General features: G+C 37.8%; 1 protein-coding gene and 1 pseudogene across 16 annotated transcripts; one reads left to right on the top strand and one right to left on the bottom strand.

The window, feature by feature from the left end:
- Positions 1-80,522: 80,522 nt before the first annotated feature.
- On the bottom strand, positions 80,523-474,911 carry DTNA (dystrobrevin alpha). Of its 16 annotated transcripts, XM_055368712.2 has the most exons (24): positions 377,964-378,179; positions 375,581-375,687; positions 291,200-291,324; positions 214,644-214,711; positions 204,626-204,706; positions 176,377-176,590; positions 164,332-164,417; positions 158,563-158,717; positions 154,665-154,770; positions 152,348-152,514; positions 149,771-149,895; positions 143,016-143,099; positions 141,204-141,293; positions 132,543-132,620; positions 131,877-131,969; positions 122,271-122,358; positions 118,759-118,856; positions 112,290-112,403; positions 106,648-106,744; positions 96,483-96,642; positions 94,060-94,149; positions 92,182-92,350; positions 89,716-89,848; positions 80,523-81,622 (listed from the first exon to the last, which is right to left on the bottom strand). In XM_055368712.2, exons 4-24 carry the CDS (start codon positions 214,708-214,710, stop codon positions 81,482-81,484), a joined length of 2,436 nt encoding a protein of 811 aa, XP_055224687.1. In that variant the 5' UTR covers position 214,711; positions 291,200-291,324; positions 375,581-375,687; positions 377,964-378,179; the 3' UTR covers positions 80,523-81,481. The 16 variants fall into 16 exon arrangements, with proteins under 16 accessions (XP_055224687.1, XP_055224684.1, XP_055224686.1 ...); XM_055368709.2 differs by lacking the exons at positions 375,581-375,687; positions 377,964-378,179 and adding an exon at positions 474,685-474,911; XM_055368711.2 differs by lacking the exons at positions 375,581-375,687; positions 377,964-378,179 and adding an exon at positions 474,179-474,289.
- LOC101134810 (large ribosomal subunit protein uL1-like) lies at positions 396,932-397,535 on the top strand (annotated as a pseudogene).
- Positions 474,912-487,959: the final 13,048 nt, after the last annotated feature.

The raw sequence follows: 487,959 nt of genomic DNA, 5'->3' as shown, positions 1-487,959 counted from the left end.
GTACTAGGTGAAGATGTTTTTGGATAAGGCAGTGTGTGGGTAAGAGTATTCTAGATAGAAAATGTGAAAGACAAAGCTATAACCAGATTCGAGGATGATGAAATGTTCAATGTGGCTGATGAGTAGGCTTTGAGGAATTGAGAGATTGCTCGGGGTGACCAGGAAAGTCCTTGCATGTCCAGCTGAGATATTTGAGTATAATACATTAGCCAGTGGTCTCCAAAGTGGGGTGAGAACCACTCAAGGGCTTTGTGAATGATATACTGGGGTGTGGGAAGAAAAGGTTAAAACTTGGCTATCTATCCAAAAATGTGAGAAAGGATTTATGCTTTATTAATAAGTAACATGGATTGACATTGGCGCTCTCACTTGGTCCGTATATCAGACAGACAGAGGGACTGCTATGTGCAAGGAATTCTGAGGGAAGCTTGGGATCCACAGCTGAGGGGTATCCTTAACAACCTTGTTCATTCTTAAAGCAAATTACCATTTATCAGCAATTTATGTTACTCAGTGAAGTGGATTTATGTATTATATTATCTGGATTGACTAACCTAAGCCTCACAGAATGGACAAATGACTTAAAAAGATTGAAATAACATGAATATTTCAAATGTTAATAAATTTTAACAAAAGTCCTTGCAAAACTGGTGGATGGTCTTTGAAAAATGAGTATCATACTTTCATAAGCTCATCCAACGAATGCTTCCTCTGTTTGCATATGTGGTTCTATGTGAGGTGTATTCTGTAGCTCTGACAGCCATAAAAACTAAATATAAGTAATCTGTACTCATATTTGTAAGTTGCCTTATCACAATAAAAATTTCCAAAAAATGTGAAGAATATTCAACCATATTACTCTCACTAAACAACATTTTAGTAATGGCAAAAGGTTTTTATCTACCATTATAAATGGAATAAATTAATTAGCTAGGTATGGTGGCATGCACCTGTAGGCCCAGCTATTAGGGAGGCTGAGACAGGAGGATTGCTTGAGCCCAGAAGTTAGAAGCTGCAGTGAGCTATGATCACGCCACTGCACTCGTCTGGACAACAGAGCACGACATTATTTCTTAAAAAAAAAAAAACAAAAATAATAAATAAATGGCATATAAAATAGGGGTTATTTCATCTTCATCTCATCCTTTAATTTTTCAATTTTTATGTTTTCTTATGTGTATGATATATTAATGCAGTACTTGTATAATATATGCTATTTACAAATGGATATGTGTATTTGAGATAAACATTTTACTTATAGGAGTGCATGGGCAGAAGGAAAACCAAAAACGGTATTAGGGAAATGGTGTCTATGATCTGGTTTGTTTTTAGGAAGATGACTTCAGCCACAGGATGAAACAGATGACGAGAGACTGGAGTCTAGAAGATCAGCCAGAGGGCAAGTATCGTGATCCAGATGAAAACCGATGAGGACCTGGCCTAAAACAGTGATAATGATGATAGAGAGGAGAGATCATCAAACATGTGATCTTCAGTAGGAGAGAGAGAGAGAGAGAGTGTGTGTGTGTATGTGTGTGTGTGTGTGTGTGTGTGTGAGAGAGAGAGGTTATTTCCAGGTTTGTAGCTAGCCAGTCTAAGTGGATGGTAGAACTGTTACTAGAGATGATGAAATGGGATATCAAGCATGATACTGAGTTCACTTTAGGACGTGTCAAGTCAGAGGTCCCTAAGAGATTCTGGAAAGATGTCTAATGGGTGGTTTAAATAAAAATCTCAAGCTCAGGAGAGCTTAAAGACACAGATTTTGCAGTAGCTTTTATTTCTCAATCTGTAGCCCTTTCTACAACAGCTGATCTTAAAAAATAGCCCTTCCTTTAAAGACAAATTAATGTAACAGCTTAACATTTATAATTATTTATAATGAAAATGATTAAGAATCAACTACTGCATTGTGTAATGGTAATGGCAATACATCATTACCAAACAGCCAATGTTAGAATTTTAAGTGGACATTTAGGCTAGTTTTGCACTCTAATGACCTCTTTAAAAGTATGTAATTCTTTTCTGGTTTTCCATGTTCACTATTTTGTTATTCCTCAAGGGTTCTCCAGACTGCAGTGTATTGTAAGATAGTCTCTCTTTCTTGCATCACCTAAAACCTTGTGCAAATGGGTCATTTATTTTCTTTCATTGTGCTATAGAAATAATGATTTTTCTGATCCTGCCTTTCCTTCTTTTTTTTGAGACAGAGTCTCACTCTGTCACCCAGGCTGGAGTACAGTGGCACAATGTTGACTTACTGCAACCTCCACCTCCCGGGTTCAAATGATTCTTCTGCCTCAACCTCCCAAGTAGACAGGATTACAGGCATGCACCACCACACTCAGCTTATTTTTCTATTTTTAGTAGAGATGCGGTTTCCCTATGTTGGCCAGGCTGGTTTCGAACTCCTGACCTCAAGTGATCCACGTGCCTCGGCCTCCCAAAGTGCTCGGATTACAGGCGTGAGCCACTGCACCTGACCCTGCCTTTCCTTCTTACGGAACCATGAGCATTGTAAAACCATAGCACGATTCCTCTTTAACTCTCCATCCTCTCCATATTGTTTATTGAACAACCTGTCAAAGAATGTTCTTGTTGAGTTATGACAATGCCTTTCAAGCCATGCCATTTCTACAAATTTCTTACTGTCATATTGTGATATAATAAGAAATATATATTTGGTCTGTGCCTTGGTTCCTGGCACAGAATTCCTCAAACCCTTTTAATTTCCTGAGTGATAGTGGTGCTAGGTGCATCTTTTGTGCTGATATTTGGTCTTGGGCCCTGGCTCCTGACACAGAGGTCCTAATCCCTTGGAGTTTCCTGGGAGATAGGAACATTTTTTGTTCTAACGAGGCAACTTTCTGTGGGCTCCTAGATGGAAGCTGGTCACCAGAAAGACCAAGCTATGATTAGAAGATTGGAACTTTCAGTTCTTCCCTCATGCTCCAGGAAGGAGAGAGGGGCTGGAGATTGAGGTAATAATTGGTCATGCCTATGTGATGAAGCCTCCACAAAAATCCCTGAACTGCATGGTTCAGAGAACTCTGGGCTGCTGAACACGTGGAGGTGCTGGGAGGATAGCTTGCTCAGAGAGGGCATGGCAGCTCTGCGCCCCTCGCACGTACCTTGCCCTATGCATCACTGCCATCTTGCTGTCCATCTGTATCCTTTCTAATATACTTTGTAATAAACTGGTAAATAGAAGTAATCTGCTTTCTTGAGTTATATGAACCATTCTAGCAAATTAATCAAACTCAAGGAGGGGGTTGTGGGAACTTCCAATTTATAGATGGTTGTTCAGAAATTGTGGAGGCCTAGATATGTGATTGGCATTTCCAGTTAGGGGTAGTTTTGTTGGAGTGAGCCCTTAACCTGTGGGATCTGATGCTATTTCTAGGTAGGTAGTGTGAGAATTGAGTTAAATTGTAGGACATCCAGTTGGAGTCTGCTAGAGAATTGCTTGGTGTGTGGAGAAGTCCACTCCCCAACATTTTGGTAACCAAAATTGTGAGAGAGTCAACTTTGTAAGAGAAGAGAAAGTGTTTGCTTTTCCCTTATACTTACTAAGCACTTGCAGATAGTTTACCAGTGTAATTTCAGGCTTCATACAATTTTATTTCTAATATTTATCTCATAAATATGGTTTTATGCCAAATATATATTTATTTAAATTTGGAATTTTCTTATGTTTTCTGGCATTTTATTATTTAATATTTCCAGCACTTATGCTGTGATTTCCTTATAAAATTGGAATTTATTTTAGTGTAGGAATGTCTCTTTCTCCACTAGAATATGGGGCCCAAGATGACAAGAATTTTTGTCTTTTAGTTTACTGGTCTGTCTCCAGGGCGTAGAACTGTGTCTGAGATATGACAGATGATAAATAAATACTTTTGAATGAACAAATGAATACATAAATAAATAAAAGAAAAGAATAGATTCATAAATATATCCTGATTTGAATTATTTTCCTGTTGTTTTAATCCAAATCATCTTTACCACGTTGTATTACTTCTCCATAATTTAGTGACTCTGTTTTTTAGAAACACTATGTAATATAAATTTATTGTAAGATAGTAACTTTCACACATACAAGTTTCAGTCATTCAGCATGTAGGAGAAAATGTCCTTCTAAGCTTCTTTTAGCTAACAGACATCCTGAAGACAATAAACATCTTATATGAGTCTCCAAACAAGAAGTAGGAAAGTTAAGATTAGTCTGAAAAGTAAAATGCATCATTCGTAAGAAAGAGTTTTCTTTAGAATATGGAAAATAAGATTTAAAAGGAAGGCATAAAATACAGTATATAACAATAATAGAACAAGAAACATTAAAATGAATTTCTTAAAGGCAATGAATATCTGTACCGGTGAAGTGCTAATCATATGCTACATTTCAAGGCGTTGCTAAGATAGCATTTAACCACATCCACAAATTAATTCTTGCCATTAGAGTATTAACATTTCACAAAATGTTTTTCTCCTGTCTAAATTCTGGGAAGAGCAATTGGGAAAAAAGCCACTTAATTGTCTCAGAGAAATCTAGCTGCTGTGAGCTGTATGTTGGCTCTGGGGATATGGATCAGGATTTCTGTAAATGAGGATAATGGATAGAGAACAATATCTGCAGTGATGGGAGAGTTGGGCCCTGAAACTCCCAAATCAACTGTGCTTTGGAGGAACACTCACATGCTACCATGTGTTTCCTTTGTTCTCCAAGAACATCCATTCTGTTCATCACTCACAAGCACACATTTAGTTTTGTCTCATAACTGGGAGTGTGAGTAAATATAGAATACAAAATATGTTCTTACTGAGATACCAAACAGGTATATTCATAACTCCTCCTTTCCTTTTATTTTCTTTGTTGATTTTCTTTCTTACAAGAATCTTACAAGATTAAACAAATTTTAGACAAGTCACAAACATTACTATGTTAGTTTAATACAAATGCATGTTTAAAATGGCATTGACAACATAGGAACAGGGATCAGGAGTCCACGTCACTGCCACAGAAACCTTTATGATGGTTGCAGATCTTTGTGATTATCTCCAGAACAGTGATATGTTTTGATGCCAGGTCAGACTCTGGCTAAAGGCCAAGTTAGCAACATGCTCTTTTATTCATAATGAGCTCTAGCTTGCATGAAGTGGAACCAAGTGCAACACTTTTGATCCTGGCTTCTAGAAACCTCAGATTCCAGAAACAGTGTCTAACTGGCTTTTTCAAATCAGGAGAGAGCACTGTGTAGTTAAAGAAAAAGAAATCATCAAAAAGCCCAGAAACAGTCAACTAGTTAAACAGATTGTAGTTCAGTTATGTGATGGATTATTTGGTAGCTGCTGAAAAAAATCAGCAGTTAAATATATTTAGGTATTTAGGTTAAAGATATTTAGGGGCATGGAAAAATGATCACTTTAATATATTACGGGACAAAAACAAGATTCCAAGGTTTTGAATCTGATATATGCAGTGTGATGTCATTTGAGTAAAGTAAGTTCCCATATGTTTTCATACATGGAAAAGTAAGTAAATAGATAAAGTTGAAGAAAACATTTTAAAATGGTGATATTCCTGATTATAGGGGATTTCTATTTTTTTCTTTTTATACTTTCCTTTTTTTTTTTTTTTTTTACGGAATCTTACTCTGTCTCCCAGGCTGGAGTGCAGCGTCACAATCTCACGATCTCGGCTTACCGCAACCCCCACCTCCTGGGTTCAAGCGATTCTCCTGCCTCAGCCTCCTGAGTAGCTGGGACTACAGGCACGCACCATCACGCCCAGCTAATTTTTGTATTTTTGTAGAGACAGGGTTTTGCCCTGTTGGCCAGGCTGGTCTCGAACTCCTGACCTCAGGTGATCCACCTGCCTTGGCCTCCCAAAGTTTTAATAGACATTTTTATTGGCTTTTGTGTGTCAAAAATAAATCAGTCTCTCTCTTTGTATATATAGTTGTGTGTATGTGTGTGTGTGTGTGTTTGGCCTGTGGTGCTGACGCCAAACAACTGGGCACCACTGCCTAGCCAAGTTGACTAGTAAAATTAACCATCACACTTTTCAAGCATTCATTTTTACATTCTTTTTTTTTTAGTAATAAGAAAATTTTTCAGTTTTCCCTGTTTGGTCCATATACATTTCATGTACATTTTCACTTTCCTAAAAACGGTTACGATTCAGGTGAACTGAGATGACTTAGATGACCTTAGCAGATGAATATTAGAATTTTTACTTAGAGGCCGGGCGCAGTGGCTCACGCCTGTAATCCCAACACTTTGGGAGGCCGAGGCGGGTGAATCGCCTGAGGTCAGGAGTTTGAGACCAGCCTGGCCAACATGGTGAAACCCCATCTCTACTAAAAATACAAAAATTAGCCGGGAGTGGTGGCAGGTTCCTGTAATCCCAGCTACTCAGGAGGCTGAGGCAGGAGAATCACTTGAATCGGGGAGGCAGAGGTTGCAGTGAGCCAAGATTGCACCATTGCACTCCAGCCTAGGGACAAGAGTGTGACTTCATCTCAAAAAAAAAAAAAAAAAGATTTTTTACTTAGAATGCTAGGATAGAACTTCTGTCTCCATTGTTGTGTAGGGGGTGCAGATGGGAAACCTGGAACAGATACCATGAAAGAAGCTTGTCTCAAGAAGGCTGACACTATGGGAGACATAGCAGGGAGATGGAAAGAAACTGCTGTTGTGATAGCCATTAGTTCCTGAATTAAATCAACTCTACCCTCTGTTCTTCCTCTGGATTTTCAGTTACACACATTTTTCTTACATAATCAAGCTTTTCTGTTACCTGCAACCATATTTCAGTTAATACTCAGTATTTTTCAGGTTTTTAACAAATATATATTACTTTTATACTAACAAAATAGTTATCATATTCATTGATTCTAAGACAAACTTTTTTTTACCTTTTAAAATCCTTGAAATTGGCATGTATTATACAATCCATGGCATGTCATAATTTAATAGAACTTTCTTTCATAGGATACATTAAAAAGTAATGTTGCGAGGCACAGAAAGATAAATATTATATGTTCTCACTCATATATAGAAGAAAAAAAGTAGATCTCATGAAGATAGAGAATAGATTGGTGGTTATCAGAGGCCAGGAAGAGTAGGGGAGAGGAGGAAATGAAAAGAAGTTGATTCATGGGTACAGTTTGATAGATTAAATAAGACCTAGTGTTTGATAGATGAGTAGGGTGACTATACTTTACAATAATCTATTGTATATTTCAAGATAGTTGAAAGAGAATAATTTGAATGTTTCTAGCATAGAGAAAAGACAAATGTTTAAGATGATGGACATCCCAATTACGCTGATTTGATCTTTACAAATTATATGAATGTATTATCACATACTCTGAAATTATATACATCTATTATGTATAATAATAATACGTTGATTGTCATATTCAATGATGCTTTAGACTTGATGAAAAACAATAATGTTTTAGACTTGATCAAAGTATTTTTTAAGAAAGATGGAATGCCAATGCCCAGGACACCTGGAAGGATATGGCATATACTACTGGCACCATATAGCGACCTGGATGACCCCACATTTCTGGATTGGTCCAAGAAGAAATCAGAAGCTTAGAACTTGGCTTTGCTGTACTGCTAAGGCTAACATAAGCTAGGCTGACACAGAACACTTTATTATTGCTATTAAAATGAGGGCAAATGTTTTCCTTTCAAAGACTGTAGATCACTGCTTGAAATGGCCTAGCAGTACATGATTTTTAGTATCTATTTTCTTTTCAGTGTACTCTATTGTTTTATATGACTTTTTGTTTCAAATGGCTTCAAAATCAACTTCCTCAGTCATGCCACTTCAAGCTCTCACATACATGAGCATTAAATAGCAAGACCATATTATGCACATGTGCATATGGTGTTAACACACTTTTCAATCTATTATATAACTAGATTCTGTAACATTTTTGTGAGTTAGGCACAGTATTATGATCCCTTTAGTATTCAAGAGTCTTTCTATCACAGAGTAGTTGGTGTAGAGACAGGACTTCCAATGGACTGGAAAGAAAGGGCTGACGAATGAAGTTTTATTGCGTGAAGTTATGACCTGTGTCATTAGCAAAGATAGAACACAGTTTTAAAGTTTTTGAACCCTGGTTCAAGGTTATGGTCATCAATTCATGACTGTCTTTCTGTTCACGTATATATTCTGCCATTAAAATGTCACTGAAGAACCGAGGCCATTGTGATTCACTAATTTTTAAAAGACCCTATTTATTTTGTGATAACTCATGTTATACTGTAAACACTCAACAATGAACTATTTCAGGAACTAAAATCTTCAATGCTATTATAATTTATTGGATTAATTTCAATTTTAAAATGGTTTGGAATGTGTATCTTTGACCAGAATTGGCTATGTCTATGATAGTCTTTTATATCATAATAAAAATTATATGAACAGTAACAGTGTACAAAAAATTACTTCTGCAATTCTATGAGCTATGAGTAATGTTAGTGCTCTGACAGAATCTATCAGTATCTGTGATAAAATTTATCAGTGGCAAATAAAATAAATCATATCCTCTGTTCCGTGATTAATATAGAATTTATGTTAGCACAGAATTTGCTTTGAAATACGTTATCTAATTTTAATATGTTAATTTAAGCAAAATGTTAACACAATCATTTTCTCATTTTTATTTAGTTTGATAATGGTTCTATGTTTCTGAGAGAGAAACTAAATGTTTGCTTATTCATTCAACAAACACTTGTTAAATGCCTCTCCCTCATTTTTCATCACATTACCTGTTGAATTTTCTTCAGAGTACTTGTAGCTATTAAAAATTATTATTTATTTATTTATTATTTTTTTCCCATGCTAAAAGTTAAATTCATGAAAGCAAAGAGATTTTCTTTCTTGATTACCACTATATTTTTAATGCCTAGAGCAGTGCCTGATATAGAGAAGGGGCTCAATATATTTTTTGTGATGGCTATACAATATGAGTGAGAGAGAGAACTCCTGATATACTGGTGTCGCAGCTGAGCCTGGCCTGCCAGTCATCCTCACCAAAGCACCAGACATGTAAATAGCCACCTTGGATGTTCTAATCCAATTGAGTCCAGAAAGAGTATACCCCTAGCCAATATCATGTGGAGCAGAAGAACCATCCAGTTGAGCTCAGTCAACCCACAGAATAGTGAGAAGTTATAAAATAGTTGCTATTTTAGGACATTGAATTTTGGGGTGGTTTTTAAGTGCATCAATAGGTAACCACAATACTACTGGGTTTTTTTGCTTTCTTTTTTTTTTTTCTTTTGGAAGAAGTGTTTTTTTGTTTTGTTTTGTTTTGTTTTTTGTTTTGCTTTCTTAAAAAAAGGAAAGGATCTGGGGATGCCAGGAAGTACAGGATGGTAGGAAGTAAATCAGTTAATACATTAAAATATGTTGTTGTTTCAGATCTATCTTTCTTTTAAATGTTTCTGTGTATTTTTCTGTTCATCCTTTTAACCACACTCACATGAGAAAGAAAATTTCAAAAGTTTTACCTTTAAAAAGATATACAGTAACATTTTAAATACTAACTCAGAATTGGAATTTCATATTGTAAATAATAGTGATTTACTTTTTCTTCTTTGTTCTTAATGATTCACATCTTTCTCTTATTTGTTTTAAACTAGATTAGGCAGGAATTACAGACAATGGACCAAAAAAATCATAAATTAGGAGATAGCTAGTAGTTAGAATGAATTCAGGGAAAAATCTCGGGTAACTACATCTTTTACTTATACTTGCTATTATAAGAGCTCTACACATTTTGTGAATTACTGTCCCAAGTCATTCAGCTACACTTATTATATTTTGTTTTAATTATTTTCTACATCCTCCTCTTTATCAGGCGATGCATTTCTTGAATGCAGAGACTACATCTTATTTTTCTCTCAGGCATAGATTTTTTCTAGCATACTACCTGGCTACTACATAGTAGGTACTAAAGATGTGTTAGTTAGATGGCTTTGTGGGAAGAGAAAAAGGATGGCTTTTATTTCCTCGGTGAAATAAGTGGGCTTATCTTCTGAAAGTTAAGAAGTAGGATCAGGTTTGGAGCTTGAAAGCATGACATGGGAATTTTTAAGTTAAAGCCACAGGATTTCCGGGTAGTACTGGGATTCCAGGTGAGTTTGGCAGCCATAGGGTTTGGGTTTTGGTTTGGGGTAGGACAGAAGAGGAGTTTTTCCACTGCTTCCATTTTATGTAAAAGAGTGGCAGTGAACTAGAGAGATGGAATGTTTTGGTCTTTCAACTTTTGACTGATTTATGACTTTGAAAAGTAATCAGCATTTTAAAAAGTAAGCATTTTACTTTTTTTCTTTGAGAAGCCCATTTATGTAAATCAAATTCAACTATTACTATTCAGTACTACCTAGAAAAATTGGTAATAGTTGAATTTGATTTACATAGATGGGCTTCTTGTTTTATTTACTTGGGCAATGCCCTGTAATCTTCTAGGAAGTTCATACAAAAAAAAGAGTCCACCTAATAAGGTAACAAAATGTCTTAGGAAAGTAGCAAATGAAAAACAAAACAAATTCCCACATACACCTAACATTCTGAACATAAAGCTGTTTTGTTCATTTAGAGAAATTGGTACTTTCACCTCATACAAGTGTGAAAATTCAGCTAACCAGGGTAATGGAGAGAGAGAGCAAAAAAAAAAAATTATTTTTAAGTGGGAGAGGAAGAAGCAATGGAGATACAAAGTGCCTTGCCTACTTTAAGGTGGAATGGTTGAGGTGCATAGAATGTCAGCATAGCTAAGTCTGTACCTGTAGATCACAGAGTTGCAGAATACAATTGGAGGTCATCTTCATATTTCTGAAAGTTGTGGCCCTGATAGAAAAAATATGAAGATAATTCCAAAAAAAAATCAGACAATGAATAGGTTAGTTGCAATCCAGACAAGGTGGTGAAGGGGTTGAAAAGGAAAACTGTTGAGAAGAACTGGTAATTCAGGTACTTGTGGGCTGCTAGATTGGCCTATTTAAAGATACAAAGTCCACAGTGGTTATAAACACGGGCTCATTGTATCCCAACCTTAGGGTGAGTCTTTTGGTTGTTCTTGGGAGCAGTTTTTGTTCATAGAGAGGACTATTTGTACTGTCTTTGATCTTTTAAAATTAATATTTGATTGATTAAAGTTACAAAATTCAAACTCTAGTTCTTCTTTAAGCTTTAAATTTAAACTTATAAATCTAATGATTCAGTTTGTTTAAAAATTAATTTTAAGGAGGATGTATACATTTAATACATTTGATATTTTTAGAGTGATTAAATTATCAGATCAAATAACACTTTCTCAAGTATTTAAATTATTAAAATCTATTAAATTATATTCATAAACATGAGGAAGCTACAATATTTATTATTCTAAATGTTGTCATATTGCTTATAAACCCATAATTCTTTTATGCATTTGCATTTAAAATCATATGTCTAAATGAATCACCTAATTGCACATTTAAAATTGGAATCACAATATTCATATAACATATTCTTTGTTCTCTTATATACTCTTAGTGCCAATTATGCATATGTATTTCTAACATTTAACACAATAATACTATATATTTGACTTACTTTTTCATCTCTCTCCTTTGCCTGGGGAAAAAATAAAGGAAAAAATTTCTACCCAGTAAATTAGGGTGACTCTACCAAGACCTTCTCAAATGGACAAGTTGCATATCTGCTGGTAATTTTGTTTGGGTTATAGGGTATTTATTGTCCTGAGACACTGTCAAGGACCTGAGGGCAATGTGAGCCCTCTGTATAGTGGCTTTAACAGGGCTACCACTGAGAAAAGGTATCGTTTCACAACCCATGCTAGCCCCTAAGATTCAGTCTCTACAAAATTCAATTCTTTCTCCTCATAATTGCTTTACCAGTTGATAGAATTCAACTAATTTCTTTATCTCTTGATTCTACTCTGAATTCATTTCATAATTTTCTTCCTTGATAGGGCCAAACTGTTATATTTAGATGACATTGGATTGGGTTCTGCATATTCATCATGGCTTTGCCTTGTTCTTCAGCTACAAAACTGAAGTCCTAGTAATGATGGATAAGACCACTTGATTTAGTTTGGGTGCCCCTGGAAGTAGGCCCTGAAAAAAGGACTGCAGCTTAAGTAGGATACAAAGTAAACACTGGGAAGTGGGGCAGGGACAGAAGCCAGCCAACAAGAATTGTCACTGTGGGCTACTGGAATTTAATGCCAGTGAGGGAACTCTGGGAACCAGTATAGAACACGTGTTTCAGAGTCATCTCATCCAAGAGGTGAGTGAGGTGAGGTATTTATGCACCAGTTCCTGTCAGTCATGCGTTAAATGCTGTTCCTGGAGGTCACTAATTTCCAGTACTTTCAGCCTATGCCACAGGACAAAGTGCTTTCAGTGATCAGAAAATGCTCACAGACAAAGACATATAGGAGCTGAATTGGTAGAAGCATGAACCTCTCTGTCATTTTCTTCCTTGAGAACTTCATTGTACTTTATGACAAACTAGTTTCATAGTTCTTAACGACCATTTCCTCCAAGTCTCTCAAATACTAGTGATCTGCATTATCCAATACACCATCTTCTACCTGTATCAGATTCCAGTTAACAACAAGTGAGAATCTTAATAGTTGAGTTGCCACAGAATGCCTAATATTGGTACTATTCCACTTATCACCAGTAATGGAGCCCTTGTTGCCATTTGGCTGGTGAATTGTTCAATTCTAGAATCCCATTCTGAAAATCTGCTTCTTAGAATTTCTTGCCTTGCCAGCTAACTCAATTTGGGCTATCACAGAAACATACTTTGCGAGAAAGATGGTAGAACAAAAAGTTTATTTGAGAGATGAAGCAAACATCAGTAGGAGAATTGGGAACTAAAACAAGGAGGGAAGGCAGCCAATAAAAAGGTTCATTGTCTGGTTAGTTACCACTGTGGGCAACTGGAATTTAATCTCACTGGGGGATCTCTGGGACCTATGTAGAACAGATGCCTCAGTGCTATCCCCTGCTCCCCAGGGTAAGGGATCTGGGATATTTATTTAGTAACTCCCTTCCACATTGGTGGAGGGCTCCTGCTAAGTGCTCCTGGCACTTTTGACCTGTTGCAAAATGGCTATAAAAAGCTGTCAGGGAAGGAAACCCAAGTATTGGGAGCTGGAAGCCTGGCCCACATACACAGAAGTGGTTAAGGGTGAGAGGATATTAATGGGACACTTGCAGCCTTCCTTATACCATTGTTGTTGAGGTTTTTGCTCCAGTTTGATAATAGATGTTTAAATAAAATGAGAATTAAAATTTCCAAAATTTTCAAAGTCTTTTAAATAACTACAAAGCATTTTCAGGATGTTAGTAAGTGTGAATTTGCTGGGAAAGGCAGATTCACTAAGCTGAGCTATTTAAGCTAAGCTATTTATTTTTACTTCTGCTAATAAGATTCCCAGATGTAGATGCAAAGGAATAGAATAAACATGTTTCTTGGATCACTAGAGGAAGGAAAGAGTATGAGTCATGTGTATAGAGACAGACAGGAATTTGTTTAGAGAGAAATTAGCACTGCTAGGAATTAATGTACCTATTTTAGAACAAGTAAATGAATTGGTATTGGGTGCTGGTACCCTTCTGGTATCATAAGATAGTAACAATGAAAACAGAAATGTTTTATTTTTCTATTTTCCATGATGAAATTAAATTTCATAGTTTTTTTGTTTGTTGAAGGAACACATTTGATAGAGATTTGAGAAAGTTTTTTTACCAATAATACATGAACTAGGGATGGTCTTGGGTTAATATGATGACCATATTGAAACTTCTGGTTATCTAAAATTTTGTAAATCAAAGTCAACAGTGAGGAGTATGATATTCATTGTCAATAAATTTCCTAAAACAAAATCTTATGTCGGAGCTGTTTTCTAATTAGGCATATTTTCTGAAGAGATATTAAGGAGGCACATTTAATTGTGATAAGGTGTTCTGACTAAATAATAGAAGTTATCAACAATCTTTGTGTGTATGGAAAAAGCAGAATCACTTCTTCTGACTTGCCACAATTACTTGGCAATTTTTACTATCACACATCAAGTATTTTATTTTCCATTTACTGAAGTCCATACTGTCATCCATATCCATTATGTGAAAAACATTCTACTGGGCACTATGAATAATACAAAGTCAAGTTCCACAGTTGCTGTCTGTAGGTTGCTTATGGCTCAGTACAAAAAAAGGCCCCCATCTCAGCTATTTCTCTTACAATGGTGACTTTTTTCCCCTTCCAAACTATATTTTATTTATTTATTTAACATTTATTTTACTTTCAGGGATACATATGAAGGTTGGTTCCATCGATAAATTGCATGTCATGGGGTTTGGTATACATGTTATTTTGTCCCCAAGGTAATAAGCATAGTACTCAATAAGTAGTTTTTTGATCCTCCTCCTCCTCCTCCCACTCTCTACCCTCAAGCAGGCCCCTGTGTCTATTGTTTCCTTCTTGTGTCCATGGGTACTCAATGTTTAGCTCCCATTTATAAGTGAGAACATGCAGTGTTTGGTTTTCTGTTCCTGTATTAGTTAACTTAGGATAATGGCATCCAGCTTCATCCATGTTGCTGCCGAGGACATTATCTCATTCTTTTTTATGGCTGCATAGTATTCCATGGTGTATATGTACCACAGTTTCTTTATCCAGTCCACTGTTGATGGACATTTAGGTTGATTTCATGTCTTTGCTATTGTGAATAGTGCTGTGATGAACTCATTCTGTGAGGCTAGCATCATCCTGATACCAAAACCTGGCAAAGACACAACAACAACAACAAAATTTCAGGCCAATATCCATGATGAACATAGATGCCAAAATCCTCAACAAAATGCTAGCAAACTGAAATCCAGCAGTATATCAAAAAGCTAATCAACCGTGATCAAGTAAGCTCTATTCCTGGGATGGAAGGCTAGTTCGACATATGCAAATCAATAAATGTGATTCACCACATAAACAGAATTAAAAACAAAAACCACACGTAGTAGATGTAGTAGATGTAGAAAAAGATTTTGATAAAATCCAACATCCCTTCATGATAAAAACCATAAAGAAACTGGACATTGAAGGAACATACCTCAAAGTAATAGCTGTCTATGACAAACCCACAGTCAATATCATACTGAATGGGCAAAAGCTGGAAGTATTCCCCTTGAGAACTGGTGCAAGACAAAATTGCCCACTTTCACCACTCCTATTCAACATAGTATTGGAAGTCTTGGCGAGAGCAATCAGGCAAGAGAAAGAAATAAAAGGCATCCAAATAGGAAGAGAGGAAGTCAAACTATCTCTGTTTGCAGATGATATGATTCTACACCTAGAAACTTCATAGTCTTTGCCCAAAAGCTCCTAGATCTGGTAAACCACTTCTCCAATGTTTCTGGATACAAAATCAATGTACAAAAACCAGTAGCATTTCTATACACCAATAACACACAAGCTCAGCGCCAGTTCAAGAACTCAATCCCATTCACAATAGCCACAAAAAAGATAAAATACTTAGGAATACAGCTAACAAAGAAGGTGAAAGTTTTCTATGATGAGAATTACAAAACACTGCTGAAAGAAATCAGACATAACACAAACAAATGGAAAAACATTCCATGCTCATGGATTGGAAGAATCAATATTGTTAAAATGGCCACACTGCCCAAAGCAAAGTACAGATTCAATGCTATTCCTATCAAACTACCAACGACATGCTTTCCAAAATTAGAAAAAAACTATTCTAAAATTCATATGGAACCAAAAAAGAGCCCAAATAGCCAAAGCAATCTTAAGCAAAAAGAACAATGGTGACTTTTTGGACCTTTATAGAGAAGTGTTATCTATGACACTTTTAAAGGTGATTCCACCATAAAATTAGATGCTGAACAAAAACTTCAGTGGCTGCTGAAATAAATGATTGTTTATGCATGGTTAGAAAAGTGAGTGGGAACCCCAGAGAAAAGTTTCTGGGTGACTTTTTATAACACAAATGTTGCTAGATAGATATTTCCCAAATGGAAATTCTCTTAGGCAATCAATGTTTTCCAATTTGAAAGGAGATAGTTTACCCTTCACAGCACGTCTAAGCAGCTGCAGATGTGGATGAAGTGGATGGAGATGCCTACAAATACTCAGTAGCACTAATTACATTTTGGCAAAAATGAACTTTATTAAATGAGTTGAGTCTGTGCTAGATCCTTGTTCCACATGAACCCAATTTATTTCAACCATTGGCTGTGATTATAGTTGATTGTCTTGGCCCAATTGCATGGTGGTAGATGAACAGATCTGCTTACTCACTTTCTCAGATCAGTAAAATCACTGAGGAGTCAGTAGTCCTGTCCACATCTCTGTGTAATGATATTAAGTAGGTATGCTGTGTGCCTGGAGGAAGTTATCTGCACTGTTATTGCACCCTCCCCAAACACTCTGCTGAGCAGAATCCAGGTCTGAGGCTTACCCTGTCTTTTATCTCCCACAGAACTGCTTAGAAAGGAGAGCAAATGCCGTGCTTAACATGCTTTCCAAAGAACAAGAAACAAAGCTAAACCTGGTTCTAAGGAAAAGCTAACATTTCTTCAGTTATGTCTCTGAGTATGCATATTTTAAAAGGCAAAACCAAAATGCAAAGCATAGTCTGTATTTGTGTCATGACTATCTATCAGATGAAAATTGGCCAGTTAATACATGCAGAATAGGAGAGACCCAAGTTATTAAATCGATGAGTGTTGTTCAGACTAGAATAAATTGGAGTGATAGATAGTACCAGTCAATTTTAATTTTCATTTGGAATCAAACCCTGGGCCCTATTTATATTTTCATGTCCACTGATGTGGGTTCACTGGCTTGAGATGGATGGCCTCCAAATATGCTTACACTGTATTCGTACTGTGCTGACACTGCTGACATGCATTTGCCTCAAGCTGGTGTACACTGGTCTAAGCAGGTGCCTTGTGCTTCACCAATATTGGCAAATGCAAGGATTTGGCCTTGGCAGGAGGTTGGAATATCTGGTCCTCTTTGATAGCTGGTGAGAATGAAGGATCCCCAACTACATCCTACAGGAAATAAGCCTAGCAGTGACCCCGGAAACTGAGAACAGAATTATCCTACAACCAAAGTAAAGCCCATGACTAATTTGGACTACAGTACCTATATGTTAGAAAGAAGGAACATTAGATTAGGTAGGACATGTGGCTGAAACTCAGCTTTGGAAGTAAAGAGATGAGCTCACATATGAGTCTTGGCCACTCCAGGGAACTTGCTTGAAGCAACGTAGGGGTGAATGAGAGCAGGGATCTGCCCTTGGAAAATGGCAGATGGGAAGTAGCTCCCCAGTCAGTCAGAGGAGGCACAGAGAGTGGCTGGAGGCAGTGAACACAGTAGAAAGGGCAGGCTTGGTGGACTGGAATCAGATTCAAAAGTGCTTTCCCTCAGGTTTGGGGCATGAAAGGGTTTGGGGAGAAAGATGACTTGGTAGGTGACCTGATCACCTTACAAATTTTGTAATGAGAATACACAAGAGGCTTTGCCTTTCACGTGAAGAATAGTAACTTATTTCCAATCCAGCTGTTATGTAATTATTAATTCCCCATACAACACACATTTATTGAGTGACTGTTATACACATACACCATTACTGGTCCTGGGGCTACAAGCACAATCTTCAAAGAAGTACATACAGTTAATTATAGCAATATGGCAACAAAGAAGAGAATGACATCTGTCCAATATGGACCAGAGGCTGGTGAGAAAAAGTTTCTTAGAGAAGGTAGTGGGATATAGGCAGATGGGACAAACACAGACACAGTGGAGAGAGATGGTTTGGTTTAGTTGGGGAAATAGTAGAAGTTCAGCATTGTTGGCTGAATGATGAGGTCCAAAGCCACGCAGGAAATGATTAGAGATATAAGTCAACTGTTCTTACTGCTTCAGGAAAGAGAGTGGGGCCATATTTGCCATTAGCTTATTGGTCATAAAGAACTCTGAGACAAGGCCAGGCATGGTGGCTCACGCCTGTAATCTCAGCACTTTGGGAGGCCAAGGTGACGGATTGCTTAAGCTTAGGAGTTCAAGACCAGCCTGAGCAACATGGCAAAACCTCATCTCTACAACAAATACACAAATTAGCCAGGTGTGGCGGCTTGCACCTGTAGTCCCAGGTACTCAGGACGCTGTGGTGGTAGGATTGCTTGAGCCCAGAAGGCGGAGGTTGCAGTGAGCTGTGATTGTGCCACTGCACTCCAGCCTGGGTGACAGAGCGAGACCTGTCTCAAACAAACAAAACAAAACCACACAACAAACAAACAAACAAACCTCAGACATTAATAATATCTAACCTTTATTGAGTGTTTATTATAAGCCAGGCACTGTGCCAAGCATTTTATGAATCTTATCTCATTTTATTTTTACAACAACCGTATGAAGGGTTGTGTAACACGATATTGTCTTTATATTATGGATGAGAAAGTTGAAGCTTGTAACTAAAGTTTGCACATAGATGAGGGTAGAGTTAGGACTCAAACACAGACCTGTCTGCCTAGAAAGCTCATGCCCTTTACAAGCACTATGGCTGTGCACCTGGGAACAAGCAGGCTGGGAGAGTCATCTCATTCAAGCCTGGAGACTTAAGGTCTGGGAATGGGGATACAGGCAATAGTTGATATTCAGCCAGGACACCAAATCATTAATCCCGCCTCATTTTCTGTCTTCCAATCTTGGCCCATTTATATCAAGATCTTTCCCAGGGGATAGATCATGCAAATATATTTGATCTGTTTAAAATGCTCCATTTATTCCTACAGTTGTATATGGTGGTGGTTCCCTGAAACTCTTTCAGGAAGTCTATGAGGTCAAAATGATTTTCATAATAATACTAAGACATTATTTACTTCTATCACTGTGCAGACATTTGCACTGAGAGTGCAAAAAAATGCTCACAGTTTTAAAAAGTCAGTTTCATTTAGGAATGTTCTTAATGAAGTAGAATTATTAATTATATCAAATATTGACCCTTGAGAACACATTTGTGTGACAGAATAGTAAGTTCCCACAAACGTTTTCATTTTATACTGAAGTATGTTGGTTGTGTTGAGGAAAAGCACTCCTGTGATAGCGTTGTGAGCTAAACTAAACTTCTTTTTTCATGGTACACCATTTTACTTCAAAGAATGGCTATGAGACAAGCGTAATTATTTAGACTTAAGTATTCTGCATGTGTATTTGTAGAAAATGAATGAACTGAATCTGCTGTCACTCTAAGGAAAACAACAGTCAGAATTTGTTGGCAACAATAAAACTCAATATCTCAAGTGCAAATTAGAATTTTGGGAAACTTGAATTGGCTGCTATGAGTAGGACAGTTTTCCAATACTTTTCTGATGAGATCTGTAGTGATATTAACAAATGTGCTTTAAAAATATTATATAATGAATTATGTCTATATTTGGAACATCTGAATTATTTGGTGAAACAATATTTTTCAAGTGACCAGTGTATGATGTTACAAAATTATATTGTACATTCAAAGGGCAAGATGGACCAATGGATTTTAACGTAACAGAGCAACAAAGTTCATTGATATGATTTCAGCTTCCATGTGGTGACTAATCTTTTAAGAAACATCAGCGCATCAAAGAAGAATATTCACAATTATCTGAAAGGACTTTTAAGATAGCCCTTTGCTTTCCAAGTGTATATCTGTGAGAGGCTGAATTTTCTTAAGATACATCAACTAGCCCGGGCGTGGTGGCTCATGCCTGTAATCCCAGCACTTTGGAAGGCTGAGGTGGGCGGATCATGAGGTCAGGAGATCGAGACCATCCTGGCTAACACGGTGAAACCCCGTCTCTACTAAAAATACAAAAAGTTAGCTGGGCGTGGTGGCAGGCGCCTGTAGTCCCAGCTACTTGGGAGGCTGAGGCAGGAGAATGGCGTGAACCCAGGAGGCAGAGCTTGCAGTGAGCCAAGATCAGCCACTGCACTCCAGCCTGGGTGACAGAGCAAGACTCTGTCTCAAAAAAAAAAAAAAAAAAAAAAAATCAACTGAAATAACATATTGCAAAAGATTGAATGCAGAAGCAGCTAGGAGAATCAAGTGTTGTCCATTAATCTAGACCTTAAGGAGATTTGTAAAATTAGAAAACAAGGTTACTGTTTAAATATTTTTGTTTTGCTAAACGTTATTTTTCACAGGAATATGTTATTTAATTTAACGTGTGATGGGTTTACTATTGTTATTTTTTATTTATTATTATTTTTTATTTATCTTTTTTGAGACAGAGTTTTTGCTCTTGTTGCCCAGGCTTGAATGAAGTGGCACGATCTCAGCTCACTGCAACCTCTGCCTCCCTGGTTCAAGTGATTCTCCTGCCTCAGCCTCCCAAATAGCTGGGAGGCATCCGCCACCACGCCCAGCTAATTTTTGTATTTTTAGTAGAGATGGGATTTCACCATGTCATTCAGGCTCGTCTTGAACTCCTGACTTCAGGTGATCCACCTGCCTCAGCTTCCCAAAATCCTGGGATTACAGGCATGAGCCACTGCGCCCAGCCTATTATTTTAAAATAAATATATACTTAAAACATTTCTCAGTTTTAATTTCTAATATAATAAATATCAATAGATATAACCCACATAAATATAAAGTGTAAAGAGCCCCTGAGACAAAAATACTAGATGATACATTTCTATTCAGATTCTCCTTGATAAAGTGTTTTTGACTTATGTGTTGCATTAGATGTAAGCTGTGTTTAATACTTAGATGCTGCGCTTTGAGAATTCAAAGAGTTCATAAAAATTTATTTCTAAAGCATAGAGATTTAACTTCTATAACTAGTTCTAGTGATATTCATGAAACTTCAGAGAAACTCAGTGTTGATCAACAATAGAATTAACAGAGCCAACACACCCTCGTTTCTACGAACAAGAGGAAAATCTGTCAAGGGTCAATGCCACTTCCACACCTTTATTTCAAATAAGCAAATGGTGTTTATTCCTGAAATTGCTTCCTGCCTTTGAAAAACATCTAATCAACCACTACATTTCCTTGGCTCAATAAAGAGTAAAGGGATTTCACTGATACTTGATTCATTCAGTGCTTAAACTTCATTTCTGCTATAATTTCGTCTTTAAAAAATAGGTGTATTTGTCATGCAAAAGGTTTTTCTAGTCAATGCATATCAAACAAACACATTTACAGGCTAAAAAGTGAAAAATGCCTTCATTATTTTTTATTTCCATAGAATTCTTTGCCATGTTTTCACATCGTGTGTCAAATACTAGTTCAGAAGTAGTTGGGTCTGAGGAAATTGGGTCTAAGGAATTGGGTCTAAGGAAATTGCTAGAAGACAGTGCTAGTGCATTGACTGTTTGTGAAAAAGACCTTTCAAAGAGTCTCTTTTACAGATAGATTGCTCTTTTATTTTCCCTGTTGATGATCAGCTTCCAGTGGTATAGGGGACGAAACCTTGCTATCCACAGAGAGGTCCTTAGATCAGCAGCATCAATGCCACCTGAGAGCTTGTTAGAAGTGCAGGATCTCAGGTTCCACCCTAGGCCTACAGAATCAGAATCCGAATTTTAAAAAGATTCCCATTTTATGCCTAAACACATTAAAGTTTGAGAAACACTGCTATTAGGGATACAAATAATATGGTCTCCATACTTTTTTGGGTGTTTTTTTCTGACTAGTATTCAACTTCTCTTTTAGAACAATCTTAAACAATGTAATCAGGGTACTCAGACTTATTCCTGGATTGTTAGAATATTTACTTCTACCAACCATTTTGAAATAAATACAGGTACTTATGCCCTGTCTTCTAAAATGCGATATCAATGAAAACATCAAAGAACTTAAGAAATACAGATTGAAACCTAAACGTAGGGCAACAGTAACTGATGAAAAGAATCAATAAATATTTATATTTTAAAGTATTTTGTCTTAAATGAGCCTGTTTTTGGGAAAAACTTTTATTTAAACACGAGGCTCTTCCATCTAGGCCTTTGTTTGCTCAATACCACCTTTTTAGATTGGAAAAAGATCTGATTTGCAAGATAACCTGATAGATATTCTTTAACATACTGTACTTGCCTGCCAGATACCAGTAGCACCCCCTTGATTGTTTCATCCAACCTCCAAACTTTGAAGTGTAGTGAATTCATTTTTTGAAGGAAAATAAAAGCTTTTATTGAAATATTTTCTTTATATTTCCCAAAGATGGCCTGTTTGAATGGTGAGCTCCCACACTTGGTAGCTCTATGGTAGCCTGCTTTAGGTCAGTGGAGATCATGGGCAGTCTTCCTGGAAATGACAAAAGATCACTTTATAAAACCAGGCCATGTTTTGCAACAGCTGGTTATTTTTGCTTCAGAGAAGCAGGCAATGAAGAAATATGGCAAAGTGTGAGGAAAAGCACATTATGGCAATATGATGCCATCTTTTCATATTCTGCGTATATTTCAGTGCATCTGTCATTTGGAATGTGGCCTTCCCCTGGTTAAAGATCATGAGATTTAAATATGTGTGACTCAGCACTTTATAAACTCAGGGCTTTTAATGTTGATCACATAAACACTTAGCTGCAGTGTATATAACAAAAGACATATATGAAAGACCTACCTGTGTGTAAAGCATTATGTTAATTAAAGGGTATAACCACATCATTATGTACTTCAGGAATTTAGATAATGATTATCTATTGTTTCTTTTATGTGCTACTAATTTTAATGTAGTCCAGTGATACATGCTTAAGAATATGTGCTTTCAGTACTCTGATAAAAATGACTGTCAAAATGTGAATATATTTCACACTTCCTACATATTCCATTAGTCATTATTGGAGGAAAAAATGTGAATAATTTATTGGTGAAAAGTTTGAATTAATCTGCTGACAACTTAAATCATACATAAAGGTTCCTAAGAGTGTGGGGCTTTGGGGGAAAAAAGGCATGCTTTTTGTTAATAAGAAGGGTGACTCTTTGAAGGACAGAGAAAATAATTTTACCTTCTACAGAAAAAGTCAGCACACAATTATCTAATCTATGTCCTCATAGTGTAATCATCTTGGGTAAATTATTTCTTCACACATTATATTTATAACTGTTTTTAATTATAATGATTATGTATGGATTTGCCCACAGATATATATATATGTTTGTTAACAAGTATATTTTCATATGCATTTATTTTTACTCATTTTAATATTTATTTTCTTTATGTTTTAGAGAAAAGATCTCACTCTGTTGCCCAGTCTGGAGTTCAGTGACATCACAGCTCACTGCAGCCTCGACCTTCTAAGCTCAAGCAATTCTCCTGCCTCAGCTTCCCAAGTAGCTGGGACTACAAGCATGTGCCACGACTTTTGGGTAATTTTAAAATATTTTATAGAGATGGTATTTCCCTATGTTTCCCAGTCTGACCTCCAATTCCTGGGTTCAAGCGATCCTCCTGCCTCAGCCTCCCAAAGTGCTGGTATTACAGGCATAAGCCACTGCACCTGGCTTGCATTTATTTTTATAAGATCCGTTTTAGATCATTTCATTTAAAAACGAAAAAATCTACATTTAGAATGAAACTAAAAATCACTAAAAAGTATAAATTACATGGAATAATATTCTACATAGAGAAGACACAGACAGGAACAGGAACTGAGGTGTAACGAGAAAGAGTTTTTGAAAGTGGGGAGTAAGAGAATATAAAATGAATGAATTGAGATACTTTGAAAACTGCTAATTCTAGGTAAAATCTAGATGAATCATCATAATAATAAAGTTAAAATGTATTGAGTATTTATAATGTTATATATGTAATTTTTTCCAGTTAATCCTCAAAATGACCCTTTAAGATTTGACGCTATTGTTTTGCCTGTTTTCAAATGAGGAAACTGAGGCACAAAGTTATGTCTTAAGGTTGTACAACTTTAAGTAGCATCAAACCTAAGAAGTTAGCCCAGCAGCTCATGCTATTTAACCCTGTGCTATGCTGAGCCTGACTACTGTGCCCCGCCTCAGGGTTTGCCTGCTAAGAGAGTCCACAGCTCAGGGCCCTGTGCTATAAGGTTGGTGATCAGATGATTTTCCAGTATGATCTTCACTCATTGACTCAACTTCCTCATCTCCCTTTCCCTGATCAGTTCTGCAATCAGGCTCCCATTCTCACCACATTTTATAAAATAATGTTGTATTTTTAAATCAATTTTTTTTTTTTTTTTTGAGATGGAACCTGGAGTGCAGTGATGTGATTTCGGCTCACTGCAGCTTCCGTCTCCTGGATTCAAGTGATTCTCCTGCCTCAGCCTCCATCAGTAGATGGGATTACAGGCATGTGCCACCACATCTGGCTTTTTTTTTTTTTTTTTGTATTTTTGTATTTTTGTATTTTTAGTAGAGACCGGGTTTCACCATGTTGGCCAGACTGGTCTTGAACTCCTGACCTCAAATGATCCACCTGCCTTGGCCTCCCAAAGTGCTGGGTACAAGCATGAGCCACCAAGCCCAGCTATATTTTGAAATCATTTAAGACTCGTATAAAAAGCAGTAAAAATAGCACAGATTTGCTCTGTATCCTCCCCAAACTTGGTATTATCAGCATTTTTTGTATTAGCCATTCTCACAGGTATGCACTGGTATCTCCTTGTAGCTTTACTTTACATTTCCCTGATGGCTAAAGATACTGAGGATGCTCATTTGCCATTCATATACTGTTCAAATCTTTTGTCCACTTTCAAATTGGATTGCTGTGGTTTTTTTTAAATTCTGAGTTTAGAATTCTTGACATGTTTTGGATAAAGTTCCATATCAGTTACATGATTTGCAAATATTTTCTCCCTTTCGTGGCTTGTCTTTTTATCCTCTTAACAGGATTGCTCTCAGAGTTACAGTTTTTAATTTTGTTAAAGTTCAATTCATTGATTTTTTTCTCTTAGGGATCATGTCTTCCGTGTCATGTCTAATAACTCTTTGCCTAACTCCAAGTCATGAAGTTTTTTTTTTCCTACATGAAGTTTAGGTCAAGGTTTTTTCCTATGATTGTCCAATGTTCTAACACCATTTGTTGAACAGACTATCTTTCCTCTCAACTAATTTTTGAAACTACTTTCACCAAGGTTGCTAATGGCCTCCTACTTTCCTGATCTAAAGGAACGATGGTCTGTAACACATTTTAGTAATGTAATGTTGGTGTAGACTGTGTGCTTTGTAACAACAGTGACATCAGGAGTTCCTTCACCTGGACGTAGAGTGAATGGAGGGAGAGTGCTGGCCTCATCCATCACCCACTGGAGGGGTGGAACACATTCAGAGTGGTGGGAGCAGCCCTGACTATACACTGCCTGCTCATGTAGCATGAACCAGGTCTATCTACACATATTTTCCTATACTGCGATAGACAATGATCTTTCAGGAATATTTTCTATCTGCACTCCTTGAAATAAGAAGATAATATTGTAATTTTAATTTTTATTTTAAATATTTTTTCTTATTATAAGAGTAATATAGTATATGCTCATTGTAAAAAATTTGGAAAATGCTTAACACCTCCTCTTGCTCTTATCTCTCCTCCCTTCTTCCTTCTTTTGCTCCTTCTCTTCCTTTTCATTCTCCTCCTCCTTCTGCTGCTGCCCATCTTGCCCCTTCTCCTTGTTCATAGGACTCATATACATAATGGCAGTCTACTTCTGTGGAAGAAGGAAAAAAGTGAGAGAGAAAGGCTTAGATGGATGGAGGATGGAGGTTAAAGCAAATATCACAGAAATAACATGTTCAATCTTGGTAGTAGGGACATGGAAGTCTATTTTTATTTCTTCTATTCTGGTATGTAAGCTTGAAATGTTTCAGAAATAAAATAAAAATGAATAAAAGCCCTCAAGGCATTTACTTTCAGTTGAAGAGACACTAAACATTTATGATCTTTATTATTATATTATGCAGCACTGAACTAAGAGGTTAGAGGCAGAGCATCCCCACCATCCCAGAGATGAAGGAATGCTGCTCTTGACTATTTAAAATGCACTAGTCCTTTTCTTAAATGATATGAAAAACAAAAGAGAATATAATCTGTCCCGGATGTTTGGGTAGGTGACAGATGGAAGATGAATGAGGTATTTTCTGTATAGGCATACTGTCTTTTGCTATGTATGACAGAATGAATAAATGACCTGCATGGCAATTTTGGAAACTTTCCTGATGTGTTAAGATAATAAGAGCAGGCAAGTTAGCTGACTGGGAGCTATTAGTTCAGCAAGTTAGAATTGCTGTTCATAGTCAAGTCATAGATTTTATAGAAGTTTTTCTAGGTTTAGTTTGCTGATGGGTCTGAAACTTTTTAATATGTTCCCTTTCTTAGACATCTTGGCCTCCATCTGCTACCAGATTAGGCTCTGGAGACTTAATATTGAAATATAAATATTAATAAGCTCTAAAGATTGAGGTATCTGTCTAAAAGGTACAGCATTTTAAGTTTGCACCTTGCAATGGTGTCCACATTCTAAAGTAAAGTAAAGAACTAGGGCAATGATTCAGATGATTCAAGCAAAAACATTTTACCAAGCTCTAATTACCTGGACACTTAGGCCAAATCTATTTTTGGCACAAAGTATTCAGACAGCTACTTCATTTTGTGTAGACAGGTATAGATTATGTCAAACTTGACTTGTTTGCCTTTTTGAAGGAACTTTAACACACACTTTTATACAAATGCTTTTCTTCCCCCTTTGGAAAAATGAGAGCAATAATTTTGCTTGGGAAATTTTCCTATTCTTGGAATCTTGTCTCACTTTGGACAAGCCTCTTGCCTCTACTGGGTCTCTTGTTCCTTGGCTATAGAATGTAGAGTTCGGACTTGATGGACTTTAAGCTCCCTTTCATCTTCATGCTTTTAGGTAAAAATCTTTGTGAGTCCCCTTTTCTGTTGGACTTCAGTTTTTCAACTGGGATATGATGTTAGGTAACCATTCTCCTGCAGAACTGGGCGCTGGCAGAGGGAGGAGGACGTGAGCCACCCTGATCCACACGTTCTCCATGCAGGCAGAGAAGAAATGTATCTTCACAGCTCTCCCACTGTGTGGCTACTTGGAGGAAATATGCTGCCAAATGAATGAAGGAAAGAAGGTGGAATGGTGAGTGACCAGATCACACCTTTAGGAGTTTGGACTTCAGTCTCTAAGAGCTAGGGCGCCACCTGAGGTTTTCAGGCAGCACAGTTATATGTTTCAATAAAAGAACCTCTGGCTAAAGTGTGAAAGATGATGGGAGGGCTAAACTGGCAAATGAGGCACAAGGTAGGAGGTTACTGCAGTAGTTTAGGTAAAAAATGACAAAGACATAGACTAAAGCAAGCGGAGAAGAAAAGGAACATTTGAGAAATTTTAAGGAGCTGACTTTGTCACAGCTTCTTGGGTGATAGGGTGTAATGAATGAGAGCGAGCACTTAGCGTGTCTTCCCTGTTTCTCCATGCAAATTTTGCATTCTTTCCTATGCTACATCCTTATTTATTCTAATCTAAAAGTAATGTTTTGATTACCACTAATTATAATTAAAAATTTCAGATAAAATTATCTATGTTTATTCTGTGTATTCAGTTTGAGAAGTACAGATATAGAAAGAGAAGAAAAAGAGGGAATGGTGAGAACCCTAAGGAAAACTAACATTTAAGGGGTAGGTAGAGGTAGAGGAGCTGGCAAGGAGATTAAGGAGGAATGGTCAGAGAAGCTGGGGGTGAAGCTGAGAAAATGTTACCATGGAAGTGAAAAGAGGAGACAGCTACGGGGGCGAATGACTAATAGGGTCACATGCTGCAGAGAAGTCAAGGAAGTTAATGGAAATATTAACTTTGAGTTCAGAAATTGACAAAGTCTTGTTGATTTTAATGAAGGCACATTCTGGTGACAGACACTAGATTGTCATGAGTCAAGAAGTAAATGAAGAGTAGAAAAGTAGGGCAATGAGCATGAGTTACCCTTTTCAGGAATCTTGACTGTGAAAAGAAAGAGCACTAAGAGGGCAATTTATTCAGTGGGAAGCATAGCGTTTTTTTTCTTTCAAGTGTCAGAAAGATGAATATTTTTATAGATTGGGCAGAAGGACCCAGTAGATATGGAAAGATAGAAACTACGGAGAATTAATCTCAAACTCTCAAATTCTAGAAGGTAAATGGGAAGTTTTAAAGGTTTTAAAATGTATATACTACATCCTTTAACTTTCATTTCTAGAATGTTATCCTAGTTTTAAATGCTTTGAACACTTTTCCATAACTTGAACTCCACAATTAGAATTGTATCTTAAATATTTAATTAAAAATAAAATGAACAGAGATTTGTACAATTTTAGCATCAAAAAATTGGTAACTACTTACATACTCAACATTGAGAAAATTTCCATTGGCTGCTGTAAGAATATTCGGGTGAAAATTATTGAGTTTTTAAAATATATATATATTTTATTATACTTTAAGTTCTAGGGTACATGTATTTTTATGTTGGATAGGTTAGACAAGCTCAAAATATTTGTCATACCCAGGAGCCCTTTCAAGATGTTCCTCCCCACTTTTTTTCTTAAATCGTATTTATTCAGGCATAATTTACATGTAATAAAATGCACCCATTTTAAGTGTCCATTTCAAAAAGTTCTGACAAGTTTCTCACCAGTGTAACCATCACCATGATCAAGATAAAAAGCACTTATACTACCTCAAAGAGTTCCCTCTCCCCCTTTCTAGTTCATCCTCACCCTGCCACTGGCCATAGGAAATCCCTGACCTGCTTTCTGTCACCATAGATTTGCTTTTTCTAGAGTTTTAAATAGCGTAGTATGTACTCTTTTTGTCTGCCATTTTTAGCTCAGTATTATGTTTCCAAGATTCTTCTATGTTGTTGCAAGCAAATATTGGTAGTTATGCCTTGTTATCATTGAGTAGTGATGTCATGAATACACCAAATTTGCACATTTATTCACCAGCTGATGGACATTTAGGTTGTTTTCAGTTTTCAGCTGTTAAGAATAAGCTGCTATGAATATTCATTTACAAGCCTTTGTGTGAATGTATGCTTTCCTTTTGCTTGGGCAAATACCTAGGAATGGAATTGCTACATCCTAGGGTCAAATGGTAAGTGGTATTCAGTTTTATGAGAAATTGCCAAACTGTTTTCCAAAATGGCTCTACACTTTTTACATTCCCAACAACAATGTATGAGAGTTCCAGTTGCATACTCTTCCCAACCCTTGATAAATCAGCCTTCTTTACATTTTAGCCATTCTAATGGGTATGCAGTGGTATCTCACTGGGGTTTTAATTTGTGTGTCAGTGATGACTTGTGATATTGAGCATTTCTCATATGCTTTTGGGAATTTGTGTATCTACTTTTATGTATTGTGAATTTAAATCTTTTGCTTATTTTAAGATTAAATTGTCTTCATCTTCCTGAGTTGCAAGTCTTCACATATTCCAGATTCAAGCTCTTTGTCACATATAAGTATTATGCACATTTTCTTCCAGTCCTTGGCTTTTTAAATGATATTATTAGTGATATCTTTCCAAGAGCAAACATTTTAAATTTAAAGTCTGACTACTTTTTTAAAAAAAAAAATACGTTTTTTAATACCTTAGGAATCCTTTTCTATTCCAAAGTTGTGAAAAAAATCTCTCAATTTTTCTTCTAGAAGTTATATAGTTGGGAGGTCGAGGTGGGCAGATCACCAGAGGTCAGGAGTTCGAGACCAGCCCGATCAACATGGAGAAACCCCGTCTCTACTAAAAATACAAAATTAGCCAGCTGTGGTGGCACACACCTGTAGTCCCAGCTACTCGGGAGGCTGAGGCAGGAGAATCACTTGAACCCGGGAGGCAGAGGTTGTGGTGAGCTGAGAGTGCACCACTGCACTCCAGACTGGACAACAAGAGTGAGACTGTCTAAAAAAAAAAAAAAAAACAGAAAAAGAAAGAAAAAAGAAGCTATATAGGTTTAGCTTTACATTTAGAACAATGATCCATTTTGAAGTAATTTTTATGTAGGATATAAAGTAAAGATGTTGGTTGTTTTTTTTTTAACATAGGATGTCTAATTATTTCAGCACCATTTATCAAAAAGATTAGCATTTTCCCATTGGATTATGTTGGCACCTTTGTTGAAAGTCAGTTGATCACATACCTACAGGTCTATTTCTGGGTTTTCTGCTTTGTTCAATTTATCCTTCACTACTATGTTGCTTTCCTAATAACTAACTTCATAATAAGTCTTGACATTAGGTAGGGTAAGTGCTCCAACTATGTTCTTCTTCAAAATTGTTTTGGCTATTGTATATCTTTTGAATTTTCATATAAGATTTAAAATCACCATGTGAATTTAGTTTTTAAAAGCTTACTAAAATTTTGATTGGGGTTGTGTTGACTCTATAGACCAATTTGGATAAAAATTGCCCTCTTTAATTTGATTTGGAGAAATTCTGAAATAGTTTCTGCAGAATTGGTATTATTTTTTGCTTAAGTACTTTGTAGAATTCAACAATGAAGCCATCTGAGCCTATTAATACGTTTGTAAGACTTTTATTACAAATTAACATGATTCATTTAACAGAATATAGGGCTATTAAGATGTATTTCTTTGAAATCCCTTTTGTTAATTTTCATCTTTTAAGAATTTTGCCTATTTCTTTATCACATTTATTGGTATAAAGTTGTTCATAATATTCCCCTATCTTTTCAGTGTCTGTAGGATATGTACTGATATCCATTTGTTATTTCAGATATTGGTAATCTGTATCTTCTGTCTTTAATTTTTTTTGATCATTCATGGTGGAAGTTTATCAACATGATTTATTTTTTCAAAGGCTAGGTTTTGGTTTAATTATTTTACTCTACTGTCTCTTTTTTACTTTATTGATTTTTGCTTTTGTCTTTATTATTTTATTTCTCTTACTTACTTTGGTTTAATTTGACTTTTTCTTTAGCTTCTTAGAGTCCATAACTTTTTTTACGGTGTGGCTTCTGCATACTGTGCCTGGGTCACCAGACCAGTACCATGTGGCTCCAGCATACTGAGAGATGATGGGCCTCAGTGAGCAGCTGATGCCGTGTATTGATTTGCCAGTGGCCCGTAAGATGCTATGGAGTAAAAATTCTGTTCAAAATCATTGAAGTGATTAATAGATAATTGTATTATTTCTGTCAAGAGGTTGAGAGCAAACAACAGAGTGAAAGTTTGGTTGTGAGAGTAGAATATTCTCAGATAGTGAGTAGTTGAGTCAAATAATGGTGCCCACTAATTGAGATAATGCATTTCTGCCACTGAAGGGACAGCAAAGTAGTTGTTAGTGCTGCCTTGAATGCTAGAAGACATTGTAGTTTGTAATTATGTTCTAATCTTGGTAGAGCCTGGTTGTATGGCTGATCTTGTGTTTCAACAGGGCCTGGACATGTTACTGAGTTTGCCTTTTCTTTGCATGAGTAACTTTACCATTCCCTCTTCTCCATACTTGATGTTACAAAGCAAGTCTCTGATCAACTACTCCTGAGAACCAAATGGGAAAAATTTTAGTGATAAAGCAAAAACACAAGACTCAATTTTATGTATGTATTGTGTGATTCCATGGCAAAAACATGTAGAAAATGATTGAAAAGAAGTATATGGGATTATAGATAATGTTCATTTCCTTGTTTGTATTTTTCTTGCTGAAACCAGATTTCTTTAGACCTCACTTGCCTGTGTATAAAGATACAGTTACATTAAGAGTAGAAACCCAAATATCTCTGGCATAATTCCCTGCGTGCTTACACAGAACTTGGCTCCTTGTAAACCCACTTCCTTTTCCAACATAAGGAATTCCCAAACATTATTGATCTGAGGTAGAAACTAGGAGTATCCTAGACTCGAGTAGGAACCTTAGCGATATATATTTTTTATCATAAGCATGTATTACAATATCTTCATTATTCTCAGATTCTATATTTTCACATTTATTTATAACCCCAGATTAATATTTGCAGTGTTTTCTGGTCACTCATGGACATGTGCAGAGTGGAAAAAAAAATGGAGCCATCACATGCACATGTTCCCAGCTGAGTGAGCAATGTGATGTCTGCCTTCTTGCTTCAGCTCTTATGCTGTAAACAAGTGTCCTTCTAGTGGTGTATTTAGTGTCATGTTTTTTACACTTTTGTGCTTTTTGTTAATAATTTTGCTGTGTGAAGTGGCCTCCAAGCATAGTGCTAAAGTGCTGTTTGGTGTTCTTAAGTGCAAGAAAGCTTTAATATGCTTTACAGAGAAAATATATGTGTCAGTTTTGCTTCAGGCATTAGTTACAGAACTATTGGCTGTGAGCTCAATGCTCATGAATCAGCAATATATATTAAATAAGGTGTTTTTAAACAGAAACACAAAAACAAGGTTATGTATTGATCCGTTGATGAAAATGTTGTGGTTAGAAGCTTGCTGGGACCTAACTCTGTATTTCCCCTAGGAACAATGGTTGAGGATTTACTAATTCAGTGTTCATGGTGGCTTTATAGAACACAGCTATCATGAATAATGAGAATTGACTATATTTTAAGAGGGAAAATAAAGATCTAACAAAAAAATACAGACTAGAATGCATATGAACCAGTAAGATTAACATTAATAATTCTAACTGATGGAGGAAGACCAGAAATTGTAAAAGGATGTGGAGTCCAAGATCCAGAAGCAGGTACCTTTCCATTTTAGGCTTGAGGGAAAGAGATAAGGGAATAATCAGAAGAAGAAAATTTGAGGGGATGGAAGGGAATGGCAGAGTTGAAGACCAAATTTAAGGAGTTAAGGGCATCTACTAAAGATGATGTGGGGGGTTAATTAGGGACCCAAAAAGGATGTCAGCGTTTTGGAATAGTCACTGAGAGGTACTAAGGCTAAGAAATGAAATGGTACTTAAAATGAAAGAACAAGCAACACAATTATAATTTATGACTTTTTTTGTTAAGATACATAGAAAAATGAGGTTTATAAGCAGATTGTATGGAATCTATTGTATAGATTGTTTAAACAGGCAGAATACTAACAAAATAATATTGTTTTCCCTAAGCCCTTGGCCAGGCTTCTAAATTGGATGTGTGGTGGCAGAACTATCATTTCCAGGCAAAACGTATATGTTCTTGATACTAAAATAAATTGCTTACGTGTTTTTCAAGTGCTAGTCCTTATGTTGTATATTTGTAGACATCCATTTAGTAGTAATTGGCAATTATTTATTGAACATCTACTAGATTACAGAAGCCAGAAATACATAAGAAATTAAACCTAGCCTCAGCCATCAAGAATCTTAGCTAAGGGTCTATACTCCCAAATGAAGAGACAATTATGATTCAGTGTGGTGAGTGCTGCAGTGGGATAGACATGGGATACGTGGGAACAGCTGGGAAGCCTCAGACCCAGTCCTGGAGGTTTCATGAACGAGATAACTGGACTGAGATAATTGGGCTACAAACAGCTGGCTGGGAGGGATTCTAGGTGGTACAAAGTCCCAGAGATACAAACCACATAAAATTGCATACCAGAATTAATATCAAAGTATCTATTCTATTCTATTTTTGTATTACATTGTCAAAACCAGTGGCTGGCCTGAGTGCTCTTATAATTTTTCTGTGTAAAATTTTATGTGACAATTATCATAATCATCATCAAAATTTTAATGTCAATATTTCTATAAATTGCATTTATTATTTATTCTTTTAAACTATTACATGTTCTGCCACTTTGATTATAATCAGAATATATTTAAAATTTGAATGGCCATAAAATAAAATAAATTGTTATCAATTTATAAACACGCTAAGCAGAAATAAAAATAGACATTTGTCTATCAAACTATTTTAGAAACTCCGCAAAGATGATTTAAGAACACGTTTTGTAACATGGAAAGGATTTTAGGTGAATTTTTTACTTAATATCTTTATTAACTAGCTTTTCTAAAATAGTTTTAAATAACCCTCAAGCATTTTTCATAAGCCAATCTTTTTCTCCCAAGCAAAGTTGTGAGAAAATGTTCAACTAATAAGCCTTAAAGTTAAGGATTCTGGCAAAGTTTGACATTATAAACACATATATTTTTTGAAGAATAGAGAATTTTTATAAATATTCATTCTGGATGAATACTCTGCTTGGAAGTGGTTTGTATTTCAAATAAAATAAACTTTACATTGATTTATCTGTCTTTTGTATATGGAATAGGAGATATAAGTGATTTCAGATGTGTTGGGAGTTCTTTTTATTATTCAACTGGCTTTTATTAAAACACTATCATATAATACTTCCTTGCAACTGGAGTCTTTTTTGCTTTAGGGCAATTTTAAATTACATAAATATTTTTTTTTCGCACACAGACTCATTGAAAACAGTTTGGCACTAATTAGAGAAATTCATGTAAGCTATGTGGTCATATATTGCGTATTAGCCATTTTCTCTGACCAGTCAATTGGAAGAATGTTGCTATAAACATATGGAGAACAGTATTTTAAATAAATGGTCAAACTGCATTTGGCACTATCAGAGCTGGCTAAGGGATCTTGCATACTATTAGATGTATTTGAAAGTGTATTATTGGTTTAAGGAATGCCACTGTGGGCTTTTTTTTTTCTTCCCTAAATAAGTCATTTGAATTCCTATAACTTTTTTTGCATAAGAGTGAGTGTTGTACTTCATAAGAAATGTGTTATTTATGTCAGTATATTTCCATGATGCTGCTGTGGTTTCAATTTTATATTGACATAACATAGAGTCATGAATGGGCATTTGGGATTTTTAAAAAATCATTGAATTGGTATATTTGAACTGAAATGCTGTCTATTTTTCTGTTTGCTGTTGGAAATAGATGCAGAATGTTTGCATTATTAATAGAGGGCTTTGGGTTAGTAGTTTCATGCAAGTGAATGGGATGTACAATTAATGACAGAAATTAAATTATTTTAAAAATAGTTTCAGTAGAGGAGAGAGACTAAGTTATTAACTTGACATTTTAGATATGAATTATTAAGTTACTGAATATGAAAACGTTATATCACAGAGGTATAGCCAAGGGAAAAATCACATTTGCTTTAGACTAAATGTAGCAGAAAATGAGAACCGGGAATATTCCCTCTCGCCATATCTATGATATACACATATGATAGATTTCCATGTGAATACCCAGATGTTGAAGAAATTCTCAGTATTTTTTCATACATCATAGTGGACAGTTGTTACAACTATTAACATTATACTGTATCATAGCAAATTGTGGACTGCTACTCAGGATAAGCTGTGCTTATACACAGTTCTCACATAGCTAAAGCAAGTGAGTGCAAAAGATACAAGGACATGCTGGGTGCGGTGGCTCACACCTGTAATCCCAGCACTTTGAGAGGCCGAGGCGGGCAGATCACGAGGTCAGGAGATCGAGACCATCCTGGCTAACACGGTGAAACCCCGTCTCTACTAAAAATACAAAAAAAAATTAGCCAGGTGTGGTGGAGGGCACCTGTAGTCCCAGCTACTCGGAGGCTGAGGCAGGAGAATGGTGTGGACCTGGGAGGCGCAGCTTGCAGTGAGCCCAGACCGTGCCACTACTGCACTCCAGCCTGGGTGACAGAGCGAGACTCTGCCTCAAAAGAAAAAAAGAAAGATACAAGGACATGCAGGAAGTCATTCTATATATATATCCGAAAAGAAGCAAATCATTTTAAAATGTTGATACTTCACTAAGGCAAGCTGTGCATTTGATTATTGTACACTAGTCTGTTCCAATAGCATATTGAAAAACTGCTGGCCTAGAGGACTCTGGCTATGGAGAACACCCATGCATTATGAGTCATCAAGATTTCTTTATTATCAGTGGAAAGTGGCATTACAAGACCTGAATTAATTGCAACATACAGATTTTATAGGATTGAGCTGTTCACCAAGTAGCACTATTGATTAAATTCTAAGATAAATGCTTTGATGAAATCTTGAAATCAATAAATCTATTTGCATTATGACTTTAAATCATTTGTTATTTTAAATGGATGTGATGGTGGGCCATCTGGGAATATAATTTGACGAATTATAGATAAAAATAATGATTGGACTTTATTTATATCAATTGGGTTTTTTTTGGATCTCCAGTTGGGTGCCATTTCTAGAGAGTTTTGAGAATTAGGACTCGGACACGTTTGAATAAATATTATATTCCAGGCATTGTGCTTGGGAAGGATGTATGTCTTTGTTAAAAATAAAAGGATTGTTTTCCTTTGGCAATTAAGGTGCTGTTTAAAAGCTGTAAAGATGTAGTTACCCACAATGACATCATTCTAAGGCCTGGAAAATGGAAAAGGTTAAGATATGGAGAACAGTGGCTCTCAAGTTTTTTTTCAGTGGAGGGATAAGAAATTAAACAACAAAAAGAACATGACACAGGAAATATTTAAGGTGAAAGAATATAATTTTTTCATAAGAATAACTGAATTAAATATTTTTCTTTAATATCAATTAAAATTTTTTGAAGGAAATAACATAAGAACTTTTTCTTTTTTTCCTTATAAATTATTTATAGGGCAAAAAGGAGACTTTCTAGCGGGACACTAAAAAAGACAAGGAAAACCCTTGTGCCGATGAAATGCTAAGTGAAGTGTTAGGTAGTTTAATGTACAGTGTAGAGACATGTAATATTGGCTCATTTCTGTAAACAATGAAAGGATTGTGTCATTTTGATTGCTGTTCCCTCAGGTAATTCCTCAAATGACAAAATGAATTTATCTACATTTCTAATAATGAAATCAGCTTCATCACTGGAACGGGATCCTGGTAGCAGACTTCTCAGTCATCTTGCAGCAATGTGGGTAAGCTGTACTGGCTCTCTTATTTATTCAACACCTATTTATGTCAGCAGTGTCTAAGTGGTGGGAGTACAATTTTAAAAAAAAATCAATGATTTTTCAGTTTACTGAGAAGAGTGAAGGTAACAAATATAAGGCATTCACAAGGGAAAAAACAGCAGCTGCATTCTCCCCAATCTCCCCTTCTGCCTGTACATGTAAGACCTAGCTTAGTCATTGTGACTGATTGTGCAGAAACACTACTCACAAAATACCCATACACATTTCCTAATACCCATATAATGAAATAGGATCATGTGACTAGTTATGGTCAGTGAGTTGGGTGTAGAAATAGAATTGATATAGTTCACTTCTAGGAGAAAGCATTATTAGCAGGTATGTGATGCTCCAGGTCTCTCTTCTTCACTGTGGTGACCCGGAATCCATATGTTCTAGATGGTGTAGCTATAACAAGGAATTAGACTGGGTCCTTGAGTCATCATTTTGAAGGGAGCTATGCTGAAGAGCCTCTAGACTCATGGTAGACTTGCTGTGTGTTAATCCATTGATAGATAATGGTTGTTGATCTTGCAGCATAACCTATCTTATGCTGACTAATGGATTGCCAATATCTGATATTCCCCTGCTGCTGCCATCAGTAATCCAGAGATGAAACTTCCAAGCACATTAACAGTGTTCTAGGAAAATTTAGGGGACTCATTCTTTAATTCTTTAACTTATAATTTAAACATAGGATAGCTTAGCCTTAATCTCACCTACCTTTTTCCCTTACTACAAACTTTTCACTTTTGGCCCAGTATTTTAGTTGGACAAAGAAAATGTGCTACACTCGAGTGGGCTAGGTGATTATTATTCATGCCTAACCTTGATGTTGCTGGATTTTTGTTAAACAGGATCTTTGGAACTTGAACCTGTTGAAGGTAACATAATAAGTCAGCACAGACAGTCACCACTTAAGAGAGATTGGTACTGATGAGCACTCTAATGACTCCTATTGTCTGCATAATGATGGTGGTGATGGTAATGCTAATGTCAGCTAACACTTCTATGGCACTTTAATATGTACCAATCATGAGTTTAAATTCTTTTCTATATATTAACTCATTTAATTTGTAATTAATGGTGTTCCCCAATTCTACTTCTACTCGTCATGAGTACTAACTTCATTTCACTGCTCAGTGAAATTTCTTCCAACTCCTCCAGGAACAATGATCACTTCTTCTGAGCTTCCTTACAACTTGGTACATATTTTTGTTAAGCATGTATAAGATTATATGGCAATTATTTGTTGATGTGTCTCGAACATCATATAATCCACAAGGGCTGCTTCTTGTTCAATTTTATATTCCCCAAACTTACACATTGTCTAGAACACCAATCAACATAAGACGAATGATTGAAAAAATAAATTTAATAAATGAGTGAATAAATAATTGAAATTATATGAATTTTTCCATTTGTTATGGCCAAGAGAGTACCGACAAATAAAAAACTGGGAAAATGGTCTTTTTACAGTGAAAACAAAAGATTTTTACAGCTTTATAGTAACCCTGAAAATTTATAAAAATAATTTTAGGCTTCACCTTCAAAGCAGCTTTTAATCAGGTATATTCTTTGGCCTGGATAATCAGATGTGACCCCATGGGGGAAAATGACACAAGAGCATTAGAAAGATTGATTTGTAAGGAGTCTCTTTCGTGCCTAGAAAGTGGTATTTTATACCCTTCGGGACATGGGTAGAAAATGGCCTAGTGCTCTTAGCTAGGGTCTAGGACTTAATGGAGTGGTTCTCTGTAATCAGATATGAGACCTTTTAAGTAACTTAAAGGCAAAACTGCAAAAGCTTAAAATCTAGCAGCAAAACAACAGTGTTCATTGGCCTTCACTAGGATTAATGGTTTAAATTGTTATTATTTGCTATTTAATAAAAGAGAAATAATGCAACTGAAGGTTTTCTTTCAGAATTAAAGCATTCTGATAAATGATTCTATTGGAACTTTGACATAATTTTTATTCCAATATGTTAAAATCAAGGTCATTGATGGGTATGTGGACTTCCAGGCAAAAAAGGATGTCTCAGAAAGAACTCTTGAACATTCCTTACTGTATTGTTAATCTTCAAATCTGAAAGGGAATAAAATAAAAAAAATTTATTGCTATGATTAGTAACATTAGTAGTAACAGACATTTATTGAACTCTTACCATGTTTCAGGCATGCTGCTAATTCTGTATGCATTTTACCTTATTAAATCTTCCAAGCATCTTTTTGAGAGTTGTGTTATTATTTCCATTTTACAGATAAGGAAACTAAGGCACAGAGAGGTTAAGTAAATTGTCCTTGTCACAATCTCAGATAGTTAATAAGCAATCCTAAAGCCCAATTCTTAATCTACACACTGCACATGCTCCCTATGGATGGGAACGGAGTTCTTTTTCTTCTTTTCCCCATCTTAATTGGGGTATAATTGACAAATAAATTCATCTATATTTAAGGTATACAGTTTGATGTTTTGATATATCCATACATTGAGAAGTGATCACCAAATCACAATCAAGCTAGTTAACATATCCATCATCTCCTAAAGCTACTTTTCTTTTGATATGGTCAGAACACTTAAGATCTACCCTTTTAGCAGATTTCAAATACAGAATACAGGATTATTTACCACAGTCTCTATACTGTATAGTAGATCTCCAGCGCTTATTCATCTTGCATAACTGAAACTTTGTATCCTTTGACCACAACTCCCCATTTCCCCCAGCCCCCAACTCCTGGCAACTGCTGTTCTACTCTGTGCTTCTATGAGTTTAACTATTTTAGATTCCTCATATAGGTGAGATCATGCAACATTTGTCTCTCTGTGTCTGTCTTATTTCACTTAGCATATTATCCTCCAAGTTCATCCATATTGTTGTAAATGGTAGGATTTCCTTCTTTTTCAAGGCTAAATAATATTTGTGTGAGTGTATGTGTTTATTGTGTATCACTCCCGTGGCTCTTTTCCATGTTGCTGAGGTTGGGAAACAAGCTGGACTAGTACGAGGCTCATTCCTTTTAGTACCTTCCCACCAAAAAATACTTTCCTCTTGGGTCTACTATGGTTGGTTAGGAGGCTGGGGAACACACCCTTTTCTGAGAATCCTTTGCAACCCACAACTCTAATTTGGGTTGTGCCTAAGATTGGACAATGGGGACTTAAAAGAAACTGCTGACTCTCTGCCATTCAAAGGGACAATCTGTGCTGTGTTGTCTAGATACCTCATATATCATTTTTTCATGATTCTCTGCATGATAAAAATTTTAAGAGACCACATGTTTTAAGAAAATATTATAAAAAAGAAAGCCAAACAAACTGAATTTCGATTTAGGGCTAATGAATATCTGGAAGTCTTTTCCGCAGACATTTTTATCACAGGTGGTTGGACAACATTTATTTTTTAAACAGCTCATAGGTGCCTATACAAATTATACAATTAGAAAGATTTCATCTTTGTGGTAAATGGAAATAACTAGGGAATCCTAAAACTATCTGAGCATGGTTTTGTATCAGTAATAATAAAAATAACAGATTATGTTTCATAACTGAATTTTGATATTTATACAACTCATAAAATACTTTTACTAGTGTATTATATGATTAGATTTATAGAAACAGTTTTTGAGGTACATAGCTTGGGTGTTCTTATGAATTCTTACTTTATAGATGAGGAAACAGATGCTTGTTAGGTTACATGACTTGACCACAACCAATGGGGACTCATATCATATGCTCTGCCTTAAATCTCATAGTTTCAGCTTTGCAACACCTGACCTTTCTACCCAACCCGTGACTCAGCTCTGTGGCCAGCCTCATGAGGGGATTAAGGAAAATGGGAAGAAGAGGCCTAAGTAATTTTTTCATAGATTATTGAAAATTGATTCATAAGACCTGGAAATTCAAATGTTGAAAGCACAGCTATCATCACAGCTAATTATGGGGTTGCAGATGAGTTCGACTTATCTGGGCTCAATGACTAAGGCTTTTAGATTCTCTCCTTCCCTCCCTCCCTTCCTCTCTTTCCAGAATTTGTTTAGCTAAAGTGACTTATGGTTCATTCAACAAATATTTACAAAGCCCTAATCCACTTGCCTGGAAAATGCCCTTCTCTGAAAGTCAACCTGGACCCATTGGGTTCAAACAGTAAGTTCTGAAAAGAAGATCTAAGCTTTGCATACTGTTATCAGTTCAGTATTGCCTGGCTCCTTAGGGGCTTAAATGGCATAGTAATTGGGGGCAAAAATTCCCATTACTGTACACATGCTGTGTATAAGACACTATGCAAGATATTTGGGATGAGCAGAAAACAAAATGTAATAAAACATATTCCTTAGTGATCTTATAATTTAGCAAAATAGTTTCTAGGCCTAAATATTATGTGCCAATTCATATTTTTTCCTCTCTTGAACAATGTAGATTCTTCAGTATTAAAAGACCTAGTGTAATGAGGAAAAAAGATGTACTCATTTATTTAATTCATAGTGAGTGTCTGCTATGTGATCAGGTAACATCCCAGGCCCTGGGGAACAAAAGCAGGCTGAAACCACCTTATAAACCCCTGCCTTAACTCAAATAGGGGGAACAATTTAAAAAGAAAGAAACATAAAAACTAAATGAAATGGTCCAAATTGTGTTATGTGTGAAGAGGCCAAAAAATAAAAAAATAAAAAAAATCAAGGGGCTAAGAAAAACACATTTGGAGAGGGGACCTCCTTTAGGTAGGACGCTCATGAAAGCATTTGGAGGGCTTCATTTAAGCTGGGACCTAGGGATGAAAAGAGTTAGTCATATGAAGAGAGAGGGCAAAGGCCTTCCAGGCAGAGGGAACGGCAGCAAAAAGTCAAAAAGGTCAGATTTCATTCCCACCAGGGCTAGAGTCAAAGATTCAAATGACGTGGTCAGGATTTGGTCCTGCTCTTCACCTCGCAGCTCTGCTTCCCTGTGTAGTAGTTTCATTCTAAGCTATGCCCTCACCATGCTCATGGCCAAGGCCCCATGTCCTGCTTGGCACTAAGGGTGCAGAAACCCACGGTGGGAGGATTTTACCAGAGGGAAAATGGATTCTGGGTAGGTAAAAACAACCTCCCCCTCCCCCATCCTTGAAGCCTGATTTGAAAACCCTTGAAGCCTGAAAGAGTTCCAAACAGATGGAGGACGAGTGTGGCAGGTTGTGGGAGGAGAGCCGCCAAGATTGGGTGGGGCTGGTAGTGAGGGATGCATCCTCTAGGTGTTAGGAAGAGCAGCTTGGATTGGATCCTAAGAGCACTGGAAAGCTGTTAAAGGGTTTTAAATGGGAGTGACATAATTTGATTCATCTAATTTCTAAGATTTTTTCAAACATTTAAAATTATTGTCTATTTGAAAATAATTTCAAATTTATGGACAAGTTGCAATAATAAGAATACTATGTGGGATACTCATGTACCCTTTGTTCAGATTCACCTAATGTTAACGTTTAGTCTCATCAGTTTTATTATTTGCCTCCTCTATCTGTTTCTCTCTCCCTCTGTCTCTATCTCTCTTCTGTTTCCCTCTCCTTCTGTCTCTATCTCTCCCTACACACAAGAATAATCACACACATAAAACATACACATATAATATTTTTGAGCCATTTTAGAGTAAGTTGCATTACATTATCATAGCGCTCTACCCCTAAAACCTTCAGCATGTTTTTATTACTAAGAATATTCTATGACAAAACCTCAGTACAGTTAGCCACTTCAGTACCTTTAATTGTAATACAATATGTTAATGAAATCTAACATCTGCATTCCAGTGTTGTTGGTTGACCCAATAATGTCATTTATAGATTCTTCCTCTCTCCTGTACAGGATATAGTATAAGATCACATACTGCATTTGGTTTTCATGTCTCTTTAGTCTCTTTTAATCTGGAACATTTCTGCAGCCTCTCTTTGTCTTTTATAGCATTGACTTCCTTGAAGAATACAGAATGTTCCCCATTTGGGGTTCCTCTGATGATTCCACGTGGTCAGATGGAGATATATGTGCCAGACTGAAATACTACATAAGCGATGTTGAGTCTTTCTCACGGTTTCACATCTAGAGACACATCATGTCCATCTGCCCATCATTGGCAACACCGATTTTGCTCCCCTGGTGTAGGTTTTGTCCAATTTCTCCTCCCCATTATTATATTATTTTGAAGCACATAAACAATCCGTGAGGAGTTACCTAAGACCATGCAAATATCCTGTTTCTCATGAAAAATTTCCCCAGGATTTAGCATCCACTGGTAATTTACTTGAATCAATCTTTGCTATGATGATAACAAAATGCGATTTTTCCAAAACTGCACTCCTTCCACATTTTATTGGTCAGTTCCATAAGCAAGAATACTCCTCTCTCCTATTTCTTTATTTGTTACTGGTATGGACTCATTGACATAGTTTTTCTAGTAGTCTGTACTTTTTTACTATTCCTAATTGTTTTAGTCATCAAATTGTCTCAGATTTGGCCAGTGATAGACTTTTCCAACTGAAAACTGAATCTTGTGACATGCTCCCATGAAATTTTTTAAAGTACATTTTTACTATCTGGAAAAACAAGGTGTTCCATGCTTATCCGTACTTTCCTTGACCCAGCCTCAGAATCAGCTGTTTTTCTGAGAATCCTTGGTATTTGTTAGTGAGGAATGGGCATAGAGACCAGTATCTGGGTGCTAGGCATAAAAATTGCTATTGGCATGGCTCCAGAGGCAGAGGTAGAAAATATATGCATATCTTACACCCATGTAAATATGGATACATACATGTACATGTACACACACATATATACATCAATCTACACATATACATGCATACATGCAAACACCTACATATTCCATTTCTAGTTTAGAAAGCATGTGTTGACATTTATACCTCCAATTGTAATCCACTGCACAGGGTTGTTCATCCTCATTGCTTTTATAGTTAGAATTTGACTCTCAACAACATCAACATACTTATTCATTTGCTCAATCCTGTAATGCATCTGAAATAGTTTCACAATTGCTTCTTTTTGTCACTAAACACATCCAATTGTATTTTTTTTTTTTTTTTTGGGACAGAGTCTCGCTCTGTCACCAGGCTGTCATGCAGTGGTGCAATCTCGGCTCACTGCGACCTCCGCCTCCTGGAATCAAGCGATTTTCCTGCCTCAGCCTCCTGAGTAGGGGTATTACAAGTGCGTGCCACCACGCCCAGCTAATTTTTGTATTTTTAGTAGAGATGGGATTTCACCACATTGGCCAGGATAGTCTTGATGTCTTCACCTCATGATCCACCCACCTTGGCCTCCCAAAGTGCTGGGATTACAGGCGTGAACCACCGTGCCTGGCCCAAACGCATTTTAAAAGTTCAGGGTTTGGGCCAGGTGCAGTGACTCATGCCTGTAATCCTAGCACTTTGGGAGGCCGAGGCGGGCGGATTGCCTGAGCTCAGGAGTTTGAGACCAGCCTGGGCAACATGGTGAAACCCCGTCTTTACTAAAATACAAAAAAAAAAAAAAAAAAAAAAAAAAAAAATTAGCTGGGCGTGGCGGCATGCACCTGTAGTCCCAGCTACTTGGGAGGCTGAAGCAGGAGAATTGTTTGAACCTGGGAGGCAGAGGTTGCAGTGAGCCGAGATCGTGCCACTGCACTCCAGCCTGGGCAACAGAGCAAGACTCTGTCTCCAAAAAAAAAAAAAAAAAAAAAAAAAAAGTTCAGGGTTTGTTTTTCTCCTTCTCCCCTTGTCTCCCCAAGCCTGAGGGTATATAATAAAATATTGTGTTCACACATGACTTAGATTCAATCTCTCTCTCCTTTTCTCCTTCTGTGTGATTATTTATTTGAATTACAATTGGGTTCACTTGTTTTAGTTTGATTTCAGCTTCAGTTTTCCTCTTTCCTAAGCTTGTTGATTTAATCTTGTCAGGACATTAACAACCTTCTGAAAGAAAAATTAAATGGGAAGTTATCCTCAGAGAAGCGTTACTCCCTCTCACATCCCTTCCACCCTGTTCACTCTGCTCCCAACCCCTTGGAGGTAACCAACTTCATTGCTTTCTAATTAATCTTTCTTGAACTCCTTTTGTAAGGATAAGCAGCTAAATTCATGCTTTCTTGTTTTCCTCTTTCTTTCTAACAGAAAAGGCACATGCTCTGTGTATTGTTTTGTACTGTGCTTTTTTCAGTTAACAATATCTCCTGAAAATTCTCCATATAAGTTCATATTGTTCTTTTTCTTTTTCATAGCTGTGTAATACTCCATATGTGTATGTATCATAGTTTTTTTCAATCTCCTATGCCCCAACATTTAGATAGCTTCCAATATTTTGCCATGATAGATAATACTGCAATAAATAGCCTCTTCCACACATGTATTTCCATATGTTGGAGAGCTATCTTCACAGTAAATTTCTAGATGTGGAGTTGCTGGATAAATAGCTAAATGCATATGTACTTTTATTAGATATTGAAAAACTCTCCTCCATAGAGACTGTATTATTTCTTGTGTCCCTCCTGCAATCCATTTGAGGGAATGAAATCTCTACTACCTTACAAGACAATGTATTGTTCTTTGCCAAACTATCTGCCATTATTTCTTATTTGGATCAAGTTCATTTTTCAGGAGATTTTTTGAGAAGGGCACATGAGTACATTAGGAAATAATTTCTTGAGTTCTTGCATGCTTAAAGACATCTATTTACAGCATTGATTGTTGAAGAACAGTTTGGATGGATACAATATTCTTAATTTACACATTTTTAGTTTTTTTTGAAAATGTTACTATGTGTTGAATATGTCCCTGAAAGTTCATGTGCTGGAAACATAATCCCCAATGCAACAGTGTTGGAAGGTGGGGACTAATAAGAGGTGACTAGGTCATGAGGGCTTTAACCTCATGAACAGATTAGTGTCATTATGATGGGAGTGGGTTATTTATCTCAAGAGTAAGCCTGATATAAAAACAAGTTTGTCCCTCTCTTGCTCTCTCGCTTTTGTCCTCTCTTGCCCTCCCACCTTCCACCATGGGATGATGCAGCATGAACGTCCTCACCAGATGCTGATGCCATGCCCTTGAACATCCCAGCCTCCAGAACTGTGAGCCAAATAAACTTCTCCTGTTTATAAATTACCCAGTCTCAGATATTCTGTTATAGTGACACAAAATGTACTAAAACAGTGGGTCAGTTGTTGCCTTGTTTTGTATGTTGTTTTTGACAAGGCTAATGCCAGTTTATTTCTCTGCCACAAGGTGGATCTTCTAGTAATGACTTATCTCAGCTTTTGTTTATCTGGGAACAACTTTATTTTCCCTTCATTTTTGAAAGACAGTTTTGCTAGATGCAAGATTCTTGGTTGACAGATTCTCTTAGCACTTTGGATATTTCATCCCACCTGTTTTAGCCTCTATCTTTTCTGATGAAAAGACAGCTGTTAATCTAGTTGGATTCTCTTGTAGAGGACAATTCATTTTTATCTTGCTGCTTTCAAGATTTTCTTTTCCATTTGTCTTTCAAAAAATGTCAGGGTATGGATCTCTGTGTTTATGTGGGGAAAAGCAAGAGAGATCAGATTGTTGCTGTGTCTGTATAGAAAGAAGTAGACATAGGAGACTCCATTTTGTTCTGTACTAAGAAAAATTCCTCTGCCTTGAGATTCTGTTAATCTATAACCTTACCCCCAACCCCCTGCTCTCTGAAACATGTGCTGTGTCAACTCAGAGTTAAATGGATTAAGGGCGGTGCAAGATGTGCTTTGTTAAACAGATGCTTGAAGGCAGCATGCTCCTTAAGAGTCATCACCACTCCCTAATCTCAAGTACCCAGGGACACAAAAACTGCGGAAGGCCGCAGGGACCTCTGCCTAGGAAAGCCAGGTATTGTCCAAGGTTTCTCCCCATGTGATAGTCTGAAATATGGCCTCGTGGGAAGGGAAAGACCTGACCGTCCCCCAGCCCGACACCCGTAAAGGGTCTGTGCTGAGGAGGATTAGTATAAGAGGAAGGCATGCCTCTTGCAGTTGAGACAAGAGGAAGGCATCTGTCTCCTGCCTGTCCCTGGGCAATGGAATGTCTCGGTATAAAACCCGATTGTATGCTCCATCTACTGAGATAGGGAAAAACCGCCTTAGGGCTGGAGGTGGGACCTGCGGGCAGCAATACTGCTTTGTAAAGCATTGAGATGTTTATGTGTATGCATATCTAAAAGCACAGCACTTAATCCTTTACATTGTCTATGATGCAAAGACCTTTGTTCAAGTGTTTGTCTGCTGACCCTCTCCCCACTATTGTCTTGTGACCCTGACACAACCCCCTTTTCTTTAAGCACCCACGAATGATCAATAAATACTAAGGGAACTCAGAGGCTGGCGGGATCCTCCATATACTGAACGCTGGTCCCCCGGGTCCCCTTATTTCTTTCTCTATACTTTGTCTCTGTGTCTTTTTCTTTCCTAAGTCTCTCGTTCCACCTTACGAGAAAGACCCACAGGTGTGTAGGGGCAACCCACCCCTACATGTTTACACTATTGAGAGTTCATTTTTACTTCTTTCTTTATTTCATTTTTTTAAAAATTCTCATTTGAATCTAATTTTGGGTACCTTTTGATTTCTGATATAATTTTATCTTTTTCTCTCTTTCTTGAATTCAATCAGCTTTCATTTTATTTATTCTTTCCCATTCCCCTCTATTTCCGTTCTTGATTTTTGTTTTTGTAGTTCAAGACATTTTCATACTTACAAATATTTGTGTAAAAGTGTTTAATTCTGTTTGGAGTATTTTATGACAATTTCTTCAGCTTTGTGGTTGATTTTGTGGAGAGGGGTTTTGTTGACTAAAATGCCTCAACTCACATTTTCTGAGTTGTTCTCCAGTTTTTGTATGGATGTGGTCTGCTATTTGTATTCCTATTCATTTTGTAATCAGTGCTCCTAGTTTGACAATTCTCTATTCTGATGTTTCTACCCTCTGAGTTGCTTTTATGGATGGTGTTGTTTGATAGTGTCAGGAAGACAAAAAATTGTGTGCTTTGTTTTTTTTGTTTCTTTAATTATTTAATTTAGTAAATATCTTTTTCTTTTTACACATTCTACTTTTCTTTTACTGCTATGTTTCCAAGGGTTACATCTCCTTTCCTGTACAACTGATTTTTCCCCTGAGTAATGCTTCTCAGAGACTGTTGCTTCTGGTGCCGTCATCCTCAAACCCCTTCCCTTTAGCTGGTATTGTTAATTACCAAGTTCTCCCCTGTGATTAGTGTTTACTGCTGGATTTTTCTCTTTTTGGGGATGCTTTTGTTTGTACCATGTTTCAGTTATCTGTGCCTCTTTGATCTTTTCATAGTCTCTTAAGGATTGCCTCCTCCACTCTTTTCACCCACAGGCTTGTAGTGGTAGGTAGGCATCAGGAGCTCAGCTGGAGTTGTTTTTTCTCTACTTACAGAGAATTTGAGTGTCATGATATTCTCTTTCATAATACTGCTAAAGGAGTGGATTATGTATGATTTTATTTGCTCTCTTTGTTGGTTTTATGTTTTTTCACGGGGTGGAGGTTGAGTGGTAGATTCCAAATTAGGCAGTCATCATGAACCATTAAAAAAAAAAAATTTTTTTTGAGATAGGATCTTGCTCTGTCGCCCAGGCTGGAGTGTAATGGCACAATCACAGCTCACTGCAACCTTTGCCTCCCAGGCTCAAGTGATCCTCCCACCTCAGCCTTCTGAGTGGTGGGACTATAAGTGAATGTCACCATGCCTGGCTACTTTTTGTATTTTTTTTTTTTTAGAGATCGGGTTTCTCCATGTTACCCAGGCTGGTCTTGAACTCCTGGCCTCAAGTGATCTGCCCGCCTTGGCCTCCTAAAGTGCTGTAATTACAGGCATGAGCCACTGTGTCTGGACATTTTTAAAAATTTTAAATTTCTGAAATCAAGATATATCTTACAGTTATATAATAAGAAAGCATTATGTCATAGTCTAAATGGTATGTGCTTTCTGATGTACATACCTTGTGGAGGTGTGTTTCTCTGGTACTATTTAAACAGCACATTAATACTTATTAATTGTTTTTCTCACAATGTTCCTGTTGGGGTGGCAGGTCAGGTATTGATATTATTATTTCACAGGTGAATAAGTACAGGTCTGGTGTGACAGAAACATTTATTCACCTAAAATGCATGGTCTCCCTGGCTGGACCACATTTCTCAGGCCCTGGCTCCAACCTTACAATCAAGCATAGCCATTTGGCTAGTTCTAGACATTGGAATGTGAGTGAAAGTGAAATGTGTCACTCGTAGGCCAGACTCCTAAGAGGCAAGTGAGACTTCTCCACATTCGCTTTTGTTTTCCATTAGCTAAAAGCAGATAACTCTAAAGCTCCAGTGGATGGAGAAATTTTTAAAACTGGGTGAGCCTGAATCCCTGAATAACTGTGTGGAGGAAAGTTGCTGCTGACTTGGAGTATTTGCACTGAACTGTCCTATCAGCAAGAAACAATTTTCTATCACCAATGAAATGTTGGTATTTGTTCCACAGCTGATGTTATCTTAACTCGTATATCTGGAAATATTAAATGTCTTACACAATATCTCATAGTTAGTGAATAGTAGAATGATGGCTAAGACCCAGATCTCTAATCTCTTTGTTAAATGTTTTGATGGATCTCTATTGCATAGGTACCATGGGATCTGGGAACTGAGCATACTTTTTATAGAAAACTCTGAAAGTAGGTAAGTAGATAGTTGCATTAAATGCTCATTTAAAAATTATGTTTTAGATTTTGGAATAGGTAAAATGAATACATCTGTCCTGGATTCCTTATAAATCTGTGAAACTGATTTTAGAGATTATTGAGAAATAACAACTATTAGTAGGATAATAGCAGTTTTTTTGTGGTACAAAACTGAAATGCACTTCTTAACAGTGAGACACCAACAGTGTGCATAACATTTTATCCCAGATGGCTCTCTCTTTTGCCAATTTTATGTGGAAATCAACAGCTTGTCTGGGAGAATGCCTAAATACCCTTTCAGGTCAAAGTTGTCGTCACATAACAATACACTCATGTGTTTTTCTCTAAGAAAAGACCTTCTAGGAAGGCTAGGATCATGCTGAAGTATAGTCTTCTCTGAAAAAAATTCAATTTAACAAAAGTATTACATTATATTATCCAGGGACTGATGATCTCATTTATGGATAATGGTCAAGAATTTATTGTTACCGGGTTTTTGGTTAGTACTATTTTGGTTAGTACTCTTTCCAATATTTTCTTTTAAAATAGTTATCAGTCATTGGAAGAAATGATGTCAAAACTTCCACAAGTTTTTTTTTTTTTTTTTTTTTAATGCTTTCCTTGTCTGCTACTCTCTGTCCATTTCTGCAGTTTGCAGCTCTGTCTTGTACACAGCAGGGACCTGTTGCTACCTTAAACCTGACTCCAGGAAATGCATTTGGAGACTTTTTAAAAAAATCTCTTATTGGGTTCTCCATGGTAAATTTGGAGAGTTGGGGAGCTCTCTACTGCATATAAGATGGGTGGGTGCACAGAGTGTGACAGAAAAGCAAATACACAGCCCTGTAGCAACTTTGAGAAAAGCTCTGATTCAGTCCTACATGGAGACATGCTGGTGGTTCCTCCTCAACTCCTTACTCCTCTATGGTTATAGTTTCTTTAAGTGCAAAAGTCCCATCTTCTCTTCGCTGTGTAAGGCAAAGTCTACCCTTTGCATTCAGAAGAGTCCCGTGTGATGGGCAAGTATGCCCTACCACATCTGACAGGCAGGGAAGACTGAGGCAGTGTCTACTGGGCCCTGGTATGAATGGGTCTCTGTGAGGTTAGAAATGGAAGCACGAGTGCAATAGCATTTGTTGCGACTGGAGGGTCAGGCCAAGTCAGAGAGGGTACAGGAAAGTTCGGACTCAAAACCTGGGAAGACACAATGAGGCAAAGATCAAAGATGGGAATTGAAGTTAACTCTATGAAGCCAAGTGCTCCGAAGGAAGATACCAATATAAGCAGAGTAGGACCAAGACTTAATTGAGTCTTTTGTCCCTGCTTAACGACCCAAGTTAACTTAGCCTCCTCCAACCCTTTTTTTTGGAATGGTATTTCCGTTAAGGACTTTCTTTAAGAAATTCCCGGCGGGGCGTGATGGCTCACGCCTGTAATCCCAGCACTTTGGGAGGCTGAGGTGGGCGGATCACGAGGTCATGAGATTGAGACCTTCCTGCCCAACATGGTGAAACCCTGTCTCTACTAAAAATACAAAAATTAGCTCGGCGTGGTGGCTTGCGCCTGTAGTCCCAGCTACTCGGGAGGCTGAGGCAGGAGAATCGCTTGAACCTGGGAGGCGGAGGTTGCAGTGAGCCGAGATCACGCCACTGTACTTCAGCCTGGCGACAGAGAGAGACTCCATCTCAGAAATAATAATAATAATAATAATAATAATAATAATAATAATAATAATAGAAAAAAGACAAGAAATTCCCTGGCCAGGCGCGGTGGCTAACACTTGTAATCCCAACAGTTTGGGAGGCCAAGACGGGTGGATCACCTGAGGGTAGGAGTTCAAGACCAGCCTGGCCAACATGGTGAAACCCCGTCTTTACTAAAAATACAAAAATTAGCCAGGCCTGGTGGCAGGCGCCTGTAATACCAGCTACTCCGGAAGCTGAGGCAGGAGAATCGCTTGAACCCGGGAGGCGGTGGTTGCAGTGAGCCGAGACTGCGCCACGGCACTCCAGCCTGGGCGACAAGAGCAAGACTCCATCTCAAAAAAAAAAAAAAAAAAAAAAAAAAAAAAAAAAAAAAAAAAAATTCCCTAGGGTTCCTAATTCTCTTTAAACCTTTCTAGTCTTTGTCCATTTACTATATGTATGTATGTATGTGTGTAGATGTGTTTCCCTATGGGGAAATACTTTCAGAGTTCTGGGGTGAGATGCCAGAAAGTACTGTTTCCGCTGCACACTTGACCAGGATTTTCTCTGACATCTTTGCATTCCTTCTCTGGGCAGTAGGATCAGCTTGGGTAGCTGTAAAGTCAAGCACTGGGTTTGGGAGTGTGGATTCAGCTGGTAGATGAACTGAGAGACAAATTTTTGTCGAAAGAATGCTTTCTGCAGTTGAAGAAGCCCTAGGAAACCGGGGTGGAAAAACCCTGCCTGACAGAGAGACTACAGAGCACTAGGTCTGGTAGCACAAGAGATTTTGACATCAGAATTACTGCTTTGCTGAAGGTGTTATCTGGGGAAGAAAATGCAATTAAAAGATCATAGTCTTAATCAATTTAACTCTCCTGTCCCTATGTGGCTTCCAGAAGAGAAAGTTTTCTTTAGTTTTATTTAACTAAAGAGAAAAAACCACAAGACCGCTATCAGATTCTCCTAGTTCTTTGCCCTAAAAGTTCATTAACCGATAGTACTTGATGGAGCAGCTCAGAGGATAGGCAGACGCCATCTTCAAAGGCCGTAGTACTGACAGGTTAGACTGAAAGGCCAAAAGGGAGCTGGGGAGGGAGGGTGATACAGGGATTTCTGAAGAGGTTTTCTGAGAAAAAAAAAAAAAAGAGAGAGAGAGGTAATAGAAAGCTGCTGAAGACAGAAGAATTAAATGCAAGTGCCCGGTAGGAAATATTGGGAAGTTTGCATTCCTATCTGACCACTTTCCCCTCCCTTAGATTTTGAAACTATTCACAGTCAAGTTTAATTCAATTGTATTAGGACTTATGTTATTGTGAAAAAAAAAGATGTTGGTTGTATAGGGCTCTGATTTTATTTTATTTTTGAGTCATCATTATTAATACAAACAACATCAACAGCCTAGATTTATACACTGGTCTGTAAGAACAATTTTGGAAGACACACACATTAACTTTCTAGGACAGTTTTTCACCTCAAAATGATATTTAAGTGATACTTTTATCATCTCCTAAGTGAATGTTGTTCGCAAAATTATCCTTTATTCTTTCCTTACAGTTTCATATTTTCTTTGGTAAGGACAATGCTCATAGTCCCAGAAGCAAACAGAAATTAGGCTGATTCTGAAAGAAAGTATTTAAGAAACACTAATAACATAAAAATAAACACTAATAACATAAAATAAAATAACATAAAAATAACATAAAATAAAATAACATAAAAATAAACACTAATAACATAAAAATAAACAATTTTTTTATTTTTCTAATAAAAAAATGATGGTCTCAGTTCTTTCCTTCTTCAGAATATTGATGTCATTGCTTGAATTCTGAGTTGTCACCTTGCTTTGTTAATTATAGGCCATGCCTAAGGAAAATTTTATTGGCTTATTAAAGTTTTTTAGGCCCGAAGATATATTCAGCCTGCATCACCAATGATAAGAAGTCTAGCAAAAATCCAGACTTTTTCTATCATCCTCTCCTAACAGTTTGTTTTGAAAATTGGAGTTTTATCCAATGTGAAGTTTATCTACACGTGATCACTTGCCCCTGCTCAGGTCTTTGAACACAAGTGAATCTGAAGAATCCTAGCTCATGGATGTGGGTTAGGTGTTGCTGTTTCCTTTGTTCAGAAAATATTGTCTAGGGTAACAAAATTACATAGAGTACTTTTTAAGCATACACAGAAGAAGAACTTGGCTGTTGATGAAGCTTTTGGTCCATAGTTCATTGAGTTTATGTAGAAACTCAGCTTCATTTTAATTCCACCAGATCCGGAGTTTAGTCTGGGCTTTCCTTTCACAAGTAGAGAGCACATAGGCAGAGAATGTATGCCTTTTAGGAACATCACCTTCTGTTTTTTTGCTTTCTCTTTATGAATTTCATGCATGGATATTTAAAACTTTGGATAGTAAATTATCTCCATAACAAAATCTTTCATTTGAGGATGTAGTGAACTCAGTTTTAGTCATGCCAAATGCTGGTTTTGAAATTTAATGTTATTTGGCCACAAAGAATTATTTTCATTTTTGAGATGAATTATGGTTCTACCACAAATGCTGAAAGAAATGATAGAATGGTAATGTGTTCTTTAGAGTGAAATTTGAGTTGGAAATAGATTGATATGAAAAGGACAAATGTTCCATTGAAACCCACTATGGGTGTTTGTAAAACTGCTCAGAACCCAGTGATTGCTCAGTGTTTATTAATTTTTGCTAGTTATTCTTCACAATATACTTCTCAAGTGGGCTGCATTACTATTTTTTATGCTTTAATTGTTAGAATCTAGTTTATCAGGGCTGATACCAGGGCTGACAGTACAAGTATGAGAGAAAAAAATTCCTAATATAAATAAGTAAATGAATAAACAAGCAAATAAGTAAAAAAAAAAAAAAAAAAAAAAAAAAAGGTGAGTAAATGAACAAATGAATGAATAAATAAATAGAAAGTCTGTTCGGAATGACCTCTTCAGATAATTCTCACAGTGACCCAACTATTATACTGTGAATGGCTGAGGAACTATCATTTGGTACAAAATGGCTATTTTTTTTTTAACTTTCACTTTAACTTCTGGGGGACATGTGCAGGATGTGCAGGTGTGTTACATAGGTAAATGTGTTTCATGGGTGTTTGTTGTACAGATTATGTCATCACTCAGGTATTAAGCCTAGTATCCATTAGTTATTCTTCCTCATCCTATTCCACTGATAATAAAGAAATCTTGATGACTCATAATGCATGGGTGTTCTCCATAGCCAGAGTCCTCTAGGCCAGCAGTTTTTCAATATGCTATTGGAACAGACTAGTGTACAATAATCAAATGCACAGCTTGCCTTAGTGAAGTATCAACATTTTAAAATGATTTGCTTCTTTTCGGATATATATATAGAATGACTTCCTGCATGTCCTTGTATCTTTCTTTTTTTCTTTTGAGGCAGAGTCTCGCTCTGTCACCCAGGCTGGAGTGCAGTAGTGGCACGGTCTGGGCTCACTGCAAGCTGTGCCTCCCAGGTCCACACCATTCTCCTGCCTCAGCCTCCCGAGTAGCTGGGACTACAGGTGCCCTCCACCACACCTGGCTAATTTTTTTTTGTATTTTTAGTAGAGACGGGGTTTCACCGTGTTAGCCAGGATGGTCTCGATCTCCTGACCTCGTGATCTGCCCGCCTCGGCCTCTCAAAGTGCTTCCTCATCCTCTCGCCCTCTGCTCTCTAGTAGGCCCCAGTGTCTGTTGTTCCCCTCTGTGTGTCCATGTGTTCTCATCATTTAGCTCTCACGTATAATTGAAAACATGCAGTATTTGGTTTTCTGTTCCTGCATTAGTTTGCTGAGGATAATGGCCTCCAGCCCTATCCATGTCCCTGCAATTGACATGATCTTATTCTTTTATATGGTTGCATAGTAGTCCATGGTGTATATATACCACAATTTCTTTATCGAGACTATCATTGATGGGCGTTTAGGTTGATTCCGTGTCTTTGCTATTGTAAATCGTGCTGCAATGAACATACGTGTGCATGTGTATTTACAATAGAATGATTTTTATTCCTTTGGGTATATACCCAGTAATGGGATTGCTGGGTTGAATGACATTTCTGTCTTTAAGTGTTTGAGGAATTGTCATACTGTCTTCCACAATGGTTGAACTAATCTACACTCTCAAATACAGTGTAAAAGCATTCCTGTTTCTCCACAACCTTGCCAGCATCTGTTATTTTTTGACAAAACGGCTATTTATACTTGACGAATAATAAATGTATTCTGTATTTTTTAAACATCATCAATAAGAACAATGCTATGTGCAACTCCACCAGGTGGTTTACAAACTTTGTATCATTTATATTTCCAGGCATTCATGTAGCGTGCTCTACCCAAATGAAAACTAAATTCATAATAAGGAGACCTGGATTTGAATTCTGGTTTGCCATGTTATTTGCATGACTGTCAGTAAATCACCTAATTTTTCTAAGACTCAGTCTTTTCTTGTATAAAATGGACATGATAATAATCCTCTCATAAGGATGATTTTGAAGACAAACCCTAATAATGGTTATTAAGGTGTGTTGTAAACTGGAAAGAGCCATAGAAATGGTAAGAATGATCAGGTATTACAACTATCACTTTTTTCACACAGACAAAATGTGAAGGTGCCACTGGGTGGGCATTGAGCCCATTAGGTTATTATTGTTACAAATTTGAAGACAATAGAAACCTGGTAAATGAACGTTAACTGTGTTTATGTTTAAATAATTTCCCTTAACAATGTATTACATGTATTACATAATCTGATAATTAAACATGTTATTAAATAATTAAATTTATTTAAATTTACATAAATTAATTAAATTATTTAAATAATTAAATAATTAAATTTATGATTATATATAATTATTATAACTATTACATATAATTATATATAATTTTTTATATATTATATAATATGTATTATAAAATATATATGTATTATAAAATATATAATATATATTATAAAATATATAATATGTATTATAAAATATATATGTATTATAAAATATATAATATGTATTATAAAATATATAATATGTATTACAAAATATATAATATAAAAATATAATATGTATTATAAAATATATAATATGTATTATAAAATATATAATATGTATTATAAAATATATAATATGTATTATAAAATATGTATTATAAAATATATATGTATTATAAAATATATAATATGTATTATAAAATATGTATTATATATTAAATATATAATTATTAAAGAATTATTAAATATATAATTATTAAAAATTTAATATATAATTATTAAATATTAATTGGTAATTGGTTATGTTATATAAGTAATAATTAAAATATTAGTATACAATTTTGAATTCAATTCTCATCTGTGAGGTTAAAAATCAGCAGAGGGGAACCCTTTGTGAGTTACAAGGAAAGTGTAAGAAACGAGTACCCTCACACAGGATTTAAGTGCTTTTGCAATAGAACTTTGAAATCCTGATGTAGTGCTTTAAAAAAGGCAGTGCCTGGGGATAAGGGGATATGCATGACCAGACCTCTTCGTATTTCATTGGCTCACATGTCTGCACTGAGACACTTAACTATGTAAATACCTGAGATACTTAACCATCTAAGAGAATTTTTGGTTTGTTTTAACTGCTAGACTGGAAGGAGAGTAAAAAGCCAGGTAGTTCTATCTAGTGAAGTTGATTATTGCTACCTTACATGACATAAACCAAAAATGATAAACACTCATTAAAAAAATTAAACCTACAATGAATTAATGAAGTGGATAAATCCTCAACTCCATCCACATGAGTCCATTGCAGATCTCATGATGAAACTACCGTTTCCCAACCAAGCAGAAACCACTGAACACATCCCTCATCAAACTACCCTGGGGCTTGGTCTGCAGATTCCAAGTGTCATATGCCACTGCTCTTTATTTTCAATAAGCAAATGCTTCTACAGCAGTGGGCCAGGAGGGGAAAGATGGCTTGCTTTCAACCCAAAAGGAACACTAGTCCTGCTTGTGGAGTGAACTCCGCTGGGGTGCGGCAAGGGAGGCTCTGCTCAGAGTCCCAGGAATCTGGCTCAGAAACACGGAGACCATTGTCTTTAGAGGCAACAAAAGGGGTTATTGAAAAAACCAAGCTTTAATATAAAGCCAAAAATCTGTGCTCATCATTTTGTGTTTATTTGGCATTCAAATATGGCAGTCATTGTCAGCTCTTGCTGCTGTTTATATTTAAAGGAGGCCCACAGCCATGGAATGGGAGCCAGCTTCCAATATCTCACTCTTAAAAAAACAAAAACAAAAAAAATCCCTGTATCATTTCTACTCATGTGTCCTTTGACTTCCTGTCTGAACCTTTGGGGCTGGGGAGATGGTGGTGAGTGACAGATCAGCAGGCTTCTTAACACCAGAGCCTGAGAACTCTCCCGGACAATTCTTTCATAACCAGATACACATTTGTGTTTACTTGGAGGAGGGGGACAACATTCCTTTGGCATTGGGTCAGATTTTCTTGTCTGTGTGTATATATATATATATGTTTTTCTGGTTCTAGTTGGGCAATTTCTGTTAAATCTCAGGAACAGTGAAGTGTAATCATTGTGGAGTTTATTTCAGCTTCTTGGTTGGCCGTTACATTGGCCTCTAATCATGAGTGGTGGAGGAACTGCTGCAATTACATAACCTTTACCCTAACTGCCTGAGGAATGACAGCTGGAGGGGAGGGGAAGGTGATGGAGTGGGGCTGGTAACCTAGGAAGGGGCAAGGGTCACTACAATGTTAATTGGTGTCTGCAGATCAGACCCATTTTTCTATAGTGAATAATTTAAAAACAATGTCATTCATTAAATGAACCAATGCCCTTGACTTCTTAAAAGAGGTGAAGGGAATTAATCACAGTAAGTTCTCTGAACATAAAAATTAACTAAGTTTATAGTGCTGGAACTGATGTGTGTGCGATAACAGTACATTATATTTGAAAGATGAATTATATTTCTTCATAGTGCTTTTCATTTATATGATCATAAATTACTATATATTTGTATTTTATTGTATTACTTTATTTGATCATCACAATAAATCTGTAAAGAATTTAGAGCAAGCATCCATATCCTCAATGAGAAGTTTATTGAAAATAAGAAGTTACGTGATTTGCCTAGGGTCAAGTAAGCCAGTCTCCTACTTGATGCTTGGTGCCCCTTGATTTTTCAATGTTATCATTTAACTTTATGGAATGTTAGTCCCTTAGCCAAACTTAATGATTCAACAGTTGTAATACAATCAAACAACTATATGTCATCCAGTGAAAATCTCTATAGCACATCCCTGTTCTTTAATGTACCCAGTTTTAACCTGGAAAAAAAAGAAAAATGCTGCGGAAACATAACTGCTGCTTATTGTGGGTCCAAGTGATGGCACATGATACATTCCTTTCTATTCCATTTTCTTTTCACCATCAAAACAGATTTTTACTTGATTTCAGTGGTCTTTTCTTTAATTCTCTTTTGAATTAGCTTAGGGCAAAGTCTCTCTTGTCCACCAAACCTTAACTTTGAAAGAGTTGCATTTCTTTAGACCAATATTTTGCAGGTTACAACCAAACCCAAATGTCACCTCTTTCCATCCATATTAAAAATGCTCACAATATATGCTCACAATAATGAGTCTTCCCAGTCTAAAGTGGTTGCTGTAGTCCCTGGCCTAAGTAATCCACTCAAAGTCCTTTCTTGACCACATTTCTAATGACTCAATGAAAGCTGATGAACAGAAAGTAATTATAGGATCCTATGAAATCCCAGTGGGCCAACTACCCATCTGAAGTGTAACTATTCTATGAGTGTTGTGAACCACATTGGTCCATAAAGAAAGAACCTGGAGTGGCTCATGCCTGTAATCCAGCACTTTGGGAGGCCAAGCCAGGTGGACCATCTGACGTCAGGAGTTGGAGACCAGCCTGACCAACATAGTGAAACCCCGTATCTACTAAAAAATACCGAAAAACCTAACCAGGCATGATGGCGCGCACCTGTCGTCCCAGCTACTCAAGAGGTTGAAGCAGGAGAATTGCTTGAACCCAGGCAGCAGAGGTTGCAGTGAGCCGAGATTGTGCCACTGCACTGCAGCCTGGGCAACAGAGCAAGATTCCGTCTCAGAAAAAAAAAAAAAGAAAAAAAGAGAAAGAACCTGGAGGCTCCTTCCACCCCAAAGGAGTTATCTCATTAAATATTTGTTGATGCTAAACATCATAATGGGAAATGTTTCTCTTTGTTCATCTTCCCAAATAGACATTTTATGGAATGTTGAATGTAAACATTTGAGGGATTCAGTAAAACTCCAGCTATGAGCACTTCCTGCCTCCAGCCTTTTGTTTGTTTTCCAGTGAGAATGTATGGTAACCCATTTCAAACTCTGGCTCGCATTTTTCTAGTGAAGGCTCCCCTGGAGGTAGGACTGCCAGGGCAAGAATTAGCCAGATTGTAATCTTTGTGTCTAGCAGTCTGACATCACTTGTAAACTCTGCCAAAATTCCTTTGGAAACAGATGTTCCTAGAGAGGGAATGGTAATCATTTATCCTCTTACATTTGTTCAGTAAATGCTGATTTGTGGAAAATACAAGGATTTAGGTTACGGTTAGAAACAATTCACTAAGGATATACCATTTCAGATAGAATAACCATTATTATTCCAAAACATTTTTTCTTCTTTCCCAGCATTTCTCATGCTTGAATTCAGGCTTTCCCATCTACTTAGAGTCAGGAACAGTCACATATATGCTCTCCCATGCTCCACCTGAAGTGGCTCCTGTATCAAGCTGTAGGTGAGTAATTTACATATCCTGGTAATATTTTCTAATCACTAGCCTAGCATACAATATAAACTTTAAGCCCTCCTCCTTGTGATTTGCAAATTATCTCTTTCATCCAAAAAAGTGGAATGATAACATAAAACTCCAAAAAGGATCATTTTTTTGATGACTGACTTATAAACAAGGAAAACTCTGGGTCTCATATCATTACTGTGATCATAAGGTCCTTGGGCCACTACAATGAATGGATGTATATTGATATATGTATCAGAAAAATACTGCCTCTGATATAAAAATGTCAAGGATTTAAATTTTTTATTTTTGTGTTCAAGGAATACATGCTATATGGAACATAAAGCTGAGTGAAACTGATATAAGACTGATTTGTGCTTGCCTAAATCTCTACACAAAAATTCTTTCTTTATTGGTAGTTACCATTGAACTGAAAGTATTTTCAGTTGAATTTTCATCTGAATGAATAATCAGCTACTGGTAAGGATGAAAGTTCATTTAGAGGTGAACTCCTTAGTAACTGATGAAGCATCTTACCAGGGAAGTCTTGAAGATCTTTTATGTAATTTGTGGTTTGTTCTGTAGTTTTGGGATCATCAGAATTTGCTTATTATGTATTTCAAACTCTGAATTATTAAAGAACTAAAAATAAATTATATTAGGGCAAGTTTCCTCCAGAAATTGCAGGATAGGGGCGTTCAATAATGTAATATATGAATCCCACTATATGTTAGTAACTTTTTCCAGAAATGTCAAGATGCTACTTTTATTGTGAACAGAAGTCTTTACAGCATTTATTAGTCTTTGATCCAATAAATGGAAAAATATCTAAGGGCCAGATTGTATATTCCCTCTGTAGATTCCAAGCTCACATGTGTCTTTCCAGAGTCAGTTTCAATGCCCCACTGAGTTTCCAGGGGGTGGGATGGGCAGTGGACAGAACAATGCAGTGGTGAAAACAGGGCTGCATCTCAGACCTTCTATGTAAATTCATGTCTGAATAAGTTGATTCTGTTCTTACATGAACTAAATGATGTCCTCCCTTCAAAGAAAACGGGAGGACAAGTTAATGATCTAGTCAAAATTTTGGAGGTGGCCTCAAGAATAAATTGATTCTCATGGCCAATCACTGTCTTTAAAAAAATCTCAATATCAGTTATTGAGATTCAACTTCATTTTAATGGACTCTACTATCTAGTTGTGTAAAAAACTCTAATCCTTAGGCCATCTCATTTTAGAAACACCAAAGTAAACCCACAGGTGTTCTCATTTTAGATACCTTCAATTGAATTCTGCAGCTAATGCATTCCAGCAAGACATCAGAATGAAATCCTTCTAAAAATTAAGCTTTTGATAAAAAAGATATGTTCATGGTAGAATAAACTTTTTTTGTCCTCAAAATGTCCCACTCTAGATTAACAACTTACATGCTGTATGATGCAGAATTCAGCTGAAAATGGTTACCTGCTGGAGTGCTTGAACATCTGTTTTCTAGGGTGACCAATGTTTTGATCTGACGGGAACTGAGGATTTCTCAGGAGTTGGGGCTTTCTGTGCTAAACTGGGTCAGTCTGAGGCAAGCTGCTGAGTCACTTTCTGAGAAAAGTTCTGGCTCTGTTGCCAGGTATTTTTGTAGCTCAGGGATCAGAATACAAATCAGTGTCTCCACTTCTCAGAACAAGCATCACTTCCACCTAATTTTAGAGCACATGGGTTGCCTCATCAACCTCCTGTTTCTAGTGCTTACCAAGGTTTATTCCAAACAGACTTTCCTCTATTCCAAAGCTTTCATGGAAGATCCTATGACCACTGATATTTAGAAACATAGCCCAAGGAATACTCTGTCCTCCTTATTTTCTTCATTTTTTCTATAATTTTTGCTCAATCGCTTTGCATCAGGCATTGGGTTATGTGATGTTTCCAGTGAGGGCAGACACTGCCTACCATGGGGTTAGAATCTGATAAGGCAAATGAGTGAACAAGCACTATTAACAAAGCTTTGTCCCTTCATCAGGCCTGGTCAGACCAGGCCAAAGCTATGGTCCTAGGATAAATTCTGTCAGTTTTGTACAACTCATCTTCACAGATTTGCAATTTAGCATTATGCTAAGTGGTCATATGAAGAAGAACGACTTTGTGCTTTTTCAGAAAAAAAATTGATAACTGTCCCTTACACAGTTCAATATTCATTAAACAGAGATCTGCATAATGCAGTCAGCTCTTCATATCTGTGGGCTCTTCATCCACAGATTCAACCAGCCACAGATAACAAATATTCAGAAAAAACAATAAAAAATATTACAAATTAAAAAAATATGGTAAAACAACTATTTGTATAACATTTACATTGTAGGAGTGTTATAAGTAATCTAGAGATGATTTAAACTGTATAGGAGCACGTGCATAAGTTCTATATAAATACCACATTATTTTACATCAGATACTTGAGCACCCAGGGATTTTGGTATCAGTTGGTGGGGTGGTTCCTGAAACCTATCCTTGGTGGATACTAAGGGACAACTGATAGAGTTCATGGCTGGGAAATCATCTGTCTCTGCAGTTGAACAAATATGCTTCCTTGTAGTGGACAGTGAGAGCCAGGAAATGAATATAAGTTTGACATGCAGTTTTCAGTATCTTTTCTTAGTCTTGATTTAGTTTTCTGGTAAAATGATAGTCTCATTTTTATAAGTGTTAAAATATTTTAATCTCTCTCCATCAAGGGCTCTCTTTGCAACAGAGGGAGAATATTTCTTTTCTTCCATATACTAACCCCTTCAAAGACAGCATTCTTTTTATATTTAAGGCTATAAAGGGGCCAAGCATGATAGCTTACACCTGTAATCCCAGCACTTTGGGAGACCAAGGTGGGTGGATTGCTTGAGCCCAGGAGTTTGAGACCAGCCTGGGCAACATGGTGAAACCCTATCTCTACAAAAAATACAAAAATTAGCCAGGCGTGGTGGCATACACTTGTGGTCCTAGCTACTTGGGAGGCTGAGGCAGGAGGATCACCTGAGACTTGGAGGTCAAGGCTGCAGTGAGCTGAGATTGTGCCACTGTACCACTGTGCAACAGAATGAGAACCTCTCTCAATAAATAAATAAATAAATACTAGCTGGGCATGGTGCCACATGACTGTAGTCCCACCTACTTGGGAAGCTGAGGTGGGCGGATCGCTTGAGCCCAGAAGATAGAAGTTGCAATGAGCTATGATTGCACCACTGCACTCCAGCCTAGGTGACAGAGTGAGAACTTGTCTCAAAAAAAAAAAAAAAAAAAAAAGACTATAAATGATTTTGGTTTTCAGAGGACCATTTTTCTGAAATTGACTATGAATCAGAAAAAAGTTCTTGCCCTAAGCTTCTCTAGCATTCTACAACCAGGACCACCCTCTTACTCCTGACTTTTGCCAATGAAATCTTAGGGGAAGGTTTTGAGAGTGGGTGGTTCTTAGTGTACATCACAGCACTGCTGCAGAGTCTGATGTCTTAGAAAAACATTTGGTACTGAAAATATCTCTTCACCTTTCCCTAGTCTTCCAGTTCTCTTTTACTAGCACAAATAGTGTTTAAAACAAAAATTCTCATATTTAATATGTGTTGCTAGGACGACCAGAAGACAGCAGCAGGAATTAAACTAAAGCCAAGAAACTGAGCACAGCTCCTTGGGCAAATCTTAATCTTGGCTGATGCCATATCTGGTGGGGGTGAGCTGAAGTCTACTTCACTGTGCATAGAGAGAGAAACCTGCTTTTGAAACTCCTTCCAGAAGCATACTATCTTTTCATAAGTGGGAAATGTCTTGTGTTTGCCTTGTGTTTCTTGTTTGATGGCATGCCTGGGTCTTCTTTCTTATTTTTACCTTGTCTGCAGATTTTTCCACCACAAAGAGAGCTCCCGGATGATTATGCACTCTTCTGCCCAGTGAACAAAAGGAAGCATAATCTGGACTAACTACAGGTTGAATATCCCAGGTTCTTCTCAGGTTATGTTTGGCTGAGCTATACTTATTGAACACCTGCTGTAAATAACCATCATGAAGATGAAGCCTTGTAGGTTCCAATTGTGGTTTACCCATGGAGTGTTCTGGGCAAATCACTCTGTGATTCTGTTTTCCGTGTCATTAAAAGAGGAGAGTATTACCACCCTCCTAAAATGGGTATTGTGAGGATTAAATGGAAACAAAATAGGTTTTGTGGAAATTGTAAATGTTACCTTAACACTACACCAATGTTAGTTATTTTTTCCCAGTATCTGAAATTTGGGAGGAAAGAATAAAAGACAGAAAAATGAAGAAGAAGAGGAAGAGAAGGAAGAAGAGAGGGTGTGTGGATTTTGACCTTGAGATGCTTATACATGTGTGGCAGAGAAACAAAACAAATGACATGAAATGATGCTGTAAATTGGGAAACTTTATACATTTAGTTGGCTCTGCTGATTGTTCTAATTACCAGTTGATATGGTTTGGCTGCATGCCCACCCAAATCTCATCTTGAGTTGTAGTTCCTATAATCCCCATGTGTCATGGGAGGGACCCGGTAGGAGGTAATTGAATCATGGGGGTGGTTTCCCTCATGCTATTCTCGTGATAATGAGTAAGTTCTCACAATATCTGGTGGCTTTATAAGGGGCTTCCCCCTTCACTCAGTTCTCATTCTTTTCTCTCCTTTTGCTATGTGAAGAAGGACATGTTTGCTTCTCCTGCCATGGCTGGAAGTTTCCTGAGGCCTCCCCAGCCATCCTGAACTGTGAGTCAATTAAACCTCTTTCCTTTATAAATTACCTAGTCTTGGGTATGTCTTTATTAGCAGTGTGAGAACTAACTGATACAGTTAACTGGTACTGAGAGTGGAGTGCTGCTATAAGGATACCTGAATGTGGAATGCAACTTTGGAACTTAGTAACAGTCAGAGGTTGGAACAGTTTGGAGGGCTCAGAAGTAGATGGGAAAATGTGGGAAAATTTGGAATTCGTAAAGTCTTGGAGGGTTCAGAAGACAGGAAGATGTGGGGTAGTTTGGAACTTCCTAGAGACTTGTTGAATAGCTTTGACCAAAATGCTGATAGTGATATGGGAAATGAAGTCCATACTGAGGTGGTCTCAGATGGAGATGGGAAACTTGTTGGCAACTGGAATAAAGGTCACTCTTGCCATGCAAAGAGACTGATGGCATTTTGCCCCTGTCCCAGAAATCTGTGGAACTCTGAACTTGAGAGAGGTGATTTAGGGTATCTGGCAAAAGACATTTGTAAGTGGCAAAGCATTCAAGAGGAAGAATAGCATAAACGTTTGGAAATTTGCAGCCTGACTATTGTGATAGAAAAGAAAACCCCATTTTCTGGGGAGAAATTCAAGCAAGCTGCAGATATTTGCAAAGGCAGCAAGAAGCCTAATGTTAATCACCAAGACAATAGGGGAAATGTCTCCAGGGCATGTCAGACACCTTCACAGCAGCCTCTCCCATCACAGGCCTGGAGGCCTAGGAAGGAAAAATGGTTTCCTAGGCCAGGTCCAGGGCCTCCCTGCGGTGTGCAGCTTTGGGACTTGGTGCCTTGCATCTCAGCTACTGTAGCTGTGGCTAAAAGGGGCCAATGTATGTCTCAGGCAAGAGGGTGCAAGCTCCAGGCCTTGGCAGCTTCCACGTGGTGTTGAGCCTGTGGGCACACGTAAGTCAAGAATTGAGATTTGGGAGCCTCTGCCTAGATTTCAGAGGATGTATGGAAATGCCTGGATGTCCAGGCAGAAGTTTGCTGCAGAAGAACCTCTGCTAAGGCAGTGCTGAGGTGAAATGCAGGGTTGGAGCCCCCACACAGAGTCTCCACTGGGGCACTGCCTAGTGGAGCTGTGAGAAGAGGGCCACTGTCCTCCAGACCCCAGAATGGTAGATCCACTGACAGCTTGCACCATGCACCTGGAAAAGCTGCAGACACTCTATGCTAGCTGGGATGGGACTGTACCCTGCAAAGCCACAGGGGTGGAGCTGCCCAGGGCTGTGGGAGCCCACCTGTTGCATCACTGTGACCTGTATGTGAGATATGGAGTCAAAGGAGACCATTTTGGAATTTTAAGTTTTAATGACAGCCCTATTCGATTTTGGACTGGCATGGGGCTTATAGCCCCTTTGTTTTGTCCAATTTCTCCCATTTGGAATGGGCATATTTACCCAATGCCTGTACCCCCATTGTATCTAGGAAGTAACTAACTTGCTTTTGATTTTACAGGCTCATAGGCAGAAGGGACTTGCCTTGTCTCAGATGAGACTTTGGACTTGGACTTTTGAGACCATACTGGAATGAGTTAAGACTTTGGGGGACTATTGGAAGGACATGATTATTTTTTGAATTGTGAGGACATGAGATTTGGGAGGGGCCAGGGGCAGAATGATGTGGTTTGGCCATGTCCCCCCCCAAATCTCATCTTGAATTATAGTTTCCATAATCCCCACATGTCATGGGAAGGATCTGGTAGGAGGTAATTGAATCATGGGGGTGGTTCCCCCATGCTATTCTTGTGATAGTGAGTTCTCAGGAGATCTGATGGTTTTATAAGGGGCTTCCCCTGCACTTGGTTTTTCATTCTTCTGTCGCCTGCTGCCATGTGAAGAAAGAAGTGTTTGCTTCCCCTTCCATCATGGTTGGACGTTTCCTGAGGCCTCTCCAGTCATGCTGAGCTGTGAGTCAATTAAACCTCTTGCTTTTATAAATTACCCAGTCTCAGATATGTCTTTATTAGCAGCATGAGAATAGATTAATATACCAGTCAAGTGTTTGCCTCAAAAAAACCCTAAAAATTATGGTACTTCCTGGAAGGACATTTATTTTGTTGTTATGAAGAAAAAAAAAAGAGGCAAGATAGTTCAGAAAATAAGAGTGGTAATCTGGTATGTTTTACAAAAGGATCTAATATACCCAAATTTTCTATCATATGGAATAGCAATTTAACCTCATAAAAACTCATCTCCTTTTTATTTAATTCAAATAGCTAAAATTTAAAAATGCCAGTTTGTTTAAAAGCATTTCACATTTAACTCTTACAACTTTTGAGACAGACATGTTACTTTTACACTTTAATACTTTGGTTGTAAAAATAATTCATGTTTACTTTAGAATATGCAGAAAATATAGATGGAGGAAAGAATATTTTAAAAATTTATCCAAAATCCTTTACCCAGGAACAATCACTGTTAATACCAAAAAATATTTTCCACCATTTTTTTCTATTTATAAATCAAAATTATATTCACGTGGCATAAAAAGTTTCATCCTCCCCAAATTTCCTTTCTCAGAAACAACTAATTCCACCTCTTTTTAAAGCTTTTTCTTTTTGTATTTACCTCATCTTTAAATAACATATTTGTGTTTCTTCTTGTTTTATAGATTTCAGGCATTGTCTGTGGACTTCCCATTATGGAAAATGGCAGAGAAGTTAGCTCTGCCCCTCTACCATGTATATGTATATATCTCATCTCCCATCTTCTCCATAGAGATTTTGGTTGATTAACATGCTGTGCTTACATTATTATATTACATATGCTATTTGGAGATGAGATTCAAAGCTGAGATATATGGCTTACTATGATTAGTCTTTTTTCTTTCTTTCTTTCTTTCTTTCTTTCTTTCTTTCTTTCTTTCTTTCTTTCTTTCTTTCTTTCTTTCTTTCTTTCTTTTTTTTTTTGAGACAGAGTTTCGCTCTTGTTACCCAGGCTGGATTGCAATGGCGATCTTGGCTCACTTTAACCTCCGCCTCCCAGGTTCAAGCGATTCTCCTGCCTCAGCCTCCCAAGTAGCTGGGATTACAGTTGCCTGACACTATGCCTGGCTAATTTTTTGTATTTTTAGTAGAGACAGGGTTTCACCATGTTGCCCAGGCTAGTCTGGAACTCCTAGCCTCAGGTGATCCACCCACCTCGGCCTCCTAAAGTGTTGGGATTACACACATGAACCACTGTGCTGGGCCTTATTAGTTTTCTTGAACAATTTGGGGATGAATAATTACCTAGCTTTTCCTTTTTAGTTATTTGCTAGATGTAAATAAGGGTTAATGCAGGTTTTTCTCAGCATGGCCATCATACAATTTTGGGAATCCGCTAAGAAATGCAATTGCAAATTTTCAAAAAGTGAAAGGAACTTGGATCCCTAAATCAATACTTGGAGGAGACCTGCCTACTAATCAGGAACTCCCATTTTGGGGTTTAAGTCATTGTTCTATGTAGGTTTAATTTTGTAACAGCTGGGATTATTGTATTTAATTTCTGCACCATAGACCACTTTTCTTCTAGGATTTTTTTTTCTTTTTTTCTTTCTCTTTGTTTTGGTCTCTAACATTTATGTTAAAGGATCTACTCAAATATCTGGTTATACTTGATTGTCTGCTCCTGTTTAAAAGTGGGGGTCTAAATAGCTGATCTGTAGTCTCAGCATGTGAGTGGAGCTGATTGAACATGAGCTTTACTTTAGGGTGCTCTGCTTGGGCCCACGTCAGTATGTTTAAGGCTTTTCTTTTGGATTGGTCAGATGCCCCAAAGAAGGCTCTTTCATCTCTGATCTGAAGGTAAAGGCCTGACTGCCAGTGTTCTGTGTGTTGAGTGGAGAAATTTGGCTGGAGGGTCTCAGAATTTACGAAGTACAGGATTACAAAATCCCCGTGTGTCTGTATGATACTCATCCTTCAGTTAGGCCTGGTATCCTCTAGAGTAGACCAGACCCCGTCTATCTTGCCCTCTCTGTAGTATGAACCTCTTGTTTTCACCAGAGTGGGAGGACAGTCACCCAGTGGGGTGAAGAAGAGAAGAGGATCTAGGATCTGTTTCCTCAGAAGCTTTCAACAAATCCAGTTGTCTGTCCCATTTTCAGAGGTACCTGGTGCCAGTTCCTGAGACTTGAGGATTCTGGTTGGTTCTCAGCACAGGAGTCAGCCTGCTCTGATTTGCTAGGTCAGTGACCATGCGCTCATTTGCTTTCCAGTCACCAAAATGTTATTTCCTCTTCCATTTCCTCCAAATGTGTTCCTTTTAAAGATATTACCCAGAAGCTTGCTCCTACTCTTTTTTCTGTGCATATTTCTACATAGTTGTATGTTTCATGTAAATTTTTTGAATGCTACTTTAATGATTGTTCATAGCAGATACAAGTGTTTGATCCTGTTATTAAAAGTTCTTCAGTCATTTATAGAGCAGCTTTATCAAGATTTAATTCACACATCATACAATTCATCTACTTAAAGTTTACAAATTAGTGATTTTTTTGCATATTCACAGTTGTGCAACCATTAACATAATCAATTTAAAAATATTTCCATCCTCCCCCCAAAAAGAAATCCCATATTCACTAGCAGTCATTCTCCCTTTCTCCATAACACTAAGCAGACACTAATCTACTTGCCTTTATGGATATGAATATGTGTGTTCTGGACACTTCATGTAAATGGAATGACACAATATGTGGTCTGTTTTGACTGATTTATTTTACCTAGCATAGTCTTTTAAAGGCTTATCCATGTTGTTTCATGTATCAGTATTTCATTACTTTTTTTTTTTTTAGCGGAGTCTCACTCTGTCACCCAGGCTGGAGTGCAGTGGCGTGATCTCGGTTCACTGCAATTTCCGCCTCCTGGGTTCAAGTGATTCTCCTGTCTCATCTTCTTGAGTAGCTGGGATTACAGATGCGTGCCACCACACTCAGCTAATTTTTTGTATTTTTAGTAGAGACGAGGTTTTGCAATGTTTGGCCAGGCTGGTCTCAAACTCCTGACCTCAAATGATCTGCCTGCCTTTGCCTCCCAAAGTGCTGGGATTACAGGTATGAGCTACCGCACCCTGCCCATTTCATTCCTTTTTATTGTCAAATAATTATTACATTGTATGTTTATACCAAATTCTGTTTATCCATTCATCAGTTGATGGACATTTGAATTGTTTTCACATTTTTGTTATTATGAATAAATGCTGGTATAAATATTTATGTACACATTTCTGTGTGGACACATTTTCATTTTCATAGGAGTAGAATTGCTGGGTCATATGGTAACTCTATGCTTAACATTTTTCGAAATCATCAGACTATTTTCCAAAGTAGTTCCATCATTATACATTCTCACCAGTTCACAGTCATTTTAATGTCTATGCATACATATTTATTTGCGCAAAATATTGCATTGTTTAGATATACCATAATTCAGTTAACTATTTTCTGTTGTCAGATTTTTAAGTATTTATATTTGTGTCTAACAAGTTTAATTTCTTTGAAAGTCCATGATGTGGTGCTATTGAGTTGCAGAGTATGAATGTTTTGGAATCTCTCTTCTACCTCCCTTCATTGCCCAGCTCCTCTGCCTGACTACCCAACCATACACAATCTTTTCACAAGTACATATTCTTGGTAGCAGATAGTCTGCTTTCCTTAGCATTGACTGACTTTATTAAAAGTCTTTGCTCATTTAGTAGGTTTTTAAAGAGGTATAGCAGTGTTTTAAAATCCAGTCATTTTATTCCTAAATAGGCTGGATATATTTTTTCATATTTATCTTGGAGGTAATTTACTTTTGTGTGAATTTTCTGAAAACAAAAAAACTATCACCTTCATTTTATAAATGAGGGTCATAAACTTCAGAAAGGAAAAAGGGAAAGGAAATGACAGTCGTTGAGCTTCCATCATGTTCTGGAACCTTGCTAGGTGCTTTGCATGTACCTTTTCACTTATCTCTCAAAGCAACCAGTAAGTAAGATTAAACAAACACACATTGCCATAAAGTGGCAGAGCCTTTTTTAAACTTTATTTTTATGCATCAAACAGCAGGGGAGAGTTTTACAACTTAGCCTTTCTTTTTTTTTTCTTTTTCTTTAAATTTTTTATTTTTTTATTATTATTATACTTTAAGTTTTAGGGTACATGTGCACAATGTGCAGGTTAGTTACATATGTATACATGTGCCATGCTGGTGTGCAGCACCCATTAACTCATCATTTAGCATTAGGTATATCTCCTAATGCTATCCCTCCGCCCTCCCCCCACCCCACAACAGTCCCCAGAGTGTGATGTTCCCCTTCCTGTGTCCATGTGTTCTCATTATTCAATTCCCATCTATGAGTGAGAACATGTGGTATTTGGTTTTTTGTCCTTGTGATAATTTACTGAGAATGATGATTTCCAATTTCATCCATGTCCCTACAAAGAACATGAATTCATCATTTTTTATGGCTGCATAGTATTCCGTGGTGTATACGTGCCACATTTTCTTAATCCAGTCTATCGTTGTTGGACATTGGGGTTGGTTCCAAGTCTTTGCTATTGTGAATAGTGCCACAATAAACATACGTGTGCATGTGTCTTTATAGCAGCATGATTTATAGTCCTTTAGGTATATTCCCAGTAATGGGATGGCTGGGTCAAATGGTATTTCTAGTTCTAGATCCCTGAGGAATCACCACACTGACTCCCACAATGGTTGAACTAGTTTACAGTCCCACCAACAGTGTAAAAGTGTTCCTATTTCTCCACATCCTCTCCAGCACCTGTTGTTTCCTGACTTTTTAATGATTGCCATTCTAACTGGTGTGAGGTGGTATCTCATTGTGGTTTTGATTTGCATTTCTCTGATGGCCAGTGATGGTGAGCATTTTTTCATGTGTCTTTTGGCTGCATAAATGTCTTCTTTTAAGAAGTGTCTGTTCATACCCTTTGCCCACTTTTTGATGGGGTTGTTTTTTTCTTGTAAATTTGTTTGAGTTCATTGTAGATTCTGGATATTAGCCCTTTGTCAGATGAGTAGGTTGTGAAAATTTTCTCCCATTTTGTAGGGTGTCTGTTCACTCTGATGGTAGTTTCTTTTGCTGTGCAGAAGCTCTTTAGTTTAATTAGATCCCATTTGTCAATTTTGGCTTTTGTTGCCATTGCTTTTGGTGTTTTAGACATGAAGTCCTTGCCCATGCCTATGTCCTGAATGGTAATGCCTAGGTTTTCTTCTAGGGTTTTTATGGTTTTAGGTCTAACATTTAAGTCTTTAATCCATCTTGAATTAACTTTTGTATAAGATGTAAGGAAGGGATCCAGTTTCAGCTTTCTACATATGGCTAGCCAGTTTTCCCAGCACCATTTATTAAATAGGGTATCCTTTCCCCATTGCTTGCTTTTCTCAGGTTTGTCAAAGATCAGATAGTTGTAGATATGCGGCGTTATTTCTGAGGGCTCTGTTCTGTTCCATTGATGTATATCTCTGTTTTGGTACCAGTACCATGCTGTTTTGGTTACTGTAGCCTTGTAGTATAGTTTGAAGTCAGGTAGCACGATTCCTCCAGCTTTGTTCTTTTGGCTTAGGATTGACTTGGTGATGTGGGCTCTTTTTTGGTTCCATATGAACTTTAAAGTAGTTTTTTCCAATTCTGTGAAGAAAGTCATTGGTAGCTTGATGGGGATGGCATTGAATCTATAAATTACTTGGGCAGTGTGGCCATTTTCACGATATTGATTCTTCCTACCCATGAGCATGGAATGTTCTTCCATTTGTTTGTATCCTCTTTTATTTCATTGAGCAGTGGTTTGTAGTTCTCCTTGAAGAGGTCCTTCACGTCCCTTGTAAGTTAGATTCCTAGGTATTTTATTCTCTTTGAAGCAATTGTGAATGGGAGTTCACTCATGATTTGGCTCTCTGTTTGTCTGTTATTAGTGTATAAGAATGCTTGTGATTTTTGTACATTGATTTTGTATCCTGAGACTTTGCTGAAGTTGCTTATCAGCTTAAGGAGATTTTGGGCTGAGACAATGGGGTTTTCTAGATATACAATCATGTCATCTGCAAACAGGGACAATTTGACTTCCTCTTTTCCTAATTGAATACCCTTTATTTCCTTCTCCTGCCTAATTGCCCTGGCCAGAACTTCCAACACTATGTTGAATAGGAGTGGTGAGAGAGGGCATCCCTGTCTTGTGCCAGTTTTTAAAGGGAATGCTTCCAGTTTTTGCCCATTGAGTATGATATTGGCTGTGGGTCTGTCATAGATAGCTCTTATTATTTTGAGATACATTCCATCAGTACCTAATTTATTGAGAGTTTTTAGCATGAAGCGTTGTTGAATTTTGTCAAAGGGCTTTTCTGCATCTATTGAGATAATCATGTGGTTTTTGTCTTTGGTTCTGTTTATATGCTGGATTACATTTATTGATTTGCGTATATTGAACCAGCCTTGCATCCCAGCGATGAAGCCAACTTGATCATGGTGGATAAGCTTTTTGATGTGCTGCTGGATTCGGTTTGCCAGTATTTTATTGAGGATTTTTACATCAATGTTCATCAAGGATATTGGTCTAAAATTCTCTTTTTTGGTTGTGTCTCTGCCTGGCTTTGGTATCAGGGTGATGCTGGCCTCATAAAATGAGTTAGGGAGGATTCCCTCTTTTTCTATTGATTGGAATAGTTTCAGAAGAAATGGTACCAGTTCCTCCTTGTATCTCTGGTAGAATTCGGCTGTGAATCCATCTGGTCCTGGACTCTTTTTGGTTGGTAAACTATTGATTATTGCCACAATTTCAGATCCTGTTATTGGTCTATTCAGAGATTCAACTTCTTCCTGGTTTAGTCTTGGGAGGGTGTATGTGTTGAGAAATTTATCCATTTCTTCTAGATTTTCTAGTTTATTTGTGTAGAGGTGTTTGTAGTATTCTCTGATGGTAGTTTGTATTTCTGTGGGATTGGTGGCGATATCCCCTTTATCGTTTTTTATTGCGTCTATTTGATTCTTCTTTTTTTCTTTATTAGTCTTGCTAGCGGTCTATCAATTCTGTTGATCCTTTCAAAAAACCAGCTCCTGGATTCATTAATTTTTTGAAGGGTTTTTTGGTGTCTCTATTTCCTTCAGTTCTGCTCTGATTTTAGTTATTTCTTGCCTTCTGCTAGCTTTTGAATGTGTTTGCTCTTGCTTTTCTAGTTCTTTTAATTGTGATGTTAGGGTGTCAATTTTGGATCTTTCCTGCTTTCTCTTGTGGGCATTTAGTGCTGTAAATTTCCCTCTACACACTGCTTTGAATGCGTCCCAGAGATTCTGGTATGTTGTGTCTTTGTTCTCGTTGGTTTCAAAGAACATCTTTATTTCTGCCTTCATTTCGTTATGTACCCAGTGGTCATTCAGGAGCAGGTTGTTCAGTTTCCATGTAGTTGAGTGGTTTTGAGTGAGTTTCTTAATCCTGAGTTCTAGTTTGATTGCTCTGTGGTCTGAGAGACAGTTTGTTATAATTTCTGATCTTTTACGTTTGCTGAGGAGAGCTTTACTTCCAACTATGTGGTCAGTTTTGGAATAGGTGTGGTGTGGTGCTGAAAAAAATGTATATTGTGTTGATTTGGGGTGGAGAGTTCTGTAGATGTCTATTAGGCCCGCTTGGTGCCGAGCTGAGTTCAATTCCTGGGTAACCTTGTTAACGTTCTGTCTCATTGATCTGTCTAATGTTGACAGTGGGGTGTTAAAGTCTCCCATTATTATTGTGTGGGAGTCTAAGTCTCTTTGTAGGTCACTCAGGACTTGCTTTATGAATCTGGGTGCTCCTGTATTGAGTGCATATGTATTTAGGATAGTAAGCTCTTCTTGTTGAATTGATCCCTTTACCATTATGTAATGGCCTTCTTTGTCTCTTTTGATCTTTGTTGGTTTAAAGTCTGTTTTATCAGAGACTAGGATTGCAACCCCTGCCTTTTTTTGTTTTCCATTTGCTTGGTAGAGCTTCCTCCATGCTTTTATTTTGAGCCTATGTGTGTCTCTGCACGTGAGATGTGTTTCCTGAATACAGCATGCTGATGGGTCTTGACTCTTTATCCAATTTGCCAGTCTGTGTCTTTTAATTGGAGAATTTAGTCCATTTACATTTAAAGTTAATATTGTTATGTGTGAATTTGATCCTGTCATTATGATGTTAGCTGGTTATTTTGCTCGTTAGTTCATGCAGCTTCTTCCTAGTCTCGATGGTCTTTACATTTTGGCATGATTTTGCAGTGGCTGGTACTGGTTGTTCCTTTCCATGTTTAGTGCTTCCTTCAGGAGCTCTTTTAGGGCAGGCCTGGTGGTGACAAAAATCTCTCAGCATTTGCTTGTCTGTAAAGTATTTTATTTCTCCTTCACTTATGAAGCTTAATTTGGCTGGATATGAAATTCTGGGTTGAAAATTCTTTTCTTTAAGAATGCTGAATATTGGCCCCCACTCTCTTCTGGCTTGTAGAGTTTCTGCTGAGAGATCCGCTGTTAGTCTGATGGGCTTCCCTTTGTGGGTAACCGTCTGGTTACCTTTCTCTCTGGCTGCCCTTAACATTTTTTCCTTCATTTCGACTTTGGTGAATCTGACAATTATGTGTCTTGGAGTTGCTCTTCTCGAGGAGTATCTTTGTGGCGTTCTCGGTATTTCCTGAATCTGAATGTTGGCCTGCCTTGCTAGATTGGGGAAGTTCTCCTGGATAATATCCTGCAGACTGTTTTCCAACTTGGTTCCATTCTCCCCGTCACTTTCAGGTACACCAATCAGACATAGATTTGGTCTTTTCACATAGTCCCATATTTCTTGGAGGCTTTGTTCATTTCTTTTTATTCTTTTTTCTCTAAACTTCCCTTCTCGTTTCATTTCATTCATGTAATCTTCCATCACTGATACCCTTTCTTCCAGTTGATCCCATTGGCTCCTGAGGCTTCTGCATTCTTCATGTAGTTCTCGAGCCTTGGCTTTCAGCTCCATCAGCTCCTTTAAGCACTTCTCTGTATTGGTTATTCTAGTTATACCTTCGTCTAAATTTTTTTCAAAGTTTTCAACTTCTTTGCCTTTGGTTTGAATTTCCTCCTGTAGCTCAGAGTAGTTTGATCGTCTGAAGCCTTCTTCTCTCAACTTGTCAAAGTCATTCTCCGTCCAGCTTTGTTCCGTTGCTGGTGAGGAGCTGCATTCCTTTGGAGGAGGAGAGGTGCTCTGCTTTTTAGAGTTTCCAGTTTTTCTGCTCTGTTTTTTCCCCATCTTTGTGGTTTTATCTACTTTTGGTCTTTGATGATGGTGATGTACAGATGTGTTTTTGGTGTGGATGTCCTTTCTGTTTGTTGGTTTTCCTTCTAACAGACAGGACCCTCAGATGCAGGTCTGTTGGAGTTTTCTAGAGGTCCACTCCAGACCCTGTTTGCCTGGGTATCAGCAGCAGTGTCTGCAGAACCGTGGATTTTCGTGAACTGCGAATGCTGCTGTCTGATCCTTCCTCTGGAAGTTTTGTCTCAGAGGAATACCTGGCCATGTGAGGTGTCAGTCTGCCCCTACTGGGGGGGTGCCTCCCAGTTAGGCTACTCAGGGGTCACAGGTCAGGGACCCACTTGAGGAGGCAGTCTGCCCGTTCTCAGATCTCCAGCTGCGTGCTGGGAGAACCACTGCTCTCTTCAAAGCTGTCAGACAGGGACATTTAAGTCTGCAGAGGTTACTGCTGTCTTTTTGTTGTCTGTGCCCTGCCCCAGAGGTGGAGCCTACAGAGGCAGGCAGGCCTCCTTGAGCTGTGGTGGGCTCCACCCAGTTCAAGCTTCCTGGCTGCTTTGTTTACCTAAGTGAGCCTGGGCAATGGTGGGCGCCCCTCCCCCAGCCTCGCTGCCACCTTGCAGTTTGATCTCAAACTGCTGTGCTAGCAATCAGCAAGACCCCGTGGGTGTAGGACCCTCTGAGCCATGTGCGGGATATAATCTCCTGGTGCGCCATTTCCTAAGCCCGTCGGAAAAGCGCAGTATTCGGGTGGGAGTGACCTGATTTTCCAGCTGCCGTCTGTCACCCCTTTCCTTGACCAGGAGAGGAAACTCCCTGACCCCTTGCACTTCCTGAGTGAGGCAATGCCTTGCCCTTCTTCGGCTCACGCACGGTGAGCTGCACCCACTGTCCTGTGCCCATTGTCTGGCACTCCCTAGTGAGATGAACCCGGTACCTCAGATGGAAATGCAGAAATCACCCATCTTCTGCGTCGCTCACGCTGGGAGCTGTAGACCAGAGCTGTTCCTATTTGGCCATCTTGGCTCCTCCCTCGATCAAGACTGGGTTTAATTCCTAACTTTCTTGCTTACTTAGCCTTTCTTCCTCTGAAAATAATGGAGGCAGATGAAATTACAGAAGTCATAAAAGAAAGGCTCCTCTTCCAAAAATAATGATTACATATATCCTTTTCACGAAAAAGCTATTTAGAGAGTCAATAGGGAAATATTTTCTATATTGACTTGGTTGTTATAAGCCTATCAACAATATGTAGATTGTCAGCACTGTCTTTGTGGATTGATCTCACCAAGTGGAAACTAGGAAAAGGAGCTAGCTTTTGAGGGTGTGTGGAGATGGAAATCAGAATCGGCTCATTTCATTCATTTCGTCTTCCATCACTGATACCCTTTCTTCCAGTTGATCGCATCGGCTCCTGAGGCTTCTGCATTCTTCACGTAGTTCTCGAGCCTTGACTTTCAGCTCCATCAGCTCTTTTAAGGACTTCTCTGCATTGGTTATTCTAGGTATCCATTCATCTAATCAACTCTGTGGATTTATTATAGTACTCAACTCCCTTGAGGCTTTTAGAGGAAAAGCAAACATGACTTTTCACTCAGGGTTCATGAAGATTTCATTAAGAACATAGGAGTTCTTCAAGCTTGAAAATAGCAAAGAGATTCTTTGAACATGATTAAATCAATTCAATTCAATACTCTTGTGACAGCTGCTGCATCAACACAGTTGATCACCACCACAGCTCCTGATTTTATTCCTACATTTCTGACCATTCCTTTTCAGTCTCTTTTATTATCTCCATAGTGATGATGTCAAGATTTGTAGCACCAGTTCAGACTTTGCTTCTGAATTTCAAGCCTAGATTTCCAATACTCCTCCCTCTTTTCACTTGGATGTTTAATAGGCATCTCGAACGTATTAAGTCCAGAAATTAGCTCCTGAAATTCTACCCACCCAAATTCTGCTCTTTCTCAGTAGTTTAACTTAATTCTCCCAGTTATTTGGGTTCTCAAATTATTTTATCATCCTTATTTCTTCTCTTTCTCTCACACACATCCAATCTACCCACAAAATCTGTTGGTTCTACCCTCAAAACATATTTAGAATATAACCACTTTTACTCTACCCTTAGTCTAAACTATCATTATTTCTTTTTGTTTGGATTATTGCAGTGATGTCCTAACCAATCTCCCTGAAAAATTGTCTGTGAAATTTATTTCTATACATCCAACAAGCACAATGAACTCTAGGTAGAATAAATTCAGTGAGGTCCACATCAAGAACATTGTAATCAAACTGTTGAACGTCAAAGACAGAGAATCTTGAAAGCAACAAGAAAGAATCAACTATCATGTACAAGAGAACCTTAGTAAGATGAACAGTTGCCTATTTATCAGGAACTATGGAAGCCAGAAAACAGTGGGCATATTTAAAGTGCTGAAAGAAAAGAACCTATCAACCAAGAATTCTTTATCTGGCAAAATTGTCCTTCAAAAGTGAGGAAGAAATTGAGATATTCCCAATAAACAAAAGCTGAGGGGCTCACTACAAGTAGACCTGCCCTGCAAGAAAGCTACAAGGTGTCCTCAAGTTGAAATGAAAGGACACTAAATGGTAACTTGAAGCTGTATGAAGAAATAAAGGTCTACAGTAAAGGTAACTACATGGGCAAATATAAAAGCAAGTATTATTGTGTAGCATAATGGAGAATATATGTGGTCTCTCTGGTCTTTGTACCTGGCTCCTGGTACAGAGCTTCAAAAGCCCTTGGAATTTCCTGAGTGACAAGAGTACATTTTTTATGCTAATGAAGTGACTCTTTGTAGGTTCCTAGATAGCTTCAGAATGGGGCTGATCACCAGAAAGATCAATCACATGATTAGATGATGGCAACTTCTGGGAAGGGTATCTTTATGTCCTATATACAGGAATCCTCAAAGTCCAGGTGAAGCTAATTCTGTTGGTCACAGGACCATATTTTGAGCAGCAAAGAAATAGCATAATAGCATTTGTTAAAACTGGTCAGACTGTATCACCTGAAGTGCTTATTAAAAATACCATCCAGATTACCTGATCCTACTCTACATCTGCCAAATCAGAATTAACTTCTCATGAGGCTTTTGTAATTCAATAAATTTGGGAAATGCTGAGGTAGGGCAGAGCTAAATGTGGCCCCTAAGAGATGAAGTGGTGAGTCACTGGGATAGAGCCCAAAGGGATGTGGACAGGAGCTGCTGGACATGACCTTGGCTCTCACCTTCAAAGGGAAGTGGACTGTGTGAGTTCCCTCTCACGATTATCTCAGGTCAGTATTTGCCTTTGTAATTGATGGAGAACTTCTTAATTTCTCTCTCTAGTGCGTCTAGAGTGTTGACAGCTGTTTCCATGGACTTCAAATCAACCCAAACCTGTGAACACAGACTTTCAGCACCAGAGTCAGATTTCCCAAAAATGCTATTCTTGAAGCGTAGAGCCAGACTCACAGATCCTGTAAAGAAAACAGATCTTTCAGCAAGTGAAACACCCAATCTTCCATTGCATGGGACTCACAGAGGTTCTGAGGGAGAGATGTGAATAGAAGGAGTGATTGTCACTGTGGACTCTATTTCTTCCATCTGTGCATGCAAGATTTATATCTGTATGTGTTTGTTTTAAAGTTTTATTGAGGTATAATTGATACACAATAATCTGTACCTATTTAATATATACAATTTGGTGAGTCTGGACATACTTAAATACCTGTGAAACCATCACCACAATCATGGTAATAGACATAGCCATCACCTCCAAAAGTTTCTTTGTGTCCCTTTGTGGTTTGTTTCTGAGATAAGAACACTTAACATGTGGACTCTTGACACTCTCCTTGGATCTCTTAATTTGATTGCTGTTGCTGTCACCACATTGACTTCCTAGCCCTGCTGATCCTCCTTTATCACTAGCTCTAGAAAAAAAAACAAACCAAACACCACTAATTCATTTATTCAGTAATTCAACAAAAAAACCACTGAGCACTTAATATTTGCAGAATACATGGCTAGATGCAGAGGATTCAAAGAATTGAGTGAAGTCACATAAAGTGTTAAGAACAGTGTGTGATACAAACATGAAATATGTTAGCTGTTAGAATTTCAAACTCACTTCCATATCAATTATAATAAGGATTTCCATAAACAGCAGAATAGTATTTCTATTAGATACTCACAGATGCTAATAAAACAGTAGAATGGTAAAAATCATGTATCCCCCAAGGCAAGAGAAGGTGAGCTATTTTGCCTTGGTGACTCAATATTCCATCAATGGGTCCTGCTTCAAACTTCAAGTACTTACCTGCCTTCCTTCTTTCAACAGACTGACTCCAGGTTGCTTTAGGAAAGATTCATTGAAACAAAGGAATAAAACACCCAAGATATAGTGTTTTTAAAAACATTTTTTAATGAAGAAATAATTCCACTCCAAAATATAGACACACAATTAAATAGTTTAATCACTTCAAAATATAACATGTCCCCAGGAGGTTCCAACACACACACACACACACACAAAACAATACTTAACAGCAATACAAAAATCCATACAATAGTATTTGTTTTTTTACAATACCAATGAATATTGTGAAATCTTTAGTGTCTCTGAATTGGTTATTTCAAATGGTGTCAAATTGCAGTAGTCATAATTAAAAATGTCTTACAGTTAATTCGCCTCAAGATGCAACACTTCTGATTTTTTTTTCTCTTTTTGGTTCAAAAGTAAAAACGCCCTTTCTTCTAAGGACAGTGGAGTTCTCACTTGTGGCTCCTTGTGTGGAATCAAACCAAGGGGAATGCAGCAACCAAAAGTTGCTGGATTTACAAGATCTATCTACAGTCAACAGCCAAGAACTAATAAGGGTGGACAAAGATGATCAAAATAAAAGCAGACATCAGTGCTAAATTATGATGCAACAGTTTGGCTCATGCATATAAGAAAATACATAGTATATCACAACAAAGGCCACACACTCTTAATGCAATTCAGTTCACATTACTACTTACAAATGAACCTTCCCTGCCTTATAGTAGATCATTCAAGAACCCATTTTTCACAATCTCCAGCACAACTCCCTCTGACCAATCAAACTTACCCCAACTTCCGTCCTGACCAACCACAACTGTTTCCTGAATCCCATGCAGTAGATTTCACCTTCCTCCCCTCCTCCATTAACATGGCGCTGTGGAGGAGGGTTGGCTGTGTTAGACCAGTGCTTATTAACAGGCTATCAGCTCTGATGGAGATGGATGTGCAACTCATTGTGGAACAAGAAAGAAACAACCCCCGCAAGATGTAGTTGTATCTAATGGACAGGACAAGTGAAACCTGCTGGGTTTGCACTTAGAACAGGCCCCAAAAGTAAATCTGGAGAGCCAAGGAAAGAAACCCACCAAAAAACACAAAACCCCAAAATAACACACGCCATTTTGTCTCGGTTACAGGACAGGGGTGCTTGAGTCTGGTCTCAGTGCTGACGTGGAGCTAAGAGAGAGAAAAGGTGGCTGGTTAGTCAGAAATTGGTCATTGGCGGCAGTTTCCAGAGTCCTTGCAATGGCTTTATATGACGATATCAACAACCATGTGATGGAGTTGGTTGGCAATGAAATAGCTATGACAACGGGGAAGGTTATCAGCAGAACAGTTCAAATCTTAGACGAACATTTTGATGTAGAAACACAAAGAAACAACATATGCCAGCTCGGTCCAGTCAGTGGTGGAGTGCCACGTGCAGGATTTAAGTTCTGAGTTCAAGAACTACCTGGCTATGATTTCGAGCTGACAGCATTATAGGTAGCTGGGATGTAGTGGTTTTCAATACTGAGTATGAGGCACCAGTGGCCACCTGCTCCATCTAGAGAGGTATGGGTTCACAGAGGATGGGCAGTGGAAAAGAGATGAACATTAAGACACCCCAACAAAACCCGCAATAAAAATCAATCTGTGCAAAGAAATCTGAGAACTGTGCAGTTGTGCCACTTTGGTGTCAGCCTGTGCTCAGAGACATTTGTCAGGTGAGTTCTCTGGAGAGATATATGATTAAGTATGTCAAGGAATAGGATGGGCTTCTCACTAATGCCAATTGAGCACTTTATCCCCAAGGCAAGTGATTTGGTTTCAAAGGGCAGCCAAGGAGATGATGTCTGACCAAACGCAGACATGTGAACATCGTACAGCCGCCCTCTGCAGAGGGGGCATGAAGATGTCAGGACTTGGCTGGGCACCCACCAACTACGAACTTGGTGTGTGGGTTCGGAGAAGGTTTTTGCCAGCCCCAGAAGCAAAAGTGAATCACAGAACCTTTCTTGCTTATTCTGAACAAGGCCTTTTCAGAGACTTTATTATACAACTTCATTCTAAAGCAGTAGTTCTCAACCTTTAGCGAGCATCAGAATCACCTAGAGGGTTGACTAAAACAGACTTCTGGACCCAATCCCCAGACCTTCTGATTCAGTAGGCCTGAGGTGGGGCTTACGAATTAGTATTTCGAAGACCTTCCTAAATGTTGCAGATGCTGCTTGTCCGGGGAACACACTTTGAGAACTATTGTTCTAAAATGTTCTCTCCTTTCTTTTAAAGGAGAGACAGGAATTCCAGAGAAACTGCTAATTTAAGCATAATGTATTGAATATGTCGCAGGCTTTTTTTAAAAAAATCAAATCTTGAAGCAAACGGAAGATTACTTTTTCTTTTTCCCCAGAATTCCCAAAGGAGGTCTTTAGGGCCCTCTAAAGAGGGTCCCTGGAAAAGACTATCCCAGTCTTTTATCCTCTTGTCTTTGATAGCTCTTTTGCACTTCAGCTTTTCACTGAGTGCAAAAATCCCAACTCAACTTAGAAGAGCCTGTCTCCTTTCACATGACCACAGAAGGCTACATGCAGAACACCAGGTGGCCAGCTAAGGCAATCAACATTCAGAAAAAAAGGAGAGCAAACGTTTGCAAGCGCACTTTAAGCCTGTACATTTAAAGCTGAAGGCCTCCAAACAACTTGATGGGGGAACTTGTGAACGAGCGGTGCTGTTAAAGACATGCTTCCTAAAGCCAAAACAAGAGGAACAAGACCATGGAAGAGCAGAGATAACTTTAGTCCGTTTGGGGATCTTATGGCACCTGTGGTTTATAAACAGCTTTAGTAACGAGTATTTCAAAACATAGTTCACAGTTTTTAAGATCTGTGCTGATTTTAAAAACTAGATTCTATATAATTTGAATGCTGCCTTTTTTGAATATGATATCTATTTGGAAAAAAAATATTTACACTAAATTCTATGGCTGATTAGTTAGAGTATCTTGAAAGAAAACAACCTCGAGTTGGAAAGAGGCCCCAAAGAATGGATTATTCCTGGTGTGTTTGGTTCAAGTCACTGCTCACAGAGACTTGGAGTCAACTACAGACCGTGCAGGCCAAGGACCCTTCTTGGCTTCCGGGCTCTGAGTTTGTACACTCAGGAACCAAATTCTTCAGGGTTATTGAATGATTGCAAGTGGTTGTTTTTTTCCAATTGCTGTGAAAAAAATGTACAGTGTATAATAAAGTGTTTTGCTAAAATCTCAAAGAATTCAGAAATCAAACGTCTAGCTATAAACAGTATTAATATTGTCATTGTAAACTGAACAGGTTCAATATCATGTGCAAAGGTTTAAAATGCTTGTTAATACTGCCATTGTGTATAACAGCAGCATGGGTTTTCAGCCTGTGTTTGTTTGCTTTTTAACCAGGGATGAACCATGTTACAGAGGATGTAGCTGATAAGTTAACTTTGAACAGAAGTCTTTTTTTTCCTTCTTGAAACACACACCTATGCACTACAAATCTGAGAACAAAAAGTTAGCTGCACTATAGTCATCAGGACACATCTTTAGGGGTGGGGGTCTGTCGGGAGCTGCTGGGTGTGGTGGCTCCTCTCTTCGGTGAGGCTGCTGCCAGGCTGCTGTCTTCCTCCTCTGTGTGGCCACAGGGCTCTCCATCATCACCAGTTTTCATGTTACTTTCATCATCTGTCTGACTATAGCTTGCCTGGGAATAAGGAATGTGTAATTTTTTTTAAAGATGCAAACTGTTTCTAAATTAGGGTTATGAAGCTTAGGCTCCCCCCTTTCCCCAATATAGAAGAAAGTGCGCGCGCGCACACACACACACACATGCACACACACACTCCTTTCCTACGACAATCAGGAATGAATGTCCTAGGACACTGTGCTATTGCACCTTCTGGAAGAGAGGACAGGAAGTCCTCCATGTGGATCTCTTTCTTAGTGGGTACCAGAGGCATCTGGAGGGGAAAAGCAACACAAACAGAAATATTTGTGCTGTCTTTTGGACAAAGAGATAAAACCAGTGACCCATCATTAGGATGCCACGTTGGTTTTTAAAAAATCTACTTTGGATGGTCCAATCCTCTAATTTCCATTTGGATGTGAGTGGCCAAGGAGAGTGGTGTACCATGTGGCCACAGAATGTAACAGGGACAAATTGAATACCTAAATGAGCTAAAATTGAGTCTTGGAGGACCCTAAGCTGAGTGCCATTATGTATACCGTTTCTTCAAAAGTGGCTAGTTGAAAACCAATAAACCAGGTTTTAAACTATTCACTTTTTTTAGTATTGTATGTTGAAAGTGTGTACTTATTTTCAAATAAGCCTAAAGCTCTTTTTGAGCAGAGGTTGCATCTTCTATGTCTCTGGCATCCACCTTCTGCCTCTTCCCCATGCAAGGCTCTCTGCCTTGGCAGATGGCTAACTAATGTCAAGCTGATGAATCTGGCTTCAGGACCCTTGGATAAGAGACACATATACTTTGGGATAATTTCTGGTCTTGCAGTACAGCCATAAAGTCTAAACAAAAATATTTTAATGAAATAAACTGGTCTAAAATGCACCTGCATTTCTTGGTTACATTAAGAAAAAGTACAATAGGATAGAACCAGCTGCAAAAATGAAAAGCCACTAGTTTTTACAACATTCTATCAGGTTTTAAATGAATTTGCCTATGTGGCTGATTGAATGACAGGCTGGTTCTTGTTCAGAGTTCTGTGGAATTCCAGCTAGGTAGGCTACAGGATGCAGTAAATGGCAAAGACTACAACGGTCTAATTCTTCACTGCCAAATTTTCAGCCAAAGATTTAAAAAATGGCCTAAGAACTTCTAGCGTACTGAAATTTTTGGCTTTTAGGTACCAAATTCCACTTTTTGTCTGGGTTTAACACAAGCACATTTTATTAGACTTTCAAAAATATTTTTCTAAGAACTAGCTACTGATGTTTAAATAATGAGCAGAACAACAATGATCAAATTGCTGAAGCTAAGAGAAAGAAAGTGCTATTAAAGGAAAAGGCCTGCCCCTTGGGACTAAATTTGTTATAACTGGAGTGAATATTTTCAGAAACAGCTCCTGGGAATTTTTTCACTCTAGTTGTAATGAGTCAGGAGAGCATGTGTGGTGGCACTCTCAAATCCAGGAGAGGCAGAATAGAGAGTGGTCAATGAGCTCCTTCCTCTCCGCTCATAAAATATATATGATCATAGCAATTACTCCATGATTTTCACTTGCTTAATTTTAACCTGAGGACTGAGACAGGATGTCAGTAGCATTTGCAGTAGCATGTATTCTTTACTAATTAGTATGTCACTTAACAGGTATTTATTCCTTTTTCAAATTATTAATAGCAACCAACATTGATAGCATTTACTGTCCACTGCAGTACAGACTTATGGGATTCCATGATTGGGAAAGCTCAAATGTTTGGGCCAGTGCAGCCAGAATCCTTTGAGAGGTATATTAGCTTTGAACTATCATGGAGGCATCTAAATGGCTATTAGCTGGAGCCAGAGAAAAAATCTAGACTTACGGAACAGTGTGGCCCACAGTGTGCCAAGTCATCACATGTAGCTGCATCCTAGCCTTGTTTATAAAAGTAGAAGAGAAAGCAAGCTAGTTCTGGGTGCCAGTGTTTCCCGTACACTTAGGTAAGCAATATGGCAGCTGCCAGGTGTTGAAGTGCTACAAAGCACTGAACATAGGGGCAGGCATATATGTGAATGTTCATAATAAATGATAATGTGCCTTCCACTATGCCAAGCTCTTTAAAATCTACATCCCAGTGAGTAGGATATGGTTTTAATACCGGCCTCTTCTGTGGTGATACATAATACCAGCCTCTTCTATGAGGCTATTATGCAATATGTTGTATAGAGGAAACTGAGATAATACGGGTTTAATAATTTGTCCAAAGTTCTGCTGCTAGGATTTGGTGAAACCCGTATTTGAAATGGGTCTATTAGAGTCTGGTGCCTAAGCTTCAGACCACTACAGTCAAGTGATGCTGCCAGTCCAGTGCTAATTTCTCTGCATTAAAAAATTACTGAGAATTTTCCACATATTTAGGTAGGGCTTTGGAGTGGTTTCACATGCCATGAAAATAATATTTTACATTAATTTATATACTGCTGAATTCCACAATGGATTTGAATCAGGTATTCAAAAACATAAGGCTGCAGAATTTTTCCTCTGTTTGGGCTCTTTTGTTCTCTTTATTAATGCATGATTTTGCTTTCACTCGTTAAGGCACACACATTTGATCTCTTGAGCCCGAGGTATAGTATGACTAACAAGCTGGCCCATCTCTAGAGGTACTGACTTTTCCTTTTCAAGTGCTAGAGCGGCTACAAACTCCGATATTGTCATGGATTGGTGATGTGACAAACTTATTGGTAAGTTTCATAGCCACAGAGGATTACTGGAACGTCTCTAGGTTTAGAAGCTTTGTGCCAATTTTCCTAGCTAATAGAGTAAGAAGTCAACTCCCAAGGATGTCTGGCAAATCTCCACTGGTTTATAATGAAACCCTCAATAGACTGAGATGACTCTTCGATATCAGCAGTTAAGGAGGGTATTTTATCACATAGAAAGAAATGACTAAGAGAAGTGATTGTGAATTCGCATTACAGGTTATCAGAATTCAGTGTACAGTGGCCATTTTTCCTCCTAAATAAGATGGTACTTACTTGAGAGGAGTGTGATAAAAGGATATTGCATTCAACCTTGCAAGCTGACCTGTGGGTGACAAAGGACACAAACGAGAAAGGTGACACGTCAAGTCTGTGATGCAGTCAAGCTGGTGAATTATTTGGCGGGAAGCCATGCACAAAGACACACAGAGAGAGAGAGTCTATTGAGTGAGAGTAGCGTTCCAATCCATCCAACAACCGTATGCTCACAGAGCATTCAAGGAAAACCACTTTGACATCCTCCAGGGAGTATGTTTTGAGTGGAGATACACAGGCCTGTTATAGTCTCCCAGCTTCTTCCCTGTCCTTTTCTTGGAAGTCATGAGGCACGGAAAAGAAAGGAGAGGGAGAGGGAGCTTAAGATTTACCAGCGATGGTAAAAACTCCAGTTGAATCTTAAGTCATTAGTAGAAATTCCCTTCATTTTACTCATAGAAGGTTACATTTTTAATTCATTAAAATGAATAAAAATCTAATATTTTATATGGAATGGTGTAAGCCTGCCTCCCTTAAAGAAAAAAAAGAACCCCTAGAATTTCAGTTACTGCTGCCACTGAAATACAGAAAGTGACATGAGCTCAAAGAGGGAGGCCTAATAGATGCTTTTAATAGCATGAACCAGAACATTGGTTATTTAGTCACATTTTTCTTTCCTTCTACACAGCAGAGCCTAATGAGATATGTGTAGGAATGCCATCCCTGAGAATTCCCAGAGACACCCTGGCAGTTTCATTCCAGGCTGATTTCCTTCTGTGGAGGAGCCATAGAAGGCGCAAGGAAAACTGCACTCTCCATGGGTTTGCAATCAGGCGACTTTGTTTCTGAAGCATGGGAGCACGGCTCTACATATATAGTCACTTATGTTTTTCTTTTTCCCTCTTTCTTTGGCATGGCTAGACCAACATTTTAGTTGCTTCTGAAATGTGGTCGTTAAACTGAAAAGGCAAATGGAACATTCCAAAGAGGCAAAACTTTGTTTTTATATTGCTGGGATGGAATTGGTGGGCTTCCGTTTCCCTCCTGCTACAATCTTCTTGGAAAAATATTTCAAGGCTTTATCTATAGACATATGAGAAATAGGAGATAATTTCTTCTCTCTGCTTCCCTTTTTTTTCAATAACAAAGTAAGACAGGGCACTGCTGCCCTAATAATATGCAGAAAGGCTGGGTATGGTGGCTTATGCCTATAATCCCAACACTTTGGGAGGCCGGGGTGGGAGGATCGCTTGAGACCAGGAGTTCAATACCAGCTTGGACAACATGGTGAGACCCTGACTCCACAAAAAATAAAAACATCAGCCAGGCAGGGTGGTGTGCACCTGTAGTCCCAGCTACAGGAGGCTGAGGCGGGAGGATCACCTGTGCCCAGGAGTTAGAGGCTGCAGTGAGCTATGATTGTGCAACTGCACTCCAGCCTGGGCAACAGAATGAGACCCTGTCTCAAAAAGAAAAAAACAATGAAAAAAAGAAAAACAAAAGAATGTGCAGAAAACTTGTCTGGCCACTGGACAGAAAGTCTGACAGGATAAAATAACCATTGAGGCCCAGGTTCAACCAGGCAAACATCCCTGAAATACCAGAACCCCAAGTAAACGCCTGTGAATTAAAGGGAAAAGGAACATACCAGGAAGACAAACAAGGTAGTAGAACGACCTCCATGGGGAAATGCATGGCCTTTAGGATGAGTCGCTGGTTACATTTATTCCCAATTGTATATGTCATGTTCAGTGAATTTTCAGGTGGCTAACATACTCCAGTACATCTGAAAATCTGTCCGTCCATACCTTGATGAACACAGGCCTGCAGTTCCCCCAACATTTCTCCAGGAAGTTTGCCATTCTCCTACTTACACTTGGCATGAGGTGGGCAATGAGGAAGGCTGAGGGCAAATAACTCAAGGGAAGTGGTGGGTTTATGCTTATTCAGTTTCCTCGTGCCCTGTTCTTTGTATCCATTTAAAAATAATTATGAGAAAAAGCATCTTTCTTAATGGGCCTGAAAGAGTCTGGACTGTTAGTTACCTTGTTTTTTTCCAATATAAGAAGGCTGTTTATCACTTTCTAGGGCAGAATTTAAAAGAATACATGGTGAGTGACAGCTATAAGAGTGGGTGCAGTGGCTCACGCCTGTAATCCTAGCACTTTGGGAGGCTGAGGTGGGTGGATCGCGAGGTCAGGAGTTCAAGACTGGCCTGGCCAATATGGTGAAGCCCCTTCTCTACTAAAAAATACAAAAATTAACTGGGCGTGGTGGTGCATGCCTGTAGTCCCAGCTACTCGGGAGGCTGAGGCAGGAGAATCACTTAAATCAGGGAGGCGGAGGTTGCAGTGAGCCAAGATCACACCACTGCACTCCAGCCTAGGCAACAGAGTGAAATTCTGTCTTAAAAAAAAAAAGAAGTATTTAAAATTTTTACTGTCTAAAAGACACGGATTAAGGAGTGAAATCAGTGTATTTTGAAAAGGGAGGGTGGAAGAAGGCTCTGATTCTGCAAGTCATGTCAAAGACCCAGCTACCAAGGGGTTGAGGCAGAAGAGGTGGGGTGGGGTGGGCCTGGATCCCTGTACCTGATAAGCTTCATCTTGCAGCTTCTGTTTCAGGTATTCCTCCATCTGGAGCTCATTCTCCAGCTGCCGGACAGAGTCATTTTCATAGTTTTCATCTTCAGGCCGCACATAGGGATCCGCATCCTCCGTAACCCTGAAAATAAACCACAGATGACATGTTAGAGCAAATCTTAAAAGAGAATTACAAGCGGGATTCATGTGTGAGCTGCAGTTTCGTTGGCACCTTTATTTCCCCTTAGTTCTCCAAGTCACTTTCATGTCTCCTTTAGTAATACCTAAAAAAAACTTGGAAACATTTTGGAGGTTTGAAGCAATATATGATCAAGGTATTTTCATACACAATTTTTTTATGGCAGTTGAGATCATTGGTCATTTATCTTTTCCTAGGGTTTACTGGAATGGGTTGGCCCTTTAAATGTTCTATAATTTAAAAAATGGCAAACATCTTTTGAGGGGATACAAAGTTTTCCCAATCTGAGGGCTCTTTTTATTCTGCTTTAAAGTAGAACCCAAGATCACTTTCTGTATGGAGAGTGAGCCCTCTAGTGAAATAACGCTTAAGGACATTTGGTTATAATTTAACCTCTTTTGTGTTACACACACGCACACACATGCACATACACATATGCATGCACACCACATTCATGCCTTATTTTTATAGAATTAAGTCTTAGAATATCAGCTAGTCAATGCCAGGAGGGCTACTAACCCATAACTCTTGACCTTAGCTCTAAATCTGAAAAAAAAAGCATTTTAATTATCCAATTCCACTATCAAATAAATAGATAAAAATGACCTCATTCCCTAATGTGGGACTCTGTCTCCATCTATTTATCCTAGACTATGCAAAGCTTTTCATGGGGCTGGACGTAAACTCACTACCTAAATCATAGGACTAAAAGAGTCTCAGGGTAAAACACAAGCACATGTTTAGACAATAGAGATATTAAATTATTCCCTAAAATGAAATAAGTGGTCAAGAAGAAGTTTCTAGGTTGGAACTTAAATGTCGTTGTTTGCGTTTATTTATAGCTGTACGACATGTTCTGGTTACTTTTGGAGGTTTGGGGCCAGGCTAAATGGGTCTGCCCAGGACTCTGTTAACTTTCCTTCCCTAACTCCTGAGTCACATTTTGGTAGCTGGTACTGCTACTCAGCATACCAGGGCTAGCAGATTAGGGTGGCCTCAATAGTCTTGGATTTTAGAATTAGGACAAGGAAATTCTAGCTAACTGCCATATAAATGTTTAATAATAAAAAGTCAAATAGATATGCATTTACCAGACAAAACGGATGACAACTAATTCACCATTTTGAATAACAAATCCAACAATTCTAGAATACAGAAGAAACGACAAGAAAGCAAACTATATTAAGCAGCAGCGTACTGCCACGTTAAGTCCCATGATAATGGTTTTGTTTTGATCCTGCTCTCTGCTGCTTCATAGCTGACTCTCAGACCACACCTCTTGATAATTCTCCATGATTACCGATTGTTTATTCACTGCTTGGATGGAGAGCCAAACACCAGAAAGGCCTCTGTTTAGTTTCTTCTCTGAGTCTTTAAAATGGCCAGTTTATTTGTATAGACTAGTCTGAAGTACTTTTCATATTAAGCAACATCACCCTTCTGAAGTATTTTTAGCATTCAGAAACTCCCTCCCCCAGCTTTTGGGTCAGCCTTTGCCCACATTTCCCATAACTCCATGAACCATGGTCATTTAATGGGCCACTTTCTTCATTGCTTTTGTTTTTCTCCTTTCTCTCCCAAGTTGGGCTCTGCAGCTCTGTCCCAGCTTTGCCTTTGTTTCTCAGCTTTGGTTTTCTCTGTTGACTAATTTGAGCTGATCCAGGGTCACAGAAAGTCTAGTGGGGACGTTACTGATGCTGCTGGTTTCTGACAAGCTCCAGAACTGGGTGAAAACTTTTGCAAATAAGTCTTTGGAGGGTCAGATTCATACAAATTCAACAAGTCAACCAAACTGGATTTCTTTATAATGAGATTTTATGCATGTACTTATTTCAATTCCAAATACTTATGTGATGTTGTTTACACCAATTCTGGACAGAGACCTCTCCAATGTCATGGTATCCTCTAAGTGCAAATACAATAAGTTCAGAAGATAGGATGATTTATCTCCTGAACTAGTCTGTGAGTCCTAAAAGGGTGGCAGCAGTTTTTTAATACTATTTTGTATAGCACTAGCAATGTGCCTTGGGCAAGGCAGGCTCTTGATAGGCACTGGTTGGTTTAGGTTATTGATAACTCTCTGGAAATTGTAAGAGGGGAAATATTACAATGCCAAATTTAAATGTAGCACCCTTCTATATCTCTGGCAGAACAGAAAACTATGTCACCCCTTTTGAAGGTTAAAAAAACCCTAAACAATTATGCTTTTACTTTCTTATTGTCTCCTACAGATTGTTTTGTTACTGAGAAAATGCCTCCAAGCGGAAGATACTCACATGTCGCCACGCATGGTACTTGTGGTAGCTCCACTGTGAATGTACCCAGGTTTTCGGGCATGGATTTGCGCTAGAAAAGCCTTTTCAGAGGTTGGTGAGGGAACAAGATCCTCAAACTGAGTCCGTGCAAATTCAGAATCCACATTACTCTCTGTTTCACTCCCAACCTCTAGCAGATACAATTGAAGAAATAAAGAATGACTCGTTAGATTTTTTTATGACCTGCAAATAACGGAGTAGGCTTCACAAATCAACCTGTGCTGCATAAAATGTTAACCAGTTATCATATTTTAATCAAATACATTTTTATTGTTGCAAAATAAGAATTGATATTGACATGAATTACTATAAAATCATTTGGTATACAGCATTTTTAAAATCTCAGAAATGTTATGAGGAATTTTTGCCATCTTAGTAACTGACTTAACTCTTTAAGACTTCTACTTTTTCCCTTCTGTAAGAGACTTAACTAAAATTGTTACTTTTGCTTAATATTACACTAATTTAAGAACTATGAGTTAAAACCTAATCCTAACCATAAAATATTCACCTAAAATGCTTAAAATATGAACTTAAAATATTAAGTGAACCCTATCACTTAGTACTTTAAAGAATTATGAGTATAAACTAACAGTACTTAAGACTTCTACACCAAGAATAACTTTGTACTCATCATTTGCTAGGGCAGTGGGTACCTGCCATTAATCATGATGTATTAACTACTATCATTTTATTCTGTTTGGTAATCTTAATCTAAATTAGCAGCAACAATTTTCAATTGAGAAGCTTTAAGAAAGTTAAGTCCAGGATTTTTTTAAAACTGAAGTTTTATTTCTTATAGTTGCAATCTCAGCTGTAAGACCACAGTCTTGCCAGACAAATCTCTTGGTAGGTCGGCCTTAAGGAATAGATGGAGATGTATTAGTGACTGGTAAGATACTTATTTGCATATTCATACTGCTAAAGTTTTGAACACTCTTTGTAGTATTAAAATGATAAAAAGTCTCCTTAAATTTTATGCTATTTATTTCTGGGCAGATCTATCTTCAGAGACATTGCAAAGGTAAATTTCAATTTGAAATTCAAATTTAAATGATCAGGCATTCCAAATTAATGAAACCTAAATAGATAAGGGCTGGGAATCCCAGCACTTCGGGAGGCTGAAGCAGGAAGACTGTTTGAGCCCAGGAGTTCAAGACCAGCCTGGGGAAAAAAGGCAAGACCCCATCTCAAAAAAAGATAAATAAAACATTTATTTTTCACCATAGATGTTAACAGTGGCTGTCTTTGGATTCCAGAATTATAGGTCAGTTTGAATATTTTTCGTTGTTCTTCTCTGCCTTTTTCAAACTTTCTACATTGAGTATGTATTAATAGTCTTTTAATAAGCAAAATATAAACATTACTTTAAAAATCTGAATAGGCCAGGCATAGTGGCTCACACACTTTGGGAGGCCGAGGCAGGAGGATCACTTGAGGCCAGGAGTTTGAGACCACCCTAGGCAACATAGCAAAGACTCTGTCTCTATGAAAACAACAACAACAAAAAATTAGCCAGGCGTGCTGGCATGTGCCTGTAGTCTCAGCTACTAGGGAGGCTGAGGTAGGGGGATCACTTGAGCCCAAGTGTTTGACATACCAGTGAGCTATGATGGTGCCACTGTACTTGAGCCGGGCAACACAGAGACACCCTGTCCCAAAAAACCAAAAACAAACAAACAAACAAAACCCCTCAAATCTGAATAGACCAACAAAATATCACATAGAGCTTTAAAGAATCTTTTGATATTAGACAATAAGCAGATCTCTAAGAGAGACCCCTAGCACTTATGGACCCCTCCATGATGAGCAGACAAATGAGAGGGAATCAGAACTCACCAGAATTCAGCTCTTTCACAAGAGAGGACATAGTGTTAGTGATGGAATCCGCAGCCACTAGCAAGTCATTCCTTAAATTTCTTCTTGAACCTTCAGGGAAGAAGAAATAATTTAAAAAACCAAAGCTTCCTTCTATCCTAAATTTTTATGTTGTTTATTTATCCTTCCCATTAATAAACTAAAGCAAGAAAACTTCTAAGACTTCTCCTTTTCAGAAGTGCTTTAGTTCATTTCCTGAAACAAGAACAACAACAACAACAAAACACTGCTTAGGGCAGTGGGTCCTGCAGCAAGAAGACATGGCTAATGATGGAGTTTCATATATTATTTGTCCAAATGGGGACAATTTTGAAGGTGAAAGAGAGCAGTATGAAGAAGACTGGCTGACCTGGCAAAACTGGGATGGTCCCAGGTAAATCAGTGAGTGTGGTCACCCTTCTTAAGAATAATCCACACAGATGAAAAATCAGGTTTTCCAGGAGAGCTGCACCTTCCTAGCTGCTGTTATTGTTCTTGCCCTTACCTGGTGGCTGAGCCCTTTAGATTCTGGTCTCTACTAGGACATGCGCTGTCTCCTATCAGGGCTCCCGGAGCTCTTCCTGCCAGTGTAAGTACCACTTGGGAATGGGAAACCCACATGCACTGAATGCCCCCAGAGCGTGAGAAAGGGGTGAGGATTCTTGTTTCTTCTGCCAAGACATGGGCAGATGCATGTCTGGTACTATAAATTGGAACTTAGACTATGTTTCTTTACGGCAGAGAAAGATTATTATTTTGTTTCAAGCATACTAAGGGTTAATGGAATTTCATTCTGTCATTTTTCAGAAAGTAATACTAACTAAATAAAATAATAAATATATTTAAATTAAAAAAATCAGAGTAGTTAAGTAAAAACATTAATTATAATGGAAATCACAAATTGATTTAAAATATAGTACATTTCTTTAAAATATGATTAAGAGAAGGGATATTTTCTTTCTAAAAATTAAAATAAAAGTTATTTTGTGAATTACATTTTTAAAAACTCTTGAGTTATATTCAGTGCCTAGAAGAAAAAGTTCTAATATAGATCCTTCCTTTTCCCTCATAAGAGAGTAGAGAGTCCATCATTCTCTCTCATCAAATTGTGTTAAGATTTTATCACCCCTCTACATGGACGAGAGTACCTTTTTCCTTGCACTTTTGCTATCCCTGGATATTATGATGTTTCAAAACATTTTTTTTAATCTTCTAGGCAAAAAGTGATACTTATTAAAATTTATATTTCTGTAATTAGAGGTTGAACATCTTTTCATATATTTATTGGCAATTTCTCTTTGTTCTTCTGTCTATTCGTATATTTCACCTGTTTTTGTTTTGGTGGTGTCTTTTCTTTCTGATCTCTACATGATTTTTGTATAACTGAAATTATGAAACTTGATTGACACATATGCTGGAAATAGTTTCCTCAAGACTGTTTTCTGTCTTTTAACTTTGTTTATGATCTCTTTTGCCTTAAAACCCATATTCAAACATGTCTCTCTTTTCCTTAGATCTCTATGTGAAGACTTTGAAGAATGTTAATGATATATTGCTAATTTAAAGAAAATGCAAATTGCAGACCCCAAAATGCAATGCATGATCCTATTTGTGTGAAAAAAAGAGTATGTGTCTATAATCACATCCTTAAACATATCTATTTACACATAAGCAAAACTTTGGGAAGGATCAAACTGTTAATAGTGGTTACTTCTGGGAATGAAAGCTGCCGGTGAAGGTCTACAGAATGATTTTTTTATTATTATTCTCTATAAATTTAAAAAGTGACAGTAAGAAGAGGTTTTAAAAAGTGTTAAAAATATTTCTAAATTAATAAAATTACTCTCCCTGTCATGGGAAAGTGCTGGCTGGCATCCCCATCCCTCTTTGTACTCCTCTAACTGCAGAGGCTTAACCCTGTAGCCCTACCTTACAGAGGCAATGATTCAACTCTTTGGGGCATCAGAACAGGGAATCTGTGAAATGACTAAATGTCCTTCTTGGTTACCTCATTGCTAAAGAGCTGTGATTACTTATCTCAGTCTTGACTTTAATACAAAGAAAAGACAATATGAGATAAGAAAATATCTAAGAATTAAAAAAAATAGATTACATTTATGAAGTTTTCTGGGGGTATTGGTGAAAAGATTTCCTGTCTTTTGATGAACAAAGACTTACTAAAAAATAAGGCAGGGCAACAAAAGCCAAAGGAAGGTAAAATGGTGAAGTGAGAACAAATCGGTGTAGGGAGTTCCCAAAATGGCTGGCAGGCCAGGCTCTGACACCAGCCATGAAAGACCCTTCAATAGTCACATGTGGTTCTGACAACTCTTGACCACTCAATAGACCTTAGTGACCTATTTGCCACATAAAAGCAGACCACAACAAAAAATAAAGCCACTTACTTTGTGCAAATGCCTCTTGTACGTCTCCCCCTACCCCTGTGAGGGAGTCCTGCGGCGTGTGAGTCGGGGTGGAGCAGGCTGATGCTGACCGGATGGGCATGGGAATTGGCCTGCTGATGGTGTGGCTGGGGGAGGAGCGGGGAGAGCCTGCCCCCTGAGTCTGGAGAGACAATGCAGGTCATTAATTTGCTTTCCCAAGAAAATGTCATATGTCATCCCCAATGCCTCAGTTGATTGTTGAAAACAGTGACAATGAAATTTCAAAGCAGGAGGAAATCCTAGGTAATTGTGTTGGTAATCCTAAAGCTAATTTGCAGGTGCAGATAATTTAGGACCTTATTGTATGTAATCTGAAGTTTGGGTTAAATATTGAAAGCTAAAAATATTAGTACAGCATTGCTCTACAGTATATGAGACATGTGCCCATAAAATGAAGGTCCTGTTAAATGCAGATAATTACAAGGTGTGGATACGTTCTCCTTGAAGGAAGGTTTCCGAGGAGTAAGAAGACATTAAGGAGAAAGTTTAAAATACAAACTAGAAGACTATTTGCAATGGATGCTTTCTGAATTTTCAACCTGACTGTACTAGCATTATCTTTAGAGGATAAGAGTTTAAATCATGTCATACAATATTGTGCATATTAAGTCTCAAATTAAGAATCAAATGAAGTGTAAATTGTTTTATCCCTATTTTATAGTAAAAGCTGATTTTGTCAAATTAGTAACTCAGGGATTCCAATGGGGAAGAAGAAGAAGAAACCTTTTTTTCTAATTTTTTGGTATTATTTCCTGCAGGAAATGTCCTTCTCTTCTCCTTTGAAAAAGCAGTATTCTAGCAGGACAATAAGAATAGTAGGATTTAAAGACAAGTAAAGAAAAAAGTAGAAAACAACTGAAGGAACTTATCTTTGCACTACAGTTTTTGGCATGAAACTATTCTGAGACTGTCACATCTTGAATCTTAAGGATTTGTCTCTAAATGAGGTGCCTTGGAAATATTCTCCCTGTTTTAATAATTAGTTGACAAAAGAAGTCAGCCACATGAGTAAGAAAATGCAAGGAGACCCTTGAGTGCATGCACAACAGATTAGGTGTTCACATCAATTCCATCCCAGTCTGTTTGCTGTGGTTGCTAGAGTGAGAATTCTTCTCCAGCAAGGCCCAGAGAGTCATCATTAACCCATTCAAACTCCTAGATGTATACCACCAGATCAATGCTCTGGAATATTCCATTTAGATATTTGCTTTGGGCTCAGTGGCTTGTGGTTAAAACACACCACATCAATCCTGAAAAATGCCATGCTGTTAGCTCTCCAGGGCTCAGCATCACGCATAATTGTTAAAGCCATAAACTGAGAAAAACCCAGAATTAAAAATGAAGCAAAACAGAACAGAGCACAGAAAATAACCCATAGGGTGCCCAATGGGCTGAGGGTCCCATTCTTTCACTCTTAACAGTACCTTGTAATGGTCTGTCCAGGCCCAAGGAAGAGAACTTTGCCCGGTTGTGATGTTTTTGCAGCCTGCTTCCCTTGGCCTGCTCAAGGAGGGGTCTAGTTTTCCCCAGCAAACTCTGGCAGCTCAGCCCCATTACCTTGAAACCTTCTGCTTCTGAGCTACCACTGCGTCCTTGACCTTCCCATGCCAATAATAAATAATTTCACATTTGCGTTGTGCCTTATGATGTTCAAAGGGTTTTCACATACACTCTCACTGATTTCTCTCCATGACCCTGGGAAGTATGCATTCTTACTCTAAATGTGAAGTTGTGGAGCCCAGTGCTCAGAGAGGTGAAAATAATTGCTTTATCTGGAGACAGAGTCAGAGGGGCAGGGCTGGGGCTGAGCCCAGGGGCTCTGAGTGCCCTGGGCTGTGGGAGCCTTGATGGCCATGGCTGGCAAAAAGTCCCTCAATGGAGACAGATGCTGGTCAGGTGCCCTGAGCTCTTCCTACTTTGGCAATTCCTCCTGTACACCCTTTTTAAGGCAGAGGCCTTAGCAAGGCTCCTGAGCCTTTTGTCTCTGTCCTCTTTATCAAGAGACCAATCACAGCCGGGAGTGGCGACTAGAGAACGGAAGATGGACAGAGTGGTTATTAAGAAGTAGGATTCTCTTGGCTATCAGTGTGGGTTACCTTCTCATCCCTGGGAACCCAGATTGTCTTCCATGGTGGGAAGTTCACAATAATAATATAACTCCACTTTTGTATGTAATTCAATGTATAAACCACTTTTACATACACTGTTTTGTTTCATTTTCCTAGTACAGTGGTACAAGTGGTAATATCCTATATTTGAATAGCAATTTGCAGTCCATAAAGCACTTTAACCCCTAATACTTCATGTAATCCTCTGAATAACCGTATGAAGTATTATTATGCCCACTTTATATATTAGCAAACTGAGGCTAAGAGGAGATAACTGGATTACCCAAGGTTTCTGAGCAAGAGAATGGCAGAGATAAAATTGATCCCCAGTCTTTAGACTCCAAGCTCAGGGCTTTGCCATGCTGATTCTAAGGACTGCGGGCACTGTGACCAGCCATCATACGCTTCCATCTATGCTTCACTACTATAGAAAGGTTCAGCAGCCTGAAGAGGGAAAAGACACAGGGCACAGACCCAGTACGACCACCTTGTGGTGCTGGAGCAGCGTCCTAGGGCTTCCTGCTACTGGGCCAGGCAATACCTTTTAGTTGCTGGATCATGGAAAAGATGTATGGGTGCTCAGGGTGGTGGGAGGGCCTTTGGACTGTTTATCAATTGGTACAGAAGTACAGGCCTACAGTCTCTCATTTGCAATTCTGAAAGCCAAAAAAGCTCTGACAAACACTGGTCATTCCATAATGAATTTGGTCTTAATGGATGTGAGGCAACTGATACGATATCTGCATCATATTGCTTTTCAAAATCAGATAAATGCCAAATTCTGGAACATATCTGGATCTAGTGATTTGAGATATGGGGCTATGGACCATATTTCACTACTTTAATGTCTGTTCTAGGGCTGTAGTGCACACCAGCCTTGCTTATACCTCTTATACCAGGTTCTCCAGGGTGCTGGGGGCTCCTCCCTGTAGGCAGCATTTGTAGGAAGACTCATATGTCTGGCCCTTCCACCTCCTTTTCTGTAAGCCTCTCCCCATCTCCTAGTGCACTGGGCTCTTCTGCTAATTCCTGTGGGTCTGAGGCATGCCTCACCCAACCTCTCCCTGCTCAGTTCCTGGTCTCAAAGGCAACTTTTCCTACTCCTTTCTGTGGGCATTCTTTTTCAAAACTCCCATTAGTGGTTCTGCATTAAGAAGAAAATCATTGACTCTCGTTGTGTGTTAAGGGAAAAACAGTTGACTGAATCTAAATTACACCAATGTGTGAATGATGAATAGCCACCATTTCCCAAAGGAATCTCTAATTGGTGCAATTTCGTGCAGTTTGATTATGTGAAGAATTTAGGTGGAAGATCCTGTGCTGAAGAGAATAATCAGTTGCGTCTTTCCCACAACTGGCAACTCCCATGTCACATCCAGCCTTTACCCAGACTTTTGGGGGTAGGACACTGACACCCTGGGTGATCACGGCCCCATCTCTCCATGTCAGGACACTGTCCAGTTTGATGCACAGCATCTTCCTAGTGCCTACCCACTGTGAGGAATGCCATCTTTGGCCTTCCTTTCTGTTCTGTTCTTGTAGGAACACTAGGAAAAGGCAGTGGCCTCTTGGCACTGGGGCAGATCAGTGGTGATGTCACTGAGTTTCATTTTCACAGGAAGTGGCCTCGGTGGGATGGTGGCCTCCAGCCTGGTCATGAGGCATGGTTGTCTGCTAACAACTGTAGAAGAGTTAGAGTGAATAATCTCTGTGAATATCCTTTCCTGGAAATTACTCAATGATTAATGGAGCAAAGACTTAAGGGATAATGGTCCATGCAGATCAATATATAGATCTAAAATTCCCAAGGAGAGAGTTGATTTATGGAAGAAGGAAAACATATATCACACTTGGCAAATTTAAAATAGCTCACTTCCTGGAGAATAAATGAAAAATTAATTTCTATGCACCATCCTCCAAGTCTACTCAACTTGCTGTTGTATCCTTTTTTTTTAAAAGTCTGACAATATTTATACATTTTCTGATATTTTCCAGGAAGTGTTTTGGTTTCTATTCACCACCAGAAATGAGGGATGCTTCAAGGAAAGGAGCAAATGTCTAATTGTTGAATCAGGACACCCTGGTGAAACAGCAGAGAATTATATGTCCCCCTCCCCGCTAGACCTGAAGAGTCTGCCTCTCAGTTTGGCTGAGAATGCAGTCTGGTCATGCCTGGCTGCACCTAGCAGCCTGGGAAGGTGCAGCAAAGCAGTGTTTAGCAGCATTCAGCCCTGTTTTTATCCTTTCTTCCAATATAAATTCACTGGCTATCATCACACTGATGATAATTTTTATAATCAGGCCTTTTAAAGTGGTCATTGTGTATAGAGTGTTGTGGGGGTACATGAGAGGTGATTAATTCCGACTGTTCAGGCAGGAGGCATCATTTGACTTGGGTTTTAACAGTGAAGATTTCCAGGCAGAAATGAGAAAGTGTGGGGAGAAGAGAAGAGCAGAGCAACCTGGGCCTTGGAACAGCAGGAGCAAGGCATGGGAAATCTGAGCCGTATTGTGGAGAGGATGGGAAGGCCATTGTGGCTCTGGTGTCAGGCTGGCTGCTGGGTGTAGAGAGAAATGAGGCTAGAAGAGGGAGATGGGCAGGTCTCGGGACCTCCAGGGTAGACTTTATTGTGAACCAGAGAGTCATCTTCCTAGGTTTTTAAGCAGAGAAATAATATTTACTTACTTACAATTAATTATAATAATCAATACTTAATTTTAAAAAGAAGAGTCTGGGAGGGTATGTTTTCGAACACTAGACGATCATCTTTATATTGCAGTTGATCATTTCTGAGGCGAATTATCCCTCGCCCTCGCTTTTGACTGGTTCATGCCTGCATAGAATACCCACCAGAGAGGATGAGCTAGGAAAAGCCAGGAAGGTGAGGCCCAAGCAGGTTATTGCTGGCCTGCTAGTATTCCATAAAGTGTTTGGAATAAGTAGAAACCTGATGACTACAATTTCCTGACTTAATTGGACCATCCAGTTATAAACAGAGAAGAGAATAAGGGTAGGAGATGGAATTTGGAATGATGCTTGACTTTTTTCCCCCACCAAGTTAGAACAATTGTATTACTTAATACCAATGTATAGACATTATCTTCCCAAATAAGAAACAATTCGATCCCAAAGTTTAAAATGTAGTTTAAAAAAATGGATCCTTATTGTAAGTCTGAAAAAAAGTCCTGCAAATTAACATAAGCTTAATTTTATCCCTTTTTTTTTGAGACGGAGTCTCGCTGTGTCACCCAGGCTGGAGTGCAGTGGCACGATCTCGGCTCACTGCAAGCTCCGCCTCCCGGGTTCATGCCATTCTCCTGCCTCAGCCTCCCGAGTAGCTGGGACTACAGGCACCTGCCACCACGCCCGGCTAATTTTTTGTATTTTTAGTAGAGACAGGGTTTCACCGTGTTAGCCGGGATGGTCTCGATCTCCTGACCTCGTGATCTGCCTGCCTCGGCCTCCCAAAGCGCTGGGATTACAGGTGTGAGCCACCGTGCAATTATGCCCCAGCTGCCTTCATTATTAAACGTTTTATGAGTGTTCTTTTTATGGTTCCTTCAATAAATCTTAAAGGTACACAAAGAAGAAAGAGGGTAGGATGACTTCAATTCAAGTTTTGTAAAAAAAAATTTATTGCTTGTGATATCATAATCATCACATTACAGGCACTATTTTTTTTAATTCATGTTCTCTCCTCGAGAGGCATAAATTCATGCATTACCTCTAACAAGAAACAATGTAAGTAGAAATTATATATGCCAGTATAATAAAACACTACATTGAACCACACAGACTTATGATAAAGCAAGTAGAGGTTATTAAATCCAGCACAATTTATTGTGTGGGGGTGTTCTAAGTTTGGTTTTACAAAGACAATGTCCCCAAAGGGGAGAAACACTCATAAATAAAAACAGAATTTAGAAGCAGATGCCAGTCTAAAACCTCTAAATTCTCTCCTTAGATCATGTTTTACCATGAGAAGTCTATATTTGGACAGCATTTGTTTATTTCCTTGCAGAACCGCCTCTATAGGGCTGGGATTGATAAGGTTCTGCTTTTAATTTTGACTGAGGTCAGTATAAGAAACAGCCACATGAAATCTATGACTGCTTTTTTTCCTTTTTTATCGTCCAGTACTCCTATAAAGCTCCCAGTGAAGACTTTCTTTCATATTTTATGCCAACAGAAATTTTGTTCCCCTGAGAAGTGGTATTTCTGTACTGATAAAACCACCGATATTTTCTTTTTTTTTTTTTGCTTCATTGCCAAAACATGCAGAGTAACATCCTTGTCCCTTAAGATTAGCATATTCACATTTTCTTTTCTTTAGTTTTTGATTTTTCTATTTCAATTTTATGAAGTCACTGTTTATATCTTTTGTTGTAAGCTGCCTCAGGTCCTTTTTGAAAAGAGGCTTGTGTATAAAAGCAAAAAGATAAATAAGTGAAATAGGCAAACTCTGCCACTACCCAGATGATGTATTGCTGACATCTGGGTGATGTGGGCCCTGGTCCTTGGGTACCGACACCGCAGTACCCGCTGTTGGCCCCCTGAGATGCAAAGCTGCTGAGGGGCTTGGTGGAGAGGAGCTGGAAGGTGAGGGGGCAGTGGTGCCACCTTGGGGGCACTGCCACAGTTTGGCTCTGTGCATCCATCTGTTTACGAACTTCCTGGTCCATAGGAGCCTTTCAAGATCCTGCTGCCTGGGAAATGGCCTGGAAAGTATCCCCAAGGGAAATGGCTAAAGCAAGGCTGATGACGACAGGATGATTGCCCTCTCTCTCTGCTAGGAGGAGGGAGGTTGTAATTGAACCTTATCTCCTTTTTCTATGCACATGCTAAATAAGAGACAGGAAAGGAAAGAAGCCATTTGCAGAGAAGTATCATGAAGAAGGCATTTTTCTTTACCATGATCTAAGTGTATTGGAAATACAATAGCAATACCCCATGTATGCATTCATGGGCAATTATACAGGCTGTATGTGTTATGTGTCCTTCACCCAGGGGGACTGTCTTCTGTTAAAATTTGACTTTAATTTAGTAAAGTAATTTTTTTCACAAAATACAAAATAATGTAATACATTATCTTTATTGTCTGACATTACAGATTGATTTTACACTTTCCTTTTTTACAGACCATGGGAATGAAGGGTAAAAATGTGTCCAGCATTTTCCAAACATTCTTTGTTACACACAAACACACATAATGAATAATAGAAAAGAGCATACAGAAGAAATAAAAGATACGTTGAAATTGGACAGGTTGTGGTTCTAATTGATCCATGGAAATAATGTGAAACTTTTAAATAATGCTAGTGAGTGGGATATATTGTCATACATAGCGTGGTACATGCACTTGAAATTAAAGCTGCTTTTATTTTGCTTCTATTTAATTTAATTTGATTTTTTTTTTTTGAGTATGCTGCTCCCCCTGCTGGCTCTTGAGCCTGACCACAGGTTCAGACAGCTCCAGTTTAGGCTATAAAGTCACAATGCCCCTATTTCCAGAAAAAAAAAAAAAAAAAAAGTATGTAATGACCCTCTCGTCTCCCGGAGCCGAAAGGCTCTGGTGCTAAGGAAAAAGCTGAGAGTTACTTTTTAAAAAGAGATTATTGTCAACCAACAGTAAGGATTCTGCTTTGGGGAAGAGCCAAAAAGATGGGAAGTGAATAGTCAGTTATGGAGTACAGTCTCTCACAAAATTGAGCATATTTTGGTGAGCCATGGGGAACAAGGCTCAATAATTGTGTGATGAAAAGGGATTTAATTGCCTGATTTTTATAAAAAGAGGTTTCACAGGTTTTCAGTAAAATGAAACCGAACTGAATACTCACAGCGTGAGGGGGTGTAGAGGTTAGCTTCTGAGTGCTGTGGGTTTTGGGATGACATGAACCTCAGTGTATCTCTAGTGACTGTGGTGTCTCTCTATTAAGAGAAGGGTCTGATCAACAACTTGAAAAGCTAAGACTGGTTTGAAACTTATACCTCTGGGGATCTAAAATGTTTCCAATAAATGACAATTCGTTCCCTTTTCTAAAAGATGTCATAGTTCTTCTTTTGATGCGGATAGTAGTGATAGTTATAAAAAATGCTAAATTTATATATCTCAATTCAAGCACTACATTGAAAAAGAAGCAAATTAGTATGACTTTTTTCTCTTTCCAAACTGAAGCATGAACATACATTAGAGCAAAAGCAATGAGAAAACCGCAGGTCGGCAGGCCCCTCCACTGTTAGTTAAGACCTGCAGTAGGGGACATAACTTACTCCCTGCTTCAGTTCTTCTTCCTACAGAAAGATTGAATCAATAACAGTTAGATTACCCAGGGTTCCAATAAGAGCATGTACACAGTGTGAAGGAACGCAAGATGGGGAAACATCAACACACCTCTGATGGCAGGCCCTGGCCTCTGCCACCTCAGTGACTATCACTCCAAGTCTACTTGGTTATTTGAGACTACAGGCCCATCTCTTTTCTCTGCATGTACAACCATTTTTCAACACAATCCACCTCTCTGTCCTCGTATGTGTACATCTCGATAAAAGGCGGTACTCTGTTAGGCTAGGTTGATACCAACATGGCTGGTGGTGAATAGACTTCTATCCCATAGGGAAAGAGTCATAGCTAATGGTGACAGAAGCAATAGAAACATAGGGGGCAGTTTTCAAAGCTTCCTTTCATTCACTGAGGGGAAAGATAGGTTCAGTCCTTTTCATTTGGTATATTTGGAAAGGGAAGCAGAAAGAGTTTATTTTTGGGTTATCAAATGAGATTAACAGGCCAGAAACAGCAGCAGGTTATGAACTATCTAGTTTTGTCTTGCCCAAGATAGATCAACAAGAATTGAATTCTACACTGTACATATCTAATTACTGAAAAGTCAATTTTGTTGAGTAAAGATAAAGTATTCCCAATACCAATTGTCAAAGAGGACACTGATGGAGGGAAAAGGAATAAAATAGAGTAAGGAAAACAAAAGAAAGTTTACAAGAACAGTGGCTGGGACAAAGTAGCTTTCAAAAAATAAAACGAAGGAAAGGGGGCAATCAAGAAAGAAACAAAAAATGAAGAAAAAGGGAAGAAAAAAGAGAAAGGTAGACAAAAAAAAAAGAGAGAAAGAAAGGACAGACAAAAAAAAAGAGAGAAAAAAGGACAGACAGAATAAAAACAACAAATGTTGGTGTGTTGGGACCGTGGGACATCCATGGACTGAAAGTTGGGAGACCCTCTCTTGCAAATGAGCTGCCCCAGGGTCTTCCCTTTACCATTCTCCTACCAGAAGTTTCACTTCCTGCCTTTGGCGTGTCACAGTTCCAATCCATACTGCTTCTTGCTTGTTTATATCAGGCAGGATGATCATGTGGCACTGATCACATGGGCTGACTGTAGACATGTGGCCATAATTTGCCTGCTTTTGACTTGAAATGCAATTTAATATATACTAAAGAAGGGAATAAGGCTTTACTAAAAGAAGAATGCCACTTCCCAATGAGAAAAACAGATTACAGCACTCTCCAGAAGACTTCTATAAATCATCTTATTAAACATTTTACTTACAGAAGAGTAATGAGATATTCTCTCTTAGAGTTTGTGTCTGAGTTCACTAGAAATCATGTGACCTACTGATAAAGCATACTAATGGAATAGAATATTTTACTGATATTAACAGTCACTCCTCTTAATCAGAATTGCTGAAAGCTACTAAATATAAAATATTTCTAAATAAATCCAGTTTTATTACTTGCAGACATAAAGAAACTGGAAATAAGCCAAGAAGAAGTTGCCCCATGAAGGCCCTCAGCAGTCTGGTTTCAGGAAATGGATAAGAATGTGTTCTATTACTGACAGCTACTACTACACTGGTCTAAGAAATTGTTTTACATCTGAGCTTGAAACAACATGTTGAGGGAAATCACATACAGCAACTGGAAAAACCATTGCACATTATGTGCAAAAATTTTCACCGATGACATGGAAAATAAGCTTAGGAAAAATTTATTTGACAGGTCTTACCTTTAGTAGCTTCATGAGACCCTCCAACTGGACCATTAGCTCTCTCCGGCTCTCCTGGAGAGCAGACATTCTCTGTTCCAGCTCATCTTTGCGCTGTCTAAGAAAGAAGCAGCTGACATCAGAAGCGGCATGCAACTCTCTGAGCTAATCACATTTCCATTCTTGAGGGACTTGTGGACTATCAGAAAAAGGGCATCTCTGGGTCTTTGACACGGTTACCAGTCAGGGAACTGTTGTCAAATGAATAAACAATTACAGCTGGAAGTGTTTCTTTTGTTAGCAGTCATACTACATCAGAATTAAAGTCCTTTTAGACATTTTGTTTCCTTCAGACCTTTCTACCCTGAATTAATCAACCATTGAATGAAATATTTTCTGAATGCTTACTATGTAGTGGGCCCTGTGATGTGCTATGGGGTCCCTTGAAACAAACAAAAACCAAATTGTCACTGAAAAAGGCAAATCTTCCAGATTCTCCAAATCTAAGAACCCTTTTGCAAATTCACAGAAAATATTGATTACCTTAGTATTTGGAAATATGATTTAGAAAAGTACATTTGAAATCTTCAGCACCCATTGAGGTGTCTCTCAGAGGTGAGATATTCACAGCACGTAGATACAATCCATTTAAATTTTTGGGTTTGAGTTTGGTTTCATAAAGTGAAGTCAAAATAAAGCCATTTCTACATACTTGTTCAACAAGTGAAGATGATATATAAGGTTCATGCTTAATTTTGTTTTGTTTTACAGACCTTTTATTAAACTGTCAGCAAGAATGAAAACAACTAAGGACAATCTATACTCGATCATTTATGTTGACACTAAGAGGTACCAAAAAGATCTTTAAAGGGGGAAAGAAATGAAACAGTATGATGAGGAATGTTAATGGTTCACAATTCTGAAGTATACGTATACTTTCCAAATAAATTCCAAATCCATTACTGAATGATTATTGCTGAATAAGTAATACATATAATTTTCCCATTGCCCCAAAGATTTGTTTGAGTTTGAAATATTCATACTTACATACTAAAACTGCATGGAAACTTTAAACATGTACATATTAATGCATAAATGGATATGGCTAGTCTCAATGATAGCATATTAAATGAAACTATGACAAGAACTCTGCAACAAAAAACTGATGATATAAAAATGTCACAGTGAGCTAGGTCAATGACTCACTCAATTGAAAGATATTTTGTGGGAGGACAGGTTAGTGATATAAATGATACATTTCTATTTTTTTCTATTTTTTTTAGAGACAAGGTCTCACTCTGTTGCCTACGCTGGAGTGCAGTGGCATAATCATAGCTGATTGTAACCTCAGTCTCCTGGGTTCAAGCAGTCCTCCGCCATCAGCCTCATGAGTAGCTGATACTACAGGCATGTGCCACCATGCCTGACTAATCTTTTTTTTTTTTTTTTTAAGAGATGGTTTCTCACTATGTTGCCCAGGCTTGTCTTGAACTCCTGGCTACAAGAGCTCCTCCTGCCTCAGCCTCCCAAAGCAGTGGAGGACATTTCTAATTCACTTTCTTATAGGCTTCTTCTATAATGAATTATGAATTTAAAATTTATAAATATTTCACAATTCTTTTTGAATAAATTTCTATTTTTAACTTTTTAACTATAAAATATAAATTTTTAAATTTATATTTTTAACTATTATTGCCACTTACAAGCAATCCTTACAAGAGTAAGGACTGCTTACTCTTGAAGCAATCTTTCTTTCAATTTCCTTTAAAATTGCTTCTTTTCTGAATCCAGAGGATGAGAAACATCATAATTTTATATGCTTTAATGGTATCTTATTTTAGTCTTTGTCTTCCTGGGTTGAAGCATTCTAATTTCAAAAGTCTTGCCCCATTCAAGAATATTCCTCAGTGACAAATTCAGGAGGTGTTCTTTCTCTTTCTCTTTCTTTTTTTTTTTTTTTTTGACCTTGTCTGTGTATGGTGTTCCAGGTACATCCACAGTAGTCTTTGGTACAAGAGTAGATAATGTTTCTGATTTCTTTCCAGTTCTCTTCTTGATACTGTTCTGTAATTTTGGCCCTTTGGCCACAGAAGCACTTTGGGAAGAGGGTTAAAGCAACCTTCTGAAACTGTAGGTGAGAAACACTAAGAGAAGCATTTAAAAACTATCAGAGAACGTTAACTGGTATTATTAGGTTGGTGCAAAAGTAACTGCGGTTTTTGCCATTAAGAGTAATGGCAAATTAATTTAGAATTAGTCAACACTAAAAAAATCTAATTGTACATTTATCTTACAGTAGTAATCTCTTAAACATATGACATCGAATTCAATTAAAAATTAATTTAAGAGTGTCTTCATTCAATCTTCTCTAAGTTTCCACCAGCGTTTTCCAAATGTAGGTATAATAACAAATCTGTGGTGTAACCTCCACCTTCCAAGGAGAATGAGAAAACAAGACTAAATAGTGATTTTCCTTTCCTAGCACTACATGTATTCATCTCTAAAGAAGTGCCTTTATTCTGATATTCTGTCAGATTATTTCTAATGTATATGTGTGTTAAAACCTACTTTCTTTTTTTTTTTTTTTTTTGAGACGGAGTCTCGCTCAGTCGCCCAGGCTGGAGTGCAGTGGCGCGATCTCGGCTCACTGCAAGCTCCGCCTCCCGGGTTCACGCCATTCTCCTGTCTCAGCCTCTGGAGCAGCTGGGACTACAGGTGCCCGCCACCACGCTCGGCTAATATTTTTGTATTTTTAGTAGAGACGGGGTTTCACTGTGTTAGCCAGGATGGTCTTGATCTCCTGACCTCGTGATCCGCCCGCCTCGCACTCCCAAAGTGCTGAGATTACAGGTATGAGCCACCGCGCCCGGCCGTTAAAAGCTACTTTTAGAACAGTGTTAGAACAATTGTCAAAATTTTAATATGGGTTTATATTAAATACGATATATCAACATTAACTTTCCCGAATTGAAGATGGTATCATGGTTATACAAGATAATTTTTTTCTTAGGAAATATATACATAAATTACACACAATTATACAAATTTTTTTCTAAGAAAAAATTTCTCGTTATAAATCATATATAAATACATAAATATATACACTAAGTGAAAGGTATGATATCTGCAACTTCTGTGTGACTTCTGTGAATCTCAGTTTCCTTATCCATTAAAGGAGTAGAATAATACTGCCTATCTCCTAGGTTTGTTACAGCAATTATACGGGACAGTGTATGTAGAGTTAGTATGCAGCAAAGCGTCAGATTAGCACATAGAAATGCCTATCATTCCTATTCATTGTCACTTCTGGCTGTGACTCAGCTTTCAGTTTTCTTGTGGCGAAAGTGAAAAGGGAAAGGGAAACACGATCGTTGAGAAACTTCATTGTGGTTTTAAGACAAAAATGAAAGTATGCATTAACGAAAAACAAAGCTCTGCCGTGCTCAGGTGTTAAAGTGTCTGAAGAGCAGAGCAAAGATAGAGCCTCCGGAAACATCCATGCAATCAACAGGAACTTGGTAAAATCCAAACACAGTCATAAAGAACTTGCTTCATTTCGTCTTTTTGTATGGAGGAAGAAAACAGGACTAATTCTGACAAGGGTTTCTGCAAAGAGGCATCTGTACTTACTATAAAAAGTATGACTCAGAGTTATAGATATACCTGGAACATAGTTGGCACCCAAACTGAAAGATGAAAAGAATGGGCTGGGTGCGGTGGCTCATGCCTGTAATTCCAGCACTTTGGGAGGCCGAGGCAGGTGGATCACGAGGTCAGGAGTTCAAGACTAGCCTGGCCAAGATGGTGAAACCCCGTCTCTACTAAAAGAAAAAAAAAAAAATACAAAAAATTAGCCGGGCGTGGTGGCACGCGCCTGTAATCCCAGCTACTCCGGAGGCTGAGGCAGAGAATTGCTTTAACCTGGAGGGGCGGAGGTTGCAGTGAGCCAAGATCGTGCCACTGCACTCCAGCCTGGGTGACAGAGTGAGACTCCATCTCAAACAAACAAACAAAAAACAAAAAGAAAAGAATGTAATACTTCCCAACTACAGGTGCCTTGTGAAAGATCAGTATGATATTTATACGACAGAATGTCTTTGAATTTATTTTTGTGTTGTTTGCCACATAAATACACTGGAAAACCAGCCTTATTCAAGGCATGGTAAGAAGCTAGTCTGAAATGGAGCCCACAGCAAGACTTTCATTTTGCAGCATGGGAGTAGTAGGAGAAACCACATTTCTTTTCCAAGGCCTGCTACTCCCTAGCTTCTGACTCTGAGAAGTGCACTGAAATGCAGTGGCAGAATCTGATTGAGGCAGGAGAATAGGGACTGGAGGCAGCGAAACTAAGGCCGATTTGTACTGACTTCCTAGAACTGAATGGAAAGGAAAACCTTGCCTTTCCACACCCAAGTAACAAAAGGATCCGAGGCTACTCCCTTTGTATGGTGAGGCAGATGAATAATGGAAAGTACTTCTGATTGGTCCCCTCCTGCAACCAATCAAATGTTTGCATAGGATGTCACTTTGTAACTTCACTTCAGCCTCTGATTGGTCGCCTCCTGCAAGCAATCAGAGTGGTCCTGGGCCAAGTCCTCATTTACACAGGGTGTACCCAAATAACTAATGGGAAACCTCCATAGGGTATTTAAACCCCAGAAAACTCTGTAACTAGGGCTCTTGAACTGCTTATGGGAGCTGGCTCCTACTCTGTAGAGTGTACTTTCGTTTCAATAAATCTGTGCTTTCTTTGCTTCATTCTTTTGTTGCTTTGTTTGTGCATTTTGTCCAATTCTTTATTCAAAATGCCAAGACCCTGGACAACTTCGTGGTCAAGACCCTTCACTGGTAACAAGATGACTTCTACAGTCCCTTCTAACTCAAGTATTTTATGATGACAGACTAAACAAGACTAGGCTTTTATGTTCCTTTATAGTACAAGAAGGTGTGATGCCTATTTTTAAAGATCTGAATATAAAGAAAGATATTAGAGACCAAGACTTAGAGAAAATCAGACTCCTTTTATGAGTTAGGGGTAAATTTTTAAATTTAAAAACCTGTGATGTTTATTTAACTGATTATTTCAAAAAAAGAGCTATGTTTAAATTGTTCCTAGTGAGACATGTTGTTTTTGATGTAAAGAACACTGCTGGCCGGGTGTGGTGGCGCATGCCTGTAATCTCAGCACTTTGGGAGGCCAAGGCAGGTGGATCACCTGAGGTCAGGAGTTTGCGACCAGTCTGACTAATATGGTGAAACCCTGTCTCTACTAAATACAAAAAAATTAGCCAGGTGTGGTGGCGCATGCCTGTAATCTTAGCTCTTGGGAGGCTGAGACAGGAGAATTGCTTGTACCTGGAAGGCAGAGGTTGCAGTGAGCTGAGATAGTGCCATTGCACTCCAGCCTGGGCAACAAGAGCGAAACTCTGTCTCAAAAACAAAAACAGAAACACACTGCTTTTCCCTGTACCAAATGAAAGAACAAAATATAAACAGCTTCTCTCTAAATCCCCCAAATATCAGCAATTACTTGTGTGCTATGAAAAAAACAAATGTCAGCAGCTAAGGTAGCTGAGGACTGTTTTCTGGCTAGACACTGCTAGACCTTCTCAAAGATCTCACGCATATATATTCCCTGAGATGACATGGGTGCTCTCTCCTACCTGAGGAGCCGGAGTTCTGCCAGCAGGGTGGGGTTTTGCTGTGCCTTCTCTGGCGTGGGCTGAGAAGCTTGTTCATGCTCTAGCCGAAGTCTCTGGATCTCCTGTAAGATTTCTCTTGGGAGAGAGGAGGAAGGTGAGAAACCAAGGTTAGTTAGCTTTCAGGAAACTAACATCGGAGCATATCAAGGCCACCAGAACAAAGAGAGAAGGGATCATCCCATGTTTAGGAGCAGAACCGACCTTCCCTAACCAACAGATTCCAGTGTATTTAAGAGGCTTTGACTATAGCTAGATGGGTGCTGTAGGTGACGGGAAGATTGGCTTCATTTCCAGTACATCCAAACCTAGAAGCTTCTGCAGCATGTTGTTGAGTTAAATCACCAGGGTCCAGTCATCTCTCTAGCAAGTAATGTAATGCATTACTACTAGCAAGTAAGGTAATGTGTCCAACTTTGAAGAGCATGCTGCTTAAGAGACAAAAATGCAACTTCCTGTTATTTACGATCACACTCTGACACCATAAAGTACCTGCAGCTACCAAGTAAGAGGAGCCTGAAGGGAAAATAAGGATAAATGGGGCTCATTTCACAAAACTAAGTAACCCCATTCTCTCAGCAAGAAGGGACTTCTCATTGAATTTATCTGACAAAACTCCAGTTAGACAAAATTCTTTCTCTTTTTTTTTTTCTTAAACCTCTCAGCCTTAACAATGGATCTCAGGGAAGTCCACCTTAGAAGGAAAGTGCTTTTAAAAAGATTCACAGTAATTGAGTCTGTGACATACAGTGCTATTGGTGTGACCTCTGTCGGGGGTGAGATGTGTCAGTCAACTATTGATGTCAGATCCTGGGCTTCCCTGCATTTGGTGAGCATTAGGCTAGCCATAAAGGATACGTGACCTGGCAAGGCAAATTATCCCTAAGTGAGTCAGAAGCCATTAAGCAGGGTTATAAGTCATGTATTCTTGGGAGCTGGGGGTGTCAGTTTCCTACTCAACAAAATGCATAGAAGCCAGTAAGACGGAGCAAAGCACTGCGAATGGAAGGTGAACTTGGTGTACAAGGAAGTGGCTTTCCATTTTGGAGGGCTGATTTAAAACTGCCTGCTTCGCAAAGCCCCCAGAATCAGGAGGCTAATGATTAGTGAGCCATTATACATTTCGTGGGTGTGGTGAGAAGATGGAACTGTAATTCAGTGGTTTTCAGTCTTTTTTTTTTTTCTCCTCTTTGTGATTCCATCGGGGAATCCTTTCTTTAAAAGAAATATGCCATGGATACCCAACATGTCAGATAGTTTAAGGGGTCGGGTGCTGCTGGGGTTAAAGAAATGAGGACAAGTCCCTGTGTTGCTGGGCCCTGCTGTGCCCTCCCAGGTGCCCCTGCAGAGCCCTCAGGATACCATAAAGCTCAGCCTGAAAATCAGTGCAGTGGGATTTCCAAGATTTCCTCCAGGGCTAACACCCTGATATTCTATGACTCCTGCTATTCTCCTTGTTCATTCTAAAGACAGAAACACAACAGAGCCATTTGGTCCAAGGAAGGAAAAGAGAGCAACAGCTCTGGTAAGAAAAAATAAAGAAGAGATATGTAACATGCATCGAGTAGTTAGTCTGTACCTGGGAACTCTGCTGACTTCTTTAATGTTATTTTATTTCATTCTATAACAGTTCTATTATATATAGGTACCATTATTATCTCTGTTTAATAAATGAGAGAATCCAGGCACAGACCAGTTAAAAGATTTCCCCAAGTTCGATAACAAGTAGGTGGTAGAGGTGATGTGAATCCAGGCTGGCTAGCCCCAAACCCCACATATATCAGCCTGCCTCAGTCTTCTGGTACTTGCTTTGCTAGGTCTAGCCAAGACAGGCTGTGACCTATACAATATAATTTGGAGATTCCTGGTACTCCTAATACTAACCCTGACTGGCTCCACCAAAGGTGCTATAAGGAACCATTACCTTCTAAAGATCATTACTGAAATGTCTGTGTGTTACCTAGGGTAGACAGAGTCATTAAATGAAATGAGGAACTCTATCTTCCCCTTAAACTCACAGATCTGATTATTGAGTTGTCACCTTAGAGACATGAGTTCCCTGGGTGGGTTTCCATGGTTGCAGTAGTATTACCTAAAGGAGCTTTTGGCCCTGGGATGTCTAGAGAGCCAGGCTGCTGGTTCAGAGAGATGAGCTCAGGATGTACTTGCTGCTCATCAGAGATGGGTTGGGGAGCTCTGGAACCCACAAAAGAACTCAGGGACAGAATGAATCTCTCTTTCCGCCATCTCTTCTCACTCCTGTCTTTTTTCCTCTCTAGTCCTTAAAGACATGCATTTAGAGAGTGCGATCCAAAAACGTCCAGGAAACAAGCAGCAAGAGTGATATTAAGGCATGGCCAGGGTTGTTGGGGCCTTCATGGTGCTTCATGCTGATTCTGGAATCAGAAATAGACAGAACCACATGGAGGCAGATATCTCTGGGGTATTTCCTCAAAAGAAGTCCCGCTTTCCCCTCAAGTGTGTTACCCCCATGCCCGAGTGGAAGCAGAGTATTGGAAGGGAAAACAAAGTGCTCTGAAGAAGTGGAAGAGTAGGTTAATTAACACTGCAACCAAGATAAAATATTCGCGGGCTTATGAATTTCTGTTAGTCTTTTCTTTCTAAGAAGGGATGGAGGTGTGATGCTGCAGCTTGTGGAAACTCTGGTCAGGGTTGACCTCCTTTTGATATTCCCCAAAGTCCCTTTTGACCTTGATGTTTTATCCCTTCTCTTTATATTGGGACAGATGGATAGGAGGAAGAAAAGAACAAGAGAGTGAAAGAAAAGAGGATTGCTAGTAAAATCTGAGTTGTGTGAAGGTCGTTGTTGGAAAATCTGGAATCCCTAATGGAAAGTTCAGAAATGAGTAATAGAATCTTGTAAATTAACATTTCAGCACTATTTTGCCTTTTGTCTAATCATCTCCTTTTTGGGTTCCTTTATTTTTATTTCTGGAACCATCTATCTAACATAGTTCCTCATCACTTCCCACCAGCTTCTAGTCAATCCCTTGTAAATGCAACCTGCATATTTAGTGAGCTGATTATTTTGCCATAAACATGCGGACATTCTGTCACTTGCCTGACCACTGCTGTCCATCATAACAGGATAGAATTAAAATTCTTTGGTCTGGTATACAAGCCTCATATACTGATGTTTTCATTTTATTCTTTGATTCCTCAGTGCTAGCCTGGCAAGTGTCTTGTTGCTTTTCTCAAAGTCTATGTGTATTTTTACCTTTAATTCTATCTCCCAACTTTCACTGCAAAATTTCACTGTCCTGAAATGTCCTAAAAACTCACCTTCCCCATGAAGTTTGCCCTACACAACCTAGACCACAATGATGGTGAAGTGGGTCATGTTGGGGAAAAAGAGTAGAAATAACACCTCAGATTTAAATTTTCATCTGTAGAATGGGGATGATAATAGTCACCCTGCCTACCTTAAATAGTTGTTCTGAGGATGAAATGAAACTATATTTGTACACATGTACTTTAAATGTATTTTAAAGTTGTCCTTATTCTCGCTTCAACCCCTCAAAACAAAAAACCAGGTTTCTTACTGCTGCCACCTGGAACCTGTGAGCATATGTTATTAATCCCAGCTGTGATCCCTTCCCCATTGGATGGCTCCATGCTTGTTAGCAATCATAATATGTCTTAGAGAAAAGGGACTAAGGGATGGAGAAGGGATTATGGAATGATGTCTGGTAGAAAGTCCGAATGAACGGACTACATAGAAAGTTAGGTCCTTCTTCAGAAAATGGCCTCAACTCTGGCGTAGTTCATTAAGGCCTCAAGCTGGCATAGCCTTCCAACAGCAGATAAAATGATTGTTTTTATCACTCCTTTCCTCCTTTCTTCTTTAGCTCTTTCTGTTGCCTTTATTATGGGACACTCACTGACTTACTGACATCTGTTAATTCTGAGTCATTTTAAATAAACCTTTCCACCATATATTATTGGTTGACTTTGTGGACTGAAAAAAATAAAACCCAAAATAAAACAAAACTGCTTTACATTCCATTTCTGACATTTGCTGAGGTTATCAACCGTAATATTTTGTTCCAAAAAAGCTGAAACTTTGGATTAAGTCTAACTGTCAATAATTTAAAACTGGCTTATTTTGCTTCTTTTTCTTGCCATGATCTTTCCAGTGCCTGAATTGGTGTAAAGTATCAGTACATTTGAGGACGGCCCCTCCATTCTCCTACTCTCCATTGTCATCAGTGTCATCAATACTCACGCAAGCATTCCACGAACCACAAAGTCCAATGGTTCTTTTACATTGTTTGCTTCGAGCCCTCTGCCTGCTAGCTCAGCTCATACACTTTCTCCAATGCCTGCCTGTCCCCACTTTTACTTGCATCCCCCAACTACCCTTTTCCTTTTTTTGGGTTGTTTCTCCTACCTTTTTTAAGTGCCTTTGCTCATTTGAAGACTTGGCTCCCACTCTCAATGCTTTTTTCTGACTTGGCACAACTACTTGCACATAGTAGATATAATAAATGATACATAAAATAGAATAGGTAATTTTACAGACTTGTGAGTATCCAGAACAAATTCCAATTTGTATGGCTATTTTTTTTTTATAATTCTTCACTATGCATCTGCTCTTTCCCTTCTTAATTCTTTCCTCCTATTATCTGCTACATTGAGAGGGATCACATGTGACAAACTTTTTTTAATTTTATTTTTAAATTTTTTTATTCCAGCTCTGATGTGAGCACATCTCCCTGGGGGTCAGAGTAGAGCAGTAGTTTCAAAGGCGATGGAGTCATGGTGTCACATTTATGAAGCTATTTCTATCCTAATTTGTGGTTTCCTAATGATGACAGCCAGGTCTCAAGACAACTAAGCCAAAAGCTCTCCTTACTAGAAAAACATATGAAAAAGTGCCAACCAGAGTTTGCACCCTCCTTTTTATTCTTTCTTGAGAACTTTAAAGAATACTTTGATCATTTATCTCCAAATTCTCAGGTCAAATTTTACAGGCATGAAATAATTATCACAACCTCCTCCTTTACTCCTCCAGTTTGACCTCAAATGTCACATCAATGTTTAAGAATGGGGTTAAGCATGGAAATGTTTTGGTGCTGTTTCAAGAAATATATTACTAGAATGTGTTAGGTTGGTGCAAATGTAATTGCGTTTTTTGCCATTAATAGTAATTAAAAATAATGGCAAAAACCACAATTACGTTTGCACCAACCTAGTACAAGTTGTTCCATGTTGGGTTTCCTCAGCACCAAGTTTGAGACTTAACTCAGCTATTCATCGTTTTCTCACTCAATGTATATCTACTGAGCTTCTACAATTGCCAGGCCTGGTTCTGGGCTCCAGGGACCATTTAGCCATGGCCTCTGTTCTCAAAGAACTTCCGTTTCAGTCCGGGAAGACAGAAAATAAACGAAGAAACAAACACACATGGTTATTTCAGATAGTGATAAGTGACAACCCCCTGCCCCCAACACACACACAGGGGGATGTAATTGAGACTAGTTTCTGGGCTAGGGGCGATTAGGTAGGATCAGACAGGTGGTCTTTTAGGAGATGATATTTGAGCTGAGACCTCAGTGATGAGAAGGAGCCATCTGCACAGAGACCCGGAGGAAGAGCTTTCTAGGCTGAGGGAATGACTAGTTTAAAGGCTGTAGACAGGAGGAACACATGGGAGGTGGGAGTGTGCTGAGCAAGGTGAGCTGAGGCTGGAATGGCAGGAGGGAATCAGGTCAGGTAGGACCTTGCAGGTGATGGTTAGAGGAGTAGGATTTAACTGAAGTGTGATGGGAACACATTAGAGGGTTTAGACCTGGAATAACATAAGATTGATGTTTTTGAAAAGGACAGGCTGAACTGGGTGATGGTGGAGATGAGCTGGACAATTTTTGGGGTGTATGCTGTGGAGGTAGACTGTGAGTCAATCCGTGTTGAATAGAGGAAGAACCTGCTGATGGGCTGCAGGTGGAGATCTTTGGATGTTTGGAGAGTAACTGGGTGATGGTGGTGTCTCTCCAGACGCCTCTTTAGCTCAGGGTCCTTCCAGGGGGGCCTCTCTGGTGAGCCTCCTACCTGTTTCTGGGTGGTAGAGACGCCTTCTACCTAGTACCCAGGAGGGTCCTCCTGTACTAGAAGCTCTTGAACAAAATTAAGTATCTCAGAAAAAGGGAAGTGAGACCGTCTAGAGGGGCAACATTAATTGCATTGACATCTCAGAACTATACACATGCATGCACACGCCGTTTTCTCATGGAGCTTCTGAAGTTCTAAAGATCTAAAGACCAGCTTTTTGGAAATGAGCATCACTGAGTGTAGGTGTCTTCCCTTGAGTAGGCATACAGGGTGTAAAGCCCTGAAACTTTAAAGCACGACCATAGTTTATTAAGGAATGCGCACATTGATCAAACAAGCCAGCACGTCTACAAAGTCTCACCTGTTCTTGTTTTCTAGCTCAGCAATCAGCTGCCTTTGCTGCTTATTCGCATCGATGGTGAAAGAGATGTCAGGAGCACTTCTCTGCTGAGGTGGCTGCTGTAAAATATGTAGTTTATAAGATTTCATATTGAGAATGTGAACCTATGTATTTGGGAAGGCAGGAGTCATGAGATATGCAGACAAGGAGCAGGGAACTATTTCTATCAAAACAAAGAAAGCAAATACATAAAATTCAATTGCCATTTTTCTCCTATGGACCAACTTTTCTGTGGATCTGGAGCACATCTGTGAGGTGGAAGGCAGAACAGAATTCTCTGGCAGGCAAATACACAAAAGGTAGGAAAAATGATTTTTCAGCTTTCTGACTGAAAATCTTTGGGAAGTGATTTTATTTTTGCCACACTGTCCCCATTGTACCTATTCTTTCATTATAGGTGGCTTTAAAAGATGTTGCACTGTTGAGAGGGTGCTTTCTCTAGAGTTACTGTTCAATTACTGTAATGTACAATTAAAAATATAGTTTTAGGCCAGGCATGGTGGCTCACACCTGTAATCCCAGCACTTTGGGAGGCTGAGGCGGGCGGATCACTTGTGGTCAGGAGTTCGAGACCAGTCTGGCCAACATGGGGAAATCCCATCTCTACTAAAAATTCAAAAATTAGTTGGGCCTGGTGGCACACACCTGTAATCCCAGCTGCTAGGGGGGCTGAGGCAGGAGAATCGCTTGAGCCCGAGGTGGAGGTTGCAGTGAGCTGAGGTCATGCCACTGCATTCCAGCCTGGGTGACAGAGCGAGATTCCATCTCACAAAAATAAATAAATAAATAAAAATATAGTTTTAAAGTCATAGTTGGTAAGACTTACTTTTCTGATTCTTCTAATCAACAAACTTTTATGTCTTTCTTTATTCACACATGTAGTTTTAGATTGATGAATTCACATATTCATGTATATTCTTTGATTTGCTTCTACTTTCACACCACTCCAGCTCATCATTTTCAGAAATGCAATCAGCTTTAACGACTGGTATACATGCAGTCATAGCTTTCTCCATTCTCATATAAACATAGATATCATTAATCATATACCATATATATATATCTCTTTGTGTATGTTTATGTATATTTAGTCAAGGATTTATTTGGTGTTGTTTTACAAAAATGGGGTCATATTATGTACACTTATGTGTGTCTTGCTTTCTTTGCCTTACAGTACATTTTAGAAATTCCTCCACACCAATTTTTATTGTTTTAAAAACAAATTTTTAAAAATCACAACTCATCTTTCTACTGAAGAATGGAAAGCTTTTAAAAATGGCAACTGTTGCCTAAGCCAGATGCAGAGAATCTTGTCCTGCTTTTTAATGTCCATAAACCTAACTGTAGGAAAGATTAAGTTTTGTAAAGGTTTTGCTTTTATAAAGCTGTCTATGCATTTTAATTCACACCTCTTTTCAGCAAAGAATGACTTGTATAGCTAACAAGAAATTTTGAGGTCCTACATTTTAGATCCTAAATGACTTTCGATAGCTAATTCTGGCATATGGCAACTTTGACTTGTGATTCAAGATTTTCTTCTGATTTCATTACATAAGTTTCCTTTTCTGGCATATACTTTATGTATTGATAAATGGTAGAAACTTATCTGAGCCAGTTGTGAATTTCAGTCATTGCTTTGCTATGTATATTAATTGATCAGGAATTATAAAGAAAAACATTGACCCATTTACTAAATGACCTTTCTATCTCCTTTCTAACCAAGTGTCATCTTACTAATCATGATTTACTCAGCTAATCATACTATTCTTAATATGTGGTTATGAAGAGATTTACAAAGGAACTAGAATTAATGTGTGGACGGTATCTTTCCTATGACGGATCCACAAAGGTTATATATAGTGTAAGTAGGCAAGGAACACAAGTTACTAATGTTCTCCAGAAAGAAATGGAACAAGACTGGAGAATTTAGTACACATATAAATAATAACATGTGCATGGAGATTTAGCAGTCTGCCAGGGATCACTAATGCAAATGCTGAAAGGGGCAGGGAAGTAACCCAAGTGAGGGAGGTGGGCCAGGGTAGGGGTTGTGGCAAAGTGCCATACACTTGCCCTGTCTGAAGCAGCAGAGGAATGCCTCCACTCCAGCTGCCTGCTGTCGGAAGGAACATGCATCTGATCTGGTCAGTCTTTTAAGATAAGATGAAAATCCAGACTTTCAAGGAAAACCATCTGATTTGTAAGTCCTGACATCTAATAAAGAATTGAAAACACTGTGGGGCTCAACAAAACATTTCTGGGGGACAAATTTGGTCTGCAGGCTGCCATTTTGTAATTGGTGGTTTATACAGTACTTTCACACATTTTACTATCTCAGTGGATGCTAATAACAGGCAGCACTGACATATATAATAAGCATATTTACACCTATGTACAGATGAGGAGACTGAACTCAAAGAAGCAGTGCTTGCTAATCCCATATCTTGGTATACCATAGCCTCTGTTTATAGAAGTATTTGCATGGATAAAGGCAAGAAAACTTGGAAAAGAGGTTTTTCCAAAAACTTTGTTTTGTCTTTACTTTCAAGTGACTCCTGGAGTGGTTGCTTGTCCTAAAATCTAATTCTCCTGTATTCTCAGCTGATTTTATATTTTAATTTTCTTTAACATGTTTGCTCCTTACTTATGGCCCTTAAAATTTCATATACTCCAATTACATCTCTGTTTTATCACGTCTGATTTTGGGGGCACACAGTACACTTTTAGCCTGTCCTGGATCCCTTCCATCTTGCTCATGGTAGTTTCTAACAGTGTTACAGTCACAGATGTCACAGAGAGCAAGTGCCAGGGCTAATGCAGTTGGTCATTATACAGCTCCCATCTGGGATCATTAGGTTAAATGCTCAGCATGAAGGGCTCTGATAACTGCAACATCTGATGTGAGAGGTGCAGGAAACAGCTTCCTCACTTGCTCCCCTGCCACTCTTTGTCCTTTGTGACGCACTAATAGCAACTCACCCTTAGTCAGCACAGATGAATTCTGAATCAATGTGTTGAGCTGACAGTTGCTTTCGTCTTAGAGACAGACACAAATGGAGAAAGCTATAGCTCTATTATTTCTACTGGTATATTTTAAGTGTCACTTGCAACTACTCTGCCTTAAACTTAGTGCCTTCACTAACCACACCTGCTTTAAATAAAGGAATCACAACCAGTCCTTGCCCCCTTCCTTGGGCCTTCATATGGGGTTGACACTGAGTGAAGGGGGATACGAGGATTCCAGTTTGACTCCAGGGTCACACTACTGTGGATGGTTTTGTTCCTCAAGTCTTCCATTTTTAAACTGTAAATTCACCACCAAGACACCACAAACTTAGCAACAAACACATGCACGATAAATTAGCACAAATTGTCCTGGTAATCAGCACCAGCTATAATAACAATAAACATGACATATAAAATTCAAGGATCCCAGATGCCAACAGATGAATCCTTTTACTCCAACTACTTACAGACGAAGAGGACTCTGCTGCCAGCCTTGCCGCATACCTGGCAATTAGCCTGTGTTCTTCATCAAGCCGGTTTGAACTCTCAAGCATGCTATTAAGAACAAAGCAAGAAGGAGACCGTTAGGCAACTGAGAAAGATTGCTGCAGTCATATTACCACAAGGAGTTTTTACTATTTCAATGTTTTGGTGCAAAAGATTTGCAAACTACACAAAACCCTGTTAGAATAACAATCTCAGACTTGAATTTGTAACATGATCTAATATATAGTTGGGAAGGTCACTAATAAATCCTGTCTTCAGTCAATTCAATTGTCTTACTAAGAAAGCCTCACAGAGAGGTGACTATTCTGATCAATACATCTGATCAGAAGAATTTCTCTTACTTTTATTGCCTTTAACATTTTTTCTTTCCTTTTTACACAAGTAACACATGTCCAAAATTGACATGTTAGAAAATATGAAAGCAAGAAGAAAGAAAAAAATCATTGTGGTCAATGTCCAGTGATCCCTACCTGCTGGTATTACATTCTCATGTAATTTCCTCCCCTTTAGGATGGGCTAGACTTACTAATCTGCTTCTAATGAATAGCATATGGCAGAAGGAATGGAATGTCACTTCCAAGATGAGATTATAAAAAGACCATGGCTTCCATCTTGGACTTGCTTGCTTTCTCTTTAGCTCTCTTGGTCTGTTTGGTGGGAAAATAGCTGTCAGGTCATAAAGCAGCCTTTATGGAAAGACCCAGGTGATGAGAAACCCAAGCAAGCCAATTACCATGTGAATGGATCCCCACTGGCAGAGCCTTCAGATGAGATCACAGCCTTAAGTGACATCTTGATTGCAACCTCACAGAAGCCTTGAACCAGAGGGACTTAGCTAAGCCAAACCTGGATTCTCAACCTACAGAAATTCTGAGATGATAAATGTTTGTTGTTTTAAGCTACTAACTTTTGGGATAATTTGTTATGCAGCATAAGGTAACTAATACAAGTCTCATCTATAATATTACTACTTATTTATAACCTGCCTTTTATATTTACTTTCAGAGAAACAGAATTTTAGTAGTGACTCCCAACGACCTTAATGGAATTTTTTAATGCCTCCTATAAATTTACAGAAACTGTTCATACTAGAATAAGGATGATCTGAGTCCCTAAAAACTAATGCAAATAGAAGCATTACTAATTCTTCCATATTTCAGAAAACTTCATTCTGTGAAATGCTCCATTCAAGACTAAGTTTTGGGTGCCATTAAAAATAATTCTACGAAACATACCAATAGCACTAATCTTGTTAACAGACTAGTTGGTTGTAGTTTGGCTTATCGGTTATTGTGGTATGTATCAGTTCAGAATCAAGATCAGAAACTAGTTCCTCTCATTCATAAACATACTTACACTCTTCTGCATCAGTTCTTATACTTACGGCTCTTCCTTAAAGAAATTAACTCATAAATACATATTGTAAAGACACCCTCTTATGCCAATATTAAGGTTGTAAGAATTATTCATTGCAATCACTTGGATCCATATAAAGTAACACACTATTATATGTACATTTACAAATAGAGTAAACATGAAACATAGTGTTTTAACCTTTGTTCTGAAGTGAGAAGATGAGTGAATTATGTTCTTCCAGCATTTTGGCTATGTCACTTCCAAATAGCTCTTCTCTGGTTGGCTGAATCCACTATATAAAAGGTTTGTTTTTTTTTCTGGTCATTCATAAGACATTCCTGTCTACATTATCTCTGCTCTAGCCTATACCCCTTGCATATATAAGCTATAGCTGTTTTAATGTGAATACTTCCACTCTAGACTTAGCCCTTTTCTCTGAGCTATAATAAATAACTAGAACATTCCTGAATTTCCTTATCTAACAACTGATTTCTCCCTCCTCAGAAAAAGAGGCTTCTCTTTCCTTTTGCTCAAATGAGATAATGTATGCAAAAAGCATCAAAAGAGTGTGATGCCTGGAACACATGAGGTGCTCAAAAATATTAGTTAATATAATGTTATTATTATTTTGCCTTTTAAGTAACATGTTCATATCCATTAGTAATCCTCATCTCCTTCAAAATATCATCTACCATCTGACAATTATCTAGAGCAGTGCTTTTCAAATTTTAAAGTGTAAGCATATCACCTAGGGATCTTGTGAAAATGCAGTTTCTGGTTCTGTGGTGGTAGGGTAGGGGAGGTTGGGAGGTTGGGAGGGTGGGACCTGAGAAGATGCATTTCTAACAAGCTTCCAAGAAATATCGATAATGTTGGTCCATTAGTACTGGTTCAACACTGAGTATCAAGGATCTAGAAGATCTTGAAAACAAAATGGAAGACACAAATATGTGAAATGAAGCCTAAATATAAACGATATAAAAGAGAGAGTTTTTCAAGAGTATTTAACAGATACCCATACAGCATGTGTGATATGTTATAAACATTCCCTTAAGACAGAAAATTGTAGGATATAGGGCTTACATAATGTTTAGTATCAATCCTAGTGGACTGAGATTTTATTCATTACACAAGTTTAGATTTGGAGTAAGAAAATAATTTTAATAGCAAAGGCAGAATTATCTCTGGAAAACTGATGCTTTAAAGCAGATGTCTGTCTTTATAAAACAATGTCTGCATTCCGCAATGGTTAAAAATAATAACTAAATTCTTTATTACAGCTTCAATGAAAAAGAGAAAGTTACACTGTCTTTTCTTTGGACATCAAACTACCCCACAAAGAGACAACTGAATTTGACTTTAACATGTTTATCATTTCTGGCTCATGTATTAGGGGCTATACATCTAATTCAACACAGTGTTTTGCGGATAACAATGCCCATTGCTCCAGGCCCAGGAACATGATATCTTTGACACCTTGAAAGTGACTTTGTCAGAAACATTTGTATTTTGAGAAATAAATAAATAATTTTAAAAATCTTGATAAAAACTTCTGATAAAAGTACTTTTAAAATGAATGACTAGCTAGTGTAAGTAATATGAAGGTTATATTTTTTAAAAGCCTCCTGGAAATGTAAGACGTGAAGATATGGGATTCTGTATAGCAAGCGATAACTCATACCTCCATGCCTTTCCTCCCCCAGCACTGAGTGAATGAGGGCCTGTGTGATATATTACCCCTTTGTGCACATGAACAATTTATGGGTCCACATATGCCATTTCAGTATGTTCAAATTATACAAGGGTGAAGGAGGCATTCTTCTGATAAATTCCTCTATTTCAAGACTTCAATTACAAATAGTTGAAAATGAATGATCAATAATCCCTAAGTCATTAAAATAAATACCAATTCCAAGACTTTCTCCAGCCCTAGCTATTCATTTCAGGACTTTATAATCAGTAATCTTGCTACAAGACTATGATGAATTAACAAGTGATTGCAGTGTTGACTGCATTTCAGAGCAGGAAAATCCATTATTTTGAAAGCCCTCCACATTCTACCTGAAATGCGTGGCCAGTGTCTGTTGCCAGTGATTTCAAAATGGCATTCTAGGAAACTCAAGTGGCCCCAGCTGAGCTAGGGCTTATGAAAGTGTGATTTAGCAAAGATTTTTGGGAACTCACGGTTTGTTCACATTCTTTTGATTTTTTTCTGGGCCTGTTCTGCTTTCTAAGTTAGGGTAGTCAACCAGAAAATACTGTGATCCAAAGCATATAGCACATATAAATGCAAAAGAAAAAGCATATATAAATGCTTCTATATTTTCTTTTCATATTTTTTCTACTACTCTGGATAGTGACGGGAATGTTATCACTAGAAATTAATTTAGAAGGCCATCGAGTTTCATGTACTACTCTTCTATTAAGAGGATTAGTACCTGAGAAAGCATTATTAGTTAACTCAAATGGAAGATTGCTTTATTAGATTATTTCCTATCTTTGGCAGTTGGTTTAGAGCAAAATGCTAAGGGAATAGAGCACTTTTTTTTTGGCATTTAGAAGTCAGTGAGCTCAAGAGAGTCAGGGTAGAAAGGAACAAAGTGACACTGGGGACTGAGAAATGGTTTTACAGTACTGAAGAGTGGGGAAAGAAACTAACTCTCAAAGCTTAGTGTAGTGGCCCTTTGTGAGTGGTTTGGAGTAACAACAAAAAAAGACAGGAAATCATGAAATGGCAATCTTCATGGATAAGAATAAGAATTTACCACAATAATGGCTTCCTTAAAGGAGACCTTTAAACTCCTTTATTGAGACCCTGATTTCAACAACCCCCTATGTTACAGTCAAGGTCATGCATTCTATCTTCTAAAAACTCTCAGACTCCTCCATTTCCTTCTACTCCAACTGTTCCTGATGTGACAGTCTTTAGATTTATATTTCCAGGATTCTAAGGAAATATCTTTCTCAGAAGTCCAGTTCTATAGTTGAAGTTCCTAAAAATTTTACTAAACAAAAGGAGTCGTGTTAACAGGAAATGAAAACTCATATAAAAGAGACACTGTCAGTAAGTGTAGGTAACTCTTCTTTTTTCTTTCAACAGATTATAATTTCTTTTTTCTTTCAACAGATTGCAATAAACTCACATTTTTCAAAATCAACAAAATGGACTAAAAAGAGTCAGTCAAATCTTGACCTACACATTAAAAATATTAAAGGCATACAATTCAGTGGATTCAGTGGGGAAGTGGGTTATGGATTCAATTGTGTCTCCCCCAGTATTCATATGCTAAAGCATACGAATACCCTCAGTACCTTAGAATGTGACTATATTTGGAGATAGGGCGTTTAATTACAGTTAAATGAGGTCATTGTGTGGGGCCCTAATCTCATAGGACTGCTGTTCTTTTAAGGAGAGGAAGAGACACTAGGGTAGAGAGAAAAGGTTATTTGAGGACACAGCAGGAAGGTGTCCATCTGCAAGTCAAGGACAGGAGAAACCAACCCTGCTGGCACCTTATTCTTGGACTTCCAGCCTCCAGAACAGTGAGAAAATAAATTTCTGTTGTTCAAGCCATCAAGTCTATGGCATTTTGCTTTGGCATTCTTAGCAAACTAATACAAAGATGAAGAATCTAGGGGGGCATTAAAATTAAAAAAAATTCTTGCCCAATTATCACTTTAAGTTTTTAAAAAAATTTTTAGAATGCCCTATTAGTTGCTCTGTTCACATCAGTGAATTGCTGGTGCTTATTTTTGCCCATGTCTACCACTACACAAAGCTTAATACTTTAATTTTTCATCTATTTTATACTCCTATACTAAATGTTCAATTTAAGTGCTACTCTATAATAGTGATTTTTTTAAATAGTAAAAATTCTAATTTTGCTAGTAAAGTTTCTGACTACTCCTAACAACTTTGTTTAGGGGAAGATGGAATTTTTTTAGCTACTGCACTACTGATATTCTACAATATCAACAGATGTTTATTGAGCACCTACTATGTGCCTGGCACTGTGCTAGATGTCAGAGATAAGGTGGTGAACAAGTTGGAGAGGGTCCCTGCCCCACTGAAGATACAGTAAATAGTAAGCCAACCAACCAGCCACCAACCAACCAACTAACCAGTCAGCCAACCAACCAACCAATGAGCTAACCAGCCAAACAGCTAACCATCCAACCAACCAAACAATGACTGCAGCTGATAAGAAGAAAATAAAAATAGTATGCTATAATAGAGACTAATATAGAGGACCTACTGGGGGAGGTGTCTTTAATCTAAGATTGGAAGCTAGACAAGCAAGTTCATGTGCATATAGTACGGGTGAAATGGAAAAGAATGTTCTAGACAGAGGGGAGAACTAGTATTGGAGTCTTGAGGCAGGAAAGAGCTTGGTTCGTTGGAGGAATTGATCAAAAACTGACATGACTAAATGTAGTGACTGAATGGGAGAACCCCATGAGATCTGAGGCTGAGAAGGGAGTAGGCAAGGGCTAAGTCACATGCAGGTTTGTACACCATGGTGAGGGGTCTGGGTTGTAAACTAGGTCCAATAGGAATCTATTAAAGAGTTGTAAGCATGCAAGCTAATAAAAATTTAGACCTCGTAAATGAAATTCTGAAAGAGGCATTCTTAGATGTCTTTTTTCCCAAAGCATAAAATATTGTGGAGCAATTTTAAACTAGATGGATTATTAACCCACTTAACAAGAAATCTATCGACAACACAAATGTACACTTTCTTGTACTTGAGAAAAATATAAGCAGAACAATTTTAACCTAGTCATATGACATCAGGAGTCTAATCAAGTGACAATGTTAGAGGTAGAAGTTCTGGGCTGGTTTCAAATCATTTGGTTGGTCTACTACAGACCTTGGTATAAACTAGCAAGCCCAGGAATTTGACAAGCTTTGGGGGAGGGTAGTAAAAGCCCACTGTACCACATTTTCAGACTCCTTCTCCTGCAATGAGGAAGGTGCATACAAATTATTAAAGCTTTTAAAACTTTGTTGAATTAGGAAGGAAGCAGAAATTCTCCCTTGAGCTGCAGTTTATTTATTTGACTTATCTGACAGAACCAGCAATGACATAAGTGTTTCTTTAGCAGCAAACTATTACAAATAAGTCAGTTTCCCACTGTGTTAAGTAGTTAATATAGGGTAGAAGACCCCCACATAGAGTTAATCAGGATTATGTCAGAATAATGGCAAAAACAAAGCTTTTGATGGAGAACAGCTATTAGGTTCCTGTTTGCAGAGCATCTCATGAAGTGTGCACATTCAAGGAGGCCAAGGAATGGGGTGGAAAATAGATGGGAACCAGTGTCATAAGACCTGTTTGCAAGCCCTTACTAGCATGTGACTTTGGATAAGTCACTTAATGTCTCAAAGCTCATATTTTTTAAACAGTGAAATGGAAATAATCATATCCAACCTTCTAGGACTACGAGAAGTAAATTAAATAATGTGTGGAAAAAGGCTTTGTAATTTTTGGAGCATTTCATAAATACAAAATTTATTATTCCTACTCCAGCTGTTGTAATAAGATAAAAGAGACTGAAAACAAAACTCTTGCCCTTTTTGAAGCTTACAATTAACAGGAGAAGTCACAACTCAAGGAACTACATACATAAAAGGTAACTTGTTAAGAATCACCATTCCTGTTACTAGTATGTGCTCAAAATATTTGCTAAAATCAAATAAAAACACTAGAATAAGATATACAGTTTCAGTAAATACGTGGAGGATGCAGTGTGAAGGAGGCATCCACAAAAGATCCTGAAAGGCATGTGTTGACGCAGATTTTAAAAGAGGTGATGAAGCACAGTGGTTATGAACTTGGATGGATAATGGTTAAAATCTCTGCCCCACTTTTTATAGCTGTGGGACTAAGGGAGAGTCAGGTAAGCTCTCTAAAATGATACCTTTACTTGTCTATAAAAGGGGGATGATCTTATTTACTCCATGGGCTTACTTTAAGGACTAGGAGAAATTATGTACACAAGGCTCTGAACATAGAGCTTGGCATGAGGTGTTTTAAAAACACTATTATTATTACTATTATTATATGTCTCACTGTAACTTAATGATGGTAAAGCATTGTAGCTACAATGATGTTAAAGGAGGTAAGAGGTCATTACATTACTTATAGAACCATGACAGGTATGAGGAATTGTTGGGATCTAATTAAACATAAAGAAAAGGGAAGAAAAAATGAGAAATTTGCAAAAGAAGTTGGAATTTTTTAAGGATAGAAAAAAACTATGAGAAATATGGAGTGTGCAGCTATTAAAACAAAGCCTCCTTCATTGATTGGTTGGTCTTAAATTCTGCTTTGTTTTCAAAATACAAATCACATTTAGCTTTCATCAGGCAGATGCAAGGTGTCTCTGCTGAGACAGATATATGGTCTTAAGTAACGATCAAGTCAATATGATTAATCACTTGAGTAGGGAAAATGGCTGGTAGTGACAAACTCTGAGCTTTTCTCTTTGGAGATTTTGTTAACAACCTTAATTAAGAAAAGGTCAAAGAAGAGCAGTAGAAATAACTGGAGTGTGCTTAGAATTATGGGAAGAGGACATGATGTGAGATTGCATCATAGTCTTACAATTGAATCTACACTGACTGTATTCTTCTTCACAGATGACCAATACAATTAAAAAAAAATTCAATGCTTAGTTCTACTGCTTCAGCTACCATGTAACACTGGAGTACCAAACTCCTTGGGAATAAAGCAATTTTGTAGTTTGGGAGGCTGAGTTGTGAAAAAGTGGATACTATTTAATCTAGAAGCTCACAAAATTTGAAGAAAGAGATGGATTTACGTCAGCCAAAGAGTGCATTTTTATCCCCTTAAACAGTAGGATCTAAGGTAAAATTAAACTCGTGTACTGGTTATACATTTTTAAAAATACAAATTAAGATACATGTATGTACTAAAGCACATAAATGTTCATCAGTTCATGAGAACTAAAAATTATCTCATGTATTAATCTTGCAAAAATAGATCTAAGAAGCAGTAATAGGAAGAAAATTTTGAAAATACTCAAGTGAGGAGGAAAGAGGTTCAGAAACAAAGCGGCTAATAACATCAAGTGGTGAGGGCAAGGAGCATGGAGCAATGGCCTAGCATCTGAGGGATGCCTTGGTGAAATAATAGGTTGGTGCAAAAGTAATTGCAGTTTTTGTCATCACTTTTAATGTAATTGCCATTAATTTTGCCAATTACTTTTCCTCTAATAGTAGAGGAAAGAGGACTTGCCATGCTAAAGGTTTGAAACATTTTAATGGAAATTGAACCCATTGGCTTTCTTAATAATTGTAACTATGGAAAATCCATGGGCCCTTAATTGAGAGAAAATTGAAGTGGTTGAGAAAAATTGACATATTTTCAAGGAATTGGTTTGCTAAATATGTTTATAAAACAGTAGTCTGAACTAGATTGAAAAATACATATGATACATAGTTTGTCCTTTTCCTTTAATTCAAGCTGCAAATCCACATTTATTATTAATATCAAGTAACTTTAACCAATGGAAGGAGTCTCCTATGTCACAATGAAAATGGAGAAAAGCCTTTTGAATGGCTTTATCCAAGTACACAGGGCTATCTTAATTCCTGAATTTAACATATCTGAAACTAAGTTTTGTGTATTCCAAGATGTGAAAGCAGGCTTTAGCAGGATGGTCATCAGAAAAATGTATAATAGAATTGCTGAAAGACGATTGTTCCCACTGTTATCATTGTTAAAGAAATGATTTCCATTTTGTGATTCAATCACATCGCATTTTCTCTTTTTCACTCTTAAGTAAAATGAAGCATTGTTTTCCAAATCAGCAGAGACATCCATGTCCTTGGAATAAGACAAATTCTTTTATCACCATCCTGTGGTAATTTGACATGACACGTAGCACAGAACTGACTGGTGGGACCCGGAGTCCTGAATCTACCTGAAGGCTAATATTTAGCAAGGCATCCCTTTATGCAAGTTTTCGTTTTAGCTAATATATAAACAAGGATATGAATCCTATGGTTCCTTCATGGGAAGTATCCAAACTAACATCACGAAAGACTTCTTAACTGAACCAGTTAACAGTGCTTCAGTGTCACCATTGGCATCCAGTGACCTTGCTCCTTGCTGAGACTGCTTGTCACCAGCTCAGACTGTATCCCTCTCTAAGGACAGTCAAGCAGCCAAACCTGCACTAACCATGAGGGGTTGTTCCGGAGCATGTTGACATACAACCCGATGAGAACATGTTCATCAGCTAGCCTGTCTGCCACATTCAGGCTGTACTGTATCCTGAAACAGGGCAGGGGGAAAGAAAGGGTGTTGTTAAGAGAGGTGGACAGAAATAAGCAGAGGAGGTAGGAGTGAGTTTTTGGTAGAAAAGGCATTTAGAAAACCAAGCAGGTAAAGGGAGGGTAGTAAGTGATGTGCTATGAAAAACACAAGCGAAATCCAGGGAATGAAATCCACAATTCGATTTCACTAACTTTAAAAATAAAGACTTCCATTTAGGTTAAATAAAGTTTTAGAAAACAGATTTACATTTTTCAACCACTAAGGCCAAGGTATTCATCTGTAGAGTAAATACATTGAAATGGGTTGCAAACAAAGATTAAATATCCTTCAGAAAATCGAGTCTTCAGCTTAGTCATTTCAAAAAAGAAAAAGACACAAATCTGGGAAAGTGAATAACAATACAGATGTGTCTACTGGAAATAACTACTTAGTGCTGTTAATTGGGTTAAAGCAGAGCTGCTTTTACTGAATCAAAGATGGTCTTTCACACACAAAGCATTTTTGACAAAAGAAATCTCCACTGTTAGTTTAGTTAATGCAGGGTTCCAGTACACTCTGGCTGTAACTTACCCTTTGCCCTTCAGAAAAGCTGGAGCAGCCCTAGCCAGCAGTTTGTTCTGCTCTACTTCACTGTCCTTGGGAGGAGAGCTAGTTAATAAGATGGGAAAGCCAAGAAGAGCGTAAACACGGCAATGCATTCAAGAATAGAAACTGGCAACAGACACTCCCAAGTCTAGATCCAAGTTTCATTTAGACAGATCTCTTATTATTTTGAAATGTTCAAGATGTTTTCAGATTTCCACAGAGTTCAAGTAGGAATAGAAACCCAGCCTGAGAACCACAATCACAATCACCATGATCCCAGATTTGACCTCTGCTATTTGCTTAACAAGCAAGCATTTATATTGAGTATGTCTAGACATAATGAAAATTCATTCAACATTTATCATGGCATATCATGTAAACAGTCCAATAGTTCACTAAGTCCTGCCAGCCTTTAGATCCCACTCAAGAACTTTAGCCTTCCCTACATCCTCCAACTTTCTGTTCTGGATAGAAAGACTTGAAAATTACCTAGCTAGAGATTGCTTCATATTAGAAGTGTTTTACTACTCCAAGCAAAAGCCACATGATCTTGGCTGTGGAGCTACAAAGAAAATTTTCAGAGGAACAGAGAAATACACCTTTGAGTCTTATATATATATATTGTTATTTCTTATGTTTATATTAATACAAAGCTAGTGAATATAGTCTCATTGCTAAAGCAAATTCTTAACATTATGGATTCATTATGGGAACTACTCATTTTCTTTAGTAATTTAAATGACAATTTTAAAGTTTAAAATATAGTTTTATTAAAGTACAAATAGAAATATAAATAATAATTCATTAAGTGTGGCTATGGTAAAGTCATCCAAAATCTACTGTGACAATTTGTAGTCATGCTACATTGAGAAATATGGTATTAATTCTTAGTATTACAATTGTATTGGTAATGTGTTTGAAGAAAGTTGGCTCCTCTATAGGTTAAGTAAGAATTTGCCCTGCACACTGGTGAATCTAAAATTGTCCCTCTCCTTTTTCATGGAAAATAGAAAAATAAATTGTCTGTCTTTGTTTGAATACCAAATATTTAACTATTGGGATCTAAATTATGAGGTTCCACCAAAAATTTTCAAGAAACTCTAAATCTACTAAATATATATATAATGGTTTATAAATTAGTTAAAATCTTAAAAACTTTGTACTACAAGTTTTAAGGCTCTACTATAAAGCACCATTCTTTCAGGCCATGAAGTACTAAAAAATATAAATTTATACATAACACATTAGAACTATGCACATTATAGTTGGAATTCTTGCTTTATAATAGTGTATATTAAAAGATTCCTTGAACAGTGAGGTATCTGATAAATTTAATATTAAATTTGATTTGTAAAGAAAATGACTAGCAAAGAGTAGACATGCATGTTTGCCAGATGAATGACATTTTCACTCAGCTCTTCAGAAAGGCATCTGTTATATAAAGTATTGCTATACTTAAAAAGTTCAACTGTACCCAACAAAATTGACTTTTTTTTTTTTTTTCGAGACAGAGTCTCGCTCTGTTGCACAGGCTGGAGTGCAGTGGTGAGATCTTGGCACACTGCAACCTCTGCCTTCCAGGTTCAAGTGATTCTCCTGCCTCAGCCTCCTGAGTAGTTGGGATTACAGGCATGCGCCACCACACCTGGCTAATTTTTGAATTTTTAGTAGAGATGGGGTTTCACCATGTTGGCTGGTCTCAAACTTCCGACCTCAAGTGATCTGCCCCCCTCGGCCTCCCAAAGTGCTGGAATTACAGGTGTGAGCCACCATGCTCGGCCCAAAATTGACTTTAAAAATAAATTAGATTGTGTTTTAGGATAATTTACTTTCCTGATGACCTTAATAATTTTCTTTTTCCAGCATATTGATGTTTTCCTTTTAAAACTGTGAAACCTGCCCATCAGGGCCAAATAACCACCTTCAGCCATCATTTTCTGGTGTACCATTATACCACCAAAACTGTTTCTGTTTTCTGTGATGTACAGTTACCCCACCAAAACTGCATTCCAGACTTTGTCTACTGAAGCAGATCTCCATACATTCATTATGCAGTACCTACAGTACCCCTGCTGCCCAATATCCCCCCAATTCTTTTTTGTAACTGAAGATAGATGAATCTATTACATAATTTATTTCAGATGCTTGCAAAACCATTCAAAACACTGTGTGAAACATGCATGATTCTTCCCTCCAAACTAAACTATCTCCCTGCCTTCTTATGCTTCTTTCTTCTTTGAATCTCAGAAATTGTGGCAATAATTTCTTAAGCAAACAGCCGAATAATTGCACAGGGACAACCTCTCATGCTGAACATGCAAGATAACAAGCAAGAATCAGCAGAGAAAAGAAACACAGGAACGTCAACCACAAAGATGTGTTTGCCACAAATTATTCTGGTGAACTTCTATGGGAGGAAGATGTGTCAGTGAAGGCCCAGAAATGTGGCTCCACCACCCATCACTGACAAAGCCCAAGCATGGAGGAGCCCTAGCCTCAGTACTGTGTACGGGTAGGGCTGAGAGAAGGGGGCAATAGGCCGGACTTTCCTTTGGTGGCCTTCTCCTTTTTTTTTTCTTCAAATCTTTGGGCTCCTCTCCTCCTTCCTCTACTCCACTTGCCTGTCTCTCCTCTCCTCTTCCTTTTCTTCCTTCTTCTAACCAGGTCCCTTCTTCCCTCAAAGGAATGAGACATATTCTATATAGATACATCTCTTAACTTTTGTTGTCATTTTCTTTGTGTTGGCCCTTGCCAGTGTTGGTTTAAAGAAATAGTTTAAAACCTTTTATCTTCCGTTCCTTTCCCATGTGAATTCTTAGAAAAAATAATTCTTGGAAAATATGGGAGTTACACCGTGAACATATATGAGTTTCTGGAAATAAACTATTTTGTTTTGCTATAGCTCTTAATTTCTAGTGCCAGAAGCACTTCTAACTTTTTGATACTCACTGTTCACATAGTTTCCGTAATTTCTAGAGCTAGCCTCAAATTCTTCTTCTCATCATCTGTTTCCAGGAAGCCAAAAATATGACTATGTACAGAGGAGGCCAAATGCGTGATGAAAACAAGACAAAAATAGCCACTCTTTCAAAATGAAATGAATCAAGAACCTCGAGAGTTGACTGGGAGACAGGTTTCACTTAAAACTTGCGTCTTTAAAGTCTTTTCACTTGAAGTACTTTCCACCAGAACCTCTTCTCCAGCTCCCAAGCTTGAAGAGAGGCAGCAAAGTGAAATTTTTTCTCTTGAGTTGCTGTGAAAATAGTGATTCCTATGGTTTTGAATATTTGACCCCTCCAAACTTCATGTTGAAATTTGATCCTCAATGTTGAAAATAGGTCCTAATGGGAGGTGTTTGGGTTATGGGGGCAGATCCTTCATGAATGGCTTGGTGACATTCTCACAGCAATGAGTGAGGTCTCACTCTATTAGTTCCCTTGAGGGCTGGTTGTTAAAAGTAGCCTGGCACCTCTTCTCTGTGGCTTGCTTCCTCTCTCCTCATGTGATCTCGGCACAAACCAGCTTCCCTTTGCCTTCTGTCATAAGTGGAAGCAGCCTGAAGTCTCACCAGAAGCAGATGCTGATGCCATGCTTCACGTACAGCCTGCAGAACCATGAGCCAAATAAACCTCTTTTATTTTTTTGAGACGGAGTTTCACTCTTGTTGCCCAGGCTGGAGTGCAATGGTGTGATCTTGGCTCACTGCAACCTCCGCCTCCTGGGTTCAAGCGATTCTTCTGTCTCAGCCTCCTGAGTAGCTGGGATTACAGGCACCCACCACTAAACCCAGCTAATTTTTTTTTTTTTTGTATTTTTAATAGAGACAGGGTTTCACCATGTTGGCCAGGCTGGTCTCAAACTCCTGACCTCAGGCGATCTACCTGCCACTGCCTCCCAAAGTGCTGGAATTACAGGCGTGAGCCACCGTGCCCAGCCTAAACCTCTTTTCTTTATCAATTACCCAGCCTCCGGCATTCCTTTATAGCAACATAAAGGGACTAAAACGGTAATGATGTGTGGCTTATTATGATCCCTTCAAGGTGCTATATTATCACAATATTTTATGGACTAATTTAGATTCTAAACTTTGATTTTGCAGCTTGGAAGTTTGCATGGAGAAATTAAGTTTCTAATTCTTTGTGGGATTTGGGATCAGGTACAATGGAACCTACTTCCTGACTAAGGAAAGAGTGCTTCCAGCATATCATTGTGTCAGAATGTGACAATGGCTTTCATTCAACCCAGCCTGAGCTTCAAAAGCTGCTTCTGTTCTACATGCCTTGTCTTCAAATCAGAATGCATTCTTCCTTTTAAGCTCCGAAACTGAGAACTATTTGGCATTCAACTTGACCATGGGATACACCTTTTCTAATCTGAGTTTCAAAGAGAAGCAAGACTATCATTTCTAAAATCATGTGCACACAAATCTCTGTTTCTTATCGCCATCTTTTTCTTTTCACTAATCCCTTGCCACTGTATGAGCACATCCTTTCACATACATATTATCACTGATGGTTGTGGGAACAGCCATACCTTGGAGGGCATGGCATGGTAAATTTTGAAGTTCATATATCGGCTGAAAGAAAAAAGGCAGGAAATATTCCTTTAGACTTTGTTTTTCTAACAAAAATCCTCTAGCTTCTCACCACTTCCTTTTTAGACCTTTGGAAAGCAGCATATCTAGAGATAAATAACCTCCCAAAATTTTTCTCACACACACACACACACACACACACAGTGACACAATGGGTTCTGGAAAAGTAGAACAATCTCAAAATGTTTCATACTTATTAAAAAAATTATTCCCTTAGCTTTGAAGGGTGACGACTGATGCCAATAGTTTTACTTCAGTGAAAATATTTAGGGGGTGGGTCCAAAGGTAACAAAATCACACACAGATGCTTCCTGGATACCTGAAATATATTTTTAAAAACCACTTCTGCTAATGTTGAGTTACTATATTAGCCCTTGACAAAGATTATTTTTTCTTTTCTTGAACATGATATTAAAGGCCTGGCTGCAGTCTCACAGAGAACAAATATTATAGAAACAAATTATATTAATATAGAATAATTATCGCAATGGTTAAAAGAAAATATTTGAAATATAGCAAATTAAGAACAGATATTTTCATTTCTATTGATTCTTAAATTATTAATAAGCTTGTATGACATTTGGATTTGTGAAGAATGACTTATAAAGTTGGCTGTCTCCTTAAGTAACTATCTATAGTGTATAAAATTTTCCTTCTCACTAGAATTACATAGTCTAGTAATGAGGCCATCACACTAACTTAAATATAATAAAAAAATCCAGAAATCTGTTTTGTCAAGAAATAATGTCTTGAAACATTGTTTCTTTTTTTCTAGATTTCAATAGCTTACATCTGAAATATAAAATATGTATTACCTGAAAATTCATAGACCAGTATTAAAAAATAGGTTAGTGTCTCAGTGGGAAAATTAGCTGTCATCAATTCAGGCTGGCATAGAAGTTCAACCATCTCAAACAGGTACCATGGAAAAAATAAGAATTCTTAGGTCATATTTAGTTTACTACATTGTACCCAGGTATCATCAAGTCACACCAATTGCACTTTTGTCAGGAGAGCTCTAGGAAAGTTTGCTTGGTATAGGGCATGCGGAGACAACAGCCAAAGCAACTCTACTAGGAGAGTAAAGGTTACTGAACTGAACAAGAGACGTGACTGTGGTTTTAATCATGCATAGTATAGAAAATTATTAGGGTTGATGTGTAGACTGGTGTAATTCCAGTTTGGAAAGATCTAACATATTAGTAGAGCTCTGGGGCTACATGAAGTAAAGAATTATCTGCAGAGAGTGATTATTTCAACTTCATAAAATTTCATACAACATGCCCAGAAAGTTTGAAAAGAATGAGAAATCTTCAGGGTGGTGCCAGATGTTGATTTACAAATTTATCTATTTTATGACTGAAAATGGATGGGCATTAATCTTAGAAAAAATTAGCTATGAAGAAAACTTTGATTTTCAAAAGGAAAAGCTACAATCAGTATCTAAAATTTATTTTTAGCTACTTTTGATGATCAAATCACAACTATTTAAAATTTAGCTTGAACTTTTTGAGTCAGATTAAAAGCCACGGTTGTTAAGTAAAGAATCTTTGGGTAAGCAAAAATATTTTTTAAAAATGAAAAAGGCACAGTGAATTAGCATTTCTTTGGTTGAAAACCCAAACCTATCAATCACCTGACCAACAAGTCAACCCAAAAAATAACTCACAATTGCTGCTCCTCTTGGACGGATCAGGATTTGGGAAGTATCTGGGGTGGGTGCACTCTCCCTATAGGAACTACAGAGCCTAATACAGTATCATTTTTTATTTTTTTGAGATGGATTTTCACCCTTGTTGTCCCGGCTGGAGTGCAATGGCACGATCTCGGCTCACCACAACCTCTGCCTCCTAGGTTCAAGTTATTCTCCTGCCTCAGCCTCCTGAGTAGCTGGGATTACAGGCGCCCGCCACTGTGCTTGGCCAATTTTTGTATTTTTAGTAGAGATGGAGTTTCACCACATTGGCCAGGCTGGTCTCAAACTCCTGACCTCAGGTGATCTGCTCACCTCAGCCTCCCAAATTGCTGGGATTACAGGCGTGAGCCACCTTGCCCGGCCATCTAATACAATATGATTAATTAACTACTTGTTATTGCAGCAAACCAGAAACTAGCACATTAGATTGTGTTCAACATGCTATATGAATTGTAAGCAATTTCCTAATATTTGGTGGAGTGATAAGACCTGGCTAGATGTTATATAGAATAGTCAAGGTGATTCCATTTGTGAGTGCTTACCACTTTAGAGGTTGCAACTATGAAAATACCTGTGAAACCTTTAAATGATGTTTCTAAAATTGGAGGTAAAAGAAGTGTGACTAATTTTATTAGTCTTTACTCTGACTAATGAAGAAGCTTGACCATAGTGAAAGAAGCTTACTTGACATTAAAAAGTATTGGTTAACTTTCTCATGTAAACTAAGTAATGATTATGGCAAGATAATTAAGATTTTAAAAAGGAGGCATGATGCCAAAGAAGATAGCACATCCTAAGAGGCACAGAGCTGTGGGCAGTGAAGGGGAGAAAGAGCCTTTGGGACCTGGCTTTGTGGTCAGTCCTTGCAATAATATCTGCAATAATAATAATAATACACTAACTTTCATAAGCTTAGATAATGTTGCTGGCTCACCATACATAGCTCTTAGAGCTCTTTCCCCAGTGGTGATAATAGATTTCCATCAAATCAGCCATTCTTTCCCATAAATTTATAAGAAAACAAAATAGATTAGGGATACAGTTTACAATCAAGAAAATGAATGAAGTGAATCGGTCCATCAATTATGTTATATGACCCACATTCTACCTAACTTCTGACGAACACTGAATGTACACATGTGCACACGTGCACACACACATAGACATACACACATGTAAGAAGACTTCAAAGGACCAAGGGAGAGTGCCTTTGAGAATCGCTTTTTTTTTCTTTTAAGTAAGGGAAAAGTGAATCAAGTACATAGCTAGAAAAGATGTAAGAACAGGGAATGCGACAGATGATGCTGGTAACCAGAGGTACACACTCATAAATCTGTGTGAAGTAGATTACTAGGATGTCAAAAGACTTCAAAGTTATATCCCTGTGTCTTTTGAAGATCAAAGTGGTATGCTTGTGAAGGGCCCTAGGTGAATAATGCCAGGAGTTTGTGGTGAGGATTCTGGAGTGGGGATTTCAATTCAGCCTCATTCGGCTTTATCTTTCTAGGATCTGTCATGATACAAAAGACTAAACTTAGGCTAAATAAAATATGGAGAACTTCCCTATTTTCTCGGTGCTCCCCTATACTGACTGGCACTATACTTGGCTTGCTTAGGTTTTATTTCATTGTTGGGATGGGCTAGGGGTGAGGGCAGAGCCGTAGGTCATATTTCTTTGGTTCTGTTTCAATGATAGAAGTATAGAACCTTTAACTTTTGCCTACATCTGGCGTGATAGATTTCTATCCATCTTAGTTTATCGACACGATTAAGAAAACAAAAGTGATTCACCACCAGCATTATCAAGTGATAGAGAATAAGCACCGAGAGCAAGAAACTGTTTTTGAAATTGTTACTTCATTAGGAATCAGACTTCCCTCCCTGGGGGGAAAATGGACCAGGTCCAATGGGACAGAAAGGTACAAGTCCTCAAGTCTTTAACTGCAATGAGGTCCATCTATATGACATTGTCCTAGCTTCACCTAGTTAATGCTAAAGATCTTTCCAATAGACTCCTTAATTCAAGAGTCTTAGAAATTACCATCTGGGTTTTTTGCAAATTGTACAAAAGCAGAGACTTGTCCAAACAAGATCCAGCTTGATACACTTCACATATATACATCTCTTACATACCAGTATGAGGCTATGAAATCCATAAAATATGTGGAAAGGAGAGGAAAGAGCTGCAAAGTCCAGCTCAAGTTGAAAAGTCTCAACACAATTTCATTAAACCCCAGAAGACCTCTATCTCCAATAAGACATACTATGAGAGGATTTTAGTGCCAGAGTAGAATGACTTATCAGTCTAGCTATGGAACTACTACTACGATTAGCAATTCAGGGCTGGGATACTGACCGTGCACCGTGATCAAGCTGATTTACGTACAGCTTTATGAGGGAATGCTCTTCAGCCACAGGGCTGGGTGCACTTATCCCCTCAGGTAACCTGAGGGAGTCAAACAATGAGACCTCATTAAAACTTCCCATGGACAGAGCAAGGCCCACTCAGAGAGGAAAGACATTTAGTGTACACAGCTTTATTGAACAGCACCCTCAAAACAGAAACCGTAGGCCAATCTCTGTGGTGATAGAAAGAAATGTGAGCTTTAAACAACACATCTGTGGTTCACAGAGAACATTCCAAAATGACTGAAAATGGGAAAAAAGGGAAATAATCATATTTTGGGTTAATGGGTACCATGCACCCTGGAGGAACCAGAACAGCTCAAAGTATTATAGGAATATTTTAGGGTAGAAGAAGTCATGTTATCCATCTAGACGCATCCACCAAAAGCACCGTCCGAGCTGAAATGATATAAAATGACCTTCAGTAAGGATGGGGTCTACCTCTGCTTGACATTTGCAGAATGCAGAGCTTCCTAATAAAAGTACATATTTCTAAACATCACGTCAGGTCTTCCCTAGATAGATGCACAGACCTGTGTCTTTTACAGATTTTACAGTTTATGATTTCATTCCAGAAAAAAAAAATGGTTGCATTTGCTGGTGATTCTAAAAAAGAGTGCTAAAAGGAAGTTACTGAGGGCCTAAACCATATTATTTTACTGTGGATGTTCTGCTGTATAACTGTTTCCTTATTTCCACTTGTTACAGACCTCGTTTATATATCAGAAACCCCATTTTCTGCCATATTCTGTTTATTCTGCTAATTACAATTATGGGGAACATCTTCATCTCAGGTTCCTGTTGATGGGCACATACAGGAACTCAGAGGAAAAAAAATCAGCTGTGTTCTTAGCCTCATTGTCTTCAAATCCTCAGTTGAATGTACCAGGATATTACAGTGAAACTGGCACCTTATAAACCTCTTCAGGGAAAAGATGAATTATGTGCATTTTGTGAAATATGAGGCTGTACTTTTTTCTGCTGAAAGGCATTTGAAATCTTATGTTCAATTACTCACTCCAATTTTCCTTACCTTTGTTTTTGCTTTCTCGTGAGCCTTCTCCATGTATTTATAAAATAATTATCTGGTGCTTGATTTGCAATATTTGATCAAATGACTCAGAGCACCTCTTGACCCTGCGTATGTCTGATGCTAACTCTTAGAGAAATATTTGCTTCTCCTGTTTCTTGCTCACATGGGAATGGATCTTGTGCAAAGAAATGAGATGCAGATCCACCTTTTAAAAAAGTTCTTATTATTATCGTGAAATTACTTATATGGAAACTACATTTCCAAGTTTGGTCTTTATCCTCTAGCCTCAGGAACTCCAGGGTTCACCAACAAAGGATTCTTTTGTATCTTAGCTTTAAATAATGACACGTTTCACCATTTATATAGTAACACACCATTGCATCCCGAAATTCCAGTTCTTTGACTTCAACTCTGAGGACTATGAACATGACTTCCTTAATGAGATGGGATGCATGTGTGTCAGTAGTAAAACTGAAACATACCCCCACATTCTTACTGTGGGTAAATTATAAATGCAGGTTTCCAGACATGACATTAATCCCCAAAGCCACCCTACCCCTCTTTAAATGCATACAAATGAATGAAATTGAAAACTTATAATGGATATTTGCAAGTTAGTTTCTAGGAACAATATTCTGCCCTTGGCTTGCATGAGAATATTTTTCTTACCACAGAATCAAGGCTCATTACCAAAGAAAGGGCTTATTTTATAATAGGGTTGGAACTTACCTCCTGGTAATAAAAGGACTTCCTGAGGAGGGAACAGAGTGGGAGAACAGGGTGTCGTTCATGCTGGTTACAGGTCTGGGAGGCCTAAAACAAAACATAGGGTGAATGGAAAGTTAAAACAAATAAAAGTCACAAATTTAAAACTCTCCCTCATCCCTCCAGGAAACGGGATGGGAAGATCTGAGTTCTACCTTTCCCAGGATCAACAAGAAATCTTATATTTTCCAATTAAATTCCTTAAGTGTTTTAAAGCTACATTTCCTTGAGAATATATAATCTCAGGTAAACACTGGGAGGAAGATCTCCAGACACCATGTGAATACTGATGCATGAGCTTTGAGCCTTGATGTTTCATTGTATAATATTCTGGAATGAAGCAAGGATTTTGAAGAAGGTAGTGGCTTTACTTCTACTGCCTTCTCAAGAAGCCTTGAAGACCTGATCATTGAATCTATATTCTCTTGGAAAGAGGAAGATTCCTGAGGCTTTGAAAGGTTCCTTCTGTGTTCTCCATGATGATGGGCCTCTCCAACATGCCTGGTCTGAAAGGACACAGGCTGTAAAATCATATCATACTTTATTTGCCTTTGTTCTAAGTGAAGATGCACGTAAGCTCCACAAGGATATATGAAGTTAGTTTCTGTTGTTTGGGTGATCCATATGATAGAGTATATGGTGTACGGCATCCCATAAGCTTCACTTGTTTTCTTATGATAAGAGAAGGAAAACAGAATTCAATTTTCCTCAGAATTGTTCATGGTTCTACACACCAACTGCATGGAGTCCGTCTTCCTTTGTCTGATTTTCATTTCATTCTGTCATTCTTTCCCCATCATGAATGTTTTAGTTCAGGTTAAATGATAGGGCTAAGATCCCTATCTCATCTCCAAGCCATTTTTAGTCTTTTTTAGGTTCAATATAGGATAATGAATGGTAATATGAGATGGGACTTAGAGTTCAAAAGATGGAAAATGAGGTGGGGCATTTTCTGAATCAGAGGAAATTTCAGTTTCACTATAATTCTATATTTGAGTTTGACAGTATAGAACGTTTTGAAGATGAGACATTAATTACAGCAGCCTAAAGAATCAATTTATGTTGGCATAATTAAGATCCAAATTTGTAAATGGTTTAATTTTTACCTTAGAGAACAGCTTTGGATTCTACAATGAAGACATTCTGGGAAAAAGGTAGACTTGCATATCCCAATGTATTGAATGGAATGGACCTGAAGCTCTGCAGGCTTTAAAATGTCAATACTACATGCAAAAATTCATTGAGACTTAGAATAAGTCTCTGGGGTTAGGGATAAAAGATCAAAAATATGGTACAGTATATACTGCTCGAGTGATGGGTGCACCAAAATCTCACAAATCACCACAAAAGAACTTACTCATGTAACCAAATGCCACCTGTACCCCAATAACTTATGGAAAAATAAAAATAAAAAAATAACAAATAACAAATTCATCAAAACTTTTTTCAAGGTAGCTGGTGCTAAACTATACTCTGAGATTTTGTAAGACATGTCATCTGTTGGATGAAGCCAAAACAACATCTACTTATCTACTCTAGACAAAACTGAAGTTCTGAAAACAATCTTAGTGTTTTGCATTACTTATCTAAGACATATCTTTGATATATAAGGGAGCAACGCAAGGCTAGTTTAAAACTAATTCTGCCTTGAGTTGAACACTAGCACTTTGGAAGAAGGATGCTAATTTTATACAAATGTCCTCTGTGAATTATGAAAAGTTTGGTCTGTTAGATTTTAAAACAGTGAATAGAGTATAATATCTTCACTGTAGCTTTGCAAAGAGTTGAAAAAAATACTTGACCCCGCACTTCTGATTTTGTCTTTTTTTTAAAATTTTTCCTTCTTGCTCTGTCTAAAATGAGAAAACAAGTGGATTTAGAATGCTTTTCAACTAGCTTGATAAATGTATTCTATTGAATCCGGTCACTACAAAGCTGAAATCAAGGTTTCTCAGCAAATGGCTTTGTTTAAGGTCTACCACTGAAATGTTGAACTTTGGACAAAGAATGGCTAGCCCTGGCACCAAATGATGGTTTTCAGAGGGACTGAAATTCCTATTTCTTCCACAATCAAATGGCAAGTTACCTTATCTAACAAATGGCTCACACTGGGAATTTTGAACGTATTTGGTTTTATGTAAAAGAAACAGCTCCACAAAAGACAGTAAGTCACAACAGCCTTCTGGACAAGATCTTCACAGAGGACATTTTTATATAAGTGGCATCCTTGTGAACTGAGTGTACAGCATAAGAAGATTTAGTTCTAAACTAGCCTCATTGGTCACTTGTTTTGTGTCTCATCCCCACCTATGATCATGATTATACATCTTTGTAAGTAGACTGGAAATGACTGCACTACTTACCAAGTATCACTTTTGGCAGCGAAGAATTGAACAGAATAGAGACCGTTAATCATGCTAATATTTACAAGCAATACAATAGCTAAGAACAAATGTCAAAATACCAAAATGTCACCACCTGCTCATTTCTATTTAAGGACTAATTCATGACTGGCAGCACCTCTCTACAAGATGGGTAGAAAAAAAAAGTCCCTTGGCTATAGCAAAAAAAAAAAAAAAGGCATTTTCTGTGTGTCACATGCTTCATTTCCATATACAAATGTATGTATGTGTGTGCATATGTATGTGTATTAGTACCGCAACCTGTTTAAAAACCCTATTGATTTAATTTTTTTTTTTTTTACTGTATCTAAGGCTACCTGTAAAATGTTAACTTGTTACATAGTCAGACTGTGCCATATTTTTGCCATTTTTTCACATTTAAGTTGTGGCCAGGTATGGTGGCTCACACTTGTAATCTCAGCCTAGGAGTTCCAGACCAGCCTGGGTAATATAGAGAGGCCCTATTTCTACAAAAAATAAAAAAAGAAAAAAAAAAGAAAAAGTTGGAACTTGAGTTTTAAATGAGTAATAAAAATATTTTCTAATGTATTGATAAAGCATTTTCCACTTATTATTTTCTCAATTTTATATATCTTATAATGCTTTTGCTGCTCAACTTTGGATGCAATATATATTAGAGGACTAACAGCATTTTTTAAATTTTACTTTAAGTTCTGGGGTACATGTGCAGAACCTGCAGGTTTGTTACGTAGGTATACATGTGCCATGTAGTAAAAAAAAATTTTTTTTTTTTTTGAGATGGCGTCTTGCTCTGTCGCCCAGGCTGGAGTGCGGTGGCGCGATCTCGGCTCACTGCAACCTCCGCCTCCCTGGTTCATGCCATTCTCCTGCCTCAGCATCCCGAGTAGCTGGGACTACAGGCGCCCACCACCACGCCCGGCTATTTTTTTTGTATTTTTAGTACAGACGGGGTTTCATCGTGTTAACCAGGATGGTCTCGATCTCCTGACCTCGTGATCTGCCCGCCTCGGCCTCCCCAAGTGCTGGGATTACGGGCATGAGCCACTGTGCCTGGCCAGCAATTTTTAACACAATCATTAAACAGCAAGATGTGCATTTAAGAAGACTGTATAATGTTCAACATCAAATTTTATATCCATGAGCTCTATAATGTTCTACATATTTCAGCACTATGTAAGGACATACAGTTATCCTTCACTTAAACATGTACATCATGGAATTTTTTTCTGAATATGTCTTTGAAGAATTTGTATTAATTTACAAAATCAACACGCTTTTTCACAGTGGCAAAAAAATGTTTTATTTTGAGTCTGTGCTATAATTCCCAATGTCCAGAACCTCAGGTCATCAGCACAGGACAGAGTATGCCCATCAATATTGCCAATGCTTGCACCCCACGCACTGCTCCCTTCTTACCTCTGTCTGTAAGGTTATCTATGGGTGTAACTAATGCGGACTGGGATATTTTTGTGACACTACATCCAAAGAATGACAAAGATGTGGTTTGTACTACAATTAAAGATTGCTTAATAAATTATTTAGTAAAGCACAGGGAAAGGTCAGAGAGGGAATGAGGATGACCAAGACAGAACTACAGCTAGAAAACATATTTTTATTGCTATGTATAGTTCTAAGGAACATACTTTTAGGATGATTTTTGCTAGAGACTCAATGATAAAGTGTCTTACTATACACATTTCTGCACTATGACAATATTCCTTCTGCATAAGACCTTTATAATTTAAGTCATATTTGGGAGTAATAAATTAAGCGCATTAAGTGGAGGTGGGAGTATTGGTGTGTTTTATTTCTTAAATTTCACTTATTTCCATTGTACAGCACTGTATAAAAGTAGTGGGCTTATTATAAAATGACATGGTATGGAATGTCATATATTTTTGTCTAATTTATCAAAATCTTATTTACATACATTTGGAAGAAGTGTGAATATTCATTAATTCCATGTACATGTTCATTATAGCAGATTAAGAGAGTATTCTTCTTTGTAAATGATTAAGGCTTAATACCATTTATTTTTTCATTTCAATGGCCTTGATGTGCCTATGATAATTTAGAATAGTTAAATGAGCAATACATTTTAAAATTAGAAATCTCAGAAAAAAGACATGGATATCTACTCATGATAATAGCATTTGAATAAAGAAACAAACATGGAAAAAATTTCTACGGCTAAAAATAGAAAAAACATTCTTTTTTAATATAGACTTGACGTTCTACATCCAGAATGTCTTGTATGTTATTTCAACAATTAAATATCTTGTACAATTTGCATTTTAAAATTAAAACTTTCATCCTGGGAAAATATGTTATCAGTGAGTAGAGATCAGTATTTTGATTCAAGGATTCTTGAGGATCTGGTAAAATACACAGAGGTTTTTCTCAGAAGAAGACACATTTTGTACAGAATTTAAAAATCTCTCCATGGAACATAAACTAAGAACGTATTGTGAGGCTATAGCCCTCAGTTAATTCAATAAATAACAAAACAGATTATATTGCCCCATAAGTCAAAATGTAAAAATTATTACTCAGCCAATTAAATACTTCTTTCTCTCTCTCTCTCTCTCTCATACAGACACACACGTGCACACACACACACACACCACCCAATCCTAGCACCCACTGGGTACAGGCCCTGAGCTAGATAATACTCCAATGGGACTCACTGTGAAATGGACTTTTACGTTGCAGTGCATCACTTCCTAATTCTTTGGAGGAGTGGGAAGCAGCAAAGCTCTTAGAGCCAGGCTATTCACACCCACACCCTCTATCTTCATGACACCAAGCAGCTCTGTTGAAGGCTGCTCTCTTGGGGTGAAACTCCCAGCAGGGCTGGTAGGAAATTACTCTCGGCAGAGCTCAGGGAGCACCGGCTGCTCTCACTTCGCTGTGGTCATTCATTAGCAACTTAGTGATTGTGTCTAATTGGCTATGGGAAGGAAAGTCTAGATCTTAATAAGGTTCTTAATAAGCATGTGTGAGGTAGATTTCTGCAAGTGGTTGGCCCTTTGGGACATTCCCCAGATTTATTTACCCCTGGCTTATTTTAAGGCTTATTTTTAGAAACGTAATTTCCAAAAATAAGTTACCCACATTCTACAGAATTAGTTTACATTAGTTTCTGGAGGCTGAGCCCATGCCAGCTTGTAAGCTGAGAAACAGGAGCCTCCAGGCTGTGTATACTGCTGAGGTCAGAGATGCCTCAGAGCGTCCCCGGGAACAAGCAAAACAAAGCCCCAAAGTATTTATACAAAGCTCACAGACGTGACCCAACACAAATCGTTTGGTGGTATTTGCTAAGGTCCATCAGAGAACATAGTTGCTGCTTCCACGAAGGTCTCATACCCACCACAGTGCCCCTTATGGATCATATGCTGAACTGCCTGAAGCATGAACTTTGCATTGTTGAATTCTTATACTGGTAGGTCCCATCACCCACCTCTTGATGTCAACATGCAAACACAGGCCCTATGGTGTGATAGGTCCCACTTAAGTGTGGAAAACTACAGGCAGTTCATAAGGAGGCATCCGTGACTACATGACATCTAATTGCACATAGAAGCAGGTAATGAGACTCTTTCTTCTTACGAGCCCAAGGTAACACCAAGGAAAAAATTGTTTCTTCTACCTAAGCCCCCTTGTTATCTTGGCCACCCAGGCCTGAGAGAGGTTCAAAGGCATGAAACTTCTGGGAGGTAGCAGGGATGGCTGGAAGGACTGTTTGTTGGCCCAACACCTTCTGCCACGAAACTCACACATACTTTGAAGAAAAGAATGTTTGGATATTCTGATAAATTTTCCCGCCACTCCCCCTCTTCAACCTTCCCCTGCACAGGCTATGATTCTTCTAAAGTTATACAGCTTGGGATGAAAAACAAAAGTAATTTCTAGGTTTGCTGGCATCTTAAACTGGGTCTGCAGAGAAATAAAACAGCTTTTATATTTGGAACTCAAAGCACATATGAAATTAAGGAATAATATACTGTAAATCATTTTTTACCACAGTGATCCCATTGTTAACTTCCAATGTGCAGACACCACTAACATCCATATTTTATAACTAAGCTTTCTGAAATATTTTCCATCTCCAGGTGAATTATGTTAGTGTTGCATACTTTACTTGTCCAGCCTGGTGGAAGTACTGTATACCTCAACAACAATAAAAAATTATGATGGCATTACTCTGACTTTTTTTTTTTAAACTAAATTAAAAATCTTGGTTGCTGACCACTGATAGGAAATAGCTTTTGTGTGGCTCCAGACATGTGCCCTTGAAGAAAATTGTCTCTATACTGGGAGGGTAGGGATACTCACACGATGTGAGCCAAGTTGAGTGGCTTCTCAGGCTGATCTGGGAACATGGGGTGCAAAGGTTCACGGCTGGAAGCACAGCTCAGGGACTTGCTTAATGCATTAGTCAGCTTCTTAGCAGGTGATTTCTGGAAAGAAGAAGGAAGGCAGAAGTGACAACAGCTAATATTTATGTAATATTTTATCAAATGATTTGCTTTTCATAATAGATATCCATTTATGGAAGAAATCCTTTTTCAGTGCTGATTCTGAGTCTGGAAGTTTGCTCAATGCTCGGAAGAGAGTTTCCGAACAAGCTGCCTCCTGCTGCTCAGTGTCAGCAAATGCTACAATAAACGGAAGCAGGCATTGTGCATGGGGCACCTGAGCTGGGACTTAATGGACCTGCAGGAGTCCTTCTGACAAAAACTCAGCAGACTGGGAAGGTCATTCGAGAATGGAGGAAGCAGCAACAGTGAAGGCAGCCCTTCTGGGGAGGAAAGCAGGAGGCAGATCATCAAAATCTTTATATGGCTTGTTAAGAACTGTCTCTTTATCCCCAGGACAGAGGCAGACCATGAAGAGTTTACATCATAGGCATGACAGCATCAGACCTGATTCTAGAAGGACTGCTCTCACTTAAGAACAGAAAATGGTTTGTGAGGAAATAGGCTTGGAATGAAGATGAGCGGAAGATTTTGCGGGAATCCAGGTGCAAGAAAGATGTTTCAGGTGTGGCTGAACACATCCAGTTAGAAGTGAAAATGGAACTTCAATCTGAGTCTTCAGAATTTAAAATTCAGGTTATTTCCAGAGAATCACGCTGCCTCTTCTTCGTTTAGATTGTTGAGAAATTTATCTTGATGTTATACAGTCAAAATTTTATAAAAAGTAGCCTACCACATACATTAGGTTGGTGCAAAAGCAATTGCAGTTTTTGCCATTTGAAAGTAATGGCAAAAACCGCAATTGCTTTTGCACCAACATAATAATAAAACCTTAACCATGTTTTTCCTTTCCATAAGAAACCATTTCAAATTTTGTCACTTTCTTTTATACCTAGAGTCCATAATTGGTAATATAATGAAGTGAATATTGTTCTCATTTTTTAAAAGCTAAGTAATAAGAGCATTGCTCAAGAAATCCCTCTGGCTTTTGTTAGGAGATGTAATTCTTAGAACAGTTAAGACAGCAGCAACAGCAGCTCTTTGCCCCACAAACCACAGGGCCTTCTGTCCTCTCAAGGAGTCTGATCCTTCTTTGTACAGATAGTGCCCTGGAATATAATGTTAGGTCTACAACCCCTAAGAAAGAGGCCCCTTATGTAGATTTAGCATTTATGTAAAACAACTAAATCTGATTAGTCTTCAAACATCAAATCTTTTAGGATATGGGGTAGAAGTTTGAAAACTGGTAATATGCTAACAATAAGAAAATAGAAAGTTTTAGCTCCTTTCTTCTAAACTAAATTGTAGTTCATGATCCGTGTTAATGTACCTATCTATCCTCAGCATGACATAAACAACAGTGAGGAGTTGCATTGGAATTGGCAAGTTCTCAGTATACTCTTCCTTAGTGAAGAACTGTTGCAGAATCTGACCGGTGATGAAGTACTAGTACATTTACACTGAATATTAGTTCCCAATAATAATTCCTAGGAAGAACATTTTGATTTAAGATGTATATTCTGAAGACTTCTTTAAGTAAAGACTAAAGGTTGAATTGAAATATATTAAAATATAGAAAAACTCATAAATAGGTTGGATTTTCTTGTGACAGAACTATTCCAAGAGGTGCTGGAAGGGCTGATGGTATATCCCACAAGAACCAATCTATACACCCTACAAAAACCAATCCTTGAAGAGATGCACAAGGGCAACATTGCTGGAACTGATCTTTGAGTTTAACGAAGATAAACGTCAGTAAATCATAATCCATTTGAACAGTGAGCACATGGAGTCACATTTCCTCCCACAGACCTGGTACCACATGCTCCTGAGAATACATCTATCACACAGACACTCACATGCCACCTTTGCCAGGTTGGTCACTCACACTCTTCATGAAAAGATGGTTTGCTAATATAACCACAATCTCCCCTCCCCACCCTCTGCAGAAAAGTAAAATGGAACAGTATTATTAAGTCCACACTCTCCTCTCATACTTGTTTCTTTAATATTCTAGTCACGCACTTAAAAGAACTCCAGAATCTAAGAAAAATAAAACTAACAATAATTTTTAAGCCGTTTCCACAAAACAAAACTTGGAAAAGATTTTAACTTACTGTGAATGTAAGATTATGTTCCAGAAGGTCCTTGCTATTCAGTTGTTATTTAAATCAGTACTGAATTATCTATATTCCAAGAAGTAACATAGTTTTGAGTCTTCCTATATTTTAAATCTCAGGAAGCTACACTGGGTTCCAACAGAATAAGTTAGAGCATGCAGTGGGGTGGAGAGCGGGAGGAAGGGGGACTGAATACTAGACCTGGGATGGAAGGTAAGTTTGCCCTTTAATTCTGCCACCATCCTTGATATTCCCTTTAATTCTGGGCAACACTCACACATCCAGCTCCAAGTATTGCCTGGACCTTGCCTTACCCATGACGTGTACTCTTTCATTTGGTGCTGGTTGCTATGAGAACCACCGGCATGTCCCCTCCAGAAGCAGTCCTGACAGAGCTGGTAATTGTGACACTGTTGGCATCGGTAGCGAAATCCCATCATACTCTCACTGTGGCAGTAGGAACACTCAACCGGATGGAAGACTAAGGGGGAAGTAAGTGAAGAAAAACCAAGAAAACAAAAGTATGAACCAGAAGAAGGAAAAATACAGCCTTACAGGAATTGCACCTTTCTTCTCTGCACCACGATTTCAGATGATAGTTGATTTGGGCTCAGAGAAACATTTAGTTCATTCCTGGATTCTTACAACCCTTTTCAATCATGCCTGTGGGGAAATGAAATGAAATGGGATGGAGAAGAGGTGTCCTTTTAACAACAAAAATCTCTGTAATGCCATTTGCTCTTTCTATTCCCATCTCTCACATTACAAGAATTTAAATTAGCCAAACAGACTTGCCTTTACCCCAAACTGCTCTCTGTCTCCAGGAGACCAGCACAGCTCACTGGAAGACTCAGAAGCACAAGGGGTGAATGCTGATTGTCCAGTGGGAAGAGAGCGAATATCAGAGACATGGAGAATGAGAGGAAGAAAAAAGAAAGGAAGATGGGCAGAGAATGGAAAACTGGTGTGGATGAGATAATTAAGTTACTTTTTAAAAAATAGAGTGACTAATGGCTTACTTAACGAGTGGTGTTGCCTACATCTGACAAACAGATTTTTTTTTCTTTCCTGAGGCAGGTGTATAGCGCCCTAAAAAAGATGTGCAAATTATCTGAAAACAGTTCTAAATAATTCAAATGCTTCAAGAGACAGTTAACTTTCTTTGGTAGGAAATTTGAATTATAAAGCAGGCAAAGCAAAATACTAGATTTGAAGCAAAGTAAAATGTTAGATTTAAGTGATCAAATCCAAGTAATTGTCTACGTGCTATGAGCTAGATACTAAAACAACAGTAACAATTCTTGCCTTTGGTAAAGCTATTCTCTGGCCTAACCAGTCAGGAAAAACAATGAAAATAATAATAAATGAAGATAAAAAGCAAACTGTAAAAACAAAGACATAACTAGCTCCGGACGCATTGTCTTCTAAACAAGTGTCATAACCTTTCTTCCCGGCTCTTGAGAAAGACTAGAGTGGGACTTCAATCTAGGGACAACTGTTCTGGGATGGCACCTAAGAAACTGATCTCCTGCAGCAGGAAATGCTGAGAGAGAATGAATGAAATTACAGCTTTATGATTGGAAAATGACTAGTTCTAGAACTGTAAACAGTAACGTGAACTCATTTTGCATAATAACATGCACCTTGATTGCTCTTCGCTTCTGCATATGGATAAACATAAAAAAACTATGATTGTTAGTGATTGCAAAAAAAAAATAATAAATTCATTCTTTAAATTTTCTCCATGAGAAAAACAGGATAAATTCATAACTTTTAACTAACAGATAAATAACGGCAGATGCTAAAAATTCTGAATGATAATTTAAAATTAAGCTAACTTTAGCTGCAATGTATATTAAAGAAATACACAGAAGTTGAGTAATATATAGAGACTTAAGTTAAATCTCAGTAAGAGATAGAGACTAAATTATTTCCTCGTCAAGTCTGGAGAAATTTCAGAGTTACATTGAACAATAAGTAGGAACACCTAAAGATTAGATAGAGGCACTGAACTGCTCCATGTTTAAATTTCTGTAAATTTTGCCCCAAACGGTATTTCATATTTAAATCTGGATATGCCAACAGTAGTTCCTTTTATCCTAGAAATACTTGCTTTAAAAAAAGACATGATACGAAAGTTATTTTACTCTTATCTTTAATGTAAGTACAACTATTGAAAGCTCACAATCTGGAACATATGACTAAAGATTAACAGGGTGCTATCATCTATTTTTTTTTCTCATTTCTCCCACCTATTTCTGGCTGAGTGCCTGGGAAGAAATAATCAGTACCGTGTATGCAAATATGACAAATTCAGATCTAAAACAAATACAAAATAATGTCACACTCCTTGTTGAAGTTCGCCTTCTGTTGTGCCAAGTCTTTCAACCACACCTGACTTGTAATTGAGAAGAACACCGTGAGATTTATTTTTGGAACTGACAGTCCTAATTTTTCAGTGGTCCTTTAAGGCCTTCCCGAACAGGGAGATGGGTTAGTTCTATCCTAAACAAAACTAAGAGCCACTAAATAGGCTTCCCTAAAACAACAACCTGGGCTTACTAACTGTAGAACTAATGGCCTAATTTCAATAATTTAAAAAATCACCTTTGCTCGTTAGTAACTACTCACCATTTTCCACATTTGCTAGTCGATGCAGAAGAGGCAACCAGACCAGACACTGCGGGGGAGGATCTGACATAAGCGTGTCCAAGAAACCATTTAACGTGACTTTTTTCTGCATAAAAAAACCCCCCATAAATTTAGGACAGAGAATCATCTCAATTTACCTGCTATGTAAATATCATATCATTTGAGACTGAAACAAAAGAGCACTCAATAAATATCTAATATCTGAAGAAACCCAACTTGCCAAATGTGTTATTAAACTAGTTCAGAACTGAAAACATTGTTTGCTTTTTATACCTAAGCAGACATAGGACTGAATTCTCTCCACTGAGGCTGAGTCAATAGTATCACCAGGAGAAAAACAATTCCAAGAGCATCATTTGTATATATGAAAGACAGTATAAAAATAATGAAGCAAAATAAAGAATTGAAATTCTCCATGGAATTTTACTCAAGAACGCATCATAGCTCACTCTACAATTTTCCTGTCAGTCAGTCTTCTAAATTTATAGAACAACTTCCCTTTTGAGCTTCCTCAACTTCCTTAAGTACTAAATATTTAGTGGTTAATGTGAATGGTTCTGTTATACAAGAGCAGGAGGGAATCCTGTTAGGACAGAACCATCTACATTTTTAAAAATTTGCTCCTTTTATTACTTTATATATAACTCCTCTCAATTCAGTCTGCTTCTTTCTCACTATCCAGGTCCTTTTGGATGTACAAAAGGAATGCATTGTATCTATAAGTTTCTTTCAAAATGATAAAAGTAAGAAAGCTATATTAATACATGTACTGTAATGGTATAAATAACAAAATACATATTTATATGCAAAAATCACTACTTGAAATTTTGAACTAGAATATCAAAGGGGATGGGATAATTTTATTTATTTATTTTTAAAAATATTTTATTTATTTGCTTTAAAGATGGGGTCTCATTATGTTGCCCAGGCTGGACTCTAACTCCTGGTCTCAAGCCGTCCTCCTACCTCCTCCTACCTACCTCAGACTCTTGAGTAGCTGTTAATAGCCAATTCATTAAGTACAAAAATAAACTGGTCTTATTATTTTTGTGTTACCTCTTTTCATATTTGAAATGATCTTATTCATTTTGACTATTTGTCATACTGGCTAAAAAGCACCCCTGGAAGTTTCCAACAATGCTATTATGATTTCAACATGTATAAGTTGCTTATCATTAAGGATATATATAAATCATATAACAGAACAGTCTACAGGATATTTCAAAAGGAATTTTGAACATGTCAACATCACATATAATTCTTGAACACATAGGTCCTTTTTTCTCTTTGTTTTTTTTTTTTTTTTTCTTTTAGAGACAGGATCTCACTCTGCTTCCCAGGCACAATCATAGCTCACTGCAACCTTGAACACCTGGGCTAAAGGGATCCTCTCATCTCAGCCTCCCAAGTAGCTGGGACTATAAGTGTGTGCCACCACACCTGGCTAATTGTTTAATTTTTTTTTTTCAGAGATGAGATCTTACTATGTTGTCCAGGCTGGTCTTGAACTGCTGCACTCAAGCTCTCCTCCTGCCTCAGCCTCTCAGTGCTAGGATTACTGTGTGAGCCATCACACCAGCATAGGTCCTTTTAAGATTTTTTTTTTAAACCCCAGTCCTATTATTCTAGCTGATTTTGAATGAGACATATATTCTGAGGCATTAGCACATTTACCAATTATTCTATAATACACTACCTAAAATTCAAGAATTCAGTTATAAATGAAATTATTCTTGTTTCCATGATTGGGTGAAGTAATACAACAGGTAGTTACATTTCCTTGAGTCAGATCATCTGCATATTTGTAAATACGAACTGAAAGTGCACAAAACAAAAGCAACAACAACAAGAACACAAGAGTAACATTAACAGATGGAATTAGAAGACCAGAGTTAAAAACTCAGCCCCCTGCCCTCACTAGCTATGAACTTTATATTGTTAAAAAAGAATCATATTTTCCTTGTTAGGTCACAGGGTTGTTGAAAACCATAAATCAGATAATTCACTTTGTGAGGCATAAAGCACTGTAAAAATAAAAGGAGCCATACATTTAGCATGCCATGAGAAAAGTTGGAAAGCAGTAAAATTGAATGAAAAAACAGATTTGTGTTTTGAAGTGATTGACTTTTTTTTTTTTTTTTTTTTGAGATGGAGTCTTGCTTTGTCTCCCAGGCTGGAGTGCAGTGGCACAATCTTGGCTCACTGCAACCTCTGCCTCACGGGTTCAAGCAATTCTCCTGCTTCTAGCTGGGACTACAGGTGCCTGCCACCATGCCCGGCTAATTTTTGTATTTTTAGTAGAGACGGGGTTTCACCATATTGGACAGGCTGGTCTCAAACTCCTGACCTTGGGATCCGCCCGCCTTGGCCTCCCAAAGTGCTGGGCTTACAGGAGTGAGCCACCTCACCCGGCCTATTGACACTTTCAAAAGTTAATTTCAGTAAAAAGAAAAGACTTCCTGACTCTTAATCCATAAAGCTCAGTGTAGTGAGCATTTGTTGTATGCATTTTATGGGGCAGGGATATACCTTTTTTTTTTTTTTTTGAGACAGGGCCTTGCTCTGTCGCCCAGGCTGGAATGCAGTGGCGCCATCTGGGCTCAAGCTATCCTCCTGCCTCAGCCTCCTGAGAAGCTGGGACTACAAGCATGTACCACCATGCCTGGCTAAGTTTTAAAAATTTGTCGTAGAAATGGGGTTTCCCTATGTTGCTCACACTGGTTTTGAACTCCTGAGCTCCTGACCCTCGGCCTCCCAAAGTCCTGGGATTATAGGAGTGAGCCACCACACCCAGTCAAGAGGCCTTTTTAGAGGACAAAAAAGTTAGTTTGGATTTTCAAAAAATGGTAGACTAACCTTTAATGTATGGATTTCTATGCTACCACTGGGCTACGCTGGAGAATGGGCCTGGAGTCTCTCTACATGACCAGAGAGGTACACACATAGATAGCCCCCTAAACTATGCAGCTTCCCAGGGTAGCTTGAGCCATACCCAGTTAAAACACATCACTTGGAACCCCAAATGTATCATGCTGTAGAAGATTCAGGCAGCTGTGTTTACCATATTTTGGGCCTCTCAGGTCATGATATGGCAGATGTTGGGATTCCTTTCTGGTATCCTTTGCTAAACCAATGTTAAAGCTTGTTGCCGGGTCAAGCATGTATTTCACATGAGGCTGAGTGAGACAATTAAGCCCGTTTGAAAGTGCAGTGATAGTAAAAATAATGACACTGAGGGTGTAGGTGATACGGTAAGGCTTTGTGTCCCCACCCAATCCCATCTTGAACTGTAATTCCCAGGTGTTGAGGGAGAGACCTGGTGGGAGGTGATTGGATCATGGGGTGGTTTCCCCCATGCTGTTTTCGTGATAGTGAGGGAGTTCTCAGGAGATCCGATGGTGTTATAAACGGCAGATTCCCCTGGGCTTTTCATTCTTTCTCTTTCCTGTCGCCATGTGAAGAAGGTAGGTCTTTGCTTCCCTTCACCTTCCACCAGGATTGTAAGTTTCCTGAGGCGGAACTGTGAGTCTGTTAAACCTCTTTTCTTTATAAATTACCCAGTCTCGGGTATGTCTTTATAGCAGTGTGAAAAGAGACTAACACAGAAGGGTTGTTGTAGGGGTTAAATTAGACAATGAAAGGAAAAAATTTAGCACAGTGCCTGCCTCATGGTCAGTAAACACTGTCTATTATTGTGATCCAGATGTGCCGGGTTTAGTTACTGGCTCAGAGGTCATTTGCCAGAGGCTGAAAAATACAATACAGGTTGCTATCACATAGAATAATTTGTCTGAGTATCTGTGACCTGGAATGACATCTAGAAGGAGAGCAACCACTGTTTGAAAGAGATACTTCCTTAAACATATTTTTCTCCTACCTGTTGGGAGAAACAGGATCTGGCTGACTGTTCTGTGTAACCAAATGAAGGACCTTCAAAAACTGCCGTGGGTAGTTTGAGAACTTCCCGAAGGAATTGGTCATATCGTCCATAAACCATCACCCCACTGGAGTCAGAAATCATTGAGAAAATATCTGATGAAAGGAAAAGGAAAGATATTATTCATCACATGAACATTCTCCAGTTTTTGTTCAATATATCTGCTACAAATGATAAAAAAGTAGCAAAATAAACATTTTTTATGAAAGAATAATATAAAAGCTAATTTTTATGCTGAAATATTCCTGGCATAATGTTTTCTCTGGTTTCTTTTTGTAGATGATTCTGGCACATAGCGATCACAAGTAATTTGGGTAAAATTAACATTTTAATGAGAGAGACACTTATTAAATGTCTTTAATAAGACACTACGTTTTTGTTTTGAGGTCAACTATTAACTCTCATGTAGCTCAACAAGAGAAATTTTTGTATATATGAGAGAGACGCTGACTTCATTTGAAACACAATGAGAGTTTTACTATAAAGTTGGGGTGTGTGTATATTTATTTATCTAGCTAGAAATTTACCAATTTATATTATCACTAAAACTTTCGGATTTTGGTGTAAGATATTTGAAAAATCAAAGACACGGTGAGGATAAAGATGTAATGACAAACACTTGATTAACTTCCTACAGAAGCAGAAACTTTCTATAAATTACAGTTTTCTGGGTGGAAGGCGCTTGATTTACAGGGAAGGGTTTTCTGACTCATGTAGTGAAGAGGAAGCCTGGTCTTGTGGATGATCAATGAGGTAAAGTCAGGGTCCTGGATCTTTCTCTGAAGGGCCTATGGCTTCACTGAACCACTGTTCTTCAATTTCTGCCACTATGTGCATTTAATGAATATTAATGGCATAATTTCCCAAGGTGCTTTATAATTCCTCTGTGCAAATCACTATTAGAATGAAAGGGTTTGCTATTATATAGTTTGTCACCATGCTAACTAGCTTGTCACCAGGCCAGCACAGCTGCTGGGATAAACTGCTGTGAATGTGCCACCTCTCTTCACTTTAGGTTTAATTTTTCAAGGTCAAAATGTAATCTGGGAACATTGTTTTTACACCAAAGTCAGATGTTAAGCATATCACAGGCTTTTATCGGATTATGGTTTTGAGAACATGAATTGACTCTCATTTTCATTAAATACTCCATTTATAAAGGGTTTCCGCTGTTTCAAATAGTTTATTAACCATGAGACTATAGAGATTCTGAGTAAAAAAATTAATGTACATATTTATGGGCTACAGAGTGATAGCTTGATACAGGTGTTCAATGTGTAATGATCACATCAAGATAATGGGCGTTACCTTCATTTCAAACATTGATCATTTCTTTGTATTGGGAATATTCAACATCTTCTCTTCCAGCTTTTTGAAAATATACAATAAAATTTTGTTAACTATAGTCACCCTACAGTGCTATAGAACACTCGAACGTATTCCTCCTACATAGTTGTAATTTTGTAGCCGTTAGCTAACCTCTCCCTATCCCCCCAACCACCTGGAGCCCCCTACCCTTCCCAGCCTCTAATAAGCACAATTCTACTTCCATGAGTTCAGTTTTTTTTTTTAGCTCCCACATATGAGTGAGAACATGCAGTATTTATCTTTCCGTGCGTGACTTATTTTACTTAACATAATGTCCTCCAGGCTCATCCCTGTTGCCTCAAATGACAGGATTTCATTCTTTTTTATGGCTGAATTGTACTGAGGAGTTTAGGTTGTCTCCAGAAGATGCTGAGGGAGATACTGAAGAATTTAAAGTAGGTCAGTGCGTTAGAAAGTCTATGGGTAGGCGTAGAGGCAAAACAACCAGTTCAGTAATAGAAAGTCAATAAATATGCAGTATTTTCCATAATACTAGTCTTTTAAAAAGACTTAAAAAGTCCTCCCCAAAGCTTTAGAACAGCACATGACATACCAGGCTTACAGCATTGGATTTAGAATCCCTTAAGATCCTTAGAACTATCCAGGAGCCCTAAGACAGAAGTATAAACAAATGTTCCAACCCATTAAAACAGCTTATAATTGGGCCAAGAACAATCTGACAAAATAGTAGTGTTATTAGGTAAGTTTATGTTTAGGTTGCCATGGCACATGACTGCAGGGGGCGCCCTTCATCTCCTAAGCTGTGTCAATGATGCTCCCTGGAATTACACAGGGAACACCCTACCACTGAATGGTGCCCTAATTACTGGAAATTATGTTGCAACATAGTGTTGTTTTCTCTTCTAATGCATTTTAAAGCATTAAGAAAATCAACTTCAAATTTTCTGTTGCTTTCTCTTTGTTTTTTAAAATTTCCGACTTATTTTCAGCCAATTATTCTTGCTCTGTGTTCCCCAACAATAAGGGAGTAGCTGGAAGAAGCTAAATCTCTCTCAACCCTATGCACAAAAATAGAAAAATTGCCAAACAAGCACAGCTGGCATTTTGGCTTAACGTGAATTAGAAAAACTTTAAAGAAGGGAAAACAAAACCCTCAAGCCTGAAACATTCCATATCCCTTCGTTTTACTTTTTCTTATTACAGAAGCAATGTAGACAATCATGACCTTACCTGTTTTTTTGTTTTGTTTTGTTTTGATTTGTGTTTTTGAGATGGAGTCTCGCTCTGTTGCCCAGTGTAGTGGCATGATCTCAACTCATGCAACCTCTGCCTCCTGGGTTCAAGTGATTCTCCTGCCTCAGCCTTCTGGGTAGCTGGGACTAAAGGCATGTGCCACCATGCCTGGCTACCTTATCTGTTTTATCATTAAAATGCAAGCCAGCCAAAGAATACAATAGGAACACCCACACTCCCACTCACCAAGGGGTAGCCAATGGTCTCTGCAGGCAGATTTTGTGGGTAAATTTGCCCACATTCGCTCATTCCATTAATAATTATCACAGAAACTAGAAATATTCATAACTCAGGATATTCATTTTTGACCAGTTAACATTCTGGAGAGATTTTTGTGACCAAATTACCTTTAACTAAATTGTTTTTGGTCAAATTGATTTTAACCAAGTTACCTGGAAACCGCTAAAACCATCTTCCCAGGATTAACTATACAAAGAGAGACTCTTCAGTCAGAGAACCAGGGACACATAAGGGTGTGATTCAGGTGCACTGCTCTCAAAGTGGGGAATGCGATTTATCGCATTCTATCTGTATTTCTACAGAATCTGTGATATTGTGGGCTTGTTTCTGCAGACTAGAAAACTTAGTTTACCTCCAAGGGGACACATGCATTTGTTGCTTCTTTCACTGCCCTAAAGAGGATAGACTTTGGCCACTAGAGAGTGCTTTTTGGAGGGTGATGGGATGGGGTGAGGAGAAAGCACTGTAGCAGTTATACTGTTTCCTTTGAACTCCTGGACCCAAGAGAGAACTGGAAGGGTTTTCACAATTGTAAAGATCTAATCAATAACTTAGTTATATTTTGAACTTTGTAACTGTGCTGACATTGCTAGTCCCTTACCTACCAGCCATTCCCTTCATCTTTATTTGTCCCACATTTGTTCATGGATTGCTCATGGGTTGAGCACAGGAGGTGAAAGTGGATTACACAATGGCCATTGCTGTCATACTTCTTCTCTAACCAGTAATTAGTTTAGTAATTGGTCTGAGACACCACCCTAGGTGATGAGCTGTAAGGGCTTGGGGACCTCTGTAGTGAGATGTGACTCCTGTGACTGTCACCTCCACCAAGCCCCCCTCCCTCACCCTCCACCCTTACTCTTGGAGGAGGATGAAATCTTACACTGAACAAAGCTGAGTGGAAAGACAGCAAACACCAGGACTTCGAGGGCTCAGAATTAGCCTGGTATGTTAAAGGTTGACAGACGTTCTGAGATGCAGAAAACTGGTTTTCTTAGATTTCCTTAAACCTATTTTAATATGGGACCCTTCTATCCAGGTACCTATTAATATAATATTAAACAGGTATTTTTAGATGTCTCTCAAGTGGGTTTTTTTGTTTAGCTTTTGTTTTGTTTTTTACATTTATCTAATGTCCTCTTCGTAAATGGCCAGTTGGGGTTGGCAGACAAGGTTCTCAGAACTTCCTTCCTTGGCCTTGGTTCATTTTGCTAAACTTTCTCTTTCTGGCTTAACCCTGAAGGAAATGCCCAAGGATTACTCTGAAGCTTTTTTTTTTTCTTTTTTTTGAAAAAAAAAAAAGAAAAAAAAAAGCCCTTGGTGTCAGCACCTTCTAATTTAGCTATTATCTCTCAAATAAGCACTGAGGTAGATAGTTTTTAATTTTCTATATCTTTCAGGCTAACAAAAGAGAAGCTACACGGCTCCTCCTAAGGTCTGGCTAGGCTTGTCTGAATCCTGGCTGCCTTTGGCTCTCCATGGAGGGAAGTCCCAGAAGTGAGGCAAGCTGTGTGGCTACCTGAGGCTTTGTTGTCCCTTTCACTTACTTACTGGTCCACTGGAATGACTCATCCCTGGAGCATCTCCAGGGAAATTTCAAAGGAACAAAAGGTGTTCTGTGTCTTCCTTTATTCTTTCCTTTTGGGTGGATCAAGAAGCAAGCGATCTCACTCAGAAGAGGACAGGCAGCAGGTGAGCCTTGTGCTGTGAGCCACACAGATGGCTGCATGCAGCCAGGTGTGACTCTATGGGTATCTTACAAAATCCCAAAATTTAGGATACAGAAGGAGGCTGAGGACTAAAGAAGTGAAGTAACTGCCAAAGGATAACTCAGCAAATTAGTCACATAGCTGGGCTTGCAACCTGGAACTCCCAATTCCCAGGACAGTGCCCTTTCTAACACAGCATTATAGCCCCAACTCATACTATTTAGGGGAAAGGATAGGGTTAAATGGAAATTTTTAATTTAAACAGCGGCATCAACATCATTTTAAACTAGTTAGAAATAAATATTCTTGTCACCCACCCTCATCCTAGGCCTACTGAGTCAGAAATTCTTGGGGTGGGACCCAGAAATCTATGTTTTACCGAAGCCCTCCAGGTGATTCTGATGCATGCTAAAATTTGTGAACCACCTGTGTAGAAAAAAAAGTCAGGGTTCAAATTCTGGCGTCATCTTAGTCATATGGTTAACTTGAGTCTCAGTTTCTTTACCTAAAGCAAACAAACAAACAATCCCCAGTGTGTCATTGGTTAAGGAACTCTACCATATTTAGAGACAAAATGTTCATTAAGGCCCACAATTACTCAATGTACTTTAGCTACCATGCTTTTATTGGCATCTAGTTAACTCTGTCAATGCTGTCTCTATGTAATTCCTATTCTTCTTTCCTGACATTGTTGGCTTTGAAACCTTTGGAGTTCCCAGTGATTTGAACAGTGCTGGCTGAGAAGAATGAGGAAATGTGCCAAGAGTCTTGCTTTTAGAAGATTTAAAGGGGAAGGTTTCCCACTAAGCCTTCATGTGCCTATCATCCTGTACCACGTGTAAGGCAGTATAGCACAATTAACTGCAAAGAGTGCTTATTTTACTTCAATTTCAGAAAGAGGCCAGTTGGTGATACTCAACAGGTTATAAGTAGAGGAAAACATCCATTTCATTAGCATTTATCTAATATGAAAATATCACTATGACAAAATCCAAACATCAGTGAAAAATGTATTTCAAACAACTCTCATAGAATGAGGAAAGATACAAATGGGGAGGGGACATAGGGGAATGAGGGAGAGAAAAGGGTGGTACCTAGCAAGGAAAAGCAAACGGACACACAAGGAATAATAACTTACATCTTAATTTGTCCATGATCTTCCCTCCACACAATGTGGCTAAAGCCATTTTGACAGCAAATACTGAAATTTTACCATGGCCTTCCCTGTTTAATGGTAATAGAAAAAAAACAAAAACAAAAACAAAACAAAACCATGATGTCATTTGGAGCACTTCCAACAACAAGGTTTGACATTTTCTATTCTGTAGAAATCACAGGATACATAGCTGCATGCCTTATGTGAGCACATCCATTTTATAAAAGGTTGTGAAAACAATTCAATGCACATATCTGAAGAACTGTCTATTCAATGTTTCCTTAAGAGACATCAGAATCTCTTAGCTTATTCTTTGTATATGTCACTTGCTCAAAATATGGGCTGATAGCCAGAGGAATATCTACTAGCTAACTATGGATTTAAATAACAGAACATGCTTTTCACTTGGAGTTTCATAAAATGATTTTTGTGCACAATAATTCCAGAATCTCTATAATTTACTTAAACAGAGCTTCAGAAACATCATTTTTTTTTTTTGTCAGAGAATTTCTGAATTTGAGGTTAGGGTAACTATGGGGACTTTTTCATCACACATTTTTTTCAACCATCATTTCCTACCCACAAGCCAACTGTGCTTATGTGATATATTTACTTTTCAAAGAGAGCTGCTATTTTAAAGGGGCAAAAGTAAAAGCTCTGGCCGAGCACGGTGGCTTACATCTGTAATCCTAGCACTTTGGGAGGCTGAGGTGGGCAGATCACTGGAGGTCAGGAGTTTGAGACCAGCCTGGCCAACATGGTGATATCCTGTCTCTACTGAAAATACAAAAATTAGCCAGGTGTGGTGGTGCACGTCTGTAATCCCAGCTACTTAGGTGGCTGAGACATAAGAATCGCTTGGACCCGGGAGGTGGAGGTTGCAGTGAGCCAACATTGTGCCACTGCACTCCAGCCTGGGCGACAGAGGGAGACTCTGTCTTAAAAAAAAAAGTAAAAGCTCCGTTTGAACACTTTCTTTCTACCCAAATGACACAAGTGCTGCCAAATCCTCATTGATTCAGGAAGTATAACAAATCTGTCCTTCACAAATGTGATATAAAGGGGATATGATAAAAAGTATAATGTTTCAGCTAAATGATTTTCCAGCTGGAATCAACTATTTATTCTTATACTTTGGAATCAGAAACTGTATCATATTAGTAATTCATTTATTTGATAGTTGCTAATCTTAAGAATGATCAAAAGAGTTATTTAAAATAATAATGTGTCTGAAAGGTAAGTAAAGCTTGTATTGGCAAAGCTTTAGTACATGGAATAAATAATTTATATGAATAAGATTCATATGCCTTATATATAAGAAGAATAAGATATAAATAATCGTGGTTTTGTTCCTTACTAGGTTTCAGAGAGGGATCATTTGTTATTTATCACTGTCGCTGTCATTTTTAGTGTAATACCTCAAATACAACCAGCCAGAATGCAAAATTGACTGAACCCTATGCCAGTGACTCTTTCATATTTATTTCTAAGCCTCAGCACCAGATTTATGTAATCATTTATCTGAAACCTTCACTTAGATACCTCATGCCAAACTAAGTATGTTCAAAAGAGAACTCATTATCTTTACAGAGCTCTTCCATAATACTCAGACTCACCATAGTACTAACCTGCTGTTCCTCCTGCAGTCCTTCTGCTGGTTATTAGAAACACCATGTACCTAGTTACCTGAAAATGAATCCTGAGTTGGGGTCGCCTTTGATTTCTTGCTCTTCCTTAATTACTACCACCCCGAACAAATGTTTGAAGGACTCAGCTAGACTTGTTAACTGTATGTTGAATCCATTCCCTTCTTTTCATTCCCACTGTCACTGCTTCCATCAGCTCTTGCTTTAACACGGTCATAACCTCTGAAATGATCTCTCTGCTTGCACACTCATATCACAAATTTGACCATATTATTTCATTGCTTAAAACCCTCTGGCCGCCTTTTGCCCTCAGGACGAAGTTCTAACGTTTGCTCATGGCACACCCAGCAGTCTCGTCTAGTCTCCTCTGCTACCATTTCTGTTGTTGTACTGCACACCATGGTCAAACTGTTCAACGCCTCCTGGCCCCTCCCCCTCCTAACATGGTCTGCCCACAACCCTCCCCTCCATTTGTCAATATGCCACTCAATATCATTATTCACCCTGCTCTGAAAACAGCTTTTCTCCTAGATGTCTAGGAAATCACTCTGCCCTTCACTTTTTACCTATTATGTGGCATCTGTCACAATGAATGACCTTGATGTGATTTTTACATATCCACAATGTGACTGGATTCTACATTGTGAGATCCTTCAGTGCAGAGATGATGTTTTCTGAATTACTTGAATTCCTAGTGCCTAGCACTTGGTCTCACACAGAGTTAGTGATTAATACATTTCTTATATTAAGAAATGATTAGTAATCATTATAAAAGTTACACCTAGAATTTTGAGTGTCCATCCACTCAGTGAGTTATTAATTTTAGAGCAGGTAGCTGTAATAGAAATGCAATGATTTTGTAAAAACCAGCCTATTCAAAATTATTCCTGTCCTCCCATTACATGGATAACTGGAAGTATCAAACATTTGACCTCAGGAGGCAATTAGCTTTTTTCCTAAACTGTAACATGGTTCAAATAATGAGAACAGTAAAGTCTACAAGGTATGGAAGATTAGCAATCACATAGCAATAATGTGGCCCTCAAAATGCAAAGAAATTGAGGAGCATTATATGTGAGGCTTCAAGAGCAATACAGTTCCTTTCAATGAATCCGAGAGAATAATTTATTTAAAAGGAGAGGATTGACCACCAATGATTTTGGAACAGAGAGTTCTCCAAAGGATGAAACAATGATAGCTCATACGTGTACTCTTAGACCTCAGCTTTTAATGAAGAAGATCACGGGGAGATTGCCAGTCCTGTATTGTTCCTGGAAATGGAAGATTGATGATATTAGATCCAACAGTGGTTTTATCAGAGCTGTTCTGCCAAATTGACACAATAAATCTAGATAAATCACCAAGTGGAGGGCAGCCGAATGAGGGTTTTACACGAACTCAAGGGTGAAATTAGGCCACTGGAATCTATTGTTATGCAAGCTACTGTGCTAGATTGCAAATGTGACTCTGTCATGAAGAAGGATTCTGGGGGTATGCAGGGATTTAGGTCGTGGCAAGCACACCAAAACTGGGTGAGTTCATACTTTGCTTATCCCAGGCACTGGATAAATATTTATGCGGTTTGAGGAGTGAGCAGAGATGACTGACTCTACAACAGAGAATGGGAGCACTAAAGACTTAAATACAAATGGATCTTTTTTAAAAGAACATTTTTTGTAAATATAACAGGGTGAAGAGGAGGGTGTCCAATTTTAAAGAGGGGGCCTTTAAAAAAATCAGCTTTTTTTGAAGAGTAAATATATCACATAAGCACAGTTGTATTGTGAGTAGGAAATAATGGCTGAAAAAATTTGTGATGAAAAAGTCCCTATAGTTACCCTAATTTCAAATTCAGGAATTCTCTAACAAAAAAATTATGTTTCTGAAGATTTGTTTAAATAAATTATAGAGACTGTGAGATTATTCCGCACAAAATTATTTTATGAAACCCAAAGTGAAAAGTGTCTTCTGTTGGCTAGTTAGCCAACCACAGTTAGGTAGCATATATTCCTCTGGTTATCAGCCCATATTTTGAGCAAAACATGGGACCAGGGTCCCTATTTCATTGTGAAAAAAGGCACTGGCATTAACACAGGAAGCAAGGAGTAGAGAAAAGCTGATACATCCCAAATGGAAAAATTTAAGAGCTATGCTCATTAGGAATTGTCATTAGTTGGGACCAGTTTGATTTACAAACAGCCAATAAAATCTGTTAAGTGTCTAGGAAGCAGAAAGACAAGTGCATGAGGATGGATAATGGGAAGCTCCTCAGAGTCCTGTGCAAATGAGCAGGAAAGCAGCATATTGCTCCAAAATGACTATGTCTCTGGCAATGCCTTTGCAGTAAGGTAGTAAAACTGCACCCATGGAATGCTGGCTGTCAGCCGCAACCCAGGAAGCCAACCACCAGTGTGTGCTGAGGTTGAAAAACATAGATTTTCCCTAAAACTTCAGGCCAAACAGCCTGGGAGTGGGGCAGCATCAGGAAGTGCACAGAAAAAGTCTATATACTTCTCTTGCTTTTATGAAAAGCCATGGCAGTATGCCTTCAACTTCGTGTGCAATTCTGACTGCCATCTCAAGACATAAAAGAGCCAGATGTGTTTGAGAGACTGGATGCATCACAGGGCACAAGTCTGGATGAATCACAGACTTTTAGGGGCGGGATCAGCCTTAGGAGTCTGTGATGTGGTCAATCACATGGCCATGTAAGTCTTTCTTTGTGAATTAAGGCTGCTAGTACAGTTAATTCTTTGGTAATATAAAAGGCACAGTAAAAGCTTAAAGAATTAATATTAGCATATCATTTTATTATTAAAATAGTAATTGGCCAGGCGTGATGGCTCACGCCTGTAATTCCAGCACTTTGGGAGACTGAGGTGGGCAGAACAAGAGGTCAGGCGATCAAGACCATCCTGGCCAACATGGTGAAACCCCGTCTCTACTAAAATACAAAAAATTAGCCAGGCATGGTGGTGTGCACCTGTAGTCCCAGCTACTTCGGAGGCTGAGGTAGGGGAATTGCTTGAACTCAGGAGGCAGAGATTGCAGTGAGCCAAGATCGCGCCACTGCACTCCAGCCTGGTGACAGAGCGAGACTCCATCTCAAAAAAAAAAAAAAAAAAAAAGTCATTTTATTTTTAAAATAAAATAATAGTATTTTGTTTGTAATGTTTTCCATTTCAATGCAGAGAGAAAACAGCGCATAATACATACCTTATTCATTTTCTCCATTATTGTCTTTTGGCATAGTGGAATATGTTCTGTTTCTAAGCCAATTACCCTGGAACTTTTGCCTATACAAACTTTACTTTCTTGTTCTAGATCGACATTCAAAAATTCTCAATAAAATTGTGTATTGGTATATAATTAACATGTAACAAGGTATTTAAGAGAACCAGGCTAATATATGCAAATTATCAAAAGCACAAACTGAAATGGCTTCATAAGTCAATGTTTCTTGAAATCTTTTATCTTCCTTTACATTTTGTTTTCTCACTCTGAGACTTTTCAAGTTATTCTAGGGGACAACTGATTGAAAATGGAAAGAGGAAGGCACTTACTCTTTGGTTAAAATATATATAGTGATTTGTAGAGTGTTTTATGTTAAAAATTTGAATTACTTCAAAATTTGACTTGTCATAATAAGAAGTGAGAAACTGCTTTAGTCTGCCCTGGGTTTCCCATAATCTTATAAAGAGACATACTGATTTCTTTCAACTAAGAATATATTATTTATATGGAAAAGTTGCAGGGAAGAGAATATTTGTTTTTGACAAGAAGATAAAACAACAAATAGATACTGATCGATAGGGCTGGATGCTAAGTACAGAAGGTAAATTTTCTCCAAATTGCCAACAGAGTTTCCTGTTTGAAGTTACAAAATCCCATGAGAAATTTGAAGTTCTTTTAAGTAAGATTCAATTCTGACTGATTCTTTCTTAAACAGACAGAAGGAATTATTTCTCTATTTAAGAGCACTAAAATCAGAAGCTCTTCTTTTACCAACATATTTTACAAAAACATTTGGTAAGCATTTTTGATAAGCAGAGGCACAGCACTCAAACTGCTCTTTCTCACACATTTTGGTGGCTTAATTAACGGAGAGAATTGCTTCCTCCCTCTGCTTCCACAACATGCCTCTACTATAACACATTTTTTATCTGAAAATTATTTTGCTCATATGGATCACTCATTTAGTCACTCAATAAATATTGATTAGCATTGTCCTAGAGGTTGGGGATATACAGATGAAAAAGGTGTGGTCTCTACTCTTCATTTGCTCACAACATATTGGAGATAAAGGGTCAGAAACAGTTAATTTTAATACAACCCGTTTTTCAGAGGGTATCTCATCTCATTTCATCTTGTCTTATCATTTATTCCCAGCCTATCATAACACCTACCACATAGCAAGCTCTTTACATATGTCAGTTCAATTAATGAATGCACAAGTGAGAAGCAACTTTCTGATTTACCACTTAAGATTTATATTGAGAAATATAACGTGTTTGAATACGATGATAATGATTGGCTTTATGGCCGTTTCTTTTAGATTGTGCAGTTATGTGATGCTTTGAATTTAGAACTGTTCACAGGCATAATTAACTCTGGTTTGGGGCGTAGTGAAGCTAACCTGTGAACAGACAGAAACCCTTTATTTGGATCTGGCTTCTCTCTGGGCCCTCCACAATGTTAGCAAGACATCTGGGAAAAGTACTCCTTATAGCGCTGGGGCAGGTGAGTTTGCTAGGGGTTTCTCCAGAACGGAAGGGGTCAATACTGTTGGAATGCCCCCATACCCCTTGAAATTCCTCATCTCTCTTGAAATTCTACCTGCTACTCATTCAAAGTATATCAGATAAACAACGAATGACATTAGGATATTTAATGTATCTACAGCTGTGAAAATTCTTTGGAAAGTGATTCCATTTTAGCAGGATGTAGAAATTTTGAACAAAGTATTTTTCACTACAACAAGATTTTAGTTAGTAGAGGAGAATGTTCTGTGGACATCTTGAAATTTAAGATGTGCAAAGAAAAAAGTCACCACGCCAAGTAAACACTGTTTTAAATATCTAGTCTTGGCTGTATAGATAATAAAAGAGAAGAACATTTGGTTTTTTATAACTCTTCTCTTTTTTTCTTCTTTGCTTTCACAAATCTACATAGTCTCAAACATGAACAATACTTTTTTTGGTGCAGAGAAATGGTTGTGTACTTTGTAGTACATTTTGCATTAAATATCGAATCATTTTTTAAATTTGAAAGGCAGAAGGATTTTGGCAGGCATTTCATATCCATGCATTTGAAATAGTTCTGTGGTCTTTTTTGTAGCATTGGAAGGCTCAGCAGTGGGCATGGGTGTTCAAATGGCCCAGTAAGGTGCAATATGGCAAACAGGGAGGAAAATACCAGGATTTTGTATTCTCTACGTAAGACTATTATGTGATGGACTTGCAGTTCTGGGTAGCTGTCATAAAACTGATCCTAATGCTACAATGTAAAACATGTTAAGTCCAAATATTTCTTCCACATACACTCTTTCAAATGTGTATAAATACCAGAAACTGGAAAGATTAGGAATGTAAGCATCAGAATAATATCCTGTAATAAGCAAAACAAGTCTGAGAGAAAAAATGTTAATTAATTTTCATTTTAAAAAGTGAAACAGAAAGCATGAATAGAGCTGAGCTTAAAACAGTTCCTGAAACAAAATGAGTTTTCCCTCATTTACCTCATTTAGTATGATGCTGTATGACCTGCAAATTATTTAACCTCTTTCTATCTCCTCTACTGGAAAATCATGATAATATAGTGCCAAGTCAGTAAGACTATTGAGATATAGTAAATACTGAGTACATCTTATTTTTTAATACAATTATTATGATTATCATGGAAGACTATAGCTTGACCTCTGAAAATAGGAAAATCACTGTTCCTTTTAATATTTATAACTGTCATACTATGATTTTTGAGTGACTGAGTATATATGATAATGTTATTTGCTAAAAACAAGGCTACAGTCACATAATCTACTTTATGAAGAACTGTCTTATGAAAGAAGATACTATTGAATTGAAATGAGATTGAGTCAAGACAACTTGTTTTTAGTGTTTCCTGGGGAAGCAGGGAGAAGGTGAGAGGAGTACATAGAAGTCTTTTGTAAAAATAGGATCACCAACATTGGTAACCATGAACACTTGTTTTTTTTCTCCGTGGAGCAGAAGTAAAAATAGAGGGTCTGAATCTAGGTGACTGGGACCTGCTAGTCTTTGTAATATATTGGAGATCAAGGAAGACTTAATCTCAGAAAAAGAATTAAAAGAAAACTGGCCAGACATGGTGGCTCATGCCTGTAAATCCCAGCACTTTGAGAGGCTGAGGCAGGCGGATTGCTTGAGCCCAGGAGTTCAAGACCAGCCTGGGCAATATGGTGAATCCCTATCTCTACTAAAAACACAATTACTAGCCAGGTGTGGTGGTGCACGCCTGTAGTCCCAGCTACTCAGGAGGCTGAGGCACAAGAATTGCTCGAAGCCAGGAGGCGAAGGCTGCAGTGAGCTAAGATTGTGCCACTGCACTCCAGCCCGGGTGGCTGAGTGAGACTCGGTCTTAAAAAAAATAGTTAAAAGAAATTAGTATGACAAGAGCTCAGAAAGATCAACCTTGGATTTTCATTCATCGATTCATTCTTGTGTTGGCTATGGTCTCAGGTGCTGTTCATAAGAAGAAGAATAAAATATGGTTCTTTCCTAAAGAAGTCTTTGGGAGGCAGTCATATAAACAGTCAGACATGCACTATGAGACAATAGCAGAATCAGGTGCAAGGAGAGGTGGACCTGTGGAAAGGTGATCAACTTCACCATGACAGGCGAAAGGCTCCACAGAGCCTCAGAGTTTGTGACTGCACCTCTCAAAAAGGCTGCACATTATAGGCTTTTAAGAATTATTTTCATCTTTTAACTTTCTGCAATATTTTTCTTTTGAGTTACTCTCTATTTCCTACAAAATAATAAGAACAACATTAAAGGTCCTTCGAAGACTTCAAAGAGATTTCCCCCTCCTCAACAGAATATGGACAAGAGGTGACAGAAGAAGCTGCTGCCAGTTTGCTGGGGGGATTCTGGAGGAGACAGAGGAGTGGAAGGCTCCTGGCAGCAAAGAAGGGGAGGTGGGAGGCCAGTTCCTGGGGTGATCGGAGGAAAGGGACAAGAGGAAGAGACTGGCTCAAGTTCTGGCTGCTCCCTCACATATCTTCTTCCCTCTCAGCCCCTGGTCTTATTTCTGACATCTCTTTTCCCATCCTTCTCAGGCACACTCATCCATTCCACTAGACACCTTAAAAAAGATAACATCTGGCCGTGGAGAGATTTGCTTAGAAGTTGGTTGATAACTGCTCCCTGGGTGACCCCCTCCCAGGAATACAGCCATTTTTAAAAGGAATATCACAAAAAACAAAAATCTTCTGGACTCAAGGAACTGTGTCTTCAGGGACAGAATGGCAAGCATGAGCATAAACCACTGGGGTCCACTGCCCACCCCCAGCATTGTACAAATCATCTACAGATGTAGTTATCATATCTTCTGAGAGGCTGACTTGCCAACGAGCAGAGAGAAATCTTGCAACCAGGAAACTGATTACAGTCTGCAGTAAGCATCCTGGTATAAAAATTGAGATCCAGATTTTTTTTTGGTGGGAGAGGGAATGCTATTCTTGGGGAGCTATGGCTGTGGGAAGGTAAGTCTGATTCTCAGAAGTACATCCCAGTAAAGGAGGCATCAATCCTCATCTCAGGTTACCACTTTCTTCACGAAGTTCAACTACCTGGGAGTCTAGTGAATTTTAAGGCACCATCCCCTCCCCCCAAAAATGGCCAAGTTTCTTTGAATCCAAGTTCTTATTCTTCATGAGTTTAAATCACTATACTGCCTTTCTTTTTTATTTATTTATTTTTAGCAACACTTCTTCAGAGTCTAGGTTCTTAAGGCATCTCTAATTTTTATTTTGGATTTTTTCCCTGTTTATTTATATGTCCATTTAAAATACGACAAATGGGAGAAAATCTCCTAAATGTTTCAGTGATTCTGTAATAGCAACAGCACATCTTTCTTTTAGTAGTATCAGGATCATTCATGTCTGCCAAAATACAGACGTTTCCCTTAAACACTTGGACTCTGTCGTGGGACAGGTGGTAGGAAGTGGCATCAGATTTCCACGCTGGGTCTCATTTGGATAAATTGGAGTTTACTATTATAAGAAATAGAATTTGAACATTTATTTTATTCTTAAGTTTCTCTTCTTATATTCACTTCTAAATTACATATCCAGTTAGCTGTACTTCCTGATGGCTTACACTTCACATCCAAAATTCCATGCCATCAGATGGAAAATTTGAGTGTCAGTAGGACTGCCTATGCTCATTTGCTACGCTGAAGGAGCAAACGCAGAAGTGTCTGCAGAGTAGGATCTCTACATGGATATGTTTATAAATCTTTGCAGTGAAATTTGTCTATGTGGATGTGTTTATAAATCTACTACAATGAGATTATTGAAAGTACACATCAGGAGGCTTCCTATCTATACGAAGAATAGGCACCAAATAAAGATTTCTTCTGAATTTTTTTGTGAATTGTTCCTTACCTTGGGATAGATGTCAAACTTAGCTTTTCATCAGTCTTGAAATGATTCAGCTATATTTTCAGCAGCTATTTAGAGACCGTTCATAGCTCTATATTTAGAAGTGATCTAGCCAATATTTCTGACCAAAAGTGAAAAATCTAACTATATTTGTGTGAATCCTATATATCTCACAAAATACCCCCTTCCTTATTGTTAGTCTGGTTTCTGGTCTATATTTATGGAGTGGGTGCAAATGATTATTTGGCTTTGATTCTTTATGAGTTCTCTAACAGTACTCCAGGATTTAGTGAGATATTATATTTCTCTTTTTGCAGTTTCCATTGTTACATTTCTAACAAATAAGTCTCTTGACATCTTTAGGGGCAAATCTGAAAGCTGCCACACTCTTGTCACAGGGCCAGGTTAGAAATGCCACTACAGAAATGCCATGGCCAGGTTCCATTCTGCTGCCTCTGCTGCCTGTCATGTGGAACCACAGTCCTCTTTACCTGCCCCAGCATCCAGTTACTATAGGGATTAAGCCAGAGCTGTACATCTCGTTCTGAAGTGTGCACAGCCGAAGCAAAGAATCTACCAACCTGGAATGCTAGTTGTAAAATTGTTGATTTTAACTGAAGAATTTCTCAAAATATAAATATCACGAAGACAATAACGCACACTGGAAAAACTGAGCAGGAACGATTCTGTTAACACTCTAAGTTGCAAAGTGACAGCTGGTAGCTTTTGTGAATTGCAAAATAACATTAGCCTGGCTGGAACATCTCCACTGCGGGGGTAAATACTTCCAAGCATTGGCCAGACAATGAGACTAAGTAAAACCTTCTGAGAATCTTAAAATGTGATTGCTGAAAGGTCAGGTTAGCAATTTTCCTTTTTAATATTCAAAACAAGCAGTGGAAGTGGAGGGGGTGGTACTACGTCCAGGTTGGAGGCTATTGGCAAAAAGCCCTCTTGAAATTGTAGGCTGAGAATGTAATTCAGGGGAATCCACATATACCTTGGTAAAGAAACCTTTGTTGAACACCTAAGTCCCCACTCGGCCACTAACATGCTGCAAGACACCAAACAAGTGACAATTTCTTTGTTCTTCATTTCCTTCATCTGTAAAATGAGATATTTGGACGAACAGTCTTTAAGATCTCAGCCAGCCCTGAAATTCTCTGATTCTAAAAGGGCAAATTATACAAAAATGAAGCTGAGTTTCAGTTGTGGTCTGTGGACGGCATCCCCTTATTTTATGATCGAAACACTTAAATTGACCAGTCCATTTAACGCAAGTCATAGTTACTTTGACTGGGATAGTCAAGAAACCCTTTTCAATTTCTTTCTTGTTTGCTGTAGGGCCTTGTTAGGACACCTCAGAAACACTGTCTTAAACAATTTGCAAAGAAGAGAGTTAGAAACATCCTCCCACTTCACGCTTCATTAAATCGCTCCACAGGCAATCCTCTCGAGCATCCACAGCTTCCAGGAAGCATGGGATGAGTTAACTAAAGGTCAGCACATAAAATGCAATTGTCCTCAAGTTCCTCTGGCACCATTTTACTCTCTAGTCTTTTTCACAGGATTTAAAATTTATATTAAACACATGGAGACTTTACTGACATAAGCATCCACTGTAAGAAAAAAGAGTAAAAAAAAAGAGAGAGATATAAAATTATTTGGGAAAAAGACCAAGTAAGACAGGAAGTGAAAGCCAAACATGTAGAGAGGAACAGACATTCAGAGGGTGCTTACGGATCAAACGCTGCAAGCAGGAAGTTAAGGAGGAGGCTGATGGACTGCTCCACATGGATTTGGTGAGTGGTTGGCATCCGTTTGTTGAGCTGGTAAAAAATCGTGGAAAGCACAGCCTCTAAGCGGGACACGTTGAGTTCAGTGTTTGGGTCCAGGTTGTTCAGAGCATTTTCCCGCAATGCTTCTATGACATTCCATATGTCCACCAGGTGCACTACAATTAAAGCAGAGTTAACACATCAGCCCAAAGTAATGGAAGGCAAATACATCAGTTTACATGACCCTCTGTCCTGTTTTTTTCTAGGTATCTCACATGTGTGCAGCTGTTGCAGGGGGTCAACGTAAGTAAATGAACATAGGCTGTGCATTATCTCTAAGACTTGATGTGCATTATATAATAGCAAGCAAATGATTTACTGACCACCACAATAGATAGTTATTTCCAATCTTCACAATCACTCTTGAAATACAGCTATTATCCCTGTGTTACACATAAGATAACTGAGGATCTGGAAACTGAACTGACAAATGCAAAGGTAGAAGAGGAGTCAATGGCAAGACTAGCATTCAGATCCAAGTCTATCGGTTTAAAAGTTATTTCCCCATTGCACACCCTGCCCCCTCAAAAAGAAAAGGCCAACATTTAAATTCTAGTGTTTGAAAGGATGTCCAAATTATATTTGAGTATTTAAAATGTTTTCATTTATTTATGTGTTTTTTAGTAGTATGCTGTTGGAAACAAGAAAAAAAAAAGAAAGTTAAGGTAGGCAGGAAGACAAGGTAAAAAGGAAAAGTTATGTATACACTGCAGCAGCAGCAGAACTAAGTCACACATCACTGAACTAGGCTGGTCAAGAACAAGAAGTTTCTTGGCTACATTATTACCAGCTGATTTAAGTCATGGTTACTTTCACTAGGATAGTCAAGAAAGCTGTTTCTATTTTCTTCCCTATTTGCCCTGAGGTCTTGTTATGAGATCCCAGAAACCATGATCACGACCAAGATAAAGAACATGTCCTCACCCTCAAAAGTTTTCTCATGCTCCTCTACAATCCATCCTCATTCCCTGTTCCAGGCAACCATTGATTTGCTTTCTGTTGCAAACTTCAATTCTTAATAACTGTAAGTATATGGTAAACACTCTTTTTTGGGTCTGGATTCTTTTACTTAGTGTTAACTATTCTGAAATTCATACATGTATTGCTGAAAGTATCAATAGTTTTCTCTTTTTTATTGCTGAGTAGTATTCCATTATATGGATATATCACAATTTGGTTATCAACTCACTTGTTGATGAACATTTGGGTTGTTCTTCAGTTTTTGTTTATGAATGAAATTGCTATGAACAATCACGTACAAGTCTTTGTATAGATATGTGGCTTCCATTTCTCTTAGATAATGAGGGATTCAAAATATTAAAATCATTAAAAATATTAAGTAAATACTTAGAAATGAAAAGGCTGGGTTTCACAGTAAGTGTATGTTTAATTTTTAAAGAAAGTTCCAAAGTATTTTCCAAAAGTAGTTGAACCATCTTACATTCCCATCAGCAGTGTACGAGAGTTCCTGTTCCTCCGCATCTTCACCATTTAAGGTTGACTTTTCATTATGCTTTTGCATTTGCAAATAAATATTTTGTTTATTCTCAATGAAATATAACAATCAGTTTCCGTTTTTGAGAAATATGCACTGTATATATATATTTTTACTAACAGCTCCCTATTTTTTTGTCTTCTACCTCATTGCTCTCTCCTGGCTATATTCCTAATAAGCAAAACTGACATCAACTTCTACTACGAATTGAGCTATGTGACTTTTTTCTGGACTTCTCTCTTACTTTTGCTTTTCAGAACAGATCTATGGTTTCTGACTTTTGGTATAGGAGAACTTATCACCAATTTCTTTCATTGTAATAACAAATGAGCCAACTAGCCAACAGTCTTTTGAAGTCAGACCCTTTTCCCAGGCTAGGTTTAACTGCAGGATCTGTAACCACAGAACCCTGAGAGAGAGAGAGCAATCTGTTCAGACATTCTTATTTTCAAATTAAGCATAAAGAAAAACAAAAACCTAAAGTATGGTTCTCATAACTAACTTTGTGTGCACATTGAGATCCAAGAGATGAGTAGATTATGCAAATCCCTAAACTAAAAAAAAAAAAAAAAAACAGGTTACATAGAACCGTTACTGTGTCCTTTACTTGAATTTTTGCTGTTAATTTTAACAATTACTCAAAATAATGTTTTATGTTATGAAGGGAAGATACCTGTGCTCAAGGAGCACTGGACTTGGAGTCCAAAGACCTAGGTTGCAAATCTCGCTCTTCTACGACAAGTGCATGACCTCTAAGACTTAGAGTCTCACTTCCTTCATCTATGAAATGGGGCTGGCATTCCTAAAATGGAAAAATGCATAGAGTAAAAAGTGGTAGTTCCTGGTACCTAGCAGACAATGCATTATAGATGAACAAGTAAATAATGTGAGTCATGTCAAAAGAAAAATATATTGCAATATATCTCTGATTTGGAGCAGATGAGTACAAATCACATACCAACTAAAATAAATATTTATTAGTTTTGGAAAAATTCAGATTTAAGTGATTTCAAATTTGCAACCTTTTCTGTATATCAAGAATTAATCAACAAGGAAATTATTTGTATTTCTTGGCGTTATTTATTCCACTCTTCTATCTAGCAAGCAAAACACTCCCAGGGAAATGGCATTTATAAACTAAATTTATTTATTTATTTAAATTCTAGTTGGGAAGAGCTGGGATTCCTCTAATTACTCCCTATAGATTTGATCTGTGAATCTTCTGGATCTAGTCATCAGGATGTGTCTGGGTGCAGGATGCAAAGAGAGCAGTGCTGATGACATCCAGCCTGTCGTCCTGCTTGGTCCCTGTGACCTATCCTCACCTAGTTCCTGGTTGTGGATGATGTGGAACAGACATCTGGGGAGAGGAGCATGGACTGGGAACTTGAGCATGGGAGGGAGATGGGTATATGTCAAGAAAGCTAAATGGTTGTTGGCAAAGGGAGGGAACCTGGATGCTTAAATTTCTCTTGACGAGCCATTGTAAGGAATAGGAAACCCTTTTAGAATTCCCAGTGGTGGAATTATCCAGGCTCATGGGAGTGACCACAGGAGTGGCCCACATAAGGGTTCCCACACATGCATGCCCATGTAAGGGTTCTTTAGGTACTTCAGCCTCAGCATGAGCAGCCCATACTCATCTCTCCCCTTGCCGGCTCTGGGATTCCCTTCCTTGGTGAATGCCACCATCCTCCCGCTGCCTATTCTCCCTCCAGGGAGATTTACTTTCTGGGTTCTATCAATGACCTAGTCCTATGGACTGTATATCTCCTAAACATCACTGTAATCCCACCATTTCCATGAACCTTTATTGCCACCACCCAATTTTGTTACCCAATGCTATCACGCTTACTGTTTGGCTGAGTCAGTTCTTTCTTCATTCTTTCTGTACTCCCTTTCTACTCACTGCAGCCAGAGTGTGATTTCTAAACCGTAATTTGACATATCACTTCTGTGCTGCTTAAAATTGTATGCTGCTTGGAGAATGGCGTGAAGCCGGGAGGCGGAGCTTGCAGTGAGCCAAGATTGCGCTATTGCACTCCAACCTGGGCAACAGAGCGAGACTCCGTCTCAAAAAAAAAAAAAAAATATATATATATAGTATGCTGCTTGAAGCCCTTTAATAACTTCCCATTAATTTGAAATCTAAACAAGGATTGCAGTTTTTTTCTTTCTTTTCTTTTTTCATCTAGCCCCTGTGTACTTCTCATCTACATCTCATCTACTATACCTTGGCGTCAACATCACTTCCTCAAGGATAGCTTTCTGGGCTGGATCAGAAACCCTGTCTCCAGGTTTTATACCCCTTGCATGCACCACCTTAGAGCTCTGTCCTTCCCCATCACAGCATGTAGTGGGCACTCTTGGGTAGACCAACAGGTTGTCTGTTTCCCATTCTGTGTTGCATGTGGCACAGGACAAGACTGTGTCTATTGTGATAACTGTTCACACCCCTAGTGCCTCTCACACTGCCTTACACATCCTTACACATAGGAACTTGGTAAATGTCTTTTGACTAAATGAGAGAATGACAAAGAAATGACTCAACAGTGAAACAGGGTTTTCTAAGGATGCATTTGCTTTCTAAAATGCAATAAGGCATAGTCATGAAGAATCACAGAGACACTGGTTTGAATCCTAGGTATACTGTCAGTCTAATTAACTTCTCTGAATCTTCATGTTAGAAAAGTGGAACTGAAAATAGCATCTACTTTCGGATGATTACTATGACAGCTGAATAAAATAATGCCTGTAAAACACTTGGAATAGGGCACGTCATGTAGGAGACAATAGTTGTTTATTATTATAAACAAATATCTAGAAATTACATGAAAGTTATTAAACATAAATATGCTGCATTTATGTGCTTACATATTGAAGGTCCTAATATAAGGAACGTAAAAGAAAAATATTTCATGAAAAGTAAAATAATTCTGGCTAACTGTGAGAATAGATAATTAAAAATGATTTAAGTAAAACTAGTTTTCATAATTATATGCAAACACTATGGTAGATTGTGAGGACTCAATACAAACAATATAGATGTGGTTCCTGCCTATGGGAGCTAACAGTCTGGTGGGAATACAGACATGACTCACATAATCACACAAACGGGTGATCAGAAATAGTGACATACTGTGACATATAGCATGCGAGGTATAAAATGGGATTACAATATGGTCTTGATTGGGCCAGAACAAGATAAGGTTGCAGGAGCACCATAACTACAATAAGGATTTGGCTCTTTATGCTGAGTATGAAGACATGGGTTTTAAGTAGGACAGCAACATGATCAGGAATGCAGCTTAAAAATGTCATTTCTGACTTTAAGGGAAGAAAGGAGTAGAGACGGACAGGCACACAGTGGGAAGTAGTTGGAGCATATTGTTTTAGTTCCAGTAAGGGATGGTGGTATTTTTGTCTACAAGGTGGTACTATGCAGAAAAAACTGCAGTCATGCACATTGTACCCCTTATTTTCCAGCGGTGGCATAGTGGAAAGAATTCAGATTTTGCAGCCACAAAGATTAAGGTTTCATTCCTGGCTCTGGAAATAACTGCAAAACTGGGCAAATTTTATTAATAAAAATAAAATGTGATAATATTTTGTTTATACATTGTATTATTCCTTTTTTAAAATAAGGAAACGAATGCCATCCAGAGGCAGTTATAGTGAGATTAAAAGAGAACGTGTATTTACATAATAGGTGATAAAGAAATGAGCTATTTGTGATAAAATAACTAAATACACTCTGATCTAAAGCCATACTATTCTACTACTAATTTATAAGATCTGTAAGTCCAAAACTAAATTTTAGCCAAGTATCCCAATTTCAATAAATTAATCAACCCATAATCTTGATGACGTATTATGTGGGTGAAGTAAAAGAATCACAAAGTGCATTGCAGCCACAAAAGCAGACACTTAGTTTTGTTGTCATAAATTTTGAGTTAGTGGAGTTTAAGTTGATTTTACCATATCGGGTCATTAGAAACCTGGTGAGGAGGCTATCTTTCATAAAGGTTTCATGGAAACTTTATTTCATTGGCGACTACCTTGGGAGGTGTAATCATAGTGCAGAAGGTGCAGGAACCGGGGCAGTGGCTGGGGTCCCCTACTGACTGTCCCTATGACCTTGGGCAAGTCACTTAATTTCCTTAGGTTTCAGTTTCCTCGCCTGTAAAATGAGGACAATACTATTTTCTCTACTACATTGTTGTTTTGGAGGGGTCAAATGAGATACTTCACATAAAGCACTCCACATAGTGCTTATAATAAGCATTCAGTATACATTAGTTATTGAGAAATTTAAGTAACATAAGCCTTTTGTTTATTTAAATAGTGACACTGAGAAATGCTAAGTTAAGATTCATTAAGAAGTTATTAAGAAGTTTGTTTTAAAAGTCTGACAGTTGTATAAATATGTTGCTTACTGCTGTGCTAGTTAAATCATTTTAGATGACATTTAGGTTGTGTAATAATGATTATGAACCACTAGATGGCACTGCGTGTATTTTACTAAATAGCTATCAAACTTCAGTCGTCCATTAATAGAGCACCTGCTACTAGGCACAGGAGATACGAGGAATTCCCTCATCTATACAGTTGTGTATATTTTATATCAATATACTAGGAAAGGCAACGGTTCGCATAACGAAATTCCTTAGTTAACAATAACCACATCGAGAATAGACAAAATGCATTCTTAACCTAATATTTAGTTCTTCATGGAATCTTAAAAGTAACGATAATAGTGTTGATTTCAGGCATTAATTATTAAGACCTAAGATTTGTCTTTACATACATAAATGGAAATAGACAAAGCTTCAATGGTTTTCTATAAATCCAGGCAATTTCAGGTAGAAAAGGGCTAGGTTAGGGTGTTAGGGGGAGAGTTGCAGATGGGTAAAGGAGAGTTTGTTTATCTCAAGAGATATTTTTAATGTGTTTTCTGACATCTTGCACTATTTTAATGGGAGATGGAGTCCTTCATTCACAGAGATGACTTAAATCCAAGCATCCGTGGGAAAAGTGCTAAAATGACAAACCTAGTTATATCTAGATAGAGATGGCTGATGTCATAAACTTTATTAGAAATAGTAGAATCATATAAGTTGGATAAAATATGGGGGAGAAAAATATCAAAAAGATAACTTCAAGATTTAGTCTATTTTATGATTTATCCAGGGCCGGCCTTTCCTGAATCCCTGAGGCTGGGTCCAAGTTTCTGAATCTAAGCATGATGTTCTTTTTCTAAAGCATTTGATGATCTCAAAATTCTCAAACCCAGACTCTACCACCTCCTGAGTTCAAAATATAAAAGAATGGAAAAGGGTTTTGACAAAACTCTCCAGGTGATTCTGACAACCACTGATTATAAACTTTTAGAAGGTTTTCAAAGGGCTTGCAACTGAGAAAGGTCAGTAGACAATTATAGTGACTTAGCTTTAGTCATTATGGAATAGTGATCCTTAACTGTGGCTTCACAATGGAATCACCTGCAAGGTTGTAAAATTGATTCCTGGTGATACTGGTGGTCCAACATCACACTTGTAGTAACAAAACACAGGCTATTTAGAAATGCTGCATCTCTTAGGCTCCCACACAGACCTAGAAAATCGTAATCTGCATTTTAACAACATATCTAGGCAGTTTGTATTCACATTTAAGTATAAGAAGCGCTTCTTGAAGTCAGTAGTTCTCAGTCCTTTGGCATCAAGACAGCCTGATATGTCTTCATAGGTTGTGAGGTGTATTGCAAGAAGCTGATTACCATAAATTAATTTATGCAGTTTAACAGTGATTTGTATAAGGATATATATACATATTATTTTAGAGGGATTTGAGGCTTAATCCCTAAGAAGGTCACTCATTGCATTATGATGTGCTTTAATTAGGAGAAAAGGAAATTGTAGTTATGCTGGAAATTGGATATAATCTGTTGATCTGCTATTGGGAATACATATATCTTTTTGTGTGTAGACAGTGTTGTGTGTGGTTTTGTGTGTGTGTGTGTGTATATCCATGCACATGCTCCCTCAATCTCCACCCTGCCCTCCGTGCTTAAAGTGAGGGTGACTGGTGTCTGAGGTTTCTGTTATGACTTGTTTTCCCCTCTTTGAGATATGCAGATATATGCAGGAATCCCCATAGCAACAAAGATAAATTGTTTCTCCTGAAAATGCATTCAGTTCTCCCCTCCCTAGATGTAAATTTCCTGACCTTCAGTGCAATATTCCCGGCATGAATTTCCATTGCAATTACACTCTTCAGAGTACAAGAACAAAGTTCAGGTAATATTTCTGATTAGTTTACACACCGGGTTTGAAGTGCCAAATTATGTTCTTTCATATAGCAGATTCTTAAAATACATTTGCTAGCTTGTAGAAAAGTTAGTTATGGAGACTCATTCTTTTAGTTATCAAACAAAGTTCCAATGTCCTTAGAATGAACAGATGAACACGCATATAAGCATTGTCTTTTTCCTACGACAACTCTCAAATGGAAAGTTTCATTCAGTATTCTAAGCACCAAGTAGACTTTAAGAAAAAATTGCTTTTAAGGAGCTCACATGTGGGCCAGGCTTCACAGAACTGGGGTGTGAGGAGGTGGGGAGAGGAACTTAGCCCCTTGAGAATGTCAGGAGTGACACTAGGTTCCTGAGACTCATTACCCTAAGCTGCTCACTGGCTGCATTTTGTAGTCTTCCATCTTAGTCTTATAACTTCACTCATACAATAAGTGTTTATTCAGTCCTTATTGTGTTGCAGTGCTGTTCTGGTTTCTAGAATTGGAGTGTACAAAATAGGCAGGTCCCTAATCACACAGAACTTACATGTGTGTCGGAGAGGGAGGAGATAGAGATATTAAATAAGTGCATTGAGCATGCAATAATAATCTATTTTCTCTCCTTTTAGATTTCAAAATATTCAATCGGCGTATAAAAATTGTATATATTCAGAGGTATACAATGGGATTTGACATTTATATATACATATTATTTATTTTCTCTTATAGAGAAACATGAACTGAGAGACTGGGATTCAAGTGTTTCTTCATTTGTACAATGGGAATAATAATATCCTTTCTGATAGAGTTCTGAGGAACAGTGAAAATGTACATGGGAAAAGAGTAAAATATGAAGTACTATATAAATTTTAGGCATTATTCTTATTTTTGAGAGCAAACAGAGAGGCATTAAAATTTACTGTCATATTCAGGTAGAATTATAAAAATTTTCCACTCACAAAAATTCTTTCAATTCTTTGCCTCACTCTGTCAGGTATAAATATATTTGTCCCTTAATATGAGCTTTCTTCTATAACTTGAGGTTTGTTTTCCCTTTAGTGGATGAAATGATGTTATAAATCCATGAGAGACTGTATCACAGTGATTACGAGTTTAGTTCAATTTCAAATCAAATATTTCAGGGGCCGGTGTGGTGGCTCACGCCTGTAATCCCGGCACTTTGGGAGGCTGAGGAGGGTGGATCATGAGGTCAGGAGATTGAGACCATCCTGGCTAATACGGTGAAACCCTGTCTCTACTAAAAATACAAAAATTAGCTGGGTGGTGGTGGGAGCCTATAGTCCCAGCTACTCGGTAGGCTGAGGCAGGAGAATGGTGTGAAACCGGGCCGAGATCGCACCACTGCACTCCAGCCTGGGCGACAGAGCAAGACTCCATCTCAAAAAAAAAAAAAAAAAAAAAAAGAATATTTCAGTGTATCACTAGTTGCCATGCATCAATCATACGTGCAGGCTGTAACATATGGAGAAAGACTGCCATATGCATATACACACAGAGTTGGGAAATGGAACAAGCAGCTAGATTCCATAATAGTTTCAAAGAAATTAAATCCAATCAGCATTTTTAAGGCGCTACAATGCATTATGGTTGATGTTATTGGTGATTTAACAAAATATGAGAGCCTGACTACAAAAAAGATTGTAAATCTCATGGGGAAAGACACACTCAGATGACCTAACTGAAGATCACCACAAGACACTGTGTTATCCAAAGCCTACATCCACAGTGCAGATTAAAAAGAAAAGTGCTACAGGAGCTCAAAATACAGGAATGCTTTGTGGGCTGGAAACTATGTAAAGATTTGGAAGAGGAGGTAAGGCTCAAATTGATTCCTAAAACACAGCAGAAAGTGCATAGATGGAGATAAGGAGGGAAGGATACTCCAGGAAGAAGTGGGTTCAGTGAGCAACGGCACAGAGCAAAGAACGATGACGGTGCATTTAGATTTTGTATTGACCTAGAGCCAGAGAAATTTGTGTTGGAGCTTAGAGGAAAGCAGGGTCTCTAACTATTCATTTATACTGCACAGTATATAACACTCTTAATTTTGCAATGAGGGAATATCTTTGTTTTATATTTTATTAAAGATTTGAATCTCCTAAAGTTAAATGTTTAATTTCATTTTCAGACTACTATGTGAGCTAATTCAGAGCCCCATCTAAAGCTAAGAGGTATGGTGGTGGAAACCCGGGCTGTTCTTTAGACCCATAGGTGGGTCTCAAACTATCGAGTTTGAATCCATAGGTCTAGAGTGTGGCCAGGGCATCCCTAGGTATAATCAGCTTCTTAGATGATTTTGTTAGACAATAAAGTTTGAGAACCACTGCTATGGAGCACAACTTAAAGAATGGAGTTAGACAAGAGACAGGAAGAACAGAAAACTGATGCTCCTTTGATTCAGAGGAATTTCCTGGGAGCACTGTGGCCAAGAAAGCCAGGTGCAAATTACCTAGTTGTTAAGAGCTCTAAAATAAATAATTTATTTTTATGCCCTTGTTCAGGCCTCCTATCATGAGAAAATGGTATTTAAAAATCTTTTAGGGAAGAAGGACTCAATTAAATGGTATGCTTTGCCAGGGTCAATAGATACATTTTTGTGTGATTACACTGAAGCTATCCGCCATCACCCACATTAACCAAACATTGAAATCAGAAAGAAAATGTTACTAAAGGCACAATCTTCAGATTTGTTTTCCATTAGTGAGCATGAGCTATACCTTTATAAAATGTGAACCCAAACAACAGCTGAGTAGCTCACCAAGCGTTTTTATGCTTCCAATCTCAACGTCTTTCTGGCTCTGAAAGCATGCTTTTATCTCCAAGGTAGTTCTCTTTGCTAAGGATCCTTAGAGAGAAGCATCATATCTTACAGAGATAACATTTTAGTTTCACTTTAATTTCCTGGTTAAGGTGATGTAATAAACCTTCATGAAAAGGTCTACAACATATTTTTGGTGTAAAATCAAATTGAATATCATGCCAATCTTCACAGGCCCTGGTAGTACATCCATTGCCTATTAGGAAAAGGTATTCAGTATTCCTTAAATTGTGTCTGTAGACCAGAATCATTATTCAAAATGAGGTATGAAAATTGTTGACTCAGTAGCTGTCACACTATAAATTAAATCTAAAAACATTCAATTGAACAAGGATTTATTAAGCCCATTATTTTTAAAGTATTATACCAAGGATTATAAAAATAATAAGAGAAGGTAAATGAAAAGACAGATCTGAATGATAACTAATTTCTCATTGCCAGTGTTTAACTTTATTCAGAATATTAATCACTTTAGAAGCAAGAAAATCTTGTATCTTATTTCTCCTGTGGATAGTCATTTTATAAAGGGCTTTTAGACCTCACATCTTTAATGTGGTCTTACCATTCCCTACATTCTAGTGCCCTAATCTAGGCTTGTAAAAGCCTTCTACTTAGAAGCAAGCCTCCTACTCACCTCCACTTTCTGTCTCTTTCTATCTATCCTAAGAAATATTATAAGGTTCTGCTCTGGTCATGCCATTCTCCATTGCCTATTGAGTAAAACCCAACAGGCTAAGCATGAAAATCAGTGTTTGGACCTCAGTCTACTAGTCTGTAGTCCCATCTCCCACTATTCTCCAGCTTCTTCCAAGAGTCCTATGCTCTAGCCACACTGGACTTCTTAAATTCCAGAACATTCCCTTGGCTTTCTTGTATGTGCCTTTACTCAGCCTGCTCCCTCCACCAGGTGTGCCCTACAATCACCATCCCTCAAGGTAGCACTCACATGCCATGTCCCTGAGGATGCTCATTCTTATACCCTCAGGTAGGATTACTTTCTCCCTTTTGTTGCTCCCAGAGCCCTTCACATATCTATTGGACCATTTATGACACTACATATTTTCCATAGTTATTAATAAACAAGTTTTTTCCTGAATGTTTTATATCACTACATAATTGGAATTATAAATTCCACTTAATATAAAATCATGAGCTAAATTTTATGCTCAGGGTCATGTATGTTTTGAAACATAGGTCCATGGCTTTCATCAGTTTCTCCAGAAGATACATGGGGGTAAACTTAAAAACCACAGAACTACATGCTAGCATCTTGAGGGCATGGGCTATGTCTTGTTCATCTTTGCATTCCTCTCAACTCTGCATAATACCTTGTTCAAACTGGGTTCTCAATAATGCTAAGTGAATGGAATAGAGTAGGGCACCTACTGGATGCCCAGCATTACACATAATCTTTAGAAGCTTTCCCTTTACCTCAGTGTTCTAAGAAAGCTCCACAAGGCTTTATTGGGCATAGTTTTCCACAGAACCTTTCTTATTTCTTATGCAGTAACTTGAGCTGTGGCCAGAATCCTAGAAGCCAGAGGCCACATTCTGAAAGAGCACCGATAGGGCTGGCAGCCATGAGGAACTGTCTCCTACTTGTCCTTTAGAAATTTGAACTCACTGACCCTGAATTATGTGCCCATCTGGCCAACATAAACTCAAATAGACGAAGTATACCTGGCCATTGAAAAAAGTGAGTAAGTAGCAACTGCATTACTTTTACTTCATTCATTCTGTACTATATATCTATACAATTCTCTGTGCAATGAGAATAAATACAAATAAATAACAGAAAATCTACTTTATTTATTTATTTATTCATTCATTCATTCAGAAAATAGCTGTGGCCCAGCTCCCTAGTGCATAGAAAATTGCTTGGGAAATAGGACTAGAATTTGGGATGAAGAGATCTCTAGGTGGTTAATCAGCAGTACAGGTCATTTATAGGTATCTTGAGTGAGGTCATCCATAAATCAATATAGTATAAAGAACATGAGGAGTGTATCTTTTGTTAAAAAAAACTTTTAAGGCCAATGGGATAAGTTTTAGTGATCTATTGCACAGCATGGTGACTAAAGTTAATAATGTATATTTCAAAATTGCTAATAGATTTTAAATGCTCTAATCACAAAGAAATGATAAGTATGTAAGATAGATGTATATGTCAATTAGCCTGTTTTAATGATTACACAGTGTCTACCTTATCATAACATCACATTGTACTCCATACATATTAATGTATACTACTTTTTCAATTAAAACAAAATTTTTTAAAAAGCCCATGAAAAATAGTGATGAAGAACCCTGAATAACGAAAATCAAGTGAGTGATATTTCAGATCCTTCTTGTGTACCTTTGGAAATCCTCTTGGCCCTGCCTCTTTCTCCTGCCCCTGCACACATGACTGGTACCACACAGATTTTAACCAGGTTGATGCAGCTGCAACCTGACAATGGCTGGCCTCAGGCTCTTTCTGCATACCTCTGACGTCTCAGTACAAACACCTGGAACCTAGCTACCACTCACACATGTGCAACCTAGAAGCATGAGGACATTAACTCCTGTAGACAACCATTGACCAATGCAGGACAGAGCAGCTAGGTTAGAACTCTCTCCTTTTGTCTCCTGAATGGACAGTTCTGGAGTGCATTGGACAAGGTTTCTTGGAAATTCCTGCACTGTCTATCAGCTTTCCTCCCTTCCTGGTTTCAGTTTGTTCTGGGTTCACTATCCCAGTGAGCTGCTTCCACGCAAGTTTTGTCCTGAGGTCTGCTTCCTGGGGAAACAGACTAAGCACTGGTCCTAATAAAGTCTCTGTCTATTCCTGGTTGAATCCTCCCAGAACAATAAATGAGAAGAAAATGATGATTATGACCATGTTTGAAGCAGATTCTGATTCTTGTTTAGTTACATAAATTTTTCTCACTTTATTTTTCTCCGCAATATAATATCATTTTTTTATTTAGCACTATTTAAATTGAAAGATAAAATGTATCATACTTGATTATATCAAAAAGGCTGATTATTTTTCTGAGAAAGTAAGCTGCTTAGGGCTGGTGCCATTACTATCCGTTTTACAGCAGGTTTGCTGGTCCATATGCTTTTCTCAATGTTCCAGTGTTTTTTGGTGACAAGGCTTGACAGACTTTGTAGGACACTGACTGTCTACTATAACACTTGGATAATATTGGGAAGTTAGAAGTAAGGCTCTTTAATTACATGATTTTATCTGGTATTTACCCAAGGGAAGCCACTTAATATCTTTTGTACTATGCTCTCCTCACCTTGAACAAATAGAACTTTATAATTTCTGACAGACAAGGAGATAAAGCAGACGTCCTAGCCCAACACCATCAATGGTTAAAAACAGCTACAGACAATTTATTTAAATATGTTATATATATATACTTGATTTTGTAACTACCATAATTATAAGTAACCCCTTTTTCCTTCAGAAAATGACATTTGGCTCATGAGATTGATAGGGCAGATATCAGTTTATGCAGCAAAGTATGAGAGGGGAATTACTATTTGATAGTAGATCCACTATCCACTGTTTGATACTACCAATCTACAAAATCAGGAGCATTATAATAAATAGAACACATTTGTTGGATTGTAAACTTGAGGTTATTCTATTACTAAATTTGTATACTAAGGAATATTACTATCTAGAATAATTTAAACTAATGGAAAAATCTCATTGCATTTGTTTTCTTATGCTGCCCCAGTTAAATTTTTTCCCTTTTAAATGCAAAGATAGTGCCAAGAACCAACATTATCTGATTGACACACATCTAACTGTTCCTGAGGATGGATTGTTGTTGTTATTATTGGGGGGAGGGGGCTTTGAAAAGGGAAGAAAGGGAGAATCCTTTATTGGACAATTCAGGCTTTTAGATTTCTTGCTACTGCTGAACATTTTGAAGATGCTAAAGTAAGTTGTACAGACCATGCTGAGCAAAGATTTTAGAAAGGGCCTGGGAAATTAGAGTAATGGAAAGAAAAATGAAATAAAAACTGGGTTTAGGCCAAGGAAAAAGCTAAATAAGTTATCAAATAGCTACCTCTAGAATGTGCATATCAGGTTTCTTATGATCATTTACAAGGAGCTTGAAGTGAAGCTCCAAGTCTGAATAATCTCCATGTCCCTCAAGGTACTCAGTAAGATGTCATGCATAGAGTCATTACTCAATAGACATTTTATGAACCCATCTGCACATGAATATGGGTCAAATGCATTCTGTGTGCTAGACACTGTGGAGGATGTAAACAGTGATAAGACACAAAACAATTCTTATCATTCTGTCTTGTTTTCCTTAGATTACTTGCTCCTATCTGAAATTGTTGTGTTGTTTGCTAGAATGCAAGCTACATGAATGTTTTTTTCTGTTTTGTTTACTGTTCTGTCTACAGAGCACCTGGCACATGGAGGGTGATCCATACATATTTGCAGAATGATTTTTAAAAATACTTTCCCGCTAACATGGTGAAATCCCGTCTCTATTAAAAATACAAAAAAAAAAATTAGCTGGGCATGGTGGCAGGCGCCTGTAGTCCCAGCTACTCGGGAGGCTGAGGCAGGAGAATGGTGTGAACCTGGGAGGTGGAGCTTGCAGTGAGCTGAGATCACGCCACTGCACTCCTGCCTGGGCTACAGAGCAAGACTCTGTCTCAAAAACAACAACAACAACAACAACAACAACAACAACAAAAAACTTTCCCTATAGAATATAGCTTTTATTTTACAAGTCATTGACCAATAAGGTTGTTTTGTAAAGTAACTTTATTTTCACAAACATTTTTTAGGGGTACCATGAAGGTCACTTAACCATGTGCTTGACTTTTAGCCATTTTAGTCTATACCCCAGAGGTTAGTCTATTTGGTGGCCATCACTGAAAAGAATGGCTGAGATAATATTTCCAGGATATTAAAAAAATTAATGAGTGCAGAATTTTTGTTTGGGATGATGAAAAAATTTTGGAAATTGATAGTGATGATGCTTGAACAACATTGTGAATGTATTCAATGCCACTGAACCATACAGTTAAATGGTTAAAATGTTATGTACATTTTAACAACCTTTTTAAAAAGCATTGAATACATTTAACTAGAAAAAGAAAAAATATGCTATAAAGAGTGAAGTGGAGACAATCGGTGCCACTCTACATTGCACTTAATGTAATAAAAAATGCAATTGTCTTTTTAAAAGTCTTTTGCCTGAATACATTAGCTGTTTGGATAGTAAATTGGCTTGGTTTATTTTTGATATTTATATTTTTAAGGTTTGATGTAATCATCCCTCCCCATCTCCTGTAGGAGCTTCTATGTATCAAGCTTTAGAATGATGCTCTTAAGTTCCAGTTGATTCTGAAGTCTCCCAAATAACTTAGGAAAAGAAAACCTCAATCTGCTGCGAGATCCTTCTGCCCCTGTAAAACCTCACAAATCCATAGGGCTTTCTCTGTAATGGGTTTTGTCACATGGCCTTCTAGTCATAGGTTCAATAGCTAGGCTTCTTAAAGCTACTGCGGTTCCCTCACTAACACAATGATGAGGGTTAAGATTTTTAGAAGCCTTATGGCAAGAAAAGTCAAAGTTCAGATCACTTAAGAGGAAAACAGACTTAGGGGTTGATGTGGTTTGGTTCTGTGTCCCCACCCAAATCTCATCTTGAATTGTAATGCCCACATGTGGAGAGAGGGATCTGTAATCCCTATGTGCCAAGTGAGGGAGGTGATTGGATCATGGGGACAGTTTCCCCCATGCTGTTCTTCATAATAGTGAGTGAGTTCGCATGAGAGCTGATGGTTTTATAAGTGTTTGGTAGTTCTTCTCTTGCTCTCTTCTCTCTCCTGCTGCCTTGTGAAGAAGGTACTTGCTTCTCCTTCACCTTCTGCCATGATTGTAAGTTTCCTGAGGCCTCCCCAGCCACATGGAACTACGAGTCAATTAAACCTCTTTCCTTTATAAACTACCCAGTCTCAGGGAAGTTCTTTATAGCAGTGTGAAAACGAACTAATACAATGTGAAAATGGATGGATACTGAGCATTGGGGTAAACCCAGAAGATATCTATAAATATTTTTCATTTCTGAAATACAACTTAATGTCAACACACTAGGTAGACCACCAGTGGTATTTTATTCATTTAAAATTAATAGGTACTGAACCATACACTATCTTTGACATCATTTTCTTGTTCAAGAGCTCCTCCCCAGTAGTCTCAAAATGTTAATTTACTAATTCAGTAAGTATTTTTTGAACACTTATAATGTTCCAGGTATGGGGGATATGTCAGTACACAAGACATACACTGATCTTTGCCCAAAGAAGCCTACACTCAAGTTGGGAAGGTGTAATAAACGTAACAACTAAGTAAATTACATAGCATAGCGTATATTAGAATGTTAATAAATACTTTAGGAAAAATACAAACAATAGGACAAGGCGGATAGGGGAACTGGAGTGTTAAATGGGGTTGCCAAGGTAGAGAGTTCACTGAGAAGATGACAAGTGAGCAAAGAATTGAGAAAGATGAGGAGGTCCGCCATTGAGTTCGCTACAGGAAGAGAATTCCAGGTGAAGGGAACAGCCAGTGCTAATGCCCTATGCGGGCACATGCCTGGTATGTTCCCAGTGAAGTAAGGAGGCCAACGGTGGATGGAACAGAGTAACCGGATAGGAGAGTGGGAGGAGATGAGGGCAGAACAAAAAAAGACTTGATCCAGTGGAGCCAACTGGGCCATTGTCAGGGCTATGCTTTTACCATGAGGGAAGTGGGGAGCCACTGCAGGAATCTGAGCAGAGAAGTGACAAGATCTAATCTGGGTTTAGATGTCCCTTTGAGATTGAATTCATTTTGTGGTAGAAAATATTCATGTGGGCCAGGCACGGTGGCTTATGCCTGTAATCCCAGCACTTTGGGAGGCTGAGGCGGGCAGATCACAAGGTCAGGAGATCAAGACCATCCTGGCTAACATGGTGAAACCCCGTCTCTACTACAAATACAAAAGATTAGTCAGGTGTGGTGGCGAGTGCCTGTAGTCCCAGCTACTCAGGCTGATGCAGGTGAATCAAGCTGATGCAGCTTGAACCTGGGAGGCAGAGGTTGCAGTGAGCTGAGATCGTGCCACTGCACTCCAGTCTGGGCGACAGAGTAAGACTCTGTCTCAAAAAGAAAATGCTCATGTGTTATTTCCCTGTGTGGCTTCTCTGTGTTTGGAGGATGTTTTGGGGGTGTCATTACTCAGAATGGTTGACTTTTGACTTCTCTCTCCCACCTTTGTTATCCTGCTCCTTGTCCAGATCCTGCCTTTGGTTCCTTTTTCTCCCTCTATGATGACAAGGGACTTGGAACTTGATAAGGGAAAAGTTTTCGGTAAACAGCGCTGAACTTCATCAGTTGTGTAAAACAAAGTGTCCACTCCCCTTCTAAACCTACAGGGTTATTCAGTCTCAGTCCTGCTTTGAATTTTATACAAAGTATATGTCCCAGTGGCTCTTACATATCTGAGCAGTCTTCTTTCTCACAGATGTCACTGGAGTGCCGGTCCATGCTTTACTGTGTATAGCAGAAAGCACAGGTCCATGCTTTACTGTGTATAGCTCTTTATGACTGTGTGGCAAATAACCACAAACTCATAATCTTAAAACAAGACTCTTATTAACTCACAGTTCTGTAGTTAAGGAGTTAAGTATGGCATGACTGGTTCCCTGCTCAGGGTATCACAAGATTAAATCAAGGTGTTGGCTGAACTCAGTTTTATTTTAGAAGCTCTGAGGAAAAAAAATACTTTCAAGACATTTGTTAGCACAGTTCAGTTCCTTGTGATCATAGGACTGAGGTCCCTATTCCTTGCTGGGTGTCAGCCAGGTGTCTCCCAACATCTGATTGAGCATGTGGCACTTCCCATCTTCAAGCCAGCAATGGCATGACAAATTTATCTGTCCCTTCAAACGTCTGATTTTTCTCTTCTACGGCTGCCAGATAAAACTCTCTGCTTTTATTTTTATTTATTTATTTATTTATTATTTTTTTTGAGACGGAGTCTCACTCTGTCGCCCAGGAGTGCCGTGGTGCAATCTTGGCTCACTGCAAGCTCCGCATCCTGGGTTCATGCCATTCTCCTGCCTCAGCCTCCTGAGTAGCTGGGACTACCGGTGCCCACCACCAAGCCTGGTTAATTTTTTGTATTTTTAGTAGAGACGGGGTTTCCCAGTGTTCACCAGGATCGTCTCGATCTCCTGACCTTGTGATCCGCCCGCCTCGGCCTCCCAAAGTGCTGGGATTATAAGCATGAGCCACTGCACCTGGCTAACTCTCTGCTTTTAAAGGGCTCAGGTGATTAGTTCAGGCCCACCCAGGTGATTCCCCTATTTTAAGGTTTGTTGCAACTGTGCAATGTAACATAATCTAATCACAGGAGTGAATTCCACTAAATTCCCAGTCCTGGGGATTATGCATGGGATTGCTCAGGGGATAGGAAGTTTTAGGAGCCATTTTAGATTGTAATTCAGGTAAAGATGTTTTGGACTAGGCATTTGTAGTCAGCACAGAAAGATGTGGATAGATTTGAGATATATATGAAAGTATAACTGATGAGATTTTTATGATTGATTCAATCTGGGTTGAGATAAGAGGTCAAAGATGATGCCCAGATTTATGACTTGAGAAACTTGATGAGTCTTGGTACCCTGTGGAAGCAACCTCTCTTTTAAAAGGATTCGCTGAATCTTTTCTATTCTATTTCTATTCTAATCTTCCACTTTTCTATTACCAACTTCTATCTCTCTTTTTCTTTACTCTTCGACAGGTGAGAATGATATATTGAAAATGAAATTTTTATTGCTGAAGAAGTATACTAAAATAAATATGCATTTATGTAAAGTTTCAGTAAGAGAATATGCAAATAGGGATGAATTTCTGAATGGTCCACTTTGTACTCACACTGTTCTCCCCATGATCTAGAATAATGTTTGGCATGCAGTAAATGCTGTCTCTATTTATGGAGTGAATACATAAATGAGTGATTGCTAATAACAACGAATGTTAACAAAACCTCAGTGAGGAGTGAACCCAGGTGACATCAGGAGTGACTTTCAGATGGAATCTCAGGTGTGATTTCATGGGAGAAGCTGCTCTCCCATCCCTGTCCTCCCGACTGACTTCTGTTTTCTTACAATGTGTGCTGGAGTCCTGAGATCCTGGGAGCCAGGCAGTGGGAGAACCCCTTCTGGGCATCCCTTCATCGCTCTGCTGACTGGCTCCAAGCCAAGCAGGCAGTTTCCCAGAAACAGGGCTTGGCAGGCCACCAGGGGAAGTCATCGAATCTTGCCTTGGCACCTGTTAGATAGGGTTGGGAAGCTTGAAACGCATTCCTCTGTATGCATCACTCTTTCCCAACTGACAGGAGCATTTTAAGATGATGGTTTTTCCTCAGCTGTGAAAGTAAAAGTGCTTAGTTGGCACAGGTTTCATGTCTAATGCAGAAGCAGAAGAAAGGGAAGGAAGTCACTGTGTGTTACATCCAGATGCCTGGAAACGAGACTACAGGTGTGGCTTAGCTCACAGGTTATGCAGTGGCAGCAGTTTAAGCAAAGCTTCTGGCATTCTCTAAAACAAAAGTCTACTAACAAGGAAACAAAACCCTGATTTTTAAGATCTTAAAAACCATTAAAGGGAAGAAGCAGCTTTAATTAAACCCATATCATAATCATCAGGACTTTAAAATCATTGCTTTTCTCATCCAGAGGTTTACTCTGATTAAGGGGAAATAATTTTGCCATAGGTCCAGGGTGCCAGAGAGGAGCAGTTTTTCCATTGTCCTATTACATAGGCATCTTTAATAGGTTTGTTTATATTCCACTGCCACCACCAGCTTTCCCACAGGGAATTTTTGGGAACATTGCATTCTAGCACAATGCACCTTCCTTTATTCTAAACAAGTGTCTAGCATGATTCAACATCAGGAATGAAAATATGTAGTAAAAACATTTGAAACAACACTAACAAAGATAATTGTGCTCCAAGGGTTAGTCATCTGCAGTTTATTTCCCCAACTGTGAATATTCCTGCTTTTCCTGCTGGCTCCTTGACTAGGGAGAATCCTCTGATCCCTCTCTTTTAAATACATATCTTTCTCTGGGTCGATTTCTCTTGCCTGTGTTTCCGACTTTAAACTTTATTTTTACATCCAAGATTTTATACATCGTTATCTGAGAAATACAAGAGTCTATGTTCTTGAGCAGTGTGGTTGATTCCTGGTGTGTGGTGTCACATACTTTCTCCTAGTTATTCAAACATGAATCCAGGGGCTGCAGTGAAGGGATTTTGCAGATGATATTATGATCCCAAATTAGTTGACCTTAAAACATGGATATCATCTAAGTAGGCCTGATATAAACACGCGAGTCACTGAAAAGCAAGGAGTCTTCTCTGGCTAGTCATAAATGGGGAAGTCAGAGAGGACACTCTAGCTGGGCTGGAAGAAGCCACAAACACCCATGCCCTGAGCAGCCCACAGGGGCCATGAGGCAAAGAATAAGGGAGGCTCTAGGAACTGAAGGTAGTCTCCAGCTGGCAGCCAGCAAGGAAACGGGGCCCCAATCCTACAACCACAAGAAAATAACACTTTCCCACAATGAATGCACTTAGAAGAGAACCTCGATCCCAACATGAGAATCACAGACCCAACCAGCACTTTGATTTTAGTTGAGTGTAAAGCTAAGCCGAAAACCCAGCCATGCTGCACTGGATTTCTGACCTATAAAAACTGTAAGATAATAAATGTGTGCTTCTTTAAGCTGCTAAATTTATGGTAATTTGTCACCAAGAATAGAAAATTCATAGTGGCAGCTAAAAATCCACATATTTAAACATGAAGCAGGGAAGAGGAAAATACTGACACACTAGTTGGAAGAAAAATGAGTGGAATATTAGCGTTTACTACTAAAAACATAGCTCAAGGCTACTCCTGCCACATAAGACCAGCGTTCTTCTAGTCACCTGACTGGTGAGAAATGAATCTAGTGGAGCATATTCATTCATTCATAGAATATTGATTCAGGACCGACTAGTTATATGGGACTCACTTGGCTTACTTTTATGGTGATAGAGAAACATTTAGGTAAAAAGGTAACTGCATTTTTTTGGTTCACAAGAAATTCGAAAAGAAATTTAGAGACAGTAACATAGAAAAAGCAGGTGTTCTAACTTAACATATCTGAATGAAGGATACCTTTAAAATATTTCAATTACTAGAAAAAGAGTATGTTGAGAAACTCTGACAGCCCAGATATAATTATAGACCTTTTCTCCTCTTTGCCTTTTAAACAAAATTTTAATTAAATTTTAGTTGATATGACTAACAGAAAGAAAATTCAGGCTGTAACCAGTAGGACTAAAAGATGGTGCAATGTTAGCTGTGGGTGTAGGATAGAATATTCCCTTGCCTTCTTAATTTTGTTCCTACTATTAAACAGGAGGGATTAGATATTTCTGATTTATTTCTCTTGTTGTCCTTTGTTGTTCATGAATTTAGGGCTGCATTTCATTGACTCCAAAGTAATTTCTGAAAAAAAAAAAGATCTGCTGACATTACAGGGTATCTGGATCATTAACCACGTCAATGCTGACCAAGGAAATAATGTTATAGTAGAAACAGCTATTTGTCTAAAATAAAGGCTGAGATGATGCCATTTTACATATCCTTATAAGAGTTTATGGGGTATTAATTTTTGTGGAAAGTTAAAAAATCTGGAAGCTGAAGAGAAGACTATTGATTAGAAAGGATTATTTAAAATATTATTCGTATTCTTTGTTATGCTCCATTCCTCCTAGAATATCAAATAATCAACTTGGTGTCCCCTAATTTTTTAGAAACACTCATTCTTTTATTCTGTTAGAGAATGTGCTAGTTACATCATGGGAAAGGTATGGCAGGGTACAAAGATGAATGGTAAGGGGAAGAAGCGATTTGGAAAGGAGAACCCTTTGACTTAAAAAAAAGATGAGTTTTTACAAGTGTGTTTTTGTTTTTGAGAAGGAGCCTCGCTCTATCACTCAGGCTGGAGTGCAGTGGCACGATCTCAGCTCACTGCAAGCTCCACCTCCCCGGGTTCACGCCATTCTCCTGCCTTAGCCTCCCAAGTAGCTGGGACTACAGGCGCCCGCCACCATGCCCCGCTAATTATTTGTATTTTTAGTAGAGATGGGGTATCACCATGTTAGCCAGGATGGTCTCGATCTCCTGACCTTGTGATCCACCCGCCTTGGCCTCCCAAAGTGCTGGGAATACAGGTGTGAGCAACCACGCCTGGACTTACAAGTGTCTTTTATAGCAGGGATTGGTCAACATTCTTTTTGTGGACCAAGGGATGAAATCAGGGATATTATATCAGTACATACATAACAAGAGAGAAAAAGAATTTACACAACATTTTTACTGAAGTTAAATATCCAATAATTAGGTACATTAAGAAAATGCTGGCCTACCAATGAGAAGAATGTAATTCTTGGCCAGGCACAGTGGCTCATGCCACCTGGCCTGGCCAACCTGGTGAAACCCTCTTTCTACTAAAAACACAAAATTAGCCGGGCGTGGTGGTGCATGCCTGTAATCCCAGCTACTTGGGAGGCTGAGGCAGAAGAATCACTTGAATCCGGGAGGCAGAGGTTGCAGTGAGCCAAGATCACACCATTGCACTCCAGCCTGGGCAAAAAGAGCAAAACTCCACTCAAAAAAAAAAAAAAAAAAAGAATATAATTCTTCTTGGGAGTATGCATTTTTAAAAATTGGGGTTACAAGTTAGTGTTCCCTGTTATCAAATCGATTACAAATATTCATCTGTAAAATCCATTAGTTCATTCTCTATAAAAAAGTAGGTTCTGGGCCTCATTTAGTTCATGGGTGACAGTGGCCTCTTGTTCAGAGTCCTTTTAGAATCCCGGGAACTGACTATTCTCAGCATACATTAGGAATTGAACAGAAGAAAATAAACATGAATGTCAGTGATAGGAACCAGTTGTCCACATGGAAAATCATAAACAAAGTAGGCAAGGGCTGTGGGGATAGAACTATAGGGAATTCACCAACATTTATGAAATTTGGATTTAGATAATAGATAAAAAAGAAATCTCCTGAAAACCTACACAGTCTGTGCTGTATGCAGACAATATTCATTTTTTTTCTAGGTGATAAGTTTTACAACAGCCGTTTTTGTTTTTTCCTCCTTTATGTAGTTTTAAAACTTAGTTTTGTTAGTATATGCAATAAATTTTAAATAAGGTATGGACCTAAAAGTAAACAATCTATTTTCACTTAAGATCCATTGATTTCTACGAAGTAAATACTATAATGAGTTTCTGCTATTGTTTGAATGTTTGTGTCCCCACCAAATTCTCATGTTGAAACGTAATCCCTTAATGCGATGGTATTACCAGGTGGGGACTTTTAGCAGGTGATCAGGACTTGAGAGCAGAGCTTTCATGATGGGGATTAGTGCCCTTATAAAAGAGGCCCCAGGCCAGGCGTTGTGGCTCACACCTGTAATCCCAGCACTTTGGGAGGCCAAGGCGGGCAGATCACATGAGGTCAGGAGTTTGAGACCAGCCTGACCAACATGGTGAAACCCTGTCTGTACTAAAAATACAAAATTAGCTGGGTGTGGTGGTGCATGCCTGTAATTCCAGCTATTCGGGAGGCTAAGGCAGGAGAATTGCTTGAACCTGGGAGGCGGAGGTTGCAGTGAGCCGAGATTGCACCATTGCACTCCAGCCTGGGAAAAAAGAGTGAAACTCTGTCAAAAAAAAAAAAAAAAGAAAAAGCCCCAGAGGGCTGCCTTGCTTCTTCCACCATGGGAGGACACAGTGAGAAGGGGCCACCTATAAACCAGAAGACTGCCCTCCCTAGATACCAAATCTGGCAGTGCCTTGATTTTGGATTTTCTAGCCTCCAGAACTATGAGAAATAAATGTTGTTTATAAGCCACCCAGTTTATGGTATTTTTGTTAGAGCAGCCCAACACTTTCCAATAAAAAAATGCACTTACAAATATGCTACCTACATTTTGTTTCTTATTTCTTTTATTGTAGGGAAAAACTCCATTATAAGGTATCATAATTTATTGTGGGTTAGGTTTATTGCAGACTAAAATTACTTTCCTCTAATCAGCGAATATATTCAATGTTGACTAATGTTATGTCATGTAAACATCGCTGCTTCTGGTTGGCTAACTTTCTAGAAGGAAGGTTTCAACTTTGATTAAGATAAGCCAAGATCAATTATGTAAGCATTTTACAAATACCTCTGAATATCACAACTGTTGCATTTATTGTTAGAAAGGAAAACTTTGCAAAGACATATAGTACTTGCATTTAATGCCTCTGATCAAGGTAGAAACAATTTTTAAAACCTTAATTTAGCAAAGCATTCAAAATATGCTTGTTTTTCTTCCTTGGGCCTTAACTTTGTCTAATTTTGTAGAATGTAATACCTTTTCTCATCCTGAAATACAGGAATTTTATAAGGTACATTGTAAAATAAATAAGACTTTCCTGATATCTCCTTCTCTAGGAAAGCCCTACCAGTGACCCTCACCCCCAACAAGTCAGGGCACTGACTCCCTGAAGCTCTCACATACCATGTACATGTTTCTATCATTATCTTTCTACATGGTTTTATAAATCTGCTTAAAAGCCCACATTCTCAGTTAGATTTTGAGCAACTTGAAGGAAGGGATTGCATGTCATTCATCATCACACTATCCTTGGTACCTAGCACAATGTCAAACACATAGCAGGAGCTCATTATACACTTAACTGAATTAAGAGGTCAATGAATGGACAGACTGAAGGGCCACTGGACAGGTATAAGCTTCTCTTTTCACCCAGGGATGGATTAGCATCCTCACTTCTTCTCTACTGTTTTTCAAGAAATTCCAAGACAATTCTGGATGCAGGATAAGGATGTGGACCAAAAAAGAACAGAAAGAGGAAAAGGAAATGCCCAAGAATGAGAAAGTGCCTTTCTCAGAGAGCAGGAGGCATGCATAAGGCCTGTGGACCACAGCTGCGGACAACACAGTGTGTCCACTTTAATGTTGAGTGGGGACAACACAGTGTGTCCACCTTAATGTTGAGTGCAGTGTTGCCAAATCCCTGATTCCCTGAGCCCTTCCTTCCTTTCCTTTTCCTTTTCCTTTCTTTCTTTTCTTTGTTTTCCTTTTTTGCTTTTTTTTTGATGGGGGGTTCCTTCTTACCGTTTTGTAGTCTTTTATTGGAAATCTCTAGCTCTCCTGAAAGGAGCCTAAGGAAGGCTCCGCTTGGCAAAGCTCTAAGGAGGACAGAGTGCCTACCACTTACCCTCTGCCTTCCCCTCCAATTCTGAGGCCATTGTAGTGGTAACACATGATAAGAACGTGGGACAATCATCTCCCTTTTAATTGCTGAAAACACAGAGATTCTTCCTTTTATTTGTAATCTGGGTGATGTGTTTGAAGGGGAAGAGGAAACTTCTTCTGTGGGAACATTTTCCTTGGCCCCTATCGCAAGCAGTGGAAATGGCTTTTATTGACTCATTAGGACTACAAATACAGTAACAAATTCTTTCAACATCTGTAATACTTTTCTCACTACTCATTTTAGATTGCTTTAGCTTCCTGTGAGGAGTCAAAACACATATATGATGTGTGACCAATGCTATGGTTTGAATGTTTGTCCCTTCTAAAACTCATGTTGAAACTTAACCCCCTGTGACGCAGTGTTGAGAGGTGGGGCTTTTAAGAGGTGATTGGTCATGCGGGCTCTGCCCTCATGAATGGATTAATCCATGAGTAATCACAGGAGTGAGGCTGGTGGCCTTATAAGAAGGGGAAGACAGACCTGAGTTAGCATGCTCAGCCTCCTTACTATGTGTGCCCTGCACCATCTTGAGACTCTGCAGAGAGTCCCACTAGTAAGCAGACTCTCACCAGAGGCAGCCCCTTGACTTGGACTTCTGAATCACCATAACTGTAAGAAATAAATTCCTTTTCTTATAAATTGCAAAGTTTCCAGTATTCTGTTACAAGCCACAGAAAATGAAAATAAGACAACCAACTTATATTTTTCTTCCATCCCCTCCTTCCCCAAACTTCAGCCCCATTTTTAGCCACTGGGGCTGGGGAATAAGATGTAGATGAGAAACTTGAGGAATAGATGCGTACTTTGCATCCTCACAGTCATGATTAGCTGTAAGCCTAGAAGCCTGGGGCTGAGGTGACCTGCCCAGGGCCCTAGGAAACACCTTCTAGAGACTCTGAGAGGGTAGACATGTGGAGATGCCTGGTTTCTACCCTTACCATGAGTCTAATTACCATGCCAGTTATCGTAGAACTATGTGTATGTATCAGGAGAACATTACGGTTTTCATTTTTAAAAATTCATCCAATATTAATTAAAAAATGAGACTTTTTAAATAAGTAAACTTTTTAAAAAGAAAAGAAAAAGTTCTTACACATGAACTATGAATCAGTATTTTTTTCCAAGAGAAAATGGATATGGTAATACAGTGGAAGTGTTGACCCAGCAGAGAATAAGACTGCTCATTGTGACTAGTGATCTAGCTTATTGCTTACACTTTTAAATTTGAAAAAAAAACTGGAGCAAGTTACATTGTTTCTTTAAGTATTGTCTCTTTTCTTATTTTTGTCTGATGTAAACAAATGTGGTTAAAACTCTGACACAAAGAGCTAATTTTGTTCTTTCAGAAAAAAACTTAAATGTTTTCCAAAAGCTTTAAAATATTTTCCTGTGCTTGTAAAAGAAAATACAAATATAAAGGGGATTTAATGTTTGATATTTTATAAAGTTCTTGGAAACCATTTTTATTTTATTTTATTATTATTACACTTTAAGTTTTAGGGTACATGTGCACAATGTACAGGTTAGTTACATATGTATACATGTGCCATGTTGGTGTGCTGCACCCATTAACTCATCATTTACATTAGTTATATCTCCTAATGCTATCCCTCCTCCCTCCCCCCCACACCACAACAGGCCCCGGAGTGTGATGTTCCCCTTCCTGTGTCCATGTGTTCTCATTGTTCAGTTCCCACCTATGAGTGAGAACATGCGGTGTTTGTTTTTTTTGTCCTTGCGATAGTTTGCTGAGAATGATGTTGGAAACCATTTTGATGGCACTGCATTTATGATACCAAGGTTAGAGAAAAGAAGAAAAACATCCATCCAGATTTAAACCATTCCAAGGTCAGAATTATACTGTATATGTATCCAGAGGTTCATCCTTTTAGTATGAACTAAACGGTTCATATGCTTTAGTATTTAAGCATTTTCAGATTTCAAGACTACTTAGGAGTCATTTCTACCATTTGTGCATCATAATACCCCTTTTATCGTTGTGTAAACATATATAACAAGATTAGCAATATTTGTAAGAGAATCTAGTTTAATAAACTTAGTACCAAATGTAAACTATAGGATTCATGATGGTAATTAGTCCAAACAACTGGCATACTTACAATTGCATTTCTTCTGAACAAACCTAAGCTTGCATGCTGTTCTGTAGGTGGAGAGTCGGATGCGATCCAGATCTTGAGCCCCTAGTGCGGGGAAAAAGGACACATAAGGTATGCCATGTGTGCAGAAAGAAATTTACAATGTTTACAAATAAAACAACTGCAGATATGATCCTTACCCCTAATTTTATTTTTATTAGAATATAAATATAACTTTAAGACTTGAACAGGTCTGTCCTATTCAAGGACAAGTTCCTCAGGTTCTAAGGAAAAAGAGCACACACATGTAATCAACATTGGAGATTAGGTTGTAAACCATATTCTTGGATCAAGAAACACAATGTCATCCCTGTTGTGTCCACCACTTCTGAAAACAGTCTGCTCAAGCTGTGACCTACAGTGAAACAGCTAGATGATATAGATACTATCATCAAATAAGCATTTAAAGTGCATTGCTATTGGTCATTAGAATGTGGCTGTTAGGTGACCATGTACTGACTGCTGAGCATCTTCTCTGTGTGCCCTTAGGCCAATTGCTTTTAGAGCTTCAATTTTCTCACTTGGAAGATGGGGATGATGATAATAATAGTACTTATTGCACAGGACTGTTGTAAGGATAAATGAGTGAATATACCTAAGGCACTTAAACACCATCTGGCACACAGTAAATGCTGCATAAGTATTCATTTTTATTACTAACAACTTTCTTGTGATCCTTCCTGTCAATCTCAGAGGAAGAGATGCCTTTCTAAAACAACCTTTCTTTTACTGTGGCTTCCAGTTCCTTCCTAACTTAGAGGGAACACATTCCCTATATTCTTAAACTACTTTCCTTATTTCACTCTCCCACTTAGGAGTCCAGCATGGCTCCTGATGCCCAGAACATCAGGTCTAAAAGCTCTGCTCAGAATCCAAGCTCGTCTGCAGTTTCTTTCCAGCTTACTTGCCTAACGACATTGCCCACTACTTTCTACCACAGAATCTCTCGTAGGCTTGGTCAGTCTCATCTCAATACCCTGCAGATGGGCTGCTTGTTACATCAAGACCTGAGCTCCTAGAATTCCTCCCACCCTCCTTTGAATGAGTTAATCTCTAGACTTTGTCTAGAACACATTAGACTATCAATAAATGTCTGCTTTTCTCCATTTCTACATATTTTCTTTTTCTAAGCCCATGTTTATGGTCCATAACAGATATAAAGGCATGTATTGAACTTTTATCTTTACCAGTCATATACTAATAAAATGTGCTATGTGAATCCTTTAGAGTAAAACAGAATAGAAAGTAAATGAACTATCCTGGAAGCAATTATATTAGAAGGCCAATTAAGTGCTTTCCCAGTGAAACTCAGCATGAATTAGCAAGTGTCCCTCACTAGGGGATTTAGCATTTCTTCAACTCAAACCGATATCTTCAGATTCACTTAAAGTGTTGCCAATAGTCCTATTACTTTGTGGTTTTACAAAGCAGATCATTAAACGGTCACTCTTAATAAAGCTTATTATTTGACAAACAGGCTTAGTGACACTGAGCACTTGAGGGATCAAAGAGATGGGGAACTACCCTCACCCAATGCAGGAATTCCCTTAGAAATGTTCTCAAGAGATGAACAGTTAGCCAATGGCCATGTAGGATTATTTCCAATGATAGAGAAGATTATTACTTGTGAAAATAAATGAGCTTTAAAGGAAGTAAAATTAAACTCTGTCACTTCCCAGTTGTGTGAGTTTCACCAAGTTTTTCCTTGGCATCTCAATTTCCTCATGGATAAAGCGAGATAACAATATCAACTTTACTGGCTGGTAATACACAGATATAAAGTCTTGACTTCTGCACTGAGAACATAATGACCACTTAACAGTAAATGGGCCCCTTAAGAGGCTTCATGTGCCATTTCTGAACAAAAATATGTGATAGAAATTTCTTTTTTATATTTGAGCTTTGATTTACCTCCCTGTAACTTCAACCTATTTGATCTAGTTTCCCCTGGAGTCACATACTCTTTTCCCCCTGCCATTTGAGAATTCATTTCTGAAATATTGCAATGCAGCTACATTATCATTATTAGCATCCTCATTACCATCTGAAAATTATGTGCAACAGTCCTTGTCATCATGGACTTTAAAATTTAGCTGGGGAGGTAGCTTCTCCTTGACTTTTTTTAGGGTAAAAGATGTTCAACTCCACAGCCATTTCAGGTATACTGTTTATCTGTCTGGTACCCAGTAGGGCTTCAATTCATGGCAGTTGTTATTATTATTTTCATTATGATCAAGCATGGTTTGAAACCCTTAAACATTCTAGTCACCCTGTTCTGTAACTGGCTAATATCTCTTTAAAATTAGGTGTCCAAAATTAATCCAAATAGCTATTGCTTTACCTGTATAGAATATACAGAAAGCAATTATTACTACCTTTGATAAGGACTCCTAACTAATGTGATCTTTTTTTAAAAATAGATGGCTCATTATGCCAGCTTTTATTAAGTTTGAAGTTAATTAAAAAACTGCTTTGAAAAATCATATGCACTTCTATATAAGTCAAATCTTTTCTATTTGCTATTTAAATGCCTATTTTGGAGCTAAGGGTAGGATGTCATATTTATCTGGTTAGTTACTTTTAAAATTTAGCTCATACTAGGAACTTTTCTGAATCTTTTAAAATTCTTAAGTTGTCACTGGAACTTCAAAAATCTTTCCTAGTTTCATGCCCTCTGTAAATGTGACTCGTGGGGAATGAGCTCTCTAAGATGCCCGATAACCAGAGACAGAGAGACTTTTAGAAATACCTGAATGCTAAATCTGCCTTTGCTCCCAGATGAGGATGTACTTTTATTGGTGCTAAGTTTGGCTCAGCAATCAGGAGAGTCTCAATATCTGTAAATAATCACTTAAAAGAAAACATTAGGGGCACAGATTATTTGTGTAAGTTCTTCAAGCATAATGATTTAAGCTCCAGATGAAAAAATGTTTGTGATGTGGCACATAGTTAAGTTTCTCAGTTTCTGCAAGACCTTACCCTCTGAGCACAGTAACCCTGGCACCTCTGCACTTTCCTCTGATTGAAGTCCTGGGGGAAATATGGCAAAGGTGCACTTCTCCAGGATGCAGTAAAGAGGGATGTGGAGATGCTGCTTTGGGCCTGAAGTGCACTGACTGCTCTCTCCTGTTGTATCACTGTGTGGACTTAACTGACCCTGTGTTTTGTTCAAGAATCAGGAAGAGGTCTGTAGGTCTGTAAATGCTGTATAAATTCTTCCTGGCTGATGATGTAAGCCCTGAATATTGAAAGGGATGTGGTGAACAATACAATTTAGTGTGTCAGATATAGCGCACACAACCGTGCACAATCAATGTATGTGTTAGCTGCAGGATCCATCCAGAAAGGGACCAGAAGAAGCTGGGCTGAGATATGATACATAGCCTCTTACTCTGTTTATCTGCCTTGTCAAAATAAATGTATTTTTCTTTGCCCCAGCAAACAATGAACTTAACCCAGTTTTACATGTGTGGTCTTTTCTTGAAAGTTTATAAACCCAAAAACCTACTTTGGGATTAGTTCTGTGTCTTCATTCGAGTCATTGATTAAAACCAAGGACCAGAACAGGTCCACAAACAGAGCCTTCCAGGATACTACTAGACGCCTTCCTCCAAGTTGATAGACCCATTAGTTGTGGCTTTAGACATGGTCATGACATCCCCTATAAATCTACCTAACTGTATTGTGACCCACTCCACAATTCCCCAACACGTGCACAGTCCAACAGCTTTGGTCAATATCTTGCTGAAATTAAGGTTAATTTTTATCAAATGGTATTTTTCTGATCTAGCAGTCTGGTCGTCTTATTAAAAAGCGTATTAGCTGACTTAATTTATCTATTAAAAAGATGGAATTTAAATAAATGAGTAAAGAAATAAAATCAGCAGGGCAATCTTTGCTTTTAGTATGTTGATATGTCTAGAATTACCACTATATTTTGGCCAAGATCTAAAAAACATCCATTTTGTTATGAAACTTATAACCAGTTCATACCCTAAACTCCAAAGAATCTATACTTTTTCTTTTTAATAAAAAAGTACAGAATTTTCTCGTTACTTTTTTTCAATGTACTCTTCATTATTTTTCAAAATAATGGATAGTGGTTGTTTTCTGAATTACATCACTGGAATATAATTCGTTAAATCTGGTGATTCAACTGATCTAAGTGATTTCTTAGTTTTGCTTCATACGAATACAGTGGGGGATGGCATACGTAATTAAGAGTTGAGATAAATACTATTTTCTCTACTTCTACATATATTTGAAACTTTTCATAATAAAAAAACTAAACCAAATTTATTTAAGGCAACTTAGTGCTCTTGCACCGTCTCCTCAAGCCTCTTGTACCCATGTCATAGTTGGAAGGAAGTAATAAATAGGACAGCAAAGACACAGATTGTTTACACTGTTATCAACAGCAGTTTTTCCTTTCTTTAGCCCTTTTTGAAAAGATTCTCTTTCTTCTCTTCTCCCTCTGTCCCTACTTCCCTCTCTCTCCCTCTCTCACTCCCTTCTTTCCTTCCACCTTTTCCCTACCCATTCATTTGTTCATTCAACCAACCAATCAACCAACAAATCAACCAACCAGTCTTATCTAACTTTTGGTTTTAGCTTTTGCACTCTGAACATTTTCACACAATTTTTGTATGTTTTGCCTTCTATATTTTGATAGCTCATTATAAAACCTTCTATTAATATATAGCCATTTTGATTCTTAAATATCTCATTCATTTAAAAGTTTTGCTCAATACATATTTCCAGAATAAAAATGAAGCCTATGATGAACCTGCTGCCTGAACTCTGCCACGCTTTATCATTGGCTCTGTGTGTGTGTGTGTGTGTGTGTGTGTGTGTGTGTGTGTGTGTGTGTGTGAAGGATGGAGGGAGAGAGAGAGATACTGAGAGAGAGAAAGAGAGAGATACTGACAGGAAGATAAAGGAGTTTGGGGGTAAAAAATGATTGCTACCTTAGGTAGCTGAGTGGAATAGAGTATCCCTCATTGAGCTAAGTAAGGTACAAACGGAGGAATAGGTTTGTTGATGGGTGAAGACAGTTTTGGGCTAAAGAGTTTGAGTTGCTTGTAAGATGTCCAAGTAAGATACCCACAGGACAGTTGGATATAAGGATTAGAGCTTTAGTATATTCCAGAAATTATCAACAAGCACACAAAATGTAGTAGTGTGCTTGACTGGGCCAAGATTGCCAACAGGAGACTCTGTGCACAAGTAGGGCTATTCTATATTTCTAGTGACAAAATGAGGCACAAACTTGGGAATAGGAGTGCTCTCCCCACTTCTGAGCTGTGCCCAGCTGCTTGGCAGTTGTTCAAAGACCGCAGGCTTTGGGAACACTAGAAGGCAGCCGCCTTGGCAGGGATGATAGGTATTTTTGTGATGGGCACTATTAGTGGAGTGACAATGAGTCCTCCTCAAGCTGCTTCATTAGCAGAACACTTGACAACAAGTAGGCAAGGCTGGAAGGGAAGTTTAGTTTATGTGCTGCCTATTTTGGATAAGCTGGCTCATGAGAAATGAGAGTTGTTTTGGGGGACTCTGAACACTCAAGGGTTATAGCAATAAAGGTAAAGGCTTGAGAGAAAGACAAATTGTATATGGAGACAACTGGTCAAGAAGAAATCTTTAAATTCTCTGACTTCAGTGTCTACAGGGTACTAAGAGACAGAAAAAGAGAAGTAGAGGGGACAGAAAAAGCAGGAGACTATGTTAGGGTGATGACATAGAGAGAATTTCTGGGGTGGCGATCCATGGTGTTAATATCTTAAAAAGACTGAGGAGCATGAGAAATGAAGAAGCAAGTGAAAACAGTCACCGTATCCATGAACCTACAGTGGTGGGGTCATTCATGTCATTTTTCTGAATTTTTGAGATCGGTTTTCTTAAACTCATAGTGTGCATTTCAAAATCATGCCCTAGGTTCCTTTCCAATCGTGCATGTGCCGACTTCAGCCAACACTCTCAAGGATGGCCTGCCTTCAAATAATTCAACAGTACTTAGGCCGGGCACAGTGGCTCAAGTGGTAATTCCAGCACTTTGGGAGGCCAAGGTGGGTGGATCACTTAAGATCGAAGTTTGAGACCAGCCTGGCCAAACATGGTGAAACCCAGGGTGTCTCTACTAAAAATATAAAAATTAGCCAGGTGTGGTGGTGCACCTGTAGTCCCAGCTACTCGGGAGGCTGAGGCACAAGAATCACTTGAACCGGGAGGCGGAGGTTGCAGTGAGCTGAGATCGCGCCACTGCACTGCAGCCTGGGCGACAGAGTGAAACTGTGTCTCAAAACAAAAGCAAAAACAAAAGCCAAAAATGGTATTTGTTGAGTAGTTTCATTTGCCTCCTTTTGATTTCAAGTCCTGTCTCTGCTGACAGGCCGGTGGCATCACTCTCATTTCTCCCCAAGACCTTCCTTACCTTGTTAGGCAGGCTTCAATGTTCTCGAAGTGTGTTTTCCAATCACTTCCCTTCCATTAAAACCTACCCATCCTGTGCCCAATCGGCTTTTAAACAAGCCTTGATTCAGCTTGTTTAAAAGCTGATTTAACCTTCAAATCATGTCCTAGGTCTGTTGAAGGTACATGTCCTAGGTCTGTCCCTAAAAAGGAGTTCACAGCAGTGAGTGGTGTGGACATGTTCACAAGTAACTACCATATAAGGCTAAGTAAATGTGCTCTGAGAGTAAAAAAACAGAAAAGGAGAGTTTAATTCCAAGAACAAACAATTCATTCTGTTAAAAGTCAGTCTGATAAACTTATTTAAGCTGCTAAACTTATTTGATGGCTGAAAAAGCCAAGGTGAGGATGACGTTTATATTTAACTAGAGGGTTTTTTTGTTTTTTTTTTTTTGTTTTTTTCAGCTTTAATCCAAGGTACTAAGCAAACTGATAATTAAGGCATTATTGTGAAGAGAATTTTTGGTTAAGGGAGAACTTGTACAGAATTTCTTAAATCAAAGTAGGTGGTCACCCAATTTTTTATATAAAGCTATTTTTTTTCTGTTTGTTTTTTAGTCTATGCTTCTCTTAATTTCATTTCTTTGCTGTTTCTTCCTGCTTCTGCTGCTTATAGTAATGAGCTAAGAGTGAATGTTTAACACATATGTGCTGCAATCACCTGAATTTGCCAAACTTTCTTATCAATTTTTCTTATCAATTGCTCTCTGTTCTTTACCTTTTCTAAGACCTAGACCTCCTCAACTTGCCTGACTTTAGATAGACTTCTTCCTTGCTCTAGGCTTCTGACCTCTGTTTTCTTACCGCATTTACTTTAGAAAACTTTTCATTGTAAATTCTTTCTCTGCCCCTTTGAGATGTAAATATCTTGCCAAGTTTACAACCCAGGAATGTCTTTCTCAAGAACCTGGGTGCCAGCCCTTTGAAATATAATAATTGAAGGACTTATCACCTCTATCTCCAAGTCTTATCAGGAGGGTAGAAGCCTAACTTTTAAATGTGACAATTAGCAAACAGATGGCCTAATCACATTGACCAATCTCCTCCCTGAAGTCCTCCAGTATTTTTCCCCAGTGCTTAAAGTACTTCCTGCCTTTTCTTCCAGGGAAGTTGAGTTCAGTCTTTCTCCCTTGTTGCAATAGTCTTGGATAAAAGTCTTCCCTGCCTGTTTAACTCTGGCCATTACAACTTTTCTTTCACATTTCTAATTTCTAAAGCAAAGAATCTCATTGGCACTTTCTTTTGTTGTTTTTTCTTTAAATATTTCTATATAATACTTAGATGAGAAGATTTACAAGTCTAGTCCTTTTTTGCTCCCTGTCTAGAAAGCAGATTCCTGGAAGTTAGTTTTTGAATCTTGATGCCAGTCTTCTCTGATAAGTTTCCTTTCCTTTCTTTGGTGTGCTGCTGATACAGCTGGGATACCCATATATTTTTCAACCATTTAACACATTCTCAGTGATATTACCTTTCTCTTTTGTATGACAGTCTACCTGTCAAAATCAATTGCTCCCTTTGAAACCAGCCAATTGTTTTATCCAGCCAAATCCTACTTATTGTGGATGTGCCCTACTTAGTGCTGATATAAACATGTTGCTTAAACTAATGAATTATTAAGGTCAGACATGTTTAGCTGTTTTTGCCAACATTTGAGTTGGAACACCCAGGGAGGAAAGATACATATTTGTTTGGCTTGTTTATCTATTCTGACCGTTAATCACAAGAACTCATAGAACTAATAAAGCTGCAAGACATCACTGTGATGTTTCTATGAAAACACAAAGTTATAATTTGGGAACTGAATGCACGATTTTCCTAAGTCTCTGTCACTTGAAGAAAAACTTAGAGTTGTCTTATTTCTATGTCTCTAAAAATCATATCGAGCTTTCTTTGAGTTGGGCAATTTTAACTCAATAGACATTTGTAACATATGTATTTGTCTGAGCCAGGCACTATGTCAGGTTCAGAAAGCATTGGGATACTTAAACTCAAAGAAGGATTTACAAAATCATTGAATAAGCATACTTTTATAGTTCTTACAGTGTGCTGTCTGATACAGTCTTTAGTGTTATAATGATAAGTTCAAATATTTTTCCCCAGATTTTATTGCCTTTTTATGGTAAGTATTTTTTTTCTACTGTGTCTGAGAAGACATTGTCCCATGATGTCTTATAATATAAGACATAATTTTACGTCTTTTTAATATAAGACTGTGCTGTTGGAGGATACCTGTGCTGCTTTGGATTTTGTTTAGATGGACAGGTACTCACTAGGCTCCTTGCTCTGTTGGATTTGTAACTGCACAAAGGTCACAATTCCAGGTGAAGACACAGTACCACACATGGGGTCTAGGAAATTGGAAGGCCTGGCTAAAACTCTCCCAGTCACTCTAAGCACATCTTTAAAAGTGGAAAAAGCAAGGAACATGACTGAGATTCCCCACATCAATTTTAATTTTCTTTCCTCCTTGTTAGTTCTAATGCCATCTTGGTACCACCAGATTATTGGGGAATGATAAAGGAAAATATGAATCTTATTATCTGGGACTTTCCTTTTTCTGTTCTGACCCTCATTCTTGCCAATCACTTCCAATCTTTAGTAGAAACCTAATTTTGTCTACTGCCTTCTTAGGGAAAAAGGCTTACCACTCACTCCTGCTCATCCTCATTCCGTATGCAGGAAGAAGAGATAAAAAGACATGAAGAGAACCATGCTTTTTCCTTTATAATATTCAACTTGAGATGTGTGGTTTTCTCCCTAATGTCAAGTTCTTTTTCTTTATGAATAAGAAAAATGGTCTACAAGGGAGATGCTACCAACCAATTACTTATACAGCAACTGTGCACTTACGTAAACCAATAGCCTTTATTGAATAGATTCTTCACTGGAGTCAGTAACTTAGTTTGGTTTCCCTTGTGTAGCAGGTCACCTCTAAGCTCCTTTTATCTTTTATTTTCCTTAGTATTTTAAAAAAAACCAGTTTGCAGAATAGATTCTCCTCTTCTACATGAGGTCTGAATGACAGTTTATAGTTTGGTCCGGTAATTGTGCCTAACTTCTCCTTTCCACGTAAACATATGATATCACTTTGCAGGGAAGAAAGTCAATAATTCATTTCACAAATTTTATCTAGTGCCTACAATATGCCAGCTGCTGTGACAGTTCAGGGTGATGAATACAGACTTTAAAGTTTAGTGGACTATATTAATGTCAACACTAAATAGTGTTTATCAACTGTCTCTGTATGTGCATATATGTGTGAATGTAAATACATAGATCTATAAACATTTTCTTCCACATAAAATATATAGTCTAATAGCAAATTAGGATGAATTACTGACTAACTAAACTCTTACCAAGTAAGAAGTAAAAAAGGCCAAAATGTACACTTCATGAAAGGAACTTAGGATCCTAAGGAAAAGTACAAATATCATAAAGATAAGTGGTTATTTCTAGCCTTTCCATGAGTATTCAATGGAAACTATAGGGTGTTCCTTAAAAGATCCATACTTACTCATCTCTGCAAACAGCTGTCTTCTTTCTGCCATGGTATTTCCTCTTTTCCCGCTATCTTCAATCATTCTATGAGACAAAATAGTTACAATGCATATTATCCTCATGCTATTGAGGCAAGAAGCCATTTCTCTGTAAACATACTTGCTGTACTTGTGACACAAACACATAGAAAACCTATTTAAAACTGTTTGTTTTAAAAAGTACAGCTTTAGTTTTACCAACCTAAATTGCTGCACATATTTTTCCATATATATTATTGTTGTAGTTGTTGGAGGGGGTATAAAATTTTTATTGTCTAACATAAAAATAACTACTGTAGCAAATGACCTTGTGCTATAACTAAATACAACAATCTACCATCTGTTAGGTGACTCGTTTCCCATTCAGTTTCTCTTTCAATTTTAAGAATACCTATGACTGGAGAACAGATATTGTGGATCCCATTCAACAGATGATGAAACCAAGAGTCTGATGGACTTGGTGAATGAAGGATGCAGACGTTTGGACTCTAAGACCAGTATGGCTTCCATCTCATCCTGTTGCCAGTTGTCCCTTATGCACTCAAAACCTCAATTTATAAACAGGTAATTTTCTAAATGTTCATTTCTAAGTTGAGTGTTTGGAACTTGCAACAGTTCCTGTATATAACAACTTCATGCAAGGTGGTTAGATTCAAATATCTTTCCTTAACCATACTATTGTCTGCAATTGAACTATTTAAAATATACTACTAAAATGCCAACAGTTAAAACAGAGAATTAAAATGTGATAGAAAAAATAAACTTCAGCTTGAGGAAAAAGAAAATAATGAGAAAGTTAATGGATATGTTTAATCATGTAGAGGGCTTTGGGCTAAATATCAAGAGTTTTAGAGGCTGACAGATTTGACTTTTTATTACATCTAATTAAACTTTCAAAAACCAACGTTTCCTCTCATGTGCACATATATAGATGCACACGTATGTCTACCACACTGACTTCTGCCTTGATTCTCCGGCATAGTTAACAAAAGGTGTAGCTGCATGGGTTTTTTGCCTGTGGCTATGGCCCCTGCTCTTTCTCAAATCTAGGACTCTGTCCATGCTCTTTTTTGACAGGATTGTCCTCTCCCTACGCCAAGCTAACTTGCTGTCACCCTTCAAATCTCAGTTTGTCTATCTTCCTCTGAAATCTTCCCCAACTTTCTACAACTGCCTGGGTTTGGTGCCTGTCCTCTGCACCTCCACAGCACACAATGCCTTTCAATTCTGAGCACTCACTCAATAAACAGCATGTTCACCACCAAAAATAAGTTGGTGAGGTGATGGATATGTTAATTAGCTTGACTGACTCTTCCTACAATGCATACACGGATCAACACATTACATTGTACCCCATAAATATACACTATAATTATCTGCCAATTAAAAATAAACGAATGAAAACAAAACAAGCCTTTACTGAGTGCCTTTCATACTCCAGGAACCCTACTAAACTTTGAGTGCCCCACAGTGATCAAGCCAGGATCACACTGTCCTATGAGCGCATCACAGTGATCAAGCCAGGACCACGCTGTCCTCTGAGTGCACTACAGTGATCAAGCCACAGTGCTTGTCCTCAAGGTGCTTATACTGTAGTGGCAGAGATACCGAAGCATAAAAGCAATTAAGACACAATGAGGTAATTATAGCCATAGAAGTGGAAAGAAAGGTGTGACCATGAGAGGGGTTGATTTCCTGAGGATAAATTTAACAAAACTACAGCAGAAGACTGCTCAAAAGGTAATGAGCTGTGTACAAAATGACTCACCTGACGGTAAAATTTAAAAAAAAAAATTGGTGGTAAAAGTGATGTTTATCAGATTGGTCCAGTAGCCTGAGCAGATGCTTTTATGGGTGAAGCACTATTTGCCCATTGCCAGGAAGGGAGGGAAGGACGTAGAGTAGCTTTGGTTTATGGAGTCAAGGGAAGAGTATGCACATATTAACAATGGGTTAGATAATATACCAGGGACTATCCTAAATAATTATTGGAAAGGAGTAGAGTTACTAATGAAGCTTCATCAATTTGGTAACAATTTGTTGCTGAACATGGTCAAATACTTTCTTTTTATAAGATTTCATATACGCAGGTAAAGTTGATATATAGATCTAGAAAAAAACACTCCCTTCCTAATTCATATAACCTCATCTCCTTTATTTCAGAAGTGGGTAGATAATACTGACTTTCACAAAATAGTATGAATATAGCTTCCAATTTTTATTTCAAGGGCTCAGAAGTAGACTTGAGGCAGTAAGAGAGATAGAGGATAGAACAAGTGATGTGTTCCTGGATCTGTGTGTTAGAATGAGATGAAAAGAATGATTAAAAATAAATCACAAAGGATGGTAGTCTAGGGAGCTCTGATAGAAAATATCAGAGGTAAAGCCTGGCATCTGAACTTGCAGGCCTTGCTGCTTGTACTACTTGTTTTGTGGTGTTGTGACAACTCTACTCCTATTTAACACTTTGTCTGTTTCTCTGTAAGGTTTTGAGAGCACTAACCTCACATATCTTAATTTTTCACAGTGCCCAGCAAAGTCCAACCAACAAATGATATGGCCAGCTAGTATTTATTGAATAAATGAATGAAAGAGAAAAAAAAAGAGGAAAGAGAGAAAACAGCAAAACAAGGTAAGTTTGGTTTCCATGAAATGAACTTTCAATTATATTTCCCAAATCTGACTTACAGAAGTGTGAAATTCAAATTGTACTAGTTTCAGAGATTAATTATTTGAAATGACAGAAACTAATTTACATTGCTTATAATCTAGGACCATACATTTTAAAGCAAAATCAAGTCTTATGAAGAAGTTGAAAAAGATGCAAAGTACACTGATGTCAACTTTTGTTCTATTCCTCATGTTTTTTTTGATTAATTAACTTGTAAAAGAACCATCATTAGTTACACAATAGGTATTAATTCTCACTTCTAGGTCAAATGTGTACCTTGGAAGAGATAGAAAAATCTCTGTGGTATGAAATAATAGAAGGCACAGAATATAATTATAAATATAAGAGAAAAATAACACACTTCTCATTTTATCCCCAGAGTTTTCTGGAAAGTAGTGTAGTCAGATAAAATTGAGAATACTCACCTATTACCCATTGATCATAGTCATAATAGTAAAAACGGGAGGCCTGCTAGATTACACTTTACACTGATTCAATAGAGGGACTCTAGGACAAAGTAAGCTCATGAGTTCAACAGGCAGGGAACACCACTGTGGGCTCTTTGGTTTCCAATTTAACTCTGATCAATGGGATCTGAGACACACAATGCCTGACTACATTCTCACTGCCTTCGAAAGAGAGAAGAGCATGTCATTCTGTAGGGAAAGGAGCAGGTGCTTTTCCAGAGAGCAGTTTTGTTTCTGAAATGAGGGAAATTGACAAGGAGCTGTGCTTTTCATGAATTTCAGTACAATAACAGCTGCCCAAAGTCATATGGAGGAGGTGAAGGGGAAAATAACCCATCTGTGATGACACTAATGTGTACCACAGGGCACGTGGCTCACCGATGAGCCCAATTTGGTCAGTTTTTGTTGCTCCTTCATGTACATAAGATGCTTACAACCTTAGATTTTACAAGAAGATTATATAAATGTCAAAAGGGTGAAAAGAACTAACAGTGATAAATAAGTGATGAGCCCTGTCAGATGTTTCCTTTACTAAAACTCAGTCCCACAAATTATACAGGACATATGTTGTTTTCACTTATAAGAACCCATCCATTCATTTACTGAAGCCATATTTATAAAGTAGCTATACTTTGTCAAACACACTGGTAGTTTCTTGAGACCCAAAGATTAATACAACATGATCCTTGTCTTCGAGAAGCTCACAACTTTGAAAGGGGAAACAAATTTTTCTAACAAATAATTAAAATTTGGAGTAATATGTACCATAATGAAAATATGTACTGTGAGATGTAGTAGTTTATTTCTGGGATGATCTGAAAGAGGATCAAATAAAGAGGGACTCTGAAAGAGAATTTAAAAGGATAAACGGGAATTTTCCAGATGAAAAAGAGTGGAGGAAGGGCAAATAGAATCGTGAAGAAAAGCAGGGAGCTTTAAAACAGGTAAGGTGCATTTGGGAACAGGCAGTTGCTCAGTATTGCTGGGTGCAAGTGTGAGTGGATACACTTCAGAGATTAACAGGCATCAAATCTGGAAAGCCATCCTTGTCATGTTTAGACGATAAACGGCTTTCCAATTGACGCTAGATGCCATCCAAGGTTTAAGTAGGAAATTGATGTATAGAGATTCAGGTTTAGGAAACAACTCCAGCATGGTGAGTGGAAGGAAGACTGGGTAGGTAGGAGGGTAGGCGTGGGAACACACGACTAACGGAAGAGTCCAGTGAATTGGATACTTCTGTGCTTCAGGAGTGAGACTCATGTGTTGCATTAAAGCATTGATTTAAGAGAGATTTAGAAGACACATTTGATAGGACTTGGTGACTACCAGACCACACAGAGAATGGCAGATGAGAGGACCTCAGCTTTTTCTCTCCCATATTAGGAAATAATCTTTTGGCCCCATGGCATTAATGAATTTGTAGGAGGCGAAGTCACCAAGTCACCCTTCTTCAGAAATGTCATTAAAAGAGGGTTGCACCGCTGGACAGGGATGGCTCCAACTCTTTGCCCCCATGTATGGGGAAGGATGAAATAACAGTAAAACAGTTTGGGAACCAGCAAGAAATAAAGAATAAATCCAAAGGTAGGGAACACAGTGTTAGAAGAAATGTGAACTATATTTTGGCATAGTGAAATGAATTCACGTTGGAATATCACATCCTCAAGTTACTTCCTTCAAGGCACACCTTTCATCCAACACCATCCATAATAAATACACATTACTATTACACACGATATAAAAGAAATTTTAAAGGCAGAAGCTGAAACTAATGGTGTCTTACATTTGTATAACTTCTTAAAGATTATAAAATGCTTTTCCCTGTAACTTTGTGAGGAAGTCAAAAAGATATTATATTCCCAAGTTATAGCTAAGGAACTTAAGACTCAAGAAGGTAAAGTGGCTGCCTAAAAACCATAAGGTATTTTCTGGCATGACAAGACATTGAATTCTCTTTTTTCTGTTAATTATTAAATCCCTAAGCTAGTATAGATTCCATTCACCAGTAATCTTATTCCAGATGCTACTGTTCAATTCAAATTAAGATTTTCTGAAATTGGTAAACTGAAAAAAGTAAATAGGACTTGGCAATTAACAGGCCAAAAGGAGGATGGAGAAGGGTCACAGCTCTCTCAAACTTCACTGGGAAGTTCCTTTATGTATTATTTCTTAATGGAATCCTCCTATTTTAGGACATTGTTACACTGGAAATAATCAGGGAGATTAAAAGAATTCCCAGTGTCCAGATTTATATAAACCAGACACATAGAAACACACCAAGTCACACACTGATTCACAGTCTCGCGATTAAAATCCACAAAAGCAGGACAATGTTTTTGGAAACGTCTGGCTCTGCTTTGTTTTGCTCCACTTTAGCAAACACTTAAGCAGACTTTGGGTTTAATATGATGACAGCATTACCATGCTTTATTTTCCTACATTTTGCTCCAGGTGAATGAAAAGAAAATGCTGGGTTCAGCAATCCCCAACTGCTGCACTCCCTGAAGTTAATAACCACAATGAAGGCCATTTCAAGCTCCTTTCCTCCTTTAATTGATTTATTGGTGGCATATAAATGCCTGTTTCCATTTCTGTTAATGAGGAAGGCCTTTGATATTACTTTCTTAGATTTACATTCTAGTCCTAATCTTTGGCAATATAATGAAAAAGTATTCAGAGCTCTTTCCTGAGGCAAATTATAATTGCATTTGCTTTCACTTCCTAGTCCTTTATCCAGATGAGCCCATGACAGTACAAAAATGCTGTTACTAAAATACAAGGTTATAATGAGTTTCTGACTTTGTATTTTACTTTGAATATCATCTTCTACTCCTGGAACTGGTATCTTATTTTTTATTATTATTATTATCATTATTATTTTTTTTTTGGAGAGAGGTGCATGAGCTCACTACTTTAGTGTAGCGACCAGCTAGATGGGTTATCCAGGATTTGGTTTCCCTTATCAAGTGTCCAGCATAGTAGTTCTCGGCTATGACTGCCTCTCACACTAGCCTGGAGACCTAATCAAAAATGCAAATACCTGGACCTACTGAATCTGGAGTTGGACCTGAGAATTTATACTAAGAGCTTCTTGAATGGGGGAAAGTTAAAAGCATTCCCCCTGAGAACTGAAACTAAACAAAGGATGCCCACTTTCACCACTTCTATTCAACATAGTACTGGAAGTCCTGGCCAGAGCAATCAAACAAGAGAAACAAATAAAGAGCATACAAATTGGAAAGAAGAAATCAAACTGTTGCTCTTCACTGACAATGTGACTGCACACCTAGGAGGCCCTAAAGACTAGTCCAAAAAGCTCCTAGATCTGATAAATAAATTCAGTAAGGTCTTAGGATACAAAATCAATGTACACAAATCAGTAGCATTGATATACACCAACAATGACCAAGCTGAGAACCAAATCCAGAACTCAATCCCTCTTACAACAGCTGCAAATAAAATAAAATAAAACAAAATAAAATACTTATGGATATACTAAACCAAAGAAATAAAAAATACCTACAAGGAAAACTATAAAACACTGCTGAAAGAAATCACAGATGACACAAACAAATAGAAACACACCCCACGCTCATGGATGGGTAGAATCAATATTGTGAAAATGACCATTGTGCCCAAAGAAATCTACAGATTCAATGCAATTTCCATCAAAATACCATCATTGTTCTTTGCATAACTAGAAAATAAATCCTAAAATTCACATGGAACCAAAAAAGAGCCCACATTGCCAAAGCAATACTAAGCAAAAAGAACAAATGGAGGTATCACATTACCCGACCTCAAATTAAACTACAAGACTATCATTACCAAAACAGTATGTTACTGGTATAAAAATAAGCGCGTAGCCCACAGGAACAGAATAGAGAACTCAGAAATGAAGCCAAAAACTTACAGCAAACTGATCTTCAACAAAGCATACAAAACATAAATTAGGGAAAGGACACTCTATTTAATAAGTGGTGTTGGAAAAACTGGCAAGCCACATGTAGAAGAATGAAACTGGATTCTCATCTCTCACCTTATTAAGAAATCAACTCAATATGGCTCAAAGACTTATCTCTAAGACCTGAAACCATAAAACTTCTAGAAGATAACATTGGAAAAACTCTTCTAGACTTTAACCTAGGCAAGTAATTTATAATTAAGGCCCAAAAGCAAATGCGACAAAAACAAAAATAAATAAATGAGGCCTAATTAAACTAGAAAGCTTCTGCACAGCAAAAGAAATAATCAGCAGAATAAACAGAAAACCCATATAGTGGGAGAAAATCTTCTCAAACTATGCATCTGACAAAGGATTAATATCCCGAATCTACAAGGATCTCAAACAAATCAGCAAGAAAATAACAACTAATCCCATCAAAAAGTAGGCAAAGAACATGAATAGACAATTCTCAAAAGAAGATATACAAAAGGCCAACAAACATATGAAAGAATGCTCAATCACTAATTATCAGGGAAATGCAAATGAAAACCATAATGAGATACCACCTTACTTCTGCAAGAATGGCCATAATTAAAATGTCAAAAAATAATAGACATTGGTGTGGATGGGGTGAAAGGGAACAATTTTACACTGCTGCTGGGAATGTAAACTAGTACAACTACTATGGAAAACACTATGGAGATCCCTTAAAGAAGTAAAAGTAAAAGTAGAACTACCATTTGATCCAGCAATCCCCAAAGGAAAAGAAGTCATTATATGAAAAAGACACAATTTGCAGCACAATTTGCAATTGCAAAGATAAAGAACCAACCTAAGTGTCCATCAACTAACGAGTGGATAAAGAAAATGTGGTATACATATACACCTTCGAATACTACTTGGCCATAAAAAATGAAATAATGTATTTTGGAGCAACATGGATGGAGCTGGAGGCCATTATTCTTAGTGAAGTAACTTAGGAATGGAAAACCAATGATCATATATCCACACTTGTAAGTGGGAGCTAAGCTATGAGGATGCAAAGGCATAAGAATGACATAATGGACTTTGGGGACTCAGAGGAGAAGGATGGTAGGGAGGTGAGGGATAAATGACTACATGTTGGGTACAGTGTTTGCTGCTCAGGTGACGGGTGCACCAAATCTCAGAAATCATCACTAAAAAACTTATCCATGTAACCAAAAACCACCTATAGCCCCCAAAACTATTGAAATAAAAAATTAAAAAAAATTAAAAGCACCCTAAGTGCATCCGATACATGGCTAGGGTTGAGTGGAAATATGATGCTAGTTGAGTTTGAACATGAACTTACTTGTACAACATTAGGTTGGAATTCTTATGCTGCTTTGCAGTATGTTTCTATAACTTAAGACCCACCTTAAAATTTAGTTTGAGCCAAGAGAGAAGATATTTATTTCTTTTAGAGGAATATAAATATACATAAACATATATATATATATATATATGGGTATCTAATGAGGCAAACTTTAAGAAACAGAAAAATGCCATTTAAAAAATGACAGGACCATTTGTATTCTCTAAAGAACTACTCTTAGTGGTTCTTTCAAGTCAGGAAGAAACCTCTTATTCTGGGTAAGACTGTACAAGTTGCTTAAGGACATTTGGTTTCCTTTGGTTTCATCTGATGACATTTGGCTTGGTAAGAGGCTAGGTACTTCTGCTCAATAGCAGCTGGTATCACACCACACCTCCCCCTTACTATGAGGAAAGACTGCAGAGCCAGGCTGGGAGCAGATTGGCATGGGTGGAAAGGAACTTTTTGGAAGGATGATGATCCAAATTCAGACTCTGTTACGCATGTGAGGTTCAAAGTTATTAGAGTGTCTCAGAGGGACTGCGGAGCCCTGCCAAAGGTTGAGCTTGATCAAAAGGACCTCCAGAGTCCCTGTGGGGAGACTATCATAGGTGGGGTCAGCTGTACTGCTGCCTTTAGAACTGCACCAGGACCTCGGATTTTTTTTTAGAGAATCATGTTTTATTCAATACGATGTATCTTGGCAGAATGACTGTGTACATGTGTGCATCTGTATTTCTCACTAGCAATAATATTATACACATAGGCCCACTTTGTCATAGGGGAATGATGGCTGAGCCTCACATTGGAGAGAGAGGCTTTCTTGTCCTCCTGCTGTGGTAGCCAAGTCCTTAAGTCTTGGGGAAAGGGTATTAGGAAATGACTGCCTTCTGATCATTTGGGACTTTCTCAATTCAGTGTAGGACATTACTATTCATGAAAATATATCTGTTTCTTTTTCCTACATATTAAATAAATAAAAACAAATAATCTGCAGGATTAGGTATAAATGAAAAAAAACCCCAAATAATTAAAAAGTCCCCTCGCCAAATTAGAAGACTGTTTTTTAATTAACCTTGCAATAAGACAACCTTGAATTTTGTAATTGAATTTTTGAACTCCTCTTATCAAAGTGGGGAGTATATTGTATATATGCATAAACATTTATAAAAGTAAAATATTTTGGAATACTTTTAAAAATGTAATTCCAAAATTTTTTCAAGTGACTGAGCTAAACTTGGCATCCCAACAAAGAGGCCTCAACAGGACAAGGAGGCATTTAGCTGGCTAAGTGGTGTGATGCTGCCCTGTCTATATTTTAAAGATTTTAGACCCTTTAATGAGCTGATGAAGGTATGGACTCCACCAAAATGTTCGTGTCTATATACACACACAACTAAAGGAATTACAGTTCTTGCATGGGCTGGTTTAGAAGAAGAAAGTCAGGATTTGGTGAGAATCAAAGGTAGTTTTATTTTATGGGGAGTGCCAACTATTAGTGAAATGGCAGCAGCCAATTACAGTGGACACATCTACAGAGCAACTGCCCATGGGACAGGGCAAGAAGGTTGCTGGCGACCTGCAAAGGCTAAGGTGGAACAGTGATGGTGGGAGAAGACAGTGATGCGCTCCTCATGCGCTAGGAACCAGAATACCTGGATACACAACCCAATAATCATGGTCAGGAAGAAACTCGCATCCTGAAAATCCCAAGTGTTTTAGGACATTATTGGCATGACTCTTGGTGCTTAAATAATTCTAAACCATTGTTTGTTTTTGAAGATATTAGAAAGAGTAGTAGAAAGAAATAGATCCTCCCCCAATTCTAATGTGCTGAGAAAAAATACTGGGGCTGCTAATGGCCATGGGCTAATTGTGATCTGGGCTTCTGAAATTGATTTCCATAGGAGAATTGGGGAAAAGAGAGTGAGAGTAAAAATGCAGTATTGAACTAGATGTAGGCTAGGGAGGCTTGTATGCTTTAACATTTTCTTTTTTTTAGTGCTGAGTTTGGAGAGTTGGGAAGGGGAGAGGCAGGAGAATATATTGTTTTCTGCAATAGGACAAAAAATCAGACTTCTGGGAGAAGAAATAATAATAAATAATAACAGTAATAGCCACGACACTATTTAACACAATTATCATCTTAAAAAGCTTACTATGTTCCGAGTACTATGCAGGCCCCTTCTCACTGTGTTCTTGTAAGAACACCATAAGGTTGGTATTATTAGTCTTATTTTACCAATGTGAAAACCAAGATTCAGAGACTAAGATGTTCCTTAAGTGGACAATGTAAGGTTTAAGACTAGACATGTCTGACAACAAATCCCACTGAGCTTCTTAATGAGAACCAAAATGGAATTGTATGAAAAAAGACTCAAAGGAACTGCTCTGTTTTTCCCGAGGGTACTGGTTGTGGGGCACTGCCCACACAGACACACACGGACATAGGCTAAAGCATAACTGAAGACACGTGTGAGTGAATTCCAGAGCGGAGCTGGGGAGGATGGAGTTCATGGGTTGTGCAATGGCCCACTTTTGCCAAGGAAAGAGACCTGTGAGCCGTAAGTGCCTATCTCCTCTGCATTCCTCCCATTTTCTTCCACCTCTCTTCTTCTTTCCATCTTATTCTCTCATTCTCTGCTCCAACTTTCCCTCCCTGCTCTTTGTTTTCCTTTCCTTAACTCTGTTCCTTTATTCACCTTCTTCATTTCTATGTGTGTTATAGGGAATGTGACTAAAACCAACAAGGTAGACAGAAACCCTCATGATATTTTTTTTCCTGGTCAAGAAAGACCAGGAAATTATGGTGGGAAAAGAAATACCAAGAGAGTTCCTAACAGTCATGATATCCGTGATGTGTGAATCCAACAGTGGCATGGTGCTTTATATCACTGTATACTCAGAGCACAGAGCTGCTTTTGCATAGGCATGAAGATTCTTGAATGAATCAGTGAGGATGGAGAGGGTTGCCATTTATTTGGAGTGATTTTTAGTGAAACTAGAAAATTCTCTTTAACATGAAACCTCTCATTTACTATGTGTCATTGAGACGTATCTTGAAATTTCACCATGGGAAGTTTATTTTATGTCCTTAATAAAGCAAATTTCCTTGGGAAAATCAGAATTAGTATACTTAATTTGGTTGCTTTCTTCTTCATACCTGCTTGAGATAAACACAGTGAAGAGGTGGCAATTTTGATTCACTGGGAAAAGGAAATAATAATGGCTCTTGTGTGCTTTCTGAGGAGTCTAGCTCTGGATGATACTCTCCAGAGGCCACACGAGGAAAGCGTCTTTTGAGATAAGGAAGATGAGAGGGTCGATGGCAGATGAGGGCTAAGATGGGTGGGTGGGAGGATGTCAATATGACCATCACTGTGTATCTACAGATTTAAGACCAATAGCAAAACTTAAGAGCACAGGGTTCCAAAGTCAGTACAAGAAGGATAGGAAAAGATGATAGAGTATGTCTATTAAAAATTTCTTTTAAATCCCCTTCCTCGCTACTGATTCTCCTATATGTTTCTGCAAAATTATTTGTACCAAAAGTATTTTTAAAAAGTATCAAAAATTCTAGGTTGCAGAAGGAGCTATTTTGATTTTTAATAAACATGCATTTACAATGAGAACATAAGAGAACCTACATTTAACAAGTTTACAATCTAGTTTTATCTATCAGTAACATGTGGAATAGAGATTAATTCATAGCTAAATATTAAATTAATTAATATTATTCTATTTTTTCCTTCCTCCACTTAAATTCTTTCTGTGGTGGATATCCTAGGCTGATATGAAACAACTTAGAAAACAACAATATTTAGAAACAACTTAGAAAACAACATTGTAGGGACTCTGGTGATTGTTATACAATGAAAACACAGCCAAGTAGATGGGGTTAATGAACATAGATGCCAAAACTAAATAGGCCACATGGAAAAGAAACAGGCGGGGGTATGAGCAGCCAAAAGTTATGGCTGCAAGATCTCCAGCAGTAAACAATGGCATTTTGCACACCACGGTTCCTTTCCCCAAGACCAGCATTGACTGGCTATGACAGGAATACAAAATGGAAAGAGAAGAAACAGAGGCAGCCCTTATTTCTTGCCTCTGGATCTGTTCCTATAAATTATAAGGCTTTTAGTTATGTCCCTTCCATTGAAGAGAATTTTTTCTGAAATTAAGGGAAGACTGGGAGAATGTGTTTCTTAAGAGAGCCATGGCTCTAATTTGGTGATTGCCAAGAATTTGAGTGAGGAAGAATAGCTGGTGGGAAGGCGCCTTCTTTTTCAGTCTTCCAGGCCTCCTGCATTGTCCCGGTGAGGCAGAGGCATGAATGCCTGGGTTATTAGCCGGAAGAGACCCTGAGATTCATTCATTGAATGTCATAACAATAATAATAAACATTTATTAAGTGCTTCCTCTTTGTGAGTAGGCTCTGTACTAAGCATTTCACATGAATTATTTTATTTATTTCTTATCCTAACTCTGAGAGAGGCCATACTATATTACCCTGTTTTTAAGAAGAGAAAACGAAGGCTGATGAAGTAGACAGGATAATGGGGATAGATAGATAATCTATTATCTATCTAGATAGATAGATAATCTATTATCCATATATCTAGATAGATAGATAGATAATCTATTATCCATATATCTAGATAGATAGATAGATAATCTATTATCTATCTATCTAGATAGATAGATAGATAATCTATTATCTATCTATCTAGATAGATAGATAGATAATCTATTATCTATATATCTAGATAGATAGATAGATAATCTATTATCTATATCTATAGATTATCTATCTATCTAGATAGATAATAGAAGATAATCAGAGATGTCCACATCTTAACCCCCTCAAATTTGTGAATATGTTATCTTGACAAAAGGGACGTTGTGGATGTGATTAGGTTAAGGATCTTGAAATGGAGAGATTAACCTGAATTATCCTGGTGGGCCCAATGCAATTATTGGAGTCCTCATAAAGTGTTGAGAGAGGATTCGAAGATGGAGGCAAGACCCACAAACCGAGAAGTGCATGTGGCCTCCAGAAGCTAGCAGTGGCAAGGAAATGGGCTATCCTCTAGAGCTTCCAGAAGGAATGCAGCCCTGCCAACACTCTAATTTTAGTACAGTAAGACCCACTTCAGACTTCTGGATCTCAGAACAGTAAGATAATACATTTGTGTTGTTTTAAGCCACTACATTTGTAGTTATTTGTTAGAGCAACAAGAGGAAACTAATACAACTGAGAAGAGTTAAGAAACTTTCACAAGATCACATTGCAGGTAGCCAGAGAACCAGGATTTGTACTTAAGAAGTCTCTCCTAAGGCTTCCTAGCCATCAGGCTGCACTACCTCCCTAATCCTCCTTAGACTCTACTACCTCCTAAATATCCTTTAGAGAGGCCTACTGTGATTCCTAATTTTAATTATTTAATTTTATCTTCAAGTGAGTTGGTGTTATTATCCTCATTTTGTAGGTGAGGAAATTCAGGCTTAGAGAAGCGAAATTTAAAGAACTCAAATTTAAATAACTCAAATTTGAACTCACGTCATGACCTTTGGTCCAACTTACAGCCTCTTCATCATATTGCTATATACTAATATTTGACTAATATTTATTATGTATCAGATATTACTCAGTATTTAATAAATTGACCAATATCAGATAAGTACTGACTAATATATTAACTAATATCAGATATAAATATTAGTGAATATTTATTGCATATCTGATAAATGCCAGCATAAAACAGAGACTCAAATTTGAGTACTTTGGATCTCAGTAATTCTTGAAGACATCTAGAGGGCTCACACAGGACTCACTGTAGCAACTATGCTCCAGGAATATTCTGCTCCAAAGGATTGGTGATGAAATCCTTGGACATAAAGTTACCATTGACATAAGCTTTTGAATCTCGAGTTTCCTGATGAGAATTAGCTAGGCTACACTCTGAAACCATTTAAGTGTCAATATATTTAGTTAGCTCTGATTGCTTAATTAATATGAACACATTTAATAGAGGTAAATATAGCAAAGATTATTTTGAAGTTAATAAAATATCAGCCCACATATGTGGCTATCATGATAGAAGAATCATTGTAACCCCAATACCACATATCAAGGACTTCCTGAATGGGAGGATACCCTGCTTATTCTAGTTCAAATATTATGAAACATAAAAGTAGCTAGCTAGCCAAAGGGTATGAAAATAAAGTGCCTGCTCCTGGGAACTTTATGATCCCCAAAAGCCAGTACCTCAGTGAATTACATTAACCTAATTAAAATATCACATCCTTTTATTATGTTATGTTATTCTTACTATAATATAAAGGACAAAGTGATATACAAGCAATTATGTAGAAAATGGACCTGCGCAGAGAACGAGAATACAAAGTTAATTTTTGTATTATAATTCCACCAAGTTAGAGTTTGTAAATGGAACAGATAAAAATACCCACACATACATCATGCTCCTCTGATTCATGATGCCTGTGCCTCAAATCACCTCCACTCCACAAACACACTGCTAGAAACAGTCACCAGGGTACAAAATAAGACTGTGGCACATGAACAAAATATTTGTAGCCAAAAAGCATTAACACTACTGTGGACACTTTCTTTTCTTTTCTTTTTTTTTTTCCTGTTTTTGAGACAGCATCTCACCCTGTCACCTAGGCTGCAGTGCAGAGGTGCGATTATAGTTCATTGCAGCCTTGACCTCCTGGGCTCAAATTATCCTCCCACTTCAGCCTCCCGAGTAATGGGGACCAAAAGCGTGCACCATCATGCCCTCATTTTTATTTTTTAAAGTTTTTTCATAGAGACAAGGTCTCACTATGTCACCCAGGCTGGTCTCAAAACTCTTGGGATTGGGAGATCCTCCCACACTTTTGAGACCATAACAATCATGCTTGTGATGTGCCAGTATGTGTCCACTCTGCAGATCTCTAAATACTGAAAACACATGTTCCAGATTCCAGCTTCAGTGTCTGCATTTATGGAAAGAAGTGTCCCTCAACCTGGTGAGAACACAGCAAAAGGACTAATAAGCAGAAGGCTAAGTGTCCCAGAGTGAACAAGCAGTTCCTTTTTAACAAAGCCTTTTTCCCAGGGGTACTCAAGGCATTTCCTGATGGTTCTGGGCACACAGACAAGCAGCCACCACTTCACTGTCCTTCAATGCACAGAGCAATGATGCACTTAATAGCATCAGTAACTTCAAAGACTTAATGACTCTAAACTACTACCTGGAAATGATTAGACACTGAAAGAAATAACTACTAAAAAACTGTCCTATAAAAGCTAGCAAAAGGTGGCGAAAGGGATTCTGGGACTTAGGAAGTTATATTATATGTGATGAATATACACTTGGAACTCCCACAGTGTAGGAATCAATCTCAGAGATGCTCCCTTCCAGCTGAGAGCTGTTACATCATTAGGCTTGAAACATGAATCAGTCCTATCTCTTATATAAGGTCAGGACATGTCAAATAAAAGCCAGACCTGCATAACACATCAGGGCAAACAAGAATGGTGTGTGAATAATGGAGTCACACCAAGAAGTTTCTCACCATTACTTCTCCTCTAGTAATAGGTATCTGTACTACAGTTCCCTACTTTGCATTGCCACATGATGAGAACAATGAAACTCAGAAGTCAAGCAAAAGGTCCAAGTCTGCCTAGTGAAACAGCAAAACCAAAACCAGAATTTAACATTTTGGGGTCCTGGTTAGAGACGTTTTTCTGTTTTCTGATTTAGAGATCTATTTCTTTGAGCCAGTTCCTCCTTCTAGTGTAAAAAACACTTTAGAATGCCTATCATGAAATGAATATGGAGTGTCAGGGATTGCGGAGGTAAGGGATGAGAGACTTGGAGTTTGCAAGTGATTGTCATAATTACAAGGGTCCACAGAAGTCCTTTCAAGGAAGCAAGTCATTGCTCTGTGGCACATCTGCCTGGAAATGTTTTAAACTTCAGTTTTTATTCCCTAAGGTCCATTAATAGTCTGCAAAGCAGGCAAGCAGATGAGACTTTTGAATGACAAAGCTTTTAAAAGTATGATGTGCCTTTGTTCGTCCAAACTTTAGGATTATGCCAATATTTTATGGAGGTCTGTGAGGGGAAGACTATTTGTGAGAGTTAAAAAAAGAAAAAGAACCAGACCTTGCACCTCCGAACAAAAAGAAAATGATAATTACTTTAAGTTTTTAAATATGTCACTTTTAAAGAAGGACAAATGTGTTTATTTTTAATATAAATCCCACTTATATCCTAATCTCAGAGAATCAGCCAGGCATATTTTAGTTTAAAAAGCTCGAGCGTAGTATTCCATGGTGTGCAACAATAGAAACAGGATTACTAGAGCAGGGAGGGAGGAAGGGGAGAAAGGGTTGAAAAACTAACTCTTGGGTACTATGTTCAGTACCTGGGTGATCATTGACACCCCAAATCTCGGCATCATATCACACAATATACTCAGGTAGCAAACCTGCACATATACCCTCTCAATCTAAAATAAAAGTTGTAAAAACAGTTCAAGTGAATTATGCAGCTTTTCTCTGCACAACTTGTCAAAAGTGATTTGCAACATGATCTCGGAAACTTTCTCTAGGCATGCATTCTGCACTAATCCTTCATTAATGTGCAGCTCCAGACTGTTAGCTATGTATGCACAAAACTCCAGAGGTGTGCAAAAAGGCATGACTAAGTAGACTGGCATTCCTCACCATCACGCGCTCTCCTCCATCAGACATCCTAAACCCTGAACATAGCACAGGGAGAGATTTGTCACATCGCGACGGCAGATAGAAGAAGAGGATAAAGAGACCAAGGTGCAGCTAAGAGGGAACAGGGTGAAGAGAAAGGAGTAGAAGGAGAGTGGCCTCCAGCCCAGCTTCAAAGCTGGACTCAGCCTGGTTTACTTGGTAATCTAGATTTTTAGTAAATCATATGTTTTAAATGGCAAAAAGCCAATATGGGCATCTTTGTTTTAAACAAAGTAAACATACTATGTTGCTTTGTTTCTGAGGCTCCTGGAATATTCTTGCTAGCTGGGCCTGTACTGTGTGTACCTTCCTCTGTTTAGATATTATGCTTCTATTATTGCAGCTCATATTACATGAGCTAATTTAGTAGACATGCGTGTTGTGTCTGATGGCCTCTGGGGTCAACTAAGATGCTTTTTGAGAGAATGGCAAGTAAAAGCAGGATGGACTTCCTACTGCCTTTAATTTGAAGTCCCAAATCTTTAAAGTGGCTTTGTATGTCCAAGCCACCTGGCTCCCAGGCCCATGTCTCTGTGTTCACTCATATGTGCCTCAGGGCCTTTGCTTCTGCTGATCCCATTGCTTGGAATATTCTCTTTTTCTCTTCAAAGATATCCTAACCCCTCTCAGCCCCAAACCTGGCTAGTTCCAATAGGCATGTCTACCACAGGGCAGCTTTTCCGAATTTCTCTAATATACTCTAGTATATACTCTATTATACCCATAATTGTCTAACAGTTTTCGCAATTGTAGTCATAAAATCTTCATGAAATTGTTTTTGTTGGTGTCTGTTTTATTCATAGGACTGTCGGTTTCATGAAGGCTTGTCTCTGTGATGTTCATTAGTGCCACTTGTGCCTGAAATGAGTGAAGTTAGGGAGCACTACACTGACTACAGCCGGGTCAGGTGGCTTATACTTCATAGTGGAGGAAACAAAGAGCTCTGCTAAGACTCCTATGCACAGGACTTAAACAATGCAAGCAGTAATTACAGAATATGAATCCAACGGTAAACACACAGGATGAATCGGAGAGGGAGAGCGACTAAAGACTTGGAAGATTTGACCTGGAAGGGCTGGAAGTGAGAACTCACACATTGAGGCCTATTCCCAAGAATTGGGAGGCTCCCTTTCTCTAAGCATCCCTTGGTTGTATGCATCATAAGAGGGAGGACACTACACAGATGATTCGGTTGGAGATAAGTGAACTACTTAGAAAGAAAAGGAGAGAAATCTTTCATTTGTAGCCTTATGGCTTCAAATATATTTCTAAGAGACAGAAAAATGTGGTAAGAACCAGACCATCTTCAGAAGAAATAATTACTATTTCACTTAGGTGAGGTTTCACAATCACTTTACAAAGTAATTTTGTACACATATATCATTTCACATTTTAAACTATATGTTGTTTGTGGATTTGAACTTAGATAACAGCCTTCATAGGTGCAGCTTGCCTCAATTTCCTTAATACATATTAGCTAGTTCTTCCTTTGATGATTAAGATAGCCTTTTATGTATAAAATATACAGTTCTGTTTCAGTTAAGCCCCAAATTATTAATTTTGGATAACTGAATATTTTCAAAGAATCCAAATATCCTTCGAATACTAATACTTTCACTATACATCTGTTTAAAAATGAATACAAATGAACTTTCACTACTCCCTGGTTTTGAATGAAGCCCATTCTTCCCAAGCCATACCAGGTGAGAAATGTTGCCTGCACTATGTGCCTTTCTCACAAAACTGATGCCCTGTGGCAAAGCAGGAAGATCAAATTATATGAAGAACAAGAACAAAGTTATCCCCCAGGTTTTGTCATTTCTAGAACAAGACAGACTATTTTTAGGTTTTCCAAATTCATTACTGAATTTTCCATCATTACTTTTAAACAGGACCTATGCTCAAATGACTTGGTTGATTCACACGGTTTTTGGCCAAAATGTACTATGAACACTTTTTGGAAGCTCATAATATCATGTTTATTTTAATGCACAATTTTGAATATCCCAAGAACATACTGGGCAAATGTCTTTTAATCCTAAGAAGTTCAAGGCATTTAAATGAGGCCTTAAATTTCAGAATACTGAGATTTTTATCTTTATAAAGTTGACTTTATCTTCGCTGTCCATCCTACTGGTTTTAGAACCCGGAATTTGATTCTGTCTGTACAATCTTCCATTTTTTCTTCTTATCTGTGACTCCATTTTAAGATCCATGACAAAATAGCTATGAAAAATAATGAAATTCCTCCTTTGGTGATAATATAAATGGGAAATGTACATCCTGAAATGTTTTGCATGAGCAGATTTATTCATATTAATTATGGTTCATATATAATTCATTTGAAAAGATTCTCCTACAGCTTTTAGAAATGAAATCTCTAAAAAATGGAAACAAATGACAAATAGTGCACGCATACATATGTGTAGTGTGTGAGTACTCATTAGGGAAAGTAACATTTCAGAGTTTAATGTGGTATTGCTCTCCTTTATAATATTTATCAGTGTTAGCTAATCTGAAGGTGCAGCTACAAACTACAGTACTCAGTCATTAGTGTTTGTGAGAGCTCTTCACGTGGAGGGCATTGAACTAGAATTTCCAACTTCATGGTATAGATGTCCCCTAGGTATATTTTCTGTATTTTGAACACTGTTTTCCTATTGGCTTCAATTTTTGAATGAGAAATAAATTCCAAAGGTAGTAAAGTCAAAAGAAGTGGTGTCTCTGGGGGTGAGTTGGGTGAGGATCCTGTGTGAGATAACAAAAGGAGATGAAGGTGAGGAAATGGCTAGCTTCTCATGCACTGTTTTAGCCACCTTATGTGAAGAGTACATCTTAACAGTTAGGTTGGCAGAGGGACAGCATTAGGAAAAGTAGCTAATGCATGCTGGGCTTAATACCTGGGTAATGAGTTGATAGGTGTAGCAAACCACAATGGCACATGTTTACCTATGTAACAAACCTGTACATCCTGCACATGTACCCCAGAACTAAAAATGAAAATAAAAATGTTAGGTCCAGGGAAAGCTGCCTCTTCTGGCTGGTCCACAGAATGATAATGTGTTGCAACATGAGGCCAGGCAATGAAATAATGCAATGAACTGCAAAGAGCCACATGAACTAATAGTAATAATAATAATAAAAGAAAATCAACAGCAAAAGAATCCATTAAAAAATGTCTTCGTGCTCTTCTTGGTTTATAATGCACATCCTTTAGTCCCTAAGAGCCTAGCATATAAGGTTGCCACACTTGGCAAACAGTTTTTTAGTATAGGTGTGATGGTTAATACTGAGTGTCAAGTTGATTGGATTGAAGGATACAAACTATTGATCCTGATTGTGTCTGCGAGGGTGCTGCCAAAAGAGATTAACATTTGAGTCAGTGGGCTGGGGAAGGCAGATCCACCCTTAATCTGGTAGGTACAATCTAATCAGCTGCCAGCAAATATAAGCAGGCAGAAAAACGTGAAAAGGAGAGACTGTCCTAGCCTCCTGGCCTACATCTTTCTCCTGTGCTGGATGCTTCCTGCTCTGAAACATCGGACTCCATGTTCTTCAGTTTTGGGACTTGGACTGGCTCTCCTTACACATGTATATATATGTGAGTGTGTGTGTGTGTATATATATGTGTATGTGTGTGTGTATATATATATATATTCTATTAGTTCTGTCCTTCTAGAGAACCCTGACTAATACAGATTTTGGTAACAGGAGTGGTTCTAGAGGAACAGAATATTAAGAATGGAGTTCTTTTGTTGGTTTTGAGGTTTCTGGAGTTGGCTGCTTAATATGATTAGACCACAAAATGCTAAGGACTCTACTTCTAATAGTATGGAGAACACTGATAGTCCTTGGTGTGAACTGTTTAGAGAGTTATGCAAAATAAATGCATTTGACACTTCTGATTCACTGCTCCTGAGAGGCAAGGAGTTTGGTGACTCTATACATAACACCTTTGACCATATGTGGAGAATAAAGGAACATAATGAAGCTGGTTGGTTACTTCTAACTTCAGTGGACAAAGTGTTGAAAGAAAATGATGAACTGGGGGATTCTGTCTCCCAGCTTCAGAAGCAGACACTGAGCCTCAAATCTGCTAAGATTGCCCTGAATGAGAGTCTTATCTCCTGTAGAGAAAGAGCTGAAATTGTGGAAAAACAGACAAGCTCTTATCATGCAAGTGGCTGACCTGCAATGAAAGATGCATGCACAGCCTTGCCAGGTGACTACTGTTAAAGTGAGGGCATTGATTGGAAAAGAATGGGACCCTGCAACTTGGAATGGGGACGTGTGGGAAGATTCTGATGAAACTGAGGACACTGAGTTTGTAAACTCTGATGAACCTTTTTTGCCAGAAGAAAGAGCTTTCCCATCCCCAGTAGAGGCAACATCTCCTCCCTGACCCATACTGCCATCAGCCTTTCCACCTTTGTCTGAAGAGATAAACCCTGCACTGCCTGAGGCAACAGTGACTCTCCTGAGGCAGTTGTCAAGCAAGATAATGTTGATTCTCCTGAGGAGCCACCCTCAATACCTCTGTTTGTTTCTAGACCTATAACTAGACTAAAATCCCAGCAGTCCCCTAGAGGTGAGGTTGAGAGTGTGACCCATGAGGAGGTGCTCTACACTTGAAAAGAACTGCTTGAGTTCTTCAATTTATATAAACAAAAATCTGGAGAACAGGCATGGGAATGGATTTTAAAGGTGTGGGATAATGATAGAAGGAACATAGAGTTGGATCAGGCTGAATTTATTAATTTGGTCCCACTAAGTAGAAACTCTGCCTTTAATGTTGCAGCTCAGGGAGTTAAAAAATATTCTAATAGTTTATTTGCTTGGTTAGCTGAAATATGGGTTAAAAGAGGCCCACTGTGAGTGAGCTGGAAATGCCTGATCTCCCTTGGTTTAACATAAAGGAAGGGATCCAAAGGCTTAGGGAGATTGGGATGGTGGAGTGGATTAGTCACTTTAGACCTACTCACCACAGCTGGGAGGGTCCAGAAGATATACCCTTGACCAATGCCTTGTGAAATAGATTTGTGAGGGCAGCACCTGCATCTTTGAAGAGCTCTGTAATTGCTTTTCTCTGTATGTCAGATCTAATGGTGGGAACTGCAGTCACTCAACTATAAAATTTAAAACAGTGGGAATAATTGGATCCCGAGGTGGCAGGGTCCAAGTTGGCACTCAACCATCAAAGGCAGGGTGGGCAAAGCTACCATAATGGACAGCAGAAGCAGACCTGCAATCAGAATAGTCTGACTTGTGTAGCGCTCTGGCATTGGCTAATTAATCATGGTGTTCCTAGAAGTGAAACTGATAGGAAGCCTACTGCATTCCTACTTAATTTATACAAGAAGAAAACTTCTAGGTCAAATGGACAGAAGACTAATTTGAATTATAAAACCAGAGAATCATAGCCCCTCAATCAATTTCCAGACTTGAGCCAGTTTGCAGACCCAGAACCCTTTGAATAAAGCGGAGGCTGGCTCCTCTTGAGGAAGGACCCCACTACATTACTGACAATTTATGCAGTGAATCTTTCTCCCATTCTTCCCCAAGGAGACCTCCAGCCTTTAACCAGGGTAACTGTGCACTGGGGAAAGGGAAGTGATCGGATATTTCAGGGTCTACTGGACATTGGCTCTGAGCTGACATTGATTCCAGGGGACCCAAAACATCACTGTGGTCCTCCAGTTAAAATAGGGACTTACGGAGGTCAGGTAATTAACGGAGTTTTATCTAAGGTCTGACTTACGGTGAGTCCAGAGGATCCCCAGACTCATCCTGTGGTCATTTCCCCAGTGCCAGAATGCATAATTGGCACAGACATACTTAGCAGCTGTCAGAACCGCCACAACAGGTATATCCCAAATATTGAATAGGACTCACTTACACTAAAAAATATTCACCATTTATCTGAAATTGAAATTTAACTGGGCCTCATGTGCTTTATCTAATATTCCTACTAACATAGCACTTTAGACTTAGAAAATATTTGTTGTGTGATTTAATTTTCTTTGCTTGGGATTATAGAAGAATGTCTTTTCCAGCTTGCTGATTTTTATTTTTGCCATGGATTTTTGAAAATTCAAATCAATTCCATAACCTGAGCCAAGCTTCTAAAACGTAAGCAGGGAGGTGCTCTCACAGGGAAGGAGAATAGAACCCAGCTCAGTCCAGGTTGCATCCTTTGCTAGTGTTTGACATTTGTTTCTTTAGCCCAGGCTTCTCATTTTAGACGAGTAAAGGAGGATCGCAGAGGAAGGTGACTGCAAATCCAGTGTCTTTGCTTTGGATCACGCTGTCTCGGCATATACAGGTGACTCTGCTGTATAAGAATGAGTTATATTCCTAGAGTTAATTTACAAGCTTCATTACAGCACAGAGCACATTGTCCTCTTCAGAAAAAGCTATAACACTAAAGTTAGATTAGTAGGCAATCCAACAAGTTAGCTGAAAAACAAAATACCTGCCATGAAAAAAATTAGGGGGAAAAATAAACTATTTCAAATAAATTATGGGTAAGGTAGGTTTTACTGGACTAGTCTGAAAATGTAATGATCATGGTGTTAGTGAGACAGTGTGGAAACAGGCAAATAAATATTCTATTTTCTTTTTTTCAGCTTCAGGGACACTAATAAATGGAATGTGGATAGGGAGGAGACTGATTTGGTGGTGAGAGTAGAAAATGCAGAGAAATAATGAGTGAATAAAGAAATGGAGTCTCTGCTAATCTTTCCCAAACACTTAGACAGCTGACAATGTTCCAACAACATCTTCAGAGTTTTCACCACCCCTCACCTGCCCTGTCACTTCTTTCCCCTATAAAGTTAAAACTCTAAAGAAAGAAAAACTCTCCACATTTAACACTCTCCATTTGTCCATTTATCTATTCATTAATACAATAAAGAGTTAAATATGTGGGCCAGGCACTGTACAAGGTACTGGTGACACACAGGTAAACAAGACAGAAACAGTTTCTGCCATCAGGGAACTTCAGGGAGACATACATTAAGAGATGATTACACAAATAATTAATTATAATTGTGATAAGTGATACTCAAAGAAGTACAGTTACTGCAAACACTGGCTACCCAATACAGAATCATCATCATCATCATTTCTTCATTATGCACTTGCTATGTGCTGTACTTTGTGCAAAGTATTGTATATCCCTTTTATCTAAAATTCGCACAAATCTTGAAAAATAGCAAGATAGAAATTATTACCATTTTCAAGAGATAACAAATAACCCTTTTTTTCTATTTATAGCTTTGACTGCTTTCAGAGGAGGCCATTGGAAGACCCTTTGTTCTGGGCATCTTAATGCATTTGAGTATGAAAACTTGGAACAAGAACAGAAGAGAGCTAAATTTCTCTGCATAGTAAGAGGGAAAATATTTGTGTTCCTAGGAAACTATCTGGAGGCATATGTGAAGAGTGAAAAAAGAAGATAGAGGTTTCTGGAGAGACAACAAAGGCTCTGAGCCTCCCCACACCAGTCCTTGCCAACCCCAAACCTTCAGTGAAGTTACTGGACACACCAACATGAGTGAGCTCTTTGTTGGTCACCAGTGAGGGGACAGAGTTTCACTTGCAATTTGATAAAGGGTGAAAAGAGAACACAATGTGCATAGATATTAGGGTGAGAGGAATAACAGGTTAGGGGACAGTAACTCCAATATTCCCAAAGGTGGTGAAAAGGGTTCGAATTGGTTTGAGCCAACTTTATGTGAGCCCTCAAGGGGCTAGGAAGTCCCAGCTGACAACTGGGTTATCCAAATGAGGACATACGGACACAGAGAGGTCCCAGAGCCATGAAAATTACTATATTTTAACCCAAATCTGACTCCAAGGTCTATATTCTTCCCACTTTGCCATGTTCCCTCAGTTTTTGCCAAGACTGAACAAGGGGCCACAATGCAACACTTCTGACCTGTGATTCTTGAAGGAATTAGCTCCAGACTAACCAGAGTACAGGCTGGCCATTCTCACATCAGAGCCCCCAACAACTGTGTACTGCTTTAACACTTCAAGTTTAAAGCACTTTTGCATACATTACCTCATGCATGGAATTTTACTTCTTCTGAATGAAGAACTAAATAAATTGTGCTAAATAAATCTCAAGCTGTTGTCAGTGCTTTTCACTACAAATTCCTCACCCAGCAGTTCCCCCATGGGTATTATCTGTTAAGTGCAGCTTTGCCCAGCGCAGTCACTCAGCTGGGGAGCAAATGCAGAACTTGGATTTGCTGTGCTGCAGACAGGCTTCAAGAGCAACTCGTACACCCTGTAGGCTTCGGAAAGAAAACTGGGGACACAATGTCCTGGTTCAAGCAAATGCCTACATTTATTTTTGGAATTATTCCTTGGAACTGTGGAGAGATGAGTTTTTTCACGCAGAACCAAGGACAAGAAACAGCAAGGTTAAGAAAACACAAATCTTGAAGTCTTAAAGCTCTTCTAAACTTATCTAGTGTGTCCTGGAGGTTTAATCACTGGGTAGAGTAAATCCTCAGCAGGTATAAATAACCTTAGGTTTCTTTTAGATTGTCTGCTTTGGTTGGGGAACTGCCAGATCTACAATGACTATTATTTCTGGTTGCCATTTACGTCTCTCCACCTTGAATTTCCCATCTTCCATCTTTTCTTTGTGTCCTAATTTAGAGTGTGTTTACTTTTGTATCTTTGAGAGTGCCTCGTATGCTGTGGAAAATACTCTTTGAATGCCCAATATGGAATGTGCCCAGCCTCCTTCAGAAGTTTTAAAAATTTGAGTGTTAAATTATTTTAGTTTATTTGAATCCTGCATCTGATTTTAAAGTGTGAAAAATATACAACATTTTACCTCAGTCACACACTCAGACGTCCTGTTCTCTTCCTTAGCTCTCCTCAGAGCAGGGTTCTGAAGGAGAGAGCAGCAACCTGCCACCTACAGGAAGGTATTAAAACTTCTAGTTGCCCCTGTGCCATTTCTCACACACAGAAACACAGAATGTCTCTCTCTGTCTCTTGATTGCAGGTAAAGCAGCCATAAGAACTCAAGGAAGACAAAACATTTTAGAGGGGAGGTTTGGCAATGACATCAGACACACTGAGTTCAAATCTCCTTGCTGCCAGGTACTACCTGCATGTACTTGAGCAAATAACTTTAAGTTTTTCTTACCCTCCATTTCCTTATTTGAAAGTGCACCTAATAATTTTCCTTATATAATTCCACGAGGACTGACTGAATAAGATGATTTTGTAAGACATTTGTATTATACCTATGAGTTTCTGCCATTGACATTGACATCATACTCTCTTTTCAATATTCCCTTTCCTCTTTTTTTTCTCGTGACTTCTCTGGGACTCTTTTCCAGGTAATTGTGGTGGGGCTGCCTGTGTTTTCCTTCAGACATAGAGGTGCACAACTGAAGGGACCCCGGGTGTCAGAATACCCCACCCACTTGGCCATGGTGACCATTCAGGGCTGTACACACACCCCAAGCCAGGCTTTCTCACTTACTTGCTGGGATCTTTGAATTATTAAGAAAAATCCCCTGCTCAGAAAGTGAAGCTGGTGGGGTGTGATTTGGGGGCTACTGGCAGCCATCTTACCTGCTGTTTGGGAAGCCTCTTTTCAGGAACTAGTGAGAGGCATAAGGTTTGGTTTTGTGTTTGAGTATGAATCACTGAAGAAAGCTAAGCAGAAGCAAGCAAAGCCTAGAAACAGGGAAAGAGAAATTGGGGATGCCCTTTGGGCCTCTGGATCTAAATGAGTCTGCAGCCAACTGTACCCAAGTCCTTGTTATTTACATAAGCTGATTCCTCCTTTTTATTTTTTTTTTGAGAAAAATACTTTATTTTATAATATTCGTTGAAAAAAGTACTGGAAGGAAATATATAAAGCCCTCAACAGTTTTATCCTGGGATGAGAATAGAAATTTTAGGTGGGGAAATTTTACTTTTCATGTAAAATATTTCTGCATGAAAAATTATTTATTATTATTTTTTAATTTTTTAAACTAGTTGAAGTGGTATTTCTCAAACCTGCAACAGGAGGAGCCTATTATGATTCCCTTCTGTTCTCCTATACTGCTTTTCATAAACTAAGAAGTGGGCCTTGTTTTTTGTCCTTTCTTTGTAAAATCATTTTTGTCCTGATTTCTTAACATATAGAAAAACTCCAATAATTATACAAAAGAAGATAAAAACCATACTATTAACATTGCAGCTGATAGTCTTCTTGCTTCTTCTATAGCTGCATTCACATTGAGTACGCAATTTCAAATTCTCACTTTTAACTTAATATCACAACATTGTGAAAGTAATACATATCTGCTGAAGAAAATTCAGAAAACTTAGGAAAGTAAAGATAGGAAAATTAATCTATTACCCATGGACAGTCATTAAGGCTATATTGCTTTATTTCTTTCTATCATTTTTTGCCTTTCCCCCCCTCCCTCTTAATATTAGGATTAGATAGTAGATGGTATTTTATAAAAAGCATATCCTCTTTCACAAAACATTTTTATAAGACATTTTAGGCACTGAGTGCAGTGGCTCACACCTGTAATCCCAGCATACTGGGAGGCCAAGGTGGGTGGATCACTTGAGGCCAGGACTTTGACACTAGCCTGACCAACATGGTGAAACCCTGTCTCTACTAACAATACAAAAATTAGCCAGGGAAGGTGGCACTTTCCTGTAATCCCAACTACTTTGGAGGCTGAGGCAGGAGAATCGCTTGAACCTGGGAGGTGGAGGTTGCAGTGAGCCAAGATTGAGGCACTGGACTCCAGCCTGGGTGACAAAAGCAAAACTGTCTCTCTCAAAGAAAAAAAAAGGACATTTTAAATTGTTTCCATCATGCAGATGTTCCATAATTTATTTAACTTGTTCTTCATTGTTGGGCATTTAGTTTGTTTTACAGTGAAAATTTGTTTTCACAATACTGTGAATCAATATCCTTGATTCACAAGGATATTATAATACTGGGATCAGTATCCTTGTTTATAAATTCTGGGCCAAAAATATTTCCATTTTAGACATTCCTAAAAGTAAAATTACTAGTCAATGGTCTTAAGCATTTTAAGCAAATTAAAAATATTATCAAGCCAAGACAATGGGAAAAAGGCCTTAAAAGCATTTCAGAAGGCTTCAGGACAGTCCTCCCATCACCAGCCCAGGATCACAGTAGGAAAGAATGGGTTTTGGGGCCAGGCTCAGGACCCTGCTGCCCTGTGCAGCCTCAGAAAACTGCTCCCAGCATCCCAGCTGCTAGGGCTCCAGCCTTTGCTTAAAGGGCTTCAGGTACAGCTCAGGCTGCCGCTTCTGAGAGTGCAAACTGTAAGCCTTGGGGGCTTCTACGTGGTGTTGAGCCTGCAGGCACACAGAATGCACAAGTGAAGGAGGCTTGGCAGCTTCCACCTAGATTCCAGAGGATGTATCAGAGGAAAGCCTTGGTGCTTGACGCAGGGTGGAGCCTCCACAAAGATACTTTCCTAGGGCAGTGCTAAGGGGAAATGTGAGGTTGGAGCCCCACACAGCGTCCTCACCAGGGCACGGCCTAGTGGAGCTGTGAGAAGGTGTTGCTGTCCTTCAGTTGGGAAAATGGTAGAGCCACTGGCAGCTTGCATCCTGAGCCTGGAAAGCCACAGGCACTCAACTCCAATCCATGAGAGCAGCCACTCGGTGGCAGTCTGCATAGCCATGGAGGTGGAGATGCCCTAAGTGTTGGGAGTCCATCCCTTGCACCAGTGTGCTCTGGTTTCAGGACAAGGAGTGAAGGATTATTTTGGAGCATTAAGGTTTAAGGTCCCTGCTGTGTTTCAGACTTGCATGGGGCCTCTTACCCCTTTCCTTAGGCTGATTTTTCCCTTTTGGAATGGGAATGTTTACTCAATGCCTGTAGTACCATTGTCGTTGGAAGCAAATAACTTGATTTTGATCTTACAGGCTCATAGATGGAAGGACTTGCCTTGAGTCTCAGATGAGACTTTGGACTTTTGAGTGATGCTGGAATGAGGTAAGACTTGGAGGCTATGAGGAAGAGATGACTGTATTTTGCAGTGTGAGAAAGACATGAAATTTGGGGGACCAGGGGAAGAATGATAGATTTGGATGTTCTGATCCCTCCAAATCTTTCTTTTTATTTTTTTTTAATTATTATACTTTAAGTTCTGGGGTATATGTGCACAATGTGCAGGTTTGTTACATAGGTATACATGTGCCATGTGGGTTTGCTGCACCTATCAACTCGTCATTTACATTAGGTATTTCTCCTAATGCTATCCCTCCTCCAGCCCCCCACTCCCCGACAGGCTCTGGTGTGTGACGTTCCCTCCCTGTGTCCATGTGTTCTCATTGTTCAACTACCACTTATGAGTGAGAACATGCAGTGTTTGGTTTTCTCTTCTTCTGTTACATTGCTGAGAATGATGATTTCCAGTTTCATACATGTCCCTGAAAAGGATATGAACTCATCCTTTTTTATGGCTGTATAGTATTCCACGGTGTATATGTGCCACATTTTCTTAATCCAGTCTATCATCGATGGACATTTGGGTTGGTTCCAAGACTTTGCTATTGTGAACAGTGCTGCAATAAACATATGTGTGCATGTGTCTTTATAGTAGAATGATTTATAATCCTTTGGGTATATACCCAATAATGGGATTGTTGGGTCAAAGTGTATTTCTAGTTCTAGATCCTTGAGGAATCGCCACACTGTCTTCCACAATGGCTGAACTAATTTACAGTCCCACCAACAGTGTAAAAGTGTTCCTAATTCTCCACATTCTCTCCAGCATCTGTTTTTTCCTGACTTTTTAATGATCACCATTCTAACTGGTGTGAGATAGTATCTCATTGTGGTTTTGATTTGCATTTCTCTAATGACCAGTGATGATGAGCTTTTTTTCATAAGTTTGTTGGCTGCATAAATGTCTTCTTTTGAGAAGTGTCTGTTCATATCCTTTGCCCACTTTTTGATGGGTCTTTTTTTTCTTGTAAATTTGTTTAAGTTCTTTGTAGATTCTGGATATTAGCCACTTGTCAGATGGATAGATTGCAAAAATTTTCTCCTATTCTGTAGGTTGCCTGTTCACTCTGTTGATAGTTTCTTTTACTGTGCAGAAGCTCTTTAGATTAGATCCCATTTGCCTATTTTGGCTTTTGTTGTCATTGCTTTTGGTGTTTTAGTCATGAAGTCTTTGCCCATGCCTATCTCCTGAATGGTATTGCCTAGGTTTTCTTCTAGGGTTTTTATGGCTTTAGGTCTTAGGTTTAAGTCTTTAATCCATCTTGAGTTAATTTTTGTATAAGGTGTAAAGAAAGGATCCAGTTTCAGTTTTCTGCATATGGCTAGCCTTTTTCCAGCACCATTTATTAAATAGGGAATCCTTTCCCCATTGCTTGTTTTTGTCATGTTTATCAAATATCTGATGGTTGTAGATGTGTGGTGTTATTTCTGAGGCCTGTGTTCTGTTCCATTGATCTATATATCTGTTTTGGTACCAGTACCATGCTGTTTTGGTTACTGTAGCCTTGTAGTATAGTTTGAAGTCAGGTAGTGTTATGCCTCCAGCTTTGCTCTTTTTGCCTAGGATCTGACCCCTCCAAATCTTATGCTGAAATGTGACCTCCAATGTTGGAGGTGGGCCTAGTGGGAAGTGTTTAGGGATAGATCTCTCATGAATGGCTTGGTGTTGTCTTCACTGTAATGAGAGAGTTCTCACTGTATCAATTCACACCAAGAGCCGGTTTAAAAGAGCCTGGCACCTCTCCCCTCTCTTGCCATGAGATATGCTATTTCCCTTTCACCTTGTACCATTATTACAAGCTTCCTGAGGCCCTTGCCAGGAGCAGATGCTGGCATTATGCTTTGTGTACAATCTGCAGAACTGCGAGCCAAATAAACCTGTTTTCTTTATAAATTAAAAACATTAAAAATTATCAAACTGCTCTTCAATAAATTTGTAGTAATTCTCACTTCTACCAATAGTTTATGATAATGCTTAGTAAACACCTCTTTAGTAGCTGCATAGGATTTTTTAGCTATGAAATGACTTTAGCTATTCATTTTCCTGTTATAAGACATTATATCACACTATAAAAGACATTCTGTACATAACTCTTTGTATCCATTTAAGGTTGTTGCTTCAGGTGATTTCAAAAATAAAATCTTTTATCAAAGGGCATAATTATTGTCAAGTCATTGATACATACTGACATGCCAAATTGCTCTCCAGAATGATTGTATTAATTTATATTTCACCACTAATAAAGTGTGAGAATGGCTTTCAACTTCACTAACATTACATATTACTACTATTAAAATAAAGCAATAAAAACTGACAATAACATATCTAAGAATATTCACTCATTTGATAGGTGTCACAGTTTGATTTTATTTTTAATGTATTTGATTAAGAGTGAAGTTTAATATTTTTCATATAATTTTTTCTTTCTTTCTTTCTTTTCTTTTTTTTGAGACAGAATCTCGCTCTTGTTGCCTAGGCTGGAGTGCAGTGGCACGATCTTGCCTCACTGCAACCTCTGCCTCCTGGGTTCAAGCAATTCTCCTGTCTCAGCCTCCTGAGTAGCTGAGATTACAGGCACCTGCCACCACGCCCAGCTATTTTTTGTATTTTTGGTGGAGATGGGGTTTTGCCATGTTGGCCAGGCTGGTCTCGAACTCCTGACATCAGGTGATCTACCTGCCTCGGCCTCCCAAATTGCTAGGATTACAGGCCTGAGCCACCGTGCCCGGCCCTATTTTTACTTTTTTTAGTTGTGAACATCTTATGTCCCTTGCCCATTTTATTGCCTTTGTATTCTCCTACATATTTTGCACAAATTATATTTAGGTTATTGACATATGGTCTCACATATCTATTTCAGAGATATACAATATACAAATTATTTCTATTATGTTTCACATAATTTCCTACGATTGGATATTAAACTTTTTTTGACAAATATACCGTATATGTATAATATATACTCCTTCTCCACACAGGGAGGCACCACTGAACAGTGGTTATGTACACAGGCTGTGGCACTACAGTGTTTAACCTTTTAGGACTGTTGTGAAGATCAACTGATAGATCAGACAGAGTTGCCGATGCTTTGCTTATGGCAAGTTCTTATCATTGTTAGCTATTACTTATACAGTTTCTTTGACTATCATTTAACCTGAAGTTTGGTTAAGAACATTTTTTTTGAGTTGCAGTAATTTAAAATGTTAATGTTGTCAAATATAATGATTTTCCATGGTGAACTTTTAATTCTTATATTTATAAAGTCCTTTTTCTTTCATGGATCATTTAAAATTCCCATAGACATTTACTCAAAGGGAAAGAAAATATGTATCTGTTTAAACATTTTCACATGAATGTTCATAGTGGCTTTATTTGTAATAGTCAAAAACCAGAAAGAACCTCAATGTTAATCAAAGATGAATGGATAAACAATAAATAAAGTAAGAAAGATGAACACATTGTTGATACACACAATGTAGATAAGTCACAAAACAATTATACTGAGTGAAAGAAACCAGACCAAAAAAGTATGTACTGTCTGATTCCATTTACATAAACTCTAGAAAATGCAAACTAATCTATAGTGACTGAAAATTCATTTGTGGTTGCTTGGCATGGGGGAGGGACAGGTGGGAGGCGTTACCAAGGAGCTTGAGGAAATTTTTGGTGGTGATGAATATGTTCACTATCTTGATTCTAAAGATGGCTTAGGATATGTGTGTGTGTGTGTGTGTGTATGTATATATATATATATGTCAAAACCTATTAATTTGTACAATTTAAATAGTTTAGTTCATTATCAATTATATCACAATAAAGTTCTTTTAAAATTCCTGTATATTTTCTATTAATCCTTATAATTTGATTTATAGTAAGTATTTAACTCTAATTTACCTGGAATTCATTTTGTAGTATGAATGAAAATATTTTCCTTCCCAGTAGTATTTTACTGCATAATAATAATAATCTTTTCTGTTGCTATGCACAGCCTTGTCTAGCATATATTGATACCTATGCAAGTATTTGTTTATACTCCAGGGTTTGTCTATATTAACACCCTTTTAAATTATAGTTCAACTTAATTGTGATTATAGTTTATAATATATTTAATAGCTAGTAAGTGACATTCTTCTTTAATATTCCTTTCCTGCCTAACCTTAACCTAATCAAAAGAATCTCAGATCTTAGCATTACTATCAGAAGATAATATTTAAACCCAAAGGATTATTTTAATATAATTTTAAATGAGAAAGGTAATAAATGTTGCAATTTGGACTTTTTTAAACATTTTAGGAAGGAGTATAAGGAAAGGGGAGCTCAAATAGCTGCAATACTAGCTGAAGTAAGGAGCTTCACTTTAGCCAAAGCAGAAAACCCTATTACTGACAATCATATGCCCCGACTTCTTTTCTCCTGCCCAGACTTTAATCACTGGTTCTCACAGAGCATTAGCCAGGGGAAGAGTATTTTTTATGTCTCCGATAGGCAAGGAAGATAACTAAACTCAAGGGCAATGTCAGGTAAGGGAAGGTTTTAAAGAATACAGACAGTGTGTGGTACAAAGACAAACACATACCTAGGAATATACCTGGGAATTTCATAGGCAAGATAAAATTGTATATTGTTTGGGTGTTGCATGGATATGAGAAGCAGAGTAGTTTTGGGGCTCATGATAATTTCCTTTGATTAGTTTTGCCTAAGTATAAGATGTCTGCCTTGTTGCCTTCTGGCTTTGTCCAGTTATTTTAAGTCTACTCATTTATATGTTAGAAGCTAGATTATTTTCTTAAGTTAAAAAGAACTGCATCATGTTTTTGTTTGTTTGTTTGTTTTCATTAGTTTCCCATGTTGGGAATTGTAATTGCAGAGTATTCCCTTCTACTCCAAAATAAACAACCTTTTAATCCAATGTGTGAGAATCAGAATGATTGCTCTGGAGGAGTACAAAGAGACAATAATCAAGCAGTTAACACTTATTAAATACCTACTGTGTACATAAACTACCTTGAAAGTGTGTTTAAAGGGAGAATTTAATCTGAACAATCTGAGTAAATGTAAGAGTTCTTTATTTGTAATAGCCATTTCTAAAGGTAAATAGCTATCACTGAGACAATTTTTACTTTTAAAGGTGAAAAGGTGTTGAATGAATCAGGATGCATTAGTAAACCAGTAAATTAAAATTTGTGCTTTGCTATCAAACCCAGTGCCTTTAGGAAAGTAATTGAGCTTGATTTCCTTCATCCTTATAAAGGAATTGATGGTGTCATCAACCTCCTAGGATTGTGGGAGATTCAAATATAACATAATTGAATATTTTGCAAACAGTAAATCACCATACAAATTTAGTTATTATGGTTGATAAAAGCTTGTTACTTCTCCAGATAATCAACTACACATAACATTTGCAGAGATTATTTCAGACACTCTATGAATCACTAACATTATCAATGTATTCCCTAATAGTTGGAAGAAAACCATCACCATTTAAGCTCATGGAGAAAAAGCCATCACAGATGGGAGTAACACAGCAGAGAACAAACCTCTAGAGAGAGATTCCCCACCCCACATCCCCAGCTCCCACACCACAGAATCAGAGTGGTGACAGTTCTGCTGATCCTTCCACTCTCTCTTCCTTGTCCTCTTATTGGGTGGTCGGCCTGGCACACTTGCCCAGTGACATTACTGGTGAAAACCCTGTGAATTCTCAGGTCACTAATGAAGACAAAGGGAACTATAGGAGCCACCAAAGCAGATGACAACTTCTGATTACTCAGAATCCAGATTTTGCCTTTCCCTTCTCCTCTGTAGTCTCCTGTACCTCTCTAGCTTTCTCACATTTCTTCCTTCCCGAGCCATGGTATTCTCAAAGCTCCTCTGCCTTACCTGTGTCTTAACCCAAACAGCATCATTCCCTGCTGGAAATCCAGTACAACAGAGGCATTGTTCTTTCATTGCCTGTATCTACAATGTTTAAGTATCTTTAATTCTGCTTTGACTTTCTTATTTCAGTTAGATTTCAGAGCCAGCTAATTTTCCATACAATTCTTTTTGTACAGAGGATGACAATCAACCCACCCCTACCAGCCCACATTATAGGGAAAGGAGATAAGAACCAAACTTTGAACCTAACTTTGTTCTAGAGTCTGGTTGGGTTCTGCCTGGATCCACCTGCTTGACTTTGACTTTGTGACCCTTCCACCCCCTCATGACTATGCCTTGGCCAGCCTCTGGCCTGATTCCCTTTTCTGGCTGCCAACCTCGCACTAGCTCCCTTAGGTTATAAAAATGTTAGGGCATTTAATTCCTAGTAAAACGGCAATGAACAAATTGACATATTATTCAAATACCAAGCTTGGAAGGGAATTCCATTTGCTCTTATTAGTACCATTAGCAGCAGTCATTCTCTGTCAGAAGGTCAGAGCCATGTAGATGAGTATATAGAACATTTCAATGAGGCCCATTCTTTGAGGTAAAAACTTCAACTGTGCCAGTCAAACTGATTGACAGTATTTGGGTAGAAGAAGAGTTTCTCCAATTTATAAGAGCATGCTCCTAAACAAAGCTTTCTTTACACTTTACATAAGAAAAATCCAGAGCTGCCCTAAAAATCTTGTCACTATTTCTGAGCAGTGTCGGTGTAGAATGACATAAATACCGGAAAGTCTTCTAAATCTTATTACATAATGATAATTGTTAACATTTTTGCAGATTTACTATATGTCAGGCACTTTGTGAGCACGTTACAAGTATCATCTCTGTACATATTATAAAATTAACATAGATTAAGAGTAGGCAGGATGGCGTAGTAGTTGAGCTGATTAAATAGAGCTCTCTCTGATTAACTGTATGCTGTTTGGGGGATTACTTAACCTCTCGGGCCTTAATTTCTTCATCTGTAAAATAAAGATGGTAAAAGTACCCTGCTCGTGGGGTTGTTGTGAGGATCGACGGAGAGATAATAACTACTTTTTTTTAATTTTTTTATTTTTTGAGATGAAGTCTCACTCTGTCACCCAGCTAGAATGCAGTGGTGCGATCTCGGGTCACTGCAACCTTCACCTCCCTGGTTCAAGCGATTCTCCTGCCTCAGCCTCCTGAGTAGCTGGGACTACAGACCCACACCACCATGCCTGGCTAGTTTTTGTTTTGTTTTGTTTTGTTTTTGTATTTTTAGTAGAGACGGGGTTTCGCCATGTTGGTGCCAGACTGGTCTTGAACTCCTGACCTCAGGTGATCCACCCACCTTAGCCTCCCAAAGTACTGGGATTACAGACGTGAGCCACTGCATCCCACCACTACTTACATTTCTTCAGTGATTTCCATGTTCTACGACTGTTCTCCGAAAAAAAAGGGTTAATTGCCTTAAATAGGTTAAAGAAAAAGTACTTAGAACAGTATCTGGCACTTAGAAAGTCTTCTATTTTCTTAAATCTGAGAACTTATGGAACTCTCACATGATGTGCTCCTCTCTGTCCTGCTGTATGTTCGGATTTCCTAGTATCAAGCCACACATGGTCAGCACATTGCCCAAATGGCTGCTATTCTTTCCTCACTCACTCTGGCTTGTAGTTACTGCCAAAGTCCTCCTTATAGTCAGACTAATGCCCACACTCTTCAGTAATACCTTTCTCCTTTCATTTCTTTATGACCAAGACCATACTCCACCTCCTCCACCATTTTTCTGCATTTTCCACCCTTCTTTTTTTGACTGCAGTGATCATAAGGCTTTGGAAGAAATAAAACCTAATGTCTTATTAGAAAACAGTGGGGGCTTTGATGCTGGAATAACAGCTTCTACTGTCTTCCCATCTATAAATGAACCTGGATATACTGCCAAGAGAAAAAAAATCCATCAAAATGGGGTAAAGACTGGAGAATAATAATGTACCCAAATCATAAATTCAACAGACGATTGCTTTTTTGACCTTTCTAAATGATGCCTAATTATATACTTTTAAAATTCTTGTATTTTTGGAAGAAATAAAAACACTATTTGTCAAAATCAAAGAATGTTAAGATTTTAACGAGAGGAAGTCTCATAAATATTAAGTTTCCACCTCAGTTACATTACATCCCCAAACAAAATTGTCATGTGTCATACATTTCAACTACATACATGATGTAGTTGCGCCTACTTCCAAGAGGATGATTTATGTAAGTTGGTCCTGTTTGAAAAACTTGCATATTGTAAGATACGCTCAGTTTCCTTGGCCACAAAAATCCTGCTCCAGCATTGTATGCAGTAATTGACAATTTTCAAGGGGGCTTAAAAGACAAATCAGTTGTTCTCTACCTGACTTATTGTAAAGAGAAGCAACAGACAAAACACCTCTCAAGTCTACACTTTTTAAATTCTACTTTCATCCCCTTAGCTCAGAACCTCCCTCATCCTTGTTCTGGATTGTAACATTAACTTCTGGACTCATTTCTGTCTACACACTAGTCTGTTTTCTGTGCTGCTGCCATTATTACATTTCCAGACATTTCTGATTCTCATCTCTCCCTGGTTTTCCCATACTGTTCTGTTTCTCAAGATCCTCCTTTCCCCAGCTTCCTATTGAACACTGGCCATTTCTTTAAGGTTTATCGCAGTGCTTCCTTCTCCACACAGCATTTTCTCTCCCCTCCTCTGTAATATCTGCTCTGCACCATTTACTCCTTAGGATATTCCAAGGATTTCCTGAATCAAGGAACTCTGCACTACTACTATCTTTTGAATGTCAGTGTCCAACACAAATATATTCAATATAAGGTTTTTTAAAAAAATAAATGAGAAAATGAATGAGCATTAAAATTCTTAAGCAAAAAAACTACAGACTACTTGAGACCAACACTTCTCTGGAAAATCTTGGACTTGCAGTCACTAGAATCAAAGGATTTCATTGATCTGTATTTCTGCAGATAAAAGGGAAATTGCACAAAGAATACTCACCTTCTTGTCCTATCTATATCATCCTAATTTAGCAGAGGTGCTTGAAATTAACCTCTGATATTAAATAAAAGACCCTATTTGTTGTGCTTAATTCTAGAGTGTCACTGTCTAATAAGATAGCACTAGACACACGTGGCTATTTCAATTACTTAGCATTAAATAGGATTTGAAATCTGTTTCATCAGTCGCACTAGCTACCTTTCAAGGGTTTAATAGCCACATGTGGCTAGTAGTTACTATATTGGACTAAGCAGATATAGAGCATTTCTAGCATCACAGAATTTTGAACAGCATTGCTCTGGAGCTCTGCCTCTCCACCACACCTAAATGTAGGTGTGGCCCAGTTATTCAAGCCCAGTTATCCTCTGCCCATCCTTATATAAGCAGAAATTTCTTTATAATAAATTTCAAAAACTAATAATTGGAATGTATATCCTATTTAAAATATTTTGTTATTTTCTCTCACAGTCAAGGCATTCCAGATTTTACCATTTGGTATTGAATTTCAGTGAAATTATAAAAATGTACCCTTCCCACTTGATATGAGACTTCTTATTTGCAAATCAGCGGTGAAGACAAACACATATAGATGGGTAAAGGGATTCACAGACTTTTCTACTCTTTAACATTATTGTTTTAATAATTTCATAAATTTGCATACTTATATTAACCCAGCTAGTTAGTAGCATGATTCAGGCATTCCGATTCTTAAGCCAAGACTCTTTTTCTACACCATGTTGCCTATACATGTTCCATCTAAAGAGTTGGGAAGTCAACAGTTAGGCCAGGATATAGCCATGTCTATGACTTCTTGCAGCTTTTTTTTTTTCTTTCTTTTAATTGAGATGGAGTTTCACTCTTGTTGCCCAGGCCGGAGTACAATGGTGTGATCTCGGCTCACTGCAACCTCCGCCTCCTGGGTTCAAGCAATTCTCTTGCCTCAGCCTCACAAGTAGCTGGGATTACAGGCGCCTGCCACCACGCCCAGCTAATTTTTTGTATTTTTAGGACAGATGGGGTTTCACTATGTTGGCCAGGCTGGTCTCCAACTCCTGATCTCAGGCGATCCACGCGCCTCGGCCTCCCAAAGTGTTGGGATAACAGGTGTGAGCCACGGCGCCCGGCCAACTTCTTACAGCTTTATAGCTTCTAGAGAGGAAATACGAGCTCATGTGTTTTCTATATTTCTTGGATTTTCTTTTTCAGACTGCTATTGTCTGAAACAACGAAAAACTATGTAAATATGTTTGACTATTTATTTTGTTAGGACATATTCCTAGTAGTAGAACTGTAGGGCCCAAGGATATGCAATTTTTAAAGACTTTGCTACACATTGCCAGCTTGATCAACTCCCCACCTGCACCCAGTGTACACTGCTATATGATAGCAGTGTATATGTGTTCCCATTTTCCAGACTTTTCCTAAACCAGACATTATCTCCCCCTTCCTCCTTTTGCTTTCCCCTTTAAAAAATAGTTGCTCATTATTAAAATGACATTTGTTTAATTTGTAGATATTTTTAAAATAAAAAGGGAAGTGCTTTTTCTTACAGATTTATGAGACCTCATTACATAACATGGATATTCACTTTTTCTCTTTCATATATGTTGCAAATGTTGTTTCTGATTTACCATTTATCTTTTTAATTTTGTATATAACATATTCTAGAAGGAATAAGTTTTCATATTACCATTCCTTTATGATTTTTGTCTTTGAGGTCATCCTTTTCTATCATAAGTTCTATATTTTCTTCCACTACTTTCATGGATCCATATTTTATACTGGAATTGCCAATCCATCCAGTATTTTCTTTCATGTTAGGGATGTGTAGAGGTAAGTAATTTTTCTGAGTAAATGTTCCACCAAACAAATCAAAATTAACAGGTTTCAGATATAAAATATTGTTTATTTAAAATAAATAATTAAAAAATTAAAAACAATTAAAATATTGAAATGGTGTCTAGTGAACATTTCATAACATGTGTGTTTGAGAGTGGGGAATTATTATAGTAATACCACTCTAAAATATCCAGCTAATAATACCATGAAGTGAAGATCAGTTAATTGCCCCTTTATATACAAAAAATATAACTAATTGTTCTTTCCTAGCAATGAGTTTGCATTTTTCCTGTCAGATACTGACCCACACATTGTACAATTCTTGATAAGTTTAATCATTTTTTTTTCTATTTTTTTTTATTATACTTTAAGTTTTAGGGTACATGTGCACATTGTGCAGGTTAGTTACATATGTATACATTTGCCATGCTGGTGCGCTGCACCCACTAACTCGTCATCTAGCATTAGGTATATCTCCCAGTGCTATCCCTCCCCCCTCCCCCCACCCCACAACAGTCCCCAGAGTGTGATATTCCCCTTCCTGTGTCCATGTGATCTCATTGTTCAATTCCCACCTATGAGTGAGAATATGCGGTGTTTGGTTTTTTGTTCTTGCGATAGTTTACTGAGAATGATGATTTCCAGTTTCATCCATGTCCCTACAAAGGACATGAACTCATCATTTTTTATGGCTGCATAGTATTCCATGGTGTATATGTGCCACAGTTTCTTAATCCAGTCTATCATTGTTGGACATTTGGCTTGGTTCCAAGTCTTTGCTATTGTGAATAATGCCGCAGTAAACATACGTGTACATGTGTCTTTATAGCAGCATGATTTATATTCCTTTGGGTATATACCCAGTAATGGGATGGCTGGGTCAAATGGTATTTCTAGTTCTAGATCCCTGAGGAATCGCCACACTGACTTCCACAATGGTTGAACTAGTTTACAGTCCCACCAACAGTGTAAAAGTGTTCCTATTTCTCCACATCCTCTCCAGCACCTGTTGTTTCCTGACTTTTTAATGATTGCCATTCTAACTGGTGTGAGATGGTATCTCATTGTGGTTTTGATTTGCATTTCTCTGATGGCCAGTTATGATGAGCATTTTTTCATGTGTTTTTTGGCTGCATAAATGTCTTCTTTTGAGAAGTGTCTGTTCATGTCCTTCGCCCACTTTTTGATGGGGTTGTTTGTTTTTTTCTTGTAAATTTGTTTGAGTTCATTGTAGATTCTGGATATTAGCCCTTTGTCAGATGAGTAGGTTGCGAAAATTTTCTCCCATTTTGTAGGTTCCCTGTTCACTCTGATGGTAGTTTCTTTTGCTGTGCAGAAGCTCTTTAGTTTAATTAGATCCCATTTGTCAATTTTGTCTTTTGTTGCCATTGCTTTTGGTGTTTTAGACATGAAGTCCTTGCCCATGCCTATGTTCTGAATGGTAATGCCTAGGTTTTCTTCTAGGGTTTTTATGGTGTTAGGTCTAACGTTTAAGTCTTTAATCCATCTTGAATTGATTTTTTGTGTAAGGTGTAAGGAAGGGATCCAGTTTCAGCTTTCTACATATGGCTAGCCAGTTTTCCCAGCACCATTTATTAAATAGGGAATCCTTTCCCCATTGCTTGTTTTTCTCAGATTTGTCAAAGATCAGCATTCTTATACACCAACAACAGACAAAGAGAGAGCCAAATCATGAGTGAACTCCCATTCACAATTGCTTCAAAGAGAATAAAATACCTAGGAATCCAACTTACAAGGGAAGTGAAGGACCTCTTCAAGGAGAACTACAAACCACTGCTCAAGGAAATAAAAGAGGATACAAACAAATGGAAGAACATTCCATGCTCATGGGTAGGAAGAATCAATATCGTGAAAATGGCCATAGTGCCCAAGGTAATTTATAGATTCAATGCCATCCCCATCAAGCTACCAATGACTTTCTTCACAGAATTGGAAAAAACTACTTTAAAGTTCATATGGAACCAAAAAAAGAGCCCACATCGCCAAGTCAATCCTAAGCCAAAAGAACAAAGCTGGAGGCATCACACTACCTGACTTCAAACTATACTACAAGGCTACAGTAACCAAAACAGCATGGTACTGGTACCAAAACAGAGATATAGATCAATGGAACAGAACAGAGCCCTCAGAAATAACACCGCATATCTAAGTTTAATCATTTTTGATGACAGCCTCTATCGCTTATTGAACAAAACCAAGGTATTTTATAATAAAGTCTGATAATAACATACCAAGCACCTCTATTCCTAGTGACTTATAAATGCTATTAACATAATTAATTAAATTTGAGGGTTAATTTCTGAGAATCATACTACCCATTAGTAATTTCCACTTTCCTTCTAAGAGCATTGGCCTTTTACTACACAAAGAGGCAAGAGCTTTCTAATCTATCTTATTCTCCAAATTAATCATTATTGTCATTATCATTATCATGATGATCATGGTACCATTACTTTCTTTTTCATTTGAAAAGTCTTAGATTTCTAAAAAAAAGTCCAATTCTTTTCATGTCAAAAATTACATAGTGGTCAATAATAAAATTCACCTTAATAAAATTGGAGGTTAAAAAATAACTCCTAAAAATGGAGTATCTAGATGATATTGAGTCATCATTCATTGGCTTGATCTTCATCTATTTTAGAAATATTTTCTTGGAGTTTAAATATCATTAATTTTTTAGAAGAGGCTATACTATTTTACTCAATATGGTTGTTTTTTAACATGTTAAAAAACTGTTAAATATCTATCTCTCTAGTAGAGGTAAATGTATGCAGATAATTATCTATTGGTCTATGACTCTAGGCAGCTCTAGAGATTAAAGCTAAAATGTTAGCAAACACTACAAATTATTCAAAATTAACAAGAAAGCATAATTTAAACAAGAGTTGAAACAAATACTGTACAATTAAAACATCTTGGCAAAATTTACAATTTAAAGCAAGTACATCAAAAGTCAATTTTGCTTCTTAAGAATGAAAATACCAAAAACAACTATAAAAGAATCTTCCATCTTGTGATCTCTGTTAAAATTATTTCAGAAGTTTTTGTGTACATATGGCCTAATGTCAGATGAATAAAGATCACAGAAATTTGGGCATATATTGGTTTTTACACACTTTTAGCTCTAATATCTAAGCTGGCTGGTAGCCCATAACTACAAAGACTGAGACAACCTCAGTATAGATTTTTTTTCATTTTATTTAATAGAAAGGAACTATCTATACTTTATCATGTATTTTGAAGATGGAATAGTGAAATAAAAATACTTTTTAGTAATTTCCCTCATCCATACAACTCTCTTCTCTGACAGATACAGATTTAACCCTTTCCAGTACCGGTGGGAAAGAAAAATGCTTGGGTAAGAGATCATTTACACTTTTATCTTTACCTTTTGTATATCTTTTCATTTCTTTTTTTCTCTCTCTGTGTCTCTGTTTTGCTTCTTCTTTCCCTCTTTTATTTTTCTTTTAATAAAACATAACACTTTCTACCTCAGATATTGTCAGTTTCAATAATTTCATACTTTAGAATAGTTTACCAGGTACCATCTTTCACTGATTTTTAGAAACTCCCTATTCTCTAGTAGTAACAACTTATGTTTATGAAAATATCTCATGTTTTGAAAGACATGGTCATAGCTCCTTGTACTCAAACAACAAAGGGAAAAAGAAAGGAATAAATTCAGATACAAGCATGAACATTTACAATATTAGACGCTATTACAGTACTTTTGATATCTGTCATCATGGAAACAGTTCTCTTTATTTGAAATCATGGCAAATAACTTTTTTAAATAGTGATTATAACTCCTTGCTTAAACTTAGAAAATGGCTTGGACATATGGAAACTAGAGAGATTAAGGAAATAGCGACGAAAATCACAGAGCTTAAATAAATTTAATAAAATCTAAGTGTTCCTTTTGTAAGAAAGCATGCTGTATGAACAAACTTGGGAAAATTTATTGGCTTTTATCCTAATTAGTGCCAATTAAGGGCACATAATTGATTTTAGTTCACTAAGAAAGTATTTTTCAAAAAGATTTTCCTATATCTGCACTTTTTCAGGTGGACAGTGAATACAATAGAATAACAGTAGGGCTTTGCTACTATTTAATTAGGTTTTATTTCTAAAAGCTGCTAAGACAACTTTGTTCTAAGAGGAAGCAAAGAAGTTGCATAAGTAAACCCCTGGCTAGAATTAGAGTAAATCCTAATATCTTATGAGAAAGTCAAACATCAAACATCAGTAAAAGCCATGAACAAGTAACTAAGTTATTATTAAAGAAATTGTTCTCCTTTAACTTGCTCTGTGTGTACCAAAGCCTCCCATTTTGAAACAAGCTGCCAGAGTGATATGTAAACAACCCATGAGAAGGCGTCTGCGCTCTGGGAATTGATGCTCCACACAGCCACACTGAATTGTTTACATTCAGTTCCTACCAGCCTCTAAGCAAAAGAGTTCATTTTGCACTCACCCATGTTGTATTTACTTCTATTTTTAAATCCTGTATCACACATACAGCCACAATGCCTAAAAGATTAGAATGCTAATAGAAATAATAGATGTTTTAAAAAATATAGATAAAACCGGACTATACATGTTAGATGAGGCTGGCAATAACATGATGAAAGAAAAACAAAAGCTCACATACAATAAACACACTAAATAACTTTGCTGGAAAACTTTGTCCTACTGCTTAATTTAGTAGAAGAGACAAGTAGCTTTGGACAAATGCCACTAATAAGGTGTCCTCTAAGAAAAGCGGACCATTTTCAAAAAACAAAACAAGAAAACACTTTGTTCAGGTCTACACTGATTTGAAGACACCAGTTATTGCATTCTTATTACTTCCTTTGCAGTTTTCTTTCTTTGACTTACATACACACACACACACACACACACACTCCCACACACACACACTGCCATAAAACTATAACATTTCACAATATCTTAGACTTTCAAATTAAAAACAGCTGAAACCGGAGGTGGAGGAGCTAGGAGGGTGGGCAGGAGAAATTAATCGGGTGCCCATGTGGGGGTGGGGGGTGGGGGCGACAGTGAAATTCCACCCAGCAAGTTATGCCACTGCGACAGAAGTCAGAGAGTTCAGTTTCATAGATTCAATTGTACCTTACCTGGTTTTGTAGTTAAACGCACCAACATGCCCCTTAATTCTTCCTCTGAAGTACTACATATGCTGAAAACTATAGTATTTGACCTTACACATTTCCAAAGAAACTCCAAAGTAACCTTTAACTTCAATAAAAAGCTGTGTTCATTCTTCCCCTTGTGCTCAACACACAGCAATCTAATACACCTCATCATGTGGTCCGTTACCATGGTAGCAATGAATCCAGCTGCTGAAATACAAAAGACTGACAAAAAGTTGCTTTTTTCCCCTCCACCCACCCTGACAAAGTCAGATTTTTTTTTCTGTATGACAAGTCTAATTTGAATATGCTTCTCTTGCTGACTCAACTTCATGAACAAGAAAAAAATAACAGAAGTATAAGAATAAAAGGTTTCCCAACTAACTAATGAAATATCTCTATGCATTTTAAGTCACTATTAATCTTTTGAAATACTGATCATTATCTACTACATCAGCCAACTAAATATTTTTAAATGTCAGTTACTAACTCAATAGGAAATGCAGCAATAATCCCACAGCTCCTTTAGAAACATTAAAAAATGCAGTAATGTATTCAGTAAACACAGATGCTGAAAACACTACATCAGTGTATGAAGGGCTAGTTTCAAAGTGCTTTTTTTCTAGAGCAAACTTCTAATCACAGCTTAGATGTGGGAGGTAAAATTCTTCATTTTCTTTTCATCAAAACCCTGTGTTTAACTGTTATTTAAACAGATTTCAGTTCTTTTAAAATTTATCATTTAAATTTAAAGCAGGCAACACAGCCTGCTGGAATCGATCAGGCTATATTTGCTGAGGTGGGGAGGGCTCTATATTAAGAGCAGCAGTCTTGGATTTGAAACGATACAAACTCTGAGCAATCCTGGGACTCCCCAAACCAATGGCTATGTAGTTAGGATTTAAGGAATCACCTTCAGCGCATTACCAGTCCTTTAGGGAAAAGCCGAAGGAGTCCCAGGTGACTGGAGCTTCCCCGCTTGCCAGCATGTCAGCATGGTCCTTCCTCCCACCATGGTACATTAATCAGCCAGTGGGTGCCCCAGTCCTCCAGGGATGGCTACTTCATCCCTCAGGCCTCGCATTATCACTCTGCTCTTGCACAACCTTCCTTATTTCCCAAACTTAGCTTACATTTCACAATAATTTGTTTGCATATCTATCTTCTCTCTTTAGAGATGGACTCCCAGAGGAACAGGAACATTGTCTTATTCATCTTTCTCTACCAAGTAACCATCAAAAGACTTGGCACTAGGTAGGGCTACTTCTTCAATGGATAAAGATGGCATCTGAAAGCTTTCCCTCAACTCCTCCAGGACTGTCTTCACAGCATGCCTTGCTGTGGTTAAACCCTTCAGAGATCTGCACAGAATTTTTCTTAGTACATCACATCACAAAGAGAGGCAAGGCAGAGGAGCCCTTAAGAAGAGCAACTGTGGAATCAAGCAGATGCGGATTTGAAATCTGGCTCTAGCCCATACTACTTTTGTGATCTTGGATAGGTTACTTAACCTCTTTAACCCTCAGTTTACTCTTCTGTAAAATTCCTACTTTAACAAGGAATGGAAATGGATTAAATGAGATAGTCCAAGGAAAGCACCAAGCTTGAAGCATACTAAATGCTCAATAAATTCTGGCTAGTATTATTTTGTCAATATGTGATTTTTGAACAAGAGGGACCATGAGAAAGCTGACTGGCACGTGACTTCCCTTTGCTGAATAAACTGTCATTTTCAACAAGATATGCATTACCAATCCTATGTTTCCTAACATAGGTTTACATAACAACACAGCATAAATATAGAGACCTTTTTAGGCAAAGAGCAAGGGCTGCTTGCTCCAACCTACAAACCAGCTAGGAGCAACTGATCAGTCAAAAGGTTAAGCATATTTCTAGTATGAAATGGACTGTGGGAAGAATGTTAAACATGGTAGTTAATTTTTTTCATCTTTAAATATGGAAGAAAAACACAAGTACAGCAGTTCATTGTGGTATTCATTTTGGATTCTTAAAAAATGGTCTATATGTTATTTGTTAATGATACTTTCTCAAATTAAGATGAACTGTAAAGAATCTTCATCATAAAGGGCTTTAAAATATAAATTATATACATAGATTACATTTCTAGTAATTAACCAATATTGTGTCAATAGAAGCCTCTACAAGGTCACCTTGATCTCTAACAAGTACTGTAAACTGCTCACCAGTGTAGACTTTTAGCTGCTTCTCTCCATAGTAATCAAATTCAGGAAATTACCTGACACCAAAGCCAATGGCATAGGAAAATTAGCATTAAAATCCCTTTGAATAATATGGTACAAAGAAGCAGCCAGGGGTTAAAAAAGCCTGTGGTAGAAAAAAACAATTTTTTTTTTCATTGCAGGAAGTTACCAGAAAGAATAAAGTGAATGTTGCACATTGCAAGATTTCTCTATGATTAAAAAGTAAGTAAGAAAGAAAAGCCCCACAACAAATCAGTTGGGATGATTAAAATAGCTTTGGCACTGCTCCAACCTTGAAAAATCCTTCAGCGTGGTGACTCATGATGATCCAATCCAAAAAAATGTGTGAGGCCGACCAGGCAAAAAGGCAAGGAGCAGCTACACCGGAAAATTAGCACTCCCTAATCCTCTTCAAAACAGTTGATGAAGGAGAGACTATTTGAATAATTTGAACCCCAATTTGAATAATTCATACCTATTCTCATGTGTGGCTGGCTGAATAGAGACTCTCACTGACTGCATTCATTTCATCAGGAGTGTTTACCTTGTACATTTTTTTCCCCTGCAGATTGGTTATGTGGCCATTACACGTATCTAATTGTTTTTCATTTTGTAAATGTAAGAGCCTATCATTTATCTAGTTAAGGTACACTGTTATTAGAGCATTTAATATGATTGATTGCCAAACAGAAGGTGCATCCTTTGTCAGATGTTAAAGTGACTGTTGATTCTTTAACCCCTAGGGAATACGATGCCAGTATATTTGGTTTCACAAAGTTTTAAATCCCCTTTTGCAAATGTTAAAATTAAACTTCCCCCTCATGTGAACAAAATATGCAACATAATCTGTGCTCTTGTGACCCACTTAATTTCATATGAAGAATTCAATCACTTAGAAAAAGTTTTTGAGACATAGGTAATGATGCTTCAGAAGGTACCCCAGGAAGTCAATTTGCCAAATCCTAGTCCCATAGAAGCAGGAGGGAGCTTCAAAGTTATATGCTTCACTGCCCTCTCTTCAGATGTGAGAGCACCTAATTTCCCACAAACTCAAGGTAACAACATGGGCTCAGAAGTCACTCGCTTAAATTAAGCAACATGGCTGCAAAAAACGTTGATGGCCAATGTTAATGAAATTGAAACAAGCAAAACAATTTGAACCTCTGAAAATGCAATTTTCACATCACAGTTAAAAATTATTATTTATTTTTTCATACCATAAAGTGCTTTATTGTTAGGGCACGGGTTTAAATTAAAAAAGAAAGTGTGTTGACAGCAACAAAAAAAGATTGTGATCTACTGAACAATTTTTGCAAGCACATTGTTTCTTGGGCCACTTTGAGCAGCTGACCTAAAAAATATTAATCGGATTAGTATCTATTCTGCTCATAAAAATTTCTTATGAAAGAACAAGTCTGTTGCAAGCCATCTCAATTTATACAATTTAATATCAAGATATTCTATTTTACCCTTAAGATATTTCAAACATGCACTTTTCCTTTGAATTGTAACAATGGGGCTATAAATAATAAGGATTTCTTTATGTTTTTCTTCTGTGAGTACATCACAGAAAATATCCGTTTTTAAATAACACTATGAAACTGATGGCTCCATATCTTACAGATAACCTATTGTGAACTCTGAATCATTTTGCCATATCATTTTTGGAAATTTATCCTCAAGCCTCTGTTTTTGTATTTTTTCATGTGTTTAAAAATTATAATTATATACTTATATTCTGAATGTTTTCTTAGTGAAAAATACATTGGTTTTTAAACTTAATAATAAAAACTTGTAACTTTCCATGTTCTCATGAAAAGATAATGTTACCTGTCCATTGTAGAGAAGTTGAAAAATACAGAAAACATTTGTGAAATAATATTAAAAGCACTTATAATTCAACTATCAGAAATAACAAGTATCAACATTTTGATGTATTTCTTCATACGTTAAAAATTCATGGCCGGGCGCGGTGGCTCATGCCTGTAATCCCAGCACTTTGGGAGACCGAGGCGACTGGATCACCTGAGGTTGGGAGTTCAAGACCAGCCTGACCAACAAGGAAGAACCCCGTCTCTGCTAAAAATACAAAATTAGCTGGGCATGGTGGCGTATTGCCTGTAATCCCAGCTACTTGGGAGGCTGAGGCAGGAGAATCGCTTGTACCTGGGAGGCGGAGGTTGCGGTGAGCTGAGATCACGCCACTACACTCTAGCCTGGGAAACAAGAGCAAAACTCCATCTCGAAAAAGAAATTCAGAATAATTTTGAATATTGCCTTTTCACTGAAAGACAGACATGTAAAATAAGCACACTATGGTATTACACATTCTTTGAAAATACCTTTTAATAGTGGCATAAAATTTTAATATTCGTATATATCAGAATTTATTTAACTATCCCTTACTGCTAATATATGTTTAGTCTTTTCCAGGTTTCTAATTATAAGCAATGTATCTTTGTATATAAATTTTTGGTTATACCTTGGATTATTTCCTTAGAATAGATTCCTGGAATGGAGGGAGATTACTGAGTTTGAGTTAGAAAGTCTAAGAACAAAATTTAAGAATTGGCAGAATCAATACTCATAATTTAGTATTATACCTCATTTTATTGATTTTTATTTATGAGGAATCTGAGGCTTAAAGAGGTGAAATAACTTGCTTAAAGTTCCAGCATGAAATTACTCTAGTGCTAGAAAGGAAACAGAGTTCTTTGTGAGTCCACTTTGCTTTTTGTAATTTTACCATGCTGACTCTAAATGGCAATTCATCTCGGAGGGCTTCCCTCTCAGTTCCAGTTTGATGTCATCTGTGAAACCCCATGAATGTGTTCTGGAGTCCAAGTCAGGAATGGTAGTTACTTTGAGGTGGGTGATGCTGTTTTGTTTGTTTGCTTTTTATTTTTTTTATCAGGGACAACCCACACGGCAATATATCTAAAGGCACCTTCTATTGGTGGCAAGACAGAATTGATACTGAGGAGTAAATATTCTCCCAGATCAAAATCTGTTCTGTGAGAAACAAAATGGAAAAATTCTAAGAGAGCTGAAGGGTCAGGGTGCTCATCAAGTTAGTGAGCTGAGATTGATATAAAATTATTAGGGCTCTTTTATGGCCTCTGAGTTCTTTTATGGCCTTTTAGTACATTGAGATAGAAGAAAATCCATGTGCTTTGAGTGGAAGACTGTCAGGTAACTCAATAAGTACCTGTCTGGTTGCTCTCTGTGACATTCCCATATCCTGTAAACCCAGGTGTGTTTGCACAGCCATGACATCTCTATTTGATGGATATATTCTCTCTCAGCTAAAGGGAAAAGGGAAGGACATTTCTGAAAATTAAGTCTATCTGTGAAGTCAAGGAAACAGGCAGATTCCTGAGATCTCACTTTTAAAAGAATTCATTTTCTTAGTCTGGATACAAAGTATTAGAGATTATTGTTTCTTAGTTTCTTCTGTGTGGCTTATTATAAAATGAGATGTACTGATTCAGTACCTTTGAATTAAGTGCTTTCTAAAAACAGTTAATGAACTAGGTGTAGTCAAAGAAATATAAATGGCCTACAATCTAGATGGGGAGATAAGAACATGGAAAAAGGAAATATTAACTGTAGCTATAACAATATATGAGAAGGAATATGACCAACTGATTTGAGAGTAGACAGAGAATTTAATTAGGTCAGTTTAGGCAGAATGTTAAGGAGGGGAAAATCACCTAGTCAGTGTCCCCTGAGCTTGGAAAGCATTTGTTTGGGGGATATTAGGTGTATTTTCCCAGATTCTTTTACTTTGTATTCAGGGACTTGGAATACATCAGCACAGTACACATTCTAAAGCTCTATGGAGAAATGCCTAATATACTCTAAAAGCATATTCAGTGACCAAGATGAGATGTAGGAGTGACAGAGGCTACTGACTTTCTCCCTTCCTTTCTTTGTAAGGCTCCCTGGGGAAAGGACAAGTAATCACGTAGTCAGTGGGCAAGGGGAGGGTGAACTATAACTACATATCAAGTAATATGTGTGTATGCATCATAGATAATGGGATGCAGAGAACTGGGAAGCAAATGCAATGTCATGTACCCTGTAGACACACAAAGTTAATTATTGATGACATTATGATAAAAAAAAGAATATGAGAAAATAAAGCAAGTTAGAAAAAATTAAGGGAAGACTGTATAATAAATTATTATGGTAAAACAAAGATTAAGAAACAGTTTGAAAAGGATATAAGGTGATTTGGGGGAAAGAAAAAGAGAAGCATATGTGGTTCAAGAAAACACATAGCAAAATTCCCAAGAAGGGGAGAATAGAAAAGAAGGAAATACTGAAGAAATGCACACTATTGTGGAAATTGTTTGACTAAACTGAGACAAGCAACAAACGAATATTTGGAATTTCATCCTATACACTTAAATGAATTCCATTATTGGAATGAATAAAAAAGGTCCATCTAGTAATTGAACAAATTTCATATAAATTGACCCAAAATATAAAGATAACAGGCACTTTGAACACTTCTGGGTGTCTGTGGTGGCAAATACTCTGCCAGCAAGGACTGTACATCTGATATTTCAGAGATCCCTGGAGTCAATCTGGGAGGCATGCTCCTTGTTCCACACTGGTCAGTTCTCCATCAGGCCACTGCATTCTGTTTGGAGCCTCATAGTGACATGTGAAAGGGAGAAACCGGAAAAGGTAAGATGGTGAACAATAAACAGGAAGGAAAGTGGAAGAGAAGCCTGTGAGGGAGGCACTTGACCATTTGCAAGTATATCCCAGTGAAAATAATGGTGAATAGATGTTCTTCGTTTTTTACTGAAGCTACCATAGTACGTTTTTGCCAGGCGAGACATTAGGAAGAACCTCCTAATACAGCACCAAAATTCTGGCTTATAAGTATACAAGTCAGGAAGACATTAACATTCTATATTATTCATCAAGGACGAATTTTCAAAGGGTATTAGCCACTTGTATTTGTAGTACATGTAAGAACGCTCTACATCCCAGTGATGACCAGTTTTGTATTTAAATTCTTCTATACATACATACAGAGCACAGAGAAACCCGACAATCCACATTCAATCCTGCGGTTGAGCTTTCCTACCCATACTGTTTTACTTGTAGCAACCATATGTAAAGAATGAACATAAAGACTATTTTATCTGTTTCAGACTTTATGACATCCTCAGTACACACTGCAGACCAATTAAAAAATAAAAATTAGCAAAAATATTTTCTAATCCTTTATAATCCCAACAACCACAGTTAACATCTTTATAGTTACCATTTCCTATCTGTCTCTATGTAAATATGCAGGTTGGGTAAAATGAATTGTTACCTTTAAAACTGTCTATTTTCCAAGATTTTAAGGAAGGCTACAGAGTTCATGGCTTTATGATTGCTCTTTTTTTTTGGAATAAATTTTAATAGGTGTATTGCTTATATATAGCTTAGTCTGGAAGACAGAGGTGGAGGAAAAAGAAATTAAGCCACTTTATGTAAAAGAGAAAAAAATGCTGTGTTTATTATGGGTGATATAGGTGGAAAATTACAAGTTATTAATTGGAATGGGGAAGGGACTAGGGTCTAGATCAAGGGAGAGAATAGGTGCTGAGGTTCTGGACGTGGGGATAAGGTCCAGGTCAAAGTGAATGCCTAACTGTGGGGGAAGCAAGTTCTAAAAACGGTGGCCCAAGAAGAAAGGCCACTGGATTCTATTATTAGGATGAATAAGAAAGGCCAATCTAGCAGCTGTCTTATGAAGGGCAAGACTTACAGTTTAATACTTATGCTGAAGACTAATTTTAACGATTTCTGACTTGTATCGTCTCTGTTATTGTGAAGATTTTAGGAAAGCTTTGGGAGCTGGCCGCAGCTTCACGTGATAATTTAGTCTGTGTCCATGCTTGGAATGGGGTATGAGTATAGAATGTCACCTCTGAGGTGATTTGGTGGTATCTCTGACCTCTCTGAGAAAGGGACATTTGAGATGACACCTGTGAAAAAGGAGGCGAGGGATTTCAGGCAAAGGGAGACCTGAGTCCATGAGTGGGAGGAAGCCTGGTGTGATGGAGGAATGCAGGAACAGCAGTGTGGCTGGAGCACTGTGCAGATGGGGACAGGGTCACACAGGGACCAGGACTTTGAAGCCCATGTTAGGGATTCTGAAATTTATTCTCAGGGCAGCACAAAGCTTCTGAAGAATTTCAATGATAATAGTGATAAAACACAACTTTTGTTTTTAAAATAACACTTTGTCTATGGTGTGGACAGTGGATGGGACAGAGGAAAGGGTGGATATAGTGAAACGAGTTTGGAGGCTGACTGATGATGCTGGACTGGATGCTGACAATGGGGACAATGACAAGCGGACACATTTGAAACATATTTTGAAGGTAGAACGGACAGGGATCAGTCATAGATTGAATGTGGGAAAACGAGTGAGAATAAAGTATTTAAAAAACCTCCCAGCATTCTGAAATAAATGGAGATGCCATTTACTTTAATGTAGAAGCTGGCTTGGTGCAGGAATGCGCTGAGGGAATGTAATGAGGGGAGAGGTGTGTGCCAGGAACAGTTTTGAATTTGAAATGTCACATAGGCTGTGTCTGTATAAACCTGAAGCTCTGAAAATAGGGCTTGGATGCAGATACACATGTGGAAGTTGTAGGTAGAGAGGAATTTTTTTTTTAAGCCCTGGGAAGAGAAGAGACTGCACACATCGAGAATCATGCCTAGGATGCTGCCCCAGCTCAGGGAGACCTAGGAAGCAGGAGAAACACCATGTGAGTGTGCTTCTATGGACTCTAAGACAAGGGAATTTTTCAGGAAGAAAGTGGTGATTCTTGAGTTGAAAGCTACTGAGAAGTTGAGTAAGATGAGAATGGAAAAAACATCCACTGGCTTTGGAATATGGAGATTACAATGACTTAACAAGAACCTTTTTTGGGGGAATGTTGAGAAACAGGAGAAGGATAGAGGGCAAGGAAGTGGAGTCAGCCTGTGTAGGCAACTTTTTGTGTTTTTAGAAACTTTAATTTGTACGAGAGCAAATGTAGGGCAGCAATTGAAAGGAAATATGGAGTCAGGAAATATAGGAAATATAGGAGACTCTTAAAAATATTTACCTTCTGAGTGGTCCACTACAGGCAGAGAGACGGAGCATGTGAGAGAGAAAACGGCTGGTTGAATGCACTCAGTCCTTAAGAGGGTGAAAGGGGATAGGATACAGAGTGTATGTGGCAAGAAACTGCCTTTCCTGCGACACTAGGGAAAAAGGAGTTGAAGGCTGCAGATGATGGTATACTTGCATGTTTGGAAACCTAAGGAAGAGGGAGTCTCTATCTAATGGCTTTTATGTTTTCAATGAAGTAAGAAGCAAGGTTGGTAGCTCAGACACGGAGTGGGGAGAAGAAGCGTGATGCAAATGGGAAAGTGATGAACCAGTCACCATGCAGAGGAGGAGTGTGAGCTCACTATAGAAATAGTAGGATAGACATGGAGTGCTGCAAGCACACCTGAAGTGCTTATTATGAGCCTAGTAGGATTTCAGCATGGTCTGCTGTGTGGTTTTCTGCAACAAAGCTCAGCTACATAGACACAAGTAGTGGTAAATCAGGTGAGTGAGTTCACTAACGCCTGGTGAATGTGATGGCAGGACAGGAGGTAGGGACTTGAAGGTATATAAAAGGAAAGCTTGTACAAGGGATAAACTATGGAATAGAAGCAAGTAAGGAAGAAAATAAAGACAGGAGGAGTCTGATAGTGAAAAAGAATGAGGCCCAAAAGACCCTTTAATGAACACAAAGAATCACAAATGTGAGATATCAGAGCAAAAGAGCTGGAAGTGGAGCATGTGGTATTTGGAGACAGAAGTATCTTATTTTGATTGTGGAAGTGGTTAATTTCCTGAAGGTAACCAGCTCTAGTGGTTAAGCAAGTGGATGGCTGAGGTCAAATGGAGGAATATTTTTCTGGATATGATGAGGGTATTGATTGGGTCGTCCATATCATAGGTATCCTGCAGCAATCAAGACTGAAAATAAGAGTTAGAGTAGGAATGTTTATGTGACCTAAGGAAAGCCAATTAGAGCTCTATGGTGGTCAAAGTTAAGCTCTTTTCTCTGTGATGTATAGTTGGGTAGATTGTGTATGGTTGGAGGTCTGCTGATTTTCTTCATCACTGCATAGATAGAATCTCCTTAACTATTAATTGAACGCCAGGGAGAAATGGTGCTGAGAAAGGCGGAAAGAGACAGGGTCCTGAGTATAACCTTTGAACTTTTGGATCTGTCCTTGTCTAAAGCGCAACTGTCTCTTTTTTGTTAAGCTAGCCAAGTTTTTTTGTTTTGTTTTGCTTTGCTTTTTGTTGCTTGAAAATACAAAGCATAGACTAATACGGATGGGTCTGTTTCACCAAAAAGAAATATATAGAAATGCAGCAGATTTATTAGTTACTTACCTAATAACCGTTCTCCCCCTTTTCTTTGCTGGCAAAATGCTGAATTATTTGTTGTCTGTGCCTCCACCAAAGTCTCAGGGAAGGGTTTAAGTCAATCACTGCGAATGCAGTTCCCTTGCCAGGCTTGTCAGCAAGGGAAAGTCTGCGGGGCGTTGTGTATTTGAGTTGTGTGACAGTGAATTTTATGTGTCAACCTGACTGGGTCACCAGGTGCACATATATTTGGTCAAACATTATTCTGGGTGTATTTGCAAGGGTATTTCTGGATGAGATTAATATTTGAATTGGTAGACTGAGTAAAACAGATTGCCATCCCCAGTGTGAGTGGGCCTAATCCAATCTGTTAAAATTACAGTGTCTGAATAAAACAAAAGGCTGAGCAAGAGAGTGTGTGCTTTTTCTGCATTATGGTCTTTGAGCCGGGGCACTGGTCTTCTCTTGCTTTTGGATTCAGCCTGGAACTTACAACATCAGCATTCCTGGTTTCCAGGCCTTTGAACTGCACACCTGGAGACTTCTCAGCCTCCATAATCACATGAACCCATTCCTTAAAATACATGGTTTTATAGATGTGTGTGTGTGTGTGCACATGTGAGTACATATTGGTTCTGTTTCTCTGGACAACCCTGACTAATACAAGGAGTGTCCCTCAAAAATTCATATCTCAAATGCATATTATTATCTCCTTTAGAAACAAAGTCTTTTCAGATATAATCAGTTAAGGATCACAATGAGATCATACTATATTATGGTGAGCCCTAAATCCAATGACTGTTGTGATGATTAGTATTGAGTGTCAATGTGATTGGATTGAAGGATGCAAAGTATTGTTCCTGGGTGAGTGTGTTGCCAAAGGAGATTAACATTTGAGCCAGTGGACTGGGAATGGCAGACCTACCCTCAATCTGGGTGTGCACAATCTAATCAGCTGCCAGCAGGGCCAGAATAAAAGCAGGCAAAAGAACGTGGAAAGACTAGACTGTTTTAGTCTTCTGGCCTACATGTTTCTCCCATGCTAGATGCTTCCTGACCTCAAACATCGGACTCCAAGTTCTTCAGCTTTGTTCCTTGTTCCTCAGCTTGCAGACAGCCTATTGTGGGACCTTACCTTGTGATCGTGTGAGTCAATACTCCTTAATAAACTCTCCTTTATATGTACATCTATCCTATTAGTTGTGTATCTTTGGAGAACCCTAAGACAACTAGTATCTGTATAAGAAGAGGAGAGAACGTAAAAAGAGACATACAAACGGGGGAAGCCATGTGAAGACTGAAGCAGGGATTGCAGTGATGCAGCTGCAAGCCAAGGAATGCCAGGACTAATGGAACCCACAGAAGCTAGGAAGAGGCAAGGGGGGATTCTTCCGCAGAACCTTCATAGGGAGAATGGCCCTGCCAGCACCTCAATTTCAGACTTTTCGCCTACAAAGCTATGACAGAATAAATTTCTATTGTTTGAAGCCACTAAGCTTTGTGGTAATTTGTGACATCAACTCTAGGAAACTAATGCAGGTAGTTTCTGGGAAAAGTCTCTTCACTCACAAAAGGGACTCTACAGGGTGAGAAGACAATGTTGACACATCAGGGGGATGACAAATGGTTCTGTATGACTGGGCACAGGACGAGTGGAGAGGCAAGACCCAACAAGAGCCCGAAAAGGTAACAGAGTGCAGCTGGCCATCAGCAGGAGCATTGAAAAGCAGATGACGCATCGTGTGAAGGAGTGGGTCAAGGGAATGATGAATCAAGGAACAGAACCATTCTCTGAAAATAACGTTACTGTTTTCTTTTCACATGCTGAAGATGACGAGGTTCTTTTGCTGCAAGTGTTGGCTAAAGTGGATTGTCACCTTCCTGTTTTGTGATCACCAACACTTCCTGGGCTTCTTCTGTGCCCATGCCTGACTGCCTTCTTTGCTCTTCCAGTAGTTCGGATTCCCTCAAGGGCAGGCCACAAGCAAGACAATGGGTTCCTCTAGCAGGAAGAATCGGCCTATCCTCTCCTTTAGAACAAGGAAGTTGTCACCTCCTCCTGCAATACTTGCTACCACAGCCTCGCTCTATTTCATACAATCAAATCCCCGGTGCACAATTAGGCCTTTTCTGCACTCTAAGCCCTGTCCTGGAATCCCATCTTCTCCATCAAAGAGGGTGTTTTAAAAATGAAATTTCCCTTTTCAGGAACCTTTTGTCTCCCCTTCTAACAATGTCATCTCTTCTCCAGTCCAGGTCCCTAGAACCCAGTAAATTTACTCGGGAAATGGAATCATAGGCCATGATTAACTATCCTGTCAGCCAGCTCAAATGACACACATGCATTTTAATAGGGGCCCTGTGGAGACAAAGAGTTTCAGAAAACACAGAAGGCAGTTACAAAAATACAGAAGGTATTTTTGAAGAAAGAAGCACAGTGACCTCACAGGAGTTGGCTTGTGGAAACTAATCTGCTTTTGAATTCAGGGTCCACTACTTGTTTACTGCATGGCCTTGAGCAAGTTAACCTTCTGAGCCTCCACTTCATCATCTGAAAATGGAGGTAACAGTAATACCCACCTAATGGAATGGTGGTGGAGATTCAATGGTAACAAAAAAATACCACATACTGAGCCTGGTACAGAGTTACTTCAGCTCTTAGTACTTTTTAGAAGAATTTCTCAGCATTGGCACTATTGATACGTTGGGCTAGATCATTCTTTACTTTTAGGGACTGCCCTGAGCATCGTAGATTCTTAGCAGCATCCCTGGACTATACCCACTAGATGCTAGTATCACTTCCACTCCCAGGCATCAATCAAAAATGCCTACACATATTGCTAAATGTTCCCTGGACAGCTAGGCTGCTCCTGGTTGAGAACCACTGCTTTAGAGTAAAGTGGGCAGGCCTCTGAACAGCTCTCAATAAATAGTGGTTAATAATTTTCTGTGCTGCCCATATGTAGGGCAGAGTCCAAACAAATCACTGGGTTATGAGTAGTGACATTTTTTCTCATTTAAATAAAAAAAAAACCATCTTTCTTTCCAAACAGTGAAATGTCTATCTCGTACAGCTGTACTTCTTCAAATTTCCCACTCAGTGGGCTGGGAAGATGAGGCAATGGCAGTACATGAGGTGGGTCTGGTGACAGAATTACTTTCCAATGCTGCCATTCCTTTACCTTATTTTTATTTTTTTATTTTTTGAGATGGAGTCTCACTCTGTCGCCAGGCTGGAGTGCAATGGCTCAATCTTGGCTCACTGCAACCTCCACCTCCCGGGTTCAAGTGATTCTCTTGCCTCAGCCCCCCGAGTAGCTGGGACTACAGGCATGTGCCACCAGGCCCAGCTAATTTTTGTATTTTTAGTAGAGATGGGGGTTCCACCATGTTGGCCAGGGTGGTCTTCATCTCTTGACCTTGTGATCCGCCCGCCTCAGCCTCCCAAAGTGCTGGGATTACAGGCATGAGCCACCATGCCCGGCCTATCTTATTTTTCCCCTTAAAAACTCACGCTAATTTTGCTTTCAAGTCAATAGTGTATTTCTTATTGTTTTCATAAAAATGTAATGTTCTCTTTTCCCTTTAAAATGTAACACACTTTAAGACAGGGGTATCTTATCCTGGGGCTTTGAAAGTCCCAGCATATGGCCAAATGTCCCAGTATAAGGAACAGCACTGGGTATGCTTCAAGCTGTGTGTGCTTTCTTCAGAAGTTATCAGGTATTATTTATGTTATGGGTTAATTTTGCCATCCTGCTATCAGTCTGCTTATTCTAACTATTTTTCTCTTTGTTTCTACATTGCTTTTTAAAGCAAGAGCCTTTGAAAAGGGAAAATGTTTCAGAATCCTTAACCACTCAACGTGGAAAAGATAATATTAGAGAATGGGTAAATGCTAAAAAAAAATTTTCCTAATGAAACTGAGCCAACAGAATCAGGAGCACGTGGAAAAAGCTGTCTGAGAGTGTTGAGTCCTTGCAAACACTTTATTCTGTATTCTGTAAAAAGTATTTCAAAGGCATTAAGATCTGGTCCTGTTGTTTCCATGGTCATTCCCCAAACTCCTATCAGACCATAGAGAAGGACATTATGTTAAACGCTAATTCTTGTTTTTATGATTTAAGGAGCTACTTCTGAGAAAGCTACTGTTTCACCAGCCCATTAGAAATGTCTGGGATGGCTAGTGCAGAATTAAGGCTTGGGTGACCCAGCTGAAACTAATGTCAATGCTTCAGTTATTTATGTTCTTCAGACTCTCTGACCCGTCTCCACTGGTTAGCGCCTCCACTGGTTACCAGGCAACCACAGCTTATTAAGGTTGTGTATGTTACACACGAGCCCCAAGTATGAGTATGAAAAGGATCTGAATATTTTAATGAGAAGGCAATCATGAGCTGAGCTAGACTATTACCTTTGTTATTAGGTAAGACAAAATCGGGAGAAGGTGGATTCAGGAGGTGGATTAATAATATTTTAGTGAAAAACCTTCATGCTTGCAGTTACAACTTTACACACAACAGCCCCAGGGTTGGATGATATGGGAAATCTCAAAGGTGTAATTATCAGATGGAAGAATTCCTGTTAATAACTGAATTTAGGGGGCATTTACAAGTCCTGCTACATAGGTCCTTTCACTTCTAGCACTGTAAGGAGGGAGAATCCAGGAGAGAATGGGAACGTTGTTATAGTACAGTAATTTTACCATTGTACTTAATGTCTGCAAATGTTTTTGCCAAAGGAGAATTCAAAGTGCCGTGGGAATATGCCAGGGATTCAGGTGGTGGCATGCTCCGTCCTACTCATGGTAGCACCCTTGACCACACACGAGCAATAGGAACTGAGGGAGGCTAAATCTGCTTCAGTATAAAACCAGAACCTGTTTAACTGAGGGGATGAGAGGCTCATTTGCTGTGGCTGAATGGGAAGAATGTAACCTTATCTGTAATGTACTAGTGCTGTTTTGCTGCCAAATATATGCTTTGTGGATGCTACTACCCTGGGAAGAAATTCAACTTCAGAAGGGAAATCATGTGACACTAGAGCTGTTTACATACATTAGGGAGACATGATATAATAAAAACCCGTTCATAAAAAAAAAGACAGCCACCTTACTTATCCAACTAGGATTGGAAGTAAAAATACTGCAAGTTTTTATCTGAGTGTGAAGGCATATTATACACAGACAAAAGTGCAGTAAAATTTCTAGCCTACTGTTAGAGAATGGTTAGAAATAGACAAAATTGAGAGCTACATTATTTATCTGCTTTGCTAATTTGAAACTATCAAATTTACAGTTTAAGATTTCACTAAAATAAACTCTGTACAGACTTAACATTTGCTTTTTGAAAGTGACAAAAATCAGTTGATGGCTAAAATACAAGCTCAAACAGTAAATTGTCATTACTAAGAATGCACTAACATTAAAGCACATTATTACTAACTTTTGTAAACCCATCAGAATTCTAGTTTTTGATGGAAAAACATTGCTCCATCCACTCTTGTGATAACATAGTTTTAAAAATCATACTTATGAAAAGGTAAATAGCATTCTGCAAAGCTCTTCTAGGGAAGTAAAGGGGCAATTAACAAACAAAAGATAACTAATCAGGAACATAACATGGGAATGTGAACAGATTTCTCATTTTTTTTCTAAAATACTGTATGTTTATCTTACTCAAAGAGATATAGCAGTGTAGATATGTACTGAGATTTTAAAAAATTATTTTCCACTTCTGAAATGTTTAACAGGAAACAGTCATAAAACAAGTTATTCATATAACAGTAGTAGACCAAAGACATATACCTGTATCTTTTCAGTGTAATACATAAGGTGTTTAAGGATTGCACTGTTTTACGTTTTTTAAAAAAAGTAAATATAAATATGTTCTAATCACTTTAGTTGCCATTTTTAGCACTACATTATATCTGCCATTGCCTGGGCTATTTTAATATTCCCATTAAAGGGCAGTTTAGTGCCTTTAGGCTAGGGTTTTACACACACACACACACACACACACACACACACACACACACACACACAGTGCACACAAGATGGCAAGCAGGATGTGGTCCAGAAAGACATTTCTGTTTTTCTCACACATATGACCAGCTCGTAGGAAAGTTCCTGATATTTAGTTAATTCTCAATTAATACTTGATGAATCATAAATCTATTTATTATATTTAAAAGAAAAATCAACTTTATTTTCTCAGTCTTCTCTTCTTACACCAGGAATCTTCTCTTGGGGGAAAATAAACTCAAGAATATAGAAATGTTAGCTAGTTTATTGTATAGTAGAGAAGAGCTGGGTAGTAGGAGACTCAGACATGTCCGAGTTGTGGCTTTGCTGCTAATTATTTGGGTAGTACTTAAGCTCTCTAGTCTTCAATTTCCTCAGACTAAAAATTAGGAGGTCTGGGCTGCATGATCTGAAATATCCTTTCTGATGCTTCAATTCTATGATATTCTATGACTCTATGATATAATCTATGGCAAATATAATTAGGATATTACTTGAAGCAATTAAACTTTATTTATCTCAGGCTCCCAGGTGCCTAACATACAGCCAGGGAACATAGAAGATGTGCAATATATGTTTAAAAAATGAATGAATGAATGAATGATCATTATAAGTATAAATGCTGCCTATGCATCTTACAATTTTTCACAAAGGAACCCTTCTCTACGGATGCTGATTTTTGCAATTAAATTTAATTTTGAGTTTATTAATATACATTATTATTCTTATGCATGGCCCTTGAATAGTGTTATAAAAATTTCAGAATGTGTTTATGTACTTCTTTAAGAAGTGCTAATAGTATCACTATGTCTAGGAAATTTTTTTGCATTCTAAAGAAATTCTTTTATAATTAGTCATAGATATTTATTTCATAAATATTCTTAAGGAGAAAAAAGAAAGAGAGACAGAAACTCTTGCCTTAGAGAGACTCCACCTCCAGTGGTAATCCCAGACAACATTTAGCACTAAAATTCTATCAGTCTACAGCTTTAGACACCATCATTTCCAGGCTTATGTGCACATCAATGAAGAAGATTTTGTATAAGTAGTTTGCAGAACCACAAGGTGCTACATCTTTTAAACTCTTGTTGAACAGAAATAATGCTAATTTTAGCATCAACCTAAACATAAACTTATTTGCCAATGAGTAAAGATCTGTGCAGTTATAAATAGCTTACTCCTCGGAAAATGTTTTAAATGGAAAATTTTAACACTATCTAACAAACATATTCTTCTTATAGGATTAAATTGGAAAGCTCTTTTAGAATGGCAGTTTGCTGCAGTGGAAAGATCTAACATTCTCATTCTGCCACTTACCAGAAATACAACATTGGCAAGTTAGCTAAGCTATTGGAACCCTAGTTTTTTTTCTTGGAATAACAGGGATAATAATAGCTAATTTGTGGGGTTATTATGAAGATTAAATAAGATAATGTTCATGGAACGTCTGCTTTGGTGCTTGGCACAGAGTGCCACGGACCCCCTCTGTGAGGTTTCCTTCCCCAGAACGGAGCTCTTCTTTTACTTCTAATGGCTGGATAAAGTGTTATGATCTTAACTACACTGAAGGCACTCAAATTTATCTCAAAATATGACCCTCCATAGTTCATTCAAAACCAGAAAGGAAGACTACTTCTGAACTTGGTATAGCAACTTCAAAGAGGAGGAGACTTGGCATTTGTCTTTGATGAAAAATTCAGAAGAAAAAGAGAAATAACATGAGAAGTTAAGATATGGTGCTGTGATTGATAATGAAGGTTGATTTTCTTTCTGTTGTCTACATTAGGTGCTGATACCCTACAAATAACCCAAAAGTCTATGTGTATTCAAAGATAGGACACATAACTATGATCCATGAGAAGTTCATCAGTGACTTTAGTGAAATGGTAACAGCAGCAGCTGTGCTGGATATTGAAAGATGACTAGCATATTGCAAGTTATGTAAGAGTACATGAGTGCATGCGGATGAAGGGGATTTAGGGAGGGGTGTGGATGGGAGGAGTGTCTAGGCAGAAGAATCAGCATGTGCAAAAGTAAAGGAACAAAGAGCATGGCTTAGGAAAGGCAAAATATCCCTATATTAGCAAAGATCAGCTGATGGGAAGCAAAGGTAGGCAGTGAGACCCAAGAGGTCCATTGTACCAGTATTATGACATGCTAAGGAATACAGAACACAGATTTTCTTCGGATGGGGCAGTCAATGCTGGCTTTGAAACCAAAGTGGATGAGAGTACTTGGATGATATTTTCAACTGCTTGTTTCACACATGCAATGCATCAGGAACTCCACTGTGCTTTGTTTTATAGGTATTGTTTCCTAGTCCTTGAAGTGAAATAGACTTATCTTTTCAGCTTGGTCAACTGACGCTCAGAGAGGTTAAGTAACTTGCTCAAAATTACACATCCTTAAGCAATCTTGTAAAAGGAGCAATGGGATATTTGAGATAGAACAAATCACTGAAGAATGAAAATGATGAGATCTGAACATAAGTTAGAAAGTTAGTTTAGTCAGTCATGTTTTAAAAGGAAAGGAGAGGAAGAATACAGAAAAGAGGTAATTTCTGTTCAAAGTGAGTGTTCATGATTTGAGCAGGTCTGTTAATATAGGTGTGCTATATGAAGTGACAGAATGTTTTTAAGTAATACAAAATGTTGCTCCTGTGTTTTAAAATTACTTGGTGATTATTTTACCTAAGAGGCAGTGGAGCATCACAATTAGGAGCTCAGGCCCTGAAGCCAGACTATCTGGACTTGAATTTGCACCTTCAACTTACTTAACCTCGGGCAGGTTATTTAACTTCTGTGAACCCGAGTTTCCTAATCTTTAAAAAAGGAGATAAAAATAGTGCCTATGTTATAGGGTTGTTTGGGCATGAAAGGGAGAATATAGAACAATTTCTTGCATAAAATAAGAACTCAGTAAGCATTAGCCAGCATTGCTTTGTGCCTTTGCCCTTAATCACCAGCCATTTATTTAGAAAGTATTAATAGTGTGCCAAGCACTGTGTTAGTTTCCAGGAATACAAAGATGGATAAAAGATGATTTCTGCATTTAAACACATTTGGGTTTTCTCACATACTCTGTGATTCAACAGAAGTACTTGAGATTACATCATGATTAAAATCACCTATCTGAATTACTTGAGAACAAGTTATTTAAAATCTCCCATTGTGGCAAGATGGCTGAATAGGAACAGCTCCAGTCTGCAGCTCCCAGTGAGACCAACGCAACAGGTGGGTGGTTTCTGCATTTCCAACTGAGGTACCCAGTTCATCTCAATGGGACTGGTTAGACAGTGGGTATAGCCCACAGAGGGCCAGCCAAAGCAGGGTGGGGCATTGCCTCACCCGGGAAGTGCAAGAGGTTAGGGAACTCCCTCCCCTAGCCAAGGGAAGCCATGAGGAACTTGCCATGAGGGAGGGTGCTATCTTGCCAAGTTACTACCCTTTTCCCATGGTCTTTGCAACCTGCGGACCAGGAGATGCTCTTGAGTGCCTGTGCCACAAGGGCCCTGGGTTTCAAGCACAAAACGAGGTGGCCATTTGGAAAGACACCAAGGTAGCTGCAGGAGTTTTCTTTTTGTACCCCAGTGGTGCCTGGAAAGCCAGTGAGACAGAGCCGTTCACTCCCCTGGGAAGGGGGCTGAAGCCAGAGAGCCAAGTGGTCTTGCTCAGCGGATCCCACCCCAAAGAAACCCAGCAAACTAAGATCCACTGGCTTGAAATTCTCGCTGTCAGCACAGCAGTCTGAAGTCGACCTGTGACTCTCAAGTTTGGTGGAGGGAGGGGCTTCCACCATTACCAAGGCTTGAGTAGGTGGTTTTCCTCTCACAGTGTAAACAAAGGCACTGGGAGTTCAGACTGGGTGGGGCCCACCACAACACCTCAAAGCCACTGTAGCCAGACTGCCTCTCTAGATTCATCCTCTCTGGGCAGGGCATCTCTGAAAGAAAGGCAGTAGCCCCAGCCAGGGGCTTATAGATAAAACTCCCATCTCCCTGGAACAGAGCACCTGGGGGAGGGGGCAGCTGTGGGCGCAACTTCAGCAAACTTAAACATTTCTGCCTGCCAGCTCTGCAGAGAGCAGTGGATCTCCCAGCACAGCGCTCGAGCTCTGCTAAGGGACAGACTGCCTCCTCAAGTGGGTCCCTGACACCCATGCCTCCTGATGGGGAGACACCTCCCAGCAGGATTCGATAGATACCTCATACAGAAGAGCTCTGGCTGGCATCTGGCAGGTGCCCTTCTGGGACGAAGCTTCCAGAGGAAGGAGCAGGCAGCAATCTCTGCTGTTCTGCAGCCTTCACTGGTGATACCCAGGAAAACGGGGTCTGGAGTGGACCTCCAGCAAACTCCAGCATACCTGCAGCAGAGGGACCTGACTATTAGAAGGAAAACAATCAGAAAGCAATAGCATCAACATCAACAACAACAAAAAAAATGACCACCCAAAACTCCATCTGAAGGTCACCAACAACAAAGACCAAAAATAGATAAATCCATGAAGATGAAGAAAAACCAGTGCAAAAAGGCTGAAAATTCCAAAAAGCAGAACGCCTCTTCTCCAAAGGATCACAATTCCTTGCCAGCAAGGGAACAAAACTGGATGGAGAATGAGTTTGACGAATTGGCAGAAGTAGGCTTCAGAAGGTGGGTAATAACAAACTCCTCTGAGGTAAAGGAACTTGTTCTAACCCAATGCAAGGAAGCTAAGAACCTTGATAAAAGGTTAGAGGAATTGCTAACTAGAATAACCAGTTTAGAGAAGAACATAAATGACCTGATGGAGGTGAAAAACACAGCACGAGAACTTTGTGAAGCATATACAAGTATCAATAGCTGAATCGATCAAGCAGAATAAAGGATATCAGAGACTGAAGATCAACTTAATGAAATAAAGCATGAAGACAAGATTAGAGAAAAAAGAATGAAAAGGAACAAACAAAGCCTCCAAGAAATATGGTACTAGGTGAAAAGACAAAATCTACGTTTGATTGGTGTACCTGAAAGTGATGGGGAGAATGGAACTAAGTTAGAAAACACACTTCAGGATATTATTCAGGAGAACTTCCTCAACCTAGCAAGACAGGCCAACATTTAAATTCAGGAAACACAGAAAACACCACAAAGATACTCCTCAAGAACAGCAACCCCAAGACACATAATTGTCAGATCCACCAAGGTTGAAATGAAGGAAAAAATGTTAAGGGCAGCCAGAGAGAAAGGTCGCATTACCCACAAAGGGAAGTCCATCAGACTAACAGTGTATCTCTCAGCAGAAACGCTACAGGCCAGAAGAGAGTGGGGGCCAATATTCGACATTCTTAAAGAAAAGAATTTTCAACCCAGAATTTCATATCTAGCCAAACTAAGCTTCATAAGTGAAGGAGAAATAAAATCCTTTACAGACAAGCAAATACTAAGGGATTTTGTCACCATCAGGCCTGCCTTACAAGAGCTCCTGAAGGAAGCACTAAATATGCAAGGGAAAAACCAGTACCAGCAACTGCAAAAATAAACCAAATTGTAAAGACCATCCACACTACGAAGAAACTGCATCAACTAATAGGCAAAATAACCAGCTAGCATCATGATGACAGGATCAAATTCACACATAACAATATTAACCTTAAATGTAAATGGGCTAAATGCTCCAATGAAAAGGCACAGATTGGCAAATCGGATAAAGAGTCAAGATCCATCAGTGTGCTATATTCAGGAGACCCATCTCATGTGCAAAGATACACATAAGCTCAAAATAAAGGGATGGAAGAAGACTTACCAAGCAAACAGAAAGAAGAAAAAAAAAAGCAGAAGTTGCAATCCTAGTCTCTGATAAAACAGACTTTAAACCAACAAAGATCAATAAAGACAAAGAAGGGCATTACATAATGTTAAAGGGATCAATGCAACAAGAAGAGCTAAGTATCCTAAATATATATGCACCCAATACAGGAGCACCCAGATTCATAAAGAAAGTTCTTAGAGACTTACAAAGAGACCTATATTCCCACACAATAATAGTGGGAGACTTTAACACCCTACTATCAATATTAGATCAATGAGACAGAAGATTAACAAGGATATTCAGAACTTGAACTCAGCTCTGGACCAGGCAGATCTAATAGACATCTGCAGAACTCTCCACCCCAAATCAACAGAATATACATTCTTCTCAGCACCACATAGCACTTATTCTAAAATTGACCACATAATTGGAAGCAAAACACTCCTTAACAAATGCAAAAGAATGGAAATCATAACAAACAGTCTCTCAGACCACAGTGCAATCAAATTAGAACTCAGGATTAAGAAACTCACTCAAAACTGCACAACTACATGGAAACTGAACAACCTGCTCCTGAATGACTACTGGGTAAATAACAAAATTAAGACAGAAATAAAGATGTTCTTTGAAACCAATGAGAAGAAAGACAGAATGTACCAGAATCTCTGGGACACAGCTATACAGTGTTTAGAGGGAAATTTATAGCACTAAATGCCCACAGGAGAAAGCAGGAAAGAGCTAAAATTGACACCTTAACATCACAATTAAAAGAACTAGAGAAGCAAGAGCAAACAAATTCAAAAGTTAGCAGAAGACAAGAAATAACTAAGATCAGAACAGAACTGAAGGAGATAGAGACACGAAAAACCCTTCAAAAAATCAACAAATCCAGGAGGTGGTTTTTTGAAAAGATTAACAAAATAGATAGATGGCTACCAGACTAATAAAGAGGAAAACAGAGAAGAATCAAATAGACACAATAAAAATGATAAAGGGGAGATCACCACTGATCCCAAAGAAATGCAAACTACAATCAGAGAATACTATAAACACCTCTATGCAAATAAACTAGAAAATCTAGGAGAAATGGATAAATTCTTGGACACATACACCCTCCCGAGACTAAATCAAGAAGTTGAATCCCTGAATAGACCAATAACAAATTCTGAATTTGAGGCAGTAATTAATAGTCTACCACCACCACCACCAACAAAAACCCAGGACTAGACAGATTCATAGCCAAATTCTACCAGAGGTAAAAAGAGGAGCTGGTACCATTCCTTCTGAAACAATTCCAAACAAAAGAAAAAGAGGGACTCCACCCTAACTCATTTCATGAGGCCAGCATCATCCTGATACCAAAACCTGGCAGGGACACAACAAAAAAAGAAAATTTCAGGCCAATATCCCTGATGAACATTGATGTGAAAATCCTCAATAACATACTGGCAAACTGAATCCAGCAGCATATCAAAAAGATTATCCACCACAATCAAGTCGGCTTCATCCTGGGATGCAAGGCTGGTTCAACATACACAAATCAATAAACGTAGTCCATCACATAAACAGAACCAATGACAAAAACCACATGATTATCTCAATAGATGCAGAAAAGGCCTTCAATAAAATTCAACACCCCTTCATGCTAAAAACACTCAATAAACTAGGTATTGATGGAACATATCTCAAAATAATAAGAGCTATTTATGACAAATCCACAGCCAAAATCATACTGAATGGGCAAAAGCCGGAAGCATTCCCTTTGAAAACCAGCACAAGACAAGGATGCCCTCTCTCACCACTCCTATTCAACACAGTATTGGAAGTCCTGGCCAGGGCAATCAGGCAAGAGAAAGAAATGAAGGGTATTCAAATAGGAAGACAGGAAGTCAAATTATCTTTGTTTGCAGATGACATGATTGTATATTTAGGAAACCCCATCATCTCAGCCCAAAACCTCATTAAGCTGATAAGCAAATTCAGCAAAGTGTCAGGATACAAAACCAATGTGCAAAATTCACAAGCATTCCTATACACAAGTAATAGACAAACAGAGAGCCAAATCATGAGCAAACTCCCATTCACAATTGCTACAAAGAGAATAAAATACCTAGGAATACAACTTACAAGGGATGTGAAAGACCTCTTTAAGGAGAACTACAAACCACTGCTCAAGGAAAGAAGAGGTGACACAAACAAATGGAAAAGCATTCCATGCTCATGCATAGGAAGAATCAATATCGTGAAAATGGCCATACTGCCCAAAGTAATTTACAGATTCAATGCCATTCCCATCAAGCTACCATTGATTTTCTTCACAGAATTAGAAAAAACTACTTTCAATTTCATATGGAAACAAAAAAGAGCCTGTATAGCCAAGACAATCCTAAGCCAAAAGAACAAAGCTGAAGGTATCACAGTACCTAACTTAAACTATACTACAAGGCTACAGTAACCAAGACAGCATGGTACTGGTACCAACACAGATATATAGACCAATGGAACAGAACAGAGCCCTCAGAAATAACGCCACACATCTACAACCATCTGATCTTTGACAAACCTGACACAAACAAGCAATGGGGAAAACATTCCCTATTTAATAAATGGTGTTGGGAAAACTGGCTAGCCATATGCAGAAAGCTGAAACTGGACCCTTTCCTTACACCTCATACAAAAATTAAGATGGATTAAAGACTTAAATGTAAGACCTAAAATCATAAAAACCCAAGAAGAAAATCTAGGCAAAACCATTTAGGACATAGGCATGGGCAAAGATTTCATGACTAAAACACCAAAAGCAATGGCAACAAAAGCCAAAATTCACAAATGGGATCTAATTAAAGAGCTTCTGCACAGTAAAAGAAACTATCAGCAGAGTGAACAGGCAACCTACAGAATGGGAGAAAATGTTTGCAATCTATCCATCTTACAAAGGGCTAATATCCAGAATCTACAAGGAACTTAAACAAATTTACAAGAAAAAAGCAACCCCATCAAAAAGTGGGCAAGTGATATGAACAGACATTTTTCAAAAGAAGACATTTATGCGGCCAAAAAACATATGAAAAGAAGCTCATCATCACTGGTCATTAGAGAAATGCAAATCAAAACCACAATGAGATACCATCTCATGCCAGTTAGAATGGCGATCATTGAAAAGTCAGGAAACAACCGATGCTGGAGAGGATGTGGAGAAATAGGAATGTTTTTACACTATTGGTGGGAGTATAAATTAGTTCAACCATTGTGGAAGACAGTGTGGCGATTCCTCAAGGATCTAGAACCAGAAATACCATTTGACCTAGCAATCCTATTACTGGGTATATACCCAAAGGATTATAACTCATTCTACTATAAAGACACATGCACACGTATGGTTTTTTTTGTTTTGTTTTGTTTTGTTTTTTAATTATACTTTAAGTTTTAGGGTACATGTGCACACTGTGCAGGTTAGTTACATATGTATACATGTGCCATGCTGGTGTGCTGCACCCACTAACTCGTCATCTAGCATTAGGTATATCTCCCAATGCTATCCCTCCCCCCTCCCCCCACCCCACCACAGTCCCCAGAGTGTGATATTCCCCTTCCTGTGTCCATGTGATCTCATTGTTCAATTCCCACCTATGAGTGAGAATATGCGGTGTTTGGTTTTTTGTTCTTGCGATAGTTTACTGAGAATGATGATTTCCAATTTCATCCATGTCCCTACAAAGGACATGAACTCATCATTTTTTATGGCTGCATAGTATTCCATGGTGTATATGTGCCACATTTTCTTAATCCGGTCTATCATTGTTGGACATTTGGGTTGGTTCCAAGTCTTTGCTATTGTGAATAATGCCGCAATAAACATACGGCACACGTATGTTTATTGCAGCACTATTCACAAAAGCAAAGACTTGGAACCAACCCAAATGCCCATAAATGTTACACTGGATAAAGAAAATGTGACACATAAACACCATGGAATAATATGTAGCCAAAAAAAGAATGAGTTCATGTCCTTTACAGGAATATGGATGAAGCTAGAAACCATCATTCTCAGGAAACTAACACAGGAACAGAAAACCAAAGACCACATGTTCTCACTCATAAGTGGGAGTTGAACAATGAGAACATATGGGCACAGGGTGGGGAACATCACACACCAGGGCTTGTCAGGGGATGGGGGGCAAGGGGATGGATAGCATTAGGAGAAATACCTAATGTAGATGACGGGTTGATGGGTGCAGCAAAGCACCATGGTACCTGTATGCCTGTGTAGCAAACTTGCACGTTCTGCATATGTATCCCAGAACCTAAAGTATATATATACATAAAAATCTCCCATCACAATGTTGTTCATTATTGTAATGACTAATACCTCCACTCTTCCCATCCCTCTCTCCCAACGTGACATTAAGATCTGTTCAGCCTGAGTTATCTTTGATGTCAGGTGTTTCCCTTGACCCTACAGGCAACATCATAAAGTTGGTGAGATCATTTCCCACATATGTGTACCCCAACTTCCAATGCTGAATGTTTGTACCATTGTTTCAGGGGTCTCTTCCTTGCTAATTCATTAGATTTACATATTATGTAGTATATATAATTAATGGGTGCATTTTTCTTCCCAAGGGTATTTTTTTAAATTATAATTTTATAAAATCCTATTTCCAAAAGCTGGAGAAAAATGTTAATGATTAGAATTTTTAGAGCTGTATCAAATAAGGGGAAGACTTGTATTGGCAACATAAGTTATTCATTGTCTTAAACTATATCATAAAGCTCCTCATACCTGTGTCTCCCAGCTTTAGGATGATGAAGGAGTTTTAGAAATTCTGTTCATGATGGCATTTGCACATTGTCTGAAAGGATTCTAAATTAGGCATTGCAGGTTCAACATTGACATTGGTTGAATAGATGAAAATTGTTGGTAGAAGGAACATCATGTCCTTCAGAGTCCAACCACAGTACATTAAAATGGACAGATGAGCAGTTGAGATGACCTCTGAGAAAAGATTGAAAAGGAACATGACTACATAAATAAATGAGAAGGAAATGAAAATAGCAAGGCCCTTCCATTTAAAATAACTAAGTGAAGTACCAAAATGATTAAGTGAAAAGCGACTTTAATACCAAGGAATCTCTTTAGAATGAATGGAATTGTTGAGACAGAGTGAATTGATTAGTTATCAAGAAAGACAGACACTGGGATCCTGATCACATTGCTTTCCAATACATCCAGTATTTATTACAGGAAATTTGAAATGTTCAGATCATAAGGCATCTTCAAGTAGCAAACAACCATTACTAAAAGAGAGAGGTCAGATCTCTCAACTGTAGGTGAAAAGAACCAAAATAAAATAAATCAGAAGCTTTAGATTTAAATGTGAATGCTGGAATGAGACTGATTTAAATTGGAATGAGACTAAGAAGTTCTTATACTGTACATAGTAAAGTTTGTGAAATGTGGATATTTTAAAAATAAAAATAATACTTGGGATATATCTGAAAATTTAAAAATCTTCCCATTAATTTGATATGCAAAATGGGAAACTTGACAATGATTGTGTTAACAGCAACAAATTAATGTTACAATATTGTATAGCTGAGGATATGGTTTAAATATATTAAGTTTAATTTTTTTTCAGTTTTTAAAAAAACAAACCTTGAAGAGAATGACAAGAGAAGACAGAAATAAGAGAAATTATTTTCAAAAGACGCATGTGATAAAGGATTATTAGCCATAATATACAAAGAACTTTTAACACTCAACAATAAGAAAACAACCCAATTAAAAAATGGGCCAAAGATCGGAACAGACACCTCACCAAAGAAGATATAAAGTTAGAAAGTAACCATATGAAAAGATGCTCAACATCATTAGGGAACTGCTCATTAAAATCAGAAGTATACACCTATTAGAATGACCAAATTCTAAAACACTGACATCAAATGCTGGAGACGATATGGAGCAACAGGACACTTATTTGTTGCTGGTGGAAATGCAAAATGATACAATTAACTTGGAAGACAGTTTGGCAGTTTCTTACAAAACTAAACATATTTTTGTCCTATGATTCAGCAATTACACTCCTTGGTATTAGGTTGGTGCAAAGGTAATTAAATCAAAAAGTAATGGCAAAATCGCAATTACTTTTGCACCAACCTAAAATATTTACCTAAATGAGTTGAAAATTTGTGTCCACACAAAAACCTACATATGATGTTTATAGCAGCTTTATTCATAACTTCCAAAACATGGAGCAACAAAAATGTCCTCCAATAGGTTAATAGATAAATTAAATGTGGTACATCCAGGCAGTGGAATATTATTCAACACTAAAACAAAATGAATTATCAAGCCATGAAAAGCCATGAAGGAGACTTAAATGCATATTACTGAGTGAAAGAGGCCAACCTGAAAAGGCTACACACTGTATGATTTCAACTATATGACATTTTGGAAAAGGTAAAGCTATGGAGCCAGTAAAAAGATGAGGGGTGAGGTGCAGGGGACGGATGAATAGGCAGAGCACAGAGGATTGTTAGGACAGTGAAACTATTCTGTATGATACCGCAGTGGTGGATACATGTCATTTATGCATTTGTCAAAGCCCATAGAATGCACAACACCAAGAATGTACCCTAATGTAAACTGTGGACTTCAGGTGATGATGGGTTAACGTAGGTTCATTGATAGTCACAAATATACCATTCTGGTGGAGGATGCCCATAGGGTGTGTGTGTGTGTGTGTGGGGTGTGTGTGTGTGTGTGTGTGTGTGTGTGTGTGTGTGTGTGTTGTGTATAGGGGGATATATAAAAACTGTACTTTCTACTCAATTTTTGGGTGACCTAAATTGCTCTCAAATAAATTTTACTAAATTAATAAATAAATGACACACTGCATGATTCCATTAGATAAAGTTCTAGAATAGGCAAAATTAGTTAATGGTCACATAAGCCATGATGATGGTTTCCTCTGTGGGAGGAATGACTGGAAGGTCACATGAGCAGGACTTCTGGGGGCATTGGTAATCTACTTCTTGATCTGATGGGAAGTATACACTTTGTGAAAATTCATTGAGATATACACTTACTTGTGACCTCTTTGTATGTATATTATATCTCAATGTCTTAGTATAAAGTATTTTAAAAGTAAAAAACACCCTGCCCAACTTTACATTTAAATTTAATTTCCTAGGAATCACTTGTTTTCTTAAGAAGCAAGTAATCCATGTTCATTTTCTTCCAATAATTTTGGAAGAAATTAATGAAGTATTGATAGATTAGTTAGGATTCAATCAAGAAAAAAGAAAACATTCTAAGTATTTAAAATGATGAACTTTAATACAAGGAAATGGTTACAAAGATGAAAGAACTGAGAAGCTAAATTGGGAATGGTGGATCAAATTTGAAGATCAGCAGCCTCAGGAAGCCAAAGGCACTATCACTCATGATTCTCAAGGGACAAAAGGGAAGAGGTAGTGTTAATGAGGTTCAGGGTTCAGGTCACTGGAAGAAGCTGGAGGTAAGATGTAGGAGGAGAGGAGAGGCTCTGGCTGGAAAACACAGCCCATAGGGTCAGTCCCTGTGGAATAAAGAGAGGCAGGGCAGGGCAAGGAATGGCCCTGAAGGTAACAGGCACAGATGGGCACAAGTGGAAAATAAAGGATTCAGAAAATAAGTTTTTCATTTTCATTTTTTTCTTCTAGAGTAACTGTTACACTAGGCAAATTGATTTACTGGTATTTTTGATGGGCACCAAGTTTAGCTTCTGGGAACTGCATTCAACACACATCTTGTAAATAAATAGAATTACCATTTTAGTTCTAAATCCAATCTCTATAAACCACATTTATACACCTGTAAGTTTATGAAAGCATTATTTGCCATCATTTTGAAGTTAATCAAAAGTATTAAGGAAGCATCTCTGCCTTTCAGATTAGATTTAGACAGTGGCCAATGCTCTGTCAGCTGCATTATTTTATTGGAATTGTAAACATAGGTATATGCTGGTGTTCTGAAGATCATCTTTCTTCAAAGTACATAATAAAGCCACACTTTGAAAACTAGACTTAGGAGGAGGTGGAAAGCCACACAATATCCTCAATATGACCACCACTCACTTTCTCCATTCCCCTCTATTCTGCTGAAAAATGGCAATGGCATATATCAGACTAATATTAAACCACCAATTTTAGGCTCTTCTCTTTTCTGACATGGAAGGGTGATGACATATGATGATGTAAAATATATTTATTCATTCATTTCATGGCCAGACAAAACAAAGCTTAATGTGAGTGTGTGTGTGTTGTGTTTAATTGTACATAGCACTTTAAAAATTTAGCACACCTGCCCTTAACCATGCCCTACTTTTAATTCTAAGCAAAATCTCCCAATAAGCACATCTAAAACGTTATCCTGATCTCAAACACAGATTTATTAGTGATTAAACCACTATTATCACCATCAAATTTTCATTCAGTTTATGCCATCAAAAATTTTGTCTCATTCTGGTTTATTACACTGATTTTAAATACATTTTATATTTTACAAATTATATAACCTTTAGAATAGAATGAAGTATTATGGCATTTGCTTAATAGAAACTGGGAAGTGACGGTCAAGATAATCTTTATGTTATATAGCTCACAGTTCAGATGGTTTCAGATAATAATAATAATAACAATAAATAAACAAAAAGACGGTAAGTCTTTCATTGTCTGGAACCTCACTAAAGGTACGAAACTGAAAGGCATTGATAATATTTATTTAGCCATCTTGCTCCACCTCAGCATTGATAATATTTAAACCCATTTTCTTTTCAGGCAAACGAGAGGAGCACTCTAAAGAGAAACAGTTCAATATTCATCTGAAGTTCTTTGTCTTAAACACACTCACCTAAAATTCAATGAAGGGACAGCATGAACTTTTCAAAACCATCTATATTCTTCGAAATGGCAGTTGATTACAGCACTTAAAGACTTCCCAAGCACTTCATCCAAGGATTGGTAAATCCTATTTATCTGCAATGAGAAAGTAGACTTTTATTTAGCTAAGCAATTCACACTTCTGTATTTATTACACAAGCAGGAAGCCAGAATTGGCAGATCCAGAACATACGATATTTTATAAATCCCCTTATCCTCTATTAATAACGTATGCAATTTAGAACCTTGCTTTTCATTTAGTATAAGAAATATTTATAATAATGGACATTTATGGTAGAAGTCTTTTCACAGATGAGGACAGTGAGTCCCAGAGGGATGAAGTGATCATCCAAGATTTAAAAGCTGGTTAATGATAGTTGCCTGGAACACTGGGTTCCTGATATAGCTCTATGGATTTAGTTGACTGAAAAACCAGAAATGGGAAAACATGGAATCTTCTTTGTTTTCCAAGTAGATAGTTTTCAGGATATTTTATTGACATAATTTTTACTGAAGCCAAGTAAAGTACTGCTAAGATCAGAGTCCTCAGACTAACATTTCCTCTGATGGATTGAGCTTGAGCAGTCATTAGTAGATACCCTGTAAGAGTGGACTACAGCAAGGTGGACTACAAAGGCAACCTAATGTTACTTAATAATCCATATAATTATGTTGTGTAGTAATAACATAAATTGTAAATATTTCATAAGATTGGCTGTTAATTTTTCTTAACTAAGCTGAATGATTTTATAAGCTTTTGCCTTCTGAGAACATTTCTAAATGAGAACTGAAAGAGACAAGCTCTAGACTGCCTGCCCCAATGCCCAAGATCCCTGACCCTATGGCTGGGAGTGACCCAGGCACTCCACTCATCATCTCCCCTCAGCCAGTCCTCCCCAGTGTTCTCTTCCTCCTCACCCTTTCTTCCTTGCTTCTCCCTGTGAACACACGGGCTGCGTGTTACTATCCCAGGTGCCAGATGGCTTGAAGCAGCAAAAATTTGAAGCTTAGGAAATCTCATGTTAAGATGAAGGAAAAGTGTGGGGAGGAGGGACACAGTAAAGTAAAAGGGACAAGGCATCTGGTGGCAGTGGGGGTGGAAAGGGAAGGGATGGAAGGAACCCAGCTCTGCACCTTTGCTGGGTGATGGGTGCCTTCTGCTGCTGACTCCCACCCCATGCTTTCCTCTCCCAACCCAGGTTATCTAAAATGAACACAATAATGATTTCAGCTTTCATGACTGGGTTCAGGCTTCCTATGATTTGGGGTACTAAAAAAAATTCTATAACAAAATCTTCCCCTTCCTCTTATCTAAGTTCTCAGACATGTTCATTACGTGAGGTTTATTTATGATATGGTTTTGCTGTGTCCCCGCCTTGACTTGTAGTTCTCATAATCCCCACATATCATGGGAGGGGCCCAATAGGAGATAATTGACTCATGGGGGCTGTTATCCCCATGCTGTTCTTGTGATAGTATAGGGGCTTTTCCCCCTTTGCTCTGCACTTCTCTTTCCTGCTGCCACATGAAGAAGGATGTGTTTGCTTCCACTTTCACCATGATTGTAAGTTTCCTGAGGCCTCACCAGCCATCTGCAACTGAGTCAATTATACTTCTTTCCTTTATAAATTACCCAGTCATGGGCAGTTCTTTATAGTAGTGTGAGAATGACCTAATACAATTTAATAGGATATAAAGAGACTTTCACTACACAATTAACCACTGTTCTGTGACATTCAGACCCAACAGTCTTTCCCTGTGCTATGATTCTAGGCACATACATCTGTTTGACATTCTTTGAATTAAATGTATTATTACAACAGTAGTACTTTCAGATATTTTTTGTTTCTTAAAGTACATGCTTTTTTTAAAAAAAAATTGGAGTTGGAGTAGGTTAGACCTATCTATCTGAGAATAAATTGTATATTAAAAATATTTCTCCTCATGAACACAGCTCTCTAAGCCACAGCACCTGGAAATAAATGAAAATCGCATATAATCTAAAGTATTATATTTTCACCTTAGGCTATATCTATGTATATAATAAAGTGAGATAAACTTATATCCAGCTCTATCTGGCAGTGTAGAATCACTCGAGAAATCACTTGGTATTGTCCTAGGGACCTCTTAGGATTTGGCTGCTGGTTGTTGCTCCTGTACCTGACAATTTTGGGAAGGATCACTTGCATATTTCTTTTTTTTCTGTCCAGGTCCAATGGGTTACTCCAGACTGCAATAGATTTGGAGGGAGCCTAAACAATGCTCAGAGACACTGTTAAAGAACCCCATGGGTGGTCCAGGTTGACATCTTGACCAGGATCTATGATTAATAAAAGTTGCACCTTGGGTGGTCTACGGATCACAAGGCAGCTTTAAATTCTGCTGTTCCTTTTCTACTAAGAAGTGGCCCCATTTCACCCCATATATCACAGATAGTGATTAAAAGAAGTTAGTTATCTAATCTGGAGGCAGATCCATCCCTACCATTCTTGGCTTCTATCCTGCATGGCAACTCCAGAGTATGCAGAGCTGAATACCCTCAATTCTTTCTACTCTTTCTTTCACCTGAGGGTGGCAGCCTCCCAAGCTGCTAGTGAATTAAAGGCATCAATCCTACCATACTCTTCCTGAAGCCTACTGGACACTTGCAAAGCAAAATTGTCACATGAACTTTGGGTGCGAATACAAATTATACCTTTCTCCATTCTCTCCCTCTCTCTTTGAGACAAGGTCTTGCTCTCTCACCCATACTGAGTGCAGTGGCATGATCGTGGCTCACTGCAGCCTCAAGCTCCCCAGGCTCAAGCAATCTTCCCATCTCAACCTCCTGAGTAGCTGGGACTACAGGTGCTCAGCAACACGCTCAGCTAATTTTTGTATGTTTTGTAGAGATGAGATTTTGCTATATTGCCCAGGCTGGTCTCGAACATCGGAGCTCAAACAATCCGCCTGCCTCAGCCTGCCAACATGCTGGGATTACAGGCACGAACCACCGTGCCTGGCCCCTTCTCTCTTTAAGTTCTTATTTAAATTACAGGTCAGCTAACTTAAATTCTAGGTTGGCTAACTTGTGACTAGAAATTAAAATTTAGTGTCATGGTATAAAATAAAAATACTGTATTCTTTACTAAGCTCCCAAAAAAGCTTTCATCCAGGGTCTGGATTGGAGCTAGGAACCAGTGTCTTACCACAGAGTACCATAAAAGAAAGAAGTATTTCATTTATTTTGGGTGCTGCATTTTAGGCATGTAGGTTAGATAGAAGTTGCAGGAGTCACATTTTTGCTTAATAAGAGGATCCCCTCAAATTGGAGGACACAAAAACAGAATGGGCCACCTAAAAAGGTAGTGATCTTCATACCAATGATATCAATTTAAATAGAGGCTCAATAATCATTCGTAGTGGTAGGATTTGGTAAACCATACACGTTTATTACAAGTTGGGATATGTGGTCCTCTCAGCCCACATTCTGTGGGACCTAGACAAATATTAGACTGGAGAAGAGTTAACATTCGTGTTATTATTCCTATTTATGCTCGGACTGATGTTTCTACCATAAATAGCACTCTGCACTCACTCTCTATTGTTTATTTTGATATATTCCCCTGTACTGCCACTACCTGATGTATTATTTATTCATTGTCTCTTCACACCAGAATATAGCTCCACAAAGGCAGGAACTTTTTTCATTGTTGTGCACCTGATGCTTAGAATGGTGGCTGGCACATAGTATGCCTGCAGTAATATTTATTGCACGAACAAACAAATGTATGAATGAACGTATATTTTTGGTTGCCATCAAATTTAAATCTAAGAAGTTTGGATTTTTCTTTTGCACAAATATTTGCAAGTCAGATTAAAGCTTCTAGATGATGATTTTATTTATACATACCTTAGAATAAACAAGGTAGGGTGAAATACAAGATTAACTAGCAAGAATGTAGTAAAAGAAAAATCCTATTACATTTTCTTATTTTAAAATTTGTCTTCTTTTTCTTATAAATATTTGGTTCAATTTCCTTTCTGTTACCCTTGTGAACTTGCACCGTATTAAAAATAATTTCATCATCACAATCTGAAGAATTCATGATTATTTTATTCACCCTAAAAATATAAGGAATCCAAGCAGAAATTTTAGCTACTTTCATTATTATTCAAGAACGGGTAGCCTAAATATTAAAAGAAGGAATAAAAAGGTGCTCTCCAGGACTTCTTTTGAGGGTATGACTTTTGTCCAGTGGTTCTCAATCAGGGTGATTTTGCCCCCAGGGGACATATGACAATGTTTGGAGACATTTTTGGTTGTGCAGGGTGGGTACGTGCAACTGGCATCTAGTAGGTACAGGTCAGGATACTGCTGAACATCTGAAAATTCACAGGACTACTGCCCCCCAAACCCCAGCCAAATAATGAATAGTCCAAAATGTTGATAGTACCCAGGTTGAGGAACCCTGGTAGGTGGTCCGAGTTCCTTTGAGTCCTAATTCTATTATGTAATTTTACCACAGGTCCCATCCAGACCTCTGAAGTTGAACAAGGTAAGTCTAACTTCCCTTCTGAAGCTTCCTCCAACTCTATATACCACGTGAATTCCTTCCTGCCCCTCCCAGCTGTGCTCTTAGACCCTCTCTGTATTCCAGTCCTTAGTGCTGCCACACCACTCTTGGAGGTCTTTCATTGCAGCACCTGTTATCATTTAAAATTACCACGAATTTTCTTATCCCTTTATAAGAATACGTGCAACTCTGGGCAGGGACTTATTGCTTGTTTCTTCATCATCTCTAGTACATAATCTTTAATGATGAATAGCAATCATCACTAAATGCTTGTTTGAATAAATGATTGATGGTGGAACAGTTAGCAAACACAAAGCTCATGTTTTCACATCTGGTTCCTGTACAGAGTGGCAGTATAAACTTATTCAAATAATTTCACCAGATTATTAGTTATCGGCCTAAGAACGTCAAAGTGGCTTAGAAAGTTGTAGTAAAATGGATTTGGAATCATGGCCCTTGGACTAAACCCAGAATCACCCCAGACACAAGCATATTAATTAAGTCAGAGTCAGGGAGAGGATGGCTGGCAAATGGGCCTTTTTGGACACTTAAAAGCTGGAAACAGAATTAGTGCTATTGGATGCTTAGGCATCCTCTCTATTTTAAGGACTTTTTTTTGTTGACACACAGCACAGTATGAGAGGCAGGAAGGTCTTGGATGTCTTTACTTCCTATTAAGGGCATAGCTTATTTCTTCAAGCCCCTAGGATAAAGGGGCTGTGGCTGTGACAGTTTAGTTGTTCACATCCAGTGTGGTACCTTCGCGGAAGGGCAAGATCACACAAGTCAGGCAGGCCTCTCCCATTAGGGATTCTGGGCCCCAAGGAAAGTGCCTTTGAGACTGGCTGCATCAGCTCCTAAGCTGGGTGGCAACCTAATTTCTGTGAAGTTTTTAAATCTTTGGACTAATAATCAGGGAAATTAATCTAATCTCAGAAGGGGTTGTGCATCTATAATTCATTTCCATTAAATCACAGCCCAGTGATTGCAGAAACATGTGTGTACTTCACAATTCTGGGTATCCATATAGGCCACTGCTGTGCCTCACTTTTCAGTTGCCTACTTTAATACTTATCTCTGATAAAATTTAACAAGACAGCAAGAAGATATTTGAGAAGTATAAGATAGTAGCAGAGAATTCGGTTTTATTCTTGATATTTCATCAATAGAAGTGGATAAAAAGTTGTACCTTATCACTTAGGTTAAAGTAAGATAAAGCAGAGAGAACAATATTTGGACAAAATAGCTGTCAACAGGAAAAAAATATACACCTTCAGCAATGAATGTAGAATTTTTCACGCCACAAAGCCGAAATCCTGCTGACATTCAGGAACACTTAAGAAATAATATGATGGCCTGCCTGTCAATATCAGTTCAGTTGGGTGTCCAGTCAACTGTTTTAAAGGTGCTGAGAAAAATGAAGGTGGTTTAAAAAGGATTTATCAGCTGTTTCTTGCACAGCATTTTTTTTTTTATTTCTGAAGGACTGGCTCTGCGTATCTTTCTGTTGCATTTTATTGTAAGGTTAAGACAGTTGCTTATCGAGATGATACTTGCATTTTTAAAAGGTAAGTGGCTCATGCCTGTAATCCCAGCACTTTCGGAGGCCAAGGCAAGCAGATCCCTTGAGCCCAGGAGTTCGGGACCAGCCTGGGCAACATGACAAAACCCCAGTGATTAAGTTTACCTAAGTATCTCAGAAATTGTATAGAGAAATAATAATAATACTAATAATACAAAAATTAGTTGGGCGTGGTGCTGTGTACCTGTGGTCCCTGCTGCTTGGGAGGCTGAGGTGAGAGATCACCTGAGCCCAGCAGGCGGAGGTTACAGTGAGCCAAGATTGTGCCACTGCATTCCAGCCTGAGTGACAGAGTGAGATCCCGTCTCAAAAAACAAACAAATAAAATGTAAAAATAATTGGCTTACATGCTAATACTTATTAAAAATCAAGTTTTATTAAAAATAGATCAAGAGACAAGAAGAAACATGGAGTTTTTAAAGTGTGGGTATGTGTGTGTGTGTGTTTTGATCAGAGTAACTTTCCTTTTAGGAAATGTGGAAAATATAATAAATTGTGAAGAAAATTAGTATCACCCACATTCCACCCCACAGGAAATCCCTATGAAGATTTTATACATTTACTTCCAGTTATACATACACACAGACATATGTTTGTGCATATATACACATACGATATAATTTTTAAGGAAGTAGTTGAAGAACTGTAAACTATATATAATTTTGTTTTAATATTTGAAACTTTTTTGTCCTATTATTAGCAATCTATACATATTCGGCATGAATACTTCCTCTGTTTATGGCTATGAAATTATTTTTATTCAACTTGCTCACTAAGGGATATGATACATATGAAGATATGAGACATCAGTAGTGGCTGAATGCTCCTTTATTTTATTCACGTACTTTATACACACATTCACACAGAACACATGTCAGCTGCATTTCACAGTAAAGCAGTAAGTCACTATTTTATTTTTATATTAAGGTTTATTTTGTTATAGAAATCGCTACTGTACAAAACTCAGGTATCCCAAAATATCAGAAAAATAGGAGTCACTTTCTTAGAATACACTTTTAAAAGGAGTGATTATCACATTTTGTATCTTTTTAAAAAATACAATTGAGAAACCAATGAGTCTCACTGTGTATTTACCTACACAAATAATCACTAAACCTAAGTATCTCAGGTTTTCTTAGATGAAAATCTCCTTTTATGAATATAAGTAGGGCAATATGAAACTAAAACTAAGTATAGATAAATGCCACCCCCCCACAGTGACGAATCTCATTAAAGCTTTACGTTCTCCATATTGAAATTAATTCCAAGTAAGGCAGAAAGATTCACGTATTTTTGCTGATCAGGACAAGAAAACAATGTTTACCCAAGTGCAGTCTTTTGTCTCCTGCATCTCATTACACCCACCAAATTGGCCAAAAAAAGAATTAAATTGAATTTTGCAGGTTAAGTAAAAATGTGTCAAAGGTTAGTCTAAGTGGCTTTTAAAAAGCCATATTTGTAGTTACCTACAAGCAGGTATACCATAGAGTATACTGAAATGTCTCTGATACTGTGATCATGATTTTGCTCATAATTTCCATGCATTCATTTGTTAGAGAAGCCCAATGCACACTTCTAAGAGACTGATACAGTGTGATCTGGTATAACTGTGTCTGTTGATACTATGATGTAAAGTTCAATTAGAAAAGAAGGAAGGAATGAAGAAATAAAGGAAGAAAGGATAAAACCTTATAAAACTAGATATAGAACAAAAAGGCAAAATAAAAAAAGATTTTGTAGGAACTCTATCAGTTACATTAGTAACATGAAAAGCAGGGTCAATGGAAAGGAGAGAAAACGACTGCATGCAGAGTACCGTACTTCTGACAAATATTCTGAATTAAATTTGTACTGAGCACATGCAATTCCACATTTTTAAACATCATTCTTGAAGATGGCCAAATAGGAACAGCTCCAGTCTATAGCTCCCAGCGTGAGCGATGCAGAAGACAGGTGATGTCTGCATTTCCAACCGAGGTACCGGGTTCATCTCACTGGGGCTTGTCATGAGCCGAAGCAGGGCGAGGCATTGCCTCACCCGGGAAGCACAAGGGGTCAGTGAATTCCCTTTCCTAGCCAAGCAAATCTGTGACAGACAGCACCTGGAAAATTGGGTCACTCCCACTCTAATACTGCACTTTTCCAATGGTCTCAGCAAACGGCACACCAGGAGATTATATCCTGCGCATGGCTCGGAGGGTCTCACGCCCCACCCACAGAGCCTCGCTCATTGCTAGCACAGCAGTCTGAGATCCAACTGTAAGGCGGCAGCAAGACTCGGGGAGGGGCGCCCGCCATTGCTGAGGCTTGAGTAGGTAAACAAAGCGGCGGCTGGGAAGCTCGAACTGGGTGGAGCCCACCACAGCTCAAGGAGGCCTGCCTGCCTCTGTAGACTCCACCTCTGAGGGCAGGGCATAGCCGAACAAAAGGCAGCAGAAACCTCTGCAGACTTAAATGTCCCTGTCTGACAGCTTTGAAGAGACTAGTGGTTCTCCCAGTACAGAGTTTGAGATCTGAGAACGGTCAGACTGCCTCCTCAAGTGGGTCCCTGACCCCCGAGTAGCCTATCTGGGAGGCACCCCCCAGTAGGGGCAGACTGACTCCTCACATGGCTGGGTACCCCTCTGAGACAAAACCTCCAGAGGAACCATCAGACAGCAACATTTGCTATTCAGCAATATTCGCTGTTCTGCAGCCTCCACTGCTGATACCCAGGCCAACAGGGTCTGGAGTGGACCTCCAGCAAACTCCAACAGACTTGCAGCTGAGGGTCCTGACTGTTAACAGGATAACTAACAAACAGAAAGGACATCCACACCAAAACCCCATCTGTATGTCACCATCATCAAAGACCAAAGGTAGATAAAACCACAAAGATGGGGAAAAAACAGAACAGAAAAACAGAAAATTCTAAAAATCAGAGAACCTCTCCTCCTCCAAAGGAACTCAGCTCCAAAGGAACGCAGCTCCTCACCAGCAATGGAACAAAGCTGGACGGAGAATGACTTTGACAAGTTGAGAGAAGAAGGCTTCAGACGATCAAACTTCTCCGAGCTAAAGGAGGAAGTTCAAACCCATCGTAAAGAAGTTAAAAACCTTGAAAAAAAATTAGACGAATGGCTAACTAGAATAACCAATGCAGAGAAGTCCTTAAAGGACCTGATGGAGCTGAAAACCATGGCACGAGAACTACGTGACGAATGCACAAGCTTCAGTAGCCGATTCCATCAACTGGAAGAAAGGGTATCAGTGATGGAAGACCAAATGAATGAAATGAAGCAAGAAGTTTAGAGAAAAAAGAATAAAATGAAACAAACAAAGCCTCCAAGAAATATGGTACTATGTGAAAAGACCAAATCTACATCTGATTGGTGTACCTGAAAGTGACAGGGAGAATGGAATCAAGTTGGAAAACACTCTTCAGGATATTATCCAGGAGAACTTCCCCAACCTAGCAAGGCAAGCCAACATTCAAATTCAGGAAATACAGAGAATGCCACAAAGATACTCCTCGAGAAGAGCAACTCCAAGATACATAATTGTCAGATTCACCAAAGTTGAAATGAAGGAAAAAATATTAAGGGCAACCAGAGAGAAAGGTCAGGTTACCCACAAAGGGAAGCCCATCAGACTAACAGCGGATCTCTCAGCAGAAACTCTACAAGCCAGAAGAGAGTGGGGGTCAATATTCAACATTCTTAAAGGAAAAAATTTTCAACCCAGAATTTCATATCCAGCCAAACTAAGATTCATAACTGAAGGGGAAATAAAATCCTTTACAGACAAGCTAATGCTGAGAGATTTTGTCACCACCAGGCCTGCCCTACAAGAGCTCCTGAAGGAAGCACTAAACATGGAAAGGGACAACTGTTACCAGCCATTGCAAAAACATGACAAATTGTAAAGAACATTGATGCTAGGAAGAAACAGCATCAACTAACGAACAAAATAACCAGCTAACATCATAATGACAGGATCAAATTCACACATAACAATATTAACCTTAAATGTAAATGGGCTAAATTCTCCAATTAAAAGACACAGACTGGAAAATTGGATAAAGAGTCAAGACTCACCAGTGTACTGTATTCAGGAAATCCATCTCACGTGCAGAGACACACATAGGCTCAAAATAAAGGGATGGAGGAAGATCTACCAAGCAAATGGAAAACAAAAAAAGGCAGGGGTTGCAATCCTAGTCTCTGATAAAACAGACGTTAAACCAACAAAGATCAAAAGAGACAAAGAAGGCCATTACATAATGGTAAAGGGATCAATTCAACAAGAAGAGCTAACTATCCTAAATATATATGCACCCAATACAGGAGCACCCAGATTCATAAAGCAAGTCCTTAGAGACCTACAAAGAGACTTAGACTCCCACACAATAATAATGGGAGACTTTAACACCCCACTGTCAACATTACACAGATCAATGAGACAGAAAGTTAACAAGGATATCCAGGAATCGAATTCAGCTCTGCACCGAGGGGACCTAATAGACATCTACAGAACTCTCCACCCCAAATCAACAGAATATACCTTCTTCTCAGCACCCCACCACACCTATTCCAAAATTGACCACATAGTTGGAAGTAAAGCTCTCCTCAGCAAATGTAAAAGAACAGAAATTATAACAAACTGTCTCTCACACCACAGTGCAACCAAACTAGAACTCAGGATTAAGAAACTCACTCAAAACCGCTCAACTACATGGAAACTGAACAACCTGCTCCTGAATGACTACTGGGTACATAAAGAAATGAAGGCAGAAATAAAGATGTTCTTTGAAACCAACGAGAACAAAGACAAAACATACCAGAATCTCTGGGACACATATAAAGCAGTGTGTAGAGGAAAATTTATAGCACTAAATGCCCACAAGAGAAAGCAGGAAAGATCTAAAATTGACACCCTAACATCACAATTAAATGAACTAGAGAAGCAAGGGCAAACACATTCAAAAGCTAGCAGAAGGCAAGAAATAACTAAGATCAGAGCAGAACTGAAGGAGACAGAGACACAAAAAACCCTTCAAAAAATCAACAAATCCAGGATCTGGTTTTTTGAAAAGATCAACAAAATTGATAGACCGCTAGCAAGACTAATAAAGAAGAAAAGAGAGAAGAATCAAATAGACGCAATAAAAAATGATGAAGGGGTTATCACCACCGATCCCACAGAAATACAAACTACCATCAGAGAATACTATAAACATCTCTATGCAAATAAACTAGAAAATCTAGAAGAAATGGATAAATTCCTCGACACATACACCCTCCTAAGACTAAACCAGGAAGAGTTGAATCTCTGAATAGACCAGTAACAGGCTCTCAAATTGAGGCAATAATTAATAGCTTACCAACCAAAAAAAGTCCAGGACCGGATGGATTCACAGCTGAATTCTACCAGAGGTACAAGGAGGAGCTGGTACCATTCCTTCTGAAACTATTCCAATCAATAGAAAAAGAGGGAATTCTCCCTAACTCATTTTATGAGGCCAGCATCATCCTGATACCAAAGCCTGGCAGAGACACAACAAAAAAAGAGAATTTTAGACCAATATCCCTGATGAACATCGATGCAAAAATCCTCAATAAAATACTGGCAAAACGAATCCAGCAGCACATCAAAAAGCTTATCCACCATGATCAAGTTGGCTTCATCCCTGGGATGCAAGGCTGGTTCAACATATGCAAATCAATAAACGTAATCCAGCACATAAACAGAACCAATGACAAAAACCACATGATTATCTCAATAGATGCAGAAAAGGCCTTTGACAAAATTCAACAGCCCTTCATGCTAAAAACTTTCAATAAATTAGGTATTGATGGGACATATCTAAAAATAATAAGAGCTATTTATGACAAACCCACAGCCAATATCATAATGAATGGGCAAAAACTGGAAGCATTCCCTTTGAAAACTGGCACAAGACAGGGATGCCCTCTCTCACCACTCCTTTTCAACATAGTGTTGGAAGTTCTGGCCAGGGCAATCAGGCAGGAGAAGGAAATAAAGGGTATTCAATTAGGAAAAGAGGAAGTCAAATTGTCCCTGTTTGCAGATGACATGATTGTATATCTAGAAAACCCCATTGTCTCAGCCCAAAATCTCCTTAAGCTGATAAGCAACTTCAGCAAAGTCTCAGGATACAAAATCATTGTGCAAAAATCACAAGCATTCTTATACATCAATAACAGACAAACAGAGAGCCAAATCATGAGTGAACTCCCATTCACAATTGCTTCAAAGAGAATAAAATACCTAGGAATCCAACTTACAAGGGAAGTGAAGGACCTCTTCAAGAAGAACTACAAACCACTGCTCAATGAAATAAAAGAGGACACAAACAAATGGAAGAACATTCCATGCTCATGGATAGGAAGAATCAATATCGTGAAAATGGCCACACTGCCCAAGGTAATTTATAGATTCAATGCCATCCCCATCAAGCTACCAATGACTTTCTTCACACAATTGGAAAAAACTACTTTAAAGTTCATATGGAACCAAAAAAGAGCCCGCATTGCCAAGTCAATCCTAAGCCAAAAGAACAAAGCTGGAGGCATCACACTACCTGACTTCAAACTATACTACAAGGCTACAGTAACCAAAACAGCATGATACTGGTACCAAAACAGAGATATAGACCGATGCAACAGAACAGAGGCCTCAGAAATAATACCACACATCTACAACCATCTGATCTTTGACAAACCTGACAAAAACAAGAAATGGGGAAAGGATTCCCTATTTAACAAATGGTGCTGGGAAAACTGGCTAGCCATAGGTAGAAAGCTGAAACTGGATCCCTTCCTTATACCTTGTACAAAAATTAATTCAAGATGGATTAAAGACTTAAATGTTAGACCTAAAACCATAAAAACCCTAGAAGAAAACTTGCCAATACCATTCAGGACATAGGCATGGGCAAGGACTTCATGTCTAAAACACCAAAAGCAATGGCAACAAAAGCCAAAATTGACAAATGGGATCTAATTAAACTCAAGAGCTTCTGCACAGCAAAAGAAACTAGTCAGAGTGAACAGGCAACCTACAGAATGGGAGAAAATTTTTGCAATCTACTCATCTGACAAAGGGCTAATATCCAGAATCTATAAAGAACTCAAATTTACAAGAAAAAAACAAACAACCCCATCAAAAAGTGGGTGAAGGATATGAAAGGACACTTCTCAAAAGAAGACATTTATGCAGCCAACAGACACATGAAAAAATGCTCATCATCACTGGCCATCAGAGAAATGCAAATCAAAACCACAATGAGATATCATCTCACACCAGTTAGAATAGCGATCATTAAACGTCAGGAAACAACAGATGCTGGAGAGGACGTGGAGAAATAGGAACGTTTTTACACTGTTGGTGGGACTGTAAACTAGTTTAACCATTGTGGAAGACAGTGTGGCGATTCCTCAGGGATCTAGAGCTAGAAATACCATTTGACCCAGCCATCCCATTACTGGGTATATACCCAAAGGAATATAAATCATGCTGCTATAAAGACACATGCACATGTATGTTTATTGCAGCACTACTCACAATAGCAAAGACTTGGAACCAACCCAAATGTCCATCAATGATAGACTAGATTAAGAAAATATGGCACATATACACCATGGAATACTATGCAGCCATAAAAATGATGAGTTCATGTCCTTTGTAGGGACATGGGTGAAGCTGGAAACCATCATTCTCAGCAAACTATAGGAAGGACAAAAAACCAAACACTGCATGTTCTCATTCGTAGTTGGGAATTGAACAATGAGAACACATGGACACAGGAAGGGGAACATCACACACTGGGGCCTGTTGTGGGGTGGAGGGAGTGGGGAGGGATAGCATTAGGAGATATACCTAATGTTAAATGAAGAGTTAATGGGTGCAGCACACCAACATGGCACATGTATACATATGTAACAAACCTGCACATTGTGCACATGTACCCTAGAACTTAAAGTGTAATAAAATATATATATAAATAATTCTTCTCTAATATGCATTAAACCCCAATCATAAAGCTTGCTTTCATAAAATATTTGTATACAAATGTAGCAGTTATTTGGACACAATTTCATTGACAAATTCTTAGGCATGAAAATCAGATTCTTAATATTTTGTTGTTGTTGTTTGTAATGTTTATCTTGTTTCCCTAAGGAAAAAAATATTTGTGTGCAAAATATGGGTGGTTGCTTTCTTAGACAAAGAGATACTTTTACTGGAAATCATAAAAAGACAGAAGCATCTAATTCTGGGAAAGAATGCTCAGGTCTTGCCCTTTAGTGGTGCATTTCTACCTTAACTGGTGGCCTTGCATATGACATATGCCTTAGGAGCCACCTGAGGGTTACCGAGAGCTTGACTTAGCATTTTCATCTGACTCTGGGGAGATGAGTACCTTTAAAAAAAAAAGAAGAAGAAGAAGAAGATAGAAGATAGAAGATAGAAGATAGAAGATAAATCATTTAATTTGGTTTCAATAAATTGCCATGCTACTTTGGGGTTAAAAAAAGAGATCCCATATCCTACATCAGAGGTTTTTAAACTTTTTGTTCTGAAGACCCCCAAGAGCTTTTGTTTATGTTTATTATACCTATCAATATTTACCCTATTAGAAATGAAAACTTATAAACTTTAAAAATATTTATTTATAAATTCACTGGAGATAAAACCCAAAGCTACTTGGCAAGCTAATGGAAAGCTAAAGCTATTGATAGGTGTACTTGCCCTTGTGTCTCTGTGATAGAGCAAGTTTGTACCCCAGACACTTTCCACCTGTCTGTTTAGGCCCCTTCCTCAAACCCTATTCTCACTCCATAACCACACCACCAGTTTGGAAGGCTGGTGTAGCAGAAACAAGACATATGGACATTGTATAACCCAGCATTCAGGTGGTGGAGTTCCTTTTATTCCACTTGCATGCTATTCTAAGTGCATTAACCTACCCCATCTTTCCTCCCTTGATTCTCATTATATGTTTAAAATTGACTTAATAAACCACGTGATTGGAGCATCTTAAAAGAACTAGTCTATAAATTCATTTATGTGACAATGATAAACCCATTACATGTGACATAAATAAAATAATATATTTTTAATAAAATAGAAATATTTTCCAAAACAAAATTTTGGTGATAAGCATGGTTTTACATTTTTTGGAAATCCCCTAATATCTAGCTTAATGGAAGATAGCCAGATTTACCTATCTGCTTCTGCATTTAATCTATTGGAATATGTTTTGGTTGACAAATATGAAGAAACTCCAGGCTCACATAGACTTGTAGTTTGAAATAGTAGAGTCTTTTGATAGCCTTTCAGATTATTATGGACAGTTTTCTTTGATACAACAGTGAAATTCAACAAGTGATTTTTCCTTAAAAATGGAATGTGGAATCTGAAACATATCAATGAACTTCATATAATCTATTACAGTAAACTCAATTATTTGTCTCATACTTGGTATAGTTTTAAAAAAAATCTATATATGATTTTATGACAAAAGGGTCTAGCTCACTTAGTAAAGCAGATCTTCCAAATGTTTACATATTATTTTTGATAACAAAAAATTACTTTTGTTAATATCACCACAAGTCTCATCAAGAAAGGTATTGGGAAACTGTCAAGTTTATAGTGGCAGATGTAGGCTTTTCAGAATTCTAATTTCTACTTGAAAGTTTGAATTTTATCATTGTCAGAAATTCCTGTCAGTTGTTTTTTCTGAAGTGACAAGCTTACTTCATTCAATTTCAAAAAAAATTTGCCAAATACCCCTGCTGAAATAATCATAGTTTGTCTGCCCATTGTTCTTTCAAATAAAAATGTTCTATGAAAGAAATGACTAGTACCACTTGTACCTTGAACAATAATACTTGGAGACAACTACTGCACCTCAACATATTTCAGAAGTGCTTTATGTGTACTTCCCATTTCCTTGCACTATTAAAAGGATGTGGCCAGGCACGGTGGCTCATGCCTGTAATCCCAACACTTTGGGAGGTCAAGGCAGGAGGATCGCTTGAGCCTGGGAGTTCAAGACCAGTCTGGGCATAGCAAGACATATCAAGACCTTGTCTCTACAAAAAAAGAAAAAATTAGCCAGGCGTGGTGGCATGCACCTGTATGTAGTCCCAGCAACTTAGGAGAATGAGGTAGGAGGATCACTTGAGCCCAGAGGGTCAAGGCTGCAGTGAGCCACGATCATGCCAATGAACTTCAGCTTGGATGACAGAGTAAGACCCTGTCTCAAAAAAAAAAAAAGTAAAAATAAATATATAAAATAACGTCATTTACACTCCCAAGACTTAATAACATGCTTTTGCTGTTGCTTGCTTTGTTTTTCACTGGAAGTACATGGGAGTGAAGAAATATAACTACCAGTAGAGCTTGGTGCCACTGCCTTCAACCTCTAGTAATAGATTCCAGCAGTTTTACTTACCATTACTTTTGCACATCTGTGTGACTGTCCCATAGTGAAAAAGGCAAATAATATGTTAGAATTGTTATTAAAATAGTTTTAACCTCAAGAATACTATGAAAGTGTCTTCATTTTGAGAACCGTTGTCCTAAAAGGAAGGGCATATATTAAGGTTGTTGAGACAAATCTGTGAGGTTGAATAACACAGTTGTTCCTCAGGGTTAAAGGAAATCACTTAGCACAGTGCCTGACACAACTGTCAACTCAACAGATGTTAGCTATGATTACTAATATTTATATTATCATTTCTTTTTCAGATCAAGAAGCAATGATATGAGTAAATCAGAATATCAGCTGTGTGTTGGAATTTATCCTACCTAAATCCAAATTTTAGTTCTGCAATTCTTCTGTGAGTACAAGTTACATGCAGATATGTTTTTCCTGCTATTTTAAGTGAGACTGAGATTTTTGTCCCTCACATGTCAATTTTGTAAATCCTTGGGTAATCAGTCATGAGAGACATTTCTCAGTCATTGGTTAGTGGGGACAACTGAGAGATGGTATTTGACTGGGTCCCAGGATCGCCCAGTCCCTTATCTTCTTCCTGCCATATCATGTTTGGGAAGCAGGTATTTCCAAAGGGTTATGCAAAGCTCATAGGGACATCTAGCTGATGTAAATGATGGAAATAGGTTAAGCGTAAGTCAAGGAGACCAGTCACATTGTGCCTGCATATTTTACTCTTATGAATATTTTTTACTGCCTCCAAGAAATATGTTCTCTCTCATTTTCCTTGAAATTACAAGAGGCTTGCTTGCTATGTTATTCTTTTTACCATCTTTGACCTGAGTACAAAAAAAAAAAACAAAAAAAACCGGTTCTTAACAACAAAATGATGCAAGCTTGATAATAAGTAACAGCTTACATTTAATCTCGGTGTTAGAAAAATAGAGAGTGATAGTGATGGAGTTGAAATGAAGAGTGTGTGCCTTGTTTATAGAGAGAAGCTCCCTCTGACTGTCACACAGAGGCGCAGACATACAGTGTGGCCACATCTTTCTATTTTCAAGTTCAGGGTGGAAATCCAGATATTTATGTGAAATTTTCCAATTTATAAATGTTGCCCCAAACTGGGTAGGCCACATAAAACATGTTGGCAGGGTTTGCAAGCTGCCACATTTTTGATTTCTCCAAATATATAACTTAATTTCCCTCCATGATCTCACTGACCATTATCCTCTGCACTTAACTCTGTCACCTCTCCTATCTTGGGGCAAAGAGGGTGGGAACAGTGGATGGAGAGGCGCCTTTATCTCCCTCTAGTGGTGAAAATATGCCAAAACAACTAGCTGAATGTTCATTCATCCTGTTTATTGAAAACTCATCTATGCGAAACTCATCCTTTGTCTGATTAAAATTAGCAAAACAGACTCTGGCTATTATGTGTGAGATGTGAACTGAAAGGAAATTTTACTACCAGTGCAGATTAGACTCTGGGGTAAAAGATGCCAGAAAGAGGGAGCAGGGATATCAGCCCAAGTAGGAATTTAGAAGATTCAAGAGTTTCAGACCTCGTCACCAGGAAAAGAGAAGAATCTAAAAACTTGTACTCTAACAGAAGGCAGGGCCATCAATACATACTGCAGCTGGAAGGCATACACTAAGTTTTATGGGCAAAGTTGAGTATAGTGTGAATGATCAACGTATCCACTAGCTAGAGCAGCGTCTAGTAAGTACTGCTAATTTGATCCCTGTTTTAAGTATTTAATAGTACCTTAGCTCTTATTAATTAATGGAGAGCATCTCATATTCTTTGTTTAGAAGCTCCACTTGGGGAAAATGTTTTCAGGGTGGAGAATGGAATACATTTTGCAAATAAACAGAATTTCAAATAGGTTAGTAATACAGAGCTAATAAATGATACTGAGAAAGATAAAAAATAGATATCATAATAGTTGTTGACAAAAGAGTCAAACTCTGAAAAATATTTGAAAAGATAAATTTTGAGCCAAATATGAGTGGGCAATGGTCAGTGACACAGCCCTGTCTCCTGAGAACATGTGCCCAAAGTAGTCAGGCTTCAGCTTAGTTTTATACATTTTAGGGAGACAAAAGACATCAATTAATACATGTAAGATGTACATTGGTTGGGTCAGGAAAGGTGGCACAACTCAAAGCGGGGGTGGGGAGCTTCAAGGTCATAGGTAGATTCAAACAATTTCTAATTGGCAATTGGTTGGAAGACTTAAGTTATTGTCTAAAGACCTGGAATCAACAGAAGGGAATGTCTGGGCTAAGATAAGGGGTTTTGGAGACCAAGGTTCTTATTATGCAGATGAAGTCTCCAAGTAACAGGCTTCAGAGAGATTAGATTGTAAATGTTTCTTATTAGACTTATAAAGGTGCCAGACTCTTAGTTGATTCTCTCCTGGATCAGGAAAAAGACCTGGAAAGGGAAGGGGATTCTCTACAGAATGCAGATTTTCCCCACAAGCAATAGCTTTGCAGGGCTATTTCAAAATATGTCAAAGAAATATATTTTAGAGTAAAATACTTTGATATCTTTCAGGGCCTGCTGTCTGTCAGGTGATGCTATACTAGATCAGGCTGGAATTTGGTGACCTATTGCTACGAAAAGTCTTAAGATCTCTGTTTTAATGTTAATGCTGGTCAGATTGTGCCTGAATTCCAAAGGGAGGAGAGTATAACGAGGCATGTCTGACCCCCCACTTCCTCTCACGGCCTGAACTAGTTTTCCAGGTTAACTTTGGAATGCTCTTGGCTGAGAGGAGGGGTCCATTCAGATGGTTGGGGGGCTTAGAATTTTGTTTTTAGTTTACACAGCTTTGCTTCATTTGGATGCCCATGCTGTCTTAGAACACTGTCCCCAAGTATTATATGCCTGTAGCTCAAATGTCAACTTTCAAGGATGGTTCTCTCTCTTGTATACTCATTTCTTTGCCTTCTGCCCTCCTTGTTACACTCAGATAATTTAAAGAACTGAAATACAATTGCTTTTAAAAGCTCAATACTTCATTATACTTTTGTTTTGAAAACAGTTTTTGAGTTGAGAGTATGTCAGCAAAAGCAACCAAAAGAATGTGGATGTTGTTACAAGGTCAGCTTTTCAGCAGCCGTAGGCAGCCATTACTGGCATTCTGTCAAACAATCACCACTGGCAGCGGGGCCATTCATAGGCAATGAGTCAGCAGCTCTGACAACACTAAATACGGTCACCGGTTAATGCGCAAGATAACAGGCTCACATGCTCCTTCAGAAAGGGCTGGTGAGAGGAAATATTTTATTTTTCAGGTTTATTTAGAAGAAGATCAGAATAGGTTGTTAAAACCCAGATGTTAAATGAGCGTGTGTGTGTGTGTGTGTGTGTGTGTGTGTGTCTGTGTGTGTGTGTGTCTGTGTGTATGTGTATGTGTTAGAATCTAGAATGAAATATTTATATATATGGATTTCTTCTGTAAGGAAAAACATGTTCAAACTGAGAGCTGAAATATCAGAAGCTAGGCATTTCAAATGAGATACTGTTGTACAAAGAAGTGCCTGCCTTATACCTGGGCTGTACAGTCCAGTAGTCATTGGCTACATGTGGCTATTGAGCAGTTGAAATGCGGCTAGCCCAAATCAAGATGTGTTGGAAGTGTAAAATCTATACAGGATTTCAAGCATAAAGTACAAAAAAGGAATAAAAGACCTCATTAATAACTTTTTATATTAGTTACATGTTGAAATGATAATAGTTTTGATATATTGGACTAAGTAAAATATATTTAGATTAATTTCACCTGTTTCTTTTTCCTTTTTTAATGTGGCTACTAGAAAATTTATAATTACATATGTGGCTTGCATCCTGTTTCTATTGGATAGTACTACTTTAAAGGAAGATATTTGCTATCATCTCCTTCCAGTCATAACACACACATGCGTGCACACACACACATGTGTACAGTAAATGGATAGGAAGGCAGTAGGTGTTTTAAAAATGCAGGCTGCAAAATTCCACTTAAGGTGCTGATTTGAAAATCCCAGTTCTCTAAGCTAAATAACAGTGCCACATTGTCCATAGCACTGAAAGATATTCTACCCTGAATTGTCATTAGGCCTCAGCTGTGGTTACAGGGGAGAAAGAGTGTTAGCCATATTTATTTAATTCTGGCCATTTTATTAAGAAAGAAAGGGCACTGTCCAAGATGCTGATAAATGACACTCTCATAAAAGAACAAAATGAGTACTGTAGAAATAAATTAGTGTTGTTCTCTGGACTTTTCTGTTCTGTTTTAGACTTGAATGCTCTTAAGACTGCTTTGGTGGTAGTAATCAAGACAGTATTATAACATATTGGGCTAAAACTTTGACTTAATAAGGATTTTGATAAAGCCCACATTCAGTGGCTCAAGCCTGTAATCCCAGCACTTTGTAAACCAAGGGAGGTGGACTGTTTGAGATCAGGAGTTTGAGACCAGCTTGGGCAACATGGCAAAACCCCATCTCTACAAAAATACAAAAAATTAGCCAGATATGGTGGCACACACCTGTTGTCTCAGCTACTCGGGAGGCTGAGGTATGAGAGTCACTTGAACCCGGGGGGCAGAGATTGCAGTGAGCCAAGATCACGCCACTGCGCTCCAGCCTGGGTGATAGAGCCAGACCTTGTCTCAAAAGACAAACAAAGAAACAAAAGAATTTTTATAAAAGCAAAATTTGGATACTAATTTGGCTGTTTAATCAGCTACTGAAAGATTGTAATTTCTAGATTTGCCTGACTGTGTTTTTGTGCTTTGAGTCTGATTTGTCACTGCTAGTAAATTATCCCCCTAAATTCTGGCTAGTGTTGAGGGATTCCTAGTAGCCTTTCTCCTATATCCTGCTGCCTACTCTCTCCTTTTTAGTTTCAGTGCTTGAATCAGTTTCATCAGTCAGCTTCTTTCATCTTCTTCTTAGCCAATATCTACTTAGAAGACTTTGGAGTTTTGGAGTCATACAGATGCCAATTTGAGACTCTGAAGTCGGCCAATTCTCCTGAAATTTCTCTTTCATCCATTTTAACTACTGACTTTAATTTTTATGAGCAAAGCTGGAAAGCAAGTAGCTGAGCAGAGGTTTCATTAATAGTGGCCAGGACTTCCTGAATGATTGTCCAAAGGTGTATTCTAGCAATACAAAGATGGCAGTGTGTGTGGCTCCTGAGCTAGTTGGAAGAAAGTGTGAAATTCTTCAGATTCTTTTTCATTCAGAGCTATGTGATGTCTCCCCTCCTTCCCAAATGCATAACCTAATTTCATCCCTCAAATTCAAAAACTGAAATTTGGATAGACTTCTATTGGAGAATGGCTCATGGTGTTCCCCTAAAATCTCTGTTTAGTAGTCTTCCTTGTCTAAATGGAGAGTGAGGTATGAAAAATTTAGTGTATCCATTTAAAGTTATAAAAATATTTTAAAGAAAAATTAAATTGTTGGTATTCTAATGATTTTTAAATATATTTTTGCTTTCTCATTAAAAAAGACATTGTGTGACAATATAAACATTTACATGATAAATACAAATAGATTACTTTTACCACTCAAAGGAAATTGTTTTTTAACTCTTTCAGTTTGGACAATGAAAGCAAACTGACTGATTTATAACACATTTTGTTTTTTGACAAGTTTTTTTAAAAATTCAAATTCTTGACAAGTGTTGCTGAGCAATATCAAAAAAGTACCATATTTGGGAAATACACAAAAGCAAGAAAAGTTAAAGCAAGCTATGACAGGCTTTCAGTATTTTTAGAATGACAACCTTACATTATCTGATTTCAATGGACAGGAGAAATGGTAGGGGTTAAAAAGATGTTGATTAAGACTTTACAAATATGACCAGGTGCAGTGGCTCATGCCTAGTCCTAGCACTTTGGGAGTCTGAGGTGGGTGGATTGTCTGAGCTCAGGATTTCGAGACCATCCTGGGCAACATGATGAAACCTTGTCTCTACTGAAAATATAAAAAATTAGCCATGCATAGTGGTGCACACCTGTAGTCCCAGGTACTCGGAAGGCTGAGGCATGAGAATTGCTTGAGCCTGGCAGGTGGAGGTTGCAGTGAGCCGAGATCATGCCACTGAACTCCACCCTGGGTGACAGAACAAGATGCTGTCTCAAAAAAACAAACAAACAAAAAAAGGCTATGCAAATATAAAAAGATTATGTAAAATAGACTATTGGACTATTAACATCATTTCACTAAATTTTTAGATAACGGTATTACTATGTTTTAAAAAAGCATTTCAACATCTAACAACTATAATTTTCTCTTCTCTTTGTTTCCGTTTTTATAATGAAGAAATTTTAAATAACGAATCCTATATATTCTAAAAGTTTATGTGTTGTTAATAAAACTCTTTTGGAGAAACCTACAAAAGAAAAACCACACCACTGAAACTTGTGACATCTGTGAAATGTGGTTTAGGAAACCTGGCAGGGCTAGGAGAACTTCAATATGAGAGTAAAAAGCATTTGGGGACTACTCCGTGACCTGGAAGTTCAGAAGGGAAGGGGTTAATGGTGACTGGCAGCTCATTTCAAGTCTTTTTAGCACCCTGTTCCCCTAAAGAGGAGAAGGAAAACGACACAATTGTCAGACATTTACAGTAAGAAGAACCCTTCTGTTCTTCTAATTCCTAGCAAGACGTGCAGAAAATAAAATCCTAACTGTATACCCAGTCTTCACTGACTTAACCAAGACGAATCACTTTCTTGAGTGGCTTACTTCACCTCTTCTAGGATTGACATCTGTGCTTATGGTTTAGCAACACTAAAATTGGAAATAAAATTCATAACTGATACATGTCTAATTCAAGAGATAAAAGCAACTTATAACTATAACTTTATAAAAGGGTTCTATAAACTGCTAACATTTGATAATCATATAAACCATCCTGTAATGCAAACCACAGAATTACTATCAAGAACATAAAATATATTCACATAATTTGATTCATTCATCTGCCGCAAGAGAAGCAGTTGACAATAAAATATCACTCAGTGTGCGCACGTGTGTGTAAACATGTGTTTATGTGTGTAAAGCCTCCCTTTTGTGCTCATTTAAAAGGGTAGAATGTGAAAGTTGACGAGTTAGAGAATAGGTAAAACGAAGACTTAATTTCTTTGTATATATGAACAATTAACTTCTTCCTCAAAGTCTGTCTATTCCATAGCAACATTATGAGTCTCCTGGCAGGACTGGCCCATTCACACTCCAACAAAGTAAGAGTTTTATTGTGCTCAAACACAGTAAGTTATTTGGTTAAAACAATACTTGGGCAATCCAGCTCTCAGGAATATTACTGTCTTATTAATTATTAATAGTAAACCTAAATACTTACAGAAAAGAGGACACAATTTAACATGAGAAGTTACCCTTTGGATATTTTTAGAAATTAATATCCATATAATTTCTGTGATAAAAAGTGAAAACACATGAGTAAATTGAAAGATACAAGGGTAAAATGCACAATAGTCTGCTTATCTATCTGAGAACTTTTCTTTTTCATTTAATAATAGCTAATACAGGTGAACATAATACTCAGAAATATCTGCTTAGTTGTTCCTTTACCAGATAAAGTTAAGCAAGTAGGATTCTTAGCATCTTTGAGCAGGCAAGTGGAGGTGGGAGGTGGGGGAGGAGGCCTTGGTGGGCTGGAATGGTCTGAGTCATGTTTGGGTGATGCTAATCTTCCCCTTACTCTAAAGTAACACCAATTATGTAAGAGAGAAGGAGGCAGTGAATATGTCCAATAACCAATTCAGAGAAGGGCTTGAGTAGGTAGGCAGAGTGTGGGAAGGTCACCTCTTGAACCTAGCAGTTTACTTACCTGTCTACTTAAACGGGGGTTTACATTTTTGCCGGATTTAATAATCGAATATCATATATTGCCTGCATATTATGGAGTTCTGAAAAACTACATGTGTTAGTAAAAGAATTTCTTAATATTATTATCCCTATTAAAAAAATTAGGCCGGGCACGGTGGTTCACGCCTGTAATCCCAACACTTTGGGAGGCCGAGGCAGGTGGATCACCTGAGGTCAGGCATTCAGGACCAGCTTGGCCAACATGGTGAAATCCCATCTCTACGAAAAACACAAAAATAAGCTGGGTGTGGTGGCACACACCTGTAATCCCAGCTACTTGGGAGGCTGAGGCAGGAGAATCGCTTGAACCCAGGAGGTGGAGGTTGCAGTGAGTCAAGATTGCACCACTGCACTCCAGCCTGGGCGACAGAGCAAACTCTGTCTCAAAAAAAAAAAAAAAAATTATTTACAGCTTTTACAGTCCACTTTCTAAACACATACATAGTGGAACATAGATTATCCCACATGGAAGATAAGTTATAAAATCTGCATTTGGATTCAGAGGTATTTTTTTAGAATGTACCCATATGAGGTATGTTTTTAGAATGTTCCCAAGAGATTAACTTTCATAATTAACTTTGTTGCAGTTAGTATTAAAGGTACTGCGTGTATTCTGAGTATACACTGGCAAGTACAGCATAGTGACCAACAGCATGGACTTACATCTGTGACTTATTTTCTCTAAAAGTGTTTCCTCATCTTTAATATAAAGGTAATAATAGAGCTTACTTAGAGCAATCTTGAGTTTTGATTTAGATAATGAATGTATTGTACCTAGCACACGACTGTCACTCAGTAACTGGTAACTGCTCGAGGATTATTAACTAAGGTAAGGCATGGGAAGTAACTACATTGAAATGGGGTCACAGGGACATTTGCAAAGTGCTGTTTCCAAGGTGAAAGTCTTCCTGCCAATTTGCAACAGCTCTATCATATCAGCTATTTGAGAATGTCACTAATCCAGCTGGAAGATGGTTGGCCAATAACAGGAGAAAAAATTGAGTAAGCTCACCAGGTGAATTACTGAGACCACCCAAGTCCTATAAATAAATCCACAGTTCCTTGAGGAGTCATCCCTGTCCCAAGCCTTCCTCTCATAGGAACACTCTGAATGTTGGCTTTAGTAAATTATCTGAAATGGCTGACAATAAAAACTCATCGGCCGGGCGCGGTGGCTCACGCCTGTAATCCCAGCACTTTGGGAGGCCGAGGCGGGCGGATCACGAGGTCAGGAGATCAAGACCATCCTGGCTAACACCGTGAAACCCCATCTCTACTAAAAAATACAAAAAATTAGCCGGGCGTGGTGGCGGGCGCCTGTAGTCCCAGCTACGCGGGAGGCAGAGGCAGGAGAATGGCGTGAACCCGGGAGGCGGAGCTTGCAGTGAGCCGAGATCGCGCCACTGCACTCCAGCCTGGGCGACAGAGCGAGACTCCGTCTCAAAAAAAACAAAAAAAACAAAAAAAAACTCATCAAAACCCTTTGGATAGATATAAGGAGGCTGAAGTGGGACAATGTATCTGAAGACATGTACTGTATTGTGAGTCTCCAATTCAAAGCTGTTTGATATTGATATTTTAGCATGGATTCCTCAGTGGTATTTTTTATTTTTATTATTTATTTATTTTGAGATGGAGTCTCATTCTGTCACCCAAGCTGGAGTGCAGTGGCGCACTCTTGGCTCACTGCAACCTCTGCCTCCTGGGTTCAAGCGATTCTCATGCCTCAGCCTCCAAGTAGCTGGGACTACAAGTGTGTGCCACCACACCCAGCTAATTTTTACATTTTTAGTAGAAATGGGGTTTCACCACATTGACCAGGCTGGTCTCAAACTCCTGACCTCAAGTGATCCGCCCACCTCAGCCTCCCAAACTGCTGAGATTACAGGCATAAGCCGCTGCGCCTGACCCTTAGTGGTATTTTTTAAAAACTCTTTAGTGTTAAGTGTTTTTTTTTTCTTGTTCTTTCAATCACATAAATAATACATTGGAAAGAATCAAGCCTTAACTATAGTATTCACTATAGAGACAAGCAGAATTCAATTCTAGTAGTCACTATGAATCACAGAACCTGCTACAAGTTAGATTGGTGTGCCTAGGAAATGCATAAGCAATCACTAAAAATATTAGCTATAAATCCAGGTAGAGGACTATAAAGTTTAAATGCTAAAGGTGAGGCTGAATTTTATTTTTAGCAATCAACAGGTAGAAGCCTATTCTTTTTTTTCCCTTTTTTGATTTACCATGATTATAAGAATAAATAAAAAGCATGAGTAAATGCATAGCACGGAGCTGATAGCAGTGGTGATACAGTTTCAAGTATTTTAGATGTGTAATCTGTAAAAACATACTATTCACCCATCAGGTTTTTATGTAAATCTTGGAATCCTGCAGGAAATAGTGACATTTAAGAGAAATTATACTAGATTCAGATATGATCACTTTGAGACAAATAAAGTCATTGTTCTGGCAATGTGGATCTTTTGGAAGTACCAAAATAACGTTACCATTATCCAGGTTCAGAATATGTATTCACCCCTTTGGATATTTACTATGAACTTTGCAGATCCTAGGTTAATGCAGGGTGATGGGCATTACCTGATGATAGATTGGATCCCCGGACTTAGTCACCTAGAACAGAAGTCTCATGGAGATTTCGGATTCACGTTAACTGCTTAGCTGTCATGCAGTACAAAAAGTGGCAGCAGACAGAAGAGAGGCACGTTTAGGATATTAGGACTTCATAGAATGAAGAAAACTAGAAGAGATTATGTCAGCTGAAGCATTTGGGGACCTTCACAGAAGTGTCATTTAAACTAGTGCTGGAAAAGTAGCATGGCACCCTCTATATGTTGGTGCTTAATAAATTTTCATCAAAAGAATGAATGAAAAGACATTGGAAGGGTGATAGCTCACAATGTCTGGCATGTACCAGTTACTCAGCAAATGCTCCCTGAATTCTAAAATTTGAGGAAGAACATTCCAGTCAAGGAAATAAGCAAACACCTGGGCATGTAGGAACAGTGGGTGGGGTATGTGAGGAAGGTAATGGGAAAGGTGAATAGGGCCAAATTTCACAAAATCCAGCTAAGAAGGCTGAATGCTATTGGATGGATGAAGAGAACTCATTGATGATTTCTGAGCTCATGCTGAATTTCTTTCAGTTCCTCAATAAAGAGTATTTTCTTTCACCTCCAAGTGTTACACATGCTATTCCTTCTGGTGATCTTTCCACTTTTGTCCTCCCTCCCCCGCCCTCTGTCTGGCTAACTCCTACTCACCTTCAGGTCTCAGTTTTCGTTGTTGCTGCTTTGTGGTTTCTTTTTTCTTTTCTTCTCTCCTTCCTTTCTACCTTCCTTCCTTCCTACCTTCCTTCCTTCCTTCCTTCCTTTTCTTTTTCTTTTCTTTCTTTTGAGACAGGGTCGCAATCTGTCACCCACACTGTAGTGCAGTGGCATGATCATGCCTCACTGCAGCCTTTACCCCCCTGGCTCAAGTGATCCTGTCACCTCAGCCTCCTGAATGCCTGGGACTATATATGTGTGGGCTACCATGCCCAGCTAATTTTTGTATTTTTTGCAGAGACAGGGTCTCTCTGTGTTCCCCAGGCTGGTCTCAAATTTCTGGGCTCAAGCAATCTTCCCACCTCGGCCTCCCAAAGTGCTGGGATTATAGGTATGAGTCACCATGCTCGGCCCAGGTCTGAATTTTAACATCACTTCTACCAGGAAACCACAGTGGTCCCTGTATTAGGTTAGCTTCCCCTTCTGTGTTCTCCCATTGATTCTGCACTTCTCATTGCATCGTAATGAAATTTTATTATTAGTTTTCCATTTTATGGTAGGCCCTATAAATGCAGAGACCTTGCCCTTCTGGCAGCTGTATTTCCAGTACATAGCTCAATGTCTGGAATATTAATTAAGTTAATTTGTTAAGTGAATGAAACAAACAAGATCAGAAATGAGTCTTAGCAATGTTGATCTGACTCAAGCATATCCTCTATTATTGAATGAGGAAAGCCTAGGATTTAAAAAATAAAAGTGGCTAGCATATGGAGTATGGCCATTAAAATATTATAAAATCAAAATTAAATAGTAATGACTATTAACATTTATTGAGTGTTTACCATGTCAAGCACTGTGCTAATACTTTTCAAGTATTACCTTATTTTATCCTCATAGTAATCTTACTAGGAAGGTATTGCTAATAAGTAAATGATATCATAAATGCAATTATACATTAACAAAATGTGGCCATTTTTACAAAAACATTGTGTCTATATCTTAAATACCACTTGTAATTCTAGTTGCCACAGCTCAGAAGATATATATGAAGTGTCTAAGGAGAATAGGGAGGTAGCTGTATAAAGACAGACTACAAAAATATGGGGCATTCTGTTTGTGAAAAGAAGACGTAAAGTCTAGAAAGCTTTGAATGGTCTGGAAAAGATGACAATGAGCTTATCCACTAGAAATCTACTGTTGTTTCAAGAGGTAAGTGTAAGATCAATAAAAGGTGTACTACTAATATTAGTAGGATTGGGTTGAAAATAGAAAATAATTTTTAAACATTCAAATGATTCAGGGTAGTAGAACTATAATAAATTACTAATGTACATGAAGAATTAGAGGTAAATTCTTAATCTGACAGTAAAAAGAATATATTCTGTATTAACACATATCCTAGTACTACTATAATAGAAAAAGTGTGGTTTTAGCAGGACAAAGGGTCTGATTCAGTGCACTAATTTTATGTTATTTACTAATATTAGGACAGAACATCCAATTGCAGCAGCTTTGCCTTCTGGGCCTAGTATAGTGTCCGTCTCTAAGCTCAATAAATGTTTATTGAATGCTAAGAGAGTGCCTGAAGGTGCCACAGGCTAAGAAACTGAATTTTCATTCTATTTTGAGGTAGAGATACTGGCTTCAAATTCAAACGATGATTAACAGTGTCTAAAAAGGAAAGGATCTAATTTCCACCATTACTATAAAAAGACTGTGTCTCAAAAGGAGAAGTAGGAACAAAGCAGATGTTTACAAGTAGGAAAAACAGCACACAAACATGCACATGCACACACACACTCACACTCACATATTTCTTTCACTATGTACAGTTGATTCATGTATCTGGAACTTCATCCTTGAAATAAAATGAAGAATTCATCTGACTCATGGTCTTTCTGCTTGTAGTTCTTGTTTAGTGTTTTGGCAGTAAATCCAGATGCTTGGAAGGTCAACGTTTTGTCTTCAAACACTTGGCTTTCAGGAAGTGAAGATTTTCAGGTGCCAGGTGCCAGAAAGCAGTGTAATCAGAGATCTGCTTGGCTGATCCGTGCAACGGAGAAACTTGAAACAAATTTAAGTCTTTTGACTCTCAAGTTCTCCTGTGCAAAGGACTTTATCCAAGACTTCAGTTTTTTCTTTTCTTTTGCTAGGTTGTGAACTACCACTTTTGGAATAAGTGAAATACCTGCCAGGAATTACAATTCACAGCTTGGAATCTGAAGGCAAACACATGTCATTTTTATATTATTATCCTACAACCACATACAAACTGAAGTCAGAGCAACAAAGTGAATTTACAAGTTTCCCTCAATTTCCTATGCTTTGGATCACGTATAGCATAATCTTGAAGTGAGGTGGCTATGTGACAGGAAAAAGCAATGGAAAATAAAGAAATAATTTTAAAAGATCTTTGAAAAAAATCTTAAAACAGAATGTAGGTAAAAGTTAATCTGGAGTAGATATCAAAAAGAAAGTGAAGGATATCCCAATAGACATGAAATGAAAAAACGAGGTTATAAACATTAATGTGTTTGGCAGAAACAACCAAAAGTTTTTCCTGTAGAAATCATAATTCCCTCACTTTTTTTCTCCAGAATGCAAATAAGCATTTAATTTAATCCAACAACTTGTAGCTCAAAATAGTGCCTTTTGGATGAAAATTATTCAAATAAATTATTTAAAATTGCAACAACATTTAACACATGTAAATGCTATTGCCAGAAGAGTCACAGAAATGAGGCTCTATCTTTAGGTTGAGGGAGGGAACCTACCAGAAGTATTTCACTGATCGTGGGTATAACGTCCCCACAGGAAATTCACCAGTCCCTCACAGCATTCTTACTTGTGCAATAGCAGCCGTTTTGCAGATATATCAATCCCAAGATCATAATCTTCTTTTGTGCACGTCATCTTAAAAGCTGACTTATAAACATTGAAATAGCTCTTTCAATACCTCTGGGAAATCACTACAATGTCCATTTCAAGATGATAAATACAGACAGAGATAAGTTTGTAACCCAAGAATGAATGGGGAGAGAGAGGAGAGCAGAATGGAATGCAAGAACATCAAATTTCCAGCCTTCTGTACACAGTGTTCTTATCTCCAAAAAAACATTCTAATAAACACCTGAATCATTAGAATGGTCTCCGAAAGAGCAGAACACTGGCTTCAATTAACACTATTAGAATATTTGTATTACTTCCTAAAACATTAAATTGAAAAATGAGAACCAACAGTACCACATTAGAAAAATATTAAAGATTGTCCAAAATTTACCTTTTAACAAAAATATTTTAAAGTTAATGTATGTGGGCACTTAAAAATACATTTGCACATACACATGCACACATACAAAATTCTTCACTGTGATTATGCAACGTACCTAATCTATTTTTTGAAGACAAAGGGAAACAGAAATACAATATAACTTGGAACAAGTTTTGAAGAATCCCAGTAATCTAGCCTAAGTTTAAATGCTTGCTATTTGACTGATTTTTGAAAAATCTTGAGAGTCGGAACAAAGCTTCTAAAAGAATCTGAATAAAGCAACACTAACTGTCTTGAAAGGTCTACTTTTAGTGGCAGCACAGTCATTTTAATGGCATCTCTAAAGAGAACAATAATGACAAACAGAGCCAGAGGACTTTATTGCTGTATTTACCCATCTACTCCAATTTCCCTTTATCTACAAAATGTATTTCAAATCCGTCTATCTGCTCTGCTTCCACCTTGTTTTAAACCACTGCACTGATTTAGGTATCCTATTTGGATGATTTCCAATAGTCTCCCAACTAGTCAAACTTACTGCTTCTACTCTTACCCCACCTCAACCTACTCTTCACAGAAAGCCAGCATGATCTTTTAAAATGAAAATATAATCACATCACCCCCTTTCCTTCCTTATACTTTTCATTGTGACTGTGGAAAGACCAAAAGCCTAGACATACATTATAAACCTTGCCTGATACAGCCCTTGCCTATTTTTTTAGCCTCACTTCTGCCATTACCACTCAGCCCCTCTGGGGTCTTGTAACTCTGGCCGTTTTCCAGCTCCTCAAATGTATTAATCTCTTCCCAACTCCGATGCTTTAACATGCTGTTCCCTCTTCCTGAAAAATGTTGTCCACCACCCATCTCTTCTTTTTGCTAACTCCTAGTCAGCCTTTATGTTTTAATGTCAATATTATTTCCTCAGAAAGACCTTCCCTGATTGCCAAACTAATTTAGATTCCCCTACTGCTTTCTTTCACAGCAACTATTTTTTCCCCCTCATATATTTTCATTCATTCATCCATGCAGGTAGGCATGCATTAATTCAACAACTATTGCTGAGCACCTACTGTGCACTAAGCACTGTTGTAAGTGCCAGAAAGGCATGTTCCAAGCTCTTTTAGAGCCTATATTAGCTGAAAATTGTAATGATATATTTATTTGTGTGTTGACTTAATGTCTTTTCTTTAAGACTGTCAGCTTTATGAGACCAAATCATACAAAAGGCAGAGGTCAGAACTTGCTAAATTTTTCGTAATTCCTTAGTGACAGAGCTAGCCCTAGAAGCCAGTCCAAAATAGCTGAGTGCCTTCCTCATTTTTAGGAACATATGGAACTGTAGGTGTGGCAAAGACCATTGACTGTTCTCCTCTTCCTGGCACGCAGCTCTACTACATTTCCCAGACTCCTTTGCAGTGAAGTCATGTGGTTAAGTTGTAGCCAATGGGCTGTGAACAAAGGTGATACGAGGTACTTCCAGGCCTGCTCCTGTAAAGCTGCCCTGTGTGCCCTTCTATGCCATTTTTCCCCCTACTGGTGGCTAGAATCTGAGGAATTCTGTGGTCCAAGAGGTTGGCTGAGCTTTGAGATGAAATGGGCCTGGTTCTCTGAATCATCGCATAGAGGAAAGCCACCTGCTGATCAGGACCACCCATCCTGGACTGGTAGGTGGAGACATTTCAGGATTTGTCATATCACCTAATTTATTATACATGTGGCTTTTCTAATAACGTAAAAACTTAAGGATCTTAGCCAAAGTGGCTACCCGTGTGTTATTCTCATTTTGAATCCTGAGAGTGCTTCCTAAAGAGGAACCATTGGACAGGTACCCTGGTACTCACATTCACTCAAATGAAAACATGGGTCTATCTCACTTCCTCTCGGAAGTCCGTGAGCCTCTTAAGAATAATAAAACTGGCCAGGCGCGGTGGCTCACACCTGTAATCCCAGCACTTTGGGAGGCCAAGGCGGGCAGATCACGAGGTCAAAAGATCGAGACCATCTTAGCCAACATGGAGAAACCCCGTCTCTACGAAAAATACAAAAATTAGCTGGGCACAGTGGTGCACGCCTGTAATCCCAGTGACTCAGGAGGCTGAGGCAGGAGAATTGCTTGAATCCGGGAGGCGGAGGTTGCAGGGTCGCAGTGAGCCAAGATCGCGCCACTGCACTCCAGTCTGGTGACAGGGCAAGACTCCATCTCAAAAAAAAAAAAATAAATAAATAAAGTAATAAGAATAATAAAACTAGTAGCTTCAGATGGAGATTTGTAAAGAAGAATAAATCATTTGAATACGTGGTCTGTACTTTAAAAAATTTGTAGCACTGTATTTGGTACTTCCGATGTCATATTGCTTCTAAAATAATCTGTAATGTACAGTTTATATGAGGCATTGACTTGTGGCAAATCAAGTAAAGTTAAAAGTGGTGATTATTACTCTGGTAAATTCACATCATTTACTTAATAGCTCAAAATGACTTTTAGACATTAAATATAATCAGCACTGGATGTAAAATATGCCCTTTTTCACAATAAAATGTAAAATATAACACATATGGTTTCTTATTGTTTGTATGAGCTGTATCGTCCTAATTTTAAAACTACCAAGTTAAAATGCTTACATCTAGAAAATAAGTTTATTGCCAATTCTTAACATGAATTTTTTTTTAGTTTATTATAAACAAAAGACAGGAATTTAAGTAATGTGTCCAGTTTTTCACTGTGATTTTCATCATCTAATGAGAGATGTTGTATTGTCATTTGTTTATTCTGAAGTAACTGTCAAGATGACCTTTTAAAATATTGATTTAAAGGGTATAGTTTACTGAAAAGGCAGGAAGCACAACCAGACATTTCTTAAAATACTGAACCATAAAAAGAATACCAGCTAAGAGAGTACACATGCAGTCAATGCAGTTCAGATGATCACATCCCATGCAGTTAGAAGGATAAATAGGAGGGGACCAGGATGTATGTCTTTACCTCTGTTTCTTGATTTCCAGATTAGATTAGGAGAATAGGTGATGGAGATGTACCAAGAGGAAAATATTAATAAGCAAGACCCAATTTTTTCAAAAAATGGTTAAAAAACTAGAAAACGAGTTAAAGAGTGGAAAATATGTAAGCCAGCTTCTAAAGTCAATACAGCTGAGAAAGCATCTGACTTACTTTTTTTCTTCTCTTACAGAGTTCTAGAAAAGACGTTGCAGGAAACTGAAGAGACTCCCTATTTACTTCAATAATATTCATAGGGTGTGCTTGTTCAAAATTCTGATCAAGGAACCCCTCTCCATTTCTGGTGTTGATGAAACTCTTTCATCCACCTGTGAGTATAGTGTATACACACCATCTGTATTACCAGATCCCTTCTTGAGATTTATTCTCTATCTTCTATAGGGATTTATACATATCTGTAGGTTTTTCTATGAATCGAGATATCTAGAATGGAAAGGAATACTACTAAAGTTAATATTCCTTCAACAAAGCCTAAATTTTCCTCTTCCCTTAGTCAATAGTAATTCTCCATTACCTGCCCACATTACAGGGTGGGATGAATAACATTCTCAGCTTTTGCCAACTTCATGAACAGGCTCAAAAACCCATACAAAAATCTTATTAATAATAAATAACACTGCCCTAGTGGGTGTATGCAGGTTTCACTATAAGTGTTTAATATTGAGGATAATGAGCACCTTTAAAATCACACTATTTATTTAACAAAGTCCTCCACCTAGCATGAAAATTGCCAAAGGTTTTCCAGAATCAGAATAGACAGGCTGGAGCCTCACTTTGTGAAAATCCTTATTCCTAAGATGACAACTCCTACATTATGTTGAAAAGCTATGGAGTGAAAAAATGACCTTGAGAAACTTAGGAAAACATTGAGTTTTCTTCCAGTGTTAAAGTGATCATTACGATCATTATTAAAGATTCAGTTTGTCGTAACCTTACAAATGTGCACTAAGGACTCCTAAAGGGCAACAATTGAAAGCATGAATTCACTATTTTGAAGACAAATTCAAATACTTAGTATACATTAAAATATTTTCTTCAGTACAGGGAACATTAGAAAGAATGTGATGAGCTGTTTAGAATATTATGTCGTCTTTTCATATTTATTGTAATAATGGATTCATTGTGCAAAGGTCTCAACATTCTGGCAGGCTGCAGCAATACTAGGAAACGCTAATGCCAGTTACATTTTATATCCATATTAGGCTGAAGGAAAAAGACTGGTTGAAATGAACTAAAAAATATGTTCTTCTTTTGCTCAAAAAATTTTTTAAGCCTCAATGATGTTCTTTTCAGATTATAAAGTGAGGTGCCAAATTGTATATTTCTCAGATATTCTTGATGATTAAAAATATACAAATCAACAGTGACTAACCCAAACTTGTAACTCAAAAATAGAGATGTTTAAGTGACTACAAATCCTTGGAGAGCCTTTTGGCTCCCTAGTAAGATTTAAATGTTTTAATGTCTGTTATCCCAGAAAGCCTTTCAAACTAATGAGTGTGTTTAAACTGGAATCTTTTAAAAGTTATTTTACTAGCTGCTATGCAATTTTATTCTCTATGTACCTCAACTAATAAACATAAACATTACAAGTAGTCATAAATAATTAACATTCACAAAAACATCCTCTTGATGATAATACAGTCGACTCCTACATGTTCCATGAATTATTCAGTTTTGTGGCTTTTTGGCTATCTCCTTTATTTCTGCAGTTTCACTCTCTCTATATGCATTTCCACTACTTACTAAGAATTCCACTAGAGGGTGAATAGGACAATAAAAGGATATAAGTGGGCCACGATCTGGTGAGGGAAGCTTGAAACTACTTACTCAAAAGAGATTTAGCTTATTTTTTTATTTAAAATATCAATGTTATTCCCATTTTCTATTATCCCTCACAATTACATTGGCCATGATAAGAGTGATAGATAATTTAGAGAGAACAACACAATATGCAGCTGAAGAAAAATGTAATTTTTGATGAATTATACAGTTTTGTTCTAGCCGGGTAGATCTAGATTATATTATATAGCAGGAGCTTATAATTTTATAGGTATAAAAGATGATGCTTAATAATGTATGGATATTTAACAAATCATGTAATTAAGGAATATACAATCTGATTGCTGTGAATTACATAATGATAATTTTATTAAGATTTCATGTTGGCATCTACCCTCAAAATGTGGAGCAGAAAACATAATCTCAGCTTTTAAAAAAGGCAGTTTCTATCATATAATCTGAAATATGTTTAAGGTTAAAATTGGGATACTGGTCAGATGCTTCTGACCAAGAGCCTAGACAAGGAAACTGGATCTTGGGATTTTGTTGTCAACATTTCTGGTTTACCCAATGAATACATTCTCAAAACACCTGCAGAGAATAATAAAGAATAAACAGATTTCCTGAAAATCATGAAATATGTGGAAATGAAGGTAAAATCAGAAACAGGCTAATTAACACATTGCTTATGATTCTTTTGTCATATTGTGTTTAAGCCCAGGAACTGGGGATAGGCTGCTGCCATAATTTAAGAGTGATTCTTGTAGACTCTTATCACAAAATAAGAATGTGCTAATGCAAATCACATACTTTTTAATGAGTGTTAATTTTGAAAATTAAACTAACATCATGCATTCTTCTTTTATTAAGATTTCAAAATATTTGGGTATGTGCTTTACCACCATGGATAAGAACCCATGGGCTCTAATTATAATTAAAAGCAGCAATGGTTAACACAGGAGAGGCCCTGAGGAACCAAGAGCCATGACACATCTTGCCACTCTTAGGTACATAGTCACTGTACCCAGTAAAGACTGGCCATGTCTCCAGAATGTTACCAGAAATAGTCGTCAAATTCCTTTTTTTGTTTGTTTCCAGTTATACCTAATACTCAGAGATGTTTGCAATAGCCTGCTGCTAAGTTATGGCATGCTAGTTACTCACATGAATTCCAGGTTAGTGTTAGTTTGGGACAGGGCAGTGGTGCTGTGACATTTCTGGGAGGGTTTGAATTTCTGTAAGCAGAGAGATTTCACACTGGAGCCAAGGCAGCATGATTCCCTGAGAAAGCCAGTCTGGGCCAGGTGCGGTGGCTCACGCCTGTAATCCCAGCACTTTGGGAGGTCGAGGTGGACAGATCATGAGGTCAGGAGATCGAGACCCCCCTAGCCAACATGGTGAAAACCCATCTCTACTAAAAAATACAAAAATTAGCTGGGCGTGGTGGTGCGTGACCATAATCCCAGCTACTCGGGAGGCTAAGGCAGAATAATTCCTTGAACCAGGGAGTCGGAAGTCGCAGTGAGCTGAGATCGCGCCACTGCCTTCCAGCCTGGCAACAGAGCGAGACTCCGTTGAAAGAAAAGAAAGAAAAGAAAGAAAGAAAGAAGAAAGGAAGGAAGGAAGGAAGGAAGGAAGGAAGGAAGGAAGGAAGGAAGGAAGGAAGGAAAGGAAGGAAGGAAGGAAAGGAAGGAAGGAAGGAAGGAAGGAAAGCAAGCCAGCCTGAAGTAAAGTGGAATGTGAAAGTTGTTCTCCTCTACCAAGGTAGTAAGATTGGGTAGTAAGATGGCATTCAAGAGCCTTAAGTAGTAAAGAAAAGTACTCTTCCTCATATCAGTGGGCTCCTTCTAAAGCCCAGATAATCCCAACATGAAGGGTGGGAGTTTCTCAGAGACACCCAGCTTCCAGTTGGGCAACCTTTAAGGGGGTACCCCAGTGCAGCTCCCAAGTGCCTTAATTCTTGTCATCCTGATGCCACATTCAATTTGGCTCTAGGATGCCCTAGAGGGTTCCCAGAATGCCTCAGTGGCTTCTCACAGACTCTCTGCTGCTTTGGGAAGAATGTGGTGAGTCTTCATTAGAAAGATTCTGCCTACTGTAGCAGTACCTCATATCCAGTGAATAATCAATATATATTATTTGAAAGGCAGCTATAAAGTAGTTAAACGAGTTCTGAATATAGTACAATCCTTATATAATAATGGTGCTGGGAAGGATATTAATGCCTGTTTGGTGGGTTATGGTGTGCCATAACTGTTCTATGTGACTGTTTTTCAGGGATTACTTTTAAACTCTTGGCATACATGAAAGTCAGCACGCATGTAACTTAATTTATGAAACTCAGCTCTCTGGCAAACAATGCTTTCTATCCTTGCTCTCTATCTCTCTCCACCACTCAACTCCAAGCTGAAGTCCTTATATCAACTTATTTACATTAAAATAAAATAAAGAACCAAATGGAGAATTCCCCAGCTCTGTTTATGCCTGAAACACAATGTTTGGTTATCTGGGCCTCAATTTGAGAAGCAATGATATTCGATAGGAGGAATAGGGTTGAGTCCAGGGATTGGAGGAACTCCTCCAGAAAAGAATCTCATACTATAAGTGGATAGATTGATTAAATGAATTATTGATATTGTTCCACCTGCATAAAAGAAGATTCAAGAAAAGTATGATTGTTGTCAAATATTTAAGGGGCTGTCATAGGAAGAGAGACTAGGCCTGATCGGCCAGGTTCCAGAGGGGGAAGGTTTAGCCTGGGTAAACTGAATAACTCTGTAATATTCAGAGTTGCTGTGAAACATCTGGGGCTGCTGTGATCAGTGGCCAGTTCCCAGTGCTGGAGAGGAGAAATTTCCAGTATTAAACTAAATCAATCAGATGCTTCACTGATAACACAGTACATAGACATTATTCATTAAATGCTAGTTTTTAACATTATTAATAGTTATTATTATAACATTATATTATTATATTATATATAATATATATAATATATTATATATAATATATTATATATTATATTATATATAATATATTATTATATATTATATTATTATAATATAATTATTATATTATTATTAACTATTAATAACATTATTATTTTTATAATTATAATTATTTTTAGGCATGGGATTTGGTAAGTCACTAATAAGTTCTTGTAGATCTTTGAGATTCTATGATTCAATAGATAGTTAAAAACTTATTATCTGTCTTACCCTTATATTCACATATTATCTACTCTGTTCTAGAAATATTCTAGATAGATTTTTATTTTAATATTTATTTTTACTAGTAGGAACATTTATTATAAAATAGCACATCCGTTATTTGATTAATAATAAAGTCTTTACCCCAAGTTTATAGATATGTAAATTGATGATACCTGGTAAAATTCAAATGCCTTCCCCTCCCAAAAAAGCAAACAACAACAAACCAACCCAACAACAACATCCACCACTGCCAATTAGTCCTTTCTATGCAATGAAAAGCAGCTAGAAGTCCATAAGAAAAAAACAAACCTTTGCTTTTAGAATAAACTTTTAAACTTTAATATGAAAATAGGGAACTAGCCAGTTCTGGGGTAGGCTAGGTCAAGGCTGGAAGGAATATAAACTTCAAATTGGTTTTTAAAGATGAAGCAAACAATTTAGCTGGGCTTAGGTTCAAATCATGGGAGACATTCTAGGCAGTTGGCTAAAGCATAGCACCCAATAGCAAGAGGTCTAGAAAGATTGGTAGGACTATCAAGGGGTATCTGTACCTAGCATGTGGTCTGAATTACAGTTGCATTCCATAAATGTCTATAGGATGAATGAACAAATAAGTGAAAGAATGAATGTCTGTGATTGGCAGGGGAGGTCCTTGCCATGGGCATTAGGTATTTTTGCTGACAATGCAGTTCCTGTAAGAATAGAGAAAGAGGGTAGGAAGGACAAAAAGGGTCAGCTATTGGACCTGGAGCATCAATACAGAGTAAAGCCAGAAGGACAATTGTCTACAGACCAATGAGGGAGAATTGTTAATCTATGGATGCCTGTCTTTCAGCCTGAGAGTGTTGAGGAAAAGGAGACAGAACTCAGAGGAGGGACAGGCAGGCAGGGAGTCAGTCACACCATCCCACAGCTGTTGCTGAGAGAGGTAATGAAATGGTCTGCAAGGTGCAAATAGGAAGCTGCTGACAAAATGGTGATAATCATATGAAAATATAAAAAGCATTATTATCTCTGATTGTCCAATTGTAGATTAACAGTCATTTCTGGCAGAGTTTGAAACTTAGATCAGGAGAAATTTGCATCTAAGGCTTTTATTGGAACTTTTGAAGTGCAATCTCTTATACCTGAAAAGATAGTTTTTTTTTTTCAAGTATTCACTGGGCCAGGCGAAAATAATCTCTGAACTATTATCCTAATCCCATCTCAGTAAATCTCAGGGAAATGTGTCCAAATAAAAACAGAACAGAATGAAGCCAGGTGATGTCGCAACTTCTGCTGTTGTTATCTGCCAGGCTGGCAGCTGAGCTTGCAGTCCCTCTTCATTTCTAAATAGAGAGAAGCACTGAGACTCCATGGGAGCAGAATAAGAATAAGGAAAACAAAGAAATAAACAAACAAAAACACTGCCACCAATTCTGAGTTTAATTTAACTTGTATTTCTTTCCTTCTGAGTCCTGGAGTAGGTCAGGAAGAGCTGTGTTTATAGCTTGAACATGAGCTATAATCGAAGTAGGCCCATAAAAGCCTTTTGCTGAAGGAGATTTCGCAGTACTATGCCACTTAATCAATTCAGAGAAGTTTAGTTTGAGCAGTGCTTTGGGGTGTGAAGAAGGCTTGGAGGTGAGGTATCTGACTATCATACTTAAATAGGCCCCTCCCTCATGCTCTATCAATATTACCTGCAATTCTATTATTTATCCTCGTCTTCTTTTTTCAGTCCATTCATATAGAAGCTTCATGAAAGCAGGGCCCAGGCAAGAGGGTCTCAACCAGGAGCAATTTTGCTGTTTCTCTCCAGAGGACACTTGGTAATGTCTGGGGACAGTTTTGGTTGTCACAACTGGAGACAGGGTGATGCTATTTGGCATCTTGTGGGAGGAAGGCAAGGATGCTGCTAAGCATGCCACAAAGCACAGGACAGCTGCCCACAACAAAGGATGATTTGCCTGAAATGTCAATGTGAAGAGGCTGACAATCTCTAGTCTAAGGTGTATCAGTAGTACCTAAAATAATGCCTGGGGCCAGGAGCGGTGGCTCACGCCTATAATCCCAACACTCTGGGAGGCCGAGGCAGGTGGATCACCTGAGGTCAGGAGTTCGAGACCAGCCTGACCAACATGAAGAAACCCTGTCTCTACTAAAAATACAAAATTAGCCGGACATGGTGGCACACGGCTGTAATCCCAGCTACTCGGGAGGCTGAGGCTGGGGAATTGCTTGAACCCGGGAGGTGAAGGTTGCAGTGAGCCAAGATGATGCCATTACACTCCAGCCTGGGCAGCAAGAGCGAAACTCCACCTCAAAAAACAAAACAAACAAACAAAAACAATGCCTGGAAAACAGTAGGTGATCAATAAATACTGATTTAAAATGTGAATGTATGCTAGGATAATTACTCGAACGTATTTTCCTGAATAGTGGAATATTGCTTTCATTGTGGGCATGAGTATCATATTTTTCTAATTTATGAATTCAGCAATCAGAAATGCTTATGAATTAAGGTGATGGTAGCATGTTCCCATATAGAATATAGAAATATAGGAACCAAGATGTCCTCTGAGAATTAAACTGTAAATCAACACATAATGAAATGAGCTACAGTATGCAAAGTCCCCTTAGGAAGATAAAGAATGATGCCTAGGCAGGTCACACTTGAGTGTCAGTGTAGGGTACCAACCAGAAACATGGTTGGTGGAGTTAGACTGCCTAGATTCCAATCTCAGCTCTGCCCTTTTCCAGACAGGTAAATTAGTTAAATACTATATCTCAGTTTCCTCTTCTATAACACGGAAATAATTATAGCACTTGTCACAGATTGCTGTGAGGAGTAAAGGAAATAATGTATTTTAAAAATTTATTAAATGTAATGCCTAGTGCACAGTGAGCACTCAGTAAATATTAACCATTATTGACAAGACTTAACAATAACTCCACTTAGGGTATTTGGATACCTAAGAGAATAAAGTGTTCATCAGAAGCATAGAAAAGGCAAGCATCAGAAAGGGGATTAATACTTGCTCTCCTAACTTATGCCAAGCATTTTATTATGTGTTCCGTATCCATTACTTTGTTTAATTTCTAGCTAAAGGAGGCTACGTAGTAATCAAAGGACAGACAACGATAAGAAGTAATGCTGAGATGCCTGGGACCTATCTGACAATGGACAAGCCTCACTCTTTCCAAGGTGAAGAGGAGATGCCCAGGCAAAAATGACAATGACAAGTTCACATGGAAAAGACTGTAATGACAAATTTACCTTTGCTATTGAAATACATGCTTAGCTCAGTGCTCTCAAATATTTGAGTGACCCAGCTAATTGGCCTTATTCTGACTGAATCTTATTAAGAAACTCCCTGGTTCTATTTCCCTTTCTATGGAGAGTATCCTTGTAACACTTACATTTATCACTACAGAATTTAATAAACTGCTTTGGGGTTTCATAAGCTGGGATAATACAAATGTACCTCTGAGAAACAACTGTGTCTGTCTCTGCCCCAAATCAATAGGTGCAGGTCCTGCACTCTAACGCTCAGAGGAAATGCTGCTAGATGCCAGACTGTGGTGGTGAGGGTGACAGTGCTTTGTGGAGTGGGGACTAAGAGCTAAGCAAATTTTTAGCCTAATAGTATCTGAGAGCCAAATGGAATAGGCTTTAATTAACTAACTTGCCATATTTACACATGTAAGAAATTCACTCATTTATATATATTCTCCTTTTGGGTACTTTCCCATCCAGTTCTGGGGAAGAAATAGATATGTTTTTCCCATAATTTTCCCATTTGGGCAGCATGTTTCAGGCAGCAACAGTGGCTTTACACTTCTGAAGGATCTGATAAGAACTGTGAAGGGGGCAATGAACTGCACTTAATTAAATCCTGGTTGCTAAAAGTAAATAGCAGAGTATGCCATTGACAGCAACAGACTGGCCCTGAAACAAATTATATGTAGGGCTGAAGATATACCTAGTTTCTTTGCTCTTGGCACAACGTTAGGACATAATTCCATCCATTTCCTTTCTCTTGGAACAATTAGGGAGCAAATATCAGCAATTACGCAAGCAAGGTATTATATAAGTACGGCATTTATTTATTTAGAAACTCAGCCTTTTTGGAGGGTATTAAGCAACTGGCAGGTGCCAACAAGGACCCCTTCTCTGGGGTCCTTTCAGAAGAAATGCCCTGGAAGTTCCAATCAATAACAGAGTCTCCTATTAAGCATCCGTTGAGCATCAATATCTCCTACAGCATTTCAAAACTGTCAGCAGATTACTAAATTCATTTTAACCAATGCCTATTATCTGAATTTTATTCTGAATATTCTTACGGCATAGTCACAATTTTGGATTCTGTAACTCAATGACCTAAAAGCTGTAGGTGAGAAGGGAGATGCTTTAAAATAAGACAAAACAAGGCAAACTTAGAAAGAAGCATTCTGTATGGTTCTGTTCCTCAAAGTGTGATCCATGGGCTCCTGGCAGACCCTGAGACTCTTTCAGGGTATCCAGAAAATCAATACAGTCTTCATCATAATGCTAACATGTTACCAGCTTTATTCACTGTGTTACCATTTGCACTGATGGTGCAAGAACAATGATGAGTAAAACTTTCAGCACCTCCACAAGAATTGAAAGAGTTATCTCAGACTTCACTAGTAATTTTTAACTACAGGTTTTTTAAAAGTTTGTTTTACTTCAGGGTGTCCTTGATGAAACATTAAAAATTACTAATTTTCAGCCCAGCACTGTGGGATTACAGTTTATGCCTGTAATCCTAGCACTTTGGGAGGCCGAGGCAGGAGGATCACTTGAGGTCAGGAGTTCGAGACCAGCCTGATCAACATGGTGAAACCCTGTCTCTACTAAAAATACAAAAATTAACTGGGCATGGTGGCTCAGGAAGGAGAATTGCTTGAACCCCGGAGGTGGAGGCTGCAGTGAGCTGAGATCATGCCGCTGCACTCCAGCCTGGTTGACAGAGTGAGACTTTGTCTCAAAAAAAATTAATTTTCTTAAATATCACCCTCAAATATATGTCTTTTTAACATTTTGTGTGATGAAATGGAAAGTATACATAAAGACTTGCTGCACACCAAAGAATATATTGTGTGCACACACGTGAAACATCTGTGCAACTGATTGTGAGCTAGGCTAAGTGTGTTTTTGTGCAACATCATTTTAAGTGAAAGAAGACTGACAGACAAACTATGGTTATTCAAGCTTGGATATTTCACAGGTTTTTTTTTTTTAATTGAAAAAAATGAAAGAATTAAGCTGTCACTTCAAGTAAAACAAATGACAGTATTTGTTGCCAGTGATAAAATTGGAGCTTTCTAGCAAAAATTAGAATTTTGGAAAACTTGCCTTTGTCTCCATGAGCATGACAGCTTCCCAGTACCTAAAAGACTTTTGATTGAGATAAAAGATCGGTGAGATCAATGGTTATATTAACAAAATTTGTGTTTTTGTTATCGTTAAGTAAAATGGGTCAATATTTGGAAGGCCTATGTAAGATCTGTAAACCAATATCCTCCAAATGATCAATGCATGATGTTATAAAATCATACCTAAGTTAAGGGTATATATGAAGTATGAGACAGATAATGGATTTTAATGTAAAAAATTATGCAAAGTTTATTAATATGATTTAAGATTCTACACTGCAACTCACCTTTAAGAAACAATCACATGTTCAATGTAAGCTAGTACAGCTGTTATGAAAAACAGTGTGGAGGTTCCTATTAAATATAGAACTGCCATATGATCCGGCAATCCCACTAGTGGGTATTTATTCAAAGGAAATGAAATCTGTAGGTCAAAGAAATATCTGCATTCCCATATTAATTGCAGCATTATTTAAAATAGTTAAGATGTGGAATTAACCTAAGTGCACATCCACAGATAAGGGGATTAAAAATGTGTCATATATACACAATAGAATACTATTCAGCCTTTAAAAAGAAGGAAATCTTGTCATTTGCAACAACATGGATGAACCTGAGGGACATTATACTAAGTGAAATAAGCCAGGCCCAGAAAGACAAATACCACATGATCTCACTTAAATGTGGAATCTAAAAAAGTTTAATTCACAGAAATGTAGAATAGAATGGTGGTTAGCAGAGGTTAGGGTGGGGAGTGGGGGGATATTGGTTGAAGGATACATTTCAGTCAGAAAGGAGGAATAAATCATAATGCTAACATGTTACCAGATTTATTCGCTGTGTTACCATTTGCACTGATGATGCAAGAATAATGGTGAGTAAAACTTTCAGCACAACGCAGTGACTATAGTTAATAACAACGTATTGTATTCTCGAAAATTGCTAAGATAATAGATTTTAAGTGTTTTCACTACAAAAAAGGAGGTAGTGCATATGTTAGTTAGCTCAATTTAGCCATTCCACAACGTCTACATATTTCGAAACAACATTTTGTACATAGTATACAATTTATATTTGTTAATTAAATTTTTTTTAAAAGAAACAACCACTTTTTGAGTTTAGGTGCTATATAAAAGAATATCCACAATTTTCTGAAAAGGCTATGAAAATACTCTTGCCTTTTCTGACTACATATATGTGTGAGACTGGATTTTCTTCACATACTTCAACCAAAACAACATATTGTAACAGATCAAATGCAGAAGCAATTACGAGAATTCAACAGTTCTTTATTAAGCCAGACGTTAAAGAGATTTGCAAAAATGTGAAAACATGCTGTCTTTCTTACTAAATTTTTGTTTATAAATTATAGTTTATTTTTAATAAAGTATCATGGTAATATGTAAATGGTTTGTTATTTTTGACTTAATACGTAAGTAAAAAATTTTTAAATTTCTTAATTTTAATTTCTAAGTTGAAAAATATCAACAGATGTAACCCGTACAAACAAAGTCCTTTGAATAATTTTTACAAGCTTGAAGGCCTCGGAGACTAAAAAGTTTGAGAATAGCTAACGTATAGAAATGCATTTTGGGCAAAGGAGTAAATGCTTTCGAGAAAACGTGATGAAAAATGCAACCACGGTGAATGAAAGACAAACATCTCTACCTCAAATCTCAACCTCAAATCCAAAAAGTGACTTAAAATACACCAGATAGATATGCACTATGTTTTCTTTCCTTTTTGGGCTGGGGGCTTGAGGAAGCACATCTGTTTTCTCCTGTAATACTATTAACTACCAGCTATTGGTTATCTACTATGTGCTGCAAAACGTACTGTAGATTTTCCATGTTATCTCAATCCATTAAATTGATATTATTCCTACTTAAGCCCACAGAAACCAATTTTGATGATGCCCAAACAGTTGATTGAAGTTTTAAGAAAGGCATGTTCTGTTTTCCCATTTATTCTTTTTCCTTAGGCTGGAAACTCAGGAGACTGTTCACTACTCTACAGTCCTTCAGGCATGGATATCCTTGGGCTGGCCCAATTCTTAGCAATTAATGTTAGGTGGCCAGACAGGGTAGTAGAAATGTGGCATGTGTGTGAGTGTGTGTGTGTGTTCCACAAAACATACCATACTTAAAGTGAGAGGAACCCTTTGAGTGTATGACCTGTTAGTACTGTGTGTATTCAGTTTTCTGTATACCACCTGGCCCTCTGCCATCCCGACCTGCCTGCTTTTCTGTTTCTCTGCTTGCAATTTTTCCACTTCATTGAAAATTAGCATGTCTTGTAACGTCCCTTATTCAGTTCTCTTCTTATGGCTTTCTTACTATAATAGATCTTTATATTTCCCTTCATTGTATAATTAAACCTAACATTTATTCAAGCAATACTATTAAAAATTTTTTAAAGTTTCTTACTGTTTTATGTTTTCCTTGATGTCTGATATTGCAACATCATAGCTTTGACATTAATTACTATAAATATGCTGTATTTCACCGACTTTAGATTTCAAATGAGATTTTGTGGGCTGGGCAGAGCACCAGACCTCTCTAGCATTGTATTCTGAGTTCCAAATAATTAACTCACACTGGACTTTTGAAACTCACCAAAGGCTGTAAAGAGTTGTCTTAATCCAGATACCAGAATAGTTACCATTGATTCATCACAAGGAAGATACATTAACTTAATGTTCTAGATCTTCCTTGTTCATCAAATATGGCTCTGGAATGAGACTACCTGGATTCAAATACTGGTTTTACCATTTACTAATTTTCAGAATTTTTTTAATCCTCTCTATGTCTCAGTTTTGTTAGCTGTAAAATAGGGATAATAATAGCACCACAAAGAATAAAAATGAATGATAATCTGGTATATAACATAACAAAGGATATACTAACTCTTAATTTAGCAAATTATTGTTGTTAATTGCAGGTGGACTAGCTTAACAGAAAAAGAAAATCTCATTTTATTGATGAAAATGAAAAATAAGGATTAATATATTTTTAAAAGTGAGTTGAAAAACAAGAGAAAATCTTTAGTGAATTAAAATTAAGATTTCTGTATAAAAGTTTGTAGCAAATGCTGAAGTTCCCAGATAAAAATCTTTGCTTCTAAAGCTCTTAGGATGAACAATTAGGATAAGCTACAGTTGGCATATTTTACAGGAACAAAATTTACCAGTAAAGGGCTGAATGATTTCTGAAACAGCTGAGAAATCCCGCTGATAGAAAGATTCTCCCTGACAGGGGACAAGAGTTCAAGCTGAGTTCTGGCATTTTCTGCAGAGGGCTTTTCCAAAATAGCACTAGGGAACTGTTAAATAAGGCACCATGCCCAGCGTTATATAGAAACCTACAACAAAGCACAGCAGCATCATTTGCAGCCACCACATTTGAAAGAGCTGAAATGCAATGGGAACCACTTGACTTGCTTGCTAAATGATCCTCCCCTTAAATCACCATTAACATAGGGGAACATAAGCTTCATGGACTGGTGAGGAAAAGTTGACACAAAATGTCCCATATGTATGAGCCATTTATGTCTGTAGCACCATACAAGGAGAAGGAAAAGCATGATGTCCTGTAATCTGCTTCTGGTGCCAAGGGATTTATAAACCCATTTTGTGAAGTTTACATTACAAATAGATTAAATTCTATTAATTTAATTTAAATGGATTAATTAATTTAAATAGATTAAAGAAAAATAGAAATAAATTATATTTTCTTTAACTAAAAGCATATTAAATTGAAAATGTTATGAGACACCAAGACAATAATTTTTTAAAATGAAGTCCATGAGAATGGTGCAAAGTAGTATGCAAAAAACTTATCTGCCAAATGGAGAACTGGGAAACTCCCGATAGAAGTACAGCTCACTAAATTTGAGGAGAACCCAGTGGTTGTTCATTGTATTGACATAATTGCAGATCATATCTATAAGCTCTTCTGTGCACAGTGACTCTTGGGTGATGAACAAGTTTGCACATGGGAGTCCTTGGTACACAGCTCAGGGTAGGAGTGTAAACAGACTCTCTGTAGCTCAATTTCCATGTGGTAACAGTTCCTTGTTATTGACCAACTCTGAAATCATGTTATCTTCATCAAATCTCTATTGCTACTATTAGACCAGATGAATTAAAAGAATGTGCTTTATGGATTATTTTCATGACTACGTCATTGTATTTAGATCTTTTAATCACTCTCTGCTTCTTAAAACTATTTGCTTTTTTGTTTTCTGCAACATCCTTTCCTGCTCATTAAATACTTGGACTCTCAGGTAGATCTCTTTCAAATATCAACACTGACACTTGCTATAAGTAACCTTTTAGAATCTCAGTTTCCTCAATTTAAAAATAGGGATAAAAATCATGTCTCCTCATTGAGTTATTGTGAAATTAAAATTGGAATAATAAAAATAACTGTTAATCCTTATATAGGGCTTTCTATGAGTTAGACACTGCCTTAAATGATCCATTAACCATTTTAGGCTTCATGCCAACTCTATAAGTTTGGCACTTCTATTATCCTCAAGCCATAGCAGCACAGCATGCTTAAGTAATTTGGTAATGGCTATAGCTACTAAGTGGTAGAATTATAATCTGAACCCAAGTGCTACGTGTGCTTTAAACCCCTCTACTATAATGCATATAAAATGCATAGCAAAACTACTTGGTAATAATAAGCACTCAATATATGTTAGCTAGTATTATTGTTTAAATCATTTTCATTTGTAACCATTACTTCCTTCTCTGGCCCTGTGATTGACTCTGTGTCTCCTAGCCATGCCTATGATGTTGAGGTCCTTCAGACATTTATCCTTTCTTTTCCTAATTCTACACACTCTCCCTGGGTAGTTTCATCTACTCTCTTAACTTCAATAACATTTATATGCTGATGATTTCACAGCTTTATCTTTTACTCTGGCTATTCTTCTGAATTCCAAACACATATATCTACCTTTTTTTTTTTTTTTTGACAGTTTGGCTTAATAATACCTGAAATTTATCATTTATCTGCTCCACCTTCCAGCTGCATTAACAGAGCTACAATCCAATTAGTCTCCCAAGCTAGCCACTTTGGAGTCAGCCTCTACTCCTCGCTCCTCTCTAAATCCAAGAGGTTATTACATCTTCCCGATTTTATCTCACTCATGTCTCAGGAAACTGACACTCTTTACCTCCTGTGCTACTGTCTCTATCCAGGCTTCCAGGAACCTCTTCGCTCCAAATAAAATGAACTTTCCACTGATCTCTTTGCTACTAGTCTCCCCTTTCAAATCCTTTCCATCACTATTCCCAACTCTTCATTTTCTTATCGCTGACTAACCCTCACAGTAACCCTGTAACATAATGTATGATTATTACAGAGTAAGATAATCATACACTGCATGTGATTAGCAGCTAAGGCTTAGAGTTAGTATCAGTTATTTCATTTATGATTTTATGAATTCAGGAGAATTGGGTTATTCAATATTATGATGTGGCTGGGCGGTGGGCTGCCTGCAGTGGGATAGAGAAGATGAATAGAGAAGTCAGGGAAGCCAAGGCCCTATAAGCTCTCCTTTTCATAAATCACCCGCCCAGACGTGAAGTCACTTAAGATGATGGCAGTTGCTAGGGTTGTGATTAAAAAAAAATGTACTGGCTTCTGAACTCTTCAACAAGTAGGTTTACAGTGGTGATAACTGAGGTAGAGAGAAGTAAAGGTGGACACCATATATCCCAAAAAGAGATATTCATCAAGTGATGGTAGAATACGGCCTGGAAACCACTTTGGGGAAGGAGAAAAATGCCAACGACATCATTTAACCCTACGACACAGAGCATGAGATAGAATAAGCAGCTTTCTCTGGACTGGGCTGCTGGGGAAGCATGGAATCAGAGGCCCAGCAGGCATGTATCAAGCCCAGGAGAGGAGAGATGCTCAGTGAAGAGAGTGACAGTATGGAGGATTGCGGGACCAGCAGTCACTTCAAAATGGACTAAGTTAGGAGGAAGGTGGTTCAGGACATTGTGTCTGGTGGTAGAAGCCCATGAGAAAATGAAAGACTGGGGAGGCTTATATGCTGGGTTGTAGTTGACCACAGGTAACAGGCATGGGTGGCCTGGAGGACTAAAGAGGTTGCAGGTTTTAAACAGCACTTGTCCTGGAAGCCCAGATGAATGGGCATCTTAGGCTTGCCTGAAAATATCTCACTACGACTTGAATTCACTGGTTTTTCTGATGAAATCCTATCCCAGGAGAACAGATAGCATGTTGAGTGAATTCCTGGGACCACTTCTAGGTATCTTCCGAGCTAGGGCTGAAAGTACCATATTCATTAGGAATCTGGACAACAATGGCAATAAAATAAAAAGAAAGTAAGATAAAAGGATAAAAAATAAAACCAGTTTTCCCAAGTCTCAACCTCACTTACTGGCTCTTTGTACAATTACTTATGGAAACTCCGTCAAGGCAGACTAACAGAGAACACTTTGGTAAGTATTGCTGTAGTTGAAAGAACTTTTAAGCCAATTTACAATAAGAAAAATTTTCAAGCACTGGGAAAAACCTGGGTTAATTCTTAATATAAATAATGTGGTAAGCTTTTTTGTGTTTTAATTGAAGTTGAAGTTGAGCTGTAGTGAGGATTGTTCTTTATTAATAAAGAAAATAAAAGAGCTTGTGTAAACATAGCAGAGAATTCTTCTAATTGTTAAAATATTTATATGATATGCCATTTCATAATTTAATAAACTATTTGATTATTAAACTCATGAAATTATTTATGCTACTAAGAAGAAAGGTTAATGTGGATACAGTGTTAGATTGAGATAATATCATTTATGGGGAGGAGGCACTTTGTGAAGTTGGCCCCATTTTCTAGATAAAATTATTAACATTATTTCAGTTAAGAAACATTGTACTGTGAATAGCATGCATTTTAAATGATTTAAACTATGAGTATGGTAGGTATAAGGTGTGTCAACCAGTTTGAAAATATAAGCTTACAAAGTGTGACAAACAAGTTCAAGTATGAAAAAAAGGATGTACAGAGTTTGTAAGAAATCCAGGCATCCAATAATACTTCACACATACATCTTTTTGCGTTAGCTATATCTTTAGAAACATTGAAACTTGACAATTACAACAAATAAAGTTGTTATGCAGGGAATATGCAATTTTGAAATGCCAGAAGGTTACTAGAAGTTCTCTGATAAGCAATTCTTTGAAAAGGCATCAAGCAAGATTTATCTGGATCAATGAAAAAAATCTCAATAAACATAATGCAATTTGAACATTGTGTAAGTACAGGCCAAGGGATATGAGTCTTTCTTCACAAATGGATCCCTAACCTGATGGCTAGCTTTCTTTATAAAACTGCATGTCATGTCTAAAGATCCTTATGGCAAAACAGGATCAAAAGAAATCACTGTGTCACATGAATATGTGAATCCTTTACCAAATCATTTGAAAACCTTTCAGTAGAACTGATTTGGCACACAGCTATTTTATATCTTCTAACTTCTTATTGTATTAAAAATAAGATGAGTTATAGATGTTGGTTAGCAGAGAGGGAATGCATAAGAAGGATTTTAAGTGGTCTTCATGAAAGCTAGAGAAATGAGTTAAAGAAGCCTCTGAGTGTTTCATAGCTATTGTAGATAACTTGAGTCTTCTTGAGGATTAGAATTCATATTTTAACAAATTTGAGCCAGGCGCAGTGGCTCATGCCTGTAATCCCAGCACTTTGGGAGGCTGAGGCAGAAGTATCACTTGAGGCCAGCAGTTGGAGACCAGCCTAGGCAACACAGTGAGATCCCATCTCTACCCCCCAACAACAACAACGACAACAATAAACAAACAAAAAAATTAGCATACAGTCAGACAGAAGGGTGTACCATGGAATTCCTACAAGTAACTAATGTTAGAAGAAATATAAGCAGCACTGGGAAGTCAAAAATTGAATGAAGATTTTTAAAGAAAATCTTTCATATTTTGCCCAGACTTAGCACACATTCAAAAGAGAGGCTGGGCTGTGGGTGGAATTCTCAATAAGCACAGCTGCACTGGCACAGTCATGTGCATCATCCTTCCCTGACTCAGGAACTCAAGGTTGATCACCATGTTCCAAGGGAGGCAAAGGACAAAGAACACTGGACTGAGCATTATAAAGATGATGGGGCCAGAGATCTGAGAATAATTTCATTTGCAGATATTGAAAGGGACTTTTCAGATAGCATGGCCCTCTATGATCTCTAAGGCTTATTGATATTGGTGGACCTAAACTTAACATCTTGAATGGATATGTGGGCATTGGCTGGGAGGATGCTATGGGAACTGATAGGGCCCTGAGAAGAGTGGACTGGGAAGGACCCATGGGGTCTGGGGAAGAATTTGTCCTTCTTGGCTAAAGGGAGCAGTGGAGACTTCAGTAGAAGAGTAAGGGAAAGTGAACACACTTTACACAGGTACTGCTTGGAATGAAGGTTGGTTCCTCAGCTGTCACACATTCTCACACAGATATTCTTGGCTTCAAGGGTAAATTTGTTTGTTTGTTTTGACCAACCAAGTGAACACAAAAAAGATCAAGTCACTTAAATCATCAGCTTTCTTGAAGTGGTAGATACTTTGAATGAATCGATATATTTTTTTTTGACTCTCAGACTTATCCGTAGATATAGACTTTTGCTTAAGCAGAATTTATGGATTTTCTTTTCTTCTAGTGGTGATGACGAATTTATTTTGTTCTATCGTTTTTGTCAGGTTCTTCTAGCTATAAAAACATGCATTGTGAGTCAGTGGGAAGGAGTGAGCCCAGCTGGTAATGTGACTCCAGGGGCATGTGAGTCCACATGGAGGGGATTTCCATTACTTTGATGCCATTAGCACACACCTTTGATCAGTGAGCTTATCAGCTACAGACAAATGTTCCCACATTAATGGTGAGACACCCTTAAACAATATCTGGATATAAACCCTCATCATCTATGTCCACATGTGACAGCCCCAGGCTGCATCTGTGTAGCTTCTTAAGAAGAATACCAACTGGAGCAGACCCTAAAGCCTTACAAAAATTCAGCCACATTATGGCCTCCTTATCACTAATATCTATTACTGTGTTTTGGGTGGAAATTGAACTGATCTGCCCTGATTTTCCCCTCATAAGGTCATGTAGATTGCTACCTACATTAAATGCTTTGCTGGTTGCTGGCAACCTGTTGGGTCTGCCTCTTCTCAGGTATTAAAGGTGTAATGACCAGTTTGTAACTCTCAAAGATATTTCCCTCTTAAAACAAACAAACAGACAAAAAACAGTCTTACAGAAGGAAATTTCATTTTTTTTTTTTAACTTCAGGACACTTTCTGAAGGTTCTTAAAATATCTGTGATAGGCCCTTTTTGGACAAAAATCTTTCTTTTCATGGAGCATTTCCACTTTGGTTTCTCTGACATTGTTTTAACAAATGTTAATCCATTATCTCTGTTTTTCATCTACTCCTTTATGGTAGAGCAGGCCAACTAAATGATTTCTTCTGAGTCTTACTTATAAGATTTTACAGAACACTTTCACGAGTGTTAGGGTTGTATACACACTCATTAGTTCTCTGTATGTGTCTGATGTAATAATAACATTCATTGTACATCTGTCTAAAGCTTAATAAACTGTTTAGAGGAACTTTATATAAAACATTTCCTGAAAAAAGCAATAATCACAAGCCTAATCTTTCTAGTTGCTTTCATGTGTCACTAGACTGCTTGACAGTCTACGAGAATTTCCTGTTCCTATCAGATCAAGTCCGGATTCCTTGTCTTGGCATTCACGAAGCACCCCCATCCTACACTTAATGCAACCAATTAGTTCTTCCAAGGTTCCCCAAAGAAGACCTCATGCTTTGGCCAGGTCAGTCTCTGAGGTTCATGGAACAGGATGTAGTCAGTTCTGCCTTCATTCATTGTTTTCATCATTTCTAGTCTTACCTTCTGCTGCTTCTGCAAGTACTTCCAGCACTTCCTCTCCCATATCATGGTCCACCTTCTCCAAGATGTTATTTCATTTCTCACGTTGATACCAACTTCTCCTTCTGCTGAACTCTCAGAGCCTCTACATTCTGATCAAAGACTTTTTATTCTTTTGCATACAATTGTGTATTTGATAATATTTTGTGTATATATAACTGTATAAATGTAGACATATATTTTATGTATGTCTTATGTTTCCAAGAAGATAAGTTTCCCAAAGGAAAGGGTCATATCATATGTTTGTATTATTGTCCTCTGTGGCACCTAATGCTTCACCTGATGTATATCACTTAAAAGGTGTCCCTGGCTGAGTGCAGTGGCTCACGCCTATAATCCCAGCACTTTGGGAAGCTGAGGCAGGCAGATTATCTGAGACCAGGAGTTCCAGACCAGCCTGGGCAACATGGTGAAACCCCGTCTCTACTAAAAATACAAAAATTAACTGGGTGGGCCAGGCGTGGTGGCTCACACCTGTAATCCCAGCACTTTGGGAGGCTGAGGCAGGTGGACTGCCTGAGGTCAGGAGTTTGAGACCAGTCTGGCCAACATGGTGAAACCACGTCTCTACTATAAATACAAAAAAATTAGCCGGACGTGGTGGTATAATCCCAGCTACTCAGGAGGCTGAGGCAGGGGAACTGCTTGAACCAGGGTGGTGGAGATTGCAGTGAGCCGAGATCGTGCCACTGCACTCCAGCCTGGGTGACAGAGTGGGACTCTGTCTCAAAAAAAAAAAAAAAATTAACTGGCTGTGGTGGCATCTGCCTGTAGTCCCAGCTACTCAGGAGGCTGAGGCAGGAGAATCGCTTGAACCCAGGAGGCAGAGGTTGCAGTGAGCCAAGATCAGGCCACTGCATTCCACTCAAGCCTCGGTGAAAGAGTGAGACTCTGTCTCAAAAAACAAAACAAACGAAAAAAAGTGTCCCCAACTGGAATTAATTACCATATTCCCTGCAATACTTTCAGCCTTGATGTTGTTTATTCAACTATTAAAGCACTTATCACAGCTGTTTCCCACTGTGTATTGTGAGCTCTGGATGAGTCACAGTCCCGTCTAATTCATCTTTTTATCTCTCAAAGCACCTAAGATAGCATTGTTTATAAAAAGAATTTAACAGCACTTGCTAATTAAGTTTCTATTAAATGTCAACTTTATTTAACATATCAGCCTTCTCAGTAGCCATCTTTTTGAAGAACAAACATTTCCACAGTTAACATTGATTATACTTGAAATTATACTGGCATTTGGCATGTGAGAAGAAAATGTTTGATGCTTTCCTAATTTGTTTACTCAAAAATAATGTTAAAGTCTAGATTTAAATGTAAGTTAGTGAGTTGTGCTGTCAGATCTTTACTTAAGGGGCAGTTGCTATATCAAAAATGCAATAACAGATATTTCAACATAGTAGGTACTTTCTATAGAAATGTTAATATATCAATGTGTTACTCAGCTCTCAGCATAAGATTTTACATTATTGTTAATTTATTTACTTCAGTGTCTTTATGAGACACTGAAGATTTTGAGATTAATTGATCTGCAACTGGCAAAAGTGAATTGAAATTGAATTTTCATTGTATCATTCAAGAAAACTTCATGACACAATCCATCCATAACCAACTACCTTGTATTTTTCTTGCTTTTTTGATGTAAATATGACACTATTTCTTTCTTCAGAGGTGGGCAGAACTTTTCATAGACTTGGACAGTCATGGGAAATCATTTCACTAGGCCTTTGGGTAATTTTAATTAAAAATTCATTTCAAGTCAATCTCTTATGCTTATCAGAAGCATCTGCCATGTTTTCCCCACTTAAGAACTTGAGCTGAAAATATGAGCATTTTCCTGTTATGAAAGCGCCACATCTGTGTAAAGTTAAAATAGCTTCTAAGGACAATTTTCAACACATTTGGATCTTCCAAATTATAGTTTTTAAAATGCAGCTTTCAGAGAACAACACTGATGCCTCATTCAATGGTGTGACTGCATTACTTGCTATACATGATGCCTTCTCTCTCAGCATGTGTTTAATTCCTTGAACCATTAGCCTACTCTTAGTTTCTTCACTAGGCTTATGGCCAGGACATAGCACACCGCCTGCCACATAACAGTTGCTTAAAAGTACTTATTGATTGAATGAATGAGTGAATGAGTAAGTTTAAGGATATAAAAGCCCTGTCTTCATTTATTTCTTCTATGTGTTCTAACTGTAGTTACTGATTCTAGCCTAGAATGTTCTCTGAATATAAAAATGCCCTTGAGCTCCTGAAACTAATTGGTGAAAACTAAATAGAGAAGCAAAGGTTCCAGAAAGATAAAGTGACTTTGTACAAACAAGAAAAGAAAATTTTTGTACTATACATTTTATTAGAAAAGGTACTTCTATCTGCTAGAAAATTCTATAAAACTCCAACACCAAAAATCTACAGTATGAATGAAGTTTCCCTTGATTTGCTTCTGAGGTTTATTGCAGCCTCTCAGTAACCAAAATAGAAGTCTTCTAAAGTCTGTCTTTTCTTGCTCAAGGCTCAGATATTGCTTCCTGAATCAGATTTGTGTTCCTTTTTTAGGTGAAGCCTGCATTTTTTGGCCCTTGACCCTATACTGGCAAGGTTATCAAGTTATGCAGCTCCAATGTATTCCATGTGAATGGTGCTCTGGGAGATCTGCCCCATGGGGGTCTCATGTGCCTTAACACACAGCCATGTTTGTTATCCCAGGGTATTTCTTAGAAGAAAAATATTTCCTATTTTTAAGAGAGTCTGATGTTACCCATCTGTATTAGTCAAGGTTCTTCAGAGAGAACCAATAGGGTATATAAAGATATGGATGTAAACAGATATAGATATATGGGAGAGGATTTATTAAACAAACCGGCATTATTATGGAGGCTGAGAAGTTCCATGACATGCCATCTGCAAGCTGGAGACTTTGGGATGCTGGTAACATGGCTCAGCCCAATCCGAAGGCCTCAGAAATATGGGAGCCGATGGTATAACTCTTGTCTGTGGCCAGAGGCCTGAGAAGACGGGTGGAGAGGGGGACGAGGAATAACGTAAGTCTAAAAGCTAGGGAGCCTGGAGTTGTTGTCCAAGGACAGGAGAGGAAGAGTGTAACCCAGCTCCAGCAGATACATAACATATTCACCTTGTCTCTGTTTTGGTTCTCTCTGGGCTGCCAGCAGATTGCACGGTACCTGCCCTCATTGAGGGCAGATCTTCCCCATCCAGTCCACTCAGGCTCACATGTTAATCTTCTCTGGAAACACCTTCACAGGCACACCCCAAAATAATGCTTTATCAAGTTTCCATATATCCCTTAATCCAGTCAAGTTGACACCTCAAATTAACCATCTCACTGTCATGTACACCAAACCGTAGCACTTTTTACTAAACCAGTGTGGTCTATGGATAACAATTCAAGTTGTTCTTTTGATGGTAAATCACACTAGTTTAAAACAGGAGTTAGATGTATAGGGGGCTTCTAATCTCTCCACCTCCCTACTTTACTAGGGTTTAACTGACAAATAAACATTGCATATATTTATAGTGTACAATGTGATGTTTTGATATATGTATACATTGTGCTATGATTAAGTCAAGCTAATTAACATCCATTGCCTCACATACTTATGGTTTGGTGATAAGAACATTTAAGATTTACTCTCTTAGCAATTTTCAAGTATACATTATTACTAGCTATAGTCACCAATAGATCTCCAAAACTTACTCTTCCTAACTGAAATTTTGTATCCTTTGGACAATATCTCCCAATTCCTCCCCTCTGCCCACCCTTTGCAACCACTCTCCTACTCTCTGTTTCTATGAGTTCAACTTTGTCTTTATTATTTGACAAATATAAATTGTATACTATGTACAACGTGTTGTTTTGAAATACATATACATTGTGGAATAGTTAAATTTGGCTCATTAACATATGCATCACTTCATATACTTATTTTTAATAATGAACACCTAATATCTACTCTCTTAGCAATTTTCAAGAATAAAATACATTGTTTTTAACTATAGTCACTATGTTGTACAATAGAGTTCTTGAACTTATTCCTCCTTTCTAAGTGAAACGTATCCTTTGACTAACATCTCCCCAGTCTCTTCCCCAGCCCTTTGTAACCACCATTCTATTCTCAATTTCTATGAATTCAACTTTTTTAGATTCCATATGTAAGTGAGATCAGGCAGTGTTTGCCTTTCTGTGCCTGGCTTATTTCACTTAACATGATGTCCTTCAAGTTCATCCACGTTGTTACATATGACAGAATTTTCTTCTCTTTTAAGCTATATAGTAGAGATTGCAGATATCTACCACATTTATCCATTCATCCATCCATTGACAGACACTTAGGTTGATTCCATATCTTGACTTTTGTGAATAATGAATGCTACAGTGAACGTGGGAGTGGACCAGCTCTATTTATTAAGAAAGCATTACCAGTTCCCACAGAATTTAGTTCTTTCTAAGATGTCTTCTGCAGGATATATTGATGTGTGTGTATATATATATACACACACACACATCATTATTCACAGGATATATATATCATATATATGTAATATACAATATGTATATATATTACATATATACATATATAATATATATTTATTTGTAATATATATATTTGTAATATATGATGATCCTTAAGAAATCGTGTTTCAAATACTAGGTAATCATTTGTAGAACTGAGAGAAGGAGATTTTTCTGGATCAACGGTTCACATTGTATCTACCAATTTTCCCTTGATAACAAAAAATAGCACTTGAAATTTGCAATAAATAGCTGGGTTTTTTAAAATGGTATTTTATGCAATCTCTCCCAAAGCAATTCAGTTACTCCAAATATGTTTTTCGATTAGAAAAAATTTCAACTATGCAATGTGCATTTTGGTTTGTAATAAGTGGTATGGTTTGGATATGTGTCCCCACCCAAATCTCATGTTGAAATGTAATCTCCAATGCTGGAGGTGAGGCCTGGTGGGAGGTGATTGGATCGTAGGGGCAGTTTCTCATGAATGGTTTAGCAGCATCCCCGTTGTGCTGTTCTCATGAGATCTGGTTGTTCAAAAGTGTAGGGCACCTCCCTGCTCTCTCTCTTCTTCCTTCTCAGGGCACGTGAGATGTGCCTGCTTCCTCATCGCCTTCTAGCATAATAGTAAGTTTCCTGAGGCCTCCCCAGAAACAGAAGCCACTAAGCTTCCTGTATAGCCTGCAGAACTGTGAGCCAATTAAAGATATTTCCTTTATACATTACCCAATCTCAGGTATTTATTTATAGCAATGTGAGAATAAACTAATACGATGAGTAAGCTGTATTTCACACAAATACCTGTTCTAGAGATTCTTCTCTTCATTCTCTGTAACTTAATCATCTTCTATTTTCTGTGTATTCAAATTATCCATTTCCATGAACTTTTTTGATATGTGCATTCAAATATCTTCAAACTTATTTAAAATTGACATTTAAAAAACGTTCTTCAATTTGGGTTCCCCATTTAGCTACCTCTCATTTTCCTTTCTACACCATCAAATTTCCCAAATAGCAATCTTATGTTGACTGTCTAAACTTCTCCATCTCCCTTTCACCTTTTACCCCAGTGCAAACTCGTTAATTTTCCCACCACTACACTGAACCTGTTCCCAGTAAGATTGTCTCTGACCTCTGAATTGGGGAAGCCAACAGGAACTTCTGTCTTTACCAATCTTGTTTGTTTCATATAATACCACTTGCAGTACTCCCTGAAAAAAGTTCTTCCCTTGGTTTTGGTAAAACCATTCTGTCCTTATTTTCACCCCTCCATCTCTTTGGCTAATTATTCTCAATGTCTCATGATGATACAATTCCTTTTTCTCAACCAAAATCATAAGTGTTCTCTAGGGTTCTTCCCCATGCTTCTTTTCTTTTTGATACACATGCTTCTTGGGATAACTCATACTGCTCATAGCTTTAAATACTTATATACAAATGACTTTTAAATCAGTATCTCTACAACAGATATTTCATCCCATTTATCCTAATGACTACTGGATATTTTAGTTTGGATATCCCACTAAAACCTCCAACTCAAAATGTCCAAAGCCATTGTGTTCATCCTTTCCATACATGAACCTTTTCCCACATCCTCTATCACAGTGGATGGTAGAGCCCTGGGAACCATCCTTGATATGTCTTTTCCTCCTGACCTCCCATCCAATCTTTAAATCATGTTGATTCTGTTTAAGAAGTATCTCTTAAATTTATCCTCCCTTTCCTATCTCATTGACATTATCACTGTGATTTCCTTAGAACATTAGGCTCTAATTTTTTCTTGCTTGGAATTTGTGGTATATTGCTTCTTTGCTATTCTTCCTGGTTTGAGGTTCTCTGCCATCCATCCTTTCTTTCAGACTGTGGCAACAGTGGTTTTTCTAACACTGAGATTGGTTATACCATTGCCTGTTCATAATTCTTAAGTGGTTTTCCACTGACCCAGTATAAATGTTAACCTGTTTAACACAGTGTTAAAGACCTTTTTTATGATGCTTCCCCCAGTGTGCCCAGTCTTATTCTGTACCACTCATTACAACACATCTTAGGCTTTAGCAATGCTAAACCATTTGCATTTAACTAAAGATATCATACTCTTGCCCCTCCAATACCTTTTAAATGATATTTACTTTTTCCAGAATATTATTTTGCATTCATATTGCATGCACACACAAACGCAAATCTGCCTGACACACTTGTAGTCATCTTCCAACCTTCACCGCATTTATCTTTCCCTGAATTAATTCTCTGCTTCCTCTATAATGCCTTTTGGGGCTTCTATTGTATCTGTCATATGAAATATTAACAATTTCCTTGTATGTGTCTTTCCCCTACACTCTTTGAGCTCCCTGGGGCAGAGATTGCATCCACAGACTTAATAAATTAATTGGTACATGGCTGGTGATCAAAGTAGATGATGAATGAATGAAAAGAAATTTTAAAAATACAGGTTTTCCTCATTATTGAGGGTCACTTACTTGAGCAATATTTTTACGAAAATGAAAAATGCTTAGGCAATATTGCAAGTAATTGTTTTCTTTTATCACAACATGACATTGTTTTGAAGTTCTTTCTTCATCTGCAACACAAAGCCCTTAAAAACACCAAAAATTCTACATCCTAAAAGTGAACAGTTTGGCATAATCCCCCAAAAATGACACAGGCAGAAAGGAACAATAACACATGATTGAGAGACTGAGAGGATTGTAAAGTGAGTCACAGAATTATGACCTATCTACTCCAGCCTGTGAAGGATATGCTTCCATTTACTTGATCTGTGTATAGAGAACTATCTGATACCATGTTTGAATGAAACAGTAATTTATAGTCACCACTGATTTAAAATGATTTGCTGACAATTATTAATCCTTCTGTCTCTGGATTTTCATCATCAAAATGATTTCATACTATTGTCTACAAATATTGAAGGAGAATGAACCCCACAAAATGAGATACTTTAGGCTGGCAAATCATTATATATCATATATGTCAAAAATGGTTGACATGAATATTTTAAAGGTCCAAAGATCTAACACAACAGAACTGGACTGAGTTCGACTCTTGACCCTTGTACTCTTGGACAAAGTTAATCTCTCTAGACTGTGGTTTCCTCTTCCGGAAAATTAATAATCTGAACTACTCACTAGATGATGTCTAAACCTGCTCCCAGCTCTAACATTTGGTGACCCAGCCCAGAGATTAGCTTCTCTGTATTCAGTATAATATTGGAAAATTATATTATCAAAAAGATGAAGGAAATGTGCAGATAAATTAGTTCTCTAAAAATGTGCATACAGGTATACCTCAGAGATATCATGGGTTAAGTGTCAGACCACTATAATAAAGCAAATATCACAATGAAAGTATCACACAAAGTTTTTGGCTGCCCAGTGCACACAAAAGTTATGTTTACATTATGCTGTAGTCTTTTAAGTGTGCAATAGCATTATGTCTAATAAAATAACGTAGATACCTTAATTAAAAATACTTTATTGTCACAGCTGACTTCTACCAGACATGTAAAGAAGAGCCAGTACCATTATTACTGAAACTATTCCAGAACATTGAGGAGGAGGAACTCTTCCCTAATTCATTCTATGAGACCAGCATCATCATGATAACAAAACCTGGCAAAGATGCAACAAAAAAGAAAATGTCACGCCAATATCCTTGATGAAAATAGATGCAAAAATCCTCAGGGAAATACTAGCAAACTGAATCCAGCAGCACATCAAAAAGCGAGTCCACCACAATCAAGTAGGTTTTATCCCTGAGATGCAAGATTGGTTCAACATACCCAAATCAATACATGTGATTAATCACATAGAAAGAATTAAAAACAAAGCCCACCAGATCATCTCAATAGATGCAGAAAAGGCTTTTGATAAAAATTTAAACCATCATTTCATGTTTAAAACCCTCAACAAGCTCGGCTTTGAAGGAACATGCCTTAAAATAGTAAGAGCCATCTATAACAAACCCACAGGCAACATCATACTGAATGGGCAAAAGCTGGGAGCATTCCCCTTGAGAACCAGAAGAAGACACGGATGCCCACTCTTACCACACATATTCAGCATAGTACTGGAAATCCCAGCCAAAGCAATCAGGCAAGAGAATGACATTGAAGGCATCCAAACAGAAAGAGAGGAAGTCAAACTATCCCTGCTTGCAGATATGATCCTATACTTAGAAAAACCCATAGATTCTTCCCAAAAGATATTAGATATGATAAACAACATCATCAAACTTTCTGGGCACAAAATCAATGAAAAAAAATCAGTAGCATTTCTTCATACCAATAGCATTCAAGCTGAGTGACAAATCAAGAACTCAATCCCATTCACGATAGCCCCCAAAAGATAAAATACCTAAGAATACAGCTAGCCAGGGAGGTGAAAGATCTCTACAATGAGAATTACAAAACACTGCTCAAAGAAATCATAGATGACACAAATGATTGGAAAAACATTCCATGCTCATTGATAGGAAGGATCAATATTGTTAATATGACCATATTGCTCAAAGCAATTTACAGATTCAATGCTATTCCTATCAAACTACTAATGACATTGTTCACATAACTGAAAAAAATCTAAAATTCATATGGAACCAGAAAGAGCCTGAATAGTGAAAGCAATCCTAAGCAAAAAGGACAAAGCTGGAGGCATCACATTACCCAACTTTAAACCATACTACTAGGCTGCAGTAACCAAAACAGCATGGTACTGGTACAGATGTGGATAGTAGATGCTGGATAGTAGATCTTTGTCATGTGCATAGTTTGCAAATATTGTATACCATTCTGTGGGTTGTCTGCTTACTCTGCTGATAGTTTCTTTTGCTCTGCAGAAGCTCTTTGGTTTAACTACATCCCATTTGTCAATTTTTGTTTTTGTTGCAACTGTTTTTCCATCTTCATCATAAAATATTTGCCGGGGCCTACCTCTAAAATGGTATTTCCTAGGTATACCTCAAGGGTTTTTAATAGTTTTAGCTAGGCTGTGGAGGAAAGGGAGCACTTACACGTTGCTAGTGGAAATGTAAATTAATTCAGCCATGTGGAAAACAGTTTGGCAATTTCTCAGATAACTTAAAAGAGAAGTACCATTTGATCCAGCAATCCCATTATTGGGTATACACCAAAAGGAATATAAATTGTTTTACCACAAAGATACATGCACATGTATGTTAAATGTAGCACTATTCACAATAGCAAAGACATGAAATCAACCTAGGTCTCCATTAATGGTGGATTGAATAAAAAAAATGTGGAGCATATACTCTATGGAATACTATGCAGTCATAAAAAAGAATGAGACAATGCCTTCAGCAGCAACATGGATGGAGCTGGAGGCCATTATCCTAAGTGAACTAATGTAAGAAGAGAACCAAACATTTCATGTTCTCACTTACAAGTGGGAGCTAAACATTGAGTACATAGACACAAAAAAGGGAACAATAGATACCAGGGCCTACTTCAGAGTGGAGGGTGGGAGGAGTGTGAGGTCTGAAAAGTTGCCTACTGAGTACTATGCTTATTACTTGAGTACTATGCTTATTACTATGCTTATTACAGATGAAATAATCTGTACAACAAACCCCCGTGACATGCAATGTATCTATAAAACCAACTTGTACATCTACTTCTGAAACTAAAATAAAAGTTAAAAAAATCTTTACCTCCAAAAAATGCCAACAATCATCTGAGCCTTTACTGAATCATATTCTTTTTGCCCATGGAGAGTCTTGCCTTGTTGCTGATATCTGCTGACTGATCAGGGTAATAGTTGCTGAAGGTTAGGGTGGCTATGGCAATTTTAAAAAATAAGATGATATAGTTTGCATGTTTGCCCCCCCATAATCTCACATTGAAATGTAATCCCCAAAGTGAGAGGTGGGGCCTGGTTGGAGGTGTTTGGGTCATGGGGGCGCATTCCTCATGGCTTGGTGCTGTCCTTGCAATAGTAAGTTCCTGTGAGATTTGGTTGTTTAAAAGAGTGTGGCACCTTCCCCTCCACTCTTTCTCTTGCTTCTGCTTTCACTATGTGTTGTGCCTGCTCCTGCTTTGCCTTCTTCTGTAAGTCAAAGCTCCCTGAGGCCTCCCCAGAAGCTAAGCAGGCGTCAGCACCATGCTTGCACAGCCTGTAGAACCATAAGTCAATTAAACCTCTTTTCTTATAAATTACCCAGCTTTAGGTATTTCTTTATAGCAATGCAAGAATGACCTAATACATAAGGAAACAATGATGTTTGCTGCATTAATTGGCTCTTCCTTTCATGAAAGACTTCTCTGTACTGTGAAATGCTGTTTTATAGCATTTTATCCAAAGTAGAACTTCTTCCAAAATTGGAGCGAATCCTCTCAAACCCTGTCACTGCCTTATCAACTAAGTTTATGAAATACTGTACATTACTTTTTGTCATTTCAACAATGTTGACAGAGTCTTGACCAGGAATAGGTTCTATCTCATGAAACCACTTCCTTTGCTCATCTGTAAGAACCAGCTCCTCTTGTTTTCAAGTTCTATCAAAAGATTGCAGCAGTTCAGTCACATCTTCAGGCTCTACTTCTAATTCTATTTCTTTTGCTATCTGCACTACATTTGCTGTTACTTCTTCCACTGAAGTTTTGGACCCCTCAAAGTCATTCATGAGGGTTGAAATCAACTTCTTCTAAACTCCTGTTAATGATATTTTGACCTCCTGCCATGAACCACAAATATCCTTAATAGCATCTAGGATGGAGAATCCTTTCCAGAAGCTTTTTGATTTACCTTGTCCAGATCCATCAGAGGAATCACTGTCTATTGCAGCTACAGCCTTGGGAGATGTATTTCTGAAATAATGAGACTTGGAAGTTGAAATTACTCTTGATCTATGGTCTACAGAATGGATGTTGTCTTGGGAGGCATGAAAACGACATGAATCTCATTGTACATCTCCATCAGAGCTCCTGGATGCTCCAGGTGCATTGTCAATGAGAAGTAATATTTTGAACACTATCTTTTTCTTTTTAGCAGTAAGTCTCAATAGTGGGCTTAAAATATTTTTAAAAATTCAGTAAACCATGCTATAAACAGATGCATTATCATCCAAGCTTTGTTATTCCATTTATAGAGAACAGGCAGAGTAAATTTAGCATTATTCTGATGGGACCTAGGGTCTTTGAATGACAAATAAGCATTGGCTTCAATTTAAAGTTATCAGTTTCATTAGACCCTAACAAGAGACACCTTATCCTTTGAAGCTTTGAAGGCAGGCATTGGCTTTGCATCTCTAGCCATGATAATCCTAGAAGGCATCTTCTTCCTATAGAAAGCTGTTTTGTCTAAAGTGAAAATCTGTTGCTTAGTGGAGTTATCTTCCTCAGTCTTCTTAACTAGATCTTATGGATAACTTGCTTCAGCTTCTACATCAGTACTTGGTACTTCACCTTGTTCTGTTATGTTAGTTATGGAGACAGCTTCTTTCTTTCAACCTCATGAACCAACCTCTCCTAGCTTCCAACTCTTCTTCTGTAGCTTCCTCACCTCTGTCAGCCTTCACAGAATTGAAGAGTTAGGGCCTTGAGCTGGATTAGGCTCTGGCTTAAGGGAATGTTGTGGCTAATTTGATCTTCCTCCCAGATGGGTAAAATTTTCTCTATATCAGCAATAAGGCTGTTTCACTTTCTTATCATTCATATGGTTTACTGGGGTAGCACTTTTAATTTCCTTCAAGAACTTTCCCTTTTACTTTGCATTTATAATTTGGCTGACTGACTGGTGCAAGAGGCCTAGCTTTCAGCCTGTCTTGGCTTTCAACATGTGTTTCTTAACTTAATCATTTCTAATTATTATTTAAAATGAGAGACACAGGATCCTTCCTTTCACTTAAACACTTAGAAGCCACTGTAAGGTTATTACTTGGCCTAATTTCAACATTACTATGTCTCAGAGAATAGGGAGGTTGGAGGATAGGGAGAGAAATGGAGGAATGGCTGGTCAGTGGAGCAGTCAGAATGCAGACAACATTGATTAAAATATCTGTCTTATATGGGTGTAGTTCATGGCACCCCAAAACAACTATAATAGCCATATCAAAGACTACTAGTTGTAGGTCACCATAATCAATAGGATAATAATGAGTTTGAAATATTGTGGGAATTATCAAAATGTGACACAGAGACATGAAGTGAGCACATGTTGTTGGAAAAATGGCAGATAGACTTGCTTGAGGCAGGGTTGCCACAAACCTTCAATTTGTAAAAAATTACAGTATCTGTGAATGGAAATAAAGTGAACTGCAATAAAATGAAATATGACTGTATATGTTTTTAAAAGTAATAAGGTATAGCATGAAGGTGGACTCATTATGATTGACTTATGCACTGAAAACTCTCCTAGTCATGATTATTTCTAATGAGTATAGTATCTTCATTTAGATTAATATGTATAGTGTTTCATAAGTATAAGGCAAGAACAAGGCACATTGGTGGGGAAATGTTTACAGGTAAGCTGAGCACCATGAAAATGTCAACGTGTAATAATGTTTACTGATGAGTGCAAGTGCTGCAAAATTAATGACAACAATCTTTCTTTGTTTATTGCTTTTCAATATAGCTAATCACAGCATAGGCAGAAAATACTCTCCCTGTTTTTTTCTTTTTCTTTTTTTCCAGAAAGATGGAAGTGGACATTACCCTTTATTACAGGGTCCACACTGTGGGTGCCGGGGCCCTTTCCGCTGAGGGTAGGCTGAGACTCTAGCCCGGGCTGACCATATGGCCTCCTACGAGTTCATTCTCCTTCTGTCCCCTTAATCTCAGGTTGAGCATTTGTACTGGATCCCTGGGGGCCTGTGAGACCTCCTTGGCCACCATCGCCCACTGTCCTATGTGCATGAGAGCATCACAAGTCAGTAGCAGTGAGTTAGGTGGGCTGTGGGTCACCTGGCATGGCAGGCCTGGGCCTCAGGTCCCAGCCAGCAGCTGCAGGATCCCAGGGGTCCTAGGCTCAAGGTCCAGGCCCGCGTAGATGGTGGGGAGTGAGGTGTGCAGGCCAACCAACAGGGGTTGAGCCAGGGAGGCCAGGTCCCCGTTGTTGCCCAGCTCCTCCCAGGCCAGCACAGGGAACGTTGTGATGTCCTTGACAGCCTCGGTGAGCTCACGTGCAGTGGCCCGTGTCAGCTAGTTGCAGTTGAGCAGCAGGTGGGTGAGGAAGGGTGCTGCCCACAGAATGCACTCATAGGAGGCCAGATGGTCAGCCTGGGCTGGGCAGGTTGACAGCCATCAATGAGCCCCGTGAAACACAGGCCCAGTGCCGCCAGCCCAGCTCTGGGCTGCCCAGGTAGCATGTGATGTGCTGCACGTCCTGCCCAGCAAGATGCCCGAGACCCCTCTGCCAGCGGAGTCTTCTGGAAACTGCTCTTGAGATGAGTGACCAGCATCTCCACACCTGCTATATCTGCCATCTCACTTATTTTTCAGCGAGGTGAAGTAGCTCCTCCATGGCCACACAGAGCTAAGGGGAGAACCAGGTCCCCAAACAGAGAAACTCTGATTCCTGACTCCTGAGCCCACATGGTTTAGTTTAGTTTAGTTTTGTTTTCCCCCTGTGCCCCTTCTGAGATTGATTCTGCTCTGAGTTTTCCCCCTGGTGCTTTTCATTTCTTTAGCAAAGAGGTGCTACAGAGTATGCCTGGAGTCTCGGGTGCCACTTTTCACAGTTACACACCCCCATGTCCTTCAAGAATACATGATTCTTCTGAACTTGTTCCTTGCTTAAGAGTAACACAAGTTCTAAAGAAAGAAATGAGTTCATATGAATAAAGATTTATAGGGCTCAACACCTGAGACTGGAGGAAACTTCTGGGACCAGGATTTAATCACTCTCTACCTGCTAAATTTTCATTACAGGTGAATGAACCTGTCTAAAAAGCTAGAAGGGATTTGCACTAGAGTTGAATGGTACTGTTTCCTTGGTGTATTAGAGATGTACACTCACAGGTAAAGGTTGTAAGCAAATAAACCGCACCAGCTACCTCCAAAAAATCCAAGAATTGTTAAGATCCAAGAGAATTTTTTCTGTGGGAGTTTAGATCTATATTTATGAATTTTATATTTTTTCTGAGCATATGTTGTATGCATTTTATAGAAAATTTACACAATACAGGTGAATACAAGAAATAAAATAATCTCCTGTTTCTCAAAATCCAAAGTAATTGCAATTAATGTTTCTGTCTTAGCCTTTTCTATCAAGATATCCACATAATTCTAATTAACTGCATAATTTGTGTCCTGGTTATGGTATTGTTACATTGTGACATCAGCCTTTCCCTATGTAATTAACACTTTTCATAGACATTATTTTACTACATGTAATAATCTGAGCTCATCAATTCTTTACATGGATTATCTCATCGAATCTTTTTAACAATCCTAGGCAGTAGCTCTATTATTGTTCCAATTTAAGAGATGAGAATAAAAAGTTAAATAAGCTATGCTGAAGTCATACAGTTTACAGGAAGGCTTTTGTTCTAGATCATTAAAGAAATGGACAACAGCCTAAATGCATAAAAAGCCACATATTATTTTACTGAGTGGATTTATCACAGTTTTCTTAAGTATTTCATTTTCAAGTGTGCACTGTTACTTATGTAGTTCTCTGCACCCCTTCCCATATCCCTTTGGATCTATACATTTTTTAAATGTACCTGAAAACAAACTGTATATGCTATTGGCACAAAAGATAAGTTGACAATATACCACACTTCAAAATCATGCTCCGTATGCTCAGTCACCCTTTTTTTTTTTTTTCTCTCAATACATTGTTTCAGAGAATTTATGAGACACATCTGAGAAGCATCTTAGAGTTCTGGACTTTAAACCAGAAAATCTGTGATTTATACTTCCATTTAGACTGATTTGTTCTGGTCCTGGATAATTACTTAATCTCTCCTGCCTCAGTCTCCTTAGATGTCAAAAGATTTCCATGAGAGAAACACCAGCTCTTGGTTGGTTTGACTTATCCCAGTTCTCATAAATACAGCCTCACAGGTGAAATCTTCCTTAGCCTATAGAAGTCTCCTCACATACTTGACTAGTGGCCTTGGTTGTAAGAATAGGACAAACTGATGACATAAACACATTGTAATCAGGCATGACCTTATTGTTTAACTATTCTGTCTAGATTCCTCTGATGCAAACTCCAACAAAGTTAAAACTTGCTGAAAATAAAACTTGCTGAAAATACAGTAAAATGTGACCTGACTGAAAATAATATATATAGATCTCGGCAAAAATGGAGGGAGGATAAGAGGATATCGCTAAGCTCTTTGGAGAAAATTGGTCTCAAAGTGTCCCTAAGAATTGTTATTGTTTTTATTTATTATTCTCAGCTAATTAATTGGTTTGTTAATCATTCTTGATGGTTTAGAATTTTACTTCCTATTTTCAAAATGGCATATTTCATTGTTAAAACATACAAGACAGTGCAAAGTAATGTTAATTCACTAAATGTTATTTGCTTGATGATGAGAAACAGTAGAACACCAGACAGCTACCACGTGAGTCCAAAATCACAGGCAAGTAGACAAGGAAGGAATTCCACCTTCATGAGATAAGGGTTATAAAAGAGGAAATAAAGGGGACTCTGCAAAGGTATGAGTCAAAACAAATTTTGAAGACAGTAGCTATATCAGGCACCCAAAACTGGATCATTAATACAACTGAGCATTCAAATTTAGCTTTAAGAATTGAAGTAGTGGCCAGGCGCAGTGGCTCATGCCTGTAATCCCAGCGCTTTGGGAGGCCGAGACAGGCGGATCACGAGATGAGGAGATCGAGACCATCCTGGCTAACACGGTGAAACTCCGTCTCTACTAAAAACACAAAAAATTAGCCGGGTGGGGTGGCGGGCACCTGTAGTCCCAGCCGCTCGGGAGGCTGAGGCAGGAGAATCGCTTGAACCCAGGAGGCGGAGCTAGCAGTGAGCCGAGATTGCGCCACTGCACTCCAGCCTGGGTGACAGAGCGAGACTCCGTCTCAAAAAAAAAAAAAAAAAAAAAAAAGACAGAATTAAAGCAGTCAAAACAAAAAGGGAAACTGATAGATTATATAGTTTTTCTTGTACAATAAAGAAAGCTTACAAGCTTGTCTTGAGTGATAAACTTTTTCCTGGCATAATCCCTATGAGAATTGTGTGGGCTTAGCTCCTTATTCTGAAGATAGCAAGTAGCATTTAGCACAATGTTACTGCAGTTGTTCAAAGTCATTCTTTATTTTCCCAAAGTGCCATGCTTTATGGTAAACTTGAACAGTAATCAAGAGCATAAAATTAAATAGTTACTCATAATGACATTACATGTGTATGAGGGGGCAGAGAAAGTGTTAAGCCAGCGTGCTCTAGGTCTGAGATCCAATATACAATAGCACTTAGAGAAGGTATCTTGGCTATAGCACAGCCAATCCAAGGTTAAATTTGTTGACAGCTGTTAGAAGTGTTGATATTCTGCATGGTTCATTGAAGAAACATCTATATGTTTAAACAGCAGGTGAGAAGGCAGCAGAGTTGACATTCTGATGGGAAAACTGCCTGACTTTTATTCTCACAAAGAGATGGGTCACCCTAATACATAGAGATGGATAAATTTTTTTTTTCTCAAAAAGGAAAAAAGAAAGAATTCTGAATCTGCTCTTGTGATTTCATAAGTCCCATGAGGCATGATTGAAGCAATTTGGGCCTAGAAATTTTTATGAATAGTTCTCACCATTGCACTGCCTGAATCCATAAAAAAAAAAAGTAACAAATACTTTTGTCCCTTTTGTCAAATTTCTGAATATTTGAGTAAAAAGACATACTGATGGGTGCTCCAGGGTATTAAATATTTCAAGTAGATGAACAAATTGACCTAATAGGATTATTTAGTATTGTTTATTTGAATAAACGATATGTCTTTTATTTTTAGCACTGCTAATTTAAAATCTTTCTTCCTGGCAGCAGTTAGTAACAGACAGCTACTTATTAAGACTACTCCTGACCGTGATAGCAAAACCATGTCATCATAGGTCAGGCTGCCTATCTTTATGTAGGCTTGGGCACATAAGCATGCTTCCAATTCATACAAATACCAACCAAGTTACTTAGATATATAAAATGAGGAGGACATGGCACAGTTCTTTTCGTAAGATTGAAAATTATAATTGAGTCTGTCAAAAGAGTAGGGTAGCCTCATCAGGGATTGGAGAGACCTTCTGGGCTTCCCTTAATTGGCATCCATCATAGCAATTTAAGATTCAAATCATAGGGATTTGGAATCCTTGCCACTTCTAGATCAAGCACTGTTATAATCCTCTATCTTGCATTTCACTACTGTATCTATTAAACAGAGCCATCTGTAGAAAGCCTTCCTCACTGAGTATTGAAATGCTACATCTTTGGCCTTTTTCTTAGTTGTTGTATGCAATTCTGTATCTTCTGATCTATTGACCCTGGATAAAGTGGATTGTGTGAATGCATGAGGAAACAAAGTACCCCAATTTCCAGCAAAACCCAGAACTTTGAGTGTTTGTGGAAGACTGTCACAAGATGTCAAGAGGTCATGAGAAGAAATCAGGAACCCTTCAGGACAAACACCTCTCTCTGTGTTATAAGTGCTGGTAACAGTAACAAACATTTTCTCCCATGTCTCCTAGTACGTATTTGTAGTATTGTGGAAGGGCTGAAACTATGAGAAAATCATAAAATGTAGTCCATTTTTTATATATTTATTTAGAATGTCTGCTTTGGAACAAGTTTGGAAAATATTCAGCTATATCAATTAGATTTCTACAGAATCAAAGTAGAAAAAATAGGGGAGCTCCCCTCAGTGGTCAAAATATTATTCCATCTAACTAGGCATCATGAAATCTGTTACATCTAACATTTTATGAGCAGACTATTGCGATATTCTCTTTCTTCTCAGTCTGTATTCTTGCCTTCTTTAAAATCACCATCCAGAGTGATCAATTTATGTGAAATACATTTCTTGAAACTCTTAGTTTAAATAATCTTTGCTACCTACAGCTGCACTTCTCAGTCAAAAAAGATGTGTAATCATGGAGAATTCTAAGGACACAAACAGTATTTCAAGGGATGAGAGCTATTGGATAAAAATGGTGCATCTTACTAGAAATGTGGAGAAAAATACTTTTATGCTGAATGAAACGAAGATTCATTATGAAGTAAAATGCAAATACTTGAGAATTCAAAGAACTGGATACAGATGGGAGGCCATTTTGAGCTGTGGCTTCAGTCCCTTTTGTGGGAATGTATTCATTTTATTTTTGCTTTGTTTACTTTGTGGGAGGGGTTTGGATTTCGAAGCACTAAACCTCCAAAGAATAGAGACCAAACCCCTTACAATGACATGAAAACCCTTCCATGTCTGGATACCTATTTACCCCTCCAAATTCATCGTCTTTCATTTTAGCCTCAGAGTTCATCCTATTATAACACCAAACTGTTGGGTATCTCCTCTGCACACCATGCCCTTTCATATCTTTGCTCATGCTAGTCCTTCAATCCTGAAAGCCCTTCCCATCTTTCCTTATCTAAATAACTCTTACTCATCTATTAAGATCCAATATAAGCATCACCTTCTTCCGGATGTCTTCTCTGGGCACCTTCATACTCTGTCTATAACTTACTACAATTTAACTAAACTATCACCATATGTATGTGTCTTCCCACTGGGCACTGCATTCCTCAAAGGCAAGGACTTGGCACTGTGTAGGTTGTTTAAGACTTCAAATATAGAGTATAATGCTGAGATTCAGGAATGTCTTACTCCAATATACATGTTATTGATAGTGTAATTTTGACACGAGTCTTGGTTGTGAAATGATTATAAAAAATAGACACATTGCTAGTTTCTCATTTTTTGTTGTGAAATATTTTTGTTGTGAAATAGTCGAAGAACATAGTACATTAAATGTTTTCTTTTATTTGTATTTTGAAAATATATACCATCATATGAGCTAAGAGACAATATAGACTTTATAATGGCAAGATATAAATTTGTTATACTGAAGTTGCAGCTATATCAAGTAGATTTCTAAAGAAATAGCTAAAAAAAATAGAACCCTCCCGTGGTCAAAATAATGCATGCAAATACCCACAGTTATTTACTCAGTATTTTTCCCCTCCACAGAAATTATAAAACTCCAAAGTCTTCCTTTTATAAAACATCCCTGATTTGATTACTTTCTTATATCCCTATCTTGAAGGTCATTCATAGTTACTAACTGAACTGGATTTTTTTCATTAATAGTACATAAATTGTTTTTTAGCACTATAGGAGAATAGATGTTTATTTAAATCATTTAAATAAACCACAGACAATAGCAGCCCAAATCACCCACTTATCAATGAGAGATTTTGGGTAGTAGTTGGAATTTAACCATGTGAAGGCAATGCTAAATCCTGTCCAGATATAAGTAATTTAATTATTTGTACTGCAGCCATTGAGAGAAATGTTGCTATTTATTAAAACCACTCAAGGTAAAGAAAGGATCCAGTCAACCCTAGCTGTGTCTGCTACTTCTGCATTGCCCTTAAGCATGGAGTTGTGTTTTAATGTGTATATTCCTAGACTTGTAAAAGCACTGTGTGTGTGTGTGTGTGTGTGTGTGTGTGTGTGTGCCTGAGTTGCAATTTTGATGGTTTGCATAAGAAATGTGTTGGCTTCTCTTCTAGAAAATGCATATCTAACTAAGCCAGGCAGCAGCACTTTCATTTGCTTCATCCCTTGTCATCAGATTACCAGTAATGGTTTGGCAGAAAGCCTGGAGTAATGTCTCTGCTTTGAAAATTGTCAAGCTCTAAAATTTACCCAAATGTTGCAACACTGATTGGTGGGGGGACTTTGTTTTGTTTTAATTACATTCTTATATTACCTTATTAGAAAGCAAAGCTTGTTTAAAAAGCTCAAACACACATTTGGACATGTGGGTCCATACATCTGGTATTCAAAATAAGTTTTTGTTTTTTTACAAATATAGAACAATATATTTAATTATTATAGTTCTAAACCCTCAAAGACCACCTCCAAAAGACCCATGATTATTTATTTTAAAAAGTTTGCAGTAACAGTGGGAAAATGCCAAGAAAAAATTGTATGCCCTATAATTTAATTTCTTACCCAGTTTTTTTTTTTTTGCTGGTTTTCTAAATGTTTGAGACAAAGAAAATGCCCATTGTTTTTCCATTTTGTAAAATAATGTATGCAGACTTATCACTTGGATGTTTCTAAGTTAAAAAAAACAAAAGACAAATCCAGTTAAGTTGGTATCTATGAATGACCTTCAAGAAATTCAGCCTATTATAAGAAATGTTATGGGTAATTCTCAGAAAGCATACTCTCTGAGAATAAGTTATGGCCTAAGACAAAAGTTGGCATTTCGGGAAGCTACATTGTGTCTTTGAGGCCACTGGGGTACCATATAGGAAACTGGAGCAATAATTTACTCTTGTGCAATGAAAAACGTAATGTAACTTGCACACCAGGATCCTCTGCCTCATTAAGTTAAACATTTCCCTTATGTCCTTTTTAAAGGAGAAACGGTAGTACTGTAAATCTAAGTAACTTAGATTTATGTTCTGGTGTCTGGCAAAGAGCTACAAAAGATATTTTTCAGCATTCCAAATGTTCTAGGTGCTAGGCAGTTTCAGAATATGAATACAATTAACTTCATAATTTGACAAACAAGAAATGGAGTTCTGCTGTGGGGCTAGTCAAAGAGTTACAGAGGAGCAGCACTGCAATGCTGAACAGAGATCTTCAGATCCTCTTGCCATAAAATTTTAGAGGAGTTGCTGACATCATTATAGCCTCTGAATCTTGTTATGGCCCTATGAATAAATATAAGCCAAAATTAATTAAAGGAAAAAAAATGTGTGCTAAGAATTTGTGCTACCCACAGTTTTGACTGAATAATTTCTCTTTCTATGGTACAGAAAGAAGTTATATTTCCCAAATTTTTTTAAAGTATTGATTTATCGCTTATTTTGAAATGATGGGAGAGGAACTGAAATTGCTAATTAATGAAAAGCAGGATTATCTTCTCAGAGTGGACAAGTGATGAAAGGACACACACCCGGTCACGCCTAAGCCACCTTAATATTTATGGGTGAACCTTATATCTAGGATTTTCTTTGAATGGAGTTGCTGGTAGTATAACAGTTCATGGAACAATTGCTTCATTTTAAATGGTCATAACACCTCACAAATATGACACATATTCTAAAAAGAAACGTGGACATTTTGTTTTTGTTAGTCTACTGCTTTTCTTCTTGCACAGAAAAATTCCCATACATGATAACTTTAGTAGAGCGTAGAGCTTTTTTTGAAACCCAATACTTTTTTTCTTTTTAAGCTTTAAAACTTCTGAACTTAAAGGAAACTACCAAGAAAAACTACCAAGAAAAAGAAGTTGAAGATGTTGAAGTTGAATATGACCTTTCTCTTCACAAGGTCTTCATAAAGAAATAATAAGTCTAATAAATTTAACGATGTGTGATCATATTCTAAAATGAAATAACAGTTTTAGATTTTTGAATGAAATAGGTAAAATGGAGCAAATCACTTTAGAGTTCTGCATTCTGAAGAACACAACCAATCTCCTTACCTGTGGTGTATCAAAGATAATATTCCTCAATAGTATTAAACAAATATTATTGCAAGCTCTGTCAATTTAAAGTTTGATTTCTGTTGGTGTTGAAAATCAATGCCATTTAACAAGTCAATGAAAACCGAAAAAGGTGAAAAAAAAGAATACAAATGTATTTATTACCATTGAACTGTACACTTAAAAATGGTAAAGATGGTAAATTTTACATGTAGATTTTAAGTGAATAAAAACTTCTAAAAAAAAGAGAATGAAAATAAAGTGCCAAATACTAAGGATACTTAGTCCTTTGAAATTCTTAGCTTTATATAAAAGTATTACATGAGCTGCAATATTATTGCACTTTTAATTATTAATACAATGTACTAGAGGTATTTGTTTTATTTTTATTTTTTAAATGGGATTTTTTTTTCCTTTCCTTTCCTTTTCTTTTAGAGACAGGGTCTCACTCTGCTGCCCAGGCTGGGGAGCAGTGGCACAAACACTACTGCCTCAAACTCTTGGGCTCAGGTGTTCCTTCTTCCTCAGTCTCCTGATTGGGACTACAGGCACACACCACCACGCTCAGCTAAATTTCTTTCTTTCTTTCTTTTATAAAATTAAATTAAATTAAATTTATTTTTTATTTTGTATTTTTTTTTTGAGAGGGAGTCTCACACTGTCGCCCGGGCTGGAGTACAATGGCGTGATCTCGGTTCACTGCAACCTCTGCCTCACCGGTTCAGGCGATTCTCCTGCCTCAGTCTCCTCAGTAGCTAGCATTACAGGTGCCTGCCACCACGCCCGGCTGATTTTTTTATTTTTAGTAGAGACGGGGTTTCACTATGTGGCCAGGCTGTTCTCGAACTCCTGGTCTCCTGATCCGGAGTGCTGGGATTACAGGCATGAGCCACCACGCCCGGCCTCTTTTTTTGTTTTTTTTTTTTTTTTTGTAGAGACAGGCTCTCACTACATTTCCCAGGCTGGTCTTGAACTCCTGGCCTGATGATCCTCCCATGTGCTGGGATTACAGACATGAGCCACCGCACCACTCAGCCTTAGAGGTTCTTGAAACCAGAATTACCAAAGTGTGTTTTGTGGTGTTGAAACGTGATATATCTCTATATATCTATGTGTCTATCTATAATTATAAAGTTCCATAGTCAAATTACACTGGAAAACACTGGGTTAAAGAAAGTCAAACATATCCCTTTAGTGTAGAACTTTTATGCATTCTTAATGCAAATGTTCACCTAAATCTCCAAGAAAGGGATATGGTATACAGCATGTTCCAAATTCATTTGATCCAAGATTCTCACCCCAGCCCTCCACACAATACACACATAATATTTCCTAAAATTATTGGCTTCCAAGGACACAAATTGGATTTGCTGATTTAAATGACAATTCAAAGGACCTTAAAATATTGGCTTAAAAATTTTCAACTCTTAAGTGTCTCAATCTTTGAATTCCTGAGTTTTATTGATTATAGTTAGTGCTTAAAACTAAATGCTAAGCAAAGGGTAGAGTACCAATAATATAAATGCTATTCGAGACTATGTATTTCTAATATATAATATATATCACCATTCCTCTGTGCCATATTCCCTGAGCCTAGGCCTTTTACTCTGTCTACTGATAAAAGTGGGGGCTGGGGATTAGACTTGTATTCAATTTCCTTTTTCTCCATTTCTCTACTGCATATGAGCAGTTCCTAGAGAGGAGAAAGCGTTAAGATTTCACATTTGCTTTCTGCATTCTGTAGGAATTGCCCCAACGGAGTCTCCTTTCACTTCCCAAAACTGTTTATGGGCAGGACTCCCTGAGTGGTAAGTGTAAGGATAGGTAAAATCCTAGAATTCCATTGTGGTGGAGAAGCTGGACAGAAAAGGTCACAGACATGGAAATGGTAAAGATTTAGACAGCTGAAAAGTCTCAGTGGAGATAAGAGCCAAAAGATGTAAACAGGCAATAGACATTAGTATCAGATCGCAGGTGGCGTACATTTACCAAGTATGGACCTGTTCACAGGTATATATGACTTTAAGTCTAAGTCTGTGTTACTAAGGGAGTTTTAGGCTGCCTATTATCCAATAGTGTAGAAATTCCTCAGAGGTCTACATAAATATTCCAGTCCTTTCTCTTTCTAAGCACATGGTGAGGTAGGAGGAGGGACTTGACTCCAGACGCTGGGCTCAGACACTGGAAGGAGTTGAGGACTAGCTAAAACAGGGCCAGTATGGAAACAGGTTTCCATAAGACATGCTTAGCAGTATGCCATGTCAGTTCCCCATTGCTACGGCAACACCCAAAAGTTACAACCCCTTTCCATAGCAATGACCAGTGACCTAGAAGTTACCTTTCTCCTAAAAATTTCTGCATAAATCACCCCTTAATTTGCTTATAATTAAAGATATAAATATGACCACAAAACTGCCTCTCAGCTGCAACTCTGGACACTCTATGGGGTAGCCCTGCTCTGCAAGGAGCAGTACCTCTGCTGCTGCTGTACACTGCCACTTCAGTAAAAGTTGCTGTCTAACACCACTGGCTTGCCCTTGAATTCTTTCCTGCCCTAGGCAAAGCCAAAAACCCTCCTGGGCTAAGCCCCAGTACTGGGGCTCACCTGTTCTAGGTCAATGGTAGGATCATATTATACTTCCCATCCAACTGAAGTTAGGTGTGGCCACATGGCATGCTTTGGCTAAGGGAATGTGAGTATAAGGAAAATGGGTCATTTCCAGGTGAAAATAGCTGTGTAGAGAAGAACCTTCAGCTAATCTGTGGTGGCTAAACTGTGTAAGTGAGAAGGAAACCTGGTTTCTATATGTCACTGATATTGAGAGTTGTTTGTTACCTGAGTAAACCACCCATAGTATATCTGGAACACTTCATATGTCTACATCTTAGTTTTATCATATGTAAAATAAATGTCTCTTACCTACAAAATAACTTCAAACATTGGATGCATCTGGGAAGAATTGCTACATTTATCTGAGGTGTTAAATATCTTTTGGTTAGTAAACATGATTCTTCAAATGTGTAGAAATGAACAATCTAAGACCTGGAAGTTCATATGCATTGGAAGATAAATTTCATTCAAAATTGTATCTTGTAAAAAACTAATTAAGGCATCTGTATTCCTGAACTGTGATTAATTCAGTGAATTCATTGTTTCAGCATCTATAAATCTGTGAACTATCACACTATATAGGAATGAGTACAAAAAATAAACTGAGACTTAAAAAGAAAAATAATTAAAGTAACTCTATTGCTCTTTTTAAAATACTTAGAGGTTTACAAAACTTTCATGATTCAGAGTGTCTGAGTCATCTTTACATCATTTTTATTTTGCAAAAATGCCAAGTCCAGTTTTATTTATGCAAATAAATGTATTTCTATTTTATATTAAGATTTAATTAAATATGTAATAAAAAATACACATTTGACTTAACTTTTTTTCAGAATTTATTCAGCTCTCTTTAAGCTCTTCTGTTATATAAGTATCTCCTAAACAAGAGATTTTTTAAGAATCTCAAGACTATCCTCTAACTTAGCTTTCTGAGAAGAAAATACTAGTTGTTGAGAAAGGCAAAATGACTTTTTAAATATGTGTGGAGATTAGGACAAATACATTTAAAATATCAATGAAAGATACATAAAGAAATTTGTTGGCTGGACACGGTGGCTCACACCTGTAATCCCAGCACTTTGGAAGGCTGAGGCAAGCAGATCGCTTGAGGTCAGGAGTTCGAATCAGCCTGGCCAACATGATGAAAGCCTGTCTCTACTAAAAATACAAAAAATTAGCTAGGCGTGGTGGCGGGTGCCTGTAATCCCAGCTACTTGGGAGGCTGCGGCAGGAGAATTGCTTGAACCCAGGAGGTGGAGGCTGCAGTGAGCTGACAGCTGTACTCCAGCCTGCGTGACAGAGCAAGACTTTGTCTCAAAAAAGAAACAACAAGAAAACAAAACAATGACAACCAAAAACAGGTAAAGTCATGATTTTCCTACATTGCTTCTGTAATAAGAAAAAGTAAAATGAAGGGATATGGAATTTTTCAGGTTTGAGGGTTTTGTTTTCCCTTTTCAACAACAAAAAAAGAAAAAAATTGTTAATTAAATTCATTGTTTTAACATGATATCCTTCAGTACCAGTGTCCTGTGAAGGGGGTGAATAAGTAATTTCATTGTCTACGCAGTTGGAACAAAAGGTAGGAGTTCAAATTATTGAATTAATGAGAAAAATGAGTTCAGCTATTTGGAAGTTATGATTAGAAATCAGCCATTATTCAAGAGCTAGTTTAGAGTTCTTTTATAGATGAGGCAAAAAAGAAAGGCCAATATCATATTTTCATATTTTCTGATGAAGAATTCTGGGATCTCAAACACCGAGTTTGAACATTTCATTAAATTCAAAGATGTTTTCTGAAGATACATTTTCTGAAGATACATTCTGAAGCCCCACCCATACTGGGGCTTTTCTCTTTGTGAAGGTAGGAGTGTCCTGTATGAGAAATAATATAAGCCAAGTTTCTTATTTATCTAAATCTCAGAAGTTGGCATATCAAAGCCTCACAATAAATGTGTAAAAAGTTTATAAGTGGTCCAAAGAGTATAATATTAATTAAACATCCTTGGAATTAATAAGTTATATTTGCTCTTCCTCTGGTTCCCATCAACTATATTCAATGTTTAATAAACAAATACAGTTTTTCTTTGCTTAGCATAGGCTTTTAGAAAGATGATATTCAAATTGCACTTCAAGGCCTTAAATTTTTTCTTTTTGAGATGGAGTCTCGCTCTGTCACCCAGACTGGAGTGCAGTGGCGCGATCTCGGCTCACTGCAAGCTCCGCCTCCCAGGTTCATGCCATTCTCCTGCCTCAGCCTCCCGAGTAGCTGGGACTACAGGTGCCCACCACCACACCTGGCTAATTTTTTTTTTGTATTTTTAGTAGAGATGGGGTTTCACCGTGTTAGCCAGGATGGTCTCAATCTCCTGACCTCGTGATCCACCCGTCTCGGCCTCCCAAAGTGCTCGATTACAGGCATGAGCCAACGCGCCTGGCCAAGGCCTTAAAAATTTTAAGGAAAGTTTTCCACAAGCTTTCAAGATTAGGGTCACAATATTGTATTACATAAACACTCAACTGCTCTCTTTGTAGCACCACACTGTGATTTGAAAACAACCCAGTGTTTTCTAATGGTTGAAATTGAGGTTGTGTGCAATGAGATAATTTTCATTTAGTTGTGCCTCATTGACATTTTCCCATTGTGCTATTTAACATTCTGGACTAGATTTGTTGAAATATGTCAGTTTTCCCACTCTATGACTCTTTTGATTATGAATCTCTCTGATAATAAACAGCTGACTCACCATACTTAAATTTCTACTCTCTTGTTGTCACAATCAAGTCATACATCACATTTGGTAAAAAAAAAAAAAAAGAAAATAGATAATTCCCTTTCCCCAAGACAGTGACAACAGCCAAATAAACATGTTTTTACTGACTCCACTTGACATACAGGATTACTAATGATCACTATTCTAGACAAAGAGTCTAAGGTCAAAAGAAAAAATGATGTTTAGAATGGAAAAGAATATATTAACAAAAGAAATTCCTCAGAAACAAACTTCTTCTGAATAGTCATCTGTTCATTTCTTAAACATTTTTTTGAGTGGTTCCTATGTGTTAGTGACTGAGAATAAAAAACTGAGTAAGACACAAGCCACAGCATTAGGGACTCCCAGAACAGTGGGTGAGCTATACACTTAAAAAGAAAGTACAGAAAGTACAGTGAAGGTGACTTATGAGGTCAACCTTAAAGGAAAAGTAGGGTTTTCCCACAAAGGAGAGAAGCAATAGGCATTCTGAGGGGGGCGGGGGGTGGGGAAAGGTAGACTAGCACAGAGCTAAAATAGTATACGGCATATTGTGGAGGCAGCCACTGTATGTGATTGAAGTGTTGGTGATAACCAGTGAAGCAGTGGAGTCAAAGTTTGAGAAACAGGTCGAGGCTTTGTGATGGACCTTTTAAGACATACTAAGGACACTAAGCTTTATTTTGAAGGGAGTCATGAATCACTAAAGATTTTTAAGTAGGGGAGCAATTAATTGAAGTCTATAGTTTTTAGAAGATGGGTATGTTGGTTTCAGCAAGATGTGTATGTAGTGGCAGGGTGAGGGTGTGGATGGAGCTTAGAGACAGGAGAACAACTGGAAGACCATATAATAGCCAAGTTAAATGATGAAGACCTGAAGTAGAGCAACTGCAGAGAGAATGGAAAACACGGGATTTAAGAAGATTTTTAAAATGTCTTAATACTGGATATAGGCCAAGAGAAAGCAGAAAGAGTCAAAATCAACTTCTGAGAGTGAAGGATGCTTGTGGGATGGATTAGAGGTTAAAGAAATTGCCAAGGAAAGGGGCCAGGTAGGGACAAATAATACTGCACAGCCATAAAAAAGAATGTGTTCATGTCCTTTGCAGGGACATGGATGAAGCTGGAAACCATCATTCTCAGCAAACTAACACAGGAAAAGAAAACCGAACACCACACGTTCTCATTCATAAGTGGGAGTTGAACAATGAGAATATATGGGCACAGGGAGGGGAACATCACACACTGGGGCCTGTCGGGGAATTGGGGGCTAGGGGAGGGATAGCATTAGGAGAAATACCTGATGTAGATGACGGGTTGACGGGTGCAGCAAACCACCATGGCACATGTATCCCTATGTAACAAACCTGCACGTTCTGCACATGTATCCCACAACTTACGTATAATTAAAAAAAAGAACTGTTAAGTGGTGTTGACAGCTCAAATAAAGTCAGAAAACATGAATCTTTCAATCAGCATGCATATGCAATTTTCTCCAAAAAGCCTGAATATATCAGGTCACAACTAAAAAATAAAATCAGAAAAGTTATCTGAAATCATTAATGATATCAGCAAACTTTGATATCTTCTCTAGAATGAAGAGTGTAAAAAGAAACAACTATAATAGCAGTAGGATGAATTTCCATTTCTGGTAACAGTAATGAGAGAATCTGGACTGATACACCCGATGTAATAAGATAGTTGTATGTATTACCTGATGTAATAAAGATATTTGAGATATAAAAACAGTAAAGAGGCTGGACATGGTGGCTCATGCCTGTAATCCCAGCACTTTGGGAAGCTGAGGCAGGTGGATCACTTGAGGCCAGGAGTTCGAGATGAGCCTGGCCAACATGTTGAAAACCTGACTCTACTAAAAATACAAAAATTAACCAAGCATGGTGGCAATGTGCCTGTAATCCCAGCTACTTGGGAGGCCAAGGCACGAGAATCGCTTGAACCCAAGAGGCAGAGGTTGTTGCAGTGAGTGGAGATCAATCGCGTCATGTCACTGCACTCTAGCCTGGGCAACAGAATAAAACAAAACAAAACAAAACAAAACAAAAAACCAACCGAACAAACAAAAAACAGCAAAGAGCCTTTAGTAAGATGGTGAAGATTTGGCATATGAAAACTTAGGAGAAGATCAGAAATCAGAGAGGTAAGGTCACTTTTAAAAGCCCTTGGGCACATGACTATCAGGAAAAAAGATCTGAGAATCTAGCTTTATACTTCAAGTAGCTTTCTGTGCTTCATAGAAAAGTCAAAGTCCTTGGCCCTCAGGTAGGGCTTTAATTAACTAACCCAGCTTTATGCTGGTGTCATGAAAGGTCATACTCTCCTTTAGGGGAGGAGTGAACCTACCATTCCTCTCACTGATTTGCAGCCTTCTTGTCACAGAGGTGATTCAGGAAACATCAGGAGTTGTACTTTGTCTAAGATGATTCTGGTCTGATATCGCCCCCAGGTGCCTGGCAGAAGCAAACCAAAGTTTTCTCTGGAGGAAAACATCACTTAGATCTCAACTTACTCTTATGATCTTTAATTATAATGTAATTTTAAAAATACATTTCCAGCATAGAGTCAAAGATATCCAAGCAACCAAGAAATTAAGACACCATGAATGAGAACTAGCAGGAAGAGTAATAATAGAAACAAATCCAGTAACACTTGAGATACTATAATTATCAGAAATAGATTATAAAACTACACTTAGGATGTTCAAAGGAATAAAAGCTAAGATTGACAATTTTATACAAGAATTAGAAACTATAAAAGTGATATAATGGTAGCAGAGAAACATTTGTCTCTTTTTCCGTCAACACCATTTGGCCACATAGTTTAACATTCTTCATTTTAGAATTTTACATTTTGTGTTCTTTTTTGTGTTTTTTTTTTGACACACTGAAAAAAAACCCAAATCCCACACTGGTAAGCCTAACATATTTTCATTTATTTTATAATTCAATAAAAAACATATTAGTTACATAAAACGTATGCCTACATGTGTTAGTGTGTGTACCTGAGTGTATGGTGAGCACCCAGGTGCATGCATTCACAAACTTCTTGGAAGCACCTGTGATTTCTGCCAGGTTCATTCTTATTGTCAACCATTCAGTACACAACTGGTAATACAATGTCACAAGGCACCCAGTATGACCACAGAAAATTTACAAAGTTAACACCTGATTATGGGGAAATGAAAATTAATTGTAATTGTTTGCAACCTAAAGGGGTTAATTATAAGTATTACCCAAGGTTAACTATCATTTAACAAATTGTCTAAACTGTCACAAGGTCAGATATTTATACTGAAAAGCAAATATTACTGGGGGACTTAGTACATTGACTTTAAAACTCTCTTAAGTCAGATTCTTTCTTGAGCATAGGTCTTGCTTGATAAGAAAAGGGGGGCGCTGAGTAGTCATATTCATCAGGGGTCTGGAGGGATAAGGAGGACTGAGAGGGAGGGAAAATTGGACAGAGAAAGGAGGAAAGGGGCATCAGAACTGAGCTCTGCCAACTTCACATTTGCTTGGCCTCACTAGATTACTCAGTAGTTGTAAAATCAAATGACTTTATCAATATAATGCCCATTTTTCATTTTAGAAGAGTGACACAGTGTATTACTTATTCTCATCAAAGTTGAATGAAAAATCCATAATAAGCCCTTCATTGTTTGTACCTAGTTTAGCCAACTTAGTTCATTAGAATCTGGTCTATTTGACAAGACAAAAAACTGGCCAGTTACATTTAACAACTGTTCATCTGTGCACTCTGTAATAACAGCGTCAGCAGATTTATTTTCCCCATATAAAGTAGAATTTCCAATTCACGCCATGTACTCTGTGACTATTATGGACAGTATTTATTCAGAAGGAATGCTGTGCAAGTTTGGAAAAGCTGTCTCTAAGAGCAGAGGGAGAGGTCATTTGACAAAACAAGAAACAAAACCTATACATGGGCAGAACACGAAGAGAACTAAAGTTTGTCATTCTTTTCAAGAAGAAGTTTGAAGTCCTAAAACAGTGCGACAATAGCAAAATCAGACAACTCTTCCTCTCCCTTGTCTTCTCTCAAGCTCTGTAAAATCAGAACGCCTCCATCCGCTTAGCAAATATCAGCTTTTTTTTTTTTTTTTCCTGAAGGAGGGGAACCTGCTTGGAATTAATGAGGTAACACTAAAAAATAACTTCTATTAATTCTTCTCTTCCTGAAAAGTGCCTATTTTTTTCTCAGTTGCTTTTTAAAAAGTAGAATATCTTCTAAAGGCTCTTTACGCAGTTTAAGCCACCTTTAGAGCACCTTTCCTCTCCTTTTTCCTTTTTTTGTTTCTGAAATTGGGAAGTGACTTAGTACCATGCAGGGGAAACTGAACTCCATCTCACAATAATATAGTTTCATCCAATGGCATAACAGACACAGTAACATTCAGTCTGTGTTGTGACATAAAACTATTGAGATTGTAACTCAGTAAACTCACAGTGCTTAAGAGAAGAATAGAGGGAAAAACAAGGATAAAGTCAAAACTGAAGTTACAGACTTGCAATGTAAATTTCAAAACTAAGCAAAAATCCTCTTTCTGCTGCACAAAATGTAAAATACCAAGTATCTTAAGAAAGGTAAGCAAGCTACAACACTGAAAAATCTTTACTATCACCTTTTCATTCACACAGATAAAAAGAAAAATTCAATATTAAGCGTCCCAGAAAAGCGATGCACTTTAAAAACCAATCTTTTCACTTACCCTAGAACATGCACACCATGATCTCTTAAATCCTTTTAATTCCAGTACATCCAGAACATATGTGAATTCTTAGCATATTCATTTAAAGAACAAACTTGAACCAAATTGTTAATTACAACAGAGATCATAACAGAACTCTCTGAAATTCTAGGGAGAGCTATGAGTATGAAATCCAGCCTCTAGATCCTGGTGTGTACTGTGTCTATCTTTAACTTGAAAATGATTTGGTTTCACATTCCATTGAAGTCCCACTGGCAGATGCCTTTGGTAAGCTCGCCAATGGCAGGCTTTCATGCGCCCTCCCTCCCCCCTCCCTCTGACTGAGCTTCCGCTGTTACATCTAATGCTGATTTACTCAGCTGTCTTTTTACCTGTCTCTACGTGGGTAAAAGGAGATGCTTTCATTGACGGATATTACGGAAACACTTGGAAGCTGATCATCAGCCCGAGGACTCACTATGCTTCCCCTGCCATCCCCTCCCCCTACTCACTGCCAGAAACCAACTGACTTCCAAACTTGGCTGCCTGAAAAAGAATGTTCTCTGATTGGCATTCCTGGAAGCAGAAAGCAAGGCAGCTCAAGTTTTGTACTGTTACTCAGCATGAATAACTTCCCAGGTACACAAAATACAAATAGTAAATTTTTTTTCTTAACTTTGAGGAGGGCATTAAAAATATTTTCATTGTAGGACAGCATTTAAGTTTTAATATCCACATGTAATTTTACAGAGGATGGCAATGGCTGTAGTAAGAAAGAGAAATGACAAATTTTTTGTTAAAAGTTGAATGAGTCTTAGTAAATGAGTTGGGATCCGTTAAAAGAAGAAATCATCATGCCGCCTGCTTGCCAGTGTTTTGGAGGGCAACTGTTCAATCTGTGCATTTTCTGTTAGAGAAAAACTTGCTGTAAGAATTGTGGAAAAACTGATTTCAACCAAACAGGAGAGAGTGCAAAAAATACTTCTATCTCCCCACTGAAACTTCTTTTTCAGGACTGTCTTGCAAAACTTGAGTGCAGACTGGAAAACAAAATGTGTGTGTGTGTGTGTGTGTTATACAAGTGTATATCTAAAAGAAGAGAAATTGAGTGAATGGAAACAAAGAAAAAGATACATTTCATTAAATAGAGTTTGACATGAATTAACAACATGGGGTCCCTTTAAATCACCATTAATTAACTTGTGTTTAATATTTATTAATATTTAGTGGTCACTGGGGCCAAAAGATCTCCTGCCTCTGAAAATAACTAACCTCTTTATGTTCAAAACATGCAATTCTACAGACCACACAACTTCTTCAAAAGCCTAATGAAGGCTTTATAATTTTGGTAATTGGACACATCTCAACCCTAAGCATTTTGGGGTTTCCAAATTTCAGCTAGCTGTGGCTGCCAACTCTAGGCAACTGTCAGCTGGCTGGGCTCAGGGTGGTGGTGTGGCTGCAGCTGCTCCTTGGAACTTATGTAGACATCTCAAAAATATTCAACGGCAAAACGTAGATGCCAGAAAGCAAGCTTTCTGTTTTTGTTTGTTGATGGTTTTGAATCTTCTATTTTAGGTTATATTTTACCATATCTAGAGCAATACCATCTTAAGAAACCATGAGGGAAAACTTGATTAATTGGCATCATATTACTAGCCTATTTTAGTGATATTTTGATGCCCCATATAGATTGGTGGCTTACCAGCTTTTAGCCTTTTAGCCTAACTTTGTTACTAGATGTCTTTTAAAAAGATCAAAAGATAGAAACAGAGGAGTAAGAAACTTTCCTTATTTTTGTCCCCAAAGTTGACAGTTTCTTAGGGAAACTGCAGGCTCTATGTAATGCTGATAGATGGGCATTCTAATGACTTCACAAATAAATGGGAAGAAATAACCCAATAGTCCAGAAAGTACACATTTCTGTCCCTGTGTTTCTTTATCCCTCTGTCAAAAACACGCCTTCCCAAGGCTAATGGATGGTGTCAAAACACAAATGAACTAAGAAGGGTGGATAGAGGTGCGGCCATCAATGGTTCACATTCAGCTGCTCTGTTTACCTCTGTTGTATCTCAGAGTGAGCACTAGCACATAACTGATACTCAAAAAATGGTTGTTGAAACTGAAGAACTGCTCATGTGCAAGTGTATATCTTAACCTATGGAAAACGGTTATTTGTTGGCCTACATCTTAGATAAATATGTTTTGTATTTGTCTTGGGAAAAATACGCTTCTTTTCAGGCAATTAACCAAAATATTATATAGAATGTATATTATGTACCAAGTACCTTTACTGAAGCCAAAAAATCATTATACATCTTATGTATGTATGTATGCATGTGTGTGATTCTAAATATTAACGTGGCAAATATTTGTTAAGAGCACTTCTACCAATCTTGGTGGCTTATAAGAAAAATAGAAAAAAAAATGAAATGTTTAGGTTTGCTAATATTTCCCAGTAATGAGTAAACTATAATAATTTTCCTTATCGAACTGTTACTGGCCACTCTTTATAGTGCAACATTCATCAGTCAGATATCTCCTAAGGTTCCCAACTTTATCTCTGCTGCTATTTCCATTTGTGCCAGTCTTAGAAATCTCAGAACACTCAACAACAGGAATAGGAACATTATTAGTCCAGATGCAAGTGTGAGTGAGTACAATCATTTTTTTCCTTCTTTTTCCCCCTAACCTTCACAAGGCAATTGATAAGATTTATGATGGCTAGAACTCAGTCTTTATCATGAGTAAATGTTGTTTTCCTCTTTCATAAGCACTAACGTGAGAATTAGGATTAGATCAGAAAAATAGCTTCTAGGGCTTGCTTCCAAAGAAAACTGGGCATGTAACAGGCAAATCAGATACCCTTGATTTATCATGAACAAGAAGTTAATCTCTCCTCCATTCTCCAGAAATAGACTCTATTAGCACCATTCTGTGGATGGCAAATGCTGGAGCATGGCTCCTTGCAGGGGTGACCAAGGTGTTCAAACACAGGCCTTAGCTGATCTGTGAGACATCCATGTGTATGAAGAACCTGGTCACTGAAAAGCAAATGACCTCTGTTATTTTTTTCCTCCCTAATAAATATCATTAAGGGACTAGGACAGGCAGTATTCTCATGGTGATAGTTTTATAGCTGATATTTTTGTCATATCATTTATTTTTAAAAGCATATACTTTTTATGCAAAAATAATTTGGGGTATAATTGTGATTTTTGTTAAAAGAGAAAACATTAATACATCCAAGTCATTTAAAAGTAATTAAAATAGACACTGTCCAAGAAAAAGTAGAAAAACTTTACATAAACTGCATTAGAAAACAGGGGCTCTACAGACAAATATGGAAGATTCAAAGCAGCAGCATGCTATTTATTATCTTATTAAATGCCAATCAACTTAAAAATATACCCAGCAATCTCTTTTATGGGTATATACCCAAAGGAAATACATCAACTCCTAAAGGTATCTGTACTTCCATGCTCATCGCAGCATTATTCACAATAACCAAGATGTGGGAACAACCAACGTGTTCAATGACAGAGGAATGAATACAGAAATTGTGATATACATATGCAGAATCTTATCCAGCCCCCCAAAAAGAGATCCTGCCATTTGCCATAACATGGATAAACTTAGAGGACATTATGCCAAGTGAAATAAGCCAGGCACAGAAGACAAATCCTGCATGATCTCACTTATATGTGGAATCTTTTAAAAAATCAAATATATAGAAATAGAGTAAAGCAATAGTTACCAGGAGCAGGCAGAAATGGGAAGATATAGATCAAAAGGTACAAAAAGAGAGTTATATAGTTAAGCGTAGAGATTTAGCATATAGCACGAAGACTACAGTTAATAATATTGTATTGTATACTGGTAATTTGCCAATGGGGTAGATTATAAGGCATTTTTTTTTCGTTTTGTTTTGTTTTGAGACAGAGTCTGGATCTGTTGCTCAGGCTGGAGTGCAGTGGCACAATCTCGGCTCACTGCAAGCTCTGCCTTGTGGGTTCATGCCATTCTCCTGCCTCAGCCTCCCAAGTAGCTGGGACTACAGTTGCCCACCACCACGCCCAGCTATTTTTTTGTATTTTTTAGTGGAGACGGGGTTTCATCATGTTAGCCAGGATGGTCTCGATCCCCTGACCTCATGATCCACCTGCCTCGGCCTCCTGAAGTGGATTATTAGGTACTCTTAACACACACAAACGTGCTCATACACACACATGAAAGTAACTATAGGAAACAACGGAATATTAATTTGTTTAACTGTAGTAATTACCTCACTATATATATCAAAATAAGTATATCAAAACATCATGTATACCTTAGATACATACATTTTAAAAACAAAGAAAACCACAGCAGCATGCTACATATAATCCTATTAAATGCCAATAAACTTAAAAATTGGTTGAAATGGACACCTGTTATATATGCCTGTCACATGAAAATAACTGTAATCATGCAAAGGGCTGTATGTACAAATATACTAATTACAAAATATACTTAGTATTATACATATAATTAGTATAGTATTATAAATATAATTAGTATAGTATTAATATAAAATATAATTCGTATATTTGATAGCAAATAATGGGGAACAATGATAGTTTTGATAAAAAACAGAATGGCATAGGCTAATGCTTACTTAGGTTAAAAATCAGCTTGCATGTGTATGTGCACCATGATTTCAACTATATTAGAACACCCGTAGGCACCAGAGAGGAAGATAAAGGCTAAAAAATTCCTACCAAAATGATTGTGGATCCTTTATGAAAAATCTTAATTCACTTTTTGTAAATTTTCTGTAATGACATTATTTTACCTTCATAATCTACACACACACACACATGCACACACACACACTATAATATTCAAGTAGGAATAATTGCAGCATTTCCTCATTCCTCACCCTCCTCCTCATCTTTGAAGAGGCATCTCTAGTTCTCTGGATCTTTGTTGCAGGAGCTTATAGGGGAGAGGAGCATAAGGGGATGAAGATGCTCTTTAATGTCTAAAGAGACATAGAAGAAGATTAATGGGACTTATGTTGGTTTTAAGAAAGGGCAAGGAGGGAAATATCCAAGAAAAAGAACACCCTTAAGATGGTGAGAACGAGAGAAGAGCAGGCGGGAAACAGAATCTGGCACACAATAGGTAGGGGGTTGGGGGCAGACTGTAAGCTGGGTTGGGGAGCAGCTACTTCAATGAGGCAGACGGTGAGGAGATCAGGATCTCAAAAAGAGGTTTAGGGTATTTGGCCCTAGGATATCTGTCTGAGTGTTTTGTGATTTCTTCTCATAAAACACTTGAGAGGTTTTACTTTTCAAGATATGGTAGTACCAAGTTTGTGGGTCTTTGGGATACTTCATGATATAGTCCTGAATCTTAAGTCTATAGATATATTTGGTTACATAAACATTTTTGAAAAGTTGGTGCCAATTGTTGGGTTGTGGTGGTTGTTACAACTGGTTTTCTTTGATAGGGTAAGAAATCAATTTTACTCTTGTCTATACAAACTTTCTGGATCATTTTCTTCTACTTGCATTTCCTTCCCTGTGTCTCTCTCAGTTCCCATGATGGGTATCTATTACAGTCTCTTGGACTGACTACTGAATGTAAAGTGGCCAGCCATTCTGTTTTGTCTGGGCCTGAGGGATTTTCTGGGATACAGGATTTTCAGCACTGAAACTAGGAAAGTCCCAGACAAACTAGAGTCGGTCATCCTATATATGTGATCTGGAAGTTTTAAAGTTATATGTATGCTTGTGATAAAGATTAGCCTTTTTATTAATTAGAAAGTGTTTGGCCCAAGTAGACCAAAACTCTGAAAATAAAGATTTCATTTGGTCTTTATCCCTTGTTACCTACACAACCTGGGAGAGGTCCACCACTAAGGGCCACTATTTCTTCATCCCTACAATGAGAATAATAATACTTCAAAGAGTTGTTGTCAACTTCAAATGAGATATGCATATAAGTTCAGAATACATAAAATGTGTAAATCTATACTTTATATCAAATATATTTTATATAAATTTGTATTAGATAACATATAGTTATTTTTCAAAGCAGATTTTAATTATTTTATATTGAGAAATAATGGAAGCACAAAGAACAGGCACAGCATTTCACACTATGTGGAGTGCAGAGGAGAACAAAGAAAATGAAAGAGAGAGACTGACTGACTAAGGAAATATATTTTTTCAGGAGTGTCTGTTTTAGCATTTGATTTTCTCCTAAATTAAACTCACCAAGTTAAGGATGTTTTGTCTTTAAGTGGTTATAAAGCCCCAGTAACAACCAATATAACATGCTTGCAAAACATATGGGTTATCTTCGGTATAAAAGAAATAAAGATTTTTAGCCAGTGCAATATAGTGAGACCCCATCTCTACAAAAAAAAAAAAAAAAATTAGCCAGGCATGGTGGCATTTACCTGTGGTCCCAGCAAGTAGCTCGGACCCTCCCAAGTAGGGAGGCTGAGATGGAAGGATTGCTTGAGCCCAGGACTTTGAAACTGCAGTGAGCTGTGATCACACCACTGCACTCCAGGCCTGGGTGACAGAGAAAGACCTTGTCTCCAAAAAAAAAAAAAAAAAACTAAAGATTTTGTTGTATTTTTTCTATACCCTGGGGTGGGGGTATTTTTCCTTTGTGGAACCAAAGTCAACTCTAATTGGAGCACAATCATAAATATGTCCATCACTTAGTGAAACCAGAATGTCCAACTTCATCCCAGGGACAGAGGACCACCTCTATTGGATTACTTATTTGAACTCTGCCAGCATATACTGTATGTGATACTGCTTAAGAAGTGAGGGTAAAATTTGGTTTTGGAGCAAAATGAAAATATACAAATTTTCATAATGAAATGTCTAATCCATATTTGAAATCCATGTGAAAACTGGTTCTAATTCAAGTTCTTTTAAAGATCTATCCAGGGTTAGAAATAGGACAATTCTGTTTTGTGTGATAACAGAAAATGACAGGTGATAGCCAAACTGGATGGAGTCTGATAGTTAGAGTCAGCATATTCATTTGTGTTATGGAGGCTGGGAAGTCCAAGACGGGTGGCTGCATCTGGTGAGGAACTCATGCTGCTTCATAACAGGGTGGGAAGGTGAGAGGGGAGCCTGGCCCATGCAAAAAAAACAAAAACAAAAACAAAACCCGACAAGACAGGCAGTTTTACTTTGTAACAACCTCAAAGTAACTAGGACTTCACTCCCATAAAAAAGGCATTACTCCCTCTTAATGACCTAATAATCTACCCTTGGAGGCACCACGTCCCAACACCACCACACTGGGAACCAAGCCTCAACATGAGTTTTGGTGGGGACAAATCATATTTGAACCAAAGCAATTTGGGAACAGTTTTTCTCCAAATAAGCATACTACTATCAGTGTTTTTCAAACTTGCTGTTGTTTTCTATGGAACCTTTTCTTCAAAGGAAATAGTTCACTGAAACATAACAATGACAAAGCATAGCTTCTTTAGCAGTAACAGGTGTAAAGCCTGTGCCCCATTTCTTCAGCCCCCTCCTCCATGAGGCAGTCCCTGTGGGGACTCCAGGAGCCCTCCATGAACCTGGGAAGCACTGCTTGAAAACCACAAAGCTCTAGTATTCATGGCATTCATGTTCTTTACAAACAATTAGCTTTTTCATATTAATAAAAATTCATGCACATATTCTTAAAAACTACATAAAACTGTAGAGCTTAAAAGAATGTCCCATCCACCTCTCTATACCTTTGAAGCCCAGAGGCAACCATCTTCATCTAACTGTTCATTATGATGATGATTCCATATTCCCACATGATACTCAGATACCGACTTTTTGATTTTCAAATGTTGATATTACCTGTTGGCCTCCTACTATGGGAGATAAGGATTCTATATAGTATATTATATATAATACTTCCTCCAGCATGTGTGTCCTCTCTCCCTATCTCTCTCTCTTTCTTCTTTCCTGCCTCCCTGTCACATGCCTCCCTACCACACACATGAGCACACACATGCTTCCCTTAGCTTAATCTTCCCAATTTAACTACACAACAATCTTAGATAAAGCACTAATTAGGGTTTACATTATTTTAACTTGTATATATTATCCACATGTAAGCCACATGGGAATTTATGATTACATTTCTTTTACACATTTTTCTTTTTCTTCTTTTTCCTGACATTAGTTGCGTCATATTTTTGTTTTCTTAATTTTTCATCTGCCCATCTTATATTTTCTCAAACTCTCCAATAGAAATGCAACATTCCTCTTAATACAGTCAAATATGTTAGTTTTGTTGTTGTTGTTGTTGTTTTTTAGTACCCTCATGCTTTTTGTGGCAATCTTGCTACTGAGCTGTCATCCTAGGACTGCTCTTTGCCTCTCTGTAGTTTGGGTCCCGTTCCCTGAATTCTTTTTCTTTCTCGATGGACTCCCTCATGGGTGGGTGGGCGAGCATGCAGTAGCTTCCTGAGAAAGATGTTTGGGACAAACACATTTTTGGAGAACTTAAATGTTTGAAAATATGTCTTTATTCTCTTCTTACATTAATTGTTACTTTTACTTTACACAGAATTCATTGTTTAGAAATACCTTTTCCTCAGAAATTTCAAGGGATTTCTTTACTGTCTTTTAGCTTCCAGTGTTATCAAGAAGTTATTTTGTTTCCCGATTCATTTTATTTGACTTTCTATCTTTCTTTGTTCCTTTCCTTGCTTGTTCATTTCTTCCTTCTCCTCTTCCCTCCCACCTTCTTCTCTCTGAAAACACTTATGATTTCTTCTTTATCCCTGGTGTTCTATTGTCTCATAACAGCACATTTGGTGTGATATGCATGAGTTCCCCCAGTTGATTATATTTGAAATTCAGGGACTTTCACTCATTTATTCACTTCCAGGAAATTTTGTTATGTACTTTTAGCAATTTCTGACCTCTATTTCTTCTGTTCTTTTATTCTGAAACTAACCTTGAGACTCAAACTCTAACGTTATTATCTTTTCTATTTATCTTCTTTTTGTCATCTATCTCTAGAAGAGTCTCTCGTCTTTGTTCTGTTGATTATATTATTTCGCCTAACATTTTTAATTTTTAAGAATTAAATTATCTCTAATTTCTCCTTTTTCATAGCACCATGTTTAGTTTCATGAACACAATTTCTTTTTTACTATCTATAATACACATTTCAGCTTTTTAAAGCTACATGTAACAGCTTTCTGTTCTCTCCAGAGTCTTTGTTTCCTTCAATTTCTTGTTGGTTAGTTTGCTTTGGTCTCTTTGTTGGAGACTTTCCTCCATATCTGGTATTCTTTAGCCGTCTGCTCAAGCAATGTATTATGGGCTCCAGGACATTACCATAAAACCATTAGACAAAGCTGAGTTGTTTCACCGAAATGTCCTCAAGAATAGCAAGATTTCTTCCCCCTTGGGTAGTCAGACCCTCTAGGAAGGTGCCCCCTCCAATGTTCCGCCTGGAAAGTACAGCCTGGTTGCCAGTGTCCTGGGAGCTGAGCCACCTAAGAAGGCTTGAAGGGAAAGGAGAGTTTGTTACTATTCGGCACGCAGATTTCTACTTAGTCTCCCAGATTTCTGTATCGTATCTCATCCTCATCTGCCACTGTCCCCAATAATGCTAAGCTTGTAGCCTCTATAGTTAAGTTACTCCAGAGAATAATACCCTGCCATCTCTCTTACAGGGTGAGAGAGGGGTAGCTGTCAGGCTGCAAAAAGTTGAGGAGGGAATTTGGGAGTCCAGCTGTTCTTGTTAAGAATTTCAAACAGTCCTGTTTTCAGCCTCAAGTCTGTCCCTTAGCGTCAGCAATCCTTTTTGCCTCCAGTCTCTGAGTCTTTTGAGGGTTCTCAATGGAGTTCCCATTTGTTTCTTTTTGGCATCTCCTCTGCAGACACCTGGGTTTCTACATCTCTGTTTAGCTAAAACACATACCACTCATTCATTCTATTTCCATTAAAAAAAAAAAAAAGTCAATAGCTCTCTGCTGTTGTGTTCTCTCCTGTTTTCTTTAGAAAGTGAGTTTCTTTTTCATTCTTTTTTTAGTTGTCATTATAGGAGTTCCTTTAGGAGGGAGAGGGTAGACTTAAGCAAGTGTCCCATCCACCATTTTAATTGTAATTCTCTGCCTTCACTCTTTAGCACTGCCTTATAAAGGGAACAAATTCTCAAACATCTCTCCAAAATGATCCCACCAAATTCAGCAGTTGTGTGTTTGGGGGTGGGGGCCAACAGGGGCAACATGATATTTCATTTTTCTCCACAAGTACACCCAATGCTAAAATGAAAGTTGAATCCCAGCAACGTATGTAATTATTTCTATCAGACAGACATAGTGAAGTACAACATTCAATTAGACTAAGGAGATCCTTTTATTCTGACGTTACATGTTGTTCCCTATATTAAGACTTCCATCATTTATCTGTGGAATTAAATATCTGAACATATATAATTATAAATAATTCCTTCCTAGGCAAAACTATCTCTCTTAAAAAGTGAAAATACAATTCTTTTGTAATTGAACTTCTGCCTAAACTATTAATTAAGTCATAACCTAGTCAAGACAAGTAAAATTACTTAGCAGTCATTTTATATTTGCTTTTTATTAGAAGACAATGTAAAATCTAATAGTGAGCTAATTTCCCTTTCAAGTTGTCATGATGATTCATATATGGACCACATTTGTATATTTTGTTATTTGAGGTAAGGTTTCTCTTGAATCATTTTACATACTAGTTTTGCTCCTTATAATATGTGAGTCTGGAGACATCAGTCTTCTAGAAATATTGTACCCTATTTCTTCAAGAGTATCCCATCAACACTGAAGCTACCTTTTACACTTAGAGAGATATATACGTTCAATTATTTATCCAACTGTAAGAGTTGGCCCTGAGGAGAGAATCACAGGTTATTCTTGGCATCCTTTACTTTCTTGCCACATTTACCCTCTCTATGTGGTCTGCTCACCTAGCTCCAAAATATTCTGTTGCCATCAGTACTGCCCTAAGACACAGTCAAGGGGGTTGGGAGGTTGTGGGGACAGGCTGCCCTGGGCCTCACTCGTCAGAGGGCCTTGCTGCTGTAGTCTTCCTCTGCTTTCTATGTCATCCCCAAAGAGCTATGAGTTAGAAGAAATACCAGTGTCCCTCTTCTAACCAAGCTCTGAGCATGTGAGACTCTGGAGTTTCCTGCTCAAAAGGCCTTGAGACTGCATCCAGGTCTGTCTTCCCAAGGTGAACCTGCCTCTAGTATACACACCTTAAAGACTTAAGGGTAGTTGAAGAGTGGTTGTTTGTGGGGATGTGGATGTAGGGGGTAGGAGTCAATCTTGGAAGAATGAGCTAAGGTGTTCACACATACCTTAGTGCAAGGCCCTTTCAGATACAGGACAGAACTAGGGATGGGAAGAGAAGGCAGAGTGTGTGGGTGCTCTCTCTCTCTGAGCAGCCACATTTAAGAGAATTTCAATTTGAACTTGGCCTTAAAAATCATTATGAAGATACACATATTAAGGTAGGAAAACATATTTGGTTTAATAATTTATAAGTTTGCGTTATAGCTTTTAAATATTTAGACATATTGTTTGTATGTCCCTCTTTGTATTTGTGCCTCAGATCCTACAAAATACTAGGGGCAGGGCTGGGCATGGTGGCTCATGCCTATAATCCCAGCACTTTGGGAGGCCGAGGTGGGCGGATCACGAGGTGAAGAAATCAAGACCATCCTGGCCAACATGGTGAAACCCTGTCTCTACTAAAATTACAAAAATTAGCTGGGCATGATGGTGTGCACCTGTAGTCCCAGCTACTTGGGCGGCTGAGGCAGGAGAATCATCGCTTGAAGCCAGGAGGTGGAGGGTGCAGTGAGCCGAGATCATGCCACTGCACGCCAGCCTGGTGACAGAGCAAGACTCGGTCACAAAAAAAAAAAACCAACTAGGGGCATGCCTGACTGCCATATTGCCCCCATATTTACAGTGCAGTGTTCTAAAAGTAACTGTGTGCCTTTCCACACTTTCACTTCTCTATCAAATTTATCTGTCCTTAACAACAAAAAGTCTCAAAATCATATCTTAAAAAAACACATCAGAGAGCTGAAGACACAAAGAAATCCAAATAAATTAATTTTCAAAATGAGGTTAACCTTTTCTTGGATAGAAGAATTCTATAGCTGTTGTCACTCCTGAGGACACAGCAACAGGTGGAGCACCTTTGCCACAGAGCTGGATAAGGACAACCAGCCCAGGTATTAACACAGTTTCTTTTTTGTTTTTTTTTGTTTGCTTGTTTTGTTTTGTTTTGAGACCCAGTCTCACTCTGTCACCCAGGCTGGAGTACAGTGGTGCGATCTCGGCTCACTGCAAGCTCCGCCTCCCAGGTTCACGCCATTCTCCTGCCTCAGTCTCCCCAGCAGCTGGGATACAGGCGCACGCCACCACACCCGGCTAATTTTTCTTTGTATTTTTAGTAGAGACAGGGTTTCACCGTGTTAGCCAGGATGGTCTCGATTTCCTGACCTCGTGATCCGCTCACCTTGGCCTCCCAAAGTGCTGGGATTACAGGCGTGAGCCACCGCGCCCGGCCTTAACACACTTTCAACAGTTGCAAGTGGACAGGTACCACAGATTAGAATACTGAGGCCCCACAACCACTGAGAAAATCCATGCCTGCCTGTTAACTCCTTTCCACAGATCATCACTGAATATTTGGGGGTAGTTGATACAGGCTGGGGCAGGGCAAGAGAGTTGATGGAGATCCCCTCAAGGTGCAGAGGTCTTCATTCAGTGCACAGTAGCAGTTCTCCAGAAGTGAAGAGAGATATCCATACACCTGGAAAGCTTGGTGCTGGAGTGTAAAGAAGAAAGAGATCCCCCGTGGTCCAGAAACATTGGCAGGTAGGCTTTAAGTACGCAGACACCTCTGAAGCGATGCTATTCTCAGTGTTCCTAAAGACAAATTTCTATTTCTTCCCCAAATACATCTGAAGCCAAGGACAAATCACACTAAAGCTATAGCAAAGCTTACATTCATATCTAATCATATTAGATTAATCCAGTCTCCCTGCATCCCCCCGACCCCACACACAGCCAAATAGAGAAAAGGATGAGCCATTTTATGGGAGTAAATATTATTTATTTCTGTGCTTTTACCCACTGACATACAATAAACAATTATAAAACACATGAAGAAGCTGAAAAATGTGACTATGAAATAAAAAATAAACATTAGAAGCAGACCCACAGATGGCTCAAATGTTGGATATAGCAGGCAGAGATTTGTTTAAAAATTATGATAGATATGTTAAAAAGATATAATGAAAAAATGACAAGCATGCATTAACACTGGGAAATTTCAATAGCTATATGGGCATTATCAAAAAGAGCAAAATAGAAATGATAAAAATAAAAATTACATATAATAAATGAAGGATTCATTCAGGGAGTTGAACAGCAGACTGAACCCAGCAGAAGAAAGGGTGGGTAATATTTAAGACATGTCAATAAAATCATCCAAACTGAAACACTAGAGAAAAAAAAAGAGTGAAGAAAATGGGACAGATATCCTGTGACTGTAATGAAATATCTAACGATCTAAGATATTTGTAATTGGAGCCTCAGAAAGGTAGCGGGGAGAAAATCAAGGAGAAGAAATACCTGAAAAGATGATAGGTGAACAATTTCCAAAACTGGTAAAAGATATCAACCCATGTATGAAGAAAGTTAAGTAAAACCCAAGCAAGAAAATTCAAAAACAAACAACTAAACAAACAAAACAAACTCCACCACCACCAACAACACGTTGAGGCATTTTGTGATTAAACTATTGAAAAACAAGGATAAAGGGTAAATCTTAAAAGCAGCCAGAGGAAAAAGACATTTCACACGGGCAACAACCTTAGGTACGATGTCTGAGTTTTCAATTAAAATATTGACTGCCTTAAGACGATGCAATATCTGCAAAGTATTGAAGGAAAGCAACTCTTAATCTAGAATTCTATGTTCAACAAATATATCTTTCAACATGAGGGTGAAATAAGATGAGAAAGGTTGAGAGTGTTTATTTTTAGCAAATACGTACTATAAGAGACAAGGAAAGTTTTCAAGGTGAATTCTGAAAGCCTGAATCTACAAGGAGAAGTGAAAAGTATTAGAGTGGATAAATGACTAAATATCTGGGTAAGCATAAAAGACCTTTTAAAAAATTACCATCTATCTACCTACCTACATATCTATCATCATCTACCTATCTATCTATTCACATTTTAAAAACTTGTGACTGTTTAAAGCAAAAATAGTAACACATTTTGTGTCGTTACCTATAAGTAAATAAAATACATGACCAGAAGAAAGCAAAGGACAGCAAGTAAATAGAATTATACTTTTTAAAGGTTCTTACATGGTTATTTTTGTAATATTATTTAAAGGTAAACAATAATAAAGATGCACGTGTGCAATCTTAAGACACAACAACGAAAAATAAAAACACTCCATTGAGGTGTAGTAGAAAACGTCAATGGAGGAGATAAAAATAAATAACAAAATTTTTAATTAGCTCAAAGGAAAGCAAACAAATAAGGAACACAGGAACAAAAAACAGATGTGACAAATAGAATACAAATACTAAGATGGTAGACTTAAATCTAATGACAGTAAACATTACATTAAATGTAAAGGCCATGGTCACCAAAACAGCATGGTAGTGGTATAAAAATAGGCACATAGACCAATGGAACAGAATAGAGAACCCAGAAATAAATCCAAATACTTACAGCCAACTGATCGTTTACAAAGCAAACAAAAACATAAAGTGGGAAAAGGACACCCTATTTAACAAATGGTGCTGGGATAATTGGCAAGCCACATGTAGAAGAGTGAAACTAGATCCTCATCTCTCACCACATATAAAAATCAACTCAAGATGGATCAAGGCCTTAAGTAAGATCTTAAACTATGCAAATGCTAGGAGATAACATCGAACAAACCCTTCCAGACATTGTCTTAGGCAAGAATTTCACGACCAAGGACCCAAAAGCAAATGCAATAAAAACAAAGATAAGTAGGTGGGACTTAATTAAACTAAAGAGCTTTTGCATGGCAAAAGGAACAGTCAGCAGAGTAAGCAGACAGCCCACAGAGTGGGAAAAAAAAAATTTCACAATGTATACATCTGACAAAGTTCTAATATCCAGAATCTACAATGAACTCAGACAAATCAACAAGAAAAAAACCAACAATCCCATCAAAAAGTAGGCTAAGAACATGAATAGACAATTATCAAAAGAAGATATACAAATGGCCAACAAACATATGTAAAAATGCTCAACATTACTGATGATTAGGGAAATGCAAATCAAAACCAAAATGCGATACCACCTTACTCCTGCAAGAATGGCCATAATAAAAAAATAAAAAAAAAACACATAGTAGATTATGGTGTGGATGCAGTGAAGAGGGAACACTTCTACACTGCTGGTGGGAATGTAAACTAGCACTATGGAAAACAGTGTGGACATTCCTTAAAGAACTAAAAGTACAGCTACCATTTGATCCAGCAATTCCACTACTGGGTATCTACCCAGAGGAAAAAAAGTCATTATACCAAAAAAAAAAAAAAAAAACTTGCACATGTATGTTTATAGCAGCACAATTTACAATTGCAAAAATGTGGAACCAATCCAAACGCCCATCAATCAATGAGTGGATAAAGAAACTGTGGTATGTCACACACACATATATTTATACATATACACACAATGGAATACTACTCGGCCTTAAAAAGGAATGAATTAATGGCATTCGCAGTAATCTGGATGGGATGAGAGACTACTATTCTAAGTCAAGTAACTCAGGAATAGAAAACCAAACATCATATGTTCTCACTCATAAGTAAGACCTAAGGTATGAGGATGCAAAGGCATAAGAATGACACGATGGACTTTGGGGACTCACCAGGGAAGGGTGGAAAGAGGGTGAGGGATAAAAGACTACAAATGGGGTTCAGGTGATGGGTGCACCAAAATCTCACAAATCACTACTAAAGAACTTACTCATGTAACAGAATACCACCTGTTCCCCAAAAACCTATAGAAATAAAAAAATTAAAAATAAATTTTGTAAATGGACTCAATATTCCATTATCAAACTGAATAAAAAACCAAGACCAAACTACATGCTGTTTATATAAAAAATGCTTTAAATATAAAAACACATATTGATTGAAAGTTTAAAAATGGTAAAAGATATACCATAAAAATATTTGTGTGCCTATGTAAGACACATTATATATGTTAAACTTCAAGACAAAGTATTAATATATTATCAGAGATAAAGAGAGACATTTCATGGTGATAAAGGGTCACTTCATCAAGAAGATATACAACTAAAAATAGGGCTTCCAAATACATAAAGCTAAAATGAACAAAATTAAAGTGAGAATAGACAAACCCATAATCATTGTTTAAAGGCAAGCAGAAACCCTTTTGAGGCCCTTTATTTCAACACTCTTACACAAATACTATTACTGACCCACAATAAACTGGGGTGGGGTGTGTTTTGAGAGAGAAGTTTTTGGGACCTTTCAAGGCAAGTTGTATCTCTAAGGCTGTAGCCTAGAAGTCTGATACAAAATGTGGGAGACTCAGAGCACAAGTTTGCTGACTGTCAGCAAAGTTAGAATGTTCACATGTATGACAAGACATGGGTTGTTTGTCCCTTGCAGCCTCTAGGTGGAGTGAGTCATAAACAACCTCATTCATTTTCCCTGACTGTCATACAAATATCACCAATTTACGGCTGGGCATGGTTGCTCATGCCTGCAATTCCAGCACTTCGGGAGGCTGAGGCAGGCAGATCACCTGAGGTTGGGAATTTGAGACCAGCCTGGGCAACATAGTGAAACCCCATCTCTACTAAAAATATAAAAATTAGCCGGGCATGGCGGCATGTGCCTGTAGTCTCAGCTAATTGGAAGGCTAAGCCAGGAGAATCACTTGAACCAGGGAGGAGGAGGTTGGAGTCATCACACCACTGCACTCCAGCCTGGGTGACAGAGTGAGACTCCATCTCAAAATAAATAAATAAATAAACAAATAAAACAAAGCAAAAACAAAAATATATCACAAACCAATTTATTTGTGTTCCATGATGAAACAAAGATGAGGAAAAATGTGTTTATGCCCTTGATTCCCTCCCTGCAAGTTTGTCTTGATTGTCAATTGCTGACTTGGGATCTGAGTGGGATATTCTGGGTTCCTGGAAGACTACAGTGACCAATAGGACATTCTCAATCAGAGGCAGTTCTGTGGCAGTCACTTGTGTGACACAGGCCATGCAATAGTCACACAGCTTTACCACTGGCTTATCCTAAAGGCTCCATGCAGCTCTGTGAGCATTATGCTTGCAGGTTTAAGCCCAGGATCAGGACTCTAGGATTTTCCCCAGAAGATGGTTCTATGGGCAGCTCTCATTGGGTTTCACAGAACTAAAGCTTGCTTTATAAATGTAGGGAGAAAGAACATCATGGAATGTTTTCTGCTCCAGATGAAGAAAAACTTAAAATTTCTGACAGGCTCTGGCATTTTAAGAGAGGTCATTAAGCACTGGAAATGTCTTGGTTGAAGGCCAGACTTGAAATAAAGTTGTTTGAAATGCCGTCTGGAGACAGATATTTAAAAACTGATTAGTCCTACTCTTTATTGTGGTTAAAATAGACTTTCTAGGTGAAAATGGGGAAGAAAAATCTAACTATCCAGAAGAAGATGGCGTGATGGTTGATGTTACACAAAGGCTATAATACAGTCATTTGAAGGATAAATCAGAATCCATCCAATCCCAAGTAGCTAAACCAGAATAATCTTGAAATTTATGTCAGAAAAGTAAAACACAGCTATAGATAGTATTAAAGAAAAGTTTCGATGAAAAATCCAATCTTTAGGGAAATGGAAAATTACTTTCATACAAAGGTAAAGGAAGACTGAGTGGTCTTAATTCACACAGAAAAAAGGAGGTTGAAATTTCAAGACCATGTTTGGAAAAAATTCTATGTGAGAAGGAACATCAGATCTAGCATCTGACTGAATGTTTGTTGAAGATGACAGATTTGTTTGCTGTCCTTAGAGATGAAATGGACAGTGGTCATTAGGTGTTGGATATAGTAAGAGAGTCAGAAATAAGAGACAACTTAGATGAGGAGTTTTGAAGAATCACATATAACATCAAGTAAAATCTTCCTTACAAACTCTTGAAAAAATAATCAAATATACAGTAAATTCACTAAAAGAAGCTTATGCATTATATTAAAACATTCCAAAGCAAGAGTGTATCAGAAAATGCAAAGATAGAAGATGAAGTTCAAAAGCTTGACAAGAAACGAGTGATGGAATTTTATCAAAATGAAACTTCACAAGAAGTTCACCTTACAGGAAAGAGACTCTAGAAAGAGAGAAGAAATGTTTCACAGCAGATACAATATCAGCTATGCCTCTGAGGAGCTGGACACCTATAGAAAAGAATTATTTCTACGTTGTTGTACTATTTTAGTAAAAGCATTATATTATGACTTGTTCAACCAGACTACCATAACATTAAGAAAAACAGGCATTTCTCATGAACAATAAAGTAACTAGAGATAATTGAAACTTTAAGAGGTATTTCTAGGCTTAGGCAGGAGGATCAATTGAGGCCAGGAAATAGAAAGATCTGGGCAAAACAGCAAGAACCCATGTCTACAAAAATAGTAATAAAAATAAAAATCAGCTGAGCATAGTGGCTTGTGCCTGTAGTCCCAGCTACTTGGGAGGCAGAGGTGGGAGGATCACTTGAGCCCAAGAGTTAGAAGATGCCTTGAGCTATGATCACATCATTACTGCATTCCAGCCTGGACGACAGAGACTGTTAAAATAATAATAACAATAAAAACAGGTATTTCTGTTGGCTTCAAGCTGTTCTGCAGCTCTACCTTTCCAAAAACATGTGGGTGTGTGAAGTTCCTGGACGGCCCCAGCGATGCCTCCTGCAGGGTGTGGCCCAGACCATTGCTCACTGTGACTCTAGGAAGGACAAACACTTCTGGGGCATCATTGGGCTGAAGTCCACAACCCACTTACACTCCTCTGTGTGTATCCTGGGGGCCAGCAGCACTGTGACAAGGCCAAGGTTGTGGAATCCCCCGCATGGACCTGGAGGCGCTGGAGAAACTCGACAAGAACAAGAGGCTGGCCAAGAGGTATGGTACCATTTGGCCTTGGAGTCTCAGATCAAGCAGATCCCACGGATCCTTGGCCCAGGCCTAAATAAGGCTGGCAAGTTCCCTTCCCTGCTGACACACAACGGGAATATGTTGGCCAAAGTTGATGAGATGGGAGCCCACAATCAAGCTCCAGATGAAAACGGGGCTATGTCTGGCCATGGCCATTGGCCCCCTAAAGATGGCAGATGATGAGCTTGTATGTAACATCCACTTCACTGTCAGCTTCCTGGTGTCGCTGCTCTAGAAGAACTGGCAGAATGTCCATACTTTAAACATGAAGAGCACCATGGGCAAGCCCCAGTGCTTGTGTGAAAGCACATTCTAATACATTTCAGTGCCACACACACACAAATGAGCGAAGAACCTTCCCTTATATGTAGAATCTAAAAGAGTGGAACTCGAGAGTACAGACTGGAATGGTGGTTAGTTATTAGGGGCTGGATGGGTAGGGTTTGGGGAGATGTTGGTCAAAGGATATGCAATTTTAGCTAGGCAGGAGGAATAAGTTCAAAAGATCCAGTGTACAACATCGTGGCTGTAGTTAGTAACAATGTATGATATTTTGAAAATCACAAAAATAGATTTTAAGTGTTCTCACCACAAAAAATGATACCTACATGAGGTAATGCATAGGTTAATTACCTCGATTGAGCCATTCCACAATATATACATACTGCAACGCATCATGTTGTACATGATAAATGTATACAATTTTAATTTTTCAATTAGAAGAATAAAAAAGAGCCTACCCTTTATCCAGTCCTTTACCCAGTCTCATGTCAATTAACGGTTATAGCATATAGAGTATGACAACATGTAGCCATGTGTAAACAAAATGAGGTAACAGGTACCTATTGAGACTAATGCATGTTCTTCATAAGTTCCTTAGGAGAGATCTTAAAATGGGATTTTAGGCATTTGGATATATTGGTGGTAGCAGTGGCAGGAGAGGAGGGAAGCAGGAGAGGCTGTAAAGTTTTGAGAAGCATTTTTGTTCCTAATATTTATTTAGGGCCCTAAAGTTGTGTTATGTGTGTAGCTCTCTGCTTTGCCCAGCAGACCTTTCTCATACAAAACTTTGGCTGCTTCGCACAGACTTTTAAACACAGAGGAATAAAGGAATAAAGGAAAGCAGAAATATAGAAGCTAAACAGGAGTTGCCAGGTGCAAAGTTAATTGTATATGTGACATGGGAGCAGACCAAAAGGGAAGGAACCCATGTTTATTGAGCACCTACTGTGTGCAAAGGAACCTTCTATATGTTATTCTACTTCATCCTTTTAAATCATGTGATTTAGAAATCATTATTTCTATTTTATGGATTAAGAAATGGGATGTCAGAGAGATTAAGTGATTTGCCCTGGGCTCAGGATTAATAAGTGAAAGTACATAAATTTGATCTTATATCTGTGTGATTCTTAAGCCTTACATTCTTTCTACTGTTTTCAGGAATAAAGAGGCCACTTTCCCAAAGCAGATGAACCACTTAGCTGTATTTCCTTGAATCTCAAAGACTTGGTTCTGTTCCACCGCAAGGTAAATACAGCAGGTGTGGGAGTTAGATGGAAGTGGGGGAGAACCTCCTAGGCACCTAATAGTAGAACTGGTAAGCCTATACCTAGATTAGACTCTGCAAAAGTCAAGAGGAAAGGGGAACCTGATGGGAAGGCTGGGGAGACATAATATGGTTTATTTCATAAACTCACTTAAGTCTCTAAGAGTACGGGGTGCTAGAAGCCCTGAACTCACATTCCGCCTCTGCTGTGCCTTACAGTGAGTTACTTAATCTCTATAAATGTATTTTTTTAATTTGCAAAAAGATGATAATAATATTGGCCTCACCCAGTAGCTGTGGTGAATACTAAATGAGCTGCTATATGTAAAACACTTAGGAAAATTGGTTAGCACATAGCAAGCTCAATTAGAGTAACTATCATCATTATCATGGTTGACAGAAAATATATGAATCAGAGTATTCTCATTTAATACACATTTTCTACAATAGTGGAAAGCCTGAGAAAGGTAAGAAAAACAGCAGATTTGAATCACTTAGGGATAACAACGATTGGCCCAGTCAGACTGGGCCTGAATCAGAATCTCTAGGGCTGGGTTCTGAGCATCTGTTTATCTAAATCTGTTTATCCCAGATTCTAATGTGCAGCCAGGGTAGAGAACTTTTACCATTCTACTCACATTTTTGTGTTTTTCTTCCCCAGTCTCTCTTAATTTTTTACATATATATTATGCATTAAGATGCCTGACTGAATTTTGATATGATGTCAGGGCCTTGCACAAATGCATTTTATTTCACATGAGGTTGGTGACCCTGCACATTAGCAACAAGTTTTTATAATACAAAGAAAAATGAACGCTGTGTTGCCAAAATTAATGGAAGAAAATCTGATATGAAACTTAATTGTTTCTTGATACCTATTCAATTTAATTTGTATGGTGAATGTGTGTGTGGCCCAGGTAGTACCTACTTTTTGGAATGGGGTATGTTGAAAAAGCATCAGCTGTGCTAGAAAGCTTACAATGGCAGAACGGCACTGAGCAGGACCCTTTGCAGAGAGTTAGAGACTAGGCATGATGTAATCCATTTCATTAATTTAAATTAAACAGGATAAAACTCTTGCTAACATCAAAGCAGCCACCAATTAAGAGCACCTCAAATCACAGGGCCAGTGCATGACTATTCAAGATTTTCTTTTTTTTGTTGTTTGTCAAGATGGAGTCTCTCTATGTTGCTCGGGCTGGTCTCAAACTCCTGGACTCTCAAGCCATCCTCCTGCTTCAGCCTCCCAAAGTGCTGGGATTACAGGGGTGAGCCACCACACTCAGTCTGTTCAGGATATTTCATCTGAGTTTAGGGTGCGCCATTCACAAACTAAGTCAAGTCTCTTTTCCTGGGTGAGAACACCTGTAAGCACACAGTATGAGAGTTGGCAAAATGGAAGAGTATCTACGGTGTTTCTGATAGTGGTTTTCAGCCCTGGAAACATTTTAGAAATACTGATGAGACTTAAAGTTAAATATGGAGGACTGTGCCTCTTACTCAGAACTTTTCATATAACTGATCATAAGTGGGGTACAGACTTGGGTGCTTTTGCTCTGTAGTTAGAGTTGAGAACTGCTGATGTATCAGAAAGAACATAAACTTTGTAGCCAGTCAATATAGGCTTGAATTTTTTGCTGTTCTGTTGGCTTGATGTGAGGAACTTAACCGAACCTCAGTGTCCTTATCTGTGAAAAGAATGTAACACTATATACCTTACAAAGGCTATTATGGAGACAAGTGGCAATGAATGCAAAGCACTTAGTACTGTGCCTGATACATGGTAAATACTCAGAGGTGCTTACAAAGTACCTCATAGCTTTCTTTTCAGTACTTCTTTCTCCTCTTTAGGTATCCTTCACTCCTCCCCTGGAGCCCACTCAAAGCTTCCAACCTGGTATCCCCATGTAGCTCTGCCTTACATAGAGGTACCCAAAATTTTTAAACTTCCTCAACAACTTCCCCACTTTAACTGCATCTAGTGCAAGGATTTGTGACCTCTGGAATCACCCGCAGGTCTTTAAAAACTGCTGATGTCTGATCCTACCACCAGTATTTTGTGATTTATAACCCTTGTTGCTAGTATAATTTCTCCAGATACAGCAATGCAAATCTGTGCAAATTCTTCAGAATGTGGTTTTTAAAAAATCTTTGGAATAAAAGTGAAGTATTCAGGGACAAGGAAAATTATACAGTAAACATTTGGTAAGTCACACTTCCATTATTTCTGTAGTAAGCATTTACTGAGCTCTTAATTTGTGCTAGATGTTAGGTATAAAAAAGTAATTAAGACACTGTCCCTGCTTTCAAAGAGTTCACAATGTAGTAAAACTGATAGAAAATAAATGCAACTTATTACCTCATAGGTATAAAAAAGTAATTAAGACTCTGTCGCTGCTTTCAGAGAGTAGTAAAACTGATAGAAAATAAATGCAACTTATTACCTCATTTATCCATCACTTTTATTGAGTGCCTACAATGCACCTGGGGACATTTTAGGTGTTGGAGATACAGGTGTGAACGAAAAAACTCCCCAAATGACTATACTCAGTGGCTTAGATTTTGGTGGGGGGAATTAAAGAAAGATGTTTTTATGACAGAAGTAAACACAGGGTAGTTTGGCAATTTAGTTCAAAAAGGCAAACTCCCACCTAGGGAAAGGTTTACAGGAAGGTCTCCTTGAGAGAAGACAGGACAACTGATTTTTGAAGAACAAGGAGTTAGCCTGGCAGCTAATGGAACGTATGTGTCATATGGTTAATTTTATGTATCAACTTGGCTGGGCCATGGGTCAAACATTAGTCTGAATGTTTCTGTGATATTATTATTATTATTATTATTTTGTGTGTGTGTGTGTGTGTGTATGTGTATGAAATTAACATTTAAATCAGTAGCCTTTGTGTAAAGCAGACTGGCCTCCATAATGTGAGTGGGCCTCATCCCATCAGCTAAAGGCCTTAATAGAACAAAGATTGACTTCCCCCAACCAAGAAAGAATTCAGCAGGAGACAGCCTTCAGATGTGCACTGCAATATCAACTTTTCCTGAGTCTCCAGACTGCTGTCCACTCTGTAGATTTTTGACTTGTCAACCTCCATAGTCACATGAGCCAATTCCCTAAAATAAATAGTTCTGTATATGCACATCCTATTGGCTCTGTTTCTCTGTAGAATCCTGACTAATGCAGTATGCATTTGAATTAGATGAATCCTTTCTGGTTCTTCTCAAGACTCAGTCCCACCCCTTGCTTTTTTTTTCTCACTATCACCAAGAAATAGATGTCATCCAACATGATCACTTTCAACTCTGTTTCCATTTACCTCAAAGGTTCCCCTTATCTTTATTGGTTCACTCCTCCTTTTCTGTTTAAGAGGAAAAGTACTCCCTTTCCTTCCTAAGGCTAATCTTCCACCTGTGCTTCAGGTCCTTCTCAGACATTCTGTTGCGAGTTTGGTCTAATAATGATCTCCTCTCTCACATCTGCAACCTCTCCTCCTCTCCTTTCCCTTACGATTCACTCAAGCCTTCTCCTGTACACACATTTCTACACACAAAAATGTCTGGGTGTGTACATTCATGAACATGACTCAGTCTCTAGATGGGCTGAATCCAATGAGCTCAGATCCAGCCAGGCCATTTCACAAGAGGTAGGGGCACAATTTACTTGACTTTGCATTTCTGGCCTCCTGTTAAGGGTCAAAGTTTTGTGCTGGAAATATCATGGATTCAGCATAGTAACATGGGTTTCCTCAGATGTTCAAGAGTCTTGATTGACAGTCATGAATATATTTGATTAGTTAATTATCACTTAATAAATGAGAAATGGGCCAGGTGTGGTGGCTCATGTCTGTAATCCCAGCACTTTGGGAGACCAAGGCAGGCGGATCACCTGAGGTTGAGACCAGCCTGGCCAACATAGTGAAACCCCATCTCTACTATAAATACAAAAATTAGCCAGGCATGGTGGTACATGCCTGTACTCCCAGCTACTCAGGAGGCTGAGTCAGGAGAATCACTTGAACCTGGGAGGCAGAGGTTGCAATGAGCCAAGATCGTGCCACTGCACTCCGGCCTGGGTGACAGAGAGAAACTCTGCCTCAAAAAAATTAAATAAATGAAAATAAAAAAATTATAAATGCTTTAGGGATAAACTTTCAAAAGGAGTAATAATAAATTGAGACTTTTATGATTATGCATGGGGAAACTGCAGGAAAGTAAAAGGACAAAAGAGAAGGAGGATAGAGGATAGGAAATCTGGAGATAAAATGAAGATGAGTGGCAGATGGGAAATTGTAGGGAATGAGATAAACCCTGAACAGAAGTGCCAGGAACTCATGTTACCTAAGATCTTATCTTTTTCTTTATGAAATAACATGATTTACAACCAAAAGCCAGTAAAAATCTCTCTCAAATTTTTAACGCCAGAATGCCTTGACAAATCATATCACTGCACAAACACACACATATACACAGTGGTGTAGAGTGGTTTGAGGCTACATTGTGCTGAGTTATTGGCAGAATAAAATGGCTTGACTTATCATAGATAAACTATGAAATCCCATATTTCATTTTTTTCTTGGCATTATTTTTATAAAATTACCCTTCATCTAGTGTGAACAACAAAGACTCAGATTCATATTGAATATGTCTCATTTCCCAATCTATTGTTCAGAGTATTCCTATTTCTATAGAAACAATATTCATTTTTTTTCTAAAATTTCAAAGAGCATTCTCTCCATAAAGCAATATTCATGTAAGAAAACTGCATAATTGCAACATGCAGGAAAATAACATATAATTGTATTTTTAAAAACCCTGCAGAATAACATACTTGATAGTGACATTAAAAGTAGGGCAAGGATAAAAGCTTTACAGAGACCAAAATTTTCTCTCGGGTGAAAGGCTTATTAAATTCTAATTAGTTACATATATGTGTTTCGTGAATATAAAAGAGTAGAAAATATACACTATTGAATTTTTCTAAGATGTGCTGAAGTCTTGGAGTTATTTCTTAATTGAATTTGATGTCAAAATAGCAGTTAGGTAACAATTTTTTTTAAGATCTATAACATTGCATGGTTTAACCCTAAGACAAAAGCTGTTGACCTGTTGATTGATGTTAGTTCCAAGTTTATAGGTTATCAGTTATTATAAGTGACATAAAATTATATAATCAGATTTTGTATATGCTTCAACTTAAAAATTTCTTATCAATCTGTACACTTTTAAATTCTGATTTATTAAGTCTAACACAAAGTATTTATAAAACAAAATTTTAAATGACTTCCTTCATAATCTCATTTAAATTCTTAAATTCCCAATCTAAAAATATCATAACAGCCAAAAAGTTGATTTTTAAATAACATCATTTATTTCACCTAATTTTAAAGCTCAACTTTTTAAGGTAACGAATAGTAAATCCACTTTAAGTTTTTAAAATAAACATAGTTACCATAATCTCAGTTCATAAAGATAAGAAAAGGATTAAAAACTTATTAATGATTGTTAACAGTTAAAATAAAGACATCTAAAATGCCCAAATTTACCATCCTTAAATTAAAAAAATGTTAGTTGACGCAAGCACGCTTGAACATAGTTACCATTGTGACTAATTCAAAAATTTTGTGGGGGAATATCAAGTGGTCAAAAGAAACCTCAGGGTTCAACCACTCCTTAACATAGAATTGAAAAGGCAAAATTGATGGTATATTGACGACATACCATGGAATGATTTATTCAGTATCTTTCCAACAGTTGAGATTACAGCGATCCGGGTATTTCAGTTATTAACCTTAAAAAACCTAAATGCACTTAACAACAGATGTCATTGCAGAGAAAAAAGGTGATGATGGCTTCAAAGTATAATGCAGTTTTAAATCTCTATGGTGTATAAACATTAAGGTTCCTTTTATTCTCAAGATCTTTCACACTACTGATCAGGAAGGTCTCTGATCTACTTTATATAGGCCTGACTGATGTTTCATAGTGGATTCAGTAGGATCCCTGGAGAACATGCTTTCACATGGAAGATCAGAGTTAGAATTACAGTTTGGAAACTGGATTCTTCCACTGTGAATATAATAAGATGTCCTGCAACGAGAAGAGAGGTTACAAGTAGACGACTCCAGCACAGCGGCTCTAACAATCTGTGGCAACTTGCACAGTCTGTCTCATATTTCAAAGAAGACAGGTCACAGACATGTGTCCTCACATAGAATTTTTAAAGAACTTTCTCTGAAACATGTGCATTGGGTGTTATGAAGGGAAGGCCATGTATTGGTTTAATTTCTTTGTCCATTAGGTAAAAAAATTCTAGATGTTTGTCAAATTTTCTACCATTTTTAATCCATGAAAAATTGGACTTTTAACTTCTGAAACTGTGTATATCAAAGTTCCCAAATGCAGGCTTTATACTACTTAATCAGCTTAACCTAATCTGACACCTTCCTTTTTTTTTTTAAGATTAATTTCTCTCTTCTCTCCTATGCCACCCTTCTCTGCTGGTTTCCCTATTGTTTTTCCACAAACTCCTTCTCAGCCTCATCTTCAGAATTTCTCAAGTATGGACATTACTTTACTTGGTCATTGCTTTACTCTTTTCGCTTCTCACACAGCTTGCATTGGTAATCTTGTCCATTCTTCTGTCCAACCCAGGACTTTCTCCTGATTACTAGACTTACGTCCACCTGCTAGTGGCCATTTTCATTGAGTGTATTTCATTAATATTCCCACAGTCACTGAGTGCTTGCTATTTGCCAGGCATTTTGGTGTCAATGGGAAAGCCCTGCACATCTCACATTGTCTATGCCTAAGATACCTCACTATGTGTTTTCCCTCTCTCCTCAAACCCGATCTGCAATGGAGGTGTCACCTACTCTAGGTAGCTGTAGCAGGTTGAATGCTGGTCTCCAAAAGATAAGTCCATCCAATACCTGTGGATATTACAGTATTTGGGAAAAGAGTCTTTATAGACATAATTAAGTTAGATCTTGGGATGAAATCATCCTGCATTAAGGTGGGCTCTAAATCCAAGGATACAGGTTCTTAATAAGAGAGACAGAAGAGAAGACAGAGAGACACAAAGAAAGTCATGTAGAGGAAGGCAGAGATTGGAATTATTTTGCCACAAGCCAAGGAATGCTCTGGGCCATCAGAAGCTAGAAGAGGCAAGGGAGGAACCACCCACTTAGCCTGCAGAGGAAGGTGTGGCCTTGCTGGGGCTTTGATTTTGGACTTCTAGCCTCCTGACCGTGGCAAAATAAATGTCTGTTTTTTCAAGTCATCAAGTTTCTGTTAATTTGTTACAGCAGCCCTAGGAAGCCAATACAGTACCCTTTCTAAATTTCCCCCAGCCCAAGGGCCCAGTTTTCTCCTTAAGCAGATTCTTAACTGTCTGTTTATTATTCCTCTTCCCTGTTAAAACTATCACTCTTTGAAAGCAAGATTCTGAATTTCTTCTCTATTTTTAATAACTGATACTTGGCACATAGTAGAAGTGCTGAAAGAATGAAATAGGGATTTGTTTGTATGTTTGTTTTACTGGCTAGAGAAATAGCATAAATCTACATATAATAAAGGCAGATCTCTCAAGTCATTTAAATTATTTTAGCACAGTTGTCTTCTTATTAAATGTTTCTTTTCATTTGTATGACTTTTAAAAATGCCTACTTACATATTACAATATAGATGCTTTGCTAAGCTGTTTGGGAAAAATTAGCAAAGTCACTCAGAACTATTACTATAAGGTAGAGTGCATGCAAATTAATTTTATTAAGGCAGGATTCCTAAATATATCACTCATAATTACATATGTTTTATTTTTAAGACATAAAAGCTTTGCTTGGTAAATCTCCATTCTTTATCTTAAGTCTACAGCAGGCAGCCACACACATGCATACACTCACGCCCACACTCCAATTAACCCTGTCTATGGAGGGTCAGTGCATTCATGACACAACTGAAACAGCAACAGAAGGAGGCACAGATACACTTAATAGTATTACTTATTTGCATATAAAATAGCCAAATGGTCTAATTAAAAGGCTTGGTATGTATTTGAACAAATGAGTATAAAGCAGCTTAAGAAACATAATACACCTCAACTTAAAATTTTATTGAAAGACAGATGAATGGGAGATAATATGCATAATTTCTAACTAAAAATACACAAATGCTTTATTTCTCCACAATGAAAAGGGCTTTGTATTTAATATGCTCCCAGTAGAGTTTCCTTTTCCCCAACAATAAATAAGACTATGACTTTCCCAGTTGAACTTAGACTCTTCAAAGATCCTTCAAAAGTGTGGGGGCCAGGTGCTGTGGCTCACGCCTGTAATCCCAGCACTTTGGGAGGCAGAGGCGGGCAGATCACTTGAGGCCAGGAATTTGAGACCAGCCTGGCCAAGATGGTGAAACCCTGTCTCTACTAAAAATACAAAAAGTAGCTGGACGTAGTGGCACGTGCCTGTAATCCCAGCTACTGGGGAGGCTGAGGCAGAAGAATCACTTTAACCCAGAAGCCGAAAGTTTCAGTGAGTCAAGACTGCACCACTGCACTCCAGCCTAGGTGATAGAGTGAGACTCCATCTCAAAAAAAAAACAGGAAGTATGGACATGTTGGTCGAAGGGCACAAACTTGCAATTATACGATAAAAGCCTTCCACCTTCTGCCTTCTGGAGACCTAATGTACAGCATAGTGACTGTAGTTAATAATAATGTAGTGTATACTTGAAACTTGCTAAGAGAGTAGATCTCAACCATCCTCACTACACACATACACACACAAAAGCAACTGTGTGAGGTGATGGATACGAATATCCTTAAACTGATGAGGAAGTGTAAGGATAGAATGAACTGGAATTATTACAAAAACCTTTTCTTAGTTGGGGGTTCTTGCAGAAACATAACCATAATTTATATTTGAAAAACAGGGGAATTTCTCCCCCGTCCCACATTTTCTGAATGTAGTTTAGTGTCTCTAAATTTTGGTGGATTTAAGGCAACTTCAGTGGAGAGTAATATCACTTTGTACACCTTGAATAATACAATTTTAATTTGTCAGTTATAACTCAATGAAACTTAAAACCAACAAACAAATGTGTGGGGTGGATATAGCAGAAGAGGAAGGAGGAACTGATGAGGTGGGAAGGATGAGAGCATATTTCTTTACAAAGCACATTTTAATGAGAAGGTCTTTATAGACTAAGAGCAAGGCAAAGAATACTCTTAAAACATAAACCCTACAAAGACCTCTGTTAGTTTCCCCAGGCTTCCATAACAATTAAGCAAAAACTGGTTGGCTTTAAACAACAGAAATTTATTCCATAATAGTTTAGGAGGTCAGAAATCCAAAATCAAGATGTCAGCAGGGTTGGTTCCTTCTGAAAGCCCTGGAAGAGAAACTGTTCATGTCTCTCTCCTAGCCAAGGTGGATGGCAGCAATCCTTGACATTCCTTGGCTTGTGGCAGCCTAACTCCAATGTCTGCCTTCATCTTCACACAACCTTCTTCCATGTATGCCTCTCTAAATGACCTTCCCAGTAGGGAACCAGGGATTGAATTTAGGGCCCACTCTAATCCAGTATGAACTCATCCTAACTGTTATACCCGCAAAAACCCTCTTTCTAGATAAGGTCACATTGGGTAGTTCCACGTGAAACTGCCACTGGGAACATTTTGGAGGAAGCTAGTCAATCCAGTACAAGCTCTCAGTCTTTGAAGTCCTCAAATTCACGCCGTAACTCATTAGGTAAATTCTCCACAGTCAAAAGTTTTCAGGGACAACTTTTCCTAATTTGCAATTTGTCCAAAGGTACAGTACCTCATTACATCGTTTTTCCCCGCATTTAAACAATAAATTTGGAGAAGATCTTTAAGGATAGCATAGAATTATCTGTGCACTCTCTAACGGGTGATTAACGTGATTGTCATGATAACTATTCCCTAAATCAGTAGTCCTCTAACTTTAGTGTTCTTCACAATCACCAGGAGGCTTGTTAAAATACAGATTTGCTGGGCCTCACCCTCAGAGTTAGACATTTGTGTATCTAACAAGCCCCTGGTGATGTTGATGTGGATGCCCAGGGGATCACACTTTGAGTACTGCCCTAAGTGATCATCAGGTAAGAGTCCCTATTACTTGCAGGGAGAAAAATCTTTTCTCTCATTATCAAGTTCCCTTCTGCCAATGTTATGAATGGCAGAGAAAAGTAGAATGCTGCATGGTAAAGAAAGAAAAGGAAGGAGATGCCACTTCCGGTGGCATCATATCTCTATTATTAACTTCTGACTGATGACGAAGTCTAAGAATAGAACAAAGTGGAATGAGCACACCAACCTTTTCTTAGTTTAAGGTTCTGCAGAACTATAGTTCATACTCAAATAACGGGAAGTTCTTTATCCTCCATATTTTGTGTGTCTCTAAATTTTGGTGGATTTAAAGCAACTTTAATGGAGAGTAATAAATGTGAAACTAGGGGCAGGGTTCGTTTTTTTAAATTTATTTTAAAATTTTAAAATTTATTTAAAGATGTATGTGTGTGTATTTATGTGTATGTATTCTTTTAAAGAAGATTTTTAGTTAACTTGATTGTTGTACGGTTTTATTATAAGAAACAGTTTTGAATACATAAATGTCCTTTGACAGTAAAGCAACAGTTAATGGCTCCAAACTTATTTTACAGAAAACACCACATAACTTTACCACAGTCTCTAGTATGTGGAAAAAAAGGAAATGAGTTTAATACTCTTAAATACAAATAAAGATAACTTGGAGAGTGGAAAGAAAAAAATGCAATCATTTAACTGGATTAAAATGTATTCTCTAATAATTGCCATGGTACAACATTCTCACTTTCCGTCGGCACAAGTATAAGTAGATAAAAGTAGTTTCAAAAATGAAATTTATTACTAAATCAATAAAAATCACAATATTCAATAAAATTGTCAATAAATGAAGGATTATGCCAGGATGTTGCTATAGCATCCATTTATAACCTTTTTCTCTAATGTAGTAAGCACATGCAGCAAAATGTTAATACTTTTTCTATAAATTATGAGGTACGATAAAAATTGATTATTTCCTATACTGTTCAATCACTGATTTGTAAAGAAGACAAGCAAATAAGGCCATTAAATAGCATTATTTCACTATTATTGAAATAATAATGAGCCACCATGCCCAACCTGTTATTCATTATTATTGAAATAATGCTATTTCAATAGCATTGTAAGAAAGCCACTACTTTTTTTCAACTCAACTATGATGTTGAGAAGGCAGCAAATATCAAATATATAACTTAGAAGAGTTAAACAAGTTATTTTACCAGTACTTCAAAAGTCTAACAGTATAATCTTTCACTACAGCACGTGTTTTAAAACACATGCAAAAACATCCTGAGAGAGTAGTGATTTCAGTACTGAGAAGTTCTGTAAAATTCTTAAGGCTCCCAATGATAGTATTATAAATTTCATCTCGATCCTTCTTTAAAATGTTAGGAAGATGGAGTATTTTTAGGGGAACCTATTTTATCTTTGAAAGAAAGTGACGCTAAAATCCGTTGTCACAGTCATGTTTGTTGTAGTATATATTTGTAAAGTTGTTGCCACATCTTGAAAAAAATAGGACTTTTTTCTTTTCTGGTAAAGCTATCCTCTTCACTATCAAATGACATCTCATAATGACACATTTATTGTGCAGATTACAATTAACATTCAATTTAAATAGATCAAAAATGAAAATATAGAACTTAATATGTTAAACCAAATAATTTCAGATTCTTTTGATTCAATGTCAACGTTTAATGGAAAGAAATCAAGAAACATTATTCAAATTTTATTTTTTGAGACAGGGTCTCCCTCTGTCACCCAGGCTGGAGTGCAGTGGCATGATCTCGGCTCACTGCAACCTCCATATCTTGGGCTGAAGCGATTTTCATGCCTCAGCCTCTCAAGTAGCTGGGACTAATAGGCACACACCACTATGCCTGGCTAATTGCGTGCGTGTGCGTGTGTGTATTTTTTGTAGAGATGGGGTTTCACTATGTTGCCCAGGCTGGTCTCCAATTCCTGAGCTCAAGCTATCCATCCTCCTCAGCCTCCCAAAGTGCTGGGATTACAGGAGTGAGCCATAGCGCCCAGCCTCTTATTCAAATTTTAAATTGCTATAGATTCTCTATAACTAGCATGAAAAACTAAGATGCATCATATATTCAGAATATTTAGTGGAAACAAAACTCATCTCAATGAACATCAAAATAATTGAGTAAACTATGTGTAGGCTTATTTCAATTACTTATGATAACACTGGAGTACATTACTTTAAAAGGCATTCTAAGTTACAAGTATCTTTATGACCTTAGAATTTGTAACTTTCTCATTACTTACTTATTTGGTTAAATAATATATTTGTTTTGAAATTGTGTCATTCAATTATTCAACAAATATTTGTAGCACCCAGCTATGTTCCTGGCATTATGGTACATATTGTGAATATAAGGAAAATGAAAATACAGTTCCTGCTCTCAAGGAGTTTGTGGTCTGCTACAGAAGACATATCTAAAATGAAAATCAACACAGCTGAGGTGCAAAAAGGTATCTAACCCGGAGAGGATGATTAGGGAAAGTTTACAGGGTGAGATCACTTAAAACCTCAGCCCAGAAAGATAAATAGGAGTTTGTCAGGCCAAGCATGGTAGTATGGGAAAAGAAGGCATTTCAAATAAAGGGAAAAGTCTATATGGGAAAGGGTATGTATGAAAAAGAACAAGGTGAAATTACAGAATCTCTAGTGGTTTATTAAGGTCAGCACAACCTAGTTTACAATCATAATAATTCTAAAACAGGAAGTAATATATTTCAAGCACTTCATAATTTGTGTTTTCCTATACATATTTTGTGGTACAATGTATAGGATGACAGAGGAGATGCAACATTAATTCCAGCTTACTAGTAAAGAAATGGATGGCATAAGAGTAAAAGGAAGTCTAGTTCTGAGACTGTTTACTAAAGACCTCTGGAAACTGGCTCTCCTTAGTTCCGATTTCAGGAGGAACTACAGTAAGGGAAAGAGAGGATGCAACCTTTACTTCTGTTTCAGTTGAACATGGCCAACAGTAGATTAAAACTCTTCATTATATGAGCCTTGGTGAATGAAGGAAATTGATAATTATGCCAAAGAGTGAAACCAGGCACTTATTTCCTTTTGAATTTCCTGTCCAGAACAGCAGCGTGTTCTCTTCGTAGTATTAGACATAACATTTAATCCTTATCCCACATCTACAAAATGAGGATATAACACTCATTTGTGCACTAAGCACAGCTTTCATATTTCAATTAAGAAATAAAAAAGGTTGCACACATTTAAATGCCCATTCAGTATTTTTGGAATACTTTAATTCTCTATTCATTTTTCCCCCCACTTATCCACAGAACTTGATTCAGTTGCTCACCCTGGTGAAACTGCAATGTAAGAAAGCAATTAAACAACTGTGAGTTTTGAATTTTAAATAACTTTGAAACAATTAGTTCATTTCCTTTTAGAACTATTTCTAATTACTTTTTTATAATATGCCCTAATTATCTTTACTTTCTCTTCATCCTATCTACCTTCCTAGAGTCAAGTAGGGAAATCAGGCATTATGGGTATCATGTATGTATTATTGTTACTAGAACTTAGTTATCAAATAATGTTTTGAGTTAAATCTCACCACACAGCTTGCTTCTGCTGGTGAAACTGTTGCCATGTTCCAATGGACAGTACTCTTAATCAACAACTTTAAGAGTGACCATGTGTAACAAGCATATGCAGTTTGTCACAGGCAAAGTCTGTCAACCGTCTCCATCAATGGTCCCATTCTGGCTATCTTAGTACTGGCCTCATCTCTTAGCATTGCTTCCTCCTTCCCTAAGCTCCAGCCACATCAGTCTCCTGTTGTTCCTCAATAACAGCACATACATTTCAGTCTCAGAATATTTGTCCTTAGTCTTCCCTTTGCTTCCCCTAGATATCTGCTTGGGCTGGCTCTCAATTTCATTAAGATCCCTGCTCAAATACCACTATATGACAAAGAGACCTTTCTGGACCATTGAATGTAAAAAATCCTTCACTTTCCTATTCCCAGCCTACTCCAATCACTTTCTCTTCTCTTAAATGGCTTTATTTTTTATTCACATCACATAATATATTATGCATTCATTTCATATTTGTGTATTATTTTCCCTCCAGTAGAATGTACACTCCATAAGGACAGTAACATATTTTTGTTTGTGGCTGTATTACTGACAACTAGAATAGTGTCTGACACACAACAGGCACTTGGTAAATAATAGTTGAATTAATCAATGAATTAAAAATAAGCAAACTAAAACTAGCAACTGGGCCCGTGATGACATAGTGATCTATAACTCAGGGGCTTTTTTCATATTTCTTTATGAAATGGTTGATTACAACATACTACCATCTTCCATCGAGGTGTTCATTAAATGCACCTTTCAAAAGATTAAAAGGCGAAGTTGGGAACCTGTTCATATAGACTATGAAAAGTAATGATGGAAAAATATGAGTTATATTAATTTCTGAAGAAAATTTAAACATAGGAAAGTAAGAGAAGAATATGAGATAAGGTGGCTTGGGAAGGACATTATAAAGGAGGGAGCATTTAAAACAGAGGCTGAAATGGAGCCAAGCAGTGACAGCATTGATGACAAATGGCTGAGACAAAGGGAACAACATGGGGAAAGATTCTGAGTGGGAAAAGAGTCTCAGTTTATTCAAGGAAATATAAGGCCCGTTGAATAGAATGAGAGCCACTGCCACATAAATATTGCAGAGACAGGCCAAGATCACATTATTTGGGTCTTATGCATCACAGAGGTAAATTTTCATTGGATATTAAGAGCAAGAGAAAGTCACTGAAAGGTTTTAAGCTTGGTACAGGGATGTAATGTGATATATATTTTTAAATGGCATTCAGGACTTTCAGATCTAGACCAAAAGATATACTTTTTCCTAGCCCTCCTGCTATGTTCAGCTTAAAACTCTAGATATTATACATAAAGCAAACACAAGTATCCTCTGAAAGCTGGAGAGATGAAGACAGGCTGCTAGGGACCTCAGCCTCTGAGGAACAATGCAGCAATGAGTTCCCTGGGTTTTCTTTTCACCTTATACATCCCAGATTGGGCACTGGAGAAGCAACTACTTTGGAAATGCCAACAAGCATTGACAAAAAAAAATATCCAATAAAAAGTAAAACAAAAAGCCTTTCTGGCTGCTGAATGGAGAGTGCATTAGCTGAGTGGTAGAACCCATGGAGAAGATGCTGCAATAGCCTAGGTAAGCGATTTTGGGAACTTGGTTTGAGTGATGGCTGTGGTGAGGCGAACACCTGTGGGATATAGTTTGGAGGCAGAACCACTTGACTTGATTTTTGCCTACACATGGGTAGGGTGAAGAGAAAGGCCTTCATATGAATGAGACACAAACTGTAAGAGTTTGAGTGGGAAATTATCAATCTCTGTGGAATAAGATAGGCGAGCTAAAACAAAACTCTTTTCTCTTTATGGTTGACAAGACAGATCCATCAGGAGAGCATGAATGGAGGCCAGTCTATTCATAGTGATGATAAAAATAGTAAAAGCTCAGGCTCAACAGATGGCCTTATGTTTCATATCAAAGTAAATAAGGGCAATCTGGATTAAAGAAATTGGAGTTAATATGAGACTAAAAGCAGTGCCTAAGAAGGGGCTCTACTGAAAAATGCAGAATGCAATGTCATCAATGAAAGCTGTACAATTAACTGAATAGTTATAGGAATAAATATAGTGATCAGAAAAAGTGAGGACAAAGCAAAATATAATAGGAAAATGAAATTTTTTTCCTTTAAAGAGATAATCTTTTAAAGATATGTTTGATTAGAAATATAACATCCAGACTATTTGGAGTTCTACTGTCTCTTAGAAGTAACAGAAAAAAGTTGAAGATCCCTGAATAACAATGCAATATACATGAAGAGTTGAAATCACTTGATGTTTTAATTCATTTTAGGTAAGAACACTAGAACAAAACTAGATTAATTTTATTGTTCTTTTGACAATGCATTTAATTTGGTTTATTTATTAAAATGTAGACAGGACCAAAATGACAATTCTCAGACTCAAAAGGCATCTAAGAATTTAACTAGGCAATTTTGGAAAATGTATTTAAAAATGTGTCCATTCACCTGCTCACCACCCTGATGTGGCATAGCTGTTAAGTTAAAATCTGGATATTTTTCTGATAATCCAGTAACTGTTCTTACCTGCTTTGGGTGAGCAAGAAGGTCCAGTTTAGCACTGCATATAGATCCCCTAGCCAAAAATCAATAAATCAATCAACCAACTCCATGCACCTTCTAGTGGACTCAGGAGTACTCTTTGCTCACTAGTCCCTTAGAAAATAGTGTATGAAAAATGCTGACAGAAGGATCGCGGAGAAAATCCCACTCTCGTCCTGCCAATTCCTAAAACCCTCTAGTTTATAACAATGAAAACAAGTTCCTTTCTATGAAATTTTAGGGAATTGGCCTAATCCAACTGAGGTTGTACACTAGGATGAAAGAAAAAGGATAAAATATCACTGTTAGAAGCTTTCTAGAGTTGTTTACCTATGTTCCCAGAGAACACTTTGGGATTTTTAAGGCAGAGAGTATGATTTCAAACATTTCTTTAATAAGGTACTTAAGGAACAAAAACTGATATCTAAACTCAGATAATAGTTACTCTAAATCTTTTTTTAATGGCCAGAATTCATCAAGACAAATTCATTCATTTAATTTCAAATTTTGATTCATTTGCCAAATGTACAAATCACCAGATCAGTTTCAAAGTTACCCTTTATGAGGCCCATTTAAAGACTAACTTTTAAAGTACTACAGTCATTATCATTAGTAATAAAAGGCAATAGTTGTTACAAATAATAAAAAATCTCATCTAATATGGCTCTAAAATAATGCTCAGAGAAACAAAGTAGAAAAAATCAGCAAAAGGAAAGGAAATAAATTACAATTAAAGCTTGCAATTGTGAAATAAGATAGGAAAGCTAAAACAGAAGTCTTTTGTCAGGACTGAGTTGAGTCTGAATTACAAGTAGGATGTAACTATGGAACAAAGCAACATAAACAGCAATGGTAATCCGGGCACTCCTGTAAACTAGATTAAAAGGAGAGTCAGAAAAGTGAGAGAGTTAGGATGCAGTCCAGGGACTTTGTGAATGAGAGGGAAGCTTTTTAATTAACATTAAAAAGGATGGATATTTCTTTCAATGCCTTTAAATCAAAGCACAGGCTTTGATTTTCTTTTTAATCACTTGATATTTTCCTTTCAATACTCTAAACGCTGAAAGAAATGCTTCGATTATAAAATGCTTTATATAATGTAAATTCCCTGTAACCTACAGGGAATCCTTGTATGATGGGATTTAAAGAAGATGCCGATTTATGTTCTCGAGAGATTCTGATAGCTCTAGTGTGGACAGATCGTAGAGGGGTCAGAAACCAGTTAGATATTAGCACTTCTTAGAGAGAAATGACAATGCTCTGCTGACCATGTTAGTGGGAGCAGAGAGAGAGAAAGGGAAGGAGGGTGAAGAAAACACCAGGAGGCAGGAGCTCTAGATGACATTTCTTTGGGGATTGAGAGGGACTTGTTAAAAGGTGGTACCACTTATTAAGGTGGGAATAAGAGAAAGAAATTCCATTGTGTGAAGATTGCTAAAGAATCAGTATTAGCCACAATCATTCTAGAGACTTGATTTGAATTTAAGTGGGCTAGAACACTTTCACAGACTTGCTTCCTGTTTCCTGGCCAGTGGCATTATCTCCTCCAAGGGTAAAGTACTGAATTGGTCAAGCATTAAAAAGACAAAAGGTTTGATTATAATGCCATTATGCAGTTACCCGATATTAACATACTTCTGTTAAGGTCTTAAGGTATTTTTGTTCAGGGGTCAGTGAAAGTCCTTAAAGAACCAAGAGGTAGAGGCAGATACTTAGGAATTTTGACTCCTGGCTTGGGATGGTTAGGAGGCTAATCAAAGTCTACTAGGAATCTTAGTGTCAGGGAGAGAGGGTGTGCACAGATATGACCAAATGATAGATATTTCTTTCAATGCCCTTAAATCAAAGCACATGCCTTTTTAATCACTTAATATTTTCCTTTCAATACTCTAAATGCTGAAAGAAATGCTTCGATTGTAAAATGCTTTATAAAATGTTAATTATCATCAAGTTTTCCTCAAATGAGATTGTTTCTACTGAGAAAGAAAAATATTGAAAAGAATTCAGCCTAAAAGAGATAGAGCTGTCAATCTTTAGGCTTTCTATTGACCTTTACCCTTACAGCTTTGCTTTCTGGTCTGGGACACACCTCTAACCTGTGTGAATTACCAGAGTATAGGGACACCTTCAGGCAAGACTACAGTCCTGTCTTTTGAGACAGGGTAGGCCTAAAATTTTTCAATTAAATGTGCTATTACAAAATTTATAGCACAAAAATACATATAAGGCAGCATGGAAGAGGAGGAAGTCATTCATTAAAAGAGGAAAATCAAAGTCTCTAACTACCCAAGAATAAATCTCCTAAGCCTCAAGAAACAGAAGGTAAAAGGTTTCCCCAGCTTCCAAAAATATTGTCTTCAATCGTTAACATTTAGCTATGTTTATGTGAATCTTTTAATCTTCCATTAATCCTTGTTTTATCTCATTTATTTTAGATTTATCTCAAAAGCATCCAAGAAAGATTCTGGCTGGGTTAACACTTAGTTTGGTTGCTGTGATTACAATTTAGCTGAAATATGCAGAGACAGATTGCACCCGGGATATATTGAAATTCAAATTCATAAAGCAAAGGCTTAATACCCAGTAGTCTTCTCCTAAACAATCTATTCCAACTTTTGTCATTTAAGCTCAGTCCTATGTCTTTTTAGAAGTGATTTTCAAATGTTGAATTTGTCCTTGTATATCTATACATGAAGATGCAGTTTATGTAAACAGGTTTGTTCTGTGAGAAAGAAAAAGTGAAGCCAATTCACTCAAGGATAACAGTAAGGTGTATTTCCAGGAACCCAATATAGTTTAAAAAATAATAATGGATGTCTTTCATAAACTTGTCCAGTATAAGGGCAATGTGTAATTTTCATTGAGTTAGGCCTTACGCACACAGGTCAGAGCACAGAGTAATTCCCACCCTGTAAGACTTCTCCCAAGACGTCTCACAGTGACACATACAATAGAGTAATTCCTTGGCTGGTTGCAGCTCAGAGCAAATCCGTAGAAAGATCAATTCTTGCTACTTATAGCTTTCTTTGTGATGAACGTTGGGGGAAATGAAGGCACGAAGCTGACAGGTTGACTGAGGCTCCCTGGCATAAAGAGTTAGAAATTTAATAATTTTAAAAAGTATCATTATAATATAACAATAGCTCTCTATGCTGTTGAAATATGTATATATTTTGCTTTTGTTGGTGAGCAAGAGGGCCTGATCAAACTTATAAAAAGCAGAAAATAATTTCTTTCAAAAAATTATTATACAAATTTCCAATCTTTCAAAAATTATTTATATTTGCAGTAAATCACCAGTATATGGTAACTTATATTACACTTATTCTTTCTATATCATTTTAGATAATATCATAACAGCAGGTTTATAATCATGAAAATTACAACAGGGTGGGGTGTAGTGGCTCACATCTGTAATGCCAGCATTTTGGGAGGCCGAGGTGGGTGGATCATTTGAGGTTGGGAGTTCCAGACCAGTCTGGCCAACATAGCAAAACCCCGTCTCTAATAAAAAGTACAAAAATTAGCCAGGCGTGGTGGCACACACACGTAATCCCAGCTACTTGGGAGGCTGAGGCACGAGAATCGCTTGAACCTGGGAAGCAGAAGTTGCAGTGAGCTGAGATTAAAAAAAAAAAAAAAAAGAAAAGAAAATTACAAAAAAATAAGGGCAGGTAATTACTGGGTGGCTTCCCCTCCCCCATGGCCCTTACTCAAATTACTCACATTTTAGCCACAAAATGTCACTTCAACTTTGTTTAAAGGTTTGGTTGATGACTTGGTGTTTGTGAGATAATGTTGGATGCATTGATTATGCCTTCATTTTTTAGTTTCCTTGGGATATTGAACCTATGTGACTAACTTGTCAGAGGCATATTTACTAGCATAGAGTCAGTCAAGCAGGAAATCATGCATGATTCTAGATCCTTCCGTTGATCTAAATTAATCTTTGAGACTCTTCCTTCTCATTGATTAAAGAGGCATGATTAATTCAGAGTTTCAGTACTATACTGATTGGGCTCACTTGATAGGGCAGATCTCCATGTAAATTACCCAGCTTTACTGACCCAGAGTTGCAGAATGAACATAAGGTGTTCAGTTAGGATGAGCTGACATGTATCCCTTTGGTTAGACAGAGGCCAGAAGGAGGGAGTATGACAACATGAGAAGAAATATATTCTCATTGCTGGGGGAAGGGGAGACCCATTTTTTTTATCGTGTGTCAGTGAGTTCATTTTTCAAAGCACTTGGCTATTTCCTATGCTCTTGTACCAATTAGTTCATTTTTCAAAGCACTTGGCCATTTCTTATGCTCTTGTACCAATTTACAGGAAATTGTATTTTAAACATTCTTCCCACAGTATGATTATATGAGTACTACAGAGCCGAGCCTCCCATAGATCCTTAATGAATGATCTCTGAACAAATGTGCTGCACACTGTGCTTTGAGAAAGCCAGGTAAGCTTGGGACCTGGTGGTGTGCTCAGAAAGTGTTGACACAGAAGAAACTGACCCCATGAATTATTAATGTTTCCTACAGCCTGCGGAGAAACCAATAAAATAATTTTCTCTTACCTGAAAAAGAAAAAGAAATGGACACAACTGAACAAACTGCATTAAACTCTACCTATTGCCATTTATAATAAAAATATTTAAGAAATTAAATATAATTTATAAAATCTTAGAGTTGGGCAGAAGATTGAATTGAAGGTAGTGGAAAGCTCTGAAATCCAAACTTGCATATCTGACATTTTGTTACTCATATTCCTTAAACAAGGAGGGTGAAATAAAGATACACTACTAACCATTTCAATGTTTTACATGCTACCATGAAAATAAATTGCTAGATCTATTTTTTAAGTTATGCATTCTATAATTAAAAATCAACTTATACTTCTTTATTGTTGCTAACTACTATGGTGCCTGGTTAAGTTAATCACACATTAGAAAATATATAACAAAAACATAACTGAGAAATTTTAAAACTGTAATAATTTTCCATGGAGTACATATCCTAGTAGGAATATAAACTTGGATTTACATCATATCCTTGTCCCCCACTGACTGCAACAGCCAGCAGAGGTTCTTCCCTTTTACTCCAAAGGGACTCAGGATTAATTGGGACTTCCAGATCCAGTGCCCATTGGCTAGCCAGACTGCAGGGCATCTCATGTCACTACCATCACCTCTGCTGCTTATCAGATCCCTTGTTCCAAGCGCTGCCTGGACTCATATTTCCCTATGTCCCCTTCCCATTAGCCCCCACAAGCTGTAAATTGAAATTTGGTATCTTGCCAAGGACTTACATCAGTCTGTCTCCGGTGATAGGATTCTGCACTTGTGCTTTCCACATTCACTTTGTAGGGAATCTTGCTGGACAAGGATAGCTACCCTTGAACTTTATCTGCCACTTGTTGGAATCACAGTATTAAACAACATCATCTTTTCTTGAGGCCACAACTGCAAATGTTGATAATTCGGTCAATACCAACTGCTTCTGTCAGTATCCTAAGGGCGCCTTTTGGTAATGGGCACTTATTGCCCAGTCAGTTTTACCCATTGCAAGTCTCCAGGCTTCCTCCTCAACACCGAGAAACCAGCACTCTTTTCTGCCCAGTAATTACCTGACCTTGAGTAATTACCATAGCCAAACACACACTGCGAGTTGCTTCCTCATGAATGCCTAGACAGATACCTAAAACTTTAGGCACTAGATTCTAAAGATGTTATGAAAAATAGCTTTTTCAAAAAGATAATTTCTTTTTTTTATGTTTCTATACTAGATATCTTATTTTATTTTTTTAAATTATACTTTAAGTTTTAGGGTACACGTGCACATTGTGCAGGTTAGTTACATATGTATACATGTGTCATGCTGGTGCACTGCACCCACTAACTCGTCATCTAGCATTAGGTATATCTCCCAATGCTATCCCTCCCCGCTCCCTCCACCCCACAACAGTCCTCAGAGTGTGATATTCCCCTTCCTGTGTCCATGTGATCTCATTGTTCAATTCCCACCTATGAGTGAGAATATGCGGTGTTTGCTTTTTGTTCGATTCCTCAGGGATCTAGAACTAGAAATACCATTTGACCCAGCCATCCCATTACTGGGTATATACCCAAAGGACTATAAATCATTCTGCTATAAAGACACATGCACACGTATGTTTATTGCGGCATTATTCACAATAGCAAAGACTTGGAACCAACCCAAATGTCCAACAATGATAGACTGGATTAAGAAAATGTGGTACATATACACCATGGAATACTATGCAGCCATAAAAAATGATGAGTTCATGTCCTTTGTAGGGACATGGATGAAATTGGAAATCATCATTCTCAGTAAACTATCGCAAGATAATTTCTTAAATAAAACTTCAATGCAGATGTAATTATAAATATATGTACTCTAATTTAAAATTCTGTTATATCAACTAAAGTTTAGAACGTTCCATAGAAGGTCCACAATTATATGGAAAATTCCATTGAGACTGAATTCCTTGATTTTCCTTTCTAGTTCTCCTTTTAAGATTGAAGGGGAGTTCCCAAGTATGGTTGTCTTGAGTTTGTTGAGCATTGCATTATTTTCTTTTTCAGGGGATAGTGCCCTTTGAAACAAGACATGTAAATATGTCAGTAGGCTTCAGCTATAGCAAGAGTTTCTATTATTATTTTTTAAAAAACATTTATTTAATCATAGACTTAGGAAAGAAATATATAACACTATAGTGTGATACATTAGGTATTTTTAAATTAAGACATACTGGAGTGTAGTGTTATTTACATGAAAAACCCCAGGCTTGCCCAACCTCTGCTAGTCCTTGTACTTATTAATGATGCCACAGATGATGGCTTCCATGAGGTCAGTGGCTAGAAAGTACTAATCTGCAAAATCTTCTCACTAAGGAAGTACTCTCACTTCCACTTTGCATAATCAATATTTTCCTGTACTCACACCTACTAACTGGCTTTTTATGTAAGAGAATCTATTGCTTTCACAGCTGTCACTCTTTGCAACTCCCTCTTGAAGTTAACAGCTGGCTCTAAAATTTCGTGCAAAAACAGCCCCCTTCCTTCACACCTTTCTATCCTGATTGCTGTAGCTCAGGCTTATTTTTCTCATTTTTATGGTTTCCCAGATGTCTACTGGCCCTGCTACAAAGTTGGAAAGCACTTTCAGTGAATCGAATATTAAATTCCAAGTGTTTCTTTGTATGTGTGTATGCAGTATTTGTATGATGTTTCCATTTGGTGGGATTTTTATGTTGTCATCTACTGTCCACAATTTTTAAACCCAGTACACTGACTGAATTAATAAATGCTTATTTGGGCTTGCTATATTCCAGAAATTGTGCAAGGACCTTTCATATACTTTATTCTACTGTGGTTAGCAGGTAGCTACAGCATAGGGCAACAGGCAGTATTCTCGGTTTTCCTTTTGGATGACATGCTGTTTAACATCCATGAGAATTGTAACAGGTGCAGGTGTATTAATCTATAAGGCAAATAGAGTACTTTCGTCAGCACAGCTTTCCTATCCAAGAACAAATGCGCTGTGTTAACAATGCTGTATGAACTTTCAGCTGTGTTTAGAACTTCATGCTATTTTACACATTTTGATCTATTGTGTGCTGAAAGACAGCTTTTTCAGAGATTCCTTTTGTTAGTATTTTTTGGAGAAATTATGTATTGCCCACATGACGGTTTAAAATAATTAAATTATTATATTTAATAAATAAATACATTTCATTATTTTATATATTTCTTGAACAGTCTGAACAGCAGTATCAGGTCTTGTGCAATGACTGACAACACCGCAGCAAAGTAAATACATAGAGAAACATCCAGATGTAACTTCTAATATCATTTCTGGAAATTTTAGTAAAGCTACAAGTGAGATTAATAAAGCAGACTGAATAGTACAGAACCAAATACATAATTATGCATTATACTACTAAATAAGATTGTTACAGAATATCACATTTGTAAAGGCTCAGAGGTCAGCTAGTTCAGGTTCTCTAACTCAGGTCTGCAGCTTCTTGGAGATCCATGCTGGACTTTTCATTAGTATGATGTAGAAATAAGAAAAAAAAATGAGGACATACATGTTTTTCATAATGTGAAATGTAGTTGCTTTTTTAAAGTGTGAAAATAGCAATTCTTTAATAAAATGCTGGTGTAAGCAGATATTAGTTGTGGTGGTGGTTGTTTAAATGGTTGTTGATTCTGTGCCCATTTTTCTATTTTTAAAAATTGTACAGGTATATAAAACCCCAAAGCCTGGCAACACCAAGTGACAATACATCTCCACTCCTAATTCTTAATTTTTCACTTTTTTTTTCACAGAACAGAAACAACTTCCACAGTCTCTAGTCTCTGGACATTTCTTCAGTAACTTGAATGAATCAGCAACATGAACTGAAAACTTTGGATTCCACCTCTGCTTCCACTGGGAGGCATGCTAAGTGACACACTTTGGCAGTGTAGACTGGCCTTTGTCAGAAGTGGGTTACTATGTAGTCATTAATGAGTAGACATAAAACCAAAGAAGCATTCAGTTCAGAAAGGAGAAATAGTCCACAGGAGGGAATGGATCACCACAGTACCCACACACATTGATCCAAATTCCATGAATTTCATGAGATTCAATTCTGGAAGCTGGGAAATATTAACAATATAATCACTGAAGCAATTTGAAGTTGGACTGTTGTTCTGAATGGTGGGTTCTCAGTGGCAAATTACAATGATAAAAGTGAATTTATAGAGTTTTAGATTTAGACTATTCACTAAATCTAAATTTAGTAAACACTTACTACAATATAAGGCAAAAGAATTAATAGAAATCAGCATCAGTAAAAATGGAACAACTTAGCACGTGTTCCTGATGAGCTCTCTCTCCCCCAAACTTTCCCAGCCCAGCGAGGGCACTGTCCACAGCTAGACTGAGGGGATGCCCAGAGATTTCTGTGTGCTCCCATGACACCACTCTTCTCTGCCTCTCCACTGCCCCTGGAGTCTCCCTGTTCCCCATGCACAAACTTTCTATGATTTGCTTATTCCCAAGAAGGAGGCATTAATTAGGGTTGTTGACCTTCACTTCTAATCAATCACCAGGTCTAGACCCATCACACCTTGCAGCTTTTTTACTCTGGTCACAATCAGAAGTCCACAGCTCCTATGCCATCCCTTTTCTCAAGGACAACTCTCTTCACATTTTTCTGGATATCTTCTAATCTCACTTTATCTCCCACTATTTAATACATCCTAGACTGTTCCTCTGTGTCTATCAGAAAAATCCTTTATTTTCTAACCTATTTCCTGAATGTTACTGTATTAGTCTGTTCTCACACTGCTAATAAAGACATACTGGAGACTGGGTAATTTATAAAGGAAAGTGGTTTAACTGACTCACAGTTACACATGGCTGGGGAGGCCTCACAATCATGGTTGCAGGCAAATGAGGAGCATCTTACGTGGTGGCAGGCAAGAGAGCTTGTTGGGGAACTCCCCTTTATTAAACCATCACACCTCATGAGACTTATTCACAATCACGAGAACAGCATGAGAAAAACTTACCCCCATGATTCAATTATCTCCACCTGGCCCCGCCCATGACACGTGGGGATTATCACAATTAAAGGTGAGATTTGGGTGAGGACACAGCCAAATCATATCAGTTCCCATCACATTCTTGCTCTAGCTGAAATGGTTCTCTTTTGACAACATGTATCTCAACTGTGGGCCTAGACTCCTGTAACTATCCAATTTGTATCATTTGTATCATTACCCAACTTGTAAAATGGTGTTGTGTTTATCATATGTAGAATTTTGTTTTCAAAACTAAACTTTTTATATAGGTAATTTTATGGTGTTTTGAGATAGAAAAAGGATTAACATTTTACAGTGCTTTTAAAGTCCCATTGTGTTCTCACCGCTGAAGAATATTATGTCTTACTTCATAGCCCAATTTTTACAACCCATAAAAATGTTAATTTCATTGAATCCAGCAAGGATTCCTAAATTGGCTTAACAGGTCCTTAGGTCAATTATAAATGCAGAAGAGAACCAGAATATGTGCAAGATGAAAACCCTACCTTCAAGGAACAATCTGGATATTGAAAATGTTTAGTGTGTTAAACATGCACAATGACTACAATAAAATCTCAAATTCTTGGTTGTCCAGCACATCATGTCTGGTTTAGAGAAGCAGTTTTTATAGGGCACAGTTTTAATGATATGAAGTCTATTTTTTATTCTGGATAGTTTATGTTTTGCCTAAATAATCTAGATTTTCCCTGTGGATTAAAGTAGACTGTCATAAAGGGTAACCTTGGGCCATATATTCTTTACTTCCCACAGATCTTCTTCTATTTAGTTGTATGCTTTGGTGTCACACCTTAAATGTTGTTGAAGATTATACTAGATATTATTTTAAGGACTATGATAATGTGTACGTTCAAGAGATGTTAATAAAGTCACTGTCCATCCACTGTATGAGTGTCTGTTATAGAAAGTCCCCAGTAAGGTGATGTTCCGAGATAAACTTTTCTTTGCATGGAGGTTCAGTATATTTTCTATGCTTCATACAATGAAAATCATATAAATGATATGTTTCTTTGTTATTGTGGACAACAGGAAGCCCAGAAATAAATGCTAATATCCACTATTAGGAGCTACATAAAATCTTATGGCTTGCATGCTTGTGTTCTATTCTTTCCTTTCCTCAACTTTGATATTTTTGGTTCTTGAATTTTTAAAAATCCCTTTTATTATATGATCTCTGCCAAATTATTTTTGTAATAAAGGGAGAAATTAAGTAAGTGAAAATATAGGCATTAGATATTCTACATTTTTTGGACATCCTCAATTTCATGTAATATTATTTTCAATGAAGGTGATTTATTAAATAAAAAGTTTAAAGAGATTTAATATTAATATCCAAGAGTTCATAAAAATGAATTATTCAAAAATCAGATTAATGTTTTCCAGATTTGTCACTTGGTTTAGTATTGTGTTTAATTACTTATATTTTTTTGTTAATTATAGTGACTATATGACAAGTGGCCTTAAAAGCATATAGCATAAATTAATTTTACCAGTCAAAATGTCTACTTAAATTTAAGTAGAAAAAATCTTTTTGAAGAATATATAAAATAGAAGGAACATTTTCTAGTGCTTATATATTGCAACTGAAAAAACATAAAGACAACAGATTCCAATTCATGGACTTCTTTCTTTAACAGAATTCCTAAATCACTTTAGTCCCAGGTTTATATCTTTAAACACCCTACCCTAAAAGGAAAAGATATGTTCACATAGACAATGATACAATTAACTGCTGGTAACTTAGAAGTCAAGATCAATGCAGAAAACAATATAACTGCCTCCACAAGCCAAAAGAACAGTAGGTAGGTTAACAGAGATGGAATCCCAAGCATAATGACCTTAGTAATCACACTAAACTAGCCTGCCGGGAACCTCTGATTCCTGACACTTTATTAGATTACTTGAAAGAAACTTGGAAATTTAGATTGCCCCTAATTTTCTAAATTAGCAAGTCAGCCAACCACCATTACCCTTATAGCTCATAAAATTTCCAGTGGACATCTGAGAGTACTTTTTTGTTTTCAGTTTAACTTTAAGAAACTAGAATGTAGAATCAAATTTAGAATTCAAATTTTGAATTCAGAATGCAAATTTGTCTTCCTTGGACAAACATCTTCATATTCATTGCCAACTTTTTTTTTTTGAATGGAATCCTAGAAGTAAAATTTCACTGATTCTACGAACCTTTCCTCTAAAACAGTTTTCCCAAGAAAACCTGCATTAAGAGATCAGTGTGCTGTCTTACTCCTGGACCATCAATGCATATTCTTGATCATTTTAAATATTTTGCCAATCTGATCTGTGAACAGTGATAACTCATTATTTTACATGGCATTTACTTGTGACATTTAACATATTTTCATTATTGGTCATTTGTATATTCTTTTAATAAAATTTCCCTTTTATTCTGTTGAACTATTTTTCTCTGAGTGTGGTATTTGTTTTACTATTCGTTAGTGTCTCTTGTGTTGAGAAAATTTTAATTTATAAATAAGCAAATTGGACAAAATTTTCCTGTGTGGATTCTGCTTTTGCTCTTTGTTCTTAGGAAGATCATTCCTACCCAAAGACTGTACACATACAATTATATATTATTTTATGATGCTTAAATTGATTTATGTTTAGGTCTTTAGACCATGTGGAATTCATTTTTGCATGAGGTAAATATTGTTTAAACAATACCAAAGAACATGTATGGGGTATTTACCGTACATCAGGCATTAGGCTACTTATTTTTAATGGATTACCAAATTTAACCCTCCCAACATTTATACAAGATTTTTTTATTTTCTTACTATCTTCATATGAGGAAACTAAAACAAACAGGTTATTAACTTCCTTAAGGTCATAACACTCCTTGAGAAAACTATGATTTGAACTCAAGCAAGCTCACTGCGTAGAGATTCTACTGGTCAGAATCCACTCCACTGTGAATATTTAAGGACTCACTAGGTAAAAGTTGCTCTTAGTTCTCACAGTATTTTACTAGGATAAAGGATCAATTTCCATTTTTAAGAAATCTGTGATTGCATGGTCTTTGTTCTAATCCCAAGCAATTTAGAGAAATGAATTTGGGACTCAGGACATATATAAAACAGTGGTTTCCAAACTGGATTGCTGGGCCCCAACCCCACAGTGTCTGTTTCAGTAGGTCTGGGTTGTGGCCTGAGAATCTGCGTCATCAATTTGATATTTAGGTTAGCAAAACTGCTCTCTTTTTGTTAGCACTTGCCTGGTATAACTTTGTGTATTCCTTTGTTTTCAACTTTTATTTACCATTTTGCTGAGCGTAGCTCTTATTAAACAGCATAGAGCTACTTAATCAGACTGAGAAATTCAGATCATTTGATGTGTTCAAGTGTATCGTGAATGATTTCTTACATTTATTTTTAAAATATATTGTACTTTCATGTTGCTTCACGTTGCCTTTTCCTATCTATCATTTTGAAAACTTTGTTTTTTTCCCTCTTATGATTTTAAAGTTATGCATCTTATTTGTAATCTTCTAATAAATACTCATACATTTATAACATATTTTTTCAAGTGTATAACATTTCATCAAAGTCTAATCTACCTCTGTCTCCTCCTTCCTATAAAAGCATTACTACACATTTCCTCCATTTCCCCATCTTATTCCCCTTTACTAGATCCCAACTATGTGCTAAAGTCATCTGAAATTATAGTTCCAGGTTATTGCTAATTTTACTGCAGACCTATCTTCTGTGTTTTGTACTATTGCCATTCCTTCATATTTTGCTGCATTTATCACATTTGAGATGCCTAAAATTTCAGAATTTAAATGCATTGAGGTGAATTTCTGATAATTACAACTTTCTTTGTAGAGAATATGGGATTGTAAATGTGCTTTTTTTTGCTTTTCAAAACATGTTGTTTATATTTTTAATCAGCATTGTATTTTAATGCACTACAATTTCCTTAATACAATACAATTTCCTTAATTATTTCCCTTTTTAAAAATGCTATTGAGTCATGCTTCTGTGACTTTTCTTGTGATATTCATATTATTTTCAGCACTGCAAATTTTGTCTCTGTAGATTGTTACGTTTGCTATATCAGCAAGAAAGAGCAAGATAGTTGATAGAAAATTACAAATAGACTCTGTTGCCTTAAGAATAGATTAGGTAGTCATGTTTTGAGTTAACACTAACTTCAGTAGGATGTAAAAATTTATCTAAGCCCCCATTAGCTGAAGGAGTTTAACAACCAGCATTTCAAAAATTAAAAAGGACACAGTTTTGCCCTAATAGTCATGGAGATTTAGACAGGTATGGCTAGTAATAGCAAGTTGTACTGATAATTCACAGAACACAGTTTGACTTCAAGACAGCAAAGGAGAAAATATCTTTTATTGTCCCTGAATTTTTATTTTCATTTTTCCATGTCATGCTGCTAGTATAAAAGCAGCTGGCTGACTTACATTATCTCTGTGCCTGAACCTCAACAAAGATACCTGTATCCTGTTTCTTCCTTCTCCTCCCATATTATTTGCTATTCAACAAAGGAGAATATTTTTGCTCTGATATATTTGGCCACTTTTTCATAAGCACTAGGAATATTATTGTTATAGCACATAAAAGAGGGTAATTTGGTATATGGGTTTTTATTTATTTAATTTAACACATGGGTAGCACATATTTCTCATGTGCAACTTAAAAAGAAAGCCAAATTAGACGCAAATTAGATAATAGCTACACTTCACTATGATAGAAAAGTGAACTGTTTCCTAGATATAAGAAAATATAGAGGATGTCTTTATATTATAGTAAAACTAATATCACACTGACAGAAAAATAACTCAATAGGACAAAAAGGAGATTTATGAAAGGAAATACAAATGGCCAATATAAAAACATGCTAAATGTCAGTAGTAAACACAATTTAAAACAATGAGCTATCACTTTTCCCAGATCAGACGGGGAAGTATTTAAAAGAATCAATAACATGTTTTGATGGTCCAGGAATAAGAACCTAGAACGCTCATCATCTAATAAAAGTTTACTTGAAAAACCATTTCGCAGAAAGGCTCATAGTATCAGATAAATTCCACTTCTAGGAATCCACAAGAAAAAAAAACTTGGCAGTGAGCAGGAAGATGTTTGCCTCAAAAAAGACAAATTTACATTTAGTTTGCTTAAATAATTAGAATCAAATGACATACCAATCAATAGGGCAATTATTTTACAAATTACAAGCATCTATTTATAATTTATTAGGTAACCACTTAAAATGAGAAAGGTCCTTATACTGAAGTATAAAAACATTGTCAGAATAAATTAAAGAAAGAAATGGAAAAATGTATTTTACACCTTATTTTATTTCAGAAAATTATGTATGTGTGTGTATTTATAAATTCTTAGGAAAAGAAGCGTAAAGTTTCAGAAGCAGAGGTAAACTTATTTTTCAGGAAGAGAGAGAAATTATTAGAAGAATAAAAGACGACAGTTTTACTCTCTAAACTTCTGTATTTTAAATCTTTATCATGAGAACACATTCATGTGCTACTTGTCAAATTAAAATACTGAATTCTGGTATTTATGGGGCAGAGGTAAAAAATGCCTGATGTCTCCACAACCATCTGATCTGTGACAAACATGACAAAAACAAGCAATGGGGAAAGGATTCCCTATTTAATAAATGGTGCTGGGAAAACTGGCTAGCCATATGCAGAAAACTGAAACTGGACCCCTTCCTTACATCTTATACAAAAAATTAATTCAAGATGAATTAAAGACTTAAACATAAATCCTAAAACCATACAAACCCTAGAAGAAAACCTAGGCAATATCACTCAGGACATAGGCATGGGCAAAGATTTAATAACTAAAACACCAAAAGCAATTGCAACAAAAGCCAAATTTGACAAATGGGATCTAATTAAACTAAAGAGCTACTGCACAGCAAAATAAACTATCATCAGAGGGTACAAGCAGCCTACAGAATGGGAGAAAATTTTTGCAATCTATCCATCTGGCATCCATTCTGGATATTAATCCAGAATCTACAAGAAACTTAAACAAATTTACAAGAAAAAACAACCCCATCAAAAAGTGGGCAAACAATATGAACAGATACTTTGCAAAAGAAGACATTTATCTGGCCAAGAAACGTGAAAAAAAGCTCATCATCACTGGTCATTAGAGAAATGCAAATGAAAACCACAATGAGATACCATCTCACACCAGTTAGAATGACAATTATTAAAAAGCCAGGAAACAATAGATGCTGGTGAAGCTGTGGAGAAATAGGAACGCTTTTACACTGTTGGTGGGAGTGTAAATTAGTTCAACCATTGTGGAACACACTGTGGCGATTCCTCAAGGATCTAGAACCAGAAATACCATTTGACCCAGCAATCCCATTACTGGGTATATACCCAAAGGATTATAAATCATTCTACTATAAAGACACATGCACACATATGTTTACTGCAGCACTATTTACAATAGCAAAGACTAGGGACCAACCCATATGCCCATCAATGATAGACTGGATAAAGAAAATGTGGCACATATATACCATGGAATACTATGCAGCCATTAAAAAGAATAAGTTCACGTCCTTTGCAGGGATATGGATGAAGCTGGAAACCATCATTCTCAGCAAACTAACACAGGAACGGAAAACCAAACACGCATATTCTCACTCATTAGTGGGAGGTGAACAACGAGAACACATGGACACAGGGAGGGGAACATCACGCACCAGAGCCTGTAGGGGGGTTGGAGGGAAGAGTAGGGAGAGCATTAGGACAAATACCAAATGCATATGGTGCTTAAAACCTAGATGATGGGTTGATAGGTGCAGCAAACCACCATGGCACATGTATACCTATCTAACAAACCTGCATGTTCTGTGCATGTATTCCAGAACTTAAAGTTAAAAAAAAAAAATGCTTGATGCTTGATGCCCTGTCTGTCTGCATGGGATAATGTCTCACAGCTAAGAGCTGTCCTGACTTTTCATGCTCTCAGTCACATTATTTTAAACCTTTCAAAGTATTTTAATAGCAAAATGAATTTACTCAGTAAAAATATTATTCAAAAATACTATTTTAAGTGACTGGCACATAAGCCTTAATAATATAAGAACAGTAGTCAAAAACACAGGTTCTCCTGCCTCAGCCTCCCAATCAGCTGGGATTACAGGAGTGCACCACCATGCCCGGCTAATTTTTGTGTTTTTTAAATTAGAGATGGAGTTTCACCACGTTGGCCAGGCTGGTCTCAAACTCTGACCTCAGTTATCTGCCCACCTTGGACTCCCAAAGTGCTGAGATTACAGGTGTGAGCCACCATGCCCAGCCAAGAATGTATTTTTGAAGTCCTTTCTGTTCCGACTCTGATAAAAGTGAGGTTCAACATAGTTAAGGGCTTAGAAGACTAATAACCAGCAAATCCTTATTCTCTTAAAAATTCATTCATTTCTCAAAGCCATTCAAATTGCTCCTACAGGATCCAAACAAAAATGTCTCACCAAATTTAAGCAACACAGAAAAGCTAAAGCTCTTGTTTATTTTTAGAACGATTGTCATAAGATTTCCATCTGTACCATAGAGTGCTTCAATCAAGATATTTTGAAATAATGTCCAGAACAGGATCAGATATTTACATACAGCACATATATTTTGTTTCTTGTATGGTTTATATACACACTATATGCATTTTCAGATTTTTTTCTTCTTCAGCATAATGATTTCTGTGTATGTATTTTTTTTGAGAAAAAAGACTAAATTTTCAGAAAACATGTGCTGCAAATAAGTTACTCAATTACAACACTTCAACTCAAATCTTTGATTATCTACAGAGGCGTACTAAAATGTCGTTTTTGCCATATGGTTGCCTCTAGTCCCAGTTACACATATTTGAGAGCTACCAACTAGACTTAGCAGTGGTTACTTGCTGATACTGAACCAGTGTAGAAGACACCAGACACTGGGGCCATTAAACTTGGCAAGCATCTTCATGTCCCACTCTGTACTTTTTTTTTTTTTTTTTGAGATGGAGTTTCACTCACTCTTGTCTCCCAGGATGGAATGCAATGGCATGATCTCGGCTCACTGTAACCTCGCCTCCCGGGTTCAAGTGTTTCTCCTGCTTCAGCCTCCCAAGTAGCTGGGATTACAGGTGCCTGCCACCACGCCCAGCTAATTTTTTTTTATTTTTAGTAGAGACAGGGTTTTACCATGTTGGTCAGGCTGGTCTTGAACTTCTGACCTCAGGTGATCCACCCGCCTCGGCCTCCCAAAGTGCTGAGATTACAGGAATGAGCCACTGCATCCAGCCCCACTCTGTGCATTTTGATCAATGAAATAGTGAGTCTACTTTTGACATCTCCCAAAGTCTTCTAAATTATTTCGTCAACATAAGTGTCCTGCATTCTCGCATTATGGCACTAATGGTATCGTAAAGAGCCAAGCTTCTTCCTTCTTCCTTCCTCCCAAGAGGGCTACAAAAACTTTCCCTGTATCCAACCATTCCTCACCTCTCCACCTTCAATTCCACCCTATATACAGTCACCAGGTTTCTCTTCCTAAAACACAACCCTGACCACATGGCTTCTAATTTTTAAAATCTATTCGTTCTATGCATACACACATATATATATGTTTTAAATATACATATACAGTTCTCATTCTCAGAGGTCTTACAGCCCACTAGGGAAGTAGCCAAGTGAGCTGGTGATTTTAACACAGTGCGATACATGCTATTTTTGCTGACATGCATAAAATTGTATGAGATTAGAGAAGAGGCAGTAGCACGGACTAGGGACAGGAGTATAAGAACAAAGACTTCCTTCCGGGTGTTAAGTGTTAAAAAAAACCCAAAACAACAAACTTCAATTGCTTCTTACTGCAAGTGGTGGATACCAAATTCTGCAGTTGCAATCTGGCATTCCAACCCTCCATACAATGATCTCAATTGAGCTAACTTAGAGCAGTTTTCCACACTCTATAATCCACCTGACTTGTCTTTTTACAGTTCCACAAAAGAGCCCAAGCACCAGCACTTTTTTTCCAACTTATTTGCTCATTTACTTCTCTCAGCCTAGAGTGGCCTTCTTCCCCATTATTATTTTTCAAAAAACAGGTTAAATGCTCCCACCTCTACAGTGAAGTCTGCTAAAATGCCCTCATCAGAATTAACTTATGTCATCTTTCCTCCCTTTATCAGTGTGCCCTGTTTTAAACTAATCTATGCATACATCTTTCTCTCCCATTGCCTTGTGCACTAAGAGGAGGCAGGTGTCATGTCTCATTCATCTTTGTAGTTCCCAAAGGGGCTTTTACAATAATGGGCAGCACCTAGGAGGTACTCTGTGAATGCTGTTTGAATTAAATTAAATTAAAATGATTGAGAAGGCATTTTCATTCTTCATGATCTTTGGGCACTTCCCTGAAAGGCCTTCTATTCAAAGGATTTAACCTTTTGGCAGAAGATGTTCATGTTCTTTTTTCAACTCTGAGGGAGGACTTTTTAACAGAACTAAAAGCCAAAAACCTCTGTTTGGCCACTTAAAAATTATGTACAAATAAAGTATTATCATTCTTTGTTTCAGGGCTTTTCAGATGCTTTAAAAATTGTTTTGAAACCAAAAGCCAGAAAGGGTTTAAAATTCCCGCCTGAGTGGACAGAGAATAATAAATGAATTTAAGATGACTTCAAAAAACTGGACAGAAACTAACTGTGGTGTTCACACTGCCTTGTGCTTTCTGTCTACAGAGTCTTATTTATTAAATATTTTGTGTTCCCACTTTGCAGAGTTAAATAATTTACATAGAATGTAGCCCAATGAATGAAGTGATAGTTAATAAACAAAAAGATAACAGAAAGTTATAAACTGGATAATGGATGAGCAAATGCAAGACAAAAGAAGAGTAAAATACTTTTGCTTTCATTTACTTACGAGATAGTTTTAAATTTTCAAAGGAAAAAATAGCTTATGTAATCATGTCTTCAAAATACTAATGCACCAGGAGGCCCTATCAGACTTATGAATGTATCTATGAGAGAGATAAGGAAACAATGACTGGCTTAAAGTCACACAGCCAGCTAGTGAAAGAGAGATTCGAAACCACATCTCCTGAACATCAGTCCTCTACCTATCTCAACAGTGTTAGGTCATGATGCCTCCAACAAAGCGTCATGAATTATATTGAGGGTTAAAACACAGAATGTATATGCTAAAGCAAGAGATTTCCAGGAAAACTATGTTTCTCATGTGTCCATTTTCACTTTTAATATTGTGTTCCCATTCAGACAAATCTCTTGACCTAAGTGACTGTGTAATCACCTCTACCTCACATCAGTGGTTTTCCAGAAAAATAAATATCTTAAGTTCCAGCTATTCTATGACTGCACAGAAATGTCCAATTTGATGCTTGAAGCACCTGTAGCTTGTAACTGGGTGGAGAGAGGAGGAGAGAGGGGGAAGAAGAAGAGAGGCTGCTGATGTATTAGTAGAAAGCATTCCCTGATATTTTCTTTGTAACAGCAACAAACAACTTTTGTTTTACACTTTATCAGCTGGACTTCTGGAAATTAGCAGAATGGTTAAGAATGGTAGGAACTGGATCAGATAGCTTTGGTTTGAATTCTGGCTCTACTATTTAGTGTGACTTCAAGCAATCTTCCCTATGAGCAAATTGGGATAAAAATAGTTATCTTCCTCAAAGCACTGTTAGAGGGGTTAAATGATATATGCAAAAGTACTCAGCACAGATTTTGGCACTTGATAATTCCCCACTAATTTAGCTATTATTATTAGTGGTAGTATAGAGTTATTAATTTTGCTTTTCCATGTATAATATGATAGAAAGGAGAAACCAGGGTTTGGGTGGGGATGGAGATAAGTAACTAAAGAAAAAGACAAGTATTTGTGAGAAGAGACTAAAAGTGATTTGGAGACTGATTTCGAAGGAATGAACACACCATAAGCTCATGATTTCAGAATGATTTTATTTTCCTCAAAGGAGAAGAAAAAAGAACTAGAGTAAATTTCAGGGGGATCTAGAATGATGGAGCATGAACAGCGAGGACTAAGAGTAAAAGGACCCTTTAAAAGATTTACCATTTTTATTACAGTGTCACCATTCATTACAGTCCCCAGTTAGGATAAGTTAACCTTGATGAAGACGTTTACATCCTCAGTTTGGGAATCAGCCTTGACTGACCACTGTGGGAGTTGCTCTGCCCGGGCAGACAGTGGGCTGCCTGACCAGCTCATCCGTATCAGCTATGAGCAGGAGTACAAAATGCCATCACCACCAAGTGTTTTCTCAAGGATAAAGTGGCTTACAGTGGACTACACAGCTCTGGCCTTCGTATATAATCTCATAGAATGAAAGGTACACACTATCATATCTATGTATTCAAAGAAGCTAGGAAAGCCCCTGGTAGTTGCATTTATTAAAAAATATTTTATGACAGTGTTTCTTAATAATTACTAAAACTTTGGTTAAGAGAACTGAGGTACTTCTGAAGCATATTCTCACATTCCATTTTTCTAAATATTCTTTGCTCTACCCTGGATTAAACCAGACTTTCAGAGAATCATGAACTTATACTGCATCATACTGGTGAGTTATCAAGTTGTTTTTACTAACATGCAATTTGACACTGTAATATCAGCTTATATTAAGAGACAGTACATTAAAAAACTATAAAAATATAACTGTATGACAACGGTTACATAGATTTTGTTCATTACAATCCACAATAACCACTTTGTGACTCTCCATGGGGAAAACGTCTCTATCATTTCCTAGTCAGTAGCAGTCGGCCTTCTGCTAAGCAACTGATTTGTTTGTTATTCTCTTATGGACACTGTGAATTGTGTAATTCATCTTGTGTTCCCCTTTGCACTGGGTGCTGGAAATCTTGAGGCAAATCTTTGTTTGATCTTGAAGAATATATATAAATCTTTTAGATATATTTTTGTGTTCTTTTGGCTTTATTTTACTCTTCTACCATTATACTGTCTTCAACTTACATTTCTTTTTATTAAAATTTTAGTTTACCTTGCCATATTATACGCTGACTTCAATCACATACTGTAACATAATGAATGAATCAATTATTCTAATAATAAAGAAGTTATACCATTTACTAGGATAAAAGGCAGAGCATATGTCAGCCTATATAAATATATAGAGTTCTAATATAACAAGAATTCTAAAAGTAAGCAGTCACTAGAATGGGTTCCATTGCTCAAACAAGTTGGATTTAATGTCTCTTATATCCCTTAGGTCTTTTCCTCATGTTGACATAATGGCTGTGCAGCTCCACTAATTTTGCTGTTTATTAGAGCAAAATGAAAGGAATAGGGGCAGAGGCAGTGCCAGTGGACAGCCACCTACATATCAATGGCTATGCCTGAGTTGCACTGTCACCCATACTTATAAGGGAGATCAGAAAAAATAATCTGTAACATTTACAACCTATAGAGCAGGGTCAGGTGAGTGAGTAGGGTTGGAATTAGGTATTGGGTGTGAAAACATAAATTATGCTACTGGTATCAACTATGTAAATATGGCAAATTTTCAACTGTAAGTTTAAGTTCAAGTCAAATTATCTATTTTCTAGGAAAAGCAGGCTCATGTTTAAAAAACAGAAGCATTTACACAATTAGTGATTTGATTTAGGGGTTAAAAAAAAATGAAGGAAAGGCGTTTTCTTCCAGACAACTTAGCAGGCCCTGTACCCCAGAAGCTTGAGCCAACTGTGAAACATGACACTAATGCATTAGTTCTGGGTAGTTCTTTTTTTTTTTTTTCCTCTTTAGAAAGCATTTCAACCTAACACACTCGTAGTTATCCAGAGTATATCCTCATTTGCTTAGCCTTATTTAAGTCGGAAAAAAATATATGTGTGTGTATATATATATGCATTGCTGAAGGTGAAAATAATAGGTCACTACCTCTATGGCTTCTTTTTACTGCAATTCCCATGTTTTGTTTTGTAGCCACACCCTCTTGCATGAGCTAATAGGAATAACCCATGATTGTCTGTAGGAGGCACTACCAGCTGAGGTGACAATTCTAGAATTTTTAATGGAACAAGCTCCAGGACATGAAGTTATTCTCTTCTTCAGTTCCAAGTAACTTTAACAATTAATTCTAACAGATTTGGCAGAAGTTCCTTGAGTCCAGTCAATTGTCTAATTTCAAGGTCCTGCACAATGCATAATAGTTGTACAGGAAATCCAGGTTTCAAGGGCATGCCTTCATAGCAGCCATGTATTAGAAACAGATGGAGTTTTAAAAACAGAAGCATGGAGACTCTAACTCATTAAAATAAGATATAAAAATGGAATTAAATAAAAAATCAACCACAGTAGCAGGTATATTAACATTCCTGTGTACTCCAAAAAGAGAAAACAACTGATGTTGCAGTCCTTTGCTAAAGGCTGGGCATAAAAGCACTTTCAACAGACAACAGAGGTGTAAGTAATTTCACTTTAAGAAGGAATTCATAGAGAATTTCCCCAAATAGGTGACTTTATTGAGCTTGATACAGGTTCAAGCAAAGCTCAGGATTTTACCTAACTGCAGTATCCGGACTCATTTATCATGACTTAGTGGTTTAAGTAACAGTTTAATAACTGAAAATTGGTCTTACCAATGATTTTCTCTGACCTTGAACTAGGCACTTGCCTCCACAGAATTGCTTCTCTGGCTTTTATTTTTGTTCTGTAGAATACAAATAACTCTAAAAAATCATAGATCAAATATACAAGTAACAAAACTGAAAACATTAAACAAGTAACAATGTCTTCAGTGATATCTCAGCATATTCTGGAACTCTAAATACAGATTTGTTTTGCCACTTAAATAATTTCACCTTCTCTGTAGGAGGCACAGGGACTTGAATAAAAATAAAATGAAACATTGTCTCATTTTGCTGAAGTTTCTGTCTATATCTGGAATGTCTACTATTAAAATGCCATTCTTTATTAACTTTTGGCAGCATCTGGTGCACCACTAAAATATGCTTTTGTATGGGACAAAGGGAAGATAGGAAATCTATTTCTTGACGAGCAGGCAATTCTCTTTGGTTTGTGGGAAGTATGACTTGAGATAAAAGGATTTGACTAAATTACCTTTTAAGCTCTAGTCTAATCTGTTTTACTGTTGCACTCCTTTAGCAGAGAGATATTACCTACTAGATCCAAGTATGGAAACACACATACTGCACATTTCCATACACACATATACCTGTGTGTTTGCACATGAGGTAAAGGAGGTTTAAGGTGTTACAGAAAGGACAGTTGTAGAGAGAGAGAACAGAGTGGGAAGAAAATGATGGTCGAATGCTTAAAAAATATCAAACCTGAGAAAAATAGCCTGAAAAGCAAAGAGAGTTTTCATGAGGATCTGCCTAAGATTTCAGTGTCTGTTCCTTAGTAGTGGAACCCACAAATCATCACAGCATTGAAAATTCTTGCCTGCACCTCCTACAGATGAAAACCAAATACACTTGCAAAATGATGTGTTTCAGCTTTAAATGAAAACGTAAACTGAAAAAAAGTAATAGCCTCCATAAAAATGGCTTCTCATCTCTTGCTCTTTGAGAAAACATCAAAATTTTAAAAATGAGCAAAAAACACAAATCATGCATTCTTAAACAATAGAAGGGTCAACTTCTTATGCTGAGGATAGTCAGACATTATTTGCATAAGACTGACTCCCTCTATGAAGTATAGGTCCACCAAATCATAATTTTACATATTCCTGTTAGAATAAGTATTTATTTGATTATGTAAGTATAGGGACACGGCCGTTTTCTGTTATTCATTAATTCTAATAACATTAATAGGTAATACTTAGTGTAATATGTGCTAGGAACTGTTATCAGTATTTTATATTTAGTATACACATACTCACCAAAACCCTTGATGGAGGTACCATCATTATCCCTATTTTCAGACATAATAATGTTTGAACCTAATTGCCCAAAAGCACGCAATTGAGACTAATATCTGAGATCAGTCAATGTGGGTCTAGAATCCCTACTCCTAATGATGATACTGACTCCTAAGAGTGTTTTATTTTTAAATTAATTAATCTTAGCCTAAAAATTGTAAGGACAGCATACTGCAGAAGACAAAGGTCATTAAATCACAACGATTTCTCTTTAAGTCTCCCACTTCATTTGAGTGAAACAATATTTTATGAAATTTTGCTAATCTTTCAAGAGCCTAACAGCAAAAGCCCAAGTGAATAATGGATCTTTGATTTCTAACCAGAACACACGTAGCCGTGCTGTTTTGTCATGTAACACCAGCCACTCCTTTCTACTGTCAAATATTCTGCTAAAGACCATAGCTTCGTGTTCCGAAAGAGTGGTGAGTTCAGGGATGTACCTGCCCTTATAATTCTAGGACACTAAGTAAACTACAAGAAAGAGCACTGAGCTAGGCAACAGGGGACTTGAGCCCCGTTTCGGTTTTGTGATGTGGAAATGATACCAATCTATTCACAGCCAGGGTAAATACATGAATGAGAAGATAGATTTGTGGATAATTTAAAATTCCTAGAAGACATCTTGGGTAGACAATCAATTTCTGTTTTGTTTTCATTATGTCCAAATAGGTCACATTCTCTTTGGATTCCTGGAAAACGTTTGGCTTTTTCTGGATCAATAAAATAATTGAGGAATTATTTATTTCTAGTTCTACCACTCAGCGTCAGAGGAGTAGTTTTACTTGAATTGTGGAACCTCCCACTATAAAACAATCTATTGTGGAATATACTCTCCTTTAAGAGAAAAACCTGATGGACAAAGAAAAGCCTCTGGTCTTACAATGCATTTTCAAAACTTATGAACCAAAGATCTAAACATTTCCTCCAGCAGGGAGAGATCACACTCACAATAGTATAAGACAGGTACTGACGAACTGTGGGGCTCAGACAGAAGGAGCTGAAAGGGCAGCAGAGGGCAAAGGAAGAATTAAAGCTGGAGGAAAGACAGTGTGCAAGAAAGTACAGTGAGAGGTGGAAGAGTCTGAAGGGCAGTGGAGAAACGAATGGTAGCAGAGGAATTGCACCTCTGCCCTGGTTGTTTAGCATATTTTCCCCTGATTTTGGAGGCCAGAAGCAATTACTATGGATCTCCCTGAACCTCTGGGGCCCCTGATGTCCTAGAGAGTGGAGTACTTATTCACTCCCACTTTGCTCATTATTCTTTGGGAGTCACAGAGACTTTCCAAGGTTGAACAACAAAGAACTTCATCTCAGTCCCCAGATGAATGATCACTTCTATATGTACTGTAAAGAACATACATAGTTCTGATTTCTTTCAAAAATGTCTGATTTCTTTCAAATTTGTTTTGAATATTGTTCTCCATTTATAATCTCAAAGCAGAATTAAGGAATTAGTGGGTTTTAGAAATTCAGTTTTCATCCAATCCATGCTAAATAATTCACCTTTTATATACAGCTCCAGTATGCCCCAAACTCACTTGCTTTCAAGTGCTTGGTTTTCTGCACAAGTGATTAAATTTAGTCCTCTATCGGTCGGACACAAATGTTTGGGTTGTCACAGCTTCCAGGAATATTTTTCTTTTAGATATTCAGAAACACATAAACCTTTTTTTTTTTTAAAAAAAAAATCCTCTTGTGTCTCTACAAAGTTTTAAAAATTATAATTTCTCTGCAAGCGTCTGACAACAGAAAAGACATACTATGTTTGCATACCAGAGCACCACCACCAGAAAAAATAATTTTGCTCTGTCCAAATCCAGTAATGGATATCAATTACTTGGAAAACAGTTTGTAATTTAACTCACTCTCATCTCTTCAAACAGGCTATTTATAATACAAGTCAGATGATATCCTACCAAGTTCCATGAGGAGAGTGGTTTTCTGGGTTTCTTTAAGTGAGCTGACTTCCAAAAGATTTTTTGATTGGTTCTCAAGACTGGAAAATTTCATTATCAGCCTTATGTCCAAAAGCAAAAATCTGTCATTTTTAATGGTAAATATAAATAGCAATTATCACACACTGTTTGTCACATGTCAAAATAAGAACATAGCATTTCCAGTTGGGAAAATAATCACATGCGAAGTAGTACAAAATACTTTTATATTTTTACAATTATATTTTCATACAAAGGTGCACAGAGCACAGCAATTTACTACTATGGAGTTCTATTTATTGCTGTTATTTTATTAATACACAAAAGTCACTATTTGTGTTTATGTGTAATATGGTCCAACTCATAGTTTTTGAAGAGCAGTAATATTGTTTTAATATCTCTAAGAGAAACTATAGAGAATACAGCAAACCAAAGATCAGGAACTACCATCTTCATGTTTACTCAATAATTTAACACACACTAGGCAACACAGTGACCTACTCAAATCCCTAGAGGACTTTACCGTTGTCAAAACCATAAACAGAAGTCAACCGGCAGCCCTCGGATGCTGAATTTCCATCAATGTCCAAGACACTTGAAACATAAGAGTTTCCCTTAAGTCTCCATTGCCAGATTTAATTAGCAAAATCAAAAATAGAAAGCAAGATTGTAAAAGACTATGATCATTTGATATTAAAAGCCATCACTAGATATTGTCTCATTATAAAATAGCCTTCGAATTAAAATTAATATGATAAAAGACAAATGATCTTGAAGTTTGAGCTCTAGTCACTTTACCTGCACAATTTTTATTTCCCTCAACTGAAGAGAGGCCAACAGGCCTGCCTTACTTACCTCACAAGGTTATGGAGAGGTTCAAAGGAGATAATATATATGAAAACTGTGGGAAGTGCAAGGTGAAATATAAATGTGAAATATTATTAGAAGATGCCCATGAATCTTATGTAGGGTTTGTGAGAGGTTTTCTTTTATAATTTAGATGGACATGATGCTTATAAATTATTTAAGGTAATCTGCACACTTTTTAATAATTATTATTATTCTAATCTTTTTCAGGCTTTCCACTTGGGCAAATGGAATACTACACAGGTGATATTAAAGTAGATTTTCAAGGTGTAAATGTTTTTGCCTGTGCTACAGGCTGAGTCCTATCTCCATATATAGTCACCTTCAGCAGTTAGCAGGAAAAGAAATTAAATTTAGTTCTCATTTTATTAAAACAAGAAAATTGAAAAGAGAAGAATAGTTTTGGAAAAAATTCTAATAATATTTTCAAAAAAGGAGTATATTGGTGATTCTCCTACATCTCTGGTCTTTTTTTGGAAAATATTAGGTTACCTCATGATGTACAAGTGAAAAAACTGCTTGAGCAAGACACAGCATCCCCTTTAGTGAAGAGTGACTTGGGAGTAAAGAGGGTCTCTAACAAGTTACTTCATAAGCTTTCTAAAGTGGGACTGAAACATTGATTTCTTTGCTTGAATGTTTTAATTAAGGGCTGAAAGCTCATCTTTCCTGACGCTTAGTTTATAACTCAGCCTTTCTGTTCAAGAATTTGTCTCCTGTAAATGAAAGACACAAATGATAAATATGCATGTGTCCAGAACAGACATGCGTGCTCTGCTGCCTGCCCCTGCTTGGGCCCATCTGCTCTGATGGCAAAGTGCCCATTGGCAAGCTGGTCCATCTTACTTCAGCAGAGCTGCCAGCCTTCTTAGGGGTCTGTGTGTGGGTATACTGTGGTGAGAGCTAGCTTTCTGCAAGGAGCCCTTCCACCCAACATACATATGGGTCTATTTGCACTTGACCACACTTGTTGGCTCTCATATGTCATAAAACAAATGCTCCTAGCATGAATAAAAAGAGGGCAGAGCTGCACTAATATATCAGGCATCAGTTAACATAGAACACATGTAAAACTTCCTGTAGGAAATGGCTCAGAGTGGTCAAAGAGGCCATGGACAAAAGGAGGAGGAAAATGATCCATTTATCTATTATTAGTGCGAGAGGTAAGAAGCAATGTTAGCTTGAAAGTCTCAGTGTGAGCATTTTATCACCCCACATAAAAGTACATTTCCCTATCTCATACGGTTCTATAAAAGTCTAGAAGAGACAATATGTGTACTCAGAGTATTTCCCTGTCTTTGGGATCACTGTTGACCCAATACAGCATGCCCTCTTTATAGCCCTCTTTCAACCTAAATCTGAAAGCCCCAAAGCCAAGAACAGGATGCAACGCCCAGGACTTTATAATAAAGGGATAACAGTGAAATATTTTAAGGACTAAACTGATCTAGGCATGGCTCCGTTCTTTATAAATATTAAAGTGCAGTTACAAAAGGCATACAAGGTCATGAATAAAGTGACTGACAGAGATCAAGACATGTCATCTAAATTTTTAGGAATTTCATGTACAAGCATCAAAGGCACTGCTGCAGAAGAACCCAGGAGAGTGAAAACTGCTGTAGTTACTAATTCATTCATTCAACAAATACTTAATGAGCCTCAGCTCTGTGCCAGGTGCTAGGGATATAAAGGTGAACAAGAAACAGATAAAAATCCCTTCCCTTGTGCAGCTTACATTGTAGTGGGGGAGAGAGACAATGAACAGTCCAATATATGTATGCTTCAGTGTCAGGTAGTGAAAAAGGCTATGAGGAAAAGTAAAGCAAGAAAAGTGGATAAACAGGGACAGGGTGCTCTACTAGGCAGAATGGTAGAGAAGGTGTCACTGAGGATATGTGAACAGAGACCTGTGTGAAGCGAGAGAGTAAGCCGCGGAGATGTGGAGTAAGTGCTCCAGGTAGGGGTCAGAGCAAGTGCAATGGTCCTGAGCTGGGCAAAAGCTTGGCTTATTCAGAGAACAGCAGTGAAGCAGAGGGATGGAAGTCAAGGAATAGAGTAATATGAGATGAAGCTAGAGAGGGAGGTCCAAGCAAGGTCACCTAGGACTTACAGGTCATGCTTTGCAAGGGAACCGATTTTTAACCTAAGTGTGATGGGACATGACTGAAGGCTTTAGGTCAATGAATTATATTATCTCTGATTTATACTTTTGTATGATTATTCTTGGTTCATTCTGAAGGACTAGCCATGGAAGCCGAAGGAGGAGCAGGGAATACAGTCATCCAGCTACCACAATAATATAATAGTGACTTGGATTAAATGGCTCGTGGTGGAGTAAGAAGGGGTTAGACTGGGACATATTTTGAGGGCACAGCTGACAGAACTTACTGATGGACTGGTAATGAAGTGTCAGGGGAAATGGGAGACAAGAATAACACCTACTCAGCATTGGATGACTGCTGGAAACATACCGAGATGAGGGAAGCCTGGAGGAGGAGCATGTATCAGGAAAAGGAGTAATCAAGAGTTGTTTGAAATATTGAGTAAGCAGCTGTAAATAAAAGTCTATAGTTGAGACTTCTTTCATCAGAAAATACAGTCCAAACACTAAAGACACATCTGTCACCTAGTGAATGCTCAATAAGTGATGGCTTTTATGTTGTGGTTGTTATTGTTACTACCAAACTGACACCATCTTTTGCCTCTAAGATGTTACTTTAGGAAGGAGTTTGATACATGGGAGCCGGGGGACTCAGATAGGGTAGGAATTGTTTAAAACATCTATCAGCACATGTTCTAGTTCTGAACTAGAGAGAAAATCTGAGGACAACTATAAAGTGTACAAAAGCAGTAGTTACCTAGGAAGGAAATGGCAGAACAGCAATGAAAACTTCAAGAGGCCTGAGATAAACAATAGAGAAAGGGTTCTCAGATGTTTCAGCCTCACCTGGAAAGAATTTTTTTTTTTTTTTTTTTTTTTGAGACGGGGTTTTTGCTCTTGTTGCCCAGGCTGGAGTGCAATGGCAAGATCTCGGCTCGCTGCAACCTTTGCCTCCAGCGTTCAAGTGACTCTCCTGTCTCAGTCTCCCTAGTAGATGGAATTACAGGCATGTGCCACCATGCCCAGATAATTTTTTTGTATTTTTGGTAGAGACAGGGTTTCACCATCTTAGCCAGGCTGGTCTCGAACTCCTGACCTCAGGTGATCCACCCACCTCGGCCTCTCAAAGCGCTGGGATTACAGGCATGAGCCACCGCATCTGGCCCTGGGAAGATTTTTTAAATGAGATAGTAAAGATCCACTTTGGGTCAACTGACTCAATCTTCAAGGATCCATCCCAGAATCTATTATTTAAAAGTGTTCTTTGGATAACTTCATGTTTGAAACCAACACCCAAGGACACAGTCTTCTAAACCAAAATGGGAAATGTTTGTCAACACTGGCTATTAAGAGAGCAGGACAGGAAGAATATCATGATTGTCCTTTATATCAAGTGGGCCCAGAAAGCTCATTTCTTAAATATATCAGAAGGTACCTATCAAAAAGAGGCTTTTTCAGAAGGATGCATTGGAGGCCACAAATCACAGAAATGCCACTGTACCTCAAAGAACACTTAAGACATCAGCTTCTTCTAGAACTGTAACTACAGTCACCTATGCAAGTAAACATTACAATGTGAGTTATAGGTACTATGGTATTTCAGAAAGAATATGAAAAAGGGACGAGAACCTAGGGGCTTAAACCCGGGTGTGCCTCCAGCAAATTATGTGACTTGAGAAAACTTTCTTTACCTTCTTAGATCACAGTGTTCTTAACTTTAAATGGATGATCTTATTATCTTCGTGATTTACAAGAGTCTTATGTTGCCACATTGTTGCTTCAATTGAAAACTTGGGTAAAGAGGAGACTGCTTTGCTTTTAACTGTTTTCCAGTTCTGTATGAGACTTCATTTGAAAAAAGAGTTCCCTTCCTTTAAAAAAAGTAGCTTGAAAAACATTATAGTAAATAATCTCAAAAGTATCTTGTAGGAATAAAGGAACTAACATGTGCTAAACCTTCATTACAGGACAAGAATTTTAGGCTTGTCATCTCATTTGGTCCTCAATGCAGTCCCAAAAGCTCTAGGGCCATGAATACACCCATTTCACAGATGATGAAATTGTGGCTCAGAGGAGTTATTTATTTATTTATTTAACAAAGTTTGTAATCAGAATCACTCTATTTCAGATTCATACCTGAAGTGCACCAAAGCTCACAACCTTTACATTAATCCTTAAAGTCTCCTGCTAGAGTTTCATGATTTCTGTTTTTGACTTAAAACAGTACAACCTAAATTTATAACATCTTTCCTTAGCTGTAAGTGATTTCTGGTGATTTTCAAAAATTGTCTGCCATGAAATTCTCCCATAAGCTTTAGCTTCATATCGGAAAACTATTACTAGGACAGTTCCTCCTGGATGTTTAATGGCTTTCTCAAACTCAAGAAGTTTAAAACAAAATCATTATCTTCAATCCAAACCTGTTCCTTGTTTTATCCTTTTGGATAACATCACCATCCACTTTGTTTACCTTTGACTCTTCCTTCTCACTAAACCGTTCTCTGCAAGGCTCTGATAAATATTCCTCAGATCTATTCACTCCTTTCTGTCTGTAAGCTCCTGCTTTAATTATCTCTCATTAAGCTATTGCAATGGCTTACACCTACTCTGCCTGCATCCACTTGTATTGTTCAAGTCCTTTTCCTCTGTGCATTATTCTATATTTTAATTTAACCTGCAATTTTGAAAATATTTCTATATGTACCTCCCCAACTATACCAGGAGATATTTCAGGTGCTGCATTCTATTAATGTTCCCGTCTTTACTACCTAATAGTGTCTCACACATAGTAGCTTCATACACACACACACACACACACACACACACACACACACAAAATGTTTGCCAAATTAAAAAAAAAACAGTAAGTCAAAATTGGAGACATTTTTGTTGGAACAACTGGACATTCATAGGCAAAACAATAAGCCTCAACCTAAATATCAGACCTTATACAAAAATTAACTCCAAATAGATCATAGACTTAAATGTAAAATAATGAAACTTTTAGGAAAAAAAAAGAGAAAATCTTCAGGATAGAGATTTAGGTAAAGAATTCTTAAAACTTGATACCAAAAGTGCAAACCATTAAAATAAAAATGGATTATTATCAAATGGTCCTCATCAAAATCAAAACTATTTGCTCTGTGAAAGACTTAGATAACAAGAAAAAAAGACAAGATACACACTGAAAGAAACTATTTGCAAACCACAAATCCAACATATAGAATATAAAATGGACTCTCAAAACCTACCAGTAAAAAGACAAACAATCCAATTAGAAAATGGGCAAAAGATATGAAGAGACATTTCAAAAAAGGGGTTACATGGATGGCAAATAAGCACATGAAAAGATGTTCAACATCATTAGTCATTAAGGAAATGCTTAGTAAAACCACAATGAGATATTACTACACATGTATCAGAATGTCTAACATAAAACATAGTGTTAACACTAAATGCTGGCAAAGGCAGAGAAGTTTAATCCCTCACACATTGTTTATGGGAATGTAAACTGGCACATCCATTCTGAAATACAGCTTGCAGTTTCTTACAAAACTAAACATCCAGCAATTGCACTGTTGGGCATTTATCCCAGAGAAATGAAAGTTTACTTTCACACAAACCTATTCACAGATGTTCATAGCATATTTACTTATAATATTCAAAAACTGGAAAAAACTGAGATGTCCTTTAACAGGTGAATGGTTATACAAAATGTGGTATATCCATACCTTGGAATACTACTCAGAAATTAAAAGGAATGAACTATGGACACATGGGGTAAGGTGGCTAGAACTCAATGAAATTATGTTGAATTTTTAAAAATCTCAAAAGGTTTTACATACAGCAAAATTCCATTTATATAACATTTTTGCAATGATAAAATTATAGAGATGAAGAGATTACAGGTTGTCAGAGGTTAGGGATGGAGGGATGGAGAGGGGAAGAGAAATGAGCATGGATATAAAAGAACAGCACTATGGAACTGTTCTCTATCTTGATTTTAGTGATATTTATACAAAGCTACATATGAGATAAAATTGCATGTACCTAAATACACACACACACACACGTGTATATAAAACTTATTAAATCTGAACAAGGTCTGTGAATTGTGCCCATGTCAATTTTCTTATTATGATATTTTATTACAGTTTTGCAAGCTGTTACCATTGGGTAAATTGGGTAACAAGTTCATGGGACCTCTGTATTATTTACTGCAACTGCATGTGAATCTGTAATTATCTGAAAATAAAGTTTTTAAACACTGAAGGCATTTAAGAGTATTAAAGAAATTTAGGGCAGCTTCAGTGTAAGAAGTTCCAACAAGTTTTTGAGCAGTAGCAGCTGCTTTGGTTAATCTTATGCAACAGTTATGCGGATGGCTGAGTGTTGTGGGAAGTCAGGGACCCCGAACAGAGGGACCAGCTGAAGCCATGGCAGAAGAACATAAATTGTGAAGATTTCATGGACATTTATTAGTTCCCCAAATTAATACTTTTATAATTTCTTATGCCTGTCTTTACTGCAATCTCTGAACATAAATTGTGAAGATTTCATGGACATTTATCACTTCCCCAATCAATACTCTTATAATTTCCTATGCCTGTCTTTACTTTAATCTCTTAATCCCATCATCTTCATAAACTGAGGATGTATGTCACCTCAGGATCCTGTGATGATTGCATTATCTGCACAAATTGTTTGTAGAGCATGTGTGTTTGAACAATATGAAATCTGGGCATCCAAAAGGAAAAGGATGGCTGTGATTTTCAGGGAACAAGGGAGATAACTATTGGGCCTGACTGCCTAAGGGGTCAAACAGAACACAGTCATATTTCTCTTCTTACAAAAGCGAATAGGAGAAATATCGCTGAATTCTTTTTCTCAGCAAGGAACAGCCCTGAGAAAGAGAATGCATTCCTAGGGGTGGTCTCTGAAATGGCCGCTCTGGGAGTGTCTGTCTTATATGGTTGTCGATAAGGGATGAAATAAGCCCCGGTCTCCTGTAGCGCCCCCAGGCTTATTAGGATTAGGAAATTCCTGCCTAGTAAATTTTAGTCAGACCAGTTGTCTGCTGTCAAACCCTGTCTCCTGATAAGATGTTATCAATGATAATGCGTGCCCAGTGGGACATGAAACTTCATCAGCAATTCTAATTTCGCCCTGGTCCTGTGATCTTGCTCTGGCTTCATTTGCCTTGTGATATTTTATTGCCCTCGAAGCATGTGATCTCTGTGACGCACACCCTATTCATACATTCCTCCCCTTTTAAAATCACTAATAAAAACTTGCTGGTTTTGCTGCTTGACGGGCATCATGGAACCTGCCGACATGTGATGCTGCCCCCGGACACCCAGCTTTAAAATTTCTCTCTTGTACTCTTTCCCTTTATTTCTCAGACCAGCCAACACTTAGGGAAAATAGAAAAGAACCTACGTTGAATTATTGGGGGTGGTTCCCCCAATAGCTGAGATTCATTGTATTAGTTAAAATTTCAAGCATGATTATAGAAAAAGATTGGCTAAAAGGTCTTGACCCTTAGTCATTTTCTGTGTGACTAATTTAGCATGTGACATTGAGCAGTTTGTTTAGCTTCTCTCTTAAATGAAACGTTGGGGCTAAATGATACCTCTGCTTCTTTCAGTCTTAATGTTCCACAAGCACGTCATGATCCTAAGACAAAAGTAGAGGATAAGAGCTGAGTTTGACAGAAGAATATGAAAAATATCACTGGGACCTGGTTAGAAGAAAATGGCAGAATCTTTCCTTTTGGTAAGGTCGCCAAGGTGGTTTTGGGACAGCATTTGTTGGTTACGAGAAAATCTAATCTCTGGAAACAGAATACATTAAGCAATGAACAGTGCTTAAGAACACTTTCTTAGCAAAACTGGAAACGTAACACAGCACCATCCTATTAAAACACAAGTAGTAGAGAACAACAGTAACATATTTCATTTATTACAGCGATCAGGATGCCGCACAATACAATTGAATACAAGGCTTATTTCACAAATACAACTATGACTATGGAACAGTAAGAAGTTTTTAAGAATGGTTTTGTTGTGTTTGTGTGTATGTGTGTGCAAGTATTTTTAAAATAATTGACCAAGGTACTAACACCCTTTTGCATTGTAATAGTATTTTTCAGGGAAAGGTCTGTGTAGGAAGTTAAAACTGGAGATGCACAAGGACCCAGATTTCCTGAGCAACAATTAAAACTGTAAGGATTAGCTGACCAACAGTCCAAACAAAAATTAAGGGAGTTTTTTCTTCAAGGGAAGAAAACTCAAGAGAGTTTGCCATCTAACAAGCCAAACAAAACCAGTGAGCTTACTGAGAGAAGTGAAAAATCCTGTTTGGAATGGGTCAGAGCTGATGTTAGGGTAGAGAAAGTCAGGTGGAATGAGTTGAGCCAGCTATTTTGCAATATTCTGACCAAGAATTTTAAAAGGCATCAAGCAAGGGGAGTCTACCCTAATAGCTGAACTAAACAAACCCCCAAAGCTTTATCAACCCCAAAACTCAGTCTACCCTCCCAACCCCCACATTGCAAAATTTCAAGGCCAGCACAGGGTGAGTTTCATATTAAAACACACATCTTGCTATGGTCTGAATGTTTGTGTCCCCCTGAAACTCACATGTGGAAATCCTAACACCCAAGTTGATGGTGTTAGGAGTGAGGCCTTTGGGAGGTAAATAGGTCATGAGGACAAAACCTTCATCAATGGTATTAATTCCCTTATGAAAAAAGTCCCAAGAGAGACTCCTTGCCCTTTCCACCATGTGAGGATGCAGCAAGCGTTCCCATATATGAGCCAGTAAACAGGACTCAACAGGCACCAAAACTGCCTTAATCTTGAACTTTCCAGCCTCTAGAACTGTGAGAAATAAATTCCTGTTCTTTCTTAGCCACCAGCTTATGATATTTTGCTATAGCAGTCTGAACAGACTAAGACACACTCATTTGGCCACACTTCAGTACCCCATTTCTTCTTTAATACTGCCTTAGATATTGCATTTAAATGATTCACTTTTTAATAAAGCCACTGTGATTCACCATGGGCCTTATGTGTCATATTGATGACTCTTAAAGTTTGGTCCCTGGGTCAGCAGTGTCAGCATTGTCTGGTAACCTCTTAGAAATGCAAATATTGGTTCCCAGTCCAGACTGATTAATCAGAAATTCTGGCAATGGAGCCCAGCAAGCTGTGTTTTCAAAAGCTCCCCCCATCAACCAGGTAATTCTTAGGCATGCTAAAAGCTTGAACTACTGTTTTATACATACATTTATACACACACACAAACACACACACACAAACACACACACACACACAAACACATGCACACAGAGAGCTGATGTGGAATTAGGACAAAGATAATAAAATCATAGATTTCCTTAAAGATGGAAATTGATCCTTCAGCCTAATAAAATAACAGATAACTAAGAACAATCTTTAGAGTCCTTAAATAGCCACTGTGGAGTGAATTCTGACCACTAGAACCTCTGTGCACAATTTAAACAAGATTTTATTTTTTCTGGTCCATTCTCCCAGTTTCCTACAGGTAGGGAAATCTATCTTGTCAGAGTCGTTAACTGCATAGGCAAAGAACTTACAATTTGGAAGCATCCAAGTAGGACTCAAGTTCTATTTAGGTTTCTATTGAAGAGATTTGAAGTAGGGTGCAGGTAGTAGTTAATGGTAAAATCTACTTGTTCATGCAGTTGTTGATTCAAGAAAGCCACTAAAATGTTGTCACATATCTCCTCATAGCCTTCTTGCTTCTCAGAATGTTTAGATATTTTCTCATGTTTCATACAATTTTTTCTTTCTTCATCTCATGTTGTTTCATTGTTTCTTAATTGCATCTCCCAAGTAGAATGTAAGCTCCCTGAGGACAAGGGAGTGGTGTCTCCAGCTGCTCAGTGTGGTCCAACTGTACATAGACACTGATGAGCAGATGCCTTCATCTTCCTCCAGTCTCACACTGGGTCACCTAGATAGCTGAGATGTCACCTTGCAGTAGACCGATGGATTCTCTAATGAGAATTTAGAACAAATCATTCAATTATCAGCTTTGTATCTGGCAGAGCCAGAGTAACATTTTAGGTATTGCTAAAGAAAATGATGTTACCAATAAAACACTACTTTTGTATTTGAAATTTGCCATATTTTCCTTTTAGCCTATCGCTAGGTAAAGACTGGCACATGTTATGACCATAACTATTTAGTTTTGCAACTATTCTATGTCAAGTTTACTATTAGCATATAGGTGTTGTTAATTAAGCTTTCTGCTTGTGTTATAGATTTCTATCAATCTCAACCAGTGTTTTCTGGATTCATGGACATGGAAATTAGCATAACAAATCCAGCTCACAGTAATGTGCACCTTGGCAGTTTTAATGGATATGAGGCAAAAGGCTTTGGGAAAATAAACGGAGCTCTAAAAGCTATGTCTTTGAAAACACATGACAATCTAAAACAGTGCTGCTGTTAGGTTTACCATCAATCCTAGGCAACTATTAAAGTTTTCCATGGATTATTAGATTCATGCAAGCAAACTTCATTCACTGTTGTCATCTTGATTATAGCAGTGGTCACATCTTATGTGAAACCAGTATTCTTCTATACTGGTTTGCTAATTTGTATTCCACAATGCAATGGTTACTTTTCATCACAGTGGAAAAATTTTATTTTTATTTTTTGACCAAATATGCAAAATCTGGTAAACTATAACCTACAAGATGCAAACAATGCTTATGTAAGCATTGGAAAGGGTTGTTTTCTGAAAGATATCAATGCAAGGATATACCATGTTTTTATGACTAGGGCCCTAAAGTTTTCTATGCTCAGCAATTTATGTAATTCTCACATATACCTTTCAGAGAACAGTAACACCACCACCATTGTGGAGTTACGGTTGCACTCCTACTTAAAAGAATCCCATAGTATCAACTGCAATACCACACACTGCTACTGCGCCATCCATCTGCTGGATTCACCACCATAAAAGATGGAAGGTTAATGTTTATGCTGAGGAGTTTTCAGGGACTGCTAGTGGCAGACATTTATTTCATAGATGAGAGGGCCATTCACTTTTCCTTTCTGAGAGAGTAAGGGTTACATTTCAATAGTAGTTAACAATCTGATAGTTCTTAGCAGACTGAGGAAAACAGAAAGCCAGAAATATGATTTACTAGTGTGTACCTGCCGTTCTGAAATGAATTTGTACATTTATAAATAACCCCATTTCTCACACAGTAAGGTACTGAAGCTTAAGTTAAAAAGGCAAACTATATATTTTTTTTAGAAAAAAAATAATGGTTGAGGGAGTTTCAATACTAGGGATATCTAACATTGCTGTCCCATAACACAACTCCATTGCCTAAACCTATAACAACGTCTCCTAAACACACAGCCTAGAGCCAGTGGGACTTCTGGGATGAAAAGAAACAAGGGCATAACCAGCAGGGTGACCTAAGTTGGCACTGTGCTTAGGAAATAAAACTCAGAGTAATGACTGGGCATTCAATAGATGCAGAGACTCAGAACAGAGTCACAGGAGAAATGCAAGCTCCATAAAAATCCCCCCAAATAACAGAAAATATGCTTGAGTTGGAGCTAGTGGAAGTTCAAGCCAATTTCACTCGAATTTTCTGAGTCAAAGTGACCTAAGGACTTGGGGACATTCAAGAAACTGATACACGCATACTCACCTAATATATTTAAATATGCATCTATTATTATATATTAATATTTATACTAGCTGTTTCTATAAACCGTGATTCATTTTTCCAAATGTGACTTTGAGAGCAGACTCTGATTCTGTATATCTTTCACTTAACCACAGTTCTGGAGAGGTTAAGTTAGACAAACCACAAGGTTCTGACCATGATATCACCCTTGATCCACCCAGGGGCTATTCATTCTAGTTACACATGACTTGAAAGCATCCTATCCATGTGAATGGCAGTTTGCACATTTCTTTCTTCTTCACCAACTAGGAGCTATGCTGGCCCCATTTGATTGCTTACTTAGATGCTAAGGCCCAGCCAACTCTCAAGTTATCTTTCTTTTTTTACTAATAACTAAGTCATAGAGCCCAGGAATTTCAGCTCTACCTTTTGGTGGCTCTGTCATATTCAACAAGTTACATAGGATCCCTTTTCCTATCTTTTTCTCATCTAGAAATTAGAGCTAATAATACTAGCACAAAGGGTTACTGAGTAGAATTGAGATAATACAGATGAAATGTTTAGAATTGTTCATGACAGATGGGTCTTAAGTATATATTCACCATTTTTATTCAAATAACTTTCTTTAGTCTGACTCCAGGTTCAAGAGAAAACTTATAATAATTTTTCTTTCCGTGAGGATCAGCCAGTAGGGTAAGAATGCCTTACTCATGCTGATCCTAGTAACAATGACAATTCTAATTGTGATTAAGCAAATTCTTATTTATAGCTCAGTCTCTATAAGCTTAATGTGGCTTTGTCTTTCAGAGAAGGATCTGGGTTCTGAATTTATAAATGAGGATAAATCCATGGACTTTCATGAATTCACTGAAAGTAATGCTTTTCTGTCAATACCAATCTCCATTCTTACATTTCAACTTCTACAGCACATTTCTGGTTGTTACCGTCAGCTGCATGATTTAAACACACAAGGCCATTTAAGTGGGAAACTTGGGGATGAGATCCATGCATTCTGATTTTTTAAAAGTTGCCCTGGATTGTGACATGCAGATCTGGACTAGACCCTATCATTACGATTAGCCTTAAAATTCTAAACTCATAAAGATAGATTCTGATTCAATGTGTGGCTCTAGAATGGGTTTTAGATACCTGTACTTTTAACAACCCCCCCAGGTGATTCTGATGCAGGTGGTCCTCGAAATATATTTGAGAAGCACCAAAAAAAAAAAAAAAAAAGAATGGCCAGTGTCCTAGTCACATTGAGCCACAGGGGCTCATAAAAGGCGTGGCAAGGATAAACTATGCCGAAGACTAGCTCTGCCACTGATTATAAAATACTGACTCCTAGTAAATAATATGGAATGACTGATGGAACAGGGAGGAGGGAAAGCTGAAATATGCAGTCTTGTCATGGCTTTGGTGAAAGCTTCGAGAAGCACACGCAAGGAACCAAAATGTTTTCAATTTCACTATGCTAGGAGCACGTCTCCTTTCATGACCATCCAACTAGATGCTAGATGCTAGCCGGGGTACTGAGGGATGAAAACTCAGAGAAAAACAGAGAAAACACACAAAAACAAAATAGATGGAGAGAACAGATAAATTTGTAGGAAAAAAAATCTAATTGGCATAGATTAGCACTGTTCATAAATGGGCAGGAGCAGTCAAAGCTAAGAAAGAAGTGAAACGCTGATATCTGTCACCTTCCCCCACCTGTGACCAAGCTCGGACTTAAAAAAAAAACAACCACCACCACCAAAAAAACCACACACACACACACACACACACAAAATTACACTCACTCACATGAAACCACAGGACTATTTTTATCCCTTAAACTACTATTGGCTGAGTGAAGTTAGATTATTTTGCTTTTATAACCACTCCATGGCAGACTGGTAATAGAATACCATTTCCTTCGGGTTCACTTCAGTTGTTTTTCCTCCTTGTCTATACAAGGATTCAAATTGTAGAAACATGGGACAACTCTCAATCTCATATCTAAGCTAAATCTGAAATATTAAAGGTATTTAGAGAACTTTTCTTTTTAGCTGTTACATCATATGTTTGGAAAGTAAGGAAGGCATCAAACAGAAACAAAAACTTAAACCCAAAACAAGCAAACAAAAAGCAGAAACAAAAAAAGGTTTAAGCACTATGTTGACACTGAGGCAAACAATAAAAGAACAGCTAGATGATTTGAAATGTTTTCCTGTTTTGAAAATGATTCATATTTTGATCAAATTTTCAAAATCAATCTGACTCATATATCACTTCCTAAAGGGTATTTAGCATCATTAGCAAAAATCATTATTTTGTATATACTCTTATGACAAACATTATTTTCACAGTGTTTGGGTTAAAAGGAGGAGGCAGAATTTATCTGCATGTGGAAAAAAAAATCACCTGACACATTTTGTGTTTATAAATAGCACCGAACACAGTAGGGGAAAATCTGGACCACTACCCACAGAAGGCACAGTGTGTACTTCCTATCAAAGCATTTTGGTGCTGATTTAATTACCACATTTAAAAAATGTCAACCAAGTAATGATTATAAGAAAGAAGACATCTGATTAGTATTGCCATGGCTGGGGGCCTTTATTTTAGAAAGGATGACTCTATGTAAGAGGAAACATCTGCTATACCATTTAAAAATCTGTTCCTAAAGGAGTGGTTCCTCCAACCTGCCCAAATGGTATTATTGAGCAAACATTGTATAATGAAGGTTTGGAAAAGTCTTATCCCCAAAACACTGCAGAGGCACAATCATTTAAACGCCCAAGCAAAATGAGTAAATGATAAATAGTATCAAATTGAATGCACAAATGAAACAGAAGGAATAAAAAGAGCCTAAGACAACTGGTGGTGAGGAACAGTGAAAGGATAGAAAGTAATATTTTTCTAAACCAAGAATATGTGTCATCTTAAATGAAAAGCAGATTTCCTCAGCTCACACAGAATAAGACATTTTCAAAAAAGTGTATAAAGGGTATATGTAATTGAAACATACGATTTACAGAAACTAAAAAATTCAGCTTAAAAAATTATACACAGTAAAATGTGATGCCTAATCCAAAAGCTAAAATATTATTCATCAGAAGAGGTGGATACTATGTGAATACCGATTATGCCCTCTCAGTTTAGCAAATTGCTAGTTGAAAGTGTAAAATTATATAAAATACTGTCCTTAAAATACAATGAAACTGAATCATATTCAGGGCTGGAAGGCACAGACTACTTCTCAAATCTGCATCTGTCTGTATTTCAGTACCATCATAAAACATTTTAAAACCTTTTAACCTTTTACTTCTTGTTGATTTTGTCTTACCCTATCCTGGGGTTTGGAATTCTATCTCAGTTATAAAATATCTATATAGAAATGCAGCTTTTCTTTCCTCAGGACAGGATTTTAGCCAAGATGTCCTTTAATCTCACATGACCCCAGAGAAAAATGCCAGCATACAGGAAACAGTGAATCCCCCATGGTAGAGCTGATGTAGTAATGACAATGATTAATTTGGACATCCACATATGCATCTGTCTCTAACAATACTGTGTGACAAGATCTCCTAAAAAGCATCTTCTTCAAATAATGCAGAGACACCCCCACTCTCACCTCCAAATACCTAATGACGGGTGTCATCTCTAGAAAAGAACATAAAAACAGCTACAAAATCCATTAATGTATGACTTGGCAACTATGAGAAACAAATGGAGGGAAGTGTAGGCCTGGCTCATTTTTTTGATGTCAACCACAAAATCAGGAGTAGATCTGGGTTAAGGATAGAAAATAACTGCATAATCATTAATATGTATCAACCAAGGAGATAGTTTTAGGTAATGCATTTTTAATTTCCTTACTATATTTACTTGAAAAACATTTATAATATGAGCACATAAAATGTTAAATACAATAAATACATTTTCCAAAAACCTAAACTGATAAGTCAAGGATCACTGAAAGCATAAATTTAGCATATTTTTCAGTGGTTGCAGGGATTACTCTAGTGCAGTGGTTCTCAACGTTAGCATGTAGCACAATCCCCTGTATAGCTGGCTATAAGACAGATTGTGGGATCAATCCCCATAGTTTGTGATCCAGTGGGTCCAGGATAGACACTTAGAATTTGCATTAACAAAGAGTTTCAAAGTTGTGCTGATGCTGCTGAGGCCAACACTTTGAGAACCATTGCTCTAGTAGAATGAGAATTTCAAGGTTGGCTACAATGTCAATAACTTGATTTGTCTTTTTCATGAATTTCCCTAGACTGTTGTCCTTTGTGATCTCCTCCATGTCAACTGTAATTCCTCAGCATATTGGTTTCAAGCAGAGAATTCTTAGCTCCATCTTTTGTACTTAACCTACCAAGTAGTGATCAAACAACTTGACAAATCAGAACATTTATTTTTAATGCATAATTTTTACATCAAAAGAAATTAATAATAATACTTTCTAGGAGGTGCTCCTCAGTTAGATTTAAATATAGATTCTGCATTCACTATTTCTTAGTTTACAGACATTTTCCCATGCGCGTACTGGTCCAAAACTACATTTCAGGTGGATGATACTCCTGGAAACAAAGAGCATTTAGTGAGAGTAGAGCAAGAGCTGGGATGGTGTGGTTCCAGCATCCCACCAGAAAAGACATCTCTGAGAGTGGGGAAAATCTCCAACTATGCCACAGCCTACAGTAATGGCTTTCCAGGAGGGGAGAGAGAATTGATTTGGGGGAGTAAGGGTACCTGCCTGTGGTCCATGAATCCTACAATGATGGACTGCATTGTGAACCCATCTATCTGCAACACCACTTGAGGACTCATTCATCCCACTTACCTGTCAAGTGTTGATTATTCAGAAACAGATAAGCAGTAACCCTCTGAGGTTTATCCTCTGAGAATCAATGGGAGTGATATTTTTTCAGTTTATGCTCGCATAAAACATATAGATTGGGCTTTTGCTTCTGTGAAGAAGGAGAAAAAGCACTTTCCCCTACTCTTCTTACTAAGTACAACTGAAACCCCTGTATTTTATACATTAAATAAACATACAAAGACACTGAAAGCTGGAGAAGAGAAGACAAATCAGCTAGGGGACCTCAGAGCTCAAGGAATGACATGATGGTGAGTTCCCTGGAATTGTGTGTTGCCTCACATACCCAATTCTTGGGGCTAAAGAAACTGGAAACCCAGAAATGCCATCAGGCACAACTTTTAAAAGGGTGCCAACAAAACCATACTCTCTCTGGCCTAAGGAACAGGAAAGGAGCAGCACAGCTAGATAAAAAAACAAATTTAGGCAATAACTGCTCTATTGTAGCCACAGAAGAAAGAAATAATTGTGGATCCACCACACCTATGCCAACACAAGCTGTGTGGGAAACCTACACTTCCATCCTTGCCAAGCTGTAACAAGACACCCCAACTTCTCCCATCCCCACCGTGATGATGTCATAGAAGGCCAAGTAAAAAGCTGGGACTTTCTTTTTCACCAGTGGTAATAAAGACCCCCCCCATTCCTCACCCCCACTATGTTGTCAATAGTAATGGTGGGAGGATCCTGGAGTTCTACCCCTGCCTTGCAGTACTGAGTCTCACTTCTCCTTCTCTCCTGGGATGGTGTCACAGGTGGCTTAATGGAGAGTCAGAACTGTCACTAAGACCCAGCAGTCATTAGGCCCCCTCTTCTGTCCCTCTAGTGTGTCAGTGGAGAGACCACATGGGGAACAGAAAGGAGGCACTTCTACCCTTCATAGCTGGAAGTATCAGTGAAGACCCACTTTGCCCTACAGTAATGTGAAGTCCCCTCAGGTGTCAAGGGAGACTGAGTGAGGAACCTAATTTCTACCCCCCACCTGGCACTGATGCTCACTGAGGTGATGTTAGTGGAACTCGGCTAAATCAGAAAGTTTAAATAAGATTCAGAGTCTCTTAACATATAAGAAAATGGCCAAGTTTCCATTGAAAATCATTCATCATACCAAGAACCAGGAAGATTTCAAACTGAATGAAAGATGACAATCAACAGATGCTAAAAACAAGATCCCAGAGATGTTAGAACTATTTGACAAAGTTTTTAAAGCAGTCATAAGAAAAACATTTCAATTGAATGATTATAAACATGCTTCAAATAAATAAAAAAATAGAAAACTTTGGCCAAGAAATAGAACACATAAGGAAAAACTAAGTAGAAATTTTAGAATTGAAAAAAATAACCAAAATATAAAAATCAGTGGGTGGGCTCAACAGCAGAATGTGAGTGACAGAAAAGAACATGGGAGCTACAAGATAGAAAAATAGAAATCACTCAATTTGAATAACAGAGAAAACAGATTAGAGAATAAAAAGAGAGAGAAAGAAAGCCTCAGAAACCTGTGTGTGGTAAGCTGAATAATGGCTCCCAAAGATATTCAGCAGAATGGCTCCAATCCCTGGAAGCTGTGAATGGAAAAAGAGATTTGGTAGATGTGATTATGCTACATTTCTTCAGATAGGGAGAGTGGCCTGCACTATCCAAGTGGGTCCTAAATGTAATCACAGCATCCTTAAAAGAGGGAGGCAGAGAGCGGAGATAAATCTGGCCACAGAAAAGTAAGTAGGAGATTTGATGACAGAGGAAAGAAATTGGAGTGATCCAAGAATTGCCTAATAATTGGTCCGCTCAAACGTGCGAGCTGTTTGCACTCAGCTGTTTGTAAAGTACTTAAAGAATCAAGAAGGAGCCATCTATACCAATTCTAAGTTAAAATGGACTGAACGAGGTTTTACTAATAGCAAAGAATAATTGAAATCCCAAACTTACAAGGTTTTCAACAAAAGTAAAGTTTGCTAAAAGTTAACAGTGTAACATGTATTATCCTAACTTCTAATCTTGCAGAAATAAGACCGTATCAGTACCCCTCAAAGCTCAAGTCCATCAGCGCATAACCATACAACTAATACCCCTACTTACACTGTTAGGAATGGCTACTGATATAGGAACCAGAATAGCAGGTTTATCTACTTCATGATCCTACTACCACACACTCTCAAAGGATTTCTCAGACAGTTTGCAAGAAATAACAAAATCTATCCTTACTCTACAATCCCAAATAGACTCTTTGGCAGCAGTGACTCTCCAAAACTGCTGAGGCCTAGACCTCCTCACTGCTGAGAAAGGAAGACTCTGCACCTTCTTAGGGGAAGAGTGTTGTTTTTACACTAACCAGTCAGGGATAGTATAAGATGCTGCCTGAAGTTTACACGAAAAGGCTTCTGAAATCAGACACCACCTTTCAAACTCTTATACCAACCTCTGGAGTTGGACGACAGGGCTTCTCCCCTTTCTAGATCCTGTGACAGCCATCTTGCTATTACTTGCCTTCAGGCCCTGTATTTTTAACCTCCTTGTGAAATTTGTTTCCTCTAGGATTGAGGCCATCAACCTACAGATGGTCTTACAAATGGAACCCCAAATGAGCTCAACTAACAACTTCTACCAAGGACCCCTGGACTGACCTGCTGGCCCTTTGACTGGCCTAAAGAGTTCCCCTCTGGAGGACACTACAACTGCAGGGCCCCTTCTTCACCCCTATCCAGCAAGAAGTAACTAGAGTGGTCATTGCCCAATTCCCAACAGCTGTTGGGGTATCCTGTTTAGAGAGGGGATTGAGAGGTGAAGCCAGCTAGACTTCCTGGGTCGAGTGGGGACTGGGAGAACTTTTCTGTCTAGCTAGAGGATTGTAAATGCACCAATCAGTGCTCTGTGTCTAGCTAAAGGACTGTAAATGCACCAATCAGCACTCTGTAAAAACGTACCAATCAGTGCTCTGTGTCTAGCTAGAGGATTGTAAGTGCACCAATCAGCACTCTGTAAAAATGCACCAATCAGTGCTCTGAGTCTAGCTAAAGGATTGTAAATGCACCAATCAGCACTCTGTAAAAATGCACCAATCAGTGCTCTGTGTTTAGCTAAAGGATTGTAAATGCACCAATCAGCACTCTGTGTCTAGCTAAAGGATTGTAAACACACCAATCAGCACTCTGTAAAAATGCACCAATCAGCACTCTGTGCCCAGCTAAAGGATTGTAAATGCACCAATCAGCACTCTATAAAAATGCACCAATCAGCGCTCTGTGTCTAGCTAAAGGATTGTACACTTACCAATCAGAACTCTGCAAAATGGACCAATCAGCACTCTGTAAAATGGACCAATCGGCAGAATGTGGGTGGCAACAAGGGAATAAAAGCTGGCCACCCCAGCCAGCAGCGGCAACCTGCTTGGGTCCCCTTCCATGCTGTGGAAGCTTTGTTCTTTTGCTCTTCACAATAAATCTTGCTGCTGCTCATTCTTTCAGTCCCTGCCACCCTTAAGAGCTGTAACACTCACCACAATGGTCTACGGCTTCATTTGTGAAGTCAGCGAGACCAAGAACCCACCGGAAGGAACCAACTCCAGACACAACTCAATTTGAAAAACAGAGAAAACAGATTAGAGAATAAAAAGAGAGAGAAAGAAAGCCTCAGAAACCTGTGTGTGGTAAGCTGAATAATGGCTCCCAAAGATATTCAGCAGAATGGCTCCAATCCCTGGAAGCTGTGAATGGAAAAAAGAGATTTGGTAGATGTGATTATTCTACAACTCTTCAGATAAGAAGAATGGCCTGCACTATCCAGGTGGCTCCTAAATGTAATCACAGTGTCCTTAAAGGAGGGAGGCAAAGAGCAGAGATAAATCTGGCCGCAGAAAAGTAAGTAGGAGATATGATGACAGAGAAAAGAAATTGGAGTGATCCAAGGAAGGGATTGTAGTCAAAGAATACAGGTGCCCCTAGAAGCTAGAGAAAGCAAAGAAACAGATTATTCCTCAGAACCTCCAGAAGGAAGCAGCCTTGCTAACACCTTGACATTAGCCCTGTGAAACTGATTCTTGAGTTCTGGCCTTCAGAACTGTAAGAAAGTAAATGTGCACTTCTGTAAGGCATGAACTGTATGGTAATTTGTTACAGCAGCCATAGGAAATCAATACAATGTGTGACAATAACAAAAGGTCTAAAATTAATATCTTGGAGACCTGAAGGAAAGGAAAAATTGGGCGAGGCTGAAAAATTGCTAAAAAATGGCTGAAAACTTCCCAAATTTGACAGAAGTCATAGACCTACAGATTTAAACACCTGAGTAAATCTGAATGCTAAAAAACCTTCCAAGGATATCCATGTCAAGACACATCATAGTCACATTTATGAAAATTAAAGACAAAAAAGTTTTATAAACAGCAAGAGAGAAATGCTACTTTACCAAAGAAGAAAATCCATTAGAATGACAATGGATTTTCATCAGAATACAGAGTCTAAAGGAAGTAACACAACATATTTCAATTGCTTTAAGAAAAGGCCTGTCAACCTAGAATCTTATGTCCAGTGAAAATCTTTCAGGAAGAAAGGAAAAATCAAGACATTCTCAGCTAGAGGAAAACAAAATATTTTGTCACCAGCAGATCTGACCTGCTCACAAAGGGTGGCTAGAGAAAGTTCTTAAAACAAAAAGGAAACAATAAAAGAAGAAAGGTTAGAACATCAAGAAAAAAGAACATGGTAAGCAAAAAATATGAATAAATGCAACAGACCTTCCTTCTTTGCTTGTTGAAGCAAAAATTATAACACTGTCTGATGTGGTTCCAAATGTATGTACAGGAAATATTTAAGACAATCATATTATAAATGGAGGTTGTAAAGGGAGGTACGGTTTCTATACTTCATTCAAATTGATAAAATGACAACGGGAGTAGCCAGTGATAAATTATGTGTATATGATGTAATACTTACAGTGATGATTAAAAAAACAAAACAAAACAAAAAAAATACCTGGCCGGACACGGTGGCTCACACCTGTAATCCCAGCACTTTGGGAGGCCAAGGTGGGCAGATCATGAGGTGAGGAGATTGAGACCATCCTGGCTAACACAGTGAAACCCCATCTCTACTAAAAATACAAAAAAAAAAAGAAAGAAAAAAAATAAAATTAGCCAGTGTGGTGGCAGGTGCCTGTAGTCCCAGCTACTCGGAAGGCTGAAGCAGGAGAATGATGTGAACCCAGGAGATGGAGCTTGCAGTGAGCCGAGATTGCACCACTGCACTCCAGCCTGGCCAGCCTGGGCAACACAGTGAGACTCTGTCTCAAAAAACAAACAAACAAACTCTGTACAGTGATACACTTAAAAACACTATACATATAGAAGTGGAATTCTATAAATGCTCAAGTAAATAACAGGATGGTAGGAAAAAAAAAAACAGTGAAATCCCAAATAGAGATAACAAACAAAAAATGGCAGATTTAAGCACTAAAGTATTGTATTAATATTTACAGTAAATGTAAATGGTTTAAATATACCAATTAAAAGACAGATATTAGCAGAGTGCATTAAAAATATGAGCCAACTAGGCCAGGCGCGGTGGCTCACGCCTATAATCCCAGCGCTTTGGGAGGCCGAGGTGGGCAGATCACGAGGTTGGGAGATCGAGACCATCCTGGCTAACATGGTGGAACCTGTCTCTACTAAAAATACAAAAAATTAGCCGGGTGTGGTGGTGGGCACCTGTAGTCCCAGCTACTCGGGAGGCTGAGGCTGGAGAATGGCGTGAACCTGGGAGGCAGAGCTTGCAGTGAGCCGAGATTGCACCACTGCACTCCAGCCTGGGTGACAGAGCAAGACTCTGTCTCAAAAAAAAAAAAAAAAAAAAAAAAAAGAGCCAACTATATTTTATCTACAAGGAACTCAAATAAAATATAAAATTATGGGCCAGTGGAAACTACAAGGATGGAAAAAGAGATATGCAAACACCCATTAAAAGAAAAATGAGTGTCTATATTAATATCAGACAAAGTAGACTTCAGAGCAAATAAAACTACCAGATACAGAGAGGGGCATTATTTAATAACAAAGTCAATATAACAGAAGACATAACAATTCTAAATACGTATGCACCAAATAACAGAGCTATAAAATATGTAAAGCCAAAGTGGCAGAAGTGAAGCGAGAAATAGACAAACTCACAATTATAACTAAAGACGGCATATACTTTTTCATTAATAGGAAAACTAGACAGAAAATCAGCAAAGACATATAAGAACTTGACAGCAACATCAACCAACATGACTTAATCAGCATTTATAGAACACTCTACCCCAAAACAGCCAAATATACATTCTTTTCTAGTGCCCTTGGAACATATACCAAGGCATAGCACATTTTGGGACATAAAATAAACCTCAACAAATTAAAAGAATTGAAATCATACAGCATGTGTTCTCTGAATACAACAGAATTGAACTAAAAGTCAATAATGGAAAGAAAGCAGGAAAAATCTTCAAACATTTAGAAATTGAACACTATAATTCTAAATATCCAATGGGTCAAAGAGGAAATCTCAAGGAAATTTAAAAATACATTCAACTAAATAAAAATGAAAATACAATATACAAAAATGTATGGGATACAGTGACAGCAGAACTGAGAGGGAAATCTATAGCACTAAATGCATACATTAGAAAAGAGGAAAAATCTCAAACCAATATTCTTAGCTCCCTGTCAAGAATATAGAAAAAGATATTATTAACTTTCTCCAAGAAAAGTAGGAGAAAATAACAATTATAAGAGCAGAAATCAATGAAATGGAAAACAGAAACATAATAGAGAAAAATTAATGAAACAATGTGTTCTTTTAAAAGTGAATAAAATTGAAATCCTCTAGCAAAACTGACAGAAAAGAGAGAAGACACAAATTAGTAACATCAGGAATGAACTATGGGATAGCACTAAAGACCATGCAGACATCCAAAGAATAATTTGAAATATTAGGAGTAATTCTACACAAATAAATTTGACAACTTAAATGAAACGGAACAATTCCTCAATCAACTTAAACTACAGTAACTCACACAATATGAAACAGATCATTACTGTGTCATCCCACAAATTCATATGTTGAAGTCCTAGCCCCCAGGAACTCAAAACGTGACTCTATTAGAGATAGGACTTTTAAAGAAAGTGATTAAGATAAAAAAGAGTTTAAATTAAAATGTAGCTGTTAGGGTGTGTTTAGGGCCTAATCCAATCTGACTGGTGTTCTTACAAAAAGAGGAAATTTGGACACACAGAGAGACACCAGGAATGCTTGAGCACTGAGGAAAAGACCACGTGAAAACATAGTGAGAACTCAGCTATCTGCAAGCCAAAGAGAGAGGCCTCAGAAGAAACCAAATATGCCAACTCCATGACCTTGGACTTGTAACCTCCAGAACTGTGAGGAAATACATTTCTGTTGTTTAAGCCACCCAGTCTGTGGTATTTTATGTCAGCCCTAGCACACTAATATAGATATTAAAGAAATCGAGTCCCGTAACTAAAAACAAAAACGCCCTAAAGAAGAAATCTCCCAGCCCAGGTGATTTCACTGGAGAATTCTACCAAAGGTTTAAAGAAAAAAATAACATGAATCCTATGTAATCTCTTTCAGAAAATAGAAGAGGGAACACATCCCTATTCATTTTATAAAGCTAGTATTATCCTGATACTAATACCAAAAACAGTACCAAAAAAAGAAAACTACAAGTCAATATTCCTCATGAATATAGATGTAAAAATCTTTAACAAAATATTGGCAAATCAATTCAGTAATTCATACAAAGAATTAATCATACATAATGAATAAATGGAGTTTATTGCAAGGATGCAAGGCTGGTCCAATAGTTAAAAATTGATCAATGTACTCCATCATATAAAGAAGCTAAAGAAGAAAAATCATATGATCACATCATATGGTGAAGAAAAGCATTTGACAAAAATCAATACCTATTTGTGATTTTTTTTAAAACTCAGGAAAAAATGGAAATCAAAGTGAAATTCTTCAATTTGATAAAGAACACTTACATAAAACTTACAGATAACATTATACTTAATGCAGAAAGACTGAATGCTTTCCCACTGAAGATTAGCAAAAGGCAAAGATGCTTGCACTCTCTACTTTTATTCTATATAGTACCAGAAGTTCTAGCCAGTGCAATAGGACAAGAAAAGGAAACAAAAGGCATATAGATTAGAAATAAATAAAATTGTCTCTGTTTTCAGATTACATGATGGTGGTCTACATAGCTAATCTGTTAGTTAGCATGATTTAACATGTCACATTGAATACATATATAGAAACATCACATTGTACCTCATTAACATACTCAACTATGATTCGTCAAAAAAATATAGAACTGGCCGGGCGTGGTGGCTCATGCCTGTAATCCCAGCAGTTTGGGAGGCCGATACAGGTGGATCACCTGAGGTCAGGAGTTCGTGACCAGCCTGGCCAACATGGTGAAACCCCCTCTCTACCAAAAATATAAAAATTAGCTGGGCGTGGGGGTGGGTGCCTGTAATTCCAGCTACTCAGGAGGCTGAGGCAGGAGAACTGCTTGAATTGGGGAGGCAGAGGTTGCAGTGGGCATAGATCATGCTACTGCACTCCAGCCTGGGTGACAGAATGAGACTCAGTCTCAAAACAAACAAACAAACAACAACAACTATATATATACACACACACACACACACACACACATAGAATTAATAAGTGAGTTCAGGAGTTCCCAGGATACTAGATAAACATAAAAATCAATTAAATTTCAATATATTTGCACTGAATACCTCAACACTGAAATTAAAAATACATTATTTTTTAAATTGCTTAAAAATTATTCATATGTAAGTCTAGTAATATATGTACCAGACTTAATCCCAAAACCTACAGATCACTGATAAAAGATACCAAAGACATTCTACATAAATGGAGAAACATACCACATGTATGGATTAAATATCAATTATCCTTAAACTGCTAAGCAGTTTTAACATAATTCCTATCAAAATCCCATTAAGACTTTTTTGTTAATATAGACAAGATAATTCTAAAGATAATTCTAAAATTTATATGAAAAGGCAAAGGAATTAGAATAGCTAAAACAATTTTGAAAAAGAAAAACAAAGTGGGAGGAATCAATCTATTATGAGTTCAATAGTTATTTACATGTAAAACTATGTAATATGTTTCCAAAGAATAAGTAACCCCAAAATAAATCCAAACAAATATTCCCAATGCAAACCACATATCTCAGAAAGAACAATTATTGAGAATATATAAAGAATTCTCAAAACATAGCATAAAAAACTCCCAAACAATCCAAATAGAAAATGAAGAGACATTTCACTAAGGAAGATATTTAAATGACAAATAGGCACATGAAAAGATGTTCACCATCATTAGTCTTAAGGAAATGCAAATTGAAATCACAATGAAATATTGCTACACACCTATCAGAATGGCTAAAATACAGCACAGCAATAACACCAAATGCTAGCAAAGATACAGAGAAACTTATTTCTCATATATTGTTGATGGGGATGTAAAATGGCACATCCACTCTGGAAAAGTTTGGTAATTTCTTATAAAAGTAAACGCGCAACTTCTGGGAATTTATCCCAAAGAAATTAATACATATTATACATTAATACAAAAATATTTACATGAACGTCTATAGTAGTTTTAGTTGTAGTAGCCAAAAAATTGGAAAAAAAAAACCCCAGATGTCTTTCAATAGGTGAATGGTTAAACAAGCTATAGCTCATGTATGCCACAAAATACTATTCAGCAATAAAATGCAGTAAGCTATTGGGACATTCAACAACCTAGATAAATCTCCAGAAAACTATGCTGAGTGGAAAAACCAATCCCAAAAGTTCCCATTATGTATAATTCCACTTATATAACATTCTTGCAATGACAAAATTATAGAAATAGAGAACATATTAATGATTGCAAGGGATTAAGGGGTTGGAGGTGGGTGGTAGTTACAGCCAAGTTGGTGTTGCCATACAACAGCAATAGGAATTATCCTTCTGGTGCTGGAATTTGTTCATCACTGTATCAACGTCAACATCCTGGTTGTGATATTGTACTATCATTTTGCAAGAATTTACCACTGGGGAAACCTGGGTAAAGGGACCATGGGATCTCTGTATTACTCCTTACAACTGCATATGAACCTCAAATTATCTCAAAATAAAATGTTTAATTAAAAGTATTGATTGAATATATTCTAATTATGCAGATTATGTTTGGCAATGCAAAATAAATGTATAGTATGATTTATATGTTTGCATACTTTTTATAGCAATGTGTGATAGCAGAAATTATACTTTTGTCTATTTTGGGGTATGTGACAAGAAAAGATACGCACATAGCTGTTCTGATTTCTGTACCATGTTGATACTATCAAATCTGTTCAGAAAACCCAATTTGGTTGCTGTGGGCAGGTATTGGCACCGTTCTAGGCTTTCACTTGCTGTCAAATAGGCTACCACATGCATTCACTCAAAAATAAATCATTGCTTTTATTATTCCTTGACTAAATACAACTCTCACTGGAAAAGTGTGAGAGCATCAGTTATTGATAAGTCTACTTTTAAATTGAGGAATAAATCATTTTTAGGTGATTAAATTATTATTATTATTATATTATTTTCTGAGATGGAGTCTCATTCTGTTGCCCAGGCTGGAGCACAGTGGCGCGATCTCGGCTCACTGCAAGATCTGCCTCCCGGGTTCACACCATTCTCCTGCCTCAGCCTCCCAAGTAGTTGGGACTACAGATCCCGCCTGTAGGTCTTGCCACCACCCCCAGCTAATCTTTTGTTTTCATATTTTTAGTAGAGACGGAGTTTCACCGTGTTAGCCAGGATGGTCTCGATCTCCTGACCTCGTGATCTGCCCCCTTCAGCCTCCCAAAGTGCTGGGATTACAGGCATGAGCCACCGTGCCCAGCCAATTTTTGAATTTTTAGTAGAAACGGGGTTTCACAATATTGGCCAGGCTGGTCTCGAACTCCTGACCTCAGGTGATCCACCCGCCTTGGCCTCCCAAAGTGCTGGGGTTACAGGCTTGAGCCACCGTGCCCAGCCTTAAAATTCTTACATTAATTAATGATCACAGAACCTTTAGCTGTTAAAGATATTTTCCTGATCATTTGAAATGCTAATATACTCTTGTACTTTTGATTTTAAAAATGTTAATAGTTTCAAATGGTGCTCAATTTACCATTTTTGAATTAAAAAATACATAATATAATGAAACATTTCTCATAATCTATTAGTCATCTGTTTTTGTCTAGCACTCACATATCTTCATGTTTTGTATATTTTTCACCTATAAAATATGGGGCAAAAAGTATTCATATAAAGGAAGTTCTATTTTTTCCACTTTCTTTTTTTAAACAATGGAAACATCAGATTGGGGGTGTTATGATTTTCAACAGCAATGGAAATTTAATTCAGCAGTAAGATTCTGAGCCAGGTATTATACATCAATATTTAATAGTATGAAATGCAGAATCAGAATCCTTTGTCTTAAAGACCATCTCAAACTATGTGACAGTGGTTAAGGTTACTCTCCCCGTTGTGCTTCATTTTTCCCTTCTATAAAATGGAGATAATGATATGCAAGCCTCACATGGCTTTTGTGAAGAGTACGTCATTTAATTTATATAGAGACCACAGAATGACGCTCAGTATACAGTACATGTTCAATAAATTTAGTCACTCCTATGTTTGCTTGAACTCATTAATATGAATTTCCCCAGCATCTTCAGCACTCAATATCATCTCCATCACTATGAAGCCTCTTCTCTTCTTTTGGGTAGTTGAGACAATCTCAGGGACTGTGTGATAAATCAATTAAAGTTCTATTTTGAGACATCCTGGCACTTTATCAAAAACAACAACAACAAAAAAACCCTCCCAAACCACACAGAACTACTTCTTTCAGTTTGAAAGTAGTTGCCAAGGAAAAGAAAGAAAATGACTATATTACATTAAACCTAAATAACTCTTTGCAAATAGGCGAGTAACCACATAAAGGTAGCACATGTTCCATGTGCTTTAAAAAACAGTACTGATAGTTTTGTAAACCTCCCCATGTCCATGGATGGATAATGAGCTGAAATAGTATGTCTCCTGGTGAATACAGAAGTAACTAGAGTGACACACATCTCTGATTCAGAACATAATTCAGAAAATTAACATGCAAGCATTTAGGAAAAGATTACTGGAATTAGTACACACCTTCTCACGTGTCATTCCTGCACAAATATGTGGCTTTTCAGGCATCTTGCTCTGACCTCCATGTCTAGTCCAGAATCCTTTAATAGATATTCTCATAGAACTTCTTTCATTCAGGAAACTTACCTCAACTTACAAGTAATCATTTATTGGTATAATTATTTTATTAAAACTTGTCCCCCTGTGCAGTCAGGGCTCACAGATCTTTCTGCTCACTATTGAGCCCCACTCCTGCACCCCACACCTGGAAAAAAGAGGCTCTGTAGAAGCAGAAGCAGTACAATTCTTTCAAACTAGAGGTGTGGGACTTGAAAGGAAAAGGTCATGTCAAAACTACCAAGTGAGATAAAAGTAGCAAGCTGTCTCTAAAATAAGTAACAGACGCTAGAAAACTGGAACACTGAGTTAAGAAAGGATATATGTATGTATCACAGGATTTATGTCTTGATAACAATCAACACTATATATAAATGGACTTGGAAAAATCAAATTCAATTTCAATATCAAAAACACTTGTGACTGATGGCATACAACCACTCTGACCACAGGACTGCACTGTAGCATCCCAAAATAAAGATGTAGCCATAATTCTGGTGTGTGTGTGTGTGTGTGTGTGTGTGTGTGTTGCAGGGAGGGGATGGTTAACCACTGAAGAGCCAAATATTTTTTCTCATATCCACAGATCATGTTTCCGTGCCGTTTAGTTGGATTCCACTCTCTTTTTACTTATAATGTTGAGTAAGTGTGAGTTTGAAATTATACATATTGAATTTAATTAAAGTGAAAGATGAGAATTAAAGGAAACCTATGAATGTCAAAATAATTTTGAAACTCGTTATGTGAAGAAGCAATTAAAATTTACTTGAAAAAAATAACAGATGAAGACTTAAGAGACATCTGCCCAATAAAATGAATATTGTGAAAGCTCTACGATAAGCTCAAATGAAGAGTAATTCTCTAAATATGTGAGAGTAATTCTCTAAGTAAGTTGGAGCTCACCCCATTGAGACCTTTCTTCACATCACGGTTCATTTAAAACAAGTGGAGATTTTAAAAGTATTTCAACTTAGAACTAATGAGAAAATTTGATTTCAGTCTTCACCGCTACACAATTCTGTATAAAGTACATACAATTGGCAAAATGACATGACAGACTCGAATGCCCTTAAAATACAGCTTGCTTTTAATCACTGATAGTTGAAAGAGAATTGCACAATTCTTCTTTTAAAACTGCCCAACTCTCGCCAGAGTGAGTGGGTTAAATATAACTAAACTTCCTCAAAAATCTGCAAGATGGTGTTCTGAAGAAAACGATGGTCATGATCTGAACAAAGAACAGACTAATAACCTATGAAATTTAAAATTAAGTGCAAACAAACATATAGCTTTAGCCATTTGCTTTATAATAATTTACTTTGCTGATACATCTTAACGGCTGAAAATCTCAACTTTGTGGTGAAATGCAACTTTAATCATTGTAGGACATGCAACTTTAATTACTGTAGGACACTTGGTTAATTGTGGTGAAAGGAAACTACTCAAACGTTATTTGCCATAATTTTAGTATTGAAAGTTAGAAGAAGAAAAAGTAGAAAAAGAGTTAATTGTTCTGAACATGCAGCACATACCTATTAAGGCTCATCTTCATAGAAAGATGTGGTCAGTATAGAAGACTTTAGGTATAATGAGTTGATTAGGGGCGCATGAAAAGCCCAACTAGACTCTAACACTTAATAAATGCATGACCTTGGGTAAGTTATTTTATCTCTCTGTGCCCGGATCTTCTCACCTGCAAAAGTTGTTTAATAACATTACCTACCCCCTTGGTGGTCTAAGAATTAAGACAGTGAATAAATCTAAACCATATAGAACCGTGGAACATGTGGAACACTTTTTCCCTAAAGTTTCCACCTTTGGAATAAGCAAAAGAAAAAAAACTATTATTTTTTAAAGAAATCAGTAACTGTACACTTCAACAATACAAGTATCTCTGAGGTTCAAAAGGAAATACAAACACATTAAATGCCAAGTGATGACATATAACAGGAAAACATAAGCATCAACTCAAAAGACAATTTTTTTAGAATAAGAATAAACGTAAAGCATGGTAAGCTTCACTGCAAGGCACATCCAATATTTGCGCCTCCCCTGCCCCCTCCCCCTGCGCCCCTCACGGCCAAGTTCTACAGTTATCTTTCCAAAGCCATACCCCAAGCCTACTAAACAGCAAAGTTTTACCTTCAAGTCCCAGGAGTGGTACCACTGAGTCCCAGCCTCGCCGTCGCCACCCCTCTTCTCTCTTTGGCTTTGGTCTTTTGACAGACACCTCTCTTCAACTCCCACTCCGGATACCAGAACGAACCTCCCGCCTGCCCTCTGTCCAACAGAAAACTTCGAAGTGGGCAACAGGCTATAAAAGCCGAAGACACTGACCCCCGTGCCCACCCGCCCCCGCCGCCCCCGTCCCCGGGGCCCGGAGTCCGGAGCCCACTCCTACCCAGGCATCGGCCCAGGCACCGCAGTGCACTGCAACACCAAAGGACGCCGCTGGCTGCAAAGGAACCCATCGCGGATGTCCCAGTCAATACCCCTCAGACTGTTCCCCGACGTGAGTATCATCCCTAATGGAGGTAGACACTCCACCTCCCACCAGCTCAGCCCGAGAGGATGACCAAGAGGGCAGCGACCACAACGAAAACAACTCAACCCGCGACGCGAAGGAGCCGGCTGCCATAGCCACCCCCCGAGCGGCGCCGAGGCAGCAGCAGGGGCTGCGGCGCTGCGGAGGCCTTCGAGGGCGGTGGAGATTTACCTGCGCGGCCCCGCGCCCCCAGGCCGGACATCCTGCAGCAGCCGCTACCGCCGCCCCGCGGGCCTGAGGCGCCGCCCGCCGCCCGGGGAGGCGCCGCGCCGCAGTCCTGGCTGCGGCGCCCGGCACATGCTTCGCGCTAGCCGCGGCCGGCGCCGGCGCACAGGTGGGAACCCCGCGAGTGGGCGTTGAGGCGAATCCCTGCCCCCGCCGGCGCTCTCCGCCCGCTTCCACTCTTGACTTTGCTCGGTGCGCGGCGCCTGCCCTTGCTCCAGCGCCTAGCCGCCTGTGTCCGCGCCCCGGCGCCGTGGGCGGCTGCGGTCCCTGCGCAGCCGGGCTGCGCGTCATGTGCACCTCCCGCCCCGCGGCGGGCTTCTCTGCACCGGGCGGCCGGGGGCAGCGCGGCAGCCCGGCCTCGCGCCCACTCCTCGCCCGGCACACGGACCCCCTCCACCCCCGCGCCCTCCCCCACTCCGGAGCTGTCAAAGAAGAAAACGCTGTGCACACACCTTGGAATGGACGGGCGCTTCAGTCACTGACTCGCCAAACTCTTAGAAGGCGTCCATTGGTCTGCAGGGAGGTTTGAGCCTGGAGTAGGAGCCGCTTTCTTATTATTTAATAATGTTGGAAGTGCCGGGTCCGCTGCCAGAGTTGTGGGTCATGTGGGCACAGCAGAGGCTGGCTGCTGCCAGTACCAGGGTTTCCTGAGGATCCTGAAACTATGATCTCATCCTCCTCATCCGCCTCCCCCGCCCCTCTCTCCGCGGGCGCGCACGCACAGCACACACACACACACACTCACACACACACTCATGCTGAATGCACTATCCTCCTTCCTGGACCGAAATATTCCTCTAGGGAAATAGTGGGCACGCTCGTCATTGAAAAAAAAAATCCTTCAGATAGAGATTTTCCCTTCCAAAGCTTGATTTATGTGCTTTGTTTATTTCCTACAGTTTTCCCTCACACGTGCAGGAGATTGGAACAGAGACTCAGATTTAAAATTAAAAATAATTATTCTCTTATGTTGACCCAGATTTTGGTCAGAACCCAAGAACTTAAACAGTACAATTTCAATTTAAAACAGAGGCAAAATATACAAGGCTTGAATATGAATATTCTTAGATGTATGCAGTGGGTTTCTTTCCCAAGCTGCAAACATTCCCCAAACATTACCTCATTTATTTGCAGAGCATCTTTGCAGAGGAGGTGGATGAAAAGGCAAATAGTATTGTCACTTCAGAGACACAGAAGCATAAGTAAGATAACATGACCTATCCAAGTACACATAATAAGTCAGTATCTCACTATAAATATTAATTGCATAGCTACTCACAGGTTGCTTTTTCACTATGATCAATTCCCAGATACTTAGTTTACTGAAAATAATGAAAACATTGTTGATTATTTTTAAGTTACCAAGATTGAAAATTATTTTATCTTACTATATGTATGTTTTCATATAATTTTCTCTTGTATTATATTTCCAATTTCACGTTTTCATATAATTTTCTTTCTTTTTGGAGGAATGTGGCATGTATATGCGTACATTTATATCCAATTGCATTGTTTAAATCCTTAGATAGTAATTTCAAGCAATTTTAGCCAATGTTTCTGAAGTAGTCACCAATTTCATAATTTGTATATGTCATTCAAACCCCTTTCACCTGGTGTATATGAAGAGCTACGCTACATTTTGAAGGATAGAAAGAAGTTTAATATAAGTATCTGTCTTTAGTTTACATCTAGTTGTTGAAACAAGATACATATACTGAATGACTGCAGATAAAAACCTTTGTTATTTTGGTGTTGTGAGTTATCACAAAGAAAGTACAAAATACACTTATTTTCTTTTTACTTAATTTCTGTTCCATGTTCAAATCATCTCATTTGCCTATGTGCCCTATATTTCAATCTGTCATTAACCCTCCTACCTTCTAAATGGCCAAGGTAATTATGTCTAACCTTGCCCTTCTCTTACACTTGCACCATACTCACATAAACAGTAAATGGGGATTGTTTTATATCGTAAAAGTTCCCAGAAGGAACACTCTTGGGTAGCTTCTGTTCAGTGTAGATAAGGAACTCCAGCAGCTAACTAGCCTTCTAATAACCCAAAAAGAAAACAAATAGTATGAAAGAGAGAATGGTCAGAGAAAAGGCAGAAGAGAAAGCAGTCAAGAGGGGGGAAAAGGAGGGGGAATGAAGTTACGAGATAAGAAAGAAGAGAAGGAAACAAAAGGAGAAGAAAAAGAGGATCAACTTTCGTGTGAAAGCTAAAATTTTCCAAATTTTGGTGCATGGAAAACAAATTCAGGAAATTGTAGACTTTCTTACTGAATTTTTTTTTTCTTAAACAAACTTACAGGAATTTGGTGGCAATGACACCAGGTGTCGGTTCTGCAGAGGATGTGCTGAAAGATCTCAAGTTTTTAAAAAGTATAGGATCCGCTAAAAGAAATATGTAGACTTATTAGTATAGTGTAATAATAAAAATGACAATGGGATCAAATAGCCATGGTATATACATTTTTAAGAAGAAATTAACACTGAAATTAAGGGAGATAGATGGGAAAGCAAAGGCACTGGTATAATAAAGTAGGCAATGAAGAGATAAGCTTGCAATATTTAAAGCAAAATAATATTAATAATATATTTTAAAGCACTTTCAGATTTTTCCAGATCTTTTCATACATTTTTATGGAGTCTAATAATAATCAGAAGTAGTCCCCTTTATGGACTTCATTTTTAAAGAGTGATAATTCTCCCTAATTTTTTGTAATACATGTTGAATGGAGAAGTACTGAAAATTTTCACTCATTGTTTTGGAACTATTATATTTTCTGATCAGTCAACTCTAAATGTTACTTAGTATATCGTCTTCCAATACTTCTCCTAAACAATAAGTCTAGATGGATTTCTGGGCGTAGATTGTAACAGTGATTTATAATCCAGGATTTTACACATGCTTTTGGAGTTAAACGAGAAGCTTTAGTATGTAGCAGACTCTAATGGCTTTGCAGCATTCCTGGGAGATTTCTGCAAAAGAGGTGGAGGGCTAAATTGAACAGCAATATATCAAGAGCACTTTCCTTTTGATCAGCATACTCATAGCAGGATTTGTTTTAATTAGAGATATATTTAGGTTTGATGATTATTACATGTGTTTCAGAAGTGCATTACAACTTCAGTGGCTCAACAATTACTAGCAGTTTGTGTCAGAATTCCTTCATTTGGGGAAAAATATTTTTAATGTGGTTATGCACAAACATTTATAGTTTGTACTAATTTAAGCTATCATTATCAACAAAAATACATTCCTGATGTTTATTGTTTTGCTCTTACAATTTCTTACTTTTTAAAATTATAATTGATATGAGAATGGCCATGGGTAAAATCAGAATGTTCACTATATTATGTTAATAGTAAAACTCTATGTGTGTACCTATGGTTTAATATGTAATGATATATAGAGTATACATGTGCTTTGGGTCAAATGGGGATGGTTACTATTACCTATAAACTGATAATAGTTTGGGGGCATGAGGAATTAACAATTTTGGAGTATTTAAATGATTCAAAAGAGTTGAAAAAATAAATACACTGCTATTTTATCAATTAGAAGCTCTTACCCCTTGGATGTAGACTGTTTCAGGGAAGAATGGGGTCTTGGAAAACACAAAATATACATAAATTTTGCTTCCCCAACTGACTGGTTAGCTTTCAAGAATGAGAAGTATGTTAGCAGTCCCACACGGGTCAAGAAAATAGATCAACTGAGCTGTGGCTTGGGGAATTCATGGTTAGTTTTTTTTCCTTGTGAGCACTACCAAATTTTGAGGCTAAGGTGGGCCCTAGGCAGAATTATGAAGTAGATGAATTTTGTCTCCCTCCATTTTTCCCCCAATGTCTCCTTCGTCCTGCAGAAGCCCTGACTGCCTTTGGGCTCCCAGGGATAGTCAGCAACCCCTTGCTGTTCTCTAGCTTTTCCGAATACCCACATTGTGGAACTCATCAGCAGTGTAAAACAGATATCATGTTCTGACCTCCCCTGAAATGTGTAAATGGTGTCCTAAGTATTCATGAAACCTGAGGGGATGCGAGTATGTGTTCGTATTAAAAAACACCAAGGGTGTCTGTCTATTCAGTCTCCTTCTGCATCACTTCAAGATGTATATTTATTTAAGTTTAATATGTATTCGCCTATGAAACTCAGCATTAAGACATGGCCCTGTCAGCTGTTAGGGGGTAACTGCTAAGTCTAAGAGAGCGGAGGTAGTCTTCCTTTCATCCCACCTATGCTCTGTCTCCTTAGCTAGACTGAAGCCCCCTGCATATGAGCAGGGCCTCCGAGCTCAGCAGTCCCTGGCAGTGCCTATTATGGTGCTCTGTTGTGATGTCTCCTTTGTCGATCTTCCTGTCTGGCTGACAACCTCAGAAGAAATGTTGTTTCCATTCTCCACGGTCTTCTCAAACTGAAGGAGAGAACCTAGCTTCAGAACTGGTGTAAGCGGTCAAGTGTATTTTGTTTCTTGGTGTTAGAATGAACAAATCTGTTGACATTCTAAATGGCTGTAAGTCCACCTTATAATGGCAATTCATTAAATACATATTATGGTGATTCACATCTCTCAATGGCATCATACCAGCATGCCCTTTACTCCTGGGAGAATTTATTTTCTCAATGGACCATAAACAAAATACAAATGTTTTAGATGAAACTTTAATGCACTGTCACGGTGAAGCCACAGCAGGAAAAAGCCACCTGGAGAACAGCTTTTGAGAAGGTGCTTATAATCTACTCACTTTACTGCTGAAACTGTTTTTAACTCTACTTTAAATTGCTTTTTGGCTGAATGTTTGTGTGTGTGTGTGTGTGTGTGTGTGTGTGTGTGTGTTTGCCCAAGAATACAGAATATCTTGATACATGTAACCATGGATTGTACTGAATAAATCAGAAATGTCAGTGTCAAATACTGGCAAATAAATTTGTTCAATGTAGATGACTTATCCAAATAATTAAAGACCAGAAAACCCCTACTACTTATTGCACATTAATTATCTGAATAGCTGTCTACTTATTTCAGGAAAATGTCAAAATTTTCTTTGATGTTTTCTGAAGAAAACCTAATGTTTTTAAAAAATACCAAAGAAACTGTTACAAAGTGAAAAGCTTAGTCAAAACAATTTTATTTATGAAAAATCAGCTTGCCTGATTTAATTTTTTCCTGCTGAAATGATTCTTTACATATCAGGTAGATACAGCCCAAATCTCTTGTAGACCATCAGGAACTATGTTAACAAGCACACATTTTAATTTGAAAGTTAATTCCTACAGCAAATACCATATAATTTATTTGATTTTGAGAAGCCTTATGTGTTATGAAAAACTAAATGAAAAATAAAGGAGGGAGGATGAAGCTAAACTAACCAATTTGTCATCTTTAAAATTGTGTAGTAAATATGTGGGTAGATCCATAATTAAAACTTATTGGGAAATAGAATATTTTAGCCTTTAGGGGATACATTTTGAGATAGTTCAAAGTGTATTTATATGTGTAATGATTTTTCTAATAATATGCAAATTTTCTTTGTTAATCAAGATGCTTGTATTTTATATGTGCCACAAATATCACACAAGATTATCTTGATCTTTCCTCCTTTTTGTCCCTGACCTGCATCACCAGATCAGCTTGAACATTCCACCTTGTTTCAGTGCTTTTTCATTTACATATTGCTTTAACTTCCCCCTTTTTTATGTCAATCAGGTAGTCTGAAAGAAACAGGGATAGGAGGGATTTTACATGTTTTATCATAACCAAAAACCAAAAGCTTTAATTTGTACCCAGTTCTTAGTCTGCGGTCAGCATTGTCTTTGCTGCTCAGTAGACATATCTGAACATTTCCTGATATTGAAATTGTTGCTATTTTCATTTGCACATATCTCAAGAAGCATTTTAAGATTCTCAAGGACAGTGCTTATAATGAAAAACATTCTATTACTTTTTTCTTCCCTAGAGAATCAAGCATGTTTATATCATGTAGAAGGTGCTTGGAAAATGTTTATAAGATTAGGATGATAGAAATATTTTTAAAAATTACTTCTGGCATTACACAGCATATGGAAATAATTTTTTGAGCTTGTGAATTCCTTTGACAGATCATGTTTTTATGTTTTATATGAACAAGATGAACTGGATACCTTGTTTGGTTTGCTTTTGCCATTGGGGTACCTTTTGGTTTGTATGTTTAAAACACATCCAAAAAAATTTTGGATGGCAGAATTATGTATATGGAAAGGTTTTCATTTAAATTGTGTGATCAATACCACAGCCGTCTACTTCTTACTGTAATGACAGTAATTTAATGAAGGAAAAGAATTGTAACTTCCCTCATTTATATCTGTGTCTTAAACGATTACGGTAAAAGACTGTGAGCATTTAAAAAATATTTTATACAGCCAGTCATGGTGTTGCATGCCTGTAGTACTGGCTGCCTGGGAAGCCGAGGCCAGGGATCACTTGAACTCAGGAGTTCAAAGTTACAGTGAGCTATGATCGTACCACTGCACTCCAGTCTGGGTGACAGAGCAAGACTCTATGCTAGGATATATATAAAAGAAATAGTGGATAGTTTACGATCTTTTTTTATTTCAAAGAAAATAAAAACAATTTACTTATTTTATACTAGAAGTGGAGTGAATAAGGACTATGGTACATAAAGTATTCCATAATAAATATTCTCTCTCATTTTCTTACCATCATTCAAAGTGCATCCTTCAGCCTGGTGTTATTCATTTTCTTTGAGCTCATATCAAAGACTTACTCATGGAAACACTATCTTAAAACCTATTCGTATAATGTGCCGTATTGTTGTCTAACCATTTCATGTGTATTAGACATCAAGATTGTAAACTTCTAATCCAATATATCAATTGTACATTTCACAGCATCTTGCAGTTATTCTAGAAATACTTGCTGATAGCTTTGTTGATTAACTGAAAATGGACTGCTATTTTGACATGACACTGCCCCAAAATTGGAAAGAGTAATTTCTTCTCTTTCTATTTATTATTAATCTCTATGAGTTTCCAAATATTTAAATATATTCCTAGTACAGCATTAAAGTTGTTTATAATAATGTCATAAAATTGATAACAAGTTTTGTATCTGTATTTATACATAAGTAAATAAATAAAAATTAAACCAAAATCAATTTGTTGTTTATTTGTACGTGTGTTCTTTTAAGTTCCTACCTTAACCAGACAGGATTACTGTAGTTACCATTCATTCTGGGTAATGTAATTTTATTTCTTATATTAAGAAACTTCTAAAAATGCATCTAGAGTTAATTAAATGCAAAGGATTTTCTCTCTTTGCCATTTTTTCTTTGTTCTTACAAAATTTTGATAATTTAAAATTTTAAGCTGATTTACTTTTTCAATTATTTGTCAATCATACTACAAAATGGTTTATATTTGTTCAAAGAAAATGAACAAATATTTCAACAACCAAAAATATTTATTGAATGCCCAATATATAATAAGCACATTTGTTTAACAATAGGTCATATCAAAGAGTTGCTATCTACAATATCTAGTCTTCAGGAAATTCAAATTTACCACCTGAGTTTTTGTTTCTAAAATAAAAATCCAAATTATAGTATTTTTCACATCCTGGATAGAAAAAAAAATACACTAGGACCTGCTCCACTGCTACCTCCACCCCATCTGACATGAACACCTTTCCAGTCACTTTCCTGTTAGTTGGGATGATCCTTACTGGGCAGTGATGAAGAATTTGGCTCATTCCCTTCACTTTTATTTTTACTGCCCCCCTGGGGCACCTTTAACCTATGACACTTTCCCGATACAAAACAAGCAAAACCAGCAATCCTCAGTCTAACCAGAACAGGATAATCCAGTAGGTGCACTATGCATGGGCTTTTAACATTAGCGACAGGGGCACTAAAATACTTAAAAGATGCTTTTTAAACTTCAAAGTCATTTATGAAAAGTAAATGAAAACTTCTCTGGAATTAGCACACTGATTTTATGGTCACTACATTTTTTTTAAGCTTTCTTTTTTTTTTTGAGATGGAGTTTCATGCTTGTCGCCCAGGATGGAGTGCAACGGCGCGATATCAGTTCACTGCAACCTCCTCCTCTGGGGTTCAAGCTATTCTCCTGCCTCAGCCTCCCGAGTAGCTGGGATTACAGGCGCCTGCCACCATCCCTGGCTAATTTTTGTACTTTTAGTAGGGACGGAGTTTCCCCATGTTGACCAGGCTGGTCTCGAACTCCTGACCTCAGGTGATCCACCCACCTCAGCCTCCCAAAGTGCTAGGATTACAGGCAGGAGTCACCAAGCCTGGCCTTTTCTTTTTAGCTTTCCGTTACTGAGAATTAAAACATATATAACAGTACCCATTATTCAGGTGCAGCAATTACTAATGCATGGCAGAACTTTCCACATACCCATTCATCCCTCTATCCATATTATTTTGAAGCATATTCTAGAAAGAAGATAAATCCATCCATATTATAGTATATCATTATTACAATTTTAATTTAAAATTACATTATGTGCCTAAGTAAGTCAGAATACTGTATTATCTGTGCATAGAGGTTCTAAAAATCTTAACTTGGCTTCGACTGCAGCATACGTACATCCTTAAAGCCAGTGTGATACTTTACAAAGTGGCCATTACACAAACACAATTACACGTGCTTAGAAATACAGTAAATAACTTAGATTGCTCATTCCTGGAAGCTCCTATCCATTCTCTAAAGGCTGTTTCTTTTTATCTTAGTGTTTACTTCTGAATTTTTCTCAAAGTTGATGTTTTGTTATTCTTCTATGCTTTTATCCCTGATCCAGGTTAAATTTTTCCCCTAAGACCTGGCCAGTTTTTTCTTTTTCTTTTTTTTGTCCCTTTATAGTCTCTCTCTCTCTCCCTCGCTCTCTTTTTCTCTCTCTCTCTTTCTCCTGTTTCCCGCCCACTTTCCTCACTTTCTGCCTCCCTTTCCCTTCCTCCCTAGCTCTTTGTGATCTTCAGTGCACAGTTTGACTTTTTGAGAAATGTAACCAATACCGATCAATATGCAGACACTGATATCACCAAGAAAATTCCCCGTGCCCTTTCCTGGTAAATCCTTGCTTACCTCCTCCACCCAGAGGTAATGACTGTTTGATATCTGCCATTATAGATTTGATTGGACTGTTCTAGAATTTTGTGTAAAAGAAATTATACAATATTGTATGCTTTTGCGTCTGTCTTAGCACAGCATCACGGCTGTGAGATTCATCAATGTCATTGTGTGTATCAATAGTTGGTTTATTTTTCTTTGCTCAATTTTAATCCGTTGTGTAAATATATCACAATTGGATCAAACATTCCCATGTTGATAGACATTTGAGTTGTTTACAGGATTTGACATTTATGAGTAAAACTGCTACAAATATTTTTGTGTGAGTATTTTTGAGAGTTTCTATTTTTATCTCGGGTAAATACATGATCAGTTTTATCTTTTTGGATCTATATTTTTACCTTTCTTTGGTAAATACTTGGTAAGTCTTATAGAGGTTATTAATTTCATTTACCTATTCAAAAACTCAGCTTTTGGTTTTTCTTGACTGTCTTTTTTGTTTATCTGTTTTCTTTTTTTTATTGGTTTCACTCTTTATGCCTACCTTCTGCTTACTTGAGGTTTAATTAACTCTTCTTTTACTTGTTTCTTATGATAGAAATTTAGATAATTGATTTGAGTGCTTTCCTCTTTTCTAATATTAGAGTTTAATGTGATAATTTTCTCTCTAAGCACTGCTTTAGCTGTGTCCCTCATATTTTGATTTGCTGTTTCTCACTTATATTCAGTTTATTTTTTCCTGATTTTTCCAGTGACCTTTTTTTGATCAATTTTATTTAGAAATGTGATTTAAATTTCTGTATATTGGGTGGTTGTTTCCAGACATTATTCGCCTATTGATTTCCCTTTCCATTGTGGACAGAGAACCCACTCTGAATGATTTAAATCCTGTTTAATTTATTGAGGACTATTTTATGGGCCAGAATATGATCTATTCTAATGAATAATCTGTGTTCACTTGAAAAGAAAATATTTTCTTTTGTTATTGAATGAAGTGTATAAATTACATTTAGGGAAAGTTGGTGGTAATATTTTTAGAGTCTTCTGTAATACATCCTGAATTTTCTATCTATTTATTCTCTCAATTATTGAAAAAGGGGTGTTGGAACTTTTAACCTGTAATGGCTATGGTAGTTATCTATTGCTACCTAGCAGATTACCACAAAATGTAGTGACATAAAGCACCTATTTATTATTTTGGAATTTCTGCAGGTCAAGATTCTGGATGTGCTTAGCTGGATTCTCTGGCTCTGGATCTCTCACAAGTCTTCAGTCTTCTCAAGGCTTGATGGGAAGGACTCACTTCCTGGTTCATACATGTGCATCTTGGCAGGACTTAGTTTCTCTTGGGTTGTTGGGCCGAGGCCTCAGGTTTTAAGAGCTGTTGCCCAGTTGGTTCTTTTCACATGAGCATCTCACAACCTGGCAATGGTTTCAAAAACGTGAGGAACTGACAGAAGAAGTGAGAGTTCCAGGGAGATAGGGAGTTCTAGCAAGACCTTGTATCCTAATCGCAAATGTCACATCCTATCACTTTTACGATATTCCATTGATTAGAAGCAAGTCATGAGGTTCAGCACAAACACAAGGGCATGAACACTAGGAGATGGAATCATTGGGAGCCATGTCAGAAGCTGCCTATTACAATAGTGGATTTGTGGCAGTCTCTTCTTATTTGTATCAGTTTTTACTTAATGCATTTTGAAGCTTTTTATTAGGTGCATAAACATGTAGGATTCTTACATTCTCTTATAGAATGGACTCCCTTTTCACTATCAAATGGCCTTAATCTTTTCTGTGTTCTCTCCTGATTTTCTCTCTCTCTCTCTCTGTGTCTTATTTGTCTTGAACAGTCTTGTTTGAGGTTAATCCATTTTGTTGATACTCTCGAAGAAACAACTTTTGGCATATATTTGGGTCTTGCTTTTTAATGTCTTCTGAAAATCACTATACTTTAAATGGGATGTTAAGTTAATTAACAGTTAATGTAATTCTTAATATGGTTGGATTTAGGTTTCCTATATTGTTATTTAATTTCAACTTGTCTCCTTTGTCCTCCTTTTCTGTCTTTGTTGTGAGTCATAGGATATTTTTAGAATCTTAAATATATTGGCTTTTAGCATAGCTCTTTGAATTATTGTTTAATGGTTGCTATAGGAATTACAACATACATTCTTACCTTTTTACAATCTATTTAGAGTTTCTATTGTACCACTTTGTGTAAAGTATATAAATCTTTCAAACATATAGGTCAATGTATCCCCCCACCTTAACCTTGATGATAAAACTTTTGTATATATTTTTTCTATTTATGGTATAGGCCCCATGCTTTAGTCCAATTTTTGTTGTTATAACAGAATACCTGAAGCTGGGTAATTTATAAAGAAAAGTGGTTTCTTTAGCTCATGATTCTGCAGGCTGGGAAGTTCAAGGACATGGCACTGGCTTCTACGTAGCTTCCGGTGAGGGCTTTTACACTGGGTCAAAATATGGTGGAAGGTCATAGAAAAACAGACTCCTATAAAGAGGGACCAAACATTAGTAGGAACCTCCCTTTATACAAATCCATTCTCAGGGGAACTAATCCATTCCTGTGAGAATTAATCCAGTCTCTCAAGAGTGAGAACATACTTGCTACCTGGAGAACAGCACCAAGCCATTCATGAAGAATCCACCCCATGACCCAAACACCTCCCACCAGGCACCACCTCCCAACACTGCCATATTGGGGACCAAATTTCAACATGACTTTTGGCATGGACAAAACACATGCAAACAATAGCATCCCAGAATGTTGTAATTTTTTTTTAAACAGTAATATGCATTTTTAAAAAATTAAGATGGATCAATAGTGTTTTATATTTACCCAGATGTTTGCTATTTCTGAATTCAGAGTCCAGAGTGCTCACCATTACACCATGGAACCCCACAATGATGTTTGCTATTTCTAATGCTCTTATCCCTTTTTAAATATCTGAGCTTTTGTCTAGTATCATTTCCTTTTATCCTGATGAAATTCTATAACCTACAATTTGGTAAATATATGTTTTACCAAATTTCGGATATAGTCAACCACTATGTATTAGAATATTATTTCTGCCCCATTTTCTTACTCTTGTCATAATAAACTTTAATTACAATATATTAAACCGTTTGGTATTGTTCCATAGGAACCTGAGGCCCTGTTAATTTTTTCAATCTATTCTCAGATTATTATTATTATTCTTATTTTTTTCCTGAGACAGGGTTTTGCTCTGTTGTAGAGGCTGAAGTGCAGTGACATGATCACAGCTCAATGCAGCCTTGACCTCCTGGGCTTAAGTGCTTCTCCCACCTCAGCTTCCAGAGTATCTGGGAATACAGTCATGCACCACTATGCCCAGTTAATTTTTGTAGTTTTTTTTTTTTGTAGAAATGGGATTTCACCATATTTCACAGGCTGATCGACTCAAGCCATCCACCCCTCTTGGCCTCCCAAAGCATTGGGATTATAGGTTTGAGCCACCATGCCAGATGCAGACTGCATTCTTTATAGTTATATATCTTCAAGTTTACTGTCTCATTTTGTTGTCATCTCCATTCTGCTTTTGAGCCTGTGCTGTAATTTTTTATTTCATATATTTTGTTTTTAAATACTAGTATTTAATTTTAGTTATTTTTGGTATTTTTTACTTCTTTTTTGAGATTTCCATTTTTTACTCTGAGAATATTTTCTTTTATGTCATTGAGCATTTTTTTTTTTTTTTTTTTGAGATGGAGTGTCACTCTGTCGCCAAGCCTGTAGTGCAGTGGTGCGATCTCGGCTCACTGCAACCTCAACCTCTGCCTCCCAGGCTCAAACGATTCTCCTGCCTCAGCCTCCTGATGTCATTGAGCATAATTATGATAGCTTTTTCAGAATTTTTGTCTGCTCATGCCAATGCCATGATTGTCTTGGAGTTGGTTTCTACGTTTTTTTTTCTTGAGGATGGGTCACATTTTTTTTGTTTTTGTTTTTTTGAGTAATTTGGGATTTTACCTGAACACTGTGTATATAATTTTGGAAATAACCTATTTTAAATTCTTCCAAAGAGTGTTGATTTTTTCATTTGATTGTATTAGCAGGTAATAAACTTGGTTGCAGTCAAACTGCAAACAATCTGTTTTGCAGCAGCTCAAATCTCAGTATAGTTATTTCATTCTTAATTAGCTTCTGTGGTCTGCCTCATGGGTGTGTGGTTTAGGGTTCTGCAGAGCTTGTAAAGAAAACTTGGGGTTTCTTTTCTCTGTCTCTCCTTTCTGGGGTTATTCCTTTACTTTTCACAAGCTGTGGTATCTTTGAACTCTATCCTTTGTTTCTTTGAGTTAGAAAATCTGCAGATTTTCTATAGGAATTGTATCCACTCTGCATGGTGCCTTCTGCAGCATTCTTTTAGCTTAAGAGCTATAAAAAAGGTAAAATACTCTGTGTTATTCCATTTTAAAGTGTTGACCACCCCTGATATCCATTTGCTTTTGTTCACTCTATGGTGCTTTCAGATGATTGTTTTGTTATAAAGGCAGTCCTTGCTAAGCACAGTCCTTGCTATGCACAGTACTGCATCAATGGAAACCTGTGAATTTTGTAACTGCATCTTCTCTTTGCACATTAGCTGAT

Source organism: Gorilla gorilla, chromosome 17 (assembly GCF_029281585.2).
Source record: "Gorilla gorilla gorilla isolate KB3781 chromosome 17, NHGRI_mGorGor1-v2.1_pri, whole genome shotgun sequence".
Lineage (NCBI taxonomy): Eukaryota > Metazoa > Chordata > Mammalia > Primates > Hominidae > Gorilla > Gorilla gorilla.
The sequence above is the reverse complement of the archived record's forward strand: the minus strand, read 5'-3'. Positions and strand labels throughout refer to the sequence as shown.

Bases quoted from the DNA above. Each gene is read 5' to 3' on its own strand.
- DTNA (XM_055368709.2), bottom strand. From the start codon at position 214,710: ATGATTGAAGATAGCGGGAAAAGAGGAAATACCATGGCAGAAAGAAGA. The intron at 158,718-164,331 runs GTAAGTTATTAT...TCCTTTCATCAG, and splicing joins GATCATGGACAAATTAAGAT to ATATTTTCTCAATGATTTCT. The intron at 94,150-96,482 runs GTAAGTGGCTTT...TCTTCCCTGAAG, and splicing joins ACAAGAGGCATTTGCACAAA to GTTCAAGAAGAAATTTAAGG.